This window comes from Bubalus bubalis, chromosome 10 (assembly GCF_019923935.1).
Source record: "Bubalus bubalis isolate 160015118507 breed Murrah chromosome 10, NDDB_SH_1, whole genome shotgun sequence".
Taxonomy (NCBI): domain Eukaryota; kingdom Metazoa; phylum Chordata; class Mammalia; order Artiodactyla; family Bovidae; genus Bubalus; species Bubalus bubalis.
This window is the reverse complement of record NC_059166.1, coordinates 43,902,670-44,479,385: the sequence shown is the minus strand read 5'-3', so window position 1 is coordinate 44,479,385 and position 576,716 is coordinate 43,902,670. Positions and strand designations below refer to the sequence as shown.

The 576,716-nt window shown below is 42.2% G+C and overlaps 1 protein-coding gene and 3 long non-coding RNA genes across 10 annotated transcripts; 3 read left to right on the top strand and 1 right to left on the bottom strand.

Annotated features, from left to right (window-relative positions):
* Positions 1-127,593: 127,593 nt before the first annotated feature.
* On the bottom strand, positions 127,594-130,662 carry LOC112587638. Its single transcript, XR_006542364.2, has 2 exons — positions 129,870-130,662; positions 127,594-127,909 (listed from the first exon to the last, which is right to left on the bottom strand). It is a non-coding gene; the product is annotated as an uncharacterized LOC112587638 (long non-coding RNA).
* LOC123327696 lies at positions 129,359-131,264 on the top strand. Its single transcript, XR_006542363.1, has 2 exons — positions 129,359-129,649; positions 130,992-131,264. It is a non-coding gene; the product is annotated as an uncharacterized LOC123327696 (long non-coding RNA).
* A 39,638-nt stretch (positions 131,265-170,902) lies between these two features.
* Positions 170,903-173,966, top strand: LOC123327860. The gene is made up of 3 exons (XR_006542538.1): positions 170,903-170,960; positions 171,052-171,095; positions 173,054-173,966. It is a non-coding gene; the product is annotated as an uncharacterized LOC123327860 (long non-coding RNA).
* Positions 173,967-183,737: 9,771 nt separating this feature from the next.
* On the top strand, positions 183,738-575,230 carry BACH2 (BTB domain and CNC homolog 2). Of its 7 annotated transcripts, XM_044924299.2 has the most exons (7): positions 183,744-185,181; positions 278,691-278,803; positions 411,611-411,759; positions 487,634-487,888; positions 551,538-553,136; positions 564,993-565,199; positions 572,767-575,230. In XM_044924299.2, the coding sequence occupies exons 4-7, from the start codon at positions 487,646-487,648 to the stop codon at positions 573,250-573,252; spliced, it is 2,535 nt and encodes an 844-aa protein (XP_044780234.2). In that variant the 5' UTR covers positions 183,744-185,181; positions 278,691-278,803; positions 411,611-411,759; positions 487,634-487,645; the 3' UTR covers positions 573,253-575,230. The 7 variants fall into 7 exon arrangements, with proteins under 7 accessions (XP_044780233.2, XP_006055415.3, XP_044780234.2 ...); XM_044924298.2 differs by lacking the exon at positions 411,611-411,759 and having other exon boundaries at positions 183,738-185,181; positions 278,696-278,803; XM_006055353.4 differs by lacking the exon at positions 411,611-411,759 and having other exon boundaries at positions 183,738-185,181.
* Positions 575,231-576,716: the final 1,486 nt, after the last annotated feature.

Sequence of the window (576,716 nt, the reverse complement as noted above, 5' to 3'; positions counted from 1 at the left end):
GCGTGTGTGTGTGTGTGTACACCAATATATACACACACAGAGGCTCATATATATATATATGTATCATATATATATATATCATATATATATATGATTCTTCCCGTGTACCAAACTCAAAGGACTACTCGCTAAAGCAGGTGAGACATTTCCACAATTCGTTTAAAAGATTATTATTTAAAAATGGAAATAGCTTGGAGCAGATGACTGGAAATCATTCCTCACTGCAACTCACATGGAGGAAGCTGTCTAATTCTTGGAAATTTAGACATTCTTCTCGTAATTTAGCACAAAAATGGGTCTGACTCAATCTGCTCTTCACATTTTGGTAATTTAAAAGGACATACGGAATTTTATTTTAATGGTAATTGCAAACTCATGCAGAAAATGTAAATGAACATTTCATGATTAGCTTACAGCATAAACTATGGCTTCTATTAATGTATTCCAATTTGTAATTCTTTTCACAGTATGAGATTTGAAAGCTGTGATTAAAATTAATTAGGTTAAGTAAAGTTTATCCCCCCTGAGCACTGCTGTTGGGAAAGAGCAAGAGGAAAACGCGCACTGCATCTGGCTCTGCAGGAAGCCGTGCCTTCGCGAGAAGTCGGCCGACTCCTCTTCTCCTCACGGAGGTCGCCTGCTGCTTATTTGGCATATCTCAAGCACCATGTGTCTCCTCAAGGAGCTAATTGAACCGTTCAACTCTTCTTTGCTGGATCACAAAACCACATAGCTGTGACTGCATCATCTTCCAATAAGGACATTAGTTAGATCCATCGATTGTTTACCCAGGAAAAGATTGAAGAAAGGAGGAGAAGGGGACGACAGAGGACAAGATGGTTGGATGGCATCATCAACTCAATAGACATGAGTTTGAGCAAACTCCAGGAGACGGTGAAGAGCACAGAAGTCTGGCATGCCGCAGTCCATGGGGTCGCAAAGAGTCGGATACAACTGAGCGACCGAACAATGGATTGTTTAAACACAGTACATCTTGGAGGGAAATCCATACATCCTGTAAAACTAAGGTAATGTGGCCACCCAGAATTCAGTACCGTAACTGCTGTGAAAGAGGTGCCAAAAGAGGGAACAATAAGAAGGATAATAAATAATCCCCACCTGTACAATTCTGTTTTTGCCCAGAATTGTCTTGAATATTGATTACCTCCTTTGATCACCTCAACAATCCTGACAAGAGATCTTTGCTGTTGTCCCATTTTACAGATGAGAGTACTGAGGTTAAGTGATCATTCCAGGATTAAGGAATGATGGAGATTAACCCAGGGCTTCTGAGTTATACTCCTTCTATGGCTCAGCTCTGTAGCTACTAAAAACAAAACTGAAGTAAACTTTTAACCTATAGCTTGCCTGTGTTTACTCAGTGCGTTGAAATTCATTACTTAGGTTCCTAGGATATGAACTAAGGCAAAGTTTAACAATGTCAGAATGTTGTTGTACATCTCAGTAAGCAGAGCATCAGTCTGGAGGGCCAGGACGACACGGAATGCAAAGCTGGCACAGGTACACCCTCTTCTTATTGGAGATCTTGATTCAAGTTATTCGGTCTTCCCTAATTGTCCTTCTGCTTCATACCCAGCTGCTCAGGCTACCACTGGCTCCTCTTATTTCCTTGGCGCAATGCAGTCTCTGGTCCTGGCATGGAGATACAGACATGGATGACACATGTCCCGCCTCTGGGCTTGCCTGACCCATGCCCTGAGTCATGATAGAGCCTCATCTCCTGTGACTCATCCTTCCTGGCTCTGCACACGGCCTGACCTGGCTTCTTCCAAGGAGGACTAGTAGCTTTCAAGTATGGAAAACTGGGTTTCATTCAGCCCTTGAGTGAAGAGTGTAATTTCTTCTTTGTTTTTAAAATCAGTGCTTTTGTCTATTAGCACTACCTGATAGAAATTCTGTGATAATGGAAACTTCTACTTCTGAGCTTTAAATATGGTAGCCATTAGCCACAAGTGACCATTGTGGCTAATGGCTACCATATTTGGGTAGTCAGGAAGACCAAGATCTTCCTGACCCAAGGATCAAACCCACATCTCCTGTGCCTTCTGCATTGGCAGGCAATTTCTTTACCTCTAGCACCACTTGGGAAGGCTTCTCTGATGCCTCCGCTGGTAAAGAATCCTCTATGTAATGCAGAAGACACAGGAGATCTGGGTTTGATCCTGTCATGAAGATCCCCTGGAGGAGGAAATGGCAACCCACTCCAGTATTCTTGCCTGAAAAATCCCATGGACAGAGAAGCCTGGCAGGCTAAAGCCCAAGGGGCTTGCAAGAATCAGACATGACTGAGTGACTAAGCTTGAAAAGTGGCCATTAAGCCCTTGAAATATGACTAGTGCCTGTGAGAAATGATCTTTTTAAATTTATTATTTAATTTTAATTAGTTTCAATTTAGATAGCTACATGTGGCTAGTGGCTGCTGTGTTGGGCAAAGAAAGTCAATGATCTCTTCATTTTCTTCCATCATTAAATCTCTATATAAAATAAAATCTAAAGCTGGCAACCTCTAGCTTGTATGGTAGTAGACTGGTGAGAAAGATGGGGGAGTAGATGGGATCTAGTAATGACCCTTATATCCAGCCACATGGAAAACCACAAGCTCCCAGAGATTAAATACAGAATGTATCTTTGCTTTTAAGGTGGAGGACTGTGTAATAAGAGACTTTCTCTATTGCCAGTGGAGTTTGGGCCAAGGAAGCCAGTTAAACGTTCATATGTAGATCGTTCCTACTACATAGAGCTGGTGTGGCGTGAGCATCTGCTAAAATACTAACAAGTAAGCAGGGACGAGTCTACAGAACCCTTTGCCTGCAGAGGCTCATGGTACACTTGCTTCTTCCTCCTGCTGCCTATCAGTAAAGATCTTCTGTCCAACTATGAGAAACGCATTACCTGGAAACATGTCTTAGTGCTACTGGGGAATAACCTTCTATTCATATTAAAGCTGTTTGAACAGACTAAACCTCTTTATTAAATCCATTCAGCAGACAGGGATGGAACCTGGGCTGCAGAAACACAAAACATGAGACATGTGTGAAATCGAGCCTGTGACCTTCAGGCAAGGACTATCCAGGGAATGAGTGAGAATTCACTGCCCTGGACTACTGGTTAAAGACAACAAGCTGTTATGGAAAGTTTACAAACAAGCTTAGATTTTTAAAATACATTTGCATATTTCCAAGTATTCCCTTGGAGAAGGCAATGGTACCCCACTCCAGTACTCTTGCCTGGAGAGTCCCATGGACAGAGGAGCCTGGTGGGCTGCAGTTCTTGGGGTCGCTAAGAGTCAGACACGACTGAGCGACTTCCCTTTCACTTTTCATTTTCATGCATTGGAGAAGGAAATGGCAACCCACTCCAGTGTTCTTGCCTGGAGAATCCCAGGGACGGGGGAGCCTGGTGGGCTGCCGTCTATGGGGTCGCACAGAGTCGGACATGACTGAAGCGACTTAGCAGTAGCAGCAGCAAGTATTCCCTATGAGCACTAAACACTTGAAGATGGTTGGATGGTATCATTGATTCAACTGACGTGAGTTTGAGCTAACTCCAGGAGATGGTGAAGGACAGGGAAGTCTGGCGTTCTGCAGTCCATGGAGTCGCAAAGAGTCAGATATGACTGAACGAATGAACAACAAGCGTGGGCTTTAAGGGCTAGAAGCAGAACCCCAGGGAAGAGGGAACAAGATGTTATTAATAGGGAAGAAAACCATACAGTTTATAAAGGAGCTTCACACTCAAACCTCAGTCACCTAAACCCTGCATATTGTTAGCTTCCATTTTTCTAAGAGAAAATGGGAGATTTTGGGCATTTCCCCAAAGTGGAACAGTGAGCTAGTGACTCAAGCGAGCCTTTAGACTCCTAGGCTGGGGTTTTTGTCCTTACCGTGAATCTCACAGCATTTCATTGCTTTGGGGGAGTGATCAAATCAAATTAAACTGAATTATGTAATTAGGTTGTAAATCTTTGAATAAAATGTTCATATTATAAAATTTCTGCGAGGAGGATGTTGGGTCTCGGGAATCATGGCTCAGGTGGGTCTGTCTGACTGTGAGGTCCCGAATCCTTCCCAGACTGTCTTGCTTTTGATAACCACGAGGTGGCAGTGCAAGCACAGGCTTCCAGGGCCTCCTCACCATGGACGACCCAGGGTGGTGACACGCGGAGTTTCCTACGCCAGTCTAGGGTGAGTCATTCCACAACTCCAGGGTCGTGGTATCAGTTTCAGTGTCTGATTATCTGGAGTTTTCTCTGTGCTCTCCAGTCTCACCAGAGGCTGCTCTATTTGCGTAGAGATACCTGCTGTGGGACCTTCTACTGAATTATGTAGAATTAGTGAACGAGGGAGACGCTTAACGGGGCTGTCCGCCCTTTGAATGCCAAGTAATTGTCATCCTTCTGAGAAAGCAGGGCTGCCTAGGATCCTAGAAGGAAAATTCCAGGTCTCCTGCTCTATGTCCCGAAACCAATTCTCAGGCTGTGTAGCATCTTGATCGCTTTCGATTGCGACTACAGAGTCAGTGCCGTTAATAATAGGAAATTGGAGACTCAGAGGTGCTGAGCTTATTTCTCCCAAAATACAGTTAACATTCTCATTGCAAAGAAAGGCATCTTTGGGGGGTGACCCAGCCTGCCTGCTTCTAGAAAGGAGCATCCCGCACAAAAATTAATTATGCTACTAATGTTAGTTAATAGGGACTTCCCTGGTGCTCCAGTGGTTAAGACTTTGCCTTCCAAGGAAAGGACTTCGGGTTCAATTCCTGGTTGGGGAGCTAAGATCCCACATGCCTGGTGTCCAAGAAACCAAAACATAAAACAAAAGCAGCATTGTAACAAATTCAGTAAAGACTTTAAAAATGGTCCACATCAAAAAAAAAAAATTAGTTACTGCATATCGGAGAAGGCAATGGTACCCCACTCCAGTACTCTTGCCTGGAAAATCCCATGGATGGAGGAGACTGGAAGGCTGAAGTCCATGGGGTCTCTGAGGGTCGGATGCGACTGAATGACTTCACTTTCACTTTTCACTTTCATGCATTGGAAAAGGAAATGGCAACCCACTCCAGTGTTCTTGCCTGGAGAATCCCAGGGACGGGGGAGCCTGGTGGACTGCCTGCCGTCTGTGGGGTCGCACAGAGTCGGACACGACTGAAGTTACTTAGCAGCAGCATTGAACTCACAGAAAGTACCGTGTACACACTTACTATAGGTTACCTCCTTTACTCTGACAATGGCTAACAGAAGCAAATGTTAACATGATCCTGATCTTCCAATAAAGAGACTGAGAAATTAGTTACCCAAGCCATGGAATTTGAGTGAAGGTCTCTGATTGAAAAAACCTAACATTTGTGTCCATCTATAAGTAGTTAGCAGGTTTTCCTGGTAGCTCAGAGGTAAAGAATCTGCCTGCAATGCAGGAGATATGGGTTTGATCACTGGATCAGGAAGATCCCCTGGAAAAGGAAATGACAACCTACTCTAGTATTCTTACCTGGAGATCCCATGGACAGAGGAGCCTGACGGGCTACAGTCCATGGAGTTGCAAAAGAGTTGGACACAACTTAGAGACTAAACAACCAACAATAAAGAGATGTGAGTGCTTATCATGTTCTTGAACTATGTATAGGGTCTCACTCCACATCTGTCACACAAGGGGACTCACAGATGAGCCCCCATGTTCTAGTGCAGATTCTTTGGAGGTAGAGCAAGATGCCAAGATGCCCACCAGCTGGGATGGGCAGGAAGTCCCCACAGGCCTGGCTTAGCTGATGTTCAGTTGGACAGGCCCACCCCTAAGGTGAGATTGGCCTGGTACAGGCAAAGACGGAGGTGGTCTAGACTATCAGGCAAATGGCTCAACAGCGATGCCTCCACACCGGTGCAGGTACACGAGCTTCCTAGTGTGTCTGGAGATAAGACAGTGCAAAGATCTTGATTTCACTCAGAAATGGCACGTTTTCCTCTAGGTTTATTTCCAGAAGTCTTGATCATGATGACTCTTCCACCGGTTTGTATGAAAATGAGCATTCAAGAGCAATATGGTGAGTTTTTTTTTTTAAATTAACATTTATTACAGAGAAGATAATCCCTAATTTTGAGATTCTGCTCTTCCTGTTCATGGTGAAAATGTTTCTCTTAGGAAGACATGGAGGTTGATTTATATCTTAATAATGTTCCCTGGAAAAATAAAAACTTGACATACCTACAGAGTGCTCCTCTTTTCTTCTTCTTTATAAAAAAAGTTACAGATTAAAATCTAGGAACTCCATCTCTGGGTGGTCCTCAAACTTTTCCTCCCCTGAGCAAGTTAGGAGTATTTCATATACTGCCATCTAGTGGTCACCCTCTGTCACACTCACTGACTCTCTGAGAAAATAGTGTGTGGGAACCCAAGGGGTGTGTGTGTGTGTGTGTGTGTGTGTGTAAACTCAGGTGCCAACAAGCAGAGATGTGTTAGCATGGAAAAATGCAGGTTTTGAAAACTGTGTAGAAAGAATCGAGTGAACAGACCTCCTACTCCAAACCCATGTGGGCAGAATTGAAAGCAGGTGTGTGGGATTAGCACACTGTATTTTTTCCAGCATCCACCACCCAAAGGGCAGCCGCACAGAATCGTTCATGCTCAGGAGCGCAATCAGCTAATGGGACATGAGATGGTGTAGAGGAGAAGCTTTCAAGACGGAACTTGAACCGAATGTGTTCACGGTGTAACTCATACCCTTTGAATAACAGAGGTATCCCTTCCAACTCTGGGAGGACCCTTCAACCTTTCCAATATGGGTGAGTGTAGATTTCTGCAAGTGCCTGGTGCAGCTGGGAGCACGGCAGAGAATATGGATTTGCAAATAGCAGGCAGCCTGACCTTTGAAGATGGCTCCCACTAGCAGCTGGTACATCCCACCTCTGTCCACTGTTGCTGCAGCCTCTGGGCTTCTCCATCTGCCGCCTCCTGGCAATCCCCTCCTCCAAGCTGGCTGCTCATCTTCATTTCAGACTGCCAGAGAGTAAAAGGGGGACAGGGAGAAATGCAAAGAAAGCATGTCTAGGGTAGAGAGGAGACAGAGGTGCTTCCTTAAAAGGCCCGAAAACCGCTTCTCAACCCCAGGTGACTTTGTGTAGAAAAGTCTTAAACTACATGCTGTTCTGTAACTCTCCCGAGTGGTCCTGAACTGAGTCAGGAGATTCAGGCTCTGGACACTAGTGATGAAGCCAATAGTCTATAACTTGCTAGCAGACTGTATTCTGAAAGGTTACATGTATATTGGGCTTCCCTGGTGGCTCACTGGTAAAGATTCCAACTTGCCAAGGCAGAGAATGTGGGTTCGATCCCTGGGCTGGGAAGATCCCCTGGAGGAGGAAATGGCAACCCACTCCTATATTCTTGCTCGGAAAATCCCAAGGACAGGGGAGCCTGGATGGGGTCAGAAAGACTCAGACATGACTTTGTGACTGAGCACACAGGCACATACACGTGTATTAGTCCCATTTGAAATTTGAAATACATTTACACATAAAACCAATGAGCTGCAGTGCTTAGGTTCCCAGGATGGCTTGGGAAATCCACTTAACCTCTTCTCTGCATCTGAGCTGTGCTGTGACCTTTTTAGGTCACCTGTGCTTTCTCTGAGTGGGGCGCTCTGTGGGGAGGGGAAGAGGGAGGTTCTGCAGAGCCTTAATCATTGATTCTTTTAATAATTCTCAGGAGAAACTCCTTAACACATCAGAAGAATACCCATGGGGGTAAAACTAGAAATAAAGAAATAAATCTGAATGTAATTAATCACACTTGCCAAGAGGATGTGTTCAAAGAATTCTTAGATAAGAATATCTAAGCAGCAGCCAATAATTACAGGAAGAAAGTGCAAGGGTACAAATGGGTGCCCTGCCTCCCTGGACTCTGGACGCCCAGGGCTCACTTGTGCTCCTTTGAGTCTTCTCCTCGGCTGTCTTTGTGCTCCAGGACAGCTCTGCACCCCTTAGTTCTGGCTCATAGTAGGTGCTCAATAAGTGTCAGATGAGTGGAGCTGCCAAAAGCAGGTACAATTTCTTGCATTCACTTTATACATAGTAATCAGTTATCTGCTATGATGTGCGTGTGTTCTGAGTACTGGATCAACAGTCGGCTGGGAAGTTGGGTCCCTGCTTTTATATCTTGTGGCAGGTTGCATAATGGCTCACCAAAGTGCCAGCATGCTAATCCCTGGAACCTTGAGTATGTTGTTATGGACATAACATGGAAAAAGGGATTTTCAGACATGACGAAGTCAAGGATCCTGAGATGGAGAGAGCATCTTGGATTATCCAGGTGGGCCCAATGGACTCACCAAAGTTCTTATGAGAGGTCTCAGTGATGCAGGCCCACAAGCCAAGGAATATAAGCGGCCTTGAGAAGCTGGAAAAGGCGGGAAACAGATTCTCCCCCCTGGATCCTCAAGAAAGACCACAGCCCTGCTGACACTGTTGCAGAGAAGACGCCAATTCTGACTCCATATTGGAACTGTTTCTTTGACTTGCTTTTCGTTGATTTTGTTATTATAAGTGCACAGAATGGCCTGCCTCAGAGAATCCTGCCCCTCTGACTGTTAAACGTGCCTTTTTTCGGGACCCTGTCCACCTGTAGACAGCAGGAAGGGAGAAATTGACACATCCCCCGCCTGAGGCTTGCCATTTTAGGAGATGTTTTCTAGATTAATGGTCTTTTTACTTTGTTTCCTCACCTTCCCCCACCTCTGATCTATAAAAGAACCTAGCAACCAGAACCCGATAGGACGGTTATTTTGAGGTGCTAACCTACCATCTTCTTGGTCAGCAGCCTCCCCAATTAAAGTCTCTTTGCCTCACCCCTCACCTCTCGAATTCATTGACCCATTGTACAGGGAGCAGACTGAGCTTGAACTTTGTAACAACACCTTGATTTTAGCTCTGGAAAACTGCTTTAAGTCTTCTGATCTTCCGATCTGGAAGGTAAGAAGTTTGTATTTGTGTTGAAAGCCACTCAGTTTATGGTAATGTGTCACAGCAGAAAAGGACACGAATAGAAGCTGAATGTGCTGCTGAGTCGCGTCAGTCGTGTCCAACTCTGCGCCACCCCACAGACGGCAGCCCACCAGGCTGCCCCGTCCCTGGGATTCTCCAGGCAAGAAACTGGAGTGGGTTGCCATTTCCTTCTCCAATGCATGAAAGTGAAAAGTGAAAGTGAAGTCACTCAGTCGTGTCCGACTCTAGCGACCCCATGGACTGCAGCCTACCAGGCTCCTCCGTCCATGGGATTTTCCAGGCAAAAGTCCTGGAGTGGATTGCCATTGCCTTCTCCGAAGCTGAATATAGTTATAATTTATTAGCTATTTTGTATAAAGTATAACAAGCTTCCCTGGTGGTTCAGTGGTAAAGAATCTGCCTGCCAATGCAGGAGATGTGAGTTCTATCCCTGGGCCAGGAAGATCCCCTGGAGAAGAAAATGGCTATCCCATGGACAGAGGAGCATGGTGGGCTACAGTCCATGGGGTCGCAAAAGAGTCAGACCCAACTGAATGACTAAACAACAACAACATGAAGTATAACAGACATTAAAAAAGTATCCCCAATACACCATCATAATAGAGACAGTATAGAATGATGTTCTCTTCACAGGTGGGCTTAATAATTCGTTCTTCTATTTACAGTCAGAGTATCTTTTTGAGGCTGTACCTTTCTGGGATAGCAGAAATTCACTTTACAGCTTCCAACATCAGATTCTGAATCTCCAAATGCTTATATATATATATATATATACATATATATATATATAAATAATGCTTATATATATATATATATATAAAAGAAAGAAACATTTTGATGATTTTGATGATAAATCCTTCCCTAGATAACAACTTTTACTTCAGGACAAATATTGTTCCTTAACTGCCAATCAGGTTCAACTTGGATTTTTCATCACAGCACCCTAAGAAACAGGGAGGACGTCTTTGCCTCTCATTTCTCCAAGGTGGAAACAAGCACAGATCTGACCAAGTTGCTTCACCACCCACGAGCAAGAATATGAACTCAGCTTTTCTGACACCTCAACCAAGGGCGTTCCCCCAGTCTCAGCTCTAAAAGAGGCTTTAAACACGCGGGGGGCTGGGGTTGACAGCTTGTTACAGGGAGAGGAGAGGAACTCTGGAGAAATACCAGTCAGGACCTCTGGAATAAGAGCACCTCCAGTTTTTACATTAAAATGAGGGGGAAAATTTGACAATTGGATGAGTTTCACTTTGAAACTCATTTAACCCGAAAAGTCAAAACGAAACTCCAGGGGTGCAAACCCACAACAATCAAAATAAAAACAAGTTTTCACAAGCCCCTTGCGAAGCTAAATATAGATTTTTTTTTTCAGATGGACCCCACTCACCTTCAAATTCATGACTTTTGAGAACTATTTCAAACATTATTTTAAAAAAGAATGTCAATCAAAAGAAAAATAGTTTCGCGGGGGAGGGAGGGTGAGGCCGGGCTTGTACGTGTGATGGGGGAGCATTTCTCTGACTTAGCTCCCTCTGCAAAACCATCAAGCTGTTTTTAAATACCATTTGTGGTCACCTGCCCTGGTAATATTTTCTAATTGTGGTCAAAAGAAGCTGACTAAATGTTTGTGTGTTTGCTCCAGGGGGGAACTGTCAGAAGCCAGGCCCTTAGTGGATGGCCTTGCGCGGTGTTATTTCTCACCTGGTTCTTGGGTGCCTCTGTGTGAGCCCCCTCTGCGTTCTGCCATTGTAAAGAGCGTAATTCAAACTGGAAACCAAAGCATTCTGGCTGCAGCAGGGGCCATGCACACGGCTTTTTCCTTTTCCTGTTCCTCTGGCCTCACCTCTGTGCCCAGGGGGAGGCAGACGGCGGGGGCTGGGATCACCTGGGGCCTGAGGGTTGCCCCGGAAAGATGGCCCCTTGGCTCCTCAACGTGCGGCTCAGGGCTTTGAGCCAGGACGTTTGAACTGCTGAGCAATTTCTTATTAAGACGTGAGCACCCAAGTGTCAGCTGGAGCCCTAGGCTTTTATTTGTGGTGGGCTGTTTTCCTGTCACGGTTGTTGTGGTTCACCGTCTACCTGAGTGTTCAAAACTGCTTTGCAGAATCCAGTGGCTGAGCTCCAGATGGGTACTGCTCCTTCCCCACCCACCGGTGGCCCCCCCGGGACAACAACCCCATGGTGCATCTCCTCCTAGGCCCCACTGCATTCCCATCCGGAGAAGAATCGTGAGAAAACAGGCATGAGAAAACACACTGTCAGATCTTCAGTGTGTATTTCCAGGAATGGTACTTTGGGGAAAACTGAGACAGGTCTCCAGACTGCTGTGCCAAAGAATTCAGACTGTGATTTCCCGAAACAGACGATGGAAATCAATTGTAACCCCATGAAGTCCAAGAATGGAACTGGGACTTCAAAAGCCTTAGAATTTGGGGAACCATGCCTCATTTATGCTAAGGAAATAATCATGAATGTGTAAAACATTTTCAAAACTAAAGATACAGGGATATTTATTAGGAGTTCACCTATGATAACAAAAAATGGAAAAAAATCTAAATGGCTAATAAGTTATTGATCGATCACATTATGGTATAATCATATTTTTTTGTCATCATCAGTAACTAGCATTTGTTGAATGGTTACTGTGTCCTGGATGTTATGTATTAGCTTTATGGGTGTTATCACACTTAGTTCTTAAAAAAAAAACCCAAGAACTTATACTCAGAGTGGTAAAATTCCTTGTCCATGAGCACAATACTAATATAGTGAGACAAATAGCAACCCCCTACCACCCCACCAAATTCACGGCCACCTGGAACCTGAGAACGTGACCTTATTTAGAAACAGGGTCTTTGCAGAGGTAATTGCTAGAAACAAAATCTACCCAGGCCCATCCATGACTGGCAGCCTTAACATGAGAAGAGAGAGTGATTTGAGCCCCACAGAGACACAGACAGAAGTCTACGTGAGGATGGAGGCAGAGACTGAAGTGATGTGTCTACAAGTCAAGGAACGCCAAGGGTTGCTGGCAGGCGCCTGGAGCTTGGAGAGAGAGACACATGGAGCAGATTCTCTCTGAGAGCTCCAGGAACAACCGGCCCTGCTGACACTTTGATTTCAGACTTCTCGCCTCCTGAACTATGAGAAAATACATGTCTGTTGTCTTAAGCCGCCCAGTTTGTGGTAAATTGTTATGGCAGCCACAGGAAATGAATACAGATGAAGTGAGTATTACACACAGGATTTGAACCTAGGCTGACTCCAGAACCAGAGCTCGCCCTCTGTGCTATGTAGCCTCCGACAGCAGGGCTTAACATGGTATATTTAACATCACATTTGGGTAAAAAATTTGAATATATGCATAGAAAAGAACTGGAAGAATATATGGTGAAATGTTTATTTCTGGATAGCAAGAATCCAGATGGATTTTAATTTCCTTCTTTTTGCTTATCTGCTTTTTCCTTTTTCAGCATCAAATGCGATACTGTTCATAGTAAGATGCACATGGAATGATGTAGGAGTGAAGGGGCATCATGCTACAACTTGCACTCAAATGGTTCAGACAAAAAAAACCTAATAAATATGTATCTACACAGAGAAAGTGATTAAGCAAATGTGGGAAAATGTTAATCATTGAGAATTTGGGTAAAGGGTAGATAGGAATTCTTGTATTGTTCTTACAGCTTTTCAGAAATTCTGAAATTATTTCAAAATTTAAAAGTTGCCCCTACCCCCAAAAAAGAGTCCTAACATGGAAGACATTCAAACTTGAAACAGAAACAACTTTATAAACATAAATGCCAAGACACGGCCAACTAGCGTACTCTAAGAATCAGAAGTTTATATGTAGCTTAAAAGCAAGTATGTGCATTACAGCAAAGATCACTCTCCAAAGGAAAAAAAAAAGGCAGAGATAGAGACAGAGTATCAGGTGATAGAAGAAAGTTGTAAAAAGAACTTCCTGTTGAACTGTTGCTGTGGGGCTAGCACAGCCGTGCAGCCCACCCAGCTCACCAAGGTCGTTTTTGGCACATTGCTGAGAAATAGTGATTTCAGGCCAGGCCTGGACAAGGAGTCAGAAGATGAGACTTTGCCCAACCTGCTGGGGAGGTATGTGCCTCAGTCTCTTCACTGTCCCTTCTGATGGCAGCTTTGAGTCATTGCTTACTAGTTCTCCAGAGGTGTAGTGTGTGTTGCGTGGCCTCAGTCGTGTCCAATTCTTTGTGACTCCACGGACTGTAGCCCACTAGGCTCCTCTGTCCGTGGGATTCTCCAGGCAGGAATACTGGAATGGGTTGCCATTTCCTTCTCCCAGGGGATCTTCCCAACCCTTGGATCAAACCCTCATCTCTTATGTCTCCTGCATCAGCAGGCGGGGTCTTTACCACTAGCGCCACCTGGGAAGCCCCCGTTCCCCAGTGGGTGGTCATCAATATTAACTATCCAGGTTACATGTTCTAAAGTATTTACTTTTATTTATACATTTGGCTGTGCCAGGTCTCAGTTGCGGCATGTGGGATCTAGTCCCTTGACCAGGGATCAAACGCTGCCCCCTGCATTGGGAGCATGGAGTTTTAGCCACCAAACCACCAGGGAAATCTTCACATTATATTTTTAAAATAATATGGATAGACAAACTAGAAAAGGATTTCTAGTTTATTGAAATTAAACTATTATTGACAGGCCACTTGATATTTTTATTTTAGTAGAACAGAAATCCTAATGTGCCAGTTTTAAAGCTCACTTCCAACCAACACATTTAATTTACCATCTGGGCGAATACAGGGAAGGGTATGTCCATAATTTGGACTTATCTGGAAGGGAAAAGAGTCACATTACTAAATGGCATTATTTCAGATGGTCCCTTTCTCTAGCACTAATTCCTATAAAAATCTGTGCCCATTATGAAAAGTAACAGTGTTATTGGCATCATTTTTGTTCAATATATTGTGTAACTGGGCTAGTTCCCATCCGTTTAACAGGAGCCATTATTTCCTGCCATTCCAAGGTGGGTGAGTGGCAGGGCTGATGTGAATGAGTCTCGCTTAGAAGTAGCCCCACCTTCAGCCTCAAACAGCACAGATAAGTATATGGTTTGGCAAATGCGTATTGAATATATTACGTGCCCTTAATTCAGTCAAAGAATAATAGGTCCGTTTTTATTCCATTCTCAAGTTGTTTCACGTTCAACATTCCTTCCTCACAAAGGTGAGCTAATTGTTCCAATTTGCAGTGCCAAGTAATTTGTGCCTAGTAATTCCATAAATGTTTGTATTTCTGGTTTCTTACAAAGCAATTCCACTTCACCATGCTTCCTAGGCTCGTTTGCAGGGAAAGGATCCCACAAAGACCCATCCTGTTCTCACACTTGCATATTCTGAATGTCCCCCAAACCACGGAGAGTACTGACTGCCCAGGGTGCCTCCCACCATACAGAGAGAATCACCAGCCAGTGGGAGGGTGTCTGAGTGGGAGCTTTGGTGTATATAGATATTTTTCCCTAATATATTTAAAACTAGTTTGAAGTTCAAGTGGGAAGAGTCCCTTTCTAGCCTTTCCTTTATGGAAAGAAAAAGCAGCTTCTTGGTAAGATTCCAGACCAGCAGCCCCACCTCCATGTTGACCTCTTTTCAACTGGTTTTATTAACATTTTCTGCTTTATGACATCCTCATGGTGTACAAAGAATGTGTCCCTTTGAGTCTTACACTTTCCTTCTCAAGGGAAATATCTTCCCAAAGCCTGGCCATGGCCTTTTGGATTTTTGTTCTTATTTTTGAGGTAAAAGCAATGGTTTTTATAAATTATGCATTAGAGCATGACCTAGTGATGATTAGATGATTAGAGCATGCCCTGAGTTCACGGGCAGTATTTAAGCCCTTTTGGTAAGTCAGCCTTAATAGGTGAGTATCATCAATCAAGACACTTGCATCCATCCTTGACCACTAGACTCACAATCCTGAGAGGAAGGATGCAAGCCAACCACTGAGAAGTCTTCAGTTGACCTGATGACTAAGTTAAAGCCTTCTTTTGGGAACTGACATTAAAACAGAGTTATCCTTGTCAAAAACAACTAAGGTTTTCATGAATTTGGTGGCAACTGCTGTCATATTTGAACTCTATGCACTTAACCCACATGTGTTCTTGTGGTCTTTCAATCTGGCTTGTAAAAGAGGAGGGAACCAGGTTCTTGCAATTCCTTGCTTAGTAATAGCACACAAGGATTATGTTGTGTGTAATGAATTCTAATTTTTCCATTTCCAGCAGAAGAAATCTAGGGTCAGAAAGTTGATTTTCCTGCAGGTTTACACAGACTTCATGACGCTTGTGGAGAAGGCAATGGCACCCCACTCCAGTACTCTTGCCTGGAAAATCCCATGGACGGAGGAGCCTGGTAGGCTGCAGTCCATGGGGTCATGAAGAGTCGGACACAACTGAGCAACTCCACTTTCACTTTTCACTTTCATGCACTGGAGAAGGAAATGGCAACCCGCTCCAGTATTCTTGCCTGGAGAATCCCAGGGACAGGAGCCTGGTGGGCTGCCATCTATGGGGTCGCACAGAGTCGGACACGGCTGACGTGACTTAGCAGCAGCAGCATGACGCTTGGGGCCAAGGTCTCTTCCAGGGCTCCTTGTTCCTCGGGGACCTCAGGCAGTACTGACTCCTGGACCTGCAGTCCATGATAGTCACCAGGTGAGCAAAGGTGCCTTAGGTTCAGGGTAAGGGCTCTCAAACTCCAGTGTGCATAAGAATCACCCAGTGTTGGGAATGGGGAATTTTTAAAATGTGGGCTCTGGAACCCCTACCCAAGTATCAATTCTGCAGGCTAGGGGGCATGTGCATTTTTAACAAATATTCTGCATGCTTCTGATGCAAGTAGTTTGCAGTAAGAAGCACTGTCCTATAAACTGGGATGAAGCATATTCCAACACATGCCTTAATTCATCTTTTTTTTTTTTTGTTTTCATATTTTCCACTCAAAATTCTATCATTTCAATGTTTTTTCCTAATGGGCAAACACTTAAGACAAGAAAAGACATTCAGGGTCATTAGTCATTGGTGGTGGTGGTTTAGTTGCTAAGTCATGTCCGACTCTGTGTGATCTCATGGACTGTAGCCTGCCAAGCTCCTCTGTCCATGGGATTTCCCAGGCAAGAATGCTGGAGTGGGTTGCCATTCCTTCTCCACTGGACCTTTCCAACCCAGGGATCGAACTCAGGTCTCCTGTGTTGCAGGGCAAATGCCTTACCTCTGAGTCACCAGGGAAGCCCCATTAGTCATTGGGGAAATGCAATGGAAAATCCCAATGAGATACTGCAGCACACCCATTAGAACGGCTGTAATCAAAAAGACAGTACCAAATGGAGACAGAGGATGTGGAGAAACTGGAAACTCGACATACTGCTGATCAGAGCATAAAACGATAACGTCACTTGGGAAAGAATTTGGCAGTTTCTTAGGAGGTTAAACATGTTTTACCATATGATCTAATAATTCTTCTCCTAGGTATGTGCCCAAGAGAAATGAAAACATATGTTCACACAAAGACTTGTGCATGAATGTTCATGGTAGGTTTATTCATAATTGCCCTAAATTAGAAACAACCCAAATGTCCACCTACTGATGAACAGATAAACAAAATGTAATATATTTATACAGTGGAACATTGTTCAGTATTTTAAAAAAAGAATGAGCTGCTTATACATGGCACAACACGGATGAATCTCAAAAACATCACATGAAATAAGCCAGACACAAAAGACCACAGATCACATAATTCCATTTAGATAAAATTTCTAGAAAAGACAAATCTATAGAGATATAAAACAGATCAGTAGTTGCCTGGGGCTGGGACAGGATTGACTTTGAAGAGACAAAAGGGAACTTTATGTCAAGATGGAAATATTCTAAAACTGGATGGGAGGAATGACTACAGAACTCTGTAAAGTTACTAAAAAATCATTCAGCTACAAGGTCACAATGGTGGAGTTTTAAGATATAATTTATACCTCAAAAAAAGGTGTTTAAACAAACAACAGACTCTCAGAAATGGCAATTGAAGGGTACAGGAGTGAATGAATCAATCAAAAAACATTTCAAAGTATTTAGGAGCTGGTGTTCAAAGAAACCTATCTACATATGATTAAGCTCCTTCCGTTGCACACTGTCATCAGCGACAGCCTAACGTGAGTCTCATTAGTTGGTGGCTTTTTTCTTTTCAGCTCGCTCTGAGTCACAGTTTCAGCTCTGCCTTCACCGACTTATCCCCAACTTTGCAGCTGCTCTCAGCTTTTCTCAGCCTGAACCGCCACTAGACTCTCTCCCTTTAAGCTAATAGGCAATTTCAGCCTTTTAGCTTTCTTAACAAGCAGAAAGGACCGTCCACCATTCCCTCTGACTCATGTGCTTTCTTTTCTGTGTGGCAGGAGAAGAAAAAAAGAGTTTTCAGTCCCACCATGTGTCTCTGTGTCAGCAATTCAATTGTTCCCTTAGCAACCATCGCTTTTACTGCCGGCTTTCCGATACACACAGCTTTCTCGAAGAGCTTAAAGTCACAGAATATCTGGTTCATGCCAGAAGCAGTTTTCTAAAAAGACCAGTATCTCTTCTAGAGCCAACTATTTAAAAAATAATATTCAAACAAAACACACCGGTTTCAGACAAAGCCAATGATGCAGACAGCGCTGGGGAGATGATGTCTCCCAGGAACATTCTGCTGAGATAAGGGAGGCTAAGCAACGCTGGTCTGCCTGCTCTCCTCCCAGTCGGTGGATGTCGTGGGTCACAGGGGAAATCAGAAGTGGAGCAGGGAGGATCATGCTGGGCAGAAGCAATCCAGTGACTCTCCTTTACTGATGCAACAATCGAGGCGTTATTTTTGCATTAGAAGCTTTCCAGATTTTCCATTTTTCAATCTGACTCCTTATGGGAGCATACTGTCTTCAATGTGTTTCTACATCCAGGTAAAAACTAAGACCCAAGGTTAGCTCAAAAGTATGGTTTCCTTTATTATTCCATCCATTATTTATGTTCCAAGAGGATCTGTAAATTGTTTTTCCCTTTAAAACAAAACCAAAAAAAAGATATGTTTCCTATGTCATGTGAGAAGCAAGGGTGTCTCAGATGAAGGGAGTCATGTGCATACCCTCTCCAACACCATGAGAAGGATCTGGAGTTTGTGATATTCTATTTCATAGGCCCATCTATAGAGATAAAAATCACTCAGTAGCAGTGGTAGTTTCAACTTTAATTAACAAGAGTGAAGGGGGATTTTATCACTATTTGAGAAGACTGGCTTTCCAGCATTTCAGAACACCTGTACTTCAAACAGCTGATACCAGTATCATAGTGAAGCCCTGCTGAATATTAGGTGCACAGGGAGTTGAGTATATGACTTGCAAGATTTAGGCATCTGCCTTTTTAAAAAATGTATGGACATATATATGGTATTCTTTTTTGTTTGGTTGGTTGTACTTCGCTTTATTACACTTTGCAGATACCACGCTTACAAAGTTTTTTTATTTTTTATTGAGGTAATAACATTGGTTTATAACATGACATTAAATTTCTTGTGTACAACACTGTATTTCTACTTCTGCATACGCTACAGTGTGAACAAGCCAAACCAAAAGGGTAGCTACAGAGAACAGAGTAGTGGGGTTTTGTTTTGTTTTTTAAATTCTTCCTATTTCAACTTTTCCTTTCGATTAGTTCTGTTCCTAATTTAGGCCAATTTTCCTTGGTATTAGCCCAAATTAAGATGATTTCCATATACACACATGGGTTCCATATTTATATATATTTCAACACAGAAGCTATTGACCCAGTGGGCTTGTAAAATAGGAAGAAATCCTCTGGTGCATTTTATAACCTTTAAGGATAGATACTCAAAGTTGTGTACGTAATCCTGTAGGTCCCAGCTCTGTGGCCTGGACGTCCCCAGACTGGTCCTCCAAGCCGTTTTGAGAGGTTGTACTTAAGGCCAATCCACTCCCTCAGTGTTTCCCAAAATAATGCAAAGTCACCAAAAATGAAACACTCAAGTTAAGGTTCTACGTCTGTCCCCAAGGCCTTAAGGATAAAATTCACAGGCGATTTATCGCAAATAGCCTATGGGCAAACAGTGCCAACCATTCCCACACAAAGCAAAAGCAGCAGCTTCCCTGGTGGCTCAGTGGTAAAGGATCCACCTGTCAATGCAGGAGATGAAAGAGACGCAGGTTTGATCCCTGGTGCAGGAAGATCTCCTGGAGGAGGAAATGGCAACCTACTCTAATATCTTGCCTGGAAAATCCCATGGATAGAGGAACCTGGCGGGCTATAGTCCATGGGGTTGCAAAGAGTCAGACATGACGGAACACACACACCTTTTCAGTTCAGAAAGGGTAAAGAGAGTCCTCCCAATTGGAGTTTGCCTTGGAGGAATCAATAACTATCTGTTTTATTATGACAAAACAAGACTAAAATGCTGTGCTGTGCTTAGTTGCTCAGTCGTGTCCAACTGAGCCTCTATATGCCTTGAAATCTGTCACTTGGAGACTTAGGCAGGTGAATGAACTTGGGTCTGATCTGCTGTCCCTGAACTGCTAGAAGAACAAGATTTTTCCTCTTTAATGTTTCTGGGCATTGGTTTCCTCACCTGCTGAGAGAGTGGGGTGGAATGAATAGCCTCCAGGCTCCATCGTGGCTATAATCTGTGTTTCTACTTCCTCTGGTCTGGACTGTGGAATTCCATGATTTTCTGTGTGTCTGCTCCAGCTGCCCCGACCCTCTCTGGAACCCTTTCTTTCTCCAGGAACCAGGCATCTCTCACATGCATTGTTCATACATTCTGATTCACACAGCCTTTCTTCACACCACCATCCAAGTCAGAGAGGTGTGAAAACGAAGAAGGAAAAAATATACACAGACACATACATGTAAATATATGCATCTATAAAACCATGTGTTTCAGGGAAGCCCACGGTCACCCAGAGCTCAATGCTCTGAGCCTCACCAGGTGACTCTTCTCGGCAGGAAGTGACCCGTCAACATCCTGCTCTGTCTCGGGGGCCCATCACACATCCTGTTCCTGGCTGGGCGGGCTCCTCTGCCACAGCCTTGCTTTCTAGGCTGAATGGCCAAGTAGGGTGCTTTTAATGGCAATTTCTGAATCAAGTTAGAGGACAATTTAGCTCAGGACCTTCCATGCCGCTGGTCCAGTCCCATGCATGCAACCTCCCCACTCACTTCTGTTACAAGAACCACATGCTGTCAACTTGTCTCCCCAGTGGAAAGCTGCCCTGAGTTCAAATATAGTGGGAGAGTCAGAGCAATTCTGCTGTCAAAGCTGACCCTACAAACAGTCCTATTAGTCCTAAGGACATTCATTCAGGAAACAAGTCTCCTGGTTTCTTTTCTCTCAACCCTTTTTTTTTGTTACCTACCCCTTTCTCTGGCTCATCAGAAACAGGTGAGAGTTTCAAGATGATGCCCATGGTGGGTGGGAGCGTCAAGGCTGTGCCTTGGAGTCTTGTTTTTTTCCCAAAGGAATGGATGGATGATTGACTGAGGTAATACTGGTGTTCACTGGAGAAATAAATGGCTTTCTGGGCTGTGGGGACATGTGCCAAGACAGTGACCACAGGGACAGGAAAGGTGGGGAGGAGGGGACCAATCAAAATAGGGAAAGAGGTATGAAGACCACACTTCTGAAAGCATATACATTTATGTACATATGTATATATTAAATTATATCAAAAGATCTTGAAAGAATCAGAAAACATAGATTTCTGAAAGAATCAGAAAACATTTTCCAGGGAAAAATAATCTATAACTTTGCCACCTAGAGAGGATCGTTGCTGATGCTATAGTGTGCTTCATTCATCTTTGTTTCCTATGGAAATGAAATTTAAGAATTCAGTTTTGTGACCTGTTTTCTTTCCAGTTGATAATACATCCCAGATCACTTTCACCACTCATCGCTGTGGGCCTGAGCCAGGGCTAAGCCCCTTACATTACTCCAGGAACCCCCCAAGGGGTGTATTTTTTTTGACTTAAGATGAAGCCTTTGGTTTTGACCTGGGTTCAATGACAGAATCACTGCATCCTCAGACCTGCAAAATGATAACCTGTGATCGTGCAAATCAAACGTGTTTCACAAATGAGAAAACTGAGGCCTGAGCCACAGCCACACCCAGGACTGGGTGCACATTGACCATGCCAGATCTGTTTACCCCACACCACAGCCACAAGTGTGCAAAAGCTTTCCTTTCAGCAAACAGCCCTTGAGAAGCCTCAAGGTGGGAAAGGGGTGCAGCCTCTCCAGGATTAGTGGAGGCTGCTCAGCCTCACCCAGTAGAGGCCATGTCTGGAGAGCGTGAATCAGGGGACTGGGCAGGGTACAGGGAATCAAGAGCCTATCGACTCTCATGGAGCCTAGGGGAGACTCCTACCATTCCAGGGTCTTCACCTGTCGGAGGTGCATCTCTGCCTTCTAGACGCAGCACTGGGCCACTTCTCACCACCTCCTCCTCTGCTGCCCCTTCAGCCTCACCTTCCTCCCCTGGATTATAGCAGGAGCTCCCCTCTGGGGTTTCAGCTTCCTCTTGACCACCACAACCCCCACAATGATTGCCTACAACAGCTAGTGCATGCTGAGTCGCTTGTGTCACGTCCAACTCTTCTAGACCCTGTGAACCGTAGCCTGCCAGGCTCCTCTGTCTGTGGAATTCTCCAGGTAGGAATACTGGAATGGGTTGTCATTCCCTTCTCCAGGGGAATCTTCCAGAGCTAGGGATTGAACCTGGGTCTCTTGGGTCTCCTGCACTGGCAGGTGGATTCTTTACCACTAGCGCCACCTGGGAAGCCCCACAACAGCTGGTGGGCTCCTTTTAAAATGTTAAAGTGCTCCAAAGCTGCATTCTACCTTACTGTGGTTAAAGTCCAAAGTTCTTACAATGTCCACGGGGCCCTTCCTTCCCTGCCCATCTGCCCCTCTCTGTCCTCCTGCCTTCCTTCCCACCTTTCTGGGCTCTTCCACACCTGCCTCCTTGGGCTTTCTCACACTTGCCTCAAAGCCATTGTGCTTGCTCGTCCCTCTGCCTGGAGTGCTCTTCCCCACACACCATCATGGATTGCATTCTCACATGCTTTGGGTTTCTGCTCAAACATCCCATTTTCAGTGGGGCTTTCCCTGAGCGTCTGAAGTTGGGGTCCCTAGTCAGGATTTTAGATGATTTCCTTCTAGAAATCTCTGCTCCCACCTTCCTGAATTGATTCTCCTAGGTCCTGATCACTTCTGGACACACCACACATTCCACTCACTTTTCCTTGTCTGTCTCCCTCCACTAGAATGCAAGATCTAGGCAGCCTGGGGTTTTGTCTGCTCACATAATTAGTGAACATCTTTTCTCACAAGTCATGGGGACCAACTGCAGCTTAAGTGGGAAGGGAGGCCATTTATCCCAAGGACTCATGAAACCCATGGGCAAAAGGGAAGGCTGGACTCAAGGAGGGACTGGGACTGAGAGACAGCTCTTGCTCCCCTCTTTGGAGGTCTGCTTCTTTCTCCTCTATGCACATCCTGACTCTTCTGCTTCTCTAGACCATAGAACAAAATATGGCCCCCCAGTTTTCATGCATCAGGTCAACTGGGTATAGGATACACCAGGCACTGGCCTAAGTGCTCAGGGTGCCTCAGTGAACAAAGTGGAGTCCTGCCTTCATGGAGTTTACATTCTAGTGCAATAGAAGGATGCAAACAAAATCAATGAGCAGAGACTCTAGCACATTAGATGAGAAGATGGAGAAAGAAAAACAGAGCAGAGCCAGGAGGTGGGGGTCCTGGAGTGTGGGGTAAGGCACCCTGGGTACAGTTTTAAACATGGGTCAGAGAAGACCCCAGGAGGAAAGTAAGATTTGAAGAAAGATTTCCAATCACCATACAAAGTGGCTCAGAAACTCACTGCTAAATCCACAAAAGAGAAATCTCATGGATCCAGCTTAGACCAGGTGTCCACCTGTCCAATCACTAGGCCAGTAAGGTAGGGTCACAAAAAGCAGGCCTGGTTTCCGGAAGCCCCTCTTGTGAATGAGACGGGAGGGGGAAAGGCATTCCCAGAGGAGGGGAATTATCTTGAACCGGAAAGACATCGCCAAATGGATCTGCCCCCGGAGAGAGTTGGGAACATTCTGTTTATGCCACTGGAGTACCAGTGTTGACTTTAGAGGTTAAAAAAAAAGGTCCCAATCCAGGTGAGTTGTTCTTGTGACCCCACCTGCTAGAGGTTTGTGGTAAACCAGTCTCCCGATCCTGCCACATTTATGGGAAGGCATTGCACTGTCCACGTTGCCCAAGACAAGCGGACAGAGATGTTGAAATCACCAAGAACCTTGCTGAATGTAAACTGACTCAGAAAATAATGTACCACTTCTCCAACTGTTGGGCTTGTTTCTGCCTCCTCGGGAAGGGTTGCCCATTTTTAGCACAAGCAGCCCTGTTTCTCATCTCTACCCTCAGGATTATTTTCTCAAAAGAGCAAAAAGTCACAAAGAATTAAGGGAGCAGGAAGGAATAGGCATGGACGTACTGGATGATAGAATGGCAGAAACCATGACACTCAGGTTATTTCCTGAGGGAGCCAAAAATAGCAATGGAAAATTTGATAAACCCCAAGTCATCTGCTGCTTTGCAAGAAATGCCTGAGAGAATTTTGAGCCTGGAGGATTAGCTCAGAGGACCCTCCTCAGATGTTTACAGACTCATGTGAATTGTCAGCCTTTGAAAAGGAGACAAGTAGTATTTATAAATTTACGAATTTAGAGGCCTCAGGCCCCATTACAAAAACCAAGGAATGTAAGATGCTAATCAAGTTTAAACCCAAAATGTAGGTCATTTCAGGCTGTGAGGTCACAGCAGAGCTCCTGGCTGACCATTGAACATAGATTGTCCCCCATCACACCCTCTCTGCACCAGCGTTTGCAGGCAGTAGAGACTGAGATCCCCATATGTGGATGAAGATGCCAAAGGTAAGGTAGAGAGATGGCAGAATCAAAAAATTGTCCTGGTTTGCCATGACCAAGAGAAGGATAGGTGTTTATGTGGGCTGTCAGCCCCGGGGGCTTTATATGGGGCTAACTGCCGAAGCCATCCATGCTCGGCACGGAAAAAGCAGGTCCAGAGTCTGTCTTGCATCAATCCAACAGTCAGAGGCTCCTAGGAGCTCCTTGGGAGACAGAAGAGGCTCTGAGACTAGGTCAGCTTTGGTCACCTGCCTCCTCAGAGTAAGCGGTGAACACACCACCACAAGCAAAACTAAGTATCTGCAAGAGTCAAAATCAAGAAGATGTTTTCTGATTCGCTTCTGAGTCTCAAGAGAAATTTTAAGCACTGATGAGCCAGCAAATACAAGTTGTTATTATACTTACCTGGGCTTCCATGGTTTGAAATAGATCCCTCAGGGACTGTCTCTCTAACCCCACCTCTGACTGTTCAAGAGACCACACAACGGGGACCTCAAAAACATCTTTTGGAGAATTTTACTGTGATCAGAAGCTGGTTTCTAAAACCTGAGAATCTTAGCTTTATTAACCCGGCAAGGAAGTGTTTCTGGGGGTTATCTAGAGCCGAAGGAAAGCTTCACAAATCCAAAGATTCCTCTTTATACACAAAGTTCAATCTAAGGAGCTGTCTGGAGGTCAGTTTCTTTGCTGCATCTTGTCACATTTCCTGTAAATCAGACTTAAATAAGAAAGGGCCTTCTACCTAAGGTGGGTCCACTCCCTGGGCCAGCCTCCTGGAAGCTGGGACCCAAGGGTTGCAGAATGGTCTTGTGGCGCACCCTGCTCATCATCATCAAGCACCATCGCTGGGTAGAGTCTGCCCCAGGAATAACGACTTGACCTTGGCAGTGTAAAATCTGTTTCTATGCCAGAAAGTAACACAGCCATAGCGCTTCCTCTTCAAATTGCTTGTCCCAGCATTTCCCAGAGACCTTGCTGAATTCCTGGAAAGACTGGCAACACAAAGCTTCCAAGAGGGGCTTCCTGCAGCAAGAATGCAAGAGCAGGGGGAAAGTGCATGTGGGGCCACGGGGAGGGGGAGTAGGATGAGTCCCAGGCAGAGTTGGCTGCCCTGACCAGTGACCACAGCACTTGGGAGATGTCTTCAACATCAGGATGACTTTGTTCCCTTGAATGACTTCAAGGAGTTGTAAGGGGTAGCATGTGAGTACTAGATGGAGCCTGCTGTAAAAAAATGTGTAGTGATTATGACAAATCTATATTTCTTTGTGTGTGTGTTTTTGTGTGTGTGTGAATCACTAAAGACTAATTTTGCGCCAAGTATAGAAGCCCTGCTTGCCCGGGGAAAGAGCATACGCTTTGGAGCCATAGAGACTGAAGTTTAAATCCCAGCTCCTTCAGTTCCTAGAATGTATCCCTGGGCAAACAATTTACCTTCTCTGAGTCTCAGAGAGGCTGTTTACTTATCTGTGAAATAGTGGTTTTCACCTTGCAGGGCAGATTATTGTACTAATAACTGGATTAGCGGTGAGACAGAAGAATCTGCTAACACAATGCCTGGCACATGTAAGTCGTCAATAAATGATAGTTGCAGCTGCTATTGCCATTTTCAATAAAATTGATGACATTAAAAAAAGCTGCAGGATTTGGAGAGGTATATTAAGACACTTTCTCTGATGTCAGGGAAGCTAATGGACCAGGCATGCTGCTGCTGCTGCTGCTAAGTCGCTTCAGTCGTGTCCGACTCTGTGCAACTAGGCATATGGATATACAAAATATGACAGTCAGTGCTGACTGGCATTCTTAACCCTCTTTCCTCCTAGTCTTTTCACTCTGGAGGCAAGAAAAGCTAAATTGTCACTTTTCCAACCTCCCTGGCAGCGAAAGATTGCCGTAAGACACAGTTCTGGTCAAAGAGATGTGAGCAAGATCTTCTTCCCTGATAGAGGCATAGCTAGTGCTACTCTTTCTTTCTTTCCTCCTGCCTTGAATGTGGACCTGATGCCTGGAGCAGTGGCAGCCATATTGTAGTCATAGTGCAATAAGCCACTTGGTAGGGATGTCAGGAGAGAACAAGAAACAGGTCCTAACTTCTTGTTGACATCACTGATTGCTGCATCAGCCCTGGGCTACCTACTTCTTAGTCTTGTGAGAAAAATACCCTTTATTTGTTTAAGTGACTCAGATGGGTTTTCTGTTGCTTACTGCTGAAAACACTCTTATCTGATAAACAATTTTGTGATAAGCTTCTGAAATACCTTGCTGACCTAAGTAGAAAAATCCACAGTCACTTTGACTCTCAAACTCTCAGAGCATAAGCTCTGTAGACATTAAATGATCTTAAATATTTGAATCCAAATGAGTATATGTCTAGGAATGTAGAATACACACAAATATTTCTATAGAAGCTTATAAAACCTTGGAGGTTTTCATTTCTCAACCTTTGGAGTGTGTGATCACAGTGGAACATGCTCATTCCTGGGCTCTAGCCCTGGAGATTCTAGCTTCACATTTCTGGGATGAGTTCAGGATATCACAAAATTTTGCACAGGTGGTTTAAGGAGGCACAGGACTTAAGGAGACCTATGCTATAGCCTTCCTTAGCAGGGATGTAAGCTCAGCAAATCCATGGTACTAAAGACTCCAAGAGTCAGACTGAAAAGGTAAAATAGCTTTACAGGAAGCATGTCACAGCTTTGCTGTTTTAACTCAACAGACTTACTCCTCAAATTACAAAAAGTTATCAGGTTTCATAAAAACATAGGATTTATATGCAATCCTCTACTGCCAGTTATACAGGCTTCCTCTTTAATTGTGCATAGCACTTGGTCTGGATAAACCAGCATTCAACCTGTGCAGGGATCAGAAATAGCAATGCTGCTGCCTTATGACCTTATTTTAGTAGCTGGGATGACCGTGATAGAAACGCCATAAGACAGTGTGGGCTCATCATCTAAGCCAGACATATTCACATATAGACAGACTAGGGCCCTTCTAGGGGGTGCTTCCCAGATGGTGATAGTGGTAAAGAACCTACCTGCCAATGCAGGAGAGATGCGGGTTCAATCCCTGGGTGGGGAAGAACCCCTGGAGGAGGGCATGGCAACTCACTCCAGTATTGTTGCCTGAGAATCCCATGGACACGGGAGCCTGGCGGGCTGCAGTCCATGGGGTCACAAAGAGTTGGACATGACTGAAGCTACTTAGCATGCACGCATAGGGCCTTTCTAATGAGAAGGCAGCCAGATAACTCCATGTCTTTGGATATGTTGCCATAATGTGATGTAAAGTACCTACATGGTAAGATCAGAATCACTGACATTGTGACCTAACATGTTTACTCAGAATTTGTAGTTTTTAATATTATCTATAGTCTCTCTGTCAGAACTACATATGTGCTTATATTTCCTGAATAGATTTTTAAGTGAGATCTTTATACGTATAAATAAATATACATAAGCTCTTAGGTGGCACTAGTGGTAAAGAACATGCCTGCCAATGCAGGAGATGTAAGAGACATGGGTTCAATTCCCATGTAGGGAAGATCCCCTGGAGGAGGGCAGCAAAACCCACTCCAGTATTCTCGCCTGCAGAATCCCATGGACAAAGGAGCCTGATGGGCTACAGTCCATACGGTCACAAAGAGTGGGACTCGACTAAAGCGACTTAGCAGGCATGCAAGGTCTTGAAGGTTGTTTTCTCCTTTGAGTGTTTTTTTTTTTTTTTTAACCCAGCAGAAAACTGTTTTAAGAGCCAAATATATTGTCTTGTAGATTAAGCTTCTTTCTAGTATCCCGGGTGGCAAATATTGCTAAATAGTCTTAGGTTCATATATAGAGTACTGTGTAAATTCCTTTATCAACTCACTTTTGAGAAATAATTGCTGAGCTTCACATTTTAGTATCTGTTGATACCATTTACAGCAGCCCATCCTCATATTGCATTTTTAATTTTTCCTACTGATAATAATAGTATAGCTTTAACAAGCCCTAGCTGTATACCAGACACTGTACCATACTCTTTACATGAAGTATTTTATTTGATCTCACTACAACCCAATGAGGGAGGGTACTGTTGTCATGGCCATTTTACAGGTGAGTAAACTGACTTTGGGGAAGTTAAATTACTTATTCTCTGACAAAGCCTGAAACTCATCAAGCCAAGTTTTGAATCTAGGGAATTCTTTTCCCAAAGTCCACCTGCTTAACCACCATGCTGTGTTAGTGCCATTTATCATCCACACGTATCAACTGTATTTTTCTTGCGGTCATGCTGTAAGAATCTTTGAACAGTTATTTTATGGTGAGTGATTGTCATCAAATCTGGCAGCCATATTCTGCTATAGCATCATCTATAAAATATTTTCAAAACAGGTATGGTCATGGGTCTTTTACTTGTAAAACTGCTGTGTTTCTGTGTTTTTAAACCTGTTTTGAGTCACTTCCATAGATGCTGGTGAGATAGAAGAACACGAGTTTTGGAGTCAGATGCTTTGCTTATGTGGCCCAAGCTGGACATTAATCTCTAAGCTACAGTTTGCACATCTTTAAAGGGGAAGTGTTCATGCTACCTTCTCACTCCCCAGGATTATGTTCTGGCCAAACAAGCTAGTGGATGTGAGAAATGCTTTGAGAATGATGGAGTGATATAGACATTATTATTATTTAATGAAGTGCAGTTGATTTACAATATTGGGTTAGTTTTAGGTACACAGCCCAGTGAGTCAGTTTTTTTTTCCCCAAATGATGTCCCATTTTGAGTTATTAAAAGGTATTTACATCATTATTTTATAACTTTCATTTCTATACAAAGTTTCTGACTAGTTTCATTATAATTCACAATCACAAAGTCTCCAAGTGGCCTTCAGCCCTGCCTGGTGAGCCCACCACACGCTCCACGTCGCGGAGCTTTCCCATTCGCCGAAATGACCGTTTTACATGGTCGCTCTTCACAGGATACGCACCCCAGTTTTAGCTGGGGACCTTGCCTCCTTCACTTCCTCAAGAAAGCTGCAGCAACCCAAAGGGCCTTCCTCATCACATCGCCACCGTAAGACCACACTGTGTTCTCAGGGCTTCCTTCCGGTCACCAGGGATCAAGTCTTCCTCTCTCTAGGGACTATCCACCCTCTGGGGCCCATCTCTCCTCGTGCTTCTCAGGGACTTTGTTTCTCCAGTTTTTCCTTCTCTTCGGGCTCCATTCATTTCACTTCCTCTACCAGAGTGTGATCCTGTGCCTCCCATATTAAAAAATAGAAAAAACAACTCCCTCAGGACACGTTTTCACATAGCCCCTTCCCTGCTTCTCTGCTCTCCCTAGAAAACTGTTAACACAACTCTCCTGGTTCTGCTGCCTGTTTTCTGGCTGCCTCTTGTCCAAACTTGCTGCTCTTTCATCAGATTTGCTTCATTTTTCTGAACCTCCGAGGACTAGGGTTTGTGCAGTGACCACTAGTCTTCCATATCCTCATACATTCTCTAAGGAGTCTCATACAGTGTCATGACTTGGGAAAAACTCTGATGCTCTTGTGTGGTACCATTCTTTCTCATTTAACCTTGCTCACCCAGGTCAGGTCTTTGTGTTTTTGAAATATACCAAGCTCATTCTCAGAACCTGGAAGTTTTTTTCTCTCCCTGGAATGTTCTTTCCCTCAACTTTGTGTTTATTTCACTTGGTTTTTCCTCAATGGTCAGATATTGACTTCAAGGTCACCTGCTCAAAGACACCTTCCCTGAACACTCCCAGCCTCTCTCTCTCTCCATCCAGTATTTAACTCTGCAAATCACCTACCACTCCATGTGTTTCTTATTTGTGTGTTATCTTTGTTGTTGTTTAGTTGCTAAGTTGTATTCGACTATTTAGTGACCCCATGGACTGTAGCCCTGCCAGGCTCCTCTGTCCATGTGATTTCCCAGGCAAGAATACTATAGTGGATTGCCATTTCTTCGGGGGATTTTCCCTACCCAGGGATCAAACCCACATATCCTGCACTGGCAGGCAGATTCTTTACTGCTGAGCCACCTGGGAAGCCCATGTTATTTTATGCCCCCATTAAACTGTCAACTTACCAGAGCAGGTATTTCTTTACATTCACAGCTACATCCTTTGTGCCCAGAATCGTGCTGGCTCAATAAATAGATTCTGAGTGAAGCTGAGTGTTTGTTGTGTATTTGGATAATGCTAGATGTTACTCCCATATTGAAATAAATCTCCTAGTAATAGAATCTGCCTCTTATCAGTCATGAGTACCCTTTCCTATATAACTCTAGGGTTTTCTGTCTTGGGGATCATTCTGGTTACATTCAGAACAATGGATATTTTGTTCCATTTCCTATTTTCTGGGAAGCCAAAGCTCATTAAGCCCCTTCCCCATTAAGACCCTTGGGACCAAAGCAATTACTAGAAGGACAATGGGTATTATGTGCTCCTACACTTCTCAGAAATGATGCCTGCATCTCATAAATGGCAGGACCAGGATCTGCAGTGATTATTTTTATTCTCATTGTTTTGACACTACAGATGAAATAACTTCATATGCCAGTTCCTAAGAGCCATACAAGAGCCATAGTTGTCCTAAGTTGGCACCAGGAGAGAAGTTCGATCCTGCTGTCTTCTGCCAACTCCGAGTGGGGCCTCAGATTTGCCATTTGAATTCTCCCTGGCAGCCGCTTCGCTTTGAATTTAGAGAGTGGTGCTTTCAACTTTGTGAATGAAACGTGGGGCCAGCAGAGTCAGAAGCCCGGGCCTCCTTCCCGCTGGCACCCAGTCTTCATGGTTTCCTGTGTTAGTTGCCTTCATGAGCAGCAGAAACTCGAAGGACAATGCCATGTAAAAGAGACACTTGATCTGTTCCATGAAACTCGGACCTATCCTCATCTTTCATGCACGCCAGGAGGCCCTGTCAATAGGACTGCCCTTCAAAACTGCCCCCAGATGCTCAGGAATATTGCATCTCCCTGTTAACCTACATAAAGGGAGGATGGGATAAATGTGTGCTGACGTTAAAAAAAAAAAATACAAGTGTCTCTCAGTGTTTGCAATCTCAGAGAGGTCGGTGTTGCTGCAGATTTGCCAGAACAGATGTGCACGGTGAGAGGGTGCCGCCTGGAGACTCCGCTGGGCAGATGGATTCATTACACCACCTAATGAAAAGCAGTGACTCAACTGTGGCCTGAGGAAAGGAAGGTTAGAGTCATATAGAAGATCCAGGCACTTGGACACATGTGCACACAGAGATATGCAGATGGAGGAATGACAGGATGGGCCAGGTGAGAGATGCTTGTGATCCTCTGAAGTTGGCCAGAGAGCTCTGCCTGCATCCAGTTTATGTCCAGACCTGCTGCTGCATGGGAGCCAGCATAGCAGGGTACCATGACCAGCAATAGTCACTACACATTATACAAACCCATGATGAAACGATAGATGGGAATAGGCTGAAATAGATGTAGACAGATACAGCCTGGTGGCATCCTGCTTCCTAATAATTACCAGCTGGCCACCTTGGGCATTTTAATTAACTGCCTAAGCTTCAGCTTGCATGCTCCTGCTTAGTTGCTAAGTTGTGCCTGATTCTTTGCAAACCTATGGACTGTAGCCCACCAGGCTCCTCTGTCCATGGGACTTTTCCAGGTAAGAATACTGGAGCGGGTTGCCATTTCCTCCTCCAGAGGATCTTCCTGACCCAGGATTCAAACCCACATCTCCTGCATATCCTACTTGACAGGCGAGTTCTTTACCACTGAGCCACCTGGGAAGCCCAAGGTGGAGCTTGGGAGGTAATGAAGGTAGTAACAGTATCCATCTCATAGGGTTAATGTGAGGGTTAAAGGTCAGGATATACAAAAACCTTAAGGCTTGAGAAACACTGAGCTTGCCCATTTCTGGACAAAGCTTCTACCAATTCCAAAGGTAATAAATGAATCCCACTGTATCTGTCACCCTGACTTCCCAGCCCGTGCACTATTTGAACATCTGCCTGCAAAAACACATACCAGCATTTTTAGCAGTTCCTCCACAAGTTGCTGTTTGCTCCATAAGCCCAATCTTTCAACCCGAAGGCAGTTCACTGGATTTTATGAACAAGGGCAAAACAGAGATGAGAGACCATCCTTTCTAACACTGAGGAGTGTTATTCACGTGTCAACTGACCCGAGTCTCAATCACAGCACTGTCATTGCTGAATAATGTTGTAGACAGATAGGAATTTAGTACACTGCCCTGGGGTAGGGAGCATGGTGATCTCCAGACAATGAAAGCAAGGAGTTAGATCATACACTTCTCCTGCCTCGTTCTGAAGTTTTGTTGCTAATGGTGCTTAAATTGTCCGGCCTGTAAGTTGAATGGCCAGTAAAATATTTTAAAATAAAGTTTTAAATGACTTGTATTTGTTGCATAAAGACATTTCCAGAAAGGTTAAATGTATTGTTCGGGGCTGCAATAAGTTCACAAGTTTCTTAAATCCTGAACCTACACATGGTTTAGAAGTAGTATTAGTAATAATAATCATTGTAATTGTAATAGCAATTATCAGGATTTAAGTCACCATTTCTTTGCAAATATTACTGCCAGATATTAAGAGTCAGATAGTATTTCCATTTTTACCTTCCAGAGAACTAAGATCTGGCTCCTGATATGGTGACCATGATTAAACCTCAGTAACAGCTCAACCTGTCAAACCACCCAACATACACACACATGCACTGATATTAAATTTGGGTTCACTGCTAAATGGGCTAAAAATAAGAATAACTTCAGTCAAATGCAACCACATCAGAGAGTTCACACTAAAAAAGTCACTTTCAGAAAAGGAATGCACTGAAAGGTCAGATGGAAATTTCCCCTTCCCACCCCCAAGTGCTCAAAGAGTGAATAAATATATACCTCTCTATTAGGCCAAGGATCTTCAAGGAGGTGGCTGTGGGCAAAAATCATGACTCCTTTGATCTGTATAAACTGTTTTAAAAAGAAACATGAAAATAAGTGCAAGGATTCAGTGAGGTGGGAGCGAGGTGATTTTCCACCATCTGAGGTCAAGGGTAGAGGATGTCATTTATTTCCTATATAAACCTCAAAGTCAACTTTCCAAAATAGAAAAAAAGAATTAAAAGTGGAGTTGCGTGCATTGACTCTCAGGCCCTATATGATTTTTCTGTTCTCTTTGTTGGCATTATCCATGCAAGTTAACTTACCACTCATAAAAAGTGATGAGAAAAACTAGACAATGTCTTCAGTAAGCCCACATTGTTCTAACGGTCATTCACTTTTCCTCGATAATTTTGACTTTGTTAATAAAGCTTAGGCGATAGTATTGTGCTGGAGAAGGAAATGGCAACCCACTCCAGTGTTCTTGCCTGGGAAATCCCATGGACAGAAGAGCCTGGAGGGCTACAGTCCATGGGATCACAAGAGTTGGACACCGCTTGGCAACTAAACCACCACCAGCAATAAGCATTGTACTTTGAGGTAAATGTTAAACTAGACCAACCCACCTGTGGGCAGCCATTCTTTTCTAGGAAGTGAAGCGAATAATTAGAAAAACGGAGAAACATTTCCACAGCCCTTGCTTCCTGCTTTCCCTTCCTTCTTTCTGTGTAGTTTCCTCACACAAAGTACTTTCTTTGATGTGTGTACTTAATGAGGAGCCTTATCTCTTGCCCTGAAATAATCAACCAGGTGAAGGGAGTTCTCTGTTTTAATTTTGTCTCTCAGAGCACTGCTTTTGTCTTTTTCCCTTTTTCTATTCTCTCTTTCAAAAGAGTTGGTGGAACATTTCAAATGTGTTATGTTAATACAGAGCAGTAAAAATGCGTGTTCCAATTGTTTCATTCTGCCATCTTGAGTGAAAATCCAATCTGATAAATGTTTTCAAATGGCCGTTTATCTATAACGCAACACTAAAAGCATTAAATATAAGATGAACCCAAATGAGTTCTATGGGGGGAAAAAGCACCAACTTATTCAGAGTTTTATCTATTTCTTATTTCAGCTAAACATTCATTGCCTTGCCCCCTTCCTCCTCACATTTTCCATCTCCACAGGATGGACATTAACTCTTAATGTTTGAGCAAACCAACTTAGGTACAGCACAATTTCATCTTATCCAAAGTTTTTTTCAATTTTTGACTGTCCCACGTGGCATGTGGGATCCTAGTGAGCTTTCCCCTGCACTGGAACCTCAGAGTCTTAACCACTAGACCACCATGGAAGACCCTGTCTGCAGTTTTGCTTTCTGAGGTTTCAGTTATTCACAGTCAACCATGGTCCAAAATATTAAGTGGAAAATTCCAGAAATAAAGAACAAGTCTTTTTTTCTTCAGATTTCTTTTTTTTTTAACTTTTTATTTTATGTTGGAGTATTGTTGATTTACAACATTATGTTAGTTTCGTGTGTAAATTGCATTCTGTTCAGACAGGCATGAAGGAATCTTGTACCCAGTCACAGTGAATCATCTCTTTGTTCGGTGCATCCCCACGCTGTATTCTCTACCCACCCATTAGTCACTAAGTGGCCATCTGGGTTGTCAGATCAACTGTCGTGGTATTGCAATGCTTGTGTTCAAGTGACCCTTACAGCTTTTGTTACAACTAGTATAGTGTCATGATTGTTCTATTTTACTATTAGTTATTGTTAATCTCTACTGTCCCTAATTTAACATTTTTTTAATTTATTTTTGACTGTGCTGGGTGTTCACTGCTGCTCAGGATTTTCTCTAGCTGCGGTGAGCAGGGGCTGCTCTCTAGCTGCAGTGCCCAGGTTTCTTACTGCATTGGCTTCCCCTGTTGTGGAACATGAGCTCGAGGGCGAGTGGTTCCCAGGCTCGAGAGCACAGGCTCAGTAGTTGTGGCACAGCGGCTCAGTCATCCCCAGGCTGTGGAATCGTCCCAGATCAAGGACTGAACCCATGTCTTCCGGCATTGGCAGGTGAATTCTTTACCACAGAGCCACCAGGTAAGCCCCCCCCCCCGACCCCACCCCACCTAATTTAACTTTATCATAGGTATGTAAGTATAGGAAAAAACATGACATATATAGATAGGGTTTATCTACATATGTCAGGTGTATTCAAGGTTTAAGGCATCCACTGGGGGTCTTGGAATGTATTTCTTGAGGATAAAGAGGGGCTTCTGTATTTTATTTTTGTAACTTTACAGTAACTCAGTAATGCAATTTATAGCATCTACAAGAAACCCTCCATGTTCTAATCAATTGCAGCTCTTCCGCTCCAAGTACCAGCACCAGACGTTATGTTTCCCACGAGCCTTTGATTAACACAGCACCAGTGCCCCAGACAGAAACTGAAAAAGCAGCAAAGACATAAAACTTTTTTTTTTTTCCAGCACCAATTTAATGTTGGTCTATCAGAAAGAAATTGCACGGAGAAGTTGACTATCATCAGGCTCTTTGAGACTGATGTGAGTTTTCCACTTGAAGGATTCTAAGCACTCAGAATGTCATGTGTAACCTCAAAACATCCTATGCAGTGGCCTGGTTCTCAGAGACTGGGTTCAAGGAGTTCTATCTTTCAAAATCAAGCAGGAGCTGGAGGCCTGGGAAGGGCTGTGACTGTGCTCTGAAAGAACTTTGTCCAAGGTATGTCAGGAAAGAAACTTCACATGGCCTAGGGAACATCAGGAACCTCTCGTGCTATTTCAGAGTAAGAAAACCCCACTGCCATATGACTCGCACACTAGAACCTTCTGGCCATAGACACAAACACTTGTACAAAGTAATCTGACCATTCAAGACAAGCTTTTGGTGAATTCAGACTTGAGCACTGCATTTAGAATAATTTAACCTGAAATTGTTTTTCATTTGATTCCACTTTTCAAAGAAAAGGAGTCTGGGATTAAAAAACATAACCTTCAAGCTCCACACTGAAATAAAGTCATGTATTTTACTAAATAAATATAATCAAGACCATGCAAAAATCAAAATTGTTTCCAGGTTGTAACTACTATTGCTTGTCTACCTGTTTTGGCTGAGTGACAAAGCATTGATGCTTTCAAACTGTGGTGCTGGAGAAGTCTCTTGAGAGTCCCCTGGACTGCAAGGAGATCCAACCAGTCCATCCTAAAGGAGATCAGTCCTGGGTGTTCATTGGAAGGAATGATACTGAAGCTCCAATACTTTGTCACCTGATATGAAGAGCTGACCCACTGGAAAAGACCCTGATGTTGGGAAAGACTGAGGGCAAAAGGAGAAGGGGGCAACAGAGGATGAGATGGTTAGATAGCATCACCAACTCAATGAACATGAATTTGAGCAAACTCCAGGAGACAGTGAAGGACAGAGGAGACTGGCGTGCTTCAGTTCATTCATGCAGTCACAAAGAATCAGACAAAACTTATCAACTGAGCAACAACAAAACCTGTTTCTGGCTCAAACCCTTAATGCCTGTTACCAAAGCACAGGTAGAGAATCGGTATGCTCGTCTAAGGATAGGGAGGAACCTTAAGGTGTGAAGAGAAGACAAACTGGGAAAGACAAATGCCCAATTTTAAAGCATATGGTCAGACTCTGTGTACAGCCCTGACTTTTAGCACAAGACTGTAAAATAATAATTATATATGTATTTGTTGTAGTGGTTATTTAGTCACCAAGTCGTGTCTGACTCTTTTGCAGCCCCATGGACTGTAAATCAATAACAACAATCCCTCCATCTATACTTTGTTGTTGTTCAGTCGCTAAGTCATGTCCAACTCTTTGTGGATCCATCAATACTAAGTCAGATCAATTATCTTCATGAACTCATCACCACTGACTGCTATTGCCTCTCTTTTACACGCTCACTCTCCCATCTCCCTCCAAGTCTTTCCACTTCTTCCTTTGCTCCACCCTTTTTTCCATATTCCAAGGCCAACGCTGTTATTACACTAAACTTGATCAAGTCAGCATTGCCCTATGTTGTCTGACTGCCTCTAGTCTTTTTCCAATCGATCCTATTGTTGTTGTGTTAGTAACTCAGTCGTGTCCAACTCTCTGCAACACCATGGACTATAGTGCACCAGGCTCCTCAGTCCATGGAATTTTCCAGACAAGAATACTGGAGTGGGTAGCATTCCCTTTTCCAGGGGATCTTGCAGACCCAGGGATCAAACATGAGTCTCCTGCATTGCAAGCAGATTTTTTTTTTTTTAACCATCTGAGCCACCAAGGAAGCCAACCCAATCTATCATACATCCCCTCGTTGAGCTATTTTCTTAAAATGCCATGTTTTCATCATGTTAGCTCCGTGCATAAGAACCAACAAGGACTTGTCATAGCTCACAATCTTCAGTGTGGTGTTCAAGAGCTCTTCTCCATCTGGCTCTGCTCTCATCCTTACAGCATCACTCCCCATCACTCCCTTTGAGGGAACGGCCTCCCTCCCATAGTCTGTTAGGATGTTTTCCATTGAAAGTCTGTCAACCTGAGATTCTAAGTGTTCACTTCTGCTGGGAAAGGGGGGAAGAGATTGAAAGAGGCTGAGCTGCGAAAGAGCAGACATTCTTTGGATTTTAAATCCATCAGATGTCTTTGCAAATGAACTGGGGGTGGAGATGCCTCCCTCTCAGATTGGAAAGGGGAATTCAGTGGGGGTGTTGTGTTGGGGTGGGTCTTAGAAACAGAGCCTTCTGCTGGCTTAAGGCTGGGACTGGGCTTGAGGCACATGGCTCCACTGCCTGTCTGCAGGGAAGGAAGTCTGATGTCAGCTCAGTTGCCTACTCAGAATCATGGATGGAGACAGAGTCAAGCATTACAACCTTAACAAAATGCGAGTGAATACACTTCAGGTAGAATTCTCAGTGCCAGGTCCAATGGGAAGCCTTCTCTGACCATATGTCCTGTCTGTACAACTTCACCTGAGCCCTTGTAGCATCCCTTGTGACCTGAACCAGAGCTCTGAACTCACGGAAGGTGAGTCTCTGTTTTCTCACCTGTCTCCTCCACTCCTAAGTATACTCGTCACATAATGTCTGGTGTGTGGGGCAGCTCCATAAGTGAAGCCAAGCTGTTCTGAAAGTAAAAGCCAGGGCAAGAGTAAAGTAGATTGGAAGCTTTCCTTGTGAGTGGGACTTTGTCATTCACATCTTCCCTCCACAGAGCATAGATCTGGACCACACACAAAGAAGGTACTCACTGAGTGAGTCAGTGACCGATAAGCCAATGCCAATTTAAAAAAAGTTAATTAATTAATTTTAATTGGAGGATAATTACTTTACAATATTGTGGTGGTTTTTGCCATACATCGACATGAATCAGCCACAGGTATACATGTGTCCCCCCATCCTGAATCCCCCTCCCACCTCCCTCCCTACCCCACCCCTCTGGGTTGTCCCAGAGCACTGGCTTTTGGGTTCCCTGCTTCATGCATCGAACTTGCACTAGTCATCTACTTTACATATGGTAATATACATGGTTCAAAGCCATTTGTAAAAATAGTTATTGGACCCTTGTATTTCTTTCTCAGATTAAATGTGAAAGTCCAACACTGTGACTATTGTAATTCTAAGAGCTTTGTTTTCAAAACTAATCATTAAAATGATGCCAATCAAATTTTCAGACATGCAGCTTTAGTGCAACTTTCTCAGAGCACAGACAGATACGTTTAGCCTTCTATATCAGCCACACGTGACTCGGGAGCATTTGCAAAGTTGCTGTGACTTCTAGACGGGGCTACAGCAGCACCACAGAGCCCCCCTAACTGGACGTGTTGCTGGTGAGGGGAGGGGTCTGCCATCTCCCTTCTGTGTACACACTGCTCTCTGAGGCACACGTGCTCTTGTTTAAAACACAGCTTAGACTGCTGGGCGGGAAAATTCTAGCCTGCAGGGTCCAACTTCAAAAACTGAAAAAAAAGAGAACTCCCAACCCTGGTTTCCACTTCGGCCTTAACTAGCTCCTATTGTGCTCCATATGGCAGGACATGTGTTTCTCACCACACAAATTTAAAACATCTGAAAATAATATTTTCCTGATTGAGCAGCCATTAGGGATGAGGCAGCATTTTCTGAGCGAGAGCTTGAGTCAGTGGCAAATCTAAGAGGCAGCAACCCAAGCACAAGGGTCACAGTTCACTGTGGCTCAGCTGCAGTCCAAGGACAGCCTACAAGTCCCGGGATAGGAAGCCGAGCATCGTCACACTGCCCCCAGGCCACACCGCAGGCCCACAAACACACTTCTCTGCCTGGAGTATGAGCTTCATAATAAAAAATAGAACAAACAGTGCACGTTATGTAGAAAACAGTATTGAAATATACGTATTTGAATAGATTCATTTTTGTGATCTTATCTCTGTTCTCCATAAACTAGTCTTTAGATCTTGGAGAATTGTGGGAGAAGAAGCAGAAAACTTTTCTCATAAATTACCCTGGATTGGGCTGGGGCAGGGAAACTGATAGATGAAGAAGTGATACAGTTTTGCTGCTGGTATGGTCCTATAATGCCCTGAGATTCTGGAAGGAACTGCTTGGCAAGGAGAGGGAAGTCCTCAGGTAGGAGATGTTAGGAGTCTTCTGGTTAGGAAAGGGTAAACACAGAAAGAATGATGCTAAAGCCCAAGGCAGCCCCATTAATTATGGATGCTGAGCTGGACAGCTGAACACAGCAGTAGCAGCAGCATCCCATAAGAGGCCTGGGGTGAGGGCAACCTTCTCACTGAATCCCTGAGTCAGGGAACTCTGCTGAGTCAGCATGCGGCCACCCTGGCAAAGGAGTTTCCAGTGAGCCAAGAGAGCTGCTGTGGGTCCAAATGGAGAGGAAGAAAGGAGGGAGGGACAGAAGGAGAAGGAAAAGAAAGAAGGAAGGAAGAAAAGAAGAAAGGAATGGAGGGAAGGAAAGAGGAAGGAGGGAGGGAGGGAAGTGATTTGGAGAAAGCCTGGAAGATAGGACCACATTCACACCCGCTGCAGAGCAAGGGCACGTTTCTCTCTCATCGTTAAGCGTCACCTGACCATTCAGATGCCCACTCCATCCCTTAGTTTTCCTAACATACTGCGTATTTTTCTTATCTTGTTTCCTTCCTCCCTGACTAGAACTCCATGAAGATAAAAAAACACCATTCATTTGGTTCGCAGTGCTGTGCCCCGTAAAATGAAGTGTCTGAAACATTGACCTCATTCCAGTTGTCCTCTCATGGCCTTGAGTTGATGAGGGAGGTACAATCAATCACACACAGGACAGCAGGCAAAGAGGTCAGTCGGAAACTCCTGGAGCCCTAGATGGGCGAGGAGGGAAACCTCTCCCCAAAGGAGGCAGCCCCCACGTGGCTCCCACACTGCCGGCACTCTTAGTCCAGCTTGGACGACACACCTCATCCACACCAAGTCCTCCTGTTCTCTCAGCAGCCCTCTGAGGCATGCACTATTTCTAACTTTGTATCTTACATAAGATAACTGAAGAGCAGAGAGGTAAAGAATTTGATCGAGGCATTTACAATACTGTTGTCATTTTTGTACCTTAAAATGATCAAATATGGACCCTATCATAGAGTTTGACCTAACTGCATGCCTGAGATCATTCAATTTTGTAAATGGCAGAAGACAGATGCAAATGTATGTCTGTCCACCTGACTCCCAAGTTCAAGGGCAAAGCCATTCCTATGGAAGGACGCCATGGGGAACCCATGTCCTTAGATCTCGTTAGAACAGTCACACAATGAGGCCTTGGAGAGAGAAGAGAGGATTGGGAATAATTGCCTGTGTGAACTACAGCCATATGGTCTTCCTAAAATACCTCAATTTTAAAATGAAGACTCCTTATTCAGCCTTAAAAAAGAATGAAATTCTGACACATGCTACAGCATTCATGAACCTTGAAGACATTATGCTAAGTGAAACAAGCCAGCCATAAAAGGACAGAGTATGATTCCACTTATAGGACGTACCTACAGGAGAGAAATTCATACAGACGGCAACAGTGGTTGCCCGGGACTGGGGGGTGGGAAGATGGGGCGGGAGGTTATTGTATAATAGATCCCGAGTTTCAGCTGGGAAAACTAAAAGTGTTCTGGAGATGGATGGTGGTCATACAACGATGGGAATGTACTTAATGCACACTTTAAAATGGTTAAAATGGTAAATTTTATGTTGTGTATATTTCACCCCAATGGGGAAAAAAATGAAGACACTTCTCACTTCATTTGGAATCTGTCCAGTAATGAGCATCATTAGATAATTTGATGCTTAAAAAAAAGAAACTATTTCAAGTTTATGCCTTTATGACATAAAGCATACACACGTATACAAATACATCTGTACTCTCTGCAAATACCGCTAATAAAGATAGTTAACACTTATCCAGCATTCGCCTCTTGCCATACCCGATTAAACGGTACACATGTAGAAGGCATTCCAAACTCACAAGAGCCCTGCAAAACAGGTATCTGGATGGTCTGTTTTGTTTCACACGCCTTGCATTATAATTAATATACATGCAAGAGTCCAGTCACCTTTTTTTCCTTCTATGCGAAGAGCCCTTGGAGAGCTCCAAGAACAAAAGCCTATACAGAAAACAGATTCGAAGCAGAGGCTTGTCCTCAATAAATTTTTATTAAGTGAATAACCACACAACCCAAGAAGAGTTCCTTGGGTTTTCTGATTATATTCCTTAATGTTTGTGTCATCAGAGCTTTAAATAAGAGGTAAGTGAAAGAAAAAAAAAATCATGGTGAAAATTTCTGCCAAAATGCATTCTGATATTTTTACAAAGTAGAAACATGACTAAATATAGCCTACAAAAGCTGCCTATATTTAGAAACGGCCTTTTTGTTTGTTTCACCCAAAGTGTAGTATTGTAAAAAGGTCTCAGCCTTTTCCAGTGAAGGAAATCTCATGCAATGGTTTTGGGGAGTCTCGCTGTTGTTTCTGTGGGTGATATTCCCACCCCTCGCTACTCTCAGCCCAGCTCCTTAGAAGCAGTGCGCTCATAGCTTCACAGGACATTTTTAGTTTCTTCTGGCACAACGAACTGGGTTAGGATAGTCAGCTAACAATTCTCTATAAATGTCACACTTACTGCTCAGAAACCAGGGAGGAGGGGGGTGGGGGGGAATGATTGAAGCTCCAGTCACAAAGCTCCTGGTAAAGGTGTGATGTCTGTCAGCTCTTTAAGAGTTAAGCAGCATATCTTGCACATTCAAAGCCTGTTGTTTTGCAAGAAGTCTTAGGTGCAAACAATGAGACAAAAGCATGCTTGGTGAAAGACAATGACATCCATTCAAATGCCTCTCATTATAAGCTCCTATTTTGCAGAGCCTTGTATCCAAAATTATCCTGTTCTATTAACTAGTCTGGTATAGTCTTAAAAAAAGATTTTTTTCCCCTTAAATGTGGAGTTAGGGGGTGGAGAAAAAATTAAAACAGAAAGACATCTCTTTCAATTCATTCAGTCCCAGCGTTCGCGGTTGGAGAGATGGTTTCTAGTCACAGTCCCCTTCAGCTCTTTATGGGAAGAGCTCGAGCCTTCCCAGAAGTGTAGATTCTCAAGTACCCACTTGAGGTTTACAATAACCACTTCTGTACCAGTGGAGTAGCCCCCACACTAAGAGAGACAACAGTTCTTCTGTTTCTTTTCTTCCTTTTTCTTCCTTCCTTCCTACCTTTCTTCCTTTCATTCAACTTGTTGAACATGATTCATTACAAAAATCCTGGAAATTGGAGAGGAAAACATCTCATTAGTTCTCTGGAGCACTCCGTTTCTGCCTCCTTCAACGCATTCCTCAGAGATTAATTCCATCAGATCTTAAATCGGGTGAATGAAGTCATGCCCACCACTTCCCAGGGAGCTGAGCCCACAATTTATGAGATTTTGTGGTCAGGATGTTTAGACTTTTGGTCTGTGGTTCCAGCTTATTGCAGTTCGAGTTCACAGGGCCTCAGAGTGTGAGGGAAATGAATGGCAGGAAGCTGATCTTTAGGCAAAGCCTACAGCGAGGAGGTGACAGGAGGGACTGGCTGATCACTGGGCTGGGGGCCTGGATTAGGGAGAGGAGTTGTAAGGACTCCTGGATGAGAGCACGGGCGCCCTGGGTGCAGCGTGTGTGATTCACCTGCCAGTGGACAGCCCATCAAAGTGGGAACTCTGAACTCAAGGCCCTTTACAGACTTCACCAGCAGGAGCAAACGGAACCAACCAACCACGAAACAAGATGAGTTTCCACCGTGTTCCATGTGAAAAGGTCCAGGTTGATGGTGTCGATGTATAAAACACTCACAACCTAAAAGTTGAGAGTTGTTTTATTCGGTGGGAAGTTTTAGGACTTCAAGACCAGGAGATAGCATCTCAAGTGACCTGGAGAGAACTGCTCTGAGGAGGTGAGGGCATAAGTCAGGTTATAGAGAAGTCTTACAACAAAGGCCAAGTAGTTTAAACATCAAAAGATTCTTATTAATTTAAAGCAGATATCCCAAGTTAAGGAATTTAACACTTTTCTGTGTTTGGGCAGATGCAGGAGTCTGAGCTCACTGAAATCATTCTTTCGCAGGCATCTCAGCTTTCTGGGGCCAGTATCCTGCATTTTTTCACCTCCTGAGTTTCTCAGAGTTCACTATAGGGAGTGGCTGTAGTCTGATGGCTACTGGATTGCAGATATTTTTCTCCTTCTTGTGTGTCATCGTGTGTGCGTTAGTAGCTCAGTCGTGTCTGACTCTTTGTGACCCCATGGACTGTAGCTCACCAGGCTTTTCTATCCATGGAATTCTCCAGACAAGTATACTGGAGTGGGTTGCCATTCCCTTCTCTAGTGGATCTTCCGAGGGGATTGAACCAAGGTATCCCACATTGCAGGCAGACTCTTTACCATGTGAGCCACCAGGGAAGCCCTTGAGTGTTCTTAGGGCTCAGGAATTCACATTTGGAGAGCTGGAATTGCTGATGACGATGACATCTTTGTTTACTGATGTGGCAGGAAATATTCCATTTCTCAGTGGGCACACCATGGCCCTGCCCATTGTGGGTGATAATTTCCTCTGGCAGGTGATAATTTCCTCCTTTTCACCTACATTATTAAAGGGTTATATTTAATATATCTATGTAATTGCTATGCCCTGGTTCCATCAACCTGCAAGAATCAAGAGAGGTCATGCTGCTGCTAAGTCACTTCAGTCGTGTCCGACTCTGTGTGACCCCATAGACGGCAGCCCACCAGGCTCTCCCGTCCCTGAGATTCTCCAGGCAAGAACACTGTAGTGGGTTGCCATTTCCTTCTCCAATGCATGAAAGTGAAAAGTGAAAGCGAAGTTGCTCAGTCGTGTCCGACCCTCAGAGACCCCATGGACCGCAGCCCACCAGGCTCCTCTGTCCATGGGATTTTCCAGGCAGGAGTACTGGAGTAGGGTGCCATTGCCTTCTCCAAAGAGAGGTCATACTGAGGGCTAAATGACAAGGGCTTCAAGCCTCCATTGCTTCCAGCAAGACTTCCAGTTTTTTCCAGAGTAGCTTTCCAAATAGTTCAATACTTCTCCAGAGCTGTCTATATGTATGCAAGAACAAGAGTTCATTATCATCTCTAGACAGTAGCTACAGAAACTCTATGTCTGATTCCCGGATCTCTGGTCTACTCTAGCAGCCTGCTCGGCAGCACTCCGAGGACCGTAAGGCCACGACCACGCTACTTGTCCACCGATCCTCATGCCTTGCGGTCACCACTATCACCATCTGCTCCAACACAGAACCGCCCACCTTCACCAACCCTGGGGTAGACTTTTGACAATGTTCCTGGCTAGTGTAGTTCCTGGTGGTGAATGGAGATGCTCCTCGGTTATTCTCTGCAGGTAAGACTCAACAGCACCATTTCTTGGGCCCCAAATATCATAGCATTTTGACCGAGTATCACAGATCTTCCAGTTGCCATGTTTGCAGCTATTTCCCCAAAGCTCTCGTTTAGCAACAGGTGGCTGCCTCTGCAGAGTTGCTTGTATCTTTCCCTGGATCAGCCCTGGCCAGTACTGAGTCTAGCTTACTTCTTAATACCCTCCTCTAGCCAGAGGCCTCACTATTGTCTCCCTCAAACTTATCTGGGGGCTTCCCTGGTGGCCCAGTGATTCAGTCCACCTGCCAGTGCAGGGACACGAGTTCCATCTCTGGTCCGGAAAGATCCCTGGGGCAGCTAAGCCTGTGCCTCACAGCTACTGAGCCTGTGCACCCTTGAACCCGTGCTCACCAAGAAGAGGAGCCACCACAATGAGAACCCCAAGCACCACAACTAGAGAACAGCCCCACTTGCCACAACTAGAGAAAGCCCACTTGCAGCAATAGAGACCAAGCTCAGCCAAAAAAAAAAAAAAAAAAATGCAAAGTTCATTTGGGATGCTGCAGGCCAGAAGTCAGAGTTTTATGCCTCTATTTCTCCTTTGTAAGGCTTCCCTGGTGGCTCAGACAGTAAAGCATCTGCCTACAATGCGGCAGGCCCAGGTTCGATCCCTGGGTTGGGAATATCCTCTGGAGAAGGAAATGGCAACCCACTCCAGTACTCTTGCCTGGAAAATGCCATGGACAGAGAAGCGTGGTAGGCTACAGTCCTTGGGGTCGCAAAGAGTCGGACGTGACTTCACTTTCACTTTCACTTTGGGTAGGCTCCTCCACCCCAGTGTAAATTCGTGGCAGGACAGGGTTACATAAGGGGCTTTCCAGGTGGCACTAGCGGTAAAGAAGCCCCTGTCGATGCAGGAGATGAAAGTGACGTGGGTTCTCTCCCGGGTTGGGAAGATCCCCTGGAGTAGGAAGTGGCAACTCACTCCAGTATTCTCACCTGGAAAATTCCATGGACAGAGGAGCCTGGCAGGCTCCAGTCCATGGGGCCGAAAAGAGTCAGACATGACTGAGCACACATACACATAGGGTTACACAAAGCCTCAAATACAAATGGCTGTATTGGGGGGAAGATAATGCTTTTAGTATCTGAGCCCCAGACATTCAGTTAGTCAATATTATCCTGGTTTGAAAGCAAACTGAATCAGATTCTCTTTGTGCCCAGTCAGACTGTAGAGATCAAATATCTATACCATTCACTCCTCCATTTATTGATCCAGCATTTATTGAACACCTCTTAGGTGCCTGGCACTCTCTTAGGCTTTGGAAACACAACGATGAATAAAACAAGATCCATTAACTCAAAGGAGCCTATGGGAAAAGACAGCTACATCTGTTTCTTACAATATAGTGTTATAATGTTGTCCACAATAGGGCTATACCATGCTATGGAGAGCAGGAAAATGGAAGATTCCTTCTGTCTGGCAGGATCAGGGATCTCAGAATCAGCTTCTCAGAACAGAAGACATTTAGGCTGGGTACTGAAAGATGAATGGGAGTGCCTTAGGAAACAGGTGTAAAGAATTCCAGAGAGGGAGCTGATAACAAGCATTGGCCCAGAGGCATGTAATGTCAGCACCTGCTTAGGGAAGCATTGGGACTGTGTGTGGCTACGGCACAAAGACAAAGAACAGACTGGAACAGCAGGACACAAGGCTGGTCAGATTTACTGGAGTCACTCACAAAGCATTCAATATGTCCTTCTAAGAACCTGGGATTTTGCTCCATTCAGAAAACATTTCTTAAGCATCTACTAGACATCTGACATTCTGTTGGATAATACCAAGAGTAGGAAGATGACTAAAGTGTGGTCCCTGTATTTTAGAAGGGTAAGTCACTTGGGGAGTCAAACTTACAGAGCTAATTTCAATATGAGGCTAGGACATGGATACACACAGTATGCTCTGGGGCAAACAGACTGGAGGGAGAAAGGTGAGGGCATGTCAGGAGTACATGTCCTGAAAGCATTCCAGCTGAAGCTTAATTTTGAAGGATGAGTGGATATAACCCAGCAATGAAAAAGGAGGAAAGGCTGTCCAGGCAGATGGAAGAAAACCACTGTGAGCAAAGACACAGTGACTCCCAAAAGCATCATTTATTGTTTTTCTTTACTTTGGAGGAGGAGATAAGTATCTCAATGTTGCTGAAATAAGAAGTGAGAAGTTGGAAGTCACAGGAGGTAAGGACAGGGAGAGAGGAAGAGCCAGGGCACTATGGGCCTGATATGCCAGGCTAAGACCTTTAGACTGTCTTGTAGGAAACAAGGAGCTATATAGAAAAGTTGCGAGTAGAGGAGGGATGTGATCAATTTTGCATTTTAGATGGATCACTCCAGTGGCAGTGGTACAAGGCTATTGCAATGTCCAGGCAAGAGATACGAAAGGCCAAAAGGAGGGGATGCAGCCAGAGATGACTTGATTGTTTGTGTTGATATTTCCTATTGAGGTAATTTCTTAATGATACTACTGGGCTAAATTTGACACTTTAGGTCCATATCTGTTGTTAGTTCCTATCCCCTTATCAGTTCAGTTGCTCAGTCTTTGAGACCCCTCAGACTGCAGTATGCCAGGCTTCCCTGTCCATCACCAACTCCCGGAGCTTGCTCAAAATCATCTGCATCGAGTCGATGATGCCACCCAACCACCTCTGTTGTCCCCTTCTCCTCTTGCCTTCAATCTTTCCCAGCATCAGGGTCTTTTCCAGTGAGTCAGCTCTTCTCATCAGGTGGAGCTTCAGCATCAGTCCTTGCAATGAATATTCAGGACTGATTTCCTTTAGGATTGACTGGTTTGATCTTGCAGTCCAAGGGACTCTCAAGAGTCTTCAACACCACAGTTCAAAAGCATCAATTCTTTGTAGCCCCTAGACAGAAAGAAAATGACAGCTATAAGAGTGAGTCTAGAACCCGTGTTCAAAGCAGCACTAGTCACCTCAGACAAAGGTGGAAGCAATCCAGATGCATGGATAGAGACCTCTTATGTGATCCAGTGGCTAAGATTCCATGCTTCCAAGGCAGGGGCCACAGGTTCAATCCCTGGTTGGGGAATTAAATCCTACAGGCTTCAACTAAAGATCATGCATGTCTCAACAAATATCGAAGATCCCCAATACTGTAATTAAGACCAGGCATAGCCAAATAAGTAAATATTAAGAAAAAAACAGATGAATGGATAAACAAAGTGTGGTGTATACACACAAGGAAATATTATTCAGCCTTAAAAAGGTAGGAAGCTCTGACACATGCTTCAACTTAGATGAATCTTGAAGACATCATGCTAAGTGAATAAGCTGGACAGGTAAGGACAAGTGTGTGGTCTCACTTATGTGAGGCAGCTGGGAAAGTCAAATTCATACAGATGGAAGCAGAGTGGTGGTTGCCAGGGGCTGAGGGAAGAGGGGAAAATGGGAACTTAAATTTTTAATTGTGATGGCATTTCAGATGAAAAAGATGACAAATTTCTGGAGATGGATGGAGGTGGTGATGACTATACAACAGCGTGAATGTACTTAATGGCACCAAAGTGTGCAATTAAAAGTGGTTCAAATGTCAAATTTCTGTGTATTTGACCACAATTGAAGAAAAGAGTACTGAAGGAAGTTAAAGTTATGCAGTATTTATGATAGGTATTGATGTTTTTAGAGGCTTCCCTGGTGGCTCAGATGGTAAAGAATCTGCCTGCAATGCAGGAGACCTGAATTCAATCCCCGAGTGGGGAAGATCCCCTGGAGAAGGAAATAGCTACCCTCTCCACAGGATTTACATGTAATCTGCTACTGGCAGTTACACAGGCTTCCTCTTTAATTTTTCATAGCATTTGGTCTGGATAAACCAGTATTCAACTTGTGCAGGGATCAGAAATACTGGAACTGCTGCTTTATGACCTTATTTTAGTAACTGGGATGACCATGATAGAAACTCCGTAAGACAGTGTGGGGTTCATCAGCTAAGCCTGACATATTCACTTATAGACAGACTAGGGCCCTTCTGGGGAGGGGGTGGCTTTCCAGATGGTGCTAGAACCCGCCTGCCAACACAGCAGAGGTTTGGGTTCAATCCCTGGGTAGGGAAGATCCCCTGAAGGAGGAAACGGCAACCCACTCCAGTATTATTGCCTGGAGAATCCCTTGGACAGATGAGCCTGGTGGGCTACAGTCCACGGGTCGCAAAGAATTGGACATGACTGAAGCTGCTTAGCACACACACACAGGGCCCTTCTAATGAGAAGGCAACCAGGTAACTCCTTGTCTTTGGATACGTTGCCATAATGTGATGTTAAGTGCCCACGTGGCAAGATAAGAATCACTAACATTGTGACCCACCATGTTTACTCTGAATTTGTAGTTTTTCATATTATCCATAGTCTTTCTGTCAGAGTTACATATGTGCTTATATTTCTTGAATAGATTTTTAAATGATATCTTTATACATATAAATAAATATGTATAAGATCTTGAAGGTTGTTTTCTGTTTTGAGTGTGTTTTTTTTTTTTTTTTAACCCAGCAAACTAGACCAATGCTTGTTACCAGCTCTCTCTCTGGAATTCCTTACACTCCCCCCTTCCTAAGGTACTCCCATTCATCTTTCAGTACCCAGCCTAAATGTCTTCTGTTCTGAGAAGCTGCCTCTGAGATCCCTGATCCTGCTGGACAGAAGATGGTTTTCAAATAATTAATAGAAATGAAGAATTGCAAGAGGTAGGATGACATTGTCTCAGTAATCTAATTCATGGGAAACCTCAGAACCAAGAATGATGCCTGTAATCTACCTTGAACTGTGAGATTTACTAACGCTAAAATCTAATCTTGCACCAATTCTTAAAAAAAAGAGTCTAGACTAGCCAACCACCTGTTTTTATAAATAAAGTTTTATTAGGACCCTACCACATCACACCCGCCATGCTATGTATTGTCTGTGGCTGCTTCTGCTCAACCACAGCAGAGCTGAGCAGCTGTCACAGAGGCTGTCGGACCTACAAAGTCAAACAGGTTTACCATCTGGCCCTTTCCAGAAAAAGTTTGCTGAGCCCTGTTCAAATGACTTGAATGTAGACTGTATATTGAATAATAACTTTGTGCCAATATTAAAGTTGTGGTTATTGGTAAGAATGCCCTTGTTCTTAGGAAAGAAATGCTGAAGATGTAGAAAGAAACAGTCAAGTGGTAGATGACAGATAGACAAGCAGGCAGACAAGCAGACAGATAGATAAAGTATGGCAAAATATTAACACTTAGTGAATTTTGTTGAAGGGTAGAAAGGTGTTAATTGTATTATTCTTACAACTTTTTTTAAAGTTTGAAGATCATCACAATAGAAAAGAAAAAAGAATGAATCAATCTCTATAGCTGAATTCCTTCTGTCCTTCTCTGCAGCTTCTTGGACACTGGCGATTTTTTTACTTTACGTGATTGCAGATTAGAATAAAATTAGAAACCAAGTATAAGATCATGCCCCCTCTGCCTTGTGAGAGGTATATGCCAGCCAGGCACAACCCATTCCTTCCTAGATTCTTTCTGGTGTTAATTTCTTCTTCTTTTGGATAATTGTGTTTGGACTCTCTACATGCCATACAAGTCATGCCAGCAAATCCTCCTGTGGATGGGTTGTAAAAATAGTAAGTAAGTGGCATAATTTCCCTACTTGTATTCCTATAGTCACACAGAAGTGGAATGATTCTTCTTGTGTTCCACTTGGCATTTTGAGTTGCTACTTGTCCCAATGTTGGACCTGATTTCTCTGTCATTTTTTGTTTTAAGATCTAAAAGCTGACCCCATGGCTCACAAACTAACCTGGGACAGACAACAAGTATGCAGAAAGAGATTCTGGGGAATAATAAGCAATGAACATGCAGTTTAATACTCTGTCTCAATAATTCCTCTCCTTGAAGGAGTGCTCAGTCATGTGTGACTCTTTGCAACCCCATGGACTGTAGCCCGCCAGGCTCCTCTATCCATGGGATTTTATAGGCAAGAATACTGGACCAGGCTGCCATTCCCTTCTCCAGGGGATCTTCCCGACCCAGGGATTGAACACACATCTCTGAAGTCTCCTGCACTGGCAGGCAGAATTTTTACCACTAGTGCCACCTGAGAAGCCTAACACAAGCTACAAAGTGACTGGCACAGGGGCTTTCTTTGCAGTTGCTGGTGGGGAACTGAAGGGAATCTGGGGCTCAGTGGGGACTGAACTGGCACAATGTGGTAAATGCCCTACTTGGAGCATCTTTAAGAAGCACAGAGTAGATATGTGCATAGCAATATATGCATAGCAAAAAATGGTGCTTGGTTAAATCAGTGTGAGACAGAGTGACAGACAGTAACTCAACAGTATTTGTGGAGACAGAAGTACATGCATACAGACTAGTACACATTTTACAAGATACTTCAAGCTAAGTCCAGTTCAGTTCAGTTCAGCTCAGTCACTCAGTCATGTCTGACTCTTTGCGACCCCATGGACTGCAGCACACCAGGCTTCCCTGTCCATCCCAACTCCTGGAACCTACTCAAACTCATGTCCATTGAGTCAGTAATCCCATCCAACTATCTCATCCTCTGTCTTCCCCTTCTCCTCCCACCTTCAATCTTTCTCAGAATCAGGGTCTTTTCCAATGAGTCAGTTCTTCACATCAGCTGGCCAAAGTATTGGAGTTTCAGCTTCAGCATCAGTCCTTCCAATGAACATTCAGGACTGATTTCCTTTAGGATGGACTTGTTGGATCTCCTTGCAGTCCAAGGGACTCTCAAGAGTCTTCTCCAACACCACAGTTCAAAAGCATCAATTCTTCAGTGCTCAGCTTTCTTTATAGTCCAACTCTCATATCCACACATGACTACTGGAAAAACCATAGCTTTGACTACATGGACTTTTGTTGGAAAAGTAACATCTCTGCTTTTTAATATGCTGTCTAATTTGGTCATAGCTTTTCTTTCCAGGAGCAAGTGTTTTTTAATTTCATGGCTGCAGTCACCATCTGCAGTGATTTTGGAGCCAAAAAAATTAAGTCTCTCACTGTTTCCATTGTTTCCCCATCTATTTGCCATGAAGTGATGGGACCGGATGCCATGATCTTAGTTTTCTGAATGTTGAGTTTTAAGCCAACTTTTTTACTCTCCCCTTTCACTTTCATCAAAAGGCTCTTTAGTTCTTCTTTGCTTTCTGTCATGAGGGTGATGTCATCTGCGTATCTGAGGTTGTTAATATTTCTCCTGGCAATCTTGATTCCAGCTTGTGCTTCATCCAGTCCAGCATTTCTCGTGTTGTACTCTGCATATAAGTTAAATACGCAGGGTGACAATATACAGCCTTGACATACTGTATATTTGGAACCAATCTGTTGTTCCATGTTCAATTCTAACTAACTGTTGCTTCTTGACCTGCATACAGGTTTCTCAGGAGGCAGGTCATGTAGTCAGGTATTCCCATCTCTGTAAGAATTTTCCAGAGTCCATTGTGATCCACACAGCCAAAGGCTTTGGCATAATCAATAAAGCAAAAGTAGATGTTTTTCTGGAATACTCTTGCTTTTTCAGTGATCCAGCAGATGTTGACAATCTGATCTCTGGTTCCTCTGCCTTTTCTAAATCCAGCTTGAACATCTGAAAGTTCACAGTTTATGCACTGTTGAAGCCTGGCTTGGAGAATTTTGAGCATTACTTAGCTAGCGTGTGAGATGAGTGCAACTGTGTGGAGGTTTGAACATTCTTTGGCATTGCCTTTCTTTGGGATTGGAATGAAAACTGACCTTTTCCAGTCCTGTGGCCACTGCTGAGTTTTCCAGATTTGCTAAGTAATACACATTAAATATTTTAGAACAGTTGCCAATGAAAAAAGGAACTAGGATAGAAAAGAATATATGATTAAACTAGACATTTCTTAATTCTTAAAAAGAGAGAAGGGTCTTAGAGCACCAATGATGAGGATTAAGGAAAAGAAAAGATAACTCCTAAGAAGAGCCAAGAACCAACATTCCATATAAATGTGATGAATGAGTGAAGCAAAAAGGTAACCAGAGCAGGTGGATATTGGGGAAATCGTCTTGGAAAAGGTGACTTTTCGGCAGAGTGCTTCTTCCCTCACCCAATATCACCCTCCCAATACATCTATCCATTCCACAAAATAAGTACTGCATCATATAAACTAATATTACTTAACAATAACAGTAACTATACTTGGAACACTCAAAAATGCAGTGCCAAAAAAAATTCTAAATAATTTACACACATTATTTAATTCAACATCCACAAAACTCTTATAAGGATTATTATCATCCTTTCTCACAAATGGGGAAATGAAGCTATGTCCAAGAAGCCATAGCTAAAAAGTGGCAAAACAACATTGACACTCAGTCCTGTTTGACTCCAAAGGCTGTGCTCTTAATATCTTTTCTGATGATGATACATAGTGAGTGAATGAGTGCTCAGTCTTGTCTGACTCTGTGACCCATGGATATAGACTGCAGGCTCCTCTGTCCATGGAATTTTCCAAGCAAGCATCATGGAGTGGGTTACCATTTCCTACTCCAAGGGATCTTCCTGACCCAGGGATTGAACCCACATCTCTTGCATCTTCTGCATTGACAGGCAGATTCTTCTCCACTAAGCCACCTGGGAAGCCTGATGATACATAGCAGACACTCAAAAAACTGCCATATCACATGGCAAACACACTCAAAACAAAAAGTGTTGCTTAATGCCAAACCAAGGAAGGCAATATTGCTTTTAAGCTCCTTTCAAATTTAAAGCCACATAGATGGCAGCCAAAACAAATTTCTGTTAATTAACATGCTTGTTAGGACATGACAGGTAGTCCCAGCCTTGGAACTGTCCTGGTTCACTCATTCACTGAACCTTTGATTCACTGAATTCTTTGATTTGATCAAGAATCTGCAGTGTGCCAGGCACTTTCTGAGGTTACAGAAGTGAACAATTCAGGCTACTTTCTTGCTTTCATGGGGTTACACTGTAGTAGAGTGGGACTGAAAAATGACACCAAAATGAACAAGAAAAGTTTCTGAAAACTGCTTAGAAATGAAAAATGAGTGGTAAAGTCCTACAAAGAGATTTTAAAACAGGGGTGGGACATGTCTTGGGGATTGCTTAAATTAGCTGGTAAGGAAAGAACCATCCGAGGAGGTGATGTCCATGCTGAGATTTGAATGACAATAATGAATCAACCATGAAATAATGAGGGGGGGAAGAGTATATCAGGTGCTCTTTTAGATGACGCCAGGTCTTAAGGCAGGAACCTTATTCAAGGAACAGAGAGAAGGGCTGAGAGTGGAGAGAAGAGGAGTCATTAAGATTCTCATGATTGCAGAGAAAGGCCAAGCTTAGGTAGAGATGGACTTTGTAGGCTACAGTGAGTGTTATAATGTGACTTAAATTTTTATAAGGCCACCCATTTCTGGGTGAAGAATAGATTGTAGGCCATGACTGGGAATAGAAGGCCCATTCAGAGGCTTGTAGAGAAGGCCAAACAGGATTCTAGTCCTGGCTACAAAAGAGAGCTGATACTGTATTCATCCTCCTACAATAAACAGCTATAAACCCCCCCCAAAATACAACTCTTTTCAGACACTGAACAGCAACCAATGCAGAGAAACACAAAAAGTGCACCTGACATTCACCTTAAAATCATTTTCCAAACAGGCACATAGAAATCAAGCCCAAGCAACAAATGATGGTGGTTTCTCAAGAAGAGGAAACACAGATGGGAATCCGAGGCTGCTGGCATGGCCAGAATTTGGGAGGTAGGGTACTGAAAAGGACTCTCACACAGAAAAAGAGACTTCAAAATTTGGGTGATGATTCCTCATATTCTCGGTTGCCTCTGTGATGATTAATTTTATGTGTCAAGTTGTCTAGGTCAGAGTACCCAGATATTTGCTCAAACACCAGTGTAGATATTACTGAGAAGATTTTTTTAGGTGAGACTAAGTGAAGAGTTGATTCATTGGAAAAGACTCTGATGCTGGGAGGGATTGGGGCAGGAGGAGAAGAGGATGACAGAGGATGAGATGGCTGGATGGCATCACTGACTCGATGGACGTGAGTCTGAGTGAACTCCGGGAGTTGGTGATGGACAGGGAGGCCTGGCGGGCCGCGATTCATGGGGTCGCAAATAGTCAGACACAACTGAGCGACTGAACTGAACTGAACATTAAAAGCAATAGACTTCAAGAAAAGCAGATAACCCTGCATAATGTGGGTGGGCCTCATCCAATCAGTTGAAGGCCTTAAGAGAAAATAGACTAAGGTCCCTGAGGAAGAGGGAATTCTGTCTCCAGAATGCCTTCAGACTTGACAGCAGCATCAGTTCTTCCCTGGGTCTCCAGCCTGCTGGTCTACTCTTAGATTTTGGACTTGCCAGCCCCACAATTGTGTGGATCTCTCAGTCTCTCTATCTCTCACACACACACCCTACTGGTTTTATTCCTCTAGAGAACCCTGCCTAATATACCTCTTAAGCTGTCTGTGCATAGGATAGCAAATATATAATAAGTCTCAAGAACAACCAACCTAGTTGGAGCAGAAAAGAAGGAGCTATTAAAGATCTTCTTGATAAATAATGGAAATAAAAGATTATTCAGATGGTTGAACCATATAGAAACTATAGGAAATTGTAGGGAAATTAATCCATCAAGTTCAAAGCAAATAAAGCCAGTGAAAAACTGAGGCAATTACTATCTCTAAATAAAAGAATGTAGCTTTCTAACTCAGCAGTGAACAACAATTATATACTCACAAAATGAAAACACTAAATATGAATTTTATTAACAAGTATAACACAAATATATAGGCAGATGGGAGGGTTAAAGGGGTTATATGAAAACTGAAAATGTCATCTACCACAGTAAGTCAAAAGATAATTAAAAGTATTAAGATGTAGTTATATACTAAACAATATATACATATATTATTTAAAAGAAACATACAGGTAAATGTCAGAGGAAACAGCTAAGAGTATTTAATGTAGTTGCCTCTTTAGAGTGAGATTGGTCTGTGTGATGTATATGGCAGTATTTTTTTATGACCTTTTAGTATCAATATTGTGACCTTTTAAACTGTGCACATGCGTTACTGTGTTACAACAAAAGACACAACAAAGCTACCATTCACCAAACCAGGAAGGACCTTGAAAGATACAGGCAGATATGAAAAATGAGTCGTGCTTTTTTTTTTTTTTTCAATTTATTCACAGCCCTGAAGGCATCAGAGAAATACCCTCTTCCTCCAAGTGTTATATCACAAAATTTCAGAGGATTTATTATCTATTCAATACATAAGAGGACTTGAGACCTATAATTTTAATTTCAAGAAAAGTTGGGGAAAATTTGTAAGGTCATACAACACATTTGCTTGCTATTTGGATATTTACCCCCCAAAAAAGTGTGTTCACAAGAAGCCACATTTAAATAACTAGTTCAAATCACTAACTACCAGCAGAGTTAAATTCAACAATCACAGGTAAAGGATTTGCAAGCTGCAAGACTAGCTAGAAGGCTAACTAATACTGACAGATGACAGAACTAGCTGCATATTAAGAATGACTGGTGAAGATCTCAAATTACTTTAGAAATGATAAAAGAAACTAGTCAAAATTCAACTTCACCTTTTTAAAAGAGGCATGTACAAAGAATGTAACACAATGGAGGAAATTGCCCAGGATTTATGTGACAATTACATGAAGCCAAGTAGATGCGTGTCAGATTCTGACATGGGTGCATCACCTGCCCTGAACTGTCATCTCAGCTAATGCCAGGGGAATAACTAAAATTTTCCAGCACTTACCACTTATATTTTCCTGATTCTTTTGTCTCCAGCTTCACTGTCATATTTTCTGCAGTAATATTCAATTAAAGTAAATGATTGGAGGAGATTCTGGATAATTTGAAGAAAGAGCCCAAGATACTGACAGTTTGGTAAATAATTCCAAAGAGAAAAACTAAAAGAGCTAGAGCAATGATGTCAGGACAAAGATAAGAGAACATAGTGGTTTTTTTCTTCAGTTGCTTTGTCCTTCTATTAATTTCCCAGACTACATTCCCAATGGCCTCCTAATAAATTGTCATTGTTGTTTAATCACTGAGTCATGTCCAACTCTTTTGTGACCCCATGAACTGTAGCCCACCAGGCTCCTCTGTCAATGGGATTTCCCATGTAAGAATACTGGAGAGGGTTACCATTTCCCTCTCCAGGGAATCTTCCCAACCTAAGGATTGAACTACTTATCCCGCATCTCCTGCATTGGCAGGCAGATTTTTTACCACCAGCAAAGACCTACTAATAAATTAGTCCTAATGAAATAAAATAAATTCTAAAATGATCCAGTCTTCTCTCTCCTAGGATTATATCTAGGCCATTGAAGATAGTTGTTGACAGAGCAAAATCATAAGGTTACTTTCAAGATTTAATCTGTACCAAGTAGCTCAAATATTATTAGTTTTCAAGCAATACATTTCCCTGAACAAATAGTAAACACTTTCTGGCCATCTTTAAATTTAGCGATGTAGGCATGATTTTGAACTAGACAGGAGATTTCCACATTTTTGCCGTCTTTGCTTTGGTAAAATTCCTCAGTTTTACCCAGCAGTGCTTAAGAAATCCAGACTCCTGACTCTAAGAAAGGAAAGAGTAGAGTATTATAGTTTCATAGAAATTTAAATTAAAATTTCATGTATTGTAGGCACCATTCATAAAACAACACATGAATTTATCAAAGAAACTGGAAGAAGGAGGTGTAGGAAAAGAAACAAATAAGGCTAAAGATATGGTAATCTGAATCAGGATTGGAAGTCGATAAATAATAATGGGTAGGGTAGGAGATGTTGGCAAGAGAGGAGTTAAGTAGTAGCTCAAGTGACTAGGGAGATGGGGTGTCATTTAAAGAGACATATAGACCAGGGTCAGGTGTGAGGCTGGGACCACTTTTATTTTGTGGGCATTTAAATTTTAAGGTGCCCAGTAGACAATGGAAATGGAAGGTGGAATGTTAGATACATGACTACTTTGAAGTTTCTGGGAGAGGTCAGGGTCATAGGTTCATATTCGGGGATCACAGTTACATAGACAGTATTTAAAGCCATGGACCCTGGGGAAATTATCTGGGGAGAGTGTGTAAATATGAGAGAATTGTGACTGTGGAGCTAAGCCTCAGACATGTCACAGTTTAGAGGTTTTACAAAAAAGAGGCTGCAAACGAAACCAAAAAGGCGTGAAGAGAGAGGAGGAACACCAAGAGTATGAATGATGTCATAGAAACCGAGAAAAGAAACTGTCACTTCCCGCTGAAAGATGAGGTACAATGAGAAAAGAAAATGACCTCTCACTTTGGCTATGCGAAAGTCAGTGGGTCAGTGGTGACCTTGTCTAGAATCCTGACATGAGTCCATGGAATGGCAGGGACAAAGGTCTGAAGGGAAGATGAGGAAGTGCAAATTGTGTCCAGAGTCAGATTTGTCAAGAAGTTTAGCTGGGAAAGGAAACTCAGAAGTGGTATGGTGTTGACAGGGAACTGTTAGGCCAAAGATTGGCTTAAAAAAAAAGAACACCAAAAACTATTTATTTTTGGCTGTGCTGGGTCTTCGTTGCTGTTCTAGAGAAAGCCCGTTGCTCCGGGCTTTTCTCTAGTTGCAGCGAGCGGGAGTACTCTCTAGTAGCAGTGCGATGGCTTCTCTTTGCAATGCCTTCTCTTGCGGAGCATGGGCTATAAGGCACAGGCTTAGTTACCCCGTGGCATGTGGAATTGTCCCAGACCAGGGATCAGACCTATGTCCCCTGCATTGGCAGGTAACTTCTTAACCACTGAACCACCAGGGAAGTCCAAGATTTGCTTTGTTGATGCTACTGTTTTTACTGTTCACTTTGGGGCATTCATACTTAACATATGCAAAACCCAGATGTTTTGCATATGTAATATTATTTATGTACTTTTCATGAACACATCACTCAACTTCAATAATTATCCATTTGTTGCTTGTTTCATCTAATGCCCATTTTAATTTTTTTTTAAAGTGTAGTATAATTTACATATACTAAAATTCACTCTTTTGGGTGCACATTTTTATGAGTTTGCATAAATACATATAGCTAAATAAACACTACCAAAATCAAGACGTAGAACAGTCCTACCATCCCTAAATTGTTCCTTATGCCCCTGGATAGTCTATCTTTACACCCACAGGCTCGGGCGACCACTGATGGACCCATCTCCGGTCACTACAGTGCTTCCTTTCCAGAATGTCCCTGTCTGCCTTCTTTCACTAAGCATAATGCAAATAAAACTCATCCATGTTGCTGCCTGTATGGGTAGACTGTTCCTTATTATTGCTGAGCTGTGTTTCACTGTGTGAATGTACCAGAATTTGTTTATCCATTCAACAGTTGAAGAACACTTGATTTGTTATCAGTTTGGGGCCATTGTGAATAAAACCTCTACAAATATTCACGTATAGGTTTTGGTGTGAACATGTTTTTATTTCTCTTGGTTAATAGGTAGGAGTAGGATTTACGAGTCTTATAATAAGTATCTATTGAAATATGTAAGAACCTGCCAAACTATTATTACAGTGGCTTATTATTTGTAATCCCTTCAGTAATAAATGACAGGTCTGGTGCCCAGCAGCCTTGTCAGCTGTTGGTAATGCCAAATTTTTTAAAATTGAAGCATACCTGATTTATTATATCATATTCGCTTCAGATATACAACATAGTTTCAAAAAGTTTACAGATTATAATCCCAGGCAAGAATACTAGAGTGGGTTGTCATTTCCTTCTCCAGGGGATTTTCCCGATCCAGGGATTGAACTTAAATCTCCTGCATTGCAGGCAGATTCTCTACCGCTAACCCACCGGGGATTCCCATATTCCATTTAAAGTTATTATAAAAGATTGGCTTTATTCCCTGTGCTGTGCCATATATCCTTGTAGCTTATCTATTTTATACATGGTGGTTTGTACTTCCTAACCCTTTACATCTGTCTTAACTCCCCATCTCTTCTCTCCGTTGATAACCACTAGTTTGTTCTCTATCTGTGAGTCTGCTTCTGTTTCATTACATTCATTTGTTATATTTTTTAGATTCCACATGTAAGTGATAACATCCAGAATTTGTCTGACTTATTTCATTAAGCATAATACCCTCCAGGTCCTGCTACTTGTTGCAAATGGCAATTTTTATTCTTTTTTATGGCTGAGAGTAATATTGTTTTTAAAAAGTTTTACCCATTTTAATACATGTCCTTGCCATGGTATCACATTGTGGTTTAATTTGCATTTCTCTAATAAATAATGATGCTGAGAATCTCTTCAAGTGCCTTTTTTTTTTTTCTTTTTTCTGCCTATGTATCTTCTTTGGTGAATTATCTGTTCAGATCTTTTACCCATTATTTATTTGGCTGATTGTTTTCTTATTAAAAAGTTCTGAGAGTTTTTAAAATTTTTTCTGGAAACTAGTCCTTTGACAGATATTCTTTGCAAATAATTGCTCTTGACCTGTGGCTTGTTTTCCTTTCTCTTAACAATGCCTTTTGTAGAGAAGCTTTAATTTTGATAAAATCCGGTTTGTCAACATTTTCTATTATGACATGCTTTTTGTGTCATATTAAAAAATAGTTGCCAAAGCCAAAGTCACAAAGATTCGTCTCTATGTTTTCTAAGCCTAGAGTTTTAGATTCTTACATTTAGATCTATGATGTATCTTCAGTTAATTTTTGCGTAAGGTGTCCAGTATGGGTTAAGGTTAGTTATTATTTTTTCGTGGATATAATGTCCAACTGTTCCAGCACCAGCCATTTGTTGATAAGATTATCCTTTCTCCATTAAATTGCCTTTTAACTTTTATCTAAAAAATAACAATATACTGTTACACTGATCTATTATTCTCTCATTCTACCAATTTGATATTATTTTAATCACAATTTTGATATTATTGTAGTCACAGCTTTATACTAAACTTTGAAGTAAGAAAGTATGGATCCTCTTTGGTCTTTTTTAAAAAAATTTTTAGCCATTCTAGTTCCTCAGTTTTTCCATGTGAATTTCAGAATCAACTTAGTCAATTTTTTTTAAAAGCCTGCAGATTTTGATGGGGATTGAATTGAATCTTTACCAGTCCTATGACCTGCATTTGAGAACTTATCCTAAGGGAAAAGATGGTGATCCGGTGAGCTGGAGCTTTTCTGTGACCCTTTGGAGACAGGACCATGTCCTGTGTGCAGCCAGGTCACTAGAAAATATAAAAGACTTGAGTTATTTAGTAGCCAAGTTCACATAGAAAGGTAATGCCCGCGATGGAAAATGGTACTTTCATCTTTCTGTTCACTGTGGCCCTGGATCACCATTTGGAAAAGAGAATTATTTAAATCAGTTTTGTATAGGAACACAAAGCTTACTGGAGGAAACAAGTAGATACCTTGCCCAGAAAAAAGAAAAAAGAATGAAAACATGGAAAAACCAGGAATCCAAGCATGTAGTAAATAGAAATATAGAAAAGAACTTAAATAGGAAAAAAAAAATGAATGAGAAAAAATAGATCAAACCACTGAAACCAAATCAGTTTGACAAGGGGAAAAAATGCAGTAAAGGAAGCAGGGAAATAAAAAAATACAGATGATGTACTACTCGGTTTTTATTGCTCTGCTTTATGTGAAGATTTTCTGCCAAAATATTAAACACGTGCAATCATGGTTTACATGCTATATATAAAATGAAATAAAATAATCACGGCCTTCAAATAAATGGCCCTTGTCTTTTACTTGTAATCAATAATACCTCGTGATTAGAAGCATCTGGAATATCATATTTAGACACTTTTTGAAAGCAAGAAACAACAAAATGTTCTTTGACATATGTAGAACAGATATCAGTGTATTAATCATATATGCATCTGACTAACGTTCCACTTTTTTAAATTTCTGGGATATTTTCAAGTATTGTCCTTAATATACCTCTTACATGCTGCTAGGGAAATACAAGCTGTTTGAGAATTAATTATAAGAAATTAGGGAGAGTAAGTTATATGGAGTGGTGCCTATTTTTAGCTTCCCAACCCTAAAACTACACATCTGATATTTTAAAATGAAAATCAAATACAATTCTCTTGGATGCCTGCCTCAGCTCCCACCTAACACGTAATCATTTTGGTCACAGCTCTGCTCTCAGCGTGTCTTTACATGACAGGTTTTTTACTTTCTGTTTTCAAGCATCACCTACTTTCCCAGTCTCTCTGGACCCCTCTAGGCATGTTGTGGTCCAGCCTCACCTCATGGCCCTATAATTATGTTGTGTGCTGGAAGCAGGGTAGAAAGCATGGCAACTGTAGACATGTCTGCCAGCAGATGAGTAAAAATGTGTCTTCACTTGCCTTTATGCACTGGGAATATCTCTGATGGAAAACAAATACATATATACCCACATGTATATGTATACATAGATGACCTCTGTGATGTTGTCAGGGCAGCCAAACCCACTGTGATCTGCTATGTGGATGTCAATCCCTCCATTTTCAAGTGCTTGGAGACAGACTGAAGTTCAGGACTCAAATGCAACCAAAAGTCAGCTCTCTGAAATCTAAGTAAAATCCACCTGTTTTCCTCCTTTCTCCATTTATCAAGGTTATCTGGAAATTTTCAACTGTTTCTATTTATAGATCCTCATTCTGTATTTTATCATTTTGAAGTTTCCCCTAATCACCAGGCAACGGCTCAACATAATATTGCTGTAGCTTGAACAGTAACTTCTAGCAAGATGATTGATCACCTTTAGGAATAAGAACTATATAAGCACTCACTGTTTCCTTTAGAAGAGTGTTCCTTTTAGAAACAATGTTCCCTTCCATCATAAAAAGATATATATGATATATATATAAGATAAAGCTAGATATAGATACAGATATTATGTTCATATATTGACTGTAAAGTACTCAAACCCATTCTAAACTTGGAGAGAAACTGCCCTGCATTTGTGGTTATACTGTCTGAACTTATCCACTGAATTTATCCATAAATTCTCTGTGACCACAGTGAACTAACCATCACACTTTCTGAAAATACATTGGCATAATTTCCAGTAAATATGGTAGATTTAGCTGACACATTCAGGCCAACTTTCTACTTAAAATACCTAGATGAAATAAAGCCGGATTAAAAAAAGCAAAAATTATTTAGTTAATGCACAGTTGAGTTCAAGCTAAAGAAATGTTCCAGAACTGAAAAAGAAGCAGTCATCACAACCTACAGTGGCAAGAACTGAAGTATAGTGGACCACACAGCCGACAGGCCCTGGCATAGACCTGTGGGGCTGAGGACTAAAATGTTAATGCCTTTACAGGAACAGAAGAGTCAAGGCCTTAGATTATTGAAAGTCAAGGTGGAGGAATAGAGCATCATTTTTCTCCAAGTCATCTGTGACGTAAGATCCTGGCCAGCTCCGCCCACAAAGATGAATAATCACCTCCTACGTGTTAGGTAAAGAGAATCACCTGAGAACACTGCCTGTGGGATCTGAATGTGCAATACCAGCATGGCATAGCAATTGACAAAAACCAGTCCAAGATAGACAAGCCCCCGAGGGTCTCTGCAGAGGAAGACATAAAGACAGCCCAACTCCAGTGAGGCTGCCACAGAAAAGAGCTTGCAGCAGTGTAGTTTACAGTGAAATACTACATTCACAGAAGGAAACAGCTCCCATGAGAAAGAGACAGGATGTGCAGAACTAGGAACCTAAGGTCATAGAACAATCAGAAAAGGCTTATAAAATAAGCATGATGTCCCAGGCCCCTAGGACACCTTCCTCTCTTACCTACCTGCCTCTCCCTCAGCTCGTGCCTATGCTATCATTTGGGAGATGGGTCCCCCATGACCAACTTATTGAGCAGGAACAGTTGGAACTTAGTTCATGGTGAATTGGGTTGGCATGATGGTACAAGATGACCATGGGATGCTTCTGCACTATAACACATCTCAGGGTGTCTCAGGAGGACAGCCATGGGGGGAAATCCCTCAGATGAATAGATTCAGATGATGTACTTCATCATCTTCTTTGTGTAGAAAGCATAGTGACCCGGCATAAAGATTTACATGGACTCGTGGGCAGTAGCAGATGGTTGAGCTGATTAGTCAGAATCCTGGAAGGATTAAGATTGAAGTATTGGCCCAAAGAAGGGTAGGGATGGAGCCTTCATGAGCCTTCACGAATAGGCATGAAGTGTGAGATCTTCCACTTCTACACCAGAAAGTACGCCAAAAACGAGAGAGCCAACAAGCTGGAGGAGGTATTTGCAAACCAGGATGCCAAAAACCCTTGGAAAATCCTACCATGCATGCCAAGGCTGTCAGACGTTTACTTGCCATCTTACAATTCTTCTGTCCCGTAGGAGGAGATAAAACACTGGCACTAGCATTATAAGAAGCACTGTACACAAAGCCTTCGGGGTTTCCCAGGTATCTCAGTAGTAAAGCATCTGCCTGCCAATGCAGGAGATGAGACGCATGTTCAGTCCCTGGGTGGGGTAGATCCACTGGAGGAGGAAATGGCAGTCCACTCCAGTATTCTTGCCTGGAGAATCCCATGGACAGAGGAGCCTGGCAGGCTACAGTCTATGAGGTCACAAAGAGTTGGACACGACTAAGCCACTAAGCACGATGATGTAATATTATCTTGGTTATAAAACAAAAGATATTTGTTTGAAAAACCTTTAAGTTGATGTTTGTCCCCTGTGTTAATTTGTATCTCATGGTTTCATAAAAGAACCAACTAATTAATTTGTGTCTGACATACAGCAGGGCATCCTTGCTGCTCTTGCCAAGTAATCCTGAAATATCCATAAAGCTAACAAGTGGTCACTGTTCAGAGTCCTTGAAGATCTCTTACAGATAAAGAAGATTGAGAAAACCCAAGAGAGAAAACGGAAAAGCAGTTCACAGATGAAGAAAACCTGAATGGTCAACAAAACACATAAAGAGATGTTCAGTCATCAGAGAAATAAATGGAAATTAAGACAGTGGCAAAATGTTATCTATACTTTACTGAATATTGACAAAGTTCTGGGGGATGAGAATTCTCATACAGTTCTTGTGGGTATGGAACCACCTTGGAGAGCAATTTACTAACAGCCAGAAAGTAGAAGCTTTGCCTACCACATGTACACTAGAAATACTATCATACAAGTGCATGAGAAAATATACACAATATTTTTTAGTCATGTTGCTGTCATAGAATAAAAAATTGGAACCAATCCAAATGTCCATCAGTTGGGGAATAAAAACATAATTATCATGCATTCCCAAATGGAAAACTATGTAGTAATTTAAAATATGAGCAAATGAGTTCTATAAGCATCAAAATAGGTAAATCTTGGAAACACCATGTTGAGGGAAAACAGCAAAATATGATTTATGTAAACATTTTAAATATACCCAAACAGCACTCTATACAGCACTGTGTGTAAATCCATACATATGCCATAAAAATGAAAGCAGGGACAAGAACTAAAAACCTATTGTAAGAGAGTGATTCACTCTGGGGAAGGAGAAAAACATTTCTACTGTCTATGTAATTTGTTTATATTCTAAAAAGAAATCACCTGGGGACTTCCTTGGCAGTCCAGTGGTTAAGACTCTGAGCTACCACTGCAGGAGATACAGGTTTGATCCCTGGTCAAGAAATTAAGATCCCATCTGCTGTGCGGCCAAAAAAAAGAGAGAGGGAGATGATCTGAAGCAAATAGAGCAAAATACCAACATCTGTTAAGTCTGGGTGGTGGAGACTTTTATGATTGTTCGAAATGTTTTGTCATTTAAGAAAAAGGTTTCAATTGATTAATTAAATTAAAATCAGAGACAAAGCAGAGCAGACTCCAGGCCTGCGCCAGGCCTCCTCTCCAGGCCAGAGGAGAAGGGTGGAGCTCAGGAGAGCCCAGCCACCATGCAGTGTGAGTCCAGGAGCCCTGGATGGGGCCACGAGACAGCCACAGGGAGCAGGGGCTGGTGGGGCGTGTGACGCTTGGTCTGGGTTGAGTGGGACTAGGCTGGAGGAGGAAGAAGTTGGGCCTCAAATCTGGGGCTGTTTGGGTCCAGCTGAGTCAGGACTGGTGAAGGGGATGACATTTGGGGTGAGCATCAAAAACCTGCCAGGGGAAAGTTTCGGGCCGACTAATGGCTGCTCTGATCCTTCCTTCCCTGCTTCCTGTTCCTGAGACCCTCTTCTGCCTCCTCCTCTTCTCCTCCTCTTCCTCACTCAGGAATCCTCTTCTTAGGACTTCCCTGATCCTTCAGTGGTTAAGAATTTGTCTTCCCAGGAGTGTGGGTTCCATCCCCACTCAGGAAGCTAAGAGCCATGTGCCTTGTGGCCAAAAAAAACACACACCATAAAACAGAAGTAATATTGTAACAAATTCAATAAAGAGTTTAAAAATGGTCCACCTCAAGAAAAAAATCAAAAAAAAAAAAAAAAAAGAATCTTCCCCTTTCTCTAGCCCTCCATCATGGGCACTTTTGTTTTGTCTATGCTATAGTACTGATGTCTGTATTAATGCATTTGCTCTATTTAGTAAGAGGCTGAGGTTCCTCATGGTGACTTAAAATAAATTGGTTTAATTATTTTTGTATCACTAGAAATTAAAATAATTTTTAAGACTCTGTCTTCCAAAAGATATTCCCTTACTCTGGTCCTGCTCAGCAGCCTTTGAGAGAAAAGTGCTTGTGGGGGGCAGGGGATGGGGGCTCCTCTTCCAATATATACTTTGCTTCAAGTTTTTTCTAAAAATAGTAGTCCATTAAATATCTACTGTGTGCTAACCCTTGTGTGGGCTCAGTACTTACATGAATTATTTCATTTAATTCTTGTAAAAAAAAAATCCACAAGCAATCCTATGAGGTAGCAAAAAATCCCCATGTTACAGGTTATTCCCATCTCATGAATGTGAAAACTAATGCTTGAAGGGCTTAAGTAACTTAAGTTAATTCTAGAAAATGGCCCAACAGAGAGTTAAAGCCCTCAGCTTTCAGAACTCAGCCCACAAGGGAAGAATTGTCTCTGATGGGAGGTCTGGACAGGACCCTTGAGCATATTATATCTCTCAGTATTATAAGGTTTCAGAAATTCATGTTTTCTGGTAAATTTAGGACTTTGTGCCCTCTCAGTATAAGTATTCAGATGATTCCATTTTCAACAACAAAACAGAATTTTATTTTTAGGGTGTTACACCACCTTCAAATGTGGAAAGCTATATTATAAAATAAATATCAAACATCTAATTCAAATACCCACTTCTCTCTCCCACACACACTCACTCACTTTCAGGCACCCACACTTCCGGATCTACTAACCTAAATCAACAGGCTTAAGGGTTTCTCAGAGACTCCTCTCAGCATTAAGGATGCTAATTGCTACTCTCGCAGTTACTGGAAGATCAAAGAACCGCCCACAGAGCAGGGCTGCGCTGTTTCATCTTTCAGAGACCAAACACTAATACTGCCCATCCCCCGCCATCCATCTCTCCCTCTCAAGCTGCCACGTTGGACCAATTCCTCTTCCTCTTCCCCACAGGCTCTCCCCGCCCCTAAAATAGCTCTATGCAAAAAATAAACACCCAAAAAAATGCCTGTAGAATGAATGGAGAAAGGTAACTTCACTATCATTATGCTCCCCTTCTGATTACCATGGTTTGTCTAAGGACGTGCTTGTTTGTTTGTGATAGAGATTCAGAAACCCGTCACAGGGAACCCTGCCCGGTCTCTATCCCAGGAGTGGGGACAGGCGTGCGGTGCCCTGTCACCACTCTGGCACTGAAGGCTCTGGACAAACCATGCATCACCACCCTGCCCCCTGTCCTCGAGCACGGCATGAAGCCAGAGAGCTCTCACTCAGGCCAGTTCTGCATCTGCTAGAGAGCAGGGTTATGAGAAGGGATCCCACTTTCTGGAGCAAGACAGCCCCCTTCGCCGGCGGGCACAATAGAAGGGGCCTTCCATTCAGTCTCGCGTTGCAAAGTGGAGTTGGCGCAGCCAGAGAGATTTGATCCCTCTTAAGGCATAAAATGTGACCTCAAGTGGATGAATGAGGCTCTCTCCACACTCTCAGGGGCTCCAGAAAAACTGTTCCAAGTTTCCTCGAGAGGAAAAATGAGATTCAATTACACGCAGGCCAGGGAGCCCGTCAGAGTGAAGACAGGGGGAGTCTCAGAGTCTCCTTAGGGAGCTAGGTCAAGGCGACTCTGAGGGAGGTGACCCTTGCTCATCAGATCATCAGGGCTCTGACTGAGATGGCGCCTGTGCACTGCAATGGTCAGCTTGAGTCTTCAGGAAGACATCGAGTTGCACAGAAACCGGTCCCACTCAGGCAGTGATGTGCTTCCTCCCCACTCTGTGGACAAGGGGTCTCTTCCCTCCCATCCCATGCAGGCAGGCTCAGCTCCTCTGATGGATCCAGCCCACGTTCACACCTGGGTCCCTGTCTAGGGCTCCCAGAGTCAGCTGAGCCCTGTTCCCAGCCTGCCTCTCCTCCAAAACAGGGTCCTCATGTCCTGGGGCCACGCGTGCACATGCCCTCCTCCATGGTGCGTTTCCTCAGTCTGTTCTGGCCTACAGAGATTTTAATGTTGTTTTTTCCCTTCCTTCCTTCTTGTCTTTTCTTTCCTTCTTTCTCCCCTTCCTTCCTTTTTCCCTTCCATTCTTCCCTCCCTTCCTTTCTCCCATTCTTTTCTTTCTTTCCACGGTTTTCCCCCAAAGAAGACCATCTAAAATCCATCCCCACCTTTCCACAATCTGCCTCAGTGTCTCTGGTTTAAGGGTTTGTCTTCCATGGAACCATCAGTCTCCTAACAGTTCACCATCTGCCAGTTCTGCTCTCTCAAGTCCATTGGAAACCACAGCCACATGCAATCTTTTCTAAACATGGTCTGTGCATTGCACTCTCCTGCTCAAATGCCCTCAATGACCCCCATCAAGACTTTATTATTTATGCTCTGTCAAGGATGCCAGTGTGGAGGTATGTAAGGGAACCATCAACCTTGAATTCTAATTGGCACGGTCTTTGTATCTGGGCAGGTGGACTTGCCCTACATAAGTCCAAGCTGCAGAAATGTCCTAAGAGCTTGGGAACAAGATACAGTCTAAATGACTAGGTGTTGGCGTTTGGCTACCAAGATGGAAACCCCTGAGCTGTCGCTGGCTAGGAAAGGGACATGACCCCAGGGGCTAGAGATTCAGGACATACATGATTATTCTAGGAACAAATGTATATAGTGTGGGATCACCTAACGGTGGTCAACCGTCCACAATTCCTCTTCTCTACCCTCCATGCTAGTTAGTGCCAGCTTCCTGGGATAAAAAGTGAAAGGAAGATGGAATGAGAAATGAGTCAAGTGCAAGATGAGAAACAGCCGGCTGCCTGTCTTGCATGGGCCATTGTAGTCAGCGAGAAGGTAAAGTAGCCAAGTATTCACCATGGAGGTGGCAGCTTGAGTGCAGAAGCACCCATGAGTGTCAACACCAGTGCTACAAGCCCAGGCCACTCAGAGAGTCACAGAAAACACAAAGTTTTAATGTTGAGTTCCCATGTGACACACCCAGGAATCCCTTGAATGGAAAGGCAAGAGTATATGAAGGTCCCTCTCCAGGTGGGATCTGAGTCAGGTCCATTAGAGTGACAATCATTTCTCATCTACATACTCAAGCTGGTAAACTGAGGGGATATGGGTTGTAGCTGAATAACTCATAAATTGAACAAAGCTAGCATGGATGGAGGAGCCTGGTAGGCTGCAGTCCATGGGGTCGCTAAGAATCGGACACGACTGAAGCAACTTAGCAACAGCAGCAGCAGCAGCATCCACTTTTGGCCGCTAATCCTTGGACCAAAGATCAACTTCTCAGCCCTCGGTGAACATACCCCAAGCATCACTGCTACCATGGTTTTGTTCATGTTGTATTTGACTGGAGTGCCTTTCCTTCCTCCACTTCTCTGAATTTACTTCTGAAAATATTATCCATTTTTAAGGGCTCAACTTATATGCTACCTCTTATAGGAAGTCTTCCATGATTACCTCATTTCTAAGTGATTTTTCTCTGCTGAGTTCACATGACTGTTTGAACTTGCATGATGACTCCTACCACATCCCACTTTATGATGGAGCTATTCATGTGGGTCTCAGGTCACAGTGACTCCAGGTGACCAAATCCTATGGGATAGCATTTTTAGCTACCATTTTAGTTGATCTGTCAGTGGTATTTAATACTGTTGAATATATTCTCCTTCTTGGAACACTCATCCCCGTGGCATTTGTATTGGGTTTGCCTACCTTGTTTTGCTACCTTCTTTGGGTAACAGTACCCTGCTTTTCTTTTGAGGAACTTTCTGGCCAAGAGGTGTGGGCATGACTGATGCCAATCTCCAGCTTAGTGATGAACACATAAACTGAGTCATGCCATCAAGAGTGATACCTGGTGTCTTGCTGGAACCAATAAAAGAGAGAGAGTTTTTCTTTATCTTGTGTGTGTGTATGTGTGCGTGCGTGCATGAGTGCACATGCTTAGCTGTGTTCAGCTCTTTGAGACTCTGTAGACTATAGCCAGCCAAGCTCCTCTGTCCATGTGTTTCTCCAAGCAAGAATACTGGAGTGGGTTGCCACTTCCTTCTCCAAAGGATCTCCCCGACCCAAGGATTGAACCCGCATCTCCTGTGTCTCCTGCATTGGTAGGTGTGTTCTTTACCAGCTAATTCACTGGGGAATCCCTTTCTTTACCTTAAGTAGGATATAAGCCTGAAGTTTCTGGCAGTGACCTGATCAGGCCACCACATGGAATAACCAATTCAGCAATTGGTTAGATGGTTAGCAATTAGAGAGATGGAGAGAGAGGCAAGTTCCCAAGGACCTGTCTGTATACTTGAATCCAGGCATGTCTGACTAGTTCTGAGTTCAGGTTATAAGAGTCAGTGAATTATTCGTCTCCTTTTTTTTTTTTTTCTATCAAATCAACTGAAGGTGGATTTCAGTAGCACGTATTTGAAGTATCTGAACAAGTCTAGTTCAGAAGCACAAAACATGCTCCTGGCTTTCCTCCTGCCTGGTTATTCCGGCTCCATCTCCTTTGCTGACCAGTCTTCCTCTACAGTCACAGTGTTTGTAAGTCACTCAGTTGTATCCTGCTCTTTGCAACCCCATGGACTGCAGCCTGCCAGGCTCCTCTGTCCATGGGGATTCTTCAGGCAAGAATACTGTAGTGGGATGCCATGCCCTCCTCAAGGGGATCTTCCCAACCCAGGGACCAAACCTGGGTCTCCCACATTGCAGGCAGGTTCTTTATCTTCTGAGCCACCAGGGAAGCCCCAATCCTCCTCTATCCAGTCTTTAAATGTCATAATCCATCCAAACTGGTCCTACCTCTCCTGCTCTTCTGTTCTTCATGTCTCCCTCGGCAATCTCAGTCACACCTCTGGCTTCAATCACTGTCTCAAATTTATAGCTTTAACCCAGGTCTCTCTTAAGACAGCAGATATATCAATTCATCTGTGTGCTCAGTGTGTCTACTTGAATGCCTCAAAGGCATCTTGGAGCAGTCACATCAATCATGAATTAGGATTTTTTTCCTCCCCAAAGAGCTTCCCTCCTCTGTTCCTATCACAGAAAATAGCACGAGACAAAAAATAAGGTCTTCTAAGCGATCCTCCACACGTTAGCCAAAGTATCTTCTTAATGTAAATTAGACCATGTCTCTTTTGCCTAAATGCTTCTAGACCCTTGCTATGGCTCCCAGGATACGTGTGGAACAAGGAACACAGAGCCAGAGCCCTGGCCACTGTGGTTCCCGCCCAATTCATCTTTCAGTGCTCTCTGCCTCCCTCCCTGAGCTCCCTCACTCTGCTTCTGATCTCTTCCTCAAAAGTGGCACGCTCAGGCTTCTACCTCAGGGCCTTTGCACTAACTCTTCCTTTTGCCTAGAACCCTGCCCTCATCGCCACCTAGTTCACTGCAGCCATCCTCAGGGCTCTGCTAGAAAATCCGAGAAGACTTGCCTGACTCTCAGATTGCATCAAGCACCCCCAAGCCATTTTCCTAGCACCTGGTAATTTTCATTCATCATACTCATGGTATCTGTTGATTCATTAATGTCTTTCTTCCCCAGAAGACTAAGCTCCAAGGGGGAGAGACCATGTCCATATTTCTCATTCCTGTTTCCTTAGCACTCAAGCCTGCTATATGATGGCCAGCAGGTACCAACGAACATCTGTAGAAAAAAGTGCTGGATCCTTGATATCTCCTGCTACATGAATAAGTTCTTGGAGACACATGGGAGCAGGTGGGTATTAGGAGGGCAGCATCAAAGCAGTGGGATTGCCAGTGTTGAGGAAAAAGAGTGGAAAAGGGAATTTCCAAGGGAAATAGCACCCCAGTGGGTGGATAGAAGCCTTCTGAGCATCAGGGCAAGACTATCCTAATTAAAGTGACACCACGAAGGGGAAGTAGGTGAAACACGATCACGGGACAGTGAGTTTGTAGATAGCTCTTTGCTTGGCTGGGCTGTTTAGTTGAGAATGGAGTGGAAAGTCCCAGGTGATATTTTCTAATACAGATATATTTTGAAGATAAGCATTTGTAACCTAATCAAAGAGCTTCTTAACATGTGCATGATATGTATCATGGATAAGATTAAAAAGGTGGTCTGGGCTTGTCATGGATCATTCTGTTATGTGATTTAAGATGTGTGATGTACATGCTAACACTGTGTATTAAAACCTTAGAAGGAAATGCGACCTAATGGTGTTAGAAAACTAATAAGGCAGGGGCACAGAAGCATCACCCTCTGTAAACGATCTGTGCCAAGAGGTTTTTCATGTGCTACTCAGTCAGTAAAGAATCCCTGCAATACAGGAGACCCGGGTTTGATCCCTGGGTTGGGAACATCCCCTGGAGAAGGAAATAGCAACCCTCTCCAGTTTTCTTGTCTGAAGAACCCCATGAACAGAGGAGCCTGGTGGGCTACAGTCCATGGGGTTGCAAGAGTCAGACATGACTTAGCAACTAAACCACCACCATGACCAACCAATGCATGCCCCTCGGACAGGGAAGTCAAGAACAAAAAAATGAAAGGATCATTTAAAAAAATTGAACAAGTATGCATTGGACGGCTAATTTATGCCGTCTCTGCAACTTCCTAAGTCTCTGATTTCATTTAATTTCTTTGTGTCTCCGTAAAATTGGCATAATAGAGATTGTTAGGAATATTAAGTAGATAATAGTACATTGAGGTCTTAAAAACAGCGCCCGGACTAATATAAACAATTTAAAAGTTAACTGTTATTTTTTTTTTAGGTTTTTTTTTTTTTATCATTATACGGAGATGACACTTTAGAGTCCCTTGGACTGCAAAGACATCAAACCAGTCAATCCTAAAGGAAATCAGTCCTGAATATTCACTGGAAGGACTGATGCTGAAGCTGAAGCTCCAATACTCTGGCCACCTGATATGAAGAGCTGACTCACTGGGTAAGACCCTGATGCTGGGAAAGATTGAAGGCAGGAGGAGAAGGGGACGACAGAGGATGACATGGTTGGATGTCATCACTGACTCGACGGACATGAGTTTGAATAAGCTCCAGGAGTTGGTGATGGGCAGGGAAGCCTGGTATGCTGCAGTCCATGGGGTCGAAAAGAGTCAGACATGACTGAGTGACTGAACTGACTGATATCCAGTGTCCTTTCTAAGAACGGAGGTTACAATTGTGAAGAAGACAGATGAGATGGAACTCTCATGGAACTCATTTCTATTCCAGTTAAGGGGGAGACCAGTTAGTAAGTAAACTAGTAAACAAGTTCATTTCAGAGAGGGATAAATGCAAAAAAGGTGATGGGGTGGGGCATTCCTGTGGGCAGAGGCCCCTTTCAAAAGGGCCAACAGGAAAGCTTCTCTGAAGAGGCAACATTGGAGCTGAGATCTGAACAATGGAAGACATGCGAAGAAGCCTAGCAAAGGCAGTTGAGGCCAGAGGCACAGCAAATGCAAGGGCCCTGAGGCAGAACTGAGTTGAAATGTGAGAGGCAGGAAAATGCAGTGTGCCTGGGTATGGTGAGAGAGGAAATCAGTGGTAAGAGATGAGTTCAGATGCAATGAAATGGAGAAAACCATCAGCACCAGGCTGGACTGACCAAGGAACAAATAAATAGCAAGAATCATGATGGCACATTCCTGATAGATGGAGGCTACGGTTCAGCAGAGTGTGAGCCTAAGGTACCCAGGAGCCAGGGTCCTGAGCCTAGAGAAAAGAATGGCTGGTACTGAGGCAGAGTCTTGCCATGGGTCTTGGCCTCAGAGGAACTATCAGGGGAGTGTGTAATTTCCTCGGTCCTGTCTCATCACAACAAAAATTTGAAGTGACAGACCAGCATTAGAGCCCTCGGACGGGCCAGTGTTACAGCTCTTGGACAGACGAGTGTCACAGGTCTGTGTTATAGCTCAGAGGAAAATACATCCTCGAGGTGTGAGGGCATGCCAACCCAAAAGATGCGAAGAGAAGAGAGAGAGACAGAGAGACCCCTGGCCCTTCGGCTCCTCTTTTTATATGTTTTTTTTTCTCCTCCCCCTGGGCCTGCCCTATGTAAATTGGCTAGCCAGGAGTGCTGTTTGTTCTACCTGAGGTCCTCACTCCAGTCCTCGGACCTTCCTTTGTTCTATTTTAGTAGGCTTTTCCCTTCCTTGTCTTTTAGCCACCGCCATTCTGGACTCCTTTTTCCTGTCCTAACTGCCTAACAGAACCATGGCTTCAAGAAGGCAAGACCTTTCTGTTGGCCGTTGATCTTTCCACACACCTGTTATGGCAGATACAACAGAGAGTTGCCTAATCAGTATCCATGCTCTCTCTTTTCCTCATTAGCAGAAGCTTGATTTTGTTCACAGCAGCTTTAGTCCATCCGCGAGTGAAACAGAATTAGTCTAACCTAATCAAAACAAGTCTGCAACTTGAGGCCTGTGGTAACAGGGTGCTTAGGAACCCTGCCCCAAGGAAGTTTCTTTCTTAGGTATGAGAACCAAAACCATCTCCCCCACACCCAGCCTGGACACAGAACTGAAACTCGTCCATGCTATGTGCACTCACATGACTTGGCTATTCCATTGTCTTCCTTAGAATGACTGGACTATTCCAGGACTATCTCACCTGAATGTCACAAGACTCATGAACTCCTCAGTGGAAAGCATCAACGGTGTTCACCCTAAGCTTCTTTCAAGCCTCCTCTGTGAATCCTTACCTTGCTGTTTCCACTGATGTTACCTTTAATCAACTTCCAATTCTCAATAAACTGTGATGTCACCTACTCTACCCCAAGACCCTGCCCAAGGTATCTTGGCCAGGGTGTGTTTCTGTGGAAGTGTATTTCTGTTATCAAAAGGTGCTGTTGGCAATGCTTTGGAAGCCAGCCTTTGACAAATCTCTCTGTCAACATAGGCTTTGTCTAGTGTTGTGTGTGTATGTCTGTGTGAGTGCTTAGTCGCTCAGTGGTGTCCAACTCTTTGTGATCCCATAGACTGTAGCCCACCAGGCTCCTCTGTTCATGGGATTTCCCAGGCAAGAATACTGGAGTGGGTTACCATTTCCTCCTCCAGGGGATCTTCCTGACCCAGAGATCGAACATGCTTCTCCCACGTTTCCTGCATTAGCAGGCAGATTCTTTACCACTGCACCACCTGGGAAGCTTTGCCCAATGTTAGCTACAAGTAAACACATACAAGTTATATGTATATTTCAAAAGCTAAAGATTTCCAAGGGGAGAAAGAGGCCTGATTTAAAGGAGTGCAGATAAATATGCATCAACTTTTGGATATCCCTCTGAAATTTGTTTAAATTCCTCTTACCAGAAAATCAGGTTATAAATCTAGTACAATTTCCAGAAGTTCTCAATTAGATACCAGAGGCCACAAATCTTTTTTTCTTAAAAAAAAAATTCTTAAAGTTTGAAATCACCTACTGTGTAGACTTAAGTTTCTTAAATCAGGACAGATAACAACTACTAACAAATAAAAAATACTACAAAGTTAACTGATCTTTATTTTTTTTCCTATGGTATTAAGATCAGAAAGCATGATAACATCCTAATTTTAAAAAATCATTTCTATATTTGTCACTCTGGAAAATGGTTCATTATTATTATTTATGTATAATTATTCTTTGGTTGATAATTAATTCTTTAAATTGTTTGACTTTATTTTTCTGTTTGTTTGATTCTACTGATAGACCAAGTTCCATGCTCAATGGACTTAACAGGTTTTACTTTTTTTATTTTTTGCAAAATGAAGTTAAGTGTCACCTTGTGTCTTGTGAAAAAATATTCAAGAGAGAAGTCTTGACAACTGGTTTTACAATATACAACAAACTCACATCTTTGAGTGTTTTACTCTGTGAGGCAGATTCTTGGGTGAGAGCCCTTGGGAGAGGATAAAACATAGGAGACTGTGAACCGAAGTGTGATCCTGGGGTTACCGCTGACCAGAGGCCAGAACCCAGGCAGGAGACAAGCACATTATCTTATCATCAACACTCTGTGAATGAGGTACATACTGCTTAATGTACATTTTACTGAAGAAAAAATTAAGGCACAGAGAAGTTAAATAATACACAGAAGATCACACAGCCGAGTAAGCACCAGAACCAGAATTCAAGGTGAGGCCATCTGTCATAGGCTCTATGAAACAACACCTGTTTGTGGTGGTACCCTAGCAGGGCCAGAGGAGAATAAGAGAGAGAATCGAGTGAGCCAAGGCTGGGAGCCTGGGGGAAACTGTGGGTAGATTGGGAGGCTCATATTACACATTGCTTCAAGCTCGAGGCCAAATTCAAGGAGCAGAGATAAGATTCTCCCTGTTTCCAGCTGTGAGATTTGGGCCAGGCCCAGAAGCTGCCGCCCGCTCCTGTAGCCGTCCACATGGAACATTCAGTGTCAGGGGGGTCTTGTTAATAATGCAGACCCATAATGCAAGCAGGATGGCAGTTTGGAAGAGACGCCTGCCACTGCCCAGCTCCCCTCCCTGAACACAGGCAGAAGGAGGATGACAGCAAGACATGCGAGATGCTAGGTGAGCTGAAGGCAGTCAGCCGCCAAGAGGGTGGGCTGCAGACCCCATTAGGATGTAGTGAGGAATAAGATCCAAGGAGACTGAAAGCTGAGGACATAAGCATGTGGCAGGAGCCAAGAGATTGCAGAGAAATGTCAGTCAGAAATGGGCTGCCTACTGAAACGAGTTAAAAGAAAAAGGCAGAATAAAGAGCGGTAGGTAAATACTAGGGAAAGAGCATGAAGAAAAGAGTGTGAAAACAGACAAGCAGGGATCACAAGAGGTGATGCTGTAATGGAGCAAGATCCTAGGGGCCTTCCCAGGACAGACTTCCCCAGGTCCTCTGCTTCTTGTCTGTAGAAAACCTTTGGCCGAAGAATAAATTTAATCCGAGAAGTGAGAAAATGCAGAAGCAAAGGAAAACAGTCAAACAAGACAAAGTAATAATAGTTCAGCCATCACACAAAGTCAAATACTTTTAGTTTCTCCTCAAGGGCTATAGATCGGAGAAGGCAATGGCACCCCACTCCAGTACTCTTGCCTGCAAAATCCTATGGACAGAGGAGCCTGGTAGGCCGCAATCCATGGGGTTGCTGGTGGGCTGCTGTCTATGGGGTCACACAGAGTCGGACACGACTGAAGCAACTTAGCAGCAAGGGCTATAGATAATATTCTGAGCCATATCCTTTAAGCTGTTTTGCAGATACTAAAACCCCCATCAGGTGAAAGCATTAACTACATGATGATCAGACTGTACCCATGACATAAGCTGCCACAATTCTGAGAACTGGCTTCAAGGAAATGGGAACAAAACCAACCCTGGAATTGAAGATTAGCTGTACTTAAAACCATCAAGATGACGCTGATTAGACCACGGCATGACCAATTTCAAGATGACAGTCAGAACTGACTGTGCTGTTCTGCACGGAGCCCCATCCCTCTGCCTATATACCCTTAAAACTCTCCTTTAAAAGCTCTTGACCCTGATCAACAGGGGGAGTTGGCTTTTAGACATGAGTCCACCTTTTCCCTAGATTGCTGGCCTCCTGAATAAAGCAAACTTAAGTTTTTCTTCCAACATTTGTATCTCAAGTATTGGCTTTCAAGCAGCAAGCAGACAGACCTGAGTTTTGTACAACAACTCCTTTGATGGGGAAAAATTTCCTGGAGACTAAAGTCATTAGGACAGAAAAGAACCCTCAGTTGCGGTCTGCTTGTGTGTGACATGGTTCTGATATGCCATATGCACATGATTATTGCGGACACTCCTTAGTTGTAAATAAGATAGGATGCTTCTGCTGCCAGCATCACTAGCCTCATATCTGTGAGGATGTAAGCTCCACGATAGTCAAGGCTATGATGATGTTACTCAGCACCGTAGCTCCAAAATTCAGCATAATGCCCGGGGCGTGGTATCTGTTCAATAGTATTTCTTGGGTAAAATAGGAAAGAAGGAAGTAAGGAAAGAAGTAGGGGAAGCGGGGAGGAAAGGGAAGAAAGAGGGGAAGAAGGAAGGGAGAGAAAGAAGAAAGCAGTAAGGAAGGAAAGAAGGCAGGAAAGGGAAGGGAAGCTGTGACTCAGGGCAGCTACACTTGGCTAGCCAAACTGACCATCTTTTTGAAAGTGAAATTGTTAGTTGCTCAGTCATGCCTGACTCTCTGTAACCCCATGGACTGTAGCCCGTCAAGCTCCTCTGTCGCTGCGATTCTCCAGGCAAGAATACTGGAGTGAGTTGCCACTCCAGATCCTCCTCCAGGGGATCTTCCCGACCCAGGAATCAAACCTGGGTCTTCTGCATTGCAGGTGGATTTCTTTACTGCTCTGAGCCACCAGGGAAGCCCCATCTTCAGGAAGGCTATATGCAAATGGCTGTAAGAAGGTCTCCCTACCTCCTCTCCCAACACACACACAGAAATTCCAGGACAACTGCTCAAACTACAAAAGGGGGATAAACAATCCAGGGTGTGCATAGCAAAGCACTAAACAGGCTTTGGGAAGCCTACATCCCCATGCCCGGGCCCCCTGGGTCATCCCAGTGCACTAGGTTAGTCTCTACTGTCTCTGTGTGGAGTTGACCTCTGGGCCTCGGGAGTCTTTAAAAGCCAAGCCAACCCAACCACACTCTGGTTTAACACACACTCACAGGTTCTGCACTGCCAGCGCCGCACCAGGAGCCTGACAGAGTCTCCCCTCTTCAGACAAACACTGCCCCTGCTTGCACATCAGAACACCCTTGGTATTACGGCCAAGGGAAAGAGGGTTTATCCCTCTGTTTTAGTCAGCATAGGTTAATTTATGCTGCAGTAACAACTCCAATAGCTCAGTAACTGAAAAACAAGATGTATTTCTCACTCATGCTACCTGTTCATCACCAGTTGGCTGAGGTTCGATTCTCCATTCCTTTCCCTAGAATCCAGGCTAAAAGAGCAACCATCCTGTGTGTATGGTAGAGGGAGAGAGAACTTCGAAGACTGTCACAGTGGCATTTAAATACTTCAATCTGGGACGTCTCTGGAAGTCCAGTGGTTAAGAACTCCATGCTTCCAATGCAGGGGGTACAGGTTTGATCCCTGATCAGGGAACTAAAATCCCACATGCCTCATGGCCAAAAAACAAAAACATCAAACAGAAACATTATTACAATACATTCAATAAAGACTTGAAAAATGGTCTATTCCCCCAAAAACCTTTAAAAATAAATAATAAATAATAAATAATTACTTCAGTCTGGAAGTCACAAACACATCAATCACTTCCACGCAGTCATTGACTGGAAGAGTCACTCAGACCCCCCCACCCCCACAGCCCCAAGGGGTCTGGTGATACAGTCCTGCCATAGATCAGGAAGGCAGAGAGCTGGAAAGAGTGACCCTAGTCTGGAACTGAGCCTTAGACATGTGACTCAATCAATCCTAAGCCCCTTCCCCTTGGCAAAGTGCTGAGGGCTGGATGCCTTCCACTGAGGAAGTGTGGGGAAGCCCAGCCTAGAAGGATGGAGGTGCTTTCTAGGAAAGCTTGATGCATGGGGGTCCCTGTCCACACTTTCATATCCAGTAAGTGGGGGACAGGGGTTGTCTCCACGCTCGACCTTCAGTAGTGGTCCAGAGAGCAGCACTGAAGTAAGCAAGTACAACAAAGGGGCTGGCTTGAAGATATGTTCTCTTTTAAAAAAAAAAATGATACGGGGACTTCCCTGGTGTTCCAGTAGTGAAAACTGTGCCCTTCCAATGTAGGGGGCATCAGTTCAATCCCTGGTGGGGGAACTGAGATCCCACATGCCTCACAGTGAGGAAAAAAGAAAAAATATTGATAACAGAGAAATAGAAATTAATATGGATGTTCCCACCTCCCTTGTTTCAGGAATCGAGCTACATTGTTCCTTACTAAACAGTCCATGTGTTAAAACTGAGATTTGCCTTACTTGCTGGGATGGGTTTAACTGGAGGTAGAAAGGAAAGGGAGGTGTTGGGGAGAGAAACACAATCAGGCCGAGTCAAGCTGAGGAGGAAGGAGGTGGCAGACAGGCAGCCCTGCGAGCAGCAGAGGGCAAGGGATGCGGAAAGAGACAACGTGCAGGGAGAAGGTCAGAGAGCAAGTGCTGTTACCATGTCCCTTCTCAAAGTCCTCCCAGCAACTGCAAAGGTGAGTTTGCCCTTTACTAATGGTTCCTCTTTCTTGGAAATGGCAACCCACTCCAGTATTCTTGCCTGGAGAATCCCAGGGCCAAAGGAGCCTGGCAGGGTACAATCCACGGGCTCACAAAGTTGGACGGGACTGAGCGTACACACACGCACACACACACACACACTCCTGCAAAACAAATCACACGGTATCACCATTTTTAATGGAAGCATTTAAATTATCTTCCCTTTAAGTCAAAATCAAGTCAGAAGTACAGTTATCACTGCTGTTGCTGAAGACATTGCTCGGTATCTTTAAAAATGCTTGAGGACCAGGAAAAGATAGAAATGAGGCTTGATTTAGATATAAAGGGATGTCAAAATGTCATTGGTTAAGATGATGCAGTCGTTACTGGAAAATTCTGTGAAATGCAACTGTGTCTCGCACAAGCTTCAGCCAAGGCCATTGGCTGCTTTGTTCCCTGGTTTCCTCCCACTTACATCTTAACATTTTCTGCCCAAAATGCAGGAAATCACTTCAGCTTACTGAATACTCCCCCCCACCCAAACCTGAGAGCTCACCCCCAGCATCTATCACCATGAACCTCACAGTTTATGGAAGTAGAATAGAGCCTGGAAAGAAAGGCCGCAGAGATGTTTTAGTGACCCCACGCATGCATGCACCTCTTCAAAAGTGGATCAGAGGGTCTGTGACTGAAGGACACATATAGCCCTGGGCTGAGCACCCCACGGGCCCTGGAAAAAGCCCCATACAGAAGAGCCACAGAAAACTTAGTTTCAGAAGAAGGGCAGCAGAGGAAGACGTTTGGACACCAGAGGTCCAGGGGGAGCTGGCCACATGCACTGACTCCTCCTGCACCAGGGAGAGCTCAGGATGGCTGAGGAAAACTGAGAACCAGAGGTCTTAAAAATATCAGTTTAAGCCCCACCTAACGTTTGGCCCCATGGACAGAGGAGTCTGGCGGCTGTATAGTCCATGAGGTCGCAAAAGTGTTGGACACCACTTAGTGACAAACTTAGTGTCAACAACAAACTTTTGGTCTAGACCTCAGAAGAGCTGAACCAGGTGACTTCTGCCAGAGCTTTTGATTTGGGAGTTTTGCATGGTTTTTCTGTGCTTGTCTTATGAAAAGCTGGGTGGTTGCAGCTTGCTTGGGTTCTGGAACATTTTAGAACCTGCATAACCAATATGGGCCTTAGAAGGAAGTGGAGAAGGCAGAAATCTCAAAATAGAAAGAAAGAAAGGGGAAAAAAAAGGAAGCAAGGAGGAAAAGAGGAGAAAAGACAAGAGAAAAGAAAGAAAAAAAGAAAGACCCCACTCCCTTCACTTCTCCTCTCTGCCCATACAAAAGCCAGTGATGCTCCACCACTGTTCCCACACAGCCAGGCTGCACTCTCACTAGCAAGGCCATATTTTTATTAAAAGCTGTGCTCTGGGCCCACTGACAGCAATCAGAAATAATCAGGCTCCATCAAAACCCATGCTACCCTGGAGAATGGGTACGACTTCCGCTTGGGCCTCCCTAGTAATTTTCCCTCTCTGAGCAGGGGCAACATGGAGCGGCTGCTCAAACACCAAGAAAAGGTGCAGCAAAGAGGCTCAACTCTCCAAGAGAGAGGACAGCCCCAGGCTGGTTAGCCAGGAAGGGGACCGACAGCGCAGGGCAGCCCACAGGGGCGAGGCCGCCACAGGCTGGCTGGGGAATGTCCCTGCCGGTGGGGTGAGAAAGCTTCCGTGGCCATGGAAATCTTGATAAGAGATGACTCGCCCCACAGCAGCATCCTGGAGGCGGCCTGTCCGCCCACACGCCCATGATGGGCAGGCGAGACATGGCTGTCATCGTCCAAGGCGGCAGGCACCAGGCATCCTTTATTACCAGGGGAGCAGGCTCAGATCACCCTTTCTATGCCAGCTCTTAATTTCTTTTGTGTGGTCACCTCCCCCACCTGCCTTTTCCATAACTCAGTTGAATGGATCTGAAAGATGTCCAGAACTGGGTTGTCACTGGCAAAAGGGATACAGAGATGAGTTTCATGTATGCATCCTTTGATTGACTGAATACATATTGGTTGCGTGCTTGCTGTATACCTGGCGCTGTGCTTGGTGATACAGAGATTCTCATATTTGTGTCCACTTGGACAGAACTTGCTAGCGTTTTCTACATTGAGGGGAGGTGGGAGCTGTGATATTTGAACATCACCGCAGGGCAAACCGGAGATAATGCCTGCCCAGAGGAGGCTGCCTGGCTCCTGGGTGTTGACAGGGTTGGGTGCCAGTTCACAACTTTCGCCTTGTTTCTATTAATGAGGTGTAGGTGGTACCTCTAATCTGGGTCTGGCAATCTCCTCAAATGCCCTTGAGGGAAATTTTCCCTACTGTGGCCTTTTCTTTCTCTTTTTAGTTTTGAAGCCTTGTCATAAAGGAATTTAGGGGCTTCCCCAATGGCTCAGCAGTAAAGAATCTGCCTGCAATGCAGAAGACCTGGGTTTAATCCCTGGGTTAGAAAGATTCCCTGGAGAAAGAAATGGCAATCCACTCTGGTATATTTGCCCGGGAAATCCCATGGACAGAGGAGCCTAGCAGGTTACAGTCCATGCGGTCGCAAAGACTAGGACACAGCTGAGTGACTAAGCGCACATGTACCCCCTCCACCCACCCCCGCCCCACACACACACAGAAAGGAATTTGTACAGAGAAATGCTGGCCTTAGGGTTAACCACATCATGAAGGTAAATGATTTAGCCTAATTTTCTCTGCAGTTGGGAATCTTAAATTAAGTCCATAGGAATCCTTTAAACTCTTTAGACTCTCATAATCATTAATATGGGATTATTTAGAAAATGGACTGGTATGAATATTCCCATTCTCTTGGTCCTCTTGATCAGAAAAGCCTCCCTTTTCTCTGACCAGTGAGTCTAGGAAAGCAGAATGTCACAGAGCTGGTAGATCATATATTCCCACAGCTAGACAGTTTTCTAGAAGGTTTTCCCAGTTGGACTCCAGATATTCCTGAGATGTGCCTCAGGGGTTTCTGGGAGTGGGCACCTCTGACCCCTCCTGCTTCTCTCAACCAAAGAAAACCCATGGTAATATCAGTTTTCCTTTCCTAGGAAATATCATTTGAAGAAATGTTCCCTGTATTAAGAGAAAGAAAGAGAGAGAGCGAAGGAAGGAAAGAAGGAAGGAGGTAAGAAAAAGGAAGGAAGAGAAAGAAAAAAGGGAGAGAGAGTCCAAACCACACATTCACCAGAAGAGGAGACAAAAGCCCAGGAAGTTCACAAGACTTACCAGGCTCACACAGCTTCACAAAGCTAGCACTGGAGTATAGCTGGACTTCCCACTGCACATCTAACATACCGTCTCTGTTTAGCCAAAGACACCAAGGCCTTTGATTTCACTCCCCTATTTTAAGGGAGCATGTAATATACTGGTTTTTGTTTACCTTTTATTTAGCAATTTTCATATAAAATTCTATCAGACTTCTGCTGATTTGCTTCATTAGAGAGATTCTTGAGGAAGAAGGCCCGAGCTGAATATTTTTATCTGGCTAAAGACAATCTTTGTTATGTCAAAGCAAGGTGCTATGATGAACCCCGTCAGTCAGACTCCTGTTGTCTCCTTGGTGGCAGGACGAGGGGAGCAGGCAGCCTGGGAGGGTCAGCTGTAGCTTGTACTGTTATAACCTGCACCTTCCTCCACAATATTTTAGAAGATAACCTTTGTGGGTGGGAGAGGACGCAGATGCTTGGGTTAAACCAACATTTATCATGACAATGTCTCATCAAAACAAATTATTTCCTTTTCACCATTACCTGACTAGTCAACTTTTCCATTATTGCCCAGCTTTATCTTTCTGTCAGCATAAAAAAATACCAGCATGAGGTACCATGTGCATGGATTCTACAAAAAGCATATCGTCTGGAGGTTTCACTCCTGCAAACAGGCCCTCATATTCTCCCATTTCCTCCTGCTCGGTGCTTACATTCTGGTGCTTGGCAACCCGATGCCTGCTGTGGTAACTTACACAGGGGGCAGGCGAGAGGTGATAGCCCAGGGGAATCCCCGGGAAAGGGCAGATCTGCCAAGGGCCGCTATCAGATAAGGTGGAGGTTGTGCAGTGACTCAGACACTCTGAAAATGCATTATTCATTTATAACCATACTTCCCTTTATCAGAAAGCATGCCCTTGAAATGCTGTGTCTAAACAAAGTTCTGCAAATCCAGTCCTGTGTTAAAGGCACTGGAAAAACTTGCTATTCACATAATTCTTATAAAGCAAACTTTATCCATCAAAGCTGGAGGAGGAAATGGCAACCCACTCCAGTATTCTTGCCTGGAGAATCCCAAGGACAGAGGAGCCTGGCGGGCTGCAGGCTACTGGGTCGCTAAGAATCAGACAACGAATGAGCGACTGAGCACGCACACACACATGTCTACCAAAGACATCATTTATTTGTTGATTTGTTTATTCATTCCACGAACATAGGTTTATTCAGGACTTGGATCATGGTACTGGGTCAGTCACTGATAATAAGGGAGTGAGGGAGATATGACTTTTCTGTGCTTATGAGCCTCAAATCATTACATGAGCACTACAAGAGAAATACTGCTGACTGATTTTTTGCAAAAATGCATCTTCAGAGATATCTGCTTATCAGCAGACTGTGACTAAATAAATCATATTCTTGGGGCACCTGCCCCTCCTCCCTGACCCACACAACTGCCATCCCCAGCAGTTTGTTCTTCCAAGGCAGCATTTCCAATCATTTTCCCCAACATGTTTTAGTTTTGTTTTGATCCAAACCTTTTCTTGCAGCCGATTTGAAGTCCAGTGTGATCCATGAGCTTAGATCACAAGCACAACGGGGAAAATGACTGAAGAGAGAGAGCAGCTTTGGAGATAAGAGAACCTCGTTTGTGAAGAAAAAGATCATTGGAGACATCTCATTAACACATAGGTCCCTGTTTGTTTATGGGCATGTACTAAGTGAGTGACAAGAGAGCAATTAGCAGAAGGTTGAAAGATCAAGTGCCGAGGTTGATCCGGCTGCTGCACTGCTGAATGGTTGATCTGTCAGCAGCAGAAACCATCATGAGGACCTGACATGATGTGGTCCCTGGAAGAAAAACACCAGCCACTTAGTGGAAAGTTGATTTCACCCCAGGGTGGGGTAGGGTAGTGCAGTAATTTGTCCCTGCTGAGATTGATACGGGTGTGTCTTCCTGCCCACAGCGCCTTGGCTTAGCCCCACCATCTGAGAGCTCCCAGAGGGTCTGATTCGCTGATCTGAGCTCGTACATCCCATTTCCTCTCACCTGGGGACCCACCTTACAGGCAGAGAGGTGCCAGGATGGCCTGCGACCTCAGGATCCAACACTGCGCAGTCAGGAGGCTGCCAGAATGGCCTCTACAGGGCCCAGATCAGGTGCCAGGTCTGGGATAAAGCCCTCATTCAAGCTGCACAATATACTCTGGATATTCTGAATATGGGACAAAAGTGGCCCCTCTTCTCAGGTGATCTAAGTCACTTATGTAAGTCACTTAAGTGATCTAAGTCATTTATGTAAGTGACCTATTAAGGGCTTTGTGCTTCTCATTCCTTAAATGTACAATAACCAGAGCAAGTCAGAGCCAGACAAAAACCTGGTAACCAGAGAGACTGAGATTTCTGGAAAGGTTGGGGAGGGGTCTCAACTAGATCAGCAAAACTGCCCTCTGAGAAAACGGGCATTAATCAGGCCTAGGGGTAGCATCAGGGACTTTGGTTGGTCCAACCAACCTTCCTGATGTTTGTTTGTTTGTTTAAAGGAATTGAGAGGAAAACCAGCTGAGTGTTAAGTCAGCCAGCATCTTAAAGAATTAGTGATGGGCCAGAGTGAATTTAATATAAAGTGTGAGTGGATTTGAGCCACGTGAGAGGAGGAGGGTGCCAAGGCCGTCGGTGCCTGACCGGTAGACACACCCAAAGCCTCTTACTGCAAGTGTCTGCTGCTGGAAGCTTTTTCTGGACTTTAGGGGTGCTCAACCTTGCACAGGGCAGCCCAGGGGTGCTGAGGAATTGATACACCTGGGAACAGGCTGCAATAAAGCACAGCAGGTGGTGTGACTGGGAAAGGGGCTTGGAGAACATAGAACAGAGAAACAGAGTGCTCAGGAGTGGCCTCTCTGAGACGCAAAGCATGAGAAGACAGAAGAGTACTCATAGGCACAGAAGCAGATAGAAAGTGCCTCCAAGGAAATGGTAGACGCACAGAGTGGACAGAAACAGGCAGGACTTATACCGTGGAGGATCTTATCATCCTTGTTTGGAAACCTCAGTTATTTCCTATGAGCAACAGAAATCCACTGCAAGGGTTTTTTTTTTTCTTTTTCACAGAAGGTTACAAGATCCAACTTCTGTACCATTTTTCTAAAGTCTACATATATGCCTTAATATACGATTTGGTTTTCTCTTTCTGATTTACTCTACTCTGTATGACAAACTCTAAGTCCATCTGCATCTCTACAAAGGAGCCAATGTCATTCCTTTTTATGGCTGAGTAATATTTCACTGTATATATGTATCACATCTTCTTTATCCCTTCCTGTTGTTGACCATTACGGTACAGATGAAACTATTTGCAGGGCAGGAATAAAGACATAGATGTAGAGACTAGACATGTGGACACAGGGGAAAAGGGCAAGGGTAGGGCAAATTGGGAGAGTAGCATTGACATAGCCACACTCCAGTTCAATTCAGTTCAGTTCAGTCGCTCAGTCGTGTCTGACTCTTTGTGACCCCATGAATCGCAGCACGCCAGGCCTCCCTGTCCATCACCAAATCCCGGAGTTCACTCAAACTCACGCCCATCGAGCTGGTGATGCCATCCAGCCATCTCATCCTCTGTCACCCCCTTCTCCTCCTGCCCCCAATCCTTCCCAGCATCAGAGTCTTTTCTAATGAGTCAACTCTTCGCATGAGGTGGCCAAAGTACTGGAGTTTCAGCTTCAGCATCATTCCTTCCAAAGAACACCCAGGGCTGATCTCCTCTAGAATGGACTGGTTGGATCTCCTTGCAGTCCAAGGGACTCTCAAGAGTCTTCTCCAACACCACAGTTCAAAAGCATCAATTCTTCGGCACTCAGCCTTCCTCACAGTCCAACTCTCGCATCCATACATGACCACTGGAAAAACCATAGCCTTGACTAGACAGACCTTTGTTGGCAAAGAAATGTCTCTGCTTTTCAATATGCTATCCAGTTTGGTCATAACTTTCCTTCCAAGGAGTAAGCGTCTTTTAATTTCATGGCTGCAGTCACGATCTGCAGTGATTTTGGGGCCCCAAAAAATAAAGTCTGATACTACCATGTGTAAAATAGCTAGCTAGTGGGGACCCGCCGTATAGCACAGGGAGCTCAGCTCAGAGGTGGCTGACCTAGAGGCGGGAGGGAGGCCCAGGAGGGTGGGGATATATGTATAGACATAGCTTATTCACTTCATTGTACAGCAGAAACTAACAGAACATTGTAAAGCAATTATACTCTAATAATAATCATAATAAATGATCTAACTCGGGAGATTACTCTGGCATGGTATGGAGAAAGTTTTTGTAGGAACAAGGCTGGAGACAGAAAGACCAGGATTGCATCTGGCATTTAGATATATGAGTCTGCTGTGCAGGGACATGGCATGACCAATGATACAGTCATGAAAGCACTCTGTCGAGGGGATGAGATGTTCCAAAGGGAATGTAAACAAAAAAAATGAGTGGACAGCCCAGACCTAAGTCCGACGGACACAAACATTGAAGGAAAAGTTAGAGGCAGAGAAGACCTCAGAGAAGACCAAGGAAGAATAGCCAGAAAGGTAGATGAAAAACCAGAGTAAGATGGCAGCTAGGAAACCCTAGGGAAGAGAATATTTGGTCAGTAGCATCAAGTACTATTAAGAGGATAAGCAAGATTAGTCTCATCCACTGCTTCTGACAAAATATTATAAAACACAGTCTTTTAGGAAAATAATTCTTGAGAATCATAACCTAACTCCAGGGGATTTATTCAGAAGAAATAATTCAAGCAGAGAGGAAAAAACCTACTTGAGTGACTATGATGATATTATTCATAATGGCAAAACAAATAGACAGTAAAAAAATCTTTAATGCCTCTGATAGAGAATTGACTCAGAAAAATTATGACCCATAAATTTATTGAAATATTTTGCAACCATTAAATATTATAATTGTGACTGCCATGAAGCAACATTAAAATGAATATAAAATAGCATCAAGTGAAAAAGCAAAATGCAAGATTCCATGTAAAAATGTAAATGTGTATACAGATAAAGATTGAAAGTTCACGGAAAATATAAATACTTCAGATGTTAGAGAAGTAGAGTTGTGAATTTAAAAAATTATTCCGAGTATTACTGTTACATACTATATAGACAATAAATTACAATCAGGAAGGGAAAAAAATACTATGGAGCAACTTTATAACAGGTAGGAAAACCTAACACAATGTCAAAAAAACTTGCTGTCTGTGTAAGGATGGGTGCACGCTAAGTTGCTTCAGTCATGTCCAATTCTTTGCAATCATATGGACTGTAGCCCACCGGGCTCTTCTGTCCATGGAATTCTCCAGCGAAGACTACTGGAGTGGGTTGCCATGCCCTCCTCCAGGGGATCTTCCCAATCCAGGGACTGAACCCGAGTCTCCTGTGGCGGATTCTTTACCACTGAGCCACTGGGGAAGCCCCGTGTAAGGATAAGAAAACAAACATAAATGTTGCCGCCTATAACAAGGTTTTGTGGAAGTGTTTGTTGCTTTCTGGGCCAAAGAGGATCAGATAACTTAAAATATACCTGATGTTCATCTAAAGAGAATAAATGTCCAAATAGCCCAGAGTGTGAAAACTGTTTACTTTTGGAAGCTATGAAAATAAAAGGAAATGAAGTTAAATGCAGCCTGATATTCCCCATATTCATAATATTCACAATAGATTCTACATACTCTCCCACTTACAGGGAGGAGCAAGGGAATTCATATCATTTGAGGGCCAACATGGGCCAGGAATACTACTGGTCCCTTACACACAATAGTGGGTACCCCGCTGAGGGAGCGTGAGGACCCATGCGTCTATGGGGCTCTCCATCTACAGATTCTGCTCCTTCTTTCTTTGCCCCTTGTCACTTCCTCAGTGGGGAATTCAGTGAATTTCAGTGACTATCTTGCACACCTGGACAAGGCTGCTGAACCTGGACAAAGCTGCTAAACCCAGTGGAGACATGGCTTTGTTTCCCTAACTTAGTAAATTTAAGTGTCATGGTTGTCTTGTCACCTCTTCCCTTTCCATCTCCTCCTTTCTCTTCTCTTAACTCTGCCTTCATAGTTTTGAAATTCATCCATGCGTGACCCTATGGCTGAATCTCTGTTGTGTAATGCTCCTTTATTCTAGTAGCTAATCTCTTCATCTCACCCATATGCAGCATTTGAGCTCCATGCCAACTACAACCTTGTGGAATGTCAGGGCACTCCCTTCTGGGTGACTTCTAAGGAGGATTTAATTTCATCCCTGATAATCACATCCTGGTTTTATTCACTTTTCTAATAACTCTATTAGAATGTTTGGAAGATGACGTGCTTTTAATTGTTTCCCTCACCCCCAATGATTGGGAGAGTTAGTTTCTCTAATGGGCTTTGTAACTCCCATCCTTTATTTTTTATTGCTAATGGACTCTCTAGTAATATAAAATGACTGATGAGTGCAGTCAGAGAAAAGCAGAAAAATCAATACCTGCCCAGACTCCGTATTAGTTAAAAGCAGGTGAGGAGCTGAGGCTGTCAGACAATAGAATTTGCTCTGGCTCTAAAGTATCTGAAAGAAGGAAAAATTAGCTTATATGGGCTGTAAAGCTCTCAACAAAGGAGACTTTTCTTTATAAACACAGGGTGTTGGAGCAGGAGAATCCCAGAATAGGTTGGGTGTTCTTTGGACAGCTGTGCGCACTCTCTCCAGTAGAGGGCAGTGGTACACGCACACACTGACCACCAAACTGGTGCTGCCTTTCCCGAGCGCCTCTCCTCCCCTTCCAGTAGACCGTGCTGCGGTGATTTGGACCAGATCCAAAGCACACCCTGGGGCAGACACAGTCATAGTTAGCAAAGCCTCAGAGACAGCAGGCTCGCATTTGGTAAACCAGGTTCTGTGCAGCAAACCTACTAAACTTTGTACACCCATCACCTCATTTAGTCGTCACGACAGCCCTATGATTCAGGTACTATTACCATCATCATCTCCACCAAGAGATGAGAAAAACTAGGTTGGTCAGCTTGCCCAAGGACCCCCAACCAGTGGTTAGAACTGATACTGGAGCTGGTTCTACTCTACAAGCGACCCTGTTATGAATGGCTGACCCTACAACCTGTTCCGTTCATGTGTACCATTTATCATCTTGCTCTAGGGACTTACTTGACAGCAGAACCATAGGTAACTCATCCTTTCATCCATTCACAGCTAGCGGAGGGTTTTGCACATCGTAGGTGGTCGATAAATAAGTCTGATTCATCATTCATGCTTTAGTGTATCTTTTGATGGTCCTGTGATGGGCTGGGTAGTTTCAACACGCTCTGCATTTTGTCTTCGTTCACATTCTAAGATAGGTGATGGCCATGACACAGATGAACCTGGTGAAGGCATAAAGTGAGAAGTGAGAAATAAACTTGAACTAATACCCAACTGGATGAGGAATTTAGATTATAAATATAAACCAAAGGCAAACGGCTAAGGTGATTCTCTATGCCTGTTTCTTTCACCTGCAGTTCAGTTCAGTTCAGTCACTCAGTCGTGTCCGACTCTTTGCCACCTCATGAACTGCAGCACGCCAGGCCTCCCTGTCCATCACCAACTCCCGGAGTTCACCCAAACTCACGTCCGTCAAGTCGGTGATGCCATCCAGCCGTCTCATCCTCCGTCGCCCCTTCTCCTCCCATTCCCTCTACTATTCCCAGGTTTCTAAAACCTTCCATTAAAGTCCAGATTAAAAAAGACTCTGGGTCACTGTTTCCATAATTTTCTGTCAGCTGCCACCCCCAGGACTAGCTGGCTTTGAGCTTCTGTCCCCAGCTTTCCCTTTCAAGATTTCAGCCAACTATGTCTCTCTTGGTATCTCTCAGAGTTTAGTACCATTCATCCCAGAACACTCACTCGCCCTCATCACAATTCCTATCAAAGGCAATGAGACTAAATCCATGCTTATCTATAATTTAAGTTATAGTTAAGACTATATAGATAAGCACATTTGAATGTGTCTACATATCACCATTTTATCACCTCTGTTACAGGTAGAACTTTTATACCAATTCACTAATACTGTGCTATTGTCTCTAAAAAAAAATACTAAATGGTTAACTAAGGTAATCGTGGATAGAATCAGGACATATTTTTGTACTTTAAAGAATTAAAGAACATTAGACTGTAATGATGTCTATAAATAGTAAAGAGCTCAACAGTAGAGAATTCAATGATTATTTCTCAAATTGGAGCTTACAGATGATTTCTCAGAGGTCCTAGGGCTCTCTAGGAGAAATTTTAATGTTGTGTTTTTATTATATTTCATGAAAAATTAATATAAGTGTATTTTGGTTATCATTCCCTTTGAGAAGCTGTACAGCATGGTGATTAAGAGCCTGATCTTGAAGTAAACTGCCTGTGTTTACATCCTGACTTTGCTGTTACTGGCTGAGTGACCCTGGAAATTCTCAGCTCCTCAGTTCACTTATTTGTACAGAAAGGGCTATTTCATAGGGTAGTAGTAAGGGTTACGTGGATTGAAACACAGAAAGCACTTGAAGCAGTGTCTGATACACAGTAAGGACTTTATAAATGTTAATCATTATTTTAATTATTACCAAAAATGCCATATGATTTCAAGGTTTGTGTTTGTGTATTTATAATCACATAGTAACCAATACTACTTGAACTTCAGCACTAAGTGAGGGGTGGAGAAAGAGCTTGGATACATAAACGATGTGTTCACACCAAGTGAAGTCCAAATGCTATCACAATATGCCATACGGTGATGGATTTTTAAGAGTTTGAATGGAGAAAAGGAGTGGGAGAATTGAGTCACTCTCAAAAGCTCGCAGTGGTAGAGAAACACTGAACTCAAAAAAGAAAGTGTATCATCACTGCTATATTTTAAATGGATAACCAACAAGGATATACAGTGTAGCACAGGGAACCCTGCTCAATGTCAGGTGTCTCAGGGGTGAAGAATCCACCTGCAAGGCAAGAGATGTGGGTTTGATCCCTGGGTCGGGAAGATCCCCTGGAAAAAGAAAGGGCAACCCACTCCAGTATTCTTGCCTGAGAAATCCCATGGACAGAGGAGCCTGGCAGGCTACAGTCCATGGGGTCACAAAAGAGTCAGACAAGACTTAGTGCCTAAACAACAACAAAATGTGGAAGCCTGGAGGGGCGTTTTGGAGGGGAGTTTAGGGGAGAATGGATCCATACATGGCTTCCCAGGTGGCTCAGGGGTAAAGAATCCACCTGCCAAGTAAGAGATGCTGCTTGGACCCTTCAGTCAGGAAGTTCCCCTGGAGGAGGAAATGGCAACCCATTCCACTGTTCTTGCCTGCAGAATCCTGTGGACAGAGGAGCCTGGCGGGCTGTAAATCCATAGGATCGCAAAGAGTCAGCCATGGCTGGGCAAGTGTAAACAAACGTGGATCATGCATACGTATGGCCAAGTCCCTTTGCTGTTCACCTGAAACTATCACAGCATTATTAATTGGCTATACTCCAATATAAAGTGAAAAATTTTTTTAAAGAATGTGTATCATAGTGGACAATACCATATTCCTGTGGCAAGAGGCATTTTAGTCTCAGTAAAATCTCATCTGTCAGTATTAATGTTGTGATTTTAAGTTTTCTTTACCTTTCCTTTTATTTTTACTTAATTTATGAATTTCTTTTTAGAATTGTACAAGCTCTTTCAGCAGGAGTCTGTGTCTCCTTTTTGTTTTACGTATTTAAGTATTTTACATATTCTAGATCAATACTGGGACTCCGGTGGATTTTTTTTCTTCAAAAAAAAATTGTCTTTGAAAGAATTTCCAAACTTCTCAAGCTTAAAAATGCTGTTCTTATTGCTACAGTCTTGCCCTTTGGTTTGGCAGGTGGACCAGCAGTGAACTAAGTTCATTTAGGTCCAAGTTTTGCTTGGACATGTGAAATTTGAGGCATATATATCCCCATAACACCCCCTTCTTGTTATTATTTACTTACTTAACTTCAAAGGCTCAACTTTCAATGTTTAAAAAAACATTTCCAGCACTTAGAATAGCTTGTCTTACATGCTATATATTTATTTGAATATGCAAACCTAAACAAAATAGCAAGAAGCCGCACTGTAGAGCATGGTCCTGAAGAAACAATCATCCGTGCGTCCAACAGTCTCTATATTTCCATGAGAAGAATTCAGCTGGGAAAGTCCCTGAAAACACGGGACCTCCAGCTCCAAGTGGTGTGAGAGTTTGGCCAGAGTTGGGCTGAGGTAACTAGTCCAAGGTCGTAGTCACTCTGATTCCTTCCTCATGCTTCCCAGTTTGGTTCCACTTGGAAGACTCCTGACAATTTAAAGGAATAGACTACCTCCTTTTTTTTTTTTTTTTTTTTCCTATTGTGCCCTGCTCAGTCCTCCCGCGGACTATACGTCCATGGGATTTTCCTAGCAAGAATACTGGAGTGGGTTGCCATTTCCTCCTCCAGGGAATCTTCCTGACCCAGGGATGGAGCCCACTTTTCCTGCATTGCAGGAGGATTCTTTACTGCTGAGCCACTGGGGAAGCCTTTCTCCTATACCTTCATGCTTTTACTAATGCTCCTACCATGCATACATACCAAGTGTTCCCAGGCCGCAGAGAAAGCATTGTATTTAGAGGCCATGAGGTTTTAATTAACTGGTCTAAATTGTTGAATTAATGTCGGCAGCCCTAGGGATCAAATCCCAGTTGAATAAGAGGAAAAGAAGCTAAGCACATCCACTGAGATGAATTCCTAGAAGTAATGTCTAATCAGTGGCTCTTCATCTACCCAAGAAGCAAAGGACTCTTGATGTCACCCTTAAAGGTAAGCGTTTTCATGATATCCTGAAGAAGGTAGATGTATGATCTGTCATTTTCAAGCTGAAGAATGCGAGGCAGGGGTAATATTCAAATTAGTTCACAACTGGGAGGGAAAGGAGGTCCAACAGCCAAGCCAGTTGCCCTGAAGGCCCAGCTGCACCAGGTGTGAGCTGCTGGGTGGCTCCATCCTGAGGTGGTCCCCGTGGTTCCAGAGGAGGGCGAGGGAGGGATACCCAAGGGGCTCAGACCACAGCGATTTACCAGCCAATGGAAAAAGTAAATGTTATTTAATAATAGCTTTGACTATAGCAATGTTCGCTGGCTAATTCTCAGCTTGAATTTACCATGCCTTAGGGCCCAAGCTGGGGGAACAAAGAGGATGCTCAGGTTAGGAGTTTAGAAATTTGCTTATTTTCCATAAAGGCATGAGGACAGGAGCGTTTTTCAACACCAAGCAGTTGTGACTAATGGATTAAAGGTGAAGAGGGTAACTTCAACATGGGGAGGGGGTAGGGTGTCAGAATTTACCTCATTGTGAGGGCAAGGTCTTGGATTTCTGCTGAAATGTCATCGCTCCCGGACAGATGGTAGGTTTTAAACCACGTTTGAGATGTACAGTTAGTCGTTAAGAGACAGTTTCCTCTTAGATGGGACTCAAATTCCAAAGCATCTGCTTGGTGGGTTCTTGTTTTTTGAATTTTTTTTTCTTTTAGTTGCGCTGAGATTTTGTTGCTGCAGGCAGGTTTTCTCTAGTTGCGGTGACTGGGGCCTCCTCTCTAGCTGCGGAGCGCGGACTTCCCATTGTGGTGACTTCTCTTGTTGTGGAGCGCTGGCTTCAGTAGCCGTGGCACACAGGTTCAGTAGGTGGGGTATGCAGGTTCAGTATTTGTGGGGCAAGGGCTTAGCTGCTCCAAGGCATGTGGAATCTTCCCAGTCCGGGCATCAAACTCGTACCCCCTGCATTGGCAGGCAGACTCTTATCCACTGTGCCACCAGGGAAGTCCTGGTGGATTTTTCTGAATGCATATTCTCTAGCTAACATCAAGCCAGTCACAGAAACCGATGCTCATTGATCAATGGAGGAGGCAAAGTATTTTTCTGGGATTGTTTTAAATTTGCTGCAGGCCTAGAGCATGCTGTTTTCTCAGCTCTTCTGCCAGTGCAGCCATTTTAGGCTAAAAGGGAGAAGTCGTCAGTATACTCTTGAAAGGGTGAAGCCAAGGTAAGCTTCTGTATGAAGGCAAAGCCTGTGCTTTTATGAATGGGAGGGTGGGTGTTCCAAAGATAATTACTTTTTGATCTGAGTGATTGAAGGAAATGACTTTTCTGAACCAACCTTGCACAGAATTCAGTCAGTCGGGGCACAATTTCTTTCACATGCCATGGTTCACCCGTCAATCCCACCCCCAGCTCCCCTGCTTCCCCCGTGGACCCTGCCTGGTGTTAAGGCAGCCCACGCCCGCATTCCAACCAACATGAGAGCGGCAAAGGACAGCAAATATGCTCTCACCGACCTGAAGCTGTCAACCAAAACCATGACCCCCAATCACTTGTCGCCGACAGAGCGTTCGGTCCAGGCAAAGTTTTTATGCTTTTTTAAATGAAGTGCTTTGAGGCAGGTTATTTGAAGCAGTCATCCAAGCTTGTCATTTAATGGAAACTGTGTGCAGGAAATTGCCGAGATGGAGATCTTTGAGTCAAGCAGTTCCCTAACTGGGGGGAGACAAGTGAAGCCAATTCTCATCTTCGTTTCTGAGTTCTAGTGGGGAGGGTTGTTAAGAACACTGCCCCCCCACCCCCTCCCAGGGGATGGGAGGATGGCAACACTGGCTTTAGTATGGAAAGTCTGTCTCTCACACACACACACATCCCCCTCCACACACACACACACACACATCCACACACCCGCCCCCACACACCCCAAACTGCACTTTGTCAGAGCTACACATGACTGCCTCCCTCTACTCCCACTCCCTGGGAAAGAAGGAGGAAAGAACAGCTCAAAAGCCATCTCTACTCCTTCTTTTTCCCTTTCCGTGCCCATACATTTGTTCTAGGTGATAGGATGATCTTGGAGACTGGGATTGACTATACACACTATTGATACTATGTATAAAATAGATCACTAATGAGACTCTACTGTATAGCCCAGGGAACTCTACTCAATGCTCTGTGGTAACCCAAATGGGAAGGAAATCCAAAAAAAACAGAGGGAATATATGTATAAGCATAGCTGATTCACTTTGCTGTACAGCAGGAATTAACACAACATTGTCAAGCAAATACACTCTAATAAAAACTAAAAAAAAAAAGGAAAAAGGCAGTGCCTAAACCCAGGTCTAAGAATACGTTGGACAGATCATTCTGGTGTCTGTAGTTGTCAACATTTATGGTCCCAGAAACAGGTTTAACTGTCTTCTGAAAATTAGGTAGTCTTGCGTTGAAAAACAGGAGGAAATGACGGCTATCTCATGCTCTGATCTGGCATGGAAACATCCTGCGCATGCTAATTAGCAGGTCCTCACACCCGATTTGTGAAGGTGAGTGAGGGGCCCACTCAGTGGACCCAGGAGGTGGCAACGAAAAGCTGGCACTTCGCAGCTGCCACCCCGCCTTCCATGACAGCCAAGGTGCCCAGTTGCAGGGCTTCCCCTGAGCACTGAGTCCCAGCAGAGGAATTGTGTGTTCTGACATTCTTTGCTAATGATCCTAGACGCCATGCCATTTGAAAGCCCTCTGATGGCAGTTTTCCTCTGATGGCAGTTTTGAAAGGAGAGAAAGGGGAATGGATGTTAAGCGAATGCCTCTTCTATACCAGGCAGTGGCTTATTTAATTTTCCCCAGAGCTACTATATTATTTTCCAGATGAGGAAACCGAGGCTCACAGAGAGATAAAATGGATTAGGAAAAAGGGATTTAGTTATGGAGGAAAAACAGAAACCTTCCCACCCCTGCCACCAAAACACAAAATCAAAACCAAAAACCAACTCTGAGGTCCAGGCAACTTACATAACCCACCAAAAGTACTGTTTTCCTATCAGCACCAACCAAATCTAGGATCCAAATCTCCCAGGATCTCCACCCTGTCCTGTATCCAGTAGCGTCTAATCCTAAAGGGACTGGTGACTGTCATGGTCCACGTGGTGTGGCCGTTACCAGTCCTGCTCCATCCTTACACCTCTCCAGATGATTTCTGTCCCATTTCCTTACTTCATCACAGGATTCCTCACCTCATGAAATCCAATCCCCAGCTGATGACTTGCCTGGCAGACAACTTTTAAGTACTCTCCACTGTAGTCTGTAAAACCCGGACAGTAACTCTAATCCTCACACCTAGAGATTTTGCACACTAACTTGTTAATGGTTTGGCAAATATTAACCCCACCGTAAAGGCACAGATAAAACTCAGTCTTCCCTCACAGTTCTTTTTTTTTCTTTTTTTTAACTCAAGCACAAATCTTCCTGCCTACTAGAAAGCTGATATTTTCTTTTTGATAACTATAAAAATTAGCAACTTGGATGCACTGGAGAAAAAAACTAAACTGCATATGTTCTTGCTTCTCTTTTTATCTAAGCGAACAGTGCAATGTTCCCGGGACACAGACGCCTGCTCTGTGTAAGGGATTGTCATATTGAGCTTGGCATTCCTCATCGATCACACTGCCCTCTATGTATTTACAGGGCTTTGAATAATCAAATCTGGGGGGTGTATACCTTCTTGTTGTCCAAGTTCATTTCACAGCACATTGGTTAAGATAGATTTTTAATATGTCATCCAGGTCAATGTCAGTGAGCAACTCAGAAGGCCTAATGAAGGTGCTTCAGGAGATGAAAGACTAGCAAAGTGGTCCGTGTTTCCCGGAGGCTCTCTCCCTGAGCAATTCCACCCCAGCCTTATAAACACACACTTTTCCATGCAAGTCTCCCTTGAGTCCAGGCTGTCAATCATTCCCAGGCCAGCAGCGGTTTTATAAAGTACACAAAGGGTAATTACAGAAAGACCTCCACTAATTTTCACATGTAATCGTACCCTGGGACTTGAACCCAGGCTCCCTCCCACTTGATGGGTTTCCTACATAACTTCAATCTGGCAAACACAATAGAATGTAACTGCTTGGAGGGAGAGAAGGAAGCAGGGGGTGGAGGTGGAAGTTCAGACTAGCACAGCCCTAATCTTGAAGATTATTATAAATCCTTGAACACTGTGGAAACAATTAGATCTCTTGATTGGCCTTAACATTCCAAATCCCATTAATTAGCCTGGTGGGCACCTCATACTGTTAAGCAATGTGGTATAATGCGCCCACACCAATATCTGGCTAGAGGAGACCAGACAGATTTTAATTTTAGCACTAAGAAATTATACCTATTTCAGGCCTTGTGACAACCTCTGTGTAAAAATGTGGCTTTTTGTCACTAATATTTTATTTTTAAAAATTACTTTTGCTTTAGATATCCCATGAATACAAATTTTAAACTGTGCTCAGTTTCAAAAGTTGTTTTCTTCCTCAAAATTTGGAAGAAGATATTTTGAAATGACAAATTTCATTCAAAATAGACTTTTTTTTCTATCACTGTCATTTACAAGTTGCAAATTCTAATACTTCTAAGATGCAAATATTCACACAGCATGAAGTACCATGCTATCTGCCATGATCACACTAAAGCAAATGGAACATATGGTCCCTGGTGCTTTTTAAGTCTCTTGAAATACAAAAGCAAATAAACAAATAAGCACATATATCCATCATAGAACCCATAAAACTAAAAAGATATATGTCAAGTTCATTATTAATTCTCACCTGTGTCTCGAGAAAGATAGATGAGACAGATGAGATAAGCATACAGAGGAGAGAAAGGGATCAGGAGGCAGAGAAGGCAAAAAGAAAGAAAGAAGCACAGAATCAACCACTGGCATACCAGGGCAGGACTGAGGCAGGGGGACGGCAACTTTTTCCATTACACCCCAGGCTGGCAGAGGCAGCAACAGGTTTGGCAAGACGGGACCAAAGATGGCTGCTTATGTCACAGTAATCCACCCTTAGATAATGCTGCGTGCCAGGCACCTTAACAGTATCACCACCTAAATCTTCCCAACAACATATGAAATTTAAACCCATTTTCAGATGAGTTTAAATACAAGGAGTCTATGTAACTTGCCCAAGGTTGGCTTCCTAGGTGGCGCTGGTAGTAAAGAACCCGCCTGCCAATGCAGAAGACGTAAGAGACGCATGTGCAATTCCTAGGTAGGGAAGATCCCCTGGAGGAGGACATGGCAACCCATTTCAGTATTCCTGCCTGAAGAATCCCCTGGATGGAGGAGCCTGGAAGGCTACAGTCCACAGAGTTGCAAAGCCCTGGACATGGTTGGAGCCACTGAGCACACACACACACATGCACCCAGAAAATGGCTGAGTCAAGATTAGAACCCAGAAGAACTTCCCTGGTGGTACAGTGTATAAGAATCCGCTTGCCAGTGCAGGGGACACAGGTTCAGTCCCTGGTCTGGGAAGTTTCCACATGCAGCGGAGCGACTAAGCCCATGGGCCACAACTACTGAGTCCGTGCTCTAGAGCCCACCAGCCGCAACTACGGAAGCCCCCATGCCTAAAGCCTATGCTCCACAACAAGAGAAGCCACGCAATGAGTTTCACTCACAGCAACTAGAGAGAGCCCACTCGTAGCAATGAAGACCCAGCGCAACCTAAAATAAATCAATAATTTTTAAAAAATTAGAATCCAGAAGACAGGCTCCAGGAATCCCTGCACTTAGCACCCTCTGAGCTCCATTGCAAACACGCTAGAAATTACCCTACCAGGTGAATTACTCCATCAGGCCAGTCATCTGTTCTGCCTTTATTCTAAAGACATTGCCTAAACATACACTCAGCTTTTGGGTCAGCCCTGTCTGTGTGATACAGTCCTCTAACTCTGAAATTAGTTTATTGAAATTGGAGTTTTTAGAACTACTGATAATCAGAGCCATGCATGGCAAATAGAATGAGCTCTGGAAAATAAATTTTTAGATGAACAACAGTGGATGATGGTGAACAATGTAATTAGTTTCCTCGAGTGGCCTAGGAACTTTGATAGAACCAAAACAGGGGGTCTGTGTGTGTTACAGGTAATTGTATGTTATTAAAACTCACATGCAGGAGTCATTTGGATCTTTCTGAGAAGATTGCTTGTTGTGATCACTTTCTAGTCGACTCCAGACTCTACCACTTCTCATGATGTCTGAGGAGTGTTTCCACTTAAGTATAATATTGATTTTTAGTATGGTCTTTTGTACCTTTAGCATTCCCACAAAGGCATCTAGAGCACTCTTGTCTTTCCTGAGAAACAAACAAACAAAAAAAAATAGATATAACAACCTTTGTTGTTTAGTCGCTAAGTCATGTTTGACTCTTTTGTGACCCCATGGACTGTAGCCTGCCAGGCTCCTCCATCCATGGGATTTCCCAGGCAAGAAAACTGGAGTGGGTTGCCATTTCCTCCTCTAGGGGATCTTCCCTACCCAGTGATTGAACTGGCTCCTCCTGCATTAGCAGATGGGTTCTTTACTACTGAACCACCAGGAAAGCAATAATGACCTTGGGAGGCCTGATATAAGAACCCGGTTCTTTTAAAGTCTGATATCTAAGGAGAGGCATACTAGAAAGATGTAAAATGATTTCAGTGCCCAGACTTCACAGGCTGTAGTGCTCTGGGACTTCCCCAAATCTAGGAGGTCAATATTTCTGGCTCTAGGACTTGAATTTATTAGTTTGTGCAGAATTAAATAGGATGAGGGGAGCTGACTCCCACTAAATCTACACATTAGAAACTGATGTATAAACCAGACAACGTTTATTTATTTGCCATTAAGGAAGTGTCCTTCCCATAATTATACACCCTATTGTGACCAAACACAGCATATTTCTCCCATGTGTTAAAATTGATTTCTTTCTGGATGTCAAGAAGGCTCTTGATCATTTGTCACCATTCCATTGCTTCAGATTGTGGTCATTACAATAGATTAGACTATTAATACTACATTAGGTTATTTGTTTCAGCCATTTATTTTCTTCTATGCTTGGTCATCTTAAATGGACTAGTTATTTCCCAGACCATCTACAATTCACCTCTTGATATGGGTAACCACACAGAATTTCTCAGTTAGTGATCTACGTTTCTAACTTGGTATGTTAGAACCCACCTTTATAGTTTCTAAGTTTAAATTAAATAAAAACAAAAATTTAACTCTTTCCTTCTCACTGAAGGCAGTTACAGTAAAAGCTGACTTTGTTGAGTTCCTACTATTACACAGACTTTGCTATAAGCATTTTGAAGGTATTAACTTATTTAACCCTCACAACTACCTAGAATTTAGCTTCCATGATTTTCCACATCTCGTAGAAGAGGAAACCGATCTGATAAATAACTTTCTCAGGGTCAAAGGGTTAATAAGTGGCAGAGCTAAGACATAAACACAGTTTGATGCCCACACTCTTAACCGCAACACTAAATTACCCTCTTAGCCTCTCTGCTACTTGGGTGTTATGACTATTACAAATGAAAACAAAAAAAAAAAAAAAAGGAAGCAGCTGTTTTTCTCACTTGCTCTGACTCTAGCTAACTGTTCTTGACTTTTTTGCATTTTATCCATGCGGAACAAAGCTATATTTGTATTAACTCCAGATAAGTAAGTACCTGTTTTTAGCAGGGTCAAACATTTGAGAAGGTTTAGCAGAAGCTGGTAAAATATTTAAATTCAGTGATGGAATGGAAAGATTGCTTCCTGTGTTATCAAAACCTAAGGATATCCATCAATCCCTCCATTCTTCACTTTCATTATAGATACTGAACCCCCTTCTCCAAGCTTCTGGGGCTTCCAGCTAGGGAAAGTTATACCTGAGTGTGAGAACAGGGAGCATGATGTTTACAAGCAGAACAGCCAGCCAAAGGAGAACAAAACATAACGGAAATGTTGGGTAGCTGCAATTATTGTTAACTTTTTAAATTAATTTATTTAATTGGAGGATAATTACTTTACAATATTGTGATGGTTTTTGCCATGCATCAACATGAGTCGGCCACAGGTACACATGTGTCCCCACCATCCTGAACCCCCCTCCCATTACCCTCCCCATCCTATCCCTCTGATTGTCCCAGAGCACCAGCTTTGGGTGCTCTGCTTCATGCATCAAATTTGCACTGGCCATCTATTTTACATATGGTAGCGTACATGTTTCAGTGCTATTCTCTCTGACTGAGAAATCTTAGGCAGCTCATTTAATTATTCTGCCTCCGTTTTTCTCCCTTTGAAATGGCATTAGCGGTACTTGCTTCTGCCCATTTCATTAACACTAAAGAGAAAATGCTTAGAAAAGGACTTTGCCCTCTTCAGAATGTCCAAATGGAATCCAAATTTGTTGTGTATTTTCCTGCTGTTGAATACCTGCATGAGACTATTTTTAAGCTATTTTCTTTTTTAGCCTTCTTAGAGCAGCAGGTAGATTTAGACAGTTTGACCTTGGCACAGCCTTTAAAAAAATGATTCAACACAACAAATGGCCTGAGTTGGTGATGGCTAAGGTGTGGGGAAAGGACTCGGAGTGAAGTCAGGATGCTTGGGTTTGAGTCCTGAGTTCAGACCCTGCCATCTGAGTTGGGTGAAATGGAGGCAGTCTGGCATCCTCATGGGGACTCAGTTTCTTCATCTGTAAAATGGGGGCTCTGTTTCAGAACTGTGATGAAGACACAGGGGAATGAATATGAAGGAGTGTCGCGACTGCACAAATCTAACTCCCAGTTTACTTCTTGACTTAGCATTGGACGAGACCTCACGCATCGCCTGGTCCCATCCTTCTATTTTACAGGTCAGAAAACTAAGGCTCAAGGAGGTCAGATGACTTCTCCAGGGCCTTGCCTGCTGACTGCTGATTCCTGTTCTCCCTCCCTCTCCACTTTCCCTGGTTTGTGAGTGGCTTCTTAAAACAGAGAGGGCAGGACACCTCTGTGGACAAGCAACCCCTGAAAAGACAGAGGACACCGTCCCAGGATACTAGCCGGCTTGCACCTCAAGTACATTCTCTGTGCAAAAGAGAAAAGTCTACACTTAGACATCAGCCAGAGCTTGGAAGAAACAGATTCAGCCATTAAAGTAATCCTCACACACCTCAGTGAGTAAATACAGTCATCCATATAGGAACCAGGTAGGAGTAAAACAACAGGTGCTTTGAGAGAATTACAACATGTATTTGTACCAGGGCCATATAAAAACCTTTTCCAAGCCAACAGGAAGGGCATTTATTATTTTCACTTAACATTTATTCAATAAAGAGTGTTGCAGAACAGGCTCTCATAATCTGAGCCCCCTTTGACTGTGTGTATAGCTTTTCAGATACCTGAAATTTTCTTCCTCTTACTTACAAAGATGCTCATTGAACTGCAAGAGGTGAGTAAACACCTGGAGAGATCTCAGAGGAAACCTGCTGAATGGTTCAAGGCTCTCCCTAATAGAAAGGATCAGATAGACACCTGACCTTCAGTGTATCCCAAAATATTCCAGCAGAAGGAATTAAGTCTTTAAATGTAGGCAGAAAGATGCAGAAAAGGTCAGGGTTGAAAGAAACACTATGATGGGGTCTAGATGCCCTGGGATCCTGTTAAAATGTAGATTCCGGATCAATCAGTCTGCAGGTGGATTCTGAAGTTCTGCTTTTCTGACAGGCTCCCAGGTGATGTTGACATCTGTTTGGGACATTTTCAGTAGCAACTCCATTCTCTATGCACCCATCCTTAGCTATTATTAGATAAAGCAAATAAAGTCTTGCAAAGGCTTTTGGGGGCTTGCATGAAGTAAAAATACAAGTTGATCAAGATATTGCTTAAAAATGGTACAAATGAACCTATTTATGAAACAGAAATAGAGTCACAGGTGTAGAAAACAAACTCATGGTTACCAAGGGGGAAAGTGGAGGGGGGAATAAATTGGGAGATTGCGTTTGACATATACACACTACTATATATAAAATAGATAACTAATAAGAACCTACGGTACAGTACAGGGAACCCTACTGAACATTCTGTAATGACCTATTTGGGAAAAGAATCTAAAAAAGAGTAGATATATGTGTATGTATAACTGATTCACTTTGCTATAAACAGAAACTAACACACTGTAAATCAACTATAGCCCAATAAAAATTAATTTTAAAAAACTGTCTCTAGGTAGAGGCAAAACAAGGGCTATCTCTATCAGCAAAAAGAGATATCTGAAAATCCTAACTAATATTAGGGAATTTGCAATGTAATATATCATTTTCTCCAAAGGGATCTACCTTTGAATCAGGGCTGGAGGGAAAGGAAACTGCTGAGCACAGTTCCTCTAATAGTGCCGTGTCAGGCCTGAGGGGCAGTTGGTGAGAGATGTATGTGGGGGGATATGTCTTTTCTAGCATCCCCCAGCCACTTTCAAATACTCTGACTTCAAATATATGTCTTTTGACTCCTGTACCTGAAATAGCCAAAAATAAATATTCATGTGTTATGTTATAGGCATTTCAGTCAATTCCCAAGTGTACAATTTTAACTTAAAAGACTACAATCACCATAGCTTAAGTAACTGCATTTCCCACATTATTTAGCACCAATGTGTGTGCTAAGTCACTCCAGGCTCCTCTGTCCATGAGATTCTCCAGGCAAGAATACTGGAGTGGGTTGCCATGCCCTCCTCCAGGGGATCTTCCTGACTTAGGGACAGAACCCGGGTCTCTGACCTCTCCTGCATTGGCAGGCCAGTTCTTTACCACTAGAGCCACCTGGAAAGCCCATTTAGCACCATGCCTTGCTCAAAGTAAAGCTCTAACGAATATATTTTGACTGAAAGAAAGGGTGAGTAGAAATTTATTCATAGCCCTGGGAGGCATGGTGATTGGAAAAACTACTAGTTTTTCATTGGTCCTCATAGGCAAAATTACAAATGTAAACTTAATAATTCAATTAGTTTGCTCTGAAAGGATCAACTGATCTCTTATAATTAGCTTCAGCCTTGAATTTTACCCAGTAGGTCCTGGATTCAGCCTCTGTTCTACACGGAGAATTTCTTAGGGCTTCCCAGGTGGCACAGTGGTAAAGAAGCCACCTGCAGTGCATGAGATGCAGGCTCAGTCCTCGAGTAAGGGAGATGCCCTGGAGCAGCAAATGGAAACGCCCTCCAGGATCCTTGTCTGCAAAATTCCGTGGACAGAAGAGCCTGGCAGACTATAGTCCATGGCATGACAAAGAGTCAGATATGACTGAACATGCACACACACACACACACACACACACACACACAGGGGCTCATATGGCAAAAGTATGTCACAAAGACCATAAAAATTTCAATACTCTTAAAAAGGTCCAATGTAGACAGCAGATCAATAAATGAAATGATGTCCTGATCCTTGAAGAACTCTACAATCACTGAATAAATGACATGAAGTTATTTTCATTATGAACAAATTTATTTCAATTTTCATTTTTTCAGCAAATATTGGTTAATATACTGAATTCAAAACACCACCTTTTCTTCTATTGAAGAAAGAACTTCAATCCTAAGAGGACAGATTTAAAAAAAATTTTTAAATCACAAACCTTTTTATTAAACATGGAGGGAAATAAGTTGCGTTAAGTTAACCCTAGAGTTTTCAAAATGCAATTATTTCATATACAGCTCAGTCACAAAGTTCAATGAACTTTTCCCCCCAATCAGTTTTACTGAGGTGTGAGTGAGAGTGTGCAGCTTGATGAGTTTTGACAAACATGCCTCCACTACCATGAAGATATAGAATATACATCTTGTCCCCCAAAGTGCCTTCATTCTCCTTGTGATCAATGCCCACCAACCCTGACAACCACAGCTCTGCTCTATGTCACTAAGGTTTTGCATTTTCTAGTTGTTTATATAAGTGGAATCACACAGTAGTTAGTCTTTTTTGTCCAGCGTCTTCCACTTAGCCTGTTGCTTTCGAGATTCATCCTCTGTTGTTGCGTCTTTCAGCAGTTAACTCCTTTTTATTGCTAAGCACTATTCCATTGTGTGGATATATCATAATTGGTTTATCCATCCAGCAGCTGACGGACATTTGGGTTGTTCCTAGTTTAGGCCTATTGTGGACAAAACTTCTATGAACATCCAGGTACAGGTCTTGGTGCTGGACATAGCTTTCCTTTCTCCTGGGTAAATACCTCTAGGTCAGAGTGGTGAATATGAAAAGGGAAAGCATTAGTTGCTCTGTCGTGTCTGACTCTTTGTGACCCCATAGACTGTAGCCTACCATGCTCCTCTGTCCATGGGATTCTTCAGGCAGAAAACTAAAGTAGGTTGCCATTTCCTTCTCCAGGGGGTCTTCCCGATCCAGGGATTGGAGCCAGGTCTCCTGCATTTCAAGCAGATTCAGAGCCACCAGGGAGAAGGCAATGGCACCCCACTCCACTACTCTTGCCTGCAAAATCCCATGGACAGAGGAGCCTGGTAGGCTGCAGTCCATGGGGTCACTAACAGTCTGAAACGACTGAGTGACTTCACTTTCATTTTCCACTTTCATGCATTGGAGAAGGAAACGGCAACCCACTCCAGTGTTCTTGCCTGGAGAATCCCAGAGACAGGGACAGGAGAATCCCAGAGAATCCCTGCCATCTATGGGATCAAACAGAGTCGGACATGACTGAAGTGATTTAGCAGCAGCAGCAGCAGCAGAGCCACCAGGAAAGCCAGGACTTGCATGGTGAATATATCAGTTCAGTTCAGTTACTCAGTCATGTCCAACTCTTTGTAACCCCATGGACTGCAGCACTCCAGGCTTCCCTGTCCATCACCAACTCCCGGAGCCTACTCAAACTCATGTCCATCACATTAGTGATGCCATCCAACCATCTCATCCAATGTCGTCCCCTTCTCTTATGCATTCAATCTTTCCCAGCATCGTGGTCTTTTCCAATGAGTTAGTTCTTCACATCAGGTGGCCAAAGTATTGGAGTTTCAGCTTCAGCATCAGTCCTTCCAATGAATATTTAGGACTGATTTCTTTTAGGATGGATTGGTTTGATCTCCAAGGGACTCTCAAGAGTCTTCTCCAACACCACCATTCAAAAGCATCAATTCTTTGGTGCTCAGCTTTCTTTATAGTCCAACTCTCACATCCATACATGACAACTGGAAAAACCACAGGTTTGACTAGACAGACCTTTGTTGGTAATGTCTCTGCTTTTTAATATGCTGTCTAGGTTGGTCATAACTTTCTTTCTAAGGAGTAAGCGTCTTTTAATTTCATGGCTGAAGTCACCATCTTCAGTAATTTTGGAGCCCAAGAAAATAAACTCTGTTACTGTTTCCATTGTTTCCCCATATATTTGCCATGAAGTGCTGGGACTGGAAGCCATGATCTTATTTTTCTGAATGTTGAGTTTTAAGCCAACTTTTTTACTCTCCTCTTTCACTTTCATCAAGAGGCTCTTTAGTTCTTCTTAGCTTTCTGCCTTGAGGGTGGTGTCATCTGCATATCTGAGATTATTGATATTTCTCCTGGCAATCTTGATTCCAGCTTGTGCTTCATCCAGCCCAGCATTTTGCATGATGCACTCTGCATATAAGTAAAATAAGCAGGATGACAATATACAGCCTTGACATACTCCTTTCCCATTTGGAGCCAGTCTGTTGTTCTATGCCCATAATAAGTGTATATTTAACTTTATAAGAAACCATCAGACAGTTTCTCTGAAAGTGTCTATGTCATTTTGCATTTCCACCAGTAGATTACGAAAGTTCTAGTTGCTTCATAGTTTCACCAAAACTTGATACTGTTAGTTCTTCTCATGTTCGCCACTCCCCTGTGGGTGTAGCAGTATTTTGCCACTTTAATTTGCATACGTAACCGTGAACTTCCAGATGTTCAAGCTGGTTTTAGAAAAGGCAGAGGAACCAGAGATCAAATTGCTAACATCCGCTGGATCATCAAAAAAGCAAGAGAGTTCCAGAAAAACATCTATTTCTGCTTTATTGACTATGCCAAAGCCTTTGACTGTGTGGATTACAATAAACTGGAAAATTCTGAAAGAGATGGGAATACCAGACCACCTAACCTGCCTCTCGAGAAACCTATATGCAGCTCAGGAAGCAACAGTTAGAACTGGATACGGAACAACAGACTGGTTCCAAATAGGAAAAGGAGTACGTCAAGGCTGTATATTGTCACCCTGCTTATTTAACTTGTATGTAGAGTACATCATGAGAAACGCTGGGCTGGAAGAACCACAAGCTGGAATCAAGATTGCCGGGAGAAATATCAATAACCTCAGATATGCAGATGACACCACCCTTATGGCAGAAACTGAAGAGGAACTAAAAAGCCCCTTGATGAAAGTGAAAAAGGAGAGTGAAAAAGTTGGCATAAAGCTCAACATTCAGAAAACTAAGATCATGGCATCTGGTCCCATCACTTCATGGGAAACAGATAGGGAAACAGTGGAAACAGTGTCAGACTTTATTTTTCTGGGCTCCAAATCACTACAGATGGTGACTGCAGCCATGAAATTAAAAGACGCTTACTCCTTGGAAGGAAAGTTATGACCAACCTAGATAGCATATTCAAAAGCAGAGACATTCCTTTGCCAACAAAGGTCCGTCTAGTCAAGGCTATGGTTTTTCCAGTGGTCATGTATGGATGTGAGAGTTGGACTGTGAAGAAAGCTGGGCACTGAAGAACTGATGCTTTTGAATGTGGTGTTGGAGAAGACTCGTGAGAGTCCTTTGGACTGCAAGGAGATCCAACCAGTCCATTCTGAAAGAGATCAGCCCTGGGATTTCTTTGGAAGGAATGATGCTAAAGCTGAAACTCCAGTACTTTGGCCACCTCATGCGAAGAGTTGACTCATTGGAAAAGACTCTGATGCTGGGAGGGATTGGGGGCAGGAGGAGAAGGGGATGACAGAGGATGAGATGGCTGGATGGCATCACTGACTCGATGGACGTGAGTCTCCGTGAACTCCGGGAGTTGATGATGGACAGGGAGGCCTGGCGTGCTGCAATTCATGGGGTCGCAAAGAGTCGGACACGACTGAGCAACTGAACTGAACTGACTGAATGTCTAATGATTCAAACATCTTTATTTTCCGATTGGTCATTCATGTATCTCCTTTAATTAGCAACTCTTTACAATGGTTTTACAATAAAACCTCACTTTAAACATCAGTGAACTCAGGTCAAGAAAAGAAAATACATGCACTCACATTTATGCCACAGAGCTCCTGAGACAATGTCCTCAAGAAAGAAATGAGAGGTTTTATTAAACAGTTAAGAAAACTGGTATGTGTGAATTTCCACAAATACATTTGCTAGTCTACTTAATAGAGAGATAGAGATTTGGCAGCTTCCCTGGTGGCTCAGTGCTAAAGAATCCGCCTGCCGATGCAGGTTTGATCCCTGGTCCTGGAGGATCCCACATGCCATGGAGCAACTAAAACTCTGCACTGCAACCACTGACCCCACCCCCGCTCTAGAGCCCAGGAACCACAACAATGGAGCCCTCATGCCTTACAGCCCGTGCTCAGCAACCAGAGAAGGCACTGCAATGAGAAGCCTGAGCAACACAACTATGGAGTAGCCCCCGCTCATCACACCTAGAAAAAAGCACGCACAACAACTAAGACCCAGCCCAGACAAAAAAGTTAAAAAGAGATTTTTTTTTAAACACAATAGTGTAATTTTCAAATGAGAAAAAAAATCAAAACCTAAATTAAAGAAGGGAAAGAAAATACTTTAGAATGTTGACTGACAGTTTTAAACAATATCAGCTTTGGGTCAGATTGTGATATAAAGAGAATATAGTATGGTGGGTTACAGCGCTGGTGATAAAGCCAGCCTGGATTCAGTCCTGGCTCTGGCACACGTGTGCTGATAAGCCAGGTCGCTGAGCTCTCGAGTCCAATGTCTTTAGGTATAAAATGAAAATGATAATAACTACTGCAAAGGTTTGTTGAAATAACACATGTAAAGTGTTTAGAATGGTATCTGGCATGTATTAAGTGTAATGTAATAAATATTAGACATTGTTACTCTGTTGATGATATTATTATATACACTCTTGAAAGCATGAGATTGAAATGTGTAGCCACCAAGCTAAACAAACAAACACGAGATTTGCTCTATAAATAGACCCTTTACAAGATTGACACTTGAGATCAATCCAGGTCACCACTGCTGGAGTGAGGTCTATTTTCCACCTCAGAGCACGTTTAAGGAGGACTCATTTCTGCAAAATCATCTCCTGTAATCTGCTAGATGAACTGTCCTCCTTTCTGAGAGGAAGACGTCACCTCTTCCAGTACTAAGAAAGAAGACTATGGTTTCCTGAAAACAAAACCATAATTTGATCTTCTTCAACCCCAGTAATTAGCTAGTGGCTCAAAAGGAGTTTCTTTGTAAGACATTCTGTATATGAGGCCAATCACTTGCTAGAACAGCAGCTTCTAACCATAGGTAAAAATAAAAAATTATTATAAGTTATTATGAATAAATCATAATTAATTATGCTTTTACTTTCAATTTTTATTGAAATATAGAAGATTTACAATGTGTTAATTTCAGATGTATAGCAATGTGATTTAGTTATACATATATGTGTAAATGTATATATTCTTTTTTTACATTCTCTTCCATTATTACTAGATATTGAGTACAGTTCCCTGTGCTATACAGTAGGTCCTTCTTAATTATCTATTTTATGTATAGTAATATGTATACTTTAATCCCAGGCTCCTAGTTTATCCCACCCCCTCTTTCCCTTTTGGTAACCATAAGTTTGTTTCATATGTCTCTGTGAATCTATTTCTATTCTGTAAATAAGTTAATTTGTATCCTTTCTTTTAAGTTACCACATATAAGCAATATCATATGACATTTATCTTTCTCTGTCTGACTTACTTCACTTAGTATGATAATCTCTAGGTCCATCCATGTTACTGCAAATTGCATTATTACATTCTTTTGTATGACTAATAGTCCATTGCATATATGTACCACATCTTCTTTGTCCATTCATCTGTTGATGGACACTTGGCACCAATAATTTGATATTGTATTTAAATTAATATTTCAGTAATAATTTCATTTTCTACCTACTTGTGGAAAATAGTACATAGCCATGAAATTAAAAGACACTTACTCCTTGGAAGGAAAGTTATGACCAACCTAGATAGCATATTCAAAAGCAGAGACATTACTTTGCCAACATAAGTTCGTCTAGTCAAGGCTATGGTTTTTCCTGTGGTCATGTATGGATGTGAGAGTTGGACTGTGAAGAAGGCTGAGCGCCGAAGAATTGATGCTTTTGAATCAATTGTGGTGTTGGAGAAGACTGTTGAGAGTCCCTTGGACTGCAAGGAGATCCAACCAGTCCATTCTGAAAGAGATCAGCCCTGGGATTTCTTTGGAAGGAATGATGCTAAAGCTGAAACTCCAGTACTTTGGCCACCTCATGCGAAGAGTTGACTCATTGGAAAAGACTCTGATGCTGGGAGGGATTGGGGGCAGGAGGAGAAGGGGACGACAGAGGATGAGATGGCTGGATGGCATCACTGACTCGATGGATGTGAGTCTGAGTAAACTCCGGGAGTTGATGATGGACAGGGAGGCCTGGCATGCTGCGATTCATGGGGTGGCAAAGAGTCGGACACGACTGAGCGACTGATCTGATCTGATGTAGGACATTAAATCAAATAAAAATGTTTGCTGAGGACACTTGCAATCACTCCAAGTGCCCCTCAAGGTCTGAGGCTCCCAGATGGGGGGACCTCTATAACAGAACATACATGCAGATTTTCTCAACCTTGCCTCCCCCCATCTTGTGTCCAGAGACATCTTCCTGCCCTAAGATTATAACAATTTCCCCAAATGTTTTGTGTTTATCATGCAGAATGTATGTATAGCACATAAACAATTTTAAAGACCTCCAAGCCCAGGAGAGACCATCCAATTTCTTCAAATACTGAACTGTTCTCTTGACTGTGTTTTCTAGTATCTTCCTTCTGATTCTAGCAGGATCCTTTCTGTAACTGGTCTTTACTGCATTCTGTGGGGATGCAGAATGGAGAGACAGTTTCAACTTACTCAGCAAAAGTCCTCCAAGTCCTGAACTCTTTTCTTCTGCATGACCAAGATGAGACTTCTTTTCTGTAGAGATAACAGGTGCATCCGTACAGGTGTGAGTCCCTTGCAGGCCCCTAGGAGAAGCTCTGTGTTGTGGGTTCAGGTGTCATCCATTCACCTACTCTTCACACAATGGTAGAAAACCAACATCATTAACACAGGCAGGGAGGTGAGTCTGCAACAAACTGTTCTTAAGCATCAAAGACCAACTGATCGTTTGCCTTTTTAGTGAATTCCAAAAATCTGGAGTCATTTGAGTCCAAAGGGGGAGCTTATGAGAGTAGCGGTGGGGCAGGGGGAGCAAGGGAAAAATAGAATCAACTAAAAATATGCCTTCAGTGCTTGTGCTGCTCATTAGACCAGCACTGAAGCAGTACTGGTATGGACTGAATAACTGAGACTTTTTATAAGTAACTGAAGAGCTATAAAAAGCGTAGCATTTAAGAAAACAACAAACAGCTGTGTCGAATGAGCAAGAAAACTCTAAAGAAAGAGCCTGTCTGGGTGGCAAGAGGTCACACTGCTTCATGAGGAAGTACTAAAACATCATCAACATTTGCTACCTCAGTGTGTTTTCCTGGCTGGTCATACTACTCTTCCTTCCTCAGCCCCACTTCCCTATTGAAATAGAAAAACAAATGCATGTCACCAGAATGCTCAGCAATATTTCCTGGAAACAGCATTTCTCTTCTGTGCATCTAACCGTGGGTTAGGCAGTGGTACCCATGAGGGGTTCCAGATCAGCAGGGTGAATGAACACCTTGTGCATTCAGGCTGAGCCTCACTGCCCTGGGACCCTGGGGCTTAGCTCACATGTGTCTGAGGTCCTGCACACAGCTGCCCTTTACTTTAACGGAAAATGCCATCTGCAGGTACCACAGCTAGCAAAAGGCAGCCCTAACCCTCCCTGCTTCCTCTGGTAATTAGCCACAAACTCAATAATGAGGCAATTACCAGTGGGCGGCAGCATGGTAAGGTGATCAAATACATGGGCTTGGGGCTCTGATTTCCAAGTCCAGCACTTACCCCTGGGTTGCCTTGAGAAGTTAGCTAACCTCACTGCACTCTGCTTGCCTTTACAGTAATTAGTAAGTCAAGCAAAGTTCTCTTCCCATGTCCTTCAGCTGAGCCTCAGGTGGACTTTTTAGACAATGGTCTACGATGACTCTAAGAGGGCAGACTGACTTCTTCCCTAATTTCCAAGTTTTAGACACTTTTTCTTAATGGTACATAGTAAGTGTTGCTGCTACTGCTAAGTCACATCAGTCATGTCTGACTCTGTGCGACCCCATAGATGGCAGCCCACCAGGCTCCCCCGTCCCTGGGATTCTCCAGGCAAGAACACTGGAGTGGGTTGCCATTTCCTTCTCCAGTGCAGGAAAGTGAAAAGTGAAAGTGAAGTCGCTCAGTCGTGTCTGACTCTTAGCGACCCCATGGACTGCAGCCTACCAGGCTCCTCCATCCATGGGATTTTCCAGGCAAGCGTACTGGAGTGGGGTGCCGTTGCCTTCTCTGATAGTAAGTGTTAGTTGGGACAAATAGAAACTGAATAGTGGGTACAGATGGACCTATTTCCAGGGCAGGAATAGAGATGCAGATGTAGAGAATGGACATGCGGGCACGAGGGTAGGGGGCAGTGGGGGGAAGGGTAGAACAAACTGCTAGAGTATACTGACATATACACACTAGATGGTGGGAAGCTGCTGGGCTTCCCACAGGGAGCTCAGCTTGGTGCTCCATGATGACCTAGATGGGTGGGATGGGAGGTCCAAGAAAGTGAGAATATATGTATACATACAGCTGATTCACTTCACTGTAAGCAAAAAACTAACACAACGTTGAAGAATTATATTCCAATTAAAAATAAATAAAATGCATTACATTTTGTAATTTCTAAAGAAAGTGAATAGGAAAATGATAGACCTAGATCCAATCATATCAATAATTACATTCAATTTTAAGTGGACTTTATTTAGAAAACAGGTGGTCAGAGCACAGAAAAAGTAAAACCCAACTAGGTATTGCCTATATAAGATATACCTTAATCATAAAGGATTCAGATCAGTTGAAAGGAATTGGATGGAAAAAGTATGCCAACAGTAAGCAAAAGAAGACTAGAGCAGCTATAATGATATTAGATAAAGTAGACTTCATTACAAATAACTGGTCATAGGAAAAGAAGAACTCATAATTCAACGGAAAGATATAATAATTATAAATACCTATGTACCCAATAACAGAGCTTAAAATCAGTTCAGTTCAGTTCAGTCGAGAGCTTAAAATACATGAAATAAAATAGGCAATTAAAGGGAGAAATAGAAAATTCTACAATCATAGCTGGAGGTTTTAACACACACATCCACAGCCATTGGTAGAATAGCTACACCAAAAAAAAAAAAAAATCCATAAAAATGTAGAGGATCTGACCTAACTATTAACAAATATCAGTTATAGTTTTCTCTTCCTTCCATTCACATTTTCAGTCCGTTGCAAAGCTGCCAGTTCTGGCTCCCCGCCCCCTAGCAAGCAAGCCACTCAGGCCTTTGTCCCTTCAGAAGGCAGAGAAATGTGGATGGCATTATGCTTGGAGAAGCTTTTCAAAACTTAGTCTGCAGAGAACCTTCTGAATGCTGTAAGGTGGCTACATTTTTTTTTTTTCCCCTCCTCAGACTGTTTTATATGAACCAAGTCTAGAATCACCAGTCTGTTCCCACAGCCATCCTGCCATCTGCTAAGCTTGACAGCCATTGCTGGAGCTCTCAGAATCCTTCCCTAAGATATCTGCAGTGTAGCCACAACAGATGTTTAACCATCACATTCCATACATGCTGCCTAGGGCAGGACCTCCCTCCATATGAGGACAGTGCTGGAGGTCATGTGGAACATTAAAATCTTTTGAAAGTGTCCACAGCAAAAGAATTTACACTTTGGCTCTGCCCCTTAGGTGAACTCTAAACAAATACAGCCCTCATTTATCTTTATATCTATTAGCAATTACTCAGATAAAATTGAAGATTGTATTTGAAAGAAAAAAAAAAATAAATGACAAAAACATTGTCCTTTCGAAAACTGTGAAAGATAAGGTTGCACCTTAGAAATATTTGCTCCGGTTTCTTTTCTGCCCAAGGCTGCTGTTACCTGGCAGCATTCCATTCCATGGAGTGTCTCCAGAGTAAGATATGTGTAATCCAAGGGCCTTATTATTCCAGCTGAACTGAGCAAAAACTTCCCCAAATAAGCAACTGATTTTTTATTCACCTGAGGACACGGACCTCAGGTAGACCAAGTTTCAGTTAAAAAGTCTGCATGCAGAGAATAAGGCATTTCCAAAGTTTGTGGATTTCACATGTGTTGGCATCTCTAACCACCATAAATCTATCCAGCATTCCATTCATCCCAACAGCCCTTGCTATGCCAAGGCCACGATTAAGGGTAGACAAAGTCTAGGGAATATGGATGTGAAACAAGAAGGGAACTTTGCAAAGGTTTTCTTGAAGACCATAATTTAAATAGCCCATTCAGTCATAGATAATGGCATTAATGGAGGTGGAGAAACCATTTCTGAATAATAAAGTCTTCTCTTTTCAGGATGTGCTTCCAACACAGCATAGCTCCCTGAGAGAAGAGTCTACTACTTTTCAAGCCCTTTTACCTCCAATCCCATTGGCAACTTTGGTGCAAGCATGCTAAGTCATTTAAGTTGTGTCCAACTCTTTATGACCCTGTGGACTGTAGCCCACCAGGCTCCTCTGTCATGCAATTCTCCAGGCAAGAATACTGGAGTGGGTTACCATGCCCTCCTCCAGAGTATCTTCCCAACCTAATGATCGAACCCACGTCTCTTAGGAACAGCCTGATTGGCAGGTGGGTTCTTTACCACCAGCACCACTGGGAAGCCCAGTAACTTCCATGTTCTCTCCTTAAAGAACACTCCTAGCACTTCAAATGGCAGCACCAAAACTCAGCTGCAGAAGTCTTGGCCACTTGATCACAAGATCTTTTCCCCCTTTAGGATCCTGTTCACCTGGACTCTTCCTCATGATAAAGCCTGTTAAAAAGGGACAAAATTATAAGAGTATCCCCTTCTTCAACAGAGTAGTCTTTGCTAACCAAACAGAGAGTCTGGTTCATTCCATGATTAATCTTTTCAATGCTCTGCAAGGACAAATAGGTAACAAGCACGAGGGTAAAGCATTTCCACAAACACATTTTTTACTGGAACTTGTCCTTTTGCAAAGCTCTTCTGCCAGATTCCATTAGGAAATTGCAAGCAGATTCATACATCCAAGTGCTTCTCTCTCTTTCCTTCTCATAAATATATAGACATCACGTGGCAGGGAGGGGGAGGACACTGAGTCTCTTGCATGGCATACCCTGCACAGCAGACGTGCAGGCAAATGCGAATACTCAACACGGCGGTGCGTGCATATATGCATATGAATATATATCATGTTATTACTCCTTGGCAATGAGATTCCAAGTAGCTACAGAAAGGGGAGGGAAAAGTTATAATCAATACAGCTGCACTTCAGAATGTCAACTGAAAGCAGACAATGATAAGAAGATGGGCAGCCTGTCCCTAGCAACATGAAAATAAGAGCCAGGACCACCTAAGGATTGATTAGGGACTGGGCCAAATTCCAGCCCTAAACTCATCACAAATTATGCTAAGAGCTCCCCAGGGAAGGCTCCAATTGGTATTTTTGAGCTACACATCCCATTCTTTTGATATAGACATCAGGACTGCCTGGGAGACTATCAGAGAATGAAAAGGCAAAGCAAAAAAAAAAAAAATTGGGGAAGAGTTGTGCTCCCATCCAAATGCTTTCAAGCTTCCAGAGAAATCCTTCAGCTTCTTTCAGGCAAGCTGAAATTATTATTCCACTTTGTCATTCAGGTCCCTAATGAAGGGCACAGCCACCCCATAGAAAGGTAAAGAGAACTGTACATGAACATGTCAGTGGGCAAGTAGGAAGGGTGCAGCCTGGCAGAGGCTTCTAGCTGAAATGGGAGAAGTCCCTCCAAATCTATTTTTCAGGCAGTGTACTTTAAGATTTTTTTTTTTCCTTCTTCTTCCAGGAACACTTAGGTCCTGTCTTTTTGTAGACAGAGACATACACTTAATCGTAAGCATATTGTATGAAAGAAAAATGTATAGACCTTCTAGACCCCCAAATATATAGCAACGGTTCCAATTTTCATTACCAGAAATAACCAGAGGAAATGAGAAGCAGGTGTGGGAAGGCTTTTCTGAGTGATGCCAGGGCTTCATTTTAATTCAGTCCTGTATGGTCTGCCGCTGCCTCCCTGCCCTGATGCTCACATGCTCAGAGGTCAGGCTATTTAAATCAGCCCAATACACTCAAACGTGTTTCTTTCAGATCCCAGCTCTACATGGTTTACCAACAGAATACTGCACCAACTTCTGGCAGAAGCATCACTGTACCTCTTAGGAAATAGAGGCTCTTCTTAGGTGACATGAAATCTTTGGGGGCATAGCTTTGAGGAGCTCAGAACTTATCCAAGGAGAAGCGCTCATACATAAAGCATGGAACTACTTTTGGGTGGGTGGTAGAAATATAAAACAAGTTCCATAGTTCTTCTATTGGTAAACTAAATTTTAATGGAGTATGGAATATGGGGCTTGTTGTTATTGGGAACTGTTCAGATCACATCAATTTCTGATAATGAACTTGTTTGAGGGCAACCACCTGGAAAAGAGGAAAGTTGACGTAGATCTGAGGGTCTATTTTTTTTTTCCTTTTCATAAATAACCCACATTTGCTTCTTTTATGTCCTTTAGGCAGCCCTTTTAATTCTTTGAAAATTTAGCATTGCCCACAAATTAAAAAGACATTAGCATCTGCTTTGAATGTATCTATCAGAAACCAAGGCCCACAGAGAAAGAATAACAGCTCATTTACTGGACAGGATTCCCCTGCAAGTGCCTGTTGTAGGACAACTCTATGTTAGTTTACAGCCCAGCTCTGAGATGACCACATGTGGCAATTTCAGAAAAGAAAGGGAGGGTCAGGAATAGGCTCAAGCCCTGATTCTGCCACTTCCTGGTGGCTGACCTTTGATGAGTGACTTAACCTCTATAGAACTTAATTTCCTAATCTATAAAATGAGGGGTTGAAATAGAAGATTTCCAAGGTCACTTTCTGTTATAAAATTTTATGCTTCTAAGTATCCAGCCCTCTTGAAAAAAAGCATATCTGGCTGTGCTTGTATGAATTCACTACACTTCTCACTCTAATGAGCTAAGAAAGATCTTAAAGTGACAAACTATTATATCTGATGGTAAATGTGTAGCCATGACCTTAATGAATGAATTTGCTCATAATTCAGCTCCATGGACGGGTCAGAGGCACAACAGTGGTCGTCAGCTATGGTAGACTGTTTGGGGGCCAAGCCTCAGCACAAGACGGTGCCACAGAGAAGTCAGAGCCTCCACTTTAGTGCTTGAACTCACCTCCCCTGAAATTTCACCCACTGGATGTCCCAAGAATGCCCACGCTCCCTTCCTAAGCCTTGAATCCAACCAGGAGATAGGCTGTGACTTCACATGTGGATGTGCAGAGCTCCTGGATGGATAGAAATAAGCCCTTGATGAAAGGATAGGTAATTATATTGGCTGGCCAATGTACTTTCAAACCAAAATGCTCATGTTTAGTGTTAGTTTTAGTGGATAGAGGGCCTCACTCCTTCTAAGATCTAAACTCACCCAGAACTGCATATATTCTTAGATCCATATTTCTGCTCATTTTCCCCTTTCACTATGGTAATCCCAGTGTTTCTCTCCCTTGACTACACACATTCACCCTGATTTACATGATGGACTTCTAAGTGTTGGAAACAGCCCTGACACAAATATGCGCCCTGCACTCACAGAGGGTAGGTGTACATGGATGCACTCACACACATGTGCACTTTCTTTTCAAAGATTATCATCAAAAAAAAAATAAATAAGCTCCTTGAACAACCTCAAAATCATAAAGTTTTGAAGTGTGGCATCTGCATTGATAAATACCCGTGTTTTTACAGGGTACTGTACCCTGGTGTTTCAAAAAAACTGTTTAGTCGGATCATTCTTTTTCAGATTAGAGAGTCTCCCTCAATTAAACATGTGTGCCCAGTCATTTCAGTCGTGTCCAACTCTGCAACCCCATGGACTGTAGCCCCCCAGGCTCCTCTGTCCATGGAATTCTCCAGGCAAGAATACTGGAGTGGGTTGCCATGCCCTCCTTCAGGGGATCTTCCCAACCCAGGGATAGAACCTGAGTCTCCTGTGTCTTCTGCATTGCAGGCAGATTCTTTACCACTGAGCCACCAGGGAAGTCCCATTTAAAATAATTAATCTTCATATATGAAAAACATATTCAAACTTTTTAGAACTCTGAACTTTTCTTCTGAACTTAATAAAGACAATAACATTGACAACAGTGGAATTTTATATGAACCTACTGGGTATGCATGTGTGCTAAGTCACTTGAGTCATGTCCAACTCTGTGTCACCCTATGGACTGTAGCCCACCAGGCTTCTCTGTCCATGGGATTCTCCAGGCAAGAATACTGGAATGGGATGCTAAGCCCTCCTCCAGGAGATCTTCCCGATCCAGGGATGGAACCGGGCCTCCTGCATTGCAGGCAGATTCTTTACTGTTGAGGCTCCAGCAAAGCCCCCATGAACCTACTACTTTTGGAATAAATTATCCCTGGCTGATAGATAAGCAACCGTTATGGGTTGAATTTTGTACTCCTCCCCCAAATACACATGCTAAAGTTCCAAGCTCCAGCCCCTGGGAATGTGATCTTATTTGGAGATAGGGTCACTGCAGATGTAATTAGTTGAAATGAGGTCATAGTGGAGCCCGGTGGGCCCCAATCCAATATGACTGATGTCCTTATCGAAGGGGAAACTTGGAGACAGACACATACAGGGAGAACACCATGTGAAAATGAAGGCAGAGATCCTGGTGTTGCTTCTTCAAGTCAGGGAACAGCACCATTTGCCAGCAAAACACCAGAAGCTAGAAGAGAAGCATAAGCCAGATTTTCCCTCACAGCTCTCGGAAGGAACCAACCCTGCTGACACCTCGATCTTGGACTTCTAGCCTCGAGGACTGTGAGTCAATAAAGTGCCTGCTGTTTAAGCCTCCGTGTACAGCACTTCATTATGTCAGCCACAGGAAACTGAAACAATAACCAAATTTGGGGATTTTCTCCTCTAGGCTTATTTCTAAATTATCAAGTCCAAATGACTCAAACAATTTGTATAAGGCTGCTTTGTTCATTCTACTAACTGCACACACACAGTCACGTCCATACACGGAGAAGAGGGACTGGACCTGGCCCTATCGAGAGCCGTCGCTGGGAATGCCCCACAGACCGTGCCGTAGCTGTAGACGTCAACAGGGGTGGTGTTTTCTTACTCTCAGTCTTGAATCAGTAAAAGAAGAAGAAGAAAAAAAAAAAAGCACACTTGCGTATTCACTGGTTTGGGCCCAGTCATGATTCCTTTAAAGACGCTGCCAATAGATTTTAGTCATTCTCTGGCAAAGGTTTCTCTTCAACCGCAAACACTGCATAGTTGCGGAATGACTCACCACTTTGAGTAATCTAATTCCTTGACCAGTACATGCCTGCTGCTCTCAGCACACACTGTCTTTAGTGGTGTGTTTTGTTTTGCTCTTTTCTCCCAGAGCTTCTTTCATACTTTCGTAAGGACACGGTAAGGGATTTACTCTGAGTCCTCAGAGAGGATAAATCTTGCTTCCTCAGCAGCCTGTGACCTGGCTACTCATCAAGAACCAAAATGTGAAGTCTTATTAAGCTTTCTCATACCGTGAGCTAAGCTAGAGGTGGCGTGATTACTGCAAAAAAGCAGTAAGTGTGGGCTGAAAAAAAATTTTTTCCCCAAACTGGAAGCCGTTTGCTAAAGAATCCAGGGGAAAAACAAAAAGGAAGATGCTGAATGGTGTTCCAGGAAAGATGGTGGAGTGAAGTTCACCCCACGTCACCACCAGGGTCCCACAGAGACTCACAAAATAACACCAAATAACACCCAGAAGCTATTTCTATCAATAAAGTTTAAAGAAATACCTCTGAGCTTATTTTCATATGATTTTTTTTAATGTGTGTTACAGGTATTTTCCCATCCAATATATTATAAGCACAAGCTATTTTGTTCTTTAACCAAGAAGTAATTTTTTCTCTAAGGCTGATAGATTGAAACATTTTGAATATTTGTAACATTTTCTATCAAGAAGAATTTGTATGAGTTTCTGGCCAGCACTTTTTTGAGTTGTTTTTTTTTTCTCTTTCTTCTTCCATGAGTGGGTTCCAAAATTGTGGAGATAGAAATTGGAGAAATGAAACCATCTACAAAATGAAAAGGCAACCTACTGAATGGGAGAAAAATATATGCAAATTGTATATCTGATAAGGGATTAATATTCAAAATAAAGAATTCATACAACTCAAGAGCAAAAACCCAAATAATCCAATTTAAGAATGGACACTCAGTCAGTTCAGTTGCTCAGTCATGTCTGACTCTTTGCGACCCCATGAATCACAGCACGCCAGGCCTCCCTGTCCATCACCAACTCCCGGAGTTCACCCAAACTTGTGTGCATCAAGTCAGTGATGCCATCCAGCCATCTCATCCTCTGTTGTCCCCTTCTCCTCCTGCCCCCAATCCCTCCCAGCATCAGGGTCTTTTCCAATGAGTCAGCTCTTCGAATGAGGTGGCCAAAATATTGGAGTTTCGGCCTCAGCATCTGTCCTTCCAATGAACACCCAGGACTGATCTCCTTTAGGATGGACTGGTTGGATCTCCTTGCAGTCCAAGGGACTTTCAAGAGTCTTCTCCAACACCACAGTTCAAAAGCATCAATTCTTCGGTGCTCAGCTTTCTTCAACAATGGACAGAGCAACTTAATAAACATTTTTTTTTCCCCAAAGAAGATATACAGATGGCCAATAAGCACACAAAATGAAGTTCAATATCACTAAGCACCAGGGAAATCCAAATCAAAACCAAAATGAGATACCAATGTATATCTGCCAGTATGACTAAAAGGACAATAAATAACAAGTGTTTGCAAGGATATGGAGAAAAAGGAACCCTGATGCATGGTTGGTGGGAATGCAAACTGGTGCAACCATGATGGAAAACAGTAAGAGGTACCCAAAAAATTAAAGCTAGAACTACCATATGATTCAGCAATTCCACTCTTGGGTATTTACCTGAAGAAAATGAAAACACTAACTTGAAAAGCTATCTGCACGTCCATGGTCACTGCAGCATTATTTACAATGGCCATGACATGGAAACAACTATGTCCATTGATGGATTAATGGATAAAGACGATGGAATACACACACACACACACACACACACACACACACACGTACACACACTGGAATATTATTCAGCCATAAAAAATAAAATTGTGTAAAAAAATAGGTAAAACCTTGTCATGCAGCAGCATGAATGGACCTTAAAGGCACTGTGCTAAGTGAAATAAGTTGGAGAAAGACAAATACTCCATGATCTGATTTAAATGTGGAATCTAAACAAACAAAACCAAGCTCATAGGTACAGAGAACAGACTAATGGTTGCCAGAGGTGGGAGGTCAGCAAAAACAGGTGAAGGTGGTCAAAGAGATACGAACTTCTAGTCACAAAATAAAAAATTCATAGGGGTGTAATGTACAGCATGGCAACTCTAGTTAATAATACTGTATTGCATATTTGCAAGTTGCTAAGAGGGTAGATCTTAATTCTCATCACAAGGAAAAGAAGTTTATAAGTATGTATAGGGACAGAAGTTAACTAGATTCATTGTGGTGATTATTTCACAATATATACAAATATCAAATCACTATGTTGCACACCTGAAACAGATATGTATGTCAACTATACCTTAAGTTTTTTAAAAAAAGAAATTGCAGAAATGAAAGAAAAGTTCTTTAAATTCATTTATGCTATGCTGCTTTGTTCCACAGCCAAATATAGGAGAGAGAAAGACAGATCTTAAGTTTATGTTGCAAATGGAGATGCTTTCAGAACAAGCTGAAGAGTGGCTGTTTAATAGTATTATTTATAACTTATATTGGCATGTTAACACACAACTCTCACAAAACCCACTTCACCCTCAACACAGCCCTGAGAACTAGATATATAACCACTGAGGAAATAGAAGTTCCCAAGTTCTTTTTTTTTTTTTGTAAATTAATTTATTTATTTTAATTGAAGGCTAATTACTTTACAAAATTGTAGCAGTTTTTGCCATACATTCACATGAATCAGCCATGGGTGTACATGTGTCCCCCATCCTGAACCCCCCTCCCACTTCCCTCCCCATCCAAGTTCTATGGAAGGTGTTGGAGCTAGGACTGTCAGCTTAGTGCTCTTCATCCAGCATCCTCTAGGACAACTCACCCTAGACAGGAAGCATAGCTATTTGCCCCAGAGAATTCTCTAGTTAACATAGGATCAGACTCCTTTCCACCTAAGGATGGCAAAGTGAGCCACAAAACTTCTTTAAACTTCTGTTTTCTCATCTGCAAAATAAGGACAATGCCACCAATCCCCATAGGATAAGATGAGAGTAAAATCCAGTGGTACCAGTGAAAGAAGGTTAATAAACCATAAAGCATTAGGCACGTGTTATACAAATCGCTTTTCCCAGAGCTGTATCACGGTGAGTAAGGACACTTATTTGAACGTTTGACCTTAGGCAAGTTTCTTAATATGTCTAAGGCTCATCCTTATCGGTAAAACAAGAACACAATTAGGAACTTGCCAGTAAGATGATGGTTGAAACACAGAGGAACTGATCCATGCCAAGTACCCAGCTCTGGTCACTGCACGGACCCAGCAAGTTCTCAATAAATGCTAACGTTCATTGTAAAGCTGTTTGTATTTGATCCCAGCCCTTTACCAGTTGAAGTATAAGCAAACAGCCCAAGTTGTGTCTATCCAGACTCTTCACTCTGATGGCTGTTTCAACCCTATCTTCTCAAAAGACCTATTTGGATGAGTTCCACTTACTTTTTGTTTTGCAAAATTAATATCTCTGGTCTGTGGCAAACTTTCAGCCACTGAGCATGGTTTGCTCTCCTTTTATTCCTCCATGGCACAGGATCTGGTTGGATAATATTTACCCCTATCCTGATAGCCAGGGAGCAGAACCAACCCACTCCTCAGCTCGGGGTTCCTCCCCAAAGAAGGGCAGCATGACAATATTACTTCAAAAGTTAGCTGGCAGTTACAGAGCCAAGTTTTTGAACACACAGGAGAATATATCATTTTATGTACTAACTAGGAAAAGTCAACTGTAGCTGTCAGTGAGGAAAGGAATGTAAAAAAGCAGCAAGGCGCCTGACATAATTGGCACTTAAGACAAGCTGGGCTAGAAGAGAAAAAGCAACAAATTGTCTTCCGGATTGGATTGGTGTCTGATCATACCTTTAAAGAATGTTTTCACAGGAAAAGAAGAATAAACACCAAGCACAAACTAATCTTAAAATCTCATTCGTCTCTGGCTATGAACACTATTTCTTAATCAGGTAACTGCATTTTTCTGGAAACTAGATCATCCAAATGTATGTATAGGTGTATATATCTTAATGTATTTCCTGAGGGTCATGTAGATTACACACATCAACACTCACATGAATGGAAGCTGTTTACCTGTGTTCCAGTACGTTGGCGGTGCATGGGCTGGTTCCTCAGACTTGCTTTCAGGGAATAATGAAACTCTGAAATGGCCTAGTGATTTTCAGAGGAGAGAAAGTGAAACTTGGAAACTAGATGCAGATGGAAGCGTCCTGAAATCCTTGCCATTGCCTTGTTCCTGAGCGTTTCAGAAGTCAGTGTGTTCATCCTCAAACATTTCAGGGTTCTCCTAATTCCTCCCTCTGGGAGGTCTGTGTTTCAGATCTTAGACTTCCTACCCTATCCATTTTGTTTTTTCCAGAACTTCAGCGTTTGAACTTGTGACTTGCTATCACTGTATGGCTCTTGATTCAGTCAGTGATGTTTATGAAGTGCCTGCTACCTATCAATAAAAGGCATTGTACACACAGGGCACTTTGTGTACATTACAGAATACGTGATTGATACTGTAACCCCCCAGGTGTCTCCAAACAATGTTGAGAGCCAGCCATGAAGCAAGCCCTGAAGATACAAATTTGAATAAAGCCCAGAACCTTGCAGTCTAATATATAGACAAGTGAGGGATGCAGGCAGATAAATAATTACAACACAACATGAAAAGTACAAAACAACCAGCCAGGCTGTGGGTTTGCCCCATTTGCTGACTTTCTGGCTGAAATTCATGAATGGACTTGGTGGTGACGTCTAAGGACCTCCTGGAGAAGTGGGACACTGAGCTCCAGCCGCAGAGTAGAACCTGTTCCTGGCAGTGGATGGAAACCTAACCCGGTCGTCTGCCCACATTCCCACAGAGCATATTTCTCTTCTTTCTCATAAGAGCCATAGCATTTCCCTTTGGATCTGGAGAAAGCCTTTCACTGGGGCCTCTCACCTGTCCCATAATTCCCTCTCTAGTCTCATTTTTTCTCCCCCCATCCCCCATGTCTGTCTCTTGGTGTCTGTGACTTCCTTCCTGTTCCATTATTCCAATGCTGTCACCCCCTCATCACACTGGGCCTCCCCTAAATGATATCTTGTAAACAGCTGTCTCTCTGGAATATGGGGAGGTACGTCTTTTGCACTATGGGTAGTTAGAATACGTAGCACTGAAAATGTCTGCTGCTGCTGCTACTAAGTCGCTTCAGTCGTGTCTGACTCTCTGCGACCCCATAGACGGCAGCCCACCAGGCTCCTCTGTCCCTGGGATTCACCAGGCAAGAATACTGGAGTGGGTTGCCGTTTCCTTCTCCGAAAATGTCTGACACTATCCTATTTAGATTTTGTATTTTTATTTTTTAAATTATTATTATTTTTTTTTAAGGTTTCTCATTTGTTACCTAGTTTATACATAATAGTGTATGTATGTGGATCCCAATCTCTCACTTTATCCCACCCCCCCACCCACGCTTTTCCTCCTTGGTGTCCATATGTTTGTTCTCTATGTCTGTGTCTCTATTTCTGTTTTGCAAGTAAGATCGTCTATACCATTTTTCTAGATTTCACATACATGCGTTAATATACAATATTTGTATTTTTAAACTGAAAGCAAACATCTATAGATGAAATATTTCTCTTTCTAAGACAAAGAGTAAGTCAAGGACAACCCCAAAAAGAGCCTTCACGTGATGCTGACTCAAATGAAAGCAGGACGAAAAGAGAATTACATAACTCTGAGCACTTCCACTCTGTTTCAAGAGGGATACATTATGGCGGGGAGGGGGCAGGAGGAAATCAAGAAACAGACATGCAAGAGACAGGCTGAGCCAGGGGTGTGAGTGTCTCTATACAGTGGACGCCTCAGGGGCTGCGGCCGGGGGTGTGAGTGTCTCTCTATGGTGGACGCCTCAGGGGCTGAGCCAGGGGTGTGAGTGTCTCTATGGTGGACGCCTCAGGGGCTGAGCCAGGGGTGTGAGTGTCTCTCTATGGTGGACGCCTCAGGGGCTGTGGCCAGGGGTGTGAGTGTCTCTCTATGGTGGACGCCTCAGGGGCTGCGGCCAGGGGTGTGAGTGTCTCTCTGTGGTGGACGACTTAGGGGCTGCGGCTTTTGATGGTCGTCTCTGAGTGAGACAAGAATGCCATTGTTGCTGCTCTCACCACAGTTCTGGGAATGAAGAATAGACTCCTTTATTTTTACATCCCAGTATAATCTCTTTATTTAAGGCCTACATTTCAGAAGGTCTCAATCTGAAATGTGGATCTTGGAAAACCCTGCCCAGTAATCAGGAAGGCAGTCAGGGGAGCCTTGGAGTTTGAGCTGCACTCTCAGCTGTGTGGATGTTCAGACCTGTGACCTGAGGCCAGGTGGTCCTGGTCCCCCTCTGCTCTAGTCCGGCTAGGAGGTACTGCTGTACTTCTGGGGTGCTGGGGCTGCGCCCAGACTCTAGAACCTGATAGACAGTAGGCAAAGCTCAGCTCCATCACTTACAATGTGACTTTGGGTCGGTTACGAAACTTCTCTGTGCTTCAGCTTCGTCCCTGTGAAATGGAGAAAACAACAGAACCTTATGGCGTCCTCATAGGGGTAAAGTGAGTTAGCATTTATGGGGCTCCCAGAGCTGTGTTGGACATGTTTACTATTACAATGCTCACAAATCCAAGAGAAATCTAGTTAAGGGCAAAATGGTGTCCTTTATTTGGACATAAACTATGAAATACCAGCATTTAATAAATTTAAATCTCAAGTCACAGAATGACAGATCCTAAAGACAGGTTTCAGAGAAGGCAATGGCACCCCACTCCAGTACGCTTGCCTGGAAAATCCCATGGACAGAGGAGTCTGGTAGGCTGTAGTCCATGGGGTCGCTGAGGGTCGGACACGACTGAGCAACTTCCCTTTCATTTTTCACTTTCATGCACTGGAGAAGGAAATGGCAACCCACTCCAGTGCTCTTGCCTGGAGAATCCCAGGGACAGGGGAGCCTGGTGGGCTTCTGTCTATGGGGTCACACAGAGTTGGACACGACTGAAGCGACTTAGCAGCAGCAAAGACAGGTTTTTAAAAAGGCATAATTCCTGGTGATACTGTAACCAACAAATAAAATAAAGGTGCTGCTCTGTGCTTAGTCATTCAATCATATCCAACTCTTTGCAACCCCATGGACTGTAGCCCACCAGGATCCTCTGTCCCTGGGGATTCTCCAGGCAAGAATGCTAGAGTGGATTGCCATGCTCTCTTCCAGGGGATCTTCTCAACCCAGGAACCGAACCCAGGTCTGCAGCACTGCAGGTGGATTCTTTACCATCTGAGCCACCAGGGAAGGGCTTCTCAGGTGGCACTAGTGGTAAAGAACCCACCTGCCAATGCAGGAGCTGCAAGAGACACTGGTTCCATTTCCAGCTCAGGAAGATCCCCTGGAGAAGGGAATGGCAACCCACTCCAGTATTCTTGCCTGGAGAATCTCATGGAAAGAGGAACCTGGTGGGCTACAGTCCATAGAGTCACAAAGAGTCAGACACAACTGAAGCGACTGGGCATGTACACACACACAGCAACACAATATACAGGATTCTGCTGAGCCATTTCAAGGCAAAAGAGGCATCAACACAACAAGAATAGGTTTGTGTCCTTGCCTTTGGGTGTACATGCCTCTCAGGACTCAGGTGTGTATGTGGCTCCAAAAAAATGGCCCTATTGAGATGGACAGACTTTCTCCCTAGACTCCTGGGTTCAGAGAAACTCACAGTTCACCAAGGCAGTTTGCTCAACTCTAATTAGGAATCTGATTGCTGGTTGGCCTTGCACAAAGGACTTTTAATTAGGGCTGAGAACGCTTAGAAAAATCCACTTGGCAAGTCAACTCCCTCCCTCTATCTCTTTTTTAACATCTTGCCAAGATCATAAGGAAAGGGAGAGCTTAATTACAGTTGGTGTATATATCTTTAAGAAAAAAATACATTAAGTGCTTTAAAATAGGCTCTCTTGGCTCTGTGATCACAAGGATTTTACTCACTTCTTATCCCTGATTGGTCTCATTCTCAGTTACAGATGAATCAGACACATTTTGAGCAGCTTTAAGATTTGCTTTTCATCCAAAGCCAAGTAGGCAAATGGCAGTGAATTCACAAGCTTTTCCAAATGATCTCATAGGTTCCTCCGGCTCCATGGTGGGGGCCGTTTGCACTCTGCAATGCTGTTATCTTAAACACCCCCAGCCTGCTTGTGTCTAAGGGGAGGCTGCCTTGTAGGGCTGGGTGATGCGCTCCACTTTCTAGAAGGTGAGTTTGAGTACCTTCATAGGTGCGTGTGGTAGCAGTGACCTGAGAAAGGAAATAAGCACAGGGAAGACCCTCAGCCAGGAATTAGGGCCTGGAGGAGCTGGGGTGGACACGGAGCCTTGGAGATGGACGCTGTCCGGAAATCAGCATCTCTTCACGCATCAGGAGAATCATCCTCTCCTTAAGTCTCCCAGCCTGAAAACAGGTGACCCACACTTACCCTTCAGTCCACTGGAACTGGGCCCCGGCAGCCAGTGACTTCCTCATTATTTATGTGAAATAGCTGACAGCACATGGAGTGGCTGAACCTGTGCAATACATGCACAGGGCGACCCTGGGAAGTTCAAATCAGCCCCTCAGAAGCATGAGAGATTTTCCGACTGAAGTTTGTGTTTTATCATTCCTTTAGTCTCTGCCTTTTCTTTTTCTTTTTTTAAAACAAGTCTTTGTGCCTTGGTGCTAAGGATCCCTTTCATCTAATCTCAGACACCTGAAGCTCTGCTATTGAATTACATCTCTTCACTTACTATTTATGTTTGATGCAAAAATAAGAAAGCGAGTGGGAGCAGAAGACACTGTCACTTGCGTCTGAAAGGGATCTGTCCATCATCCCTGAGCTCCATCCAGCTCTTTCACACTTTTTCAACATGATGCTTCTGTGCAGACTCTTGACTTTGGCTCCGTAGAATGATCTTAACATTTAGGCACAGCCTTCTCTGTTGAGCTGATACTGATCATGGTCAATAGGAATTTTTAAACCTTCTGCCTTTTGACATAGACAACTGGTGAGGGAGGGAGGGGCCAAGTTGCTCTGAAATCGTTTCCAAGCCCTGGGAATATGTGCCGGCTACCCGAGTGCCTTTCAACACAAATATCTTTCTACGGTCTCGCTGGTTCTGTAGTGGCAGCTGTGACAAATATATTTCATGATTTTATGATGAAATGTCACTGGACTAAGAACTCCTTAATATCAAAGAAAATATTGGAGGGAGAACAGCTTTCTAATTCAAGCCAGGTGAGTTTCCAAGATATGGGGCTGATTGATTGCACCATATGTAGCCTCTCCTGGACATTACTGTTACCCCATCTCAAGAGATATCAGACATGAATTTACCACCATTGCGTTCTTCCTGCTTTTGAAAATAATCAGGTTTCTGTGTTACCTTCTTTCCCAACTGCCAAGAACACACTCCAGAACTTCGCATTAGCTCTTCTGATGAGTTGGAGAGGGAAATGTCATTATCCTTGTTTTACAGATGGAGAAATCTGAGGCTCAGGGAGGCTGTTTTGCCTAAGGTGAAAGTGTTGTTTTAATCCTCGACTTTTATTTTTATCTCTTCAGATTTCTTCCTGAGGGTGGTAATGAGCTCGGAGGATTCATCAGGACTAAACCTTGTCTGAAGACTTGTTTATAAAATTATTTCAATAAAATCTGCAATCAGATTGGCTGGGGCGGGTCTTCAAACCAAGCGGCTTCCCTAATGAGCACACTCGTCAGGGTGGCAAAATCTCGTTACCAGCCGGCTTCTCCCACACTTTGTCAAGGCGGGTGGTGGGGGATGGTGGAAATTTATTAGTAATAAAGACCAAAGCTCTAGGAGCTTTTATACGAGAACCTTGTTTCTTTTTTATTTCTTTAATTATTTAAAAAGTTAGGTTGGAAAATGGTTGCGGAGCAGCTAATAACGTGACTTCAGAGCAGGGTAGCTGAGCCCATCCCACTCATTAGCTCCGAACCAGCTTCGTGCTGGCTTTCCTTGGTGAGTTACTGGCTTCTAATTCCTCTTTCTTGGGGTTGTGCTATTTGCCCCTCTGATTCCTATCTGCCTCCCTGATTCAACTCACACATTTAAGTTATGGACTGAATTTTCAATGTAAAAAGAAACCCAGAAGGAGGGTTTTTGTGTTTCAGAGCCCAGGGCTTCAGAATCCTCATGGGTCTGGAAGCCACCATGGACTGCTGTTGGTTAAGAGTTTGTCTTCCATGTTTTCCGTATTTGTGATGCTTTGAAAGATAGGGTCTTTGGTTACTCACAACAGGACAGCACCCCTGAAGACAGGAGGCCAAACTATAGACCACTGTGGGGCTGGGTTGTCAAAAGGCCCCTCACTCAAAGACAGGAAAGTACTTTGCAGTCCTAAGGATCCACCATTGCTTGAAATAACCCTTTTTGAGGTCTATTCATGTTTCAGCATGTTATGATAGCACATATTTCTTTCTTTTTTGATTTAATGTTTAATTCATTTTTATGGATGAATTCTTTAGTGTGGATGTATCTAATTTTCTCTCTTCAACAGCTGATGGGCATCTGAATTGTTTCCAGTTTGAGGTTATTATAAATAATCCTACTATGAATATCTGCATACACGTCTTTGTGTAGATGTTTCCTTTCTCTTGGTGGACTCTAGGAGTAAAATTACCAGTCCTCTTTCTAAATGTCCATTTAACAAAATTTAGTAGATTTCAAACTTTACTATTACTGGGTAGTTGAATATAACATAGAAATCACATGTTTTATAAAACTTTGCAAGAATTCTTAATAAGCCAGCAGTACTTTTTTGAAAGGAGGGTTTTTTTTTTTTTTACATTATTTTTTGATAACTTTGTCAGTTCCTTCTCAAGGTTATTGGTTTTCTCATATGTATACTTTATTTAATGAATTTTAGCAATTTCCCACAGAAAATCATCCATTTACCAATATTTTCACATGTATTAACATTATCTTTCACATATAATATTATCTTATTTCATTTAAATCTCCTCTGCAATATGTCAATATCCATTTTCTGTATATTATTAGTTTGTATTTCCTTTTTTCCTAGATTCAAATGGTGAAAAGTATTTCCATTCTGTTAGCCTTTAAAAATATGAAAACACTTGAATCAATTGATTATACTTTACTTTCTAATTTGTAAATTTCTTTGTTGTCTATTTCTGTTTATTTGGATTTATTTTATTCTTCTATTTCTAATTTTTTAGTCATATGATTAGCTTTTAAATTTTCATTTTTCTGGTTTAATTTTGATAGTATTTGAGGCTCTAAGCATACTTCTTGGTACTGATCTGGCCACATTCCATGAATGCTTATATATAATTTTCATAACTTTCTAAATAGCTTGCAATTATAGTTTTGATTTTTTAATGAAATGCTTATAAAGATTTTTTAAAATTTCCAAGTGGTTGAGAGCTTAGATATTTTTATTCTTATTTAAATTTGTGAAAGATTTCTTTGTGGTCTTATATATTATTTGTTTTGCTCAGGGTTTCAAATAATAGCTTTTAAAAAGACTCATTTTTTGTTGTTATGGACCAAAATTCAATATTGGTCTATAAATCAACTTTCATAATTATAGTATTTCAAACTTTGGTATCCTCTTTTTGTTGTCAAAATCTGGTATTTAGGTCTCCTAATGACTTATTATTTTTCTATCAATTTTTGTTTCTTAATGTTTAATGCTGTGCTTTCATCACATGACTTTTATCATTGTAATATTTTCATTCTGTGTTATTCCTTTTATCAACATTATATACCAAATGGATCCTTTATTCCAAGGATTGCTTTATGACTCTTAGTTTTTCTAATTATTTCTGCCATTCATCTTTTTATTTCTATCTGCTTGTTTAAGATTTGGCTATTGTTTTATTCTTTTAGCTATTTAGAGTTAATTTTAACACTTACTGATGTTTTTCCTAATTTCCAAGTGAATTCATGTTCACTGCAGAAATGCTGGCAACTACAGAAAAACACAGACACACAAAATCATTCGTTACCCAGAGTTTTCTCTTTTCTCATCCCCTTCTTTAAAAATTTTCTTTGCTATGTTCAAAGAAAGCCAGAAGAGCCTACGTCAGGGCCTAAGGTCACAGGCCAATTATACCAGAAACCGGATCCTTCCACAGTCCAGAGCGTGGAGAGACAGAATTATCAAGAAATGCGCTCCCATTTCTGCTTCATTTTTTAAAATTCAAAAACAGCAAATCACATTCCTCTCTTGTCTACTGTGGGAGTGGAGAAATAAAGTGATTAGATTGCCAAGGATTCAAAGAAAGAATGATGTGAATCTGCTGCTCAGGAGGAGGAAGCCAGGCACCTCCCTCATGTCAGGAGTTGAGGGAAGGTGATTCCAGGGGCCACTGCTGAGAAGCAAAAGCATGGCTTCAGAACGGGCCTGGGTGTATGTGTGTGTTACTGTATATTTGTGTGTGTTTGTATGTATGTTGTGTTTTGTTGTATTTTGTGTGTTGGTTTTTTGTTGTGTGTATGTTGTTGTGTGTGCATGGTTGTTTGTTTATTGTTGATGTGGGTGTGTGTTGGTTTTGTGTGTATGTTGCCGGTGTGGGTGGGTGTTTTCATGTCTGTTTATTCTTGTTTGTATGTGCTGTTGTGTGTTTGCATGTGTGTATTATTTTGTGTGTGTGTGGTTGTTCTTGTGGGGAGGGGGGTTAATAGTAGCAGAAAGGGTTTGGCAGCAGCCCAGAGGTCCTGCTGAGGGTAAGCAGATAGTCAGCACAGCTAAGTTGTTTTCTTCAGTCAAGAAATTGGGTCTGAGAGCTGTCTCAAGTCATGTTCTGGCTGACAAGTAAGGTCCAGAGCTTAAGCAAAAATGTGTCCTACGTCAAAGGATCTGAAAATAGGCTCTTCAAGGAAAGGTTAAAGGGTTCAATCCCTTTAACCTAAAGGAAGAAAAGATGAAGTGGCTACTTAATTACTACCATCAAATCCACAAAGATTCTCCTAGACAGTGTGCAGTGGTTTTCAACTTTCTATAGAAGACAAGGTGAAATGCAATCCACTTAAAACAATGGCAAGATGAAGGAGTTTCTCAAACCTCAGATTTGTACAGCATGGAACAGTCTTCAGGGAATGATTACAGAATTCCCAGCCCCAGCGATCTTTGAAGAGAGAGAAATAGCCCTCTAGAATGCAGGTGCCATGACCTGTAGGAAACCAGCACAACCTCTGGGTCAGGCAGACCTGGGCTAGAATTTTAGCTCTACACAAACCCCAAATATTACCAACCTTTGTACTCTTAGCTTCCTCATCTGTAAATTGGGCATAATGACAAAATCTGTAGCACAGACTTTTGTTGGATTAAATCAAATGACAAAGTATGTAAATTCCTCAGCCCCAGTCCCTGGTACATAGCAGGTGCTCAGCAAATGTTAGTTTCCTCCCCCATTCAACTAGTAATTGATGTGCAGTTAACATTGCACATCCTCTGACCACTAAAGAGAAACCTAACTCAAATCCATTTACTAAAGATTTAGTAAGCATCTCCTTATGTAAGGTACTAGGGCAGAAATTTCACTCCCCAGCATCCACTCTCCCTATCTTTGGCATGCCTCCAACTTTTGTGTGTGGGTGCACACATCCACCCCCCCCCCCAGAGAAGGCAATGGCAGCCCACTCCAGTACTCTTGCCTGGAAAATCCCATGGACGGAAGAGCCTGGTAGGCTGCAGTCCATGGGGTCACTAACAGTCGGACATGACTGAGCGACTTCACTTTCACCTTTCACTTTCATGCATTGGAGAAGGAAATGACAACCCACTCCAGTGTTCTTGCATGGAGAATTCCAGGGACGGGGGAGCCTGGTGAGCTGCCGTCTATGGGGTTGCACAGAGTCGGACACGACTGAAGTGACTTAGCAGCAGCAGCAGCAGCATGCATCCACCCCCAGTCACTTTGGTTTTGCTGGAGCTTACTGGGTTACACCTGACCCAGACATTGCCAGTCAAAGCATCTGATCTTTCTGTCAAAAGTGATTGGTTCAGGAATGGAACATGACCCCATCAGAGGCAGTGAGCCCCAAGAGGCATTACTTAAGTTTGCTGGACAGCGGAGTTTAGCTTCTCCCAAACTCTGGGAGACTGAAGCTAGCACACCCATCCAACCTCCTCAAGAGCCTGAGAATTACAACATATAGAAGAGAGCAAAGCTGAGTCTAGAAACCAGAGAGAATCCAGCTCAATCCCTGGGCTTCTCAGCTATATGACCCAGTAAATCCCACTTTTTGTTTAAACTAGCTGAGTTGGGGTTTTATGTTGCCAAATGTGTCCAAACTGATAGAGACTATGTAAAAAATACAAAAATAAATTAGGCTGAAAAGCTGATAAGTTATACATAAGATGTTTACAAAAACAATAATAGTACAGGCCAAGTATTTATTATATACTATTTATCTAGGACTTATTACATGTCAGACACCACACTAAATTCTTTGCACACATTGGTTTATTTAATCTTCAGGACAGCTACTTTTATGGAATGAACAGTGTTTGACTTTGAACTTGAAGAATGGGTAGAAATTGAGTGGGTATCGACTGAGCGACTTCACTTTCACTTTTCACTTTCATACATTGGAAAAAGAAATGGCAACCCACTCCAGTATTCTTGCCTGGAGAATCCCAGGGACGGGGGAGCCTGATGGGCTGCGTCTATGGGGTTGCACAGAGTCAGACACGACTGAAGCGACTTAGCAGCAGCAGCAGCAGAGAAGAGAAAAGAGGGTAAGAAGAAGAGGGAACAGATGGAGACAGGAAAACACAGGAACAGTTTAGGGACCAGCCAGCAGTGCTATTCCTTGGGGCCTGGAGAGCAGGAAGGACAGTAATGCAGAATAAGACTGCAAAGGCAGACTGACGTGAACCCATTGGGAACTCAGGAACGTCAAGGCAAGGAATCTTGTTAATACGAGGTTTTTCAAGCAAAGAAGGAAGAGACTTCCAATCTGCTCTCACATGGCTTAGATTTACCTGGGGAAAATATTCTTATGCAGGAGATAAAGATTGCTTCCAGGTGAGTAGAGAAGGAGAAATAATGAATGTGGAGGTATTCACAACTTTTACCCCCATCCCTAACTCTGATAAAGACTGACACTTCCTTTTGAGTCAGCACTCAAATGCTCTCAACTGTTCAGAGTCTAGGTGATGAGAAAAACACAGCAAAGACAATCTGAGATGGTTAGTTGGTCTGTAAAGGGTTTAGGTGATGGGCAAGGGAGATGGACAACAGTCCTGAGTTGGAACTTATGGTGCTGGAATTTAAGGAAGAAAAAAAGAGAAATTCTTAAGGAGCTCTTGTCATCCATACGAAGGAAACTGGGAGGGAGGGTTTTTTGAACGTGAGGCTGTGAGGTTTCTTTAGAGAAAAAGCCAGGGTTTGAGGCACGTCCTCATAATTACTTTTTCACTTCCAGATCACAGATACTGAGATATGTTATCATTAGGAGGAAGAGTTTGTTTTAATATTTACTGAAGAGTATGGCTGGCTGACTGAAGATGTGGAAGGGGAAAAAGCATTTTGAGTTCAGCTTGAGGGAAGACCAGGGATGTGTGTACCCAGGGAACACTCAGAGAAGCAGTCTACTCTGAGAAGAAGCACCCCCAAAAAGTGAGAACAGAAGGTGTGGGTATGTCAAAACCATATGAGATGTTCCTCCGAAAGTTAAACCAAGAATTGCCATATGATCTAGCAATTCCACTTCCAGGTATAGACCCAAGAGAACTGAAAGCAGAGGCTCTAAGGCACACTTGTATACCAATGTTCACAGAGCACTGTTCACCGAAGGCAGTGTGGAAACAATCCAAGAGTCTGGCAACAGGTAAACGGATCAACAAAATGGGGTATGTACAATGGAATAGTACTCAGTCTTCAGCAAGGAAGCAAGTTGTGATACATGCTACAATGTGAATAAATCTCAAAAACATTATGCTAAGTGAAGTAAACCGGACACAAAAGGACAAATAGTGTATGATTTCGCTTATATGAAGTATCTAATACACGCAAGGGCTTCTCAGGAGGCTCAGTGGTAAAGAATCTGCCTGCCAATGCAGGAGCCGCAGGAGACTCAGGTTCAATCCCTGAGTCAGGGAGATCCCCTAAGATAACATGGCAACACTCCAGTTTTCTTGCCTGGAGAACCCCCTGGACAGAAGAGCCTGGCGGGCTTCAGTTTATAGGGTTGCAAAAAGTCAGACACAACTGAAGCGACTTAGCATGCATGCTCGCAATATATGCAAATTCCTAGAAAATAAAGGGACTTCCCCGGTGGTACAGTGGATAAGAATCCAGCTGCCAATGCAGGGATCGAACACTAGTTCCCACACGCTGTGGGGCAACCAAAGCCGTGTGCCGCAACTGCTGAGCCTGCACTCTGGAGCTCACAAGTCACAACAACTGAGGCCTTAGGCTGCAGCTACTGAAGTCCGCCTGTCCTTAAGCTTGTGCTCTGTAACAAGAGGAGTCACGACAATGAGAAGCCCACACACCTCAACTAGAGAGGAGCCCTGGCTCTCTGCAATTCGAGAGATCCTACAAAGATCCAGGGCAGCCAAAAACAAATATCCCATTTAAAAATTTTTTAAATTCCATTAAAAAAAAACAAAGTAGAGTAAAGGTGACCAGGTCCTAGAGGAGGGGAAGAGGAGATGAGGAGCACTGAGTTTCTGTTTGGGATGATGAAAAAGTTCTGGAAATGGAATAGGGTGATGGTTGCACAATACTGTGATTATTAAGGCCACTGAATTGTACACTTAAAATTGTTAAAATGGTAACTTGTGTGTTGTGTATATTTTACCACAATTTTTTAAAAACCACACAGGATATAAAGCTATTGATGCTGGACTAAGAAGTGGGGGTTGTCTACTATCCCCAGACAGAAGTCTGGATCATAAAGGAGAGCTATCAAGGGTTGTTCTAAGGAGATTAATCAATAGCCATGAAAGAGAGAAGTTTGGACCAATGCCAACCACTGGCCGAGGTTGTGAACTTTTAAACTAGTGTGTGTATGTGTGCTTAATTGCTCAGTTGTACCCGATTCTTTGGGACCTCTTAGACTGTAGCCCACCAGGATCCTCTATCCATGGGATTCTCCAGACAAGAATTCTGGAGTGGGTTGCCATTCCCTTCTCCAAGGGATCTTCCCCACCCAGAGATCGACCTAGGTCTCCTACATTGCAGGTGGATTCATTACCATCTGAGCCACCAAGGAAGTCTTCAAACCAGTAAGAATGGGATAACTCTAAGAGCCAGACAAGGGGAGAATTGAAGGAATTTTTGATAACTGGATGGGGACAGAGACACTGGGGAAGCCAGGCATTTCTCATGACTCAAGCATTTTTTTCCTTACAAAACATTTGCTGCAGTGGTTAATTTCCATTTTTTACCAAACTAAGTATTTCCTTCCTAATATTACCTAACTTTACCTTTTTCCACTGCTGCCATAAATAGAACTCATCAACCACAAAGTCACTAGAAAACTGTCAACCTCAGCCAATATAGAGCACTCAACCATATGGAAAAAAGTGGGCAGTCATGACTCAGGCAAAGTGACTCTGCTTTTCTGAATGGAAAAAACATTCCACATTTTGATCTTGACCAAGAATGTCACTGAATGCAACTCTGAGGTCTGTAAATAAACCTTTTTTTCCCCCTTTGATACTGCAATGTTTCCTATTGCATAACCATATGCTTTGACAAAGAGACAAATGTCAAACTCTCATCTAATCAATATAAAAGCCATCTTACAACCTGTTTTTCAGGATCTCCTTTTTCATTCCTTATGTTTTGTAACCCTACTATTCCAGTAATATTTTAATTTCAATTTCTTTCATATCTACACAAAATCCAAAACAAAGTACATGTTTATGTAAAAACCTGAATTCTTCTTACAGGTTCAAAAACAATTTTGCTGCTCCCTCAGACACAGCTTAGATGTGTTTTATTATCGAAGGGACCCTGGTGTCTCTTAACCACAAATGAAGTTAAAGCAGTTAACCTGTTTACCCCACTTATCACCCAGCGTCACATAGTGGCAGAGCAGAGTCTTCAAAGCTTGGGAAAGAGGGAGGTATGTTTTGGTAATGAGGAGAAAGGTCTGACACCAGACCAGATTAGTGCCACAGCGAGAGGCTCTGAGCAGGTCACAGAAACAAAAAGACAGAAGAGAGGATGAGGGTGCTGGCAATTGATGTGATACCTCTGCCTTCATCACCCCATATGTTATTAATACATGCAAAAGGAAAAGATTAGCTGGACTGTACCAAACTAGATCCCTCCAACAGCTGGAGGTATAGGCGTTGTTCTTCTCCATGGCATCTATTCACATACACTATCTTTGTGGAACTCTGGGGGCGTTATAGGAAAAATACTTTAGCCTTGCCACTTCAGGAACATGCATGTATATTCACTGAACAAATACTTACTGAGTACTTCCTATTCTGCCAGACACTGTGCAAAGTCCTGGGGATAAAACTGTGAAGAACCCTGTCCTTCAGGAGCCTACAATCTTAGTGGAGGAGACCACGATAAATAGAATGATAAATAAGTCATGTTCATGAGAATGACAATGAACAGAAAGAACAAGAGTGAGGAAGTAAATAGAAACTGCAGCAGGCCACCTCAGATGGGGTGTTCAAGGATGTCCTTAGAAGGGGGTAACATCTGAGCTTGATCATCAAGGATGAGAGAGAGTCAGCCGTCTCCCCTTGGGGGAGCTTCCCAGAGCAACACAAGTGCCAGACTCGGGAGCACTTGCTCAAGAGAGACAACAGAAACTGCAGTGCTGGCTAAAGCCAGATCTTGAGGATCTTGTAAACCACACAGGGGTGGTCAGAAGCCACAGAAGAGTTTTAAGCAGAAGGCCAGGGCTTCCCTGGTGGCTCAGTGGTAAAGAATCTGCCTGCAATTCCGGAGATCCAAGTTCAAGCTCTGAGTTCAGGAAGATCCCCTGGAGAAGGGAATGGCAACCCACTCCAGTATTTTTGCCTGGAGAATCCCATGGACAGAGGAGCCTGGTGGGTTATGGTCCATGGAGTTGCAAAGAGTTGAACACGACTTAGCAACTGAACGATAACATGCTTTTATTTACATTTTTAGATGATCACTCTGACTGCTGTGAGGAAATGGAGGTGAAACTGGAAGCAGATTTCTCAGGAAGCCACCATGAGAACCCAGAGAAGTGATGATGGCAGTTCAGACTAGGGAATGGTTCTCAAAGTAGGGTCCCCAGCACCTGGCAACTTGTTAGCAATGCAAATTTCAGGCCCTACTCAGCCCCAGTGAATCAGCATCTCTGGGGTGGGGTCAAGCCATATGCATAGTAACAACTCTTCCAGATGATTCTTTTATTTATTTATTTATTTATTTAATTTTTGGCTGCACCAGGTCTTCCTTGCTGCTCTCAGGCTTTCTCTAGTTGCAACAAGTAGCTACTCTCTAGTTGTAGTGTGTGGGCTTTTCACTGCAGCAGTTTCTTTCATTGCAGAGCACAAGCTCTAGGGTGCATGGGTTTCAATAGTTGCGGCTACTCATCTCACTGGTGACTTCGTAAGGGTCTCTCAATTATTCCTGGCCTCTGGCCTCCTCCACTGCAGGGGGTCACCCCAGAGCACTGCTTTACCCACCATGCCCTGCAACATCATTAATAAATTCTTAATTTATAAATTCTTAATTAATTAGTAAATTCTTCAGAATAAAATTCAGATGATTAGATTGATATTCAAGGTCCTACACATTTTGTCTCTCCCTATTTTTCCTAACTTGGGCTTCCCAGGGGTAAAAAATCTGCCTACCAGTACAGGAGATGCAAGAGTTGAGAGTTTGATCCTTGGGTCAGGAAGATTCCTCTGGAGAAGGAAATGGCAACCCACTCCAGTAATTTTGCCTGGGGAATCCCATGGACAGAGGAGCCTGGTGGTCTAAATTCCATGGGATCGCAAAGGATCCGACACGACTAAGCAACTGAGTAACTGAGCATGCACATTTTTCCTAACGTACCTACTTATACTTTCCAATATGTACCTTATACTCAAAAAAGGCTGGCCTATTTGTAGTCCCCTGGGCATGCATCATGTACACCCACCCACACCGCCTCTGCCCTAACCTAGAATGCCTCTCCTTTCCACTTTCTCTCCAAATCATTCCCATCCCTTCAGATCCACTTCTGTCCCCACCTCTCTTGGGAAGTCCTCTTTGACTTTCCTTACCCATAATGGTCTCTCCCTTCTCTAAATCTTTAAAACCACTCCTATCTGTGCCAGTCATCTGATGCTCCTCAGGCACTGCCTAGCATGACTCGTTTCCTGTTCGTGGGCTTGGGCCTTATCGCATCAACCGGATTATAACCCCACTTAGAGCAGATGCCACATTCTACACAGTGATTCACCACGATGATTATGTGACCTCTTATGTCTCCCAGACTATATTGTGGAGCATGATGGACAGCACAATGGAAACACAGATAAGCAAGGATATAGCAAACGGGTCTCACTGTCTGCCCCATTCGTGGCCCCTTCTGGGAATCTTTCACATCCCTTCAACCCAAAGCAGCCAGTCCAGTGTGAGAAAAGCAGGATGTGGCCTGATGAGGCACTTCCGTATGAGGTTCTGCCTGAAGAGACACAGAGGTTGCTGTCAGTTGGTGGTGGCTCCTGGAGCTTGGAGATCATGATGGAGGGCTGGACTGGCAGCTGTGCTGATGAAGAAAGCAAGAGGACTGTGCAGAGGAGACTGGCTTAGGTGGGAGGTCAACAGAGAAGATGTGCAGAGACAGCAATTGTGCCGCTTCTAGAAACAGAAAGAAAGACTCAGCTCCTGGTGGCCAGCTGATTCTCAGGTCCTGTCTGTCACTCAACAGGGTTGAGTTGTATCTCCTGTCCATGAGGTCCCTCTTTACCATTTCAGGACATTGGAGCTCACTGGGATGGCTTTCTGGTTTTTGCCTTCCAAGGAACTTTGGCTGGAAAAGAGGCGGCACAGGCTGATAATAACTCTACCTTCCATTCCTGCTACTCCTCCCAGGATGGGCTCCTCAGGTCCTGCCCCTTCCCTTCTTCTAGGACTGTCACAACAAAGCATGATTCCTTGATTCCTAACGTTGAAAACCAAGAAGCAATTGCTCAAATGCTGTCAAAAGTGACATCCACGTTTGAGTGACAATGATGGCTTCGGTCCTGTCCCCATCCACTTCTCTATTTTTAGTTCTGCTCCTGCTCTCTGCAATTACAGTGCCTAGCGCCGAAGCAGTTGCCAGGAGTTATTTAACAAGTACCTTGCCCTTCTTTGAAGATGGTGCTTTGATCATGAGCTTACATCCTCCTCTCAGTAACAAAGATTTCAGAATGTGCCATTTCACAAAACACTGAGCCTCTTCTGGTGTTTTCTTTGAATGACGGGCTTGAGCCCATGGACTGATCATGGACACTGGAGTTTATCAAAAAGAAATTACCCTAAACGCAGTGTCTTCAGCTATTTTCTCTCCATCTCTAAAATGGGACTAACATGCCCAAGTTTTCTCAAAAGGCCAGAAAATGAATTAATATAATGGGTGGAAGTGAAAGTATGAAAGTGTTAGTCACTAAGTCGTGTCCGACTCTTTGTGACCCCATGGACTGTAGCCCCCCAGACTCCTCTGTCCATGGAATTCTCCAGGCAAGAATACAGGAGTGGGTTGCCACTTCTTTCTCCAGGGGATCTTTCCTACCCAGGGATGGAACCTGAGTCTCCTGCATTGCAGGCAGACTCTTTACTGACTGAGTCACCAGGGAAGCCCCATAATGATAGGAAAGAACTTTGTAAATACATTCCACATAGTATTATTTTTCTAATTACCAATGTCCATTTATCTTCAGGTAGATCATTCAAGGTGTAAGTGTTATGTTCAAAGAACTATGAAACACTTAAAGCTGTGTTATGACACAGGGGCTACCTGAGTCCCCTACTAAATGATGCTGATGGACATGCTGTAGTGCCCACTCCCGCATGCACATGTATTTATCTAATATTTGAATTTTTTACATCAAATGCAAATTATTTATCCCATCAGAAAATCCTATGTATAAATTAGGGATCAATCAAAGGTAGAAAAATTGGGGAACCACACCTGCAGGAGAGTGAAGAAAGCCAGATAAAGGAAGAGAATTTGGACTTTATTTCATCACAATAAACGCCTCAGTGGATCCTGAGGACACTGGGCTGACCCTGAAGACTTGTCCCAAGCGAAGCCAAGAGGCAGAACTCTGTACCCCTACCTGTCAGTCATTGGGTGCAAGCTGCCCCCAGGAAGGGGTATTGCCTTCATCTGAGAGCAATTCCTGGGAGGGGTTACTCAGGCCAGCCGTAGGCTGGGGAATGAGCCTAAAGCAGATGAGGAAGCAGGGGTTGCAAGGATCTGAGCACAGTGCAACGTCTATTACAAGAAGCCAGAGTCACCTTTGTGTCTTTTCATGTGTCAATGAAATAAGCAACTAATAAGGAATTCCTTGAAGAAAAGGTGGTCTTCACAACGGTTTTCTTGCTCCAAGGACACACTGTAGGGGATGGAACATACCTCGGACTACCTGGTATCTGACACACAGGGCTAACAGGAGAATCTGTGGCAGGACACAGGAAAACTCCAGACATGACCCTGCGCCTACACCCCAGCCAACAGCACATACTGCCGGCTCCTTAACCCACAGACTCACATCTCTCATCACAGGTATTTCATTCCAGGAATGAGGTCCTGGCCTTAGCTCAGCTGAAAGGGATGTTTTGCTTTTCATGTTCGCCATCTCCTCTAGTACGTACACCTAAGAGCCGACAGTGTTATTGCTTCAAAAAGGCTTATGGCTATTAGCCTGAAATTAAAAGGTATTCTCAGAAACAACTGGGAGAATTAAAAGATCAAAAATAACATTTGAAACCTTTGCAATTCCCCCATTAAATGACAGGATGTGCTAAAACTCACCTATACTCCATTTTGCAGGAGGAAATCCTCCCAGGCTATCTTAAACTTTTACACATATTTATTCCTTGCAACATTTTTATTAAACTTACTGAAATATGTTGTAGAGAAATACACCCTTGATCTTTATCAAAACTGTATATTTCTTTTAAGTCCTGAGGAAGGGCATTCTCTCTCACCTAATGAAATTGTCAAGTGGCAGCTCTAATGGCCTCTTTGGCCCATCTTGCTGTCCCGTCTAGCTCAGAAATTAATCAATTCAAGAAGACATATTAACTTCCTGGTTAATTCAAAGATCAGATTCTATGATTTTTGTTCACCTATAATGGACAATGTGTCCGGGTGATTATCTCCTAAGAGGATCACCATTTAAGCTTTTCCTGGATGCTCAATTCTTCTTTGTCCATTTTCTAGCATTTTTATCTTCAACCAGGAAAAAAATGTACATTGTCCTACATTCGTGGTTTGGCAGATTATAAGCCATCATTGTTCCTTTCTCTTTTTGATGTTCTTCAGATTTTTAGAAGTGAGTTTAACAAGTACTTTGAGTTTCCTCGGTCCTTTCCAACTTGTCACCATCATAATTGCAGATGCACTTCATTGACAGACAAATAAACATTTACCTTTTTTGCCTGAGTATGAAACCAGTCCCTGCCTGCACTTGTTGGTATGGGCAAATTCTCACCAACGTGTGAGGCTATAAAAGTTACAGGTTAATAGCATGGATTCTTTTTTTTTAATTGAAGTTGATTTACAGTGTTGTGTTAGCTTCAGGACATGTGTAGTAATCATACCTGAAGTGTTAGCATCCAGCCCAATGCTCTCTTCAAAGAGGGTACTCAGATGTTTACGTAAATGAATGGATATTTTAATTCGCTAGGATATCATCTTTGGGGTGCCTGAGAGTGTGATATAGAACATGATCCCATCTGAAATAGAAGAGAATGATTACGTCAAGTGATCCAGATACATAGATATAGTCTTTTTCAGATTCTTTTCCCATATAGGTTATTATAAGGTATTGAATATAGTTCCCTGTGTTTCACAGTAGGTCCTTGTTGTTTCTCCATTTTATTTTATTTTAAAAGAGGGAAGGAGACACAAGTTTTGGGGTGTTTTTTCTGGTATGTTGTTGTTTAGTAGCTGAGTCAGTCATGTCCCACTCATTGCGACCCCATGGACTACAGCCCACCAGGCTCCTCTGTCCAAGGGATTTCCCAGGTAAGAATACTGAACTGGGTTGCCATTTCCTTCTCCAGGGGATCTTCCTGACCCAGGGATCGAACCTGTGTCTCCTGAGTTGTAGGTGGGTTCTTTAACACTGAGCCACCTGGGAAGCTGCTGTTTATCCATTTTATACATAGTATTGTATATCAGTTAATCCCTAACCCCTAATTTATCCCTCCCCTACTTTCCCTTCAGGTAATCATACGTTTGTTTTCTATGTCTGTGAGTCTATTTCACTTTTGTAAATAAGTTCATTTGTATTATTTTTTTAAGTTCCACATGTGAAGCGATATGGTATATTTGTCTTTTTCCATCTGACTTACTTCACTTAGTATGATTAATCTCTAGGTCCATCCAATATAGCATGGATTCTTGAGCTGGATTGTCTGGTTTCAAATTCCACCTCTGCCACTTAGCTCTGGAAAGAATCACAACTTCTTTGTGCCTTAGCTTCCCTGGGTATACAGAATATCTATTCACAGGGTTACTTAAAATTTTTAAGTTTTAAAAATTTTAATTAAAAATAAAACTGTTAGAATTAACTCAGCTAAAAGCAGTGTCTAACATGTGATCTACATATTTTTATATGTGTGCATGCATATGTATACTAGTTATTATTACTAGTATTACAATACAAATTTAAAATTATTATCAATTATACAGCTAAATTATGGTATTTGTCAATAACAGCACAAAATTTATTATGATATAATCATTCTCTTCTATTTCAGATGGGATCATGTTCTATATTACACTCACAGGCACCCCAAAGATGATATTCAAGCTAATTAAAATATCCATTCATTTACCATAAACATCTGAGTGCCCTCTTTGAAGAGGGCATTGGGCTGGATGCTGATACTTCAGGTATGATTACTACACATGTCCTGCCCTCAGAGCACCTTTCCTCCCAGAGGTCCACAAACACTAGCCCTTCCTGTCAAATAGTGGACCTTTGAGCACATTTTCTAATCTCATATTTATTCTTAAGCAGTCATTATTAGCGAATGTCTTTATATTCTGTCATGAAGCTTCCTCTCAGGTCATTGAAAGCTTAGAGGAGATAGATATTCCACATTAGAGAGGGAGAGAAGATTCCAAAGAAAGGCTTTAGCAGGTACAGTGGTATTTTTCTACAAAATCATTGTGATATCTCCACTGATATCTTTTTCTAGGCAGGTGCTATATTAGTAGACCACTTTTTATACATCTGCAACCGAACAGGGCTGACAGAGCTAGTCTTTCCCACTCCAGGCTTCTCAGGTGGTGCTAGAGGTAAAGAATCTGCCTGTCAGTGAAGGAGATGTACGAGTCATGGGTTCAATCCCCAGGTCAGGAAGATCCCCTGGAGGAGGGCTTGGCAAACCACTCCAGTATTCTTGCCAGGAGAATCCCCTGGACAATGCAGCCAAGAGGGCTATAGTGTAACTCCATATCATTCCTTGGATAATGGTTTGCTTTCACAAAATTGCTTGTTCCCTCTGATGACTCCTTAGTATTTATTGGGAATATAACTAATTAAGTCAGCTGCACAAATTCCATACTTATTGTGTGATAAAAATTATACTATATAAAGTGCAGGAGCTAAAAATATCAAAAGCGGTATTAACCAAAATTTATAATTAAAGAAGAATACAAAAGTCATTACAGCACATTGGAACTAATCAGGAACAGCTTTTAAAAGGTGAATTTTAAGCCAGAAAGGTTACATGCATGGACTGGTGATATTAAAAGCAGACAAGGGGGTTCTGGTATCCAACAAGGTACAGAGGAAGGCATTTGAAAATCTGTGCATGCATGCACACACACACACACTCACACACACTCCTCTGTCCTTCCCAAACTCGTGTGCATATGTCGGCAAAGACAGTCTGGTCAATGAGCTTGACGGATGGCTGTGAAGTGTGTGCCATGTGGCTGAACTGGAACCCATGATAGTGTGGACCCAGACGAGAATGAACTTTTCAAGCTTCCCAGGTGCCTGGAGCTGGACATCCCTGTGCACACGGATCCCTGTGCACCCCAGTGGAGCTTTCACCCATCAGGTGCCCGAAGCATCGTCCTCGACCACCGAGTAGTTGAGGTAACTCTCAACTCTGGTAACTCTCTTAGGTTCTGTTGCCTGGGGAGTGCTCCCTAACACAATACAGAAAGAATTTCAGGGCTGCCCATCCAGAAATCTGATGCAGGGAGCTCCTAAGGGGTGTTAAAACTGCCCTCCTGTGACCACAGTATGGGAAAGAATCCAGACCTGGAGAAACCACACACTAAGAGGGCTCAGGTTAAAAGCTCAGAGAGCCAAACATCTTGCTCGAGTGCTCGCCGTAGGCCAACAAAGCCTGAGAACTCTCTGGAAGCTATGATGAAGGCCAAGAAGCAAATGTCTACGGCAGCAGGCAGACAAGCTGGCGACAAGATCAACGCGGCACATCTGAGCATAGGACCAGAAAGGCTTCCAGCAATTTCTGTGTGAGCAGACACTGTGGCCAGACATCAAAATCCATGCCTTTGTGCAATCTCAGGACAGAGAGCAAGTTCAAGCTCTTTTAACCAATTCTTTGGTCTTCATAGAACTTCTACTTAAAACATCCCTTCATTATCTATATATATATACCTGGACCCAGTGGTCACTTACCTTGAGAGTTAAGTTCCCAGGGCCTGGATCAAAGCAAACAAAATGGGCATCTCCCACCCCCTCTACCCACTAAGGAATTGTCCTAAAAGAATGATCTGTGTGTCACTGTGCCACACGGAAGAGTGGCTTATACCTGAAGATAAATCCTGTCCCTCCATCAGGCTGGTCTGATGGGCCAGCCTTTCAGGACAAATTTGTGCACCTGGACCTCCTCTAACCTTGAACTTCCACTCCAAGGCTGCCTCAGTCAACCTGGTATAGGAAGAAGGAGAGACCCAGTTACTTGGGCATTTTCCCAGCTTTCCTAAATTAAACTTGATTCTGTATTATCTATCCACTCATTCATTCACTCATCCATTCGTTCACTTTTTAAAACTGGAATATAAGCTTTACAACATTGTGTTAGTTTCTGCTGTACAACATGAATCAGCTCTATGTGTACATGTATCCCCTTCCTCTGAAGCCTCCCTCCCACCACTTCAGGCCATCACAGAGCACTGAGCTGGGCTCCCTGTGTTATACAGCAGCTTCCCACTAGCTAGCTATTTACTCATGGCAGTGTATAGATGTCAACGCCACTCTCTGGATTCAGCCCATCCTCTCCTTCCCCCCACCCTCTGTCCACAAGCCCATTCTCCATGTCTCCACTGCTACCCTGTAAATAGGTTCATCAGTACCATTTTTCTAGATTCCATATATGTGCGTTAATACACGATATTTGATTTTCTCTTTCTGACTTCACTCTGTATGACAGACTCTAGGTTCATCCATATCACTACACATGAGCCAATTTTGTTTCTTTTTATGCATTCATTTTTTAAAAGGCTCATATACAGCACTCACTAAGGGCAGGACATTCCTCTAAATACTTTAGGAATTAACCCATTTACTCCTTACAGTTCCCTATCACACACACACACATGCACACACATACACACATGCACACACATACACACATGCACACACGAACACACACACGTCCTTTGCCCCTCAAGTGTTTCTACTTCTTTGTCTGTGCCTTGTATGTGATCATGTATCATGCCCTTATTTATGTGTTTGCATTATCTCAAACTGGATTAACAGCTCCTAACAGGCAAGAATGCTCTGCGGACACTTACCCAAATGCAATGACTAGCAGGGACATCAACAGTTAAGTTCCCTTCCTGGAAATTGCTGAAGAGGGTGCCACTGGCTGATGCTGTAGCTTCCTGAGGATAAAATAGCTGGTTCCCCTTTCTCTTTTGGGGGTGTCTGTCTAAACCATCATCATTGTTGCAGGTACTGCTGTTTCCACACACTCCCGCCCACACACAGGTAACAGCAATGCTGGGATCCCTGGAAAGATATCATTTTTCCTGTCAACTTACAGGACACTGTGGATGAGGGGCCATAGAATTTGCTCCTGCATCCAGGCCTGGCTCCATCACACACAGCTTTACCATGGCAGGGAAATTCTTTTTATGGAGTTCTGAGTGCAACAGTCTGGCAACTGGGGGCTTAACAAATGTTTTTTCATGATACTGAAGCTGATGTTCAGAGGAACAAAATATTTCCTGGAACAAAGGGGTACATTGTGAGTGAATTCACCTTTTATTAAGGGCTGTCTGGCCACCAGATCCCTCTGTGCCCAGCATGCAAGGAAAACAGACCACAAACATGAATGCAGGACTGGACATGCAGAGACTGTGACCACAGAACCAAACTCTTCAGCATCAAAATGTGTCTACCGTGCAAAACAAACCCTACATTCAATAACCAAGTTGGGGAACAATGAACAGACATGAAGGATTAGGAACTCACAGACTGGCCTGAGCAAAAACTCCCAACTGATTCCAATCTCAATAGCAAGTGTTTATTCAAAAACACTAATTAGCAGGCAAAATGTGGGTTCATGAAACAGTACTCTCCAGAAAGTGAGGAAGGATGGAGAACGTGGAATGGGGGCAGTGGGGGGAAGTAAGACCATTTTCCTCGTGAGAATGATGAGAGAATTGCTTGCTCAAGGGCAAATTTTATGGAAAATCATGATCCAGTGCTAACAGAGGAGAAACCTTTCCAAAGAGTTAATGGAGCAGTTAGAGAAATTCAGGTTCAGTAAATCATGAGGACTGGGAGTATTGATCTGAACATCCTGGTGGATGAAAATATGGAGCTGAGCTGCTGACCAAACTATATAATAGAACAGCTCTTCCACAGAGGATGGGGATTTTTAGTTGCTGAGCTGATGCTGCAGTCTTGCCCACCCGGCTCTCCCTCTCAAGCTGGTTCTCTTTAAAAAAATGCTTTCCACTCTGTCCTGGAAGTTGGTCAACTAACCTCCCACTCACATAACTGCCCTTCTCATCTCTGATGAGTTCTAAATCTACAACCTCCAGGCCAAGCTCTCATCTGACCTCCAGGGGGACAGTTCCAGGTATCTCAGGGAATTGGGTAACTCACTGTCACAACTAAATCAATGCTCATCCTGCCCAGAGCCCTGACCACCATCATCAGTGAAAAAGCAAAGCAATCAAATAAACCATAAATCTTTTCAATCGTGTTTCCTATCTGTCAACTTTGAAAATATGGGTTTACCTGTAATCCCTCCCTTTTTCAGCTCCTTTACCCAAACTGTCAATAATATCAGCATTTCACCAGTTATTCCAGTGATTTCTATAACTCTGTTATGTCATCTAGAGAATGAGAGTAAGAGACTGACATGAAGACTGACCAAAAACCATGTGTCTGTGGAACACTCAGAATGATACCAGGCATTTCGTTATTATACACAAGCCATCATTTTGACCAGCACTGGCATTGCAGGAAAATATTTCTCCAATTCTTTCCTCTAGACACTCCACCAGCATCACATCAACACCTTCATTGCCTCAGCCATTGGAGTTTGGGATGTTAAGTTTCCAAGCCTTTAAAGCCAGGAGCCTCCTAAGAGAAATAAAGACCAGTCCTTGCTGCTTGCCACAATCTACTGGGAGTTAAAAAAAATAGATACCAAGTCCCAACCCCAGACTTGCAGAATCTAAAACTTGGGGGAAGGTGTGCCTAGAAGCAGTTTGCGTTTTTCAGCAGCCTCTCTGGGTCTTCTGCTGCAAAGTCAGGTATGGGAACCACTATATAAGACAAGGCTATTGCATATTCTCATTCTATAGATGAGGATACTGAGGCAGAGAGAAATGAAGAGACTGAATTAAGGACACAGAGCTGGGAGGTAGCGGGGCCAGGAGGAACCCAAATCCCAGGGTTCTCAATCCAAGGACCCTCCTGTCACCATCCTGGCTACTCTTAGCCTTCTGGATGCCATAGATCCCTCCCCTGTTCTTCTCTGCTACCATTGTCACACACTCTAAATACTTGGTCTACATTGACCTCTGTTCAAGACTCTAAAGTAGTTCTCCAGGGCAGGGCTACTCTCCATATGGAGAAGGGTATAGCTAAATGATTTTGTTAGAAAATTAACCCATGAGAGGTATAGTGATTTACTGGTGAAGATTTAGAACAGTGGGTACTTATTTGTAGCACAACATTAAAATTCTCATCTTCATCATGTGTGAATGACAGCTACTCCAAATCAATGTCAGCACCGTTCTACAGGTCAAATGTTATGTAATCTTACAAAAGAAATAACTTGCTGGACAGTGTTACGTGATCATGCTCATCTCCTGCATCAGGCACAACCTTGGCACTAGGGTACCAGAAATGAGAGTTCCAGAGCTCCTTTGGATATCTGGTCAACCTTATAGACTCGATGGACTAGAATAGTATCCTGAAGGGAAGAAATGAGATCAGGCTTGGACTTCATCCAAATAGTATTGCAGGCTGGGGATTTCCTTCATGGAAAGCCATACAAATCATGGGGATAAGTGTGGGGACCCAAGGCAGGGGTCCTCCCCATGGATAAGAGGAGTACCATCTCATCAGTTGGTTAATAGATGGGGATCTATGGAAGAGTACTTCAGAGCCACTTTTCAAAGCTTTATATAGATATCTGGCCAACTGCATTATATGTTAAATAAGTAGGAACTTGGAGGCATTAAAAATTAATAGAAAGCTGTATGAATAATGAATCTGTGGCAGTGTATAAAATGATCATACATTACCTCCAGGTTAGGCAATGCATCTTGGAAATGGCACGAGCTATGTGAACTTACAGAGTTTTCACTGGTGGCCTGAGAAGAGGAACAAAGGAGAAGGTAAATGAAATCTGGGTTGAATGAAGGCACAAGTTACTGATGCTTTGAAGCAACGTGTCTAAGGATTTCCATATACTCTGTCCCAATTGGAGACATGTACCACAGCCCTGAGCCTCTGAGCCCAAATTGCAGAGGCTGATTCTGATCTCCTGTGACAGAGAGACCCCTTAGGATAGAAGTAAAGCAGGCTATAAGTAAAGGTTACAAGTACCCCTTGGGTTACAAGTAAAGCTAAAGGCAAAGGAGAAAAGGAAAGATATACCCATCTGAATGCAGAGTTCCAAAGAATAGCAAGGAGACATAAGAAAGCCTTCCTCAGTGATCAATGCAAATAAATAGAGGAAAACAACAGAATGGGAAAGACTAGAGATCTCTTCAAGAAAATTAGAGATACCAAGGGAACATTTCTTGCAAAGATGGGCTCAATAAAGGACAGAAATGGTATGGACCTAACAGAAGCAGAAGATATTAAGAAGAGGTGACAAGAACACACAGAAAAGCTATACAAAAAAGATCTTCATGACCCAGATAACCACCATGGTGTGATCACTCACCTAAAGCCAGATATCCTGGAATGCGAAGTCAAGTGGGCTGTAGGAAGCATCACTACGCACAAAGCTAGTAGAGGTAATGGAATTCCAGTCGAGCTCTTTCAAATCCTAAAAGATGATGCTGTGAAAGTGTTGCACTCAATATGCCAGCAAATTTGGAAAACTCAGCAGTGGCCACAGGACTGGAAAAGGTTAGCTTTCATTTCAATCCCAAAAAAGGCAATGCCAAAGAATGTTCAAGCTACCACGTGACTGCACCATCTCACATGCTAGCAAAGCAATGCTCAAAATTCTCCAAGCCAGGCTTCAACAGTACGTGAACTGTGAACTTCCAGATGTTCAACTTGGATTTAGAAAAGGCAGAGGAACCAGAGATCAAATTGCCAACATCTGTTGGATCATCGAAAAAGCAAGAGAATTCCAGAAAAACATCTACTTTTGCTTTATTGACTACGCCAAAGCCTTTGACTGTGTATACCACAACAAACTCTGGAAAATTCTTAGAGATGGGACTACCAGACCACCTTACCTGTCTCCTGAGGAATGTGTATGCCAGTCAAGAAATTAGAGGGATTCTAACTGTATATAGTTAGAAATGGACATAGAACAACAGGGTGGTTCCAAATTAGAAAAGAAGTACGTCAAGACTGTATATTGTCACCCTGCTTATTTAACTTATATGCAGAGTACATCATGAGAAATGCCAGACTGGATGAAGCACAAGCTGGAATCAAGATTGCCAGGAGAAATATCAACAACCTGAGATACACAGATGACACCACCCTTAAGGCAGAAAGCAAAGAAGAACTAAAGAGCTTCCTGATGAAAATGAAAAAGGAGATTGAAAAAGTTGGCTTAAAACTCAACATTCAAAAAACTAAGATCATGGCATCTGGTCCCATCACTTCATGGAAAATAGATCAGGAAACAGTGGAAACCGTGAGAGGCTTTATTTTTTGGGGCTCCAAAATCACTGCGGATGGTGACTGCAGCCATGAAACTAAAAGACACATGCTCCTTGGAAGAAAACCTATGACAAACCTAGACAGCATATTAAAAAGCAGAAACATTCCTTTGCCAACAAAAGTCCGTCTCGTCAAAGCTATGGCTTTTCCAGTAGTCATGTATGGATGTGAGAACTGGACCATAAAGAAAGCTGCTGCTGCGGCTGCTAAGTCGCTTCAGTCATGTCTGACTCTGTGCGACCCCATAGATGGCAGCCCACCAGGCTCCCCCATCCCTGGGATTCTCCAGGCAAGAACACTGGAGTGGGTTGCCATTTCCTTCTCCAATGCATGAAAGTGAAAAGCGAAAGTGAGCACCAAAGAATTGATGCTTTTGAGCTGTGATGTTGGAGAAGACTCTTGAGAGTCCCTTGGACTGCAAGGAGATCCAACCAGTCCATCCTAAAGGAAATCAGTCCTGGGTGTTCTTTGGAAGGACTGATGTTGAAGCTGAAACTCCAATACTTTGGCCACCTGATGTGAAGAACTGACTCATTGGAAAAGATCCTGATGCTAGGAAAGACTGAAGGCAGGAGGAGAAGGGGAAGACAGAGGATGAGATGGTTGGATGGCATTACTGACTTGATGGACATGAGTTTGAGCAAGCTCTGGGAGGTGATGATGGGCAGGGAAGCCTGATGTGCTGCAGTCCATGGGGTCTCAAAGAGTCAGACAGGACTGAGCAACTGAACTGAACTGAACTGAGGGCTTCCCAGGCAGCACAGTGGTAGAGAATTCGCCTGCCAATGCAGGTGACACAAGAGAGGTGGATTCAATCCATGAGTTAGGAAGATCCCCTGGAGGAGGAAATGGCAACCCACTCCAGTATTCTTGCCTGGGGAATCCCATGGACAGACGAGCCTGGAGGGCTACTGTCCGTGGGGTTGCAAAGAGTCAGACATTACTGAGCAACGCACACGCCTGCTGGTAGTTTTCCATGCTTCCTTTTCATCCTTCCAGTATCCAGTTACTTGGTCATCTCCTCTCTCTTTCTCTCTCTGTCTCTCTCTCTGCCTCTCTCTCTCTCTCTCACACACACATACACACACAAACACACACACACACACACATGCAATGCTGGCATATGCTGGCTTTCAGAGTTTTAGATACTATGTTGGCTCAACATGAAACAAGCAGACCAAAAAAAAGAGCATTTCCTGCAAATTAAAGACAGGCAGAGCCTGGTAACACAGGTGATGGGGTGAACATTTACAAAGTCTGCCTCTCAACACTGCTTCTTTGATGCACTTTATTTTGCCCTAAAGGAATTTCATGGTAATGAAATCTGTACTCAAAAATCAAGCCTTCCTAACTAGAGATACCTTGGGATTTTTTGTTCTCTGCTGTGTAGCTGTGTGTGGCATGACCCTGTTACTGAGTGTGTGTTGGGGATGGGGGGGAGTGTTGCTATCAATGTATGATATAAGTCTGCTTTGAAAGCTGATCCCATGGGGTAAAGTAAGATACAGATCTAATTTGATGAGATGGTAAATTTTGACCTGTCTTACCTAACAGAATTCTGGTGCTTGTTTTTTCATTATAAAGATTTGGGGTAATAACTTTATTTAGTGCTTGCTTTTCTACCCCCTCCCCCCCTCCCCCGGATTTCTAGCAGAAAGTCAAAGATCCTGATTTACAAACAGAGGTTTCTTAACTACTATTTTTAGAACAATGCTGTACCAGATTTATAAGGGGGGTTAGAGGGAGAAACTCCAGTCACTTTCAAGCAAAGTAGCATTTCACTGCATAATAATGAAGTACTAATTGCTCTTTGTCATCACTTTTTATGCAAATTGCCCTGGAGCATTTGCCCAATATGCATTTTACATTTTAACAAAGAAAGTGGAGTCTTGACAAACAAGAATAGTATACCCAAGCAAAAATAAAAATATCAGCTATAAAATAAAACTGCTTAAGGTGCATTCTCTATGGTTATAACTTTTTCTATTATATCATTCCCATTATTAGATCTATTTGACCAATAAGATTTCTTTGAATCTAAAATACCAGTTTATGTGTCAGGAAAAAATAAGTTGGTGGGCAAAACCTGAATATTTTGCTCATCATACAATTTGCAATGGAAGTTTGATGTGAAAATTATGTTCCCAGCAGAATTTAAATAGACCAGGTCAAAATCTAGACTGTCAAAGGAATCCAGTTGTGTCAAAGCATTTATAACAGGCACAAATCTCACTATTTTAGAGGTTTCAGTTATTCTAATGGTTCCCATTTTCATAGAGACAGTCATCAGTGTTATATTTAAAAAAAAAAGAAAGAAAGAAACATGATTTGCATATCACAAATGGGTAGAGAGGTTAAAACATATCTCAGGATGTGTGTGTTCAGATTCCAGTCTGGAGACAGTTACTAGTCACTATCTTGGTGACCATCAGGCAGTAGAGGGAAAAAAAGAGAGAAATGTGATTTATGAGATTTCTGAGACCTTCGGAGTAATCTAAAATTCAAACCTGGTCTTCTAGGTCATTATGAAGATATATTTGTCAAGGTAAGAGGATAGAACATATTTTATTTAACAGTCTGTTAGTTTGATCTATACCATTTAAATATTTAAACATATGGTATGTGGGCCTCCATTTGTACTGTTGCCCTAGGCTCCACAAATGTTAGAGGCAGGCCTACTTCCTAGAACCACTCCTCCACTTCCAATTCACAAGCTTCCATCAAATCTGGACCTGCTTATTCTAAAAACAGAATACAATTGGCTCAAGGCAACTGATGTCCAGAACTATCACTATGCTATTCCTAAAGCCATACTTTGCAAATCAAAAAATACATTATGTGACAAGGTTCCCTGTTTACAAAGAAATAGAGGATTTCTTTCCAGATGTACAGAAATGAGCTGTTGCCTTATTAAATGACCATTGTAGAGTAGGATAATTCCTGGAATAATAATGAATAATGGGAAGCCTGTTTAATTCCAGACTTCTAAGCCATTTACAGTCCTAAAGTCATTAGTCCACAGTCCCTTCTTCTGAGCTGGATCCACAAGGTGTGAGCCACTCACTTTTACAAGCACCTAGGCCCAGAAAAGTATTGCCTAAAGTCACAGCATGAGTCAGGGGGCAAGTGGAGTGCAGAATCACTCATGGTCCCAGACACCCTCCATTAGACAACCCGATTATGAGATGAAATACTGGTAAACACAAGCTTCTGTACCCAGGAAATGCACTGTGAAGGGCATAATGAATTACTTATGTTGCGTAGTGTATGTATAAATCATATTAAAGCATGCTGAATGGTACATTATCATGCTTCTATTTTGCATTACAAAAGTAACTAATGTAAGCTGCAAAGTGTACTTTTAATCCATTATTCATTTCTAAAAGTAGTCAGACCACTATTCAAGTACCATAAAAGGCTACCAGGATAAGCAAACCTGCTTTTCAATGGATGAAGATGAAACAGCAAGATTTTTAAATCAATTTTAAATTAGTCAGGCTGTATTTATCAAAACTCATATCAAATCTATGTATTCCCAGTTCAGATGGAGGAATTATGACAAACCATAACTTTTTCTCCACTCCCCCCCACACAAAATTCTATTTCTCCAGTCTAGCATTAATATAATTACTTTCATTATGTGTGATTCTCTGATACTGTTTATTTTACTTCATTTTTAATGTTCACACTGGTTCAAAATATATTTTTAGTTTTCCTTCTCATTTCAGTTCAGCTCTGTACACTCTAGTTTTTCCACAGGGGCTGCCTCAAGGAGTTAGCACTTTTTCTACAAATGTTTCCCTAACACAAAAGCAAGAACTTGGGGTGTCTCCATCAAGCCCCTAGCACTCCATATAAAGCACCCCACAAAAGCTTTTTTAGTCAGGGTTCAAAATCCAGGAGCCAAAGAAGAAAAGGCTGATAGAAATTGATACAAAAGCAACATAAGTAGGAAATCCAAATGACAAACTAAGAGAATGTTTGCACCCTAAATCACAAGGAGTCCAACCGCTTAACGTTTCATGAGTCTCAGAAATTGAGAAGGACTTCGCTGGTGGCACACTGCATAAGAATCTGCCTGAGAAGCCAAGCACCACAAAAATGAATAGCTGTCACTCATTGCAACTGGAGAAAGAACTTGCAGAGCAATGAAGACCCATTGTGGCCAAAAAGAAATAAGTAATTGCTTTAAAAACCATTAAAAAGAAAAGAAGACATTGAGAAAAGTCCAACAGCCTATCTGAACAAAGGTCATGAAGAAAAAATTTACAGAGGGGGAAATACAAATGAAATACATATGAGAATACTTGCAGCTTCACTCGTGAAGTTCAATTCAAATTAAAGCTTCACAATGAAACCATTTCAAATTGGCAAACATTTCCCCAAGTTTGATAATATAACTGTTGACGGGGCTGTAGGGGAAATAAACACATGCTGGTGGGACTGCCAATTAGACTAAATAGTGGATGGCAATAGGTCAACCCCTTATAAGGTAACTCCTTATCAGAGTTACTTGCTTTGACCTAGTAATCCCAATTCTGGGAATTTATCCTACATAGAGATTCATCTGCACCCTTATGAAATGATATGTATGCAAGGTTATTCACTACAACATGATTTGTAGCAGCAACACTTGGTCCATTAATAGATGTGATGGCTAATTTTATATGTCAGTTTGACTGGGCCACAGGCTGCAAATTATTTGATCAAATGTTATTCTGAGTATTCCCATGAGGCTGTTTTTGGATGAGATCTGAAGCAGTAGATTGAACAAAGCAGACTGCCCTCCCTAATGTGGGTGGGCTAGTTGAAAGTCTGAACAGTACATATCAGAAACAGTACTCACTACAGAAAAACAAACAGGGATGACCTTGGTGAGACCTGCTGCTGCTGCTGCTAAGTCACGTCAGTCGTGTCCGACTCTGTGCAACCCCATAGATGGCAGCCCACCAGGCTCCCCTGCCTCTGGGATTCTCCAGGCAAGAACACTGGAGTGGGTTGCCATTTCCTTCTTCAAAGCATGAAAGTGAAAAGTGAAAGTGAAGTCGCTCAGTTGTGCCCGACTCTTAGCGACCCCATGGACTGCAGCCTACCAGGCTCCTCCGTCCATGGGATTTTCCAGGCAAGAGTACTGGACCTAGGACACATTAACTAAGTAACTGTTATGTGTAGAACAAAATGTATTAAATGCTTACCTTTACATGAAAAGGGAGATAAAGGTACATATTGGTAATTGCTTATATTCACATTAAGAAATATTAAAAGAAACACAAAAGCAGTAAATAAAATCATTTCACTAGGGTGAGAGTGAACCAGGATATATATGCATAAAGAGATACGTTTTCAGTCCTTTTGCTTTTTGAATCATGTGAATATATCACTTATTCAAAAAAAGCTAAAATAAATTTTAGAATAACTAATAGTGTTTCTTGATCACATCACCCTAATTGATTTCTTATATGGCACTATCACCATTGGAGATATTCTTGTTTAGTTTCCCTGTTTTCTGTGCTTTAGGACAGGGGTCAGCAAAGTATAGCCCATGAGCCAAATTCAACCCATCTCTTATTTTGTAAATAACGTTTCAGCAATAAACAGCCATGTCCATTCATTTTCATATTTCTCAGACTGCTTTTATGCTACAGGGGCAGAGGTGAATGGCTGTGACTGACACCAAATGGCCCAAAAGCCTAAAATATTTACCATCTGGCCTTTTCCAGAAAAAGTTTGCTGACACTTGCTCTAGAACTCAAATCCCTTCTTAACAGAATGTGAGGGTAGGGGCTTCCCAGGTGGCTGGTGGCAAAGACCCTGCCTGCCAGTGCAGGAGATGTGGGTTTGAATCCTGGGTCAGGAAGACCCCCCTGGAGGAGGGCATGGCAATCCATTCCAGTAGTCTTGCCTGGGAAATCCTATGGACAAAGGAGCCTGGCGGGCTACAGTCCACAGAGTCACAAAGAGTCAGATATGACAGAGCATGCACACACACACAAGGGTAGGAAGCTTATTTGGTCTCCAACATATTCCTTCAGTTCAGTTCAGTTCAGTCACTCAGCCATGTCCAACTCTTTGAGACCCCATGAACTGCAGCACGCCAGGCTTCCCTGTCCATCACCACCTCCCAGAGCTTGCTCAAACTCATGTCCATCAAGTCAGTAATGCCATCCAACCATCTCATCCTCTGTCTTCCCCTTCTCCTCCTGCCTTCAATCTTTCCCAGCATCAGGGTCTTTTCCAATGAGTCAGTTTTTCACATCAGGTGGCCAAAGTATTGGAGTTTCAGCTTCAGCATCAGTCCTTTCAATGAACATTCAGGACTGATTTCCTTTAAGATGGACTGGTTGAATCTCCTTGCAGTCCAAGGGACTGTCAAGAGTCTTCTCCAACATCACAGTTCAAAAGCATCAATTCTTTGGTGCTTAGCTTTCTTTATGGTCCAACTCTCACATCCATACATGACTACTGGAAAAGCTATAGCTTTGACTAGACGGAACTTTGTTGGCAAAGGAATGTTTCTGCTTTTTAATATGCTGTCTAGGTTTGTCATAGCTTTTCTTCCAAGGAGCAAGTGTCTTTTAATTTCATGGCTGCAGTCACCATCTGCAGTGATTTTGGAGCCCCCCCCCAAAATAAAGTCTTTCACTGTTTCCATTGTTTCCCCATCTATTTGCTGTGAACTGTATTCCTTACACTCTTGAATAGGGTCTAGGTTGATTTTCCTGAAAAACAAACTCTGAGCTGGAGATCAGTGAACAGCAGGCTTCTTAGGGCTGCTCCTAGGATCACCTGAGGGAAGGAAAGGAGCAGGGAAGCAGGGAGGAGTCAAGCACCCCCACCAGCCTGCCCCCTCCCCCCAGTCGCAAAGGACTGTCTCACCTGACCACAGTGGTGCTTCCTGTAGGTGGAATGACCCTTCAGAGCTCCAGATGAGTTGAGAGGACTGGGGCGTTCTGGCCCCACTTGGATCCGTCATTGCACGGGGGCATCCAGGAAAGGAGATATGACTTTCTTTCTTCAGTCGAAACAAATCCTGAAGCAGTGTCACTAGTGACAGCTGTCTGCCAACAGGACTCCCCAAAGCTGGGATATAAAAGTGAAAGTGTTAATCACCCAGTTGTGTCCAACTCTTTGCAACCTCACGGACTGTGTAGCTCGTCAGGCTCCTCTGTCGGTGGAATTCTCCAGGCAAGAATACTGGAGTGGGTTGCCATTCCCTTCTCCACAGGATCTTCCCAACAAAGGGATCAAACTTGGGTCTCCTACAGTGTAGCAGATTCTTTACCGTCTGAACCACCAAAGCTGGGATAATAAGGATTTAATTTGGGGTGGAGGAGCATATGACATAACATCCATCACAACACAGCATTCATCCCTGACAATATGTAAGCAACTGTGTGAATGTGTGAGCATGTATCTTCCAGTGATGACTCCGTCTCTTTGAAAAGTCCCCTTGACTAGATTTTATTCTCATCACCTTTCTTTGGGTTTTTCAGTACGTGTCTTAGTTTGTGTATGCTCAGATGCAGACTCTGAGACAATGGCTGGAGTTCAACTACTATATATATATATTTTTTTAAATTTATACATATATATTTTTTTTTTCCTGAAATGCAGGGAACACTAGTAGAGGAAAGAAGTCAGACAGAGAAGGTAAGGCAGTTAACCCACTGCCTGTGGCAACAGAGTCATCCCCTAGTATCTGAGGGCCATTGGTTTCAGGACCTACACTAGCTACCAAGTTGCACGGAGGCTCACATGCCTTGTATAAAATAGCATAGTACTTGCATACATCCTACACACATCCTCCATATACTTTACATCATCTCTAGATTACTTGTAGTATCCAATACAATATAAATGGTATGTGAACAGTTTTCAGTAAATGTCAGATTCAAGTTTTGCGTTTTGGAACTTCCTGGAATTTGGGGGGGATTTTTTTGAATATTTTTTATCCTTAAACCCATAGAGGCAGAAGTTGCGCCACTTGTATGGATTACTGTTGCTCAAAGTGAGGTTCAGGGAATAGCGCCCATCCAGGAACAGTTTGTCACTAAGTTTACAAACTACAGTTGTTGTCAGTTCCACCTCATCCTGATCCTGTTTCTGAGCAAAATTTTCCCGCATTCACTCAAAATCATTAATCACCTTTAACTTAAAGTTAAGAGCCAATGTCCAGTGGAAAATACTACACCAGTTACAGATTGGTAATTTTCACAGTTTTCTAGCAGGTGAAATAGCTCCCATCCCAAACTTTTTATCCTTTGAATCTAGAGAGTCTATATTTCTCATTGTAAAACAATGGTTCCCATGGGAACAAAGTATCAGATTCTCTTAGCAACCACTGCAGCTCCTATAACATTGATAAACTTGGTATCAGTATCAAACGAATTTTACTAAGTGCTTATTGTTACTGTAAAACCAAGCTTACCATAATTTAACTTTAAAAAATCTAAGCAGGATATAAAACTTCATATAAACTGTGGTATGTACAAAATAAAGTATGTATAAAATACAAAAAGACCTCAGAGAAATAAACTAAAATATTAATTCTTTCTTTCTTGATGAATGTGTGTTCTAAATTTTTGCTTTGTGCACTAAATAACTATAACACCAAAAAGAGAGAGAACTCTAAACACAATATAATATAAACACATCTTTTAACTCAGAGATGAAGAGTGGACGTATCATTAAGCTCTAAGCTGTTGGTCACAGCATTTTCTTCTCTTGACTTCATGACTATATCACTGGATGAGAGGGTACCAATCACTTAACCACTGGCCTTTAGATTCTTTCCATGAAGAGTGATGTCTAAGTTTCTTTTGAACTCTAAAAGTCAAAAACTTTATAATTTTACTTTTCCACAATAATTATATGTGGAGGCTTGCCCCAATAGTATTGAAGCAGTTTGCAGGTTTTGGAGAGCATAATGCTAACCAGGGAATAAGAAATAACAAGTGTTGATGATATGGAGAGAAGAGAACCCTTGTACACTGTTAGTGGAAATGTAAATTGGTGCAGTCATGATGGAAAACAGCATAGAGGTTCCTCAAAAATTAAAAATACACCTACCATGCAATTCAGCAATTTCACTTCTGGGTATATACATGAGGAAAATGAAATTGCTATCTGGAAGAGATACCTGCACTCCACTGTTCACTGCAATATAAATTACAATAGCCAAGACACAGGAACAGCCTAGCCAACCAAAGTTCACATGGATGGACCTTCAAGGCATTATGTTAAGTGAACTGAAGCCAGACAGAGAAAGACAAATACTATATATTCTCACTTATATATGGAATCTAGGAAAACTGAACTCATAAGTATTGAAAATAGATTGGTGGTTGAATGAGGTAGGGAGTAAAGGGTGGGCAAAATGGGTAAAGGTGATTCAAAGGTATACTTTCAGTTACAAAATAAATAAGTTCTGGAGATCAATATACAACAATACTATGTTGTATATTTGAAAGTTGCTAAGAGAGTAAATCTTGAAAGTTCTCATCACAAGAAAAATAATTATAGCTATGTGAGGTGATAGATTTTAACTAAACTTATTGAGGCAAACATTTTTCTATATAAACCTGTCTAGATCATTATGAAGGTTGTACACCTTCAACTAACACAACATGTCAATTATATCTCAACAAAACTGGAAAAACATAAAATAAATAAAAAGGAGAATCTCCCGGAGAGTTTCTTATAAGCCGATGACCGGGCTGCACCCTCAGATTCTCCATCAGTAGTTTAGACTAGGGCATTCTTATCATGGCTTCCCAGAGGTTCTAACATAGGTCACATTTGGGCACTAATCCACAATCTATGTGCAAATCTTGAGACTTAAAAATCATCAAGAAAAGAAACCATTTGGCATAAGAGAATGAGTCTTCCTTGAGATCATCCAAAACTAAGTGGTACAATTGGAACTTAGGGCAGTTTGGGTCCTAAGGTATTTAACTGAGACTCATCTATTAGTTCGGAGAAGGCAATGGCACCCCACTCCAGTACTCTTGCCTGGAAAATCCCTTGGACGGAGGAGCCTGGTGGGCTACAGTCCATGGGGTCGCTAAGAGTCAGACATGACTGAGCGACTTCACTTTCACTTTTCACTTTCATGCATTGGAGAAGGAAATGGCAACCCACTCCAGTGTTCTTGCCTGGAGAATCCCAGGGACGGGGGAGCTGGTGGGCTGCCGTCTATGGGGTCACACAGAGTCGGACACGACTGAAGCGACGCAGCAGCAGCAGCATCTATTAGTTCCAGTCCCTTTGTTACATTCATCCTAGACCTCAGCTCCATCAGTATTTTTTTCACTCTTTGAAGCCTCACTCTGCACCACCTGTAACATCCTCTGTGACTCATCACAGAACACATGTGGGGCCTGGCACCTGGAAATAGACACGTTTTTCCCTCAGAGCGGAGACCTGCCTCACGCTCTCTAATAGAAACAACGCCTGCTTTGTCCAATGCAACAGCAGCCGCCGACCTGCCACTGGCGATATGAAAACTAACAATAAAGGATGGAGACAAATGTAAAACAGTGTGTGTAATATATTTAATCCTCCACACTCAGAGTGAGTGAAGTCGCTCAGTCGTGTCTGACTCTTTGCGACCCCATGGACTGTAGCCTACCAGGCTCCTCCATCCATGGGATTCTCCAGGCAAGAGTACTGGAATGGGTTGCCATTTCCTTCTCCAGGGGATCTTCCCAACCCAGGGATTGAACCCAAGTTTCCTGCATTGAAGGCAGACGCTCTACCATCTGAGCCACCAGGGAAGTACACCATATTCAGAAGCAGTTGACAAACTAAACTTTAAAACCAGCAGGCTTTTACTGGAAACTTTCTTCTACCGTGAGTATGAAACAAAGATCCACCTGTGAGTAAAGAGCAAAAATCTTCCCTAAAGGGGTCATTTCTTGAAGATAAGCAAATTTTAAAAATCCACAAGAAATGTCTTTCCTAGGTGTTTACTGCAAAAAGATGGTTTTTAATTTAATAACCAGGAGAAAGCACTCTACGAACTGTATGATGCTGAGTTTTGACGTGAGGTTGGAATGGGAAAGGTGTTCATGTCTGTTGCTTATTATTGTTCAACATAAGTTCTGTTTACTTAAAAAGAAATTTGTTTTGCCTATTCTCAAGTGTTTTTACCGAATTACATAACCATCAGGGATAGATGAACGACCCCATGGCTGCACATCACTGCCCATGCCTGATGATATCAAAGTTTTAAAGTATCTGCCAAACACTGGATGGGGGAAAGTGTTTTATTGTTGCTTCTATTTGTCTTTATATCATTACTATAAAGTTGATCAGCTTTTTTTTAAGTCCACAAGCCATCTCTTGCCTCTTTTGTGAAATCACATGTTTGCTTTGCTTATATTTCTATTGGATGTGTTCTATTTTTATTTGCATGAAGACGTGCTTTGTAGATTCTGATGTTGGTGCTTGGCCATAGCTTCTCTTTAAATGCATCATGGGTTTAAGAAAACGCAAGATCTGAAAACCAGTGCATAAAACACAGTGGAGCATAATGAAACACGTTTCAAGTGCATCCTTACCTTTACAAAAAGATTATTTACATACACTTTGAAATAAGAATAATCCTTCTAGCATTTAAAATATCATTAGTTTGGTTATACTTTATTTCTTGATCTGGGTGCTGGTTATATGTATGGGTGGTTGACTTTGTGAAATTTCATGGAGCTGTAAATGCATAGGTTGGTACCCTTTACCATAAGTAAGTTATATTTTAGTTAAAAATTTACCTAAAAATTCATTAGATTTATATCCCAATGTGCATACAACTTTTCATGGATGTGAGTCTGCTATAACTTTTGTTGAAGATGGTACATTAGAAAACTCAGCGACGGAGGGAAAAGATAACAGAACAGAATGAGTTTCTGTGCGTTCAAACAAGGCCACAGGAGGTAAGAAAGAAGACCCAAGTCAAGGCAAAGGGTGACCCAGTGTCAACAGGATGGCATGCTGTCTAATACAGCCATTTTTAGGATTAAGTCAAAAGTCAGAGCTGATCATTTTTATTAGTCTCTCTCATTTAAAGAAGACTAATAAATCAAGATACAGATTGGGGCCATGAAGGTAAAGATGTCTCGCCTCTGGAATACCATTCCTAACAGAAGTAGAGTGAAATTACAAAAGACAGGATTTGAAAACTGCACTGGCCACTCCCTACTCACCTGAGCCCTTGTTTATTCAATTGTAAAAGGGAGATAATAAAAACAACCATGTGGGGTTGTTATGAAGACTAAGAAAAGCACACACATGAAGTACTCGTCCAGTGTCTGCCTCAAATTATAGTAATTATGATTGTTTCTGTTCCAAGATGTGAAAATTTTGAGGGAAAAAAAAATGTTTCTATTTGGAATTACTTAAATTTGTTGAAAGGCAAAATTGAATTTTCTTTTTTCCATGGAGAACTAAAAACACTTTCAGGACCAATATATGATTTCTATGTGATGAAAGAGTGTGACTTGGTGTTTTTCCCTGTTAGTTTTTGAGTATGATGGGGAGCATGCAGGCTTCTAAGTAGGTACTGATGATTGGTGCCTAAGCTCTTAGCAGTTAATATAAACCTTGGATTTACATGGCTTTCAATTTCCTTTACAACAGTTGCCTGAGTCAGGTTTATCATCCTTGTCCCAGTGCACTCAAGAGGACAGAGAAGGTGAAAAAAAAAGTCAAGCTGGTGAGGCTGTCTTAACGTAAAAATGTTTTGAGCAAGCAGTAGCTATAATTTTTCTGCCCAAATCAAAATCTCATGAAGTTGTGTTTAGACAGCGCTTAGTTCTAGACCTCAAATTTACTTGTGTACACTTATCTAAATACCTAAGGATTCAAGTGGGGTTTTTTTTCCCCTATAAATTACCTTATGGCAATCATATGCTGTTTGGTTAACATCAAATAGATCTATATCTACAAAAATCTTCCTCAATATAAGCAGCAATCTGAACATAAAAACCCTTTAAAATAATACTGGAGCCCAGATTAAACTCACAAATGCTAGGAGGGTTAACAGGAGTTGAGGGACACCCTCTCCTCCTTCCCTCTGCTGTTGTGATTGTTGAGACTTGGTGAACTGGAACGAAATTGACAAGGGGCAAGCTTGTCGTTTCAAGTCTCCCAGATTAAATTGACACCTTGTTTTTAATTTCATTTCCTTTTTTATTTAAAAAAAGAACTTGTTATTCACATCTTGAAATTACGCTAAATAAGTTAACTGTCCCAGCAGTCTCTCTGCCTGGTTGCTCACTGGACAAAACACAAATGTGTTATCAAAAATAGCCTCTCAGCCATAAAAAAACGAATGAAATAATGCCATTTGCAGCAACATGGGTGGACCTAGAGATAGTCATGCTAAGTGAAGTAAGTCAGACAGACAAAGACAAGTATCTTGTGATATCACTTCTATGTGGAACCTAAAAAAAAAAAAAAAGATACAAATGAACTTAATATAAAACAGAAGCAGACTTACAGGCACAGAAAACAAACTTACAGTAACCAAAGGGAAAAGGAGAGGCCAAAGAATAAATCAGGAGTTTGGGATTAACAGATGCTACAGATAAAATACACAACAAGATCCTACTGTATAGCACTGTGAACTCTACTCGATATCTTGTAATAACCTACAATGAAAAAGAATCAGAATATAAATAACTGAATCACTTTGCTGTACACTTGAAACTAACACAACATTTAAAATTCACTATAATTTTTTAAAAGTTAAAAAAAATAGTCTCAACACAGGCAGCTCAACACAAACGTTAATGTGGGCTTGAGGAGGGGTCTAAGGAATGAAGTAACCTGCGTCTGGAAATCCCCTACCTGGTGTGCTTTACAAAACATCACCAAGATCTTTATACTCGAGTTCACTGCAGGTACTGGAAAAGAGAGGCAGGAATGGTCTATATTCTAAAAGGAAATTATTGGGAAACGGAATTAATCATTGATTTGAGCAAAGATTTGAAGCTAACAGATCTCTGGTTGCTAAACCTTGACTCTTTTATTCTTTGCATTCTCAGCAAGATTTCATGACTCCATTTTACTATCTATGACATGAGAAAAACACAAGCATGCTTTATCTTCTAAAACTGTTGTGCCCTTGAAAACATGTGTGAACTGAATTGTGGAAAATGAAATTATAAGCTCTGAATTTATCAAGAGAAAAAAATAAAATACCAGGAGCATCATGTGACATGGACACACATAACAAACATCACTCACAAAAGTTTGAATGAGTAAGGTTTGAATTATCTGAGATTTTTATAATGGAATAAATAAACAGTATGTGTCTATTTCAGCTAAAGAACAGCAAGTGCTTTGAGTCACTCATGGTTTTAAATAAACTAATAATAGATTGGAGCAATTTTTATTGCATTTGATTATATATTTGGGTCAGATTTTTCTCTGTACCCTCCTCTTTAGGTGAACAAAGGATGCTGTTACATCACGACTGACTTTTTCATAAACCACGACTGTTACTGTTGTGGAATACTAACTGTGACCCTGGTGGCCGGTGGCGTTAGTGAATCTTCCAAAAGTGCCCACTGTTCTCCTTGGAAATAATTTCATCAGTGACAGGCTGCAACTGAGGAATTTCTGATAAGCAATGAACACACATCAAATCCAGGCATATTATGCAAGGGTTTACACTGTTAGCAGAGACATAGCAGGGGTTGCCTGTTGAAAAGCATCTGTGAAAAACTTCTGCTATTATTGTGGGAGCAGTAGGCAATATTCAAATAGAGGTGACTCAGTCATTTAAATAAATGTGTTTTTAATCATAAAATGTTACTGCTCTACAGACCCGTTTTTCCTATTAACGTGTTAGAGATACTGTTGATGAGATTTAGTGTTTTAAGGGCAAAGTCTTATGAAAGGCAAGCATAAAAGGACACAGCAGTATTCTTCTGAAGCTGTGAATCATTATTTATCTGTGTGAAATCTGATGGCACTTAAATCTGTATTCAAATCATCTAAGCAACAAAAACACAGACTTAGATGACCACAGAAGGCGTGCCCACCGAAAGGCTTCTCCTCTTTGTTACTTTTCACACCCCCGCCATTGCTGCTGCTGCTGTCTAGTTGCTAAGTTGCATTTGACTCTTTTGTGACCCTACCAAGCTCCTCCGTCCATGGGATTTCCCAAGCAAGAATCCTGGAGTGGGTTGCCATTTTCCCTTCCAGGGGACCTTCCTGACCCAGAGATGGAACAGTCTCCTTCTTGGCAACCAGATTCTTTGCCACTGAGCCACCTGGGAAGCCCCTTCATACCCCCGAGAAGAAAACAAAAATAAACAAGAAACAAGGTTGGAAGTTAGTATTTCAGAAAATAGCTCATTTTTGACATATGAATATGTTCACGATATTGATTACAGCTTATACCCCAACAGTCCCCCTCAAGAGAGAATGACCTACACACATGGCTGCTGAAGGGGAAGACTTGGATGACCTTGTTCCTTGTGATGCTCTTTCCCTCTCCCCAGCCCCTTCTCCCACTTGGTAATTGTTGATTGGATCAGAGGTGGGCTTGTAACCCACCCAAGGCAGTCATTCTGGCCATCTGATGTCTGGCCATCAACTACACCGATCAGATTTCTTCTCTCACAATGTTGAAATAAGAAAGACTTAAAAAAAAAAAAAATCTGGAAGGGGACTGCCCTGGTGGTTCAGTGGTTAAGACTCCCTGCTTCCACTACAGGGAGTGAGGGTTCCATCATTGGTCAGGGAACTAAGAACCCACAGGTTACATGGCTCAGGCAAATTCATTAATTAATTGGTCAGCTTTCAGATATATTAAAAAAGAAGAGTCAGAGCCTTAAAAAGGCAACATTTGCTCCTGAAACTTTCAAAGAACAAAAATGATGGGTATAAGGGAGTGTCTTGGAGGGGCCACATGCTGAGTCTCAGCTAGGCGTGGATGTGATGGCAGGTCTCACCTCCCGAACAGCGTCTCTGCATTCAGTTGCATTGCCCAATTTTCCTGAGGTCGCACATACTCATTTGATGAGCCAGAGGAGGAGAGAGGAGAGTAACAGAGGCTGCATCACAGGGAGCAACCTCAGAACCCCAGAGAGGAAAGGAGAACAAAACCCCCTAAACAATGAAGAAACCCACTGGGCAGGAAGGGTAGGCTGGATGCTGCTATGAGAGCTTGGGTATCAGGAGAGAATTGTGGTTTGGGGTACAGTCTGAGAACTCTACCTGAAAGCTTGAAGCTGTCTTTCCCAGTCTCCCTTCCTTCTTCCAACCCTTCCCAGGCAGGGGGAGGATGTATAATACAACCGAAGATCACTATCATTTGCCATGGCAACCACCCATCCCCAGATCTCCTGGACCAGACGAGACTGGAAGGAGAAGACACTTCCCCAGGACAGAGAAGCATAAGAGTGTGTAAACAGAAGCCCTGGGGCATATCGGAGGGCAGGGCTGGTCTGCGCCCTGCGTGGGCTATGCTGGTGGGCTATGCTGGTGGGAAACCTCACTGAGGGTTAAACTGGCAGCCAGCACAGCAGAGGGCAGAGCCTCAGAAGCTGTGATGGCTAATTTTGTGTGTCAACTTTACTGGGCTCGGGGATGCCCAGGTAGCTGGTAAAACATGATTTCTGGGTGTGTCTGTAAGAGGTGAACAATTGAATCAGTAAACTGAGTAAAGAAGCTCATCCTCCCCAATGTGGGTGGGCACCATCTAATCCACTTAGGGTCTGAACAGAACAAAAGGCAGAGGAGGGGCAAAATTTCTCTTTCTCCAGGAGCTGGGACATTCATCTTCTCTTGCCACTGGACATCAGATCTCTTGATTCTTGGGTCTTTTGAGCGTGTGCATATGAAGTCATTTCAGTCATGTCCAACTCTTTGTGACCCCATCGACCACAGTCCACCAGGATCCTCTGTCCATAGGATTTCCCAGGCAAGAATACTGGAGTGGGTTGCCATGCCCTTCTCCAGGGGATCTTTCTGACCCAGAGCTAGACCTGCGTCTCTTGCATCTCCTGCATTGGTAAGCAAGTTCTTTACCATTAGCACCACCAGGGAAACTTGGGTCTTCAGACTCTAAGTCACTAATTCCACCAGCTTTCCTGGTTTTCCAGCTTGAAGATGGCAGATTGTGGGACTTCTCTGTTTCCACAACCATGTGAGTCAATTCCTATAATAAATCTATCATCTATCTATCCTGTTAGTTCTGTTTCTCTGGAGAATCTTGACTAATACATAAGGTAAATGAGTCACCTCCCTACACTCACCTTAAGGAGGAGTAGAGCTGAGGTTTTGCCATCTGGCAAAAGAAGACTAGGAATAAGGTGACAACTAAGTGGGTGATGTTCCACAAAGATGATGGAGGAAGTGGAGGAGATGAAAGCTGGTCACAGGGAACCAAAATCTCACCTTGCTCCCTCCCCCTGCCTTAAAGTGACTTCCCCCTTCCCACCCCCCCCCACCCCCAACCAGGTGACAATAACAGATCTGGTCCCCATGCTCACTCTCACCAAAATAAAAGGCACAACCAAAAGCAGAATAAACCCAATCTGAGAGTCAGGGAGTCTAGAAAGCAATCTTGGGCGTTTTGTCAGCAATAAAATGCGAGTTTCCATTTTTAATTTTGGGAAATTTCATATTGCACAATTTACTATGTCTCCTTGAGCTGCCAGTACTATTTGCCATCTATTTGGTATCTGGACCAAAACCAAGCATTTACTGGCAGAGGCTGCTTTTACTGGTTTGGGCTGTGCTGCGGATTAGTTAGAAGAATAGGCTCTGGAGCCAGACTTCATGAGTTCAAATCCTGCCTCAGTTACTTGATAGGGGTGCCTCTTAAGGAAAGCACTCCACTCCTCTGTGCCAAGATTCCTACTACCCAAGGTGGTTGTGAAGATAAAACTGAGTGACCAACCTTACTGGTTTGTTCAGGACTGAAGGGCTTTCCTAGGATGCTGGACTTCCAGTGCAAACACTGAGAAGGTCCTGGGAAAACTAGGATGTGCCGATCACCTAAGGGAGAAATAAGCTATTGTAGGTAAAGCACTAAAAACAATGGGTGCTCAATAAGTATTAGCCATTGATACGAGTGAACTTGCTATGACTCTGCTATTGCAATGGTCGTTGCTTCCCCTGAACGTGGAAGTCTGGGACTAGTGTCCTGGTCTTTTCTGAAGGATAAGATCACTTCCATTTCTCCAGAGCTCTGGAATCACTGCAAACAGAGGCAAAGATGAGGGTGGTGTGCTTATGCTGACAGCAGAGTCTGCACACACAGGGAGGATGAGCCAGACTTCAGCCTCTTCTTCTGGCCTGGGATAATGCCAGAGGTGCCCCTGACCCTCCCCTTGTGCCCTCCCCACTCTTCAATGGGTCCACCTGAGCCACGCTGGCTGTCTGGCTGGTCTGCACTGGAGATCTACAGACAGAGCATGATCTGCCGAGTGAAGACTTCTAGTCTTTGGAATCAGATTTCTCCTCGGGACACCCTGAGTCTCCCCAGAAATTCCAAGTGAATTTTGAAAAATGAAAGGACCATATGCTTGCACACTCTGGTCTGGCATCCTGGGAGTTTCTATTTCTCACAAGCTCTTCAAACATTTTATCAGTGAGGCGTTTGTGAGTTTCCTCACTGCCTGGTCTTGAATATAAGGGAGAATGATGTACATGGGAGGCACTTTGGTGCAGAGCTTAAGTGTTTAGGGATTCTAGATTGCTTCAGGGTGATCACGGGCAGCTTTCCCCTTTCAAATCTTGGCTCCCACAATTGCCAAGTTGAGATAATAATTGCTAAGATTTACAAAGCATTTACTATGTGCTGAACAACTAATATATCTTAATTAATCCTTTAAGACAAATTAAAGGTTATACATTTTAAGAATCCCTTTTATAGAAATCTGAGGCACAGAGAGAAGTAACTTGTCCAAGGTCACACAGCTTGCAAGGAGATGAATCAGATTCAAATTTGAGAAGTCTGGCTCCAGAATTCAAACTTTCAACACAGTGTATTCTGACTCTATGCCCACCTCACTGGCTTGTTGCAAGAAATAAAGTAACACAAAGATGCTTAGCATATAGTAAGCATTAAGTAAATCTTTGTTTTATTTTTTTTTTCAGGGTAGGGGGCTGAAAAGATAGTCAAGATAAATGGTTCAGCATAATCTTCATCCACATATAAGAACAGACAACGAGTCTACTAAGCTAGCCTGACATTATTAGAAAAGTTTAACTAGTATTTATTGAGCATGTACCCTGTGACTATTTCTATACAAAGAACTTGGGGTGGAGTTGTGAGTGAAACCAGACACTGTTTCTACACTCCTGAAGATTATTGCCCAGAGAAAGAGATTAAAATTGAGCCAAGTGTTCCACTCCGAAAAGAGGAAAATGAACAATCCAAAAAGGAAATTAAGAAAACTGGCAATCATTTCTTGGCTATGACACCAGAAGCACAGGCAACACAAATAAAAGTAGATAAACTGGACTACATGGATAATTAAAAACTTCTGTGCATCAAGAGACACAATCAAAAGAGTGAAAAAGCAACCTATAGAACAGGAGGGAATATTTGCAATTTATATATCTGATAAGGAGTAAACACCCAGACTATATAAAGAACTCCTACAACTCAACAAGAAACTAAATAACGTGATCAAAAAACTGGCAAAGAACTTGAACAGACATTTACCCGAAGAAGACATACAAATGACCAACAAGCACATGAAGAAGTGCTCAAGGTCGCTAATCTAAGGGAAATGCAAATCAAACCACAGTGAGATACCACCTCATACTCCTCAGGATGGCGACTGTCAAAATCACAAAAACAAAAATAACAAGCATTGGCAAGGATGTAGAAAAACTGGTACCTAATGTAGTCAAATTCATAGAGAAAACAAGAAGAGTGACTGCCAAGGGCTGAGGAAGGGAAGAAATGGGAGTTGATGGGCAAAGAGTTTTCGTTTTTTAAAAGATTGTTTTGATGTGGACTGGTTTTAAAGACTTCACTGAATTTATTACAGTATTGCTTCTGTTTCATGGTTTGGTTTCTTGCCGTGAGGCATGTGGGATCTCAGCTCCCCAACCAGGGATGGAACCTGTACCCCCTGCACTGGAAGCTGAACCCTTAACCACTGTATCACCAAGGAAGTCTCCAGAGTTTTCTTCCCTTTAGCAAGATGAAAGGAATTCTGGAGAAGGATGGTGGTGATGGCTGCACAGAAATGGGCATGTACTTAACTGAACAGTACACTTCAAAATAATTAAGGTGGTAAGTTTTATGTTACATGCATTTTACCACAATTTTAAAAGGTACGTTTAAAAAGAGGAGTGGAACGTATGTGTAATGAATGCCGCAAAGGATTTGGGCTCAAGGTACACATAAGGCAGCCCTGACCTGGGGGGGAGGGTGGGTGAGAGAAGTTTCACTACGTGCAGAGCTGGGTGAGTAGGAGTTTGCTGGGGCAGGAAAGAAGCAATGAGAAAAGCATTGAGAAGTCCTTGTGAGGTGAGGGTGCTTCACTCATTTGGGATGGTTTATTAATTATCATTTAAGTACAAACATTTGTTTCCACCTGGTTATTTCTACCTTTTTCTTTTTAAACTGAGACATAGCATACAAACAAAGATTGCAAAATCTTAAATGAACTCCTCGGTATATGTAGTACCAATACTTTGTATCAAATAACAGTTAAAAGGAGTATTGCCATGCTTCTGTCCCCCTTCCTGGCCCTTTCCCTGGAGACAGTAGGGGGCAGGGGCGAGGAGACATCAACAGAGAGCTGGTCCAGAGGGAAGGAGACCAAAGACATATGACAGCTAAACAAAACTGTGATCCTGAACTGGATCTTGGACCAGAAAGGAAAAAGATGTTGTTGGGACAGTCGGTGAAATCTGAATAGAGTCTCTGGATTGGCTGTCAGGGTTACAGCAATGCTGATTTCCTGATTTGGATGCTGCGTTGTGCTTACGTAGGACAGAGTCATTGTCTTTTGAAAATATTCTCTCACCCATTTAGGAGTTGACGGGCATGATGCTGAAATGAAGTGAAAGTCACTCAGTCGTGTCCGACTCTTTGTGACCCTGTGGACTGTACAGTCCATGGAATTCTCCAGGCCAGAATACTGGAATGGGTAGCCATTCGCTCCTGCAGGGGATCTTCCCAACCCAGGGATCAAACACAGGTCTCCCACATTGCAGGCAGATTCTTTACCAGCTGAGCCACAAGGGAAGCCCATGATGCTGAAACTTGCTTTCAAATATTCAGAAAAAGAATAACAATAATAAGCGTGTATGCAGATACCTATAGATAGAAAGGGGGAGAAAGAGAGAAAACACACAAATGTGTCAAAATATTAACAATCGGGATATCTGAGCTGGAGGTGATAGGGGAGTTCTATGTATTAATCTTGCACCTTTTCCAAAAGTTTGTAATTATTTCTAAGTAAAATATTTTTCAAAGATATTCTTTATGATTGAAAGGAACCCACAGGTGAGGCTGTAGGTAACACAGGTGAGATCAGAAAGGAATAGCGACGTTGTCTATCGCTGAATTTGAAAAAGGAAAGTTTGGGAGAAAAGAAATTCGTAGTGTTTCCTGTTGTTCTTTTCAGAGTGAAGTAGGCTATCCTGAAACAAACTCACCGGAGGTTACAGACATTAATACATAAGCACTCTGATTCACCATCTGCTTAGGTTCACATGAACTGTTCATCAGACCTGGGAATCTGGGTCCCTTTTCTGGATCACCGCCCAGCACGATTCCGAGACATATCCTAGACCAACCTTCACACCGCCCTTTTCAGCCTCAGAAAAATGAAGGATGGAGGGAACCTAACAACAGGATCTGGCTGATGATGACGACAAATCTGGGCAAAGTTGTAAATCCAGAAGGTGCTGAAGTGAAACTGGAACAAACACAGGGACTCGGTGTTTTCATTCATCTGCAAGATCACCCAACGCCCCGTTCAAGTCTGGGCACGAGTCACCAGGTTTCCACACACACCTACCCCCTGAAGTGCAGTGAGGTGAGCACCTGGGCGTGTGGTGCCGAGGGAGACTTCTGTAGGAAACACCTCGTGAAACGGAGAGAGACGAGGCCCGGATCTCAGTCATCCACGCAGGCACCGTGCCTGACGCACGCACGTGGGTGCAGGACAGCTGCGCTGACCAGCGCATGGCTGTTACCAGCGTTCAGGTTGGATGCCCTTGTGTAACTATATCACATAAACAAGTTTGTTTTTTAAAAACAGATTGAAAAGCTCTAAGTATAGCCTATTAGATTCTTTGGGGGAAACTGCTATAGGATTAGTGAACTCAGCTCTGTGCCCCTCAGAAACTCAGAAGCTGGATTGAGGGGGGAAAATGTAGAATTAGTATTAACACATTGGTATTAGAATAAAAGCATCCAGGCTTTCTTTTCATAGTCATTAGAAAATTGTCAGATTACTTCTGTCTACAACCAAACTTCTTCAAGTTTCTTAAGCAAATATGTGATGATTGGTGAAAATAATCCATTTATTGACCAAAAAACATCTTTATGAGGTGGGCAAAGGAAGAGACAAACATTGAAATTTTACTTACTCATTTAAAAAAAGCTAGGCATTGCAACAAGCTCTGAGGGGGACAAGAGAATATTGCTAGAGTTACTTATTTTAAAAAGGGGAAAGGAAAGCAATATTATTATTATCATTGTCATTATTATTACCAATACTATTATTTTGCTTATTTGAGCTTTGAACTCATCACCCTCCTCCTGTGGGGGGAAAAAAATCCAGCTCTCAACCCATTTTCTTACTTATCCCTAATTCTCAAAATTTTATCATTGTCCTTTCTTTGATGATAATCCAGTTCATTTTCAGGTTCCACTTTTCCGAGTAGATATCTGATGACCGCCCATCTGTCCCCCAGATTATGTTTAATGCTCAAAATGAGCACAAGTGTCTGAGTTTCTCCTGTCCATCCATGGCTACTCCTGCCCACCCAGAGTTCTGGATTCATGCTGTATTTCCTCCTTCATATCCTGTGCATCTGTCTTTACTCCATCCTTTCATCTCCAGTCTCTTCTTCCTACCAGTCTCTCTTCCTACCTCCGTGTCTTTCTCAGTCCCTCCAGGGACCCACATCTCCCATTCATTCTACCCCTCCCCATGAAGTGGGTCTAGAACCTCCCTATTGTCCCTCCAGACTTTTCCTTTTCGTGGGATGCTGTTCCTAGACCCCTCCTTGAAAAGTCCTCCTTGCTTTTGTTGATGTGCCCATCTCTGGACCATCTCCCCTCCAGGTAGCTCCATTCCTGCCCACACCCATCCTCAACACTGCTTTTAGAGTTCTAGCCCCAGCCCTCGTTCCTCTTCACTTCACTTTACCAGAGTGCTTTTTCTCTCCTCCCACATCCCAGGATCAGCTCTTCCCTTTGGTTGTTCCTTCCTCTCCCCATTCCCTCAAGCAGGTGATCCTTACATTTTGAATATCTCTGAATGTCTTTCAGTAGACCCCTTCCTTTTGGTCTATGTCCCATTCTATGCATTGGTTTGGGCTCCTATCATCTTGTTCCTGGATCTCTGCTACTGTCTCCAGCTCCTCTGGCCCCTTCACGCTGCTGATGCTGTGTTCTTTTCTAAAACCAAAACTGATTATGCCCTTTTGACAGCTGGCAACTGGTCGTTGAAAGCCACCCAGCCAGGCTTTCCTGTATCTCCAAGCATCTTTGAAGACACAGATAAAGAGCATTTTCCTACAGTGCATTGATTTTAATAAAAGATTTTGAGTGTGGGAGGAGAAATTTTAGTCCTAATGGACACTAAATTATTTAAATAAGAGTTTATAGTAAAATCAACTCCTGTTCATCATAGAGGCAACAGAAGTTTAGTTGAATTCTTTAACATATAACAGGAGATTTCACAGACACACTATGCTTGTAGAAGAGCATTTGGGGCCATTTTCCAGGTTTCCTAGCTGTTAGCATCCTATCTCTGCCATTTTACAAGCATGTCCCTGGAAAGTTGAAGAAGCATTGTGACCTATGGATAAAATTAAATCTTCATGCTTTTGATCCACGTCCACCTCTCTAGTCTTATATTGTGCTACTGGCTGTTACTTTTAACATTCTACAATTCTTGAACTTTCAGTATCCCAATTTCCCTGCCGAGAATGACCTTCCAACCTCTATGTTTGACAAAATCTCCTTGTCCTTCAGAATCAAGGAATCAGGGAATGTATGAAAGAAGTGAAGGCAGGCGCATAAGTGGTTGCTTTCTAACAGATACAAGGTTTTGGCCAATGAGGGGCTAGGAAGGAGAAACGTATTTCTCAAAAACCTTGTCACCATGACAATGGCCCTTCCTCGATGCAGTAGGGCTCCTTGTTGGTTGTCATAGCAGGCAGTGTCTCCCATAACTTTCTGATATACTTTTCTTGATGTCATAATGTCTTAACTCCTTCTTAAGACTCCAACACATGGATGGTTTGGTCAGACCAAAGTCCAGCCTCTGGGGATACTTTGGTGTTGAGTGTCCAGCCACTTTTCCTCCTCTCTGAATCCTTCCCAGCCTTGATGTTCAACTCAAATTCCATCTTCTCAGTGAAAACCTTCCTGGCTGTTTCAACCCTCATAAAAAATTTTTTTTTCCCTCTTAACACCTACAACACTTAAGTTCTTATTAGAATTTAATTACACACATCTTGAATTTTATAACTTTTATTGGCTTTCTTTATTGCAGAAGTAATACATTTATATTAGAGAAAAAAAAAAAAACAGTTAAGCAAAAAGAAAAACCACTCATAAGCTCTACTTTAACACTGGCTGTATATCCTTCCACACTTTTTTTCTATGGCCACTTAGACAGTTTTTCCACTTTGGGGATCATACTGTTTTGCAGTTTTTAAAGAAAATGTACTAATAAAGCACTAAAACACCAATATACATACTTTTTCAATGTCATTTTTTATGAATCTGTGATATTCACTTTTATATATAAGCCACCACTAATTCAGCCAGTCCTCTGCTGTAGGTGTTTAGATTTTTCCATTTCTTTTTTGCCATCATACAAAAAATCTTTTTGTATATTCTTAATTTTTTCAATAGTATAAATGCTAATAAATATCATTTCTATGTAAATAATTTTAAACCTTAATATAAGTAATGCATGAAATAATTAATAAAATTAATTAAATATAAAATCACTACATTTGTCCACTGTTTCATTTATGTTAGCTTTGACTTTCTACCTAAATTTAAGTGTCCTAAGGATAGGATCTAGCGTTTTCTAATTTTTCATCTCTCATCAGCACAACAGATATTCAACTGTGCCGGAAGAAGAATTTTATTTCACTTAAATTTTTAGATAATAGTGGTATCAATTCTTCATTGTAATAGAAGATCTTGGGCTATGTTACCATGGAAAATGATGTAAGAACGTTTTTTCCTCCTAAGGACTATTTCCAGTCCTTCTTAGGAACTGAGGTGAACTTTGGGGGAGATAAAGATGTGATAAATAAGACGAATGAGTAGTTAAAAAGCAAAAAGGCTGCCAGTTAAATTTAACAATAGCTAGCAGTAAAATTTCTGTGTGGTCCTAGTTACTCTGAAAAATTACAACACTCTCTAGTTTGGAATACACTGATTATTTTTCAAAACTTGTATGAGAGTTTATATGATGAGAAATAAGTCTTCTTGGCAATGTCATCTCCATAAAGACTCTGGTAGTGACCCTCAAACTCCATCTGAGCTGCCCAGTAGTCCTGCTACATTGCGCTGCACTAGTCCACTTTTCCTCCCTCCTCCAACTCCTACACCCTCCCCTTCTCCACCACCAGCTGATGACCTCACTTCTCAATCTCCTAAGAAAACAGAATCACCCAGACGAGGACTCCTGGCATCTCCCACCACCCCAGACCAGCCTCCCTGAGCATCCCTTCCTGAGCTGCCTTCCTTGCTCTTGTGGGGGATGAACTGACCCTACCTGACTCAAGAACTTCACTCTAGAAGTTGTCCACTCTCTCTTGACTTCAACAGTTTCCCCTCTTGACTGGATTATTCTTACCAACAAGGTCTAATTTCTCCCATCACCCTCTACGCATGTCTCCATTTTGTCTTTCACAGTAAAGTTCCTCTAGAGAGTGGTTCACATCCACTGCCTCTACTTTCTCTCCTCCCAGTATCTCCCAGACTCACTTCAGCCAGGGTGAGTCCATATCACTCCCTGCTGTCAAAGACACCAGCGCTCTTCAGATCATTAAAAATCAGTGGAGGGACTTCCTGGGTGGGGTCCAGTGGTTAAAACACTGAGCTTCTAATGAAGAAAGCGACAGTTCCATTCCTGGTTGGGGAACTAAGATCACATATACCCTGTGGCACAGCAGAAATAAACAAAAAATAAATAAAATATTCAATTTAGAAAAAAGTCAATGGTATGTTCTCTTTCAATAAGACCCCTCAAAGCGCTGGCACAACTGATTAGCCCGTTTCTCAAAACATCCACTTTCACTTGGTTTCTAGGATGGCACGCTGCCCTCTCCCCTACTCTCACTGTTGCTGTTTCTCAGTCACCTTGGCCAGATCTTCATTTTATTCCTCTTCTGACCTCTAAATGCTGCCCTGCTCCAGGGCTTATCCTCAGAGCTCTTTTCTTCTCCACCCACGTTCCCAGATTTTCTGTGTTGATGACACACAGATTTCCAACTCGAGTCTAGATCTCTCTTCTGAGGTCTCAGTCTCCCATGTTTAATTGTTTACTCAATGTTTTCACTTAGACGTCAACAGGTGTCTGAAGTTTGGTGGTTGGTTGGTTGGTTGATGGTTTAGTCGCTAAGTCATGTCAGACTCTTGCAACCCCATGGACTGTAGCCTGCCAGGCTCTTCTGTCCATGGGATTTCCCAGGCAAGAATTCTGGAGTGGGTTGCCATTTCTTTTCCAGCAGATCTTCCAGATCCAGGGATCAAACTTGGGTCTCCTGCATTGCAGGAGGATTCTTTACCAACTGAGCCACCAGAGAAGCCTGAAGTGTACTTACTTTCTCCAAATGCAAACATTTGAACTTCTCCCTCCCCTATTACCTGTTCCTTCTGTAGCCTTTCCCATCTCACAAAATGGCATTTCTGTTCATCAGCTATTTAGGCCAAAGTCTAGAATTTCCTTTGACTCCTTATTTCTCTCACATCCCACAGCTGAATCATCAGTCAGTTGCATCTGGTTTACTTTGAACATATATCTAGATTCCATTTACAGCTATTACTGCAGTCCAAATTACCATCACCTCCCTCTTAGCCTATATCAATAGCCTCCTAAGTGCTCTCCATGTTTGCACTCGTCTCCTCCATTTACCAAACAGAATGTTTTTTTAGGAGTCAAGGCAAGACAGGGTCCTTTCTCTGCAGAACCCCCTGTAAATTTCACCTAAACTCAAAGCCTGGCTAGCTCTCTGTCATCGTCTCCTGCCACTCTGCTTCCTGCTCTTCTGCATCAGGCACTGTGGCCACTTTGCTGTCCCTGACCACTCTACCTCAGACCTTTGCACCTGCTCTTCTCCATGTGTGGAAAGCTCTCCCCCAAGATAGCTCTGTTCTCTGCTCATTTATGTCTCAGACTGATTTTATATATATATATATATAGTCAAGTAGTATATTTTTTATATATAAATATATATTTGGTTCATTGTCTGTCTCTCTCCCTCACCCCAATCTCATCACTAGAATGAATTCTGCATGCCAGCTCATAGAACAGTGCCTGCCACAAAGAGGTGGCATAACAATTATTGAACAAAACATCACTCAAAACTATTCAAATCTCACCAGTTCTTCCAGGTGTTACTTGTGCAGTACTGAGCTGAGATTTTATGGTTTATATATACTTCAAAACATCTGGTTTTGAAATAATAAATCTCAGTCATAATTCTAAGGAATTCGCTCAGTGAGTAGAACTCAGAACTTTCTTAACAGAAATTTAACAGAAATTTCCTCCAGTGTTTTGCCTCCTTTTGTCTTTGATATTCTCCCTCTAAACATCTTACTCCATTCTCTCTCATCTGATTTTAACTTTGCCCTGCCATGTCTTGTTCAAGGTACAACATTTCAAATTTTGCCTAAGCAAAATGATTATATCTTCTCAACATCCTCAGATCCTTTAAGAGGGTGCTGGAGAATGAGAAAATCAAAGACTTGAGAACCGCTCACCTCTTTCTTCTATCTTCCTTTGCTCTTTTTGTCTCCTGCATATTTTAATCTTTCCTATTTTATTTTATAAAATCAAGGAGATTTATGGGGACAAAATTTACTGACTTCAGTACTATCGTACAAATTACTGTCTCTGGAAATCATATCCTGCCTTTAAGAAACCTTCCACAGATGAAGCCCCTATTCTGGATCAGCACACACATCTAATTAGGTAAGAAGAAAAGTATATCAGGAAAGGTTGAAAGTTGTAGGCATGGGAAATAAATTGACTTCTACTCAAGTTACCGCCATGAATATACAGAGGAAAGGACCTGCATCTGTTTCACATTGTAAAAGCCTTAGTGCCCAGAGCAGCATTTCAAGCCCAGAGGATGGCCGACAAATGTCCATGACAAGGATGCTAAGGCTGTCCGCAGCCTGACCTCTGCAGCAATTCTGATAAAGAGTGTCCGGTTCTTGATTTACCATCTTAATTTTATGTGATTCTGAATATGCTTTACAGGCTTTAATTCAAATTACCCACTTCTGACTTTGAAAATGAAATAACTGCCTACCAGACTTCAGCTCCTCCAGGGCAGAGATTTTGTCTTACTGACAGAAGCCCATGGTTGCAGTCCCAGACAATGACTTAGAGGTCAATTCCTTCTAATTCCACCTCCCTGAATGACTAAATGAAACAACCTATAATAGTTGCACCTCTAATTGCTGTCCCATCTCATACTTGAAAATTTCAAACTAAGAAAGCTCCCCTTTTGAGTCTTTGGCAAATAGGCTAATTGGAATGACCTAATAGCCTTTCTTGTATCCACATCCAACCGGACCAGAAACAAAGTGGCAAGATGAGCTTCCACCAGCCAACGCCCCCCAACCCCACCCTCTCACCACAACCTATGCTAACCCCCACCCTCTCACCACAATCTACTCTGATGCACCCAACTCCATTCACAGCTGGGTGGGCACAATTTGTTTTCAAAACAAATTAATCTACTCCACCCTCCTAGCGATCTTCTCAAGCCTGGCACTTGGGAGAAAACATTGCTTGGTTCTACTAAAAAGCAAAGTTATCACATTGACACTCACATGCTTACAAGAAGGAGGAATGCAGAAACATCACTGTTCAGAAGACTGTAAGAAATGGCCCAGCCAAGGCAGATCATCAAAATTCTGTCCTGACTGTGAGGTCAGGCAGGGACCTCTTAGAAGCCAGGATGTTTTGTCAAAAGGAGAACCAGATTCATCGAATCAGGGGACTGAGGACTGCTCCTACCCCTGGGACTGCTGTTCATCAGAAAACTAGAGATGCTAGCAGAGGAAAATACCCAGTGTGGGTCTCCACCTATTCCAGGAGGCTCTGCAATGCTGCTAGAAAAATTACGTTGGCCCCTTCCGCTTCCTTGCAGCCATTGCTTAGCTTTCCACGCAGACGTTCAAAATGGGGCCTTTGAAAACTCTGCCCTCAAACGAAGGTGGTTCAGAGCAACACTTTGGCTGATATCACAAGACTCCCAGAGCAGCGCTTCGCTGCTTCCTCAGCATATGCCAGTGCCCATTTTACAGGGGCGATTTATGGTCCTTCTCTCAGTAGAGCGAGCCAAAGTTTTATAATCTTCATTAAAAATCAGCACCACATGTAATAATACAGAATACTGCCTGTACACAAGGGGGCCAAGTTATAGGTGTTCAGGGAAACGTGGCAGAATTTCTTGGCCCTGGCAGGCGTAAAGTTGCAGGCACCAGCACTATACTAACACAACCTCCTTTTATTGCAAATGTTCCTTCAGTCGAAGTCCTAATTACTTTCTGTAAAACCCTAACCACCATCAAGCTTTCTTCCGACAGGGCAGCCGCGCAATGGCCTTCAAGTGCAGCAGCAACACCCTGGCGGCCTCTCGAGTGGGCGGCGGGGGAGGGGGCTGGAACCCAGCAGGACTGGGGCGGCAGCTGCGAGGTAGGCTCTTGGGTGAGCTTCGCAATCGCACGCGCCCCTTTTCAAACCCTGGCGTGTGGACTCAGAGGCCACCTCGGTGAGACAGGCGGAGGCCCTCCTGGAAAGGATTCAAAAGTCAGTATCAACGTCAGGTCAGAAGCTACTCTTTCTCACCCCGTCTGCTCCCAACAGGGGGACCGGTCAGCTTTGAGGGGCCCGCGGAGCATCTTTTCCTGCCCCTTCTTGGGAAACCGCTAGGCAAGCCCGGAAACCCAGGTCTCGAGGTCCCACTCCCCTTCCAGGGTCTAGTGCCCCGGCTCTGCCCTCTCCGCACGTGACACACCAGCCATCACCTCTCCAACCATCCCTTTCGCCCCCAGTCCTGGCCTTTCAAGGCCCCTGGGCGAGTCGCCGGCCAGGCCGGACCGAACCAGGCGGCCAGGAGGGCCAGGAGCAGGGGGCTCTCCAGGCCGCGCGGCCGCACAAAGCGGGGAGAGCAGCGGCGGCGGCGGCGTGAGGCGCGCCCCCTCCCGCGAGTAGGCCGAGCGCGCGCCCGCCCCCTGTCCCTCCGCCCCAGCCCCTGGAGCGCCATTCGCGGAGCGGCTTACGCTAGTCGCCGGGCGTACGGCGCCCCAGCGGCCGGGGAGGTGCGCTGCCCGGCTCCCGTAAAGTTATTGTGAATGGGGAACGGGTGACGTCAGCGCCGAATGTCAACAATGTAGCGATTGAGAGTGTGGGCGTTCCGGGGAGAGCGCGAGCCGCGCGGCGCGGAGCAAACAGCGCCGAGCAGCCGCCGCCTCGCCAGCAGCAGCAGCAGCAGCGGCAGCAGCGGCAGCGGCGACCGTGCACGCCCGGGCTGCGGTCGCAGCAGCGCTAAAGCCAGCGCCCGCCGCCGCCCTCGCCACCCCGCCTGCCCACTCCCGCGGCCGCCGGGCTCTCGCTTTCTCCCCGGCCTCCCCTCGACCCTTCCCCTCCCCCTTCCCGCCACTCTCGGGGGGCTGGGGACGAGCTGCCATGTGATGTGCCTCCTCTCCGTGAGCTTTCGGTGACCCCCACCCCTCCCCGATCCGCCGACTGCCGGGAGGGGGCTGCGGGCTGGGAGGACGCGGGCAAGAGGAGACGGAAAAGAACGCAAAGTTCTCTGGCGAGGTGAGTCCGTGGCCCGCGGGTCCCGGGCCCCCGCGGCGGGGCAAGTTGGCCGGGGAGGGGGCGCGAGGGGAGCGGGCTCGCGGGACTGGCGGGGAGGCGTGAGGAAGCGGCGCGGGAAGGGAGCCGCGGTTGCCGGGCGCGCACGCAGCCGCCAGCCAAGCGCCCTGCCCGCTTTGATGGCATTTTCTAGGAACGGGAAGGGGGTGGGAGCTGATCAGGCGGACGCACGGCTGCGGCCGTGCGCTCTCTCGCCCGGCTGTTTACGGCGGGCGAGGAGGCATTGTATTTTGCTCGCGTCGACGGGTGTTTTGGAACAGCAGGGGGAGGAGGAGCAGAGGGTAATAAGTCAGGCGTGGGGAGGGCGGGCTGGAGGGAGGCGCGCGTCCGCGCGACCGGAGCAGCTGTCAGACCCACGGCCCTGCGCTCGGGCCCCCGGCCCGCGATCGCGGTGCCAGGCCGGGCGGCCTCCTCCCAGCTCGTGGCGTCCGCGCCTGGGGCTGCTCCGCGAAGCTTTGCGCTCGGCTGTCAGCCGCCGCTTTGCGCTCGGCTGTCAGTCGCCGCCGGGTAGCTGAGACTACAGCGACTGGCGGGGTATCAAAGCCCAAGTTTAGGGTCCCGGGAAGAGGCAGCCCGGGGACTCTTGGCGCAGACCTCGGGCTGCGCGCTGGGTACTATCGCTACTAGCCAAGGACTGGGTCATTGGCATGCATCCCGGGGAGGTCGAGCCGAGAGGCTCGTGCCTTCGGACAGAAAAATCTTGCACCTTCCTTTTCCACGATTCTGCATGAAATCTAAGTGCAACACACACCCCCTCTTCTCCCTGCCTGCACTTCAGTCTGCAAACCCCTTTTGGGCTCCACCTAGGAGAGGAGTTTATCCAGGGGACACCGCTCCACCGCCCCCTCGCCGAGGCGCCCTGTAGGGTCTCGCAGTTTTTCTCCTCTCACCCGGTGAGTGCTCAGGAGCCGAGCACCCATGGAGAGGGAGGCGGGCGGCGCTCCTTGAGAAGGGACTCGAGTGAGCACCTCGGTGACCTCGGTTTGGCCGGGCATTTGCAAGAACTTGGACCGTGAGAGGAAGCGGGCAGGGCCGGGTGTGTGCGTGTGAAAGGGACCGCGCACCGCAGGCTTCCAGGGTCGTGGGAGCGCGAGGTATCTGCAGCACCGTCTCGCATGTAGGAGAGTTTGATAACTTGGGGGGAAGTTCCCGCACCGCCGTCAGATGGTTTTTGTCTGTGGCCGGAGAAGGAGCGCTTCGCAATTTGCCTGTCTGGTCACCGTCGTCTCGATGACCCGTGACCCCTGGGAAACAGGAGGGACGAGGGCGCCCAACTCCGGGCAGAGCTGCGCACTCTCAGGGGGGCGGCGGGACGTAGCGTCCCTCGGCTTTCACCTTCGCGGTCTAGTGCTGCAGTCTCTCACTCCCCGTGTAAATTTCATCTGTTGCGTGTATTTAACTAAAATGGGTAATTACTTCAGATAAAAATCCTTTCCTGCCTAGTGGGAACCTTGGCGGAGATGATGCCTAATGAGATATTTTGCTTTTGTCTGTTTAGAGTAAAATTAGAGATGTTAACTCTGATAACGGTTTTCTCAGATCATTAAAATGTAACATGTAGGAAAGGCATGTTGAGCTGCGAAGGCTCTGGCTGACATGAAAGAAGCTGTGCGGGTAAAGGCTGCCACTCGGTTGGTGGAGGGGCTATTTTGGTAAGGCAGCGGCGTCTCGCTTACAATGTGAGATTGCCCCACCCTGGTGCTCCGGCAGCTCGCAGCTTGTGAGTAAACGGCGGTTTTCATTCTTACAGGTAATAATAAATGTGAGTCAAAATGACATCTTGTTAGAATTAGCCTTCAGTCTGTAAGAGAGATGGCTAAATAACAGTGTTGCATTCAAACTGCTCTCGTGAAAGGTCTGTCAGCATTTCCGTTATAAATGCAGTTTTTCAGGAGTTTATAATTTCACCACAAAACTTTTGAGTGGCTGAAATGTTTTTCCCTTCTAGTGTTCTGCTTTAAAAAAAAAAAAATGCGATGATTGCCCACTTCCATCCTATTTGCTGTTCCTGAAACTTGAATATCATTCAGATGAGCGTCCCAGAAATGGAAAACACAACCATGGAATAAAGAAGTTTTGTTAGAATATACTTTATTTGTGCCGAGTAATATTTTCATTTTGGATTTTGGAAGGCTTTATGTTTGCCATTTGGTAATCATAAATGTGTTAATTCTGGTATCTGTCAGTTCTGCAGGTGGATTGAAATGTCAGTTCGTGTTGTATATGCCAGGATTACATGGAAGAGCATTCTCCTCATATATGTGTCTGTGAGCTCATAGCTAAATTATATGCACATCTGTTAGTTACTTATCAGTTCTTTGTATGTTGCAGGCGAAGATCTGCTATAAAGGAGAAGAGGTAAGGCAGAAAGAAAGGGAGGGAGTCAGGGACCCCCCTCTCCCCCACCCCCATAACTTTTCAGCGTTTCTAGTGCCTGAGAGAAAGCCATTCATTTTCTTTCTTTTGAATTATGCCTTTGACTCAGTGTCTTCAGGCCAGTCCCTTTCAGTCACTCACCTCTGGCTGCAGTGTGAGGGGCTTAATTATTTGTAAACTGCTCTGACATCCGTGGATGAAAGGCACTGCAGAAGTGCAAAGTATTGTTATCCCGATATGGAATTTAATAATCCATTACAGTTCATCAGGAAAATGCACTTTGCAGCGATGGTGGGAAATGTTCCCACCTGATAGAGGGTAATAATAACTGCCTAAAAGTAGGGTCAGATTACAGATGAGACAATTAACTCTAGCCATGAGCTCGTCAATTTGTTGCAATTCATTTAGTGATCAAAGTGAGTCGCAGAGAGCCAGATGGTCAGGTTCACATCTCTCCTAGGCCAGCCCTTCACTTCTGAGCCCACTGTCTGCACAAGCAACAGGACTTACTCATTAGTGCTTGTGAACTGTTCCTCGGAATTTGTGATCGAGGCTCCTGGGACGCCGACAAAAGGGCCCAGGCCAATCTGTATTGTTGCGAGCAGTTTAATTTTACTTGGATTAACTCATGCTTAGTGTCTCTGGGAGGGATCCAGCCTTAACAAGGGAAGAGAGAGATCCTAGTGGCTCTCTAGCTCAGCGGGGCTGGGCTCCACTGCCCTACTTTTTTGTCTACCTCAGATTTCAGGGGGTGCAGTGTCTGGCTTCTTGAAAATGTTGGCTTATACTCAGATACATAAATACCCTCCTGTCTGGCTGAGGGGTGGGGAGCAGGACCAGTTTGGTGGGCGCGTGACGTGTACTGTTGCCCAGGCCCCCTCCCCTCTCAGAAGGACCTCACACATGGTTTAATCTGCTCTTGTTCTTCTTGAGATCCTTAATAATTCTGGAACATGGGGCCCTTCATCTTCGTTTCACACCGTCTTGAAGAGGAGGGGGCATGGTGTGGAGTGGCAGGCAACCACTGCACCATCTCAGCTACTTGTCATCAGGCAGGAAGGGGTGGGAATAGCGGCTTTGTGTCTCCACACTGTCTGATTTTTCTGAGGGAAGCTGTATATCAGGGTTTTGATGTGGAATCCCCTACTTTCTAAATATTTGCTCACACTTTTTTAAATAACACCGGGCAGAAACATTGTAAGCACCGGAGCTGGCCTGTAGGCTGTCTGGCTGCCCACTACTGAGTGAGCTAGAACATCTTACTGTTTCATATTTCTGTCTTTGGCTATTTTCTAAAGGCCTGACATATCGTAGATGATTTTTGAGTCTACACCAAGTGAATGGTTAACTGTGGTCAGGAAAATTGAAAAAGGCAAAAAACCCCAAAAGGAATCAAATGAAATCAACACTGAGTCCCACTCAGGGATTGATAGCTTTCTTTTTAACAGAGAATACAACGTGAAAGGCCATATAATTAATACCAAAGGCACCGTATAATCCTCCACAGGTAAATAATCTATTTCTTTGGGTCACCTGCCCTCTGTTTAATTGTTATTGACCAGATCGGGTAACATGGCTGTTTAATGCCTGAGGACTCCTCCAGGAGAATTTGACATTTGCCAGCACCCACTAAAACAATAGCTGTGATTTGTTGAATGTTCACCATGTGCCAGAAACAGTGCTGACTCCTTTCCCTGAACATTGACTCCTCATTTCCTTCCTTGACTCCTCAAGGCAACCCTGAGAAGCAGGCATTGTGCCCATTCTACAGAAGAGGAAGGTTCTCATTGGAAAGGATTTCATCAGAAGGCAGTGTGTGTTGCCCTGACTGTCTCAAGGTTATTTCCCTGTCCTGTATACACAGTCTAGCCCAGAGTCAATGACTGGGCATGGCGTTGGGAGTCATGGCATGCAGAGAACCCAGTCTCTACCCTAGAGTACAAGGAATAGGGAACAAAGTAAGATGCAACATAATCTGTCAACATCTGTGATTTATACAGCAAGCACTGCATCTGCCTCCCTGTCTCCTTTCCGTGTCAGGAAGGTTCCAGTGACATAGGACCCTATCAGAGGCACAAGCAGTTCAGAAGTCAGGGCTGGTTGCAAAAACTGGCATTACTCTGGAGAAGAAAAGAAGCTTTCGGCCGAGCTGAAGCCGTGTTAAGGGAAAGCAGCACCAAGGCTTTTGGAATGATAGAAAATCGCTCCTGGATTGCCAGTGACAGCATATGACCTATTCTTGTCCCATTTTTAAATTTCATGTAAATATTTACACGTTGTTCAAGTAAAAACTGAAACCTGCTGTGAATTAAACATTTTGTAAACTCAGATTGCCCAGAATTATTACTCATCTGTTTTTTTTTTTTTTTTTTTGGTCTGTGATGATATCTAATAGAAAAGTAATTCTTTCTTTGTCAATTTAAGGTTTTTACTTCCCCCAACTTTTTTTTATTTTTTTTTCTTGTTAATTTCAAATGTCAGTTTCTCTAAGACTGAAACTTACTCTCAGCATCTGCATGCTACTCAGCTTCCCTAAAGCTGGAAGTCTCAGAAGCACCAGTATGTCCTTTTCAAGGACCATTTATTTTCTAAAGAATATGGAAATTGAACTCAGTCCTACAAGTGGCACTACTTCAAAAATCAGGCAGGAATGTTGCTTTTGTTTTTCCTTGAGCTACTTTTTTCCAAAATAATAAATCTTCCTGATCTGAAAGCATTTCACGTACTTTTTCATCCTCGTCATTGGAATTACAGCCAAAATGTCTCTCAGTCTTCCCCAGTGACCTCATAATCACGACTTCTCCAGCATATTACCCTGGTTAACTTCTCTTTTGTTCCTCAGCCTGATTATAAATTGGCCTTTGGTTCTGAGATGTGTCATTTGCCTCCCTGACCTCTTTGTTCCACTCCTGGTGGCGGGAGGACGTGGCACTGACGCCCCTGCCCGTGGCTGCCTGGTTACTGGTTCCCTCTCCTGCTTGTGTCAGCTTTCATCTTCCCTTTTTCCAAGCATTGCCATCCTCCTATTTCCAGTTTCCCCATACTTCTCGTGATTATCTTCATTTATTCCCGAGCCTACTACAGCTGGCATGTGGACAGACTCCAGCTTAGTGCAGAGGGAAGCATTCTGCATTTCCAAGCCCATTGTCAAAACTCCAGTCTTACTCCATCCTTTTGTCTCTCCCTCGCCACTTTCTGTGGATGCTTCAGGGGTTTCCTCAGGCTGCATGTGTCTACCCCGTAGAAGGCTTAGACTTTGGAGTTTAAAGCTGGGAGAGCCCAGTGTGGTTATTCCTGTTCTTATACGTAGAAAAACAAAGCCAAGGTGCTGCTCAGTGACTTTGCTTAGTCTCCCAGGATCTACAGATTATAGGCAGGTTTTATATTATTCCCCTCCTGTATTCTCCTAATTATCGGGAGCTCATGGATGGGATAAAATGGGCCAGGTGTCCAGAAATGGCATTCTTTAGAGGCAAGTGGCTCATTCATTCACTAAACAGATATTGAGTATCCCTAACATGGCAGATGTAGTGCTAAGTGAACATGATGCTTTTGGGGAGCAAGCCCAATCCCGGCCCTGACCTCATGAAGCACCCCATCTAGCAGGAAGGATGACATTTATCAGATAGCCACAGATGACTTACTGCAGACTCTGAGAAGGAAAGGTATTATATGCACTGGAGGATGTACTGGAGGGACGTGACCTTGTTGGGAGGTTGGGGCAGCCCTGCCCAAGGAATTATGGAGTCAGCTGCCATCTGAACCTGTCTGAAACTAGCTAGTTTTCCCCCTAGTCTCCCTAGACTGTAAAGAAGGCTGAGCGCTGAAGAATTGATGCTTTTGAACTGTGGGGTTGGAGAAGACTTTTGAGAGTCCCTTGGACTGCAAGGAGATCCAACCAGTCCATCTTGAAATCAGTCCTGAATATTCATTAGAAGTACTGATGCTGAAGCTGAAACTCCAATACTTTGGCCACCTGATGAGAACAAAGAGCTGACTCATTGGAAAAGATCCTGATGCTGTGAAAGATTGAGGGCAGGAGGAGAAGGGGATGACAGAGGATGAGAGGGTTGGATGGCATCACCGACTCAGTGGACATGAGTTTGAGTAAGCTCTGGGAGACAATAAAGGACAGGGAAGCCTGGTATGCTGCAGTCCATGGGGTCGAAAAGGGTTGGACATGACTGAGCGACTGAGCAACAACAAGTCTCCCAAGCCTATTAATTCACTCCTATCTGTGGCCCTTTGGAATATTGCATAAACCATGGTATAACGTGTTGAGTCATTTTGGCCAGTAATGGTTCCTGTATACAGAGTCCAGAATTGATTTATTTATCTGTGTCTTTAGAACCTGATAAAAACAGAATTAATTGCCAAGAATATTGTTTGTTTCCCTACTGGAAAAAAAAAATGGAAGTTAGCATTCTTATTTTGGGCATGTTGAGGGTCATTTTGACAATATTTGAGTGATGAGAAGCTTCAGGCATGCCCTCCCAGTTGTCTAATATGTGTGGGCTTGGGGGCAAGGGGCTTGGGTGAAAATGAGAGTCCAGCTGATCAGAAGCCCCTATCTGTCCCAGACTGGACAGGTCTCCAGTCTCTGCAGACCCAGGATGATTATACACACTGTTCTTAGCACAATTTAGGAGTGCAGACAGCATCTGTTTAAAACAAATGGACTTATTATGTGCTAAAACTCATCTATTTTCTTTTTTTCTTTCCTATGATAGCTAACCTGTGTTGGGAGCCTTATATGTGTTTTTCATATTAACTATTTAATTCATATAACCACCCAGAGGCAGGTGTGATCATTAAAGACTGAGGCATGGATGTCACTTGGCTAATGAGTGGCTGAGCTGGGTTTGGACACGAGGAGTCTGATGCTAGAACCTGTTCTCTTAACCACGTGCTGTTCTGCACCCTCTCTTCCTTTTTGCTCTCCATCACATCTCAGAAGTGGAAATATAGGCCATCTCTCTCTACTGGATATTTTATTGACATCTATCTGAAAGATAAAATTGAAAAATAATTTCTCAGTGAGCCTGAGTGAATGCATCCTTTGTCTTTCTTCTTTCACCTAACTCACTCTCTGATAATTGCATTCCTCAGTTCTCAGTGTCCGTCTGAGGTTTCAGAGGATGGAAGTGATAACATGTCAAGACACAGGAAGAATTAGACACAGAACATGAATCCTATAACTCTGTTCCCAGGGTTTTTCTGTAACTCACGCTCCTACCCTCTTGTTATGTGAAGAATTTGTTTATAGCTTTCTTTTTTTTTTCTACTGAGGAGGAAGAATTTCATTCAGAACCAATTCCATCAGAGTTCCTAATGAGATATCTTAGCTGCTAGTAACAGATAAAAACAGGTAACCTTTGCTCCATTCTAGTCAATTTCAGGAAGAGATTATCTTGCCAGATTAGCATGTTGCAACTCTCAACAGGAGATTTGAATGATTTTAAAGGACTCCGCTAGGCAGTTGGTTCGGTAGTGACCCCGATTACCCTGGGTTTGCAGGGTGACTGTTTAGAATGCTGACTCAGCTGCGTCCTGGGCTGGATGTCCAAGTTGTCATCTTTAGACAAGTGGCATTATCCTTGGAGCTGCTGGAACATTAAGCATACGCTTGAAGCTCAATTTGGGAAATGATCAAGCATATGACTGTACTGTGCTTATTTTTCAGTATTTAGTTCAAATTTTGGAGATGGCTAAATGGGGAGATGCTTAGTGTGTCACTGTTGGAGGTTTTAAGTGATTAAAAAAATCAAGCAGATGAGTGCATAAAGATTTCTATGCAAACAATGATGAGCTTAAATTAAAGCTGCTGATTTAGTATGAGAATTACTTGCACTGATTTGTAGAACATCTATAGAGGTTCAGGCTTCCATATTATGCAAATGAATGAGTCCTGAAGAGTCAAACTGTGAAAAAAAATGAAATTAACTATAAAAGATATTATTACCCATTCAGCAAGTGGAAAATGTAGACTTACTTAGAGTTAACCCTTTTCATGTATTTCCTTGAGAAGATTGGCATCGGGGTGATGATCTTGACGGCATTGTAAAGAAGCCATGCAAGGCTTGCTCTTAGTTCTCCCAGTGTCCACTTTCTGTCCTGACTTCACTCTCTCCTCTGCTCCCTTTAGGCCACCCAGTGCACTTAACCAGTCCCCTTCTTCCCTTTCAAAACCAATCTCATAAAAGGATTTTATGAAAACTTGTCTTTTGTTGTTGTTTAGGTGTGGAGTCGTTGACTCTTTGCGACCCCATGGACTGAAGCCTACCAGGCTCCTCTCTCCATGGGATTCTTCAGGCAAGGATACTGGAGTGGGTTGCCGTGCCCTCCTCCAGGGGATCTTCCCAACCCAGGGATTGAGCAGCAACAACCTAGTGTATTACTTCTTTCTGAAGGATCAGCTTATTAATAGGAGATAAACTGAAAGAAGTAAAAACCCTAGCGATGGGGCTAGTAGAATCTCATACACTGGTAACCTGGTGACGGTAGGAAAATTTCTGAGTAAAACGAGGGCTCTATATAAATCCAACTGTGGAGAAGAGAATATGGACAAGCAGATTAGAATGTATAAACCACAGTATTACAAATATGAAGAGCAGATGATTTTTAATGTGATAATACGTTTGTCAGAAAGCATCATCTTTCTCTTGCCAGACACTCCATCTGATTGCATAAACCTGGGTAGCAAGATGGTGTGTTATTTGATATTTAAACGGAGGTTCAGGGGAAAACCACTTGGTCTATAACTAGGAATTTTTGTCAGTCAGTAGCAGTGAACCTGAAATACTCTATTATCCTTAAATGTTGAATTTTAAAAGAAAAAAAAAGAATGGATTTCACCCATCTGCCTCCCCACCCTACACTTGTATTGATTAAAAATTGAGTTGATAAGTCTATTTCAAAAGTGACATGCCCCATGCTATGAGCATGGCTGGTAGTGACAACCGGACATTTGGAGAGGCTGACAGTTTAATGAAATCATGCTTTTTAAATTTTTTAAATTTTTATTGTTTTTGGCATGTGAGATCTTAGTTCCCTGACCAGGGATTGAACCTGTGCCCTCTGCGTTGGGAGCACCAAGTTTGAACCACCTGACTACCAGGGAAGTCCCTACCCTGCTGTTTTTAGATAGACTTGTTGCCTTCTGAACACCCAGTCGTGATGAGTCTGAACTGGCTTCCATTCTACCCCTCCCCCATGCAGACTCCCCCAGCAACCATGCTATGTTGAGTTGATGGCGCCATCTAGTGTCAGTCTGTGGAAATGCCCTGTACTCATCTTTCATTCTCTGGGGGTCTGATCTCTTGGGTAGCTGGGTAAGGAGAGTCCCTCCCTGCTCTGTGGAGTACATTGTCTATTAGGGGGACCTCTCCCTAATTCGTACTCTTCTTCTGTCTTCTGTTTAGTACTGCCTCTGTGCCTTCCTCTGTCTCTGATGCCATTTCTTTCTGGTCTCCTCTCTCTAGTACCCCCTCTCTGTAGCTCTTCTTCCTTTCTTTTTTTTTTTTCTGTTCCAACTGTTGGTGAATTTTTTGGAACAACAGCAACAAAAAAACTGAAACTCACAGCTGATAAACTATTTTCCTGATGAAATGTTATGGCAAAATAGGAGAGTGTTACGCATTTTTAAAGTGAATTAACCACGAAAGGTCATATTGGAGAACCAGAGTGAAACTGGACGAAGTCCAAAAGTCTCACCTAGAAGACTGCCTCTAATTAGGTGCTTTAGTCACTCAATAATGTTTTCTTTAGTTTTTAATTGGCTTTGGAACTATTGTTATAGTATTATTTTCTCTTTTAAAACTACAAATGTAACCTCTGACTTGAATTTTAAATTTGAGACGACCTTCATGGAATATCCTGAACATCATGGTGTTTCTGTGTGGGACGATGTGTTCTGAGTTCCGAATAATCCGTTTCCTCTGGAATTTTGGGTCCGGTATTAAGTGAGAGAAAGGAGGTGAAAAGTCATGTAGGAGCCAGCCTGAGATGCGAGTACACCAGGACATTCGTGGGATCCGAATTTGTGTACAGGTTTAAGCTCCCACATCAAACAATAAATTTTAAATTTCCACTTGTGTTAAACATCTCTACGTTGTGGGTTTGAAAGTAAGTCCCCTCTGAAAAACAGGAACTGTGCTTGTCTGTTACCAGTTTTTGTGGTCGATCCGGCAACTATTTTGATTTTTGTCAGAAGGGAGGAAAAGCAGTTAAATCCAGTTAAAACCTGGTTAAAATGAACTGGCTCGTGAGATTTGAGTGCAGCTGTTCCCCACATCACAACACGGAGAGTGAATTGTTTATTATCTCTCTTCAGTATTATTAGTTGTCTCCACTGCTTTTTGAGCAGCGGCATCTCTCCTCTGTGTCTGTTTGGGGTTGAACCTTGGCAAGTAGGAGCTGTGAGGGGAGAGAGGTTCCTGTTTGCCGATTTGCATGTACCTTGTTTTTGTTTTTGCCGGGTAGGTGTGTGCGCCTTCTGTCTGCGAGAGCCATTTAGCATGTCAGCAGTTTCCTTCCAGCCGCGCGTGCTGACTCATGCAGCTGTTAGAGCCCTCAGCTGGCCCCACTGCGATCGGCCCACAGCACCAGCGCCGCCGTGGAGAGCACCTCGACCATTTCGCTGCGGGGAGACTATTTTCAGATCTGTGGTCGCTGCTGAGCTGGGTTCCCTTCTCCCTCCAGCAACCAGACACGGCTTTTGTTTCCCCGGGGTAGAAAATTGGGCATATTTCTACCTTGGTGACTGCGTGAGCATCACAGTATTTCTGGGAAGCCCCCAAAGAAAACCGATTTTTACTTCCTTTTAATTTTTTGGTGCTCCTTATAGGGAGAGGGGAGTGGGGATGAGAGTAAGAGAAAGGGGCTCTGCTGTTATTTCCTCCTTAGCACCAGAGGGAACTCTTCTGAACGGTTAACTGAGGTTTTCCTGGTGTAACCCAGACCTGACCCACTTCTCCCTGTGTCAGTGAGGTGTGTGTGCCCGGACTGGGGCAGTGGGCAGGAGGTGTTCAGCAGCTAGCCCCACTTTGTTTTATGTGGTTCAAGTCCTTAAGTAATGACAGATTTTGTTTGTATCTGTTGCATGTTAATAAGGTTAAAAAAAAAAAACAAAACTCAAACCTGACCTCAGGTCATTTTAAAGCTGGCATGTGTTTTCAGAAATGGTTTCGCTGTTTGTTTTTGGAGTTCAGTTCTGCTTATTTTCATCGGAAAGTGAAAATATTACTTTTTTTGAGGTTTATAAATAAACTTCCTTTTGCAGATACAAGTTGATCAGAGCATCCTAAACTTATCTTGAGAAAGACGATTAAAGTAAAATCAGTTAGAGAAAGGAAAGCTTTACACACCATTGTGGAGTTTGCCTCCATTTTTTTTTTTTAGCTTCAATAAGCATTCTGAAGCAGCTTTGACCAGTAATAAAGAAAAAGCCAAGCCACAGTGACTGTGTGTAACATGATGTTGATGGAAGTTCTTGGTTTCCGCCGATACAAATGACTCATCAGTATCAATAGAATTGTGACTTCTAATAATAACACAGTGCAAGACCTTCAAAACATGTGGTTTTAGCCCTAGCTGTTAGTGAAAGGTTGGAAAATATTAGTTTGAGCTTTTTTTTTTTTCTGATCTCTTGATTTCACCCAAATTTAAAGTTGTTTTTTGTAGGTGTGATGATCACACTATTGTTTTTTCATCTTACTGTTTTTAGTTTCATTATGACCAAGTCGCCAAACTCAGATCATTTCATCGTTTAGAAATCTGTGCAGTAAGCATCTCCCGGGGCTGTGTTTTGAGGGAAATGTGGCTGAAAAGCAAATCCTCTCTGAACAGAGAAAGGAAAAAACGGGTCCGGACTCTGGTCCACCAAGCTGCCAGCCTTCTCCACAGCGTCTGTTGTGGAGGGTTGTGGGACCGCTGACTGGCTGATTGCCCTGTGAGTCATTGTCAGAGGAATCCAAGAGGAAGGGTAACAGAAAATGCGAGTCAGAGGAAACGGCCGAGTGAGAAGGAGCAGTTACGACAGGAAGGACGGTGCTGCCCCGTTTCCAGGGCTGAAGGGCTGAGACCCGCAGACCCTGAGCATCACAGGGAGGTTAGGTGTGTATTTGTAAGTTGCAGCCTCTCTGCTTGCGTCTATTTGTGGGCACTTTCTTATTTTGCTGTTCAGTTTTGGTTTGTTTTGCCTGCAGTTTGGCCAGACCATCAGAGATCGCTATCTTAGCTCGGTAAGACCACAGAGGTCTTACCCCAGGGCCTTTCCTTTTTGCATTCTGTAGTGAAAGCAACTGAATTTCTAGACTATGAAATCAGCACCTACATTTACCTTTATACAGCTTTTTTTTCTTTCTGAACACTTCATCTTTAGAAATGTTGCATCACTGGTTTCCTAGCTACTAGAGCCAGTGGCCTTTGTGCCTTACCTGCTCTGTTAGCCTTGATCTGGGAAATACTAAACGCTTTAAAGAGAAGCACAAAATGAGAATGTTACTAGTTGAAATTTTGTGTCAGTCTTGCCTCTCTCACAGTTCATCCTGGATGGCTCTTGTTTTTCCATGCCATCTTCTCAGCATTTTTTAGTTTTAATACTTATGCGTCCCTTTACTGTCTTTACCCTGGTGTCTTGCTCCCCGCTAACATTTCCTTTCTTTGCCTCTTGGTCTTCCTCCCTCTTGCCAAGTCTTTACATTTCTTTCTCTATGTGAACACGCACCTCTTCTCGTTTATTCTTGTAGATTCTTTCTGCTCCTGCCTGCATGCACACACCCTTTCTCACATCATTCCTAGACAGACCCAGGCATGTGCGCACATATGCACACACTCTGTGTATATATGTGGACACATGTGCACCAACACAGCCCCCTCCCTGACCCTGGTCTCTTGCTTGTGGAGACCCCACAGTGGCTCTGGGTGCTTCTGTTGCTATCTCTTCCCAGAGCTGGTTTCTGGGAGGGGTCATTCAGACAAGAAGGGAATTGGAAGGGGAGCATACACTGGCTTCCCGCCTGTGTCTAAGAATACATCCTGGGAAGGAGGCTGGATTCTGAGGCTCCAGGAAAAAACCCAAGGGAGGCTCTGCCTTCAGAATCCAGGGAGTAGGTTGTTGTTTAGTCCCTAAGAGGTGTCCGACACTTTGTGACCCCTGTGGACTATAGCATGCCAGGCTTCCTTCACCTGCTTCTCCTGCCCTCAGTCTTTCCCAGCATCAGGGTCTTTTTCAGGGAGTCAGATCTTCACATCAGATGGCCAAAGTATCAGAGCTTCAGCTTCTGCATCAGTCCTTCCAGTGAATATTCAGGGTTGATTTCCTTTAGGATTGACTGGTGTGATCTCCCTGCAGTCCAAGGGACTCTTCAAGAGTCTTCTCCAACACCACAGTTTGAGAGCATCAGTTCTTCAGCCCTCAGCCTTCTTTATGGTCCAACTGTCACATCCGTACATAACTACTGGAAAAACCATAGCTTTGGACGGACCTTTGCTGGCAAAGTGTTTAGGAGGAGGTAGGCCTGAGCTTGGGGACATCAGCCAAAGAGAACAAGGTGTTGGGATGATTTTTCCACCAGCCTTGAGGTGGAGAATCCTGATGGGCTGAGAAAGGCCTCTGGAGGGGGTGGGTGGTTGGGGAGTACTCAGGGGAGGAGGAGGCTCAGAACTCAGAGTGTGAAAGAGGATGGGGATCATTGGCTTGCCTCTGGCTGTTAAAATGCCCACAGAGCCTGGTCCGGGGGAACTGGCAGGAGATCCCGGGGATACCCAGGCTCCCTCTGCGACCTTAAGCTGTCTCTTGCCCCACCAGAGAGACCTTCCCTGACCCTGTGGAGTGGAGGGACCACCCTCTTTTCCAGGCACCCACTCTTCTCCTTCCTTTTCTCTGAGGCTCTTATCACCCTCTGACCTCTTGTATATGAGGTTGCTTGTCCATCTGTCTCCCTCATTATGAAATCAGCTCCAGACTTCGGGGTCTTTGCCTCCTTTGGTCACTGTGTAAGTCCAGGGGCCTGGAAAAGTGACACTACAGGGCTGCTCATTAAGCATGTATTTGTTGAGTAAATGAACTTACTGTCTCTTAAGAATCACCTGTGGCTTCTCGCTGTCCATAGAAAACACTCAGAGTCCTCAGAAGAGCCTTTAAAGCTCCTTACAATCTGTTCCCAGGCTACGATTTCAGATATATATTTCATCAGTGTTTTCTTCTCGCTCAACTTTTGTTAGATATCTCTCTAACTAACTTATGTTTTTATTTTGTACAGTTTCCTAACGTATGTGTTATATCTGTTGGCTCTGAAGTTCTCTTAATTCGTCCTAAATTCACTTACTGTGCAAATAGAGAATTACTTGTCAAGGGGCTTGCTCTTTGAAGGGAACTCCGTTAAGCCCAGGTTATGGTGTTGGAATACGGACCCAGTAGAAAGCATGGTCCCAGACGGTAGGGAAGTTAGTATTTCTGGAGATCACATATATAAGCATGAAGCATTTGAAATACAGTGCACACAGCAGGATGTGATCAAGGGCCAGGATGAATAGTCGAGGTAAGTGTGGTTGGAGTTGGAAGAAAGGAGAGCTGGCAAAGATTGGACGTCAGGATGGCCTTAACAGAAGGAGTTGAATCTGCTTACATCCTTAAAATGATTGTGGGATTTGCTGAAATGGTCCTAATTACCTAGCTGATATCCTTCGAGATCTTATAGATGTCAGGTTCATCAGTTTTATTGTTCCATATCAGTCATTGTCAGTATACTTTGACCATTCCCAAGTAAGACCTTCTTAAGACGTAATTAATGAAGGGATATGAAGGACTCTTTAAGTGCAGACCTAGAAAATTCTTCTGTAATAGTACAAAAAGTTTAAAATGTATGAGGAGGCCTTCACTTTAATTGTTTGAAAAAATGTAAATAGAACTTCAGTTCATTAAAACATGAGGAGTAAGAAAACAAGCCCAAGGTGGCCGGTGATATTTGTGGGACATCTGTGGTACTGTTCCAGCATATGTAAAGAACACATGAATTGGTAAGAAGAAGCCAGATAGCCCAGTAGAAAAATGATACTGTACATTTATAAACTTGAACAAGCACTTCACCAAAGAAACCCAAATGGCTAGTTGAATAATGGATGTTAAATAAAATTACAGTAACACACCATATACTCTCTCTGGATTGGCAAACATTTACATATCTGATATAACCATGTGTTGGTGAGGATGTGCATGCTTGGAAGGTCTTGTACGTAGTTAGTAGGAGTATAACTTGATACAATTACGTTAAAGAACAGTTTATTACTGAACCAAGTTCAACCAAGTACAATCCATCAATCTTACTCCTAGATACACATTTTGGAAAAAGTCTTACTCATGTGCTTCAAAACGGATAAGGAAGTTGTGGTACATATGTACAATGGGATATTTGTTGTTGCTGTAAAGTCAGTAAGTCACATCTGACTCTTTGTGACCCCATGGACTCTAGCCCGCCAGGCTCCTCTGTCCAGGGATTTCCCAGGCAAGAATACTGGAGTGAGTTGCCATTTCCTTCTCCAGGGATCTTCATGACCCAGATCAAACCTTCGTCTCCTGCTCAGCAGGTGGGTTTTTTTTTTACCACTGAGCCACCTGAGAAGCCTGCGGCGGAATATTACTCAGCCACAGACAGGAACAAATTTGAGTTAGTTGCACTGAGGTGGATGAACCTAGAGTTTGTTATACAGAGTGAAGTAAGTCAGAAAGAGAAAACAAATATCGTATATTAATGCATATACAGGGAATCTAGAAAAATGATACTGATGATCCTGATTGCAGGGCAGGAATAGAGACTCGGGTGTAGAGAACGGACTTCTGGACACGGTGGGGAGAAGGAGAGGGTGGACAAATTGAGACAGTAGCATTGAAATATATATATTACTATATGTAAAACAGATAGCTAATGGGAAGTTGAAGTGTAACTCAGGAGCTCAGCCTGATTCTCTGTGACAGCCTAGAGGGATGGGATGGGGGTGGTGGTGGTGGAAGGGCAGCTTAAGAGGGAGGGGATATATGTCTTCTTATAGCAGATTCATGTTGTTGTATGGCAGAAACCAATACAACATTGTAAAACAGTTATCCTCCAATTAAAAATAAATTAAAAAAAAAGGAAACACTGACAAGAATGTTCAAAGAAACATTGACTAATAAGAGCAAAAACTGGAAACAACCCAGATGCTCATCAACATTGTATTCAATTAACTCATTTTGCTGTACTTACCCATTGAGATACTGTTTGGCTGTGGGGATAAAAAAAAAAAGAGTCAATAACACCGCATACAGGAGGGTGTGCGAGATGTGTTTAAGAGCAAGGATTCTGCCTGGGTTCAAAATCTGGGTCTCCCACTTACTTTGTGACCTTGGACAAGTTTCTTAACCTCACTGCTCATCAGTTTCCTTACCTGTACATTGGGGTAAATGACAGTGTCTGCCTGATAGGGTTGTTAGGAAGATTAAATGAGTTAATATTTGTGACATGATTAGGAGAGTGACTGGCATGTAATAAATTCTAGGTAAGTGTTTGTTAAACAAAAATGCATACATCAATATGGGTTAACCTTAGAAATGTCCAGTGAGAAAAGCAAGACACTGAAGAACGCATATAGAATGATTCCATTTATATAAAGTTCAAAAGCATACAAAACTAAGTGGATTGCTTAGGGACATATAGATGTTAAAATTATAAAGAAAATTAAGGCAATGATTGCCAGCAAAAAAAAAAAAAAATCTGTATAATGGTTACCTCTAGAGGTAATGGAGTAGGACATAGTAGGGAAGGAATTCTTTGGGGGCTTCCAGGGTCCTCAAAATGTTTTATTTTCTAGCCTGAATGATGGTCCCAAGAATGTTCTTTTAAAATAATTATTTTAACTGTGTGTGGATTTTTTTGCTAATGTGTATACTTATTACATATTAGATAATACATTTTTTAACAGATTTTGTGAGTTGTTATTTTCTGAAAATATTTCTGATTTGATGTTATTTTAAAATTACCTAAGAAAATGCCAACCCCAAAGTAGCAAGGTGACATTTAGTAGGCATAAATGTAAATTCCTACATTTGAGTTAGAAAAAAAAAATAACCTGTTCAAATACAGAATTTGCACACCTGCTTGGTACCTGTTTCCCTATAAGACTTTGAGCTGCCAGTGTAGTGTGGTCCTTGCTTCTTACTGAAGGTGACATTTGCGTAGAGCCACGTTTAGTGAGCAGTCCCATTTAGATAGGACTATGCAGTGATTTTGCTCAGCTATTCCCAGGCCTGGTTGTCCCATGTACAGAATACCATGCCCCATTACTGGGGACTATTTTAAGGAAGATACTGACCATGGATGGAGCATCCTCTGTGATCAAGATGTTTAAGGATCTGGAAACTGGCCACTTCTAAGAATAGCCAAGGAAGTGGGGATGTTTAGTTTGGCGAAGAGAAGATGTAGAGAGAGAAAGGGTGTCTTCCGTCATTAGAAGAGGAAATCAGCTTTCTTTGTTGTTCCACAAGTCAGATGCCTGCCGTGTCTGCTGGTGGAGGCAGGTTTCAGCTCCTGGTGGCTGGAGACTTCCAAACAAAAGCTGTGGGCTCTCCTTTAGGCTTGACTAATCTTGGTACCTGACGTGTGGTTCCAGGCCCAGCAGCATCAGCGTCATCCAGAGCATGTTAGAATGCAGAATCTCAGGCCCACTTCACAACTATGGAATCATGATCTGTATTTTTAATAGGATTTCCCTGGGGATTCATTTACACATTAGATTTTGAGAGGCACTGGCCTAAACGTTTCTAAGATCCTTTCTCTGTAATTCTTGGGATTCAGTGATTTTATTTAAAGTATATGTTCAACTGAAAATTACCAGTTCATATGTGACATTATTGATTTTAGAACCTTGACTATAGTTAATAATAAGGTATTTTATGTTTCAAAGTTACTGAGACAGTAGATTTTATAAGAAAAAATAAATTTGTAAGTATGTGTGGTGATGGATATTAACCAGACTTCCTTGGGTGATTATTTCACAGTATGTGCTGTGCTTAGTCATGTCGCACTCTGTGTGACCCCATGGACTGGAGCCCACCAGGCTTCTCTGTCCATGGAGATTCTCTAGGCAAGAACACTGGAGTGGGTTGCCATGCCCTCCTCCAGGGGATCTTCCCAACCCAGGGATCAAACCCAGTTCTCCTGCACTGCAGGTGATTCTTTACCGACTGAGCCTCCAGGGAAGCCCATTTCACTGTATATGTGTGTGTGTGTGTGTGTGTGTGTGTATGTGTATATATATATATATATGTATACGCACACACAAATATCAAGTCACTCTGTTGTCCACCTGAAACAAATACAATGTTGTATGTCAGTTATATCTCAATTTTTAAAAAGTAAAAAATAAATGCCTGTGTAGGTTACATGTAGATAAAGCCAAACAAGTTTTTGTTGCTGAATTAGTTTGAAATTTTTTTGCCCATTTTCCCCCTAAAGTAAATGTAATGTTACTTATGTCTTGGGGCAGCTTATAACAATTACAATATAATATAATAGTGATTTTTTCCCTTTTTAATATATAGGATGAGATTCTTATTTTAAAATTGTTAGTTCATTCAAATTTTTCTTCTGTAGTCTTTAAAATTTGCAGAGTGGATTAAGGTTCTGAATACCCCTTAAGAATGCGCATAAGAGATATTTAAATGATAAAAACATATCACATTGATTTTGTATTTTTTTGCTTGTGCATATTCCATGTTTTGACCTTATAGGAACCTTCAAAGTCTGAGTATTTATAGTGATTCTCCACAGTGCCCTTTATCTTTTAGATACTAAACCTGAGATCAAGTAAAATAGTTGTACCTTTTTCCCCCCTCAAAAGATCATGACTAATTTAAGCTCATTTCTTATTTTCCTTAAAGATTTGCTACTCATCCTTTTAACTGATGAAGTTCAAGTGGAACCCATGATTCATTTCATCCTTTTCCCTTTATGTAATTAGTCATTTATTCTTTTGATGTCCACAGTAAAACTAATACTTAGCATGATAGTCTTAAGATTCCAAAATAAAGAAGTTCTTAAATGACTTACAATCAGATATAAAATATGCTTTACTGTATGGCAAAAATGAATAGGGAAAACTTCTCATGAATAAAAGATGTGTTTTTTTAAGGCCATATAACCATGAGTTACTTGGCTTAAGCACATATTTCCAGATCTGTTTTCTTTTAACATGTAGGAGAAAGAAGAAACTGTACTTTGATATTTAGCTTAGATATTATTTGGTGATATATGGCATCTAGATAAGATAAATATGACAAATGGCTTTATAAAATGTAAGGTACTATAGGCACTTTATTAACTTCAGTGCATGATAATCCAGTTTTCATTTTAATTTAGCAGGGTTTCCCCTCCTTTTCTAGAACTGACTTAAACAAAATCTAAATTCCATCTTAGTGTGAGTCTTTAAGTTTCGATTTCTTTATCCATAAATGATTTTGAATAGATGTCACCACAGGTTATCATATTAGTAATTGGGAGGTGGAAGGCTAGACTTTTTTCTGTAAGCTTGCTTGCTTGTTTTCTTTATTTGTTCATTCATTCATCATGAATATATACTGAGAACTTTCTGTGTTCAAAGCTCTGGGCTGAGTGCTCTGGTAAGACATAAAATGAATAAGCCAGTCCAAGGTACAAAATTATTTGTAATTTATAAATTTATTTTTAATAATTATCATACTTTTCTGAACTTTAGAATGTTTGATCACCATTTTAAATATTGAGTAGACATGAGATCGATGGTGAACTTGATAGCTGTTAAAGATACAAATGTCCGAAGTATATACTTCAGTTTTTAAGAGCAAGGTTGAAGAAGAGTACTGCATATCCATATAGAGTTTACCTGATCTTAGATTTTTTTCAGAATGCTTTGCAATCACATACTCCAGTCTAGTCTGTGCTGTTTAATACGGTCGCCACTTAGCTGCATGTGGCTTTTGACCACTTGAAATGTGGCTGGTCCAAGTCAAGATGTGCCATGAGTATAAAATATACCCTGGATTTTAAAGATTTAGTACCAAAAAAGACAAAATACCTTTTTAATAAGAATGCTGTTTACCTGTTGAAATGATACTATATATAAAAGTGTTTTAAATTTTATGTATTTCCTTTTACTTTTAAAAATGTGACTACTAGAACATTTTAAGTTACGTATGTGGCTCATGTTTTATTTCTGTTGAAAAGTGCTGGTCTAGATTCTAAAGTATAGAGTGATTGAGAGCTCTCAGAGAAAAATATCAGAGCTTAACACACAGAGTTTTAGAGATGAGACACCACTGACAGACTCCACTTACTCAAAAGAAGAAATCTCAGTCTGTACCTTTGCCCTACTTTGAGACGTGCCTGCTTTCCTGAGCACACAAAAAGAGCATTGATAGAGCGAGCATTTTAATATCTGCAATGTACAGAGTATTGAAGGGGATTAAAATAAATATCACACAGGTCCCTTCTTTTAGGAAAAGATCCAGCCTACTGAGGAGACAAGATATGAGCATATGACTTGTTATGTCATAGAAAGAGAGAAATAGCTATTCAACACTCTTTTCCAAGAACTTGGAAGCACTCAATGGAAAAGGAGAGAAATGTCACCATGGCAGGGAGGGGTGCATTGATTGGGTGCTCAAGAGTGGGTGAGATTCCAGTGGGCAGAGGGAAAGGGGCATGGCGGGGTAGGAAGGGGATTGAGTGGAAACAAGCGAGAAAAGATGGAAAAGCACAAGAAAATAGAGCGGTCAGCTGAGTCCGAGGATGGAGTGTAAGGTATAAGTAGAATAAATGTTGCATATCTTTTTAGAGTTTCCCAGGTGGCTCCAGTTGTAAAGAATCTGCCTGCAATGCTGGAGATGTGGGTTCAATCCCTACATCAGGCGGATTCCCCAGAGAAGGGGATAGCAACACACTCCAGGATTCTTCCCTGGAAAACCTCATGGACAGAGGAGTGTGGCAGGCTGTAGTCCATGGGGGTTGCAAAAGCGCCAGACACTGCTTAGCGACTAAATAACAGCAAATCTTTGTTAGAAAGTCCTTTAAATAGCAAAATTAGTAATACTGTATTTCCAGTTAAACATTTATACTTATATTTGTATGCAATCTTGTAACTTAAAGAATTCTCAATAATACAGTATCATTTAATATTTTAGGCAACAGTGATAAGCATTTTTTTTTTTGCTAAAAGTGCACTGTTATGTCATTTGATTTTTGCTGTTGACTCCATTTTATGGAAGTAGAAAGCAGAGAAGCCTGGCTTGCATAATTAATGATCAAGTCTTGAATCTGAGTTAAACTCTCTAGCTCAGTTTTACTATGCTGAGCCACTCTGAATTGCACACCTGTAATTCTGTTTGCTTTGCCTGTTTTTAAACTTTATATACATGGAATCATGTAGCATGCACTGTTTCATGTCTGTGAAATTCATTCATGTCATTGCGTATAATGGTCGATTTTTTAATTCTCAATGCTGTATAGTATTCCACTGTATGAATATACCACTGTTTGTCTATTTGTATGGTTTTCCGTTTTCTGGCCATCCTGAATGGCACTGCTATTAAACATTCCAGTACATATCTTTGGGTGAACACACAGTACGTTTCTGTTGGGCATATATGTAGGAGTAGAAGTATAAAAGCAGCTAAATTATTAAATTGTCTTGGAAATGAGTCTAAAATTTGGCTTTATGATACTCTTTAGAAGAAAAGTAAAAGCTGCAAACTTTTAAAAAACTGAAATAGAGTTGACTTACAATGTTGTGTTAATTTCTGGTATACAGCAGAGTGATTCATTTATATATATTCTTTTTCATATTCTTTTCCATTATGGTTCATTTCAGGATATTTAATGTAGTTCCCTGTGCTGTACAGTAGGACCTTGTTATTTATCTATATTATATGTAGTAAAAAACTACAGACTTCTAATCCTCAAATACTATATCAAAATAGGTATCAAGGCAGCCTTTACAAAAGGATCTAAGGTGTAATCATTTTTCTGCTTTTAACACATTTTTGGATGGAAGCATGAAAATAGTAAACTTTTTCATCTATATAGAATTGGAAAGGGGTAACCAGGTGGCGCAGTGGTAAAGAATCCGCCTGCTACTGCAGGAGGTGCAAGAGATTCGGGTTCGATCCCTGGTTTGAGAAGATCCCTTGAAGTGGGAAATGGCAACCTACTCCAGTATTCTTCCCTGGAAAATTCCGTGGACAGAAGAGCCTGGTGGGCTACAGTCCATGGGGTTGCAGAGTCGGATGCGGCTGAGTGACTGAGCACACACAGCATATGAAAAGACTGAATTTGTATCACTAAGGTTTCTCTTACAGTTATACTTTTTTCCTTCAAGAGAAGTTCTGGCAGATAAATAGTGGATAATGAAGATGAGATTGTTACCAGGATGACATTATACTAGGGTATAATGAGCAATAAGTATCTGGATTATGTTTATTGGGAGATGAGGAATTTGAGGTGCGGGTAAATGGTAGACAATTACATCCCAAAATCTATAATGAAAGCTACAGTTCTCAAAACTTTATTGAACTTTCCTCCAACCCTCCCTCTTTTGTTTAGGGGAATCTTCAGGCAATCAAATTTGCATTCTTGCAAAGAAGGCAATTACCAAATTCCCCAACCTGTTTTTAGGGGAAAAAAAAAAAAATGAAGGCAGACATTTATCCAGAGGCATCCTGTGTGAAGGAAGGGTAGTTCTAGGATTTGCCAACAGAAGACTTCAGTCTTTGTAGCTTCTTAACGCTAATGATGATTGTTTAAAGATGGGTGTTTTATGTTTAGACTGACCAGAGTTGTTGAACTTAAATTGACTGGGCAGAGGAAGAAATCTGTCTTTTTTCTGTGCTCTGACTCAGGGTGGCCCTAGGCAGGTTACAAGGCAAATGGAAATGTAGCTTCAGTGGACAAAGAACATTGTTGTGGTTATTGGTGGTAAATGAAAATTATTTTAGAGTGGAGCGAAGGACATTAACTTAGGGCGTATCACTTATGAACTGAAAGTTTCGTTCCTCTGTTGCTATGATGGACATCTCTTGCGTTTTGTAGAAAATCCCTCCTGGTTATTGTTATGTCCGTGAAGTGCGATTACTCCAGCCTCCAACTACTGTGTGTACTTTGAGGGATTATGGGTATATGTGTAAAAGTCACGTTTTTTTTAATGTCCACAGATGATTTCCTTAGGGTTACATGGTGTGGGTCAGCATTTGAGCTTATTCAGTTTTTCCTCTCACTTTCCAAAATCAATATCAAATGAGAGCATGATGGGGGAATCAAGTTATTTTCAAGTCATATTTGAAGAACAGGTGTGTTCTTTCCTGATTTGCAGTGCAGGTGCTTTTGAATGTAACAGCCTAAAATGGTGATTAAAAAATTATCCAAGTGGAACAAAGCAAAGTTTTAAAAATGACTTGTAAACAGTTGCTCTTATTTTTTTTTTCCTCTTTTCTCTCCACTTAAAATAATGTGGATTTCTGAACACTCCAAGAACCTCTTAACAATACTGCTCCAAACATGTGAATTACACTCATTCAATAAAATCCAGCCTTTTCATTGGTAGGACAATGTCGGGTGGTCACAGGGCCCTGGATCTTTTCTTTGTCCAGTCCAATTCTAAGGCGGAGAACAGTCCTCCCTGCTTTTGAATCCAGTGACATCTTTCCATTCATCATTGAACACCAGGGGGAGCAGAACCACAGACCCCCCCGCCCCCAGAATACCCCTCACCGCTGTGGGCTCCCACTCTCTGCCAAGGGGTTTGTAGCTTTAGTTTTTCAAGAGCCTCGAATATCTGATGGTGAAATCCTGCACGCAGGTAGCCAGTTATCAGGCTTGTGTGGGTGTGTTTAGAGGGGTCTCCCCTTAAGCTTAGCTTTAGGTCTTGGTGACCGAATCTAAATAACACAGGTTACTCATCACGAGTTGAAGATTTTCCCCTTTTCACATTGATGCTTCTGATATAATTTTGTACGTTGGCTGATGATGTGTGCGTACTTTGTGGCTGCTGAGATGCAGCTGGAAAGTGTGTGGGGGTTGTCTGCTTCCTCTGAGGCTGCTCCAGGTGGTCAGGTGGGGGCGGCCGTGATAAAGGTACAGCACCACTTCCGGCAGTTCGTCCTGAGAGTTCTGTTCACCGGCTGCCTGAACCCGAGTCCCGGTTCTCTCCTGCACGCTTTATTTTTCGCCGCTTCAGATTCGCCTGACGCTGGTTGATGACTAAGGTGGTGGTTCAAAATTCCCTTTTTATCAATAGCTGTGAAAAATCTTTCCAATTACTTTGTGTCGCCATTGCTCTTTCTTCTTTTGCTGTGCATTTTCTGTATTTTGTAAAAAAAAAAAAAAAAAAAACGAGGCCTGAAAAAAGAATTTAGTATCATAGAACAGATAAAGGTTAGGTGGATCGTTTAAACCCCTCATTAGAGCAAACGTAAAAATCATTTTATGTTCTTGGCAGACCGAGTATGCGAAAATGCATTTTATTTTGGAAGCTGTCTGTTATTTAACACAGATATGGAAAAGTCCATTTCAGAATATTGACAGAGGATCACTAGACTTGTAAGGGGTTCATTTATTCCATCTGCCCTTCACATACATGTCTTTTGAATTTCTGCGTTGCATCACTGACTCGATGGACACGAGTCTGAGCAAACTCCAGGAAATAATGAAGGACAGTTCCAGTACGCTGCAGTCCATGGGGCGCAAAGAGTTGGACGTGACTTAGCGACGGAACAACAGACCATCCTTGGAGCTGGGAGAAATGTGAGCTGCCCTTGGGGGGTTTACAGTCTCCCTGGAAGGAAACCAGCATTTATTAATATACCTGACAAAGGGATGATCTTCTTCATCCTTTGAGAAAACCTTGTCAATGAGATAATAGAATAACATTTTCAAGAAAGAAGCTGAGGCGCAGAGGCGCAGGACCCGTGTAGCAGAGCCCTGAGGAAAGAGACAGGCCTCTGGCTCCAGATCCAGTGCTCTGCGCAGTGTGTGCGCTGCCTCTCGCACTTGGTCATTCAGAGAATAACTTGATTTAGGGACATCCAGAAAGTATTATGGAAATTCAGAGTCAAGGGCGACGAGTGCAGCTGGAGTAATGGAAGAAGACCCACTGGCTGGGTGGAAATTAGCCCTGAGCCCTAACCATGGGTAGCATTTGTATCCAACAGCCATGGAGGAGAAAGGGTCTCCCATCCAGTATAAGCTGAGTGAGGGCAGGGATGATCCCAGAGGGAGGAGGACATGTCTGTGTGGGCCATTCAGACGGGAGCCGTGAGAAGCTAGCACTGAAGGGGTGCTCACTGTGCGAGGCACTATTCCAGCCTCTCTACATCAATGAAGTAATCCTGCCCTCACAGCAGCCCTCTACGGCAGATGCTGTCAACTCTTTGAAGGATAATGGAGGTGGCACTGGGACTCAAAACCCAGCTGTCGGGCTCCAGAGCCTGAGCTCTGAACACTCTGCTCTACGTACCCCTCGTTACTAGGAGATGTGGATGGTGGGGAGGATTTTTTTTTTTTTTAACTTTTAATTTTGTACTGGGTTATAGTCAGTTAACAATGTTGTGATAGTTTCATATACATGTATGCATTCTCCCCCAGGGAGAATGTATCCAGCACCGCCACCGCCCCCCCTACATCCAGGCTGCCACATGATATCGAGCAGAGTTCCCTGTGCTATACTGTAGGTCTTTGCTGGTTGTCCATTTTAAATACAGCAGTGTGTACATGCCCATCCCAGGCTCCCTAACTATCCCTTCCCCTCTATCTTCCTGGTGGGGCGGTCTCTTGAATTGCTGGGGACAGTGATGGAAAGATCAAGATGGCAGGGGTGGTGATTGGGAGATCACAGTGACCGTATTGTGATGGTTGATTTGGGAAGAAAAGAAGAAGCATTTCCTCTGAGTCAAACAGGATCTGGTTGGCGCAAGTGTGTAGCAAGAGACAGAGGGGAGCTTTAACGAATCAGCAGGCCTGGAATGATTTGAACTGAAGACGTAAAGAAGGCTGTACAACTTGGAGACTGGGTGGCATTTCTGCTGTTGAAGAAACGAGTGAGATCAAGAGAGAGTCTCTTTTGAATGAGGCAATCGCACAAGGGGAAGAAATGAAGCCTTTTGAAAGGGTTAAACATGCAGTAGAGGCACTACATGCTAGACAAGTGGTTCACTGGAGGGCAGTTAAAAATCAGGGAGAGGAGTCCAAGGGAGGGGAGAGTGATGAAGCGGGGCTTCTGCACAAGGAGAGAATTGATATCCCTGGAAACAGATGATTTCTCAGCATGAGAAACCCAGGGCTTTGGGAAGTACCCTCAGTTTGGCAGAGGAAGGAGAGGAGCAGCAGTCAAGGAGGACACAGGGGAAGCAGCTAAGCTAGGGGAGAGAGGATAATAACAAGAGAAAATTTTAAAAGTTGCTGAGCAATGTTAGCTGTTGCAGAGAGGTCAAGGGGACAAAGAGTGAAAAGGGGCCAAATAGTTTGACAAAGGGGAAGGCCATCTACACTCTGTGCAGTAGGCTTGGTGGAAACCCAGGGGAGGGGAAATCCAGCTGGGCTAAGGACTTTGGAGGTCTTCAGCAGACCTCCTCTAAGAGCTAAATTTACAGGTTAGTTTAGCATCACTGCAGAGTGGGAGCTTTGTAAATAGCTCGGGGCTGCTTGAGACTGCTTTTTGTCACCTTGGTCAGTCTGGCCTAATCCGTCTTTCCGAACACCTAATAAATTTGGTGTTCCAATTCATTCGTTCACATAGCATAAGAGTTCTGATGGTGGAGGTGTTTAATTGATCACTGCCCACTGAAGTCATCATTTGGGTGCCAATTTGATACACTCTTAAAGCAGAGCAATTGAGGCAGAAGACTCTTCCTTGGGAACCATGCTTTAGAAGATCATCCAGCTGCCCACCGCCTGCCCCACTTCCCAGGGCCATTGACTCATCTATTTTTCAGTCTCTTTTGATGATACTGTTTGCTACAAGGAATCCAGATAGTGTCATAACACTACCATACTCAGGGTTTCTTTTCATTTTAGGGCTCCCTTATCATATAAAATTCAACTGATATGAAAATAACCCAATTGTTTTTCCTAACTTCTCAGATATCCTCAAGATCCCAAACTGTGTCATACATCTTCCAGAGGCTGTGTCCCCTTTGGTGACAGTCCAGGATTTCCCAGTTTCAGCACTACAGCTGTGAATTTTAAAGCATTTCATCCACCACCGTGGCATTCACAGTTATTTTTATTTACACTGCCAAGTTTGGAAATGCACCTCACTCTAGCATTAGTATAAATTTTTTTTAGGGAGGAGAGAATAAATTTGTATTTACAAGTGATCGTGGTTTTGTTATTTTAGCTTTTGGCTGGAAGCCTATTTGGTTCTTTCTTTTTCCAGCCAGTTTTTCTTGGTAACTACAACTTGGTGCATTCTGCTGTTAGAAAATATGTCTCCGTGTGGAAAACTCAGACTTAGGAGCATGTAAACGCTTTCTCTCCCACCCCTCCCCCACCCCTAGCGTAGATTACTGGTAAGTGAAACTTCAAAGAGTCAGCTCTGGAAAGTCAGACCCCACCGCCCACCCCTGCCGGCCCCTCGCTTCTCCTTCTTACTGCCTGTCTCTGTCATCATTAGCATCTTGACTCAGAAGCATGAGAGGGGAGAAAAATGAAAGTCAGGTCAACTTTGTTTCTTATCCACAGTTTTGGCAAAAGTTTATAATTGTCTTTGATTGAACTCTTGGTAGTTGGTTTTTGGAGTTGTCTGGGGTTTCATTTATTCTCCAGTTCTCCTAGTTTTCAGTAAGAAAAACTGAAATTTTAGTATAAATATAATCTAGAGTTCATTGTTTTTAATGAGAGAAACTGCTTAATCATTTACTTAGGTTAGAAATCTGATCACCCGAAAGTTTTCAGCAAATCAATTTGGTATCTTTTCATAAGTGTTTGATTATATTAGCATAGTCCTAATATGTTTAATACAATTTAATCTTTCATTATTAAAGCTCCTAAATATATTACTGTGCTTTATCATTATGAACATTGAAGAACTGTGCTTCATTAACCATTTTGTTTGAGTCATGGATGGATGATTTTATAAAATATAATAAAAATGAATTACTAGAAAAATGAAATTAAAAACATCTAAAATCATAAGATTTTAAAAAATTATTACATTCAACAGACATAAAATTAACTCTGGAAAACTGCTAAAAAGTCTCTGAACTCTCCTCCTTGTTTCTGGCTTTGGGGCTGGTCTACATAGATCCCACTTTAAGTCCCACTGGAATGGGATGGAATACAGACAGCTTAGGAGCTATATAAACTGAATCCCTCAACTTCAAGTCATACCCTCAAAGTAGGTTTTGATGGGACTGTCATATCCATATTTCTCACATTTGTATTTTTCATTCATTAAAGTCAAGTGCAGAGAAAAGAATCCTGTTTAAAGTTTTTCTATGTAAAAATATAGTTGCAGGACAATCACATTGAAAAGTTTATTGGCTTTCTTCCCAGTTCTCAGATTGTTTATTTTCCTTGCTCTGAATGTATGCATACATATATACAAACATATATATATATATGCATACATATATAAGATAATTTTTTCTCTGTAAAGATAAAATCATGAAGAATACTCTACAACTTATTTTTTGCTTACTATTGTGTTACAACATTTTTCCTTACCAATAATCATAGATCTGATGGCTCTTTTTAATATATCGGTGCACCATCAATTCGGTTCAGTCGCTCAGTCGTGTCCGACTCTTTGCGAGCCCAGAGGTGCACTAGTTGCACCATAGTTTCTTTAAATATTCCTCAGTTGATGGCATTCGGGGGCATCCTAGGTTGTTACCATTCCACAAAACACCGCAGTTAAAATTCTTGTGCGCATATTCTCACTTACCCACTTTGAAGGATAGATTTCTAAGAGCTGAGTCAGAGATGATGCCAGATGACATTCCAAAAAAGTTGCATCAAATGGAGAGTCTCACCAGGAAAATATGAAATACCTGGTTACCTCACTGCAGCTAGAGAGCTGGAATCTTCCAGGTTTCCCACTCTGGTGGATGAAGAGTGATTCTCTAGTTGTTTTCTTTGAATACCCTTGGTTGTCAGCGAGATTGTGCCTCTTTTTGTATGTTTAAGGGCCTGTTGGATTTTTCTTTTAAGTTTGGGACAGTGGGGGGACAGATTTCATTTTACTGGTCTTTGTAAGTACCAGTTTTTCTGTGTGTGGTGTACTCGGTGATTGGGGTTTATGTTTGGTTTCGTGGGATAGAGGAGATACAAAGATGAAAAAAATACAGTGTTGAATCTTGTTTTGTTTTGTTGAGTTGGCTTAGTTCTCATTTTCTTTCGCTAACATTTTTTTCTTCAAGATCAGCTTACTTACAGGAAATCCGTCTCTGTCTATTTGTGTGTAATGTAAAAAGAGCCCAGGGTGGGGCATCTTTATGGCTTGGCGTACTGTACATTGTTATTCAAGACTGCCCAAGGAGTGTGCATTCGCATATGTGTGTTTTTTTTAGTTGAAGTGAATTTACATAACATGAAATTAACCCTCTTAAAGTATACAATTTAGTGTGCAGCCATCACCTCAATCTAATTCCAAAACATTTTCATCACCCCAAAGGAATCCGCCTACCCATTAAAAAGTCACTCCCAAGACCCTCATTTTTCATCCCCTGGAAGCCACTAATCTGCTTCCTGCTTCTATGGATTTACCTTTTCTGGATGCTTCATATAAATGGGATCATACATATGATATGTGACTTTGAGGGGGTCTGGCGTTTTTAATTTAGCATAATGTTTTTGAGGTTCATCCACACTGTAGCATGTATCAGTATTTCAGTCCTTATGACTGGATAATATTCCATTGTATGCCACAAATATACCACAATTTGTTTATCCATTCATCAGCTGATAGACATTTGGGTAGTTTCCACCTTTGGCTGTTGTGAATAATTATACATGTAAATTTAGACCCCGAGTTAGTCATACAGAGGGAAGTATGAGGGACAAGCAGGAAGGCAGCTGAGAAGAGCCTTCCAGTGGGTCTTCTAGAGCTTTCCCTTCTCTCAGTGATCGGTCATTTATAGAATCTCTGGAAGGCTTAGTCAGCCTTGGAGTCAGATTGGCAGGTTGTTTTCACTAGGCTTTAAGCTCTGGGTTAAACCAGAATATAAAGCCACCCAGTGGATCACATCCTCTGGATTTAAAAAGAAACTTACTTTCAACCCTGGGGCATGGCTGTATATTTCCCCTCCTCCAGGCAATGGGTCTCTGTAGCCTCAGTGGGTACAGTGACCAGGAGGTAATATTTGTGGCAGTCCCTTCCATGGCCATGACCTCTGCCTCCAGTTTCTGGCTTGAAGCTTGAGGAATCTGGTGACCAGAGAGAGGGATTGTGCTCATGATGCGAAAGGGGGTTTGGTTCCCAGCTTAGCAATCTTGGCTATGTTCCTCCCAGTTTTCTCCTCTGTAAAATGGGGTTACTGATACGTGCTAGGGTTGTAGAGAGAGTTAGGTGAGATCATGTAGAATGAGCACTGTTACGGTGCCACGTGGTCATGCCTGATGCCTGTTCATTTCCCCTTCTCAGAGCCTCCCTGTTCTCTGCTGTCCCATGCCTCTAACATTACGTACCTCACAGTGTTGTACTAAGAACAACATGAGCACATATGCATGTTCCTAGCACCATGGCTGCCATGTAAGTAAACACTCAGTGTAAACAGATCGAAAGATACCTTACCTTGCAATCTGTATTTCTCATTGAGAAAACACCATCTAGTTGATTATAAGCTATCTAAACGCTTTAGGTGGTAAAGATTTCACCTGGGCTTATTGAGTTCTTATGAAGCTTTGTATTTATTATTACAGACATATTTGGCTAATTAAAAGACAACCATGTTCAGGAGAGATGGACAGTAGCCAAGATCTCGGTGTGTGAGTTAGAAGTTTAACATCATATTAGCACAAACATGAGAGAAAGTTTTGTTTGTAACATGTTGTTGCAACCTATCCCTCAAAAAAAGATCATGTGCAGAGTGTGAAATCAGCTCTCTAGAAGCTGACACTTCTGTCTGACCTTTGGAAACAGGCATTTAGTGCCCTGTTTTGAGTACAGTTTGGGTGTCATTATTTAGAAACCCTGACTTAGGACAAATGGAAAGTGATTTTGGGAAAAAAAAAAAATAGCTGCAGAGAGAAGAAACTGTCTTCTACCATGTTTCCTCTTGAAAGCATACTCTGTGAGGATGAAGGCAGTCATCCCAACATGCCTGTTGCGAGGACATGTTTCTTGGGACTTCCCTGGTGGTCCAGAGGTTAGGACTCCCCGCTTTCACTTCCCAGGGCTTGGGTTGGATCCTTGGTCAGGGAACTAAGATCCTATAAGCTGCTCAGTGAGGCCAAAAAAAAAAAAAAAAAGCCTTTTTTCCATCTATGCCAGTATAATTGAACAAGAAAGACTGTTCATGTTTTGTCAGATATGAAGTATGTTTTTAGTTCCAATCTTTTGTTTCTCTGACCAGATCTGTACTGATTAGAACAGTAAATTGCTCACGTAAGATTTGCACATAAATATCTAAAGAAGCATTTTAGACTCAGCTGAAGTTTTGAAAGCGTTTAAGAATATTTATAACACTTATCTTTTAAAATTAGGAGCTCTAACACACAGTTGTGTATTTGGCAAATTTGTCCCATGTGTGTGGGCTTTGGATTGAGCCCCAAACCCTCAGTGAACTCCCAGCCATATCCCAGGAGCCATAGGTAGATCCTGGAGGCAGGATGAGTAACCAGGAGCTCCCCGGGGGGTAGAAACCAGGAGACCCTGAGGCCCCAGCTTTCTGGGGACTTCCGGAGGGAAGTGCCTGGATTAGGGGTGCATTCATCCAGCCCTCCACCTCCGTCCTAGATGTCACAATCAGTCCCCTCCAACACGTGCAAACTGAACCGAAGTTGTGCTCATAGAAGACAGTTAAAGGTGTCTTCTGTTGTTTCTGACATCTCTTTAGCACAAGGTCCCCCAAATTTTAGGTTTGTGGTGCTAGAAAATGGATTTACAATATGAAAAACTGGTATTCATTAAGAAAAGTAATTTTTAAAAACTTTTTTCCTCTTTCTTTTGAAAAATTCACACCTAGAGGACAGATGAAAGAATAATATAAGGAACACTTCCTCTCCTCTTAAGTTTATGCTCACTGATCATTAACATTTGCTATTGTGTCTTTGTGTACATGAACTGGGGAAAGGGACTTCTTTCATAACTCAGTTGGTAAAGAATCTACCTGCAATGCAGGAGACCCAGGTTCAATTCCTGAGTTAGGAAGATCCCTTGGAGAAGGAAATGGCAACGCACTCCAGTATTCTTGCCTGGAGAATCCTATGGACAGAGGAGCCTGGCAGGCTACAGTCTATGGGGTTGCAAGTGTTGGACATGACTTAGCAACTAAACTACCACCACTACTGGGGAAAGGGGGTCATATTTTTTAAAGTTTCATTTGAAAGTAAGTCGTAGACCTTGTGACATTTTAACCCTAAACACTTCAGCATCATCTCTGAAGAATAATAACATTTCCCTCCATAACTACAACAGTATTGTCAAGTAACTCAGTTGAAAACTTCAGACAAAGGGCAAAGAGTAAAAAGGGCAGAGATTGAACAATGCTGAGATTGAATTTGAAAAGTGTAAGGAGGAGAAATAGAGGGAGATCATTCAAATTCCTGTTTGGTTTGCTCAAGGATAAATTTTGTATGTACCACTGAGTCACCCATAGATGCAGATTTTCCCTGAGTATTTATTTGAAGAGTTTCTCCTGGTACTCTGGAGCATTTTAGCCTGAATTAAAAGCTTTTCAAGGGCTTCCCTGGTGGCTTAGTGGTAAAGAATCCTTCTGCCAATGCAGGAAATCTGGGTTTGATCCCTGGGTTGGGAAGATCCCCTGGAGGAGGGCATAGCAACCTACTCCAGTATTCTTGCCTGGGAAATCCCATGGACAGATGAGCCTGGCAGGCCACAGTCCATGGGGTTGCAACAGTCAAACATGACTTAGCAACTGAACCACCACCACCATAAGCGTTTCAGCCTACAAATGCATTTCTTTAGTATCATCAATCTAAAACTTGAGAGGTCACATCTACTTGGACTTGGGTGGTTATGAGCAAATTTCCAAGGGGATTTGTTGGTGCCAATAATCTGTTGGATTGACAACATGGGATCGTCAGTTATTATAGTCCATGATGGTTATTAATGGACAAGAGGAGGAAACATGGTAGTCCTTTCCTGACATTTCATTTAGGTTTGTCTAAAAGCTAATATACTAGCATGCTGTTTTGAGAAATCATTTTACTAGCTTGGCAAATGGAGAAGGCAATGGCACCCCACTCCATTACTCTTGCCTGGAAAGTCCCATGGATGGAGGAGCCTGATAGGCTGCAGTCCATGGGGTCGCTAAGAGTTGGACACAACTGAGCGACTTCACTTTCACTTTTCACTTTCATGCATTGGAGAAGAAAATGGCAACCCACTCCAGTATTCTTGCCTGGAAAATCCCAGGGAAGGGGGAACCTGGTGAGCTGCCGTCTATGGGGTCGCACAGAGTTGGACACGACTGAAGCAACTTAGCAGCAGCAGCAGCAGCTTGGCAAAATATTAAGTTTGATGTCATCCCAGACTTTTTGCAGAATTTCAGTCTCAGGTTTCAGTTCCAGGTAAAACACTACTCTTTTAAAGCTGAATAGCAGTAACTAAGTCAAGTGGTTGCTATATATTGTATAAGCATCAGTGATTTGTGTATTTTAGAACAAAGGTACACATTTTCTTGATACCATTAGCTCAGAGACCATTAAATAAATTAAAAGCTTTCTTTGGACTCTGTCCCTGAAAACATCCATCTTTGGCAGGATTTAATATGTTACAAGAACTATGTTTGGGGATTTATTTTTCAAAGTTTAAAAAAGGTATTCACTAAGCTTTGGGATGGGAACCGTGTTGAGTTGTCTCTGTGGGTAAGTACACCATGCATCATCGTGTCAGGTAGGAGAAAAAAATGTGTTTCCTTTAACAGCAGATACGTCACAGAGTTGTTTGACCCATGATTTTTCATAAAAAGGTCCATTTTCCGTAAACCCTTGTGTTTACCCAGTACGCTGAATGTGCTAACGCCTCCCAGTGATCAGGCAGGAGGGAGCTATATCCCAGAGAGTTTGAAACTGTGTGTTTTATCTTTCATTCCCTTTTTCTTTTTACTCTTTTAGTATTCAGTGGCCATGGAGATTTCTAATTTTAAGTGCCTATTTACATATCAAATTTACAAGCTATAACTTTTAGGATAATTTTTGTACTACGTTCTGTGAGCAAATTACAACAGCGTTTAATGCAAAATGCACGTGTGGTTCCTTGTGTTTCAAAGCCACGCTTTTCTTTGCCTCATTTAACTGTCTTCTGTTTCCAATTTGTGTGAGAAAGTCCCGTGTGAAATGTGAACCCTGGTTTATACAATTACTGAGAATGAATGCATGTCCCTTGGGATAAAAGCCCTTGAGCTATCTTTACAGTGATCTTATGTAGAATATTTGAGTCTTTCTCCTCTAATGCCAAGTGCTCACTTTTCACATGTAAATTAAAGATGGCACTACTTGAACTTGGCCACCAGTGCGTGCCTATAATGTTGATCAGTGTTGTCATGATTTTGGGCCACTCTGAGAATTTTGTTTTAAATTTTATCAGGCCCAGCTTAAGAAGGAGGATTGCATTTGCTCAGCATTCATTCTTTCTATCAGTAAGCATTCATTAAGTGCCTACTCTGTGTCAATGCTGTTCAAAAAGGAACAGGATAATATTGCCATCCTGGAATCGCACGATAGGTGCCATGACCAGTACTAACTGTAGAAGAGCCACTTGAATGGGCCACTTGAATGGGGGTGTGAGGATGAGAAGGGGTTGGGTTAATCAGTAAAGACATCTGTGAACAAATGAATCCCACACTGAATATTGAAAGAACATGTAGTACATTACCTCAGTTAGACAAGGGCAGTGGAAGGAGCATTCAAGGCAAACGGTTTGTATAAACTTTTAGCTGCATAGAACACATACCACCTTCTGTGAATTTCAGATAGTTCAGTATGACTAGAGCTTGGCAACATGGAGGAAGATCAGGCTCAAACGTAAATGGGAGCCTAACTGTGAAGGATCTTATGTACTATTCTAAGGAGATGGACCTTTGTCCTGTAGACAGTGAGGAACCACTTCTGAAATTTCAATGAAGAATTTTCTTGATTACATTTGTGCTTTAGAAATATTGCCTTACAACTATGTGGAGATGTGACTATGGGAATGGATTCAGAGGTTCTAGGATCAGTTCCTATGTTCCTATAGTAGTCCATGCGAAGAGTGAGGGAACAGTGGGGGTGGGGATGGGGATTAGGAGCTGATGGTGCCAAGAGTCAGCTTCCCTGGTAGCTCAGCTGGTAAAGAATCTGCCTGCAATGCAGGAGACCCCGGTTCAATTTCTGGGTCAGGAAGATCCCCTGGAGAAGGGACAGGCTACCTACTCCAGTATTCTTGGGCCTCCCTGGTGGCTCAGACAGTAAAGAATCCCCCTGCAATGCAGGCAACCTGGGTTTGATCCCTGGGTTGGGAAGATCCCCTGGAGGAGGGCATGGCAACCCACTCCAGTATTCTTGCCTGGAGAATCCTATAGACAGAGGAACCTGGCGGGCTATAGTCCATGGGGGTGGCAAAGAATTGGATATGACTGAGCAACCAAGCACAGCACAGCCTGGAGAGAGAGGAAGTAACTGAGGACAACTCCCAGGTTTCAGTGACTGCATGGGAGATGTCATCAGTGTAGGGGTGTTTGGTTAAGTCATGAGACCGGGGTAGGGTTGAGATTAATGTGAGAGGCAGAACAGAGAGAACCAATGATAGAAGCCCTGGGAGGTGGATATTTCAGGAGGAGGCCAATAAAAAGAAGCCTTAGAAAGAATGGTCTGCCAGAGGAGGAAAACTTAAAGATAGCATGTCCTAGAACCCAAGGCTAGAAGGAAGAGTTATCCTTCTGTGTCTAGAAGGAAGGAGTTATCAATAGTGTTAAGCATTTCAGAGAGGTTGGCAAGGGTTCCAGGATATTTCAACTTGTAGGTTTGTGTGATCCTAGTGCGAGAAGTTGTGGTGTAGTACAACATAAGAAATAAATAGTCCACTCGTACCACTCTTGCAAGAAGATGAGATGGGAAGGGAAGGAAAGAAAGAGGGTCAATGAGCATTTTTAGATCTTAGTTTTTAATAACCAAGACATGGAAGCAGCCTAAGTGTCCACTGACAGATGAGTGGATAAAGAAGATATGATGTATGTATGTATACAGTAGAATATTATTTAGGCATAAAAAGAATGAAATAATGCTATTTGCAACAACATGGATGGATTTAAGAGATTATCATAGTAAGTGGGGTAAATCAGAGAGAGAGAAATATCATATGATACCACTTATATGTGGAACCTAAAAAATATGATACAAATGGGGACTTCCCTGTGGTCCAGTGGTTGAGAATCTGCCTGCTGATGCAGGGGACATGGGTTCGATCCCTGATCTGAAAAGATCCCATGTGCTACACAGCAACTAAGCCATTGCCACAACTATTGAAGCCCATGTACCCTAGAGCCTGTGCTCTGCAGCAGCAGAAGCCACCACAATGAGAAGCCCTTCTACTGCAGCAAAGACTCAGCAACAAAAAGTAAATAAATAGTTAATTTAAAAAATGATGCAAGTGAACTTATTTACAAAACAAAAGTAGTCTCACAGATATAGAAAACAAATGCACAGTTACCAAAAGGGAAGGTGGGGGAGGGATAAATTTGGGATTAACAGATAATCTGAAAAAGGTGGTCCGTCTGGTCAAGGCTATGGTTTTTCCAGTGGTCATGTATGGATGTGAGAGTTGGACTGTGAAGAGGGCTGAGCACTGAAGAATTGATGGTTTTCAACTGTGGTGTTGGAGAAGACGCTTGACAGTCCCTTGGACTGCAAGGAGATCCAACCAGTCCATTCTCAGGAGATCAGCCCTGGGATTTCTTTGGAAGGAATGATGCTAAAGCTGAAACTCCAGTACTTTGGCCACCTCATGTGAAGAGTTGACTCATTGGAAAAGACTCTGATGCTTGGAAGGATTGGGGGCAGGAGGAGAAGGGAACGACAGAGGATGAGATGGCTGGATGGCATCACTGACTCGATGGATGTGAGTCTGAGTGAACTCCGGGAGTTGGTGATGGACAGGGAGGCCTGGCATGCTGCAATTCATGGGGTCGCAAAGAGTCAGACACGACTGAGCGACTGAACTGAACTGAATAGTAAAGAATCCGCCTGCCAGTGCAGGAGATGCAAGAGACCCTGGTTCAATCTCTGGGTGAGGAAGATCCCCTGGAGAAGGAAATGACACCCCACTCTGGTATTCTTGCCTGGAAAATCCCACGGACAGGGGAGCCTGGCGGGCTATAGTCCATGGGATCACAAAGTGGTCGGACATGACTGAACTACTGAGCACACTGGAAAAGAATAGGTGTATATATATATATATGTATGACTGAAGCACTTTGCTGTATACCTGGAACATTATAAACCAGCTATACTTCAATAAAATTTTTTTTTAACTTAGTTTTTAAGTTTGAAAATCTTAAGCATGTTCACATGCTAGAGTAGATAGAATCCAGAAGAGAGAAAGAGGAAGGAGACAATTAATGGAATGATGTCTCTTAAGAAGATCTGAGGACATATTAGCTGGAATGTATGGAGAGATTAGCTTTGGATTGCAGAAGGAACAACTCTACTTAAAAGACAGGAGCAGAAGAGGAAAGGTACGTGTGCGTTTGGGTAAGTGGAAGGAGGCAAGGGAAGGTAGGACTTGAAATTTGAAAGTTTGAGGAATGTGGTGTCCATAACCATGAGATGTTTATATCTGCATCTGGAGCATAAAGTGGCTGACTGCCCACTTGGTGCCTCTCTGGGGCCACTTCTGCATTGACTCTAGGACCACCCTGAGCCCCTGGGCTCCTCCCCATCAAAGACATGAAGGTTCCCATTGTAGCCTCATTCCTTTGGGATGCAAGATTTTTTCAGTGGGTCATGTTGGCTTAAGAACTCACATTCGCTTAACCAGACCTTTCTTGGAACTGTGCTGCAGCCTGAGACTTCCTGTTCATCCCTCCTTCCTTCCCTCTCACTGTCCACATTGAGGTCCGAAGGACCTCTCACCTTCTCTTGCTCCCTCCCCCCAGCAGATCTTCTGTGTTTCTAATGCTGTCTTGGTTCCTACTTCTCAGTAGACCCTAACTAAGGCAAAAGCATGCTCACAATTTGGGTATTGTTAAGATAAAGTTCGCTGCTTGTAAAGATAACCCCCCAAATCTCAAAGTCCATAATGGGTGTTAATAAGTGGCATAATGGGTGTTAATAAGTGGCATTCCTCCTAGTTGTCCTTCAGAAATCCAGATTACTTTTATTTTTTAGTTTCTCCATTTCCAATGCATGGCTTCCACAATTATTGGGAGTTTTACATCACATCAAGAAAGGAGGAAAGAACATAAGAGGATCACACATGGGAGATTTTTATGGACCAGGCCTGTAAATTAGCATCATCACTTTTGCTCACATTTCATTGGTAGATCTCAGTCACATGTCACCACCTAACTGCATGGGAGGCTGAGAATGTGACATTACCTGGCTGTGTGCCAGGAAATATAATATTTCATAAAATAGCCCCTCTAGGAAACAAGATTAGAAGGTGATGGCACCCCACTCCAGTACTCTTGCCTGGAAATCCCATGGACGGAGGAGCCTGGTGGGCTGCAGTCCATGGGGTCACTAACAGTCGGGCCCGACTGAGCGACTTCACTTTCACTTTTCACTTTCATGCTTTGGAGAAGGAACTGGCAACCCACTCCAGTGTTCTTGTCTGGAGTATCCCAGGGACAGGGGAGCCTGGTGGGCTGCCGTCTATGGGGTCGCACAGAGTCAGACACGACTGAAGTGACTTAGCAGCAGCAGCAGCAGCAGGAAACAGGAGGACCAGCTGAGTAAGGGGACCTGATGCTGTGAAGCTCAGATGTATACCAAATCCCACAATTACATGATTTTTTTTTCCTAGCAACTTCAACATTCAGTGACCTGTGGAAAAACAGAGAAAGCAGGTAGATGACCTAATTCAGTGTTTAGAGGTTCTCTTATTTCAAAACTGAGCAGCTTTTAAAAGAATCATGAAGCAAGTTTCCATTGGTAAATGTGTTTGCAAAGTCTCAGTACTTTTTGGATTGATTGGGAGAAAGTCCTGGTCACAACATTCGTCCCTCTGTGGGTTCTTGGTTGTGGTCTGAGACCTGGACAGCTGGCCAGGATCTTCCTCGTCCTTCTTGCTTCATGCTTGTCCCTTCTGAGGCTGAGCCCTCAGTCAGAGAGTATAACTTACAGGGAGAGGAAGATCATTTTTCAAAGTCTTATTGATCCTTCAGGTGAAACATGTATCCTGAGTCCTTCTCCATTGTGACTGCATGAACCTTGCTTTTGGCCGGCATTCTCCCTTACCTGCTTTTCTGGTGTATGTAGTACTCCTTTGCTTGTTTTGCTTTTGAAAATTTTGTTTATTGTGTTTTCCCTTTGGAAGTTTTCTCTCTTCTCCATGTCTTTTCGATTCCCTTTAATCTTTGCTAGTCGGAATCCTAGACATCCTGCCTTCTCAGGGCCAAGTCACGTGACACCTTTTCCACTGCTGCTGCTGCTGCTGCTGCTGCTAAGTCGCTTCAGTCATGTCCGACTCTGTGCGACCCCATAGATGGCAGCCCACTAGGCTCCCCTGTCCCTGGGATTCTCCAGACAAGAACACTGGAGTGGGTTGCCAGTTCCTTCTCCAAAGCATGAAAGTGAAAAGTGAAAGTGAAGTCGCTTAGTCATGTCCGACTCTTAGTGACCCCATGAACTGCAGCCCACCAGGCTCCTCTGTCCATGGGATTTTCCAGGCAAGAGTACTGGAGTGGGTTGCCATTGCCTTCTCCACCTCTTCCACTGTTTCTCCCCATTTACCACAACTGAGCCCTACTTTTCTCCTTGGCCCCTCTTGGGTCTTAGTTTCATCATTTAACTACCAGTTGGATGCTTTGGCAAGTAGACACTTGTATATGAGCCTTTGATCCACTAGACTGAAAACTCATGGATGTTGGGTGTGCATTTGTAGTACTCCCTACCCCTAGCACTGTGTCTTGCACAAAGTAAAATTTTAATAAATAATTGTTGAATGGAAATGAATAAATCTGGCTGACACTGGAGAGGCAACAGCAGACAGATAATGAGGTTGAGTTGGGAACATCAGTCTTGTGTGGCCACATATCACTTGAAGAATATAAAGTATTAAAAAAAAAAAAACAACAAACCCAAACATTTCAAATAGTGTGTTAGAAGAGAGGGAATGGTATATAGTAATTTTGTGCCTCTCTAACAATGCTAGGGATTCTGTTTCTATTATATACAGGGGCTATACAAGGGGTCATATTATGGTTCTGAATTTTGTGGAGGCAGTTCCCACCCATCTGTTGTTGAGAAAGTCAGTCAATTGATTGGGAACCAACTATTTTTTAACAATCTTGACTTACTTTGGAAAGTTCATGGAGGCAAATAAAGATTTTGGTTGGCTGTAGGGAATCTAAGGTATATGAATGCTCAGTTGGATAGGTTTTTTCTTTTTTTACTTAAGATCTGTGCAATTTATTCTACATAATTTGCATCTTACTTTAAATTTTTTTGCAAAACTTCAGTAAGTTATGGTGATTCTAAAAAACTCTTAATTAGTAAGGTCATGCAATAACACCCAGATTTTAAAATTTTCTTTGAAGGGAAGATTACCTTAGAAAGAGGTCCATGTTAAAATGTTTGGAGAAAAAATGTAAATGGAAGATTATTAATGTTTTTATTAAAAAAACTGTATGTACACCTATGTGTGGGTTTAGAGGCAAATGCAAAATAAATTTCTGGAAGGAGAACAAGTTGTTTACAATGGTTACCTTTGAATAAATGGGGGACTTTTCACTTTCTTTTATTTTAAAATATATTTATGTACTGGCTGCATCGGGTCTAGGAAGATAGTTTAGAGTTTGAAACATTAAAGCTCCTCAGGCCTTTTAAAATGTAGTCAAATACTTGTAAGCAGAAGATAATGAGTTGACAGAAGACCTCTTTATACAGCTAGAATATATCAAGCTGCTAGTCCTTTGCTGTAAATCCCCTAGCATGTTGGGGTTTTTTTTTGGTACTGGATTTTATTGCTTTTGTAGTTGCAGTTGGTTTGTTGTAGGATTAAAGTCCAAGAAAAAAAAAAGTTTTAAATATAAGGTACATACTTTAAATATAAGATACAGACAGTATAAGTGATGTACCCTTTTTTGGCTATAAGTCTTTTTTTTTTTTTTTTCCCTTATAGCCAAACGTATTGCAAATTCAAAGATGGAGAGCAGGCAATTAAAATCTGGCCTGAAATCCCCCCTTGTTGACTAAGTTTGCAGGGTGTCACACCATTGGGTGACCCAGGCCTTACACACAGCAGGTTATTTTATCACCACTTATTTTATTAGCATAATTTAATATATTGATTTCTTAATGTTTGGCAAATAGTGTCAAGTAGTTTTGAAAAGATCCAGGAAGACACACAGTTATTTTTTCTCGAATCAGTTATACTCTATTTAATTGAGCCTTTCTGTAGAGAGCATTTACCAACTATCTGCCAAGCTCTGTGCTCAATATTGAGATTATAGTCTATTGATTTGCTTCTCTCTCTGTATTTCTCTAATAATTCTTATCTTTGGGGTTTTGTTCCTGGCTCTAGGGTCTCTTACGTTAAGCATTTTTATCTGATTGTGATTTGTTGCTAAAGTGCCTGCATTTAAATTTTTATAAATGGATATAGATATTTTGAAAGCAATTTTTTTCAGGATGCCAAAAAGTAAGAAAGAATTAAATATACATCCTATTACTATGTACAAATGGTCTTTTGGAATAAGAATTATTTGTATGTTGAAAGCAACTTGTGCAGTGATAGCTTTTAAAAAATTGTTCAGCAATGATGTTTTCATTTAATTCTGTGTATATATTGTGTTGGACCACAAAAGTCCTTTAGGGTGACTGAGGCTTCTGTGTGGCCAATTTAGGTCAAATATGAAATATATGGTGTAGCTACTGCTGTGTTTCCTCTTTCCAGTACACTTGGACTTGTCCATGAGATGTATTAAAAATTGTTATTTTGGCTTGGGTTGCCCTTTCTTTCATTAGATTGGCTAGAAAAGAAGAACTCTGCAATCCATGATGAAGAAAATCTGTTAATGCAGCCCCAGGCTAGCTCTTGGTGTTTGATTCATGAAGAGTGTAGCATTCTCCCCCATGTAATTACCAGTTGTGCAAGTGGGCAGGAAGTTCAGTGTCTTCAGGTTCAGCACCATCAGATGCAGATGCTTCCTTTAAGGGATCCTCATTTTTTTTTTTCCCTCTTTTTTAAAATAAATTTTTATCTCATATTGGAATGTATTTGATTTACAGTGTTGTGTTAGTTTCAGGTGTACAGCAGAGTGACTAGTTTTACACGTATATATATCCTTTTCCATTATGATTTATCCCAGGAGACTGGACATAGATCCCAGTGCTATACATAGGACCTTGTTGTTGACCATTCTAAATGTTATAGTTTTGCATTTACCAACCTCAAATTACAAATAAGGGATCCTAATAGCTATAATATGCTACAAAAGGGATCCTATGTTGCAAATAAAGCTAACAGTTCTCATGGCAGATCTTCAGTTATTTGAATAAAGACAACACCATGACCTCTGTAAGTCTTCTTTTTCCAAGCTATTCATGCTAAATTCTCTGTCAGTCAGTTCAGTTCAGTCACTCAGTCATGTCCAACTCTTTGCGATCCCATGGACTACAGCACGCCAGGCTTCCCTGTCCATCACCAACTCCTGGAGCTTGTTCAAACTCATGTCCATCGAGTCAGTGATGCTATCCAACCATCTCATCCTCTGTCGTTCCCTTCTCCTCCTGCCCTCTATCTTTCCTAGCATCAGGGTCTTTTCCACTGAGTCAGTTCTTCACATTGGGGCCAAAGTATTGGAGTTTCAGCTTCAGCATCAGTCCATTCTCTTTAGTATTCCTCAGATGGAGTTCATTCACCATTCTGATCTTTCCTCCTCTTCGGTCTTCGGTTTATGAGAAGGTGCCTTAAAATGTAGTGGGAAAAATTTAAAGCCATTCTCCATGAGTAGTTTGACTAGAGCCAAGTATGATGAGACTTGGACTTCTCTGGTCTAAGAACAGTGTCTTATTCATGCAGCCAAAGAGACATTTTGGCAGCCTGGTCACACTGCCTCTGTTGAATCAGGAAGCTGCCACCTCTACGGATCAACTAGGCAGAACTTCACATTGGAGCCTCCGTCAACTTGACTGTATTCATTTGGGCTCATTTCTGATCTTATAGGAACTTTAAGAATCTTGTTTCTGGCATCCCTAGTGTTCTATTTTCAAACCAATAGGTCTTCTGGATCTTTGTGATTCATCAGCGATTGGTGAAATGAGCCAAATTGGCAAAAAACAAGTCATCCTCTGTCCAGGGTGATATATCCATTGACTTTTGCTTTAGATAGAGTTTTATTGTCTGTGCCTGGGGAATTTGAATGATAAAGCAGGAAGAAGGCATGCTTTCTAGTCGTTCCAAATTTTACTCTTAAGGAAAGAGAGATGTGTTTTAAAAAGCTAAGTAGAAAATTTAGATTTTATTAGCATGGTCTCATACATTTTAGGAGACCTAAAAGTGTCAGAGGAAACAAAATGGTTTACACCGAAGCCTGGTTATGACTTTCCCCTTGGGCTCATAGGTGTGGGATGTGGGATACTTGTGGTTTGCCCAGGACTGTCCCAGTTCACACCTGTGTTCTGGATTAATTGACAACATCCCCTTTCACTCTTGAAAATGTCCCCTTTAGACAATACAATTGTGTATTCACTCTAAAGCTCTGCCTCCACTTTAAAAAAAAAAAAATATATATATATATATATATATATATATATATGATGTTTTTTAACTGCCTCTCTTTGGTTTGGGCCAGAGACCTCATGTTCCAAGGAATTTTGATTATGGAAGGTGATGTTATAAAATCTTCATCCGGTTTGGCTGCAGGGAAAAGGCTGTCTGGCACCAAGCTGTATTAATCTTTATGTTATTAAATAAGCATAACTGGAAATCTGAAAATCAGTGCTTCACATTATGTGGGCTTTAAAATCCTGTGGTGGTGATGTTTGTTTAGGTCAGCTACTCCTGCTCTGTTACAACATAATGCTTCTTACACCAACTTCTTACAAGTTGGAAATTTGATGCTTAGCACGAAGCATTTGAACAGAGTAGAGTCTAAATAAATTATTGCCTTTCTTCCCTCCTTCCCCCTTTCTTCCTTGTTTCTGTCCTGAAATCTATGGATCGTACTGGAAAAACAGGTCAGAGGGCATATCTCCTGTCACATAACGTTACCTTTCTGTAGCAGCTGATTTATTCTCTGTGTCCTCAGGTTAACCTGAACAACACCTATAAACTGTAGAACAAAATAACTCTCCATTAAAATCCTAACAATTGTTACGAAGGCTCCTGCCTGGGGAGCTTTTTCTCACTGCTGTGAGGTATGTTGCGAGAAGGGGAAAGTCGCATCTTCATTAGTTACCCATGACTTGATCCAGGTGTCACCTTCTAAGTTAGGAAGAGAGGGGGCAACCTCACACCAAGTGCCCTGGTGACACATTTGGTTTTTAAGGGAGCAAAATTCTGAAACTGAAAGGATTTTCTTTTTTTATTCGACTAGCAAAATCATGTTGATTAAGTCAAGCAGGTGCTGGGTATGTGCTAAACTAGTTGATGGTTTTCAGAGTACTGAAGGGCTATTTTTAAGTGTTTCTATATTATTCTCAGCCAAGCTGCTGGATGAAAAGTACAAAGGGCTAAAAATATTTATGGTTTCAGTATTGTCTGTTTTAAAAGAAACCATCCTGTGTGATTTTTTTTCCATTAGTAGGAAAAGCATATTATGGCTTAGAGACAAATGGTCACAAGCAGTTGGTCCAGCACATAGGTTTTCAGGTAAAATAAAATATGATGTCTAAGTCTGTGATAGCTTTCCATCCAAGGAACAAGCGTCTTTTAATTTCATGGCTGCAGTCAGTGTCCACAGTGATTTTGGAGTCCAAGAAAATAAAACCTCTCACTGCTTCCACTTTTTCCCCATCTATTTGACATGAAGTGATGGGACCAGATACCATGATCTTAGTTTTTTAACACTGACTACATGTATTGTTGACCTTTTGAGAATTTGTTGTAGTTTTTCCATTGTGGTAAAAAGCACACAATATCAAATGTACCCTCTTAATCGTTCTGTAAGTGTGTAATTCAGTAGTGTTAACTATGTTTACACTGTTGTGTAAAGGAACTCTAGAACTTTTTCATCTTGAAAAACTGAAGCGTTTAGTATTTTTTTGAAAGTTCATTTTCCTTCACAATCAGTTCTATAGCTCTGTGGATGTAGCATGAGAATTCAGGCTCCATCAGGGTAGGCGTTTAGGTTATTCTGTTCACTATTGTCTTCCAAGTGCTGAATCCCCATGCCTGGCCCAGAGCAGGGGCTCAATTAACATTTGCCTAATTAGAATGAATGGATGGATAGAAGGAGAGAGGGAAGGAGGGACAGGGAACATTGAGGCTTCATTCAATATACTAGATGTGTTTTTGAAAAATTATCTCTTAAACAATAAACCCATTTTTATAAGTGATCTTTAATACATATGGAAAACTGACTCCTTTCACAAGGAAATAATTTTTAACAACAAATAACTACTTCTTAACTATTTATAAATTCTGACTTGGGTAGGTCAGCTTTTCTTAAACTGGAAAAGAAAAGTGTACTGAATGGAGACATGGCAAAATAAAAGAGGATTTAATTAAATGATTTGTCTAAAATTTGACCAAGATTCACTTTTAAGTGCAAACTTTTTTTCTTTTTTTACTTTCATTCAGAACTGGCTGTCAGACCTACTTTTTCCTTAGGCATTTGTGAATCATCTTGTTCTTTCTTTTAGAAATAAAAGTTTAGGTCTCGACCAGTTATTTACCAAAACTGGTGGAACACTCCCTTTCCACTGAGAGTGTGCATCACCTCTTTATGCATCTTTTGAAAGCATGTCAGCTGAACATTGTCTAGAAATGGCCCAAACTCTGTGGGTGGGAAGAAAGGAAGGAAGAACATGTCTGTCACCTAGAACCTGCCACCTATGGAATAAATTATAGTCTTCATCTTTTTTGTTGATAGTTTATTTCCTTCTGGGTGAAAACAGTGTTACTTTTTATTGCGCAACCTTATATTTTGTTTTTATAACATATTAAAAACTTCCAAGGGCTGCCAGGTGGCTCAGTGGTAAAAGAATCTACCTGCCAATGCAGGAGACAAAGGTTTGATCCCTGGGTTGGGAAGATCCGTGGAGAAGGGAATGGCAACCCACTCCAGGATTCTTGCTTGGGGAATCCCACGGACAGAGGAGCCTGGCGGGCTACAGTCTTTTGTAGGGTCCCAAAAGTTGGGCAGGACTTAGCAACTAAACAACAACAACAAAATGTTCCAATGAGCATTTTATTTTGTATTGAAGGATGGATCTAGAAAGTGGGCACAAAATGTGCCTTACACAGTGGTTCACTGCATTCTCCCAGGGAGAGGGGACCCGCACTGCCACAGACTTTGCAGTCCTGGGAGGAAGATGATGAAAAGCCGTATCACCTGCCCAGAATTTTTGGGGGTCCCATCCCAACACAGTGCCTGTATGTAACCAGGAGCAAGTGTACATCTTTCCTTTCAGCTGACAGTTGACAAACCTTCACTGTTTCTGTGAGCTTCCCAAGTGGGTCAGCTGTAAGAATCCACCTGCCAGTAAAGGAGACCAGGGTTCAATTCCTGGGTTGGGAAGATGCCCTGGAGGAGGAAATGGCTACACACTCCAGTATTCTTCTCTGGAAAATCCCGTGGACAGAGGAGCCTGGTGGGCTACAGTCCATGGGGTTGCAAAGAGTTGGACATGACTGAGCAACTGAGCACATTCGCACTCTGTTCCCATGGCAGAGACAGTCATCCATCTTCCAAAAGGTGGCATCTTGAGTCATTTCCATTGTGATTCTGACCTGTTTTCTGAAAAGTGACACAGGAAAATGATCTTACCTCATCATTCTTTCCCAGGCCGCAAAACAGAGCTTACCTCTGAAACAGAGATCATAAAATTCTGAGAGGTCTCCGTTGTTTCTCTAAATGGTTCCTATTTTTGTATCTGAATTCTCTGATAGCAGGAGAGTCTCTAAAATCTTGCCTGTTGTTTTAATTCCCTCTTGATTCCGCACCTAAAGACAGACAGAAACTGAATCAAAGGCAGTTCCCTGGTCTGGACTCTGAGGACAGGATACTACTCGTGAAGCAGTCAGCGCATCCTACCCCTAGCCTGCCCTCCCACAGCTCCCCGCCACCCAGAGAGTCCAGCCTCCACATCTGTGCAGTTCTGCTGACCTGGCCCCCACAGGACACTCCAGTCGCATCAGGGTGTTTTCCCTTCATTGACCTCTTATTTACCTCTCTGACCAGAGGCCACTGGTCTTCCTCATGGCTGCTCCTTCTCCTGAAGTGCCACCCCAGCCCCCACCAGCTTTTCATTTTTCTAACTCTGGCTCATCCTTCAGTCTCATCTTAATACTTCCTCCAATAAGCCTTCCCTGATTCCCACCCTTAAGGAGCACCCCCATCAGTTGTCTATACTTTCCCTCCTCCTATCTTTCTTAGCCTTTATTAGAATTTTAATTACTCATTTACATCTGGATTTGTTTATTTGATGGTTTTCCCTCCCATTCGACAAAAAGCCCCATCACAGACCACAGCTGTCTGATCTTTGTAACATCCAGTTAGCCCACTTTGAAGCAGAAGGTGGTGGTGGTGATTTAGTCGCTAAGTTGTATCCGACTCTTGCAACTCCATGGACTGTTGCCCACCAGGCCCCTCTGTCCATGGGATTCTCCAGGCAAGAATACTGGAGTGTGTTTCCATTTCCTTCTCTAGGGGATCTTCCTGACCCAGGATTGAGCCCAGGTCTCCTGCATTGCAGGCAGATTCTTTATCCACTGAGCTACGAGGGAAGCCCTAAGCAGAAGGTAGGCGATGGTGACTAGAAAGATCTCAGAATGAAAAAGTAGATAGAAGCTATACTTTAAAGAAGTGAAAAATTCCTCTAAGATCAGAAAAGGATAATTTTGATTACCTTAATGCATAGATGATATTAACATTGCTGTTTGATGGCCCTTAATAAATTAATTCTTGCCCAAATTCATGCCTCATGTGCTGTACTACTGCTACTACTACTACTAAGTTGCTTCAGTCGTGTCCGATTCTATGCGACCCCAGAGACGGCAGCCCACCAGGCTCCCCCGTCCCTGGGATTCTCCAGGCAAGAACACTGGAGTGGGTTGCCATTTCCTTCTCCAATGCATGAAAGTGAAAAGTGAAAGTGAAGTCGCTCAGTCATGTCCGACTCTTAGCGACCCCAGGAACTGCAGCCTACCAGGCTCCTCCGTCCATGGGATTTTCCAGGCAAGAGTACAGGAGTGGGGTGCCATTGCCTTCTCTGCATGTGCTGTAACCATCCCCAATAAATGAGACTTTTTAAAAAGTCTCTTTTAAACTGTATCCATGTTCTTGTTATAGTAGTAGTATGCAAGTTGACCATTTATATTTGGTCTTCAATCTTTATTGCAAAGTAAAAAAAGTAAAAGCATTTTTATAGTATCTGACATTTGATTTGTAATTGATATTTGATTTGAATCTGACATTTCTCATTTGTAATATCAAAAACTTTACTCTTAAATGGGTATCCTAAATTGACAAATACTCTTTTCATGTGTATTAAAAGGAAACTTTCATACAACTTTAACATTAGGTTTCTTTTGAAAACTTCAACATGCAGTATCTAACAATTTCAGTGCAAATCCTCATTTTCCTGATCAAATTCAGCATAATGGCCACATTGGTGTTTGAGCAGAGATACCCTGGAATATCTGTGTTCTTAGAAAAGTTGGTTATGAAATATGATTTTATGAATCAGATTGTACTGTAATAGACTTGGTCCTCTTCAAATGATTCCTTCAGTAAATCCATTTATATCATCTAGTTTATCTTTTCTAAATCTGAATTTTAATAAGTACCTATTTTTCTTGAATTGGGGGTAACTCTGCAAAGAATAAGTAAATGAATTAAGAGAATGTGTTATTTTGCTTTGGGCAAATGTATATTAGTTAGTTCACTGCCCTGCATCCAATAGCCAAGAGGAAGGGGTTGAAGGAGGCCCACATAACTGATTTTCTTTTTTGCCTGGAAACTTGTTGGAACCTGTCTTAAGGAATTCTGAGCAGTTGTTGAAGGATGAAACTATGGTTTTCAGTTTAGCTGGAGAAACTTGGTTTTAGTGCATAACAATAATAAAAGTGGGATAATTCTATTTGAAGCAGATATTTTATTATAACTTTTGGAAATTGATAATCTCCACTGTACACACTGCACTTACAAAAGAACAGTAATTTGCTTTGTACCTGTTTTGTGCCAGTTATTTATTTTAAAAAGTCTTTTTAATGTGGACCATTTTTAAAGTCTTTATTGAGTTTGTTCCAGTATTGCTTCTATTTTATGTTTTGATTTTTTGGCCATGAGGCATGTGGGATCTTAGCTTCCCGACCAGGCAGGGATGGAACCCCCACTCTCTACACTGGAGAGCGAAGTCTCAACCCTAGACCACCAGGGGAAGTCCCTCTTTAAAGGGCAAGAAGGTATAGTCAAGGTGCCCTAGCTTTATGTACATTTTAGAATAACTGTAAGCTCGTGATTCTTAGCTCTCACTGTTCTAGTTCAAGTTAGGACCCTCTGTTCATTCTGTTCCAGCAGTCATCACTCAGACTCAACCTACCAATTTATCACTCGAGTTTAACTTCTGTCACTTCCTTCCCACTCCTCTTCTCTTGATAGCTTCTTGAGCTGTCACCCATTCTGCTTCTTCGTGCCTTGTTATTCTGTCACTGCCAGCCTCCTGTCATGGAATGAAGATCTAGGCCTGAAGATCTTAGAAACAGATTCCTGGAGAGTAGACCTTCAGAGGTTTTTATCAACTCTGTTTCTACCTCCTTCAAATTTTTATTTTCAAATCTAAAATACTAAAAATTTTTAAAATTCAGACTTATTTCAGATTCAAATTATTTCTAGCCCCCTCATAGTTCAGTCTGATGTTCATCTATGTAAGAATGGAGCTAAACTAGTGAATGTTAATGAACTTGAAAAGATACACTTACCTACTTAAGAGAACAAATTACTTTCAGCTACATAGAAATGTCCACTTATTTTTATTAATAAAAATGAATTGCATTGAAAGGAAGAGTTTGCTATCCTTCAACAATTGTTTTTAGTAGTTGATTAAAATCAGTAGTCTGTTTTCAAAGCAAAAGTTATATTAGTGTTGTTTATCCTTCATGGTTGTTGCTTGGTTAATTTCAGCAGATTAAGGTGATTAGCTGGAGCTGAAAGAACCTGGGAGAGTAGGTAGGGGCTCAGGAGAGATAGTCTTGGGCTTCCCTTGTGGCTCAGCTGGTAAAGAATCCGTCTGCAGTGTGGGAGACCTGGGTTTGATCCTTGGGTTGGGAAGATCCCCTGGAGAAGGGAAAGGCTACCCACTCCAGTATTCTGGCCAGGAGAATTCCATGGACTAAGTCCATGGGGTCGCAAAGAGTTGGACATGACTGAGCGATTTTCACTTTCACTTTCAGGGGAGATAGAACAGCTGCTATGGAGGGGTCAAGTCCAGCAGGTGAACATGGGATGTGTCAGATATCGTACCAGACTATGCTTCCTAGGGCATGACAGCATCTGTGAGTGTCAGCCCAGAGCACACATCTGTATGTGCCTGAGTGTAGGGGGACAGGAGGGTTCTTATGGGTGGGCAGTAGACACACATGGGAGACCCCAGAAACCACTGATAGTCTTCTGTCCATGTAGCAAGCAGTGTCCACAAGAATTTTGGACTCAGTCGTTAGCCAGGGGCTCTTGGGCGGGACTGCAGTTCCTAAGAGGGAGGTTGGAGAAGTCATAGCAGCACCCTGCTTGACTTCCCTGAGCTTCAATTTTTGATTCCGTAAATGGAAATGATAATAAAATTATCTCATGGGGTTATTTTAAAGGCTAATTGAAAGAATATATGTGAAGACCCTAGAGTAGCACCTAGTGCCCAGTAAGTATTTAAATGTTTGCTCTTATTATATTTACATGAAAGTAATAAAACAGTATTTCTTTTTAAATGTCCTACAACTGAGATTTATTATTCCTCAATTCTGTTATTTTAATCAATGAAATTTTATCTGTTACAGGTAGGTGATTTCCAGAGGTGTTTTTTGGGAGGGGGAAGGAACTATTTCAGTAGTAAATCTGTTCATAAAAAATGAAAGTATTTAAATGCTGAGAAAAGAATTTTTCATTTTGGGGGCAAATCCTTATTTTTGCTAAGTTCACAGAGTTCTTCTCCAGTGGTACCAAACTGTAAAGTTCATGGGAAAGAGGATGCAACAATTACTCGCTTAGAAATAAGGGATAAACATTGTATTAAGTCCATAATACTATTCAGAAAATGTCCTCAATGAAAATATAATGTTTTCTTTTGTTATCAGGATAAAAATTTCATGACCTAAAACCAAAATAGCATCAAAAACAGCAGCTCAACAATCCAAGTGATTTTCAATGTCTTGATCTTTTAACATTTTCTCCAAAGTCTAAACTGCAGTTTGATAAGGTTTTATTGAAATGATACCAAAACAAATTAAAAGTCAAATGGAATTATTGATATCACAGAAATCATAATTTCCCTCTTAAGAGTTGTATAAGGTTTAATAACTATAAGGGATTTAAAAGATGGTCTTCATGAGTAGTTACATTTTTTGAGGCTGTAAAAGTCAGGTATATTTGCTCAAAGACATCAGCTAGGGTCCTTATAAGTCTTACAAGTTTGGTCTAGCTCTGAAAGTTAACTATCCCTCACTTAGATCATAGATAATATACTAGTAGTGTTTCCTAGTCACATTGTGTTGATAAAATAAGATGCACTTCGGTAGATGGATTTTTAAACATTATAGATGATATACTGGTACAGCCACTTTGGAAGACAGTGTGGCAGTTTCTTACAGAGCTCATCATAGACTTATGCAGTTCAGCAGTTGTGATTATAGACATTTACACAAATGAGTGGGAAACTTTAGTCTATACAAATCCTGTACACGAATGTTTATAGAACCTTTATTCATAATTGCCCCAAACCGGAGGTCACCAAGGTGTGTTTCAGAAGATGAATGGGTAAACTGTGGTACATCCATGCAATGGAATATTATTTGGCATTAAAAAGAAATGGGCTAGCAAGACATTCATTTGTGGGGCTGATGCTGGAGCTGAAGCTCCTATACTTTGGCCACCTGATGCAAAAGCTGACTCATTGGAAAAGACCCTGATGCTGGAGAAGATAGAAGGCAAGAGGAGAAGGGGACGACAGAGGATGAGATGGTTGGATGGCATCACCGACTCGATGGACATGGGTTTGGGTAGACTCCAGGAGTTGGTGATGGACAGGGATGCCTGGCGTTCTGCAGTCCATGGAGTCGCAAAGAGTCAGTCATGACTGAGTGACAGAACAACAAAGCAAGACATGGAGGAACCTTCAATGCATATTTTTCATGGAAAAAGTCAATCTGAAAAGGGCGTTTACTGAATGATTCCAACTACAAGAAAGGCCAAACTAGAGACATTAAAGAGCAGTGGTTGCCAGAGCCTTGGGGGAAGCAGAGGCAGGCTGAATAGGTGATGCACAGTGGATTTTCCAGGCAGTGACATTATTTTGTGGGATATCATAATGGCGGCTAGATGACACTGAGCATTTTTCAAACCCAGAGAATGATGTAACGTGAAGAGTGAAACCTAATGTAAACTGTGGATTGGGGATAGTAATACCAAATTAATATGGATTCATTAACTGTAACAGTGGCTCCATACTAAAGTAGGATGTTAATAACAGGAGACACTGGGAGGGAGAGGACCTCTCTGCTGTATAATTTTTCTATAAACCTAAATCTGCCCTAAAAAAAGTCCACTAATAAAAATATCATAAAAAGTAACTTTTAAAAATTGGGATTGATGTATATACCCAACTATATATAAAATAGATAATAATGAGAACCTACTGTATAGCTCAGGGAACTCAATGTTATGTGGTGACCTAAATGGGAAGGCAGTTCAAAAAAAAAGAGGGGATGTATGTATACATGTGGCTGGTTCACTTTGCTGTACGGTAAAAACTAACACAACATTGTAAGGCAACTATGCTCCAAAAAAAGAAAAAGACTGTAGTCAACTATAACAGAATAGTATCCCAACAGGGAAAAGCATAATGACCCTGGATGTAACTTTTGTTATGGAATCTGCCCCTACCTCATATCTCTGGTTATTTTAAAAAACTTCTTTTCATTTAGCTCACATTTTATCTCATTAGCTAGTAATGAACAGGCAGTTAACAAAGTAAAAGGTAGTTTTATTGTTTTTGTATAGTTCCCTGTGGCAAACATGTCAGCTTGTGGGGGGCAGGTCAGGAGCAGAAGGGCTATCCTCCATGTGGCTGACAGGTTCCCTTCTTCCTGCCCACACCCCAGCCCTCTTTTCTATCTTTAGCTGGATTCCACCTGTTGGTAGGGGTTTCCCTGGTGGCTCAGACAGTAAAGAATCCACTTGCAATGCGAGAGACCTGGGTTCAATCCCTGGGTTGAGAAAATTCCCCTGGAGGAGGGCATGGTGACCCACCCCAGTATTCTTGCCTGGAGAATCCCATGGATAGAGGAGCCTGGCAGACCACATACAGTCCATGGGGTTGCAAACACTTGGACAGGACTGAGCTACTAGGCACAGCACATTGACAGCAGACAGAACTTGTGGGGTGGTAGCTTATTGTGCTTTTAGCATTATGCCACTGTATTTATTTTTACACTGTCTCTTTTAAAACTCACATTTTGTAGCTGAGGAAAGGAGACCCCTGGAGGAGGGAGGGTCTGTACACATGCGATCTGACTATAATGACCTCTGGAGGAACATGAAGGTATATGACTGTCCCACCCTGTCCCCCACCTGCTGTGGGAGTGGAGGAGAAGCGGGGCCATTGGAAGAAGCTGGTCTCAGCCCAGGTGCCATGGGAGTGATCAGACAGCAGGACCCAGTTGGTTCTAGCTGGGGTAGATACTACCACCCCACAAACCAGCAGCTGCTGTTAAGTGTTATCTAAGCCCTTATAATACATTATTAAGTGACATATGATTATCACTTATGCGTATGTATTATTGTATTTTGTATTATATGAGAATCATACGTGCATTTAGTCAACTTTTAATTTCTGGCCTCAGAGAGAAGAGTGATAGAATTAAAATGCAGTATCTGTTTGACTGTGGGAATAGCATTAAATTATTTTAGTAGGAATTAGCAGCTTTAACTTTTTAAGTTTGCTTGGCTGGAGCAATATTAACATTTGGGTGTTTTCTGTAGCCTGCAAATGTTTGTGATGTGGGAGAAAGAGACTTGGTCCCTGGAAAAAGTGAAAGTCATTCAGTCGTGTCCCACTCTTTGTGACCCTGTGGACTATAGCCTGCTGGCTCCCCTATCCCTGGAATTCTCCAGGCAGGAGTACTGGAGTTGGTTGCCATTCCCTTCTCCAGGGAATCTTCCTGGCCCAGGGATTGAACCCAGGTCTCCTGCATTGCAAGTGGATTCTTTACCATTTGAGTCTCTAGGGAAGCCCTGGTCCCTGTAAGGGTAGAGCTTTTGTGGTAGTCAGTGTTTATTCCAGCTACTCCACAGAGCTAGTTGTCTACATGCTGGGGACTAATAGTTGATTTTGTGGCGACCATGGTTTTAAAAGTCAATTTGCTTTCTAATTTTGTGATAAAATATTTAAGAATTTTGAACTGTGTCTCCTCTTATTTAAGAATTTTGAACTATATCTCCTCTTATTTAATTTGTGATTCTGATAAGTTTCTGTTATAGTGGGGGATGAGAAATAACACTTTTCTTTGTGTTCTTTTTTCTTAACATAGGAATTTTGTAAAGCAGACAGTAGCAGAGAGTTTTACAAGTCTTGACTCAGTATTACGGATTTCATCCTCGACCAAAGCACAGGATTTCTGAAATGTTTGAGAAATTCATCATCACAGAAATTATGTTTCAAAATCATATAATTTAAATTTTTGAATACAGTTCTCCTCCTTGAAACATAAAACTTCCCTCATTGATCTTAGAATTACATTACAACCTACTTTACCTTTATTATGAGGCAAAATACACTTTCAAAGGGATTAGCCTATGTTAAACTTTTTAATGTTTAATAAAATTATTTATAAAAAACACAGTATTTTTCTTTTACAATCCAAAATGTTTTGAATTAAATTTCTTTTGACCTAGTACATAACTAGTACAAATAGAACTCCTTAAGGTTACAACTTACCTGTGACCTGTAAGATTAATTTTCAGTTCTTTATTGTCCTTAGCATGTCTGCAATAGTAGTAGAGGTTTGTTCTGGGATTGATTCATATATTTGTTATTCTAATCGTCCCACTATTTAACTAATGTTTATATGGTGATGTTTTAGAAATAGTCAGAATATATATGTATGTATGTGCTTATTTATTTATATATTTATGATAGAAAAGCATGACCTTTGATCCCGCTGGAGATGACCATCATCTCTCATTCATATGGAAGATAAGTTCCGTCTCTTAGTCATATAGTAAGATTTACATCTTAGTAGTTGACATAAATGTGTGCTTATTGCCAGAGATTACTGAAATATGTACATCCATATGTACATAGTTTTGGAAGCAAAAAGAGAATCGTAATGTTTTATAGAGTAGCTGTATCTCTTTACTGTCTCGCCGGGACCTTCCTGGAATTCCAGAGCTGACACCTGCCTGCTTCAGGCTCACCCATGACATTTTCAGTTGATCTTTCACTTGTTTTCTTTTCTAGTTGACCTTCAAACAGAAAGTTCATAGCCTCTTGTCAGCTGTTAATGTGATTTACTTCTGTCTGGAAGTCAGGATTGTTGCTGAATTCATGTTTGAAGGGGACTGAGGTTCTTGGCTTCATGCCAGAATGTTCCCTCCTAACAGAACTAAATCCACCAACCCCAATTTCAAAGATTCCTGGGTCTGTGGCTCATGAACATGTTAGATTCCAGGTCAAGAGATTGTTCGTCTGTTCCTGGCATATCTCATACATACTGGGTTGTCTGTTGGTTATAAGCCAGGTATCATTATAGCATTAATCAGCAAACACCCCGGTCACTGGCTTTGAGTTGGAAAAATTTAGTGCAGCCACTAACGTGCTGTTCCTTATTAAAGACAGCTGAGTTAGTGATTGTTTAGCTTTGCAATTTTTATCTTTGTATTAAAATGTATAATTTTTCTTTATTTTCAAAATGAGGAGTACCAATGTGTGCTTTCAGGGTCCTGCGGCTCACGGGAAGTACATTATTAAGTACAAGTGAAAAAGAGACATCTGATGAGCCCCGCGTATGGCAAAATTACAACTCTTAGTCCATCAGGGAGGCATTAGGTCATTGTTTCTCACACAGTGCAAAAGAGTCATCTTGCCATGGAAAAAGGATATATAAGTATGTTTAATTAAAAGCAATTTAGCAAACTCACAGATGTAGAGAAAAACCTAGTGGTTACCAGGTGGGGAGTGGTAAGTGGGAGTGGGCAAAATAAGGTAGGGGATTATGAGGTACAGACTCCTATATTTAAAATAAATAAACTACAAGGATATTTTTAAAGTTATTTTTTAATGAGAGGAAAAGTACTTTACAATGTTGTGTTGGTTTCTGCCATACACCAACATGACTCAATCATAAAGCTCCTCTGTCCATGGAATCTTCAGGCAAGAATACTGGAGTGGGTGGACATTTCCTTCTCCAGGGGATATTCCCTACCCAGGGATCGAACCCCAGTCTTATTTTATATAAGGCTCCCTCTCAGCCTTCCACGTCTCCATCCATCACACCCCTCTAGGTCATCACAGCACCAGGCTGGGCTCCCTGTGTTATATAGCAACTTCCTACTAGCTATTTATTTTATACATGGTAGTGGAGAAGGCAGTGGTACCCTACTCCAGTACTCTTGCCTGGCAAATCCCATGGACGGAGCAGCCTGGTAGGCTGCAGTCCATGGGGTCGCTAAGAGTCAGATACGACTGAGCGACCTCACTTTCACTTTCATGCATTGGAGAAGGAAATGGCAACCCACTCCAGTGTTCTTGCCTGGAGAATCCCAGGGACGGGGGAGCCTGGTGGGCTGCCATCGATGGGGTCGCACAGAGTCAGACATGACTGAAGCAACTTAGCAGTGTATTTTAAGGAGAAGGCAATGGCACCCCACTCCAGTACTCTTGCCTGAAAAATCCCATGGATGGAGGAGCCTGGAAGGCTGCAGTCCATGGGGTCGCTGAGGGTCGGACACGACTGAGGGACTTCACTTTCACGCATTGGAGAAGGAAATGGCAGCCCACTCCAGTGTTCTTGCCTGGAGAATCTCAGGGACGGGGGAGCCTGGTGGGCTGCCGTCTATGGGGTCACACAGAGTCGGACACGACTGAAGCGACTTAGCAGCAGCAGTAGCAGTGTATTTTAAAAAGCATTTTAGCAGAGTTATTGTCTAGTTAGCTGGCGTGGAGGACATTAGCAGCCTTCAAGAGCCTCTCCCAAGCAAGACCACACTGGTTCCCTTAGAGTCCTCTCTTTATGCCTTTACCACTCTCACTTCAGTATGAAACAAGATGAAACAGTGCAAAGGCAGAAAAAGATGTGTTAGAATCAGCTTATTAAGAATGAATTTTTCTTCATGGGTACTAGTAACCCAAAAGGAGAACTAGTATAAATAATTTTTTAAATGTATAATTTCAGGTGGACACCAGCTGTTGTGCTGTTGTATGGCTATGCAAATACTCTCAGAAATTTAATATTTTATCAAAAGGCACAACTCCAAAACTGATACCTACCGACTCGTTTCTATGGTAACTACTATTGAAATATATCTAGCCAGTATGTGTCTTTCCATAATTTTTCTCTGAGAGTTTTGGGGAGTTCATTAATTTTACTTTCCTAACACTGACTAGATAGAGAGAATGAGAGAGAGATATAAATATGCATGTATTTTTCAATGAGGATATGAGACTATTGCAAAATTCCCTTAGATTCATATAGAATATGACTACATCCTTATGCATAAATATTTTTGACTAAAGCAGAAGTCCATTGTTTTATAAGTTTAGTTAAACTAATAGAACCAGGTAAATACTGATTTCTAAGAGAGAAATGTTTCTGGCTTCCTCAGTATTTTCTAGTACTTACAGGTGGAACTTTCAGATTCAGCACTTGTTAATTTCTGGAATGACCAATGTCCCTTTAAAATTAAGCTTCATTTGACTGTTCCTACAAGACCCACCAGGCCATGAGGCTTCATTTAATGGAGTTCTGACCTGGATTTAATTAACCCTCTTTGTGTCTCTTCTTCCTGGTCAAAGGTGGTTTGTGGAAGTCATAGTTTATTTCTTTGAAAATCTCAGTATTTCCCAACAGGGTCACTCAGCAAAGCTGACTACAAGGCACCCAAGGAATTCCATCACATTTTATATTTAAGATGAAATGTGCTGTTGATTTGTTTTGAGAACTTCCCCACCTTTTCCTCAAGGCCTGGGCATCACAAAACAAACAGATGTGGTCAGGTGGTCATCTTGTGATGTAAAATGTGTGCTCACTGAGAATATTATGCTTATGGCTGGGCTCGTGACATTTATCTAGTTGAATTCAAAGGGAAACCATTTTGGAAGTAAAGTGGCAAGAAATAGTTACTAAGGAAACGAAACTACCCTGGGCCTGACAGTAGGGGAATCTCACTCAGTTCACAGGGATGATGGGGAAGCCAGGATGTCCCCGAGCTTGTTAGACATGGTTGCTCATGATAATGTTTGATTCCTTGCTGAGGAGGAATGAGTATTTACGTTAAGGCCCTTTGTTTTTACTTTCAAGTTCTAGGCTTCTCAGATAAGGGTGTTGCCACTCCTGGGTCATAGGGAATGGTTTTGCAGTTTCACACATCCCATTGCTGTACTGTAAACACATGTAGTCTTCAGTTTATTTTTAATTGAAGTATAATTGATCTACAGTGTTCTGTTAGTTTCTTGTATATAGGAAAATGATTCAGTTTATATATACTTTTTCAGATTCTTTCCCCATTATAAGTTATTACAAGATATTGAATGTAGTTCTCTGTGCTATACAGTAAGCCCTTTTTATCTGTTTTATATATAGTAATGTGTATCTGGACTTCACTGGTGGCTCAGGTGGTGAAGTATCTGCCTGCATTGCAGGAAATGCAGGTTCAATCCCTGGGTCAGGAAGATCCCCTGGAGAAGGGCATGGCAACTCACTCTAGTATTCTTGCCTGGATAGAGGAGGCATTGTTCCATGGATAGAGGAGCTTGATGGGCTATCTGTTAATCCCAAACTCCTGATTTATCCCTCCCTTTCCCTTTTGATAACCCTAAGCTTGTTTTCCATATCTGTGAGTCTGTTTCTGTTTTGCAAATAAGTTCATTTGTGTAATTTTTTAGATCCCACATATAAATGATATCATATGATATTTTGTCTTCTCTGTTAGACTTACTTCACTTAGTATGATCATCTCTAGTTGCATCCATGTTGCTCCAAATGGCACTATTTCATTCTTTTATGGCTGAGTAATACTCCATTGTATGTATGCACCACACCTTCTTCATCCATTCCTCTGTTGATGGACATTTAGGTTCTTTCCATGTCCTGGCTGTTAAAATGGTGCTGCAATGAACATTGGGGTACATGTATAGACTTTTCTCTGGATATATGCCAAAGAGTGGGATTGCTGGATCATATGATAGCTGTAGTTTCAGTTTTTTGAGGAACTTCTATACTGTTCTCCATAGTGGCTGCACCAATTCACATTCCCACCAACAGTGTTGGAGTGTTCGCTTTTCTCCATACCCTCTCCAGCATTTATTATTTTAAGCTTTTAATGATGACCATCCTGACTGGTGTGAGGTGATGCCTCATTGTAGTTTTGATTTGCATTTCTCTAATAATTAGAAATGGTGAGCATCTTCTCTGGAGAAGGCAGTGGCACCCTACTCCAGTACTCTTGCCTGGAAAATCCCATGGACGGAGGAACCTGGTAGGCTGCAGTCCATGGGGTCGCTAAGAGTCGGACACAACTGAGCAACTTCACTTTCACTTTTCACTTTCATGCATTGGAGAAGGAAATGGCAACCCACTCCAGTGTTCTTGCCTGGAGAATCCCAGGGATGGGGGAGCCTGGTGGGCTGCCATCTATGGGGTCACACAGAGTTGGACACGACTGAAGTGGCTTAGCAGCAGCAGCAGCAGCAGAGTATCTTCTCATGTGCCTTCTTGAAATAACCAAACAGTGACAGGCCCATAGTGTCTAGTGAGCTGAAGAAGCAAGCATAACTTCACAGAATCCAGGTTCTCCTGTTTTCTGGAATCCCAGAATCTTTCTCTTTTGCTTCATCTTTTATTCTCCCTGTTTTTAAGCTTTCCCACTTCTTTTCTAGGTAAACAGAGTAACCTCTCTACGCCTCCCAGTTTCCACAGTATGGTCCCTTCATTCATCTTCCATACTTGCCCAGCAGAGTGATCTTTCTAAAAGCAGAACTGAGTCTTGTCATGACTTTCTTAAAATCTTTCAAAGACTTCTGTTACTTAGAAGAGCACATTTTCTTCCCAGGGGACCTGATATTCCAGGGTGTCTTAAGACCTACATACCTTTCCAGTCAGCATCTTTTTCCTCCTTCACCCCTGCTGTGCCCTGGACAAACCTTTGCCATCCCAAACACCTTGTTCTGAGTGCATGGGTTTGCATGGATCTCTTCTGAGTCCCGCTCTGTGGGCCTGAGCTCTCCTCATTCCTCTGGTACACCTCTATCCTAGCACTGTTTTCTAGTGTTCGGTTGATTTACTTACTTTCCTCTCTGGTCTCTTAAGTTTCTTGCTGTGTTTTATCCAGAACCTAGCCCAGCACAAGTTAGGGCTCAATATAAGTTTATTGTTATGAATGAATAAATAAATGAATTAGTGATTATATCACACACAAAGCAGAAATGGAGAAGTTCCTTTTAATTAGTACGTAAAATAGGCTTGAGTTGCAGTTAAAACATTTCAACTAGAGTGAGGCTTGCTGGTTAATCAGGGTGATTACCCTAAGGACATAGTCCTGTGGGATAAAGGACCAAAATCAGTTTTTATTGGTTTTAGAGAGGTGTGATATGCAAGAATTGACTCATAATTAAATTGATGACAGATGAATTCGTAACTGAGATGTCTTGACAGTGAGAAAGAGGGCCATCAGGCAGTACAACTGATGGGGGTCATTTGCTCAGGCCATATCCTCTTGGTCAGTAAGTTCACTCAGGGGACCAAATGTTAGAGCTGGCTAAGTTCTAATATGAGGAACTGAGCTCTCTCTAATTGTCCTTAAGGGATTTTCCATCAAGCTGGATTATCTGGAAGAATGATTCTTTTCTTATTAAAGATAAGTAAGTCTAGATCAGTGACTTTTATACAGTTTTTAATAGCTGTCAGAGTCACTCTTTTTAATCCTGATAGCTAATATTTATGGAGGGCTTCCCTGGTGGCTCAGTGGTGAAAGAAACCACCTGCCAATGTAAGAGACTTGGGTTCAATCCCTGGGTTGGGAAGCCCTGGAAAAGGAAATGGCAACCCACTCTAGTATTCTTGCCTGGGAAATACCATGGAAAGAGGACCCTGGCGGGCTACAGTCCATGGGGTTACAGAATTCTGAGTTGGATACCACTTAGCCACAAAACAATATTTATGGAATATTTACTGCTGCGTGTCAGGCACTGTTCTAAAGGCTTTATCTAAGTTGACTCAATCCTTAAAACCTTATGATGCAGTTACTATTGTTAGCTCCATTTTTACAGACTGGGACACTGAGACAAAGATGTCAAGTGATTTATCTAAACAGACCTTGTGAAGCGAGCTGGGATTTGAACCCATATGGTTAAGACTCCAGCCCCTATGCTGACCAACCTTTGTAAGGATGCAGCCAGTCTTTCTTGTGTCTGCTTTACATACTTCATTTAATTCTCATAGCAACTCTTGCAAATGAGCTGTATAACCAAGGTGTTTCTGGTTGTGAGCTGCAGACTAACTTGAGTGAAAAAGCTTTAACTGTGTCTTGGAACTAAGCTGTCTTTGTGTCGTGTGACTGGCTGTGATGTTAGGTCTTCCAGTGGGTGTGGAAGGGCAGTTCTTCACAAAGGAAGAGGAGCCAGTGATGGACAAACAGAAAAATCACACGAGGAATTGGAAGCTGAGAGAGGTGAAGTAGCTTGGCCAGGGTCACTAAGCTGGGGAACGGCAAAGGTGAAATTCGGAAAGTAGGCCCCCTGCCTCCAGGACCAACCATTCTGTGTTGCTCTAAATTGTATGAATCTGTGCATTTGCCCATTGTTCTTCCACCCTCCATCTTCAGCAAGTTCTCGTAGCCTTGGTCAAGATAGCTTTAAAACAAACAAACAAACAAACATTTTATTCTGTATTGGGGTATAGCTGATTAACAATGTTGTGAGAATTTCAGGTGAATAGTGAAGGGACTCAGCCATACATAATCATGTATATTCTCCCCCAAACTCCCCTTCCATCCTGGCTGCCACATAACATTGAGCAGAATTCCCTGTGCTGTACAGTAGGTCCTTGTTGATTATCCATTTTAAATAAAGCAGTGTGTACCTGTCCATCCCAACCTCCCTAACTATCCCATCCGCCCTGGCAACCATAAGTTTGTTCTCTAAGTCTGTGAGTCTCTTTCTGTTTTGTGATTAAGTTCATCTATACCATTTCGTTTTAGATTCCACATGTAAGGAGCATTTCTCCTTCTCCGGCTGACTTATTTCACTCAGTGTGATAGTCTCTAGGTCCCTCTATGTTGCTGCAAATCTTGGCCAAGATACCTTTTTCTCCGGTTCATTTTAGCTTTAAGGACGCATAGTGGTCACCTCCTGTGAGCCTGGCTATTTCCCAAATGCAGTGTGCATTGCTTTATTGAATCCTGAACTGGCTTTTAGGATAGTTATGTGAACAGTTAAGTTCATCTAATCATTTTACTACTTTCCACTTCAGAGAGTGAATTTTTTTCTGACCAGGCCTCAACTTCTAGAGAAATCTTTACTGAAGCCCTGTGACCAGACCAGAGCTTTTTCAGGCGAAGGTTTATGCAAAACATTGGCCTTCATGGAAATTTGGTTCTTGCTCACTTGGGTCTCGGTTCATGAGAATGTTCATCAACTCAAGCAGCAGGTCATAGATATAAAAGTACAGGCGTGGAAGGGTAGCTTGTGACCTTCCTGTCGCCTTGCAGCCCTACTGTAGAGATTCTTACCAGGGACATCTTTGGAAGATGTACTGTACTTTGCACTTCTCAGTGTGTTTATGAGGAAATGACAGTATTTTTCAGTGTTTGCACCACCTCTGACTGACGCTCTGATCCTTGATGTGTTTAGTGTTTTACGTGTGCTCAGCTCTACATCAAAAACAGAGGAAGCCACAGGAAACTGCTGCCTGTATTTCCAGGAAATGTAACTACCTCGCCTGCTCCCTGATCCGCACAGCCCAGAAGACCCTGCCGTGGGCAGCGGCGTCTCTGATGAAGGCGGTGATAAGGAGCTGGGGGAATGTTCTCACTCTGCTGCTCTGCCAGCAAACCCCCAAGAAGACTGGCTCTTCAGACTCACAAGTTCATGCTCAATCTGGTTCTCTAAACACTCACCCTCTGAACATGTAAATGCAACCCGTGAAGTGAGATATAATTCCAAACCAGACCTCACTCTTTTGACTTGGGTGTGGTGCCTCCTGACTGTTCCACAGGACTGGGGGCTGGTTCTCCCTCTCATCACACAGAAATGAAATAATCCTGGGAGAGAGCCTGTTCAGGGACTTGGGAAATTTCAAGAACATGAGGTGATGGGCTCGGAGGGCGTTATGCTAAGTGAAATGAGTCAGAGAAAGACAAATACTGTATGATATCTCTTATATGTGGAATCTACAGAAAAACAACAAACTACTGAATATAATAAAAAAAAAGGCAGACTCACTGATAAAGAGAACAAACTAGTGGTTACAAGTGGGGAGAGGGAAGAGGCGAGGGGCAAGATGGGGGTAAGAGATTAAGAGGTACAAACTACTATGCATAAAATAAATAAGCTACGAAAATGTAATATACAGCACAGGGACTAGGGCAAATATTTTATAATAACTACCAATGGAGTATAACCTTTAAAAATTGTAGATCACTGTATCGTACACCTGTAACTTATAATATTATACATAGACTGTCAGTTCAGTTCAGTCACTCAGTCATGTCTGACGCTTTCTGGTGGACTGCAGCATGCCAGGCTTCCCTGTCCATCACCAATTCCCAGAGCTTGCTCAAACTCATGTCCATTGAGTTGGTGATGCCATCCAACCATCTCATCCTCTGTCATCCCCTTCTCCTCCTACCTTCAGTCTTTCTCAACATCAAGGTCTTTCCCAATGAGTAAGTTCTTCACATCATATGGCCAAAGTATTGGAATTTCAGCTTCAGCATCAGTCCTTCCAATGAATATTCATTACTGATTTCCTTTAGGATGGACTGGTTGGATCTCCTTGCAGTCCAAGGGACTCTCAAGACTTCTCTAACACCACACTTCAAAAGCATCAATTCTTCAGTGCTCAGCTTTCTTTATAGTCCAACTCTCACATCCATACATGACTACTGGAAAAACCATAGCTTTGACTAGATGGACCTTTGTTGGCAAAATAATGTCTCTGCTTTTTAATATGCTGTCTAAGTTGGTCATAACTTTACTTCCAAGGAGCAAGTGTCTTATAATTTTATGGCTAGAGTCACCATCTGCAGGGATTTTGGAGCCAAAATAATAAATAAATAAAGTCTCTCACTGTTTCCAGTTTTTCCCCATCTATTTGCCATGAAGTGATGGGACTGGATGCCATGACCTTAGCTTTCTGAATGTTGAAGCCAACTTTAAGCTAACTTTTTCACTCTTCTCTTTCACTTTCATCAAGAGGCTCTTTAGTTCTTCTTCGCTTTCTGCCATAAGGGTGGTGTCATCTGTGTATCTGAGGTTACTGATATTTCTCCCGGCAATCTTGATTCCAGCTTGTGCTTCATCCAGCCGGGCATTTCACATGATGTACTCTGCATATAAGTTAAATAAGCAGGGTGACTATATATAGCCTTGACGTACTCCTTTTCCTATTTGGCACCAGTCTGTTGTGTCATGTCCAGTTCTAACTGTTGCTTCTTGACCTGCATACAGGTTTCTCAGGAGGCAGGTCAGGTGGTCTGGTATTCCCATCTCTTTAAGAATTTTCCAGAGTTTTTTGTGATCCACACAGTCAAAGGCTTTGGCATAGTAAAGCAGAAGCAGATGTTTTTCTAGAACTCTCTTACTTTTACAATGATCTAATGGATGTTGGCAAATTGAAGTCTGGTTCCTCTGCCTTTTCTAAATCCAACTTAAACATCTGGAAGTTACGGTTCCTGTACTGTTGAAGCCTGGCTTGGAGAATTTTGAGCATTACTTTGCTAGTGTGTGAGATGAGTGCCAGTCAAAAGTTATGGTTTAGTCAAAGCTACAGTTATGTCTCATTGAAGCTATGGTTTTTCCAGTAGTCGTGTATGGATGTGAGAGTTGGACTATAAAGAAAGCTGAGTGCCAAAGAATTGAGGCTTTTGAACTGTGGTGTTGGAGAAGACTCTTGAGAGTCCCTTGGACTTCAAGGAGATCCAACCAGTCTATTCTGAAGGAGATCAGCCCTGGGATTTCTTTGGAGGGAATGATGCTGAAGCTGAAACTCCAGTACTTTGGCCACCTGATGTGAAGAACTCATTGGAAAAGACCCTGATGCTAGGAAAGATGGAAGGCGGGAGAAGAGTGGGAAGACAGAGAATGAGATGGTTGGATGGCATCACTGACTCAATGGACATGAGTTTGAGCAAGCTCCGGGAGTTGGTGATGGACCAGGAAGCCTGGCATGCTGCAGTCCATAGGGTCTCAAAGAGTTGGAGACGACTGAGTGACTGAACTAAACTGAGATGAGTGCAGTTGTGTTGTAGTTTGAGCATTCTTTGGCATTGCCTTTCTTTGGGATTGGAATGAAAACTTAGCTTTTCCAATCCTGTGGCCACTGCTGAGTTTTCCAAATTTGCTGGCATATTGAGTGCATCACTTTAATAGCATCATCTCTTAGGATTTGAAATAGCTCAACTGGAATTCCATCACCTCCATTAGCTTTGTTCATAGTGATGCTTCCTAAGGCTCACTTGACTTTGCATTCCAGGATGTCTGGCTCTAGGTAAGTGATCACACCACTGCAGTTATCTGGGATCATGATCTTTTTTGTATAGTTTTTATGTGTATTCTTGCCACCTCTTCTTAATAATCTTCTGCTTCTGTTAGGTCCATACCATTTCTGTCCTTTATTGTGCCTATCTTTGCATGAAATGTTCCCTAGAAATTAGAGATGCCAAGGGAACATTTCATGCAAAGATGGGCACAATACATAGACTATACATCAAGAAAGTAAAGATTGTGTGTTGTACTATTCTTAGTTACTCAGTCATGTCCAACTCCTTGTGACCCCATGGACTATAACCCACCAGGCTCCTCTGTCCATGCAGATTCTCCAAGCAAGAATATTGGAGTGTTTTGCCATTCCCTTCTCCAGGGGATCTTCCCAACCCAGGGATCGAACACAGGTCTCCTGCATTGCAGGTGCATTCTTTACCATCTGAGCCATCAGGGAAGCCCATAAAGATCATGAGGTTACACTGAATAACAATCATTCTTTAAAAAATGATGATAATAGATAAACAGTACTATATGTAAAATAGATAACTAATAAGAACCTATGGTATGGTGCAGAGAACTTTATTTAAAGAAAAGTTATGACCAACCCAGATAGCGTATTCAAAAGCAGAGACATTACTTTGCCAACTAAGGTGCGTCTAGTCAAGGCTATGGTTTTTCCAGTGGTCATGTATGGATGTGAGAGTTGGACTGTGAAGAAGGCTGAGTGCCGAAGAATTGTTGCTTTTGAACTGTGGTGTTGGAGAAGATTCTTGAGAGTCTCTTGGACTGCAAGGAGATCCAACCAGTCCATTCTAAAGGAGATCAGTCCTGGGATTTCTTTGGAAGAATAATGCTAAAGCTGAAACTCCAATACTTTGGCCACCTCATGCAAAGAGTTGACTCATTGGAAAAGACTCTGATGCTGGGAGGGATTGGGGGCAGGAGGAGAAGGGGACGACAGAGGATGAGATGGCTGGATGGCATCACTGACTCGATGGACATGAGTCTGAGTGAACTCCGGGAGTTTGTGATGGACAGAGAGGCCTGGCGTGCTGCGATTCATGGGGTCGCAAAGAGTCAGACACGACTGAGCGACTGAACTGAACTGAATGACCTATATGGACTTCCCTATGGCTGAGCAGTAAAGAATCACTTGCCAATGAAGGAAACTCGGGTTCAATCCCCAGGTCGGAAAGATCCCCTGGAGAAGGAAATGGCAACCCACACCAGTATTCTTGCCTGGGGAATTCCATGGACAGAGGAACCTGGTGGTCTACAGTCCATGGGGTCACAAAGAGTCAGACACAGCTTAGCGACTAAGCAATAGCAGCAGCAGCAATGATTCTATATGGGTAGAGAATCTAAAAAAGAGTGGATGTATGTCTATGTATAGCTGATTCACTTTGCTGTACAGTAGTAATAGAACATTGTAAATCAATTATACTTTAATAAAAATTAATTTAAAAAGGATGATAATAGTTAATGTTTTCAAGTGTGCCAGACATGTTACTTAGGAGCTATGTGTGTAATTTGATTTAATCCTCACATAAACCCCAGTAGGGACTTTCTATACTATCCCAATTTTCAGATGAGGCACCTGAGACTCAGAGTGTTTAATATTTTGTCTGAGATCACACAGGCAGTAAATACAAACCCAGACCTATGTAATGCCAAGGCAGCACTGTAAATAGCTGAGTAGGTATTACTGGAAGTGGAGCTGGCCTGGAGGCCTGTGTGCAGTGGCAGACGCAAGCAGACAAGGTCCGTGCAAGCAGGCTGAAGACTGTTCCCAAGGACCAGCTTCACTGTGCATCTGCCATGGTGACACCCACATGGAAGAAAGGAGAGGTCCAGTAGTCCAGTAAATCCTTTACCTCAAGGAATTTATGTGTCTTCTGGGTGCCGGCCAACATCCTGAGTGCAAGCAACTGAATACAAAATGCTGGCTTCTCACTTCATCATGGTCCTAGCTTCCTAGCATAGCTCTCTTCTCTGTTTTACCTTACAAATTCATATTGTGATTAAAATAAGTATGAGAAATTGATGTTGTTTAGCTTCTCTGTGAACGGAAGCAGATTTTTGTTTGAGCATGAAATCTCCCATCTCACAGATCCATAAGAGGCTCTGGAAGAGAAGCACCTGTAAATATTTGAGGCTTAATGAAGGTTGTCTCGTTAATAATACCCCATATTATTATAAAAAGGTATCATCTGGGGCTTCCGAGATATCGCTAGTGGTGAAGAACCTGCCTGCCAATGCAGGAGACATAAGAGATGAGTTTGATCTCTGGGTCAGGAAGATCCCCTGGAGGAGGGCATGGTACCTCACTCCAGTATTCTTGCCCAGAAAATTTCTATGGACAGAGGAGCCTGATGGGCTACAGTCCGTAGGGTCGCAAAGAGTCGGTCATGACTGAAGCGACTTAGATTTGTCTCCAAAATACACCCCATTAGAGCCAATGACAAAAAGCTGGAAAATGAGCCTAGGAGTTAATAATAATAAAAAAATCAGAAGATCATTTATGGATTTGCTAGAGACATGCTGAAAGTGTGGTTTTGAACTTTCTGGCAGCTGTTATGAAAATAGAAAGAGACATGAAGTAGAAATGGACTTTCAAAACCCAAAAGGAGAAAAGGTCTTACAGAATTTTAACAGAAAAAGAATTTGCACCTCCACACAGGTAGTGGTTAGTGTTGGTTCAAAGTTGTTGGCAGGCAGACACCTATATACCTCTCTGCATTCTATTTATTTTTAGGATTAAACGCCCATGCAGTGTGATGTATCTTATGTCTACTTCTGGATTACTTCAAGACTGATAATCTGTTTGTGTATCATCTATGCTTTTCTGTCACTTTCCCTCTGGGCCTGTTGTTCCTCTCCTGGACATTTCTTTTCTCATCAGCAGAATGCTCAGTGATAAGCAAAGAAAATAAAAACAAGCAAACAGCTCTAAGCAGTCAGCTTGGCTACTTACAGAGGAGGTTTTAATGCTTTTTTAGCTAATGGGAATTTCAAGAGAGATCTTTCCTGACTGTCTTAGAACTCAGTCTGCCAGTGTGTGAACTCAGCGAACCCCATCTGGGCCCCAGGTGAAGACAGACCTTCAGGGGAAAGTTTGACCCCATTGTGCCTGAGATAAAGCTACTCTTGGAGAACTGACATAGAGCAGAAAAGGTGGAAACTTGTGTTCATCTGCTGGGGCTGCCATAACAAAGCACCACAGGCTGTGCAGCTAAAACACCAGAAATTTCTCTTTCTATGTCTAGGCTGGAAGTCCTAGATCAAAATGTCAGCAGAGTGGATTTCTTCTCAGGGCCTCTCTCCTTGGCTTGTAGATGGCCGAAGATCACATGGTCTTCCCTCTACCTGTGTCTGTGTCCTAATCTCCTTTTCTTATAAGAACACCAGTCAGATTGAATTAGGACCCACCCCGGTGACCTCATTTAACCTTAAATACCTCTTTAAAGGCTCTGTCTTCAAATACAGTCACATTCTGACTTACTGGGGCTTAGGATTTCAACAGTTCAACCCATAACAAAACTGCCGATTAAAACAAGATGTTACATTATCTAGATTTCAATAATACGAATCTCTCTCCTCCTTAGTTGTAAAGAATTGAAGGTCTTGCAAGGCACCCTTGTTGTAGCTTTCTGCCCTTGAAAGGCTTGGATCACTGTCAGGGTTTGTGTGTGTGTGTGTGTGTGGGTTTTCTCTTTTGGATCAAATATACTGTGTCTATTGAAAGTTTGAAGATCAGTGCATTTCCTTCTGTTCAGAAAATAATAATGCCAAGCTTTCACCAGAGTTCTTTTCATCTCCAAGGCACTCTTAAATATTGACTAATTAAGTAAAAATGGAGGAATTCTGGCTAAATAGCCTCTCTTTGAGGACCAGTCCAATGGACTTAGAATACATAGTGATTTGCAGTATCTTTGAAAACAGAAGAAACTAGAAATCTTTTATTATTGGCTATAATAGTAAGTGGCATCTCTTATTATGTTTAGCAGCTGACATATCAAATTGCATTGTAGTTGGTTGTTATACATGAAGTAGTAGGATATGAGTAGACTAAAAATGAGAATTTACAGCCCTGGGACATGGGGTATCTGACATCTAGGGGTTGCCATGACAACTCATCAGGATGTTGCTTTGTAATCTTTTAGATTAGGTTCCAGCCCAGGGTCACTGGATTGGAATTGGAGGAGGGACTGGTTACTGGACGTGAATGTTGTACTTTTAATAAGTGGTATTTGAATTTGCGATTTGGTCACATTGCTAAGATCAAGCAGAAATGACTTTGAGGGAATATTTAAATTCTGCAGAACTGAGACAAGGTCACATTTGTCAGCAAGAATATTCAGATGGAGTGGTCTGAGACTCAGCAGCTGGAAGACAGGATTTCCTGTCCTTGCTCAGTGGATAAAAACTATGCAAGTATTCCTTAATATATGTGTACCACTGAACAGTTCTGTGCCATTGAAACATTGGGAAATTAAAACTTTTTTTTAATTGTCTTAGGTTATAAAATTGGAACCGAACATCCCCGAGAAAACAATTTGGCCGCGGAGCAAAGCACAGCTGCTTTCTAGTGTTCCATATCCTCCATCTCAGCCGGAAATGGCCTGTAGGGTGTGGAATTTGAATCAGGGAAGGGAATTGGTCAGAGTGAGGAAGGAAGTGGTGGGGAAACAGGGCACCACATTCCTCACCCCTCACGTTGGCCTTGGCCTCAGGTACCACGTCTCCCCTCTGACAGGCGGCCTCCCAGACATGCTTGTCACCAAGGATGCTCCATGGCAGCCACCTGGAAACTGAAGGGCTCTGTGCTGAAGTCAGATCCTGGTTCTGCCATAAAGTTGTGACCTTGGACACAACTTGTTTCCACTCTGGGCTCCCCCTAGGAAATGAGGCGCTGGCGTTTCCTCCGGCTGTTGAGTTCTGCTGCTCATCATCACTTGGGGAGGAGTCATTCGCCACATTTTTCTTCTTTGCCATTAAACCCACATTCCTATCATGTCTTTGCAACAGAAGTACCTTCCCTGGTTAGTGAGCCTCCAGATAATGAAGAGAGAGCAGAAAGGTTCCTCCCCACCCTCAGATACTTTAGGTTTTATTTCTGAAGCAAAGGTTGCCATGCCACGAGGAGAAGATGAAATCCCAAACAGAAGATAGTCAGTTCCAGTAAGTTTTTCCAACCATCGCTATTGTCAGCATCAGCCTAGCTAAAATTTACTGAGCACTTCTAAGTGGAGACAATGCTAAGCACCTTATATTCATATGCCATTTAATCCTGTGACAAATAAACATACGTGTATGTATGTGATAATGTAAAATTGAGCATTTGCTGTTTACCAGGTATCACGACAGATCCTTAACAATAATCCAGTAAGGTCAATCAGTTAAGCTTCTTGACAGAAGTGGTGTCATCCATTAGCTTCGTTTTTACAGTTAATGAAATGGAACCCAAACCAGTAACAGGTGGAGCAGGGATTTGAACCCATGTGGTACGGCCTCAGAGTCCTTTCTCATAATCACTCTGCTGTGGTTCTCCACATCCATATGACACAACAGTCACCTGGAAAGCTCTTAAAATTTGTGGATCCCCGGGACTTCCCTGGTGGTCTAGTGGTTAAGACTTCGCCTTCCAATGCAGGAGATGCAGGTTCAACCCCTGGTCGGGGAGTTGAGATCCACATGCCTCATGGCCAAAAAGCCAAAATATAGAACAGAAACAATATTGTAACAAATTCAATAAAGATTTTAAAATGGGTCACATAAAAAAAAAATCTTAAAAAAAAAAATTCTATGGATCCCTGGACCCCATTCCAGACCTCTCAGGATCTGGGGTTGCAGCCTACATGTGGGTAAGCTGATAAGCACCTCAGGCTAAGAACCCCTGCCCCAGGTGGACCACTTGGGTCCTTTGACTGGGTAATTGTGGGCAGCCCCACATCTAACTGGTGATTGGGCCGAGGCCTTGCATCCAGGCTGCTAACTCTGAAGCCAGGTCCCTTGATCATGCAATGAGCAACATTCCAATTATTACTGTTGCTCTCAGGGCCTGGTATCTACCATCATGCCTAGTTTCCGTTTCCTAGTCTAAATCTCAAAGCCTCAGGTTCACTGAGGGACTCTTAATGTGACTGGGACTCTTCCTGGTTGCCCAGTGGTTAGCACCCTACCCTTTCACTACGGGCAGTATGGGTTGTTCGATACCTGATCCGGGAGCTAAGATCCCTCAAACTGTGCAGCGTGGCCAAAAAACAAACAAACAAACCAAAAAAAACCTATGTCATGGACCACAATATGAAAATCAAAGAAGATGAAACAAGGGACTGATTTCCCACTTAACAGAGGCAGCTACCCTTGGCTGTTTGTAATTTTTGCTCATGCTCAGTCATGTCCATCTCTTTGTAACCCCATGGACTGGAGCCAACCAGGCTCCTCTGTCCATGGATTTTCCAGGCAAGAATACTGGAGTGGGTTGCCATTTCCTCCTCCAGGGGATCTTCCCTATCCAGAGATCAAACTCACATTTCCTGAGTCTCCTGCATTGGCAGATGGATTCTTTACCACTAGCGCCACCTGGGAAGCCCCAACTTTGGACGGTAGCCATTGCCTTCTTTAATGTCAGTTGTGCTCTGCCAGGAGAGACTGGGACTGTGGATCCAAAACCTTGACGCACATTGGAATGACCTGGGATCTTCAAACACCATGGATGCCCAGCTCTTAGCCCAGACATTCTGATTTTATTAGCATGGAATGTGACCTGAGCAGTGAGGTTTTAAAAAGCTCTCCAAAGTGATTCTAATGTGCAGCAGTTGGAACCAGTGGTTTAAGAACTTGGTCTGTAAGTTCACAAGGGTGTAGACTATAGAATCACCTCTGTGGCCTCCCTTGGTGAGCTTACTTTTTACCTCTGACAATGTCTCCTTTACTTTTTAGCCTACATTAATTTACATTTAATTCTGCTCAGTTCACTAGCTGACTCCAAATTCTGCCTCACTGTCAAATGATGGTTTCTCTCCAGAGGTGGTTCTTATACGCTTAGGCTCTTGGAGTAATACTGGTGACATGTCTGTGAGGTATCTTTGTAAGGTTCTCAGCCTCACTGGACTCTCTTATTTTCTTTTTTTCTTTCTTTAAAAAAATATTTATTTACTTAGTTGGCTGTGCTGGGTCTTAGTTGTGGCACTCCAGATCTAGTTTCCTGACCAGGGCTGGAAGCTGGGCTCCATTGGGAGCATGGAGTTTTAGCCATTGGACCACCAGGGAAATCCCTGGACTCCTTTATTTATGAGATATAATTCCTTTTGAAATTTACATTTTAAAACATTTTTATGATTTTCATATACATTGCTTTTTTCTTCCAAGAGTAAAATAAACACCTTTTCTACACAGTACTTTATAATAATAAACCACTTCTGAGTCTTTCCTCAAAACAGTTTGACCATCATGGGAGACAATTGACATGCCTACAGTGCTTAACAGTTGATAAAATCCTACAGACAGAAATATGGTGCAAATTTTCTCCTTAGGGAGTTTAGAAAAGTTTGATTTAACTTATCCATTGGAAAATACAGTTGGATTAAATAAAGAAGTATTAAATCAGAAAGGTGCATTTGTTCACAGGTTTGCAAATGTACTTGATTAATCTGGAAATCCATTTTGCAGTAGGTGCTGGGTCTCAAACTGAGATTTTTTTTAAGGCAATAGAGGTGTTGTTTGGTGGGTAAGAGGAAACAGGAAGGGCTTCCCTAGTAGCTCAGACGGTAAAGAATCTGCCTGCAATGCAGGAGACCTGGGTTCGATCCCAGGGTCAGGAATCCCCTAGAGAAGGGAATGGCTCCCCACTCCAGCATTCTTGCCTGGAGAACCCCATGGACAGAGGAGCCTACCAGGCTACAGTCCATGGGGTCGCAAAACAGTGGAACATGACTGAGCAACTAACACACACATAGGAGACAGGTAATTTGCAAGTGGAACAGATTTTGGCAAAGGCTGGGAAGGCAGTTGGGAAAGGTGTAAACTGGGTGTGGTAGGTGATGAGAAAGGCTTGCCAAGTTGGGGCTAGTCATATGAGATTTCATTGGAAGAATACTTTGGAAGAGCTAAAAAATATATGGTATAGTGGAAGGAGTTTCTGTTTTCCTTTGTGTGGTGGTTGAAGTCCAGTTGGACTGTAATCACATTGGTGCTATGGATCACTGAACAAGACTGGTCATTTGGATTGGTTTTCTTGAGGGTAAAGCTTTTGAAATTAACTCTGCTTCTTGAGGTTGAAAAATTCCTCATTCTGATGTCTTGTCTACGTCTTGTTGCCGTAATCCCCGAGAAGAGAAAGGGGACTTAGGGATGCCTCTCTTTTGAAAAGGAAGGGTCAGCACAGGCGGGGGCTGTCACGGTTGTTTCTCTTTGTTCAGGACTTAGAACTTGTGAGCCGTGGTTCCACCCCTCACTTTGTGAGCTGTTTTCCTCCTATATTTCCTAATTTTTCCCATGACGTTTCAGCCTGTTTCTTCACAAGATTGTAAGGCCTGAAAGACCCCATTGTTTTACAGAGTGTGAGCTGGTGCACATTTGCTGAGCTGGTCGGCTGGGGTCTGTGTGTGGGTGGGACGTGGCTAGGGGATCATGCAGACTAGAGGGTATGTAGAGTGTATTCCTGACAATGGCAGACACTTTCTGCTTAGCAGGCGTCTAGGGAGGGCCTTTTGCTTCATAGAAGGTGCTGTAGTTTTAAAATATTTTCCACAAACTATGTTTTTTCACCGTGCTGATTGAGAGAAATGGGAGGCTAAGGGAAGTTCTAGATGGCAAATCAAGTGAATGAAGGCCTTATCCAAACTTCATTTCGTGTTCAGATAAAAGCAAACTTTTGTTCTTGTAATGCACACTCATACACTCTCACCCCCAACACACACACAAACACACTGCTGATGTCCTGCCTGTGATTTATGTGAGCTCTTGATCCATTTTCATCTTCTCATCACCCTGAGCATCTATTTAGAATTGCAGCCTTCCTCTTCCATCCCATTTCCAATTCCTCTGACCCCAGTCAATTTTTTATTGCTCCTACCACCTTATATTCTTGCCTGGAGAATCCTGTGGATGGAGGAGCCTGGCAGACTACAGTCCACGGGATCACAGAGTCCAACATGACTGAAGCGATTTAGTATACATGCACCACCTTATAACAAAAGTCGTTTATTACATTTCTTGTTTGTGTTTACCAGTAGACTCTAAATTCCATGAAGGTAGGGGATTTTGTCTGTTTTTTTAATGGATGTATCCCAAGTCTCAGGACAGTGCCTGACATATGGTGGGTGCTCAGTAAATACTGCTGGGTGAATTAGTGAATGAACAATGTTGATAAGTGATGTGTCTCAGATTTGAGTCATAGCCTTTTAAATTCTAATTTACTGGAGAATCTTAATGCATTTTCTGCAGTTTGGTTTTTCAGCTTCCCTACTTTTTTTTAGAATAATGAGGAATGGTATCCCCTCCCAGCTGCAGTATGGGAATGATCTGATGATCCTTACGGAGTAGGGGCAGAGTATTGCTCTTAGATTTACTTTTTGATCTTGAAGGCCCCGAACTAACAGTCTTCAAACTCTGGTCTGAAGAAGTTCCCTGGAGATACTTAAGGGGGTGTGCAAGCATTTATTTCGTTTGCATTTTATTTTTAATATATTTTGAGCATTTTTTACAACCATAATTTAAAAACATGCACACTTAAATGTATTACTTGCATGCCAAATTTTAACACGTTGAGACCGTCGACGTGTTGTATCAGACTGTCAAATTAACCTTGAAATTGAGTGTTTTCTGCTATCTTGGCTTATATTTGAATCTGTTATAAAGGAGTTGTCGATAAGTCTATACCATGTCTGTACCCATGTTTTTCAGATTCCAGCGAGGTCATAAATTGAACAAGTGAATTCTTCCTGTTAGATAAATACAGTGTGGTCAGTTACATGCCAGGCAGGGCTAGGGAAATCTAGTGTAGATTTCTGGGGGGTAAGTGGCCAGTTATATAATTTTTCTTAATTCTGTCTAGAAAGTGTTTTGACTCGGACCCTTCCATGCCATCCCACTGCCATGCCAGGTCGACTGTCCTAGTTCCCAGTGTCATCCTTCTCCTCTCCCTGGCCTGGACTCTGGAAGTAGCCTCCCAGCCTCTCCAAGACCCAGTCTTCCCTCTGCTTCTCCACATTGTCGCTGCACTTATCTCCTTGTAAGACATATCCCAGCAAGTCCATTGGCCTTCATACCCCAGCAGATCCATTGGCCTTCACTGCCTGCATGGTCAGATGGAAGCCCGAGCTGTTCAGGGCAGTGTCCACTGGCTGCACATGGCACTTAAGCTCTTAAAATGTGGCCAGTCTAAGTTGGGATGTGTCACAGGTATAAAACCATGCCCTATTCTAAAAAGACTTAGTATGTGACTAGAAACTAGAGACAATCGTACTAAGTGAAGTAAGTCAGAAAGATAGATACCATATGATATCACATATATGTGGAATCTGAAGTCTAACACAAATGAATTTATCTATAAAACAGAAGCATTCACAGACATAGAGAACAGACTTGTGGTTTCCATGGAAGAGGGGGAATGGGGGAGAGATGGATTGGGAGTGTGGGGTTAGTAGATAAGCAAAAAGGTCCTACTGTATAGCACTGGGAGCTATAATCGATATCCTGTGATAAACCATAATGGAAAATAATATTAAAAAAAAGAATATATATGTAAAACTGAATCACTTCACTGTGCAGCAAAATTAACACAACATTGTAGATCAACTCTAATAGAAAATTTAAAAACTAAAAATAAGAGTATAAAAATGTAATATATCTCAATAATTTTTATATTGAATACATGTCAAAATGGTAATATTTTAGATCTATTGGGTTAAATAACATATCATTAAAATTAATTCCTTCTGTTTCTTTTTACTTTTTAAACATGACTACTAGAAAATTTGAAGTTACATGAGTGGTTCACCTTAGGTTTCTGTTGCTCAGTGCTGGTCTCAACTGTATCATGACATTTGAAGTTTCTAATAACTTAGCCTCAGTTCCCTTTTCAGTCTCAAATCCCAGTCCTTCTTCCCCTCCTCAGAATTTCTCACAACCCCCAGAACTCACCAAACCTATTTATAATTATGGGTGGTGGTTGTTGGTTTTTTGGTATTTTTTTTTTCCACATTCCGTTCCTTCATTCTGAGCTGTCCTTCTCTTTCTTTGTTAGCTGTGAAATTCCTACTCAGATTCTTAGGACTTAATTGTCCCATGCTGCTGAGGTTATGCCCTGTCTCCCTAGACGGAATTAGCCACGTTTCCCCATAGCAAGCTTTGGTACCTCCATTACTGTGATGGTCTTGCTGTGGTGCCATTAGGTGTCTCCTTAACTAGGCTTCTTCAGGGAGAAGACTGCAATTTATTCCTCCAGTGACCTCCTGAGGGCAGTACCTGGTGTGTGCTAGACATTTAATTGACATTTATTAAATTAATTTATGAATTAATTTCACCCTACTGCACACACTGCTGTTTTCACATGCATCCAGCCTTGATCATCTGAACCATTAGCCATGCAAACACTTGGTTGCAGAGGTGGAGAGCTCTGGACATCTCAGTTGATCAGTTTCAGACTTTGGTGTTCAATGAAATGGCCTCTTTGTTCTCACTGGTTGATGTATATCGATTTAAAAAATTATACATTTGAATTTATGAAATCCATGGATATTGTATAGACATACAAATGACCACTTACTATTTCATTTAGAGAGATTTCATATAAGATTTGGCTTGACTGAAGATTTCACTTCTAAGCAAGTTTGAAAGCTACTGTTCTAATCCCAAATTTCATTTATATTGCCATTCCAAAGGTTTCATTTTAATTTTAATGAGGTGCAAGTTCACACAGAGCAAGACTTTTCAGCTCTGGCTGCCCAATACCTACAACTGGGAAGCTTTCAGAAATTCTGATGCCTAGGTCCCCCTCCTCCCCCAGCCCCAACAGGGATCCTGGTAGAATTGGGCTGGGAGCATCAGTTACGAAAATCCTAAGTATTTACTTGGCCAAAAAGTTCATTTGGGTTTTCCTATAACTTCCCAAACAAATTATTTGGCCAGTCCAATACTTTGTAATAAATTGATTCTGTGGTGCAGAGGTGAACTATGAAAATGTTGAAGTTGTGAACTGATCATTTTTCTTCCTTTTTATTAGTGATTTTGTGATGATGGTAATTCATCTTAAGTGTGTACTATGGTTTGGGGGTTGAAAACAGCATTTAATTGAACCCATCTTCTATGGACAATTTCTTAAGGCTTCTGAAATTGAAAGTTCCTTTTTTATCATTTTCTAAAACCTATGGGGCAGCAGAACTTTAATGTCCCTTATTGGTAGAAATAGCAAACAAAAGGCCTATTTCAAATCATGAAACAAGGATTGACAAGGCCAGTGGGTATAAGATGTCCGCTCAGGTAGTGGCCTCCTGACACCCTTGTTAGCCTGAATAAACAGTGTTCCCCTGCCTGAACCTCCATAGTGCTGCCACGTTGATAAAATCTGACATTCTGCTTAATCACTTTTTAATGATACTCTTCCTTTTCTTCTTGGTATGTGAGAAACCAGCCTTTTAATTTTTTTAAGGTGTGGGAAAGAACTAACTTTCAGTTCCTAATTCAGTAAAATGGGCTGGTATTACACATATAATTCTAGTGGGGACGGGGGTGAAATTATCTAATTTCTGCTTACCACTGTCTCTTCTTAAATTAAAAAAAAAAAAAAGTTATAAACTTCCTGAAATCATGTAAAGGAGAAAATCTGAGATAAATAACTTGGGAGACATTGCAAGAAAAGTGCCTGAATTCCGATAGTCTGTGCCCTGTTATGATTGTGTTCGATGGAAATGCCAATGTCAATAAGCATGAGTTTTGCAAATAATCAGTTTGTTGAAAAAGGCTGTGGGCTCTTATTCTTCTGAGGTGGGATCTCTTTCAGTTTAGGCTCCGTAGGGAAAGAAGAAAGAAAGAAAAATACACACTTGGGATTGAATCCTTGAGGGCAGAGAAAGAAACAGAGTCCTTTCCTTGACTTGGTTATTTGTAGCTGGTGTGTCATCTGGGTGAGACTGATGTCATGCGAATTGAATGCAGAGGCAAACTTAGGGGGTGTGTGTGTGTGTGGTGTATAAAAGCTCAGAATATGGAGTGAGTGTGAAGGGCACCACAACCACCCCTGGATCTGTCAAGAATGTACCTATTTTTAACATCCTGGATCAAGTGTCAGCACTCAATAGAAGTGAGGAAGGGTAGGGACCGCGTGGGGCGGACGAGGACGGGAACCGGTCCTCTGGCGTGTTTTCAATACAGCTGTGCATTCTTAATGGCTCGGCCGCTGCCGCCAGGTAAAGTTTTCTTTGCACGTGATGAATGGCAGAGAATTCTTTAGCCGAGGGAACCGAAGGAGCTGGGAGGCGGAAAGGGGAAGGGCAGAACGGAAAAGAGAGAAAAAGAAACACAGCTCCGGAGGGAGATGGTCTGTGCTTTGCAGTTGCTTGTGTGGATAGAAACCAGATGGTGAGCTGGAAGCGTGCTCTGCTCCGCTAGCTGGGGAGCCAAACATATGGTTAATGGTCGGGAGAAACAGCTCCTCGAGCCAGGGCTTTGCTGACTGCTTCATATTACAGATTGTTACAGTGTGTCATTACATTGCCAACCTAAGTGCTTAATACCCACTGCGGGCGGGCGCTGGGCATCCACTCACAAGAAAGACTTTGAGCTCTGTGCTGGCTCAGGATATAGAAGTGACATCATAGGGAGGCTTAAAATGTCTGGTGTTGGGAGGTGGGAAGAAGGGTAATTTTGTAGTGGAAACAATATTTTTTTTCTTTTTCTTTCCTTTTTTTTTTTTAATCAGCCAAGCCTTCACACCACCAAACTCTACTGTTTTTCTGAGGACCTTTTTGTATGAGTATATCTCTCTCTCTGTCTCTTTCTCACACACACACACAAGTCCTCGGGCAAAAATCTAACCCCATTCCTGTCCCCCCACTTTGACCTGGACACCCCATCCCTGGCCTTCGCAAGCCCCACATTTGAAGTTTCTGTTTGGGGCGCTTTGGGCCACAGCAGGCCCGTGTTATCTAAGGAACTGCTGAGCCCATTCATCTGCTTTTCACGGCCCGCTTCCTTTTATTTTTAGCCAAATCCGTCAGGCCTGACAGGCGGGTAATTCGAGCCAGAGAAAGGGCAGCGCTCCAGGTCCTTTCCACAAAGCAATTCTTCTCCTCCCTCCTGGGAGGGCTCCAGACTTGGCCCGCTTCAGGCAGATGGATTTGTTGAGTCATGTGAGATCATTTACACAAAAACACAGTGAGGCAATGGAAATTGAAAAAAAAAAAAGGGGGGGGGGAGGGTGGGGGTAGAGGAAAGAGGAGGGGAAGGCCGGGGTGTGAGCAGGGAGCAGAGGAATGTGCGGGGAGGCAGCTAGATGAGGAATGCATAGATTCATTTGTGTATAAGGTAATGTCTCGTTTACACTGCGGGTGGAGCCAGGCTGCAGAGGCGCCTCCAACCACTGGCCTGTATTTACACGAGGAAAGAGGTGTAGGGGAAACTTCATTTTTTTTTTCTGGCTTAATTTTTCAAGCAACACCCACCAAACAAAGACCACACTGTTGACAGCCTTGGGTTCCAGTAGCGGTAAACTACCAAGGAGATGGTTTACAGAAAAAGGAGTTTGCTCTGTGATGTAATACAAGTTGGCTTTGTCCTGATTCCAGCATGACTGAGGCAGCAGGGGAGGGAGGAAAGGAAAATTGGAATGGGAGTCTTGGTTAATGGTTTCCAGAGATGATTTAGCAGGGCTGGAGTGGAGCGAGGAAAGTGGGTTATGGTGGAGAACTACTCCGAGGTGCCCCATAGTTGCGGTAGGTAAAATAAAGTCATTACAGTGGCTTCCCTTGCTCAAGAGGCATTGAGCAATGGTTTTGAAATGCCAAGGAAGATATCACTTTTTCCCTACCAAGGTATTCATTTCCCTCTTGCCTCTGGAACATGAAAAAAAAAGAAAGCCCAACTCTTACATCATGGTCAACAGTATTAACATTTAGTGAATCAGTTTTGTTTACTGTTTATACCACAGGCCCTTAAAACATTCCATTAAGAAACTGTCTCCTGCTCATTCATGAATTTTTTTTGCTCCTTCTGATTTGCTTACATGCATGTGCTGTGTTTAAAAAGGGATTTTTCCTTCTTCTGTGGGAATGAAAGGGTTCGTGAGAGAATGATGACTGGGTTACGGAAACGTACATTCTTACGTCAGATGCAATGAAAGTATGCGATGTAGAGGAAAGGGGGTGTTTTGAAACAGGTACAGAAAATTAGAAATGGGAGAATTTCAAAATAAGCACCACGATTATTTTCATACCATGCAGGTATTTTTTTAACCTTCCTAGAATGTAGGTCAACATCACCACGGTTCCTCATATTTTTGCTGGTATTGTGAAAGTTGAAGTATTTTGCCATCTTTTCCCCCAGCCCTACATCTACTCAGGTTACATGTATGGTTTCAGTAATCATGGAGGCGAGCTCAGCAATCCCTTACCCTAACCCTTCTGTTGGGGCTCACCACTGAATCATGATGGTAAGCACAGAGATCACACCTTCACCTGAAATAAACACAGCACTCATGTTGACGCTGATCATGTCGTCTCAAATTGAAGCTGCTCCACTCTTTTCCAGTCAGCTCTTAATGATCTGACTCTGCATAGTTACAAGGTAGTTTTCATTTATTTTACTTGAAGAAAGAGCTGGTGAATTTTTGTGGTGGTTCAGTTCAGTTCAGTCGCTCAGTCATGTCCGACTCTTTGTGACCCCATGAATCGCAGCATGCCAGGCCTCCCTGTCCATCACCAACTCCCGGAGTTCACCCAAACCCATGTCCATTGAGTCGGTGATGCCATCCAGCCATCTCATCCTCTGTCGTCCCCTTCTCCTCCTGCCCCCAATCCCTCCCAGCATCAGAGTCTTTTCCAATGAGTCAGCTCTTCGCATGAGGTGGCCAAAGTACTGGAGTTTCAGCTTTAGCATCATTCCTTTCAAAGAAATCCCAGGGCTGGTCTCCTTTAGAATGGACTGGTTGGATCTCCTTGCAGGCCAAGGGACTCTCAAGAATCTTCTCCAACACCACAGTTCAAAAGCATCAATTCTTCGGTGCTCAGCTTTCTTCACAGTTACTTGTGCACATTTTAACTGTGTGCTCTCAACATTATTGGAATGTGATTAAGAATTGTCACTCTTTTAAACCTACCCACATCCTCGAGTGTTCTCTCTACATCAGAATTGCTCAATTCCATCCCTGTTGACATGTTTTTTTCCCTTTTGAACTTTTAATTTTGTATTGGGGTATCAACAGTGTTGTGATAGTTTCATGTGAACAGTGAAGGGACTCAACCATCCATATACATATATCCATTTCCCCCCGAAACCCCCTTCCCATCCAGGCTGCCAGATAACATTGAGTAGAATTCCCTGTGCTATACAGTAGATCCTTGTTGGTTATCCCACTCTTGACATTTTAGAGCCGACAAGTCTTATTATGGGGGGTGTTTTGTGCCTGGTAGGATATTTAGCAGCCTCCTTAGTCTCTACCTGCTAGATGACGGTAGCACCCTCCCCTAATCGTGACAACCAAAAATGTCTCCATGCACTTGCAGTTCAGAACCACCGCTCTGTCCTTAATTTGTTTACCCTCTTCCTCCTGAATCAAGCATTCAGTTACGTCTGAGATGAAATTAAAGGGTGTAAAATAATTTTTTTTTCCTCTTTCCATTTACTCTAAAAGTGGAAACCCCAGATTAGATAAAGTTTTCCAAAGCTCGGGCAAGGGTATTTTAGGGAAAAAAATTTCCCACCAAACGATGTCGAGTTTTGTTCCACGAAACAGCCTCTCTCTTGGGCTTCTGGCCTTAGCAGGTGGAACCCTTCAAGGCTGCGCTTTCCCAGGGCCGTTCAAGAGCCAGTGGCTCCAATGACTGCGCCTGGCAGGGTGGGGTTGACAGAAGAAGAAAGGGAACTTCATCAGTTCAGGGGCTCTCTCCAGGCTCACCTCCTTCCTGTCCAGCCCCAGAATGAGGGGAAGAGGCAGGACCTCAGTTCTTTCTTTGGAGCAAAGCAGACATCCTCCCCAGCCCCGTGGCTGTGGTCTCTGAAGCTGGAACTCTCGTTAAGCGAGGAATGCGGAGCTCTCCCCAGGCGAAGGCAGGCATAAATTTCCTCTGTTTGTTTTGTGAGGACTAGTGTCGACTGCTGTAATGAGATCAGAGGATCCCCCGGGACGAGGCCTCCAGGTCGGCGGCTGGAGCCGTTTTCTGTGGCTGTTCTCTTGGCTGCTGTGGGAGAACTCGGCCCCTCTCCAGACCACAGTTGTGATGTGGGGAGCTGGTTGCGTCCTGGTCTCCTTCCTAGTCCTGTTTGCCTCTCATGCTACCAAAACGTCAGCGTGCGGTCACCCAGTTCTGGATCGTTGGAAAGTTAACACCAGGCACATTCCTTTCCTCAGACCCAGGACAGACTTAGCCGGGTGTAAAGAGCACTGGGAGGTGACTGCTCTCTTGGGGTAGTTTCCTGTGCTGCTGATGCTGACTGGGAGCACAGTTCTCAATGTTTGACCTAATCCTTAAGCTCTTCCTCGCCCAGCGTGGCTCTGCTATGAGGAAAAGTCAGGCTGTGAGTCATAACAATACAGCATCAGCTACAAAGAACGTATTTCTGGCTCTGTCCTGAAGTACAGCCAAATAGCCACTGGATATGACAGAATTGAGGTTAGGGAAACCCAAATAGGCATTTCTGGCAGAGTAGAATCCTGAGGTCATGCAGCCTGGCCCCCTTCTAACACCCAGCCCCACTCTACCTACCCCTAAATCCTTAGGTATGTTGGAAATTGGAAATAATAAGTGCCTCGTGAGCTCAAATCCACCTGCAGTGCAGAAGATCCAGGTTTGATCCCTGAGTCAGAAAGATCCCTGGAGAGGGAAATGGCAACCCACTGGAGTATTCCTGCCTGAAGAATTCAATGGACAGAGGAGCCTGGCGGGCTACAGTCCACAGGGTTGCCAAGAACTGGACACGACTGAGTGATTAAGCATGATCACAAGTTCGAAGGCAGGAAAGGGAAGTTCCCAGATGGGAAAACATTAATACCACCGACTGGGCCATAGGTTCTAGGAGCTGCAGTGGGTGTTTACACTCACACAGGAATTGCTGACCCAAAGCAGCAAGATGCATTCCCCCCCGAGTCTGTGTGGAGCTCTCCAGGTGAGAGTTGGGAGCACAGGGGTGGGGAGATGGGCACCCAGTGTTCTGATGTTTGAATGACTCTGGGGGTCCCCAGGTGCGCTATCTGTGAGGTATGAGAACGTCATTCATTCTGATGACACTGAACTCATTCAAGAGCATTGAATGCCCCAGCACCCTGGGAGAAGCAAACATTAGGGCACAGGGTGCCCTCATGAAGAACAAGCCACACTGTGGAGAAGCTGGTGTTCAGAGGACAGAATTTGAGCCTCAGGAAAGCAGAAATCAACAGTGAATCCTTGAGATTGCTTTCAACAGGTGCTGGTCATGCCAAATTGAGCTTTCTTCTGAAGATTAATGAAAGGTTCTTCCAAGACGAACAAGGCATCACACTCAGTTTGGCTGGCTAAACAGATGAGTTTCACTTGTAAACACTCGCCCCCAATAAGACGGTCGTTTCTCACTATGCCTTATCCTCAAGGTATTGTTGAGAGTATTTCAATTCCTCAGTTGAAAACCTTTTGTTGGAAAGATATCTGCTCCCCTTGAGCTTCTGGAAAGAGATACTTTCAGAGTGATTTCCTTGTCTTTGCTTCCTTTTCAGTGGGTCATTCTGAAGTCATCCACCGACTAGGCTTTCTGTTGAGTTATTTTCCCTTCTCACCAAATCACAGGAAATGTGTTTGTATGAATTGTTCAGTAAACGCCCCAAAGGAGAGGGAAGCTGAGATTGTTGGAAGGTCGCTAGGATTCTTTCAGAACAAAATCAAAGAAACCTGAATCAGTCATTCATGGTTAGTAAACTTTTGTCCTAGATGAATACAGGTCAGCCTTCTCAATCCGAACTGGACAAGTGGACTGGGGATTGCCTCAAACTCTGGCCAGCCACCAAGTCCACAGCAGGCAGTGACACACACTGTTGGCGAACATGAGTTGAGGATGCTAAAATTAAGGCATGACTCTAGTTATTAGTAGGGTGATGAAATCGCTTACATTTCATTTTTTTCTTCTGAGGCGTACAAAGAGTACCCAGATAGTACCCTATTGACCTAAAAGTACTTCTCAAGAGAAAACTCTTCAGGATTTCATTCTTAAATTTGAAGGTGTTTTTTCATTTAGCCTCACTATATTCTGGCCAAGTCAGGAGTAGATATAGATTTTGACATTAAAGGATCAAAAGAACATAAATTGAGAGGAAGAAGGCTCTGTTGGAGCTAGATTTAAGGAAAATCTTCCTAAATGCTTGCCAACAACAGTTTAGCCTGCTATAACAGAATACCATAGCCTGAGAGGCTAAGCAGCAGTTTATGTCTCACAGTTTTGGAGGCTGCTGAGTCCCAAGATCAAGGTGCCAGCCCATTTGATTCCTAGCGAGGGCTCTCTGACAGACAGTTGACTTCCTGCTGTGTCCTTAGGTGGTGAGGAGAGGGGGAGAAAGAAGGCATGCACCCATTTGAGCTCTCTGGCATCTCTTCTTATAATGGCACTAATCCCACAATGGGGACTCCACCCATATATCATCACATCAGGGATTAGGCAACCTATGCATTTGGGGGGGAGGGTGGACACACAAACATTCAGTCTATAACATCATTATAATTAAAATTTGCATATATTGAGTGCCTACTGTATATAGGGTGGTGGGATAGATGCTGGTTATTTGGGCATAAAACAGAATCTCTTCCCTTGAAATACTTGTAATCCAGTAGGGTAATTGAGAGGTAAACACCTCCGTACAATTGCAAGCATAATGAGATGATGCTGAATGGTGGTGGGAAACAGGAATAGGTGAAGAGCCTCATCTTATTTAACATCATGCATCCCGTGCTTTCTTCATGTTACTCCATTTAATTGTCAGAACAGTTTTAGGAGGTATAAAGAATTTCCTCAAATTTTACGGGAGAAGGAATAGAGACACAGAGAAGGTTAGTGCCAAGAGGCAGAGTTGATATGCAGACTGACATGGTTCCTGAGCCCTTCCTTGCCCACTCTTCCCACTGGGCTCCCTGTGCCCAGGGAAGCCACAGCGGTGCAACCCTCGGGGATCAGGAGACAGGATGGGGCCATCAGCCTTGGAGATTTAAAGGAACAAAGAATCCCCCAACCGACATGAAAGGTCTACGATAATAGACACAACCTGACCCACCAAATCCAACAACCTGTTTGGTATTTCCAAAGTATTAATATAAACTGCCAGCATTGAAAAGGCATGTGATTTCATGTAATCTCTCACTGTTTTTGTCTTTCTTGAATATCAGAAGTTCTGGTGCCATGTGCCTAATGTCCCTTTTTCCTGCCTTCCTGGAGCGACACTTGGCAGATTGTCCAGGCCACCTGTTCCTCATTGTCTTCTCCTCTGGCCTGACTGTTCCCTCATCTCATTCTTTCTTGACCTCTTTGTTGTTGTTCAGTCGTTCCGTCGTGTCTGACTCTTTGTGACCCCATGGACTGCAGCACGCCAGGCTTCCCTGTCCTTCACCATCTCCCAGAGTTGGCTCAGACTCATGGCCATTGAATCAATGATGCCATCCAACTGTCTCATCCTCTGTAACCCCCTTCTCCTCCTGCCCTCCTCTTTCTGAGCATCAGGGTCTTTTCCACTGAGTGGGTTCTTCTCATCAAGTGGCCAAAGTATTGGAGTTTCAGCATCAGTCCTTCCGATGAATATTTATGATTGATTTCCATTAGTATTGACTGGTTTGATCTCCTTGCTGTCCAAGGGAGTCTCAAGAGCCTATCCCTTAGGCATCTGAATTTGTGTCCTCTGGATTAAGTAGCCCCACCCAAGCTAGAAATAGGCTGATCCAGACACCCTCTTGGGAGCTTTTCTGTATTGTGCCTTTAATTAAGATATTCCTAAATTACTTAAATTGATCTTTTATAGAGTGTTAGCCTTGAACTTGGATATCCTGACTTAGGATTAGACTACAGGGAACCCCCAGCATACGTGCCAGAAGTATTCATCTGAAAGCAGCAGACACTCTACCCCTTGGCACTGTTCACTGGCATGCTGCTTGCTACTCCTCATCTGGCTCTCAGGGAAGTTTTTTTGTGTTACCAGGAGTGTCTCTTTCCTTTATATTCCTTTCATTTCTTCTTCCTTATCAATTTCCTGTTGAACTATATAACTCATATGCTAGTTAGTATTTCAGAATATTAATTTTCAAATTTCCTAGCCTACCCTTGGATAAGAAGGCTCCTGATGATGCTTGGTGGCCAGATGACTTGGGTGGTGTGTTTCCTGTGGCATGCCATGAGGGCAGGGCACAGGGGATCAAGGCAGGGTGGCCAACATAGTCCTCTCTCTGGGGGCAGAATCAGATTATGGCGCGTTTGCTGCCTAAAGCTAGGGATGGCAAAAACACAGAAGTCTTGCAGAGTCAGAGCCACGTGTCTGATGTAACCATGAGGCTGGAGAAAGACCTTCAAGATATTTCTCAGGAAACGTCGCTCTGTCTTTTCAGGAAGAACGGTCGGAGACAGCCACTTGGAGAGTGTACGTGCATTTAGGGCAGAGGACGGCTCTGTTTACTGTTTCACCTTTGGATCTTTTAATCCCAGCACCAAAACCCCTTACTGTGGAAGGGAGTGATTGGAGTGTCTGTAATAAAATAGTTTTACATTTTCCAGTCTTGCACAAGGATTCCACTTGAAGGTTGTCCAGACTTTGCTTCAGAAGTGTGTTAATTACCCCAATGCACGAAATTTACTCCCCTATGGTGGAGGATATTAGGAATATTTCTGTCATCTGTTAACATCATTTCTGACGCTCCTAAGTCCTAGATTTAGAGAATTTCTTCTAGACTCTCACCACCTTGCTTGCTCTCCCTTTCTCTCCAAGCGCCATTCATCTTTTTATTCTCTTATTCCTTTTCCACAAGCTCTTGGGTCCTTATGCTTTGGCCCTTTGCTCAGGCTACTGGATTCAGCAGTGGAAGGGGAGGGACTGGGGGCCTTGATTCACAGGCTGACCTCAGGCTGTGTTGTATGTTAAAAGCCAGTGGGAACTTGGACAACGTGAGGCATGAACCACTGGCTCCTCTTGGCATGTTTCCTGTAGGGAGTGCCAAAACTCCCCAGCTTTGAGTTATATCAGAAAAGGCTTCTAAAATGAGCATCTTGGTAGAAATTGACGAGTTGGAGTGGGAAGAAAAACCCAGCTCATCATATTCCATTGATTTTTTATTGGTATTTAATGCCACTGAAGGTGTTAAGTCACTCAGTTGTGTCCAACTCTGCGACCCCACAGACTGTAGCCTACCAGGCTCCTCTGTCTATGGAATATCCAGGCAAGAATACTGGAATGGGTAACCTTTCCCTTCTCCAAGGGATCTTCCTGACCCAGGGACCAAGCCTGGATCTCCCACCTTGCAGGCAAATTCTTTACTGTCTGAGCCACCAGAATCATTGATTATTGGTAATAAGTATTTGTTGCATTTTCAAGGACTAAGAAATGGTGCAACACACACACACAGAGCCATTTGACATGTTTAAGCTTCTCTTTAGAGTGAGGAGAAGAGAATAAAGTTGGCTTCTACTCTCACTATGCCTCTCTACACCATTATCAGTGATCCAGTTTAACATACTCTTCTGTGTGGTAGGTGGAGATTGATGGTAAATAAATAGTGGTGAAACAGGTAGGCCCGGTCTTCACTTTACTCCAACTCCCACTTGCTGACACCCGAGCCCTGAGAGTGTATCATCCCGGAGAAGCCCTAGGATGTGGCGCTGTCCCCAGGAGCCTCAGGACTGGCTGGTGAGGGGGTCGGCCATATCACTGAGCCTGTCCCCAAGGCTCTTTTGCTTACTTGCCCTTTGCTTTTCTCCTTTTTCGTAGCCTTCACCTTTGCTTTTCATTCTCTTTGCTCTTGTCTTCTCACATGTGCCCTGTCTCTACCTTCCTGCTCACCCACACTTCTTAACCCACTTGGAAAGATGAATTACAGTTCAACTAAGCTTTTAAGCGCCTAAGGTTGACAATGGGCTTTGTTTTGCTGGTTGAACCAATCCTGTTAGGAGTGACTGAGTGGAAGTCACACGTTGGGATGGCATTTCTTCTGCTGCCCTTGAAAGGCCTCAGCTTCTTGAACAATTAAAAAGAAACACTGAAAAATCGAATTAAAAAAGAAACACTCCCTTAATTCTACTAGGGTAACTCTGATATCTTTTCCCTGAATGCTTTATACTTGAGTCAGGCTTATTTTTTTAAGCTGTGGATTTTTCTAAGCTTCTTCATAAATTGAGTTGGCTATAAAACAACCAGGTTCTCTGTATTTCAAAGGAGATTGAAATAACTTGATAGAATAAGGCTAGTCTTTTCCGATGCTGTCCAGAAGCAGACTGATCCAATTTCTAATTCTGTCATTTGTTGGCTGAGGTTATTTGTGTTAATTGTGATCTTTCAGTGTGTGTGTATGTTTTATTTCGGGAGGTTCTTTTATTTGTGGTCTTTGAACTTATTTGAATTCTATAGTGTCTTGAAGTCACTTCCAGCACAGGGTCTACTGCCTACTACAGCATGACTAAGAAGAATTCTTTTTCCTCTCTGCGTCCAATTTCCTAATTAGGAAAACTACCACTCAAATTGATCCCAGTACTAAAGAATATAAAAATGCATTGTACAGTTTTGAGCACTGTGTAAGGTATTCTTAACAGTATCACATTCTTTAGATCACACATCTAAAAACAGATTTGTGATCCTGGACCTGGAAAGATTTTCTTCTTCTAAAAAAAATCCTGAAGGCCATTTGCAACGATTATCAACATTGTTTTTAAGGCCTTCCATTAAGAGTCATGACATCACTCTCAGCCCTATGAGTGAGAGCAAAGAAAAAAAAAAATCTGTTCATGATATTTATTAAGAATTTTCTAGGTGATTACTATTTCCCTTGGAGAGTTTTTATTCTGACTTTGTTGTAGAACCGACATACATGAAAACGATACAAGAACGCTTGGCAGGCGTGGCGGACAGGAGAGGATCCAGAATTAGTTTACTGCAAGCTATGTAAGCGAGTTCTCAGGGCATGGGGATAGGGGGATGATTGGAACTGGGTGGGGTTTCCTTGGGGAAATTATGCTCAAGAATCCTAGTCTGCTTGTCATTATCTTCTTGTGCCCACCTTTCCTGTGTTGATATCAGTGTGTCCCTTTGAATGGAATTGTGACATCAGGCAGCTCGGCCAGGTTTTTGAACAAACTTCCCAGTTAATTGTTGGGCCATAGTTTTTAAACGGATCAAGTACATATGTCAAAAAGGAAATAACATGTCTAGATTTCTCCTTTTAAAACCTTGAAATTCATTAACATCTGCTTCTAGAAATTCAGAGAGTATAAATTACATGCAGAATTTTCTTTCAGTCACTTTTAAGCTCGGTTAGAATTAGATATTGAATTTTCTTGGCTTTGAAGCAGTGATTACCCAGGTCTCATGTACAGATGAGGGTGTTTTGGGATGTATTTAGGCTACAGAGGCAGAATTCCAGGGTCTCTCCATGTTGTACATCATTGTTAAAATATGTTATTGCTATGACTGAATGTAATATTTTCTTTGGAATTTATGTGTCTCAAATAGCCGAGGAGTGATCGGCAGTCTCCCCTCCCTGTCTTCTGATTTATAATAACACTGTGTTTGCAGAATGATAATCTGCGTGGAGTAAGGGTTTATCTTTTGAAAACGTGTATTGCAAAATCACTTCCTTCTTAGTGAAAGATGTTAAAATGGAGAATACAGCCTTGGACTCAAGTGCCTTCGACTCAGTCAGCAGACATGCCTGATGTTGTTCTCCAATAGATGAAGGCTGTCTGCTAAAAACTAAAGGTGATGCTGGGCCAGTGGGATTCTGCGTACGTCTCCCTTTTCCTCTTAAATATTTTGTACACTGTTGTTATAATTAAAAATAATATATTTTTAAGACACTGCAGTTCTGCTTGAACCTTGAATTCCAGGCTTTATGGAAAGATTCAGATACATAAATCCTTCCTAGCTGCAACCTGAAAACATACAGAAATAAGGTGATTATAAGGCACCTTACGATGTTTTGTTCTCCTTTCAAATCCTCCCAGAAACATCTTTCAAAGGAAAAGGCTACCGATCCAATTAAGTGGTTGAATATATTTTCTTTCTTTATTTTTCCTTAATATTTGACAAATTAAGAATCCTGGAACTGAACAAGGACCATTGGGTTCTAAAATGTAATTCAATTGAATCGAAAAACCTACCTAAAGAACCAAAAATTTGGATAAAAACATGGACCCTGTTTCCCATTTGAGGGGATGTTGAGTCATCTGCTTCATTTGGCCCATGGAAAATAGAACTCCTTCTGGTACACTGCCTCTCAAAAAGCTCCATGGAAGGCTCTAGCTATTAAGTCCTGACAGTGGTACAGTCAGGCTCCAGCAAATGCTGGTCTGTTTCTTGGTTGGTTAGTCTGTTTGTTTTTTTCTTTTTAACCACATCGTGCAGCCTGTGAGACCTTAGTTCCCTGACCAGGGATCGAACCCATGCCCCCTTCAGTGAAAGTGCAGAATGTTAACCACTGGGCCACCAGGGAAGTCTCAACTAGTCTGTTCTTTTATTCCTTGTGGGCTGCATGGTATTGAGATTTGGCACATTTGCTGCTCATATATTAGAGCCTTTCCCTTCCCAAGGAGACTAGAGGCTGCACTAGAAGCCCTTACATAACTGACCTCTCTGGTTTACTAGTCACTGTATCCTCAGTACTCAGTGCATAGTACGTACTCAAAAAATAGTTATTGAATGAATGAGTGTTCTTCTCTCTGTGCATCCACAGTCACTCAGAGCATGTGATATCCAACTTTTCCTTGGACATTGGTGTGCCCAGTGTCTGCAGCCTCAAGACTCTTGAGTAGACTCTCTAGACCTGCACCGTCCATTATGGTAATCACTGACCACACATGGCTATTTACATTAAGCTTTAATTAAAATTACACAGAATTTAAAATTCAGCCCTCAGTTGCACTGGCCACAATTCAAGTACTCGGGAGCAACGTATTGAATAGAAGAGGCATGGAACCTTGCCATCATGGCAAAAAGTTCCCCTGGACACAGGACTGCTCTGAAAGATCTTTTCTTTGTAATTGCAGTGCAGCTGTCTGCTTCAGGAAGTGAGGTCAACAGGAGCAAGGAGAATCTTTAAGAGCTGCCTCGCATTGTGATATGTCTGATTCCTTGCTGCAGTCCCTACAGCATGAACAAGGTAAGAGGCACTTTGGGGACTGATGCTTTGTGTCTTCTTTACGGTACCATGAATTTCCCTGGGTACGTCATCTCGTTCTGTGATGTGAGGAGGTTGTGTCTCCTGCCAGAAGCATTATGGAGGTTGGCAAGCAGCGTTGACAGGCAGGGTCACAGGCTGCTGCTGGTGTACTGTTCTAGAGGTGTCAGCTGTGTGTGTCGGAGGCCTCTGAGCAGCTGGACTGTCGGTTGTTAGTATAATTATCTTGGCATGGATATTGGAAGACTGAGGCTCTAGGGCCAAGCTATCTGGGTTTAAATATCAGCTAGCTTTGAGGACCTTGGGAAAGTGGCTTAATGGCTCTGTGCCTCAGTTTCCACATCTGTAAAATGCTGGTGATAATGGTATGTAACTCGCAGGGTTGTTTTAAGGATGAAATGAGTTGATATGTGTCCCAGTGTTTAATACAGCCCCTGTCTACACTATAAGCATTTGATTAGTTTTTTGCTGTTGTTGTTTTTGGTGTTGGGGACACTGTTGTCCCTCAAATATTGTTGCCAACAAGCCTTAGGTGCAGGTGGCGCCAGTGGTAAAGAACCCACCTGCCAGTGCAAGAGACTTAAGAGACGTGAGTTCGATCCCTGGGTTAGGAAGACCCCCAGGAGGAGGGCATGGTATCCCACTCCAGTATTCTTGCCTGGAGAATCCTATGGACAGAGGAGCCTGGCAGGCTACAGTCCATGGGGTCGCACAGAGTCAGACATGACTGAAGTGACTTAGCACAGCCTGGCAACATTAGCATTTATTCCTTGATTGATTACTCAGCATGCAGTGATTGATTTCCAGATGGGCACTCGGGGGAAAAATGATGAATGGGGCTGAGGTCCTGCCTTTAGCAGGTGACAGACAATTTAGGGGCCCTGTGACCGGTGTGAGGTGGGTACCAGAAGCTGGAGAAGCACAGAAGAAACATCTCTCTTTGAGGAATCTGGAAAGGAGCGTATAGATGGTGACGTCTCGAGTTGGATTCTGTATGCTACACGGTCATTTCTTGGGCACAGAAGTATGGCAGGGCATTCCAGGTAAAGGAAACTGCCTGTGTAGAGGTGCAGAAGCTTATGAGAAAGTCTGCCATGCTTAGAGAACAATAGAGTTTGTATGGCTGGAGTAGGATTTCTCAACCGTGACACTATTGATGTTTGGATCAGGAAGTCCTTTGTCGGGTGAGGCTGTCTTCTGTGTTGGAGGTGTTTAGTACCATTCATCTTCCTCCACTTCAGTGTGACAATGAAAAATGTCCCGACACGTTGGCCAGTGTCCCTTTAGGGAACAAAAAAGGCCTGCTTGAGAACACCTGCCCTGGCGGAAGATGGCAGATAGGAGCCCAGAGAAGGAGGGACGGATTGCATTCTGAGAGCCCCTGAAGGATTTAAAACAGGGGAGAGACAGTTCCAGAGACTGCAACAAGAGGTAACCATAGGTTGTGATGGAGTTGGACAAAGCTTTTAGGTGATTTGGTCTTAAAAACCTACTATGGGACTCCTAAACTTTAGAAAGCCCATGTAACTTGTTGAGGTTTTTTTGCTAAGATCCCTTTTCCAGGGGCAGTTTTCTCATGGCCATTGTTTGGCCTTTTTATGGGCATGGTTGCTTTACCCCATCAGAAGAGACCAGAAAAAAGTAAGCCATTGTTTTGGGGTTTTTTTGGCCACATTGTGAAGCATGTGGAATTTTAGTTCCCTGACCCCTTCCCTAGAAGTGCAGTCTTAACCACTGGACCATCAGGGAAGTCCCAATGCCTTTTTTTTTTTTTTTTTTTTTTTGAGAGATTTTCATTTGACTGAGCCAAGCCAAAGAGAGAAAACTGCTGACCTTTCCCCCCTTTGGGTTCAATGCTTTAACCTTTTTTTTAATCCATATATTTTTTTAATTGAAGTATAGTTGCTGGGATAGTTGGATGGCATCACTGACTCAATGGACATTGAGTGAGAAAACTCAGATAGTGAAGGACAGGAAAGCCTGGAGCGCTACAGTTCGTGGGGTCACAGAGTTGGACACGACTGAGCAACAGCAACAGTAGTTGCTGGATAATATTATATGAGTGACAGGTGTACAATATAGTGATTCACAACTTTTAAAGGTTATGCTCCATTTATAGTTATTGTAAAATACTGGCTATATTCCCCACGTTGTGTAATCTATCCTTGTAGCTTATTTTATACCTAATAGTTCATATCTCCTACTCCCCTACCCCTGTATGGCCCCTCTCCCTTCCTTCTCCCCACGGGTAGCCACTAATTTATTAGTTCTCTATATTTATGAGTCCGTTTCTTTTTTGTTATATTTGTTTTTGTTGTATTTTTTTAGATTCCATATACAAGTGAAATCATACAGTATTTGTCTTTCTCTGACTTATTTCACATAATGCCCCCTGACAGTCTTTGAGGAGTGAGCTTTGGAATCCTGGAAGATGGGCAGGTATTCTTCCCCAAGGTCAAGATTGGAAGGGGGGGAGGGAAGGAGATTCATCATGGTGGGCATTGCAGACCTTGGCTTCTATCATTGACAGTTTGATGTAGTGAAAAGCTAAGACAACTCTTGGGAAATCTCAGATTGGCAAGCACAGTCTGCTGTGACAGCCCTGCCCTAAGTTTCTCCGGGGCGACGCAAGACCTGATGTCATGGTTTGGCTCTTGACACACAGCTGGGAACCAGACTCAGAAATTTCAGGAGTCTCGGTAGGTGTGTCGGCTGCTTGGGAGGTTATGTTCTTGCCTGAATGACCCAGTGAATGTTTTATTTTATGTTCTTGCAAGTCAAAGTGGTGATTAAGCATGATGTGTAACCTTCATCGGTCAGCGTTTTTCTTATAGTTTTCTTGGCATAAGACAAAAAAAATAGGTCACCCCCTGGGGAGGAAACAGACCTTGGCACAAATAAAACTAGACAGTCACCTCATCAGTTAGGATATATAAGTTAGAACATTGGAAATATTTTTGAGGGTATGACTGATTTTCTAAGTAGAACTGTTCCTAGAAATTTGGAGACATCTGAGTTGTACATTTTCCACTTCCTTGGACATACACAGTAATCACTCTCCTTCCTTCCCAAACCGCAGCTCGCTTTGCGACACTTTACCGAGGGACATGTCTGGACACAGTGGGGAGGGGAGCTAGGACATCCTAGGGTCCAGGGCTGCTCCTCTGAAACACCACAGCAATTCTGATCACAGTTAGGCACTGACAGCTCCCTTTTGGGTCAGTTGGAGACAGAACCCCCTAAAAAACAGGAATGGCCGCACGGCATCAAGAATTGGCAGTTTGTCTAACTAATCTAACAGGGATAATCTGATAGTGAGCCACTGGCAGCCAGGTAGGGCCTTCATTCCTCACACTCTGGAACTTCTCTGTGTGCCTGGGTCTGGAATGCACCTACCTGGAAGGGGTGCACTTCTGGCCCTCAGATAGCCAGCGCACCGGTAAGTAGCTTAGTGCTGGCAGAAAACAGAGGGTATTCCCAGCCACCACAATGTTCATTGTGAACTTAGGGCCATTTCCGAAGGCTGGTGTACATGGGATGTGTCAGGTTGATACAGGGTGGATACCCTCATGGCTCTTCACCTTTTCAGTCTTATAAACAGACTTTAATGCTTGTACATTTCTGGACTTTGCACTCTAGCCTCACACTTAAGGAAACTGTGTATGTAAACATTTCCCCAGGGTTCTCATGCTCCCTGGGCTTAGGCAGACTTGCAGACTATGTTTCCAACTTTCATATTCTCCTTGGAGCTTTTTGCAAGAGCTGACTTTCCAATCTTTTGTGTTGATCAAAAACTTTATAATTAGGATTTCACTTTAAATTTGTCCAGCGTCTTTACCCTTTCTACTTTCTTGGTTATCCTCTTGTTAATATGTATAAATATATATATTATATTTTACTATTATAAATTTTGCTAACCAGAAGGATTATTGTTTTGTGTTTATATTTTTTATTTATAATTTATATTTCTATGTGTTGTTTGTATGTGTTGTCATGCTGTCAAGAGAGGATTTTAGCATGTAACTTAGAAAATCGTAGCCAAATGAGAGGTTGGACAGAATGGGATTTTGTGGATGTAAACTAGGCAGAGTGGTGTGCGTTTAGGACATGCCACTATGTAACACAGAACCACACTTACAGGAACAAAGTTCTGCTTTTCAAAGAGCTCTCTTCCTAGAAGCCACCTTGGAATTATGATCCTAAACTCTTTCTCTCATGGTCATCATTCTCATGAAGGCACGTCACATGATGTTCTGTGCCTTGAATTTATGAGGACACTCCATATGATTGAAAAATAATTGATTTTTCTGTTATTGCCCAAAATGCTCCTCACTCTACCCCCACAGTGAAAATGAATCTTCTTAGAACTGTTTCTTCCTTGTTCGGATAAGGCTAACTCTGATGGTTACTGCCTTAGACATACGCCATGGCATCAAATGGAGGAAGGTGGTATCTCTTATCTCTCTTGTTGGGTGGATGCCACTATTTTGCTTACTCGGCCCAACATAATTTTTTCTCTGAATATTTTCCAGTCTTCAGCACCATATCCTACTGTGCTAAATTTGAGGCAGTTTCACCTTTACACACAAATCAGTATCTCTACAGTTGATAGAAAAGTAACCCTGAAAATTTCATTTCTGCCTTCATTTAGAGTTTTTCTTACTTTGCCACTCCTTAATAGGAAGCAGTGAAGTGCAGGACTCACACCCTTGATCTTCCCGTGAAACACCTAGGAGACACATTACAACATCAGGTCCTTCATCCTTAAGCACATCTATCATGTACACACTGTGTACTATGACCATGCTTGCTATTCACCAGGGAACAAAACAAAGGTCTTGACTGTCCAAAACCTCCATTCTGGCCAACATGAGGAGTTGTCTCACTCTAGAGTTTAATAAACATGCACCTGATGTTCAAACTTTCTCCATTTGAAACTTCTTCCACCTGAAAAGCAAGTTAATAGAGCTACTGGATGCAGGATAAGGGATTGGTGAATAGTAAACGTGTAAGATCTCCCTCCTCCCCTTTCTAGGACACGCTGGGTGGTTTTACCCAGTGACCAGTCTTTATTTTATGAGTCTCCACTGTTGTTTTTCTGAAGGCAAATGGCCAAATTCCCCTCCTGGCAGACTTTGGAGAAACATCACACCCTTCAAAAACCAATGACACAGAAAAAAATACAAATACAGCTTAAATCATCTTGGAATAAGGAGGGCCTTATTAATATCTAGTGACAGAAATGATAGAGGAAGAAAATGTATTTGTATAAAACCTAAAGATGTTTTTCCATCAGAAGACATTCTGAACTATCCTAACACACAGGAGACTAGCCGGGCAACATATACAACACATGTGTCAGACAGTTAGCTAACTTACGAAAAACTCTTGAGCATTAGGAAGATAAGTGATTCCTCTAATAGAAAATGGGCAAAGAACAGAAAGATAAAGTCAGTAAAGGAAGAAATGTGATCAACAAATAATTTACAAGAAAATACCCAATCCCAGAAGTTATCAAAGTAAGACAAATTAAAATGATGAGATGGTATTTTCTATGTATACAATTCATGAGACTTTGTTTCTACCTATACAATCGAGGAGGATTTATAACAGTTACTCATCAAAGGTATAGCTAGGACTGACAGCCCTTTCTCATCCACAGTTAATGAAAGAGCATGTTTCTCAAGGGGACTTCATGTGTATCAAAGCCTCCAAAATACACGTGCCTTTTAACTCAGAAATTCCATTTCTAGAACTCAATGAAAATTGTCATAGATATGTGTAAAAATTTAGCTAAGATTTTCATTATATATTATCATAGTAACTTTTAAAAAATAATAACCATGGTATATCCAGACAGTAAAAATGATGAGGGATGGTAGAATATTTAATGATATAAAAAGATGTTCCCAATAAATTGTGAAGAAGGCAAGTTATTAATACATAACAATATATACAGTTTGATCATTACTTTTTTTTAAAGATTCACTTCTGCCCACAGCAAGAAGATTGCAGATACACAGCAAAGTACTAAGAGCATTGTCTTCTTTTTGCTTATATGTTCTAAATTTTCTTAAGCAATATGAATTCTTTCCTACTAAAAATAGTATTTTGAAATAAGGCATACAATTATCTTTAAGGTAGAGACTTCACTAAATATTAAAAATATAAATGATGAAGAAGACTTTGTGGTGGACTTCCCTGGTGGTCCAATGGTTAAGGCTTCACCTTCCAGGGCAAGGGGTGTGAGTTCAAGCTAAGATCCCACATGCCTCAATGCCAAAACACCAAAACATAAAACAGAAGCAATATTCAGTAAAGACTTAAAAAAAAAAAATGGTCCACATTAGAAAAAAAAAACCAAAACACACTATGAAGATTTTGCCCAGAATTCTGGCAGTGTTTTTCCCGAGGAGAGGTATAACGTATGCATGTTTCTTATTTAAGAAAATATTTTTCTGTGAGAAGAGACACCTGAGAGCTCTCTCCACTAACTCCTGCCCCGAACGCGGTGAAGAAAGGCCAGATGAGGATGACATAGTGAGAAGTGACCATCTACAAGCCAGGAGGAAAGTTCTCACTGGGAACCAATCCTACTGGATTTTGATCAAAGACTTCCAGTCTCCATAACTGTGCAAAAATCAATGTCTGTTGTTTAAAAAAATTTTTTTTATTTTCAACTTTCTTGCAATTAATATTTATATGTATGATTTACAATCAGAAAAAGCAGACATTTTACAATAAATACATTTTTAGCTGTTTTGCATTTGAGGTACAAGTGGGTGGAAATAGTTAATGGCAGATAAAAAGAGAAAGAAGCATTGGTCAAACACATCTGAATGTGGAAGTCATTCTATTTGACATATTACCAGGAAGGAGTATTTTAATGTACCAACGTTTTAGAGGCAGTAGTATATTGAGAAATGCTCTAGGAAAGATACTGTCTTTTGAATTCAGTGCCTATTACATCCTCTTATTCATTACATCCTCTTATTCAAGATACTGCTAAAGTGCCAAGTTTAGACCAATGGTTTTCAAGCTGTGGTTTGGGGACCCCTAGGGTGCCCACTTACGGGCCACCTGCAAGGTCAAAACTATTTTCATAATAATACTGAGACATTTTTTGCCCTTTCCACTGTCTCTCAAGTATACAGTACGATTTGAGAGGCTCCATGACATGCTATGATGTCATCCCCCTGATGGCTGTTGGTATGTTTGCTTGTGTTTTCCTGTTCCAAGAATGTCTCCATTTTAATTTTTAATATGGTAAAGTGTGTGAGTCGCTCAGTCGTGTCCAACTCTTTGTGACACCATGGACTGTAGTCCGCCAGGTTCCTCTGTCCATGGAACCCTCCAGGCAAGAATACTGGAGTGGGTTGCCATTTCCTACTCTAGGGAATCTTCCCAGCCTAGGGATCGAACCTCTTGCTTTGCAGTCAGATTCTTTACCATCTGAGCTACCAGGAAGCCCCACATTGACAGAAATAACTGACCTGAACAAAGGCTCTTTAGGGTCTGCAATCATTTTTAAGCATATCCTCATTTAGGAGTCTAGTCTGTGCCTGTGTCCTGTATTTGGCAGTAGTTACTCTAAGAAGAAGATGGTCCCTGGCCCCTGGTCCAGGAGGGCCCTGGACATTGTAGCACATCTGTTCTCACCTTCTGCATCTTTAAAGAAACATCGTCCTTGTTCTTTATTTTTAAAACTTTACTTTGTAGAATTTGTGAAGCTGCTTGAAACTTTGTTAGCACAAGGGTGACATGTAAATTGAGTTCTGCTGAATGTGAGGTATATGGAAATGGTGAAATTAGACCTCCAGTCTCTTGCCTTTGTACTGCACTGGGCAAATCTGAATTTTTAGGATGAAAACAGGAATATAATTTCCTTCTGAGAGGTATAGGAGTGCATATTTAAAATAAACATAACCTGTACAGATGAGCCTATTTGCAAAGCAGAAATAGAGACACAGACATAGAGAACAAATGTATGGACATCAAGAAATGGGGGGTGAGATGAATGGGAGATTGAGATTAACATATATTGGGACTGACATATATGTACTATCCATACTATGTATAAAATAGATAACTAATAAGAACCTACTGTATAGCACAGGGAACTCTATAATCAGTGTTCTGGGGTGACCTAAATGGGAAGAAAATCCAAAAAAGAGCGGTTATATGTATACATATGGTGGATTCACTTTGTTGTACAGTAGAAACTAAAAACATTGTAAAGCAGCTATGTGCGAAAGGGTTAGTCGCTCAGTTGTGTTCAACTCTTTGCGGCCCCATGGACTGTAGCCCACCAGGCTCCTCTGTCCACAGATTTCTCCAGGCAAGAATACTGAGTAGGTTGCCATTCCCTTCTCCAGAAGATCTTCCCAACCCAGGGATCAAACCCAGGTATCCCACATTGCAGACAGATTCTTTACCATCTGAGCCACCAGGAAAGCCTATAATACTCCAATAAAAATTAATAAAATAAAAAACATAACCTAGTGGATGGTCAGCTTGGCATGAAGTAGGGAGGAGACAAACTTGGAATTAACTGAGTATGTTTATGCTTATCTGTCTTTAAAATGTGTGCATGTCTAGAACTTGTGTTTGTCAGATCAGATCAGATCAGTCACTCAGTCGTGTCTGACTCTTTGAGACCCCATGAATGGCAGGCAGCACACCAGGCCTCCCTGTCCATCACCAAATCCCGGAGTTCACTCAGACTCACGTCCATTTGAGTCAGCGATGCCATCCAGCCATCTCATCCTCTGTCGTCCCCTTCTCCTCCTGCCCCTAATCCCTCCCAGCATCAGAGTCTTTTCCAATGAGTCAACTCTTCGCATGAGGTGGCCAAAGTACTGGAGTTTCAGCTTTAGCGTCATTCCTTTCAAAGAAATCCCAGGGCTGATCTCCTTCAGAATGGACTGGTTGGATCTCCTTGCAGGCCAAGAGACTCTCAAGAGTCTTCTCCAACACCACAGTTCAAAAACATCAATTCTTCTATGCTCAGCCTTCTTCACAGTCCAACTCTCACATCCATACATGACCACAGGAAAAACCATAGCCTTGACTAGACGAACCTTTGTTGGCAAAGTAATGTCTCTGCTTTTGAATATGCTATCTAGGTTGGTCATAACTTTCCTTCCAAGGAGTAAGCGTCTTTTAAAACATATGTAAAACAGACCCGCTGTTTGAGAGTTGCTTCCTGAATGATGTGGAATTCTCCCCTAGACAGTCCTCACTACTGGGGAAGCAACATCAGTGCTTCCTTTTTAGTACCAAGGCTCCTGCTCCTCTCTGCTTCACCAGGAACACATTTCAGCCTCAGGCGTGGGGCTCACCTCTGCCTCTCAGAGCAGCACATGTTGGGGCAGTGGTCTGTGCCTACTCCTCTGAGCGTGTATCTTTATGGTCTGGGGTGTAAGTTAAAATTTTGAACCTTTCTGTACAGAGAATGTGGCTTCAAAGGAAGGATGCTATATGGGAGCTCTGAGACCAAGGTCCCCACTGCAGTGTTACTGGTGGTTTGGCAGTGTCTTGACTTGAGGGGCAGGCTTCAGTAGCCTCACTTACCAGCTCCTCGTCATATCAGAAAAGATGAGGGGGAATCCAGACAGGGAGGAGGGAAATTAAGGCTTCATACTGGACTCTTGGTCTAAGACCATCCCAGACCCAGAGCAGGAAAAGGAATATGTTTTGACATGGCTGCAATCTAATTTCAAGTCTAAGAGACTGAGCTGTGAATCATGATACAGGCTCTTTGAAATGTGGCCACAGCTGCTGTTGTTTAGTCACTAAGTCATGTCTGACTCTCTTGCGACCCCATGAACTCTGGTCCTCTGTCCATGAAATTTCGCGGGGAATAATACTGGAGTGGGTTGCCATTTCCTTCTCCAGGGAATCTTCCCGACCCAGGGATCTAATCCACGTCTCCTGTGTTGCAAGCGGATTCCTTACTGTCTGAGCCACCAGGAAAGCCCTTGGCTGCAGCTACTGACCATAGAACTGTTCTCACTTGGAGGAAAGAGGATACTTGGTCTCCTCTTGGTTGTTTTTAGTGGCAGTTCACACACATTGTGAGCATCAGTTTGGGAATCTTACCATCCTTATTTCTTGAGGGTTTAGAGAGATGTGCCTAGGATTTTCTTGATTACAACAGGTTTTGCTTAGTTTTTTTTTTTTTTTTTTTTTAACTGCCCTACCAGCCTTCATGTTGAGCTGTAATTGAATGTTGACTGAACCACGGGAGTCTTGTTCAGCAGCACCATGTGGAACTAAGCCCACACCAGCCTGTCGCATCATTAGTCAGGTCCTTTGGACATGTGATGTGTGCAGTGAGCTCTTTCTTTGATCCTGGTGGTGACTGGGTCCCTGGTAACAAAGAGGTCAGTGGATCCTGGCCCTGGGCATCGTGCGGAGGAATGCCCTGACATCCTCCTAAGCCCTCGGCTCTGCCCCTTTTCTCCCGGCTTTAATGGAGACAATTAAGTTACATCCTATTTAGTTAATTGGTGATTGGAAACAGAACTACTCAGTTGATCTGTGTCTTGCCTGTTAGAATATTAATAATCCACTCGCTTTGCCTGATTTTGTGAACACATCTCCACCAGTGCAGTCGCATGTAGGAGGGGAAATACATAACAGAGAGTTCGTTTTCAACCCCAGCTTATTAATTTGAGTACCTAATACTTTGAATTGCTTTTTATCCCTCCCTTTTTGTGCTATGGAGGCCTTATAATGTGGAGTTGTTTGATGTTTTCCCCGCTTCTTGTTATCTTTTATCTCCATAAAAATAAGCCTAGCATTATTGTCTTCTGTAAGATGTTTTCAGAGAGCACTGTGCCTTTGAATGTATGTCCTCAGCTTTATGTTTTAAAAACTCCTACTTGTGATAAAATCGATACATGTACTAGCTAGAGGAGAGGTACCTATTCTGAGTAGGTAAAACTACATAATTTAGAAACTCCTCAGTTAATGCTCAGAAGACATGTATTTCTCATTGCTCATAAATGACAATATTTAGGTTTAAATGCAAACATTTAGATTTGATTAATTACAGTTTATATATTCTTCTGGTTGATTGCTTTTTTTTAAATGAAATAGTTTTATAATTTTTTATACCCTTAGACATTAATAAAGTGGCATTATCTTGAGAGGCTAGTCTCAATTATATATAAACGTGAGCAATTAATTAAGTTAGCCAGCACAAGCCACAGAGGTAAGGTGTCATCACATGTCAGTGATCGAGGAGCACCTGTTAATTAGAACAGTAGGAAAACTGCAATGAGTTATGGGAAAAAAACAATAAAAAAATGATGGGTGAAATTAGCAATATCTACATTTCTTGTTATTTCTTAAATTCTACCCATAAACAGTGTGTTGTGGCAGCTCCAGGATGGGATTATGGCATTTCGGGTGAGGTCTGATTATGGCTAAAAATAGACATGTGTATTGAAGATCAGAAGAGGAATATTAAACAATTGAAATTTTGTGAAAGACTGATGCTGTTTCATTGTAATAATTTCCCCAAAGACACATTAGTAATGCTGCTAAATACAGACTTTAATAGACTTTAATAATGTGTACTTTAGAGGCCTGATACACAAAGGAATAATGTATAAAACATTCATTATGGAAAATTGCTGCCTTTTTTATTTAATAGGAAATCTGTTGAAACAAAACCATTGCACTGCCTATGGCATTGTGTTCCTGGGTGCGAGCGGGCTGAAGAACAATTGCCACCTTCTCTTACATTTTTCCCATCTATTCTAATCAAGTTGCAATCATATTTACTTCTTTGTTCCACGAATGAGATTAGATGGGGATTAGAAAAAGAGGATGTGTATTGGATGCACCCTTGTTCACATGTGGTCAAGCCTCTCACTACCTGTGTAATCGTGGGCAAGGACCTTAACATCAGACTCCACTTCTTCATTTACACACTGGGGGTTGTTCTACTTACCTCATAAGGTCAAAGTAGGAGATATGAAATGTTGGCAGGGCGGAGGCTCCATGGAACAGGCACTCAATAAAATGCTTCCTATTATGATTACTTTCTGCATCTGTTTCTCTTTGTATTTCTTGTTTCTATGGGTGACCAGTGGATGGAGAGAGCAGCTTGGGGGTCGAGAGTAGAAAAAAGCAATTAAAAAGAAGCCTCCGTAAGCAGCTCTGTCGCCAAGCCCTGCATTGGATTTCAATTTGATTTTAATGTGCTGCTGAGAGAGCCATGCTGTTGAAAAAGAGAGGAGAGTAGGAAGCAGATGCTTTTGGAAGAACAGTAGGGCATTTATCTCTTTTAATGAGATAACATCATTAGAGTGACAAAGTGCAGCGAATCGATACTCGAAATGGACTAGTGCTATCCTTCCAGACTGTGGTGATGGTTACCCTTCACAGCCGAGAATCTGCTGAATCACGAATTCTGTCTTATCTGTTATTAGAGCCCTGACTTTGATCTCACAGAATAGATCCACACCTTTGGAATCTGCCCAGGAGTAGAAAAACAGACTAATTGGATAAATGAGAAGAATCTGGGGTGATTTATAAGCTGCTCTGTAATCAGGGAGCCTCAGAGGAAGGAGGTTGGGCTTTTTTCCCTTTGACTTCTATACATGGCTGCGCATCCTCGCCCGCTCTCCCTGCTCCCCGTCTGCTTCTTGGTGTCGTGTCAGAAACACTAATCATGTCAGGCTGTGGCACTGACAGCCCTGACATTCACAACAAAGAGACAAGAAGGGGAGAGCGGAAGAGAGGCCTTGGAGCGGGAAGGTGAGGAGAAGCAGCAGGGGAAGCATTTTTTATTTTTCTTGCACATAAAATCCATCGCCGCAGCATCACCAACATTTGTGGGTAGATTACACTCAAGGAAAATGAAGGAAGAAGCAAGGTGAATTCTGATGGAGATAAAATTGGGCAAGGAATATTTTTTTGCTCCTGTTTTTTCCCTCTTCTCTTAGATTTCAGTGTGTAGTGTATATGACAGTGACTGAGGCTACGATTTCTTCTCGTCAGGAATAAAAAGATCATTGAAAAAATTTCCCTCTTAGGAATCAGGAGTTTGTGATGAACATATACACCCTACTCGAGTATATAAAATAGGTAAACAACAGGACCTACTGTACAGCACAGGGAACTATACTTAAGATCTTTTAATGACTATAATGAAAAAGAATCTGAAAAAGAACATATATGTGTGTGTGTGTATATAACTGAATCACTTTGCTGTGTACTTGAAACTAATACATCATTGTAAATTAACTGTACTTCAATAAAATAAAAAAGCTAAAAAAATTCACCTCTTCCATTATCCCAGTTTTTCTCTTCAAAACAAAGTAAAATTGAATCTTAGTAGGAACTGTGTGCTCTCTATGATTTTTCCTTTTACTGCCAGATTCCCATAGTTAAATCTGAACAATGACTACTTCAGGAAAGGAGTCATTGGTGAGGGGTGTTTTCTGACCGTGACAAAGGTGACGAGGGGACTGGACTGTTTAATGTCATCCTCTGGCCATCTTACCCTTGGCCTCCCCAGCACCTGCCCACTGCAGGAAATGCTGATGCTTGGGACTTCCTTGGTTGTCCAGTGGGTTATAATGTCATACGCCACTGCAGAGGGTACAGGTTCAATCCCTGTTCAGGGAACTAAGATTCCCACATGCTGCACAGCCAATAAATAAATAAATAAATACAAATTATTTTTTTTAAAAAAGAAATACCAATGTGCTTGGCAATTTGGAGCAGGCTGCCTGTGGCCAGATCTTTCAAACATCTTTGAGTCTCCTCTCTCCCTCGGGCAACTTTCTCCATTTGGCATCCTTCTGGTGAGTGGTCTCCAGTCTCCATCTTGGATCAGTTCAGGACCTGGAAACCTGTGGCCACATCTCACGTGTGTTTGAAATCCAGATGCTATGATCTAAATTGAGCTCTGAGCTCAGGCTGAATCGTCCTAGCTTTTCTATAAACAGGAGAACCCAGCTGCCAGCTCAGCTTTTGAGGTATTTTGAATTACAACTCTATGTCTTAGCAAGGATATCTGGCCTTTCACTTTTTCATGCAAGGGGAAAAAAAATAATAATAATAAAAGGAAAACAGTGTATTGATTCCATGTTAGTTACCCTACCACAAAGGAAGTACATTTTTTGGTCTACAGTTGAGGGAAGAAGGTGTTACATGGTGACATCTCTTCAGATTAACTAAAAATAATATTAATAAAGAACTTTGGAAAAAAACTGAGACTTCATTTTGCAGTATTCCTGTTCTTAGTACCCAAGTAGGATTTAACACACTTGGGCTACTTGGGAGAAATGTTTCTCTGAATTTGCAAAATAATTGTTTTAAGTGAATTATGGCATAATTTAAAGGCTTACATTGTGGCTTACTTAAAATTCTTGAGGAACTTCTGTTTCTACTGGCAGAAGAGAGTACATTTGTACCCTGGGGAGGGTTTGGGGGAATTACCCCCAAGTATCTTCCTGTAAACTCATATTTTCTTTGAAGTTCCCTTTTATCCTAAAAGTTTACATGGATGTTACATTGTTCTCTGTGTTCTTTGGTTTTTTTATGTAAAAGAACTTTAAAAAATGACTTTCCAGTTAAATTATTATTACCTAATTAAATCTTAATATTATTAATAGATAATTTAGCTATTATTACAAGTAAACCCCCAATATTCAGTGGTTTGGCACAATTAAAGTTTCCTTTCTTGCTAAATTTTGACCCACTGTAGGTATTTCTGATAGGTAAAGTGCTTTTTACTCAGCAGTTATTCAGGAATCCTGAACTCAGCCTCCTGCCTTGTTCTGGGCTTGCCTTCTCTACTGGGTTTCTAGGTTGCTATTAGATGGTACCACAGCCTGAAGGCCTTAAATAAAAGTAATGTACTGCCTCACAGTTCTGGAGGCTAGGAATCGAAGATCAAAGTGTCGGCAGGGTTGGTTTCTTCTGAGGCTGTGAGAGAAGGCTCTGTGCCAGGCGTCTCTCCTTGGCTTGTAGATGGCTGTCTTCTCCCTGTGACCCTTCATGTCATCTTCCTTCTGTTCCTGTCCGTCCAAATTTCCCCTTTTTATAAAGACACCAGTCATTCTAGGTCCGGGCCCACCCTCTTTCAATGTGACTTTATCTTAACTAATCACATCTGTAATTATCCTATTTCTAAATAAGCTTATTTTCTGAGAGACTAGGGGTTAGGACTTCATGAATTTGGTGGGGAAGAGAGGATTCAACCCATAATCCCATCTTTGAGGCTTATGATTGTCTGCGTGTAGCTGGTGGAAGGGAGAGAGAGCATGAAGAAGGAACACTCCTTAATCCCCATAGCCCTGAAGGGAGTCCACATTTTCCCTTCATATTCCACTGGTAAGAACTAGTCACATGTTTCCTCCTGAGAGCAAAGGACCTGGGGAATGTAGTCCCTGGCTGAATAGTGACTGTGCTAAGTGGTTCCAGGCAAAGGCATGCGCACAAGAGCCACCCATCTTTCTAGGAAAAAGTGTCATGTATGTCCTGGATCTTCCACTGTTCCTGAGAGCCAGCCCATCCGTGGGCACAGAAGGAGATCATATCCACGTTTGAGAAGCCCATTCTAGCACAGCTCAGAACACTTTTCAGTGAACACTCCAAGTATTTAGGTGTAAATGGGTGCCTCAGCTTGCTTACTATTTTGTTTTCTTAAGAATCTAATATATTCTCAAGGGGATTTTATTTACACTATTAATGGATACCTTTTCCTCTTATGAGACTAGTAAACTCCAAAATAATGAGGTTTTACTCTTCGCCAGAAGTATAACTTGTGGTTAGAATGATTTCTTATGGTACAGTGACTTTTTTTTGTTACATGTGCTATTATTACTGAAAAATGTTCTGCATCCAAGAGGGAGAAAAGGATATTGTGAGTGCAGAGGACAATTATATAACCTGCTGTGCTTATCTCAAATGGCTAGACTTTAGTATTTAATTATAAAAGTCTTGTCTTTTCTATCAGATTAGTCATTATTTCGAAAGTTGAATGTGGGTTTTGTCAGTGACTAAGTAATTGCTTTGTATGTTCCTTTGCAATTACAGTAAGAAGTCATGAATCCTCTACATTTAGAACTGCTAAAAATTATTTAGATTTGCCTGTTGAGTAGGTTTATCTAAAGAAGGACTTGGGAAGAAATTTCCACTGTGAATTTTTGGCTTCTCAAAGTAATTTGTAAGAAATTTCACCTGAAAAAGATAGAAATAGTAATTTGAAAAGGATAAGTAGGTACAGTTTGAAAACTTGGTAGGCAGTGTGAAAACACATGAATATTGAACCATAATATTTAAGATTTTCATCATGAAATCCCATGTCAAGAAAACTTTCTCTTGTTGTTTTATTGTTTTGTTACTTTAAAACACTGATGTTCTCTAATGATTTAAAATCCATCAGTGGTACTATAGATTTCCTTTTGGTCAAAAAACCTGACAGTGATACTTTAGAAAGATAGTCATTTGAACAATAGCCTTTTAATTTTCAGTGGTTATAGTTTATAATATGGCAAAATAAATTAACACAAATATGTGAGTCATTTTCAGCATGAACTGATGTATCATTTGCTGATCTGTATGTCTGTACATCAGCACAATATTGTCTCTGCCTTTAAGCTTCCTCTACCCAATATATCCAGTTTTGTACACTGAGGGCAACTCTTTAATGCCCAGTTCAAAAGCCACCAATATCACAAAGTCCAGTAGAAAGAGAATCCAGAAGAAAGAATGAACTAAGTCCTCATTCACTTAGATGTCATGAATTCAGATTTTGGATTAGAATCTAGGATGACGTTTATCCTTTGTAGATATTTGATTAATAATTTAACTGTTAAATCGGTACCACTTGTCTAGACATAGCAGATCTGGTATTTGAATTTGGGTTTTATTGATTCCAAAACCCAGGCACATTTTCATTCTGTCACATTGCCTCATAGAGTATTTGAACTGTATTATGTGGATTTGCTAAACTAAGAGTAAATGCAGCATTCCAGGATGAATGTTTTAGTTCTTGAAAGAACAAGCCTTTTGCAAATGAACAAATTAATATAGTGGCTGGAAATTAGTTTCATCTCATCATTAAAGCAACTGTAGAACTTTTTCTTGCTAACACTTCAGTAGACTACCACTTTCTAAATAAAGGAACAGCCTCAGATTCAGAAAACCTCTTCAACATCCAGTGTGTAACTAACTTGGGCTTCCCTGGTGGCTCAGTGGTAAAGAAACCCCCTGCTAATGCAGGAGACATGAATTTGATCCCTGAGTGAAGAAGATCCCCTGGAGAAGGAAATAGCAACCCAGTCCAGTATTCTTGTCTGGGAATCCCATGGACAGAGCAGCCTGACGGGCTACAGTCCATGGGGTCACAAAAGAGTTGGACACGATTTACTGACAACAACAACATGAGACTAACTTAGAGTTCTTTAGAAATCATGTTAATTTCCTTAAAACTGGTTTCTAATTTATACTCTCACACTTGCTTACCTTTATAAATGCGCCCAGGTTATAGAAAAAGCAAGAGAGTTCCAGAAAAACACCTATTTCTGCTTTATTGACTATGCCAAAGCCTTTGACTGTGTGGATCACAAGAAACTGTGGAAAATTCTGAAAGAGATGGCCATACCAGACCACCTGACCTGCCTCTTGAGAAACCTATATGCAGGTCAGGAAGCAACAGTTAGAACTAGACATGGAACAACTGACTGGTTCCAAATAGGAAAAGGAGTACGTCAAGGCTGTATATTGTCACCCTGCTTATTTAACTTATATGGAGAGTACATCATGAGAAACGCTGGGCTGGAGGAAGCACAAGCTGGAATCAAGATTGCCGGGAGGAATGGAATATCAATAACCTCAGATATGTGGATGAAACCACCCTTATGGCAGAAAGTGAAGAGGAACTCAAAAGCCTCTTGATGAAAGTGAAAGAGGAGAGTGAAAAAGTTGGCTTAAAGCTCAACATTCAGAAAACTAAGATCATGGCATCTGGTCCCATCACTTCATGGGAAATAGATGGGGAAACAGTGTCAGACTTTATTCTTTTGGACTCCAAAATCACTGCAGATGGTGATTGCAGACACAAAATTAAAAGACGCTTACTCCTTGGAAGGAAAGTTATGACCAACCTAGATAGCATATTGAAAAGCAGAGATATTACTTTGTCAACAAAGATCGTCTAGTCAAGGCTATAGTTTTTCCATTGGTCATGTATGGATGTGAGAGTTGCACTGTGAAGAAAGCTGAGCGCCAAAGAATTGATGCTTTTGAACTGTGGTGTTGGAAAAGACTCTTGAGAGTCCCTTGGACTGCAAGGAGATCCAACCAGTCCATCCTAAAGGAGATCAGTCCTGGGTGTTCATTGGAAGGGCTGATGCTGAAGCTGAAACTCCAATACTTTGGCCACCTGATGCGAAGAGATGACTCATTGGAAAAGACCCTGATGCTGGGAGGGATTGGGGGCAGGAGGAGAAGGGGACAACAGAGGATGAGATGGCTGGATGGCATCACTGACTCGATGGAGGTGAGTTTGAATGAACTCCAGAAGTTGGTGATGGACAGGGAGGCCTGGCATGCTGCAGTTCATGGGGTTGCAAAGAGTCGGACAGAACTGAGCGACTGAACTGAACTGAACTACGAAGGTCTTATTGATTGGCTGAGACAAACATAGAAAAGGCAACCTTGAACCATAGGTAGGCCGGCCCTGAGGGCAAGATAAAGAAAACCTCACTATTTCCAGTGAGAAGGTCAGCTAGAACCCTGAGATAAAAGAAAGGTATATTCCTCTGAAAACATTTCACCTTTTTCTAGCAACATGATAAGCCCGACTTTTGATGAACAGGATGATTTAGAGTTTGGAAGGGTACCTGCATCATTTTCCATTTTATTCCATTTGCTCCCTTCACAATCTCTGCTATGTGACTCTGGCCAAGTCACATCCTTTTTTGAAACTTGGGATCTGCATGTATGGGATAGAGCCATGGGAATACATTAGGAGTTGTTCACCTGATGTTTTAGCCTAGCTTGACTTCAGGGGTTGTCTGTAAAATATAGGAATTGAGTCCAATATTTGATGTGTATGTGCATTCTTCTGAAGAGAGTGGTTCATAGGTTATTATATCAGATTCTCCTGGGCTTTAGCACACGAAGAAATCAAGAAGCCAGATGATCTTGGAACTCTGTAGGACCTCTAGCATTCTAGTTTTCTACAAATTATCTGAAGCACAGGCTGTCCTGGGCAGAATAGAGGAGAAAATGAATTCATTCTGTCTCCTTTCTGAAGTGTGACCTGGAAAGGAAAACCTGCAGTGCTTTTATTATAGGCAAGTGCTTCTCTCTTCTCTAGGATGAGTGTTCTGTGAACAGTAAACATTCAGTAAATGTTTGTGGAGGGTGACAAAATTCTGTTATTAGCAGAAGAGCAGAAATAGCCTATTAGTTTGAAGTGAGTCACTTTTTGATGATCAATGAGCATTTTTTTTTTCAAACCTGAGCAGTTCTTGTAGTTATCTGCAGTGGGTGTTTAAAGAATCATTTGTATTAGCACGTAACTTACTTGGAATCTCAGACACTTGAAGAGTTAGTAAGGATGTTCAGAGTTAAGAGATTGGTTCCCAGCAGTGAGGAGGCAGAGGCCCAGAGGTGTGGGGGTGTCCAGCCATGGTCCTGCCTCATTTCTCTGACTGTGGTTCCTACAGTGTGGTATGCATGCCAGCTTGCCAGAGAGCCTTCTCATATGGTTCATGGCTCAGCAGATCAGCCAGCCTGAAGCAGGAGCCTTATTGCTCAGCAGATAAACAGATGAGAGAATCCGAAGAGCACTCTGGCACCTCCCACTTTGGGTAGGGAAGAAAAAAAATTAAGCAGCATTCCCTGGCCAGCTGTGCAGTTTGAAGCTAATGGAAGTCCGCTCTTTAATATGACTCATGCAATTCACTGTATTGAAACAACACACTATTCTCCAGAGAGTCCCGATATGATTAAAACAGACAAAAACATTATTTCTTGACTACTTAGATCTGCTTTTCCAAAAAATCATGGATGTTAATCTACGTTATTACTTCTCGACAAAAATTGTATTCCTTTTTTTTTTTCTTCCTGTTGGTGGATTTAAAAAAATTGGCTTATGAGTCCTTAATATAAACGTCTATGTGTGTGTTTTACAACCATTGACTGTCAACTTTGGTTTAAAGTTTAAGCATCTTGGCTATTTTCTTTGGAAACTTTATACAAAGAGAATAATACATATAGGCCACAATAATATTATTTGTCTTCAAAGTTGCTATGAACAATCATTCCTAAGATTTATTGTCTAGGCCAAGTCCACAATTCAAAGTCCAGAGCAAGCCAAATGTTCAGAGCTAGGCTTTGGAAACTGATTTAATTTATTTTCTAATGCTGAAAACATACTCAGAGGGCCTCCTTCTGCATTATTTTTTCATTGTTAGGACAACGAGTCCTTATTATAGGTATTTAACATGAAACTTTCATGATGATAATCACTTCAGAGTTGTTTGAGCTGGATTGGTAGTATGAAGCAATCATATAAAAATTTTCAGCAGGAACAGAAAACAGTATAGAATATTATCACCTGTATTCTTTGACATAGTTTCTTAGGATAGGTTTTTTTACAAATTATCTGTGTCTCTTTTAGTCATGAGTGAGCACACAGTATGGCACATGGTTTTATACCATGGATATTTATGTACTTTTGATAGATATAAATAAATTAGTGCCCAGGTACCAAATAATGAATACCCTCAAAATTTGAATTTCAAGGAACAGTGGCAGAAAATATCATCACTTGAAACTGAAACTTTCAGACATCAACAGAAAAATGACTGAGATTAGCTATGTGTGAAATTCCCAGAAGGTAATCCACACTCAGATCAACCCATGGTTTGTCTACCCACTTTTTGATATCCTTTCAATAAAAATAAATGTAGATACTTAGACAAGTGAACAAACAGCACTACATGGGGTGAATAACCTGACACCAAATGTTTCTTGAGATGATAAGAGTATGAAGTTATCACCTGGGAGATATTCTCACCAAACATGTAATCAAGCCTCTAGACTTCATTCCACTTTAAAGGAAATACAGGGGGTTGAGAAGGAAGTTAAATAACCACTGCAGGAAAACAAGGAAATCAGTTTTGTGGGAAAGTATAAAGATAAATGTTTTTGACTGCTTCAAAAGCCCATGTCAGTAAAAAAAATAATAAGGTAGAACTGGGACTTCCCTGGTGGTCCAGTGGTTAAGACTTTGCTCTTCCACTGCAGGGGGAACAGGTCTGATCCCTGGTCAGGGAACTGAGATCCTGCATTCTGTGTGGCATGGCCAAAAAATTAATTATTTTTTTTTAAAGGGGGAACTATTCTAGAAGAAACTAAAAAGCCACAAAGCCAAAAAAAAAAATGTAGATAATGTTAATTAAACAACGTTTTAGGAATTATAGCATGTTCACATCAGAAGCAAACAGCTAGCTGCTGTTCTTTGTGTCAGCCACCAACAAGAGTTGGGGAGCCTGAAAACTGGTTATTACAGACCAACTGGCAGCTGTATGTGGCCAATATGTTTTAAGTCTAGAGGTTTAAAAATCGTCAACACAGGATGACCTGACTCTTACTGCCACCCTGTTCTGAACTTCACACTTTCCCAACAGTGAGACCCCTGGCTCCAGTATTGGAGACTGACTCTGCTGCTGCTCTTTGTGACATCAGCTGAGGCCCTGGGCCTCTCCAGGCCACAACCTCCTTGGCTCCAACATGTACACAAAAGATATTTCAAAGGTTTGTTGTGAGAGTGAAATGAGACCACTCATGTGAAAGGGCCTTGGACAGATCTTGGCCCATGGTAGGCTTTCAGTAAATGTTTTAATTTAAAAAATAATAATCCTCTGGCCCCAGTATTATGCTCTTCTGGGAAATTCTATTTCTCTTTGTAAATTGATAAGTAAGCATTCCAAGTTATCGGTCAGCTTGGCTCTTATGACTTTGGGAGGAACGAGTCATCTCAGTGCGAACAGATGCAAACGATTTCTCCTTCGTGCAAAGCTGAGTCCTCAGTGGCCCTGGCCTCCTGGTGACCCATGAGTTGATGGGAGTTAACCCCCCCACCAGAAGAGGCCTCCTCTGCTTCACTCCTGCAAAATGGGTATTAGTCAGAACTTTGGAGATTGGGTTGAAAATTTAAGTGTTTTGTTTCTTTTTGACAGGACCAAAAAACTAAGAATATGCATGGACTATAGCAAATGAGAGAAATATGAATCCCACTCACAGTATATTTTTCAGATGCTGTTAACTGGGTTTATTTTTACTTTGACAGATACTTCCGTTTAGGGGGGTGCTTTCCACAGACAGAGTCTATTGTGCAATAGAAAATTCGGTAAATTTTGCCTCTAGATTTCCTCCAGATCTCTCAGGTGACCACACCCAAGCCTCAGCATGGCTGTGTTTTCAATAAGAGACTTGAGTTATTACTTTAGAAAGTGACCTTAGTTTTTTCCCTCTGGAGGTGTTTTGTTTTTTTTGTTTTTTTTTTTTTATTTTTTTAATTTTATTTTATTTTTAAACTTTACATAATTGTATTAGTTTTGCCAAATATCAAAATGAATCCGCCACAGGTATACATGTGTTCCCCATCCTGAACCCTCCTCCCTCCTCCCTCCCCATTCCATCCCTCTGGGTCGTCCCAGTGCACCAGCCCCAAGCATCCAGTATCGTGCATCGAACCTGGACTGGCAACTTGTTTCATACATGATATTTTACATAGAGTTTGTCATCTTTTTTTTTTTTTGGACATCATGCTTACTATAGGGAAAGACCAACCATGTATGTGCAACAGACTGAAAAGTGGCGTAATTGTATCTACCTGTTACTTGATTTCACATTTGATTGGCTCCCTAAAGTCAACATGTCCTTCATGGTTAAGAGTTTTCAGCCTGGGTGTCGTCAGACCGGCGTTCAGATCCCAGCTCTGCCACAGAGGAGCCTGGAGACCTTGGGCAATCTCCCTGACCTCTTCTAAACCTATCATTTCTAAAATACTGATGAAAACACCTAACTCCCTGGCCGCCTTGGAGGATTATGTTAGATCGTGCCCATAAACACTTAATGCTCAGCATCTGCTGAGCACTCAGTCAATGTTAGCCCTTGTGATGGGTGTGAGGTTAGGGGAATGGCAGTGTTCTCAAAAGCTACGTCTCTGTTTCAATTCAATAAGTGCCTGGAATTTCACATTTGTGTCTCTTTCATGATAACCTTGAAAAGAACTGACTTATTTGCGCCAAATTTGATATATTGTGTTTTAAATTTCTAGTAAGAATATCAGCTCCACAGACTGACAATCATCTGTCTTCTTGCGGGCTATTGCACTAAAAAAATAAATAAAATAAAAAAAGCTACTGTTTGTAGACAGCGAGATACATCCTGAGAGTGACTTCAAATGTTACAGTAACCATGCTCATACTGGGGTGGAGTGGGGTGGGGTTGGGTGGGGTGGGGTGGGGGAGAATCACTGGCCAGCAAGCACTCTGAGGGGGCATAGCAAACCCTGTGAATGGAAGCTGCCCTATTGATTTTGGCTCCAAAGTTACATGAGTGGTTTGACTTAAGGCTGTTTGGGTTTGGTTTTGTTTTTTAAGTGGAAAAACTCTTTTCTGTCTCTCTTTTCTATTAATTCCAGAGGCTGAGTCAGTGGTGAGTCCAGTAGTTGAATTAATATGGAAATCATACTCTAAGCTAATGCTTAGGATTACTCCATTATGTAACACTGAAGTGGGCTGGAACAGAGAAAATTTCAGTACCATTTCTTTTTTCACTTTAAAGATGGTAGAGCACCAGTCTTCTCTGTGAAAGTACATGCTGCATATAAAGTGGTTTTTAACAAGGATTTTAAGACAGGGGAAAGGACGTGTTCTTATTCTGTGTCCCTGTCTGGGCATCTGTATAACAGTGAGGAATTTTCCAGGCTGCTCGCAGAGTGAACAAAAACCAGGTGCATTTGCATAATCATCATAAAAATTATGTTCTGCTACATTTTTCACTGAGCAAAACTTTGCACAGAATTAGGCACAGCTTTTGCTCTCTGGGAGTTTAAATGTAAAACCGTAGATACTAATGTGTGTAGAAATTTAGACAAATTTGTGTTGACATTTTATAAACTTTTCTATTTCGTGCTTTGATAGCCTCCCTCAACTCAGGTAACTCATGCATGGGTATCAGTTCATCCATAGGATAATGGGTTGTTTTTTTTTTTTTTACATTAGAGAAGTTGTATTTTTCTTAATTACAAAGCTAAAACAGGTTCCTTTTAGAAAAATTGGAAAATAAAATAAAGAAAAAACACAATAACATGTAATTCCATCACCCAGAGAAAACTATCCAGTGGTATCTCATGGGGACATTTTTAATATCTCTTTAAAAATATATCTATATATTTTATAAAATTGAGATCTATATATGCAGTTTTGCTTTGGGCTATTTTCACTTGATATATCTTTGCATGTTTTCATATTATATATTTTTAAAAATTCACTTTGAGTGGTGTTACACTATTAGATTAATTTTTAAAAAGCTGAGAATGCAGCTTCTGGACATCTGAAACAGTCATTTAGTGGATTAAAAAGTCAAAGGATCATTCTGACTGTTCAACCAGCCCATCCAGACCTGTTTCCGAAACAGCCATTGTTCACCTTAAGTGGAATCTCAGCCGACTCTGCATGTTTCCTCGGGCTGGGTTGCTGTTCCGTGTCTGTCTTTCCTTGTTGACTTATCAGCCTCCATGCACACATGCACATTTGTTTATACCAGCCTTCCTGATATGTAGTCACAGCGTGGGGTTTGGAAAACTGCCCGGCTGCATACCATTCATACCGGCTGATGTTCAGCTTCTGGTAGCGAACTGGGTACTCTGAACTCTTCTAAAGAGCTCACCCTAAAGTGCCGCTGACCACAGAGCAAATGCGCTCACAAACTCTGAGTGCTTATATTCATGCACACCAAAGGAAAGAGGGATCTTGGCCCAGGCATTGTAACAGGCTTGGAGTTTTCTTGTAAAAATCATCAACTCTCTGCTTACCACCTCCTCAGCCATACCATAAACCAGTAGTCCCCAACCTTTTTGGCACCAGGGACTGGTTTTATGGAAGACAGTTTTTCCATGGACTGGGGCGGGGTGGTAGGGGTGGCGTGTGGTGGTTTGGGGATGATTCAAGTACATTACATGTATTGTGCATTTTGTTTCTATTATTATTACATCAGCTCCACCTCAGATCATCAGGCATTAGATCCTGAAGGCTGGGGACCCCTGCCATAAACAACTGCTTGAATTCATATACCTTCAAGCTTAAGATGATGTTTCTTGAAGTACCTTGGGAGCAAGAGGAGTCTAAGGGGATTTAAGAAGAGTGAAGGAGATGGTCCCTGCCTTGTGGAGAACAGATGCGCCCCCTGTGCTGGGCTCACCTCTTATGTTAGGAAGTATTGCGTCGTGTCCTGAAGCCACCCCTTTCTGAACACTCCCTGTGGTCCTCCCGCCTCCCCCCAAGAATCCTGCTCTTCTCCATGCCTTGTCGGTTTCTCTTGGAGAATAAGCATCAGAAAAGAAAACTTTGTGGGGCTCAGTGATAGAAAGGGAATGCGAAGGGCAGATGAAAGGACATTATGCAAAGTAGAAAGATTGCCTTGTATTAGATGAAGTTCAGAATCTTTCCATGAACTCCACACTTTTTTTCTCCAAAGAAAGCCTTGGTACTCCTTTCCATCAAATAACCTTCTGTATATGCAGGGATCTGAAGAGGAAATATTCACAATAACGACATACCAGGAAACGGGGGAGCCTAGATAGAGAAAAGAAGTTAAAGTGACATTCATTCTGTTTACAAATACTCCACTGAGCATGTTTCAGCAGTTAATCAGAGCTTTCTTGCTTGGCACTTTCTAAAATGATATCATTATCTAGCTTGCTATTTCAGCAGTTCCAGGAATACCTTGCCTGTGGGTCAGGGTACTTGGTTTCATATAAACAACTCATAAGAGCCTTTTATAATTTCAGAGAGACAGGCAAAAAGGAGAAAAAATAGCTCCACGAGTTATGCAGACAAAAAATAAATTGGTGAGATTTCTGTCCTAATACAGACACTGGGAGAAGGCATCCTCTGCTCCCTCTCAGGGGTTACATGTGACTTATTTGTTTCCCCCTCAAACTGTGCTGAGTTTAGTCTTTCAGTAGACTGAGGCACCTTTGGAACTCCTAGGGGGAGGCCAGGAGGTACGTCCTTAATTGCTTCATGGATGATGTGAAGTCTTGGAATGGAATCTAGCCGTCACTCATTAACTAGCTTGGCTTATTAAACCTTGACAGCTAACAGAACTGAGCCAAACATCCTTGATTAGAGGCGGCTCAAGAGCAGCAGGAGTTGGTCCAGTTGAATTGCACTGTAGAAGGAGTTACTGTAGTACCTCTACTTCATCTATTTGAACTTATTCTTGTGAAGTCTAAGGAGGACAGATGATGGTTTGCCAAATGCTTTTCCTGCTTTCATTGAGGGCAGTAGGAATAAATAGGTGACCATTTTCTTAATTGGGATACTGATCACTATTATTAAAGGAATCACTGTTATACAAGAATGGCAAGTTTTTATTCAAACTTTTTGGCTTGCTTGAATCTATTTATGGTAGACAATAAGGGATATACATGTTATCAAGTACATTCTGATTTCGCAGACCTTGCTTCTCACCGCAGGGACCTATAATCAGTCAGCATTTTCAGGCGTGGACATGTAATCAAGGCATAAACTCAACAAAGGATGTTCTGCTGCACAGTCAGCATCAGTATAAACACACATCACGTCGACTGATTTGCTCTTTGCGCCATACCACAGAACAGATAATGTCTCTGAAAGTAAATACATTCCAAGTGTTAATACAAACATCAGCCATTATTATTTCTCTACATGATCTCACCCCTCGGAAGTAAAGGAAGGTCTGAATTAGTGACGAGCATTCCATATGTGAATACATACATGTGCATACACACACCATGCTCCGAATGTGATTTCACACCTAAAACCAACATTTGAAAGGGTGGTAGCTTGCCCTGCGGTTGCTGAGATAGGAAGAGGCAGGAAGGAAGCAACACCTGTCTGAGTTTTAGCATGTTTCCTGGTAGAGATGTAGTTAGAGATTATCTAAAGGCAAGGAATTCTTAGCTATGTTCACAGAAGACAACAGGTTGATTTGCCTTCGTGATGGACCCTCTTACTAATTCATCTTGTGAATTCATAAGATCTCAGCTTCACAGTTCCATGAAACTGATATTTTATTGAAGGCCTATGATACACCAAGCACCATGCTTGCCACTGGGGCAAGGTGAGGGTGAGAAATGGCACGGAGATAAAGAAGACATCACACTCTTGGTCATCTCCTGGAAAAATCAGCACCTAAACCCATCATCAAAGGCTAGGTGAGAACTGCTGGGGTACACCTGTCCTCAGTGGTGTGGGCATGTGGAGGGTGAAGCACTTCCACTTGGAAGAGATAGGAAAACCTTGATGGAGAAGATAACATTTGAGCTACATCTTAAAGAATGTGGAGGAGTTTCCCAGGCAGGGAGAAAGAGGAAGGGGATTCCAGATAACGGAGCACAGGCCTGGAAGAAGGAAGCCTTGTTGCTTATTTAGAGATTGTGAAGATGTTTCCACTTTTAGTTTATTTGGGTAGGAGGGAAGGTGTCTTTGATTCAGAGATGAACCAATCAATAAGAATTTTGTAGCAGTGGTGATTAAAATGATGTCTATGGGATAGAGGGTAGCCCTCGTAATCAACCACAAAAGGCTGAGCTCTGGCTACACCGTCAACTGGGTTTAGTGTTCCAGCCTGGAAAGGAGAGCTTCAGAGGGCAGTTGGTGGTTCTGAAAAGAGCTCTGGAGTGAGAACAGATCGCAGCAATGGGCGGGCTCCCTCTCTTGAAGCAGCCCATCACAGGGCTGGTGCACTCGCCAGTGTGATCCCCAGCCCTGGTGGACCAGAGTGTAGTCATCTTGCTAGTTGTGTGGGCCACAGAGTGGTTCAGAGCCCACGCCTCATAGCCTGTGAGGCTTAGGTACAATTCTTGGCTCTTCTGCTGTTTACTTAGTGTGGCATTTGGGGCAAGTTTCTTTCCTTTCTTAAAAAAAAAAAAAAAAAACGTCTTCTGTGTCTATATACTGCAAGTGATTTTCTATTAGTGCTGCTGCTGCTGCTGCTAAGTCACTTCAGTCGTGTCTGACTCTTAGTGACCCCATGGACTGCAGCCTACCAGGCTCCTCCGTCCATGGAATTTTCCAGGCAAAAGTACTGCAGTGGGGTGCCATTGCCTTCTCCATCTATTAGTGCATGAGTGTGATAATGGCACGTACACTTTTTAGTTTCCCATTTTTGAAGTTTTCCTTTTTGAACTAGGTCACTCACTTCCTTATTCCCCCTACACCCACTTTAACTGTCCAGGTAGCCATCTATATTTTCTCATATTAACATAATCATTTATATAAATACACAATCATACACACACACACCACTACACTTGTGGAAGCAGGGGTGAGAGTTGTCACAGAAGCGAAAACATATCATATGGAGTATTCTCAAAGCATTAGTGCAGTTTTAAGTTAATAACTTTAGGATTATTTATAATTGCTATGGGTTTCCCTGGTGGCTCAAATGGTAAAGAATTTGCCTGCATTGTGGGAGACTTGCATTTGATCCGTGGGTCAGAAAGAGCCCCAGGAGAAGGGAATGACTGTCCACTCCAGTATTCTTGCCTGAAGAATCCCATGAACAGAGGAGCCTGGCCGGCTACAGTTCTGTGGGGTTACAAGAGTCAGACATGACTGACCAACTAACACTTAATTGCTACACACTTACAAAAGAAACATTGGAACATTTAATTATTTGCATTTATTTTACTTTGTCAATTTTGAATTTAAAAATTTGCTCTTCATTTTTTGTGTGCAGCAGCTTTTGTTAAATTGAATTTTAATAAGAATTTTAAAATGTATTTTAAAATGTTCAGTGTTCAACCGTTCATGTTATTTTTGTAAGTAGGTAGCATTTATACTATTGAAATTATTAAAGTTTAAAAGCACTACACTAAGACTTTGGGGACTCCACGTTACATTTTCTTACATCCTGCTTTTTCTGAAAAAGCCGTGTCGAAATCTCTTCATTCAACTGATAAAATTCTAGTCACTCTTTTAGTAGTTGCATAATACTCTATAGTGTAGTTATTATAATTTATTCCACCGTCACTCTCCTGATGGATATTTACCTTGGTCCTGCCCCGCCCTTTGCTGTTGTCAACACTGAAATCATAAACATCTCTGTACATAACCTTGCAAAGAAGTTTTGTTATTACCATGGCATTGTTGCCCAGGAATGGGACTGCAGCATTGAAGAATGGGTGTACAGTCAGCCCTTGAATGGCATGGGGTTTGAACCATGTGGGTCCACTTATGCTCAGATTTTTTTTCAATTGTAAATACTACAGTATTATACAATCCATGTTTGGTTGAATCCACAGATACAGATATGAGGGAACCCTGAATACAGAGGACCAACTATAAGTTAAATTTGGATTTTCCAGCTGCCTGAAGTATTGTCACCCCTAACACCCAATGTATTCAAGGGTCCACTGTAAATTCTTTTTAGGATTGTTTTGATGTGGATCCTTTTTAACGTCTCTTATTGAATTTGTTACAGTATTGCTTCTATTTGATGCTTTGGCTTTTATGGCCGCAAAGCACTGAGATCTTAGCTCCCTGACCAGGAGTTAGACCCACACCCCCTGCATTGGAAGGAGAGGTTTTAGCAACTGGACCGCCAGGGACGTCCCAGTCCATTGAAATTTTCATTTTAATGGTATTTCTGTGAATGGCTTTAGTCGATTAATAAAAATGTCCTTGATGTTAGATTGTTTGAAAAGAACATTCAAATGTATTATCATTGATGTTCACCGTGACCTTTGAGGTAGGCAGAGGAGATATTATCATCCCCATTTTACTGATGGAAAAATAGAGGCACTGAGAAGCTAAATGGTTTCTCATAATTAACTCAGGTGGTGAGTACTTGATTTCTGTCTCGAGCCAAGTCTCATCCTGAGGAAGCCCTGTACAGTCTTTTCTTTACCTGCGTGTTTGGTTTTGATAGATCAATTAGATGAAAAGTTTCTAAATTGATTGAATTAAGAAAAGGTCATACACCTTTGTTTATGCCACCAGGAGAGGGCAGTAGTTGAAATGCAGTTATTTTCCTAAATATTTGCACCCCCAGCCTCTTTTAAGAGCCATATTTTTTTTTTACATTTGTAATGTCTTAATTACAGTTAATTTAATAAAGTTTGAGTTTGTTGTTGATCATTGGAATCTTAATTAAGGTTCAGTGGTTTACATTTCATCAGTGATCCGTTTCCTCTGATTTTTTTTTAAAGTTGAAACACATAGAGTACATGCCAAGGGTTGTGAAAAAATGAATATTGTTTCCTTGGTTCCAAAAAAACTTCTGTGTTACATATTCTGGGTCTTATTGACTGTTCAAATTCCAGTTTGGCAAATTTCCTGACTGTGTGGTCTGGGGCAGTTCATGTAGCATTTAGTTTCCTCACCTGTAAAATGAGGGAGAGTACACCTTCCACTGAAGGCTCTTTTTCTCCTGGCATGAAGCTCACAGCAAGGGCTCAACACACACGTGTGCATGGGTAGTCCTCATGGAACTAGACTGACCCTACTAATCAGGAATTTGTTAGACACTGGCTACGTCTCCCGAACATACAAGGGGTGGGATATATTTTTTTAAACAATTTTCATCTACACCATTGCCAAAATGCCATTCGGCTGCTCAGCATTTTGTGCCCAGAGCAAGCACTGATACAGCTCCCTAAGTAGAAGTGAAATTATAGGAAGGCTCATGGCGTTTCTAGGTACCACTTTTTTGAGTGACAAGTGTGTAAACCACAGTGATAACTTTTGTTCCTTCAAGGGTTTGATTGAGAGGAACAGCAAAAAGAATTTTAGTTTCTCTTCCTCCAAGCGAACATTGTTTTTTTAGCTGTCGTTTTTTGGGAGACGGGAAGGAGTGGTTACTTAAAACCAGTAGTGTGTGTAAAGAGGAGTGGCAAGTATAGTTAGCATTTACTCGCTATAACTAGTGGACAGACCCCCATAGATGTGGCTGGGGAGACATCTGCGAACAGACAGACTTTTTTCCCTTTGAAAATGTTAAAAATCTTTGTTTCCAGCAGAAACAGCTGTAGAATTCAGCTGTTTGTAATGTGATGTCTGAGCGAGGGCTGATGTTTAGATGTAGCGTGTTAATATCCAAAATGTCATTGTAGATAATAGTAAGGTGGTGAGGTAAGTGGGATGAAGCCAGAAAATTCAGTCACAGCTGACATTTCATCCTCTCTGAGGTCTGTGAAAAGGCCGCAGCTAGCTTTGCATTTCCCCAGGAAGGAGGGTGGAGGTTTGGTTGCTGTCACACCCTGTACATTACCTAAACGCAAAGTTGTTCGTTTTTTCCTCTGTGGAGAGTGGTTACAGAAAGTGTGTCTGTGACTGACTCTTTGACATGCTGCTGTGCTGCTCTTCTGTGGTCTGCAGTTCTTGGGGGAAAGTGAGGGTCCAGGTGCCTTCTCTGAGCTGAGAACCTAAGTGGACACTTCTCTGCTGCTAAGTCACTTCAGTCGTGTCCGACTCTGTGTGACCCTGTAGATGGCAGCCCACCAGGCTCCCCCATCCCTGGGATTCTCCTGGCAAGAACACTGGAGTGGGTTGCCATTTCCTTCTCCAATGCATGACTAACCCTGCCCCAAAGTGGCTTCTGACATCCTTTCTTCATCAACGGTTTTTCAGTAAAGGAAGCGATGTTTCAAGGCCAATAACTCAAAGTACCCAGATTTTTGATCCATAAGCCTTTCTTACCCGCTTTAGACGGTCAAAAGAGTGAAGCTGTGATGTGGAATCTGTTATGTGTGGAATCCTCCCTAAGGAGGAGAGGGCGGCCCAGAGACAGCCGGGGACAGCCCTGAGTCACAGTTGACAAGTGGCAGAACCAGAAGTCCTGACACCTCCTCCAGTGTGCTGCACCAGTTTCGCAGGGTGAGGGTGGGTGAGAGTTCACAGGACCTGCGTCGCTTGTGTGTGCACGACATCTCACCACAGGTGCGAGATGCTGACCTAAGCAGTGGAGTCCCAGAGCCCCAGGTTCTCATCAGAAGGCCACCACCTACTAACTGGAGGGTCTCCAGGGGATGTTAACCCCTAAATCTCAGTTTCCTTGTTTGTAAAAAGGGGGCTAATAACAGAATTCATTGAGTCATCATGGGAGTTCAATGTGATAATGTGTAAAAAGCTGAGTAAAGACCTGTTATACAAATAAATGATAACTTTTGTGGGGGTAGTGCTGTGCTACACACTGGAGATGTAAAAAAAAAAAGATATCATTCATGCATTCAAGTAGTTTGCAGTGTAGTTGGGAAGATAGATTTAAAAAGCAGCAAGTGCTCAATGGAATGATAGCAGCAAGGTTCATGAGGAGTGCAGACTGGAGTGGTTTGGGAAACCTTCAGAATGGAGCTGTTTCACAGATTTTCTGAAGATGGATAATAATTTTTTTAATTTTATTGAAGTATAGTTGATATAAAATGTTGTGTTTAGTTTCTGCCATACAGCAGAGTGACTCAGTTATACATATATATATTCTTTTTCATATTCTTTTCATATGGTTTATCACAAGAAACTGAAGATATACAGTGTGGTATACAGTTGGTCCCTGTTGTTTAATCAATCCTATATATAATAGTTTGAAGATGAATAATAATTTTGAGGCAGGCAAATATTTTTCAAGAAGGAGAGAAGAGCATACAGTAGGCTAATGTATGGACCCATAAAATAATATTTTAATATCAGCATGTTAAATTAACACTACACTTACCATATTGGAATGCTGTGATCTAAAGTATATGCACAGACCAGCCAGAAAGGACAATATAAAGGGGACCGTATTCTGAATGGCTTGGAGGCTGTTCTGTGTAGGGATGGGTCAGCACTGAAAGACTTTAAAGCTAGGAAATACATGGTGATGTTTATGTTCTGTAAAGATTGTTCAGAGGGCAGATGGAGGATGAATTGCAGGAGGGGAAATTACACAGGCTGTTGGAAAATACTGAGGCTTTGGTTCTGGCTTGGGTGACTGGACCCTGTCACCTAAGACTGATTTGGAAGGGTTGGTAATGAGTACCATTTGAAATATTTTGTGTGGGTTATCCAGATGGCTGGATCATCAATATCATTTTAATTATATTGGCAATTTAAAAACATTGTATGAAAAGGGAAAATATTTTCAACTCTTTTTGACATGGATCTCCTATTATTTTGGTCTGAACAAAACTCTTTCAAAGAATTCTTTAAAAGAAATAATCAGATCTTTTCCAGTGAAAGTTGTTTTAATATAAGAATTCAAGTCTTTTTGGCATTTCTTAATAGTGAATGTTCTTTCCTTAGCATGTGGTCATTTATTGTTTTTCTTCTGTCTTATGCAGGCAGTTATGAAAACACAGAGATTTTGCTATGTACCTTTAAAATCTATCAAGACAGTGGTGATCATGTTGCAATATCTATATAAATATAAAATAATTACATTGTATGCCTGAAACTGATATAATGTTACATGTCAATTGTACCTCAAAAATAAATAAATTTTTATTTATTTATAAATCAAATAGCCAAGAAAATAAATAGCCAGTCTAGAAAAAAAAATAACCAATCAAAAGAGTTTCTTATGACTTTGGTGCATTTAGAAAATCATCATGTGAGTGAGGACTATCAACTTCCCCATAAATGAATTTAAAAATAATAAATATTAATTATAAAACTTAGATATAGAAAAATAGCTTCCTTAATGACTGTGTTTTCCCACTTGAAATAATATTACAGTACATTTTTTGGGGGGCTCCAACCCACTCTGTGTATGGGATCTTAGTTCCCCAACCAGGGATTGAACTTACACCTCCCACTCTGGAAGCACAGAGTCTTACCTCTGGACTACCAGAGAAGTCCTTACAGTACTTTAAAATGCACTTTCTGAGCAAGTTCACTTGGGTTCATTTATTTCTTTGAATTAGGAAGTATACAACACATAGAGAAGAGAAAGCATAGCATATTTGCACATTTTAAAGAATAAAATGGAGACATCCACATTTATACTACTTATCTAAGAATATTATTACTACTATCGAAATCCATATGTACCTTTCTCCTGTTGTATTCTGCCCTCCCCAGTTACTTTCCTGGATTTGGAATTAATCACCCTCCTGCTTTTCTTTAGTTTTACAACATAAGTATGTGTCTCTAAACAATGTACTATATTATTTTAATCTTTATGTAAATAAAACCCTGCTGGTTATTTTGTGACTTACTCCTGCCAAAACGGTATGTTCTGAGATTCATCTATATGGATGTGTGTAACTTTAGTTCATTCACTTTCATTGTTTATCATATTTTATTGTACTTACTATAATACAATCTACTTAGCCATTTCAGTGTTGAAGGGCTCTGCGTTTTATCATGTGTATGGTAACATTATTGGCCTCCTCATTAATAAAAATAATTTGTAGATTCTTTAGGCTTTTCTATTTAGATTATTGTATCATCTATAAGAAATAATAGCTTTGATTTTTTTTTCTTTCTGATTTGTATAGTGTTAATTCCCTTTTCTTGTTTTATTGAGCTGGCTAGAATCGCCAGAGTTGAACAGAGTGATAATAAATAGCAAACTATCTTTTCGTTGACTTTACAGGCAATGATTTAAAGTTTTACCCTTGAATTGAACTGAACTTAACTGAAATGATACAGGATTATTTTGTGATACCCTTTACTCAGCTGAGGAAGTTTCCTTGTATTCCTTGTTTACTCAGAGTTTTAATCATGAATGGGGTTTTTGTATTTTATTGAATGTTTTTTCTGCATCTTTTGAGATGAGCATATACTTTTTCTTCTTTAATCTGCTAATGTGATGAATAACACTGATTGATATTGAAGTAACCCTGTATTATGGGGCTAACTCAGACTTAGGTATGTTATTTTTCTTTATAAATTAATGTATTTGAATTGTTAATTTTTTTGCATTTATGTTTATGAATAAGATTGTCCCATGGTCACTTTCCCCTTGAGGTTATGTGAATTTTGTTGTTATACATTTTGAAGATATTGTTAGGCATGTGTTTCTCTGGTGGATTAAATGTTTTTACTACTATGTCATGAACCTTTTCATCTCTTTGCCTGATATTAATTTTGTATGGGTTCAGTTTAGTTAAACCAGATTTGGGGGCAGTTGTGTGCAAATATCTTTCTCCAACTTTCTTTTTTCAAGGATACAAAATGTTTTAGATTCGTCTTTTGTAAATCACGTAACTAGATTTTGTCTTTCTTAATTAACTATGTCTGTTAGTCTCTCAATTGTGTCCGACTCTTTGTGACCCCAAGGGCTGCAGCCTACCAGGCTCCCCGTCCATGGAATTTCCCAGGCAAGAATACTGGAGTAAGGTATAATTTATATACAGTAAGACTCAAACATTTAAAGTGTACAATTTGGTGAATTTTGATCAGCGTGTAAGGCATGTAACCAACACCACAATAAAGATACAGATCATTTCCATCACACCAGAAAGTTCCTCATGCCCTTTTTGCAGTCAGTTTCTTTCCCTCTGGTCTAGCCCCAAGAAACCACTGATCTGCTTTTTTTATCACTCTATTATGGTCTTCTCTAGAATGTCACATAAATAGGATCATGCAGTATGTAGGTTTAATGGTGTTTGACTTCTTCCCTTTAGCATAAAGCTTTTGAGATTCATCCATGTTGCAATGTATATCAGTATTTCATTCATTTTCATCTTTGAGTATCATTCTGTTGTATGGATATACCACCATTTGTTTAACTATTTACCAGTTGATGGACATTTGGGTTGGTTTCAGCTTGGAGCAATTATGACTAAAGCTGCTATGAACATTTACCAGGTGTTTGGGTGGACATGGTTTCTGTTTTTTAATTCAATCAGACAGTCTGTCTTTAACAAAAAAAAATATGATCAATTTTTTTGTTTATGACATTGCATTGATTACATTTGTATTTTCAGTCAAACAAAGCGTAATAATGAAGTGAATTTAAATTCATTTCATTCCGGTTCCCACGTGGAGTGTCCTCCGCATACACGCCTGTGTGTCCCGTTCGTGTGCAGGGCCCTGTGGACCACAAGGGGAATTGGCACCAGTGAGCCATATTTATTGTTTTTAAAGAAATCACTAATTGCTTTCTGTAATTGCACTGTGGATAAATGTCCTAAGAGTCCCTGATACTGTACAGAATCTTAAATTATTCAAGGAAAATAAGGCAGGTCAAGCTGGTGCTACCCACTAGTTTGATTTTTTTTTTCTGCTTTATAGTTTGTTTGCTCTGCATGGTACTCGTAAAGTTTAAGTATTTTGAGTGTTATGTTGTGTTTAGAAATTGTTGGAATTGTACATATGGTAGTCTTTCGTAAATGATAAACGATTCCGAATGTTAGTATTTTATGTTCTTATAGGAAATATTTTTGATGAGTCGAAAAAGACTGCTCTGTTTCGTTGATTGAATGAAAAACAAACAAAAAACAACAACAACAAAAAAAATAAATTCATTTCAATCATCTCATTTTTGCTTTCTATTTGTCTTGCTTTTTCTGTGCTTTATTTTTTTATTATTACCTTTGTCTGAATTGAATGAGTTTTGCTTTGTTTTTGTACTTCCAAGTTTTTTCTCCTACTGGTTTGTACATGCTATTCTCTTTCAGTGTCTACCCTAGAGAAGTCAGTATTCTATTTAACTTAATGAAGTCTTAGTCTATAGTGTCTTCCCTCTTCTCCCAAGCAGTTTAGGAATCTTAAAACTCTTTAATTCTGATCATTCTTTTCCAACCTAACATGCCATTGTTGCTCAGTTTTCAGTTTCATCTTATTTTTTATATTAGGCATTATTACAATTTGTATTTAGTCAGCATTTGTTTTATATTGCCTATGTTTCTATAAATTTAGACATACATCTACTGTTTTCTTTGCTTACCATTCCCTTTCATCTCAGATCACTTTGTTTTTTCTGAACTATGTTTGTTAGAAGTTCCTATAATTTTTTTTAATAAACTTTCTTATTTTTGACTGAAAATGCCTTTATTTGCTTTTATTTGTAAAAGGTAGTTTTGCTGAGTATACAGTTCCATGTTTAATATTATTTTCTCTCAATGTTTTAAATATATTTTCTCTAGATTCCTCTTCTTCTGAGAAATCAAATATCAATCTAGTTATCACTTACTTGTAGATAATCCGCTTTGTCCTTGGGCTGTCCTGAAGATCTGTTTTGATAATGGTGTTCTGCAGTTTTTCAAGGCTTTATCTGGGTTAAGATTTCTTTCTATTTAGCATCCTTGGAATTCATTTGGCTTCCTGAATTTGATGATGGATAGTTCCGGAAAATCTCAAGTATAATCACTTCTAAGTCTGTCTTTCCCCTCATTTTTCCTCCATACTACCCCCACCATAACATCTTTGCATCTTCTTTTCATCTTGCTACAAGATTATGTGTAATTTCTTTATATCTATCTACCAAATCACCATTTCCCTCTTCAGCTATATCTAATTTGGTATTGAACTCACCCACTGAATCTCTATGTGTAATTATTTTCATTTCTAGAAGTTGCTTTTGGCTGTTGCTCAACTCTGCTTAGTAATTTTTGATATCTTACTTTTTCATATTTTAAGATACTGTTTTCTTTCTCTAAACACATTAAACATATCTTTTTTATATTCTGTATCTGATATGTACAGACCTCCATCCTCTGAGAGTTTGACTGCACAGTTTGTTTTTTCTTCTTGTCCATGGTGTGCATGAGCTAGTCGCTTAGTCGTGTCCGACTCTTGTGACCCCGTAGACTGTAGCCCGGCAGGCTCCTCTGTCCATTGGATTCTCCAGGCAAGAATACTGGAGTGGGTTGCCATTTCCTTATCCAGGAAAGCTTCCCAACCCCCAAAACGAACCTGAGTCTCCTGCATTGCAGGCAGACTACTTACTTCTTTTTATGTTTTGAGATTTTTGATTCTGAATTCAGTTACTTGGAACTCTCTGTATGAAGACTCTTTGAAATGTGGATTTAGTTCATTATTCTACAGGCCTTGAATTTGCTTCTGGTGTATGTTTGGGGGCACTGCCATTTTACGGCTTTTTTATCCTAAATGTTTGTATTTGGGAGAGGATATGTAATTTCTGATCCCAAACAGTGCAAGAGTGGGCTTGGAATTTTCTGAAGAAACTTTCTCTTTTTGTCCCTGACTCTGCCATCATGAATGCTTATCTTTTCTTTCTTCTGCTCCTGGGGAGATGTTTTTTAAACTTACCCACAAAGGATCTCACATTTTAGGGGTATGGGCTTCAACCCCTATACCCTTGGTGTGCCTTTGGCTTGTCTCCTATCCCATAGACACCCTGGGATTAATTTATGACTCCAGGGTACATGCCACCTCATGGATTACTTACCTTCCTGGCTTCTAGTCTCCTTGTTATTGCCAACCTTTAACACTTTCTTGCAGTTTAGCCACAAATTTTTAAACTGTTTTTAATGCTTTTACCAGTATTTTTAGGTGTTTTACATAAATTTGCCAAAGTTGACAATCAGAAGTCCTCTTAATTTGAAAGTTGAAATGTTTCCCAGAAGGGGAGAAATATTAAATTAATTAGATCCTGTAATCTATGAATTTTACTGAAATCAGACTGACTTTGATTTCTACTTTCAAAAAAGTAGTAGTTGGTTTGCATAAACATTAATGTTCATTTTTTAAAATTCCTGCTGAAATAGAATTATAAAAGATTTAAGAATCAGTCATTTGTTCACTTCCCTTTCAGCAAATACTTGTTGAGCTTCTGTGTTTTGGTGGGCGGTTTGGGAGTACATCAGTGATTAAAATAGACAAAAAGCTGGCCTCTGTCGAGCTTACATTCCAGTTGGAGGAGACAGACAATTAACAAGATAAATAGGTAAAGTATATGTAGTTGAACCCTGAACAACTTAGGTGTTAGGGGCATCAAGCCTGCCTCCCCCACAGTTGAAAATCTGTGTACTGCCATCTCTGCCTCAAAAGCAAAGGAACTGATAAATGACTAACTCAAAGGCAGGAAACAAACAGTTTTGATAGAATCAGAACTCAAACCCTAGTTCTTTTGATTCCTCATACTGTGATTGCTTATTGCACACAAACTTTTCCCCACACTTAGTTAATTCAACGATTTGTAAAGTGGAAACGCGTACTATATTTATTGGGAAAAATCTGTATGTAAGTGGTCCCACACAATTCAAAACTTTGTTGTTCAAAGCTCAACTGTAGTATGGTAAAAGGTGATAAATGCTGTAGGGAATGATTAAGCCGGTAAAGGAGGACTGGGAGATGTTACTATTCTTCTTCATTTTTAAAAGAATATATTTAAGATCAGCAGGGGCCATTGCAATTAAAGAAAAACAAATATTATATATTAATGCATGTATGCGGAATCTAGAAAAATGATATAGGTGATCTTATTTACAAAGCAGAAATAGAAATACAGACATAGAGACCAAATGTACAGACACTAAGAGGCAGAGGGGGGATGGGGTGAATTGGGAGGTTGGGATTGACACATATACACTACTGATACTGAATATAAAATAGATAACTAGTGACAACATACTGTATAGAGCAACTCTACTCAGTGCTCTGTGATGACCTTAATGGGAAGGAAATCCAGAAGAGAGGGGATATGTGTAAACATATAGCTGATTCATTTTGCTGTACAGCAGAAACACACACACCATTGTAAAGCAACTATGCTCCAATTTAAAAAACAATTATGCAAGAAGCTAAACACTCTACTACTGCAGCATTATTAATTCTAACTTAACTTTGTAAATGTTAACTTGAAAATGATGTATACATTTGTAGATGTTCCTAGATTGGAAAATAAGTTGTTTAATAGTTCCTTGGCCACTTCTGAAGTAAGAAAGGAAATGATTAGAAAATATTAACCACAAGAAAACTTCAACACCAAAACTTTTAAAATTCTCAGGTTTTAAAAATAGCTTTAAACTGGAAAATGATCCTTTCTACGCATCAACCCCCACAAAGGATAAAACAAAAGACTCACCAACAGCTAAATACCAAAGGAGGCTAAATATCTATTGCACTTAACTCACTCTGGTTGGTTTTGAAAGCCCCAATTGGTGAAGTTATAAAAGGCCATTCATTTCTTTAGTGTGAAAACTGACAAACAGGGCAGAAGTAACCAAAAGGGAACAAAGAGAGCAGTGGAGACCTTTGAAGACAGCGGCGGTGGACACCAGGGTGAAAAACAGCAGGCACAGTTTTAAAAGGAGCACCGTTAATCCGGAGACTAAAGCACCGCAGACCAAGAGCAGAGGACCATTTGCAGTTCAGTTCCCACGAGAGCATGACCATGCTCTGTTACATGCACATCAGCTGAGGGACAGAGAGTCTATTGTCACACAATTGTAGTGGCCACCTGCAGGAAGTAGGGCGAATGTCTGGGTTACTGTCCTGACACCGGTGACTTCATCCACCCTATCTGTGCAAGTTATCAAGTAAGGGTTCAGAATAGTAAGAGTTACTGCAGAAGGTTATTCAGGAGTGAGCTTTCTATCATTAAGGCAGCATCTGAGACTTGCAATTTTTTACTTATTGAAGTAGTTGATTTGCAATATTGCATTACTTTCTAGTGTACAGCAAAGTGATTCAGCTATGTGTGTGTGTGTATATATATACACACACACTAAGTCTTTCATGTCCTTTTCCATTATGATGTATTACAGGATATTGAATATAGTTCTCTGTGATACAGTAGGACTTGGTTGTTTATTTTATGTATAGTAGTGTGTATCTGCTAATTGTAAACTCCTAAGTTATCCCTCTCCCACCTTTCCCCTTAACCACAATTTTTTTTTTTAATGTGCCTGTGAGTCTGTTTCTGGTTCATATATAAGTTCATTTATGTCATATTTTAGATTCCATGTATAAGTGATATTATATGGTATTTGTCTTTTTCTGACTCACTTCACTTAGTATGATAATCTCTGAGCCTGTCCATGTTTGCTGCAAATGGCGTTATTTCATCCTTTTTTATGGTCGAGTAATATTCCATTGTGTATATATACCAATATACTGTTCACCCGTCAATGGACACTTAATAAGACTTTCTATTTTTAATGTTGTTTATGCTGAGACTTTTCTAAGAGTAAAAAATTCAGGGGAGCAGAATATCTATCTTTTAAGAACCAAAAAATACCTTTCATGGAAGAAAAGAGAAATCTATGAACCAGAAAGAAGTCCTCACCAGACGCTTAATTGGCTGGGGCCTTGATCTTGTACTTCTCAGCCTTTAGAACAGTAAGAAATCAATGTTTGTTGTAAAAGCTAAAGGGGAAAAGAAACTTCTGAAAAATATGTAAATCAGTTTAATGGTTTTTCTCATTGTAAAAAGTCACAAGTGCTTATTGGGAAGGAGTCAGAAAATCTTTTTTTTTTTTTTTAAATCATCCATACCCAAGAGAGGGCTTCCTGGTGGCTCAGCTGGTAAAGAATCTGCCTGCAATGCGGGTGACCTGGGTTCGATTGCTGGGTTGGGAAGATCCCCTGGAGAAGGGAAAGGCTACCTACTCCGATATTCTGGCCTGGAGAATTCCATGGACAGTATAGTCCATGGAGTTGCAAAGAGTTGGACATGACCGAGTGACTCTCACTTTCATACCCAAGAGAAACCAGCTGCCAATTAATACTGTTAGGGATGTGCAGTTACCAAGCTGTGTGCCATGGTGTGCTGGGACAGCACAGTAAAGTCAGGAGGGTACCCCAGGTTATTTTCCATTCTCAAGGGACACCCATCTGTTCAACACTGTTTTGAGGTTGTTCGTGGTTTCAACATAAGATTGTACCATGTTTCTTCTGATGACATCATATCTTTGCAAAAGAGCGTTTTAAGAGATTGCTGAGTTTTTTAATGACAAAGTGAGCACCATGTGAAAACCAGCATGAAACAGGAAATGCAGACAGTGGCATCCACATTGAATCTCAAGTTTTGCTTGTCCACAAAGAATCTGCAGTTTTGCTTGTCCAACAGGTGTTCCCATTCTGTTGATAAATCATTAGGAGGCTATTTAAGAAAGAACAGTACTTTTAATTTATGTGGGTTATTTTTTCCAAATAACTATTAAGTTATTAGGACATAAATACTTACTAAGTTGTTTAGACTAGCTACTGAACAAACAGCATTGTTGAATATCTGTTGGAGCCTGGAGGCACTGTTAAAAAATTATCAAGACTCTGAGAGCTTCCATAATCATTTGGGAGCCTCTAATATATTTCTTTCCAGATGTTTCCCTAGGTACACTGTACATATTCTTTAAACTTTTTTTCATTTAACAGTATCTAGTGAAAATCTTTGTATTTCAATAAATATGGGTCTGTGTCATTATTTTCAAAATTTAATGGCATAATGGCTTTCTGTCATTTGACTCCATTATTTTATCAAACTTGTAATTTAGAAGTTAAGCAGAACTTTACTTTTATGATATGGTGTGGTCATCCCCTTTGTACATTTTCTTTGTTTAAATATCCATTGATTTCCTTAGGCCAGATTCCTAGGAAGCAATTTACTAGATCAAACAATATGTACTTTCTCATGCTTTTGATATCCAGAAAGAGAGAGGGAAAACCAAATTGCCCTTTCAGAGAGATTGTGCCTATTTCTTTCTACCAACGGTTTATAAGAATACCTCAAGTAAGAGGGTAGCATTGATATATTTATGCTATCATGTGTAAAATAGATAGTGGGAAGCTGCTGGGTAGCACAGGGAGTTCAGCTTGATGCTCTGTGATGACCTAGAGAGGTAGAATGGGAGGGTGGGCGAGAGGCTTAAGAGGGAGGGGGTGTATGAATGCATAAGGCTGATGTATTACATGATGTTGTACAGTAGAAACTAACAACATTGTAAAACAATTTTATTCCAATTAAAAAAATAGCAAAAAAAAAAAAAAGAAAACCTCAGTTAAAGAGGTCCTATGGCTGATTCTTGTTGATGTTTGACAGAAAACAACAAAATTCTGTAAAGCAATTATCCTTCAATTATAAAAATAAATGAAGTGGGAAAAGAAAAAAAAAGAAGTGACGCATTGGAGAGCTCCTAACCGTAAGATTGTGATTAGGTCAAGGGTGTTCCTCCTCCCCAACAGTTAAATAAACTTAGTGCCAGTGAAAAGCTGAGTAAGTGCATTCTGGACGAGAGCTTTTGGGATCCTCAGCAGACTGAAGTTCCAGCTAAAGTCAGAGGTAGCTGAGAGCAACATCCAGGCAGATACCCACTTAGAGATCAAGAAACTTCTTTAGCTTTAGATTCACTATGTAGTTTTTCAAAACTAGACAAGTCATACCACACTGCACAGCTTTCAGCCTAGCTCTGTGGGGCAGAGGCACATGACCAAAACAGACATTGACATCAGGAATTTATTTTTTTGAGGGGATAGATTTCAAAGTATTTTGATGGTCAAATGAAGTCCTTCGTGTTCCGTGGACCAAAGCACATACAGTCTCATCTACAGCCACGTGTGTATCACGTTTTGAACTACATTTAGTTTAGACAAATGAGCTAGTATTTTCGATTGTAAGTTACCAAGGAAAAATGTATATTATGTATGCAGGCTCTATCATGGAGACACACACACAAAAATGTGATACATTTTGGAAATATTTCTGTTTTAAGTAAACTGGAGCCCTTCAGCTTTCTGGGAAACTAAGCTGTGAGGGCAATGGCACCCCACTCCAGTACTCTTGCCTGGAAAATCCTATGGACGGAAGAGCCTGGTAGGCTGCAGTCCATGGGGTCGCGAAGAGTCAAACACCACTGAGTGACTTCACTTTCACTTTTCACTTTCATGCATTGGAGAAGGAAATGGCAACCCACTCCAGTGTTCTTGCCTGGAGAATCCCAGGGACGGGGGAGCCTGGTGGGCTGCCGTCTATGGGGTCGCTCAGAGTCGGACACGACTGAAGCGACTTAGCAGCAGCAGCAGTAATCTGTATAGGAAGACTCATTCCTGAACCTCATGAACGGCTAAGATCTTTGTAATTTTCATGATGGTCATGTGTATTACCTTTTTAAAAATTAAAACATTATCTACCTTTGATCTTGATTTAGAAAATGTTTAAACAATTCAATTTGATAATTTTATAAATACTCCTATTAAAACAACATTCTATATTAAGGCTGTTTTAAAAATTCGTGCTTAGATAGCTGACTCTAAAAAGATGAGTGGATTCTTTTAGGCATTCACACTTTACTCTTATCAAATTGAAGTAAAAATTAGTGTGATAAGATGGTAGTTAAGTAGGATGATCTTACTTAAAGCCGAAATTTTGGTACAGAAAAATTAAATTCTGTATTATAAATCCTTATCACTTCATTGCCTTTACCTGATGCCTTCTATACATACCTATTTTCACTTGTATCAGAAGAAGTAAGAAGCCTGCTATGGTATGTTCATCAAACAATTGCAACATGGAGGCCCTTTCCCTCTGCATAGATGGAGAATATCTGAGCTGTTGGAAGCCTCCATGGGGCTCCAGAGCCACACAGTATTTTGTTTTAAATCCGCACTGGCTATCTCTCCCAAAGTCTGGTGTGTGTGTATGTGTCAGCTTTAGTAGGAAGCTGATTGTGTTGAAAGGTGACTTTCTGCCTTTGTGACTGGTACGGTTAGGAGAAATAAGATTTTCAGGAGTTCAGGAGAATTTGAAGGCTATATCAGTTATTTTTATGTGACCAACATGGTTCTCTTTTTTTAATTAAAAATACCAAAAAATGAATTGCCAGTCTGCTTCCAGAGCACTGGACGTGTGTACAGACTTAAGAGACACATGTCCAAGAGTATACTAGTGTACTGTAATTGTGTAACTCTCATCTGTCACGCCCAGATCAGAGTTTCTTTCAGGTAGTTTCTTAACCCTCCAGGTTTTAAGTATAGAATATCATGATCATTCTTTGCTTTATTGTCCAGAGGAAATGAAAATCTGTGTTAAAGGACTGATCTCTTATATCTGAGTTTTTGAATGTAACCAGGAACATTATTTCATTAAACTCCACATCATTTTTATCAGATATTTACCAAATTCATAAATTATCTGATAGATAAGAGCATTAATAACTGCTGTAAATCCAGCCCTTCACACTCGTTCATTCATCAGCCAAGATTTCTGGAGCTCCACCAATTCTGGGCCCCAGACATGAGCCACACAAATATGGTTCCTGCTCCTAAGAAGTTTGTGATTGAATTGGGAAGCTTTCAAGAAAGTTGGTGGCTGAATATAAATGAAGAAGTGCTATAGAAATTTGGGAAATCTTTTAGAGCAGAGTGCCTGACCTCCGATAAGCTTCCTGAAAGGAGCTTCTGGTTTGTCTGAGTATTAAAAGTCAGAGTACTCCTACCGTGAAATCCAGGTAGAGTACATTCTTCTGGCCAGATGCTCCACGTTTTCAGAGCTATAACTGACAGCCAGATGCTAGCTGGTACCGTTGCCTTGTGGTCCACTAACCATGATGGGATATTTGTCTATTACACTTAGTAATGGAAAGGTGAGATTTTAAACATTCTGCTTTTTCTTTTCTTTTTCTCTGAATAATGTCAGCTGATGATACTAGGACCATATTACCTACATGTAACTTGATTGGTTTTTCAGTCAGCCCTTGAATGACTTTTTAATCAGTTGTGTAACTATGCCTAATCATGATACTTTGTTTATTCACACATGTAAATAACCACATGTGTACTTTAATGTTTATATTTATTTAGATGAATTCAGAAGTTAGTCATCTGTGGGCAAATGTCATTGGGGCAAATATGAGTGGTGGTATCAATTCTCCCATTTGTCAGATTTGGTTAACAGTAGCTGTATTTACCTAACAGATTAAATATTTAATGTTTATGGAACGTTTGTGTTTCATTAGAGGTACCATTATTATGGTTGTTCGTATGATTTGAGAATCATTAGTACCAACCATAGATGAACACAGCTGCAGAAAAGATCACATTTTCAGACAAATCATGGCTCACTCAGATGGCTTTAACTTTTTTGAATCCCAGACTTTCATTACAGAAGTTTTGGGGTCACAGACTCTCAAAATATCTCTCTTGCTTCCTCCCAGTTAGGATCATCCACTTGTCAAAAAGCTGTGTGATAATTTGGCCTCTTCTGGGGAAAGCCTGAGATGAGAAATCCTTTCCTAAGGCCCAGTAACTGGTTTGATTCAGGACTCCATCTTATTTGTTTCCTCCTTGGGGTTCCTTTGTCTCAAGAAAAACCAAGTCTGAAGAACTGTACTCTGGCTAAAAAATAGGTGACTTTTTTGGAATGCTGCACAGAAGTTTCTAGTGAAGAGGTGGTGTTTGTCTTAGTATCCTGACACTATGCTTTTGAAAAGCTTGCAGTACCAAATTCCCATGTGATTTATTTTTAGCTTGAGTCTACTCTGCTAGTAAAAATAAAGCTATTTTTGTAAGTGCTACTTCTAGTACTTACAGCTACATTTGAAAAGAAGTCACAGAAAACAGTCCAGAACTATGTGCAGTGCCCAGATTGTTGCAGAATTGTGTTTTGAATAAATCTTTTTATGATGGCTGCATTTCAGCTACACGAGAGGGTTCAGCTCACATGATTCCACCCACGGTACACACACACACACACACACACAAAGGGGCTCATGGCCCCTTCCTTAAAGTACTTATTTCATTTGTGTGTTTGTCCAGTGTGTGTATGCTGGCTGTCCTTTATGTATTGTCTGCAGCCTCACTCGCACACACAGACACTGAATAAATCTCTATGATGACGGGTCCCCTTAAGAGACAACGGATTGCTCTTTTGGAGAGTTGTGTGTTTCTATGGCAACTCCTTTCTAAAACTTTGAATTTTATCCATATATATTTTGCAGATACCAGAAACAAGCTTATGTTTAATTTAGAGACGCTTTGAGTTTTGAAGAAGAGGAAATTGTAGCTCCTCAGCAGATGTCAAGAGCATGCACCCTTTGTTTGAAAGCTTGTTGAAATAAAATGATGATTCTTTTTGTGCTTGACACTTAACCAGAGGCCAGTGTTCCATTCAGACAAGGTTTTATTGTCAATTTTTCATGCTTCTTAGAGTAAGAGTCACACAGAGATATGCAACTTGACAAAACTAAAAAGGAGCCAAGTAGGCACAATATTTTGGGGGTCTATCCCCACTTCTCTCCCTTCCCAGTTTTGTACATTATGATGTACATTAAATTAAATTTACTTTCATCATCCACTTCCTTTTCTGTGTGTTGCCGCAGTATCTCTGGGTTCTCAGTTACCAGCTACATCTGAAGATTATGTTCCTTTTCTGAGAAGGGGACCATCTCCATGGCTCAATGCTTTGTGTTTGTTAACAGCTGGGGATTCTGGACGAGATGTGGCTGTTTTCCTGAGTAATAAAATACCTGTATAACAACCATTTCCTAATTTTATAGGACAATTCAGACAAAGTAATTTGTTAAGTCTTTGAGGTCTGTATGTATGAATTTTAGTTTGCTTTTAGTTGTCTTACTTTGCTTTTAGGGTGTTTTGTTTCCTTTTTTAACCCTTCTGTGTATTTTCACTTTTTCTCCTTTCTTGCTGAAACACAGATTTTGTTTTCTTCAAATCAGATCAGCTGTGTGGCTGGTGCTGTTTTGCCTTTTCCACATGTGCTAATTGTTCCCTGGCTTGTTTTGTTTACTGTTTTTGCTGACCTGATTTGCCATAGTTCTTGCCTTTCATTCTACCAAACCACATCATTGATTTCCCAGTGGAGAAAAGACTGCCTTTTCACTGGGTAATTAGTTATCTCATTTCAAAAGGACCAAGTTTCTCTGAGATGCCTTTGTCACACTTTAAATGTCTGCTTGGGAGGATGATAGCCCATTTAGCTACATGCTCATCAATGTGGTGGAAGAAATGCATGGTTAGTCACCATGGAAATTCTGAAATATCTGAAGGGCAGAAGATGGTTAATTAGACCATTTATACTCAGCTATTGAGAGATTATGAGTTAGTTTATAGTGATAAGAAACCAAAGTAAGAGATAATATTTTTCAGCCCCATGAGGAAGTGGTAGTGTTGTTTATTCCTTAGGTGTATTTTCGTTTGCTGAAGGAGGACTCTCTACCACTTTATCTTGAATAATTTTTGCATGATCTCTTGCTAAGTAAGTCAGCATGCCCCCAAAAGGCACAGAGGTAAGCTGAGTTATGCATCTCACTGCTGTTACCTCTCTAGGATATGGAAAGAGAGTCAAAGCTAGACTCTTCACTGAAAGTGCAGGATGGAGGTAAGATTGCCCCTTAGCAGGCTCCCTCCATTCACAGTGCTCTGGGTTTTCCCACATCCTCAGATCACCACCCATCTCATTACTGCACACCATGAACCCCTACCCAGGCCCCTGGTGCCATGCAGCCTGGTCTCAAGGCCACAGTCTTCCTCTATGTCCTTTTCCTGTCTTGGCCTCTTTATTTCCTTCTGTTCTCAATCAGTTACAACCATGACTTCCCAGTGGTAAAGAATCTACCTGCAATGCAGGAGAAATGGGTTCTATTCCTGAGTCAGGAAGATCCCCCAGAGCAGGAAATGGCAACTCACACCAGTATTCCTGCCTGGGAAATCCCATGGACAGAGGAGGCTGGCAGGCTACAGTCCACAGGGTTACAAAAGTTGGACATGATTTAGGGTCTAAACTACATCACCAGTGGTAGAATCTGCACTTCCACTGCAGAAGGCATGGGTTTGATCCCTGGCCAGAGAACTAAAATCCTGCATACCTTGCGATGTAGCCAAAAATAAATCAACAAAATGGAAAAAAAAATTAGTTACAACTGTGTGGCTTCACCTTTCAACCCAGGCTTCAGGTCAGCCCTTGTCTGTCCCCTCACCCCCTCCATCTGGCTTTCTCCTTTGGGGCTACACTAAGCAACTAGAAATATTCACTGTGAAAAGACAAGGAATGGCCATTTAATATTCTCAAAGCAGCCATGCACCAAGACATTTTAGAGCCCTGTTTTGTTTCAAACTTGATGTGAACAAAAAAGGTCTAAGATTTTTACAGTTTAAAAAAATATGTGGTCATATTTTCTTATGTTGTATACGACTCAGATGGTCTGGCTCCTCCCTTACCTCCTCAGCTTCATCTTGCTCTGGGTTCGCCCTCTCAGTCTGTTCTCCATCTGGGGGATGGTTTCTGAATGTGAATCCTTCCACTTGGCCACTCCATATGGCCCCTCTGTCTGAAAGGTTTCTCCATCCCTTATCCCCAAACTTCAGTGTCCCTTCTTCAGGGAGGCCTCCACTCTCCCTCATCTAATCTAGGTGCCCTGTTAGAACAGCATGGACCTTTTCAGCAGAGCATTTATTATAGTTGTAGCTTTATCTTTATCTGCATGGTTATTTCATTAATTTCTGTCTCTGCCATTATCTCTAAGCTCCTACAGAGAGGCCATTCCTTGTCACCGTGATTCCAGGACCAGCACAGGAGTGGACACACAGTAGGCACTTAGCGACTGCTGTTGAGTGACCATCTGCTTACATCTCTGGGGACCCACCCAATGGCCATTGACCTCTTTCTTGCTAGCACAGATCTGGGTGAAGTCTTTACTCTCCTCCAGCTGCTCTTAGGAAGCAGGCCCCAGACCCAGTCCGTCCCCAGGGGAATTTGGGGTTAATCTAAGCAAATCAAAATATACTGAGTCTCCTTTGTATGAACCTTCAAGTTATGAACTTTCAAAGATATGAACATGTGTTCACGTGTCCAGTCACTTAAGTTAGATCACGTGTCTAGTGTACGTTGTCGCATGCATGCATTCTCTACAGGTGGTTGTGCTTTTGTGTACTTTACTGTACATTACTATATAGAGTACGGTAGTCCAGTGTCTTTATTTCAAGTCCAGGATGTCTGGAAGCAAGCATAAAAGCAGCAGTGATGTAGCTGGTACTACTGTACTTTTCAAGGTACTGTATTATAAGATTAAAAATATTTTCTTTAATTTTTTGTGTTTGTTTTGTATGTATTATTTGTGTGAAAAGTATTATAAACCTATCACAGTACAGTATTATGTAGCCAGTTTTGTTAGTGGTTACGTAGGCTAACTTGGTTGGACTTATGAACAAACTGGGCTTTGGACACACTCTTGGAATGATGCTTGTTTGTATGTAGGGGACTTACTGTAGACAGAAAGATGGAAAGAACCTAGGTCCTTGATGATGTTGGTGAGCTGCTAAATAAACCATCTCCGCTGTATCCAGGCAACTCTGTTGTATGAAATAGAAGGTCCTCTTATTTACTTAGGTCAATTCAGATATTTTTCTGTATCTGAAAATATCCTGATACAGAATGTCATGAGTGAATGAACCCACCAATAATGATCAGCTTAATCTCACATCTTCCCGAGTCTCTTTGTAATTCAGTTTTCTCTTCATTTCCCAACACATAAAGTGTGGGGCTGCCATAGTGAAGATGTCAACCAATATTGACAACCAGTGATGTTGTTGTTGTGCTCAGTCGCTCAGTCATGTCTGACTCTCTGCAATCCCATGGACTGTAGCCCACCAGGTTCTTCTGTCTATGGGATTTTCTGTCCAGGCAAGAATACTGGAGTGGGTTGCCATTCCCTTCTTCAGGGGATCTTCCCCAACCAGGGATCAAACCTGCATCTCTTGCATCTCCTGCACTGGCAGGTGGATTCTTTACCACTAGTGCCACCTGGGAAGGCTTGAACCCCAAGTAACTCCTGTGTTTAGAAAAGGGTTTCCTTCCACTCAATGCCCCATATCTTGAACTTGAACTCAGTCTTCTTCACCTCTCTCCCTTTGACTCCACACTTTGTTCATTGCTCTTTGGGGCAAGTTCTTCTCTAGGGAGGTGGAGACTAAGGTTAAGTCATACCTAGCAGTTTCCTGTTTGTGACCCTTGAAGCTCTTGAAGGGTGGTTTGATAGAACCTGTAGGTGTTTTCAGACACTGAGCTGGTTCATTCCCTTTGGCCATTGCTCTCCTCAGTTCCTGTGCCAGCTCTTCATGCTGGATACTGCACAGTATCTCTTTGTGTGGGGATGAAACTTTTAAGTCCTACCCATTCTGTATATACTGTGTCTTTTCTGGAGTTTGGCAAGTTGTATTTTAACTCCCCTCCCCCAACACACACACACAGACACACAGACACACACACTTCTCCATTGTTACAGAAAGTTTCTACACAAGAGAGGAGTTCTGTCTGTTTCTTGGCATTTTTGTTGGTGGTGGTAAGGCAGAGCTTTAAATGATCCTTGAAAATTCCATGCCTGGTGGGCAGAGGAGCCCGGCAGACTACAATTCATGGGGCCACGAAGAGTCAGACACAACTGAGCACCCACACACACACACACACACACACTGCTTTCTTTTTTAAAGTATTGCATGAATTTATTACTGATTCTTTTTAATGTTTTTATTGTAGTAAAAGTCACATGATATAAAACACACTATTTTAACTATATTTAACTGTGCAGTTCAGTGGCACTAAGTACATTCAGTTGTACAACTCTCACCATCATTCATCTCCCGTATTTTTCACCTTCCTAAACTGAAACTCTGTCCCCATTAAACACACACTCCCCATTCCCCCTCCCCACCCCCTCCATCCCCCAGCCCCTGGCATCTACCAATTGTACTTGCTTTCTTAAACCAAAATAGGGAATGATCTGCTTTGGCCCACCACCATGGGCAAGTAACATTCTCCAAGATTCAGAAAATAATCCTAACCATTTCAAAAGGCAGTTAGGAGAAGAGCGAGGTATACGGTGAAAGTGTTTTTTGTGCCTGGGGAGGTGCTGTACATAGTATTCATATTATAGGGATATAAAGACAAGCCCTTGTGAAGTATCTTTTCACACTGCCTGGTACCTACCTGTTTCCCTCTTGACCCCCAGAGGTGTGCAGAGCTGGTCATCAGCATGGCTTCACTTACAACAGGGCTTAGTTAGTTAGTTAAAGCTGGAACCTTTAGCATGAGTCAGCTGCTTCTTCTGATAGCAGAATGCACCTGCTGACCTCTGAATTTGATTTCATTTTTAACCTTGGTGATTTATATTGAAAAATATATATATTCCTCATAGGTAGTGATGAGGCAACTTCCTCATCTTGTTATCTGAAAAAAGGGCTTTTTGCAGTATTGATCGTTGATCTGTGTCTTGTTCTGATTCAGGCAGCTGGCATTTTTGCACACGTACTGTGTGCCACACATGCTTCCACATCCAGATGTGAATAAAACAGACGAATATTCTTGCTGCCTCTTGGAGCGTATATTCTACTGGATGAAAACAGAAAATAAGCAGTAAACAAATAAGCAAATTCTAATATGTTTGGAGATTGTATGTGTCTGTGCATGCTCAGTGGCTCAGTCGTGTCCAACTCTTTGTGACCTCATAGACTGTAGCTCCCCAGGCTCCCTTGTTCATGGGATTTCCCAGGCAAGAATACTGGAATGGGTTGCCATTTCCTCCTCCAAGGGATATTCCCGACCCAGGGATTGAACCCGTGTCTCTTGCACAGCCTGTATTGGCAGGCAGATTCTTTACCGCTGAGCCACGGGGGAAGCCTGTGTGGAGAAAATAATTGCTATTAAAGAAAAGGAAAAAGTAGAGCAGGGTAAGAAGAGTGTCAGTTCGGGGATACGACAAGGTTGAAGTTTTAAGTTAGGTCGTCAAAGCAGGCCTCCTGTGTTTTTAGTCTTTGTTGTCATTTTTACAGAATGTTGTAATAGTTTAATATTGCAAGTGAATTGTCTGCATAAATTAAATGTCTGAAATGAAAGTCATTCAACTGAAGACTAAAAATCTGGTCGCTAAATGCTTAAGAAAGTATGGGATTCTGAACTGGCCCTTGTCTGGCATTCTCAGGTTCTCTTAGTTTAGTGTCCTTTTCCAAAAACAGTTTTGTTTTTTTTTTTGTATAGTCTTCTAGTAGAGGGTATCACTGACACCTACTTCCATGTGTTTACAGTTAAACCTAGCAAGCCATCTTTCCTCCAAGACCAAGAGGCTTGTCCATAGCGTTTCCCTCCAGTGTTCTAAGAAGGCTTCCCTGGTTGGCTTTCCAGCCCGTAACAATGATGGGATTTACAACCCGCTCCTGGTTCAGCGACGCAGGAAAAAAACGCTCAAGTTGTGGATAGTTCTCCCCTTTAAACACATGTTTTGTGTTTTGGTGGTGGTGGTTTGGGGTTGTTGTGTCTTAGGCATGGAGCTTATTATATGCATACAAGTTACAGATCACAGACAACCCTGCCTGGAAGATGTATGTATGATACTGTATGTATACTGTATGTATGGTCTCCTTGGGCAGGGATCCTTCTGCCCATTTGCTGTGTGGCCTGAAGCAAAGATGAGCCTTCTTCAAGGTCTGGAGTGTGTGTGCACCCTCTCCCTTGTTTGGGATCCTTCTGCCCATTTGCTGTGTGGCCTGAAGCAAAGATGAGCCTTCTTCAAGGTCTGAAGTGTGTGTGCACCCTCTCCCTTGTTTGGGATCCTTCTGCCCATTTGCTGTGTGGCCTGAAGCAAAGATGAGCCTTCTTCAAGGTCTGGAGTGTGTGTGCACCCTCTCCCTTGTTTGGGATCCTTCTGCCCATTTGCTGTGTGGCCTGAAGCAAAGATGAGCCTTCTTCAAGGTCTGAAGTGTGTGTGCACCCTCTCCCTTGTTTGGGATCCTTCTGCCCATTTGCTGTGTGGCCTGAAGCAAAGATGAGCCTTCTTCAAGGTCTGGAGTGTGTGTGCACCCTCTCCCTTGTTTGGGATCCTTCTGCCCATTTGCTGTGTGGCCTGAAGCAAAGATGAGCCTTCTTCAAGGTCTGGAGTGTGTGTGTGCACCCTCTCCCTTGTTTGGGATCCTTCTGCCCATTTGCTGTGTGGCCTGAAGCAAAGATGAGCCTTCTTCGAGGTCTGGAGTGTGTGTGCACCCTCTCCCTTGTTTGGGATCCTTCTGCCCATTTGCTGTGTGGCCTGAAGCAAAGATGAGCCTTCTTCAAGGTCTGGAGTGTGTGTGCACCCTCTCCCTTGTTTGGGATCCTTCTGCCCATTTGCTGTGTGACCTGAAGCAAAGATGAGCCTTCTTCGAGGTCTGGAGTGTGTGTGCACCCTCTCCCTTGTTTGGGATCCTTCTGCCCATTTGCTGTGTGGCCTGAAGCAAAGATGAGCCTTCTTCAAGGTCTGGAGTGTGTGTGCACCCTCTCCCTTGTTTGGGATCCTTCTGCCCATTTGCTGTGTGACCTGAAGCAAAGATGAGCCTTCTTCAAGGTATGGAGTGTGTGTGCACCCTCTCCCTTGTTTGGGATCCTTCTGCCCATTTGCTGTGTGACCTGAAGCAAAGATGAGCCTTCTTCAAGGTCTGGAGTGTGTGTGCACCCTCTCCCTTGTTTGGGATCCTTCTGCCCATTTGCTGTGTGACCTGAAGCAAAGATGAGCCTTCTTCAAGGTCTGGAGTGTGTGTGCACCCTCTCCCTTGTGTGGCCTCTCCTTGCTGCACCACAGCCTTTGTTTTCTCCCAGAAGCAGCTGAGCCTTGGGAGGGGCTGGCACATGGCTCCTCCCATCATTCCTCATGGCTCCTCCCATCACTGCTCTGGGGCAGGACCATGTCCAGGTTGCGCTTGGTTTTGCCTCTGGTCCAGTACTGAGTAGGACAGTGCTCTTCACAAGGTCAGCTGGAGCTCAGGCCATCAGAGTGAGTGTGCTCTGAGGGTTGGCAGATGTCTTTCCATCCCTTGCCTGGAAGGGAAGTTGCTCCCTGTCACTCACCAGAGTTGGAGGGTGTGATGATCCGTGGAAGCGAGGCTAGAGCCTTTAGAGAGTGGCTCCTCCAGAGGGGCTGGGTGGCCACCCTGGCTCATGGCCAGGTCTGAATCTGCCACTCATATTCTGAGTTGTGCAGTGCCCTTCTGTCACCTCCTAAAAAACAGTGACCCCAAGAACGTCACATACTTTCTCTAAGCCTCAGTTTCCTCATGCAAGGACTTCCCTGGGGGCTCAGTGGTAAAGAATCCTCCTGCCAATGCAGGAGACATGGATTCTATCCCTGGTCTGGGAAGATCCCACATACCACAGAGCAACTAAGCCCATGCGCCACAAACTATTGAGCTCTGGAGCCCGGGAACCGCAGCTCCTTAAACCTGAGCAGTCTAGACTCTGTGCTCAACAAGAGAAGCCTCCGCAGTGAGAAGCCTGCGCACTGCAACTAGAGCGTATCCCCTACTCTGTAAAACTAGAGAAAAGTCTGAGCAGCAACAAAGACCCAGCACAGCCATAAACAAATAAAAGTACTTAAAAATAAAAGGAAATGGTTAGTTTCCAAATTATTTCAAGATTATTTCCACTTCTTATGTTTTCAAGGACACTATTAACTGTCCTTCTCCTAAAAATTGGCCTTTTTTATATCATGAGGCTCTTCCGCTTCTTCACTCTTTATCCTTCTCAACTCTCATTGAATGGGTCTTAGTCAGGATTCACCTGAAATACTGAGTTTGCACTGGTATCTCTGAGTAAGGAGTTGGGCTGTTGACAAAAACATGTTGTGGCCCAAAGTCGGTATTGCAGAAGAGACAGGGGAGTGGAATTGCGTGTTCTTGTTCTTTTAGTATTCCTATTTAATTAGAAAAGAATCTTTAGCTTAGAGGTAAAATGGCCCAAAGCCATAGAACATATGAGACTCTAGAACTGGAAGTCATTTCTTTGGAATATGATTCATATCCTTGGTTATGAATTGATACCAATATCTTATGTGAAATGCCTATACTCTGGAAAATTATACTATTCTAGATATACACCTAGTAAATATACCTGTCTCTCAAAAAAAAGATTGGAACCAGTTCTTTTGTCTCTAAATAGGGACATAGATGTATATTGATGGGATTCCATCTTATTTTTAAGATTTTCAAGAAAGAAGATTTCATAACTTCTCTCATTAATCTACTCCACTGTTTAATTGGGTCAGATGCCAGAACACTCTTTCTTATCTAACTTAAATCTCTCATGCTGTAGCTTTAGTATACTTGCTCTCACTCTGCCTAGGATATTAAAAGCAACTAATGACCATTATTCATAATAATGTTCATAAAATCCTCTGTGTATTTGAAATGTTAATACTGTAACTGACAACAAGCGTAACTCCCAAATATCAGTTAATTTTAAAATAGAGAAGAGAGACCAGCTCATAATAAATGTAGATGACATAGTAGTGTTTAATTTTGATGAATGAGTAATATGTTAACTAATGTGACTTAGACTAAATGAAACACATTTATCTATTAATACATTCACTTAAATATTTATTAGGCACCTACTTTGTGATATTGTGTTATATTCAGATGTACCAGACAAGGAAAATCGTGGAATTGAGATGATTTCAAGGCAAGGGATTTTTTTTTTTAAGTAGAACTTTGGCATATTCCTCAGAATGTGAGGATAGAATAACCCAACCTTAAGAGGATAACTCTTGTTCTATCTAATGAACCTGTGATCAGTTCAGTTCAGTCGCTCAGTCGTGTCCGACTTTTTGCAACCCCATGAACCTGTGATATTTACAACCATATCTTGAGGCATGCCTGAAAAAAGTCTGCTGATTAGAACAGGCTTCACTGGTGGCTCAGTAGTAAAGAATCCACCTGTCAATGCAGGAGACATGAGCTTGATCCCTGAGTTGGAAAGATCCCCTGGAGAAGAAAATGGCAACCCACTGCAGTATTCTTGCCTGGGAAATCCCCTATGGACAGAGGAACCTGGTGGGCTACAGTTCATGGGGTTCACAAAAAGTCGGACACAACTTAGCAGCTAAACAAGAACAATCTTACAGCATTTCTATTATATTTACAGCTGTCGCATTACTAAAATCTATAGTAGGAATCAAAATTCTACTCTACATTGTCCTTGAGCTCTCCGGTTGGTAACCCCTTCATTTCAGTGTTAATGTTGAAGAGATCCCTGTGTCTTTCCATGTATATTTGGGCATGTGTAAGCATCAGTCAGTGTAGGACTATAAGAGGTTTATCACTAGAAATAAATTACAGAGTCATGGAGCATGAAAATGATGTGCCCGGGAATGCAGAACACCGGCTTACCTTCTGCCTCCTTCCTTTATCATAGACAGCAGAGGCACAAAGGAGCAAGAGATTTATTCTGAAGCCATTTGACGCTGACCAAGCAATTTATAACAGATGAAATGCTGATTTATTGCTGTGAAGAAAATAATGGGTGTTCTTGCCCAAATGCCATTAATAGCTTTATTGTTTCAAGTGCAAATTATATTCAGCAATTTGTTAGTCTCCTTTGGAGGCGAAGTTGAAGTAATTCAGTGTAGGCTTTCAGCAGAAAAAGGACAAAGTAATTAGCAAATGGTAAAAGAATTCATTCACCAAGCTTGGCTGATAGTTGAATTCTCTGTCTGAGCTGTAAAGACGTAGAAAACATTGCATTTAAAAAATACAAGATGATACAAGCATTTGTTTAAGACAGAAAAGCCATAGGAGGGCTCTGTAGAGTGAAGAATACAGTCTTCTGTAGGTGCTGCTGCTGGTGTCTACGCTATGGTGACGTTGTGCTAGTCAGACAGAAGGCAAAACTGAAAAAACAAACATTGCCCCTGCCCTTAGGGACCTTGCTGTCTGATGGCAAGAGTAAGATAATTCAAAATTCATTCAAATATATAACAGGAGAGTATCAGTATTTCAAGAAAGGTACACGTGAAGTGTTTCCAAGGACGAAAAGATGGCATTCAGAAAGTGATATTGGAAGTCAGTTTTAACAGATGGCCTAAGATTTCTGCAAAAGTGTTAGTCACTCAGTGATGTCCAACTCGTTGTGACCCCATGGACTGTAGCCCGCCAGGCTCCTCTGTCCATGGAATTTTCCAGGCAAGAATATTGGAGTGGGTTGCCATTCTTTTCTTCAGGGGGGTCTTTCTGACCCAGGGATTAAACTCAGGTCTCCTGCATTGCAGGCAGATTCTTTTATGTCTGAGCCACCACAGAAGCCTGGTATAGTCACAGTTTGGGCTGTAAAGCAATTCTAGACTGAGGGAATGCCCAGAAGTGGAAAGTCTGGGCTGATTGGTAGATTCTCTGATACCTAAGTTGTGATAGGATGACCATAAATTCCAGTTTGCCTTGGATGGTCGTTGGTCCACACGTTGTCCCAGTGTAATTATTAATAGCACTCTCTTTCACTCTTAAGAGAGGGGTAGAATGAAAGGGTGAGAGAAAGGCTTAAGAGGGAGGGGATATGTATACACTTACAGCTGATTTGTATTGTTGTGTGGCAGAAACTAACACATTGTGAAGCAATGATCTTTCTGTTAAAAAAAAAAGTTATTTTATCATTTACCAGTAATATGGTAAATTATACAGTAAATTTGGTGGCCATGAAAATGTCCACTCTGCCCTCCTGCTTGCTTTAGGGAGCACCGCCAACTGACATCCCCAGCTGTGGCCCCTCTGGACACGCCATGCTTTGGCCCCTTGGCCATGCTTCCTTGGACTACTAGGCAGGACACAGGCTTCCTCCATGGAGCTGCTTTGGCTCGAGCACTCTCCACTGGCATGGCTAAACCTTTCTTGGAACCATGCTGCTCTCTTCAGATGCTTTCCACCTAATCCCCCTCCCTCCTGCTCTCCTTTACACGTACCACACATCTCGATCTGCAGGTTTTCTGTGCTTTCCCTGCTTCCCTGCCTGAGAAACTTCTAGCACACATAATCCCATGTTAGTGTCTGCATCTCAGGAGAACTGAACTCATGCAGTGGCCCTAGTTACTGGTAAGTATTAAATACTGCATGAGGATAAGACTAGAAAGAAAAACTGGGACCGTGTTGTAGGCAACTTTGAAAAGTGCTTTGAAGCATTTGACCTTATTTCATTAGACTCTGGGCCTTCCCAAGTGGCACTGGGCAGTGGCAAAGAACCCACCTGCCAATGCAGGAGATGAAGATTCAATCCCTGGGTCAGGAAGATCCCCTGGAAGAGGATATGGCAGTCCACTCCAGTATTCTTGCCTGGAGAATCCCCATGGACAAAGGAGCCTGGGCAGGCTCCAGTCCATAGAGTCGCAGAGTCAGACACAACTGCAGTGACTTAGCACGCATGCATGCATTAGACTGTGAGGCTCCATGGAGAGTTTATCTGTTACAAAATAATGATTAATTACTTCATCCTCCTGATGAAGAGAAAGATCACTGAAACAAGGAGATCAATTTGGAAGGTTCAGCAATTGTCCAATAAGAGCCTTAATAAGAATAGTGTTTGTGATGACAAACCCTGGCGTGGCCATGAGAGACACTGTGGAGGCAAGAGCGGTGGGTTTGGAGATAGTGAGAGAGAGAGGAATCAGATTATTTAATCACTCTGTGCCTCAGTTTCCTCATCTGTGAAACAGGAACAACTCCAAGCCCTACATCACTCATAAAGTCATACTGAGAATGAAATGAGTATTTATTTCAAGAATTTCAAATATATTTTAAAAATTTAGAACAGTACTGACACTTAGGAGTTTAGCAAGTGTTTCTGCATTTGTTTGCCCATTGCCATATGGCAGCATCATCCCATAGAACTTTCTGCTGTTGTGAAAATGTTTTCTATTTGTGCTGTCCAGTACAAGAACCACTAACCATGTATGGCTGTTTTAAGCACATGAACTGTGATTAGAGTGACTGAGGAATTGAATTTTTGTTGTTATTCAGTCGCTAAGTCGTGTCTGACTCTTTGTGACCCCATGGACTATAGCACACCAGGCCTCCCTGTCCCTCACTATCTTCTGGAGTTTGCCCAAGTTCATGTCCATTGAATCAGTGATGCTATCCAACCATTTTCATCCTCTGCTGCTCTCTTCTCCTTTTGCCTTTAATCTTTCCCAGCATCAGGGTCTTTTCCAATGAGTAAGCTCTTCGCATCAGGTGGCCACAGTATTGGAGCTTCAGCTTCAGCATCTGTGCTTCCAGTGAATATTCAGGATTGATTTCTTTTAGGATTGACTGGTTTGATCTCCTTGCAGTCCAAGGGACTCTCAAGCTTCTTTTATCCAACCCCACAGTTCAAAAGCATCAATTCTTTAGCTCTGAGCATTCTATGGTCCAACTCTCACATCCATACATAACAGTTGGAAAGATCATACCTTTGACTATATGGACTTCTGTCAGCAAGGTGATATCTCTGCTTTTTAATACGCTGTCTAGGTTTGTCATAGCTTTCCTTCCAAGAAGTAAGTGTCACTTTAAACTGAATTTTTAACTTCATTCAGTTGAAACTTGAATAAGTCATATGTGGTGAATGGCTGCGTTTAGAAGTATCACCTAAATCTGAAAGTACTAAACAAACTAATAGTAATCTCAAAGTGAGAGTTGATTCTTGTATTCACAAATGCACAAATGCCTGTTAAACTGCTGTGACTTACTTGTAAGTAAGCCGGTAGGCTCGGTTGCTGATCACTGTAGTCAGAGATAACCACAGAGAGGGCTGTGATCCTAATCAGACTCTGGTGAGGTGATCAGAGCAGTTAAGAAAGGAAGGGAGGAGGAGAATATTTCCAGTAACCCTGCAATGAGAAAACTACTTGAGACTTGATGGAGAGCAATTGTATCGTGGTTTCTGCAAGTAGCTAATAGGTGGTTAAGACCTCCAGTTAAATGGGATCTGGACTGTCGACTGTCCCTTTCCCAGGCCAAAAGAGAGGAGGTGTCGCACTGCCTGCTATTATGTTTGCCTACCAGTAATAGCCAGGAGAGCACTCTTATTATGTAAGGTCACAGCTGAGGACTCCCGGTAGTTCAAGGACAGTACTAATTGGAACTCCGAGGGATGTATTAGAAGGAAAGGCACACAGAGTTCTTGGTATTTGTAAGGGTAGGATAAAAAGACATTTGTGTGCCTATAGATACAAAAATAAGACTTTTTAAATAGCACTCCTTTCCTTCTCTTCATCCCCTTGCCCTGCTTGGGCAGTGCTGGCCTTTCCAGTTCCAGGAATATCTCTCTGGATGGGGAGTTTGTGCAGGGCTTGCGGCCAGCTCCCCCCACATCACTGACTCACCATTGAGATTTATGATGCCTTTGAAACTCCAGGTGCCTCTGCTGTTAAGTAACCTGTATGAATCAGGGTCTTTCTTTCAGGAGATAAAGGAAGCAGATGTGTAGCACAGTAGCAATAGGAAGGATTTTTAGTCTATCCAGAGAGAAGATCATAGCTGTTGATTGCTAGATCCATGCCCAGTGCTAGTTCTTTTAACTTCAGTGTTCTTATCTGTAAAATGGGCGTGCTGGTATTTTCAGAGCTACTTAGAAGATTACATGAGTTGACAGGAGCCTTTTATGTGGAAGTGCTGGAAGAAATGTTCATTCCATGTGCCTTACTGTACCTCTAGTCTCCTAATTTTCTTAAGTTCTCATCCATTATTGTTCCAAAACCCAGTGTTATGTGGGACTCTCAATTCTGTTAAACCCCGACTCCCAAATCACACACGCACATCCCTCCCACGTACTCGGCCTTGCAGAGCAACTTTGAACAGCCTTCCCTTCCTCTCTTGTGGTGACTTCTGATGTTCCCAAGGTCAGAACCTACCTGTCCTGTACACCTTGGTTCCCCATCTACCAAATGAAGAGAGTGACGAGGGGAACTGAAAGCCCTATGGCTCTAGCATTTGATAGGTTTCTGTACACAAGACCGTCATCTGATTTTGTTCCTTTTTAAAAAACATTTGTTGATTTTTCTCTTTATCAAAAGCCACAACATTTTTTTAAAAATATATTTTTAGGAAGAAGCAAGGAAGGAAGGAATTAAAGCATTCTTGATTTTACCATCTCTGGGAACTCCTGTATGCATGCTGGTTGTATCTTATAATCTTGTGTGTGTGTAAGATAAAAATCTAATCATTTCCACTTTTTGGTAACATCCTTCCTAAATGTCATCATTTCTTGAATATTTTTTCTGCATCACTAAACATTCCTCTACCCCATCACTTCACATGCCTGTCTAGAGTGCCATGTTTGAATGTATTCTGATTTATTACCGGACATTGAGATTGTTTCTCCTTTTTTCCACTGGTGTGAACAAGGCAGAACATTATAGAAAAAGCAGCAAATAGCATCCTCACACATACAACTTTTCACGTATCCTTGAAATGGAATTACCAGATCAAAAAGCATGCACATTTTTAAGGGTTATAGTACCACATTGTCAAGTTAGCCTGCTGAATGGATCTGTTTTCTCCTCCTATCAGGGCTCATAAGGCTTGGACCACTTGATTCCTGATGGAACCAGTAGTCCTACTTGGGGGAAAAATGAGAGGAAGAGAGAAAGAAAAATAATGCTTTTTCCTACTCAGGTCTCCTATGTTTTTAAGCTCTCCTTGAATAGGACGTCTCCTTGGCTTGAGTGGGATTCTTATTTATCACCCACTAGCTTCCTCTGCCTCCTCTAAATTGCCACCTTTAAATCAACACACTGTTCCTTTGAAGTGTCGACCCTCTGGGAAAAGCCTTTCTGCACCTCTGTCTCATCAAACTGGAGAATCTCATCGGAGTCTTTTTCTTTCATCTCATCTCATTCTGCAACAATATTTTTTCTTTTCTCTCATATTGCCTTTTTGATTTACTGCTTTAATTTGGCATGTGGGTTCTTTGTATCACCATTCTGGATAATTCATGCCAGTCTAGGTTGAATATTCTATAAAAATTGTGTGAAATATTCTGTGAAAGATGTCTTACAGATTCAAAGCATGGCCAAAGAGAAAAAGCTGAGCACTTGTGGTAACTACACGACTTGCGATTCCAAGGGCTCAGGAGAAGACTGCCTTTTCTCTAGCTGGATAAGGATAAGTAGTTTTGTTTTGTTTGTTTCCTGATCGATTTCTCTGGGACATAGCTTGTGGCTTCAGCAGGTTGATCAGACCACATTCCATCCTTTTCAAGGATGTGAATACACAGGTTCCTTAGAGGAAGAGTCTGGGGGTCAGGCTTGTACTTAGAGAAAGACCCCATCCACCTCCTGCCTGGGATCCAGGACAGCAGGGAGCAGCTGGGGAGAGACGTAGCAGTATTCTTAGTATCCTGTTTCAGCGGCTTGTGGTGGGAAGGCTTATGCTGGAGTGATGTGACAAGCTGTGAACAGCAGATCAGAGAAAAAACGTGAGATAATTTAATTGAGGAGCTTGGGGAGAGGACAGCTGAAGAGCAGAGAGCAGGGACGTGGAGAAAAAGGGCTTCTGAGGAAGGGATAAATTATGAAAGAGCCTTCTGAGCACGGTATGAAAAAAGTGCTTCCTCATTTCTCTGGCAGTTTCCTACCCTCACATACTTTGCAAAAAAGGAAATAATTTATTTTTATTACTGCCCCATTCTCATTATGGCAATTTTTAATATCACATATAGCAAGCCACCCATTTCTGCTAACTTCCTCTTTTTTCTGGGTTTGGTATTTACTATTTCTGCTATATTCTACCATTTCGGGAAAAAATCTTTTTTTGTCATTTTCTTTTCCTTTTTTTAAGTAGCAGTAGAAATGTGAGACTGACAAGCTACGGTGTGTTCTCTTTGAAATATCTTTTGGTAGCTACTGGAGGTCTTTTTATTTCTTCGACTGTCATTGGCTCTGAATTCTGAAATTTTATATCTTCATTCCCAAACAACTTTTTTGAGCTTGTTTCATACTTCATTCCTTATTGTTCACTCTGATTCAGATTATTTAAACACTACCTAGTCTTTTAGTAAATCTCAACTAATATCCTTCCTGGGTGCTTGAAAAAACAACAATTCAAAAATGGCTTACCTGGAGATTTTTAAGGTAGTTGTTTATTCAGGTTGAAATAATTCATTTACTAAAATTTTCAGCTGTGCATTTCTTTCTGTGTTGAGACCAGTTGTTTATTTAAGAATGGCTGGCCATCTCGTTTAGAACAAGGTTTTGAAAGTGTTGCCCTTCAGCTTTGGATCATGGCATGATTACAGCCATTTTAGACACTTCCAGCTTTACATTTTATCTAGAAGACTTTACACACTGTAAACGACAGAATCAGTGCCTCAGCGTAAAATCATCAGCTTCAGTCCTTGAGGGAAGATTCCACTGGAATACAAGGATTACCACCATCACCCCCCAACACGTGTGTGCACGCACACACACACACACACATACACACACACACAGAGTGATGACTGTGTCAGTACACCATGACTTAGAGCTGAACACAATGTTTGTTGGAGCATCACTTCTGTGTTTCTGTGAAATCGTCTTTGGCCACACATAGTAGTAGGAGAATATTGCTTCTAGCATATAACCCCAAATTCAGTACCCCTAAATGTATCTTTTTAAAAAATCCTTCATGTTTTCAACTTTTGGGGATTCTCCTTCTGTGCCCATAAATCTATATGTATAATTTTTCAGGTTTTTAAAAAAATTCTTATTAGAATATAGATGATTTAAAAATTGTGTGTTAATTTCTGCTTTACAGAAAAGTGAATCATATATATATGTATATATAAAGTCTCAACTGTCTTTTAGATTTTTTTCCCATATAGGTCATTACAGAGTAAGAAGTGTTCCCTGTGCTATACAGTAGATCCTTATTAGTTATCTATTTTGTATTTAATAGTGTGTATATGTCAATCCCAATCTCCCAATTTAAGTCCTTCCAACTACCCTGTAACTGTGTTTGTTTACTACATCTGTGATTTTATTTCTGTTTTGTAAATAAGTTCGTTTGTACCATTTAAAAATTTTTTGTACTTCTTTAAATTTTTAATATTTATTTCTTTTTAATTTTTAGCATTTTAATTAATTTATTTTTAATTGAAGGATAATTGCTTTACAATATTGTGTTGGTTTCGGCCATCCATCAACATGAATCAGCCATAAGTATACATATGTCCTCTCCCTCTTGAACCTCTGTCCCACCTCCCAGCCCATCTCACCTCTCTAGGTTGTCACAAAGCCCTGGTTTGAGCTCCTTGAGTCATACAGCAAATTCCCACTGGCTATCTGTTTTACATATAGTGGTGTATATGGTACTCTCTCCATTTGTCCCACGCTCTCTTTCCTGCCCCTCATGCCGATAAGTCTGTTCTTTAATCTGCGTCTCCATTGCTGCCCTCCAGATAGGTTCATCAGTACCATCTTTCGAGATTCCATGTATGTGTGTTAATATACAAGATTTGTTTTTCTCTTTCTGATGTACTTCACTGTATATGCTGCTAAGTCGCTTCAGTCCGACGCTGTGCAACCCCATAGACGGCAGCCCACCAGCCTCCCCCGTCCCTGGGATTCTCCAGGCAAGAACACTGGACTGGGTTGCCGTTTCCTTCTCCAATGCATGAAAGTGAAAAGTGAAGGTCAAGTCACTCAGTCGTGTCCGACTCTTAGCGACCCCATGAACTGCGGCCCACCAGGCTCCTCCGTCCATGGTATTTTCCAGGCAAGAGTGCTGGAGTGGGGTGCAATTCTCTGTCACTCTATATTATAAGCTCCAGATTCATCCACCTCATTAGAACTGACTCAAATGTATTCCTTTTTATGGCTGAGCAATATTCCATATATATATGTACCACAGCTCCCTTATCCATTCATCTGTCAGTGGACATCTGGGTTGCTTCCATGTCCTAGCTGTTGTAAATAGTGCTGCAATGAACAATGGGGTACATGTGTCTTTTTCAGTTATGATTTTCTTGGTGTATATTGCCCTGTAGTGGGATTGCTGGGTCATATGGTAGTTTTATTCCTAGTATTTTTAAAGAATCAGATTCCACGTGTAAGCAATATGATATACATAGAATCTGATGTAAAATTTTTAAAGCGAAGTTTGAATGTCAGACTCTTACTTAAGTTTCATTTGTTCCTAATTCCATGATTGAAATTCCATAGTTGAAAATTTGTTGGAAGTCAAAGAGAGAAGGTCACGAAATGGCTCAGCTAGTTACTCAAGGATTTTGTCAGTTTCCCAGTTTCTCTCGAGCTGCCTTCTACACACACCCCATCTTCTTGCTTAAACCTAGGTGTTTTCCCTCTATATGCAAATCCATTCATGTCCTTTTAGAAGATGATACTCTTTTTTCTTGGGGTTATCATTCCTTGCTATTGAGTGGGTCAAATGGTTCAAATTAGTCAGAGGGAGACTTAAATGATGAACTCATATATTTCAATATGAATTTGATTTTAAGTCCTGGCACATCAGTCATATTTAGGAGAATGTCACTCTCTGCACTTTTGAAAGGATATACTTGCAGTAAGAGACCCTCTAGGGACCTTCAGGAAACCTTATCAAGCATTTTTCCATCATCCTGAGGGAGCTTGTATTTTAAGTGTTTTGCACTTAAAAAGTTTTCCGTGTGAACCAATTTTGTAAAAACCTGACTGCATACTGGTTTTGTAAACCCCTTTCCTCCTTACCCTGCATATCTTCCCAAGTTTATCTCCAAGTGCTTCCTATCACCCAAGCACTTAAACAAGATTGCAGACATTTTCATCTAAGCTGGTAGCAGTTAATTGCCTGTCTTTGTCTGCATTTCAGCACTTAATACTATTTTGACAGGGGTTGCATACTCTCTGTCTTTCTGGAATTTCTTTAAAGTGCTCTTATGAGTAATTTGAGAAATTCCAAGTATGGATGAGTTGAGCTGTTCTTTCCTTTGTTGGTTTTTTTTTTTTAAGAGACATTTAAAGAGGACCCACTGTGTGTCAGGTAGCATGGTCTCCTCACTCCCACAAACATTGTCTAACTTCATTTCTTCTTCCCTTGGCTCTGCACCTTGAATATCCACTGTAATCTCACAGTGGGAGTGGGTGAGGTCAGGGGGTCGCAGGAGGAGACAAGAAAGGTCCTGCTGTCTGGGCGGTACATCCATTTTGATCGGCGATTCGGTCTGCGGTCTCAGCTGCGTTGCTTCTTCCATCCTCATGTGTCTGGTCGGTAAAAATCCTGGTTCCTTACCAGCAGAAGTGATTTGTCATCAAGGATGGTAGTGGCACTCTGGGAAGTTTCAACATGAGTTTGTTTCTATTTCCTTTACAAAATCTGTGTTTGCTCACCTGCATGGTAGGTGAATGGGAAACTCAATTCACCCAATGGAGTGTGTCAGGAGGGATTACCGATTTCTTTATGGGTGCTTCTCAAGTATTTGTAAGAAATTGGTTTTATTGCTGTTCTCAATCGGGCTTACTCACCCAGTCAGTGTTTCAATACCTCAGGCGTGTCATCCCAGAACAGCGGTGTTCCTGGAGGTGCTTTCCCTAACCTGAGGCATAAACCTCCCTCAGGTGCAGCAGGCCTGGCTACAGTGTCCCTTTCCTGGCCAGGCCCCGCTGTCCTCTTTTGGGCCCTGTCTGCTGACAGCTGCCTGGGCCTCCTTTACCCCCAGGGATAAGCGTCGTACCTGCGCTTTGCTCTTGACACCAGACTTTTATTTTTCTCCCCTTTCTTGCTTGTTCCTCCCTCCCTCCTGGCCTTCTTTTCTCCCTCCCCTCCTTCTTCCTTCCATTCCTCCAGAAAACATTTATTGAGCACCTACTGAATACCTCACACTGTGCAAAGTCCCAAGAATCCAGAGTTAAATAAATAAGCCTTTTCTTTGTGTTGTTCACAAGTGACTAATGAGGTTTGCCCCAAAGGCAAACCATAGGTATCCATTTTCTTAAATGAAGGGGAAAATAGTATCTTTAGCTGAATCAGCTCCAAGTTTCTAGATGGGATTGCCCACAAATTTGTTATCAGGGAGTAGGGTCTAGCATGGAGATTTTTCAGGACATTATTCATCCATGAACTATTTATTAAGTGCTAAATGCGTGAGTTCTGTACCAGACACAAGAAATATAAAGCTAGGTGAGACATGGTCCCTTTCTCCAGGCTCATATTGTAACCAAGGAAAGAGCCCTATAAAGTGTATGTTAATGGCATAGTAAGAGCCCAAAAGGCTTCCCAGGTGGCGCTAGTGATGAAGAACCCACCTTCCAATGTGGGAGACCTAAGAGAAAAGGGTTTGATCCCTGGGTGGGGAAGATCCCTTGGAGAAGGGCATGGCAATCCACTCCAGTATTCTTGCCTGGAGAATCACATGGACAGAGGGGCCCACAGGGTGACACAGAGTTGGATGTGGCTTGTCAACAAAGCTCCATCTAGTTAAGGCTATGGTTTTTCCTGTGGTCATATATGGATGTGAGAGTTGGACTGTAAAGAAGGCTTAGCGCCGAAGAATTGATGCTTTTGAACTGTGGTGTTGGAGAAGACTTCTTGAGAGTCTCTTGGACTGCAAGGAGATCCAACCAGTCCATTCTGAAGGAGATCAGCCCTGGGATTTCTTTGGAAGGAATGATGCTAAAGCTGAAACTCCAGTACTTTGGCCACCTCATGCGAAGAGTTGACTCATTGGAAAAGACTCTGACGCTGGGAGGGATTGGGGGCAGGAGGAGAAGGGGACGACAGAGGATGAGATGGCTGGATGGCATCAGTGACTCGATGGACGTGAGTCTGAGCGAACTCCGGGAGTCGGTGACGGACAGGCAGGCCTGGCGTGCTGCGATTCATGGGGTCGCAAAGAGTCGGACACGACTGAGCGACTGAACTGAACTGAAGTGACTGAGCATGCACATAGGGTGCTGGCAGAGACATGGACATGATTAGGGATGAGATCAGGAGCACTGAGCTGGGTGGAGATACAGGTTTCATTCATGACCTATTCGGAGTGCCTAACAACCTAACACCTAATAGGCTCTTCATAAGTGCTTATTGACCAGCCAGTGGAGTGAGCCCTCAGTCAGGGCCTTTAGGGGGTGACATTTGAGCTATTCAGAAAAAGCTGTGGAAAACATTGTCCAGCAGGAGAAGCACATTCTGGACAGAATGTGAACAAAAATGAAAGAAGGAGCCTGGGGCAGAAAGTGTGGGGTGGGGGGACCTCATAGGAGCAGCAGGGTGTCCCAAATGGCAGAGTTGGAGAGATGATTCTAGAAATGGGAATCAGTTTGAAGGGTTTGGCCATCGTCCTGTTGGTCAGCAGGGCAGGGAGACTTGGGTGGTTTTTGAGCAGTGAAGTTATATCAGTTTGAGGTTTAGAACCCCTGCCCTGGCCCCCTTGCCCTGCACAGGATATTCTCTTAAGTAGGAAGAAACCAGGAGAGGAAGACTGAGGGAAGGTTGAGGAGGGGTCCAACCAGGCAGCCTGTGTGAAAAGAGGGAAACAAATTTGGGAGGAACTGCAGGCCCATTCAGAGAAGGCAATGGCACCCCACTGCAGTACTCTTGCCTGGAAAATCCCATGGACGGAGGAGCCTGGTAGGCTGCAGTCCATGGAGTCGCTAAGAGTCTGACACGACTGAGCGACTTCACTTTCACTTTTCACTTTCATGCATTGGAGAAGGAAATGGCAACCCACTTCAGTGTTCTTGCCTGGAGAACCCCAGGGATGGGGGAGCTTGGTGGGCTGCTGTCTATAGGGTCGCACAGAGTCAGACACGACTGAAGCGACTTAGCAGCAGCAGCAGCAGAGGGCCCATTCTGTATCATAGAGGAGTTGAGGGGGATTACAGCTTTTAAGGGACTCCCATCCGCCCATTGACTAGCTGAACAAACTCCTGCAAGTCACTTTATCCCCCAGAGCCTTAGTGATTGCATCTGTACAGTGGGTGCAGTTGTATGTACCTGGCACCTGCTGTGAGAATTAACTGAGAGGCTGGTGGTCTCAGCACTGAATGTGGCTCAGCATAAAAAATAACCAACATTTATTGAACTCAGACCAAGGCTTTTCCTGTGCTTACTTAGTCCTCACAGTAACTTTGTGAAGTAGCAAGGGTTACCATTCTTATCCCACAGATGAAGAAACCAAGGCACAGAGAGGGTAAGTAACTTTCCCAAGGTAGCTCACCTCGTAATGGGCAGAGGTGGGGTTTGAACCTGCAGGCAGACTGCAGTTCTGGATACCTCACTGCAGGCTACACTGTCTTTAGGTATGATCCATATTGTTAGTCTTCATCAAACCATCTCAGTCCTCAGTCCTGGCTTCCTGGCTGTGGAGATTTTGAGGGGCTTGCTCCTTGGAAGAAAAGCTATGACCAACCTAGACAGCATATTAAAAAGCAGAGACAGTCAATTACTTTGCCAACAAAGGTCCATCTAGTCAAAGTTATGGTTTTTCCAGTAGTCATGTATGGATGTGAGAGTTGGACCATGAAGAAAGCTGAACACCAAAGAATTAATGCTTTTGAACTGTGTTGTTGGAGAAGACTCTTGAGAGTCCCTTGGACTGCAAGGAGATCAAACCAGTCCATCCTAAAGGAAATCAGTCCTGAATATTCATTGGAAGGTCTGATGCTGAAGCTGAAACTCTAATGCTTTGGCCACCTGATGCCAAGAAATGACTCATTGGAAAATAACCCTAATTCTGGGAAAGATTGAAGGCAGGAGGAAAAGGGGAATACAGAGGATGAGATAGTTTGATGGCATCATCAACTTGATGGACATGAGTGTGAGCAAGCTCAGGGAGTTGGTGGTGGATAGGGAGGCCTGGCATGCTGCAGTCCATGGGGTCGCAAAGAGTCGGACACGACTGAGTTGACTGAACTAAATTGAACTGAGGAGAGCTGGGATGTCCAGCACCTGATCTTTTAATTGTCTCTCTCCACACTCCAGTGACCTGTCCCTGACTTGGTTCTCTTAGGACTCTGTCCAGGCACAGAAACGAACCTGATCAATGAAAGTCTGCTGTGAAGGGAGGCAGAGAGGGGGCAGTACATGAATGAGTTACTTTTCTAGAAAATATATCTACATTTTAACTAACTTGCGACTAGATGAGTGACCAATTTCAAGCCAACAGGGAATTATTTTTGAACTGAAATCACACCCTTTGGTTGATTCAGCCTGCCTTTGTTCATGCCCCAAGTGTTACTTACAAAATGTCTCTACTTCGCTCCCTTTTCTTTCTTTTTTTATTAATTAGTTTGTTTTTAATTGGAGGGTAATTGCCTTACAATATTGTGTTGGTTTCTGCCATACTTCAACATGAATTAGCCATAAGTATACATATGTCCCCTCCCTCTTGAACCTCCCTCCCACCTCCCACCCCATCTGGATTGTCACAGAGCACAAGTTTGAGCCCGCTGTGTCATATAAGAGCTTTCCACTGGCTATCTGTTTTACATATGGTAATGTGTATGTTTCAGGGCTACTCTCTTCACTTGTTCCTTTTTATTCTTTTTTTTCTTTTCTTTTTAAAAAAACTAATTTTAATTGGAGGATAATTACTTATAATATTGTGATAGTTTTTGCCATACATCAACATGAATCAGCCATGGGTGGACATGTGTCCCCCATCCTGAACCCCACCTCCCACCCCACCCCATCCCACTGGGTTGTCCCAGAGCAACGACTTTGAATGCCCTGCTTCGTGCATTGAATTTGCACGGGTCATCTGTTTTACATATGGTGATATACATATTTCAGTGCTATTCTCTCAAATCATCCCACCCTCACCTTCTTCCACAGAGTCCAAACGTCTGTTCTTTATATCTGTCTCTTTTGCTACCTTGCATATAGATTCGTTGTTACCATCTTTCTAAATTCCATATATATGTGTTAGTATACAGTATTTGTGTTTCTCCTTCTGACTTACTTCACTCCGTATAATAGGCTCCAGTTTCACCCACCTCATTAGAACTGAGTCAAATGGCATTCCTTTTTATAGCTGAGTAATATTCCATTGTGTAAATGTACCACAACTTCCTTATCCATTTGTCTGCCAGTGGACATCTAAGTTGCTTCCATGTCCTGGCTGTTATAAACAGTGCTGCAGTGAACATTGCGGTACATGTGTCTCTTTCAATTCTGGTTTCCTTGGTGTGTATGCCCAGCAGTGGAACTACTAGGTCGTATGATGCTTTTGAACTGTGGTGTTGGAGAAGACTCTGAGAGTCCCTTGGACTATAAGGAGATCAAACAGGTCAATATTAAAGGAAATCAATCCTGAATATTCATTGGAAGGACAGATGCTGAAGCTGAAACTCCAATACTTTGGCTACCTCATGCGGAGAGTTGACTCATTGGAAAAGACCCTGATGCTGGGAGGGATCAGGGGCAGGAGGAGAAGGGGACAACAGAGGATGAGATGGCTGAATGGCATCACCGACTCAATGGACATGAGTTTGGGTAAACTCTGGGAGTTGGTGATGGACAGGGAGGCCTGGCGTGCTGCGATTCATGGGGTCGCAAAGAGTCAGACACGACTGAGTGACTGAACTGAACTGAACTGATGGCAGTTCTATTCCCAGTTTTTTAAGGAATCGCCACACTGTTCTCCATAGTGGCTATAACAGTTTGCATTCCCACCAACAGTGTAAGAGGGCTCCCTTTTTCCACATCCTCTCCAGCATTTATTGTTTGTAGGCTTTTTGATGATGGCCATTCTGACCAGTGTGAGATGATACCTCATTGTGGTTTTGATTTGTATTTCTCTAATGATGAGTGACTGGAATGCAAAAGTAGGAAGTCAAGAAACACCTGGAGTAACAGGCAAATTTGGCCTTGGAATACAGAATGAAGCAGGGCAAAGACTAATAGAGTTTTGCCAAGAAAATGCACTGGTCATAGCAAACACCCTCTTCCAACAACACAAGAGAAGACTCTACACATTGACATCACCAGATGGTCAACACCGAAATCAGATTGATTATGTTCTTTGCAGCCAAAGATGGAGAAGCTGTATACAGTCAACAAAAACAAGACCAGGAGCTGACTGTGGCTCAGATCATGAACTCCTTATTGCCAAATTCAGACTTAAATTGAAGAAAGTAGGGAAAACCACTAGACCATTCGGGTATGACCTAAATCAAATCCCTTATGATTATACAGTGGAAGTGAGAAATAGATTTAAGGGCCTAGATCTGATAGATAGAGTGCCTTATGAACTATGGAATGAGGTTCGTGACATTGTACAGGAGACAGGGATCAAGACCATCTCCATGGAAAAGAAATGCAAAAAAAGCAAAATGGCTGTCTGGGGAGGCCTTACAAATAGCTGTGAAAAGAAGAGAAGTGAAAAGCAAAGGAGAAAAGGAAAGATATAAACATCTGAATGCAGAGTTCCAAAGAATAGCAAGTAGAGATAAGAAAGCCTTCCTCAGCCATCAATGCAAAGAAATATAGGAAAACAACAGAATGGAAAAGACTAGAGAGCTCTTCAAGAAAATTAGAGATACCAAGGGAACATTTCATGCAAAGATGGGCTCAATAAAGGACAGAAATGGTATGGACCTAACAGAAGCAGAAGATATTAAGAAGAGGTGGCAAGAATACACAGAAGAACTGTACAAAAAAGATCTTCACGACCCAGATAATCATGATGGTGTGATCACTGACCTAGAGCCAGACATCCTGGAATGTGAAGTCAAGTGGGCCTTAGAAAGCATCGCCACGAACAAAGCTAGTGGAGGTGATGGCATTCCAGTTGAGCTATTTCAAATCCTGAAAGATGATGCTGTGAAAGTGCTCTACTCAATATGCCAGCAAATTTGGAAAACTCAGCAGTGGCCACAGGACTGGAAAAGGTCAGTTTTCATTCCAGTCCCAAAGAAAGGCAATGCCAAAGAATGTTCAAACTACCGCACAATTGCGCTCATCTCACATGCTAGTAAAGTAATGCTCAAAATTCTCCAAGCCAGGCTTCAGCAATATGTGAACCGTGAACTTCCTGATGTTCAAGCTGGTTTTAGAAAAGGCAGAGGAACCAGAGATCAAATTGCCAACATCCGCTGGATCATGGAAAAAGCAAGAGAGTTCCAGAAAAACATCTATTTCTGCTCTATTGACTATGCCAAAGCCTTTGACTGTGTGGATCACAATAAACTGTGGAAAATTCTTCAAGAGATGGGAATACCAGACCACCTGATCTGCCTCTTGAGAAATCTGTATGCAGGTCAGGAAGCAGCAGTTAGAACTGGACATGGAACAACAGACTGGTTCCAAGTAGGAAAAGGAGTACGTCAAGGTTGTATATTGTCACGCTGCTTATTTAACTTCTATGCAGAGTACATCATGAGAAATGCTGGGTTGGAAGAAACACAAGCTGGAATCAAGATTGCCAGGAGAAATATCAGTAACCTCAGATAAGCAGATGACACCACCCTTATGGCAGAAAGTGAAGATGAACTCAAAAGCCTCTTGATGAAAGTGAAAGTGGAGAGTGAAAAAGTTGGCTTAAAGCTCAACATTCAGAAAACAAAGATCATGGCATCCGGTCCCATCACTTCATGGGAAATAGATGGGGAAACAGTGGAAACAGTGTCAGACTTTATTTTTCTGGGCTCCAAAATCACTGCAGATGGTGACTGCAGCCATGAAATTAAAAGACTCCTTGGAAATTAATTACTCCTTGGAAGGAAAGTTATGACCAACCTAGATAGCATATCGAAAAGCAGAGACATTACTTTGCCAACAAAGGTCCATCTAGTCAAGGCTATGGTCTTTCCTGTGGTCATGTATGGATGTGAGAGTTGGACTGTGAAGAAGGCTGAGTGCCAAAGAATTGATGCTTTTGAACTGTGGTGTTGGAGAAGACTCTTGAGAGTCCCTTGAACTGCAAGGAGATCCAACCAGTCCATTCTGAAGGAGATCAGCCCTGGGATTTCTTTAGAGGGAATGATGCTAAAGCTGAAACTCCAGTACTTTGGCCACCTCATGCGAAGAGTTGACTCATTGGAAAAGACTCTGACGCTGGGAGGGATTGGGGGCAGGAGGAGAAGGGGACGACAGAGGATGAGATGGCTGGATGGTATCACTGACTCAATGGACGTGAGTCTGAGTGAACTCCGGGAGTTGGTGATGGACAGGGAGGCCTGGCGTGCTGCGATTCATGGGGTCGCAAAGAGTCGGACACGACTGAGCGACTGAACTGAACTGAATGATGAGTGATTTGAGCGTCTTTTCATGTGTTTATTAGTCATCTGTATATCTTCTTAGGAGAAATGTCCTTTGCCCACTTTTTGATTAGGTTGTTCATTTTTCTGATATTGAGCTGTATGAGCTGCTTATATATTTTGGAGATTAATTCTTTGTCAGTTGTTCCCTTTTGTTCTTAACACTATTTCTCTGATGATGATATTCATTCTAGTTCATTGAAGAAACTTTAGAATAAAGAGAAGCAAACAAAAGGAAGTGTAACTCTCTCAGAATAATCTTCCTACACAGCAGTAGCCACTAAAGACTTTATAGAAATTGTCATTCTTTTTTTTTTCTCTATGTGTACATGAGCTACATCTGAATATAAGGCAAAAAGGGGGTTTTGTTTAGCCAGATATTATCCATCTTAAAAGTGGGTATTGTCTTATCTTCAGGTTCCTACAAAGTCTCTCATATAATGAGCATTCTCTTTATAATTGTATTTTGAGCAACAGGGAACTGTTTGGACAAAGACTTGTTATCCTGAAATCACCCCTATCAGTGCAAGGTTTAGGTCTTTGTAGAAGTCAGGTGGTTGAATTGCTCTAAAAGTAAGTGATGAAAGCATGAACCTCCTACCTGAAAATGTGACTTCACAGGCTGGGTTGGATGCCATCAAGAACAAGTCTTTAAATGAGCACTTTTAAGAGCAATGAAGATCACATGCAGATCAAATAATAATACCAGTTTTCTTAATCGGATGCAAATGTGTATTTCTCACTCAGGATCAAATTTGCAGAGACAGCATCACCTACTAAGTCAAAGAGTCTATCACTGACAGTGAGAAGTATCAGATGATTAGAAAGGAATTCTACCAATAATGAAGACATTGAAGATGAGTGTATAACACTTGAACAACACTTTACATAAAGTATGATTGCAAAAAATTTTACAAACCAATCAATTATTATATATGGATGCAACTTATAATATAAATATGAAGTAAATATCATATTTTCATCACATTCCTAAAAGTTTATAAACTTGAGTTAGCAAAACTTTTCTTTACTGTTTTTGTATTCTCATTGATAAAATGGAAGATCTTTTATTTAAGGCTACCTTATATTTAGGTGTATGTGGTAATATATGTTCTTTGATTTTTAAACAAAAAATAGGATCACAATACACGTTTTGTTTTGTAATTCCTTTTTATGCTTTATATGGTAGGGCTTTCCTGGTGGGTCAAGACAGTAAAAAATCTGCCTGCAATGCAGTAGACCCAGGTTCAATCCCTAGGTCGAGAAGATTCCTTCAATTATGACTGTTTTCCATGACTTAATCTTATTAACCACCTCCTTTCTAATGGTTACATTAGAATGGCTGGATCAGCATTTCTAAACCAATCCCCTCTTGTTAGATGTGGAAGGGTTTTTTTCCCACTTATTTACTGGAATAAATAATCTTGATGAATATCTACATATATAGGTCTCTTAAATATATCCATGGCTATTTTTCTGAAGCTAAATTTCTAGAAATGAAATTGCTGGGTTGGAGCCTTACAAAATTTTAAGATATTTAATATCAATTGCTAAGTTGTACCAACCAGTAGTACTTTAATTATATTTTAGGAAACCATTTAATTATTGTCCACTTGTGACAATGTCTTAATTAATTCTTAGTAGCTCTTTTATTAAATCATTTTTTTGCTGTCCAAAATGTTTGTTCTGTCTCCCTCCTTCCTTCTTCATACCTCAGGCCACTGGATTAGTATTAAATACAGGTTAGAGGATTTCATGTCTATTTTGTTGTCCAAAGCTATTGATTGAAAATATTTGCTACCACTGGGCTCAGTGAGATGTCTCTGCAACACCATGTGATATATTACCCCTTTCCTGTGAATGACATTAAATCATTAGAAAACATCACTGAGTCCCATGAGATCGAGGACCTATATGACTTTTCTTAAACTCAGAAGAATACTATTATTGCACCTTACCATAATAGGGCTTTTTTTGTTTCCATTTGCATATGCTGCTGATCTTTATATTATACAGCCTCAAAAAATAAGGAAGCTTGCAAAGCCTTCATTATATCGGAGAGAGATTGCTAGTTGGCCACCAAAGAGCTTCCTTTTCCTTCTTCACCAGTTACCTGAAAGCCACATTGCTACAGACCAAAAGCCGTGTTCCCCAGCTTCCTTGACCATGTGGCTTGGTTATGTCCAATGATATGTAAGAAGTTCTAGGAAGTCTTAAAAAAAATAGGTCACACCCTTCTCCACCCCTTTCTCCATCTTCTTCCTTGGAGCATAAGTGTGATGGCTGGAATACCAGCACCATTTTGGACTTAGAGGAGGAGGAGGACCACATCGAAGGACTGATGGAAAGGAAAGAGCATGGTTCCTGATGAAAGAAAAACCTCCATGTGATCCTTCCTGACCCTGATTTCTTTTCTATGAAAGCAAAATAAACTTCTCTGCTATTTAAACCCCTTTTGGATTTTTTTGGAGGGTCTCTTTTACCGAGTCTGGCATAATTCTATCTAAAACAAGGATCTTATCAATTTTATGACCATCTGTCTTCCTATTCTCTTTCCTATATTAATTTTCTTTTTCTTATCTTATTAACTAAAAGGGATTCCTTAACAGATATAGGGACCCCCAACCATGTAGAAGTACAATGGGTATTGTTCATATGGCAAATAAGGACAGCTTCAGAACACTGGTTTACATAATCATATTTCCTGTGTTCATTTACATGTGCTGTTTGAGTCTGGTTGGTTTGTTGAACGCCCCCTACCTTCCTCCTCTTTTCCCCAAGAAGAGAAGCGAGAGTGGTCTATATGCAGAACTCACCAGAGCACAGCTCTATCAGAAAATAGGAGGGATGTCAGCCTCCTGGAGTATGAGGAAGCAGTTTGCTGAAACTGAGAGCCCCAAGTCGTGAGCCTGCAACTTCATGGGACCTGCCACCCTGACTGGGAACCAACTGTAGGCTGCACTTGTCTACCTCCACCCTCACTTTTCTTATTAACATTATCTGTGAGTATTTTCTAGGTTTACCCAGCTCTTTCACACAACAGTTCAGGACACACAACATTTTACACAAAACATTACTGTTACAAAGTTGAATCAGGACTTCCCGGGTGGTCCAATACTTAGGACTTTGCCTTCCAATGCAGGGGATTAGGGTTCCATCCCTGGTCAGGGAGCTGAGATCCCACATGACCTATGGCCAAAAAACAAACAAAACATAAAACAGAAGCAATATTGTAATAAGTTCAGTAAAGATTTTAAAAATGGTCCACATTAAAAAAAATCATTTTTTTTTTAAAAAAAGCTGAATCATGAGAATCATGGCAAGGAATAAATAAAAGAAGATAGAGGATTCATTTTGATATTTGGCAAAACTAATACAATTATGTAAAGTTTAAAAAATAAAATTAAAAAAAAAGAAGATAGAAAAATATGAAAGCATGGAGAAAGGAACAAAGATGAGAAAATTCGATTTCAGTCACAGTTGTACAGTAGCACTGTAAACAAGACTTTTAAAAATCTGGTGACGTAGCAAGAACATCCTTTGATGCCTCTTTTTCAGTGAAGTCACCTTAAAAGCAAACAAGGAAGCCGAGTAGGCATATCCTGTTTATGCATCTTGTTAAGTGTGTGTGCAGGGGAAGCTGACGAAACCTACTGAGTGTTCTTTCAAAAACGCAAACCTGCTCCTATCCTGGCACCTCCTACTCAAAGTCAGCAGGATGAACTTCACCCCACCAGTCTTCCCACCCTTGCTTTCTTATTTCTAGATCATGTGGTACATGAATTAATACTGTCATTGAAGTGGGTTACAGGCACTGCATCTACTATGTCCTACTTCAGCGTGTGTTTCACTTCCTGATAGCTTTCCTGATAGCTCTGTTGAGGGTGATTACTTAGTGGCAAGGGGTTGGTGGAGCTGAAGGGATGAGCTGAGAAATCATGCTTTCTTTGATTAATTAATATATTCTAGCTCCTAGGAAGTGTCTTCTGGTGCACTTAAAGAATTCACCTGAATTATTTGTATTGGCATGTAGTCTCCAAGTGATGGTGTGATTTTTCAAGGGTTTTTCAATGAAAGGCTTAAGCAGATCCTTTTTTTCTACCCATTATTATCCTTGTCTGTATTTCCCTGATTATTTAAACTGACTTTGTTCAGTTCATGTCTGTGTTTCTCCCTCTTGTCTCTGATTAAATCTAGAGCAAGCCTTTGGTTCTGAGAATGTGTGTCCTGGGCTTCATGGCATCTGTATATGGAAAGTTAGAGCAGAAGTTGTAACGTCCTAGACTATCAGACTCAGAGAATCTCAGAAGACGTCATCACCTCTTACACTTTTTTTAAAGATTTTTTTTTTTATATGGACCATTTTTAAAAATCTTTATTGACTTTGTTACAATATTGCTTCTGTTCTGTGTTTTGGTTTTTTGGCCATAAGGCATGTAGGATCTTAGCGCCCCAACCAGGGATCAAACCCACATCCTCTGCTTTGGAAGGCAAAGTCTCAACCACTGGACTACCAGGGAAGTCCCCACCTCTTACGTTTTATAATCGCCTCCCAGCAAGGTGGGATCCTTTGTCCCCATGACTTAAGAGTTAAGCCTCGGCCACCTGGTCCTTCCCACTGTCCCACCCCACCTGGTTCTGTGAGACAACAGCCAAAGCTCATTAGAAGTCTGGGCATCAGGTCCTTCCTGGTTGAGAATTGTCTTGGAATATATCATCCTGATGGGAAAGAGCACTGGAGAATTATAGAATCCCAGAGGCTTCTCCAAGATAATTCACTTTCAGCTGTTCTCACTAAAAGCCACATAAAAATGTCCAACAAATCATAGAAAAAATGACCTCATGGAGTAGTGTTTAGCCATAAACTGGACTAAAAAATCTGTTCGTCCAGAGAGAGAACTATGTAGAAGATCTTTTCAAAAGTTCGACAAGTAAGAAAAATGGGGAGGATAAAGTGACAAGGTGTCCAGTTTGGTTCCCATTGTCTTTCTGGGAAGGAGTCAAGAAATGGTGTGGATTCTGTTCTCCTGGCCCCAGCCTCATTTTCAATTTTCTCGGAATATGTTCCTTTGAATTTTAAGCTGATAGATTGATGGCATCTTTAGACGGTGGAAAGCCATCCTGTTTCACTGAAACACAGGTGCTTTTCTTCACTCCAGCAGGAACATCTGAACTCTCTCCTTGGTATTTGCAGAGAGAGAGAGCTAGTCTACCTTGTGAGGCGTGCACAACCCCTGTGTGGTTCACTTCACTCGCCTGGCAGCCGAGGAGGAGTTTAATAAAATGTTAGTGTGCAAATTCCTTAGAGGATATTGTGTCTTGGGTTTGAATCGGCACATGGAGGTCAGACCAGCCTGGTCCTCTGTCTGTCTGTGGCATGTTGCTCTCCTTGTGGATTCACTCAAGCAGGCATTGTGTGTGTGTCATGGTGCTGGGGTCACAGGATGACTTGGTACACAAGAACTGCCTCACTTTCAAACAGGGTCCAGTTAGTCTGCAAGTTCCTGTTTAAAATGGGAATCTGGTCTAGGTTTTTGCATATGTGTCAGCTCTGTGCATAAGGCCAAGTCTTTCTCACACACTTGTTTCCTTATATCCTGTTTCTTTGTGGGACGCTTAAATAACATGACTTAGTACTCATTTTGTTGCTCATGTTGCAACATGATTTTTTTGCTCACTTTGTCCTGGCAACCACTTTCTTCTGCTTTTTGCTGCTTCTGTAGAAGTAATTTAGTTATTTTTTTAAAAACCTTCTTAATCTTTAGATTTTTATAAGAGAACAGTCCTGGTAGTATGAAGTGCCATTTGCAGTTATTCTGTTCATTGCTATCAGCTTTACTTTGCCAGCCATGTCCCCTCTCCTTCCCATTTACCATAGCCATCATCTGTATCACCTGTATAGGGGGGTGCAAAGGGGTACGTCAGTGAAGGAACATTGACTTTCAGGGTGCCTTCTATGTGTAAGGCTTTTAATATATTGAACCCTGATCAAAACAAACATTTGAGGTAAGAACTGCCAAACCCACTTTGCAGATATGGCAGTGGAGGCCAAGGAGAGTTAAATGACTCACCAAAGGCTTTTCATCTCCTACTGCAGTTGATTGGGCTTCTTTCGCGGCTCAGCAGTAAAGAATCTGCCTGCAATGCAGGAGACACAGGAGACGTGAATTCAATTCCTGAGTCAGGAAGATCCCCTGGAAGAGGGCATGGCAACCCATTCCAATATTCTTGCCTGGAGAATTCCATAGACAGAGGAGCTTGGTGGGCTGCAGTCCATGGGGTCACAAAGAGTCGGACACAGCTGAAGTGACTGATCATGCATGCACTGCAGTTTATCAGGATTTGAAACTGGATCTCTCCAACTCCAAAGCGAGGTGCTTCCCCCAGGGCCACGTTCATGTAACAGTGCCTCTTTTACCAGTCCTGTTTGTCTGTAGTAGAACTGATCCTGAAAGTGTTGTTAAAAAAAGCATAATAAAGTAAGGATAGGTACCTCTGGAGGTGAAGAAATACAGCCTAAGCAATAGCAACAGCAGAATGATGTGAGGGTTACAGCTTGGGACTGTGTTTGCAAGACTGGCTGATCACAGACAGGAAAGGAGGGCCCTCTTTCTGGGTGATATCTTTGGATGAGTAACTAGTCTTAGAGAAATTCAGGAAGCTTAGGGGAAGTGATGAGAGAGAAAAGAGAAGGGACAGAGCACTGAAAAGCAATCAGCAGCGAGGATGAAAAGTAGGGATGATCAGCTGGCTGTAGCCAAGACAAGAAACCCCAGTGGAGGGGGCCACAGGCCCAAGGCATTTGGCGGGAGCCTGTCATGGAGACTCTGTATCATCAGTGCCCCACTGGCCATGAGACCCAAGTCAGTACATAAATGTTTGGTAAGTGAGGGAATCAACAGGAGGAGGATTGCAAGAGAAGGAAGCAAGAGAAGATAAGGCTTCTCAGTAATCTTGATCGTAACATTTCAAGGTTGTTTGTGACCTGAATTCTGATCAACATTAAACATTCAGTAAAACTTGGAGAAAAATGGTAGCCTGGGGTCGTGGGTGCAGAAGCAGCGTCATTTTCTGAACTCGTAGTGCAGATTTTCAAGATCTGATGTGAGAGAGAGATGGGTGAGTGGGTAGAGGGAATGAGAAGAGAACAGAGCTGCACTGTGTTGATGATGAGCAAGGCAGAAGTACTGTTTTGGTTGGCTTTGTTGGATTGGAGGACAATGACAGCAACAATACAGAAAATGTTTGTGCAATAAGAAAACTATATTGAAGAAAAGCAGGGCTGCCTCCATAGCCTTCATTCCTTAATTTCAGTCTCATTTTTTGCAAAAATCTGGTCACAGCATTCTGCCTGAGAGATGATGGTATTCCAAGGGCATCACCCCATTGGGGGAGGAGACAAATGATTCAGAAGTAAGGGTGCTGTTGAAGTGATTGTACATGTGTCAGTCTCAGGATCTATTTATTCCACATTTCATACCATCTACTCCTTGTCTGTATCTGTCGTATATCCCAGTAATTCATTTCTAGAAACCCAAGGCCCCAGATCTCCAGCTAGCCCTCCTAATTAAGCTGATAGGGAGGAACTGACCCAGCTCTTTCTCACTCCCTCAGAGGCCTTGACCGAAGCAAATACCAGTTCTTTGCACAAAACTTCTATTCAGCCAGAGCACACAGCTTTCAGTTTAGACATAAACTCATCTAACAAGCTCCTCCACCCCCACCCCCAACCCTTCCCTTCAATTAAGAAGATCTGGGTTCTGTAACATAGAAAGTTTCACTTTGGAGGCCAGCATTCTGGAGATGGTTTTCACTCAGATTATTCTCCATACACTGCCTATCCTGCTTCATAATTATTGCTCTCCCAACAAAATGTTACCTCAGAGCCCTGACCTGAACTGTGAGCCCAGCTCCACCATTCATTCTGGGTTAACACCTGCCTCGTTGAAACCCATCCACCAGGAAGGACTCCTCCCTGTCCATCGTTTTGTAACAAAAGAATTACCCTCATTTCTCTCCATGCCCAGGTTGATACTATCCCCAAACAGGTCAATGAAGGGCATCATCAGAAAAAATATTGTACAATATGAAATGTGCTCTGCTGTGCTTAGTCGCTCAGTCGTGTCTGACTCTCTGTGACCCCGTGGACTGTAGCCCGCCAGGTTCCTCTGTCCATAGGGATTCTCCAGACAAGAATACTGGAGTGGGTTGCATGTCCTCCTCCAGAGGATCTTCCCAATCCAGGGAATTAACCCAGGTCTCCCACATTGCAGGCAGATTCTTGACCATCTGAGCCACTAAGAAAGCCCAAGAATATGGGAATGGGTAGCCTAAGCCTTCTCCAGGGGATCTTCCTGACTCAGGAATCGAACCAGGGTCTCCTATATTGCAGGTGGATTCTTTACCAACTGAGCTACCAGGGAAGCCCCAATATGCAATATATATCTAAATAAAAGCTGATTAAAGGTGAAGGCATGTGTTTAAAATGTTTAGGGAAAAATGCATTTCTGTAGGGGAATTCTTTTATTTCCTCCTCTCCCTCCCTTACATACTGAATTATAACTCAACTCCATAGTTATTACTAGACTTAACATTGGTAAGGGTGTTTGGCAGTGTTGAAGATTTGCTGACAGCAGAAGTACTGAATTCTGAGTTCACTGAATTCCATTGTGTCATCTACCCTGAGGGAGCCAGTGATGTCTCTGCTGAGTTTACTTTTGCATTTCATTTAGATTCCCTTCCTGAGTTCTCCTAAGGACATAAATAAAAAGAAGTCTTTATGTATTGAAGTGGCTCCATGGATTATGAAGGAGGAGGAGGAGGACAAGGGAAAGGGTAGGCAGAGATGATACAAAGAAAGAGAAAATATAGTCTTCTGGGAGCCATGAGAAATTCAGCTGAGGAGAGAAGAAATTAATGGATTTGCATTGGAATAGCATTAAAGCAGTAAACATTATAAAAGAGGTCACCAGGAGGAATACCTCTTATCACCAAGTGACTGATCAGGGTTGCACGTCCTCCTGGAGAGGCCAGAGCTGCCTTCCTGGAGGAAACATGCCTTACCTGAACCTTGGTGGGCAGCCAGATTAAAATGGGCTTGACTGTGAGCAGGGGATAAGGTTGCTGCTGCTAAGTCGCTTCAGTCGTGTCCGACTCTGTGCAACCCCATAGACGGCAGCCCACCAGGCTCCCCCATCCCTGGGATTCTCCAGGCATGAATACTGGAGTGGGTTGCCATTTCCTTCTCCAATGCATGAAAGTGAAAAGTCAAATAAGGTTGGTGCAGAGCAAAAGTGATAAACAGTATTGGAGGGACAGCTTGGTTACCACATTGTTGAGGGCCACGAATACAAGCTGAGTTTTGAGTTGCCCCTGGAAAAGGCCATTGTGATAACGTGGAGGTGGTGGCCCAGACAACTGGTGGAGACAGAAGCCAGAGGCTCAAGACCCATCAGGAAGTTTTTGTGAAGGTGTGGCCATGCCTGGACAGACCAGAGGAGTGGGAAGGACCCTGCACAAAAATGGTAACGGTAGGAGCAGAAGTAGAAGTGAAAGGTGCATATTAAGGGAGTAGTCAGTGGGAATTTGGTGAATATTGATGGAGTCAGGATGGAACAAGAGAGAGAAATCAGAGAAGACCCAGGGTTCTGAGTCTGGATTCCTGAAAGCATGGGAGGTAGAAGCATGGATGAAAGCATAGGAAAGTGAGATGTGTGGCTGTTATTTATAAGGCAGTCTTGTTCTGATGCTTCCATTAGATTTGCTAAAAACCCTGTAGGGGCTGTGACCCCACTAGAAGAATAATATTCTGCCTTAGGAAAAAATAGATGAAGACTAAGTCAGGTTGACCCACGTTACAATATACATACCTGTTCACCCATTGTTTGTAGCTGGAACTCATAGCCACTTGGAGAGGAGTATAGTTTATCTTCTTCAACCAGGTGAGATGTCTAGAATTGAGATAACTTCCTCTCTTAACCACTTACCACTCTATCATAACCATTCTTTCTGCTTAGTCATAGTAGCATGTTTTCCTTTACTTTTTAGTAGCCAGCAATGTGCCTAGTGACTATTAAGCCTGGATGTGGCCGTGTCCATCATCAACAAGGGTAACATTCCTCCTGATATCCTGGCATGAAAGTAATGCCAAGGAGAAGCAGTCTCTGAAGCTCTGTTTCCATTTAGTTTAGGAAAGGCGTCCCTTTCACTGGCTGGCTTTACGGTAATGAGCATCATTTCTCAGTTGTGAGTGAAGGCACCTCGCTCTGTGTATGTGGACTTGGCACTGTCTTGTGTGTGGCAGCTAGCCCACTGACCTCATCATTTGGATCCCTGTTCTTGTAGTGGAACCAGCACCACAAAAGTGAAATGCTGTATTTTCCACAGAGTCACCCTATATGTGATTGTTTGTTTACAATGACATAATGCTTTAAACGTTAGTTCATCCCTCCCCAAATGGCCACAAATGTGGTGGTTTGAAGGGTGAGCTCATGGGGAGGAAAAGGATGCAGACTGTCCGTAATAAAGGGTTCGATGAATCACTGCGGACTGTGCTTCTGGAGCTCACCTATCCGTTCAGAAGTGTTGGCTGAAATTTAGGCCATTAGAAGCAGAAAGTTTAGAATCCTGTTGGCTGCCCCTGGGTCTCAGCAGGTCGGTGTCTTTTTCAACTACTTTGGGAGAAGCTACTGCATTTTGGAATTGTTACAAAATGAGGAGTTGACTGCCCAAAGGTGACCCTCTTTTTTGGATCCAGTCTGCAGTGTCATCACCAATAAGAAAATGATGCCTCATAAACTCATCTAGTTCAGCAGCTGACACGCAGGTCTCCAGGCAGCCTGTGAGTGTGGAAAGGATCACCTACTCTGAATTCACTGAACATTCATGTCCGTCATCCACGTATCACAGAATCCATCTTCACGTGTTGGCTTTTGGGGTCAAACTTCCTTATTACTGGTAAAGAAAGAAAGTGAAGTCGCTCAGTCATGTCCAACTCTTTGTGAACCAATGGACTGTGGCCTTCTACGTTCCTCCGTCCATGTGATTTTCGAGGCAAGAGTACTGGAGTGGGTTGCCATTTCCTTCTCTAGAGGATCTTCCTGACCCAGGGATTGAACCTGGGTCTCCTGCACCGTAGGCAGGTGCTTTACTGTCTGAGCCACCAGGGAAGTCACTACTGGTAAATGCCAGTATAATCAGCTAGTTGCTTCTCTCTTCTCCCCAGTGGTCATTCTGAGAATCTTCTCTTGGATTTTCCCAGGGTGGGCTAGTTGGTACCTATGTGAAGGTTAGTTTTCTGCATGCACGCGTGCTCAGTTGCTTCAGTCATGTTTAACTCTTTGTGACTCTATGGGCTATAGCCCACCAGACTCCTCTGTCCATGGGATTCTGCAGGCAAGAATACTGGAGTGGGTTGTCATGCTCTCCTCCAGGGGATCTTCCTGCCTCAGGGATAAATCTAGAATCTTCTGCATCTCCTGTGTTGCAGGCGGATTCTTTACCACTGAGTCCTGGGGAAGTCCGGAAGGAGTGGTAAAAGTGAAAGTGAAGTTGCTCAGTCGTGTCCGACTCTTTGCGACCCCCTGGACTGTAGCCTACCAGGCGTCTCCATCCATGGGATTCTCCAGGCAAGAATACTGGAGTGGGTTACCACCAGTCTTTCCCACCAAAAGACTGCAGTAATAATAACATCTAAGCAACCTGTGTGTCTGAAAACATTTTTCATGTTCCTTATTGAATACTCACAAATAACTCTGTGAATCAGGAAGTATCAGATGAACTCTACAGATGAGAAAATGGAAGTTCAGAGATTAACTTCAGGTCAAAGAACTAGCCAGGTGGGGGTCAGGATCCTAACCAGACCTGTCTGCATTCAAATTCTATGTCCTTACTCCTCCCCATTCACATGAGAAGAGCTTTTGTATCCAGGATATGGCTTCTGAGTGTTCGATCATGGTAAATCAGGGTGCTGACTGGAGCTGGTTGTTCACAATTTACACTGGTTTACACTGGGGTGACGGAGAAGGCAATGGCGCCCCTCTCCAGCACTCTTGCCTGGAAAATCCATGGATGGAGGAGCCTGGTAGGCTGCAGTTCATGGGGTCACAAAGAGTCAGACACGACTGAGCGACTTCACTTTCACTTTTCACTTTCATGCATTGGAGAAGGAAATGGCAACCCACTCCAGTGTTCTTGCCCGGAGAATCCTAGGGACAGGGAGGCTGGTGGGCTGCCATCTATGGGGTCACACAGAGTCGGACACGACTGAAGCAACTTAGCAGCAGCGGCAGCATACTGGAGTGAAACCACTGAAGATGATGGAAGGATACTGGTTCCAGACTCAGTTGTTCTCAATCCTGTCACTTTTTATTAGCTGTTGTAGCTTTAAGCAAGTTACCTAATCTCTTGGAGCTTCAGTATCCACCTTGGGAAATGAGAATAACAGAACCACAGGCTCTCAAGGTTTTGGAGGTGGACCTCAGAGATATTATGGCTTTGGTTCCAGACCACTGCAACAAAGGGAATAGTGCAATAAAGGAAGTCACACAGTTTTTTGGTTTTTTTTTTTTCATTTCCCAGTACATATAAGTTATGTTCACACTATACTGTAGCCGGTTAAATATGCAATAGCATTGTGTCTAATAAACTTTGAACATGCCTTAATTTAAAACTACTTTGCTTCTGAAAAATGCCAGCCATCATCTGACAACACAGGGTTGCCACCAACATCCTATTTGTAAAAAAAGACAATATCTGCCAAGTATAATAAAGCAAAGTATAATAAAACTAGATGTGCCCGCATTGGATGAGTCTACATACATAAAAGCACACAGCACAATGCCCAGCAGAGATGAAATGCTTTGGCGGTGTTAGTGCTGGGTCAGCATCACCATCATTGGTGGGACCAGTTCTTCTAATGCGTGACTTTCACCATCAAGCCAGCCTCTTGATGGCTACAGATTTAAACACTTGAACGGAGAGGGCAGTGGCACCCCACTCCAGTACTCTTGCCTGGAGGGTCCCATGGACGGAGGAGCCTGGTAGGCTGCAGTCCATGGGGTCGCTAAGAGCAGACACAACTGAGAGACTTCACTTTCATTTTTCACTTTCATGCATTGGAGAAGGAAATGGCAACCCACTCCAGTGTTCTTGCCTGGAGAATCCCAGGGACGGGGGAGCCTGGTAGGCTACCATCTATGGGGTCACACAGAGTCGGACATGACTGAAGTGACTTAGCATAGCATACTGGGCTGGACTATTCAGGTTAAACAGACCACTTTATCCTAGATTTCCAGGCACTCTGAGAACCCTTCTCTCCTCTGTGTTTTAAGACTTCTCTGTGCATCTCATCTTCCAACAGGAATACCACCAACTCAAGGTATAGTCTAAGAAACCCCCAAGACTTAGGGGGATGACTACTTTATCCCACCAGTCATTTCTTTACTAAAATGACTCTTTCCTCTGCCTTCTTCCTGATACCAAACCAGAGGGGAGTTTCATGATGATGAAGAATGAGAGGGAGGGAAAAGGATGGGCCAAGGAGGGGGTGAGTAACAAAATTGGAGGAGCTCTCTGGGGACCTCTGGACTGTGGCTGGGGCAGTAAAGATGGGGGTGGGGGGCGTGTGTGAAAAACATCCCTGGGGAATCAGAGAATACTCCCCATTCACAGTTTTCCTTTGGGTCAGCTCCATACAAACTTTATTTTCAACAGATATTAATACATAAATGTAGCCTACCTAAAGACAGCTCTCGCCTTGCTTAGTTTTGACACAAAAAGCAATTTGTGATCCCAGGAAGCACAGTTACCATTGTCCCCCAGTATCCATGGGGGCTTGGTTCCAGGATTCCCTCAGTTACCAAAATTCACAGATGCTCGAGTCCCTTATAGAAAATGGCATATTTTCTGCATCTAACCTCTGCACATTCTCCTGTATATTTTAAATAATCTCTAGACTACTTATAGTATCCAATACAGTGTCAATGCTATGCAAATAGTTGCCAGCACATAGCAAATTTAAGTTTTGTGCTTTGTGGAGCTTTCTGGAATTTTTTTTCCCAAATATGTTCAACCTGTGTTTGGTTGATTCTGGGTGGCGAACCTGAAGATCCAGAGGACCAATTGTAGTAGTCTTCATTTTCCAAGGCACGTGACTCCTCACACAGAAGACACCCTGCCCAACCAAAAAAAAACCCTTCAAACACAACATCTTGACCACACAGCACAGTGCTGAGCCAGGCAGAGTCTGTAAAACATCAGGAGAGAAGGCCAAATATTTGCTGTCCCACCCGGCTTCTTTTTTCACTCTAATTCTCTCAAGTGGCTGAAGATCATCGAATCGCATTGCATTCTTTCTGACTTTAATGTAAGTCATCTGTGAGCTGGCGAATGGTATCTCCCCAGCCTCCCTGAAGTCCTAATAAGTAACAGAGTGTTGTTTTAATCTTATGATTACCAAAGGGGAAGGAAACCTGGGTCTCCTGCATTGCAGGCAGGTTCTTTACCACTGTGCCACCGGAATTCCCTAAAGGGGAAGGAGGAGTATGGAGAAATTAGGACTTTGTGAGTAACATATACACACTACTATATAGAAATTGGAGAACCAACAAGGATCTACTGTATAGCCCAGGGAACTGCATTCAGTATTTTGCCATAACCTATAATGGAAAGAATCTGAATAAGAAAAGATATATATGCGTGTGTGTGTGTGTAACTGAATCACTTTGTGGTACACCTGAATGTAACACAGCATGGTGAATCAATTATTTGTGCCTTGTGAAACCTGAGGAGGTACCCTGGCACCAAGGCTAGCGCTACGGGGAGGGGCTCTGGAAGGGAGAACCACCACTGTGACCAGTTGTCACTGAGGCTGCGTGAGAGGCTCAGCACCCCCGCATCCCCTCAAAACCAGGGCCCACCTTCCTCTCGCACCCCAAGCCATCACCCCCAGAACGGGCCGTCCTCACCTGCAGGGTGGCATTCAGCCTCTCAGACACAGCTCCTGTTTTCTCTTGGAAGCAACTTTGGATGTTGTATGGGCTGGAAAAGAGGGAAAGTGTGTTGCTTTTTTTATCTAACAACTTATAACTGTGTCAACACATAAGACAGTCTGTCAAAGCTTTCTTCTCAGTGTTGCCGCTGTGAATTAATTTTGAGCGGCACTTGTGAGCAGTAAACACTTTTGCGGTGTGAACAACTCTTTGTGCGGGAGTTGTTGTCAGCAACTCGCTGTCCCCGTCCCCACCCCCACCCCATAAGCGGGGAGGAGAACAGAGGACGCCTCTTCCCCGGACAGTCAGGTTGACTGGGGTTGGAGGAGCAAAAATTGGCTCATGTTGTGATTCTGTCTTTTTTGACCACTGGGTTGTCAGATCCTCAGACTGGAGGACAGCCTTGGTTGTATTGAGTTGAGAATCCGCAGGACGAGGCCTGATCGGCATGTTCTGATCAGGTCCAGCCAGTGCATGACATCTGACCCCCATTTTTTTAGTTGTTTCTGAGCCAGGAACCTGTTCTACACCCAGTGAAGTGCATACAACTCTTCTCTTTCCTCGAGAGTGAACATTGGGAGAGAGGTGTTCCTTTTCAAAGGCGAACCCACTGTTTCTCCTAAACCAGGCATCTGGCCGCCTCTTACTATTTTAGAATTGGTTCTAGACTGAAATGGTCCACATCACTTTTGCCCTTAAATTATTCAAGAAGGTATCACCGTTTAAAAGCAGGACAAAGAGACTCAACAATACATGTGCCAAACACTGATTGACAGAGATCTTTCACAGTTTTTACACTGTATTACTGTGAAGTTAAATATTCTTTTTGAACCTTATTCATGGAGGTAGAATAGCCACTCACTTCACTTAGATCATTGTATACACACGCACACACACGTGCATGCTCAGTTGCTCAGTCGGGTCAGACTCTGTGACCCTTTAGACTGTAGCCCACTAGGCTTCTCTATCCATGGGATTCTCCAGGCAAGAATGCTGGAGCAGGTTGCCATTTCCTCCTCCAGGGGATCTTCCCGATCCAAGGATCCAACAAACATCTACATTTCCTGAACTGCAGGCAGATTCTTTATCTCTGAGCCATAGGGAAGCCTAGACACACACATGCACACACATGTATATGTGTATATATACTTATATGTATGAAATGTTCACTATACTCTTCTTCTCTTTGTTTAAAGGCCTTCGATTTTTTCTGCTCTTTGCATCCCTTGTCCAAATATTCCAGTCTGCATCGGGCAGCCCCTGGGCCCCCTCCCTGCTGCACTCTGACAGGAGTGTGGGGAGTATCTTCCAGTTACAACAGTGAGCTTCCTTGCTCTGACCCACATTTTGGAGCTGTGTTCCAGAGTTCCCTGTCCCTTTAAAACCTGGAAGAATCTATTGTGCACAACACTCCCATTCTAGCGGCTATTGAAATCTATTTTAGGCTGCATAGTTCTGAAGGCTTGTATGCTTCATATGTTTACACAGGACCTGCTGTAGAAGGTCAGGCTTAGCTTTTTATCTGAAAATTCCTTTATTCAGGCTCTATAGTGGGACCCGCTCGCTTTCACTTCCTGAAATGTGGTGACTAAGACCTCCGTCAGGCTGTTCACATCCCGCAGAGTGGGGTCTGAACACTTTCTCTCCTCGCCACCCCCTCCCCAGTGCCTGGCACACTGCTGTTACTGTTCATGAAAAATGCTCAGTAAATGAAGGTGGCTGGTTTGTCACCGTTCAGTCTATAAGCGGAGCTGTGGCCAGCAGAGGATGGCAATGGAGGGGGAGTTGGGTTTTCATCATCGTGACCACTGGGCTGTCAGACCTTCAGATTGGAGTGCGGCCTTGGTGTACTGAGTTGAGAATCTGCAGGACAAGGCCTGGTCTGCATGTTCAGCTCGCTTCCAGCCAGTGCATGACGTCTGACCCCCATTTGGCATCATCTGCAGATTGAAGGAGATTTCCGGGGGCCCTGTGAGAAGACCCCTGCCATTTGTTAGGGCTAGAGGGTCTGTGTACAAGGTGTGAGGCTGTGGAGGATGCCTCTGTGACAGACCAGACAGGGAACACTAGGGCAGCACATGTCCTTTGGAATGAAGCCCGATCTGTATGCCCTGCTTGTGTCTAGCCCATCCACCACCTCTGATCCCCATTTTCTTCAGCTGGTGCCAAGCTGGGAATAGTTTTACACCCAGTGATGTGGGTACAGCTGTTCTCTTTCCTAAAAAGTGACCATTTGGAGAGGAGTGTTCTTTTTCAGAGGCAAACGCTGTTTCTCCTGCCTGCCCAGGGGGAGGTTTGCTCATTGTTCCTGACTCTTAAGAGAGATACTAGTAGGGAAAACATATCATGCCAGATTCCAAAGGGTTAACTAATGATGCCTTTTAAATGGGAATCATCATGAAATGTATGTAACATAAAATGCAAATGCAAAATACTTAAGTGACAGGTGGCATCGTTTGAAAAGGATGTGGGGGCTGATCCCAGAACTGCGATCGTACACAGCTGCATTAATTTGCCTAATCACTGGATTGCTGTAACCAGTGTCTATAAATAAACACACAAACTAATCTTTTGATTATCCTTTTTATGGCATGTTCTCTGCTCCCTTCTTTTTCTTCTTCTTGTCTTTTCATTGTGATTAGAGAGTATTTCAAAACTCTATAATTCTGCAGATTCTTCTCTAACTGCTATTTTAAACAACCAAAACTACTCTGGACAGTTCACAAAGAGAGTGATACAGATGGCCAAGAAATGTATGAAAAGATATTCCATTTTTTATCGTTTTTAGAAAAATGCAGGAAGATATCAGTGAACTGTCATGTTTAAGTATCAGATAGACAGAGATTAAAATTATTGTGATAACCCCTGTGTGGCTGGTGTATACAGTCTGTGCACTGGGGCAGTATTTGGTGAAGGCATCCGGCATTATATATCCAAACAGCAAGTGTGCCCATCATTTGATTTATCAAACATACTTCTCGAGATTTGCCCAAAAATAATATTGGCAAGACAGAAAGCTGTATTCTCGAGGATTCCTGTATCAAGAGTGTTTGCAGTTGTATGAAAAAAAATGTGAAAATAGAAATCATAAAAAGGGGACAGATTAAATAAATTCTGCTACATAAAGGAATATCACATATCCATTAACAAAGATCATATAGCTGTGTTATATGATTATTGAGGACAGATGTTTATAACATCTTGATGTGTGAAGAAAGCAAGTTAAAGAACAAGTGTATTCTTTGACATAGTATGTTGTCAGTTATGTGAAATCAGCGCTTCTCAAATACTCATACACAAATGTAGGTTCCAATTGAGAAAGATTGGGTTGGGAACTGAGATTCTGAGCCACTGTCAAAACGGACAATTCCCCCACTCTTTGCTGCTGGCCTGTGGACCACACTTGGAGTCGTGACGTTGAACTGTACACATACATCTGTGTGCCAGTAAATTCTGGGGATAAATATGTGGAAGATGGTGAATCTGGGTGATTTTTACTTTCATCTTTGTGCTTTCCTGTATTGTTTAATACTTTATAATGCATCTCTATCAGCTTTCCATACACAATAGAATAGATTCTTAAAAACTAGCCTATTAAAAACATTAAAAGACGCTTGCTCCTTGGACGAAAAGCTATGGCAAGCCTAGACAGTGTATTAAAAAACAGAAATATCACTTTGTCAGCAAAGATCTGTATAGTCAAAGCTATGGTTGGAAGGCATCACCAACTCGATGGACATGAGTTTGAGCAAACTCGGGGAATTGATGATGGACAGGGAAGCCCGGGATGCTGCAGTTCATGGTGTCGCAAAGACTCGGACATGACTGAGCAACTGAACTGATGGTCTTTCCAGTAGTCATGTATGGATGGATGTGAGAGTTGGACCATAAAGAAGGCTGAGTACCGAAGAGTTGATGCTTTCAAACTATGGTGCTGGAGAAGACTCTTGAGAGTCTCTTGGATGGCAAGGAGATCAAACCAGTCAATCCTAAAGGAAATTAACCCTGAATATTTATTGAAAGGACTAATGCTGAAGCTGAGGCTCCAATACTTTGGCTACCTGATGCAAAGAGCCAACTCATTGGAAAAGACCTGATACTGGGAAAGATTGAGGGCAGGAGGAGAAGGGGGCGACAAAGGATGAGATGGTTGGATGGCATCACTGACTTAGTGGACATGAGTTTGAGCAAACTCTGGGAGATGGTGAAGGACAGGGAAGCCTGGTGTGCTGCAGTTCATGGGGTCACAAAGAGTCAGACATGACTTAGCGACAGAACAACAGCAACATTAAAAACATGTCTATTTTTAAAAAGTTGGCTTCAGATTTACCTCTCAAACATTTAAGGCAGGGGCAGAGCATCTAGGCCAGTTATTCTTACAAAGGCTAGGTTATCAGAATCACATGGAAGACTTTTCAAAAACACGGTGTCTCAAATCTGACCCCAGAAATTCAGATTCAACCATCTTCAAGTGGAGAAATCAGCATTTTTAAAAGTTTGCCAGGTGATTCTGACACAGACCAGATTTGGCCACTGATCCAGGCATCAGATTCTTAAACATCAGATTTGGGGCTCAGGCATGCATTTAGAAAAGGTTTCCACCCTCTGTCCTGCTCACTTCAGTCTTCAGAATCATGCTTTTGATATTGACACGTAGACTTCTCTATTTTCCAGGAGCTGTTGCTTGACATTTTCCCACCAGTCTCCTGATAGGCTTTCCTACCAGCCTTTTGTTAATATATTACTTTCCTCCATCAGCAGGAGGATTCTTTACCACTGGCGCCACCTGGGAAGCCCAACATACTACTTTCCTATAACAAACTATCACAAACTGGGTTGCTTCACTCAACAGAACTGTGTTCTCTCACAGTTGTGAAGGTTGGAAGTCTGAAGTCAAGGCCTCAGAGGAGATTCCTTCCTTTCCTTGTCCAGCTGCTGGGGAGGCTCTGGAGGTTGCAAGGCAAGTGGCTGCATGCCTCCAACCTTGGCCTCCATCTTCACGTGGCCTTCTCCTCTGTGTCTTCTCTTGTCTCTTGTAAGGACACTTGTCTTGGATTTAGGGCTTACCTGATTAATCTGGGAGGATTTTGGCTTTAGATCCTCAACTTAATTGTATCCGCAAAGTCCCTTTTTCCAAAGAAGGTCACATTCATGTGAACAGTTCCGGGAGTTAGGACATAAGCCTCTCTTCTTGCAGGGGCCACAGTTCCACCCAAGGCATCTTTTAAGTGGTTCAACAACAGTTTTGAAATTAGGCAGAAGATTCAGGATTTGCCATTTTGTTTTCCTCTGAGGTTGAGTCTTTGGTTTTATTTCCCTTTTACAGATAGAGCTGTAGGAAGTTCTTCCATGAAAAAAACTGAACGGTTACCATTGGCAGTGTCTACACTAGCGATTCAGCTGCCTAGAGAGCTCAGGGCCATGTCCTGGTGGGTCCTTTTCTTGTCCAGGAATCTCCCAGCCGTCAATAGGGCCTGGGAAAGCCAGGTGCACCCAACAGTCTCTGAGCATATCCACACTGCTTGCCTGCACTGTGGTGGAAATGCCATCCAGTATTAATCCGGGGATGTGGAAGTCAAAGATATGTTTACTGAGGAATAACCATAAGTCTGTTGGCTGTTGACCTGGACTTTGAACTGGGTCAGAGCCAGTTTTCCCCACCCCCACTCACAGAGAGAAAGGTAAAAGCAAAGGCTAAAATGAGACTAACCATACACCCATCTTACTGCTTTCAAGTGGTCCTTTCCTGTAAACCTCTTTTTGGTTGTTGTTATTATTCTGGTAAAGAAGGGTGACCTGTGTTTGATACTGAGACTGACACAGACTTGCCTTTCTGATGTTTCACTGACTTAATTTCTTTGTTCAGTACAAGCTACAGGTTTCTCACAGTGGATTTCTCAGTTGAGGAGGAGGTTTCTCAAAACTGCTTTGCCAGTGTCCGGTCATGCACAGCCCCTGGGCATCCCCAGTGAAGTGCTTTGAGTCACACAGTCCCTTTAAGACCCAGACAGAGATGTGGACTTGTGTCATTTCCCAAAATATACAGGAGGAGAAGCAGATTAGTAAAAGGGAACCTTGTGCACACATGGGGGGACTCTGCTGCCCCAGAATCAGCCTTTACATATGAAAGACCCAGCTCTGTTACTTGGAGGCTCATGTTCATTGAACCCCAGTGAAACCAATTCTACAAATAAGTAGGTGTCCTCATGCCAGAAACAGAGATGCAAAAGCCAGAACTAAAATTGCTAGCTAAATAAATCACACATGAGTGAATTTATTTGACCTTCTTTTCTCTTTGCTGCAGGATACCTGAAATTCACATATATACATGTTTTACATGAAAAAGAGTGTTTTTAATTAAATAAGCAAAGAATTACCATTGACAAAATGTTAGACAATAAAAAAGAAATCAGAAAGAGCCAAAAGAAGAAACTCCGTATTCCTAGAGATTCCTGGGGCTGTTTGTACTGTTATCATCCTAACCTGACTGCGATCACGTGTTTTCTTATTCGTTGAAAATCTGGGTGAATCACTAAAAAAAAGAAAGAAAAAGACACTGCATGACTTAAATAATGTGTTTAACTTAAAGATGCACATGAACAGTTATTTGCCAATCTGATGTAAGTCCAAGGCCTTTTCTTGGAGTTTGTGTACACTGATTGGAATTCTGTGTCACCTTCCACATATGTAAGCACAAGATTTTCATGTTTAGTCTCTTTAAAGTGGAAGAACTTTTTAAAAAATTATTTTTGGTTTCACTGGGTCTTCCTTGCCGTGTGCAGACTTCTCGTTGTCGTGATTTCTCTTGTTGCATAGCACAGGCCCTGGGCACATGGGCCTCAGTAGCTGCAGCTTGCGGGCTTTAGAACTCAGGCTCAGTAGTTGTGCTGTGTGGGCTGACTTGCTCCATGGCATGTGGAATCTTCCCAGACCAGGAATCAAACCTGTGTCCTCTGCATTGGCAGGCAGATTCTTATCCACTGTGCCACCAGGGAAGTACTAAAGTGGAAGAATTTTTAGACACTTGCCACACAGTCTGAGTGCAAAATCATTGTAAATTTTTATTTCTCCAGCCTTCCAGTTATATTATACATATATAATTCAATAGCAAATTATTTTCAGCAACTTGCTTCTTTCATTTGATTTCACTAAACTTTCAGAAAACTAGCTTTGAATTTTTCACACTCATCTTTCATTAGCCAACATGATTTTTAAACGTATATATTGTTGCTGTTTCAGTCACTAAGTTGCGTCCAACTGTTTTGCGACCCCTGTGGACTATATATAGCCCACCAGGCTCTTCTGTCCATGAGATTTCCCAGGCAAGAATACTGGAGTGGGTTGCCATTTCCTCCTTCAGGAGATCTTCTAGACCCAGGGATCGAACGCTAGTCTCCTGCATTGGCTGGCAGATTTTCTATTGCTGAGCCACCAGAGAAGCCCTCAAATTACATATATGTAATATTCCTATACATATATATTGCATAATTATTATACAGTACAAGAACAGTGGCTTTAGCAGTTTAAACATAAAGTTCCCAGAAAGGAACCGAATGCTCCAGAATGCCAGAGGGCAACCTCCAGCCTTCGTTTGACCACCATGTCAGTCAGTGTATTTTACAGAGAAGATGGAGAAGGCCAATTTTTTCATCCAGTCAATTAAGGACCATCTGTCAAGAGACTTTCTACTGCATCTATTCTGACTTACTCCAAGAAACTCATAGGTTAAAACCTATTCAAAAAGCAAGCAGTCTTAAAATGGTTTGAAGAGTTCTCTGCCAAACACAGGGACCCACTTAGGAATATTAAGATCCATACCAAGACTCAAGATATTTGAAGAAGGTTTATAGTTACGCAAATATTTGGCTTCTTCTGAAGGGCCAGTAAATATATCAGTGAGATATTGTGAAATAAGCAATCTTTGTTCTGAGAACCTTGAACTTAAAGAGAATTGGTTTGCCAAATGGTTTATTCTCATAAGGTAGTGTTTTTCTTTTAATTTCAAATGTGTACAACATAATAAGTGCTCAGAGAGCTTGATGCTTCCTGAGGTAGAGAAAGCAGTATTTCTGTTCCTGTTTTGTGGACCAAAAAACAAACAAACAAAAAAAAACAGACCTAAAGGCTGTCTGTTCCATGAAGATGGTAATCATCATGAATTTTCCATTGTGATGCCTGATTTAAATTCTTTGCCATCATCGTGGTCTTCCCCATTTTTAGGGTGTTTAGTAAGCCTTATTGAGTGAGCTCTCTCCAAGGGGCATATCTGTTTTGCCCATTGATATCAGCAGTATCTGGAGTAGGTGGGTGAATGAATGAATGAATGACACAGGTCACGCAGTTAGCAAAAGATCGACTTGTGCTTAGAGCAAGGTCTTCTGACTCTTCACCCTGTGTCTTTTTATTATACTGGGATCTAGTGCTGTGCTGGCTTTTCTGGGTTCTTAATGTTCCTGAGACCTGAGCAGGACCCATTTATCAAGTCATAGACAGATTGTGACAAATAATAAAGCAAGATAAGCCACTCCCAATTTTAACTGGCATATTGTCTCAATAACAGGCAAGTCATATATGTTTTCACACATGTCTGGGAGTTTTTAACTGAGGCTTCATGATTATCTAGAAATGTCTAAGTTAGTATTTTCTTTTCAAGGTGAATGAACATCATACTTTAAAAGATTGTTTTTGACAATAGCTAAAAACTACTGAAAGTGTCGGTCACTCAGTCGTGTCGGACTCTTTGCAACTCTGTGGACTGTAGCCCACCAGGCTCCCCTGTCCATGGGATTCTCCAGGCAAGAATACTGGAATGGCTTGCCATTCTCTTCTAAATATTTGTTATTTAAAACATTTTAATCCATTAGTAAATGCTAATTATATATTTCTAGCAACTTTTGCAGTTACTGAGTAATGTCCAATTGTGAATATTTTCCATAAATAATTGGCTTTCCAGCTGGTAGATAATATTATATATTTTCAGAAAGTTGTTTCTACAGCTGCTCATCTCTTCTGTATGTTGAAATTTCAGGCTTTTAGTTTAAATTGATAGCTCACTGAACCTACGTCTCAAATCCAGTGATTTGTTGAGCATTTGTCTATGATGTGTGCCATATTTTAAATAATAAATTTTGGACATTGTATTGTATGTAAGTTTATTTTTGGTATGTAGGAATCGATCTTTGTAGGCTCTTCATCAGTTCTTCATATTTTAGTTATTGAATGAAACTAAAGTAATGAAGTAAAGCAAGTAAGCATTGGGCCCACAGGAGACCCTGGAATGACCATGATTTAATCACCATCACTAGACTTAGCTACCTGTGCATAGCAGTTCCAAACAGTTTCTACAGTATGTAGATAACAGTTCCAAAATGTCATGTCCACATAGAGACTCACAGGTATCACATAAAGCCTTACATGTAACTAACATTTTACATTTTAAAGAATGTCATGTCACATGTTTGTACAAAGAGTAATTGGTGGTGTTGTAGTCTTTAAATCATGTCCAATGCTTGTGACTGCATAGACTGAAACCAGCCAGACTCCTCTGTCCATGGGCTTTTCCAGGCAAGAATACTGGGTTGGGTTGCCATTTAAAGATAAAAGAAAATAGTTTATTTAGATAAAATGTTCTGAACATTTGCTATGTACCTGGGACTAGGCTCAAATTTTAAATTCTATGTATTATCTCCTTTAATCTTCATAAAAATCCTATTTGTTAAGTACCACTGTTGGCATTTTATAGTATTAGATTCAAAGGAATTAAGTAACTTTCTCTGGACACCTGATAGGCAGTAAATTGTAAAGCTTGGAACCAAACCCAGGTCTGGTTAGACCCTGGAGCCCATACTCTCAATGACTCCTATGCTGCTACCTGTTTGGCTACCTGCAAAGAAGAACAAGTGATCCTTTGTTTGGTCCACTTTTCCTTTAGATACTTGCTGTGACCTTCTTGGCTTAATGTCAGCTTTTCTTAAGAGTGAATGTTGGACTTTCCATGACAGATTAATCAAATCCATATCTTTTGAATTAATGAGAATATATTAACATTAGCAGTTCAGTGACAGCTCTTGTGTACTGATCACTGATATTAATAAAAGGCAAATCAGATTCAATGAAATTATCAAAACTCATCAGCTGTGTGGCTGGACCTTCCAGAGGAATAAGAATTTGGATACAATAACACAGGCTCCTAGAAGGCTGTTTTAATCATTGGAAAATAATTTTTCCTAACTTATAATTCAGGTACTTACATGAGTTATTTACTCATGGAATGTCATGACCCTTTCATCTTGTCTGTATTCTCCACAGAACAGAAAAGAATGGTCAGTAGCAAAGAAAAGTCAGCTGTGTGAAAATACTACCCCTCTTCTCTTTAAATAATAGATGCTGCTTCTTCAGACTTCTTGGTTAGCATTACACTCCTGGAAAATGTCCACAGAATGTCTTCAAAAATACTTGAAGGCTTATTAGCTTGAATTTTAAATGCTCTAAGGAACTTTACATTGTCGGTTAAACTTAACTATCCTTAATTATAGCTGTATAATAAATGAAACTATAATGAATCATAAAAGAAAACTATTATAGTCAGTAACAAACACGACAGAGTACTTTAATGTACAACTGTAGATGCTGGTAAACACAAAATTGAACTAGGAGCAAGTGGAGGTGAAAAAGACTGAAAGGGCCTAAACTTAGAGAAAGAGCCATTGTGTACTGCTGCTTGGTATGAAAAACACAAAATAACAGAGAGGTGTACGTTTGTTTGTTTTATAATTTTATTTTTTTATTTACGGCTGTGCTGGATCTTCATTACTGGGTGGGCTTTTCTCTAGTTGTGGAGAACGGGGGCTGTTCTCTGGTTGTGGGGCAAGGGCTTCTCATTTCGGTGGTTTCTCTTGTGGAACACAGGCCACAGTGTGCCTAGGCCTCAGTAGTTGCAGCACGTGGGCTCAGTAGTTGAGGCGCACAGGCTTAGCACCTGTGGGATCTTCCCAGATGAGAGCTCATTACCCATGTCTCCTTTACTGAGCCACCAGTGAAGCCCCTAGAGAGATGTATGTTGGTTAAAAATACATGTAAAGACTAGAAAGCTAAAAGCAAGAATGTTGAAAATGGGGCTTCAGCCTGGCGGCCAGCAGGCCAAGTAGGATTGCCAGGGGAAATTGCTATGGAGGCTGAGGAGGCGGTGGCGGCGCCCCGGAAACTATATATCATCTTCCTAAACTGGTTAATAGTGGCACGGAAGATCCATTTGAGATCAAGCCCTGAGCCTTTGGAGTGGGAGCACTAACTCCAAGACCCTAGACTACCAGAGAACTAAGCCTAGGGAGTATCAAATAGTGAGAACTCACATAAAGGAAACCACTTGAATACAAGACCCGGCATCACCCAACCACCATCATCTAAACAACAAACAAAACAAGAATACAAACCCAATCATCAGCAGACAGGATTACCACCCCACTCAGCCTTGCCCATCAGAGGAAAACAAACAAACAAACAAAAACTCAAAACAAACAAAAATACAGTAGGGCATTGTACCCTATACGAAGCTTACACAAACCGCTGGACCAACCTTAGGAGGGCAGAAACCAAAATGAAGAAAGAATTCAACTTTGAAACCTAGGAAAAGGAGACCTCAAACACAATAAGAAAAAAAAAAAATAATGAAAAGGCAGAGAAATACTACACAAATGAAGGAACAAATTAGAAACACAGAAGTCCAAATAAATGAAGAGGAAATAGGCAAACTACCTGAAAAAGAATTCAGGATGTTGAGAGTAAAGATGATCAAAAACCTTGAAAACAAAAGGGAGAAAATGCAAGAATCAAATAATAAAGACCTAGAAAGAATTAAAGAATAACCATACAGAGACAAACAACACAATTACTGAAATTAAAAATACTCTAGAAGGAATCAATAGCAGAATATCTGAAGCAGACGAACGAATCAGTGAGCTGGAAGATAAAATGGTGAAAGTAATTTACGAAGAGCAGAATAAAGTAAAAAAGAATGAAAAGAACTGAGGATAGTCTCAGAGACCTCTGGAACAATATCAGATATACCAACATTCAAATTATAGGGGTCCCAGAAGAAAAAGAGAAAAAATAAAGGGTATGAGAAAATTTTTTAATACATTATAGTTGAAAATTTCCCCAACATGGAAAAGGAAATAGTCAATCAAGTCCAAAAGGCACTGCTGCTGCTGCTGCTAAGTCGCTTCAGTCGTGTCCGACTCTGTGCAACCCCATAGATGGAAGCCCACCAGGCTCCCCCGTCCCTGGGATTCTCCAGGCAAGAACCACTGGAGTGGGTTGCCATTTCCTTCTCCAGTGCGTGAAAGTGAAAAGTGAAAGTGAAGTTGCTCAGTTGTGTCCAACTTTTAGCGACCCCATGGACTGCAGCCTACCAGGCTCCTCCGTCCATGGGATTTTCCAGGACGAGAACTAGAGTGGGGTGCCAAGAGCCCCATACAGGATAAACCCAAAGAGAAACACACCAAGACACATACTAATCAAACTAACAAAGATTGACATTGACATTGAAGTCACTCAGTCCTGTCTGACTCTTTGCGACCCCATGGACTGTAGCCTACCAGGCTCCTCCGTCCATGGAATTTTCCAGGCAAGAGTACTGGAGTGGGTTGCCATTTCCTTCTCCAGGAGATCTTCCTGACCCAGGGATCAAACCCGAGTCTCCCACATTATAGGCAGACGCTTTACCGTCTGAGCCATGAGAGAAGCCCACAACAAAAATTAAACACAAAGAAAGAATATTAAAAGCGCCAAGGGAGAGGCAACAAGTAACATACAAGGGAAACCCCATACAATTAACAGCTGATTTTTCATCAGAAACTCTGCAGGCAAGAAGGGAATGGCAGGATATATTTAAAGCACTGAAAGGGAAAAAATATACAACTAAGATTACTGTACCTGGCAAGGATCTCATTCAAAATTGATGGAGAAATAAAAAACTTCAGATAAGCAAAAGTTAAGAGAATACAGTACCACCAAACCAGCTTTACAATAAATGTTAAAGGGACTTATATAGTCAAGAAATACAAGAGAAGTAAAAAGATCTACAAAATCAACCCCAAACAATTAAGAAAATGGCAACAGGAATATATATATCAATAATTACTTTAAATGTGAATGGATTAAATGCTCCAACCAAAAGACATAGACTGGCAGAATGGATACAAAAACGAGACCCATATATATGCTGTCTACAAGAAACCCACTTCAGACCTCAAGACACGTATAGACTGAAAGTGAGAGGATGGGAAAATATATTCCATGCAAATGGGAAGCAAAAGAAAGCTGGAGTAGCAATCCTCGTATCAGACAAAATAGACCTTAAAATAAAGAAGATTACAAGAGATAAGGAAGGACACTATGTAATGATCAAGGGATCGATCTGAGAGGAAGACATAACAATTGTAAATATCTATGCACCTGGCATAGGAACACCTCAATACATAAGACAAACACTAACAGACATAAAAGGAGAAATTGGCAGTCACACAATAATAGTAGGAGACTTTTAACACCCCACTCACACCAATGGACAGATCATCAAAACAGAAAATTAATAAGGAAACACAAGTTTAAATGATACATTAGATGAGATGGATCTCACTGATATCTTCAGGACATTCCTTCCAAATGCAGAAGAATACACCTTCTCAAGTGCACGTGGAACATTCTCCAGGATAGACCACATCTTGAGTCACAAATCAAACCTCAGTAAATTTAAGAAAATTGAAACCATATCAAGCATCTCTTCCAACCACAATGCTATGAGACTAGATATCAAATACAGGAAATAAACTGTAAGAAACACAAACACATGGAGATTAAGCAACACGTTTCTAAATAACCAACAGGTTACTGAAGAAATCAAAAGGGAAATCAAAAACTTCCTGGAAACAAATGACAATGAAAACATGACAACTCAAAACCTATGGGATGCAGCAAAAGCAATTCTAAGAGTGACATTTACAGCAATACAGTCCTACCTCAAGAAACAAGAAAAACATCAAGCAAATAGACAACCTAACTTTACACCTAAAACAACTGGAAAAAAAGAAGAACAAAAAAAACCTCAAAAAGAAATTATAAAGATCCAAGCAGAAATAAATGAAAAAGAAATGAAAGAAACAGTAGTAAAAATTAATAAAACTAAAAGCTGGTTCTTTGAGAAGATAAACAAAATTGACAAGCCTTTAGCCAGACTCATCAAGACAAAAGAGAGAAAAATCAAATCAACAAAATTAGAAATGAAAAAGGAGAGGTTACAACAGACAATGGAGAAATACAAAGGATTATAAGAGACTATTATGAACAACTATATGGCAATAAAATGGATAACCTGGAAGAAATGGACAGATTCTAGAAAAGTTCAACCTTCCAAGATTGAACCAGGAAGAAATAGAAATTATGAACAACCCAAATACAAGCACTGAAATTGAAGCTGTGATAAAAAAAAATCTCCCAAAAAACAAAAGCCCAGGACCAGATGGCTTCACAGGAGAATTCTATCAAACATTTAGAGAAGAGCCTGTCCTTCTAAAACTCTTTCAAAAAACTGCAGAGGAAGGAACATTTCCAAACTCATTGTACGAGGCCACCATCTCCCTGATAGCAAAACCAGACAAAGACAACACAAGAAAAGAAAACTACAGGCCAATATCACTGATGAACATAGATGCAAAAATCCTCAACAGAATTTTAACAAACAGAATTCAGCAGCACATCAAAAAGCTCACAGACCATGATCAAGTTAGGTTTATTCCAGGAATGCAAGGATTCCTCAATATATACAAATCAATCAATGTAATACACCATATTAACAAATTGAAAGATAAAAATTATATGATAACCTCAATAGATGCAGAAAAAGCCTTTGACAAAATTCAGCACCCACTTATGATTAAAACTCTTCAAAAAATGGGCATAGAAGCAACCTACCTCAACATAAAGTGGAGTCGCTCAGTCATGTCCGACTCTCTGCAACCCTGTGGACTGTAGCCTACCAGGGTCCTCTGTCCATGGGATTTTCCAGGCAATAGTACTGGAATGGGCTGCCATTTCCTTCTCCAGGGGATCTTCCCTACCCAGGGATCAACCCTGGGTCTTCCGCACTGTAGACAGACACTTTATCGTTCGAGCCACCAGGGAAGTCAATTACTCTAAGACATGGTCTATATTAGATAGGTCAACAAACAAACTCAGTAAAGTTGAGTAGACTTTAACTCAGTAAACTCAAAAACAAACTTACAACAAACATAGTAAAGGCCATATATGATAAGCCTGCAGCAAGCATTATTCTCAGTGGTGAAAAACTGAAAGCATTCCCCCTAAGATCAGGAATAAGACAAGAGTGTCCACTTTCACCACTGTTATTCAACACAGTTTTGAAAGTCCTAGCTACAGCAATCAGAGACGGGAAAGAAATAAAGGAAATCCAGATCGGAAAAGAAGAAGTAAAGCTCTCACTGTTTGCAGATGACATGATACTGTACATAGAAAACCCTAAAGATAGTATCAGAAAATTACTAGAGCTAATCAGTGAATTTAGCAAAGTTGCAGGATACAAAATCAATATACAGAAATCACTTGCATTTCTGTATACTGACAATGAAAAATCAGAAAGAGAAATTAAGGAATCAATCTCATTCATCATTGCAACAAAAAGAATTAAATATCTAGGAATAAACTTACCTAACGAGACAAAAGAACTATACACAGAAAGTTATGACACTAATGAAAGAAATCAAAGATGACATAAACAGATGGAGAGAGATTCCATGTTCAAGGGTAGGAAGAATCAATATTGTGAAAATGACTATACTACCAAATGCAATCTACAGATTCAATGCAATCCCTATCAAATTACCAATGGCATTTTTTCACAGAAAAATTTCACAGTTCATATGGAAACACAAAAGACCCCGAAAAGCCAAAGCAGTCTTGAGAAAGAAGAATGGAGATGGAGGAATCAACCTTCCTGACTTCAGATTACACTACAAAGCTACAGTCATCAAGACAGTATGATACTGGCACAAAAACAGAAATATAGACCAATGGAACAAGATAGAAAGCCCAGAAATAAACCCATGCACCTATGGGTACCTTATTTTTTACAAAGGAGGCAAGAATATACAATGGGGCAAAGACAGCCTCTTCAATAAAGGGTGCTGGGAAAACTGGAAAGCTGCATGTAAAAGAAAGAAATTAGAGCACTTTCTAACCCCATACACAAAGATAAACTCAAAATGGATTAAAGACCTAAGTGTAAGACCAGAAACTGTAAAACTCTTAGAGGAAAACATAAGCAGAACACTCGATGACATAAATCAAAGCAAGATCCTCTATGACCCACCTCCTAGAGTAACGGAAATAAAAACAAAAGTAAACAAATGGGACCTGATTAAACTTAAAAGTTTTTCTCAGCAAAGGAAACTATAAGCAAGGTGAAAAGACAACCCTCAGAATGGGAGAAAATAATAACAAATGAAACAACTGACAAAGGATTAATTTCCAAAATATGCGAGCAGCTCATACAGCTCAATCCCAGAGAAACAAACAACCCATTCAAAAAGTGGGAAGAAGACCTAAACAGACATTTTCCCAAGAAGACATACAGATGGCTAACAAATACATGAAAAGATGCCCAGCATCGCTCATTATTAGAGAACTGCAAATCAAAACTAAATGAGATATCACCTGACACCAATCAAAATGGCCATCATCCAAAAGTCTACAAACAATAAATGCTGGAGAGGGTGTGGAGAAAAGGGAATACTCTCGCACTGTTGGTGGGAATGTAAATTGATACAGCCACTATCGAAGACGGTATGGAGTGTCCTTAAAAAACTAGGAATAAAACCACCATATGACCCAGCAATCCCACTCCTAGGTATATTCCAGGAGGACACCAAAATTGAAAAAGAAACATGTATCCCATTGTTCATTGCAGCACTGTTTACAATAGCTAGAACATGGAAGCAACCTAGATGTTCATCGACCACTGAATGGATAAAGAAGTTGTGGTACATATACACAATGGAATATTACTCAGCCATAAAAAGGAACACATTTGAGTCCGTTCTGATGAGGTGGGTGAACCTAGAACCTATTATGCAGAGTGAAGTGAGTCAGAAAGATAAATATCGTATTCTAATGCATATATACAGAATCTAGAAGAATGCTACTGGAGAACTTACTTACAGGGCAGTAATGGAGAAACAGACATAGAGAATAGACTTATAGACATGGGGAGAGGGGAGGAGAGGGTGAGATGTATGGAAAGAGTAACATAGAAACTGACATTACCATGTGTAAAATAGATAGCCAACGGGAATTTGCCGTATGGCTCAGGAAACTCAAACAGGGGTTCTGTATCAACCTAGAGGGGTGGGCTGGGGAGGGAGACGGGAGGGAGGTTCAAAAGGGAGGGGATATATGTATACCTATGGATATAGGGGCTTCCCTTATAGCTGAATTGGTAAAGAATCCACCTGCAATGCAGGAGACCCTGGTTTGATTCCTGGGTCAGGAAGATCCCCTGGAGAAGGGATGGGCTACCCACTCCAGTATACTTGGTCTTCCCTTGTGGCTCAGCTGGTAAAGAATCCGCTTGCTATGCAGGAGACCTGGGTTCGATCCCTTGGTTTGGAAGATCCCCTGGAGAAGGGAAAGGCTACTCACTCCAGTATTCTGGCCTGGAGAATTCCATGGACTGTATAGTCCATGGGGTCGCAAAGAGTTGGACATGACTTTCACTTTCACTTTCACTTTCATGGCTGATTCATGTTGAGGTTTGACAGAAAACAACAAAATTCTGTAAAGCAATTATCCTTGAATAAAAAAATAAAAAGAAAAAAGAATGTTGAAAATGAAGTGCAAGAATTGGGAACAATCAAAGAGATTACAGAAAAGAGAAAAACCAAAGCTAACCACATACATACCCTCTGGAATTATCTCTTTTGTCTTTGGTAGGATTCACACATTAGTCCATTTGTTCATTAATACCATAATCATTCTTGAGTACCTCTAGCTCAGGCTCAGAGATGAACAGGAGAGCATAGTCCTTGCCATCAAGGAGCTTAAAAAGGAATGGAGACATTTAGGTGAGTGATCATCTGGGGAATAACAAAGGCCATGACTGCAGAAGTGTGGGACGCTGTCAGTTACAAAAGAAGCAAACCTAACCCAGATCAGGGAGGGGGTCTGAAAAAGTTCCCAGAGGAACTCTCCAATCTGACACCTGAAGGATGAGTTAGCCAGGTCAGGGAGAGGGGAATGAATGACTGTGAATCCTGAGGTGACAGTGGCTGGTGCAGTCAAAGAACTGAATTTCAGGGCAGCTGAGGAGTAGAGCAGGGGAGGAGCAGTAGCAAAAGAAGAGACTTTGGAGGGAGCAGCATCCTGAGCTACCTTAGAAGCTGTAATTGAGCTTCATCCTAAAATCAGTGGGAAGCAGGGAAGTGACATGGCGAGGTTTCCATGTTGAAAGGTGACTCCCTACATTGTAGAAATGACCTGGAGAAGAAGGAGATTGGCAGCAAGGAGACCAGGTTGGGGAATGGTGAGAGACAAGGAAAGCTTGGACTCTTGTTTCATCTGCTGAAATGGAGTCAAGATGACAGACGTTCATAGAGCAGTGATGTCTTGAGAAGACAGAGTCTGGACAAGTTGTAGCACATTACTTCTCTCTGGAGAAGGGAATGGCTACTCACTTCAGTATTCTTGCCTGGGAAATAACATGGACAGAGGAGCCCAGCAGGCTACAGTCCATGCAGTCATAAGAGTTGGACACAACTGAGCAACTAAACCACCACCACTCTGTCACCTTACTTGCACATGCTTATTTTGCAGCATGCAGAGGTCTTTCCTGCAGGGTATCATACCACCCACTGTTACATACATGCTTGCATCCAGTCAGCAAATATTAATCACCTGCTGTATTCCAGATACTGTCCAAGATGGTAGGAATACAGCATAGCACAGGAAACAAGATTGCTGCTCTAGTGGAGATTCCCATTCTGTTTCAGGAATACAGACTATAAACCTTCCCCAAGGTAATTTCAGAGAGTTATGAGAGCTATACAGGTAATAAAATGTAGCAATATGTTCAGGAGGAGGACAGTTATAGGGAAGTGTGTAGAGAAAGGTCAGGTAATGCCTGATGTAGGGAAGAAGGACCTCACCAGGCTAAGGGAAGGGCCTTCCAGGCCAAGGCAAAAGAGGGTACAAGCACTGAAACAGACAAAGTGGATAGTGGACTGGCCTGCAGACTGAAGTGACTGGGAAAGGGGGAAGAAAAGGAGGATGAGTAAGAATGAAGAGAGAGGACTAGGCAGGGCTTTGTAAGCCTGAGTAAGAACCTTGGGTTCTATTCTGAAAGCAATGTGAAGTCCAAAGGAAAGGTGTCAAGCAGGAGAGTGATGGTAGGGAAAGTGGTAACAAGAATTCTGTTTCAACCATGTAATGTTAGACATGCAAGTTGGATAAAAAGGTTCAGGTGCTGAGTGGATAATTGGAAATGGAAATCAGAGAGGAAGTCAGGGCAAGAAAAAGAGATTTGGAAGCCTTCAGCATATGGGTAATAGAAGCCATAGACCTGGGTGTGAGTGTAGTTGGAGAAGAGAAGTCCATGGTTGAAGCCTTGGACCTCACTAACATTTTGAAGGGGAGTCAGCCAAGGCTCTGGGGTAGGGGAGTGGTCACAGGTGAGGTGAGAAAGCCAGGTGAGTAATCAGGACAATGTGACGCTACTGAAGCCACAGGAAGAAGTCGTTTCATGGTGGAGCTGGGCCACTGAGTCAGGTGGTACTGAGACATCACAGAACAGGAAAAGAGAAGATGAAGCGTGAAACTGAGAAGATCAAATTCTTGGGGATTTTGATAAAAGCAGTTTATTTGAAGTAACACAAAACCTACTTAACACAGGCTAAGGATGGAATGAGAAGTGAGACAACAACACTAGCAAGTCTAAACAACTCTTTTGAGGATTTTCTTTCCTTTGAAATGGGGGCAGAGAAAGGGAATGGTACCTGGTGAAGTTATAGAACCAACAAAGGATTTGAAGATGGGACATGGTAAATGTGCTGGGATGCCAGGGGTCCTGGAGAGACCTTGATGTCACAGGAAGAGTAAGGGTAAATTCAGGGACAGATTCCTTAAGTGAGAGCATGGGTGTAGGATCCAGAGCTCAAGAATACACATTGATTCCTGGTAGGAGGAGGAGGAGCCGACAAGATGCCCAAGGATGGGGCTCATCACCTCTGTGTCTGCAACAAAGAGGTTGAGAGTAGAGAACAGCCAAGACTGAAGATATTTCTTGGGAGACCCTATGAAAAGAAGGGTCTAGATTCTACATTTGTTTGGGATTTTTCCCACTTGTCTGGAAAGATGGCAGACATTCTCCATCACTGGTCCCAGTCTTTGGGTCTTTTCCTATAGGCTGTGGGAAGGGAAGAGCCCAGCTGATAACCAGGTTGTATGTTACACTGGCTTCCTCTTTCCTGATGTTCAGTAATCAGACTGCCTCCCAAAAGCCAGCGGCAAGGGGAATTGGACAAAGAGTGTTGGTGATTTCTTGGTAGTTCATGGTCAGTAAATAAGCCATGAAGGTGTAAGCCTGAGTCCACTTCTTGACCTTTCCTTCTTAGGCCAGTTATAAGAGAAAGCAGCTCTGGAGTTGAAATGTCTCCTTTTGGTATTGTAGGGATCAGCAGCTGAAGCAGGTCAGCTTAGTCAGGGCTATATTCTATCCCAGGCAAATGCTGTCCATCTTCCCAGAAGGATATTTTAAATATTATTATTGTCAATGGTTGGGGAAGGGAATGATAACTCATTCTAGTATTCTTGCCTGGAAATTTCCAGGGACAGAAGAGCCTTGTGGGCTACCATCCATGAGGTCGCAAAGAGTCAGACACGACTGAGCACACACGCACACACACACACACTCACCCTGTCAATGGTAATGAGCGCCAATCATTCCCTTCATTATCTCAGGTTAGTGACACATGACTAACTCTGTGTCATCTCAAAACATCCCCCAGGTGAGGGGGTGGTTTCAAAAAAAAAGGAAGTGAACTGTGTCTGGTTTCATTATGAAACTGGGACCTGTATCTGTCCTCCTGCCGCATGGGCAGGACACAGCGCAAAGCAGAAATCTTGAAATCTCTTCCATCACTAAACATCCTCTTGTCTTAGATAGTTCTCAGTAGGAGAAATAAATAAACATGGTAAATATTTATTCTGAGTTTCCTCTCTGAATTGACCAAGCAGATTTCAGTGCAGCATACACAGGGAGCCAGTTCCTAAAGGGTCGTTTTGTATTGAGTTAGTTTTCATCTTGACTGCCCTCTGCTTTGTAAGCCTAGTACAATTTAAGAATTACCAAAAAATCTCTTGAGCACAGTTCTCTTTCATGTGTTCTTTTGTTACTGAGGGGATAAACAGAAGGAAAGAATTAAAAAACAACAACATCAAGGAATTCAAGCTGAGAGACTTGACATTTAATAATAGAAATCAGTGTCAAGACCTATGGTTGTATCCAAATAAAGAAATCAGCTTCACAAATAGAAAATGCAGGAAGTAGAAGGCAATAGCAATATATGAAAAATCCTCATAAGACTTACTTTCCACAAGCTCAATCCATCAGTGATGGGAAGGAGCTGCCCAAAATGTTAACGAAATCGTGGTTTGCACTGTAGGACTAAGAAGAGGGTAGATAGTTCTGTCTGCTCATCACAGTTTAAATGATGCTGAATTTGAGATCACATTTTGATGGATATATTGGCAAATGTATTGTTGACTATTGTGTGGTATTAGCTTTAAATGATTGTTTTTTAATGGAGAGCTTTTTTTTATTTTGAAAGACAATGGCTTGAGACAACGATAGAAAATTTGAAACCATGTCCCAAGTGACATTAGAAGAAACTGAAAACAATTACTTGGAGAAAAGACTTGGGATAATATAGAAAGATGGAGCCATGACTGTTCCCTAACATGTGTATGGGTGTTATCCTTGCTCCAGTGACCCTGGAGGGCAGACCAGTATTTTTAGGTTATAGGGAGGCAGATTTGCCTGAGAGAGAACTCTAATGATAGATGCAGTGATGTTGTGCATATAATTCCCCAAAATGGAATTGACTGTTTCGGAAATAGTACCTTTCTTCTCACTGGAGGAATTTAATCAGAATCAACCACTTGGTGGTCAAACCTTTAATGGTGGATTGTACCATCTAGCCCTTAAAATGCCTCTCACCTTGTGATGGTGTTGATGGGTGTTTATTTCATGGAACGTGTAGGTTTGCTTTTCATTAACCATCTAATGCTCAGAATTCTCCAAGCCAGGCTTCAGCAATACATGAACTGTAAACTTCTAGATGTTCAAGCTGGTTTTAGGAAAGGCAGAGGAACCAGAGATCAAATTGCCAACATTCGCTGGATCATCGAAAAAGCAAGAGAGTTCCAGAGTTCTGCTTTATTGACTATGCCAAAGCCTTGACTGTGTGGATCACAATAAACTGTGGAAAATTCTGAAAGAGATGGGAATACCAGACCGTCTGACCTGCCTCTTGAGAAACCTATATGCAGGTCAGGAAGCAACAGTTAGAACTAGACATGGAACAACAGACTGCTTCCAAATAGGAAAATGAGTATGTCAAGGCTGTGTATTGTCACTCTTCTTATTTAACTTATATGCAGAGTGCATCATGAGAAACGCTGGGCTGGAAGAAGCACAAGCTGGAATCAAGATTGCCGGGAGAAATATCAATAACCTCAGCTATGCAGATGACACCACCCTTATGGCAGAAAGTGAAGAGAAACTAAAAAGCCTCTTGATGAAAGTGAAAGAGGAGAGTGAAAAAGTTGGCTTAAAGCTCAACATTCAGAAAACTAAGATCATGACATCTGATCCCATCACTTCATGGCAAATAGATGGGAAACAGTGGAAAGAGTGTCAGACTTTATTTTTTTCGGCTCCAAAATCACTGCAGACGGTGATTGCAGCCATGACATTAAAAGACACTTACTCCTTGGAAGGAGGATTATGACCAACCTAGATAGCATATTAAAAAACAGAGATATTACTTTGCCAACAAAGGTTCATCTAGTCAAGGCTATGGTTTTTCCTGTGGTCATGTATGGATGTGAGAGTTGGACTGTGAAGAAAGCTGAGCGCCAAGGAATTGATGGTTTTGAACTGTGGTGTTGGAGACGACTCTTGCGAGTCCCTTGGACTGCAAGTAGAACCAACCAGTCCATCCTAAAGGAGATCAGTCCTGGGTGTTCATTGGAAGGACTGATGCTGAGGCTGAAACTCCAGTACTTTGGCCACCTCATGCGAAGAGTTGACTCATTGGAAAAGACCCTGATGCTGGGAGGGATTGGGGGCAGAAGGAGAAGGGGACGACAGAGGATGAGGTGGCTGGATGGCATCACCGACTCGATGGACATGAGTTTGGGTGAACTCTGGGAGTTGGTGATGGACAGGGAGGCCTGGAGTGCTGCGGTTCATGGGGTCCCAAAGAGTCGGACATGACTGAGTGACTGAACTGAACTGAACTGAACCATCTACTGGATTAAAACAATGAGCTATGCAGGCCAAGTAAGAAGAGGTGGCCACTTCTCCCATGCTGCTGTCAGTGCATGAGGATAATTTGATGAAATAAATATCTATGAAATATTTTAGTGTTTTTGAAACTTTGGCTGCAAAATATGAAAAGGTCTTTTTCTGGTCGGTCCTTATCTCAGGGAAGCAAAGAGAAATCATTAACTACAGATTGAGCACAATGAGCTGCCACCCTGTTTACTTCTCCCTCTTCCGAAGACGGGGTGCTTTAGCAGGGAGCTCTGGAGAGAGCAGAAAGCCCAAAGTTGGTGGAGTTCATTAACTCTACGCAAAAATATTGGTGCGATCCATTGTTACTGTTATAGAGGATAAACCTTCAGGATTTTGAAGCTTTGAGCCCCAAATTTGGGAATTTAAAATCTAAAAATGAGAACTTTTAAAAACAGATGTTGGTGATTAAAACTGGAAACTTGCCCCATCCTTCACTTTTCTTCTCGTTCAGTTGGTATCAGTAGAATTACCACCCCCATCAATAGATAAAAGGACTGAAAAACAGGAAACAACATCAAATAGTTTTAAATTACTTTGGGAAACTCCTGAAAGTGGGTGTAACATGTATGGGCCTTTAAAAATGAATCATATTTATGCATTTGATGTGCAGCTACTTAATTGCTTCTCACCGTTCACCCTAACGTTCATTGGTATTTGTCTCTTCCCGACTACGCTTGGTCCTTCCTTGATGTGTCTTAACTGCTGTTGGGTTGGTTCCCGCTGGTACCATCAAGTTGTTAAACTAGCTGCTGGTGAATATGTCACAAAGTATGTAGGAAGAAAGAAACCACAAGAGATGAAAGAACTGGGTGATTTTTTTTTTTAGTGAAGATTTTTCTCAGTTAGCCCATAGCAAGATCCTGATGTATTTGGCTGCAGAGAAGCTAGATGGGAAAACATTTAGCTACCCACTCTCTGCATGATCTCTCCAAAACAACAGTGAAAGAAACCTTTGTTGAATAAGCACCTTGATATTCTGAAAGCCCCTTGCAGCCACCTCAACTTCGGTCAGTGTCTGCAACATCAGAGTGTGTGATCCCCTGGTGCCCATCTGACCTGGCCCTAACCTGTGTGCAGCTTGGGGCAGGGGCACAATTGAAACTCACGTGCCATACATTTAAATATTAGAATGTTCTAAATCAAGCTAATAAATAGACTGGGTGTATGAAATGTGTACTATCCTTTACCATGACACAATGGCCTTTCAGAGGCCAGCTTTGAGTTTAGAATTTACAGTCTCCTTGGAGTTCCCACCTGGAACCTGGTGGTTCAGGGAGAGCTGGTGCACAGCCTGCTTCTTCACTATTGCCCCTTGTCCTCCCATCCCCTGACTGCATCCTACTTACAGGGGCCTGGATGCATGCATAGGGACCCCCCAACCCACTCAGCCAAGGTATATCTGCATTTCCTTAAACAGTTGCCACTTGGCTGTTTTAGTCGCCATACAGGTGGAGTAGCCCACTCTAAAGAGGATGGAGAGACTTCCCTGACAGTCCAGTGGTTAAGACTTCAGCTTCCAATACAAGAGGTGCAGGTTCAATCCCTGGTCCAGGAGCAAAGATCCCATATGCCTCATGGCCACAAAAACATAAAGCAGAAATAATATTTTGACAAATTTAATAAAGACTTAAAAAATGGTCCACATCAAAAAAATATATATCTTTTTAAAAATAAAATAAAAAAGAGCATGGACTAGGGGAAACTCCTGCATTGGTGCTAGAAGCTCACCTGGGTGGGAAACTCTGAGGCACTGAATAGCAGGGAGGGTCATGAGTTTGAGGTAGGGTCAAGGGCAAGGGTTTCTTGGCCTGGCTTTTGGGGTTGTGCTGCCCATGGGAAAGCTCTGTGGACCCTGCTGTGTCTCTGTTCCCTCATGGTGGCGATTACTTCCCTCCACACAGAGGTGGCTGCTGCTTAGACTCCCAGGGCCAGAGTGAGTGGGTGCACCTCCAGGAGGTGCCCTGTGCTTCTGGGCATGGCACGCGCAGTGACAGGCTCGGTTCTGAGGTTTCAGGAAAGCATTTTACCTCAAGTTTGTGGGTCCAGCTTCTCCTTCAAGCTTTGTTCTTGTTCTCCTCTGCATCCTCTCCTTGATGCTCACACCTGCATCTCTAATTCGGGACCCAGATTTGAAAACCGCTCTTGTTAGCAGACTCACAGACATAGAGAACGGACTTGTGGTTGCAGAGGGGGAATGGGGTGGGGGAGGGATGAGGCGGAAGTTTGGGATTAACAGATGCAAACTACTGTATATAAAGAATGGATAAGCAACAAGGTCCTACTCTACAGCACAGGGAACTATATTCAATATCTTATGATAAATCATAATGGAAAAGAATATACGTATGTATATATATGTGTGTGTATGTGTGTGTGTGTGTGTGTATATATATATATATATATATATATATATATATGTATATATATATAGGCTTCCCTGATAGCTCAGTTGGTAAAGAATCCTCCTGCAATGCAGGAGACCCTGGTTCAATTCCTGGGTCAGGAAGATCCACTGGAGAAGGGATAGGCTACCCACTCCAGTGTTCTTGGGCTTCCCTTGTGGCTCAGCTGGTAAAGAATCCGCCTGCAATGTGGGAGACCTGGGTTTAATCCCTGGGTTGGGAAGATCCTCTGAAGAAGGGAAAGGCTACCCACTCCAGTTTTCTGGCCTGGAGAATTCCATGTAGGCTTCCCTGGTGGCCCAGATGGTAAGGAATCTGCCTGCAAAGCAGGAGATTTGGGTACCATCCCTGGGTCGGGGAAATCCCCTGGAGAAGGGCAAGGCAACCCACTTTAGTATTCTTGCTGGGAAATCCCAGGGACAGAGGAGCCTGGCGGGCTGTAGTCCATGGGGTCACTAAGAGTCAGACACAACTGAATGACTAACACTTGACTTCACTTCATGGATAACTGAAGCACTTTGCTGTACAGCAGAAATTAACACAACACTGTAAATTAACTATACTTCAATTTAAAAAAGACTTTTTAAAAAACTGCCCTTGTTTACAGTTCATCACCCAGCCCCTCCTCTTGCCCTCTATAGAATAAGAGACCTTCTTAATAAAATTGCAAGAAATTCGAACACTTTGTGGAAATAAAATTGCAAGACCCCTGATACCTGAAGATTGTAAATTAAAAGTCCTGTGGGTTGTGTGCTTCTCAGTTTGGCCACATTCTCAGTCACTGACCAAGCCACTCACCCTCTCCATTCCTCTGTCTGCATCTACAAAACTGTAATAACAATTCATGCCTGTTTCTGGTACTTCAAATGGATGTTTTCAGGACAAATTTCTAAGTACATATACAAAGAGTACGAAGAGCAATCAAAATAACTCATCACACCCCCTTCCCGTAGAACTTCATCTAACTTTCCAAGAGCTTTTTTGTATTACCAAGAAATAGGATTCAAATTTCCCTAAGTTGACAGAAAAGTGTGAAATCTGTTTCTAACAGATGTTCCCCGTGATCCCCCAAATGTAAACATGTTTGCGAGATGATCGTAAGACAACCTGTTTACACAGGGAAGTACTTAAAAAAGCAAACACAAAAGCATCACCCAGAGCAGTCATTGTGATCAAAGTGCCTCAATTATTAGGGTGTAAAGGGAACTGATGACTCAACTTAGCACCACCGCGGTCTCCAGATTTCAGTTTCATAACAAGAGTTTCTTTTCAGGAATATTCTTCATTGACACACAAATCCGATTTTCTTTCTAAAATGTTTCTCGATTTTTGTCAAACCGAAATGACAGGATCCCTTCAAAAGATGACTTCGATACCTGTATGATGCTCACATGAGAGTCATGTGGATATACTTTGCCATGGAGAGCTGGGGTTTTCACTCCCCGGGATCTTGGTTCCCAGAACAGGGACCAGGTCTTCTGCCCAGTGACTCCTGGCTCGCAGCTCCTACACCTCCCCAGTTAGTCAGACGCAGCACAGAAAGTCCAGACTGCATAGTGGTAGGAAGTAACTTTCTGAATCAATCAAAGGGTGATATTTTGATCCTTTCACATGCATGGGTATTCTGGGCAAGTGCATGCTTCAATCAGTGACTCATGGATCAATATGCAAAGTAGGTCTCTGACTGCTGGCTGGCTGAAAATAAGTTTTTAAACCTGAAACAAAATACAGTCTAATAAAGAATAAAATTAGAACTTGTGTCAGGTTTAGCAGTTTTTTGGGGAAATAATCACCACTGTCCCTCAAAGTAATGTACATTGGGAGGCTATCCTGAAGTGGAAAGCTGTAGGTAGACGTGTCTCTGTGAAAACCTGTAAGAAGTCTAGCCTAACAGGAAGGTTCTCTTGTAAAGGTTCATTCAAAACTCCTTTAGGATGTGGTTTCCTACACAAGCGAAACTTTAAATTCTTTCACTCTGGGGATGGTGATGTCAGACTCTGTGGCATCTGTTTTTACCTAATGATGCCCACTTGAACAGACAGACCTAAGGGGACAGGCTGAGGACTTGTCTTTCTAGCGTCACTTCTGTGGACATAGGTTCATGTTTCACCATGATCCTGCAGTCCCTGCAGTACAGATCATCGCATGATTGTCAGCAAGAGTAGGAATGCCACTAAGACTATGGCCCCCAGACAGGAGTATCACCCAGGGAGGAGGGACTGCTGGTGTGGGCTCTTGGTATTTGCACTGCAATTTCAGTGCTGGGTTTGTGTGCTAACATCTACCTCTGCTGTTTTAGAATACTTAAGACTCCAATTCACATACACACCAAAACACACACACACACACAACCAAGCTTAGGATTGTGGGATAAAAGGTTATAGGATAAAAAGGTCAATGTACAAAAATCAGTGTTATTTCTATAAACTAGCAATGGAACGCTCTGAAAATAAAATAACTCTCTTTACAACAACATCAAAAAGAATGAAACGCTCAGGAATAAATGTAACAAAATAAATGCAAGATTTATACACTGAAAGCTATAGAACACTATAGAAAGCAATTAGAAGACCTAAATAAGTGGAAGACCTCCACTATTCATGGAGCAGAAGATTTGCCGTTGTTAAGATGGGAATACCACCAAACTGATAAACATATATATTCAACACAGTCCCTATCAAAAGTTCAGCTAGCTTTTTGCAGAAATTGACGGGCTAATTTTTAAAAATTGAAGTATTGCTGAGTTGCAATGTTGTATTAGTTTCTGGTGTACAGCAAAATGATTATATATATATATATATATATGAATATGAAAAAGAAGCCAGTGCTCTGCAATAACCTAGAGGGGTGGGATGGGGAGGGAGGTGGGAAAGAGGTTTAAGAGGGAGGGGACATATGTATACTTATGGCTGATTCATGTTGTTATACAGCAGAAACCAACACAACATTGTAAAGCAATTATCCTCCAATTAAATATAAACTAAAAATTTTTAATGGTCCACATGAAAAGAAAACAAAATTGAAGAACTCAGTTTCTGATTTCAAAACATACTACATAGCTACAGTAATCAAAACAGCATAGTCATAGGATGGACAGTGGTATAGAATCAATAGTCTAGAAATAAATTCTCAGGTTTGTGGTCAGAGTTTTTCAACAAAGATGCCAGCACTATTAGATAAGAAGGAATAGTATTTTCAACAAATGGTTCTAGAATAACTGATATTCACATGCAAAAGAATAAAGTTGAACTCCTATGTTATACTACATACAAGAACTCAAATTGGATCATAAATGTAAGAGTTAAAACTATAAAACTCTTAGAAGAAAACATAGGAATAAATCTTTGTGACCTTGGATTAGGCAACAATTTCTTAGACATGACCAAGTACAAGATAACAACAACAACAAAAAATGGATAAATGTAATTTCATAAAATTCTTCTATGCTTGAAAGGAAACCATTAAGACAATGAAAAGAAACCCCCAGAATGGGAGAAGATATTTGCAAAACATACATCTGATCAAGAATTTGTATGCAGAATATATAAAGAATTCTTACTAGTTTACAGTCAAAAGACAAATAATCCAATTAAGTAAGGAGCAAGAAATTAAAATAGACATTTCTCCAAAAAAGACGTACAAATGGCCAGTAAGTGCATGAAAAGATGCTCGGCATCACGTGTCACTGAGGCATGCCCAGTTGCTCAGTCATGTCCGATTCTTTGAGACCCCGTGGACTGTAGCCCATCAAGTTCCTCTGTCCATGAAATTTTTCAGGCAAGAATGCCCGAGTGGGTTGCCATTTCCTCCCCCAGGGGATCTTCCCTACCCAGGGATCAAACCGTGTCTCCTGCGTCTCCTGCATTGGCAGGTGTATTCTTTACCACTAGTGCCACCTGGGAAGCCCTGTTAGTCATTAGGGAAATACAACTCAAAACCACAATGAAATAATCACTTTAGCCCACTAGGATGGCTGAAGATAAAAAGAAAATCGTAATAATAAGTGTTGGTAAGAATGTGGAACACTTCTTATATTGCTGATGGGATTGTACAGCTGTTTTGGAAGACAGTTTGACAGTTCCTCAAAATGGACATGAGTTTGAGTAAATTTCTGGAGATAGTGAAGGACAGAGAAGCGTGCTGGAGTTCATGAGGTTGCAAACAGTTGGACACGACTTAGTGACTGAACAACAGCAAAGTGTTAAATACAGTTACCAAATGAAATGCTTAAGATGTGTTGTATATGCAGAAAGAGTGAGATTTATTTTAAGGCATTGTCTACCATAGTCATGAAAACTGTTAAGTCCAAAATCTGCAGGCTGGGCCACCTAAGTTAAAGACTCAGGCTGGAGCTGATTTGCACTTCGTGTCTGAAGCTGTCAGAATTTCCTCTTCCTTGGGAGAGGTCAGTCTTTTTCTTAAGGCCTTCAACTGATTTCACCCATTTTATCTAGTGTAATCTACCTTTACTCAAATCTACTGATATAAATGTTAGTCTCATCTAAAAATTACTTTCACAGCAATATTTTGACATTCTTGGCCAAATGTATGGTACCAGGGCATAGCCAAGTTAAAAATAAATTAGTCATCACACCCAGTATTTACACTTCCAGGTATATTTCCTAAAGAATTGAAAATCATATGTCTACATATATCCAGCTCTACTTAAGTGCTCATAGCAGCATCATTCATGATGGCCAAAAAGTGGAAACAAACCAAAGGTCCATCATCTAATCAATGAATCAACAGAATGTGATACATACACACAATGGATTATTATTTAGCCATAAAAAGGAATGGACTAATAATACATATTACAACATGGATGAAGCTTGAAAACAGTATACTAAGTAAATCCAGATAGAAAAGGCCACATAGTGTATGGTTCCATTTATATTAAATGTTTCATTTATATGAATAGGCAAATCCATAGAGACAGGAGTTAGATTAGTGCCAAGGGCTGGGAGTGGGAAGGGGATGTAGGAAGGAAGAAATGTGGAGTGATTATTAATGGGTATGGGATCTCTTTTTAGGGTGATGAAAATGTTCTGAAATTAGATGGTAGTGGCAGTGGCATGTACATCTCCATGAATAAACTAAAAGCCATTGAACTGTACACTTCAAAAGTATGAATTTTATGGTATGTGAATTAGATCTCAATTAAGTTTAAAAAGATACTTAAGACTGCAAATATAAGTGGTCCTGACTGCACAATAAACAGCATCAAGCATTGCTTCTAAAGTGTAGAATGTATGCTGAGTCCCATTAATGAAGGGTTAGAGGGGGAACATGGGAACCACTATATACTAGGCACCTTCTGTGTCTCCCAGGTGGCACAGTGGCAAAGAATCCACCTGCCAATACAGGAGACACAAGAGGCATGGATTCGATCACTGGGTCAGGAAAATCCCCTAGAGAAGGAAATGGCAACCCACTCCAGTATTCTTGCCTGGAAAATTCCACAGACAGTGGAGCCTGGTGTGCTACAGTCCATGGGTTCGAGAAGAGCTGGACATGACTAAGCACAGCACAGCATTCTGTGTCTCAGGAACTATGCTTATCAGCTCATTCAATCACCCTTAAAAAAAAAAAAAAGGAAAAAACCTATAGGTTGGTGTTATCATCCCTATTTTTTCATATTAGGAAATTGAGCTTTCCTTCAAAATAGTTGGCCGGGGACTTCCCTAATGGTGCAGTGACAAAGATTTCACCTTCCAGGTGGATGATTTGGGAGAGTAGCATGGAAACATATACAGTACCGTAGGTAAAGTAGACAGCTAGTGGGAATTTGCTGTATGACACAGGGAACCCGAAGCCGGTGCTCTGTGATAACCTAGAGGGGTGGTATAGGGAGGGAGGTGGGAAAGAGGTTTAAGAGGGAGAGGATGTATGTATACTTATGGCTGATTCATGTTGTTATACAGCAGAAACCAACACAACATTGTAAAGCAATTATCCTCCAATTAAATATAAACTAAAAATTTTTAATGGTCCACATGGAAAAATACGTTAAAAATAATAAAAAATAAAATAGTTGGCCTAAGTCTGTCAACTTAGTAAACTGGGATTAGACCCCCATCTGTCTGTCTTCAGGCTTACCATCTTCCCATTGTACCTACTGCTTCCATAGGAGAAACCCTGTCCCAACTGGGCAGAGACTGCAGACCCTGTTGCTTTGATCCATGGACAGGTTAATCCCACGGGGCAAAGATAAACGGGAGAAGGGTGCTTTTAGAGGAAAAACTAATAAGTTAAATACAAAAATCAAGATTGTTACTTTTATGGTAAAGAAAGAAGATGAATTTTTTTTTAATTATAAGAGTTCACAAAGGACCAAAAAGGAAAGAGACAGGATAGAGAGGGGAGAGCAGGATCTATGATAGCAAATCCAAGAGCAGACCCCAAGACCATCCAGGGTAAGGCAAGTCCAGGAGAGACGGGAGAAGTCGAGTGTTCCCAGAGCAGCTGGCTGGCTTGGGAGAGGCACGGCTGTGTTCGCGGTAACTGACCAGAAGCCTGGTAGGGGTGTTCCTGAAGCCAAAACAAAAAAGGTCATTTTTCATCGAGACTAGAGTGACACCAGAGGAAGTCACCTGGGATGCTCCAGCGACTAGGATCCAATACAGAGACCCACGCACAAAGGGAACTGTTGTTGAAGCTCATTTACAGCAGGGGTTTTTAACCTGGGGTCTGTGGATTCTTAGGCTTCCGAGGGCCTTTGAACCCCTCCTGTTACATGGAAAGGTTTGGCGTTTATTTGTGCATCTTTTTATGAGGAGAGAGTTATTAGGTTTTTAAAGGGCCTATGATGCACGAAAGGTTTTAAAAAATCAGCCTAAGTGTTTCTCTTAAAGTGCCAGGCTCATTTTCTGGCTGTGTGGTAGAGTGTGTGAAATGGTCTGGCACTCCTAATTTTTGGAATAAAAATGAATTCTTAGCGAATGATCTCACTGCCTGCAGTGCTGTCTGCTTCTGTCCTGGCATTTGATAGAACTTGTTAGGGGATTAGGTAAGACAGGATGTTGGTACATTTGAGGTCATTAAACCAAGGAAGGCGGAAAAAAGAGATATCTTGCTAAGTATATTGTGGAGTTGAACTAAATGCTGAGTAGCTAAGAGATGTTGTGCCGACATTTTTGAACCCTTAAGAGTAGACTGAGGTGGAGGAGAAAGCTCCACTGCATTAACAAATGCAGTGCATTAGTTAATGCCTGTCTTTGCAAGAAATACTGTTTTACTTGTCCTTTTACAGAGGAGGTGTGGAAGGTTGTGGTGTTCTAGGTTGTGTAACATTTTTGTAAGTGGATACAACTAGTATGAACTTCCCAGGTGGCTCAGTCCTAAAGAAGCTATCTGCCAAGAAGGAAGCAGTAGCTAGATCCCTGGGTAGGGAAGATACCCTGGAGAAGGAAATAGTAACCCACTCCAGTATTCTTGCCTGGAGAATTCCATGGGCAGAGAAGCCTGGCAGGCTATAGTCCGTGGGGGTCGCAAAAGAGTCAGACATGACTTAGCAACTAAACAATAGTGTAGATCTGAGAGAAACAACAGAAGTTGCCTTTCACCTAGTAACCAGCATTCTCACAGTTCTGGTTTCAAGACTAGGAGAATAATGAAAAATATATTACAGGAGACCTCATGTGTATGAAAGGTTTTGTTGAATGAAGTGCTGCCCCTCCCCCTCCTTGCTACCCAAAAGGTTATTTTCCACCTGTCTTTTCCTTCAACTTTTTTCTGGTGTGCCCTTTACTAACTTGACTGGCAGCCTCAGTCAACATACATGCCCATCTCTACTCCTGCAGAGAGCTTAGTCACTGACTGCCTGATTTCCTGGATGTCTTTGACCTAAGGATGGAAAATATGGTACATGAGCCCTAAATGCCACTTCAGAATCTGCTTTGGGTGTTTTTCTATGTGGGCATTATCAAGGTCATGGTATTCTTCAAAGATCAGGACCCAGAGGAAGATACCTGCGCGTATATATCTTCACTGCCATGTCTTATGATAGAGGATAGGTGTCCATTTAGAAAGATGGTAAGGATAACCCTGTATGCGAGACAGCAAAAGAGACCCAGATGTATAGAACAGTCTTTGGGACTCTGTGGGAGAGGGAGAGGGTGGGATGATTTGGGAGAATGGCATTGAAACATGTATAATATCATATAAGAAATGAATCACCAGTCCACGTTCGATGCATGATACAGGATGCTTGGGGCTGGTGCAATGGGATGACCCAGAGGGGTGGTACAGGGAGGGAGGTGGAAAGGGGGTTCAGGATGGGGAACACGTGTATACCTGTGGCGGATTCATGTTGATCTATGGCAAAATCAATACAATATTGTAAAGTAATTAGCCTCCAATTAAATAAATTTAAATTAAAAAAAATTCACCTGGAGAGAATAATCTGGGTCATTTTAAAATAAGAAGCCTGATAGTATTTTAAGAAACTGCAATATGAAAAGAATTTTTAATTCTAGTATACTTCATGAAATATAACCATTTTAGTGCTAAAAAGCTAATCAGCTTTTTGCAAAAATATCTAAATGGCTGAAGGACCTGTAATTTTGTCACTTTACTTTGACATTTTACTGGTAGCATGTGGAAAAGTGGACCTGTTTGCTTTGGGGAGAGGAATATAGTTTCCCCAGAGTGTAGTGGATAGCAGTATTGCAGAGGAAAGGGGTAAGCTTTGGAGTCAAACTGGCATGGATACAGATTACATGTCATCCCCTCTTATCTCCTCCAGTGTGACCCTGGGCAAGGCACGTTGCCTCTCTGAGCCATGGTTCTCTCATTCACTCAGTAGGCTAATAATACTCATAATATTCCTAACACAGTTCCTAGAATGTGGAAGTTTTGAGTCATTAAAAAGTATGATTATTACTATGCATAAGTAGAGGCCAGTATTTATATTCTAAAGCTACAGAAACCCCCGGTATATTTTGGATTGGGTATTTTCTTTTATACTGAAGTATAGTTGATTTTTTTTTTCAGGTATACAACAAAGTGATTCAGATCTATTCTTCTCAGATTCTTTTATAGGCTATTACAAGATACTGAATACAGTTCCTTGTGCTATACAGTAAATCCTTGTTGGTTATCTATTTTATATACAGTGGCGTGTACATGTTAAGACTCTTAATTTATCCCTTTGCCCCCTCCCCTTTGTTCAGATTGTATGTTTTTAACACTTGTTTCTTTTTAGCTGCTTCTTTTCAGAATTGTCAGTGGCAAGTTGTTCTGACTGCACTCTCCTTTTAGGGGTGCAAATCTGAACAAGCTCTCCACTATATTTTGGGAAGGTAAAACCTTGAGTATCAAAGAAGTGAATTTTCTAGCTGGGGTTCTCCAACTAGAGTAACTTGGCATCTGAAATGTGTAAGTGGAAACTTTCAGAAATGTTTTATCTTAATTAATTTTCTCCATCCTGTCTGAAGTGGCTGCTCCCCAGTTCTTTCTCTGTTGCAGGAAAAAAAAAAGCACATTTCTTCATATCACCTTCCCATGCCAATAGAACAAAACACGAAAGCCACAAGACCTATGATTCAAAGGTCTTCTGCCTCATACAAGTGACTGTTGAAATTCTGTTTGAAATGTATTTTCAAAAAAAAACTCACCTCTGTAGTTTCTTAAAAAAATAACGTCGATGGACCCCTTTCTTTTCAAAGCCTTTCTGGTCATAAAATAGTATGTGACTACTCTCTTTAGTATTTCTGAATATGAATAAGGACTCCAGGGCCACTCACAAGTTAGCATGTTTATTGCTAAAGCTGTCACCAAATTTCTGGTAATATTTTTATACAGCATGGGACCAGCAGAACATTTGAGATTTAACCTTTTCCAGCAGATGGTAGTCTCAAAATGGAATTTGTAATTTTAGAATTAAGTTTTGAACTCTCATCTTGTTTTCTGACCACTGTAATTTCTCTTTCTATTCAATTCAGAGGGAAAGAGTGATAGAGTGTGTGTGTGTCTGTGTAGATGGACATTTTTTATTAACCTTAAAAACCAATACTGCGACTTTGCACAGAAGAACCAGAGTGGCATTTTGAAGCTCCTTAAAGTCAGATTGGCTCAATGGTATTATCCAGGTACAATCCCATTGTGATGCTAAGCAAAATCAGGTTATTTAGCTTGGTGACTCTCCTCAAGAGAAATAATATAAATACAATGGAGATAATTAGCTTAAAAACACTGTATCCCAGAGCATAATATCTCTGTCCTCTTAAATTTTGGCAGACCTGGATTCTTGTTCAAATAAGAGCAGAAAACAGTTGTTGAATATTTTGTCATGTTTTCTTATTATCAATCTGAATCCCAGTAAGGTAGGAAGAGGTGATCAGAATAGGAGAAAATTGACAACTGGACACAGGAAGCAATATTGGAAATTGGAAAATCATTAAACCAAACCACTTTTATGTTTCTTAGAAATAATGTAGCTGGTATTAGATTTGGGATGTAGATAAAAATATTTCCACCTGGAGTTGCCTGAGGGAAAGCAAAGAGAGCTTTGCTCATCAAATCTCATTCAAGCCACTGTGAAAATTTTAGCTAAGAGTGAAGCTGTAGAGTAAAAGAATGCAATCAGCCTTACTTATACAAGAAGTACCTTCTAGAAAACCTGATCATTTTACAGCTAATTGGAATAAATGTTCCCTTGCCCACTGCTTGCAGCTGGAGACCTGCTTGTACTTTTTTATGACTATTGCTGTAATTAAATAACCATTTACTTTTTCTTAGCTGAAGAATGCAGGTCCCACTGACTTTTTATTCTAAGTAAATTTAAGTTTGTGCAAGAGGGAATTTCTTACAGATCATTTCCCTTCTCTGGGATATGTGACTTTACTTGTAAGTGAGTGAACAGTAACCATTCAGATATCCCTTTTTTAAACTTTCCCCCAGCTTCTCTAACAGTAAATATGAAGAAACGAAAAAGCAGTGCTTTCACGCTTAGTGTAGCATTACCATATCTCCTCACCCACCTTTTCCTAAGAGCAGTCTGGTGAGCCACGTCAAGATTTTGTGAGGTCTTTGGGCATCAATCTAGCCGAGAAACACCACGAGAGCAGGAAGTGTCCCTGGTGATCTCATTCACCATTGTTTCAAGACACCTAAATGGTACCCAGGAGGAGGTCAGTAAATGCTTGCTGAAGAGATGATTATGTATTGTCCTGTGAGCTTCTGGGGTCCAAAATACTGCCTAGAAAGCTAGTACATGAGGCAGCCTAGAGCCACACTATTTAATAAGGTACCCACTGACCAGGTATGCCTATTTAAATGTAAATCAATTTAAATTGATTAAAATTTAAAATTCAGTTCTTCTGTCTCACTATGAACTTTTAAGCTCTTTGGAGTTCTTAAAGAACTTTAAAAAACTTTTAAGTTCTCCATAGCCACGTATGGCTGATGGCCACCATTTTGGACACCACAGATACTGAATATTTTCCTCTTCATAGAAAGCTGTGTTAGATAGCCCTGGTAGAGTATCATTCAGTTCAGTTCAGTTCAGTTCAATTCAGTCGCTCAGTCGTGTCCGACTCTTTGCGACCCCATGAATTGCAGCACGCCAGGCCTCCCTGTCCATCACCAGCTCCTGGAGTTCACTCAAACTCACGTGCATCGAATCGGTGATGCCATCCAGTCATCTCATCCTCTGTCGTCCCCTTCTCCTCCTGCCCCCAATCCCTCCCAGCATCAGAGTCTTTTCCAATGAGTCAACTCTTCACATGAAGTGGCCAAAGTACTGGAGTTTCAGCTTTAGCATCATTCCTTCCAAAGAACACCCAGGACTGATCTCCTTTAGAATGGACTGGTTGGTAGTAGAAGCCAAAGTTAGTGGCTCCAGCCCTTCTGAAGTGAGATTCCCATGTAACCATGATGTTCACTCACACTACAAAAAGTAACCCTTTTAGATCTCCCTGCAATACTGTAGGAACTCAGTCAGGAAAGGTGGGTGGCCCACAAAGGTGCCATCTCTTTGAAACTAGTAGTCCAGCAACAGTAGGGCTGTTCACCAGACTGACATTCCCAGGGGTCTACACATATTTGGCTATACTAGTTGTTAGAATAGTGCAATATTTTACCAGTTACTAAAGAGCTACTGTTTTAAGCCCTTCCAGGACCTCCTTGCTATGCCCCGGAGGCCCTGGCTGTTCACCTAGGATGTCCCCAGCCTCCCCTTAATCCAGCAAAATGAATTAATGCCCGTCGCATCCCCAGGGGTGAGAGGCTGCTCACCACCCCATCCCAGTACTGCAGACTGTTACCTGTTGACCTTGACCTCCAGGGGAGACTGCTTCCTGAGAGTCATTGTTAAGAGTGCCCCATCCCTACCATGGCCAAGTCCCTGATCACAGAACCATTAGTCTCAAGAAGAGTTTTAAAAGCATCTTATTCAACTCCCTCATTTTACTGAGGAAATCACGTCCAGAGAGTTACTCAGTGGATTTTTGGCCATTTCAAAGATAAAACTCTAACTCAGTTTTGGTTTTTTGGGGTTTTTTTTTTTTTGTTGTTGTTCATTTGTTTTGTTTTTGCTGTTGTCAGTTTCCTTAACTGTGAAATGGGGATTAGTATCTTTATGCCTTGCAAAGTTGTTAGTAAAAAGGACAGTGATACCCAGCATTTTATGTATGTGTTAGGAGTTTGCGAAAACTCTCCTGTCTGCCATCTCATTCGATCTTCACAGGAGCCTGTGAAAGGCATTGGGCTCAGAGGCGATGAATGACCTGCCCTTGATAGCAAAGCTGCTCTGAGTTGCAACCCTCTAAGTCTCTTAGGGCTTAGGAGACTATAAACTCTCTCGTAAATGTAACATAACAGAACCACATGGCATTACTAGTTTTAAGCTTGTGGTATTTTGCAGTTCAAGATTTACTGACATTGAAAGTGTAATTTTATTCAAGCAATGGGTTTTGTTTTGTTTTTGTTTTTTTACAGACTTTGGTTCAGCATTAAAATAGAAGTGGGCTGCTTCAAAGTACGTTCTTTAAATGAGAGAATCCAAATTTGTAATTAGCTTTAAAAATGCAGTTGTGCAATTTGAGTAGCTAAAGAGCTTGTGGCTCAGATGCTTTAGCATCTGCCTACAATGTGGGAGACCCGGGTTCGACCCCTGGGTCAGGAAGATCTCCTGGAGAAGGAAATGGCAACCCACTCCAGTACTCTTGCCTGGAAAATTCCATGGACGGAGGAGCCTGGTAGGCTACAGTCCATGGGGTCGCAAAGAGTCTGACACGACTGAGTGACTTCAATGTCAATGTCAATGTCTGTTACTAGGGGTGGCTTATTTTTTTTAATTCTCTCCTCCTCCCAAGTTATTAGGCCCTTTGGAAAAAACAAAGTATGTTCTTTGAGGGTGAGTGGTCATCTCCTCTCAGTTCAGTTCAATCATGTCCAACTCTGCGACCCCATGGACTGCAGCACGCCAGGCTTCCCTGTCCATCACCAGCTCCTGGAGCTTGCTGAAACTCATGTCCATCGAGTTGGTGATGCCATCCAACCATCTTATCCTCTGTCATCCCCTTCTTCTCTTGCCTTCAATCTTTTATTATCACCTTATTTTTCTCATCCTATAGGACTGGTATACTTAGAAAATTAATCGTATACCCTATTGTGGCAAAGAAAAATCACTTAGAAGTCCTTCTACCCACTTGACACCTAATTATCAGGAGAATGCTATTTTAAGTATAAAGAAAAGCCGCAGTGGAGGAAATGGTCCACTTCTTGATACATCTTGGGTCTTTTGATAGATTTAATGGAAGCACCCCTTAGTTTTTGAGAAGATTGTTGAGGAGATAATTTAATTCACTCCTAAAATAAAATTAAATTTATACCCCCCTGTTTTTCTATGAACTGCAGCCATTATATTGTGTATACTAAACTGTGCAGAAACTGAGTTTCTAGATGAGGGCAAGAGTGGGGTTATTTCATTCCATGTAACAAAATATCTCTTCCATTTTCTTTATCAGTGTATGAAAACTATGTCCTTCTCTACATCAATTGTAGTAGTAAATGGCAATTCACTCCAGTATTCTTGCCTAGAAAATTCCATGGACAGAGGAGCCTGGCAGACTGTATAGTCCATGGGGTCGCAAAGAGTCAGACATAGCTGAGCAACTGAGCACACACACACACACACACACACACACACTACATCAATTATCCCTCAAGGTTAAATACATAAAGGGCAGAGAGAAAGAAGGTTTATTAGAAAAGGCTGTAAATGGAGAGGAACTTGGAGTTGTGAACCCTGATTTAGCATTACTAAACTTGTAGTCTCATTTGGGAAGAATATATTTGTAGGTTTGGTAGTTTTTTAAAGTATATGTGTGTCTTTGTTTTTCTCTGTGTGAACAGACTCTCGGCTCTCAACTGTACTGAGATACAGCCTCCCTCGTGTCCCTATAAGACCTTCGACGTGTTTACAATTATTTGGACTCTTCTTGGACTTTATGCTATTTTCACTGCTTCCTACAGATGGTACTGGCGGTGCCAACAGGAAAACGTCTAAGGGTAACATTTGGATTTATGGCTTGACTAGGAGTCACTGAGTCTTTGGACTATCTTGGAGTCATTCAAGACATTAGGCTCGAAGAGATCTTTGAAATTGCAAACATTTAATTCCTCCAGACTAACTAGGGGAGAAGGGGGATTGATGAGCAAGCACATGCTTTCGAACTTCACCACCCCCAGTTTCTGTACCAGTGCATTACATGAGATAAAGCATGTAAGGCCCTCGGCACTGGAGTTGACACATCGTGAGCACTTGGGAGGGTTAGCTGTGATTATTGGCTTGTCTGATTTAATTTTATCTTCACGTCTCTTTCTGCTACCTGATGGCCATTCTGAAGAGCAGTCGAATGTCCAAGAAATAGGAAAATACCCAATGCAAGGGAAATGCAAGGCTCTGGTCTTCCAGAAACAGAATTAATCAGTGCACAAGGGAAAATGATTGTGTTTTTTTTTTTTTCACGATGATGTCAATGACTTCCATACTCCCTCCACGGAAGAGGGGCAATTCCTCCCTTATCCAGATCCAACTCTGTCCCATCTAATGAGGGCCACCTGATGGTAAACTTACCTTATTCCCATTTCCCTCTTTATTATGTGAAAAACAATGAGCTGCTCATTATCATCTGTGTAAGAAAAAAATGCAATCTAAATGTGGTTGTCCCTGATTAGAACTTTGTTAAGGTATGTGACGGGCAAGTGCGTTTCTCCTGTGCCTTCAATAAAGTGGGTAACTAAATAAATTAACCAAAACTCATGCTGTGGCAGGAGTGTAAATTGGTACAGTTTTTCTGAACAGTCACCAGGACCCTCAAAGCTCACTCTACTTGACCCCACAATTCTTTTTCTAGGACTCTACCTAGGAAAATACACAGACATTCAGGTGATTTGATATTCAGATACATCTGTCAAAGTGTCATCTGCAATAACAGAAGAAAAGAAAACAATATGTCATTCCCCAAATGAGAGAAATAATGAAATAAAACACTTTTCTACACAGACATTGAAAAGCATGTTTCTGAAGAATTTTTAATAACTTGAGGAAATGTTTATGTTCATATAATATTGAATCAAAAAGGAGAAACTAAGCTCTATTTTTGTGTATCTGAAAAGAATACCAGTCCACAATCCCTTGTCTCCAGTACTGAATGCATTTGGTTCAAACATCACAAAGCTCTCTTGGTGACTTGTTTGGTAGAAAAATCTGACCTGAATTAATGTGAAGCTCTATTTTTTCTGACCAAATAAGAATATGCATCTATTTTGCTGCAGAGATATCTAATGTGTGTGATTACGGGGTGCTGCTTCAGATTCTGATGGGGCATCATACAATAAATGGTAGTTTAGCATCATAATACTCTTTAACACCAAGCAGTTCTGAACTCTGAAGTGTATCTGGCCCAGGAGTTTCATTTAAGGGGTCATGAGCCTATACAACAAAATATCATGAATGATTTACCAGTGTCAAGGTTGCAATTGATGTTTATTTTTTCTTGATTCTTTTCCATAAATTTTTCAGATGTTCTATAATAAGCATGTATTAATTTATCCTCAGGAAAAAATAAGGACTATTATTTTCTAAGAAAACATATTTGAAGTATCAGAGGATCATCTCATTTCAGTTGGAATCCTCAAATTTATCACTTGCTTCAAATTTATCACAACTCTTTTTGTTGTTGTTTAGTCGCTAAGTCATGTCCGACTCTTTGTGACCCCACGGACTGTAGCCCGCCAGGCTCTTCTGTTCACAGGATTTCCCAGGCAAGAATACTGGAGTGGCCTGCCATTTCCTTCTCCATTGTTTCCTGTATCTTCTTGTTAATATAGCCAGGTGTGTCTTTTGAACCAAAGTGTTCTGATTTGTTGAAAGAAAATATTCAGGAGATGAAATAGAGAGATAGCTGTCTGGATATGTCCAAGCTGCTTTGGGGTTCAGAAGAGCACCCAGTGAGGGATGTGTTTTACCTGTGGTGAGCCCTAGCATTGATACCTGGATTATTTTATCCTGTTCTATTTAGCTGGACTGGTCCTGAGGCACAGGAAATTAGAGGTCATGAAATCGGAGGATGGGGAGTAGCAGGTTTGCAGGAGAGAGGGGACAACATTAACATGCAAGGTTTCCTGTGCTAATGGACAGTCTTCCTCCCCAATCAGGTGGATGCTCGCTGACCTGTCACAAGGTGGCCCCGCAAGGTTTTGGGGTCCATGTCTGAATGGATTGCTGTAGCCTTCTCTTCTCTCCCTTCGCCCAGTTCCCTGCATCCTAAGACTCGAAGCCAGCACAGGACCTGGAAAAATTACATGTAAGTTTTGACTAAGGTTTCTTTCCTCCAAGCAAACAAGGCTAAGAATTTTCTGAGATGATAATAACAAAGTGTCTTGAGAATTATCATTGAGGAAGGGCACAGGGTTTAGACTCTGCCTATGGGTGGTTCCCTAACTCGGTGGATCTTACCCATTATCATGCTTCAGAATCGCCTGGAAGGCTTGTGAAAGTCCAGCTTGCTGAAGCTCATGCCCAAATTACTGGATTCAGGAGATCTAGAGGCCTCTGAGAATTTACTTTACTAACAAATTTCCAGGTGATCCTGATGAGGCTGGTCCAGGGACCCCACTTTGAGAATCACTGCTTTAACTCAAGTGTGACTGAAAGGAGGAATGATAAAGGTAGAAATGTGTATGAAACTAAAATGAAGATATTAATGCTGTACTTAATACATGAACTCACCTCTCAGAAAAGAGACTTTAAGGGTCTTCTCGACACTGTCACCTTTGAAAGTCCATCCAAGTAGATGCCATTATTCTGTGCCAGCTCAACTCCAGGGCACAAGTACCAGGCTGTCTCTGCCCTTGCCTTTCAACAAGGGTGACTGACAGTGCTGTTAACAGGCTAGAGTGACAGCTACCATCTTTTCCCATGTGTCCTCATCATGCTTTGAGACACACTCCAAAGGGAAAATCCTTTTTCTCCTGGGCTAGAAAATATATTGTTTCCTTTCAGAGTGAATCATCCCAGTATGATCCTTCCCCTCATACTCTTAAATGACTTGATTTGCAAAAGGCATATGTGAAGGAAGGTGAACTTCTAATCAAAAGTCTAAGCCAGCAAAACCAGTGTTTTGTGGGCTTTTATGTTCTCAGGACTGACATATTTTTAAGATAAGCATCTTACTGTGTTAGCTTTGGGACAAGCCAGTCACCTCTCTGCTGAAGACAAGAACAATTTAGTCCATGTTCATAGAATAAAGTAGAAGAGTTTGACTCAACAACTGTGCACTTGGGTATATGGGAGCATACGTGCTAATGTACACATGTACCTATGAACCTGTATGAATTTTGTATGTTTCTAAGCTTTCAGTGTAGAAGTTCTAACAACATGTTGTTTTTTGTTTCATTGAGTCAATGAGAGTGTGAAAATAGTCTGAGTGATGCTGTCTAGGAAATGTTTGAGAAATTTTATGGGCATTTTGAATCTGTGGATAAGCATGGTGAGGTGATTTATAACATTTTACTTGATATGGTTAATGTTATCATTCAAAGCAGCAATTAGGGCTTACAGTTCTTTTATTGAAACTCTCTGAAATGGAGAACAGTCACTTTAAAAAAAAAACAAAACTTTTTAAAACTGAGAGTAGTCACTTTTTTTAAATAAAGTGATTGAACAGGACCGGAATGGTTGGCATGATTTGGCATTGCTTTCATTTTACAGACAAAAAAACTGATTATAAGAAAGGGTTAAAATAATGGAAGGAAAGAAAGAAGGAAGAAAGGAAGGGCTGCCAAGAATCACATAGAAAGAAGTAGCCAAGGCCACCTGTACAATTTGAGGATCCCTGTGCAAGATGAACATGTGCAGTTGCTTGGGAATAGTCACTTTTAATAAAGCAATTCCCAAGCAGATACGTAATGAAGGAGCATTACCTGCTACCTAGATGTTAACAGAACCCCAAATCCTGGAGATAGATTTAAGTGCATGCTTTTAAAATAAAAATCACAAAATCAGAAAAATAAGACCCAAAGAGCAAGAGGTGATGAAAGAGTTCTAGAAGGAATTAATTCAGAATTGTCTTCTGGGAGCTGCCCAGAGGGTAACAGGGCTGGTAATCGGGCTGACAGAGTTGTGAGCGAGGTAATTACCTATTATCACTCTACCCTTACAAATGATAACATCTCTGTCAAGCACTAATTGGTTATTCTGCAAAGCATTCTGGGAAGTTTCAGTTTATGAAGTGTCTTCACCATGAAGTGAAAGAAATGGGTTGGATCAAGTGTTCCTTCATCTCCCTCCTGCTTTCCTGTGCTGGCATCTGTGAGTGTCCACGTTTACACTTCAGGTTTCCCTGGTGGATGACCTTTGATGTCAGTCAGTTGAATAACTACAAGACAAGCCAGGGCAGGTAGAACGCTGCTGTGACACCTTGGGTGACTTGGAACAGAAAACTCCTGCTGGCCCTGGTGCCGCCTTCCTGGCTCCCTCCCTGCAGCCTTGGGTGAAGCATTCAACACACCAAGTGCCTAGAGCATCTCTGTAAAAGCCATGGGGATTCCCCTGGTGGTCCAGTGATTAAGACTCTGCACTTTCAAGGCAAGGGACATGGGTTCAATCCCTGGTCAGGGAAATAAAATCCCACATGCCATGTGGTGTGGCCAATAAGTAAATTTTAAAAATAATAATAAGGTCTTGGCAGTTCCCTGGTGGTCCAATGTTTAGGACTCAGCACTTTCACTGCCATGGACCTGGGTTAAAAAATAAAATTTGAAAAATAAATATTGTGCATTTGGGAACAAGGAGTATATGGGACCCCATGGTGCTTTCCTTTCAGTTTTGCTGTCAACCTAAAACTGCACTAAAACATTTATTAATATAAAAAAGTTAACACTGAACAGTCTGATGATTCCTCAGAAAATTAAATGTAGAATGACCATGTGTGTGTGCTGTCGCTTCAGTCGTACCCAACTCTTTGCAACCCTGTGGACTGTAGCCCACCAGGCTCCTCTGCCCATGGAGTTCTCCAGGCAAGAATACTGGAGTGGGTTGCCATTTCCTCCTCCAGGGGATCTTCCCAACCCAGGGACTGAACCCATGTCTTCTGCATCTCCTACATTGGCAGGTGGATTCTTACCACTCTGCCACCTGGGAAGCCTAGAATGACCGTATGATTCTGCAATTCCACTTCTGGGTATATACTTAAAAGTAGTGAAAACAGAGCCTTGAACAGATACTTGTGCATCCATGTTCATACATCAGTATTCCCAATAGTCCAAAGGTGGAAGCAACTCATTCAACCATGAATGAAGAAAATGTGGAATATATATACAAGAGAATATTATTTAGTCTTAAAAATATGAAATTCTGACACATGCTCCAACATGGATGAAACATGAAGGTACCAAGTGGAATAAGCAAGACACAAAATGACAGATACTGTATGATCCCACTTATGTGATGTACCTAGACTGGTCAAAGCCATTGAAAGTGTAGAAGGCTAATTTCCAGGGCCTGGGAATAAAGGGGAGAGGGAAGTTAGTGTTAATGGGTACAGAGTTTCACTTTGGGAAGATGAAAAGTTTCTGGAGATGGATGGTGGTCATGGCTGCACAGTAATGTGAATAGCTTCCCAGGTGGCTCAGTGGTGAAGAACCTGCTTGCCAGTGCAGGAGACACAGAAGCTGTGAGTTTGATCCCTGGGTTGGGAAGATCCCTTGCAGAAGGAAATGGCAACCTGCTCCAGTATTCCTGCCTGGACAGTCCCATGGACAGGGGAGTCTGGCAGGCTACAGTCCATGGGGTTGCAAACAGTCAGATGTGACTTAGCAACTAGAACAACAACTTAATGCCACTGACCTATACTCTTAAAAAATGATTTAAGTCATAAATGTTATGTTGTGTATATTTTACCACACACACTCAAAAATACCCTGAATACCAGAATTTACTTTCCTTCTGAGAATACCAGGAAGAACACTAAGTAATGCTTGACAGGAATGCTGTAGTTTGAGTAGGAGGAGGAAGCATAAGTGTCCATGTCCCTCACAACTCCCTCAGCCCCAGCACTTCCCAGACACCCTTTGGGCAAAGGTAAGGGCCCTGCAGAATATTAGACTTCAGTCTCAGGAATGGGTTTTCTATTGGGACAAGGACAAATTGGTCCGAAACCACTAGGGAAATTTGTCATCGATAACCGTCATCTCTACTAAAATCTCCTGTACGCATGCAGGAAAGCTGCTTTCCTGGGATGGAGAGGACGTGCACACCCCTGTGCTCCAGTCGTGGGACTGCTGCAGTTCATGTGAATTATGACTTCATTAATCAGTCCGGGTACCATACCCCAGAATGCGTGACTAGTGGAGGCAATTGACAGATCTTAGCACTGGAGGCAGACCTGAAGACAGGACCAGGACTTTCCCCAGAGTGAAGCCTAGTAGAAAGTGGAAACTTGGAAAGAAAATTAGTAGCAAATAGATCTCTGGCAACAGGGCTTCTCACTCTAATGCCTGTTTGACATTCTCCCAGTGAAGTGTAGCTTATCCCCCATCAGCAAATCTCTGTAATATTGGATATTACTGCACCCATACCTCACAGAACAGCTGTAGAAGTAACATGGAGGCCGGTGAGGAATAAGAAGGATTGAACCCACTGAGTTAGTCCATTTGGGCCCTAATTTGGGGAAAGGAGGTGGATTTTGCTTTTTATTCTGTGTTTCTAGAAAACCAGCCTTGGAGAACCATCAGTGAGTTCCCTTGGGGCCTAGGTAGCCGTGTTTTCCTCAGGCCTCCTTTCCTTTACTATTTTACTTTACTCTCTTCAGGTCCTGCCCTTGAGGTTTGACTAGGGGTTGTAATTCCTAAAGAGCAGTACATAAGGATCCATAGTTTCAAAGAGCTCAAAAACTTCTGAGTTATCCCACATCCTCCTTAAGATATCAGAATCATTTATACCTATGAGCATGCATGTGTGTGGGCCTCTGTGGTGGCTCTCACATGGTTAAGAATCCGCCTGCAATGCGGGAGACCTGGGTTTGATCCCTGGGTTGGGAATATCCCCTGGAGAAAGGAATGGCTACCCATTCCAGTATTCTGGCCTGGAGAATTCCATGGACAGAGGAACCTGGTGGGCTACAGTCCATGGGGTCACAAAGAGATACGACTGAACAACTTTCAAAAAGATAATAATAATAAATGCATGTGTGTGAATTATAAACATATATACATACATAAATGTGTATGTATGTGTTTGGCTCAAGGAAAAAGTATAACCAAAAAAGAATTGAAATAAAATTATCAAAGTTGAAGTACGGTGGATATAAATCAGTCCCTCATTTCCAACCCAGACATTCCAAACCTGCTTAGAAATACTCTCCATGCTTTTTGAGAACAGGGCATAGCGACAAAAGTTTTGGAGTCAGTTGCTTAGGGAGCTGCTAAGATATCAAACAGTTGGAATGAAATGTTTTTATGGAAAAGAAAATTCAGGGGAGCAAGTCTTAAGAGAGGAGAAGTAAGTGGTTCTTCATCTTTGACATCACATGTAGACACCGGCGTCCTAAGCTTGAGTTGAAACAACATGGATATAGATTCTAATCAAAACAAGTTCACCCCAGGAGTTCAGACACCATGATTTTTAGACGGACACCCTGACACAGATTGCCTGCAACAATCCCCAGAGGAAAAGACATGAGCTAGAGAAAAACCAACAAAGACCAGCTTTTGGGGGCTCTACTGATCGACTCTTACAGCTCCGAGAATCAGATGTACCTGGATACAGGCACTGAATTCATATTTAGTGATGGCTCAGCTACCTGGAACCCAACTAACCAGAACCCTGAATTAACTAGCCTTGGTACTTCCCACCGCACTCCACCCCCACCCCTTCTCACACCCCACACCCACCCTACTTACTGCACAAGTCCCACTTCCCTTTTTCAGTGATAGAGATTCAGAAAACAAGGTAGTTTTGGTTTAATAAAGTTAGAAATACACCCTGGAGGATATTTGTAGCTGGTAACACTGACCTGCTGATTCACTGAGAATGGTTAGATCCTTTATAAGTAGAAAAAGAAACTGCTTTGAAACGATTTTGAACAGAAAGCATTTTCTAGCTGTCAATTCCCCAGAAAATTGAAACAAATCAAAAAAGATCTTCTTGTCTTCAAATAGTGTAGTTAACTTAGATCTTATGGTACCTATTTTCATGTCTTAATTGGACTTAGGATAGAAAAATATACCATTCATTTTTTTCTTGAGAAACCATGCAAGTTTTGGCTTTTACCACCTTTCCAGTACCAGAGTTTAAATCTCAGATAATTATTTTTATGCTTATTCTGTTTATTCTGGTTGGAGGCTCTCTAAAGTTGTGATGTTAATGATAAGAATGTTATATAAAATAACTTCATGAACATATATATTTAGCTCTTATTGTCATTGGGGAAACATTGGCATAGTTTTGAAACCAGTTCTGTTTTTTTTTAAGAATGTATGTGATTCTTTGTAACATACTGTCTCACAGTCATGTTCTGTTCAAGGCACCACCGAGATTAATTTTCATTCTCTGCACATACGCTGATGGTACAGGTAGTGGTGATGTAACCAGCATGGTAATAGACGTGTCCAAATTCCAAAAGGTGTTCACTGTGAGTTCCCGACTCAGCCATGCAGGTGACAGAGCTGCTCACCAACTGATGTCATCTGTAGTACAAATAGTTTGTCAATTTCTTCTCATCATTTCCAATCTGTTGCTTTTTAGAAATAGTTTGTGTGCTCTCTTTTGGATGTGCCTGTACTAACAAAGTGACATTGCTCTCGGAGCCATGATTTAACCCAAGGGATAGCTACCCTCTTCCAAAGACACACACATTAAACTGACCACTGTGAGGTCCCTGGCCCATGGAGCTCTGGGGCAGTTGGAGCATGCCCAGACCATGGTCACAGTGAGGAAGGACACTGTTTGCAAAGCTCTGTAGAGTAGCAGTATTCTTAGAGTCCTTGTCATGCTTAACTAGAAGATATAATCTATTGTTTCTAGCAGATTTTCCCTGTATTTTATGTCTGCTTTGTCACCAGCCCAGGTTACGATAAAGATCCCATGTATTAAGTGTTCTCAGTGACTAGAAAAAACAGAATCAGAAACTAATGAATTGTTTCCTTTTACCAAAATAGAATTAGCTTTACTTTCCCAATTATGACAGTAATGCATGCTTATGATACAAAATTTATAAAATAGCAGAATAGAATAAAGAAAATAAGTCACTTTTAATCCAGCTACCCAAATGCAACCTACCTGTTAACTCCTACTTTTCTGTGTTTTTCCAGACTTTTTTCCTTTCGTCAACTAATTCCAAATTGACAAGCAGTACTCTGGACTGCTGACATCCCACAAATTGGTGGAATTCAGAAATGATAACTTTGTTATCTTTTTATAGGACAGTGATCTCCTAGTTGCTTATTTTTCTCCCTTCAAATTACATTCATCAACTCTTACAAGAACAGATACCTCTGTAGACTCACCAGTGCCTTTATCAAGTGGAAACTGTTATTAACTTCTTTTTTCCATTTCTGGATTCCGTCAGTAAATAAGATTTTTGAGTGACCCTACAATATCATAGTGGGCCTTGGGAATGATAAAAGAAAGATTTAATGTGGTCCCAGATGGTTTTAGTGTTAGGTCAATTGGTTGTGTTATAGATAGATAAAAATTTGTAATTGATACACTATAAGACAATTTGGCAGAAGGGGGAAAGGTTGATGCGCCAGATTCCCCACCCCTATTCCCCAACCATATTCCAAACAATATGGACTCCAATAAAATTCTAATCTTATATTCAAATATAGCCCTTTCTGTGCTATGAACCAGAGAGTTTTCCTTTGCATCATTTGTCATTGTTGTTGTTCAGTCACTAAGTCGTGTCCAATTCTTTGCGACCCCATGGAGTGCAGCACACCAGCCTTCCCTGTCCTTCACTATCTCCTGGAGTTTGCTTAGACTCATGTCCATTGAGTCACTGATCCCATCCAACCATCTCATCCTCTGTCACCCCTTTGTCCTCCTGCCCTCAATCTTTCCCAGCATCAGAGTCTTTTCCAGTGAATCAGCTCTTTGCATCAGGTAACCAAAGGATTGGAGCTTCAGCTTCAGCATCAGTCCTTCCAATGAGTACTCAGGGTGGATTTCCTTTAGGATTGAGTGGTTTGATCTCCTTGCTGTCCAGAGGACACTCAAGAGTCTTCTCCAGCACCACAGTTCGAAAGCATCAATCCTTCAGCGCTCAGTCTTCTTTATGGTATCCCTCTTCAGAGAAGCGTCTCTTCAGATTCCTCTGGTGTGGTGTTCAGTCTGTGGTGTGGGTTGTGCTGAGTATCTGTGTGCTTCCCTTTGAAGAGACGTCAACTTTGGATCAGGATGAATCCTGACTCTTAACCAAATTTAGGAAGGGCTTTGAACACTGAGACAAAATCCAGATTAAAACGAAGGGGACTGTTAAAGGAATCACCTGAGGAAAGCTGTAGGAATGTCATCCACAGACATTAATGTCAGTGGAATATTAAATGTATAGTAAACAGCTGCTGGAAGAAATTTTATGTTTCAAAAGTCATCTGGGGACTTCCCTGGCAGCCAATCCAATGGTTTAAGACTGTGTTTCCAATGTGGTGGAGTAGAGGTGGGGGGAGGTCAGATTTAATCCCTGGTCGAGGAATTAAGATCCTACATGCCACGCAGCACAGCTAAAAAATAAAAAATAAAATTTTTAAATGATCCATATTAGACATTGTGTGTAATGAGGTCTCATTATCGTCTGTATAAGCCTTAGGTTCTTAAAAGCAGTTTTTTCTAGGTTCTTCCCTCTGCTTCCCTTCACATCCTTTGTGTCCTAGTATATAATACGGATACAGTGTGCTGACTTGAATTAAAATTTCTGTGCTATGGCTCTTGCATGACAGATGAACAAATGTGCCGAGCTCAGTGTATATTCTGCTTCCTTCCGACAGTAGTCGAAAGATGCCTTCTGACGACAGTCGAAAGATGCTTTGGTAAATTGTGTGGAATGCCCGAGTCGGGTACCAGTGTGGGAAGTGGTCTGCAGTGCCTTGATCCTCCCTTGGAGAAGGAGATGCTTGTGTGGATACTGAGCACTCAGTTCCCTACCTTCGGTTTCGATTTGACCTCCTCACTTCCCTGAGTCACGGCGTTCGCTCATCAGCGACAGGCATGTCTCAGAAACCTGAGACTGTCCCTCGGACTGTTTGTGACACTGTCTCTGAAATTTCCCGTGACACGAACAGCCAGCATTTGTCGTCAAACTTCAAAAACTTTTAGTTGGTTTGCAGTTGACATTGAGATTAACTTTCTCTAACCTAAACTAGTGAAAACTAAAACACTGCTCACCACATGAAAGTTTTGCTTTCGCTGCGTTCAGACCCCTCCCACCCTGTCACAGCACAGTCATTTGGAGTCTAGTGTGGGGAGGTGTGGTTGTACCTCAGTCGTGGATGACCCACTTTTTCGTAACACTTAATTACCCGTGTTTTTACAACAGCAGTCAGAGGTCTGATGATAGTGGACTCTAACCCCTCAAAGATTTTCTGATCCATCTCATCAGCACTGCTCTGGGAAGAAGGTGTGAGCTCTGCAGGGCGCGAGTAGCTACCGGGGATGACAGCATTTCCTCTAGTTTCTGGATAATGAGCAAGCGCACAGGTAAAGATGCCTTTCTCAGTGTTGACTCTTTTCGTGTCTTCATTATTTGGTGGAACTGACTTTTAAATATTAATCCCTGTCTGCGTGTGTTTGCTGCTGTGCTTTGCGGAGGGTTCAGGGGAACAAGCATTCAGATTGGTACCCTGGGACTTTAATAACTTAACTTTTCATGAAAAGTCTAAAGAGATGGTGATCAAAAATAGACTCTCATCTCTATCCTCTCTATGCCCCCAGAAACATCCTCTTCCTCAATTTTTTTTTTTTTCTTATTGCTCTCAAGGTGGGTTTTTTCAACATCAGCAGCTCTGCTCGGCAGCGAGAGTTCATGCTTGGTGAGCTGAGGGCTTGGGGGGTGAGTGAATGGAGCAGACAGAGACAAAAATGCACATAAGGGAAGGGAGATGGCAAGGAGATGCTGTGTCCCAGTGAGTGCTGGCCCTCAGCACCCCAAGAGCAGATTTAGGATAGGCACTATTGCTATAACTTTGGCAAGATCATTCTGGACAGCCTGCTCCGTTCTAGAAACGTTTACGTTTCTGATGTCCCTTTGTTCATTTGAGGAACTTTTAAAACACTGTCCTTATTGCAAAACAAGATGTTGTAGGTATCATCTGCCTCAATTTACAGAACCCTTTTGGGGGTATGTTTCTTTGCTGGAAGCTGGTCGCCAGGCGGCAGGTGACAGGGTGGTGGCGGTGCCTGGCGGATCACGCTTGCCAAAGCACCGTCCGCCCTGCCACCGTGGAGTCTTTGAAAATGCCCAGAGATAAGTCAACGTTGTTTTCCCTGAAAGTCCTGATACAGAAAAAGAATGAAAGTACAAACACTAACTGGAAAAAATGTCACATATTTTAGCCACTTTGCATCCCTTGTTAGGACGAACCCTGGGTTGGGTTTTTTTTTTTCTTTTTTCTTTTTTCACATTTGTGGACTTGTGCGGTAGGTGGAGCAGTGTGGGTGGCCCAGAAAAAGTAGCGGTTAGAATAAGATTTTCCATTTATTGCCCTTTTGTGCATGGCTAAAAATAAGATTCATACAAATCAGAATATGTAATGCAAGCACAATCACTCTGTTAATTCTGATGACTGGCTTGCCCGCATCTTTGCATCTGTCTGGTAAGTGGTGCGTTGGGGGGAATAAATGCGTCTCTCTGTTTAAGCAGCAAAAAGTCGGCCACATTTGGGCACTGTGTGTCTACCTATGATAGTTGATCAGCATTTTCCCCTCCTGAAGAAAGAAAGACACAACTCACACATAAGCAAATTATGTCGGCAGAAGGTTGCAAGAAATAGTGACAGGATCCTTGAATCATTTTTTGAGAAGTAATTGCCTTGTTTGAAATGCCGTTTAACAACATCCATCTCTTTGGCTCAATGTTAGAAAGTTGTGTCTTGTAGACCCAGAGAACAGCAACGGGAGGATTCCTTAGTGGTGGTGCAGAGAGATTGGAGGACTTTTTTGATTGTGTAGGGACAGGGTGTTGGGGAGAGGGGACCAGGGATGGGCACGGACCTGCTCTATGCACAGATGTCGGAGGGGCAGTTAACCAAGTGAAAACTCCCCTTCATCTGCCAGCCAAGTCTCCTGCAACCACAGTAAGGGGTAACGTGTCTGTCTGTGGCTACAGGAAATACCAGACAGAAGTGGTGTCAGCCTTCACAGGGAAATTTGCAACTCCGTGATCCCAGCCATGGTGCTGTCCCCGTGCTACTGGCTGAGTGGCTGTGGCATTTCCAAAGAATGAGGGTGTCTGCAAGTGAAGAGAGTGTCTGCTGAAGCCTTTCAGTTTGATGTCACTTGGGAAATAGGATGAGTCAAGAGGGCAGTCATTCCAGAAGCCTCTGGAAACTGAAGGCTACAAATCATATTCCCCACTGGTTGTCTCCAGGCTCAGCAGATGGTGAGGAGGGATGGTTAATGTGAGACCAGAGCTTTGGGAAAAAAGAGGACTTACCAGCATCAGATCTTCACTTAGCTACCTGTTGACCTTGATCTCTTTATTGAACCTCTCCTAGGCCTGGATGTCTTTAGTTAAAAACTGAAACAGGGGGAGTGCCTACCTCAGAGGGTGGTGGTGGGGAGTGAATGAGATAACGTACTTGAAGCACAGAGCCAGCACTCAGTAAAAGGATGGTGGTGATGCTTATTCATGCTGTTGCATCATACAAATGTGGTGGAGAATTTCAGGGCATTTGGCGGTTCCCTATTCTGCTTGGAGTACACATTTTGGAATTAAATGGACACAAGATCATCCTCTTGTTCACTGTTTCTCAATCAGAAGGCTACAGGTCATTTACAAATAATTTGGTTCTTCATAGGCTACTACTGTTGCTTTGGGGTCTCGGTTTTTTATTTTGCCATTAAATTAGCCCCATGAAAGCCTCTCTTTCATCTTAAGGTGAGCACTGTGTTGAGCATAATCAGTTATTTTTGCCTTCCCACTCAATTTATTTCAGCGTGAATATTTCAGTTCTGACATCTGTGCACATTCACGGTAATACCTGCTGATGTACATCATGAAAGAGAGAGTGCTAATGTAATCAAGGAAGGTTTTAAGTATTTCAGTTGGGAATGGGCAAAACTTGAGGAGCAATTAGCTTCCATGGTGGTAGAATTCCCTATAGAAAATATCACATCTGTTGTCATTCTGGTTACTGATCAATCCTGTAGATAACCAGATGCTGACAAGCAGAAAAGAACTACTGTTGCTTCTTTTTAGTGTTTTTTTGCAAATTATTTTCTCTTGAATGTAATGTATATCTAGTCTTCTAGGAGTCTTTTTCTGCCCACCAAAGTTTTTCATTAAGTAAATATATTGTGTATTTCATAATCAGGTCATCATTGTAGGTATCACTTAGCCTTTTTGGTTAACCTTTAGTATTACATGTAAAGAGTTACATACATCAGATTCTTCAGCTTCCTCCATGACCTTCCTGGGATTCAGTTTCTTCATTTATCAAATTAAAAAAAGACATTATGACTGCACCCTGACTTGGCCTCACCAGGGACCTGACAAGAAGTGATAAATGAGACTAAGGAGCTAAGGAATTACAACACGGTACAGGTATAAAGCAGTGATGGCTTGGTTTTATCAATTGATGTATTTTGCTAGTTTTAAAAATTCTTCTCTCCAAATTTTCCTTTTCATGATCTGTCCTACCACTTCAGTCACGGGTACAACCTTTGATTTGTAGTATATATGTTAGCATCATCACTGGATTTTCTGGATTTTTCATGTTAGGGACCCTATCAGTCCAGTGAGCTGGAGACATTTCTCAGGTTGACTAAACAGGCAAAACCTCTCTTTCATTAGAATGGTACCCACGGAACAGACTTATGAATCTGGTGGGGCAGGAGCGGGGGGGCAGGGTAGGGGGGAGGTTGCCAGTGGAAGGATAGGGTGGAATGTATGGAGAGAGTAACAGGGAAACATGCATTACCATACATAAAATAGATAACCAATGAGAATTTGCCTTATGACTCGGAACTCAACCGGGGGCTCTGTAACAGCCTAGAGGGATGGGATCGGGGAGGGAGGTGGAAAAGAGGTTCAAGAGGGAGAGGACATATGAATACAAACCAACACAATACTGTAAAGCAATTATCCTTCACTTAAAAATAAATAACCTGTGGCAGATTCATTTTGATATTTGGCAAAACTAATACAATTTTGTAAAGTTTAAAAATAAAATAAAATTAAAAAAAAATAAATAAAAATAAATAAACTTTTTTTAAAAAAGAAGGATGGTACCCAGATTCTTTCAGTGCATTCAGACAGTGCTGCTTTTTCCACTTTTTTTTTTTTTTTTTCTGTTGAGTGAAATGGAAGAATGCTTTTCAGGCAGAGCAAATCATTCTAGAAGACTAACAAGTTCCTAGCATCACAGATACAGCTTCCCTCCCCTCCATGAACACACACACTCCCCATTATCTTTGCCTGTCTTATTGTACTTTGCCACAGACTGAAGTTTCTGTAAAAATGGTAGGCAAAAGGAGGTGATAAATTAGGCTCTGGGTCTGATTTCCTCCCACACCTTCATAAGGGATGAGAGAGATTCTGAAATTCATCTCGTTGATATACCGCCTGCTTCTTCCTTCATAACAGCCAGTTTTAACCTATCCTTCATGTGCAATTTGAGGGTACTGGCCAGGCTGGGCTCATTATTCCTTTGGTTGAATAATGTAAAGCATTTGCAATGGAGATTTGCTCTAATGATGTATTTTAAGTGCATGTCCATGTTGTTGGTTTAATGCACTCAGTCATGGAATGCTTTAGAGTTTATTGCTAATGGATGAATCCTCAGGAAAATCGGCATTTTCAATCAGATTGACATTTGGAGTGAGAAATAGAAATCTAATGAGAGCATTTCAACCAAGGTTTGTAATTAGGGCTGAATGGAGTAAATTTGTCCATGCGCACCCCAGAAGGGCACCGTGGAAGGTGAAATTGCTCACTCTGCTGCGAATGAGGCACGAGGGCCGATGGATCAGTGTCAGGCCACGACACTGTGGAGTATAAATGGTACTGTCACCAAGTGCTGCACAGGGTATCAAGGGAATTCCACTCCAGTAAATTACATTACTCAGACAGACCTGAAGGCATTGTGCTGGAATGAGAGGAGGGAAGAGAAGGCTGTCAGCACCCTGCAGAAGATATTACAGAGCTGGCTGCAGGGGTGGACGTCACCGGTTTCCATTATACCTGGAGATTCTGTGTCCTCCTTTGGTAATTAGTTTTCAGAGGTTACAAATGGGTACATGTGAAAGCAGTTGTGTCTCCTGGGGTATAGGTTTCAATTGACCACAAGGGAGTAAATGCAAGTTAATTTGTATAAACTGGTTAGTGCTTGATTCTCTTTCTTGTCATTTGTAGTTGGTGATACTACATGTTCATCTATAATCTAGCCCTTGTCTTATCTTATTTTGGGGCTGATCCAAAAATATTGGGTTGGCCAAAATGTTCGTCCACATTTTTTGATAACAGCTTATGGGGACCGAATGGAGTTTTTGGCCAACCCAATACATTAGGAGGATGTAACCATTCTTCTGTCTGTAATATTGTTTTATTTTCCCCCACCCCTGGCTTCATAGAAACATGCATTTCTTTCATCCTCTTCTAACACATCTTTCCCCTCATCACCTTCTATCCCTAAGGGCAACAAATTGTACCTGCGCCTAACATTTCATTTCATGAAAGAATTCCAAGTGAAGAACAGTTGATTCCTTGAGTGCAGTTTGTGGCAAAAAAAAAAAAACAAACCTTTTTTCACTTCTTCTATTTTCTTTCATTCCCCTGAAGTGAAGTGAGGCTTCACTTTTGGGGAAAAATATTAGGAGAAGAACATAAGAGCATCAATTATATGGCTGCCTTCTTGGTCATGTTGGAGGTGTTCTGGGGACTTTGTCCACTTTGACCTCCAGTGCCAGTTCTTAAAAAAGCCAGACCAAGCGCTCTGGATTTGCACGATTGCCTCTTAATCAGAAAGCAGATGTCCTCTCTGAGTGGATGGAGATGTAAAACTACATCCATTCTGACTTGCTTAAATCCATGTTACACTGTGTCTTTGGTGAAGTAAACCTGATGAGCATCTCTGATAGTCTGTTAACAAGGAGAATGCATGGTATACTACAGAAATGTCTCTAAAAGGCTTCCAAACAGCAAATTTTAAGCAACCTTTGTGAAACAGAAAATGCAGATAGCAGTGAAAATAATTCCTTGAGTTTGACTTTTATTCTTTCCAAAATAATACTCCATCAATATCAGGGTATCGCAATTTAGTCTTTATTTTGTAGCCATCGTTGCAATCTTATTTTGTTCATCCAAGCATAAAACTAGTAAAACCAAGATACTTGGAAAACTAGTTTTGAGGGTAGATAGGAGAAGGCAATGGCAACCCACTCCAGTACTCTTGCCTGGAAAATCCCATGGACGGAGGAGCCTGGTAGTCTGCAGTCCATGGAGTCGTGAAGAGTCGAACACGACTGAGTGATTGCACTTTCCACTTTTCACTTTCATGCATTGGAGAAGGAAATGGCGACCCACTCCAGTGTTCTTGCCTGGGGAATCCCAGGGACAGGGGAGCCTGGTGGGCTGCCGTCTATGGGGTCACACAGAGTCGGACACGACTGAAGCGGCTTAGCAGCAGCAACAGCAGCAGCAGCAGGAGAAACCTTGGTTCATGAAAAGATGGTTGATATTTCTGTTTTATGTAAGGTACCACCACTTTAATGACTTTTTTTAAATTTTGTTAGTTGATGATTCTAAAGTAATCATTGAGTATAAAAGGCATGATATAGAATGTCTTAGCATCATGTGTCATCCTCAGCACACAAGGACTATGCTTATAGACGTTGCTTTGTTTACTTAAGTGACACAAAAAGGCTGGGACTCTGTGAGAAATGAGAGTCTCTCCCTAAATAAATTCCCTAGAATTTTTCTGCCTTTGTCTCATGTCCATTTTGACGGTAGCATGTACCTTATGTCTTCTGTTTTCTTTTCATTCATGCCATCGTTTGGGAGATGCCATGTGTTTCGTTGTTGGCCCCAATAATACACATATGATGTGTTTCTTTGTCCCAGCCCTTGATGCAGCATGCTATCAAAGTACACTTTTTGAGTTTTTCTGAATTGAATTCTGATGGAAGGTGTTTAACAGTACCTAAAACATGGCTGGTTTAGATGCTCCTCCAATCTGTAGAGGTTCCTTTGTTCCTGCCTACTTATCCATGTCTGGTTATAGTCTCTCTCTCTCTCTCTTTTTTTTACATTAAAATTGGAAAGGGGCAGGGGGAGCTCCTTAGGAGAAATAGGTCTGTGGAGAATTGTGAATCCTCATTCAGAAGCTATTCTTAGTTCTGAGAAATATAATGAACTTGAGCTTTGGGTCCTGCTGCATCTCCCATGAATGATCTTGCCATCGTCATCACCTCTCCCCTTGATTATGTTTTCCCCAAAAACTACTGGTATCTTTCCACTAATATTCTGAATGGAGCATCTCCCAAGGAAAACACATCTTGGAAGGAATTGGGTCTGTTATCCAAAAGGCCCACCTCTAAGTTTACTTATGATTTTTTTTAATTAATTAATTTATTTTTGCTGTGCTAGGGTTTCATTGCTGCAAAGGCTTTACTCTAGTTGCAGCCAGGGAGCTATTCTCCAGTTGCTGTATACAGGCTTCTCATTGCAATGGCTTCTCTTCTTGCAAAGCACAGGCTCTAGGGCATGTGGGCTTCCGTACTTGCAACTCCTGGACTCTAGAGCACAGATTTGATAGCTGTGGCGCATAGGCTCAGTTGCTCCGAGGTATGTGGGGTCTTCCTGGATCAGGGATTGAACCCATCTCCTGCATTGGCGGGTGGATTCTTTACCACTGGGCCACCACGGAAGCTTGGATGATTCTTTATTATTATTTATTTATCTCTGGCTGTACTGGGTCTTCATTGTGGCACACAGGCTTCTCTCTAGGTGTGGCACTTGGGCTCCAGAGTGCACGGGCTCCATAGTTAGGATGCCCAGGCTTGGTTGACCCACAGCATGCAGGATCCTAGTTCCCCAACCAGGAACTGAACCCACATCCCCTACACTGGAAAGTGGATTCTTAACCACTGGACCACCAGGGAAGTCCCCTACTGGATGAGTCTTAATTGTTCTATGAAGTGCATCTATCTTGCATTACCTTGAAGTCCGCTGTGTCAAAGAAACTTTTCCAGAGATCTTGATTTCCTTGTCAGAAGTCAGCCCATTAATGTTAGCACTTCACTTAACAGGATCGTTATGGTGTTTCCAACTGACAACAGCTGCCACACACTCCACGTCCCCTAGTTCCCAGTGCTGCAGAAAAAGAGACTTTTGTTCTGACTTGATGAGGAAAAAAATGCAAACAACACCACCAGCCCTACCACCAGAGATCCTATGAAGACATGTTCAAATGAACAATAAGGCCGTTTGTTCACAGATGACATAAGGATAGAAGAATTTAAACAATAAGACCTCTTGTGAAATGTGGCAGAATATGCCCCACAAACGTTGTGAAGTTCTCTGTCTCGGGGAAGCCAGTTTTTACACAGGCTTCAAAAAACCCATTAACGTATAAAGCACCTTTTAAAAGAGAAAAGAAAATCACTTGTCTCACTATAACATTAAAGCAATTTCTGTTCCGAGGAAAGCTAAAATGCATTCATTTATAGAAAGTACATGCACTGTAATTTATAAAAAGTATAGTACTCTACTAGGGAGTATAGTGCCTCTTCCCTCCTTGGCCTGAAATGGGAAATCCATCATGCGGTCAAGACCTTTCTTCCTTTGAAGAATATTTATTTCTTCAAAAAAAAAAAATCCTTAAATCGCTTAGATTCAAGATGAAGTTTGCTTGACAATAATTCTCTTAAATTCTCTAACACTTTTTGTTTTTCTCTTCTTCTTCTGGGACCCCTCTATGGGCGAGAATAGAGACACAGACGTAAAGAATGGACTTATGGACACGGCGGGTGAAGGCAGGTTTGGGACGAATTGAGAGAGGGGCATTGAAATATATACACTACCATGTGTGAAATAGCTAGCTAGTGGGAAGCTGCTGTATAACACAAGGACCCCAGCCTGGTGCTCTGTGACAATCTAGAGGGGTGGGTGGGAGGGAGGTTCAAGAAAGAGCCACATATATATATTTATGGCTGGTTTGCATCATACAGCAGAGACCAACACACGTTGTAAGGCAATTGTCCTCCAATTAAAAATGTTTTAAAAAATGAATTTTGAATAAAAGCCTTCTGACATTGGTGGAACATGGGGAGGGAATAATTCTGCTTTAAAGAAAAATTTTTAATTACTTTTATCTGAACCTTATCCCTTTTTTTTTTTTTTTTTTTTTTTTTGCCTTGCACTTTTAAGGAAGGTTTGGTGTATTTGTAAACCCTAACAGGATGCTGACAGAGAAATGCAGAGATTTCCTTGTCAGCTTAGATCAGGATCTCTAATGATGCCCCTGAATTATTCCTATCTTGATGATTCTGATGCTTAAAATGTGACCTTCCTACTTCAATAAAGAAAAAAAAAGTTACCTTCCAGGAAAACTCAGAGAGGAGAAAAAAAAAAACACAATTTAACTGGCCAGAGGTGCTCATTGAGCTGACTTAGTATTAAACTCTAAAGATTTTCAAGTATTTGCAGATGGATATATATACAGCATCCTTGCAGAATCCTCTTAATTGAAGAAATGTTTCATCTCTATCTCTGTTGACAGAAAAGATTGCCTACTGATAATTGCTCTGCTTAAGTGTCTGATAATATGCCAGGAATGAGAGCATTCTGTGTTAGGTCATCTTTAATTATGCATGTACCACCTGTCAGCTCTAAATCTACCAGATTACATCCTCGTGAAGTCAGTTTGGGGATGGTTGGAGGGAAGCCGGAGTGATCTCTTTTAGAAACAACAAAAATAGAGAGGAGTAAACATGGCTTATAACCCACAGCTTTTTTTAAAGAGCCTCACTCATCTTCATTGTTCCTGGGCAGGAGTAAGCTCTTGGTGCAACTGAAAGACTCGCCCAACCTACCTCGAGTGGTGATAAATTGCTGGGTGAGAGGGCGGTAGTCCCATCTGTTGCATTTCCTTTTTGCTCCCTCTCGTCACTGTAAATGAGCCAGGGAAAAGCTCAGTAACATTTTTTATAAGCTATGTGAGGACAGGAAATATGTTAACGATGTTAGATTTCCTACATTTCAGGTTTTTTTTTTTTTTTTTCTGTAGTTGGTTGGCTTTTTTTAGAAGGACAAATGTGGGTTGGAAATAATGCTGTTCCCCTCTGTCAGCTTGTGGTAGTTTTATTCTCACTTTTCAGGGTTGTTTGGGACTTTCTGGTAGGATGTTTAGGGTTCTTTTACTGAAGGTTCTGTTCCCTCTTCTATGCTTTCATAGCATCATGGATTTATGAAGAGTGTCCCTCTTTGTTCACCTGTCAGAGGTGACAGGGAAGCCTTGAGATACTGTGCACTCCCTACAGAGGAGGAGGTTGGACTCAGCGAGGGGCTGGAGGCAGAGAAGGGATAAGTGGACAGAAACAGCACGTGTGCGTGAGGACGCACCGAGCCTGACTGCCCTCCAGCCTGAGGAAACTGCCTCGGCAAGAGTTTGTAAATTATAACCTTAGAAACGAGAATTTGGCATCCTGAAATGCATTATTCCAAACTCTGCTGCCTCGAGGCACTGAAGAGAAACCAGATCGGCTCATAAACAGGCAAAGACCAGCACCCCTGTGCTGTTCTGTCAGACACCATGGTCCAGCTCATGGCCCTGAAGGACCCCTTGGCTGCCTTCTTACACTTGAGGCACCACTTTTCTGACAGTACATTTGATGAAGGACAGAGACTCCATGAACAGGGATCAGGATTGGAAAAGCCATCAGAGAGTGTGTCTTAAAACCAGTGGTTGAAGGAACTAAACAGAGTTAGCTTGGAGCAAAGAAAAAGAAGGAGACACACAATAGCCGTATTTAGATGCACAAAAGACTTGATTATTCCAGAAAAAGCAGAACCAAAAGGTGTAAGCTATAGAGAAAGTGATTTAAACTCAGAACAAACATTTTCTTGGAACTAGCACTACCCCACAGTGAAATCAGTGGCTCCATTTGGAACAATGAACCCCTTTTCCACCTCCTGTTACTAGAATAAAAATCGTTATAACCCACTCCAGTACTCTTGCCTGGCAAATCCCATGGACGGAGGAGCCTGGTAGCCTGCAGTCCATGGGGTCACTAGGAGTCGGACACGACTGAGCGACTTCACTTCCACTTTTCACTTTCATGCATTGGAGAAGGAAATGGCAGCCCACTCCAGTGTTCTTGCCTGGAGAATCCCAGGGATGGGGGAGCCTGGTGGGCTGCCGTCTATGGGGTCGCACAGAGTCGGACACGACTGAAGTGACTTGGCAGTAGCAGTATGGGGTCACAAAGAGTCAGACACAACTGAGTGACTTCACTTGACTTTTTGGACCTATGACAGACAAGAGGCAATGAACATGAGCTTGGGCAAACTCCAGGACTTGGTGAGGGACAGAGAGGCCTGGTGTGGAGTCGAAAAGAGTCAGACACACCTGGGCGACTGAACAACAAGAACAACAATAGACAAGATTAGGGCCTCTATTGTGGCTCAGTGGTAAAGAGTCTGCCTGCAGTGCAGGAGATGTGGGAGACACATGGGTTTGGTCCCTGCATGGGAAGATCCCCTGGAGGAGGAAATGGCAACCCACTCCAATATTCTTGCCTGGGAAATCCAATGGACAGAGGAGCCTGGTGGGCTACAGTCCATGAGGTTGCAAAGAATTGGACAGGACTGAGCAACTAAACAACACAACAGGCAAGATTGCAGCACTGCATGGCAGCACAAACCACGTAACTGTAATTTTATTTTGCAAGCTCAGAATTCCCTTTCCATGCACAGTCACACTCAGGGACATCAGCCCCAACCTCCACGCGGTACCTGGCTGGTCTGGTCTCAGCCTTCATCTGCCCACAAGTTACAGGCTGAAGGTAGGGATGGTGTCGGGGGAAGGGAGCTGGCTCCTCCCTCTGGGAGTCTGTCCAGTGAAACAGAAGGAACTTTGGATCGCATCTCAGTTCCCACGCATCCTGGCCTCTTGCTAGCGGCGACTGTGTCAGTGACTCCATCAAAGCTTGGAAGCTGCCTTTTCTTGCCAAGCAAAATGGAAATAATAAGTATTTGCTTCACAAAGTTACCTGAGGCTTCAACAAGGTAAAGGAGTCTCCGGTGGACAGCAGTGTGCTGTCCATCAGTGAGTGCTTGCTCCGCCGCTGATGACGTCTGAGCTCAGGGTTGTCACAGGTACAAGGGACCGAATGGCCTTCCTTGCAGGGTTGCTGAGAGCTGGACAACCAAATAAAATGTCACATATAAAAATAAAATGGCCCATATAAAAGTCCCCAGCACAGTGCAGGTGTTCGGTATTGTCAGCCTCACTCTACTCTCTGGACCTGGAGAGACTGGGAGAGGGCGTCCTTTCTCACACACGTCTGCTGCTCACATCCCCAACAGGTGCTCTTTGACCTTCTGCAGAGACCTGGCCTGAGGTTTGCCCACCTCCTGTTGCCTTGTCATCTCACCACCGAGTCACCTTCTCACCTCCTCCTTTCTTCTTCCTTCTCTATTTCCTTCTCTTCCTAATCCTCTTCTTTTCTCTGGCTAACTTCCCTCTGTGCATTCTGGGTAGGATCGTTTTGATGAACACAAATTTGAAAATACTATTTTCAATCATATTTTTGTTCAAAACGAGGTTTTAGGTAGCTTGGGTGGGGGAGACCTTTTTCGTTTTCTTCTGAATTTGCTTGAACTTTTTTTTCTTTAGTGTTAACATTTTCCCCTTATCCCATCCCTTAGGCTTGTAGTCACTCACTTGCCAGACACAGGGTAGCTGAGTATCTCTGGACTTGGGAAAGTGTCCCTCACAGTGAACCTAACCCGTATATTAACCCACACAGAGCAAATTGCTAAATAAATAGCCCCAGAATGTCACTTACATCCTCTTGGTCCCACCCTGTCCTGTGGAAAGGGGGTTGATGGAACAGAAAAGTCAAAAAGCGGCCAAGGTAAAGTTTCAACCATTTTACTGAGTCAGAAATTGGGTCCCTGCCAGAATCAGGCATCTTATCCATCTATCCATCCATCTATCCATCTATCCATCCATCTGTCCATTTAACCATTCATCCACTAAGTATCCAGGAAACAGGTCCTTGTCTAAGACCCAGCATAAGATCCTGGGCAGACATGAGGCGGGTGATTGGATTCCTGCCTTCCGCCTTCCCCTGCTGTTTCAGCAGGTGGGATAGTGGGTCTTTTCATCTGTATTTCAGTATTCCTGCAGTCCTCTTGATAGATCTAATTCAGTAAACACAGGAGTGACTGTGAAAGTTGTATAATGGAGGGAAAGAAAGAAGGAAAATCCTCAAAGGAAGAAAGGAAATTGTATTATATGTAGTGCCAGGCATGTAAATCGGTACACATGCTAAATGCAGTTTAATGATTGCAATGAGAACCCAGGGAAACATCGCTGCATATGGAAATTTGAATAAAGTTTCCAGGGAAGTGATGCTAATTATCCTCATTTTTGTAGAAGTCAAAATGGAAACTGTGCATTCTCCGAGTACATCCCCCAGAATATGCATTCCTCCTGATTTTTCTCCCACTAAGTGATGTTGCTTTTTACTTAACAGAAGACTGCAGCTTAAAAAAAAAAAAAAGGAAGACTGCAGCTTTAGGCCTCCAGTCATTTCTGGTTTTTAAATCAGAAAACTGAATTCTTTCCCTTTTAAGGAAAGCAAAGAACAGTTTGCTTCTCCCCCACCACACCCAAGCACCTTTTACCTGCAAAGTTTCTCTGGGCCCATTGACCTGGTGGGAGGAGAGTTGCTCTTACCTCTTGGCTCAGCCTGTGACTCAGCAGCTGCCAAATGAGGCGCCCGTTCCCCACCCCCCTGCACCTCAGCATCTCCACGGGAGGGGTGGGAGGAGGCCCGCTGCCTGTGCGCACCCCTGGGTTGTCCCGACAGTCATGCGAGAAGAGATTTATACAAAAGCACTTTGAAAACGCAGGTGCTAAATATGTAAAGAATTTTATTGCGAAATGCAAAATGTCGGCTTGATTTTTCACACTACATTTCTGTCTTTCTAAAATCGTAGCGTAACACCTGAGGTCATTTGCTGTCTGCGAGTTTGTCAACTGCCAAATTCCATTTCAGAGATGAAGCTTGCGGGGCCCTAAAATAGAAGTCATTTTTCTCTTTTTTTCCCCAGAAAGTTCTCAGGACCTTTGTGTGATTCACAAGTATGCAGGTGATGTTTTTTTCATAAACCAATGCAAAGATGTTTGAGCTCTAACTTGCCGCTGCCCTGGGTTTCCACACCACTTTGTTTCTGTTTTCAGCGCCCGCCCTCAGAGTTCACGGTCAGGCAGAGGATGTACAACACACACAAACGACCGTGGCATCGGTGGTAGGTGGTTGTTGTTGCTATGCAGCCCCTCGGTTGTATCTGACTCTGCAGCCTCATGGACGGAAGCACACTAGGCTTCCCTGTCCTTTCCTGTCCTTCACCAACTTCGAGTTTGCTCAAACTCATGTCCATTGAGTCAGTGATGCCATCCAACCATCTCATCCTCTGTCATCAGGTGCCAATCTGTTTGATAGGTCAAGCTGGGAGTAAGGGTATATGTGGGAGAGGTAAACTAGCCTTTTAAGAAGAATAAGGAGAAAAAGAAGGACACATTCAAGCATCCTTAGTGCTGTCCTACCATATAATATCGTGTTTGTCTTATCCCTCTTATATCACAGGATCCTGAGGACAGGGACTTTCTGATTCATCACCACTATAGTTAGTGATGTGAGCTTACAATTCGTAGGTCCTAGGGAATGGTTGCCTGAGCAAATATATTCTGTATGATCTCATACAAAATTTCAATCTCAAAATCAGTGCCCCCATTTGAAACAAAACTCAGTAACTTCATTCTATATGTGTATATGGCATTTTGGGCCTTTCCAGTATTTTTTTTTTTTTAACTCTGGGGAAAAGAAAACAAACAAATGCTGACTTCAGGAGGAGTTCTAGAACAGAGTCAAAATAAGGAAAGTGATTTTGTTTACGCTTGAAGTATGAACCAAAAGCAGAGAGATTTCCAGAAACTCTTTGCAACAGGAAAAGTGGCTGCTAGGGGGCCTGTTTCCATGTATAATCAGGTTTCCCTTTTGTCAGGTTTAATTAGATAACAGAAACTCCTTTTACCCAGCAATCTATACTGTACAGTGATTCAAACATTATACTTATTTTATTACTAGATTTTCCCATCCTTTACTAAAATTCATAAGTTCTGTTAGTGCAGAAATATTTGTCAAATTCTTTGATGTATCTCCAGGGACTATAAGTTTCCTTGTCATGTAGTAGGTGCTTAATAAATGCAGGAGACCTGTGTTTGATTCTTCAGTCAGGAAGATCCCCTGCTGAAGGGAATGGCAACCCAATCCAATATTCTTACCTGGAGAATTCCGTAGACAGAGGAGCCTGGTGGGCTACAGTCCATACGGTTGCAAACAGTTGGACATGACTGAGCAACTAACACTTTCAATAAATATGGCCCAAGTGAATGAATAGTCAACTATGTCAAGTCCTATGGTAGATTCTGGGGGCTCAAATGATGAATAAGTTATAGTCTTTGCCCCCAAAAACCCCATCATCTAACTAGGAAGACAAACATTATTGTAGAGTATGGAAAAGTAATGACAAACTATGCAAAAACTTATTTATTTGTTATTATTGTTGTTATTACCTTGAAACAAGAAGTCTCAAAGAATTACTGGTGTTTATTTCTTGTTCTGCCCATTTGTTTTACTAACCTTTGTCCTAAATTACCAGGTTTCCTCGGTGGTAGAGGCTCATGATAATCTCCAAATGCAATCTGTGCTAAAATTTGCACATAGAGTGAGAGTTCAAGTCAGACTTCCAGGGTCAAAGTAAATGGCCATGTAAGCACAGACATTGCTGGTTTGTAATTGTTTTTTCTAGCATCCTTCCCAGTCCAGTTTCCCTTGCCATCCCTCTCCCTCTCTCTTCCCTCTTAAAGGTCGGTGTTCCATAGCTACCTGAATTTCACCAAGGACTTGACTGTATTCTGTCTGCAGGCCCACTTCTCTCCAGTGCTTCATAGAGAACAGCCTGCTGGATGTCATGTGTGCTCTGTCCAGACGGAAATGCATTATTTCACCCTCCCATTCCCTTTTGCAAGAGTAATCCCTTCATTTCCACCTAGTTGACAAGCCCATGAGTCATGCTTCCCTTCCATGCTCTCTATCCAAGGAGTCAACTCTGCTTTCAGTAGCTCAGATCCAGGCCTGTCTGCAGTCCAGCCCCTCAGTCCTCACCCAGTGACCATCTTCTCTGCAGCCACCTCCCCTCTCCTGACCTCTGTTGTCCACAAAGAAGTGGTCTTTCTAAATATGAATGTGAACCCATACATTCAAAACTCTTCAACACCACCCGTAACCTCTCATAACCTCTTGCATGTCTGGCCACTGGAAATTGCTCTTGTTTTATCTCCGGGCACTCCATCTTCATGTCTGAGTTCCTAGGCTTTTTCCACGTTGCCTGGGTTCAGTGCGTGTTTACTGAATGAACCAATAAACCCAGAGCTAAGAGGAGGAAGACCACTTGCGTGGGAAACCTGACAAGTGAAGGTGGATGGAGGAATCTGTGTGACGTGTCCAAGAGAGGCGGCCAGGGGCTCAGAGCTGTGGAGGTGGACATACAGCTGGGGCACGCACACGTACACATTCACACCCCACCCTTGCCCTTTGGGCACACCAGACCATTTAATGTGTCCCTGTTAGCCTGTGGTTTCACAGCTCCACACCCTTGCCACTCTTCTGGACCCTCTCTTGGTCATCCACTTGGCACACCCGGCAGAGCACCTCCTCTGTTGAGGTGGCCCCTAAACTAACCTCCTTGCAGATAGTCTTTCAAGCCCCAAAGTGCCGTGGTTTAACTACCACCCTTATACTTATTCTAGCTTTGGTAGATCCCTTCATTCCTTAGGCTCAACTCATCTCGCTGCCTCCTGGACTAGTCTGCTTTCTCACTCCTGGGTTTCCTAAGTCGTCCTAACTAAACATGCCTGAAATCCACCCTACCCTCTGCCACCAAACTCATCTTCATAAATATCGACTTAGCCCTTTGCTCCAGTAACATTTGGTTGAAACTCCCAGATCTGACTTTCTGGGTCCTTCATGTTGCCGTCTCACCTGCCCTCCCCACCCCCGCAGTCCAGAATCATGTGTCCAGCTGTGTTATTACTTCCCCTGCCTAAATGACCTGGGGTAGAGGAGGCACACTTCAGCCCACAGGCCAGCCACCTGTTTTTTTTAAGTAAGTTTTTATTGGAACACACCCCCACTCAACACAGTCCTTAAACTCCTCCTGTCAAGATTCCTTGCCATTCTCAGAATGCACACTGTGCATCTGGGTACCCATTCCCAAATGTGTCTTTTGAGATGCTTCTCATCTGTCACCTCCTCCATGCTGTCTCCCTGATTGCTCCTATTGGAAGTTCCTCTTCTGCACTCACAGGGTGCCAAGTTTGGAGTATAACTCAGATGGCATATGTCACATACTGTTTGGCATTTGATCCTGCCTCATCCACCTCATGCTTTGCATCCTCCTGGAGATCAGGCATTGAGTCTTATAGATTTGCATTTCTTTCTGAATGCCTTTCACAAGGGAGATTTTCATTGAAAGCTTATTTTATGAATAAATGAATAACTCACATTTTACCATTTCCAGCACTTTATTTGCCACATTTCTAAGAGGCCATTGGTTTAAATACAGTATTTTGTGTACCACTAAGAAAGAAAAAAATACTAGGGAAGTGCAAGTCAAAACTACAATGAGATACCACTTTACACCTGTCAGAATGGCTATCATCAAAAAGACAAATAACAAGTGTTGGCAAAAATGTGGAGAAAAGGGAACACCGCACACTGCTGGTGGGAGTGTAAATTGGTACGATCACTATGGAACACAGGATGGAGATTCCTCAAGAAAATAAAAATAAAACTACCATCAGATCAGATCAGTCGCTCAGTCGTGTCCGACTCTTTGCGACCCCATAAATCACAGCACGCCAGGCCTCCCTGTCCATCACCAACTCCCGGAGTTTACTCAGACTCACGTCCATCGAGTCAGTGATGCCATCCAGCCATCTCATCCTCTGTCGTCCCCTTCTCCTCCGGCCCCCAATCCCTCCCCGCATCAGAGTCTTCTCCAATGAGTCAACTCTTCGCATGAGGTGGCCAAAGTACTGGAGTTTCAGCTTTAGCATCATTCCTTCCAAAGAAATCCAAGGGCTGATCTCCTTCAGAATGGACTGGTTGGATCTCCTTGCAGTCCAAAGGACTCTCAAGAGTCTTCTCCAACACCACAGTTCAAAAGCATCAATTCTTCGGTGCTCAGCCTTCTTCACAGTCCAACTTTCACATCCATACATGACCACAGGAAAAACCATAGCCTTGACTAGATGAACCTTTGTTGGCAAAGTAATGTCTCTGCTTTTCAATATGCCATCCAGGTTGGTCATAACTTTCCTTCCAAGGACTAAGCGTCTTTTAATATCATGGCTGCAGTCACCATCTGTAGTGATTTGGGAGCCCAAAAAAATAAAGTCTGACACTGTTTCCACTGTTTCCCCATCTATTTCCCATGAAGTGGTGGGACCGGATGCCATGATCTTCGTTTTCTGAATGTTGAGCTTTAAGCCAACTTTTTCACTCTCTACTTTCACTTTCATCAAGAGGCTTTTGAGTTCGTCTTCACTTTCTGCCATCAGGGTGGTGTCATCTGCATATCTGAGGTTATTGATATTTCTTCTGGCAATCTTGATTCCAGTTTGTGTTTCTTCCAGTCCAGCATTTCTCATGATGTACTCTGCATATAAATTAAATAAGCAGGGTGACAATATACAGCCTTGATGAACTCCTTTTCCTATTTGGAACCAGTCTGTTGTTCCATGTCCAGTTCTAACTGTTGCTTCCTGACCTGCATACAGATTTCTCAAGAGGCAGATCAGGTGGTCTGGTATTCCCATCTCTTTCAGAATTTTCCACAGTTTCTTGTGATCCACTCAGTCAAAGGCTTTGGCATAATCAATAAAACAGAAATAGATGTTTTTCTAGAATTCTCTTGCCTTTTCTATGATCCAGCGGATGTTGGCAATTTGATCTCTGGTTCCTCTGCCTTTTCTAAAACCAGCTTGAACATCAGGAAGTTCATGGTTCACATATTGCTGAAGCCTGGCTTGGAGAATTTTGAGCATTACTTTACTAGCATGTGAGATGAGTGCAATTGTGTGGTAGTTTGAGCATTCTTTGGCATTGCCTTTCTTTGGGATTGGAATGAAAACTGACCTTTTCCAGTCCTGTGGCCACTGCTGAGTTTTCCAAATTTGCTGGCATATTGAGTGCAGCACTTTCAGAGCATCATCTTTCAGGATTTGGAATAGCTCAGCAGGAATTCCATCACCTCCACTAGTTTTGTTCCTAGTGATGCTTTCTAAGGCCCACTTGACTTCACATTCCAGGATGTCTGGCTCTAGGTCAGTAATCACACCATTGTGATTATCTGGGTCATGAAGATCTTTTTTGTACAGTTCTTCTGTGTATTCTTGCCACCTCTTCTTAATATCTTCTGCTTCTGTTAGGTCCATACCATTTCTGTCCTTTACCATACAATCCAGCAATTGTACTTTTCAGTATTTACTTGAAGAAGGCAAAATACTAGTTCAAAATGATATATGCACCCCAACCTTCATTGCATTGATGCTTTTGAACTTTGGTGTGGGAGAAGACTCTTGAGAGTCCCTTGGACTGCAAGGAGATCCAACCAGTCAATCCTAAACGAAATCAGTCTTGAATATTCATTGGAAGGACTGATGCTAAAGCTGAAACTCCAATACTTAGGCCACCTGATGTGAAGAACTGACTCATTGGAAAAGACCCTGATGCTGGGAAAGATTGAAGGCAGGAGGAGAAGAAGATGACAGAGGATGAGATGGTTGGATGGCATTAATGACTCGATGGACATGAGTTTGAGTAAGCTCTTGGAGTTGGTGATGGACAGAGAAGCCTGGCATACTGCAGTCCATGGGGTTGCAAACAGTCGGGTATGACTGAACGACTGAACTGAACTGAACCTTCATTGCAGCATTATTCACAGTAGTCAAGGTGTGGAAGCAGTCTGAATGTCCATCAATAGGTGAATGGAAAAGATACACACACACACACACACACACTTGAGATTACTCAACCATAAAAAAAAGAATGAAATAGTGCCATTTGTGACAACATGGATGAACCTGGGGAGTATGATGCTGAATGAAATAAGTCAGAGGAAGATCAGTGCCATAAGATTTCAATTATGTGAATGTAAAACACTAGAGATGCAAAACAAAGCAGAGACAGACTTGATACAGAGAGCAAACAGGTGGTTGGGGAGGCTGGGCAAAAATTGGTGGATGGAATTAAGAGATATGAGCTTCTAGTTATAAAATAAGTAAGTCACAAGGATATTTTATATCACATAAGGAATATAGTCAATGATACTGTAGTAATGTTGTATGGTGACAGATTACTGTGGTAATCATTTCATAATGTATTTGTTGGATCACTGTGTTGTACACGTGAAACTGACGTAATATTGTATGTCAACTACACTTCAATTTAAAAATAGAAAGACTATAACAAGCTATCAATTTTAAGATATATCCTAATTTTTAAAATATTATTATATAGGAAAATCTTAGAATCAGTAAAATACAGAATAGTAAATCCAATTCAGATAGATACAAGTATCAAATTAGATATTTATAAAACACCTAAATGTGCTGGGCATGAGAATCTCACAAAAGCTATATAAGAGAGGTAAGGTGGGTAGACGTATTCTTATTTGACAGAAGAAAAAGTTGAAGTTCAAAGAGGCTGCAGTGCATACACAAAGTAAAACAAACCCCGTAAATGAGGAAGCGAAGTCTTATGGCTGAGTCATAGCTCCCTTCCTAAAATCACCTGTGGATATCAAAACCCTTAAGTCAGCTCTAGGTCTGATTATCAACATGTACTATTTTCTTTCTTTTCAAATTACATGCACATCGGTTGGCCTTTCAGTTTGTTTTTCCCAGCTGTATTGTTTTGTCATGTTACCCCAGGAACATCCTGTTACTTGACATAACATAATGTAATGGGATGTGATATTTCATGCTGCTTAGCAAAAATTAGAATGATTGTTGGATGCTTAGGTTTTCTTGGATAGTAATTAGCAGACAGAATCTCTCTCACACACACCCCCATAGGAGTTTCTCAACCATCCATTAACCTCAAACTAGTAGAAGTCTTTCCAAACCCAACACTTCTCTTAATTAATTACTTCATCTGACTACCTCCTTTTGGATTTTCACAGGCACTTGCCGGAATATACATTAAGAGACAAAGCAGTTTTTGTTAGTAAGTTTAGGTATTGGTGACACTTTGGAAGAAATTGGTATGTGCAGATTTTGACTTACAGAGATATCAAACTGATTTTCCAGAATAGGGACATTAAATCTCTTTCCTATATATGTCTGGTTATATTTTCATTTTATTTGGACAACTAGGTGAAATAAGAAAAACGCAAATTGAAGTGTCTCCCCAGATTAGCAGCAACTGGAGAGTGTTCACATCTTGGCAGTCAATTCAGCCTTTCATCCGTCCAAGGGAGATGTGTTGAAATCCCCCCAGTGTTCTCAGGATTACTCAGACTTTGAATAGCTTGTTGATTTCTTGTCACTGCACTTAAAAAAAAAAAAAAAGCAGTTGGAGAGAGGGAAAGAAGTCAGGAAGACTTAGCCAAGTGGTACAAAATAAGCTCTGAGTAAGAAAATTAAGAGAAAGGGATTGTTTGGCTTGGAGAAGAAATAGTGAATTTAATTTCTATCTTCAAATACTTAAGAAGTTTGTTTTTTGGTGTTTTGTGTGTGTGTGTGTGTGGTTTTTTTGGTGAAGAATGTAACAGTTCAACTATATACCCTTATGACCAAAAGAGGAAATGGACGTCAGTTTGTGTTGGACACATTACATGGTGACAAAGCTCTACATGTGGTTTCCAAGGGATACCATAGTGAAGGAGGTATGCATCCTAAGAACTTTAGGATTTACTTGCCTAACGTGGATAGGGGATCAAATTAAATTTGATTTGAGCTAATAATTGAGTGATGCTAAAGCTGAAACTCCAGTACTTTGGCCACCTCATGCAAAGAGTTGATTCATTGGCAAAGACTCTGATGCTGGGAGGGATTGGGGGCAGGAGGAGAAGGGGACGACAGAGGATGAGATGGCTGGATGGCATCACTGACTCGATGGACGTGAGTCTGAGTAAACTCCGGGAGTTGGTGATGGACAGGGAGGCCTGGCGTGCTGCGATTCATGGGGTCGCAAAGAGTCGGACACGACTGAGCAACTGAACTGAACTGAATAATTGAGTTACTCTCCTATTTTCATAACTACCCCAAATAGCTTTGGGGTAATGATTATCAGATATTGCCCTATCGCTTCTACTACTGAAACATGGGTAAACTTTAAGCTAGGATGTAGCATCCTCTCATGGTTAAGATTACAGTCCCCAAGTCCTTGTACAATATATATAAGGACTAATGACGTAATGACTAATGACATAATGACTAATAATGACATATTCCATGTCACATATTGAAAGACTTTTGGGCATTTGGGCTTTTCAAGAATGTTGCTCCTGAAAAATATCCCCTTTCTTTTCTGGATGATTAGTTGTCCCTTGTACTCAGTCTTTCCTATGGACATGTTAAATCTTTAATGTCACCCAATGGGGGGAGAAAAACTCTTCTTCTGCCAAACCCTCCTCTAGCTTCTACTTTATTTAACTAGTCCCTTTCACATAAAATGTCTTGAGCTTCTTGCCTATAGGTATTATTTCTACTACCTCATCTAATCCTACTACTCCACCACAACTGTTCATATCAAAGCCACCAATGATCTCTTTGTTGCCTCATTTTTCTCAGCCTGTCAACAGTATCCAATACAGTCAAACACTCCCTTCTTCCTAAAACTCACTATTCTTTGGGCCTTCATGAGAGTACCTTCTCCTGGATTTTTTCCTTCTCAATTGCTACTGCTGTCTTCTCCTCTATTCAGTGTCTGCATTGGTATCCTAGGGCATAGCTCTGAGCCTCATCTTTTCTCTCTGCAGTCTCATTTGATATTTTATCTGCTTCCAGAACTTCATGGTACTAACTCCCCAGCTTATATCTCCAGGTCTGATTCCTCCCTTGATTATCAGATTCATATATTCAGTGGTATACCTGATATATCCACTTGGATGTTTGATAATCATTGCAAACTTAACATATCCAAAACAGAATTTAGACTTCCAGTTTTTTCACACATTAAGATCTTGTGTGTGTTCAGATGTTTAGACGTGTCTGACTCTTTGTGACCCCATGGACTATAGCCAGCCAGTCTCCTTTGTCCATGGGATTCTCTCAGCAAGTATTCTGGAGTGGGGCAACATTTCCTCCTCCAGGGCAACCCAGGGATGGAACCCCCATGTCTTACATCTCCTGCATTGACAGGCAGATTCTTTACCACTAGCGCCACATAGGAAGCCCATTAAGATCTTATAAATTCTCAAACAAAGATTGTCAAACAAGGAAACAAACCACCAGAGTGAAAATTAGCACAAAAAACAGATAATATTTTGATTATCCCTTCCCCACCAAGAACTTTGGATGTTTAAATTATCAGATTAAAAAAACAAAAAGATTACCTCTATATATTTTAATTTTTTAAGTAAAGATAGAATACAAAAGTTAGCAAACAACAATGGACTATCAAAATTGCCAGACGCTTTTGAAAAAGAAACAAAGAGAACTTTCAGAAATGAAAAAAAAAAATTCACTAACAAAAAAATAAGTGGATATACTTATTTTTGTAGTGGATAAATTCATGAACTGCAAACTAGAACTCAAGTAGTTTCATTTCATACAATAGAGCACAAATAGATGAAGAGATGGAAATATAAGGAAGGGAAGTTAAACAGTATGGAGAGAAGAATCAAAGGGACTAACAAAAAAAAAAAAAAACAAAGGGACTAACAAAGCCAATTCAGAGTCACAAAGAAAAAGAATATGCAGCATGGGGATGAAACAGTGATGAATTCATGGCTAAGAATTCTCCAAAAAAGATGAGAAATACGGATCCACAGATACAGAAAGCAGTGTATACTAAGAAGACAAATAAAAAGGCATACGTAACCTTTTACAATTTAGTAAGACAGGATCAATGAAGACAGAATTTTACTCTGAAAAGGAGCCATAGAGAAAACACAGTTCATACCCACCAAAGAACAATACTTAGACAGCAGACTTCTCAACAGCAATAATTGAAATTGAAGACAGTGAGATAATATTTTCAAAGTCTGAGAGGAAAATAACTTTCAATCTAAAATTGTGTACTCAGCAAAAATAACTTTCAGAAACAAAAGTGAAGATATTGTTTTCATAAGAGGAAAACATATAAGAGTTTACTGGTAGCAGACTTACAGTGAAGGAATTTCAAGGATATACTTCAGAAAGAAGGACATGGATAGCAAAAGAAAAGTCCAAGATGCAAGAAGAAATGCTAAGCAAAGAAATTGGTAAACATGTAGGTTCAGTTCAGTCACTCAGTCGAGTCCAACTCTTTGCGACCCCATGAATTGCAGCACGCCAGGCCTCCCTGTCCATCACCACCTCCCAGAGTTCACTCAGACTCAGGCCCATCGAGTCGGTGATGCCGTCCAGCCATCTCATCCTCTATCATCCCCTTCTCCTCCTGCCCCCAATCCCTCCCAGCATCAGAGTCTTTTCCAATGAGTCAACTCTTCACATGAGGTGGCCAAAGTATTGGAGTTTCAGCTTTAGCATCAGTCCTTCCAAAGAACATCCAGGACTTATCTCCTTTGGAATGGACCGGTTGGATCTCCTTGCAGGCCGAGAGACTCTCAAGAGTCTTCTCCAACACCACAGTTCAAAAACATCAATTCTTCTATGCTCAGCCTTCTTCACAGTCCAACTCTCACATCCATACATGACCACTGGAAAAACCATAGCCTTAACTAGATGGACCTGTAACTCTAAACAAATATTGTTGGTTTTAAATAATAATAATACTGTCTAATATAGGAGAAAAGATAAACTAAAATGCTGGGTAAAACTTCACATTTACAAGAAGGAGCTATCACAGCATTATAAGGTCCTTGTATTGTTCTGAAGGAGATTGCAATATTAATTTTCAATTTCAAGGGTAACTATTAAAAGACTAAAAATAAGATCCCGCATGCCACAAATCATAGCCTGAATGTGTTGGTCGTTCAGTCATGTCCGACTCTGCAACCACATGGACTGTAGCCCACCAGGTTCCTCTGTCCATGGGATTCTCCAAGCAAGAATACTGGAGTGGGTTGCCATTCCCTTCTCCAGGGAATCTTCCCAACCCAGGAGTCAAACCTGGCTCTCCCGCATTGCAGGCAGATTCTTTACCATCTGAAGCATCCACCAGGGAAACTCAAGGCATAGCCTAAACAATTAAATAAAAATAAAAGAATAGAAGTGGTATATAGTTTCAAAGGCAATTTTTAAGTCAAGCAAGGATAAAAACTGAATGAAACACAGGAAAAAGTAGGGCAAATAGAAATCAAAAGTATATCAGCTGTCACAATATATGTAAATTTTCTGGTTAAAAGACAGAGTTAAATTAAGATTTTATAAAATAATAGTTCAGCTCTACAGTGTTGCAAAACATACCCCTGACATGGAAGGACAAACTAAAAAGATGGAAAAATATATTTCAGCAAATGGTACTCAAAAGAAAGCTAGAGTAGCTTTATTGATACCAGTCAAAATAGACTTTAAGACAACAATATTTGCATAGGGAACTTTATTCAATATCTTGTAGTAATCTTTAATAAAAAAGACTATGTATATATATATATGTATAACTGAATTGCTTTGCTGTATACCAGAAATCAGCACAGCATTGTAAATCAGCTATACATCAATTTTTAAAAAGTGCAGCTATACATCAATTTTTAAAAAGTGAAAGAAAAAAAGGACAACATTATTAAAGAGAGTACTACATATTGATAAAAGTTTTAATCTATTGCAAAATGTATAACATTTCTAAAATAGCCTCCAAGTATAAAAAACAAAAGTTAATAAAATTGTAAAGAAATTTCTTATGTTTCTCTAAGTTACTGCTCAGTGAAGCAGATGATAAATAATGAGTAAAGATGGAAAATTTAGACAGCACAATTAAACAGTTTGACTCATGGACATAAGGACTTTGCACCAAACATTTACAATACATTTATTCTTCACAAAGAAGAGTTATAAAAATTGACCTCATACTAAGCCACAAAACAAGTCTCATCAAATTTCCAAGAATCACTATAATAGTGATCACATTCTCTGATCATAATACAATTAAGTTAGAAGTTAGTAACTAAAAGATAACCCCCCACAAAATCCCCCCTATATTTGGAAATTTTAAAGCATTTCTAAATAACTCATTGATCAAAGATATCATAATGGAAATTTTAAAATACTTAGAATTGAATGATAATGAAAATATTACATATCAAAACTTGTGGGATGCAGTGATACTTGAACTTAGAGGAAAATTTATAGCCTCAAGTGCTTTAACCAGAAAAGAAAAAAAAGTGAAAAGTAAAAAGTGAATTTTGAGAAGGTAGAAAAAAGATGAAGAAAACAAGGGAGGATGAATAAAGATGGGAACAGAAATTAAATTGAAAATAAAAATACCATTTAAGGAATCAAGAGAGCCAGAATTGCTTCTTTGAATGGAGTTCACAGCATAGAGTTTTATAAAAGGGCAGATAGTAAATATTTTTGACTCTTGGCAGTACAATCTCTGTCACTCAACTCTGCATTGTAGTGTGAAAAAAATTACAAATATGTAAATGAGGATGTGTGGTTCTATTTCAATTAAATTTTATTTACAGAAACTGGTGGCACAGTTTTGGCCTCTGGCTCATAATTTACTAACCACTGGACTAAGGTAATGGGAAGACTGATATGCAAAAAATAATGGCAAAGTTTGGCAAAGTGGCTGGATATAAGATCAATATACAAAAATTGGTTGCATTTTAATATACTAAGAATACAGAAAAATAACTTTTAAAAGTTGTGGTTTACAATAACAACAAAATATCTAAGTACCCAAGAATAAATCTAACCAAATTTGTGCAAGACCTGAATAAATTTGCTTAAAAATAAATAAACTTATTTTCTCATTCCAAGACCAGTGGTTTTCAATTTTTTGGTCTTAAGACCCCTTTATACTCTTTTCAAAAAAAATTTTTTTATTGAAATATAGCTTATTTATAGTATTGTGTTATTTTATGCTGTACAGCAAAGTAAATTAGTTGTTTGTATACATATACAACTCTTCTTTAGATTCTTTTCCCATATAGGTCATTATAGATATTGAGTGAAGTTCCCTGTGCTATACAGTCACCTTTATACTCTTAAAGATTACTGAGAATCCCAAAGAGCTTTTGTTTATTTGAGTTTTTCCATCTATATTTACCTTATTAAGATTGCTTAAAGTATTTATTAGATAAGTTTAAAATAACAATAATAAGCCCACTACGTGTTAACGTAAATAGCATGTGTTTATGAAAAAAACTAAATCTTTTAAGACAAAAAGAATAGTGAGAAGAATGGCATTGTTTTATACTTTTTCAAATCTCTTAAATGTCTGGTATATTAGAAGACACTCATATAAGATAGTTGGATTCTAATATCTGTTTCAGTGCTCAATCTGTTGTTATATGATGGTTTGGTTAAATTAGATGAAGAAAATTCCACCTCACACAGATGTATAGTTGGAAAAGGATAAAGTATATTTTAAGAGTCTTTTCAAACCATTGTGGATACTCTTTTTTGATACGACATCAAAAGTTGACAAATGGTAACTTCCTAAAGGTTGGTTGCCATGCTGAATCCAAAACCATATCAATGAACTTTTCATATTCTGTTATGTTAAAATGCGTTGGTCTGCTTTGCATACTGAATGGATCTATTACCAAAGCATGATTTCTTAAGTCCGTGATTGGCTATTTGGAAAATAGTGGTTTACTGAGTCATACAGATCTTCAGAATGGTGACACATTTCATTTTACAATGTCCCCAAAATTCACATGTTAAAATTACCACCATATCAAAAGAAAAGTATTAAAGTTTGAGAAGCTAGCAAGCTCACAGTAGCAGATACACATTTTCAAAAATTCTGATTTATAGAAGCTTGAATTTTCTCCTTGGCAGCAAATTCTGCCAGTTGTTTTCCTTGAAGTAACAGCTTACCTTTTTCATTCTCAAGAAAATACCTGCTAGATACCTAAATCTGAATAACCGTAGTTCGTAAGGCATTCTCTCAAGTAAAAATGTTGTTCCATCAAAGTTGTCGTTCAACTTGCAACTCATACAGTCCCACAAATATTTTTCCTTGACATAGCAGTCACACCTCAGTGCACAACAGAAGTTCTTTTTATACAGAATGTTAAAATGCTATTGCTCGGATGTTGAAATTTGATGTAAATTTAATACAAATAATAATTCTTACTACTTGATCAAGTGCATTCTTCAGTGAAACTAGCATTGTTTTCCCGTGCATGTCTGGTGGTGAAGAACTAACACAATGGAGTCCAGTCCTGTGTCATGCTATGGCACCAGCAGTTTTACCCACTGTTAAATTTGCACCATCAATGCAGATGTCAACCCGTGAAAAAAAACAAATGGCATCTTAGTATTATAATGAGAATAGTAGTGACTTCATTGATTTTCTGAAAGGGTCTCAGGATCCCCAGGGGGTCCACAGACCATGTGGGATCAGCTGCCATAGACCTTCATGTGGCTGTCTCCTTCATATCATTCAGACCTCAGCTTAAATGTCATGACCTCAGAGAACCCTCGTCTATTTAGCCTCTGCTGCTGCTGAGTCACTTCAGTCGTGTCCGACTCTGTGCGACCCCATAGACGGCAGCCCACCAGGATGCCCCGTCCCTGGGATCCTCCCGGCAAGAACACTGGAGTGGGTTGCCATTTCCTTCTCCAATGCATGCAAGTGAAAAGTGAATGTGAAGTCGCTCAGTCATGTCCGACCCTCAGCGACCCTATGGACTGCAGCCTACCAGGCTCCTCCATCCATGGGATTTTCCAGGCAAGAGTACTGGAGTGGGGTGCCATTGCCTTAGGGACTCCCTAACATAGCACTGTATTTTGCTTTTATCAGAGCACTTATCACTACTTGATAGTGATAAGTTTATTTATCACTATTGAACTATTGAACTGTTTATTTGTTTCTGTGTTTAGTATCTGTCTCCCCCGACTGGAATATAAGGCCTGAGAATGTAGCGACCTTGTCTGTCATGTTCAATATAATAACTGTGTCTCCAAAACCTAAAATGGTATTTGACACCTGTGCACTCAGTAGATGTTTGAGGAATGACTGAGTCCCATTGAGATGGGGCACAGGGAGTTGGGGGCATTCTCACCATTTCTCACTCAGATGGCCTCATAGCTGTAAATAGCTATTTTGCTTTTACTCTTTGTTCTGTGGATAATAGCAGAAGGAATCTCTGAGTTCTGCATTTTACATGTATTAATTCAGTACTCACAAGAACCCTGAAAGCTGTTTTATTTACCACTTTTTATAGAAGCATTGGAAGATCAACAAGAACTATTTTAAATCAAAAGATGTGATAAGAATTGGAGTCAAAAATTGCAGTTGTATCCGTCAACTTCCTCCCAGGTGAAAAACAGCAGCTCAATGGATGCATGTTAAGACATACTCATAAGAATCACTCAGAGGGCCAGGGTTTCAAGAACTGCCTGCCAGTGATGAAGCAGTAGTCATTCAGAAAGTGTTTGTTAGAGGGAATTTTTTTAATAATTAAAATTGAAACTCTGAAGTTATAACAAATGAGCAGCAAATTTTCAAAATTAACTTCCTTGTACATTTTAGAAATGTTTACCTCAAATTTTAATTCCCAAGAAACCGTTGTGTTTCTTCTGTTCTTGGCCCCCAAGTTCATCAGCTTTCATAGAAACTGTAGCAGATGAGCGTGGAGTTCCCATGTTACATGCATACCAAAGATCTCTCCTTTGCTCTGCTTTCTGTCTGGAACAAGGGTACAGTAACATGTGATGACATACATGTCAGCAGGAAGACTTAAGCCTAACCTGATCTCAGCTATTTTATCTTTACTTCATAGATTATGCCACAGAGAAACTATGACTGAATTTCTAGGGGTCACGGAAAAGTCAGCCGTGAACATGGAATATGCGCCAAAGTCTTCTATTGTCTAGACAGATGCTATGTTCGCTACATGTTTTATGTGTAATCTTTAATACCAAGGAGAGACTCACCAAGAGTCTTTCAAGGGAGCTCCTAGACCAGCTCTTTAGGCACCAATATGGAACCTTTGACAGTCAATTCCCTAAGATTGTGTTTGCTAGCACTGAGAGTTATAACTTAAAAAAAATAAAGTAGAGCACCAATGTTCTACCTGAGTTCTTTTTATTTTAAAGGCTGCTTGTGAGAATTCAGGGCCACTTCGCCTGCAGGGGCTAGTGGTGTGGCTATAGTAGGGACTGGCAGGGCCTTTTTCTTCCACTCATCTGAAAATCCATGATTATCTATTAAATTAATTCACCCTCAGAATATGACTAAACTCCTAGGACCGTCAGAAGAGATTGTAAGTCAGTCCCAATTTTCTGAAAACCAGTTTAAGTTCTGAGCACACAAAAGTGCTCAGCTTTACCAAGGAAACTGGAGGATGAGAAGAATAGAAGGGAATGAAGAAGTGATTTGTGAAAATGGAATGCCAAGTAAGTGGTTCTGACCACAGAAGAATACAGGAGACAGAGGGAGGGAAGAGTGGACCTGTCCAGAAGAGCCTTTGCTAGCCTCGGTCTTTCCTTGGGTGGACCATGAATGTGCCAATACAGTTCAGGCTGACTCTGGATTCTCACCAGCCATGGGAGAGGCACCTGTCTGACTACACCGCAGGCCCTTCCCATTACCCCAGCCCCGGTAACTTCCTCAAAGCACCCAAAGGATAATGCTTCGTACAAACAACAAGACCAGTTTGTCAAGGCCTAGGCTTGGCCTCTGCTAATGACTTGATTGATCTTGAGGTCACCCTTCCCTTCATTCTTATAATTATGGTATAAAAACCAGTCTCAGCTAATCATCCCTGAAACACAACAGGTGAAATATTTGCAAAGTGTTCAAAGGGATCTTCTGATACGTTGTTTTCTTGAGTTTTTTTAACCCAAATTCCCTTGAAGGATGACTCACTCTTCTTGTGTACATCCCCACCAGCTACTCAGTGTCTGTAGTTTGTGACAGAAGATTAACATAGCTCAGGAAGCCTCTTTCAGACATGTGTCTCCCACTCCCAGGGCATGCCTGCCATGGAGAGTCACTACCCTAATGTGTTTCATATAAATTTCTGCTGCTCTTCATAGTATCTACTTATCTTGGGACTTTATTTGATTCATTATAGAGTTTGTATTAACTTTTTTTTTTTTTTTTGGTCTTCAGTATCTGTTAAGATTGTGCCAGAGTTTGAAGAGTCTCTAGCTTCTGAAGTAGAGGCACCAAGCCATAAAAATGTAGGGCTGCTGGAAGGACCTAGAGAATATTATACTAAATGAAGTAAGTCAAACAGAGAAAGACAAATAGTGCATGGTATCACTTATATGTGGAATCTAAAAAAAAACAATACAGTTGAAACTACTTACAAAACAAGACTCACAGACATAGAAAACAAACCTATGGTTTCCACAGGGGAAAGAGAGGGGAGGAGGGATAGACTAGGAGTATGGGATTAACAGATACACACTACATATAAAACAGATGAACAACAAGGACCTACTATATAGCACAGGAAGATATATATATATATATATATATATATACAAGCTCAATCGTGTCCAACTCTGTGAACCCATGGACTGTAGCCCACCAGGCTCCTCTGTTCCTGGAGATTCTCCAGGCAACAATACTGGAGTGGGTTGCCATGCCCTTCTCCAGGGGATCTTCCTAACCCAGGGATTGAACCTGGGTCTCCCATGTTTCCTTCATTGCAGACGACTTCTTTACCTGCTGAGCCGCCGGGGAAACCATACACACACACACACACACACACACACACACACACACATAACTTAATCTCTGTGTGTGTGCTTAGTCACTCAGACATGTCTGACTCTTTGTGACCCCATGGACTGTAGCCTGTCAGGCTCCTCTGTCCATGGGATTTTTCAGGCAAGAACACTGGAGTGGGGTGCTAGGGATCACTATGCTGTGCACCTGAAACTAACACAATGTAAATCAACTATACTTCAATTTCTAAAATGTAAAAAAAAGAAAAATTAGTGTCTTTGATGTAGGGCTGCCCCCAGGCAGTCAGTATATAGGTGATAGCACAGACCATCTTTGCTTGGAGATGCTAATTATCAGGGTCATATTTTCATGTTAATATTAAAAGGCATAGTCACCTGATACCTGAATTCCCTTGACTGCCATTATTAATCATGCCTAAACTCACCTGTAGTCCTAATTGGTAAGATTCTAATATTTCTAATCAGTCCGTTTCTGAATATGTACAAAGTTGATCTTTTTCACAGGGGTATCTCTCTAGGTCAGTGGAGAAAGTATTCAAAAACACCTGTTGATTCTACTCTCCAGCAGCCTCCTCCACTGTACCTTCTTTGTTAATATCACTCAAAGGGCCAGCCAGAAAAGTCTGGTGCTTTTTCTACTTTGCTCTTTAGAAATGTTCACTGTGACTATCTCTTGTAATGCCATCTGTTTTCATATTTTTAAATGTGATTATATTCCTACGAGCTGAGAAGCTATTGGTTTAGGGTAATATATTTGAAGTAACCAAAAGAATTTGGTGGACCCACTGACCTGCTTTTGATTTCTGAGAAATACAGCTTTACTATCTCAAATTCTACAAAATTTGTCCTGGGTTTATGGCAAAGATTATTTTATCTTCATTGCGAAAGATTGTTTCTGCCTATTTTTTCACTAGAGACATGTTGCACATGAAAGATGTCTATGAAGTGAAGTGAAGTCTCTCAGTCGTGTCTGACTCCTTGCGACCCCATGGACTGTAGCCTACCAGACTGCTCTGTCCATGGGATTCTCCAGGCAAGAATCCTGGAGTGGGTTGCCATTTCCTTCTCCAGGAAAGATGTCTATAGATGTTGGATTTGTTATCTTTTCTCCCCTTTCTAATTGGAAATACAGTGTGTATACCTGTTAATATCTTTTCTTTCTGGAACTACTCACTCCTATTGATTCCAGCCTGTACTTCATGCTGTGACAGGGTGCTGAGTTCCCAAGCAGCTTGAAGAGGGTTGACACATATTATCCACCTACTGAGCAATGGAAACTTATTCCAGAGAGCTCTGTGATCCACTTTGTTCCCAAATAACTTGGGCTACAGGCTGTATTTCCTTGACAGCGCACTGAAAAAATCTGAATTGGTCACCTAGACAGGGAGAAAATCTCACCTGTGTACTCTCATCTCTCTGTGTATTATTTCTTTGTCCAGTTTCTGTAGGGTCAGGTTATATGACCCTGTTAACATGTTTCTGCATACAAACTTGCTTATTCATTCATTCACCCCACACGAGTTTACTCCCTGGATGATCTCATCCAGTACTATAGCTTTTAAATACTATCTCCACCCTAATACCTCTCAAATTTATATCTCTAGAATCAGCTTTGCCCTGAATCTCAAGCTATGTGTTCAGCTGCTTATATAATATCTCCATAGGGCTGTCAAACAGTGCTGTCCCCATGCTTAGCATTTCCAAAACCAACTGTTGTTCTCCCCTCAACTCCTGCCCCAACACCTGATCCTCCCTTGAGGTTTCCCATTTCAGTGCATGACACCTCCATTCATTTGGTCACATAAGCGGAAATCCTTGAAAGCATCCTTAACTCCTCTCACATCCCACATCAATCCACTAGCAAGTCCCATCTACCTTCCAAATATATGCCAGGTCCGAACACTTGTCACTGCTTCTCCCGCTCCCTCCCTAGTCTAATCCATCATTCTTGCTCACCTTGGCTGCTGCAAGAGTCCCCCGACATGCTTCCAGTCTGACCCCACAACAACCCACTTTTCACAGAGAAGCCAAGCGCATCTTTTAAAAATAGAAATCAAGACTTCCCTGGCGGTGCAGGAGTTGGGACTCTGAGCTTCCACTGTTGGGGGCATGGGTTCGACCCCTGGTTGGGAACTAAGGTCCTGCATGCCTAATGGTGTGGTCAAAAATAAAAAAAGGAAAAAAATAGAAATCAGATTCTGTCACTTGCCTGCTTTGGCTTCTCATAGCACTTAGAATAAAATCCAGACTCCTACCCCAAAAGCATGCCTTTCACTGCTGTGACTACCTCGGCAACTTTCTGGGCACACCTTCCAGGCTCTGGGTAGCTGTTAACTCTGCCAGGCAGGCTCTTCTCTCAGATACCTGGATCGTTTACCCTGTCACTTCATTTGAAATCTGCTTCAGTGAGACCCTCTGTGACCACACTGTCTAAAGCAGGACCTCCGTTCTCAGCCTTCAGTTCTCTCGCCCTGCCTTATTTTTTTTCTCTGTAGTGCATTTGATCAGGAATTTATTCATGTGTTTGTATTGATATATTGCCATCTACCCTAGTAGATTGTAAGTTCCTTGATAGCACAGCTTTGCTGGGTTCACAACTGTGTCCTCAGGCACATAGGACAACACATGACGTCATGTGCTGTACACGGAGGGTGTACATTCAGTATTGACTGAGCGAGTGAAAACACGTATTGAGTAGCCAACTCTGCTTCAGACATTATGCTGCAGGAAAAGAAAAAGAAACAAAGCATGGTTTCTGCCCTTGAGGGACTTACCCTGGGTGGCAGACAGACACAGAAGTAATTCTGTGATAGTGATATGACTAGGGAGCTGGGGAAGCTGGTGCAAGAATCCCTCAGCTGTGCCCGCAGGAGTCGGGAAGTAACCAGCGGAACTGACATCTGAGATTATTCTTGAAGGATGAGCAGGTGTTTGGCAGAGAAGAGTGGGAAGGGCAGGTGATGTATGGAAACTTAACATACAACAGCATGGTGCTGTGATAGGACCAAGATCTTGAATATGACCAACTGATTCAACTGATGGGAGAGTTGTATGAGAGGAGTTTGTACCCTGAGCTTTCAGCAGGCAATAATTTATTTCAGTCCCAGTCTCCAGTTAATCATATGAATAGATCTTTATGAAAGCTCATTGGATCATCTTCATAGATGCTGCAAAGATATTGATGTAATTCAAAATCCATTTTTCATTTAAAAGGCACTTTATAAAATAAGAAATGATGGTATCTCCTTAACATGATCAAGTATAGGTATTACACCTAAAATTGAGCATCATGCTTGAGAGGGAAGTACTAGAATCCATGTTATGTCAGAAAGAATGAACACAAAGCTGCTTAACATTATACATTATTTTAAATGTACCATAGCCCATGCAATACTCAGTTCAGTCCAGTCGCTTAGTCGTGTCCGACTCTGTGACCCCATGGACTGCAGCACGCCAGGCTTTCCAGTCCATCACCAACTCCCGGAGCTTGCTCAAACTCATGCAGTACTAGAGAAAGAAATTAAAAGCATAAAAAGTCAGAAGGGAGAAGTCAAACTGTGTTTGTAATTTGCAGGTGATACGATTGTGTACTTGGATTGGGTGCTTGTTTCTATGAATCAGCTGAAAAATTGTAAACAATAACAGAACTCAGTAAAGGTGGCTGAGTATCTATTTATTATGTGAAAAATGAACATTCTTCATGTACAAGATCAACAGCTAGCTAGATGACATAATGGTAAAAAAGATCTTACAACAGCAAAAAAAGAAAAATCCAAAAATAAATGTAAATATACACAGAAATACATTATGCATATAAACACAGGTATTGAGTTTCACAAAGAATCTGTAAGATATAAATCTTTATTCTTATAAATAAATGAAATTTTTTCATTCCCCTGAGATGCAGAGGAAAAAAAGATGTAAATAAGTGAAAAGAAAATTCATGTTCTTATAAGGAAAATCTCAACATCAGAGATTTAACACAATCCTAATAAAAATAACAACAGAATTGTTTGTAACCACACAGGCTGATGCTGAAGTTCATGTGGGAAAAAATGTTTTTAATTAGGAATAGTATAGAATTTTTTAAAAATGAGAAAAAAATGCTTTTTAGCTATCAAAATATATTACAAATATATTTATACATTTGAGTTAGGACGTTAATTGGATAGGTCCATGGTGGAGTATGGAGTCCAGGAATAATCTCAAATACATTTGAAAATTTAGGTTACATTAAAAAAAGGTGTCTTAGATCAGTGCAGTTAAACTGGAGCATTCAATAAATGGTGCTGCAATGACAATAATCGCTGTCTGGAAAAAATGAAGTTTGTTGAAAACAGAAACAGACTCTCAGATTTCGAGAACAAGCTTATGGCTGCCAGGGGTGGAGTGGCGGAGGATGGGGGGAAGGGATAGTTGGGGAGTGTGGGATGGACAGGTGCACACTGCTATGTTTAAAATGGATAACCAGCAAAGACCTACTGGATAGCACATGGAACTCTGCTCAGTTACCTGGCAGCCTGAATAGGAGGGGAGTTTGGAGGAGAATGGATACATGTACACCTGTGGCTGAGTCTCTTCACCATTCACCTGAAGCTATTGTAACATTGTTTGTTAGTCGGCTAGTGCTTTGCTCCCTTGTGCTCTCTCAGTGGTATCCTACTCTTTGCAGCCCCATGGACTATAGCCTGCCAGGCTCCTCTGTCCATGGAATTTTCCAGGTAAGAATACTGGTGTGAGTTGCCATTTCCTCATCCAGGGGATCTTCCAGAGCCAGGGATCAAACCCAAGTCTCTTAAATCTCCTGCATTGCAGGCGGATTCTTTACCACTGTGCCACCTGGCAAGCCCTAATGGACTATACCCCAATACAAAATAATAAGTTTAAAAAAATGAAGTTTGTTGATAGCTAGTATTTTATGAACGTGAAAGTCGCTCAGTCATGTCCAATTCTTTGCAACCTTATAGGTATAGTCCAGGAATTCTTTAGGCCAGAGTACTAGAGTGGGTAGCCTTTCCTTTCTCCAAGGGATCTTCCCAACCCAGGGATTGAACCCAGGTCTCCCACATTGCAGGAGGATTCTTTGCCAGCTGAGCCACAAGGGAAGCCCAAGAAAAATACTGGAGTGCGTAGCCTATCCCTTCTTCAGAGGGTCTTCTCAACCCAGGAATCGAACCAGGGTCTCCTGCATTGCAGGCAGATTCTTTACCAACTGAGCTATCAGGGAAGCCCCCATATTTTATACAAAGGTTAATTCTAATTGAATTGAAGACGTACATTTAAAAAAAAAAAAACCTGGGCTTTGCTGGTGGCTCCGTGGTAAAGAACCCCCCAGCCAATGCAGGAGACACAGGTTCGATCCCTGGTCCGGGAAGATCCCACTTGCTACAGAGCAGCTAAGCCTGTGAGCCACAACTGTTGAGCCTGTGCTCTCGAGCCTGGGAATCACAACTACTGAAGCCCAGGTGCCCTAGAGCCCATGCTCCAAAACAAGAGAAGCCACCGCAGTGAGAAGCCTGCACACTGCAACTAGAGAGTAGCCCCCCTCACCACAACTAGAAAAAGCCCTGCACAGCAGTGAACACCCAGCACAGCCAAAATAAAATTAGATTTAATTAAAAACCCTAAAAATACTATGAGAATTTAGGGGGTAATTGTTTATATCAACAATTGGGAAAAGCTTTTTTATTTATCATATATATGCTAAAGCCTTAAAAAGAAAGCCATAATATTAATCCAATTATATTACAATGAAAAATTTTTGAAGAGCAAGCACCACTGCGTACAAAAGCAAGTGACAAACTAGGAAAAATATTTTGCAAGTCATTGTAAGAGAAAAGGCAGATTTCTCTACTATATAAAGAGCCTCTTCAAGACACTAAGAAAAAAGACCATCAATGCAATTGAAAAAAATAAGTTTAACAGAGAATTTACTTCTGAGGACATATGATTAGCTGCTTATAAACGTATTAAGTATACTAAAATGAATATAGTTTTAAACTTTAAAATATTTTTAAGCTTTAAGGTGAATGTATTTTTAAATTTTAAAGCTACAATGAGATGTTATTTACCTACCAAAGAGACAGATTTTTTTCCTTACAGTTTGATAACACTATCTATTAGCAAGACTGGATAAAGAGGTACTCTTGCACATTGCTGGTAGGAATTTAAATGGGTACAGTCTAAACGGAGAACAATTTGTCAATATCACAACTGCAAAAGGTTATATCATGTTAATGCTTATCTTCCCATCAGGCTTAGGGAAAAATATATGGATGTGCAAAATTACAAGGTTACACATTGCAAGCTTATTTATAATAACAAATCAAATGGCTATGAATAGAGAATTGGTTATATACATTATACTGTATTCTCATAGTTGAATTTTGGTTGTAACCAAAAAGCAAGGATGAGGAAATTTTCATATGTTGGTATGGGGTGAAGCTCAAAATATATTTTTGAGTAAAAGAGCAAGGTTCCCTTTGAAACTTGTAGAGGAATATCTGTCTTTGCCTCCTCCTAGCTTCTTGTTGGTGCCCAGCAATCCTTGACATTCCTTGGCTGGTATATTCATCACTGTAATTTCTGCGTCCATCCCACATGCTGTTCTTGTCTGCCTTTCCACAGAGTTCCTTTTATAAAAACACCACCATACCCCAGTGTGGTGGTGGTGGTGGGGTTTAGTCGTTCAGTCATGTCTGACTCTTGTGACCCCATGGACTGTAGCCCACCAGGCTCCTCTGTCCATGGGATTTTCCAGGCAAGATTACTGGAGTGGGTTGCCATTTCCTCCTCCAGGGAACCTTCCTGATCCAGGGATCAAAATCGTGTCTCTGCATATCCTACATTACAGGTGGACTATTACCACTGAACCACTGGGGAAACCCCACCCCAGTGTGACTTCGCCTTAAACATTTATATCTGCAGTGATCCTATTTCCAAATAAAGTCCCATTCTGAGGTATTGGAGGTTAGGGTATCAACTTTTTGTTGTTGAATCCAATCAATTTAAAACAAGGGTTAATGGAGAATTGTTAAAGAATGTTGGAGTTTCTTTACAAGTCCGTTATAATACCATTTCAGTGACTGATTTGTGAAGTGTACCATTGTTGAGCTCTTTGGTAAACAAGTAACCCAGTTCTTTGTCTGCTAAGGGTGTCTCTCCTTGGGAATCATTCAGCTGCTGGAGAAAAAAAAAAAAAAAAGGCCTAGTCCGCCCACTACCCACTGACAGGTGAAAAGAAAATAAACAAGGAGCTTTGGGGGGTCCTTTGGTAACCTCCTCCTTGGTTGTACGTTCTGTAGAACTAAGGGCTGAACCCTAATAGATTACAGCTTGCCACACAGTGACCATCCATCTTCATCCCTGAGCAATAATGCCGATCTGGAGTGGGGCATTTTTAAAGGCCTCCTCATTTTTCATATTTACTCCAAGGATCCTATAGAGCCCTCATTTTTCTATGGGTACGCGTTTTATTTTTCTATCGAAGAGTCAACCAGTTTCCAAATGAGTAACAAACCCAGAGTGTGGTGTGTGGCTTCCCTTTTGGTTGTACATCCAGATCACCCTTGAGATATAATTAATCCTGCAATTCTCACCACCATTGAAGTTATTTTCCTAGTTTAATGAAATGATTATTTGGTTGTCACTGGTTTCTAGTGTGTGTTCAAAAAGTGTTGGTTAGCCAAAGGGAGGAAAACAGAACAACATTAAGCTGCTTAACTGTTGAAGGAGGCTTTTAATCATTCAAAATTCAACCATTCGAGGACAGATAAAATTTGTCTATGCTAGAAAAACGTTAGAATAGTGGTTGCCTTAGGCAGGTGTGGGGGGATTAACGGGGATGGGGAATCTTTCTGGGGTGATGATTATATTCTGTAGCTTGATAAGGTTCAGATTACACAGTTATTTACATTTATCAAAACTCAGTGAGTATGAAATGATTTGTACATTTCATTGAATGTAAATTATACCTCAGAAGAGAAAAACTATAAACAAATTTTGAACTCTAGCAGGTGATATGTCTGTTAAAGTATTTAGGGGAAAGTGCGCCAATGTTGGCAATTTATACTTTGATATGCACTCATATGGATTGACAGATAGCTAGAAGAATGGATATAGATGCTTATTATAATGTAATAAGCATAATAAAATGCTTATTGCAGCATCTAGATATGGGTATATAGGTGTTCAATGTAAAATTCTTTACACTTTTAGACTCTTCTTCTACCCATCCCTAATTTTATACTTATCACCCCTGTGGAAATTAAATATCAAGAAAAGGGCCTAATTTTGGAACAAAACATTCTCTCCATATTCTTCCCCATGACCCCTTTCTCCTTAATTTTTTCCAATACAATATATTAACAGTAAAAACCTAGGAGTCAGAAATACTTAGGTTCTCCTGTGTCTGTTGCTGCATAGTTCTATGATCTTGGGTAGATTACTTTGAGCCTAGATTTCCACTATTGTAAAAGGAGAGAATTCAAACAAGTGATCTACAAATCCCTTCTCGTACTGGAATGAAACTTTGCTTAATTTTTTTTTAACTGTGTCTTCCTGTATTATCTTTTGGGCAATCAGCTGTAATGAAATCTTGAATCCAGACCCTGGCATACTCTAGAAGGAATAACTCCCTTTCCCAACAAGACACACACTCTGCTAAGAGCTCATTTTAAATAATGCTGAAGATTTTAGTCCCAGTGAATGTTCCATCTGTTCCTCCATATTAGCCAGACTTGAAGTTAGCCGAATATTTAAGACATTCAGGAGAGGAAAGCCATGATGTCTTACATCTCTTCCAAAAATATCAGTGAAAGCAGAGAAGAAAGTGATTTTTCTATGTGTAGATCTGTATGTTTTGTTTCACTTGGGCTTCTCCCTAGGTGAAAATTTCATTTAAATACTGATTATGGAAAGAGACTATCAATTACTAGCCAGGTATTTTCCCCAAGCACTGAAAGCAAAACAGAGTAAATATGCCTATTGGGATGTGTCTATTTCCATTCTCAGGGTATAATAGAACTCCAAGGAAAGAACGATTTGGTGTGTCACAATACAGAAACAACCCAGAGAGGATAATTTGATAAACTTTGAATCTCTTCATGTGCTACTTACTCAACTATATTACCAAAGACAGAGACTCAGCTTTCATCATGTGGATTCTTTGGCAGGTCTAACTACCTGAGGAGTAATTATACAGACATAGTCATGCCAGATGTAAATTATATACCGATTGTAGTTGTCTCCGTGTTGTATCTTTTCCATAGCTTCTGTTTCTGTGTTCGCGTATTCTGGCCCATATATCTACGTTTTTTCTCCCTTCACTTCACTGTAAACCAAATGAGTAGTGGGGCTACTTAATAATGAAAGAGGCTAATTATCAAGGACTTGACTTTACTAATATACTCAGGTTGGAGATGTTTTTGATGACGAGACCATGGGCAAGCCATCTGATTTGGTCCATTATTATATTTTCAATTATCTTTGGTGCTCAGAGACATTAATCTAGCTGAGGATGACATAGCAAATTACCACAGCTCTCTAACCTTTTCAATTGCCACTGTTGTAATCTGTAATTATACAAATCAGTGTGAGGATTGTGGCGCTGCATAAGTATCTTTCTTGATACTTTATTGCTGAATGAATTATTAATCAGAATCAGTCTTGTATAGTATTTGCAGCAACTCTGAAGAATAATGTATAATTAAATTTCATTATTCCTATTTTTGTGCTAATGTTTTATGGTGTTGTAATTGATAATTAATTGGCCAAAAATTCACACAGTACTTGGGAGTTTCAGGTGGCTGGAAAATGTTCAGCATGCTGAGTTCATTAACTAAGTAATGATCATTCTGTAAAGATCATATAGTCCAGTCCAATCTGATGAGAAAACTTTTGAAATTGTTATATTAAATCATTAAGCTTTTCAGTGTTTCTTTAAAATAAAGTAATAACTGTGAGCACATATTAATAATTAAGAAATCTTAATAGATTTCAAATCTGGTCAATTTTAAGTAATCAGATGTTGATTGTGACTATCAGGCTTAATACTCTAGATTCAGTTGGTATGCTTTTCTGTGCATCAGTTTCCATTCTAATTAAGCAACCAGCAGTCTCTATATAACCACAGTTTTAAAAGCAGAATAACACTGCTACAGTCTGAAAAGCCATTTCCCTCTGCCTTTAAAGAGTATAACCCACATCTTTATAGACAAAGTCTGGTGTAATCTTCTTTTCCAATTGTCCAAACTGCTAAATGGTTTTCCTCTGCACAGATACAGAGAATTTAAAATCTGAAAGGATTATGAACTTTGTGTTGACTGGCATTCTAACGAAGAAATCCTGGTGTGAGTCTCTTTTGGTATCCTTTGCAACCTAGGTAACCAGCCAAGGTTCAGAATCCAAGAATGTCTTTCACTCAGCCTGAGTTCTGTTGAAAAGAAACATTGTCAGGCATTTTATGTGAACTTCTGCTGTGCCATTTTATTTGACTTTTTTTTTTAAAGAAGTAATACTTTTTTCTGGTTTTCAAGGGTCTTCTTTAGAAACCTACAAGTTTAAAAAAGAATAGGTGAACATCTGTTTCCTTTCCAAAGAATTTTGAAGGCACTGTGATAGGAAACTTTACAATGCATGTGCTATTTTTCAATCAGTTCTTTTCTAAGCTGGTCAGAAAACTATCCACCGGGGACTGTTCTTGGGAATTGATGGGCAAATACACCTCTACTTTCCCAGAAGATTATGAGTGGTTTATTTTTACATTGGTTGCCTTGACTCCAGTGTCTTACAACTCCAAATGATAAATTATTAAAGAGGAGTTTGTCATCAGACCACCGTGAGTGGCACTAAGGCGCATTCCTGTAGCATCTGGGAGCAAGTTGCTCAGTGGCCTTTGTCTGATGCTGGAGTGAGCATCAGAAACCTTCCTCTTAGCGTCTTCTCTCAATTCCAGGCCCTCCAGAGCTATGCATGATCCCAGAGCAGCCAGTACCAGGAGGTGAGCCTGCTGAGCTCAGTCATACTCTTAAAACATAGTCCTGGGGATGCAGTTGAGAGTCCTGTGTGCCCATCTTCTCTTGAGGGTTTGGCAGACTGCATGCTGCTGAAAGGGAGGGCATCATTGGTCATCTTTTTGGCAGTTTGAGATTAGAGGCTGTGAACTTAGGGAGAGAAATCAAGAGCCATCATGCTTTTACCAGGCTGCTGCTGCTGCTAAGTCGCTTCAGTCATGTCCTAGAAGAGCTAAATTATGCTCTGTGGGGATCCACCTTGTACAGATCAAGTGGACAAAGACTGTTTCAGGGATGAACCCGCCTGCCAAAGAAGGAGACATTAGAGATGTGGGTTTGATCCCTGGGTCGGGAAGATCCCCTGCAGCAGGGCATGGCAACCCACTCCAGTATTCTTGCCTGGGGAATCACGTGGACAGAGGAGCCTGGCAGACTACATATAGCCCATTGGGGTCGCATAGAGCCAGACATGGTTGAAGAGACCCAGCAACACAACACACACACACACAGGAAGCTCAGTGCCGTACTCTGTAACACCTAGAGGGGTGGGGTAGAGTGAAGAGTGGGAAGAGAGGTTCAGGAGGGAGGGGATATATGTATGCTTGTGATGGATTCATGTTGTTGTATGACAGAGGTCAACACAAATTGTAAAGCAATAGTCCTCCGATTAAAGACAAATTAAAAAGAAAAAAGAATGTGTTGCACTGTTAGTGAATAGTTGGGTCCAGAAAGCTTGGAAATAAAACACACAAGTCCCTTCCACTGAGAAAGTCTGCAAATGTTAGCTTTTCCTTTACTGTGTCAACCTAGGCTTTTCCTATAGCTTTTTTAAAAGATGTATTTTTAATTGAAGGATAATTGATTTACAGTATTGTGTTGGTTTATCCCATACATCAACATGAATCAGCCATTGGTTTGCATATGTCCCCTCCCTCGCACCCCTCTAGGTTGTCACAGAACTCCAGTTTAAGTTCCCTGAGGCATACAGCAAATTCCCACTGGTGATCTGTTTTACATATGGTGGTGTGTGTATATGTTTCCATGATACTCTCTCCGTTTGTCCCCTATAGTTTTTTTACCTTCCCGTTCTCTCGGTGTGTACCTTGGTGGTTATGGCATTAGTTTCCGCTAATATTCACATTATTCAGAAGAGACAGGGTTTTCTGTGGATAAATAGACAGGCAAGGCAGCCTGGTGGCCCAGAGAAGACAGACAGCTCCAGAGAGCATAGGAAGATGTGAGAAGAAGCAGCTTTGAAGGAAACCTCTCTAAAAACAAAAGCAGCACCAAGTGGGGCCGGAGGACGGAGAGGCAGGCAGCAGGCTGGGGGTGGGCTTTGAGGAGGTGGTCAGGGAGGCCTTCTTGAGAACATGACATCTGGGCAGAGACTTGAAGGACATCAGGGAGTGAGCCAACACATTCACATCTCCAAACAGCCTCATGAGAGGCCGGTTTATCCTCCTTTCATATATAAGGAGATGAGAACTTGCATGAGCTGTCCGCGTCCTCCAATTCTAGGAACTGGCAGGGGACCCTTCCTGGTTTGTAGGGCTGCCTTGGATGAGCTGCCCTGGGGGTTAAAATGCAGGTTCCCACTCCACTCCAGTTACCCTAAATCCACACAGTGAACGAACTCTTGTAATTCCAAGAGATAGGATGGCAGCTAGGCGAGTCTAAGTTATGTAGGCAGGACTGGAAGTAGGAGATGCTGATGTGCAAAAAGGACCAGGGAGATACACCCTACTGTATATAAGAGAAACAACAAGGACCTACTGTATAGCACAGGGAACTGTGTTCAGTATCTTTCTGTTTTTGTGGCTGTTCTGGGTCTTCGCTGCTGCGTGGGCTTTTCTCTAGTAGCAGTGAATGGGGGCTGTTCTCTGGTTGTAGTGCTGCAGCTTCTCATCGTGGTGGCTTCTCTTGTTGCGGGGCACTGTCTCTAAGTCACATGAGCTTCAATAGTTGCAGCATGCGGGCTCAGTAGTTGTGGCTCCTGGGCTGTAGAACACAAGCTCAATAATTGTGGCTCACAGGCTTACCTGCTCAGTGGCATGTGGAATCCTCCTAACAGAGAGATCAAACCTGTGTCTCCTGCATTGGCAGGTGGATTCTTTACCACTGAGCCACCAGGGAAGTACTGTATTCACTTCAGTTCAGTTCAGTCCCTCAGTAGTGTCCAACTCTTTGCGACCCCATGGACTGCAGCACGGTAGGCTTCCCTATCCATCACCAACTCCCAGAGCTTACTCAAACTCATGTCCATTGACTCAGTGATACCACCTAACCATTTCATCCTCTGTCTTCTCCTTCTCCTCCTGCCCTCAATCTTTCCCAGAATCAGGGTCTTTTCAAATGAGTCAGTTCTTTGCATCAGGTGGCCAACGTGTTGGAGTTTCAGCTTCAGCATCAGTCCTTCCAATGAATATTCAGGACTGATTTCCTTTAGGATGCACTGATTGGATCTCCTTGCAGTCCAAGGGACTCTCAAGAGTCTTCTCTAACTTTTCTACAGTTCAAAAGCATCAATTCTTCAGTGCTCAGCTTTCTTTATGGTCCAACTCTTACAGCCATACATGACTACAAACCACAACTTTGACTGGACAGACCTTTGTCAGCAAAGTATTGCCCCTGTTTTTTTTTTTAATGTTTTTATTATTATTATTATTATTATTATTATTTTAATTTTATTTTATTTTTAAATTTTACATAATTGTATTAGTTTTGCCAAATATCAAAATGCTCCTGCTTTTTAATGTGCTGTCTAGGTTGGTCATAACTTTTCTTCCAAGGAGCAAGCGTCTTTTAATTTCATGGCTGCAGTCACCATCTGCTGTGATTTTGGAGCCCAAAAAATAAAGTCTCTCAGTTTCAATTGTTTCCCCATCTATTTGCCATGAAGTGATGGGACCAGATGCCAAGATCTTAGTTTTCTGAAGTTGAGTTTTAAGCCATTTTTTCACTGTCCTTGTTCACTTCCATCAAGAGGCTCTTTAGTTCTTCCTCGCTTTCTGCCATCAGGGTGGTGTCATCTGCATATCTGAGGTTATTGGTATTTCTCACGGAAATCTTTATTCCAGCTTGTGCTTCATCCAGTCCAGCATTTCACATGATGTACTCTGCATAAAAGTTAAATAAGCAGGGTGACAATATACAGCCTTGATGTACTCCTTTCCCAATTTGGAACCAGTCTGTTGTTCCATGTCCAGTTCTCACTGTTGCTTCTTGACCTGCCTACAGATTTCTCAGGAAGCAGGTCAGGTAATCTGGTATTCCCATCTCTTGAAGAATTTTCCACAGTTTGTTGTGATCCACATAGTCAAAGGCTTTGGCATAGTCAATAAAGCAGAAGTAGATTTTTTTCCAGAACTCTCTCGCTTTTTTGATGATCCAACAGATGTTGGCAATTTGATCTCTGGTTCCTCTGCCTTTTCTAAATCCAGCTTAAACATCTGGAAGTTCACAGTTCACGTACTGCTGAAGCCTGGCTTGGAGAATTTTAAGCATTACTTTACTAGCGTGTGAGATGAGTGCAATTGTGCTGTAGTTTGAGCATTCTTTGGCATTGCCTTTCTTTGGGATTGGAATGAAAACTGACCTTTTCCAGTCCTGTGGCCACTGCTGAGTTTTCCAAATTTGCTGTCATGTTGAATGCAGCACTTTCACAGCATCATCTTTCAGGATTTGAAATAGCTCAACTGGAATTCCATCACGTCCACTAGCTTTGTTCGTAGTGATGCTTCCTAAGGCCCATTTGACTTCGCTTTCCAAGATGACTGACTCTCGGTGAGTGATCACACCATCGTGGTTATCTGGGTCATGAAGATCTTTTTTGGATAGTTTTTCTGTGTATTCTTGTCACCTCTTCTTAATATCTTCTGCTTTTGTTAAGTCCATACCATTTCTGTCCTTTATTGGGCCCATCTTTGCATGAATTGTTCCCTTGGTATCTCTAATTTTCTTGAAGAGATCCCTAGTCTTTCCCATTCTATTGTTTTCCTCTATTTCTTTGCATTGATCACTGAGGAAGGCTTTCTTATCTCTCCTTGGTATTCTTTCTTTGGAACTCTGCATCAGGTATATCTTTCCTCTTCTCCTTTGCCTTCCACTTTTGCCTTCACTTTGCCTTCTCATTTTACTTTTCTTCTTTTCACAGCTATTTGTAAGGCCTCCTCAGACAACCGCTTGGCCTTTTTGCATTTCTTTTTCTTGGGGATGGTCTTGATCACTGCCTCCTATACAATGTCACGAATGAATCATCTATAGTGGAAAAGAATCAGAAAAAGAATAGGTTTACATATATGAGGTGATGGAATTCCAGTTGAGCTATTTCAAATCCTGAAAGATGATGCTGTGGAAGTGCTGCACTCAATATGCCAGCAAATTTGGAAAACTCAGCAGTGGCCACAGGACTGGAAAAGGTCAGTTTTCATTCCAATCCCAAAGAAAGTCAATGCCAAAGAATGCTCAAACTACAGCACAATTGCACTCATCTCACACGCTAGTAAAGTAATGCTTAAAATTCTCCAAGCCAGGCTTCAGCAATATGTGAACCATGAACTTCCAGATGTTCAAGCTGGTTTTAGAAAAGGCAGAGGAACCAGAGATCAAATTGTCAACATCCGCTGAATCATCAAAAAAGCAAGAGAGTTCCAGAAAAAAACATCTATTTCTGCTCTATGGACTATGCCAAAGCCTTTGACTGTGGGGATCACAATAAACTGTGGAAAATTCTTCAAGAGATGGGAATACCAGACCACCTGACCTGACTCTTGAGAAACCTATATGCAGGTCAGGAAGCAACAGTTAGAACTGGACATGAAACAACAGACTGGTTCCAAATAGGAAAAGGAGTACATCAAGGCTGTATATTGTCACCCTGCTTATTTAACTTATATACAGAGTACATCATGAGAAACACTGGGCTGGAAGAAGCACAAGCTGGAATCAAGATTGCCAGAAGAAATATCAATAACCTCAGATATGCAGATGACACCACCCTGATGGCAGAAAGTGAAGAGGAACTAAAAAGCCTCCTGATGAAAGTGAAAGAGGAGAGTGAAAAAGATGGCTTAAAACCAACTTCAGAAAACTAAGATCATGGCATCTGGTCCCATCACTTCATGGCAAATAGATGGGGAAACAATGGAAACTGAGAGACTTTATTTTTTGGGCTCCAAAATCATTGCAGAGGGTGACTGCAGCCATGAAATTAAAAGACGCTTGCTCCTTGGAAGAAAAGTTATGACCAACCTAGACAGCACATTAAAAAGCAGGGGCAATACTTTGCCGACAAAGGTCTGTCTAACCAAAGCTGTGGTTTTCCCAGTAGTCATGTGTGGATGTAAGAGTTGGACCATAAAAAAAGCTGAGTGCTGAAGAATTGATGCTTTTGAACTATGGAGAAGTTGGAGAAGACTCTTGAGAGTCCTTTGGACTGCAAGGAGATCAAACCAGTCCCTCCTAAAGGAAATCAGTCCTGACTATTCATTAGAAGGACTGATGCTGAAGCTGAAACTCCAACACTTTGGCCACCTGATGCAAAGAACTAACTCATTGGAAAAGACCCTGATGCTAGGAAGGATTGAAGGCAGGAGGAAAAGGGGACGGCAGAGGATGAGATGGCTGGATGGCATCAACAACTTGATGGACATGAGTTTGAGTAAGCTTGGGAGTTGGTGATGGACAGGGAAGCTTGGCATGCTGCAGTCCATGGGGTTGCAAAAAGTCAGACATGATTGAGTGACTGAACAGAGTGATACATATATGTATGTCTGAATCACTTTGCTGTACATCTGAACATTGTAAATTAATTATTTTTCGATTTTAAAAACTGTTCATTTTTCTCCATTTCCTTTTTTGTTACATTTTTAAAATTTTAATTAGAAGATAATTACTTAACAATATTGTGGTGGTTTTTGCCATACATCAACATGAGTCGGCCATAGGTATACATATGTCCTTTCCCTCTTGAACTCCTTTCTCACCTCCCTCCCCATCCCAGCTCTCTAGGTTGTCACAGAGCACTGGCTTTGGGTTCCCTGAGTCTTACATCAAACCTCCACTGGTTGTCTGTTTTACAAATGGTAACATATATGTTTCAATGCTGTCCTCTCCAATCATCGCACCCTCCCATTCCCCCACTGTGTCCAAAAGTCCGTTCTTTATGTCCGTGTGTCCTGTGCTGCCCTGCAGATAGGATTGTCAGTGCTATCTTTCTAGATTCCTTATATGTGTGTTAATATACAATGTTTTTCTTTCTCTTTCTGATTTACTTCACTCTGTGTAATAGGCTCTGGGTTCATCCACCTGATTAGAACTGACTCAGATGCATTTCTCTGTATAGTTGAGCAATTTTCCATTGTATATATGTAACATAACTTCCTTCCCTATCCACTCATCTGTCAATGGACGTCTAGGTTGCTTCCATGTACTAGCTATTGGAAATAGTGCTGCAGTGAACATTAGGGTACAGTGTGTCTTTTTCAATTAATGTTTCCTCCGGGTATATGCCCAGTAGTGGGATTTCTGGGTCATATGGCAGTTTATTCCTAGTTTTTTGTTTTTTTTTAAGGAATCTCCATACTGTTTTTCATAGTGGGTGAATCAATTTGTATCCACACCAACAGTGTAAGAAGGTTCTCTTTTCTCCATACCCTCTCCAGCACTTATTGTTTGTAGACTTTTTGATGATGGCCATTCTAACCAGTGTGAGATGACACCTTATTGTAGTTTTGATTTGCATTATAGCTCAGTTGGTAAAGAATCTGCCTGCAATGCAGGAGACCTGGGTTTGATTCCTGGGTCAGGAAGATCCCTTGCAGAAGGAAATGGCAACCCAGTCCAGTATTCTTGCTTGGAGAATCCCATGGACAGAGGATCCTGACAGGCTACAGTCCATGGGGTTGCAAGAATTGAACATGACTTAGTGACTCAACCACCACTAATGTGTGATGTTGAGCATCTTTTCATATGTTTGTTAGCCATCTGTATGTCTTCTTTGGAGAAATGTCTATTTAGGTCTTCTGCCCACTTTTTGACTGGGTTGTTTATTTTTCTGGTATTGAGCTGCATGAGCGTCTTGTATATTTTTCCTAACACCATACATGAAAACAAACTCAAAATGGATTAAAGACCTAAATGTAAGACCAGAAACTTAAAACTCTTAGATGAAAATATAGGCAGAACACTCTCTCACATAAATCAGAGCAAGATCCTCTATGACCCATGTCCTAGAGTAATGGAAATAAAAACAAAAATAACCAAACGGGACCTAATTAAACTTAAAAGCTTTCGCACAATGAAGGAAACCATAAGAAAGGTGAAAAGACAACCCTCAGCATGGGAGAAAATAATAGCAAACAAACCAACTGACAAAGAATTAATCTGCAAAATATATAAGCAGCCCATGTAGCTTAATACCAGAGAAAAAAATTTAAAAAAAAAAAAAGGATAAGCTGTCGTCAGTCTGGGGATGAAAAGTGGATGCAAACAGTTGGCATGTTGAGAGAGAAGAGCTAATTTTATTGGCCACATACTGCATTCTGAATGAGTGAATTAATGAACAGACACACACGTGGAATGTTTTCATCCTCATGAGCCTACAGGGTAGGTGTTCTTTATCATACCCTTTTTGTATAAATCAGAAGAATGAGGCACAAAAAAGTTAGGTGCTGATGGAGGTTGGGCCAGAAATGAGTGGCAGAATCAGGATTCCAAGCAGGCAGGCTGGCTGTCCTCAGCCATTGCACTGTCCTGCTTCTGTTAACCCTGCTGATACAGCACTTAGTGCGTGCTTACTATATACTCCAGGAGTTGCTCCAAGCACTTTGTGTTTGTGCTTTAGCTTGCTTGCTCCTCGTGACAACTGGATTACAGATGAGGGATCCTCACAGAAAGCTTCTGGTCGGTATGCAGATGCCAGCAGACTGGCTCCAGAGCCTGGCTGGCCACTGCTACACCCACTGTCTCTGAAGATTCAGGAGGGTTCTGAGTTGTATGAAACATGCAAAAGGTTTCAAAGAGAGAAAACTGGGAAAGCCTGTCGTAGAAGATGGACTGTTCAAAGCTCATCCTTCAAACAAGCATTGATGGGATGGAATCTTTTGGAAACTTTGTTAAATGAGAATCAGTACAAGCCTCCCCCCCACCTGCCAGATGCCTTCTCTTGGCATGAGGGAGAAATATATCAGGGTTAAGTGCCCAGCAGAGCAGACACTCTTGATATTAATAATATAATCATGTGTACCACCATAATCATGTGTAGAATTAGTCAAATGGTGGTGAGGATTGTTCCTGATGCTAACAGAGTACTTTCTGCTTCTCAGAAAGCTCTCAAGTCTGCTGCCCAATTCACGGTCATTATGGATGTTAGAGAGAGAAGGCTGCAGTGACATCATGGTCAAAGTTGCCAGAAAACACCAGATCCCACACACTATTGCATCATTTTCTCACAGGCCATGGATGGAAATCAGGCAAATTGGGCTTTCCTCAGGTTTAATTAAGCAGGAGAATCTAGCAAACAAAGACATACCTCACTCTTCATACAGTTTGTGTTTGCCTCAATATAAGAAACTCTCATTCTGTGCAGAACTACAAATTTTTTATAATGTACAAAGAAATTCATTTTCCTTTCATAACTATAGTTTCCATTTGTGGAGTGTTTACTGTAAAACAAAGACCATTTTAAATATCTTATTGAACTAGTTGAATAGCTCCTTATAGTCAGTTGCTGAGTCGTGTCCAACTCTTTGTGACTCTGTGGACTATAGCCTGCCAGGCTTCTCTGTCCATGGAATTGTCCAGGCAAGAATACTGGAGTGGGTTGCCATTTCCTTCTGGAGGGGATCTTCCCAAACCAGGAATCAAACCTGGGTCTCCTGCATTGCAGGTGGATTCTTTACTGTCTGAGCCACCACGGAAGCTCAAATATCTTATTGCTTCATCTCATTTAATCTTCACATAGTCATTTTGCAGATGGAAAAGCCAAGGATTACAGAGTCTAATTGGGTACATTAATTAATGTACCCAATGTCCCAAAGCCAAGAGGTGGGAGAGCAGAAACTCAAATGGAGGGCCCTCTGTCTAGAGTTGGAAGGAGAAATAGGAATCAGGTACACTGTAGAATCAAGAAAGCACTGAGACAGAAAGAAAAATACTGTCTGCTAAAATACAACAGCCTGGTGGGCTGCAGTCCATGGGGTCGCTAAGAATCGGACACGACTGAGCAACTTCACTTTCACTTTTCACTTTCATGCATTGGAGAAGGAAATGGCAGCCCACTCCAGTTTTCTTGCCTGGAGAATCCCAGGGACAGGGGATCCTGGTGGGCTGCCATCTGTGGGGTCGCACAGAGTCGAACACGACTGAAGCAACTTAGCAGCAGCAGCAGTGACTATAACAAAAAAGAAGCAGACTCACAGATACAGAGAACAGGCTCTAGTGGTTACCAGTGGGGAAGGAAGGGGCAATAGGAATAGCGAAGTAAGTGATCCAAGCTACTAGGTATAAAATAAGCTACCAAGATATATTGTACAACACAGGGAATATTGCCAATATTTTATAATAACTATGAATGAAGTATAACCTCTAAAAATCATGAATCACTGTATTGTACATCCATAATTTATATAATATCATACATCAACTATACTTCTATTTTAAAGAGAGAGAGAGAGAGAGAACTTACCCAGAACCCAAAACAAAAAGGAAAGGAAAGAAAGTACTGAATAGTCTCTTCCTGCCTGGTACTTCTGAACACTTCTGGATGCTTCTCTGGTACCGTCTGGTCATACCTCTTCCTTTCCATTTGGAGAGAGGGTATTTTCTCCGCCGTGGCAGTGCAAATCTGACTTTTTACAATGAGTGAGTCAGAACAAAATCTCTTCCTAACAGACTCTGCTGTATCTGAGGCATATCTTTCTCATCATGCTGAGAAGCTGCCAAGGACAGGACAGGGACTTAGAAGGCTCCGAGCGCATCCTTTTCCCTTGTCTCTCTTCACTGACCTCCTGCCATTCCTGTATCCTCCCAGGGGAGCACTTCACCTGTGTGTTCATATTCCAGCTCCGTTTGATCTCCTCCTTGGTGACAGATGGTCCAAGTGCTTTTATTACCTGATGTGGGATTTAACAGACTGCCAAGCAATGGGCTTAGCTTCATGGTTTTAATCATTTTGAAATGGAAAAACAGGAGTGAGGGTGCCCAGGCTTTAGTGGAAAATCCACGGACCATTTCCAAAGCGTCTCCCAAAAGGACCCTCAAACCAGATGACTCCTCTGCCTTGATGCCTTGATTGGGTGCTGCTGCCATGGGTGCCGAGTTTTGTTTTTAGTTACCAGCTGAATCATCTTGCAACCTGAAATTCATCCATGCCAGCCTGCATCTCTGCAAAGTCGACAATATTTCAGAACAGAATCACATTGTCCAAAAGACCCCAGTGCATGAAAGAAGCAAGTTTCCTCTTATTCAGAACCTTTTCTGTGAAAGCTCTCTTTCTGCCAAGCCACAGAAACTCAGTTCTGTTTTCTTTCCCACCTGTAAACAGCATACCCTCTCAGGAAGCGGAACAGCCATTGCTAGAGATCACAGGAATGAACAGCCAGATAACTGTAGATGTTCTTTATGTACAGGCAGACCTTTCTGTCAAAAGTGCATCTGGAGGTGAGCCTGCCCGCGCCCCCCCCCCGCCCCCCAAGAAAGAGTTAGGTTTGATGATTCCTTCTCTAGCTAACACTATCCTTCCTGATCAGATGATTTACCTTTGGCAACTTACACGTTTTAGCACCTACAAGCAGTAACTAGCCCAGAAAACTAGCCCAGGAAACAATGGCTTTATTAACATGGTTTCTTCACATCGATAACCAAGCCCAGCGTTGTCACGACCTGGTGAGTAAATTTCTGAAATGAATGACACAGTTATCTATTGAAATGAATTCAAGGAGCAAAATTTTTAAATGATGACACTTAAATATTCTTTTTTCCTTTTCTGCCCCCTCTCTCTCTCCTTCCTCCTCCCTTCTTTCCTTCCCTCCCTCTCTCTCCCTTTTCTTTCTGCCACCCCCTTAATCAGATTTGAAGTCCAGTAATTACTGAGTTCAGTTTTTTGACAGTCTGAGATCTGACAGTAATGCTAAAGTTGGAATTAGACAGACTCGCAGGCTCCCTTTGTTTCTGCATTTGACTATCAGTTGTCTTTTCTTAGTCTTTGATTCTCTGTTGTGAGTTTTGACTTGGTGCTTCTCTAAGACAGAATAATTTCTGTCAAGTTCTGGGAACTCCCCTCCTACCCGATGGAGAAGTTTTAGAGTGGGGGGGGGGATGCGCGCCCCGTGTCGAACTGTGCACTGGGTACAAATCTGCAGCACCTTCTATTAAAACGTAAAATGATCCGTTGAGTCATCCTCTCTCTGGTTTGACTCAGATGCTTTATGGTGCACTTTGCATGTCATTTCTCTGTAATGATTTCCCCATGGAGAAGGGCGTCTGATAGAATCCAGGCAGACTGAAGATTGCTCTGAGTCAAATGGATCTTTTATTCTTTGAGTATTAACCCTTATCTCTCAGTTTCCCATTCTTGCTTTTTCCCTGAAGGAACCTTAATGAAGTAAATAGGTTCTACCACCCTCATTTAGCCTCCTAATCACTGTTCATAATTTCTTCTCACATTAGCAGCGTGAGGCTCTAGGGTCATATTTCTCTGGCTGGAAGGGAACACCAGGAAAGAACAATTCACACAGATGCCCTGATAGAGAAAAATGGAGAAGGGAAATGACTTCTTTCTGTCCTCTAACTCCTAATGTGCAAGAAGCAAATGCTAATAGGAAGCAGAGATTGATGTATGAGAAATGAATATAAATGGAGAACACAGATACAAAGAAGTAGGATCGGAGACAAACTGGAAGTGACAAGATGGCCAAGGGTAGGAATGGATCTACCCCAGCGGAATAAATGGGGGCTTCGGCTATACCCTTAGCTGGGAGCTGGCCACAAAAGAACCAAAAGCAGGCATCAAAATATAGAAAAGACGAGCAAAGGAGATGATGGCAGAGTCGCATATTTCCAATCTCTCCATTCCTAATTCCACACTTCCTCCCTGCCCACACTTCTCCCTTACCCCCACCCCACCATCACCCAAACCCCACTGATGATAATTGTTTATCATGTTTTAATTTGGAATATAATTGCTTTACAGTATTGTATTAGTTTCTATTGTACAACAGTGTGAATCAGCCATATATATACATATATCCATTCCCTCTTTAAGCCTCTCTGCAAGCCCCCACATCCCACCCCTCTAGGTTATCACAGAGCACCAAACTCAGCTCCCAATGCTATACAACGGCTTCCACTAGATATCTATTTTACACATGATAGTGTATATAGTGGGTTTCCCTGGTGGCTCAGAAGGTAAATAATCTGCCTGCAATGCAGGAGACGTGGTTTGATCCCTGGGTCGGGAAGATCCCCTGGAGAAGGGAATGGCAACCCACTCCAGTATTCTTGCCTGGAGAATATGTCAGGGCTACTTTCTCAATTTGTCCCACTCTCTACTTGCCTTACCCCTTTGGGTCCATGTGTCCATTCTCTATGTCTGTGTCTCCATTCCTGCTCTGAAAATAGGCTCATCAGTACCACTTTTCTAGATTCCATATATATATATATATATATATATATATATATATATATGTGTTATTGTACGATATTTGTTTTTCTCCTTCTGACTTACTTGACTCTGTATGACAGAACTGTGTATCTTGAACAGTCTGGCATGGAATCCCTTTCCCCCATTGATTTCAAACCATGTAATTCCTTCATCTGCTTTTTGAAATGACAGTATATGTCCTATGTGATTGCTAAATCCAAATCATAACCTCTTCCTGGCTCCCGAACAGCCTGACATCACTGTTGTGTCACCTGACATCACTAGGTGGGGATTCCGATAGGAGGAGCTGATGAAGACCCCACTTGATTTGAAAACTACAGTTTCTGAGAACCCATCCTGCACACCACAACCCTCTTTGAGGGGAGCGGGATGAGAAGAGAGCAAGGTGTTGAATCATTGTTCAGTCCCAGTGGGCACTGCATCCCATTGATATGAACAAATTGGCCCTTGATTCATCCTGCCTTTGGGTTGGTTGACTTGTTTTTAAGGAGAAAAAGTTTGGATTGTTTTGGGGAAAGTCTTCCTTTCTTGTTCATCTTTCCCAAAAGTTTTGTGGTGGTATTTCTCCATTCCAATCAGCTATGTTATTTTGAGCATCTCTAACTTCCAAAAAAAAAAAAAGATTTTTCAAGACTGTACTTAGAAAAACTCACATTTCAAGTTTTTCTTAAACTTTCTATACTTTCACAGAACCATTGAAATTAAAACTAGAAATACCTTGGAGGTCACCTAGTCCATTTCCTCATTTTATAGATAAGGGAGTGGAAGTGCATTGAAGTGATTGGGTTTTCATAGAGAGAAGATGAAACATGAGATCTCTGAAAAGAGGCTTGTTTGGAAATAAGCCTGTTCTCAGATGTCTCACCACCTCCTGAAGGGCCTTGTCCCTGTATTCTGCCCATTTTTGAAGATTCTTATTTAAAATGTCCAGCTAGATTTGATTGCCTTTAAGGTCCCTTCAGACCTTAAATTGTAGGTTGTAAGATGTGGGAGGGATTTGAGGGCAGGAGGAGAAGGGGACGACAGAGGATGAGATGGCTGGATGGCATCACTGACTCAATGGACATGAGTTTGAGTGAACTCCGGGAGTTGGTGATGGACAGGGAGGCCTGGCGTACCTGTGATTTGTGGGATCGCAAGGAGTCGGACATGACTGAGTGACTGAACTGAACTGAAGATGTGGGTATGTATTTTTCTTTAAAACCCAAGTCCACCCCAGGACCTTTGTAGTTAAGTCACTGAACCTGAGGCAGGGAACTTGAGCTGTAAACTCGTTCCTAAAATCTTCCATTTAGAGCAAGAGGGCTCAGTGGTGAAGAGTCTGCCTGCAATGCAAGAGATGCTGGTTAGATCCCTGGGTCAGGAAGATCCCCTGGAGTAGAAAATGGCAACCCATTCCAAAATTCCATGGACAGAGGAGCCTGATAGGCTCCATTCCATGGAGTTTCAAAGAGTTGGATACAACTGAGTGTCTGAGGACATAATCATAGGATTTTTTACTGATAAAATACAATGTAGAAAAAGAAAAGTGCATAAGCAAATGTGTAATTCAATAACAAGCAAACAAATATCTGCCTATCACTGATGTCAAGAAATAAAACTTTGTGACAGCACCCCTGAGACCTTCCCAGTACCACTTTCCAATAAGTCTTTCCCTTCTGTGTCTTTTTCTTTTTTCTGTTTTTATTTTTTGGCCCTGTTACATTGCATGTGGGATCTTAGTTCCCAGACCAGGGATTGAACCAGTGCTCCCTCAATTGAGAGCGTGGAGTCTTAACCACTGGCCCACCAGGCAAGTCCTGAGTCCTGTTTTTAATTTCACCCTCTATGTGTGTATCTGTAGATACTGAAGTTTTATCTGTTTTTGAACTTGATGTCCATGGAATCCAACCATGTTGTTATTTTGTGCCTTGCTTTTCTAGCTCAGTACTCAATGTTAGGTTTGTGAGATTTGTCCATTTTGCATATGACTCTAATTTACTCTATATTCTTCCATTAAAACAATATATGCATATACCTCAGTGTGTTTTTTTCATTCTGCTACCAGCTGACATTGCGTTGTTTCCAGTTAGAAGCTGAACAGCACTGCCCTGACCACTCTTGTCCAGAGTTCTGCTACAGACATGCAGAAGCATCACTCTGTGTAGTCTCAGAACGGAATTACTGAATGACAGTCTTCATTAGATAATGCCAAAGTGTTTCCCAAAGAATCTGAACCAGTGGTCAGTGTGTGAGTCCCTGGGGCTTTATATCTTCACAAACACTTGATTTATCTAATTTTCTAATTCTTTCCAGTATTGTGGATATATAGTAAATCTTTAGTTCTTTATTGCCTTTAAATTATTACATACTACCTGCTGCCAACATTCTAGTATTTCTTCTAGCTCAGCCTCTGTATCATACTGTGCCTCTACAAATAGTTTACTTTTTTTTTTTTTAATGAAGCCATAGCATGAATGTACTTTTGTTTTTGTTTGTGTTTGGCCACACCACTCAGCATGCGAGATCTTAGTTCCCGGGCCAGCGATGGTACCCGCACTCCCTGCGGTGAAAGTGCAGTCTTAACCACTGGACTGCCAAGGAAGGCCTCCAGTTTACTTTTGAAAATGGAAATGCTAGTCATTGTCACTAATATTATGTTACCCGATAGTTTGAAAGTTTCGATTCTTTTTTATTTGGCTCTGTTAGCATAAGAAGTAAACCAACAACATCAACAGCTAAAATTACCCTTGAAATTGGGGCCTGTTATGATGGTTCCTAATTTTTTTCAACTGCACAGTAAAAACCATTGTCACAAACTGTTTCAGTAAATTGAACTTCCTCCTGAAAGGTCAAGGAAAATGGAAGTTTATGTTGAAGTAGGAGAACCATTCAGAGCTATTAAGGATTTGATGATATAATTCTAAGTGCTTCCTCCTAATAACGGCCTTAAATTTCAGTTCCCTAGCCACTAACTAGTACACACGCAGATGGAGTGTTTGAGTAAATAAAGAACATGGAACGTTTTAGTGTTCCATGTCAGGCCCTCAATTTAGCTATCTAAAGGCATTAGAGACATTAAGTGACAGGCACTGCAGTTTTCCATTAGAAAATGCCAAAATTGGATTGCTTTCCACTTTAAGTAAGAAGTTTGAGTCCTGATGCGATTGAAAAGTGTTTCCAATCCCAAAGTAATAACTTCGTAATTTTAATGGCACAGTGCACTCTAAAACTTCTATAGACTTGATAACTTTCTTTTATATAAACTAACCCTTACAGTTCTGTAGTAAGTGACTTTTAAAGAATGCTTCATAAGAGCAGAAATTTACTCAGCAAATACTAAATAATTTAGTGTTTGATTCACAGAAGTGTTTACTTAATGCACTGTTTCTAGGAGAAGTGTGGTTGGAATTTCAAGTGAAATGGTTTGTAATTTGGTCTTTTTCATTACCTGCAAGGCGTATTCATGTCTTCTCTTATGAAACATTGTAAACATGACACATTATCTGAAAAACTTAATGGTCCACTTTGTGAATTGCAACTTTTCAGGTTTCCCATTGTAGTTCTTTTTCTTTTCTTGGCTTTTCGATGTAGACTTTTACCTTCAGAACTAAGTGTTAGACGTTTTAATTTCTGAATATGACCCAATAGTGAGTGAAGAGTGAACGAGGGAGTTAACAAGTGAGTCTGTATTCATTAACACTTCATCTTTGAATGATAAGAGTTGTGGTCTGTGTAGCTTTTTGAGAGGATGAGCATACTCTGATAAAATTATACTAATTATCTCTTACTGCCAAACCATATGATAGGATGATTGGGGTATATGTGTGTGTACTTGTGCAGCTGGGGGGTTTTTTGGCCTACAAAAAGAAGAATGAGATCCAGCCAAAACCCAAATCAGAACCTTTGGAAAGCTTCCTTACAATCTGATTTCAGCTAATGTCTGCACACTTTAACACATTGTCTAATGCTTAGCGTAAAGACTGGCTGTCAGATTCCTATATGCTATTCTGGGCTGTTACTCACTACAAAGTACTTCATTCTTAGATCCCATGGGTCCTGCTACAGATTTCAGGATTTGCTGCATTAGGGGGAAAAATGTGTTTTTACATTAGAACGGCAGGTAAAAAAAGAAAATAGAACATAATGCATTGATAGGAGAACCAGATTTCTGGTTGGCATTGGTCAGTCCAAAACAGACAAGTTAGACAGAATTCCTAGAAGAGCACCAATGATAACTGGAGCATGGGAAAGGCTGACTGATTTCTAAAAGAAGAAGAGAAACAGCGTGTTCCATTATGCTTGAAGAGGGGCCAACAGGGAGGGGTATGATAAGCTCTGGTAGGGATGTAAAAACCAAGAGGCACAGGGTGGGCTTGGCATGGCATTGGAAGGATTATCCAGGAATAATGTAATAAAGTCAAGAAAATCCTCAGACATATTAGAGTCTAGCAACAGCTTCATGGGAATGATAGATATTTTTTCCTTTTTGTTATAGTCACTAGTATGTTGTATTTTTTTTTTTTTAGATTCCACATACAAGTGATATCAATACAGTATTTGTCTTTCTCTGTCTGACTTATTTCACTTAGCACAATATCCTCCAAGCCCATCTATGTTACTGCAAATGGAAAATTTTCATTCTTGTTATGTCTGAATAGTATTCCATTGTGTGTCTGCATGTGTATATACCTACATATATATATATATATGTTTGTGTGTGTGTGTGTATTCTGGCCTGGAGACTTCCATGGACTGTATGGTCCATGGGGTCACAAAGAGTCAGAAATGACTGAGTGACTTTCACTTCACTTCACTTCACACACATACATATCCTTTCTTTATCTTCTCTATTCATCTGTTGATTGACTCTTAGGTTGCTTCCATGTCTTGGCTATTGTAAGTAGTGCCGCTATGAACATTGGAGTGCATGTATCTTTTCAAATGAGCGTTTTCTCCAGGTATATGCCCAGGAGTAGGATTGCTGGATCATATGGTAGTTCTCTTTTTAGTTTTTCAGGGAACTTCCATACTGTTTTCCATAGTAGCTGCACCAATTTACATTCTCACCAATAGTGTAAAAGGGTTGCCTTTTCTCCACACCCTGTCCAGCATTTATTATTTGTAGACTCTTGCGTGTGTGTGCATGTGTTTATTTTTAAATTTATTTTTAATTGGAGAATAATTGCTTTCCAATGTTGTGTTGGTTTCTGATACATCAACACGAATCAACCATAGGTACACATATTATTTGTAGATTTTTTGTTGATGGACTTTCTGACTGTTGTGAGGTGATACTTCATTGTTGTTTTGATTTGCATTTCTCTAATAATTAGTGATGTTGAACATCTTTTCCTGTGATTTTTGGTCATTAGTATGTCTTCTTTGGAGAAATGTGTATTTAGAGCTGCTGATTTTTTGATTGGGTTGTTTGCTTGTTGTTTGATATTGAGTTGTGTGAGATTTTTATATATTTTGGATATTAACCCCTTGTCAGTCACATCATTTGCATATATTTTCTCCTATTCTGTAGGTTGTCTTTTTGGTTTTTTTTTATGGTTTCCTTTGCTGTGCAAAAACATTTAAGTCTAATTAGATCCCATTTGTTTATTTTTGTTTTTATTTCCTTTGCTTTATGAGACAGATCCAAAAACTATTGCCAGAATTTATATCAAAGAGTGTTCTGCTTGTGTATTCTTCTAGGATTTTTATGTTCTTAAATTTGTGTCCTTAATCCATTTTGAGTTTATTTTTATATATGATGTGACATTAATTTTATAAAGAGTGACATTTTAATATCATTCTTTCTAGTTTCCCCAGCACCAGTTACTGAATGAAGAGACTGTCTTTTCTCCATTGTATATTCTTGCCTCCTTTATCATAGATTAATTGGCCATAAATGTGTGAGTTTATTTCTGAGCTCTTTATACTGTTCCATTGATCTATGTGTCTGTTTTTTGTGCCAAGATCATACTGTTTTGATTACTTTAGCTTTTACTATAGTCTGAAGCTAGGGAGCATGATGCCTCCAGTTGTGTCCTTTCTCAAGATTGTTGTGGTAATTCATAGTCTTTAGTGTTTCCATAAAATTTTTTAAATTATACTTTAGATCTGTGAAAAATCCCCTTGGTATTTTATAGGAATTGCATTGAATCTGTAGATTGCCTTGGGTAGTATGGTCATTTTAACAGTACTAATTATTCCAGTCCTAGAACACAGTATAGCTTTCCAGCTATTTCTGTCATCTTCTGTTTCTTCTGTCAGTATCTTTTAAAAAATACTTAGTTTATTTATCTATTTGGCTGTACTGAATCGTTAGTTGAGGCACGCGAACTCTTAGCTGCAACATGTGAGATGTAGCTCCCTGATCAGGGATCTAAGCCAGGCCCCCTGCATTGGGAGCATGGAGTTAGCCCCTGGACCACCAGAGAAATCCTCCATCAGTATCTTACAGTTTTCCCATTACACGTCTTTTACCTCCTTGGGTAGGTTTATTCCTATTTTTTTATTTTTGATGCAATAGTAAATGAGATTGTTTCCTTAATTTCTTGTTCTGATTTTTCATTGTTAGTGTACAGAAATGCAACAGGTTTCTGTATATTAATTTTGTATCCTGTAACTTTACTGTATTAATTGATGAGTTCTGGTAGTTTTCTGGTGGCATCTTTAGGGTTTTCTATGTATAGTATGTCATCTGCAGAAAGAGACCATCTTACACATGAACTAGAATCTGAGAATCCACGTGCTGCCTTGACTTCATCACTATTGATGACTGTTCCTGCCTGGTAGGTGAACCCTTGTCCAATCCTGCCATATAGCAGTCAGCCCCACTCAGACCTCAGTGGAACTCCACATTGGGTTCCCAGGTGACATATTTGTTTAGTGTATATCCCCTTGCTCAGCCATGGTTCCTAGAACAAACCTCTGGGCTAAGATACATAGGACTAGAGGAACTGGTGGCATCAGCTCCACATATTATGCTAAAATGTCCCTCTAGGTTTGAATTCTCCATTTCCTAACAATAACTTCTCTTCAGGGGTCTTGTTCCCTCCATTTCATCCAGGATACCATGGTCTAGCCTATCAGATCTTCCTCACTTGAAACCTGTGTGAGCAGAGGCTGGGTTTCTGGTTCCTTCTCTCCCAGCAGGCTTTTTTGTCTGTTTGTGTTTTATGTGTTATTTGTGTGAAAAGTACTATAAATCTATTGCAGTGCAGTACCCTATAACCGACTGTGTTAGTTGTGTACCTTGGCTAACTTTGTTGAACTTAAGAACAAATTGGACTTATGAACATGCTCTTGAAACGGAACTCATTTGTATGTAGGGAACTCACTGTTGATGTATTTCCAAATAATATATGCATCAAGGAAGAAATCAAAATGAAAATTAGAAAGTATTTTGAACTGAAGGAAAATAAAAGCTCAACATTTCAAAATTTGTGAGGTGCTGCTAAAGTATCTAGAGTGAAATGTATAGCTTTCATTAGAAAAGATGAAAGATCTCAGATCAATGAATTCAACTTCCACCTTAGGAGACTGGTAAAGAAGAGCAAATTAAACCCAAAGTAAGCACAAGAAAGGATATAATAATGAGAGCAGAATTCAGTATAATAGAAAACAGAAAGTAATCAACTTAAGCAAAAGCTTGTTCTTTGAGAATATCAATAAAATTGATAAACCTTGAGCCAAAGTGATCAGGAAAAAAAAATGACACAAATTTCTAGTATCTAGAGGGTGAGAGGTGCCATTGGTACAGATTTTACTGATATTAAAGGAAAATAAGGAAATATTATGTGTAACTTTCGGAGAAGGCAATGGCACCCCACTCCAGTACTCTTGCCTGGAAAAGCCCATGGACGGAGGAGCCCAGTAGGCTGCAGTCCATAGGGTCGCTAAGAGTTGGACATGACTAAGCGACTTCACATTCACTTTTCACTTTCATGCATTGGAGAAGGAAATGGCAACCCACTCCAGTGTTCTGGCCTGGAGAATCCCAGGGACGGGGGAGCCTGGTGGGCTGCTATCTATGGGGTCACACAGAGTCAAACATGACTGAAGCGACTTAGCAGCAGCAGCAGCAGCATGTGTAACTTTATGCCAATAAATTTGACAATAGTTTTTAAATTGAATTTATAATTAAAACTCTAGGCCCTGAAATGTCTATGGGAACTGATAAGCAAGTTATACAAAGCTGCAGGATACAACATGAATATGCAAAAATAATTTATGTATCTATATACTCACAATGAAAAATCAGAAATGTAAGTTAAAAACAAAACCATTGCTAATTGTATTAAAAATATTAATATCTAGTTGTAAATCTGACAAAAGATGTGACCTTGGTTTGTGCAAAGGGGTTTTTAGATATGACACCAAAAGCATGCTCCATTAAAGAAAAAATTGCCCACTGGACTTCATCAAATGAAGACTTTCTGCTTTTTGAAAGACATTGATAAGAGAATAAAACGACAAGCTACAGACTTGGAGAAAACATTTGCAAATCACATACTTGATAGACTTTTATTAAGAACTTTTATAAAGAATGTTCAAAACTCAGTAATAAGGAAACAACCCAGTATAAAATGGGCAAAGCATCTCTCCAGAGAAAAGGTATGAAAGTGGAAGTGTTAGTCGCTTGGTCGTACCCGACTCTGCGACCTCATGGACTATAAGCCTACCAGGCTCCTCTGTCCATGGGATTCTCCAGGCACGAGAACTGGACTGGCTGCCATTTCCTTCTCAAGAGGATCTTACTGACTCAGGGATCAAACTCGGGTCTCCTGCACTGCAAACAGTACCATCTGAGCCACCAGGGAAGCCCCAACACATCACTCAACGTGGGACATGAACCCGCGACTCTGAGATTAAATGCTCTACTGAGAAAATGGATAGATGACAAATAAGCACATGAAAGATTCTCAATGTCTTCAGTCACTGGAGAAAAGCAAACTGAAATCACTGAGAGATGCCACAATGCACCTATTATAACTACCAAACTTAGAAAGGCTGACCATACCACATGGTGGCAAGGATGGGAAAGAAGTGAACGCTCATCCATTGCCATTGAAAATGTAAAATGGCATAGCGGCTTTATAAAACAGGGGCTGTTTCTTGATAAGTTAGACTTACACATACCAAATGATCCATCAATTCTATCTCTAGGTGTTTACATGAGAGAAATGAAAGCTTACATTCATACAGAGATTTATACACTAATCCAAAGGAGCTTTATTTATAACAACCCAAAGCTGGAAATACCCAAATATCCATCAGTAGGTGAATGGAGGAGTGCAAGGGAGAGATTATTAAGGGATGTAAAGAGACTTGGTGGTGAAGAATATGTTCAGTGTATTGATTGTGATTATGGTTTCAAAATCCATGGATTTTGGTATTTGTGGGCAGTCCTGGAGTCAATTCCAGTGGATACCAAGGGACTACTGTTTTTGGAGAATACATTTTTGGACTTCCCAGGTGGCACTAGTGGTAAGGAACCCACCTGCCAGTGCAGGAGACATAAGAGACACAGGTTCCACCCCTGGGTGGGGAAGATCCCCTGGAGAAGGAAATGGCAACCCACTCCAGTATTCTTGCCTGGAGAATCCCATGGACACAGAAGCCTGGCGGTCTACAGTCCATAGGGTCGCAGAGAGTTGGACACAACTGAAGTGACTTAGTATTGTTTCACAGTTGTGAGTATCTGCCAGAATATGTCAAGATTGCATGCTCTAGGCTATGCAATTTTATGGTGTGTTAAAACTCCTTAAAAAATCAATAAGAAGGCCTTCTGCCTTCTCTGGCAGTCTTATAGTTAAGGCTCCATGCTTCCACTGCAGGGAACATGGGTTCAATCCCTGGTCAAGGAACTAAGATCCCGAATGCCAGGCAATACCGCCAAAAAATTGTTTAAATTTTTTTTTTAATGAAATAAATAAGAATAAAGCCAAAAAGAAAGTAAGACTCCCTATTGAAATTCATACTGGTGTAAACATGACTGGAAAACTGTTGCATGCTAAGTCACTTCAGTCATGTCTGACTCTTGTGACCCCATGGACTGTAGCCTGCCAGGCTCCGCTGTCCATGGGATTTTCCAGGCAGGAATACTGGAGTGAGTTGCCATTTCCTGCTTTAGGGGATCTTCCTGACCCCAGGGATCAAACCTACATCTCTTATGTCTCCTGCATTGGCTGGTGGGTTCTTTACCACTAGCACAACTGTTAGGTAAATTAATGAGATTTTTTTAATTTGTCAGTGGACACTTTTTAAAGCAAAGAACCCCTTTGTACAAGTAGTCTTCACTGTTGAATGTATCTTTTTTTTTCTGCTAATGTGATATACTGTATTTCCTTGGAGAGAGTGTACATGCAGTCTGCTGGAGTAATGACAGCACACTTCCACTTCTTCTCAAGAGCCTTTCGTGACAGTAGCAGCATTATGGTAGCTGTGCGTTGTCTAAAGTGGTGGAGGGCAATTGTGATAGATAAGTGGCTACATCCACTCCATCATACACAGTCCGTTTAGTTCCCATGTTAAATTATGCATTGTGATTAGATGTTTAACCTCTTGGCGTCTTGGCCAAATTTCAGCCCAGAAACTTAAACACTTGCTTCATCAAGGCAGCATTGCCAATACTTCTGAATGATTCATTTCCTCTTAACACAAAGCTCAGTTAATACTTGCACTGGGACTGAGCATGTGTGAAAGTTCCCTTTCAGTCCACGAACAAAATCAAAACTACCAAGTTTTAAAGTGGGTATGTGTTTTGAGTGTTTGGGGTGTTCCATTAAAAGACCTGGCTTTGTTTCCATTGAGGTTTAAAAAGACGCAGTAAGGGGAAAGGAGAAAAGTCAGCCATAGAACACAACTTTCCAGATGTTTTATGAGTTCACGGTGCTGAGCCTAAGATGCTAACAGGCAGTTCTGCGCCTTTTAGCCTGGCTCCATCAGGGTAGTGGTTCACAGGAGGTCAGCATCCTTTCTCACCGTCTCTCTGACTCAGGGAGCCGTGATGACCCAGGCTGGCTTGCTCTCTTTCAGGGTGTGAACGGCATGTCTGTGGATGAGAAGCCTGACTCCCCCATGTATGTGTATGAGTCCACAGTCCACTGCACCAACATCCTCCTGGGCCTCAATGACCAGCGCAAAAAGGATATTCTCTGTGACGTGACCCTGATCGTGGAAAGAAAGGAGTTCCGGGCCCACCGAGCTGTGCTGGCCGCATGCAGTGAATACTTCTGGCAGGCGCTGGTCGGACAGACGAAAAATGATTTGGTGGTCAGCTTGCCCGAGGAGGTACAGTACTTTGGTTTGTTCGTGTGGTTCCTAATAGAGGCCTGTTGACTGGGAGGTGGACCTGGAAGGTGGGCGCAGTGCCACATCCCCGCTCGCGGGTTGATGATCAAGTTACCCACATGTTAGGTTTGTGGCTGAGCCGGTTTCTATTTGATGCATTTCAGGTCTCGGAAGCGTGAATCTGAACCTCACCTGTGGCTCGCAGCCTCTCATAGTTTCTAGTTCACTTACTCTTCGGGTTTTGAGTCGTTTGACCGAAGTTTAGTACAATCCTAGATGTGGGATCTGAATCACTGGGACTGTTGCTATGATTTTTCTCTTTCAAATGGTTGAAGGAACACTCGACTTCCCTTGAGAGTAAAAGAATGAAAGCATTCACAGCACCTTCCTTGCCCAGGGGGCAAAGTAAAAGCAAGCAGTCGTTTTCACAGTTAATATAGTAAGATTCTAAGAAGTGTAAACTGCTTTTCTTACCATTGTTGAAAATACCCTACTCAGGTTTCTTAATTACTTTGGGGAATCCAGTCACTTCTGTACCTTGGGGACACTAGTAGATGTACTTGCTCTGTCCAGAGATGATACTCAATTGACTAGTTTGGGCTGCCAGCACTCAAAAGATGGGCTTCATGCTGACAGACCATTAAATTGGTCACCCCTTTGAACTGCATATGCTGTTTCTCTTCTTCCATCATCCTGACTCCTCTTCATTTTTGTGGGACTAAGAGTAACACTGAGCAGCCCTAGGCGTTGTGTTCAGGCCAGAATCGTTTCCTATGCACCACCAACACTGGGGCCACTGACAGTTGCACAGGCTGTGCCCTGCACAGCTCACATCCGTGCACAAAGAGAGTCCCAGAGTTGTGCCATGATCCACAGAGCAGCTCTTCACAGCGCTCCTAGGAGACACCAAGGACCCAGTCACCCTGAGGGAATGATGGGTGGTACTAGCTTTAAGTCCCAGAGGTCATAAATCCAGTGCCTCCGGAGGCCTAGAAATCATATAAATGAATAAAGCAGGTTGTATATAAAAAGTGGGCTTCCCTTGTGGCTCAGACAGTAAAGAATCTGCCTGCAATGTGGGAGACCTGGGTTTGATCCCTGGGTTGGGAAGATCCCCTGTTGAAGGGAACAGCTACCCACTCCAGTATTCTGGCCTGGAGAATTCCATGGACTAGGGTTACAAAGAGTTGGACACGACTGAATGACTTTCACTTTCATTATATAAGAAGTAGGCAATGGTGAGGCAAGCAGCTGCTCTGCAGAAAGGCATTCAAGTTCAAACTAAGAAACAAACATACACACTACTATATACAAAATATAAAATAGATAAACAGCAAGGAAGCTAGGGGAGCTTTATTGATACTAGTCAAAATAGACTTTAAGACAACATTATTTGCACAGGGAGCTAGATTCAATATTTTATAATAAACTATAATGGAAAAGAATCTGATAAAGAATATAGATACATATATATTCCTATATATAAACCTGAAACACTTTGTTATACACCTGAAACAATTTAAATCAACTGTTCTTCAACTTTTAAAAGTCGCTCTATACCCCACCCCCCAAAAAAACCCAAAATAGACAGGGAGTCAGAGGGATCACCAGATCCAGTCCCCTGTTAAGCAATGTCTGGGGAGTGGACCTAAAGCAGGAGAGTGGCCAGCCGGCAAAGTGAGGGTGACATAGCAGTTTCACATGAATATTCTTTGTTATGTACCCATGTGAAAGGCCCCATTACTCACACTGCTGGCAAGAGGATAACTAAAAACGTGCCAATACAAGATGCCAAAGAGGCAATCAGCTGAAGGTCCTGTAATCGGGGCTGGGGTCGGGAGGGACGTTTATGTGCCAAGTGAAGGCCAAGGAGAGGCGGCTGCCTGGTGACTAGTGATCCTGAGCTGGACTGTCCTCGTCTGTGTTAATGGGCAGCTACTTAATCCATCATGAGGTGATAGGATAAATATAAAAGTCTCCATTTAAACTGGTAGGACTTCATCAAATGTAAGACTCTTTCTTCGTCTCTAGAGGGGCAGGTGTCAAGAATGCCTTTTGAATTTACTTTCGCTCTAGAATTCTCTGAAAATATCTAACAAGAATCCCACTTATCCAGAATGGTTTTGGGGAGAGGGTGGAGTTTACAGTTAATTTACTATCTGTATCTGTTTGAGAACCACCTCATTTATGTTTTCAACTGCTTTTAAAAAGTTAGATTTTAAAATATATTTACAAATGAAAACCATAATTTACATAATTTAGTCCCTCTTCCATGACTGCTGACCACATCTTAAAACTCCCTGGACCCTGTCCCTTATAAGCCCTGGCCTCCCCCTATCCCAGTAAGCTCTGTAATCCTCATCTAGTCCCTTAACCTCTCTGAGCCCCAGTTCTTACCTGTAAAAACCCCTAAAATTCTGAAGTCCTTAAATTATGTATCATAATACAATGCCAAGGCAGTAAAACCTAACCTAAAAGTTTCTTTTAGATCAAATCCCTGATGATCACTTATTTCCTTGGCACTGGGCACTGTGGTCAGGCACACTGAAGAGATGTCACACAGAAATCTGCTGTTGGAACTTTTTGGTTGTTTGTGTTCCAGTTAAGTGAGAATCTGCTAAACGCTGATTTTCTTCTTTCTAGTCGTGTGAAATGATTTCTGCCCCTGTGTCATCTGCATTTCCAAATCATTAAAACGTTCTGGTTATTTATGCGCCTGAAACCTTCAGATATAACTAAACGTTTTTTTTTTTTCCTTCCTATGATATGTGAATTCATGTTGTCAGTAACCCAGCTCTAAGCATCTCGCTGATGGGCATGCGAGCAAACCCTCATGGCATTTTCCTTTATGGGTCTGCAATTTTTTTCTGAGACCCCCTTCCAAAGCCTGTTCCTCTGCTCAGAGCCCCTCCTGTGGCCCCAAGCACCGGGCATTGTTTTCTCTCCTTGCTGTGTGGACACTGCAAGGTCCTTGCAGGCTCAAAGATCATTGTCCTACTTAGCTCAGTGGATGACTTCATAGAATTTGAATTAAGTGGTGAATAAACATCACAAACACTACCTTGAAAAGTAGCTGCCTGGAACTCACTGGCATTTGGTTCCTATGATGTAAGAAAAAGCATTTCATTAGCTCCTTGGAAATCTTCATCATAATCCATCATGGTCAGGTCACCTTCTGGCCCTTGTCCCAGCCTTGTTCTCACTCGGCTCACTTCTGTGCTCTCGGCCGGCCAGCCACTGAGCTCCTCATGGACCAGCATGGCCAAATCCAAAAGCTCCATCTTTGGCTAGGAAATCTCCAGTTACAAACTGCTACCCCTCCCACTGCCCTGCTTAGTCGGCTTAGGCCAGACCCGGCTCCGGCCTGCAGCTGCTGTCCACTTGCGCAATTCTAGCCCCAAACCCTGACCCCTGACGGGCAGCACCATTACCTGCAGAATTGAGCCCACCACAGGACCAGTGTAGTCTCTCAACTGAAAGGGGCCTCCTGGAAGTCAAAGAGTCAAGAAACGGTCTTCCTTTTTTTCCCCTCCCCTAAAATGGAATGACAGATAGCCCCTAGGATTTGTGTGACTTGAGTGTTGGCTCCTCATTGCAAAGCACATCCAGGAATGTGTGTTAGCAAAGACTAGGGGATAAGGCGTTGTCCTTAGTGCTTTCATTCAACAACGAAACAGATCATCTGATGTATAATAGTAAGCATGTTTCGAGTTAAGAGATGAAGAGAAAGTGGTTGATGGGCCAAGCATGGCTAGGCCGTTCTTGCTATGTTGGCAAGGATGTGGAGAAAGGGAAACCTTTGTGCACTGTCGTGGGAATGTAAATTAGTAGAGCCATTGTGGAAAATAGTATGGAGGTGCCTCAAAAAGTTAAAAATAGTAGAACTACCATGCAATCCAGCAGTCCCACTTCTGAGTCTATATCCAAAGGAAATGAAATCACGATCTCCAAGAGCTATGTGCACTCCCATGTTCACTGTAGCATGATTCACAACAGCCAAAATCTGGAAGCAACCTGAGTGTCTGTCAACAGATGATGGATAAAGAAGATGAGGCCTGTATGTAAATACACACATACATACACACAAGAGAATATTATCTAGCCTTAAAAAAAAAAAAAAGGAAATCCTGATGTTTGTGGCAACATGGATAAACATGAAGGACATTATATTAAGTGAAATAAGCCAGACCGAGAAAGACAAATATTGCATATTCTCATTTATTTGTGGCATCTAAGGAAAAAAGTCAAACTCATAGTAACAGAATAAAACGGTGGTTACCAGAAGCTGAGGGGTAGGGCCAAAGGAGAGATACTGATCAAAGGGTACAAACTTTCAGTTATAAGATGAATAAGTTCTAGAGACCTAATGTACAGCATGGTGGCTGTAGCTAATAATAGTATATAGTATACTTAAAATTCACCAAGAGAGTAGATCTCAAGAGTTCTCACCACACACCCAAAAATAAAAGATAGCTATGGGAGGTGACAGATTCGTTCATTTGCTTTTAGTGGTAATCATTTCACAGTGTACACATATATCAAAACATCACATTGTATACCTTAAATATATCCAGTTCTCATTTGCCATCAATAAACAAACAAACAGGATGGAGAGAGGTTATTGCCAAGGCTCTGGTCCCTTTCTCTGGGCTTGTTTCCCGGGTTCTCTCTCTCCAGAGAAGGGGAAGGTTCACCCAGGGAATGGCTGTAGGGTAGATGGACGTACGTATGGCCCCTTCAGGCGGACCTTAGGTTTTCATAAGTGTCAATATATTTCAGACTTCTGCTCACTCACTGTCTCTATCTTTTGCTTTTCCTGTATCTTTCACTTTCTCTCTCCCTCCCAATGTTTTGTGACAGATCTTGTTTTGGTAGTGCTAAATAATAGGGAAAACTGACCCAAAAGGGTTCTGAAAAAAATGGCATTTGTTATGAAGTCTCCACCACAGGGTGCAGGAAAGAATGTCCCTGTGTAGTGCTGCTGGGCCCAGAGGCCAGCAGGGAAATGATGGAATCGTCTTGTCTGAAAGTTTTTAGCAGTGATGAAAGCCCTTAATGTTCCTGGAATGGCTTAGGCCCAGTTTTTTAAAGAAGCAATAAGACAGGCATGATTATCTTTGGACAGTGCTTTCAGGATGTCATACTACAGAAAGTGCTCTGTGCTGGATGAGCAGAGGATGCCCACAGCGTTCTGAGCCCGAGAGTGATTCTTGCGGGGGTCGGGGAGGTCTCTGGAACGTGGCCTGACCAAGAAACGCAACGCACTCCCCCACCCCGAAGCACAGAGCCAGCCCTTTGGCGTCCCCTCATCTATCGCCTAGACGAAACTCTCAAGTAGAGTAGGCCAATTTTAGGAACTGAGGAGCATCAACTGTGAGGGGCTGGGAAAACCACAAGCAGGACGTTGGCACTAACTGCACATGGGGTCTTGAGCAGGCCAGTCAACCTCCTTGAGCTTCTGTTTCCTCACTCATTCATTCATTTATTCATTCATCCTATAAATGTAAATCAAAGGCTGTACCAGGAGCCAGCGTTCTAGGTGCTGGATGAACCTAGTGAACACAACAGAGCTGATATTCCAGGGGGGGAGAAGGAGAGAGAGAAAATAAATAAATACAACATGGACTTTGTTAGATGCCACCGAGGAAAATAAAACAGGGAAAGGGGGTTAAGGATCATCAGGGTTCAGATATTGCCATTCTAAATAGGGTGGCCTGATTGGAGGATGACTTTTTTTAAATGTATTTATTTATTTTATATTTGGCTGCATTGGGTCTTAGTTGCAGTTCGTGGGAGCACGTGGGATCTTAGCTGCGATGCTAACACTTCTCTCTCAGTTGTGGCGCCCTGGGCTTAGTCACTGCGAGGCATGTGGGACCTTCTCTGACCAGAAATCAAACCTGTGTCTACTGCCTTGGAAGGTGGATTCTTAACCACTGGACCACCAGGGAAGTCCCTGGGGGGTGATTTTTGTATAAACGCCTGAAAAAGGTGAGGGAGACAGCCGTGCTGACGTGGAGGAAGAGTGATCCAGGCGGAAGGAATGGCAAGGAAGAGGCCCTGGGGCTAGAACGGCCTGGCCTGTTTGACACACAGCAGCAACACAATGGCACCCCACTCCAGTACTCTTGCCTGGAAAACCCCATGGATGGAGGAGCCTGGTAGGCTGCAGTCCATGGGGTCGCTAAGAGTCAGACATGACTGAGCGACTTCACTTTCACTTTTCACTTTCATGTGTTAGAGAGGGAAATGACAACCCACTCCAGTGTTCTTGCCTGGAGAATCCCAGGGACGGGGGAGCCTGGTGGGCTGCCGTCTATGGGGTCGCGCAGAGTCGAACACGACTGAAGCGACTTAGCAGCAGCAGCAGCAACGTGAACAAAGGGTACGTGGAAGGTGGCACAGCAGAGAAGAATCAGAGACAAGCAGGACGCATTACCTTTCCTTGGGATGCGCTGGGAGGCCAGTGGAGGGTTTCACAGGAAAAGATAACTCTGACTGCTGGGTGAGGATAAATTGAAAGAGGACAAGGGCATAGCAAGGAAAGCATTGAAGATGCTGAGGCAGCAAACCAGGCCTGACATGAAAGCCCAGGCCCAGGCGATAGCAGTGGAGTGGTGATCAGTGTTAGATTCTGGTAATATTTTTTTTTTAAGTTTGCAAACATCTGTTTGTTTGGCTGTGCAGCTTGAGGGATCTTCTGTCTCTGACCAGGGATCAAACCTCGGTCCCATGCAGTAGAAGCATGGGGTCCTAACCACTGGACCACCAGGGAAGTCCCTCTGGTAATATTTTGAAGGTAGAGCTTATGGGATTATTCTGTAGATTAAATACAAGCTGAAAGAGAAAGAGTTAAGGATAACTCCACGGTTTGGGTAGACCGTTGGGAGGATGAAGTTGCCGTTACCTGGGATTGGTGAAAGCCTGAAGGAAATAGGTTTCAGATGGTGCGGGTGGGGCAGGATTAGGAGTTCTGTTTTGTACATATTAGGTCTGAGAAGCCTATTAACATCTAGGTAAAGTTGTCTGCTACACAGTAAGGACATACACATGTCCTATTCTTTGAGACCTCATGGATTGTAGCCCGCCAGGCTCCTCTGTCCATGGGATTCTCCAGGCAAGAATACTGGAGTGGGTTGCCATTTCCTTATTCACAGGATCTTCCCTACCCAAGGATCTAACCCGGATCTCTTGCATTGCAAGCAGATTCTTTACCATCTGAGCCACCAGGGAAGCCCTTTCAGAGTTGTCTGCTACCCAGTAAGGATATACATGACTGAGATTCATGGGAGAAATCTAGCCTGGAGATAGAATTTTAATACCAGAGTATTGGGGATATTGAAAGTACCAAGACCACATACAAATGCCAAATGAGTAAGTATAGATAGGAAAAAAAAAAAGAGAGAGAGAGAGTGGTCTAAGGATCAATTCTTGAGACTTTCCAGAACTAAGAGGTCAGAGAGAAAAAGAGGAGGCGATAGGGTAAACCAATAAAAAGCAGCTATTGAAATAGAAAAGCAAAAAAAAAAAAAAAAAAGTGTAGTGTGTCAAAGTATTTCAAGGTGGAGAGAGTGATCAACTATGTCAGATGAAGTTAATAGTGAGCTAAGGTGAAGGTTGAAAATTGACCATCCAGTAATTTGGAAGCCATTCATGATTTCGTTGAGCACTTGGGAAAGCAATAGGAGCAAAAACCAGTTGGGTTCTGTTCTAGAAAGAAGAAGAAAAGTATTTGAAGAAGCTCACATAGGCTACATTTTTTTAAGCCTTTGATTTAAAGCGAGTAGAGAGGTAAGCCAGAAACGAGGGAAATAGAGTCACAAGAGGTTTTCTTTGGGCTTTTGTTTTCAGTAAGGAGAAATTCCAGCACACTTGCCCCTGAAGATAAAGATGATCAATATTCACTCATATCCAATTTTCCTCTTTCCTGCGCACACAAGAAGACCACATTCACAGTCAGGCGTGCTGGGTAACTAGATCCAGCCAGTAAAAGGTGAGAGGAAGTCACATGCCACTTCTAGCCTGAGGCAGTTAAGAGTAAGCCTGAGCTCTTCAATTGTATCCATTGAACTGGTGTCAGAGAACTCCTAGGTGGTGGAACCACAACCTAGATTCTTGAGTCACTGTTGGAGGAGAGCCATCTGACTCAAATTGGACTGTGACATGAATGAGGAATTAACTTGTATGTTAAGGCATTAAGACTTAGTGTGTGTGTGTTTGCACAGCAGAGCTCATCCTGACTCATACTTGGGTGGATGGGAAAGTTCCAAAAGAGAGAGAAAACTTGCTGATATGGGAGACACAAGACTAGTCCCTAAAAGAATTGCTCTTGAGGACTTGAAAGGGGGTAGGATCTCCTGAGCAAGTGGGAATACTCAACTTAGCAAGGTTCATCCTTCAAAAATTGATGGAGTTGAACTGGATGATCCCTGGCTACCTAGCCTAAGCGACAAGTTGATGGTCTTTGAATTTTTCTAGGCTCCTACGGGAGGGAGAGGAAAAAAAATCCTGTAAGTCAGAAAGAGAGGCAAGATGTTTGGGTTGAGAGGTAGGGAAAAACCAGGGAGACGGGAGGCAGATTGGTCTGGAAAGGAGAGAATCATTCGGCTTCAGAAGAGACGTGAGCTCACTTCTCTTCTCTTTGTAAATCCTCCCTGACCTTTTGGAGATGGTCTTACGAGAGTTCACAGATGACAGCTCAAGAGCTGTAGAACCCCTGGGCTATTTGATAACCTAGAACACAGACAGCTTGTAGAAAATGTAGATCACTACTCTATAACCATTTCAGAAGTATCTTGAAAAAAATTATTTTCATTTAATGACCTCAATGTCCATGTTACTCCCTGCATATGCAGGGAATAACAATACTGGGCAATAGTTTGCCTTTCAAGTCTGCTCTTCAGATTAATGAAATGTGATAAGTTAAACTTCTTGGAAGGATGGTGCTATATAGACAGTAGGTGTTATTATTCCCCTAGAAGGAAAGCACAACCTTCTCTGATGAAATGACTCTTACCTCAGGGTCCTCATTAAAAGCTGTAGTGCAATTTTCCAAGTTGCATTAGTGAGACTTGGCAGCAGATGAAAAAAAAAGCGAATAAATAATAAGTCAAAATATCCCAGGTAACTACTTGCTGGCAAGTAAGAAGTTTTCAAGTCCTAGAATCATGCTGATAATTTTGAACTGCCTGAAGGCAGAACATATTTATAGTTACACAGAGGTGACTTCCAGCCCTGAAATCTGGGCCTCTGTCTCCGATGGGGGTACAATAAAAGCAAAGCCACAAAATGGGGTGCTAATACTATTGTGATTCCATCTCTGAAGGCTGCTTAGTGGCACTGCCACAGAGGGAAGGAAATCTGGGGTGAAAATAGCCACAGCAATAGCTAATTTTAAAACTGAAATAGATAAGCTATTTCCAAACCTCTTACATTTTCTAAATCCTGAGGCCAGTAAGTCCTATTTAAAGAACTTTAAGCAGAGATGTATTCCTCTTTTGGCATAGTAGAAGGAGTTAAGTAGACAAAAAACTAAGACCTGTCTAAGAATTATTTTTAAGTGACCTGATTTCAAAGCCAGTTTTAAGACTTTCTTTGACTATACCTATTTCCTCCTGTATAATGTAGGATGAAAACGGTCATCAACATTTTAAAATAGGTCCATTTATAAAACCTTTGACAGTAAGGTTGTTTGAATTAAATTTTGTAGAAGTAGTTTCCAGTGTATCTATTCATTTTAAAACTCTTCTCTTTATATGAATTAAACATCCGGTACATTTCTTTCTTTGCCCTGTTATGGAATCTCTTAGCTATTTCAATTAAAATTAGTAATAGCTTTAAAGGTAAGAGTTCAGAGCTATAAAGTTCTTCACTTGATCAGGAATCAGAAGTATTATTTTTCTCATATTTAATCATAGAACCCAGGCCTTTAACAGGATACTTAATTAAACTTTTAATTCATGATAAGAAGTTAAATAGCACTTGGGATGGTTTTTTCAAAATTATTTCCACTTCCCATCCAGCTTACCCTCCAAAAAAACAGGTGTGATAGACATAATAGCCGTCAGCCAGGGGTATTATACGTCATGCCAACATGAGCTGGCAGCAAGCCATTGTCCAATTAGCATGGCTTTATCGATGTAGAGTGATCACTCTTGAGTACCGGGTTGAGTCACTCATGGTGTAGTGGTACTTCACTTGAGCCACTGCTTCTTAGAATAGGTTTCTTGTTCACTGTTATTACCTGCCCTCCTTTGCCAATAAAAGCGCAGGACCATTTAGACTGAAAGCCGAACAGGAGAGAAACATTGATTATAGATCTCATTTCTCGTTGCTTCCTGAAAACTGAGATTGCAATTAAACAGTGAAAGCATGGTGTGTTTTTTAAATGAGTTACAAGAAAATACAGTTTCCACACCAAAATACTCAGAGTTGGAATCCAAGAATTGGTTTTGATTTTGTCTTTTCTTTGGCCGCTCTACCACTTGGCGCAAATGGGAGGATATCAGTAAAATTACCTAATCATTTTAATGGATTCACATTCCATTCAGAAACTTGGAATGTCCCCAGACGCCTTCAGGTTTTGGCTCTATTGTCAGAGTGTCCGTGACATTTCTGGAGGGGTTCTATACAAGCAGACAACTATGGAAAGGGACCCTTCTTATGGTGAGAACACCTGGAATCTTGGTTGGACAAGTTGTAAACCAGGAAATTGATTCAGAAAATTCCTGAATAAAAGGGAGCATATCCAGGTGTAGTAGTGGTGTGTGGTTTTCAGTAGATAAGGCTGTTCTTAGAAACACAAAGACAGTAAAATAGTTGTTGGCATTCATCAGTAAATACCTTTCTGTTTCTTTTCTTGTTTGTTTGTGTTCTTAACCAAATCCCAGACCAGACAAAGGAGTAGATTGGTTTTGCTTTCAGGGAGCAAGTAAACAATGGCACTTTTGGTTTCCTGATGCTTCAGAAGTGTTCTTTTTTTCATTTACTTGCTACGCATAGTAAAATCTTTCATTGTGCCATCGACTCCTGAAGTATGTTGACAGTCTCTCTCGCTGACATTGGCACCTCTTCCGAGCTCACTGGTGATGCAGTGAGCTTTCCTGTCTGAGCTGGACTTCTGTGTGCAGCCTGGCAAAGGCTGTGTGTGAAAAAGTGAGAGCGTTCAGCACGCTGGGTGGGATGGAGCCAGGCCCTCAATGTGAGCACGTTTCTTGACTGATTGGCAGCACAGAGAACTGGCAGCTGTTCCCAAGCAAGCCAAAAAGTTGGCCCGGGGATGGGGAAAAAAAAAAAAAAAGCTGGGATTTAGCCAGCAAAAGATTCCTGAGTTTAGAAGGAAATCAAAGGAAGGATACGAGGTCACAATTATAGGCTTGCAGCTTGTTGAAGTAATGATTTCGTTTCGTCTTATGCTGTATAGAGAAGAGTATTAAATAAATGTCATCGCTACTCATTTTTTCCCGATTCTTTATTTCTGAGTCTCCATTTTTGTTCTTTTGGTTTGTTTATTTTTTTATTTCTCCAGATGCAAAACCGAATGACAAGTTATTCTTCCTAAAAGTAGTATAGGGATGATGCTATTTGCAGAGGTGACATCAGCGACCAGAAATAGGGAAAATAGAGCAGGTCTCAGAGAGTGCAGCCGCATGCACGTGTGCCAAGCTGTGCAGAACGGCACAGATTGGGATGGAGTTACGCACCCTCTGACTTCTCACAGCTTATCTACTGCTCTTAGTGTATTACTTACTAAAAGAGAAGGGTGGGAAAAACGGGAAAGTTCCTAAAAGACCAGGAAAATGTCTGCTGAGAGAGAGGATCCTCAAGGGTCTCGCTCTGTAATGATAAACAGTCTTGTGCCACGTGAGACACTGTCACATTTGCTGTCATTCTTCCTCCCAAGGAATACCCTAGACTATGTGAGACTATTCTTTCTGCCAAGCAGAGCTGCTGTGTCCCAGGAATAACCTTACAACTAGGAAGGTGGGAAGATTAAAAATGTGGACCACCAAGATTCAGGGGTAAGAAATATGCAGGGTTCTAAGAGAAGATGTTTGAAGCACACCTTTTGTAACTCTGGGGATTTGGGTGGCAGGTGACTTAAATCCTTCAGATTTGTAGGGTATTCGTGGGGCGAAATGAGATGACCTTTCCTTTTCTGTTCAACAGTCTCTCCTTGCCTCCTGTTTGAGGCTATTTCGGTAGACGTTAACCAGATGTTCTTACTCGCCAGCAGAAGAAATAGTATCCTGGCTACATGTGGGGGATCTCAGCTCTTTTCAAGGAAATTTTTATAATAGTGCAAGATGCTGGACACTGGGGTAGGGTAGAAGCAAACACAGAATCACCTCCAGAGATGTGTGTGTGTGTGTGTGTTTAAAGGACAAATGGGTCCTTTAAGCCTTTAAGATGGCTTAAGGACAGTACTTCATAGAAAAAGAGGAATGGACTTGGGGGCCTTAACTTAGAAATATCAAATAAGACCATCTCCTCCAAAGAGCTTACAGTATATTAATAGTTGAATAATCAAGGCAAACCATAGAAATCAAAAGGTGTGAACAATTCAAAAGCATTCGTTGTAGATGCTAGGCCACGTGTTAGCCGTTGTTTTTGCTGCTGAGGTTCCGATGGGGTGGTGGGATAGCGTTTTCCTTCCATCTTCTAAAACCAGCTCTCACAGGATTGATCAGACTTTCTCAGGGAATGAGAAGAGAGAAATCCTTCAGGAAAGGATGCTGATGCTACAAAGGTCCCAAAAGAGGCAGTAACAGGGCCTTGAGGAGTCATCTCTGATTAGCACAAAGGGTAGGTTTGGAGAAGTAATTCAAAATAGGGTCAGATTCCATGGGGCCTTCTATGAAAGAATAAAGTTTAGACAAAGAATTTAATCTTGATTGAGTAGCCAATAGTTGTGAGCCAAAAAGTGAGCCCAAATGGAACATGATAAAAAGAAATTTAAGGAATAGCTGTCTAGCAGTGGAATGTTGGATGGATGGGTTCATAAACTACTCCAGACAGAGGGCACAGTCAGGAGGCTCACCTGGTCCCAACATGAACTGACAATGGTTTGTGCCTGGTGATGAGCTGAGAGGTCCCGAAAACCAAGCATGGGACTCATCAGTGGAGAGAGAGGCTGTCCAGCCTTCGTGTCTATCTATGGCACTTTATATGTTCACAAGACACCAAGAGTGCACAGCTGATGATACGGATATGAGGAACACAGGCCCATAGGGCATGGCTGAGACAACTGGGAATTGCTGACCCCTCTGAGAAAAGAGATGGCTTCCCTGGTGGCTTAGCAGTAAAGAATCTGCCTGCCAAGCAGGAGACTCAAGTTCAATCCCTGGTTCAGGAAGATCCCCTGAAGAAGGAAATGGCAACCCACTCCAGTATTCAACCTGCTCCAGTATTCTTACCTGGAGAATCCCATGGACAGAGGAGACTGGAGGGCTATAGTTCATGGGGTCGAAAAGAGTCGGACACAACTGAGCAACTAAACAGCAGCAGCAGCTGAGAAAAGAGTAGAGAAAAAAGGGCCAGGGCTAAGACTGAACTCCTGCACTGAAACTCTCATTGCTGGTTCCTCCACTAAGAACAGTCTTCTCTGGATGACTGGTTTTAAGTTTATCTTCATTTATTTGCCAAATAGTTAAGCCTCAACAGTTTATTGGACTGAAGGTACCTATGGAGGAGCTCCCTAAATGACCTTTTAGGGAGTATGCCTCCCAGGGGATATTGTGATCATCACACCTTACATAGCACAGATGGATGCAGGGACCTACAAGAAGATACATACGAATGAGTTCTGTTTGAGAGCGTGTTCATAAGTCCAACTTGTTTGTAAGTCCAACAAAGTTAGCCTGGGTACCCAAATAACACAATCAGCTATATAGTACTGTACTGTAATAGGTTTATAATGCTTTTCACACACATAGTATGTACATAAAAAACAAACACAAAAAATAAAGAAAATGTTTCTAATTTTACAGTACAGGACCTTGAGAAATACAGGAATACAGTACATCAGCTAGCATACAGGGACTGGTGTCGAGTGAACAGGCAAGAAGAGTTACTGATGGGAGGAGAGAGAGAAGGTGGGAGATGGTAGAGCTGAAGGATCGTCAGCAATAGGAGATGGAAGGCAAGCTGCAGTGTCACTCACGTCTGATGTTGATGGCACAGATTCTGGTTCCTTGCTAGAATCAGACGTATATTCACATCTTTGAAAGTTCACACTTGAAGTTTTGTATGTAGGGGACTTACTGTACTGAATTTCTGGAGGACAGAGCCTCTAGAAATACCTCAAGGGTGTTTGTAATCCAGTGCCACGTATTTTAAAGTGTTAGGAACAAATTCAAAAAAGGTGTTCACTTATGGTTAAAGCCATTATGATGAATGTTTGGCGGACATTAGTACAGTAGCTAAGCAACACAACAAGATACAAAGTAACAACACATACACTCTCTACACACAAACCCAGGCAGGAATCAGTCTGAGCATCACTCCTAGTGAGTCACCTTGGTGTTAGATGTCTTCTGATGATATCCATGAAATACACACCCTTCCCAATGATGTGTTCTGTGTGCAACTTGACCTCATAAAACCTTGAGATATAATTTCCAGTTAGAGGAAAACCAATGATTAGAAAAACAAGCATAACAACAGCCTGAGGGAGCAATGGGGCAAATCTAGAAGGTGGGACGTTCGCAGGACAAATGACCTGATTTCTTCAATGAGTCAGTGTCATAAAAATGGGACTATGCTAAATTAAAAAAGAGTTAAGGGCTTTAAAAACCAGATGCAGAATATGGTCCTGGAGTGGTTACTCATTTGGATAAACCAGTTATAGAGAACCTTTGGGGGGAAATTGTAGAAATTCAAATGTGGTCTGGATATTAGAGGAAATTTCCCTGAAATGGAAAGTTGGTAATAATTGGAAAAGGCAGACTGAGAAACAATAGGCCCAGTATGATCTTAGTTTGGTTAAAAAATATAAACTGTAAGTGTGTGTGTGTGTGTGTGTGTGTAAAGGAGACAAAGTACATGTGCTAAAGCATTAAGAGTGGTGACCTGTGAATGGTGGGAACATGATGGGTTTTGTTTTGCTTCTCTGAATTTCCAATTTCCTACAGCATACATTATTACATTTCTGCGATAATAAAAAGGTTATTTGAACAGTTCAGTGGATAGAAAGGAAGGAGGGAATGAAGATCAAGTGGAGTGTGGAGCATAATGCTGGAAAATGTACAACTCTGCAGTATAGTATTAATGTGTGATTTCACAAGTTCTGTGACCCCATCAGGTTTCTTTCTAGAAGCACCAGTGCTCCTGGTCCCTTCCTTCCAGCTCAGGGCCCTCCATGCTCCTGACTAAGAGACTAGAGTCCTTAACTTGGACCAAACCACACTTGCATTCACAGTCTCATTGGTGAAATGAAAATTAACCCCCAAAGCGGTAAAGGGAATAGATTTCTTCTAGTTCCTTCTTATTAAAAGTTGAAGGCCTTTTTTCATATTTCAATTTACCGTGATCATTGAAACTTACAGATGCTCTTCCTTCCTGTATATTCTCTAGAGTTACTCCTCTGGAAATTACTAGTGTTATTTTCAGTGAAAATAGCGCAGATGTTTTCCAAGACTCTGACCTTCTGCATCTCCAGATAGAGAAGGAAATTCTCACTGTCTAGTCAAATCTTGTGCAACTTTGAAGGATAAGAATCTGCCTGCCAAGGCTGGGACATGGGTTCGATCCCTGGTCTGTGAAGATTCCACATGCTGAGGAGTAACTAAGCCCGTGTGCCGTAACTACTGAGCCTGTGCTCTAGAGCCTGCAAGCCGTAACTACTGAGCCCATATGCTGCAACTGCTGAAGCCCACACCTAAAGTCTGTGCTCCACACCAAGAGAAGCCACCACAATGAGAAGCCCGTGTACTACTAGAAAAAGTCCACGTGCAACAACAGAGACCTAGAGCAAGCACATAAATAAACAAACCAAAAGTAAAAGAAGCTACTTCCATCCTCAGCCCAGCTTTGTTCAAAGAAGACACCATAAGGCCATCCCCGGATCCTTGAAAGCCTGGACCCCCGAGGGCCCTGCGATAATGAGATGGTTTCCCTCCTTCATGCCCGAAGTCTGCAAGAAGACAACTGACATGTGTGTGACTGAGATTTCAGGAGCGAGCCAAAATAGAAAGTGATGCTCCAGTGGGCCTGCACCTGTAAGGCTCACACTGGTGTTTAAAACAACTTCATGCAAACTGCTTCCTACTCTGTGGTCAGTGGGAATGCTGATTCTTCCTTACTTCCTCCCCAGGAGCCTCCAGAAATGTCTTTTTTTAAAAAAGTGATTTTTATCTGAAATCAATCTTTAGCTTGTTTTCCTGGGAAATCTATAGCTCTTTAACTCTTCTAGCATATGAGTATTAGTCAGCTCAGACTGCCATAACAAAAATACCACAGAATGGGTGGCGTAAGCAACAAATTTATTTTCTTACAGTTCTGGAGGCTAGAAGTCCAAGACTGAGGTGTCTGCAGGTTTGGTTTACCCTAAAGCCTCCTTGGTTTGCAGATGGCTACCTTCTCACTGTGTTCTCACATGGACTTTCCTCTGTGCACAAAGAGAACACTGGTGTCCCTTCCTCTTCATGTAAGGATGCCAGTTCTGTAAGCTCAAGGCCTCGCCCTTGCAGCCCATTTAACCTTTAATTACCTCCTGAAAGGACCTGTCTCTAAATATGATTATCTGGTGATGAGGATTTAAGCATATAAATTTGAGGAGACACAATTCAGTCCATAAAGACCCACTAAAAAAGAATGGGTGTATCTGATGATGTTTGGTAGAAATCAACACAATACTGTAAAGCAATTATCCTTCAGCTTTTTAAAAATAGGTTTTTATGAGTAACAAAACAACATGTATGCAGGATTATCCATGTATGTACAACCGTGCAACCGCATACTATGCAGCTATATAGAAGAAAAAAAGGTCTTCGTGTGCTGATATGAAATAATTTCCACGATATATTTTAGAAGGCAAAAGCAAGATGCAGAAGCATACATACACTAGATATGGTATGCTTCTTTTTGATTAAGAAACAAGGGGAAATATGGATATGTCTTTATAATGCATACATATATAAAATATAAAAGAAATGGAAAAGATAAACAAAAACTATGAAAAGGTGACCTCTGGAAAGTGGGCTAAAACAGAGTGAAAGAATTCAAGATGCAAGTAGCTTTTCTAATTGTATCTTTTTATTTGGTATTGACTTTTGAGCCATTTAAATGTTTTATGTAATCAAGAAATTGAAATTTAATCAGAAAGATGAAAAGTGGGGAATTCCTCAGTGGTTCAGTGGTTAAGACTTCACACTTCCACCGCCGAGAGCCTGGGTTCAATCCCTGGCCAGGGAACTAAGATCCCATAAGCCTCACAGTGTGGCCAAAAAACAAGATGAAAAACAGCAAACTCTAAAATTTAAAATAAATAGAAAAAATGAACTCTGTACATTAAATTGATTAACTAACCACACAATAAAAGAAAAAATTAGATTAACTTTTGAACATAGTTTTATGGCTGGACATCCTCTGTGAGACATTCTTCAAGACAGCTGGCCTGAACTTTTCAAAAGTGTCACTACCATTAAAGACAAAATGATGGGGTCAAAGAAAATTAAGTGGGACCAAATTCAGTAAGTGATCTTAATAGGCTCCCAAACTGGAAAAAAAAATCTATGAAGGACATCCTTGGAGCAATTTAGAGACTCTGAATGTAGACAGTATAGTGTGATTTATAACACTGTGCCAACATGACTTTTCTTGGGTAGGAAATTGGTATTTTGGTTTTGTAGAATATTCTTGTTCTCAGGAGATACATGCTAAAGTTTCTAAGAATGAAATGTCATGATATACTTTTGAATGGTTTGGGAAAGATTTGAATGGTTATGTGGTGGGGTGTGGGTGTATGTATTTGTATAGATAGATAATAAAGATATAGAGAAGAGATCACACTTTTGCTTAAAACACCAGAGGTATTAAACAGCTTCAGGCACAGTTCAATCAAGGAGAGCACGCAAATTTAGCAAAATTTAAAACTGTTGGTGAGCTGAAATGAAAGGTATATGGACGTGCATTATTTTGTGGAAGAAAAAAAATGGGGGGAAAAATAATGGATTTGGATTGATTTTGTCATAAAGGTGCTCCATTCAGTAGAAGCATTTACTGAGCATCTACTCTGTGCCGAGCTCTGTTCTAAGTGCTGGAAATGTAGCCGTGAACAGGACAAAATAAGTTGGACTCTCATGGGACTACATTTTAATGCAAAAGACAAATAAGAAAACAGGTAACTTTAGATTGTAATGAGTGCTAAAAACAAAATAAAACGAGATGATGTGCTAGACAGAAGAAGAAGTGACATTAGATAGGGTGGACATGGAAGGATTCTCCAAGGAGGAGACTTTGGCACTAAGACCTGAGTGACCAGAGGGAGCCATTCGTTCATTGACCAGATTTGCATTGAGCGCCAGCCATGTCTGCTCTTCTATGCACCCAGTGTAGCAAGGAACAGAGCACCCTCTGCCTTCCCAGAGCTTACATTCCCATTAGGGGCAACAGATAAGAAACAAGAATACATAAGTTGGCGATCAACATTACAGGGGAAAATAAAGCAAGGAGCCTAGTAGTTAGTGAGGACAGGAGTTGAAATTTTGTTTTCTTTCATTTTAGCATTGCAGCTTTTAAAAAAGTTTTTGAAGTATAGTTGATTGATAGTGCTTCAGGTATACACCGAAATGATTAATTCATACGTATATATATATAAGCCCCATGTATACATATTATTTATGTATATATATATATGTACATGTACATGCTCTCAGATTCTTTTTTCATTATAGGTTTTTGTAAGATACTGAATAGAGTTCACTGTGATGTACATTAAGACCTTATCTATTTTATATATAGCAGTATGTATTTCTTAAGTCTCAGACCCCTATTTATCTCTCCCCACGCCTTTCCCATTTTGTAACCATAGGTTTGTTTCTATGTTTGTGAATTTATTTCTGTTTTCTAAATAAATTCATTTGTATCGGGTTTTTTAGATTCCACATATAAGCAATATCATGTAATATTCATCTTTATCTGACTTACCTCACTTAGTATGATAATTGCAATAATGCTACTAATGGCATTATTTCATTCTTTTTAATGGCTGAGTAACATTCCATTATGTATCTGTACCACATCTTCTTTATCTGTTCATCTGTCCATGGACATTTAGGTGGCTAGCTGAAATTCTAGATATGACAGTTCAGAAAGGGCTCACCAAACAGGTGACTTAACAGAGACGAAGTCTGAGCTGGCCTGTTGAGAGGAGACAGCACGTGGAGGGCATGATGATCCATATTAGTGACTTTGGCTTTTACTCAGTGAAATGGGATCCTTTGGAAGGTTCTAGATAGGACAGTGGAGAAGGCAATGGCAACCCACTCCAGTATTCTTGCCTGGAGAATCCCAGGGACAGAGGAGCCTGGTGGGCTGCCGTCTATGGGGTTGCACAGAGTCAGACAGGACTGAAGCCACTTAGCAGCAGCAGCAGCAGATAGGAAAGTAACATCATCCAGCCTGTCTTTCTAAAGGATGGCTCTGGATGCTGGGTTGAGGATAGGCTACATAGGGGCAAAAGAAGAAGTAGGGATACCAAAAAAGCATTGGTAGGGATACCAACTAAAGAACTAATTATTGCTTCAATAAGTCAAGTGAGGGACTTCCCTGGTGTTCCAGTGGTTAAGACTCCATGCTCCCAGTGCAGGGGGCATGGGTTCGATCCCTGGTTGGGGAACTAAGATTCCACGTGCCACACAGTGTGACCAAATAAAAAAATAAATAAAATGAATAATGCAAGTGAGAGGTAGTTTGTAGGTGGGTGGTAACAGGGGAGGAATGCAAAGGCTTGGAATCTGACTCTGTTTTGAAGGTGAAACTGCCAGGACTTCCCACTAGCTGATTGGAAGTGGGATATGAGAGAAAGAAAAGTATTCAAGATGACTGAGGTTTTGGCCCTAAGAACCGGAAGGATAGGAGTTGCCCTGAACTGAGGTGGGAAAGAAAAACTGTCTGAGGAGCAGGTTTGAAAGAGGACATGAGGGGTGGGGTGGATGAAAGGCAGGACCTGGGGGCCATCAGCAGTGAGGCAGAGGGAAAGGCAAAAGATTGAAGATCTACTGAGAATTTCACCACAGGCTTGTGCAAGGATAATTAAGGTTGCCTTGGATAAATCTCATAGAATTGTTTTTTCATTTACAAGTTAACCTATTGGTCATTTACGTTCCATCCACTCAAATGAAAGGTGAACTCCCAGTCTTCACTGTTACTTGCCTCTTGGAGTCTAGCTCCCGTGTGGAGATGTTCCTGTGTTCTGGACGCTCGGGGGAGGTTTTGTTGGGAAAGGGGGATTTTGTGCTGAAGATGTGGCTGTGTTCACAGTGACATGTGAGGCGGCGTTGGTGGGAGTGGCCCTGCAAGGTTCAGCCAGAGTGTCACAGTGGTTCCCAGACATTTTTTGCCAGTGACCCCTTTGACATGTGACTGGATTTCACAGACTGCCTTTCAGTTTTGAACCCAAACTTTCCTTCCTTCTATGCCCTCCGCCTGCATCCACAAGGGACACACATTCTGAGCATATTTCGTTCCTCAAGAGCAGGCTCTGGCAGCTCAGAGTCTATTCATTCACATTCCGTGGCCTCTTCTGCGCTCCTTCCAAGATTCCGACAGAGGCTACACTTAAAATAATGAGGCTTTATTGATTCAGATTCTTCCTCCCCCAGAAAGATGCTGAGAACTTTTCATGGGAATTCTTGAAGAATCGTTGAGATCTTGTGGACTTCAGAGAGTGTTCTTGAAAGCAGGACTCTGACAGGACCTTCAGAAGAGGTTTATTGATGGATATGATGGGCCTTGAACCCACTCTGCTGGGAGGACCCTCTCTAAGTAGCTGTAACATGTCCAGCCCAAGACAACACTCCAGGGACCTCCCTTTCTAGCCAATGCCAGAAATAGAATCCAGGGTGAGTTCACCCTCTTCCTCTCTTTCATTGCTTCCCTTCCCACCTCCCTCATTTATTTAAAAGCCATTATCAATCAAAAAAAGCAGCCACAAAAAGACAAATACTGCATAATTCCACTTAAATGAGGTATCTAAAGTACTCAGATTCATAGAAATGGAAATAGCCTGGTGAGTACCAGAGGCTGGGTCCTAAGAGGTCAAAGGGAGTGGTTTAATGGTTACAGAATTTCAGATTTTTAAGGTGAAAACGTTCTGGAGCTTTGTTTTACAGCAATGTGAATATAGGCTGAACTATGCCCCTGAAATTGATTCAGATGGTAGATTTTATGTTAGGCTTTTTTTTTTTTAACCACAAGTTTTTAAAAGCCACATTAACAGCATTACTTCCCCAAAAGGAAAAACATTCAAGTTCTAAAAAGTGGAATGCCTTCAGACAGAGCAAACAAGCAGAGTCCAAGGCGTAAGGCTTTTATGTTATAACTGCAGGTGTTTCATCATCTTTCTGGATGCATGTATATTGTGTGTTTGTGTGTTTAAGTGTAAGCACTACAGCATTTTGTACACATGTGTGGGTCTTCCAGACGTTATTATCATTACATCATAAGAAAAAAGACATCAAAATCACCCCTGAGTTACCCAGCACATCCACTGGTCAGTCCTCTGCTAGGTTTAATATTAGTTAGTAGTCTAGTTCCACTCCACTTGGCAAATTTCTATCTAGTTCATACTGTTCTTACTTACTTAAAATGCAGTTGTCTTTTGGTTCAGAAGTTCCTGAAATTCACCTTCCTTCGTGCTTCCTACACACTTGGGCCCTTTTTCCAATCAGTTGTTGAATTGGATAATTCCCTGAGTCCTAAGCAGTCTGACCTCCATTGGCTGCTCAGTCTGTAGTAGATTATTTTTGGATTTTAGAATTCACTTAAATTCTTTTTGGAAACAAAATATTAATATATGATATTGTTTGTAATTGTAACTTGCTTTGAGTTAAAAAAGGAGATTTCTGAAAGGGCATGATCATCTTCCCATCCAAGGCTTTCTTCCTTGTTAACTTCTTATAAAACTGGAATGGCAGCTTCTGAACCAACAACGCCATCTGTCATCAGAGGCCAGTGTCAAGGGAAGGTCCCTCCAGTGCCAACTTCACAACCTGAGGCCCAGTTCAATTGTTCATCTCAACTTTGTGTCCAGAATTTGCGTTAGAATCATCAATTAGATTTAAAAAAGATCACAGACCTGAGAGACTCATGCAAGAATTTGCATTAGTGAGGTTCTAATCATCAGAACAGGAAATGAATGTCTAAACAGGAGCTGGAACAGTGACCTCCAGGACCTCCAGATGCTCCCTTCGTTGCAGAAGTATCTCTTTTCCCTTGGCCTTAGGTTGCTGGCACAGAAGTATGTTCTCTCCCAAGTTGTGACGATTCTTGATAGATTACAGATGTTTGTTGAATATCAACCATGAGTAAATCACAGTACATGTTGCCATGTTTTAGAGTATATCCCTCACCTCTTCTCACTTATTTCATTGCCTTATGTCTCCCATCTCTTCTATCAATACCTGTAGTCATTTATTCTGGTTTCTTTTCTGCCGGGGTCCAGCCCCGGCTGATCCAGGGTATTCGAAGCGGGGACGGCGTCAGCGAGGATCAGGATACAATAGCTTCAATTAGATATTAATTAAAGATATAAAGAGTAATAGAATAAGGATAGCTCAGTAGGAAAATTCAGTGGAGAAAAGAGGCTGAGTAGCTTGGTTTACACGGGAGACCAATAAAACTTCAAGACAAGAAGTTTGCACCACTTACGGAGGCCGCAGGCGTCCTTCCGTTCTCCCAAAGGAGAGGAGACACTGAGGCCTCCCCGGTCGGATCTTAGAAGCCCAGGCATAATTAGTAAGCATGGCGGGTTCCGCACTCCAGATGGAGACTCAGCCAGAGTGAGAGAGCGAGCGACATGGGGAGACCAGTATTTCGAGAAACTGATCCCAATTCTTTATTTTCCATGGTCTACTTTTATACACTGAGATGTTATGCAAAAGTCACGCGGGGTCAGCAGTCCTGACTTATCAAAGTCAGGTGCTTCATACAAATGTATACAGAGGTCTTAGGGGTGTTACATCATCTTCTGGCCAGGGGGCCTGCTGACAATTTATGACCCTCTCCTTGTGACAGCAGTCAGTCAACCAGGACACTTATTTCTCCAGGGGTGATTATTCTTAAACAGACGCCACCCAAATAAAGTTACATTCCTATAGGGTGAGGGTGTAGTGGGTTTTAGTTAAGGAAAGAATTTACTTAGCCTAAGGTCTAACGTGATTAATATCAAAGGTTAATACTTATTTCTTCTATATATTCATTAATGTGTGTAAGGGCAGGGGATATGGAGACTTAGCAACAAGCATTGGCTCAACAAATGAAAAACCCTTCACCAATACAATTTCTAATCAGCCCATTATACTTATACTAATAGTTTTCTAACTTTTCTAAGGAACCTGTTTTTAGAAGGTTTAAAGCATCTCGTGCCTCTCACGGTTGGGAGGCTGTGAGCAATCACATGTGGCCGGACAAGCCTGTCAGGCAGGCTAGAGAACCTTCAGAGGAGTTTGTAGGTTAAAACACTCTTGTCACGCCCAGGAGTTTTTATTAACTGGAGCTCTAGGTTAACTCCTTCTCTGAAAGAGGTGGTGGGGGACAGCCCCCCGTAAAGTCAGAGGTGAAGGTGAGAGCACAAAGTAGTAAAGTAGGCAGGCTCTGGTTACAGGGGTAGATGCTCGAGGATTTCCAGGGGGACTCCTGAGGCTCGATCCTGCCTTTGCGTATGTCGAGCCTCCTTCTTCATGACCTTTGCCATGGGCGGAGTGCCTCACTCTGGCCCCCAACACTTTTCCACTCATCAGAAAAGATGTTGAGATTGTCTGGTTCAGTCCTAAAACCTATCCAAGAGATTACTGAAGAGGAAAAGCTTTGGGCTATTTTCTCTTGACATTTTAACATGTACAGAATGGCATAGTGTGTACAGCTTTTATGATATTTTCTAATGGCTGTTATTATGTCAAGCCCTGAAAAAATACAAGATGGGGCGTGCCCCTATCCATTCAAACAAAACTGTAGTTCCGTGTGACAGACTCCATTTGCTTCCCTGACAGGCCTAAATAGAAAGGGCTTGCTTGTTCAACAAGGGAAGTCTTGCCTGGAAATAATGCCTGTGTAAATGTCTTGAAACTCAGACCGCTGAGTCTGCATTTATTTAATTTCCAGGTTCTGCAACTGTACAGTTGAATTTTTGTTGAGTAGATATGAAGGTCTTTGAAAATTTACACACTTAGGAAATCACTGACTCCTTTATTTTTTTTAATACTTCCTTTCATTACATTCTATCAAAGCTCCCTATGTTCTCTGCAAATTGTTCACGATCTCAGCAGACTGGTTGGACTAGATCAGAATTCCAAACTAAAGTAGCTTGAAGGATGTGTCATTCACAGGCTTATAGAAGACTTGGGGAAGTTTAAGAAAGCTCTGTTTGTTTTGCTAACTCACAAGTCCATATGTTTTGCCAGTGGTATCCAGAGTAAATGAAAATACTACCCAGCTCGTCGTTGTTGCTTGTCAGTTTTTGCAAGAACTTCGTTGCTTGTCAGTGTTTCAGGAGCACTAAGAACCTTAACTCCTTTCCATTATTGTGGTAGAAAGTGAGGAGTATCAAGGATTGAAAGTTAAAAGATGAGGCATGTCAGAAGGCACTTAGTCCAATCTCTTACCCGATTTGGAATCCTTTTATGACAGTGACATAGGTACCTCTCTAGCCTCTGCTGGAACACGTTTAGCAATAGGGATCACACCACTGCTCGAGAGCCCCTCCCATTTTGTACAACCGTGATTACTAGAAAATTTTTTTTCATTTTTAGCAGAAATCTACTTCCCTTTAATTTTTATCTGTGGCCCTATTTATGCCCTTGGGAATGGAAGAGAACAAATCTCACTTCATCTTTCCACGATCGCTCATTAGCTCTCTGAAGACAACTCTTGTTGTCTCCCTTTCTCTAGGTTGAACATCCCTGGTTCCATGGCCACCAGGGACATGGATTCAGTGTTCATCATGATGCTTGTTGGTCTGGCCTGTTCTTTTAAAGAAAAAAACGTTTTTAAAATTATGAAAGTATGACATTTATAGGAGACTTGGGAAATCCACTATATATTACAGTTTTTTAAGTAGATAAATTAAGATTTTTAGTTCTAGTTTCGATATCAAACTTTCATAAGTTAATAGAATGAATATACAGAGAAGTAGAAGAATATAGTGGTCTGGTCTTTCTTAACATACAGCACAAGGACTTAAATATGAAAGTCTCAATGTGATCTGAACAGTAGAGAATTGAGGGCAACTATAACCCCATCTCTGCAATACATCTCTTGATGTAGCTCTGGTTGTATTAAGTTTCCTGGCAACTGGGTCACAGTCCTGACACACCTCATTAAGCCAGAACTCTCCCATCCTTTCTTTACGGAGTTAACATTTTTTAAAAAATAGTTGGTTTATATTATTGTGCAAAGTTGACTTTTTAAAGTCCAGTATAGGAATTGATATCTATTTTTGATAAATTGCATCCTTATACATTTACTCCATAATACCAGCCCATGGTCATCTTTTAGGGTCTTGATCTGATTCCTAGAATATCTTACCAGCTTATCACCAAATCTTTCCAAGTCAGAGATAGAAGTTAAGCATGACAGAGTGGGCAGAAGGCTAGGTCTTATCACCAGATGGTTTCCCTTAGGTTGAAGTTGACACTCTTCTGTCACCTAGCCAATGATTGCTTAATTGTACTATCTTCCAGACCCCATTTTTTTATATTCTTGAGAGAGTGACCTAAGATATATGTCAGCCACCATACTGAAATCCTGAGGTGCTATTTCTGCTGCATTCTCTGAGCATGATCCCAGCAAAACCAGAGATGAAGTTATGTTGGCATGACTTGGCCCTAATGAAGCTTGACTGATCTGCCACTTTCCTGTCTACATTTTGAGTGGGTGATGGTCAAGGATACTATTCAGATAGAATTCCAAGACTTAGTTTTACTCACTATGAGCGCCAGAATTTTCAGCAAGCGAGTGGGAAGATTTAAAAGTGCCTTGTGAACATCTGGATTGAGTGATAGGGAAAAATGTCAGGGAAAAAAATCCTCCCTTGTGTATATACATTATAAAAATGAAAAGAAAACAAAAACAGAAGTCACTGTAATCCTTGGGGAAATGGCTGATAAAAATTAGGATATGATTTTAAAACAGAAATGGAGGCTGGTTATTAGGAAAAACAAGAAAACAAAAACTTTGAGTTCCTGAAGCCCATGGTGTTATACATCTCTGTTAGAGAGAAAACAGGTTGAACAGAAAGACGGTAGAAGGCAATCCAATCAGGCAAGTCTAGGAGTTAGTGGGAAGGGCTCCTTAGGATAAGATGCCTAAACCAGTTCCTCGACCATGGAATGGGCTTGTAAATCCCACAGAATGAAATGCAAATTAAAAACACACACCAAAGTGGAGAAAAGGGAACTCTCCTCCATTGTTGGTGGGAATATAAATTGGTATAGCCACCATGGAAAACAATACAGAAGTTCCTTAAAAAAACTAAAAATAGAGTTTCCGTGTGATCCACCAATCCCACTCCTGGGCATATATCCTGACAAAACTATAATTCAGAAAGATACATGCACTCATCTGTTCATAGCAGCACTATCTGCAATAGCCAAAACATGGAAGCAACCTAAATGTCCATTGACAGATGAATGGATAAAGAAGATGAGGCACATGTGTACAATGGAATACCACTCAGCCGTAAAAAGATGAAATAATGCCATTTGCAGCAACATCGATGGACCTGGAGATTATTATACTAAGTGAAGTAAGTCAGGGAAAAGACAAATACCATATGATATCACTTACACGTAGATTCTAGAATATGACACAAATGAACTTGTCATTTTAAAACAGAGTCATGGACATGGAGAAGAGACTTGTGGTTGCCAAGAGGGATGGATTGGGAGTTAATTCATGTATTCATTGATGTAATTAATGGATAAACAACAATGTCCTACTGTATAGCACAGGGAACTCTATCCAGTATCTTGTCATGAACCATAATGGAAAAGAATATGAACAAAATATGTATAGATAGATAACCGAACCACTTTGCTGTACTGCAGAAATTAACACAACATTGTAAATCAGCTATACTTCAATAAAATAATTTTTTTTTAAAACAAAATTTAAAAAAAAAACAACACACATACCAAAAAGAGCCATCGTGACAAAGCTCCCCTAGTGCAGAGCCCAAGCACATGGAGCCCACCCGCTACATGCAGGGAGCCGAGTTCAGTTCACCTCCAACATCAGTCTCCCTGTCTTTCCACTTTGCTGTATGAGTCTTTCTCAGATAGCAGGTTTTTCAGAAAGGTTTTGGAAGTCCTGTGGTAACAGGACTGGGCCATGCAACCAGCAGCCCAGGGCCCTCGTCCTTCCAGCGCCTTCACTGTTTTCCTAGAGTTGTTGCTTCACTTCCTCGTGCCCCTCCTTTCCAGCATCAGAAATGACTGAATCCTGAAAAACACTGCTGTGGAGTTATTTTTGGCTCTCTTCCCGCCAGCCCTGGTGTCTGCCGCTCATCGACAACCATTAACAGCTGTTAGAAGGGGCTTTCAAATCCCTGGCTTCTCGCTGAAGTGCTTTAACACCAGTTTTCTATGAGCTCAGCCCCACTGGAGAGGTGAGAGAAACATGGCAGAAGAGTTACATGAAATGCCCGTCCTTTGGGGAGGCAGGTTTCTCTTTCTTTTATGCAGGAAAACTGAGCCTCTGATAGAAGCTGTGGAGGCATCGCCCAGCTGGGTGTCGGTGCGAACCATTGAGTCCAGATGGTCTCAGGTGGTGGCCCCAGAGGCTGCCCTGGGTCACTCTCAGGGACACGATCAGCTCTGAGCATCCTTGGTAGGAGGTCAGCGTCCCGCCCTTACTGAGCTGCAGCCTCTCCACCACAGCATCAGGAGTTCTGGACTCGACACAGAGGAGATGGCCTATCACCACAGAGGCTGGAAGCTGCCACCAGGGTCCCCCGAGGCCACCCACAAACCCAAACCCAGGAGTCCCTGGAGGGCAGTGAGGCTCCCACATGACTCTTGCACTACAAAGGATTGAGAAAACTACACTCGACATTTGGAAAGTTCTGTGCTCCCTGTCAGTGTTAACTCATTTGTTCTCACCAGTCCCAGAAAGGACACCGATATTTCTGATCAGTGATTTATTTTTATGTATTGATTTATTTATTTTTGGCTTCACTGGGTCTTCTTTGCTCCAGGAGGGCTTTCTCTAGTTGCAGCCAGCAGGGACTACTCTTTATTGCCGTGTGTGGGCTCCTCCTCACAGTGGCATCTCTTGTTGCAGAGTGCAGGCTCAGTAGTTGTGGGTCACAGGCATGTGGAATCTTCCCAGACCAGGGATTGAACCCATTCCCCACATTGGCACATGGATTTCTAACCACTAGATCACCAGGGAGGTCCACTGATCTGAGTAATGCTTCATGTCTTTGCCACTTTTTACCACTTCACTCTTTAGAGCGGTCAGAACCACCCCCAACCATAGGGCAGTGGCACACCCTTGCCTGGTGTCCCAGACTGGAAAGAGGCTGTGTCCAGTATCTCCCACCTTAGCACTTAGAATAATTATTCACCTCCTGATCCCAGGATTTCCCATCCTATGAATATTTGTAGCACAGCTTGAAAGTGAAATGATTTCAAGTGATATGTGAAGAATTTGTTTTCAAAATTACTGTTTATTTTAATGACATATTCGATTAGTGCAACTCACATGTTAGACCTGCGATTTCACAGATAGTATTGCTTAGAATGAGTTTCGTTCTAAACTACATTTAATTTTTAAGCAAAATGAATTGTGTTAGAGAAGATATTAAAAATTGTGACAGTGGGTCATACGTAGTTTGGGAGGCACTCCATAATTCAGTACATTTTGTCTACTAGCCCTGTTTGTTTTGTGCAGTCCTGCCCCCAAAGAAAGCCACAGTGGCAACTTATTGGGAACACAGGTCATGCATATTTTTATAAGTTTTATATAAAATATAAGGAAATATGTGCTTCCCTGATGGCTCAAGAGGTAAAAAATCCACTCGCAGTGCCGAAGATGCGGGTTTAATCCCTGGATCGGGAAGATCCTGTGGAAAGGGAAATGGCAACCCACTCCAGTATTCTTGCCTGAAAAAATCTCATGGACAGAGGAAACTGCCGGGTTACAATCCAAAGGGTTACAAAGAGTTGGACACGCCTGAGCATGCGCGCACGCGCACACACACACACACACACACACACACACATACACGTAAGAAAATGTAAGGTTTTTGCATAACGAACATTTAGATGAAAATACTTTTTGTGTGTGTGTTTTAGTCATGTGATTTGTATATTTCTTGCAAAACATCCTAGCCCTCCTGCGTGGATCGCTAAGTGTCTATACTACTTCCTCTCCTGTTTCTTTACCTTCCTCTTGGTGAGGGTAGAAAACGACCCTCTCCCTGACGACTGCTCTGAGCTGAGAATTTCTTCAGAACTCACATAGGTAACTTACACTTATCCTATCTGAGTTCTGAGGAACTACACCTCTGCCTCCCTCTCTCCTTTTCTTCTCATGTTTCAACTCAGTGAAGTTCTAAAGAACGTCTGTTTGGCTGTTGTGGACATCCTCATAACTTAAATACAGCTTCCCAAGAATGAATATGGAGATTGATGCATTTGATGTTAATAACCCCATTTTCTGTTGTTATCATGTAGAATAGGGAGAGGACATGGCAAGAAACGAGGCAAGACAGATCATTTAAGCCGAAATATAAAGCACCTTGAATACCATGCTTGAAGGGCTTGGATTTTATTCTGCAGGAAGCAGGTTGACAAACTGTCATTAAGAAGATGAATCAGGCAGTGGTACAAAGGAAGAATTGAGAGAGAAAGGTACAATGGCCAGGTTGTTGCAATGGCCTAAGCAGGAAGTCATGAGGCCGTGAAATTAGGTGTGTTTGTTGGAAAAGAAAGAGAGAAGATGACTTTTAAAGACCAAAAGAAAACAGAAAAAGACCTCAAATTGTGTCATAGTTTTCAGTGATACATTTGTCAACTTACTTGTTTATTTTGTTACTTGTTCGAGATCGGTGTTGTCCAATAGCATTTTCTGTGGTGGTGGAAATGTTCTTCTGCCCATTGTCTACATATGGTACATATGGTAGCTACTAGTCACATGGGGCTATCAAGCACTTGAAATGTGGCTAGAGGGACTGAGGAACTGAATTTTTAATTTTATTTAATTTTAATTAATTTTAATGTAAACAGTCACACATGACTTAGTTCATTTCAGTTGCTCAGTCGTGTCCAACTCTTTGTGACCCCATGAATTGCAGCACACCAAGCCTCCCTGTCCATCACCAACTCCCGGAGTTCACCCAAACTCACATCCATCAAGTCGGTGATGCCATGCAGCCATCTCATCCTCTGTCGTCCCCTTCTCCTCCTGCCCCCAATCCCTCCCAGCATCAGAGTCTTTTCCAATGAGTCAACTCTTCGCATGAGGTGGCCAAAGGACTGGAGTTTCAGCTTTAGTATCATTCCTTCCAAAGAACACCCAGGACTGACCTCCTTTAGAATGGACTGGTTGGATCTCCTTGCAGTCCAAGGGACTCTCAATTCTTCTCCAACACTACAGTTCAAAAGCATCAATTCTTCAATGCTCAGCTTTCTTCACAGTCCAACTCTCACATCCATACATGACCACTGGAAGAACCATAGCCTTGACTAGATGGACCTTTGTTGGCGAAGTAATGTCTCTGCTTTTGACTATGCTATCTAGGTTGGTCTTAACTTTCCTTCCAAGGAGTAAGCATCTTTTAATTTCATGGCTGCAATCACCATCTGCAGTGATTTTGGAGCCCAAAAAAATAAAGTCTGACACTGTTTCCACTGTTTCTCCATCTATTTCCCATGAAGTGATGGGACCAGATGCCATGATCTTAGTTTTCTGAATGTTGAGCTTTAAGCCAACTTTTTCACCTTTCACTTTCATCAAGAGACTCTTTAGTTCCTCTTCACTTTCTGCCATAAGGGTGGTGTCATCTGCATATCTGAGGTTATTGATATTTCTCCCGGCAATCTCGATTCCAGCTTGTGCTTCTTCCAGCCCAGCGTTTCTCATGATGTACTCTGCATATAAGTTAAATAAGCAGGGTGACAATATACAGCCTTGACGTACTCCTTTTCCTATTTGGAACATGACTAGTGGCCACCAAATTGCACAGTGCAGGACAAGTTTCAAGCATCATGCCTGCCTTATCTGCCGTTCTGTTCCTTGAGCCCAGCACAGTGTCTGGCACAAAGTAGAGGCTCAATAAATATTTGATGAATGAACCAATAAAAAGAAACCCTATAAGGAAGGATTATGTGCTATTCAAACGAATAGACTTCATGGAAAATTTGGCCCCCACTTAAAGCAGGAGGAGGAAGATGGCAAGTTCCCATAGACATTGAAGATATTTCCCAAAGGTTTAAACGGAAGCTCCCAGCATGTGCAGGTGGAGTCTTATCATGAATGAACATCAGCCATGTGGTGGGAACATCGAAAGCTAGGGTCTGTACTGTGGTCTCTGCCTTCTTGGTCTTTATTTCTGGCTCTTACAATGCACAACACCCACACCCTTTCTTGAAATATGTAAGGGGTGGTAATCAAAATGGAAAAATAGATTTTAGGAGGAATGAGAAAAAGAAAATGTGTTAGAGCTGGTTTTTTAGAATGGCTGTAGAGGTGGGGGAGGTCACATGTGATCTGAGCAAACCTGGGCAAGTTGGTCAAGCTCTCTGCCCCATTTTATACATCTAAAATGAGAATAGAAACCATCACATTTCACTTCCCAAGTTGTTGGGAGGAAAAAGTGGCATAAAAATATATACTGACAATATAATCCATAAATTTCCATTCAGATGTTTAATATTATTTATTTATTCATTTCTTTATTTACTTATTTGGGTGTGCCAGCTCTTAGTTGCCGCACTCAGGATCTTTGATCTTCGTTGCAGCATGCGGGATCTAATTCCCTGACCAGGGATCAAACATGGGACCCCTGCATTGGAGGCAGAGCCTTAGCCACTGGACTGCCAGGGATGTCCCTCAGATATTTATTATAATTCACATGCACTGGACCCATAGCTGAATATATGTCTGAAAGGTACAATTATATTAAAATACAATCCTGCAATGTGCCTTTCAGAAAAACAAAAATAAGAAGTCACCAAATTCAAGATATCTATATTCAAAAAAGGACCTAAACCATCCAAAAAGAAAAAAAGAGTTGTATATCTCTTATATTTAAAAAAAAAAAAAAAAAAAAAAAACCTCTGGAAAGTTGATACCACAGCCTCCTTCCAGTAGCTTATGATTCAGTAGTGCTTATTGCCAGAAAGTGCCTGATCCAGTGGCCACCTCACCTCCCCACTTGGCCAGGACCACCTCCCACTTCCCAGTGCAGCCCTTCATGCCCTTCCCTCATCTTCCCTACCATATACCTTCATCCTCTGTCTTTGGCCTCAGTCCTAGCAAAGAATTTAGACTCTTCTCTGCATGAACTGATTCTCCCAAACTTATAACTTCAGCAGTACCTGTAACCTTCTGTTAAGAAACATCTCAAAAACAAAATAAATGAAAAGGAAGGGACCTCCCTGGTGGTCCAGTGGCTCCCAATGTGGGGGGCCTGAGTAGATCCTGAGCGCTACAACTAAGATCCAGCAGAACCAAAAAGAAAGAAACATCTCCAGCCACCTGGGTCCCACAGAACCACCACTTTCCCTCCTAGCCCTGCCCTGTCTGCCTTTCTTTACTTTTCATGATTGTATCAAGAGTTATTATCATTCCATTTGTACTCGCCATCTGTGGACACAGGGCTCTGTCTAACCCTGTCAAATCATTTCCCATTGACCGAGGTGGATCAAATCACATGCTTTCTGTAAGTAACAACTACTTACAAGAAAGGCTCAAGATTTGGCCCATGTGTCAGGTTCTCAATGCTATGCCCCAGTTGCAATATTATGAAAAGAATTCCTATTGAAAATAATTATGATGTTGTCACTAGAATAATTTTCTTGTAGGACATCATCCCATTTCTTCAAAGACTTTCTTGAATATGACCTCCTTTCTCATCTTTTTGTCATTTTATTTCTCAGAGTTTAATGTACTTATGTGAAATAATAAGAGGCTGTAATAATAAACAATTTAAATAAAATGCTCATCAATTCAGGGAATCTAAACATCAGTTTTCAGATTCACCATCATATTCCCCAATATTCTTCCTCATTGAGAAAATGTTCTCTTTCTAATTGTATTTAAAGACAGGAATCACTGTAAATCTTATTGGCTTTCATCATGTATTTATAGTGATTCCTGTCTTTAAATACGATTAGAAAGAGAACATGTTCTCAATGAAGAAGAATATTTAAAACAGGAATCACTATAAATCTTACTGGCTTTCATCATATACGTGAACTTACCTGGTGGCTCAGATGGTAAAGAATCTGCCTGCAGTGCAGGATACATGGGTTCAATCCCTACATCAAGAAGATCCCCTAAAGAAAGGAATGCCTACCCACTCCAGTATTCTTGCTGGAGAATTCCATGGACAGAGGAGCCTGGAGGACTACAGCCTACAGGGTTGCAAAGAGTCAAACACGACTGAGCAGCTAACACTTCTGTTGTATATAAGCTTGAATAATTATTTTCTATTTTGCATTCAGGGTATATCTTTTTTTTCTTCCCCAAATAGTACCATCTACTGAGCCTAATCAGAATTTGTCATCTTTAAACTTTAGTTCTAATTCACACATCTCCTTATGCTTAACACCATAAAGAATAAGGCCGTTCTACCCCCTGTCATTGGTAAAAATACTGAAAATTGATAGTTCTGTATAGCCAGTCCACAGTATACCTGATTGTATTAACAAAAGGGTAAAATGATAAATATGCTAAAATTATACAAAATATAACACAGAATGAAAAATAATATATTTTAAAATCTTGTAATGCTAAGAAATAAAAGTTATACAGACTTCAGAAAAAAGAGAAAGCAGCAGAAGACTCAGCACCTTTGGGTGGAGGCCAGCAGGGTTCCTCAGTTGCACTGTTAGGTGATCTTCCTACCGAAGATCTGGGTCCTCCACAGGTATCCTCAGGGCTGAAAGGCATTCAGGAAAACCCACACCTGAGCTTTCTGCTCCCTCTGGAGGGTGTCCACTCAGGCATGGTCCCTGCTAATAAGGGTTAGCCTCAGTGGTGTAGCTTTGTTCCCAGATCTGTCACTGTGAACAGCCTTACCCAATGATTCTCATTATAATCATAGACCAGCCTCGGAAAAGGGTGCTTATTAAGTATTTTTCTGTACATTACTGCATATAGCCAAACTTACTGCCATCTTCATAAGTAAAACCAGGTTGTGTTTTTCACTTTTCATTTTACCAAGCCAGGAGTCCTCCCCTGAAACAGATCTTTTTTTCCTAGTATGCAAGTGACATGACTATAAGAAGAATCTTCACATTGACACTACTTGAAACATTTCCATCATTTCGTGCATTGGTCAACGCAAATGCAGGTTCCATTTTTTGGTGGCCCGGTAGCTAAGGAACACAGGCTTAGGATAGGCAGCTGAGATAAATTGTGTTCTAGGAGTTTATTGAGAAATGAGTTGTTTGTGGAACTTCCCTGATGGTCCTGTGGTTAAGACACTACCTTCCAATGTAGGGGGCACAGGTTTGATCCCTGTTCAACTAAGGTCTCACATGCTGTGAAGTGTGGCCAAAAAAAATTTTTTTTTATCTCTTGTTAAAGAAATTAGTTGTTTGAACCACTGAGAGTCTTTTAACCTGGAAACAGGATACCCTTCTATCTGTGTTGCCTTTCATTTTTTAAAATTTATTCAGTGGACAGATGTTTATCGTCATGCAAAGAGAGAAAGAATTTATTTCTATCATCTAGGAATAAGTGAAGGGCTGTAACACTGCAAAGAAAGAGTAGATAGTTCAAATGAGAGATGATCTCAGGGAGGAGAGGAGGTGTGAGTGACATTTCCATAGGTGGGAAAAGGCCCTTGGAGTCCAGTGTCCCTCTATTATATGTGCATCACACCTTTCTATATTTCTGTCACTGCGGTTTGTATGTTGCATTGTAATTGAATTATTGCTTGTCTGTCTCCTCATTTGGACAGTAAGATCTTTGTGCAAGATTTCTGAGTGGTGATGGTAGTGGCGATGCTATTTTTAATCTGCAAATCGACCATCTAGGACAATACTCACATGGTAGCCATTTGGTTAACATCATGACGGGTCTCCTTTAGGAAAGTTCCAGAGGCAGGGAAATATGTAGTGTATATTAGGTGAGAATGAGAGGAAGGATTGCAACAGAATTGTTGAGAACCAGAGTCCTGAATGCCAGCAAAGATGATCTCATTGGATTCTAGTTCTGATGCATGTTTTTAGCCACCCCTAACTTCTGTTGGTATTGTTAATTTTTTTATGGGAAAATTATTTGGAGTTGCAGCTAAAGGACCCAGTGCTAAGGATACAGGAGCTTCCTCTGGGAAGGGATAGAGATCGTATTAGCATGGCAGTCATTTACTATCTCTGTGGATCTGTATGAATGAGCCAGTAACCTACCGCACCAGCCACCCTAGGAGTTTACAGTTGGAAGACAAAGGGCAATGTCTCTGCTGAGCCTTCCTGAGGGGTTGCCTACCATTTGCTTTCAAGTCCAGCTTATTCATAAAGTAAGGGCTGTTTATAAGTCAGGGACAGTGTGTACTGTATGAAAAATGTTTTCAGTATCAGATTCCCTTTCTGCCTATCACTCGCACAAATATACGTGAAAATGTTGGCTTATCTTTTCTTTGCATTAGCAATTTATGACTTTCCCTCCTCCCTTTGTGTTTATTTTGTTGTTGTTGTTGTTGTTTTTTAAAAGACTAACCCAACCTGGCCAGGAAATTTACTTTGGAGCTACAGTCACTCCAGCTGATGGCAATCAGCCTCTTCTGGGTAGCGGCAGAGTTCACTCTTCAGGCTTCGGTTTCATCACTATAATTATGAGTGAGAAGCCTGGAGTTAATTACAATGCATGAATGGGAGATATTCCTGGACATATTTGCATTCATGACTTGCTGGTAGTTCCTCTGTGGAGGTCGCCATCCTTGTTTTTACTGAGCTTTTTGGCAGTGTTTCTGCAGTTGGTGTGTGCATTTTTATGATCTGTTGCATGTTATTCATACAATTTCCTGCCCTGTAATGGTATCAGTTTTCCAGACGCAGAGGAACACAGACTAAAACCCAGGAGCCTGCATTAGCATAAAATGTCCCAGTTCTGTCAGTTTGATTAATTTGTCTCTTTGTCTCCACTCTATATGATAAGTGCTATTAATGGTTGCAACACTTCATATGTCAAAGTCTTTCTTCCTAATGACTTGAAAATGTGGTTTATTTCCCCCCTTTTTGTATTATTTTTCTCATTTAGCATTCTACTCGAGTATAGATTTATGCCATGCTCTTTCATTATCTTACTGGTTGCAGCGCTGGAGTGATTACATATGGTGTAGAGTATGCGTAAAGATGTGATCCCAGGGGCAGCAGCTGCTGATGCAAGCTGAAAATAGATCCAGCGTGCGCTCAGCACTTTTCCCAGAGGCCTTTTATTTATTAGAAGCAGTCTCGGTACAGGACAGCTTGGATCCTCATTTAGCAAGATGACTTTTTGCCTTTCCCAACACTGCAATGACTTTGCTCTATTTACTGACACTGCTGTGTAATTTTTTTTTTAACTGCCTTGGATCTCAGCAATGACTGAACCTAACATAAATTGTCATATAATCTCAGTATATAATGAACTCAAGAAACGACAGGCTCCATTTGAAGTAATGAAGCTTGACAGATCTAAGGTTTAAATTAAATAATCCTATTTGTAAGACAGCATTTGTACATGGTACACTGCTTTAAAATGAATTTCTATTCTTCTCTAGCACTTCCTACACCGTTTTTAGTATTCTCCCCTTCAAAAGGACTTTTTTTTTTTCCCAGAAAGAAATGCATTGCCAAGCCAACAGCTCTTTCATAAGGAAAGAATAAGATGAAAAATTTTTTTTACCCATTTCAATCACTGAACTGGAACCAGCATCATTAATGATTCGAGATGGGTAGTTATTAATCCAAGCTGTCAAATCCAAATAGCTCCGACTTTTCTATCAGCGCAGAACATCTGTGATGGAAATATAATAGCAGAATTTAGGATTAAGATAATAGCTAACCTTCTGTACATGTTTTGGGTTCAAATGGGTATTTTTCAATAAAATCGAAGAGTCCTAATAATGAATATATGTAGCTATTTTCTGAATACAGCCAAGAAGAACTATTTTGTAATGTCATTCTTCTCATTGAAAATGTACTTTAGACAGGACAAAGGAAGTTCACCGTACATACTAGCAGGTAACATCAAGCGAGTCATTCCTCACTGCATGATACATTCTTCCACATTGCAAAAATAAAAAATAACATTTTAAAAAGTTTATAAGCAGATGACAATTTAAGAGTATTACTTACTGGCAGAACCTAGGCATCTGATGAGGAAGCCTTAGAAAAAAGAATTTATAGAGAGCAGAGCTCCTCCTAGTGAAGTAGTAAATGTAGGAGGCAAATTAGTAAATTTGCTTTTTGCTGTTTTATGTGTGATTTTACTACCCCAGAACCAAGCAGCTGTCAGAGAAAGGGGTGGGGTGGCAGTTCCCTCCTTAAATTTGTCATTGCTCTCAAATAGTCCCATGGTATTCTGTTAGGTAACAGAGATTTTATTAATTCCATGATCAAATGAAAGTTGCATGGGGTAAACACATGATTTCCTGCTGAGTTGGGTTAAAAATTAAAGCAGTGATTCATGATAAAGAAGTACAGCGTGATTGTTTCATTTTAGTGGGTTTGTGACCCATAATGTTGTTGAAAGAGCGGTAATTCAAACCATTCCTAAAATAAGCAAACAAAGGGGCACTTCAGCTGAGTAAGAGAAGCCCACTTTTTCCTGCCCACATGCACAGTTACAGGAGAAAGGATAAGAAGGGCGCATTCCATCAGTTCTGATCACTGTGATTCGTCTACTCTTTCAAATTCGTTTGGGAGTTTAGGCTGCTAATAGCATGTGTTGCTATAACGAGGATAGGTGCCTGTGCCCAGCCTTAAAGATGCCCTTGGTTGAAATAGATGGAAGGCAAGCAGGAGCTTGCCTGCAGCTACAGTGCCAGCTTTTTTATTTTTTACTCTTTTTATTTTGTCTTCCTTTCTTTCCCTCCTGTCCTGCTTCCCGCTCTCACATACAAAGAGCACCGAAGCTTGTTCTCCAGGCTCATCCCCAATTCCCTCCATTGTGGCACAGTGATGTTATAGCTGATTTCATTCTCTGTCTAGTGGCCTCCGAACAGTGGGTGATCTTGCTTGCTATGGGAAGAGTGATACTCAGGCATGACAAAATGAATTAAGGGTGGGGTTTAAGTATTAACTCTTAATATCCTAGATCTTGTGGCTCTAAATTAGATTCAGTGCTGTTATAACTGGGAGAGCGTGAGCATTTATATGTATGTGTGTCTGTCACCAAAACCATGTTTGATCAGTTGAATTGACCTTTTTATTTTTCTCATGAAACACATCAACTGTATTATGAAACAAGCCACCCAAATGAAAAAAAAAAAAAAAAACATTTCACATATCTTGACAGATATTTCATGGGGACCTCTGAAGGCTGATATTTCCCTTCTGCTGCCAGAGCTGAAATGAGAAAAAAAGCACTTTATTTTTGATAAGTGGGACGTTGTGTTTTTTCTGAACCTTTTTGCCTCCAAGATGTCTTAGGAGAGTTATCTCAATTTGGGTTAAACTTCCCAATAAATGATGGAGAGTCTGAAGGGGAGGCTCTTGGAGCCAGTGATACAGCAAGTGGTTTGTAAACCAAAGACTAAAGGAAGAGGAAATTCCCTGGTGGTCCAGTGGTTAAGATTCTGTGCTTCCACTGCAAGGGGCATGGGTTCAATCCGTGTTTGGGGAACTAAGATCCCCCATGCCATGTGGCCAAAAAAAAAAAGACTAAAGGAAGAAACATGTTAACAGATAGGGGCCAGGGAACTTTATTGAGTACCTATTGCATGCCCAGTGAATATGAAAATAATTTGAGCAATATAAAGATTTTAGTATCAGAGGAACAAAAGAAGAAGTTCAGTGGACTTACAGGACTGGCTTTCTTTTAATGGAACACTGTGTTTTGTATTAGGATGTAAAGATTATATATAGAAGTATTTGAATAGAAGAAAGAAAAGGGGAAAAGACAAAAAGAAAAAACTAAGTTCAAGTCTCTCTAAAGAGTTAATAACAAGATGGAAAAATTCCAGCCACTATGATAGAATTAAATCAGCCTATTTTAATACCAAAGTGTGCTTAGTCATGTCTGACTTTTTGCAACTGCATGAACTGATGCCCTCCAGACTCCTCTGTTCATGGGATTTTCCAGGCAAGAATACTGGAGTGAGTTGTCATTTCCTTCTCCAGAGGATCTTCCCAACCAGGGATCGAACTTGCATCTCTTGCATCTCCTGCATTGGCAGGTAGATTCTTTACCACAGTGCTACCTGAGAAGCACAATACCATGAAATGTATTGTTCATTTTCATTCCTGTATTCTATTAGCAACATTTCTGCCTCTCCAAATCCTTTTGAAAACAGAGAAGTCTGCATCTGAAGCTTTGCCTGGTCTAGGGTCTGCCTCACCCAGAAAACATCTTCAGGAAACCTAAAATCAATGGGATTTTTTTTTTCAGTGGATAACACAAGCCAGTTTTGAGTGTGATTTAAAACTCACTATATAAATTCCTCCTGGCTTGCTTCAGCTATAAGTGTCCTCTATTTTTCATTGCCAACTCTTTCTGTAAAACATACATCCACTCCACTTTCGACACTTCAGATTTCAAGTGGAAGAGAGCTATTTGAAGGCCTACTCTCAAAACTGACTCATTGGACCTTGTAGACTGCTTTAAAAGCTACCATGAGTATAGATGTATATGTACATTTTTTTAGCTTTGAGCTCTTTTTTTTTATTGACATATACTTGATATACAATATTGTGTTAGTTTCAGATATCCAGCACAGTGACTCAGATATATATATATAGAGAGAGAGATATTCTTTTTTAGATTCTTGTCCCTTATAGCTTATTATAAAATATTGAGTATAGTTTCCTATGCTATACTGCAGGTCCTTGTTAGTTATCTGCTTAATATGTAGTAGCGTGTATCTGTTAATCCCAACTTTCTGATTTATTCTTCCCCCGCCCCTTTCCCCTTTGGTACCATTAGTTTATTTTCTATGTTTGTGAGTCTCTTTCTGTTTTAGAAATAAGTTCATTTGTATTTCTTTTAGATTCCACTCTATGTTCTTGCTTTTTGAAAATGATCTTTGACTCAAAAAAATTATAGCATTTGCATTTATGGGCATACAGTTATGCAGTGAGCTTTTTAAAGGCACTTTAAGCTGGAGCCCGTATCCCTCTAGTTTTGGTTGTGTCCTGTTCTTCTGAAAAGATACATATGCTTCATTAAGCTAAGATTTATTAGCAAGGCCACCAGGTGATCATGGGACAGTAATTTTTTACATATCAATTTTGACTCGGTGCATTTAATTGGCAGCAAGGAGAAATATTAAAGGATCTTGCTAGCGCAGCACAATCCACGGGAAGTGAGAAAGTCAAAGGAGTGTTTTTCTTCTGTGATATATTGGAAATCATAAAAACTTGGTCTTAAAAATCATCTGACCCAGCGCTAAGGAAAAGGGCTATATTTTCTCTTTGGTACATCCCTTGTGTCTAATATACTGTTGATGATGATGATTAAAAATAACCCTTAGTGAGCATTCACTATGTGCCAGGCACTGCTTCATACACAATATGTGTTTAACTCATTGATGCCATGAGATTGCTACTGTTATTATCCCCAGAAGCCAAAACTGTTTCCCCAGAGGAAACTGAGGCAAGAGAGACTAATTAACTTGCCTAAAGATCGACTCCTAAATTAAGGAACCAGAATATAAGCCCCGGCAACCTGACTGCAGAACCCGAGTTCTTAACCCCTGGTCTCAGTGATGACAATAGTAATCTTCATTAAAGATGCACATGCTGGGCTTTTAACTGTTGGGAAAATAAGCCCTGGGGTCACAATCCAGTCAGCTGTAGACATGGAGACAGCAAGTCCCTCCAGCCCTTGTTCAAGGTTTCCCTGTGCCACATAGAAATTACCATGAATGCAGCACCGCAAGTTTGTCTTTACACAAAAAAATAATGAAAAGGATGCTGAAAAAAATTTAAACATACAGTGATAACAAAGAGAAAATGCCCGAACTCTGAAATTTTCATACTTTTTCTTCACTTTACCCATTGATGACTCAATTCACACCACTTGATCACAAAAAGATCTGAATATGTAGGTCACCTTGGCTTACATAAGGACCTGGCTTTGCAGCCTCAGTTTTGAAGCACTGAAGCCATAAAACACAGCTAAGACAACAGCTGCATAGATTTTTATAATAACCCAGCGTGGTCTGCAGAGTAATGCCCCCCACAAAGATGGCTACATCTTAATCCCCCAAAGCTGTGAATACACTACCTTACATGGCAAAAAGGACTTTGCAGATAGGATTAAGGATCTTGAGATGCAGAGATTTTCCTGGATTATCCAGTTGGGTTCAGGGTGATCACAAGAGTGCTTATAAGAGGGAGGCAGAAGGGTCAGAGTCAGAAAGTTCACTTTGCAGTCTGAAGTCCATTCAGGTGATGATGGAAGAAGTTATAGGGACCATCACCACAGAGCTGGTCAGCTGCTCCCCAGTTACCACCAGACTCAATGGCCAAGAGGAAGGTTGCCTTTTCCCCATCTGTGATCATTGCTATTTTCAACACACCAGCTCATGTTATACTAGTCTGTCTCTCTGCCATTCATCTTTATTTAAATTTTTAAATTTAAGTTCTGTAAGAACTTTCAGCTCCTTCTCATTGCCAGACCAGAATGATTGATTGGTCAAGTTGGCTGTTTTTAAAAAAATCCTACATCATGCAGTAGCTAAAATATCAATGGCTGTCTTCCCTTAAAGAAAGCTCTAGGCTACAGAATTCTGAGCCACATGCTCCCTAATAATTTATGACTCTGAATCCTAAACTACCTTGGTGACTCCTGCGAACCTTAATTCCTGCTGGAATCGTCACACGGGAAAAATGTGATATGTGTCTCAAGCAGCTTCCGAGTGGAACCTTACTGTCACTGATGTGGTCCAGATTATGGCTTTGGTGAGTGAGTTAGAAGCACTGTGACCCTCTTTTAATCATTCTCAGTCTTGATTTGGGTCCTCACTCATCGCCAGCTCTACCTCCTCATGGTCCCCCTCATTTGTCCACACCCCCACACCCCAGCATCCCACCATAGCTGTATTCCTGCCACCCCTCATGGTGCACTGGGTTCTCTCCTGTGTCTTTGCAGGATCCACCAGTTCCCTTCCAGTACCCAGCTGATCCTCACCCAGGCTTCAGCCTGGGTGTCACTTCCTCAGAACCAGACGCCCTTCTACCAGCCCCTGGGTATGCTGGTAGAGCATAAAGGCTCTCCTCTCCATTCCAGCTCTTATTTATTATCAGGCTGCTGACCTGTCTCTGCCCCATCCACCTAGAATCTCTCAGACCAGGACCCTTCCTTCCTTATTCACTGTTTTATCCCCCCAACACCTGAGACTCTGTGGAACCATGGGAGGTGGGCAGTATGCCTTAGGTAAAGGAACAGAGGGGTCTGTGCCCTACGTTGTCAAGGTGGTCACCAGCCAGAATCCCACAGCGTAAAGCCCCAGAGGGAGAACACCTGATCTTATTATCTTGTCCCAAGTATCACACTCCTCAGCTCAGACATCTCCTCAGACTAAGGACTGCGGTGGAACTGGGACCCACTGGTCTCCAGGTGAGGCGGAACCCTCGCCAGGCTGACGCAGGTGCTCCCATGTCACTAAGTGGAGAAGGTAAACTAACATGACCCGGGGAAGGTACCGGCTCTACGGTGTTATTGAAAAGTGAAAGGGAAGTGTTAATCATTCAGTTGTGTCCAACTCTTTTGCGACTCCATGGACTGTATAGCCCACTGTCCATGGCTTCTCTGTCCATGGATTTCTCCAGGCAAGAATACTGGAGTGGGTTGCCATTTCCTTCTCCAGGGGATCTTCCCAACCCAGGGATTAAACCCAGATCTCCCACATTGCAGGCAGACTGCTTACTGACTGAGCCACCAGGAAAGCCCAAAGTGTTATTAACACTATACAAGTAAAGTGCATTAAGTCTCTTATTTATTTCACTTTTCCTCTCAGAGCTAAAGGAAATTCAGCATGCAGGAGAGAAGCCTAATCAGAATGAATCCTCCCTGTGCACGTACAGACTTAGTGGTGGACCCCACAACAACAGATAATAGCAGTTGATAAAGTAATGTTATCATCCAGGATGAACAAAGAACAAATGAAGTGGCCTTTTAGGTTTTTTCGTTAGGATCAGCGGAAAATGTTTCCGGTGTGGTGAACAAATAACAGATCCCAAATTCCCGTTCTCTCCTCCCTGAGAAGTACACCATTCAGATTCCACATCTGTTTGTTGAGGCAACTGGCTTCTCCTCGCCTCGTTCTCTTTCTCTGACTTGCCCTGAGGCCCAGATCTATACACCTCTTGTGTCCTTGTGCTCCCTCTCCTGGTCTTTTTAATTTTTCAGCAAGACAGCGTTCCTGAAATGTGTCCCCCAACCAGGGTAGGGGTGCCTGGAGGGGAGAAAGGAGCCAGCCAGCACCGCAGGGCTTGTTGTAAGATCCGTGGGGGATCAGAAGCAGCATCTTCGTTGTTTGCGGTCCAGCTTGATGAAGTGAAAAGGGGCCATACTGGCATGGACAGGAAACGTGCCCAGCATCCTTTTTGAGAAATGAAATGCTTGTCCAGAAAAAAAAAAAAAAAAGTGTCATAAAAAGCACTTGATGGTACATTTTTGAAAAACGTGCCTCCCTAGAGATACACATATACACGTTCTGTGCCCTGCGCGTTAACGGTGCTAATTACCTAATTATCTGGTCAGGTGGAATAAAAACCCCCTTTGACATTCCGTTCCTTCCATATGCCAGAGGAAGTGTTTGGTGTCTGCTCTGTGACCGTGGTGAGGAGCGAACTGGATTCTCTTCCCACTAAGAGCAAGGATGTCGAACGGTCTGTGCAGCTGGCCGGGGCAGTGCTTGGCTCCAGGGGCACAGCTGGGAACAGGGCAGTTCAAGTCCCCACCCCAGAGCTGGCAGGACCACACACCCTCAAGGGGGACGGACTTCACAGGGCCTCCATGCACGCAGGGTCCCCTGGGGCTGCCTGTGAACTCTGACCCTGCCCAGCTTCTTTGGCTTATGGCAGTTGCTTCTTAGACATTTCATCATTTTATCTCTTATATTCTTTTTTTTTTCCTGTTTGACTTTCTGAAATATCTTCCCCACTATGTCGTTTTTCCTACTTTAGTAGGTAAAAGAGGATTTTGACTTTGCTTTTTCTCAAGTTGATATAGAAGCTCCCTCCCATCCCCCAGATGTAAAATCCTGATTCTCACTTAGCATCCTAAGAAAGAAGCAGTTTTGCTCGTCCATGTAACTCTCCCAGCCTCCTCGTTCAAACGAGCTTCCAGCTCCTGCAGTTCCTACAGCGATGGTATACAGGTGCCCCCCGAAGCCCCATCTGTTGTGCTCTGTGGCTTTCTATGCACCATCAGCCTTTCTTGACAGATCGTTTCTGTTTCTACCTTGGCATCCCTTTTATGAGGGCCAGTTGAAGTTTCATGCAGATGGGGTGGAGGGCCCTGGTTTCTCTCTGGCAGACAAAGGTGTTAAATACAAGATGCTTATGGAAGATTTTTTTTTCTAGATGGCCATGAGGCTATTTCTGACGTCTGCTGTGGTCACGATCACAGTATTTGGAGGGCGTGGGTTGTGTGCTCTTCTGTTCTCCAGCCTGCTCTCATTCAAGCTCAGTGCTATCACACAGCCCATCAGACCCATCCTTCTTCTCGTACTTTCTGTCACTCCAGGAGTCTCAACAATGTATAGTTTAACATATAATTATACTCCCCAACTATGGATAATACATCATGAGTTCCTCCAGGGTAAGACTGTCTGTTTTGCTTCTGTTTACCTCAGCACCCAACATAGCAGATGCTCAAGTAAATATTTTTGGATTGATTATTGTTGATACAAGATACCTAGGATGTCTACAAAAATCCTCATGACCCCAGTAGTACTCTGTGACCTACTAATTTCCTATCATTTAACCTTTTGTGAATACTGTATCATCTAACTGAGGTGAAAATGTGGCCTTTTGTGAATTCCTTTAAAATGTGTGATATTATTGGCTTCTGAAAAGAAACCACAAACTCTTCTTTACAATGCAGATGTTTTTGAGGTTTTATTAGAATACATGTAGATGACCCATAAAAACAGACCTTCAGGAATTTCTCATCGAGACAAGCATGACACTTTTGCAGCAATTTGGATGGAGCTAAAGATTATCATACTAAGTGAAGCAAGTCAGAAAAAGAAAGACAAATACCATATGATATCACCTATATGTGGAATCTAAAATATGACACAAATGAACTTATCTATGAAACAGAAGCAGACTCACAGACATAGAGAACAGACTTGTAGTTGCCAAGGGAGAGGGAGGTCAGAGAAAGAAGGACTGGGAGTTTGGGATTAGCAGATGCAGACTATTATATATAGAATGGATAAACAGCAAGGTCCTACTGTATAGCAAAGGGAACTATATTCAGTATCCTGTGATAAACCAGAATGGAAAATAATATGAAAAATAATATGTATATACACATGTATAATTGAATCACTTTTATGTAGAGCAAAAATTAGCACATTATTAATAAAATTAAAAAAATTTTAAAGGCATAACATTCAGATAGCAATGTAAAACAGCACTCATGTACTCATGTGATTGTATGCCTGAGCTGGGGGTCTGTGGGCAGCAGCTCTTGTCCAGAGTGTGTGTGAGGGGGTGGGCATCCAATTTAATTGCCACCTCCTTCACAGCGGTTTCCCCTGGCCTTGCATTCCATACTGAAGGACACCCTGCCCCCTGTCCTCCATAGATTTCACAGGTACAATTGGCATCAGTAAAGCAAAGTGAAGAAAGGACTCAGGCAGTGAGCACAGCTTGAGCAAATGCTAGAAGGCCAGAGAAAGGCTGGTGGTCAGGCTCAAGAGGATAACTGGAGATGAGATTGAAAGGGGAGTTGTTTGGGGGGAATCCGGAAGGTCAGATGGAAGAGCATACAGTTTGCTCTCTAAAGCAGGTCATCGCTACTGGAAACATGGTCCATGTCAGGAACATTTACCCAAAGACTCTTCGGCCTCCCTGGAATGGAGGATCCAGAAAGATCATCAAGGTGCAGGAGAGGGAGAGGTGGTATCAGCAGAGAGGACAGGAGAAGTGGTATTAGTTTTCCCTTTTGCTTTGAGTCTCAGAATTTTTACCACAAAGATGACCTTACCCAGAGGTTCTTAAGCCCTGGCCTTGCCGACACTTGTTAAATAAATGATGGGGCCATCCAGACACCTGCTAGCATGGCTGAGGTTTTCAAAACTCCGCTGAACTGGAAGGCTGCTTATCATCCACTGTGGATGAGCTCTAGGGTCCTCACTCCCAGGAGCCAAATATTTCCTGCTCTCATAGAGCAAGGAAACTGGAGGGCTTGTTTTCCATTGTAGTCTGATTTCCAGCTTTGATGACTAACATTCCATCAAAATACTGGAACACCCCCAACCAAGTATTGTAGGTGCCTGAACTCACATCCTTAAAGGTATATTCTGAAATACATTGATTCACCCCAAACAGCTGTTATTCTTGAGATTTGGTGTCTCTCAGAAACCAAAAGTTTGTTTTCAGGACTCGAGAGGTATCTTCCTTTAGAGTAGAAAAAGTTGTCTCCCTGGTTAGGAGCTCTAAATAAAGAGGTCTTTCATTACAGTTCCAAGCCACATTCAAAGTAGGTGGCCCAGAACAGCCTCCAAGGGGCATTCTGGATGCACCTGTGGCTTATTTCCTTTTCTCACCATCCCCTGAGTTAGCATGAAAAGTGTGTTTCAGCCCCACAGAAACTGGACACAGCCTGCCAGTCATTGGTGGAAATTTCTGCCTCACCTGCTTCAGCAGCAGTGCTACCAGAGATGACTCTACTGTCCAAAATAGGCCCCTAGGGGACTCCCCCTGGTGGTGCCGTGGTTAAGACTCTACATACCGAATGCAGGGGCACAGGTTCCATCCCTGGTTGGGGAATTAAGATCCCATGCCAAGTGCAATGGCCAAAAAAAAAAAAGTCAGAAGAGGCCCCTGCCTTCATGCTCCATGGTCTCTATCCTGGACATACTGCCCTTCTCATAGGAGGCTTACATCCAGTACCGTGGCTGTCATTTGCAAGCCTGGTGCCCTAGTTCCCACGGGAGGCTGTTGAAGGCTGCAGGGCAAGAGCCCAGTAGATCCAGGCAAAAATGGCAGCCTTGGCCACACTGATGGTTGGACTCCCTCTTCATTCCCTCCTTTGATGATGGGAATCACATAGAGATAAGGTGAGAACTAGCTGGGGGAGTAGCTGAGTGACATCAATTTGAGTTCATGCACCGATCTAGGAGTATGGATATTGTGTCAAACTGATTTCTGCAACCTTGATTACTGCAGAGCTGTGTGTTCCATCTGCTAGTCCTTTAACTCCAGGGCAGCCATGGTCCAGCTCACACACGGAAGGTTGATGGCCGCTGTTTAAGTCCTCGCAGAGCACAGATGGCGCTTGCATCGCATCAGCATTGACTCTTCCCCATTGGCAAAGCCCGTTGTGGAAACAGGAGGAGGGAAGAGAAATCAGGAATACACGGTCTCTTTGGCAAAACGTCTGGTTCCCATATATGCGTTTACCCTGGCTTACTGTACCGCCTTGGATAGCCCAGTCAGCATGTCTTGGCTTCTGTTTTAAGGTGGATAGTAAAGGACTTAGATGGAGGAAACTAAAGACAGTGGAGATACTGCTGTCATCTAAACCATGCTTGTAAGGCAAAACCTGTAGCTTTGTTCCTTCCGTAAGCCACAGTAACACCCACTTCCATTGTAAATGGAAAAGCTCTGTTTGAAAAGATGATACACATCTTTTTAGAATTTTTAGTGTTTGTCTCAAAAGCCTTTTAGATGTATTATCTGAATTTATTCAGCATGCCCCTATTTATTTATTCCTATTTTGCAAATGAAAGATTGGCAGCACTTGCCCAGGTTGTCAGGGTTAGATTATTTTCCCCACCAAAGACAGTGATTCTCCCTTGGTGGCACTGAGCCCTCATGGCGAATGGGGTGTTAGTGGAATGTAAACCCACTTGCTTCCAGAGGTCAAGAAGAAAATGACATTTTCCATAAAAGACGTGTGATCTGCCAGTTCTTCAGTTTTTATTTCAGATGGAGAATATGACTTCAGTTCTTGAAAGAAAAAAATAAAAATTCCCTAACCAGGCATGAGCTTCCCTGGTGGCTCAGACGGTAAAGCGTCTGCCTGCAATGCAGGAGACCCAGGTTCGATTCCTGGATCGGGAAGATCCCCTGCAGAAGGAAATGGCAATCCACTCCAGCACTCTTGCCTGGAAAATCCTCCCATGGATGGAGGAGCCTGATAGGCTACAGCCCATGGGGTCGCAAAGAGTTGGACACGACTGAGCAACTTCACTTTAACCAGGCGTGACAGATGTCTTCAACTGTGTGATGGATTGTCATGTGAAAGGAGGACTCAGGTTGTCTCCTTGCGGCCTTACTAGGGTTAGTTCAATTCAGTCCAGCGAATAGTTATTGAGGACCTCCAGTGCATAAGGTTCATGCTTTAAACTGAAAGTGGGGGGGTGGGGGGAGGGACAAATATCCTGCTAATCTCATGACACTGATTATTGCAAGTGGGTTTGACATTGATAGGAAAGTGCAGAGTATTTGGTGAATCACTTGATAAACCAAGGAGAAGTGGAAGACAGAAGCAATGCTTATTTGGGTGAAGCAGGAGTAATTAAGAAATTGAGCTGGAGATTATTGCCAGAGTGATAAATAGAATTTCTTAGATAGCTCAAGTAAACTGCGCGAGCAAAAGGGCATGACATGGAGATATGGCCATGAGAAGAAATTCTTTATTCAAATGAAAAGTGTGACCAGCTGGGCAGAAAAGCAGAGCAGCAGCATGCATCCAGAAACTGTAAGCAAGTTGAGAAACCCGAGGGCAGGAGCCTTCTAAGGCAAACTAGGAGGAAATAGGAGAGAAACGAAATTGACAGTGTAGGAGGACCTCCTTACGGATTATATAGTCGGAGCAATTACGGACTCCAGGTTTCAGTTCCCATTTACAAAATTAGGGCAAAGGAGACGCATGATACAGAACTTCAACTATATAAGTAGCTCTCAGAATTCTCTTCAACTAACAGAATACCTGAGCGGTTATTGATTTGCCCTATTGGTGGTTTCACCTTTAGAGGATAGACAGTTCAAGACTAGAATTGCTACTTTGGTCCTAACACTGACTAACTAAAAGGAACTGACAAGAGTATACACAAGAGAATCCTTAGAAGAAACCGTATCATGTTAGAGAACATGACAAAGAGGAGATTTTGCACAGTCCATAATTATTTCAAGACCTGTTTTTATTTTGATTTAAAAAAGCACAACATGAATTTACCATTTTAACCATTTTTAAGTATCCTATACTAATGTCCAGTAAACATCTTACTTTAAAAATAGTCCTTTTTTGATAGCAGCTATCCTAATGTGTCAGAGGTGATCTCTTATTGTGGTTTTGACTTGCATTTCTTTCATGATCAGTGACTCTGAGCATCTTTCATATGCTTGTTGGCAATTGGTCTGTCTCCTTTGGAAAAATACCTATTTGAGTCCTTTGCCTTTTGAAAAAAACCAAATTATTTGATTTTTGATGTTGAGTTATAGGAGTTCCTTATATTATTGATATTAACCCCTTACTAAATATACGATTCACAGATCTCTTCTCTCATTCCATAAGTTGCATTTGCACTCTGTTGTGTCTTTTTAAGATTATGTATTATTTGGCCACGTCAGGTCTTAGTTGCAGCCTGTAGGATTTTACTGAATCATGTGAACTTGTTGGTTGCATTGCACAGACTCTCTAGTTGTGGCATAGGGGCTGAGTTGCTCTGTAGCACGTGGGATCTTAGTTCCCCAACCAGGGATCAAACCCACGTCCCACACATTGCAAGCCATTTTCTTAACCACTGGACCACCAGAGATGTCCTTCTGTTGTGTCTTTTCCCGTGCAAAAGTTTTTAAATTTGATGTAGTCCCATTTGCTTCTGTTTGCTTCTGTTGCCTGTGGTGGTGTCATATCCAGGAAATTATCGCCAAATCTGGTGTCGTGAAATTTCTGCCTTGTTTTCCTTTAGAAGTTTTCTGGTTTGGGGTTCACGACCTTTTGAAATTCTTTTTTAAAATCAGAGAAATGTAGAAATTACGCCTATGCAGGGAAAGATGACTCAGGATGGCTATGAATGTCCAAAACAAAGTTCAGATGAGGACCTTCTTTATTTTTTTCTACAAAGGATGGTAATTGTGCCAGCAGTTCTCTGTTTTGCTCAGATTTTTTTGAACGGTAGGAAAATATGAGCAACTCTGAATAGGTATGCATGCCAAGTCACTTCAGTTGTGCCCGACTCTCTGTGACGCTGTGGACTGTAGCCTGCTGGGCTCCTCTGTCCATGGGGTTCTCCAGCCAGGAATACTGGAGTGGGTTGCTGTTTCCTCTTCCAGGGGATCTTTCCAATCCAGGGATCGAACACATATCTCTTAAATCTCCTGCATTGGCATATGGGTTCTTTACCACTAGCGCCACCTGGGAAGCCCATGAAAAGGTATACAAGACCTGCAAAAACAGTATCAAGAAAACCCAAGCTCAAAATGAGTGGAAACCTTTCAAAGAGGGAGAGATAAAAGAAATGTATTGTCCTGTGTGGAGCAAAAAGATAAGGAGACCAACAGCTACTTCTTGGGGCTGACCGTTAGTATTGAGGATGACAGAGAGCCCTGAATTACCTTTATATTGTGTGTCATAGAGAATGTTCAGTAGATGGAAAACTGAGGAAAAACTTGGAGAAAGAAATGGAAACCCCAGGTAGAAGAAAACACCTAAGCTCCCAGTCTGGATGAAGTCTCCCAAAGGACAGGCAAGAGACATAGTCATAATGATGGCACAACTTGTTAAGGTCAAAATCTTTGAGAAACTGTGGGGCCCAGGAAAACATTGGAAATCTGGAGGTGAAGCTATGGCATTACAGGTTTTTTAAAAAGGAAGAAAGTGAATCTTAAAAAGTTTTCCTGGAGAACAATTTATATAATAAGAACAGTTTCTTAAAATTGACACGGGTGTACACTTGGGTTAAGAAACCAGTTTTGTACGATTAAGATGGACATGTGGCTTATCGGTAGCAAATGCTAAGGGGAAAAAAAAAGCAGCAGCTCAGAGATGGTAATTGGTAGCAGCATAAGTAATAAGTGGCAGTGAAATAAACCTTCGCATTCATCAAAAATAGACTCTAGACGGAGGGAGGTGATAGTTCTGTCCTCTGTTCTAGTGACTGGAGCATCTACTCAGTCCAGGTATCTTGCTGGAGATGTAGTCAAGCTCAAGATGTTTCAGAGGAGGGCAGTGAGGTGGGGAGAGGGGCTGGTAACTGGTTAGGTTTCAGGGATGGGTTGCTGCTGCTAAGTCGCTTCAGTCATGTCTGACTCTATGCGAGCCCATAGACGGCAGCCCACCAGGCTCCGCCGTCCCTGGGATTCTCCAGGCAACACTGGAGTGGGTTGTCATTTCCTCCTCCAATGCATGAAAGTGAAAAGTGAAAGTGAAGTTGCTCAGGGATGGGAATTTTGGCTTAATAGGAAAAGCCCAGGTGGCGCTAGTGGTAAGGAATGTGCCTGCCAATGCAGGAGACTCAAGAGATGCGGATTCAGTCCCTAGATCTGGAAGATTCCCCTGTAGGAAATGGCAACCTGCCCCAGCATTCATGCCTGGAAAATTTCATGGACAGAGGAGCCTGGCAGGCTACAGTCATGGGGTCGCAGAGTTGGACAAGACTGAGCGCAGGAAGAACCATTAGAAGGCTCTGATGAGAAACTGAACTTCTCAAGACTAGAAGCTTTAAAAACTGTTTTGTGTTATCTGGTTGAACATCAAATGGTTGATGGTTGGTTTGAAATGACTAGAGGGGTCTAGGAGGTAAAACCAAACCTTGACTCAAGAAAATTCTAGTCTGTGAAAATCACTGGTTTCCTGAAAGAGGGGAGGGGGTCATTCAAATGGAAATTAGGTAATTTTTTAAATCTCCTAAAAAATAATTTTCTGTTGGAGGTGGTTTTTCAAATGAAACTGTAAACCTCAATGCAGGTTTTACTACTTGTTTACCAGTGAGTAGGATGCTTTTCACTTTCATTTTACACTGAAAAACGTAAAAAGTTACTACTACTTTATACCTATTTTAAGATCTACAGTTATACTGAAATTGAATTTTTAAGAATTACTCCGTGAGCTTCATTATATAATCTTTCAGAAGAGAGACTTTCTGTTTTCATTGTATGCTTTTAGAGTAAATATGAGTACAGTGCCTTCTATTTGAATCACCTGTGACTCTTGCCCATCATTTAGCTGGGAAACATAACTATCAGGTAACTGCAGGAGAAAATAATTAAGGCCACACGTGAAGGAGTGAGATGAGTAGGTAAAACCACCCAGGTGAAGTGAAGGTTCTGCAGGGCCAAAGCGTTGCCAGTTTCCAGGAAAGACGATGATGAATGTTTGCATTTCCTTCCCTGTTCTCTTCACCCAGATACCTCAGGGGCAGTTTCAACTGTTTAGGTAGCCCCAAGATAATTTGGAGTCAATGGACACAGGCAGGGGTCACGTGACATGCCCCCTAGACATGAGCCTTACCAGGCTGCCTTTCCCATCTGGAACAAAGCTTTGGGATAACATGGCCCCCCACCAGAAAGGCATTTCTGCTCTGATGCCTTCCAGATGCCAAGAACTGAAGCTGAGCTGAGCTTGCTGGTTTATCAAATTCCTATGTGATAGAAGAGCTCCCTTGATTTACCAGGTTTCATCAGGCAAGGAAGGGACTTAGCAGTTAGCGTCCTTCTTCAGGAGAAATCTAGGCACTGGATCCGAATAATATAAATGACGATAGAACCAGATGTGAGATTCACCCTTCTTCCTACTGGGGAAGTACCACATCCAGTTGGCCAGACTCCTTTGGATAGAGCTGTAGAAAAGTGACTGTTTTCAGTTCAGTTCAGTTCAGTTGCTCAGTCGTGTCCGACCCTTTGCAACCCCCTGAATCGCAGCACGCCAGGCCTCCCTGTCCATCACCAACTCCTGGAGTTCACTCAGACTCACGTCCATCGAGTCAGTGATGCCATCCAGCCATCTCATCCTCTGTCGTCCCCTTCTCCTCCTGCCCCCAATCCCTCCCAGCATCAGAGTCTTTTCCAATGAGTCAACTCTTCGCATGAGGTGGCCAAAGTACTGGAGTTTGAGCTTTAGCATCATTCCTTCCAAAGAAATCCCAGGGCTGATCTCCTTCAGGATGGACTGGTTGGGACTGTTTGAGAGAATGTAATAAAACCTGCAATCCTGTGTGTCCATGTGAAATGTCATTTCTTTTCTGGTTCACTTCAGAGAAACAACAGCCAGTATGAAAGGAGCAGGAAGATATTTAAAATGGATAACCAACAGGGACCAACTGTATAGCACATGGAACTCTACTCAGTATTATGTGCAGCCTGACTGGGAGGAGACTTTGGGGAGAATGGATACATATATATGTATAGCTGAGTCCCTTTGCTGTCCACCTGAAACTCTCTCAATATTGTTAACTATACTCCAGTATAATATTTAAAAAAAAATTTTTTTTTTAATGAAAGGAGCAGGAGAGTTGAACTCTGCATTCAGAAGGCTTTATTGAAGCCCTGGCTGACCAGCCATGTGACTTTGGGGAAAATCCCTTCACCTTTCTGGGCTTCACCTCATTTGGCTTCCTTGTCTGTAAAATGGATGAGGATTGAGTCAGGGAAACAGAAACCATGCCAGGTGTTTCAAACAGAGGGGGTGTAAGACAGGGAATTGGTTAAACAGGTGTTGGAAAACTGAAAGAACATGAAGTGGAAGGAGACTCAAGCCAGTGATTAATGACGGCAGGTCGCGGCTCCCACTCCCAGGGCTGGAGGGATAAAAGTGGCCTCTGAGCATGGAGGAGGGGCTGCATCAGGGAGGAGCCCACCACTTCCAGACACCCCACCAGGGAAGGAAAGAAAACAAGAATGAACAGGAACCGCAACTGCCTTCCTCCTACCTCTCATCTCCCACAGTGCCCCCTATGGGCAGAATAAGTCACCTGACGAAGGAGCCTGGTTTAAAAACAAACCTGAAAGAAAAAGTTTAAAAACTAATCTAGCTTCAGCATTAGAGAAGGAAACATAAAGAGAATGGGCATGATTGTGATACATAGGAGAGTTGCTAAGAGAGTAAATCCTAGAAATTCTCATCATAAGGAGAATTTTTTTTTCTTTTTCTTGGGTCTTATATGAGAAGATGATGTGTTAGTTGCTTTGTCATGTCCGACTCTTTGTGACCCACAGACAGCAGCCTACCAGACTCCTCTGTCCACGGAATTCTCCAGGCAAGAATACTGGAGTGGGTAGCCATCCCTTTCTCCAGGGGCTCTTCCTCACCCAGGGATCAAACCCAGGGCTCCTGCAATGGAGGCAGATTAGTTACCATCTTAGCCACCAGGGAAGCACAGGATGATGTTAGCTGAACCTACTGTGGTCATAATTTCACAGTATATGTCCATCCAACCATCACACTGTACACCTCAAACTTATACAGGGATGTATTTCAATTGCTTCTCAATACAAGTAAGGAAAAAGCAAAACAAGAGTGGATGTGAGTCTGAAAGACAATAGGAAATAATCAGCATATGAGTTTATAATATCAGACTAAAATTAAGTGATAGAAGTCAAAGTTAGTAGTTTGGTCAGAACTATGGAGATGGTCCTGTTACGTTTGTATTGAAGTAATACTACTGGGACTTCCCCGCAGTCCTGTGGTTAAGACTTTGCCTTCCAATGCAAGCAAGCAGTGCAGGTTTGATCCCTGATCAGGAAGCCAAGATCCCACATGCCTCATGGCCAAAAAAACCAAAAACGTAAAACAGAAGCAATATTATAATAAATTCAATAAAGACTTTAAAAATGGTCCATATCAAAAAAAACTCTTAAAGTAGTACAACTACTTCAGTTCATAGATAGGTAGGGATGGATATATAGATAGATTTGGTTCTGATATAGACAGTTTCTGAATAATTTTTTGTCAAAGTTTTTGAAATTAAAAAAGCTTGTATTCGTTCATTATTTAGGAAAACTACAAGATGTATTCGATACATTTCTGCAGACCCTTGCAGAAGAAATCATAGCAGCAGCATGGATGATTATAGGATTCTTCCTCGAGAGTTCCTGGGAATTCGTTTTAGAGAATCTGGATCTGTGAACTGACTCAAGTGTGGGATCATGACTCTATCATGGAGACTCAAGCAGGGCTCTGTCCACTTAACCTACATGATCTTCTTTTCTTTTTTCACCAATCAAAAAGTTTCTTCATGGGCTGACTGTATTTCAGTCCAAGATACCCATAACCCCGAGAGTCACTTGACCTACACTGCTGATCCCAGTAACTGTGCCCCTAAACCCTTGGAGTTCACTCAGATGGATTTCACTGGCTCTACCCTCAGATAACATCACCCCTCTGAGATCACCATTTCAACAACCGGGCATAGACAGCAAGTGTGTGTTTATAAGGCCAGACATGGGCTTCTGACCTATGTCATTGCCTAGGGCCCCATGCTCAGAAGGACCTTGTCATCACCTTTTCAGATTTTTTTAAATTTGGATCTTAGCTGTATGATGCAGGCTCTTCACTGCCATGTGTGGAATCTTCATTGCCACATGTGGGATCTTTAGTTGTGGCATGAAAGTTGTGACATGCTGAATCTAGGTCCCTGACCAAGGATCAAACCCAGGCCCCCTGCATTGGGAGTGTGGAATCTTAACCACTGAACCTCCAAGGAAGTCCCACCATGTCATCCATCATCTTGAAGTTCTCAACTTCCAAACAATAAGACCACGCTTCCACTTTGCACTCGGCCCTGCAAGTCTGATAGCCAGTCCTGGGCTGGAAGGACAGGTGTGATTAGAGGCCCAAGAAAGGCTGACTGAGAAAATGGCATTTGAAGAATGAGCCAGGCCTTTCTTATTGTGATGAACTTCAGCTTAGCGTTCAAAAGGTCATCTCTTCTAGGAAGGCTATGCAGACACCCTTAGCAATTACTCCCCCTAGCTTGGTCCTGCCTTAGCAAGCTGCAAATAACTGTTACATACTTATATTACATTCTAGACATTTGTACTGAACATCTGTCTCTGGTCAGTGAAATGTTAGCTTTTTGGAGAAGGAGACTATATATTATCATTTTTGTAATAACAGCAATAATAATTCCTGCTAGAAGCTGTTCCATAGGTTTTGCTACAAGGCAGGCACTGTTGGTCTTACAGTTGGAGAAACTGAAGCATATAACAATTAACTAAGCAGTTCAAGTTACCTGGTACATTGTAGAACTGGGGCTTGGATGAAAGACAGCTGGTACCCTCAGATGCCATACAGTGCATAGTCAGTGCCCACTCTGTGGGCAGCGAATGAACGAATGAATGAGTAGACAAAAAACAGTCAGTAGTTAAATGATCACATAGAGTCTCAGGGACAGATTTACAGACAGGAGAGGAACTTTATATTGTGCCTGGAAACCCCAATTCAAGCCTGCACAGGAGAGAAAAGACGCTTAATTTCATGCTTGTAAACTACATTCACTAATAGATTTTCAAAAAAACCCCACCATATGAAATTATATACTTGTAGATATAAATCAACGTGCTTTAGTTTTTGTATTGTTACTTTAGGCATGGAAACATTGATTTCTCTGGCTCTATCGTTAACTAAAATTAATATTAAAATAACCAGAAGTTCTGTTGAAATAGTGAGGTTAATTTAACAAACACATCCTGAATGTAGTATGCTTGTATAGCATGCTGCTTTAGGGAGACACATGTGATAATATGGATATTAATTTTAGAAAATTAAGATTAGAAGCGATGCTTCATCTCTAAATCAGTCTTCAGCCTGCAGAAGGGGATGCAGCGTGGTGCGGGGGTGGAAGGGAGGAGTGAGTTGTCATCAGTGTTGTTCTCTTTATTTGACAAGTGCCTTGCTGTGCAAATACAACCCAAGTCAGTGTTTTCAAAAACCGATTGGCAAAGCTTTGCTACCTTCTCTTCCCCGTTCCGGGAGTGGAGGAGAGATCTAGCTTCACTGGGATGTAATGTTGCTGAAGATAAAAGAGTCCATGTTTTGTGAGGCTGGGATTATGGAACCTTGGGTACGTGCCACCCCTCTCCTGGGGCGCAGTCCCCAGATCTCCTGACCATCTGATCAACCTTGGGCAGATGGGCTCAGTGCTGCAACCATGAATGTATACTGCCAGCAGCAGCTGAGGAGGGACATCCTTGGTGGTCCAGTGGTTGGGCCTCTGCCTTCCAATGCAGGGGGCTAGAGTTTGATCCCTCATTGGGGAACTAAGATCACACATGCTATAGAGTGCAGCCAGAATTTTTTTTTTAAACTTTAAAAATTAAAAAGAAAACTGAAAGAACCATCAGAGGAGACCTTTATCACATGGCTCGAGTATGGAATGCTGGTCATGTCTCATAAAAATTCCCAAACCCTATTTTCAATTTATGCCTGCAGCCTAACTGCCTGATCCCTATAATAGTCCAGAGCAATGAAATTGTTGAGAAGTTTCCTTTCACCAGCTCTGTCCAGCAGCACACGGGGCACATTCTCAGAGAATAAACCCCCCAGTCCTGCTAACAGCCCCTAAGCGTGCCCTCTGCTCCCTACGTTTTCATCACTTCTTTCTTTCTTCTCCAGCAGAGATCGTACATCAGAACCCTGGGGGAACAAAGGGTGGAGGCTCATAGCTTCAGTGGGTTACATTTTCAACCCATGAATGGCACATGGATGCACACCACAGGGCACAAGTCTAGTGGTCTGACCTTGTTTCTTTCAGACCCAGAACCCAAAGGTCAGTGCCACTTGCCTCGTGTGTGCTGTTGACTGAGGTCACAGCCTCCTTGGGAGCAACCAGAGAGCAAGGCGAGGTTATTTGCTGACCTCTCGTGGACCTTGGTCCCATTGTGCCCAGTGTGTGAGCCAGTCTCATCTGTAGCACAATGCATATTGCATACTATATGATGAAAAAAATACTCTTCAAAACGATCCAGCAGCCAAGGGGGACTTCCCTGGCAGTCCAGTGATAAACACTCTGCACTTCCACTGAAAGCGACATGGGTTCCAGCCCTGGATGGGGAACTGGGACCCCACATGCCTCGAGGCACGGCCAAAAAAAAAAAAAAATTTAAAAAAATGATCCAACCTAAATATTACTTGCATAATGCGAGACTGCTATCCCAGGCGCCCCTAATACTGTATTTTGCGCTTGTTCGTCATTCCTTTAGACCATTCCTGACAGTAATTTTGAGCCTAGATGTGTCTGCTTCCCTTAGAGCAGTGGAGCACAGCTCCATTAACACCAGTGAGCTGGACTGGCTTGCTATTTCTCATTACTTCATTCCATTGTAACTTGGTGATCATTACCTTTTTAAATAACATTTTTATGGGTCATTAGTTTTGTGTGTGATTCTCCACCTCCTACCCCCCATCTTATTTTCCCCATTATCAGAGCCTTATTTGTTACAAACAGAATGTAAATAAAAGTGCAGGCTTGTGGCCCAGTTTCATAAACATCCAGCTTCACATTGGTACCTGGATATTTGTCATCGGTACCTGGATATTTGTTTTCTGAGGACAATGTGAGGTGAAATGATTCCTGAAAGTGGAAAGACAGTGCAAGCTACTCAAGGTGGGGGATAAACCAATACTGAGAAAGCCTCTGCCTGTTTTAACACCAGAGATGGGTTCCTGGGAGGGATGGGTGTTGCAGTTCAGAAGGTACCCATTGTATCAAAGCAATGCTTGACCCAGATCAGACCTGTGTGTGCATGTATGCATGCGAAGTTGCTTCTGTCATGTCCAACTCTGTGTGACCCTATGGACTGTAGCCCACTAGGCTCCTCTGTCCATGGGATTCTCCAGGCAAGAATCCTGGAGTGGGTTGCTATACCCTGCTCCAGGGCATCTTCCTAACCCAGGTATGGAACCCAGGTCTCATGCCTCCCACATTGGCAGGAGGGTTCTTTACCTCTAGCACCACCTGGGAAGCCCAGATCCGACCCCAGTGGAGGCAATTCAGTGCACTCCAGGTGTCCTGCTTACATGTGTTCAAGGGACCATACGGACCTCAGCCATCTCCTCTTCTGAATTGGTCAGGATTTCTCAGCTGACAACTCATCATGTCATCTTGTGACAGTGCTTCCATTCTTTTTTTGTTTTTTTGTTTTTTTGTCTTTGTTTTTGGCTACAATGGGTCAGTTGCGGCATGCTGGATCTTTAGTTGCAGCATGCGAACTCTTAAGTTGTAGCATGTGGAAACTAGTTCCCTGACCAGGGATTGAATCTAGGCCCCCTGCATTGGGAAGCTGAGAATCTTAGCCGCTGGACGCTCAGCCCTCTCAGTGTTAACATGGTTACTTAAAATTAACTTATTGTTCATATATCTCTTCCTCAAAGCTAAATCATGAGTTTATTAAGGACAGTGCTGAGTCTTAGACTTAACCATGCCTCATAGCACTGGTTGGAATCCCAGCTCTCCACTTACGAGCTCTATGATGACCTTGGACGCATTCCTTCATCTCCTTGCTTCTCAGTTTCCTTGGCTACAAAAAGCATGGCAATCCTGCCTGCCTTGCAGTACTTTAGGAAAACCAGCTAGAATGGTGCTAGGCAGTAACAGGAGCTTGGTGAATAATAATTGATTCACTAGACAAAACCCTGCACACAGAAGCTGAACAAAATGTAGCAGAATTGAATGTAACAAAACATGATTTAACCTCATGGGAGGGAAGAGCTAATTATGGTTGCTTAAGATTTCATGGTGAGGACACCATTTCCTCTGACCTGGTCTTGAATGACAGTTTACAACCCTGTTTTTATTCTTGACTTGTTTGTGAGCATGTGACCATCATTCCAAGCTCGTCATGTCTCCTGAACCCAAAAGGATTGGTGAACTGATTTGGGATGTGGAGACTGTGCTTATTGGCATCCTTGGCCCCACTCCTACATTTAAGCAACAGCCTGGCCCTAAGTGGAGCTTCCTGCAGCTCCTTGCTGCCCTGAGGCAGGTGGTGGCTCCCAGGACTTATCTAGTGATACCCATGGATGTCTCTTAGCTTCTTCAGGAATTTTCTTTAACGCAGTCATAATGGGGGCAGTGGTGTGGCTTACTGAGACCACATCAAGATTAAAAAAAAAAAAATGGGGATGAGAGTGTAAGGAGCGCTGTATGAAAAAATAAATACATAGCATTGAGATGAGTTTCCCAGATTTCCCATATAATGAGTGCATCTGCCAAAACTCAAGATGTGTATTATCTACTCTGCAACTAGCAGATTGCCTTGGGGTGGAGCAGAGGATGCTTCCTGATGAAGGAATCAAATCTGTCTTGATTCTGCCACTTTCTCTTTGTGGTGGAGCCACGTTACAATGAAAAAATGGGTCCTGTGACATTCTCGGCAACCTTCTTTAGTTACTTATCAATATGCACTTCCTTATCTTACACCCCCTTTTAAAGGTTCCTGGGAGAAAAGTACATAAAACAGACATCTGCTGAATCTGTTGCCATGTCAACTTAGAACAAACGTGGTCAGATGTGCTCCCTTTCGATATGGGTACTAGGGGTGAGTGAGTAAGTGAAAGTCACTCAGTCGTGTCCGACTGTTTGTGATACCATGGACTATACAGTCCACGGAATTCTACAGGCCAGAATACTGGAGTAGGTAGCCTTTCCCTTCTCCAAGGGATCTTCCCAACCCAAGGATCGAACCCAGGTCTCCCACTTTGCAGGCAGATTCTTTACCAGCTGAGCCACAGGGAAGCCCACAGGTACTAGAGGACACAGCAAATAAGAACCCCTGCCCACTGTTGATTAGTTAATTGGTGTAGTTTGTGGGTTGACACAATGCCTTTCTCCAAAAGTAATCTAAGACCAAACTTACCAAACAAACTGTGTTGTCACTGTCTCGACACTGTAGTTTTATGTTAGGGGCTCAGTTGAACTTCTGACATACTCAGTAATATACCAGCTTTTATCAGATATTTAGAGACCCTAGTTAGATTCAGGGTCACAAACAGAAATGAAAAAGCCCCTGCTTTGAAGAAACTTTGTTGTCCACTGGTAGAAAGACACAATTAAGTACAATAAAAGGGAGATGGCAGTGATTGCCTTTGTAGAACTATAATGTGGGTCTTGCAATCATGTGTTTTTGTGGTAGGTTTTTATTGAAAGTATTTGAAAAATATTAACAATTAAAATTCCAGTCATCTCTGTATCTAAGAAATTTACCTTACTAGGCATTTCCTTAGAATGCAGTGATATAGGGACTTCCCTGGTGGTCCCTGGTGGTCCAGTGACTGAGACTCCGAGCTCCCGGTGCAGAGGGATGCATGGGATCCCATGGGATCATGCATGTGATCCCACATGCTGAAACTAAAGAGCCCATATGCCACAACTAAGACCTGGTGTGGCCAAATAAATTTTAAAAAGACAAGGTGCAATGCTATAAAATCAGTGCTGCCTTGGGGAAGACCAAGTATTTCCTCACTCCGGCCATGGAGACTCAGAGGATGCTGTCATTCGATCTCTAGGAGGTCTGCAGAGGGTTCCCAGAGGAGCGATGTCTGAGCTGAATTTTGAACAACAGTTTCAGGTCCTCACAAGAGTCTGGGCTCTGTGTGCTGTGCTGAATTCTGTTCCTGTGGCAGTCATCTACCAAGCCTGCTGGTTTATCTTGCTCCACATTTATTCCCCTAGCAGAGATTTTTTTAATCACTGCTACTATAGCTTCCAGCAAGGACCCCATGACCACTGCTTTCATTTGTTTTGTACATGTGATTCATGAATGTGCCTCCCTTCCCTTCCTTATGGGGTCAGCAGTGCTTGCAAGAACTTAAGAGGATGCATGGGTTTGTGTATAGGGTAAGGGCAAAGAGTCGGACACAACTGAGCGACTGAACACAGACACACACAAGGAAGCCTGCCCTGACCACCAGGAGGTTTCATCCATTTCCATCTGAAAAAACAACTGGCCTTAGGCAACGTATTTCTAACTAAGTCATTCTGCGTGTTTGTGTGCATGCACGCATGCCCATGTACACACGCTGTGCATAAATAGCACATTCCCAATCTGTGTAAAATGAAATGGATGAGCAGCACAGGACAGTAGGCTCAGCCCCTGAAGATTTACCAGGAAAGAAGACAGCTGTGTGGCAGGGCTGCTGCTTATAATTAGGGAAAGAATTGCCCATGTCCAGTGCCATTCAGCAGCTTCAACCATTTGAATGACAGCCAGTTTGTTTAGTTTTGTAACACCCTCCACGCCCGCCCCCCCCCCACCCCCGTTTTATGGGCCAAGAGTTAATTTCTTGTTGAGAACACTGCTAAGGACTGTCATCTCTGGTATCATTGTTAAGATGGGATATGACATGATGGCTGGCAAATCTCAACTAGAAATCATGATGAGTGAGCAAAAAAATAGGAGTTGCTTTTAATGTCTCTTTTTAACTTTGTAAGTGAGCAAAAAACTATTTTCAAAGCCCCGTGGACTTTCCGGTTTTTAACAGGGCCATATTGCCGGTTTTGCAGTTGACAAGAAAATTATAACGCTTTCTTTGGCTCGAGCGAGCTGTAAGAAGCATCACAGCACTCCTGGTGTACAATGGCTCTCAACAGGATGGATGGGGAGGGAAATTAATAGGCGTCCCATTGTTACCGTGCATTTTTGCCAGGATATTTCATTAGTGTAAACACTGAACCCGTTGTCATCTTGTTTAGCCACTTGACCCTGGTGATTTTCAGTTCTGTGTATCGTGATGAGTAGAGCAGTGGCGTGCACGAGACAGGCCCTAATTATTGGGAGCCGAATCATTGCTGACCCAGGACGAGATTAACTGCTCCTTTGCAGTCTTTATCCTGGGACATTAGCGCTGTCTGGTTATCTTGCTTCAGTTGAGAGATTCGGGACAATAGCAGTGCTGACGGTAACGGTTGGCGATTTCCCTGTTTGTTTTGCAGGTCACGGCCAGGGGGTTTGGGCCACTGTTGCAGTTCGCCTACACCGCCAAGCTGTTACTCAGCAGAGAAAACATCCGCGAGGTCATCCGCTGTGCCGAGTTCCTGCGCATGCACAACCTGGAGGACTCCTGCTTCAGCTTCCTGCAGACCCAGCTCCTGAACAGCGAGGATGGCCTCTTTGTGTGCCGGAAGGATGCTGCGTGCCAGCGCCCGCACGAGGACCCCGAGGACAGCGCGGGAGAGGAGGACGACGAAGAGGAGGAGACCATGGATTCGGATACGACCAAGATGGCTTGCCCTAGGGACCAGATGCTTCCAGACCCCATCAGCTTTGAGGCCACTACCATCCCAGTGGCAGAGAAGGAAGAAGTTTTGTTGCCCGAGTCCGACGTGCCCGCGGACACCAAGGAGAGCTCGGCCAAGGACGCGTTAACGCAGTACCCCAGATACAAGAAATACCAGCTTGCATGTACCAAGAATGTCTATAACGCATCATCACACAGTACCTCAGGTTTTGCAAGCACATTCAGTGAAGATCACTCTGGCACCAGCCTCAAACCGGGGCTTGCCGTGGGGCAGATTAAAAGCGAGCCGCCCAGCGAAGAGAACGAAGAAGAGAGCATCACGCTCTGCCTGTCCGGAGATGAGCCTGACGTCAAAGACCGAGCGGGCGACGTGGAAATGGACCGGAAACAGCCCAGCCCCGCCCCCGCTCCCGTCCCCGCGCCCCCTGCCGGGGCCGCCTGCCTGGAGAGGTCCAGGGGCGCGCCCTCCCCGTCCTGCTTAAGGTCTCTGTTCAGCATAACAAAAAGTGTGGAGTCGTCCGGCTTGCCCGGTACCTCTCAGCAGCACTTTGCCAGGAGTTCAGCGTGCCCTTTTGACAAGGGGATCACTCAGGGTGACCTTAAAACTGACTACGCCCCTTTCCCGGGGAATTACGGACAGCCCCACATGGGCCAGAAGGACACGTCCAGCTTCACCATGGGGTCGCCCCTCAAGGGGCCTGGCTTGGAGGCTCTCTGTAAACAGGAAGGAGAGCTGGACCGGAGAAGCGTCATCTTCTCCTCCAGCGCCTGTGACCAAGTGAGCACCGCGGTGCACTCGTATTCTGGGGTAAGCGCTCTGGACAAAGACCTCTCCGAGCCGGTGCCAAAGGGCCTGTGGGTGGGGGCCGGCCAGTCCCTCCCCAGCTCACAGGCCTACCCTCACGGTGGGCTGATGGCGGACCACTTGCCAGGAAGGATGCGGCCCAACACTAGCTGCCCGGTGCCAATCAAAGTGTGCCCTCGCTCGCCCCCGTTGGAGACCAGGACAAGGACTTCCAGCTCGTGCTCCTCCTACTCCTACGCAGAGGATGGGAGTGGGGGCTCGCCCTGCAGCCTCCCTCTCTGCGAGTTCTCCTCCTCGCCCTGTTCCCAGGGAGCCCGATTCCTTGCCACAGAACATCAGGAACCAGGCCTGATGGGAGACGGAATGTACAACCAAGTCCGACCCCAGATTAAATGTGAGCAGTCTTACGGAACCAACTCCAGCGACGAATCCGGATCGTTCTCGGAAGCAGACAGTGAGTCGTGTCCTGTGCAGGACAGGGGCCAGGAGGTAGGGAACCCGCATAAATTCAAGCATGTGATCCACCCTCAGTCCTTTATCTGGACTCTCCCTGACCCCCCCCCCCCCACCCCGCCAGATTGTTCTTGTTTGCCAAGATTAAAGCAGTTAAGGGACCGCCTCCCCCATCCTCCCCTGGCGGCTCAGTCTGTAAAGAATCTGCCTGCAATGCAGGAGACGGCCTGCAGTTCAAGAGACCTGGGTTCGAACCCTGTGTGGTGAAGATCTTCCCCTGGAGAAGGAAATGGCAACCCACTCCAGTATTCTTGCCATGGGAAAGCCCATGGGCAGAGGAGCTTGGCAGGCCAAGTCCTGTGGCAGGCCACAGTCCGTGGTGTCACAGTTAGACACAACTGAGGGACTAAACCACACACCCGCCCCATCCCCCTCATCCACAGAGGCAGAATCCTACGAGGTGATTCAGAATTAACCAGTTTGCCCCAGACAGCACTTGAAATTTGATGGAGCTTAGTGGGAAAAAAGTCTGATGCCTGAAAGCGTGTGCAGGTACTCCAGATCCCACCCCCCCACCCCCCCAGCCCTGTCTGCTTTGAAAGAATGCCATACCTGTCACCGTCATCCTTGCCCCTCGCTTCTTCAGTGAGAAGAAAAATATAAAATTGCTTTCAGAATTGACTGAAACTGGAGAGATTCACAGTAAGCCCATGTTTTCCCAGCACCTTTAAGTTTCCTTGTCAACAGGGACCCTGGAGTCATCCCTTGTCCATTGTGAATGCAGGTGATGGACAGCTCACCATCCATCCTGGCCCCAGTATCACTGAGGAAGCACCTTTGTCGGTCGCACCTAACCGTATCATGGGTCATTGCCCAAGGGCCCCACAAACAGTGAGAGTCATTTTAAGGAGCAGTGGGGTTGAGTAGCAGTTTTTGTCCACACTAAAAGTGAAGTGCTTTCTAGGTAAAAATTCCCAAAGGCTCCATCCGTATCTTCCCACTGCTGGGAGAGGAAGCAGGTGCAACGCCAGCCACATCGTGAGCAAGACTCATGTGGCCAAGGAAAGAAAAGAATGGACACCGCAGGTGATCCCCCTTCCCTTGTAACACGAGAAGCCCCCAGAAAGAGCTGAGGGTGTCTGTGTCACGATCTGGTAGTGACTGCCAGGGACCCCACGTGAGACCTGCCACCTGTGTCTCAGAGCAAGCCCAGTGCCAAAGCCCCTCCTGAGAACTGCATCTCCGAAAAACACAGGCAGAAATGAAGCATGATTCTCATTAGGCCAGTGCACTTCCTCCATGTCTGCGCTGCCTGGATATTAGCCTCTAGTAAAGCAGGGACGTTAACCCAACCAGACAGCAGAAATGCCACACGGGGTGAGCTGGCTTTTCACAGAGCCACGTGCAGTTTATTCAGCCCTCTGTGAGGTTGGCAAGAAGCACATGAAGGGTTTCGATTGGGCATGTTTTGCAAACAGCTTCCAAAGCTCCCTGTACCAACTACAGACATGCCCTGTGGTCACTTCCTCGCTTTCTACCTAGCCTGGTCCCCACCCCTCCGTTACTATCTAGCAGAAATGGAAAGAGAAATATACTGAAAGGATTTAGTTTAGCTAAGAGACAATAAAAAGGAAATTTGAATGGGAAACTGAGTACACTGTATCCCCTAGGGTTTGGAATGGAGGGTTGGGCTCAGTGTCCCAAGCCAGAGTCACATCTGGGTCCGCCACCTGAGAAGGTGGAGGTTTGGTGAGAACAGTTAAAGTTTGTGTTCTCTCTCTCTCTTCACTCATTTCTTTCTCTCTGATCACAACTTTTAGGAGGTTTTCTTTTTTTTCCCCTGAAATTATTCATAAGCGTTCCTGATTCAGAAGCCGGGTCACTGAGTCCATTGGCATAATGATTTCTCTAAGGATACATATCTCGTGAAAAAGACAAATGTCTCTCAGTCTTTCTTTCTTTCTTTTTGTCTCTCTCTTAAGAGGAGCCCCACCATTAACTAAAAAGGGTGTATGTGCATGACAGCTGCATATGTCCAAGGACCTGTCAGTTTCAGAAAAGTCTCCTTTTATCTCTCTTACATCCCAAAAGAGAACTTGAAGTCAATTCTTGAAACTGAATGCCACCAACAAGGGCACAGGCATCTTTCCTGTGTTGAGGCTTTATCACTTGTCTGCCTTAGAACTTTGCAGGGTTTGTGTTGTTTTGTCTTCACTGAGTCTTAGATGTGGCATGTGGGATCTTCATCATTGCAGTGGACGAACTTCTCTCTGGTTGGGGCGCACAGGCTCAGCTGCCCTGAGGCATGTGGGATTTGATTCGCCAACCAGGAATCGAACCCAATTTCCCTGCATCAGAAGGTGGATTCCTAACCACTGGACCATCAGAGAAGTCCCTAGAACTTTTCAGTTTTAAATGAATCAGTGAAATGGAGGAATTATTCAGCCTACACAGTAGTCATAAACAGGACTAGTCTCCCCTCAAAAAATATACACTATTTTCAAAAATATTTTTATTTTCACTTAAAAAAAATGAATCTATTCTTTACATTGCTAAACAGTCTCAAAAGGAATTTTCCAAATTTCTGTGCCATTTCAGGAGTCACATTTAGCCCCTCTCAGTAGTACATTTTGGGTAGAATTGTTATAGTAAAGTTAAAGTTTTCCCAATTTGACCTTTTCATTTTCCTAAAGTAGAAGAGATTAGGTTTTCTAAGAACTGTCTCAGGGACTGAGCATGACTGTTCCTCTTTGAGCTAATTATTTGCTTTGGGGAGTTTCTTGGACCCCAGTGGAAGCGTGGTCTCCAGCAATAACACTGAAGGCAAACTCTTCACAAAGTGAATCATAAATGATTCAGAAGCCAGTATCTCTTGGGCTGATTCTGCCCTGGTCTGCTCTCATGTAAGGTTCCAGGTGACTTCTTTTCCAAGTGAACAGAGTATTCTGATTTCAAGTTATACTCTCTTTACCCTCCCATCTCATCAACGTTGACTTCTCATCCTAGGTATTCCCCAGCTTTGAGAAAAGTTTAAATAAGCACCATATTGTCCTTTATCAACAACCATCTTTTTGAAGTTCCTTTTTAAAAATAATCAAGCAGAACATACCAAGCCCATAATGTACCAAATTTATCAGGCTTTCTCTGTGCCTACAATAATATATAAATATATTCACATGTCTATGGGTTTGGGTTTACTTTAATAGCCTTTAGAGGAACCTGGTGGGCTACAAACCATGAGGTTGCAAAGAGCTGGACACGACTGAGTAACTAAGCACAGCACAACACACATTTACTTACTAAGCAGCTTGCTTTTTGCACAGAGCTGTCTGCTGTGTACATGCCTCTAGGTCAATTGTGTAGGGTTAACACAAGCTTCTTGAATATCCTCGGTTCCTATACATCATAGCTGACTCAGTGACCACCTCAACAGACATTACCGTTTCCTGTATTTCCCTCTTACAAACATTGCTGCAATAAACATTCTTGTGAACATATTTATTTAGTGATGGTGCTTTTATTTTTGTGAGTTCAAGTTCCATAAGTGGGTTAAAGGTTATACTCATTTGTTAAATAGTAAATGTCAAAAGGTTGTAGCAATTCACACAGCCTCCAGCAAAACTTAGGAGCGTGCCCGTTGCCCCCTGTTCCTGCCAGTAGTAGTGGTCACCAGCCCTTTTACATTTGCCAATCTGATAGACAAAACATGATGACTTCTAATGCGGTTGATATTTTTCTTACATGTATTCATCATTTGTATTCTCTTTCTTGGACTTGCCATTTGTCCATTTGTGTGTGTGTGCGTGGTGTTTGACTTCAATGAGTTTACAGAATCCTTAATTTAAGAATATTAATCCTTTCTTGTACATGTTGCTTTGCTTATATCTTCTCCTAGTCTGTTTTTTTAAACTAAATTTTTGGTCTTTGTTTATCATGAAATAAAAATTGTTCATGTATATGGCGATTTGCAGGAGACTCAGGTTCAATCCCAGGGACAGAGAGGAGCCTGGTAGCCTACCATCTCTGGGGTTGCACAGAGTCAGACACAACTGAAGTGACTTAGCAGCAGCAGCAGGTTTGATTCCTGGGTAGGAAGATGCCCTGGAGAAGGAAATGGCAACCTAGCCAGTATTCTTGCCTTGAAAATCCCACGGACAGAGGAGCCTGCTGGGCTACAGTCCATAGGGTTGCAAAGAGTTGGACATGACTGAGCAATTGAGCACAAGCACAAATCTTGAAAAATAATTACAGATTATGTTTGATAATTGTCAAGTCATTTCAGAACCATGACCTTTATCATTAAGTTTCTTGAATTCTTTGTTATTTTTTTAAATTTTTATTTCTCCTAGTCTATTTCTATAGTATCTTTTTCCATTTAAAAAAGTTTAAATTTTATGTAATCAAGTGATCAGTATATTTCTTCATGACTTCATGCCTTCATACCTAAAAAGTCAACGTGGGAATTTTTTTTCTTACTTCCAATTATGAAAAAATGAATAGGTCATATTAAGTGAAAAAAGTAACAAACCGTATACATAACATGGTCCTAGTTTACTTTATAAATATATTATAAACAATAAGAGCAGTATAGATAATAAGATGAAATGGGAGGCAGGGAGAGAGGGAATATAGGGAAAGATTTATTTCTGTGTATTCCTATAATGTTTGATTTCTGTGTACATATATCACACAGGTTTTTGTTTTAATTGAAATACAATTGATATACCATAAAATTCACTCTGTTAATGTGAACAATTCAGTGGTTTTTAATGATTCATAAAGTTGTAGGACCATTACAGTGTCTAATCCCAGAATATTTTCATCACCTCAAAAAAAGAAATAACAATATCCAGTAGCAATCACTTCTCATTCCCCTCTTCCCTTACCCCAAGCTGGTGCTGCTGCTGCTAAGTCGCTTCAGTCGGGTCCGACTCTGTGCGACCCCATAGACGGCAGCCCACCAGGCTCCCCCGTCCCTGGGATTCTCCAGGCAAGAACACTGGAGTGGGTTGCCATTTCCTTCTCCAATGCGTGAAAGTGAAGTCGCTCAGTCGTGTCCAACTCTTCACGACCCCATGGACTGCAGCCTACCAGGCTCCTCCGTCCATGGGGTTTTCCAGGCAAGAGTCCTGGAGTGGGTTGCCATTGCCTTCTCTGCCTCACCCCGAGAAATTACTAATATACCTTTGTCTTCAGTAGATTTGCCCATTCCAGATGTTTCATTTCAGTAGAATCTAGCCACGTGGCCTTTTGTGTCTTGCTTCATCACTTAGCATGTTTTCAAGGTTCCTTCTTGCTATCACTGTATCCACCTGGCACATTATCATGTATTTGTTCTTCACTTCTTTTTATTGCTGAATAATATTCCACTATGTAAATACACTAATTTTGTTGATCCATTCATTGGTTGAGGGATGCTAGGTTATTCCCATTTGGGGGCTATTATTGATTATGCCATGAAGAGTATTTGTGTTCAGGTTTTTTGTAGACATATATTTTCAATTCTTCTCATATACCAAGGAGTGGAATAGCTAAATCATATGATAACTCTAAGTTTAGCCTTTTGAGGAACTACTGGGCTGTTTTCCAAGGTAACTGAGCCATTTTATATTCCCACCAGCCTTGTATGAGGAATCCAGTTTCTCTGCACCCTCATCAACATTTGTTATTGTCCTTTTTTTATATAGTCGTTCTAGTGGTATAGTACCTCATTGTGGTTTACAGGTTTGCTTTTAGAATTTGAAAATTATTGAAAAGTCACAAGCATGTGCCAAGTAGTAAGAGTCTTAGTGAATAGTTTTGTACCACAAGCATTAACTGTAGATTTTAATAAAGAAGCAGCAGGAAGACAGTTTATTTGCATAGTCAAAGGCATTGATTAGTTGGATTTGTTTTATTAACACGCTTCATATCAAGAGTGGTAAAAGCATATGAGGATGCTGCATGTACGTGTATTCTTGTGGATGTGTGAGGGCAGGGAGAAGTAAGGTCCAGAACAAACACTGAAGTGTTATCAAAGAGCCATGTCTGACTCTAACTCTTCCACCCAGATGTTGACTTCCAGACATATGTTGGATATAAAGATTTTACAGCGTTTTTGTGGCTTGTTGAATCAGAAATCTTTTTAAAAGTAACTGTAGTCGGTCTGCTTAATAAAACGAAAACCATTCTGGGCAGCATGGAAGTCAGCCATATTTCGAATGAACACAATGTTTTCGTGTTGGCTAGAAAGACTCTTAGCATCTGGAACTCCAAAGCATGCCGTATGACCAAAAGAAGAAACTTTGTGACAAAGAAAGGTGGTGGACAAACTGAAACACTAATGCTACTGCTACAACTACTGCTCCCGTTAGTAACACTTCGTAATTATAAGGCAGTTCCAACTTTTCAGAGCACTTTCTCCATCTGTTATCTAATTTTTTTCTTCATGGCAACCCTGTAAGCTAAGTAGGACCGCTGTTGAATCCCTCGGACTCCCAGATCCTCAAAGAACTTCAGGACAGAGCAGGAAAAGACTTGCCTGGGATCACACTGCTCAGTAATTGTAGCATCACAACCAAATTCTAGATGTCCTGTGTTTGTTCCAGAAACTGGACGGCGAGATCAGAGGTTAGAAGGACAGTTGTGTGAGAAGCTTGTCTTTGGCAGAGGAGGTTTTGTCTTTGGCATCTGCCCGGCTCAAAGAGGACTGGAATCGTCAGCCCACAGGGCATCAGATCCCCAGACAGCTCACAGGGATCTGAGGGGCTTTCAAGAGCATTTGTGTTAGGGACTTCCCTGGAGGTTCAGTGGTTAAGACTCTGGGCTTCCAATGCAGGGGGTGTGGGTTTGACCCCTGGTCAGAGAACTGTATCTCACATGCCGCTCAGCACAGCTAGAACATTTTTTTTTTAAACAGCATAAATGTTACAGGTTTTGGAGAAGTGACTGTGCTGTTAAGATCCTCAGGGTACTGCTAAGAGGATCCAATTCCTGCAGCTTCTGCTCAGCATCTAATCGTGAAACGAAGAAAGAGATAGGATTGAAGCTTGACCCCAGGGGCTGGTGCTTCTAGTTGGGATCTCTAGACCAAAGAGGTGCTTCTTTTCGCCTTTTTTCTGCAACATTTGCATCTCTGTCCTGCCTCTCCAGTAGCCCCCATCCAGCACACCAAAGACATCAGGCAAGTGAGATGTGTATTGAGAGGCATGGCAAGGTGAGGTAGCCAGAGTACCGGCTGATCACCAGCCTGTGACAAGCGTGCCAGGCGGCCAAGGTCACTGGGAAACCCAGGAGTGTTGATGTTTGGGAGTGGGAATTCTTTTCTCTTTGGTCTCGTAATTGAATTTGCTGCTAGAAGTTATATTTCTCATACAATTCTTAAATGATATTTTTGTTTCACTGGAAGAGAGGGGATGTTGTTTGGGCGGTAGAACCAGGGTAGGTGTTGGCAGGAGAGAGAAAGAGAACAGCTGATTTCTGCCTGGTGAGAAAGAAGCGCCAGCCCCTGGGGTCTAGCTGGCAGCATCCCGTGGTCAGGCCCCTGAGGAGGAATATTTAAGCTTCATTCACTGTCCAAATGTCACAGCCTCTTCCCATTTTTGTCAGCCCTTGGGGCCAGAGGTTACCTGCACCGCAGGGGCCACTCATTTCACCATCGGCTCCAGAGCTGGAGACCCCAGGAGTAAAATCCCCTCCTCTGGTTAATACTGACCCAGCCCAGAGTGAGTCCCAGGTGAAAACATCCTCCACCGTGGTCCTTAGAGGATGAGACAAGCCAAGATGCCCCTGACACCCAGAGTGAGTCTCCACTGGGATCCCAAGCTGGGGCACCACCTGTCTAAAGAGACCATGGGCTTCCTGAACCCCTTGGGCCCTCACCCTTCTAAACAGCCTGGTCAGCTTTCTGTGCCTCTATGCTGAGCCTCATGCATGACTGATCACTGAATGTAGCCGCAGGCTGGCCGCTTAACAGGTGATGCTGCTGGTTCGCTGGACTTTGCATCCCGTCACCTCACTATTTATGAGGGTCTGGGGAATGAAAACTGTCACCTCTGAGAAGTGAAATCCTGGAGGAATCAGTGGGTGGAGGGACAGTAAATAAGATGTGAAGCCCTATTGGGTCTATTTGAGTTGGAAAAGTTTGCCGGAAGAAAAGCAGGAGGGCCTCAGCCTTCTCAGTGTCCAAGGCCAAGTCACTTTAGCTGACTTTTGAGCCCATTTGAGGAATAGGTGGGTGCCTTCCAGCCTGGGAAAGGAACGTTTTCCCAGCTCCTCAGTGGGTCTGTGGCTGACATTTATCTCCAGGGAAGATGCCCGTCAGTTTAGAACTTCCTACCCTGAAATTGGCGAATAGCTGTGGTAAGGTTTCTGCCACACCTTTCCAAGAACGATGTCAGGGGCTTCCCTTTGGTAGTTGGGGTAATCCCTCCCTTGCTTGAGGGGATCGCAGCACACTTTAGAAAGAGACCAGAGTAGTTGGGGCTGGGGGGATTTTTTTCACATGGAAGAGTCTATAGCGGACAATTTTCCTTCAACCTCTGCAAAGCAGCTTGAGTTGCAACAGCTCTGCTGAAAAGTTATATGGCCTTTTGCTTCAAGGACTTTGAAACCAGCATTGTTGATTTTTCCTCTTTCCTGTCAACCTCGGTGCTGTTACCATAGTGGTTTATTTTTCATATGGGCTGTCTAGAGAATGTTAAATACAGTAGCCCTTGGTATAGAAGGCCTTGTGACTTTCCCTGTGGCCTGAGCCATAGGTATATATTCTGTCTGAAAATGTAGAGCATCAGCAGAATTGCTTTGTTGTCAGCAGAGGGGGAGACGCCGTGAGGCCCAAAGCATTGTCATGCCTGCTGTGAAAACACGCCTGCTGCCTGGTGTGGGGACATCCGTGTGCCCAATAGACAGACCTCTGTGTTGTGTAGGTACTGTCCAGGATCTGAGTCTGTTTGTTATCCAAGGCATATAAAAGGGAAATCAAACATTCTTTCGTATCATTATAAGCCCTGTGCAAACACGGCCTGTGGACAAAGCCCTTTGCCGGGCCCATAACAAGGAGCTGTTTGTGCTGACCGCCGTCATTAGCGGCTGGAGCAGGGCTGAGCCGACTGTGCTCTTATGCACACTGTGGTGATTTCTGCTCTCCTGAGCCAGCACTGGACAGCTGTCATGGGACAGAGGTTGCCCTATGGAAGTTCAATCAGAGCACCCATCGGGAGCCTTCAGCAAATGCCACGTCTCACAGGCTCAGAGCTATGAAGAAACCTGACTGAGCCGTCGCACCCAGCCGCAGGAAGGCAGATGATCATTTACTAAGATTGCCTTTGTGCCAGGGGATTAAGTAACCACAAATGCCAGGGTCCAGACTCACTCAGGGTCTGTCTGCCTCTGATGCAACCAAAGCAAAAGCCTGAGCTCAGGATTAAAGATCTTCCTCTCACTCCCCTGAACGACCCAGACATAACCCTGTAGGTTCTGAATACTAACTAAGGGCTATTTCTTCACCAAAAGGATTTTGATCAATTAAACCCAGAATGGCCTGTCTGTTCCTCTGGTTATCCAAGTTCACTCGAGTCGACTTGTTCTGTCTGCTAAAGTTATGCTGTCCAGTACGGGAGGCACACGCCGCATGTGGCTACTGAGCACTGGAAATGAGGCTAGTCTGAATGGTGAGGCACACCCAAGTATAAAATGCACCTCAGGTTTTGAAAATGTGGTATCCCCCCAAAAGTGAAATATCTCATTAATTTTATGCTGATTACTGTTGATAATATTTTAGCTACATTAGGTTCTATTTGGTATATTATTAAAATTAGTGTCACCTGTTTTCTTTTCACTTCCTTTAACGTGGCTACTAGAAGGCGTAACAATCCCACTGGCAGCTCACGTTGTTTGCATTGGACAGCGCTGGGCTAGAGCCTGAACGAAGTTTAGGTTTATAGCTCCATCTGCTGGTGTACCCAAAGCAGATGCTCGTGTTAAGCAGGCACTCAGCCCCTGAGCTGGGAAACACTGTGTCTTGGCCAAGCAACACTCAACCTTCCACATCCAGAAGCTTCTGGACGGGACCAGAGCTGACTCCTGAAGTCTCTGCCTCATAGGGAGTCCTGAAGGGGGCAGTGGCAGACTGCTGGAAGGTGCAGGTCTGTGTTCTCTATCTTGTGGGTGCTGAGGAAGCTCGAGAGAACGTTGGTTCTCTGCTAAATGCTAAAGAAGGATTCTTTGGAGGATGCTCACCTTTTCCTTGATTTATAAGAATTTGAAAGTGAGACTCTTGCTGAAAACAGTATCTGCATCAATGATTTGTTGCTGCGTAACAAATCATCCCAGGGCTTCCCAGGTGGCACTAGCGGTAAAGAACCTCCCTGCCAATGCAGGAGATGTAAGAGATGTCGGTTCTATCCCTGGGTGGGGAAGAACCCCTGGAGGAGAGCATGGCGACCCTCTCCAGTATTCTTGCCAGGAGAATCCCGTGGACAGAGAAGCCTGGTGGTCTATGGTCTATAGGGTCAAAGAGTCAGACACAGCTAAAGAGACTTAGCACGCACCCATGCAACAAATCACCCCAAAACTTTGTAGCTTCGAACAGTCATTTAACATTTCTCATTGTTTCTGTGGGTCTGGAATTCAGAAGTGGCCCATCTGAGCATGCCTGGCTCAGAATATCTCGTGGGGTTTAAGTCAGATGTTGGCAGGAGGCAACCTCTGGAGGTTTGCCTGGGCCTGGAGGATCCTCATCCAAGGTGGCTCATTCATGGGACTGATGAGGTGATGCTGACTGTTGGCTGGAGACCTCAGTTCCTCTCTACCTGGGCCTCTCCACAATGTGTCCTAAAGAGAGCACAGTCTTAGATAGTGGTCCCCAACCTTTTTGGCACCAGGGACCGATTTTGTGGAAGATAATTTTTCCACAGACTGATTGTGGGGAAGATGGTTTCTGGATGATTCAAGCGCATTACATTTATTGTGCCTTTTATTTCTGATCAAATGCTGCTGCTGGTCTGTCAGGAGGTTGCTGGTCCACAGCCTGAGGTCGGCCCTGATCTAAGAGGCCTAAGAAGATACCGTACAGGTCTTATGATGTCACCTCAGAAGTTACATGGGTTACTCCCATTTCATTGTTTTGGTCCAAAGGCAGGAACATGCATTCCACCTTTTGACAGAGGAAGGTCAGCATCACATTGTAAAAGAAAATGTGAGAGCATGGTCCATTTTATTTTCCAAAAATCCATAGTGCCTCATGGGTATATAATAGCACTGTGCAGCTAAAAAGCATGCCCCATTTTGCAGATGAGGAAACTGGGGCTCAGAAAAGTATGGTGACCAGCCTGAAGTCTCAAGTCTGGCAGGAAGGACTAAAAGCCAGTTCTAACTCCTAGATCGCAATGATGTAGCCTCGCCAGGTTCTCTCCCTATGTCTGTCTCCCTTACGCTGCTGCAACTGCACATCACACCGACTGTTTCTTCTTTCCAGCATCTCCAGGGTGTACAGGGCTCTCTTAATTCAAGTGTTTTAGATGATTCCTCTGATGATGTCTGTCTATAAATTGTTACTTCACTGAGTTGAGGCTCAATAGGAGTGGGTTTCAACTAATTGTAGAGCCCTGCTTACAAAAGTGCTGTGGCCATGACAGTGTATACATTTTCCATTGTTTCCATGCTGTTTGCTCCTAAGATCTCAGGAATGATAACCACATCATAATATGTGTGTGCTCACATTATGTTTGTCTGAATATTTCATCCTATTTATATTTGAAACAGGAAAGAATCATCACTGCTTGCTTCAGTCGTTTTCATAGTACTTGGTCATCATTAAAAAGGAGATTTTACCATTTTTTGATGTTCCACTCTCCAGAATGAAAACTATAAAATCCAGCTGCCATAATCATGTTCTGTTATTCTTGGTTGCAGGTCAAACTTCCATTTCCTGTCGATCAAATCACAGACCTTCCGAGGAATGACTTCCAGATGATGATCAAGATGCACAAGCTGACGTCGGAGCAGTTAGAGTTCATTCACGATGTCCGCCGGCGCAGCAAAAACCGCATCGCCGCCCAGCGCTGCCGCAAGAGGAAGCTGGACTGTATTCAGAACTTAGAATGTGAAATCCGCAAACTGGTGAGTTGGCTCGCCCTTTGCTGTCAGCAACCTGGAATGACCAAGACTGATGCAGACTTTCAGTAGCAAAGGCCAGACAGGCAGAGAGAAGGGCCACCATTCAGGGACATTCGCATTGATTTTTAAAGGAGTTCTTAAAAAATAATAGCTTTACATCTGTAATATATGTGTGTCTATGCGGCTGTGTGATTGTGTGTCAGTATTTTATATCTTAGCCATTTGTATAGCTCACAGGGGCAGTCGTCCCTGGGTGTGCTCAAACCACCAACTTCCCCGGTGGCTCAGCTGGTAAAGAATCTTCCTGCAATGCATTCGATCCCTGTGTTGGGAACATCACCTGCAGAAGAGAGAGGCTACCCACTCCAGTATTCTGGCCTGGAGAATGCCATGGACTGTATAGTGCATGGGGTCGCAAAGAGTTGGACAACACTGAGTAACTTTCACTTTCACATTCGTTTAGAGGTGATTCTTTTTTTTTTTTTTTTTTTTGAAGTCTAATTGATTTACAGTGTTGTGTTAGTTTCTTTTGTACAGCAAGGTGACTCAGTTATATGCATATACTTTTTCATATTCTTTTCCATTATGGTTTGTCATAGGATACTGAATGTAGTTCCCTGTGCCATATACTAGGACCTCGTTGTTCATCCATCCTGTGTATAATAGCTTGCCTCTGCTAATCTGAAACTACCATTCCTTCCCTCCTGTAGAGGTAATTCTTCTTATTTTCCATTCAACGTGAGTCTAGAGCTAACATTTATTGCTGCATATGTGGATCAGGTATTATTCTGGTCTCTTTCTGTAGATGTTGCATGTAATCTTCACATCAGTCCTATGATTTAAGTACTACTTTATCTCCATTCACAGAGAAGGAAACCAGAGTGCAGAGAGGTTTGGTAACTCCCCACCATGTGATGGAGCTTGAAAGCAAGTCTGGTTGTCTGATCCCAGATCTTGTTATTGCACTTTCTCCTGCCTCCCACGGAGGTGTAGGTTAGGGGCAGGACTCCAGCCTGCCACCAGGGGCCGCTCAGCCACCTGATCTCCTGAAGCCCTTCAGCAGCCCTGGGGTCCTGAATTCTGCACTTCTGCCTCTGAGTGGTTGTCACCTCTTCCTGTGCCTGGGAGTCTTTTGTCTCTGGGACTATTGTTTGATCTTTCAAGCCTCCCCCTCACTCAGTAGTCTGCATTCCCTTCTGGATCAGCAACCTTAAGCTACAGGAAGTAAATCCAAGTGGCTTCTGGTTCCTGACTGTACCCTTGAGCCTCATTCAGCTCATTCATTGCTGGCCCAATCCTAGAAATTCATCCCAGGTCCCATGTCTGTGGCAGCCTGAAGAAGAGGGAGGCCACGTACTGTGGTCATGACCTGAGTTTGGGTCCTCAGGCTATACATGACAGTCCTTTGCCTCATGGTAAGCCAATGTCCTAATGAGAACCTAAGAGCATAAGACATTTGAGAGTTCAGGTTCAGTTCAGTTTAGTCACTCAGTTGTGTCCGACTCTTCACGACCCCATGGACTGCAGTATGCCAGGCTTCCCTGGCCATCACCAACTCCTGGAGCTTACTCAAACTCATGTCCATCGAGTTGGTGATGCCATCCAGCCATCTCATCCTCTGTCATTCCCTTCTCCTCCCTCCTTCAATCTTTCCCAGCATCAGAGTCTTTTCAAATGAGTCCGTTCTTTGCATCAGGTGGTCAAAGTATTGGAGTTTCAGTTTTAGCATCAGTCCTTCCAATGAACACCCAGGACTGATCTCCTTTAGGATGGACTGGTTGGATCTCCTTGCAGTCCAAGAGACTCTCAAGAGTCTTCTCCAACACCACAGTTCAAAAGCATCAATTCTTCGGCACTCGGCTTTCTTTATGGTCTAGCTCTCACATCCATACATGACTGCTGGAAAAAAAAATAGCTTTGACTAGACAGACCTTTGTCGGCAAAGTAATGTCTCTGCTTTTTAATGTGCTGTCTAGGTTGGTCATAATTTTTCTTCCAAGGAGCAAGTGTCTTTTAATTTCACGGCTGCAGTCAACATCTGCTATGATTTTGGAGCCCAAAAAATAAAGTCTCTCAGTTTCCATTGTTTCCCCATCTATTTGCCATGAAGTGATGGGACCAGATGCCATGATCTTCGTTTTCTGAATGTTGAGTTTTAAGCCAACTTTTTCACTCCCCTCTTCCACTTTCATCAAGAGGCTCTTTAGTTCTTCGCTTTCTGCCATAAGTGTGGTGTCATCTGCATATCTGAAGTTATTGATATTTCTCCCAGCAATCTTGATTCCAGCTTGTGCTTCATCTAGTCCAGCATTTCTCGTGATGTACTCTGCATGTAAGTTAAATAAGCAGGGTGACAATATACAGCCTTGACATACTCCTTTCCCAGTTTGGAACCAGTCCGTTGTTCCATATCCAGTTCTCACTGTTGCTTCTTGACCTGCATACAGATTTCTCAGGAGGCAGGTCAGGTGATCTGGTATTCCCATCTCTTGAAGAATTTTCCACAGTTTGTTATGATCCACACAAAGACTTTGGCATAGTCAATAAAGCAGAAATAGATGTTTTTCTAGAACTCTCTTGTTTTTTTGGTGATCCAGCTGATGTTGGCAATTTGATCTCTGGTTCCTCTGCCTTTTCTAAATCCAGCTTGAACATCTGGAAGTTCACGGTTCATGTACTGTTGAAGCCTGGCTTGGAGAATTTTGAACATTACTTTGCTAGCGTGTGAGATGAGTGCAATCGTGTGGTAGTTTGAGCATTCTTTGGCATTGCCTTTCTTTGGGATTGGAATGAAAACTGATCTTTTCTGGTCCTGTGGCCACTGCTGAGTTTTCCAGATTAGCTGGCATATTGAGTGCAGCACTTTCACAGCATCATCTTCCAGGATTTGAAAGAGCTCAACTGGAATTCCATCACCTCCACTAGCTTTGTTCATAGTGATGCTTCCTAAGACCCACTTGAGAAACTTTGAATAAATGTTACTTGTTGTCTGGACTTGTGGAGACAGTGGGGGAAGGAGAGGGTGGGGTGAACCAAGAGAGTAGCACTTACATATCTCCACTACCATGTATGAAATAGACAGCTAGTGGGAGGCTGCTGTACAGCACAGGGGGCTCAGCTCAGTGCTCTGTGACAACCTACAGGGATAAGATGGGAGTGGGGGATGGGAATGAGGCTAAAGGGAGGGGATATATGTATAGGTATAGCTGATTCACGTTGCTATGCAGCAGAAACTAACACAGGATTGTAAAGCAATTAAAAAATTAAAGAAAAAAATTTTAATGTTACCGGTTCTCAAGATAGTCCTGGACATCATGTTTTGTTTTCTTTTTAATCTAATTAACACCCACCAACCAGGGAAGATTTACGCATGTTCAGCAGCTCCCATCACCTACACGATAAAGGCCAGGTTCCTCAACAAGATGCACTGTGCTGTCTGTGACTCAGTCTACCCCTCTAGTGTCACCTTCCACTCCCTTCCTGGAACTGGACCCCCAAGAAAGTCAAACTCGGTGCACTTCCCTCAGCCCCATCTCCTGCTGTCTGCATCTCTGTGTTCCTGCCTCGGCTGTGTCTCCTCTACCTGGGACAGTCCTCAACTGTTTTCTTATCTGTGTCTTTTGTTCCTTAAAAGTCAGGTTACTGTCTCCTCCTAGAAACCCCTTTCCTGAGTCTTTGGTGAGGCTGAGTCTCTGTCCTCGGAGCCCTTTCTGACATCTGACTTTGTACTTATCACATTAGTCTTGCATTATCTGTGTATCTGTCTGTCTCCTCAATCCCGGGCCTAGACTATAGATTGCTCATGACAAGAACAGTCTTGACGATCTCTGAGTCTCCAGTGCAAGCCCACTGAAGCCTCTCAGGAAATGTCTGTTGCCCTAAAATGTATTGGAAATTGTGACTGAGTCCTGGGATTGAAAATTCCTTCTTTTTTCAAATTTTTCTTTAATGTTGTTCTAACAACAACAACGATGAGGCTTCCCAGGTGGCGCTAGTGGTAAAGAACCCTCCCGCCAATGCAGGAAATGTCTGAAAGGCAGATTCAATTCCTGGGCCGGAAAGATCCCCTGGAGGAGGGCATGGCAACCCACTCCAGTATTCTTGCCTGGAGAATCCCATGGGCAGAGGAGCCTGGAGGGCTACAATCCATGGGGTCCCAAAGAATTGGACACAACTGAGCGACCAAGCACACACATGTAACAACAGCAACAAAAAATGTTTAATTTAAGCTGACATCAGGAAGCCAGATACTGCTGCTGGTGAGTGTGGGTCTTCTGGAAGCCTGCTTGGCTTAGCTAGGTACTCAGGCGAGGCTGGGCCTGCTGGGGATAAGCCATAAAGCCTTAAGCATATGCCTATGGTAATTCTGGCCCTGCGCTCTTTTCCAGGTACAGGAATAAATCTAATGACCCATATTTGAGAAATGCCTAATTTTTTGTAATTAGATCTCTTCTCTGTGTACTTATGTCATACTGAACAAATGGAAAAAGTCTAAGCCACACACCGGGCAGAAACTTAGAGCTCTGTGCTGATATTGCTCAGCTGAAACCAGAGGGCATCTCCTAGTTCTCCCCTTGCCTTTTGGAAACCCCTTGAATAATGTGCTACGTTCCCCATGGAATGCGAGTGTCATGTGCGCATCCACAGTACACCTGTGAGTTAAAGCATCCTGCTGTTAACCGAGGCCTGATTTACACGGCCTTTCCTGCAGAGAGCCAAAACACTGCCACAGGCAGCATTTCGTTTTCTTCCTTCTAGAAAGTGGCCCAGGACATGTTGCAGGTCGGTGGGCGTTGAGGGGTAGGTGACTTGGCCAAGAAGATGTGGCAGAATTGAGACCGGGGGTGGTGTTCCCTCTCAGTTTGCTGAGTTGCAGGTCCGGGGAAGGAGGTCCAAGTTGCACAGCTACTGGTGTAAGATGTCCTTTCCTTGGGAGCCCTCCGGGTGTGTTTATTCCGTACCTCCACTGCCACCAGCCCGCTGGGGGGCGGTGTCCACAGGCTGGTCCCGCCCACTCACTCCCACTGGTCTCCCGCATGGCACTCACTCTGCTTTTGCAAACTCACAAAATGTATTTCTCTCTCAAGTTGCACTTGTACATCTGTTTATTTTTCATCTTTAAAACATGTTTTCCTGATAAATTTATAAATATTTTAGCAGGTGCCCTTTTCCGTGTAAATCTCTATCTCCGACACACATGCCCATGCTGCCTGCCAGATTGCATTCGTGTTTCAGCACGTGCAGCTCCCATGTAGGAGACCCCGTGGTCATATGTTTGCCTCACTCTCCTCTCGCTCTCTCTCAATCTCTGGCTCTCTCTCTTCCCTCTTCCCTCTTCTCTCTCTCTTTCCTGTCCTCTCTCATCCACTCCTCAGCCCTCAGCGTACCCTTGCAAAGGGTCAGGACTCACTTCGCACCCCTTCAAATGTCCCGTCTCTCCATCCATTTCACAGCAGTGTGTCTCAGGGAGATTCCTTATGTTCTGTCCTGTCACAGATAGTTATGACCACATTCATCTCTCTGGTAGGGTGATGAATTTTAGTAACACTAGAGTCTATATGGCATCTTCTCTGAGGAGAACATCTCAGAACCCTGGGCTAGTACACTAAGCCTGTCTTAGCACCTCTGTGGGCACTTTCCATGTCCAGAGAGACTGGGTACTTGAGACTCACTACATAGTCCTCAGCCATCATAGGAGGACTCGTTGTGTTCAGTCCATCTGCTGCAAAGGCCAAGAGCGTGCTGATATAGGGTGAACCATAAGAAACTTCAGTAGTTGAATTTTTTTTGCAATTTTAATGTTTTTTTTTAATAGACTTGCATTTTTAGAGAAGTTTTAGGTTCACAGAAAAATTAAAGGGAAAATAAGAGTTCCCACCTGCTCCTTCCCTCTGCTCACTCACAGTCTTCTCAGAATGGTGTGTTTGTTACAGTTGGTGAGTCTGTATTGATACATTGTAATCACTCAAAGTCCATAATTTGCCTTAGGGGTCATTCTTGATGTTGTATGTTCTGGGAGTTTGGACAAATGTATAATGATATGTATTTGCTATGACAGTGATGTGTTGCATGCCCTAAAAATCCTTTGTGTTTCAGTTATTCTTACCTCCCTCCCCAACTCCAGCCCCTGGCAGATACTGATCTTTTTGTGTCTCTATAGTTTTGCCTTTTTACAGAATGTCTTATAGTTGGAATTGGTCAGTTACTTTTGACCTTCAGAAATCAAACGCTAATGTATCTGGGGGAGATTTTCAACTATAAGGTTGGAAACTGAGAGTTTTCCAGTTGATTCTCTTCAAACCCAAAATACCAGGAAACTGGAACCTTGATTGTCTACAGTTTTCTGGTGGGTGGAGACTTTGCTGGTTGCTTGGCCAGGGCTTCCCTGGTGGCTCAGCTGATGAAGAATCTACCTGCAATGGAGGAGACCTGGGTTCAATCCCTGGGCTGGGAAGATCCCCTAGAGAAGGGAACAGCTACCCACTCCAGTATTCTGGCCTGGAGAATTCCATGGACTATATATAGCCCATGGGGTCGCAAAGAGTCGGACAAGACTGAGCAACTTTCACTTTTTTGGCTAAGCCTCAGAAAAGGATGAAGAACTGCCACAGGGAAGGTGTCAGGGATGCTGGCACATCTCAGTGGGCTGCTCAGATGGGAGACATGGCGAAAATATGGATAGGGAGCTTTTAAGTTTCTAGATTCTGACCTAGTCATTCATGAATGCATGTGTGCCAAGTTCCTTCAGTCATGTCCAACTCTTTGCGACCCCATGGATTATAGCCCACGAGGCTCCTCTGTCCATGGGATTGTCCAGGCAAGAATAATAGAGTGAGTTGCAATGCCCTCCTCCAGGGGATCTTCCTGACATAGGGTTTGAACCTATGTCTCCTGTGGCTCGTGCATTGCAGGCAGATTCTTTATCGCTGAGGCACTGGGGAAGCCGCAGTCATTCTTGAGTTACACTCTAATGTAGGATGCAAAAAACTGAAGTAGGAACCCCCCACAGAACACAGGGTATCAGCTCCTCCCATTCAGGCTGGATCAGTTCAGTTCAGTTGAGTCGCTCAGTCGTGTCCGACTCTTTGTAACCCCATGAATTGCAGCACGCCAGGCCTCCCTGTCCCTCACCAACTCCTGGAGTTCACTCAGACTCACGTCCATCGAGTCAGTGATGCCATCCAGCCATCTCATCCTCTTTTGTCCCCTTCTCCTCCTGGCCCCAGTCCCTCCCAGCATCAAAATCGTTTCCAATGAGTCAACTCTTCGCATGAGGTGGCCAAAGTCCTGGAGTTTCAGCTTTAGCATCATTCCTTCCAAAGAAATCCCAGGGCTGATCTCCTTCAGAATGGACTAGTTGGATCTCCTTGCAGTCCAAGGGACTCTCAAGAGTCTTCTTCCAACACCACAGTTCAAAAGCATCAATTCTTCAGCGCTCAGCTTTCTTCACAGTCCAACTCTCACATCCATACATGACCACTGGAAAAACCATAGCCTTGACTAGACGGACCTTTGTTGGCAAAGTAATGTCTCTGCTTTTCAGTATGCCTCTTTTTCCTGTCTTATCCAGGTGTGTGAGAAAGAGAAGCTGTTGTCAGAGAGGAATCAGCTGAAAGCATGCATGGGAGAACTGCTGGACAACTTCTCTTGCCTCTCCCAGGAAGTCTGCCGAGACATCCAGAGCCCCGAGCAGATCCAGGCCCTGCATCGGTACTGCCCTGTCCTCAGACCCGTGGGTCTTCCCACAGCCCCCAGTATTAACCCCACACCCCTGAGCGTGGAGCAGAACCTTGCCGCCCCTCAGTGCGTGGTGGGGGAAAGTGCACCCTGCTGCTTAGAGCAGGGGGCAGCGGCCCCCGGCCCCCCCTGGGCCCCCAGCAATGCCTCAGAGAACTGTACTTCTGCTCGGAGGCTGGAAGGCACTGACCCAGGGACCTTCTCTGAGAGAGGGCCTCCCCTGGAACCCAGAAGCCAAACGGTGACCGTGGACTTCTGCCAGGAAATGACTGATAAGTGTACAACGGATGAACAACCCAGGAAAGATTACACCCAGTGACGGCCTGCCGCCAAGTTCTCAGCCCTCTCCCACACAGGTGTCCTTGGGTCAGGCTGCGGTGCTGTTCGTCTGTCGTCTGGAAGAACCGAGAAGGAATCTGGTGCACACTACAGCGGTCTTAGCAGCAATACTGTTTCTTAGTATTCTCTCCTCCCTTCAAGCAGGAGCAACATATAGTTACCTTCACAATGGTGCTACCCCTTGTTCAGGCAAGGAAAGACGACAGTGGCAACGCTGTCTGTCTGTGGGTTCATTTCAGTCTTTACAGGGATAGATTATAACACCTCTAGGACCCAACCACGGATTTCTTTTCTCAGTGGCCCATGTCACAAACCCTATCTCAGGAATTTCTTCTGAATGTTCAACTTTTTTCATGGAAGACAGCTTCTATACACATCAAAGTTTTATAGCTAGACTGTACATATTATATATATAATATATATGAAATATATTATCTCTCTCCATATGCAAAAGTCCTGCATGCCTCAATTTTCTCATCCTAAAACTGGAAACTTGGTTTCTCGTTTATAAACAGGTTCCAACATTCCTCTTCTTTTGTCTCCGATGCTAGAACCGGTTTGTAACTGTTAACCTGGTCGTTTTTCTTGCTTCACAGTTGAAGTTGTGCTTATTTATGGACAGAATTCAGTGTTGGAAGCTTTCTTTGACATTTTATTTCAGACCTTTTATTTTTTTGTTGGTTTGGTTTGATTTGGGCACTGTCAGACGGTGCCAGTTGAGTATCATGGGTTGTTTTTTTTTTTGTTTTTTTTTTTTTTTGGTTTTTTTTTTGCGGATACTGTACAGTCAAGGTCAACTTTGCCACTTGCACTGAGTTTTGGGTCAAACCTATTTTCTTATATGAAGTTGTCACTTCAGTATAACTCAAGTAAACTGTATATTCTTTGCTCTTCAAAAAGTAAAACAGCTAATTAAAAAAAAAAAAAAAGCACTCAGGTGATAATTATGTAAGAAAAACAATCTTGCCAAATAATGAATTCATCCTAGGATGTAGACAATAATCTGCTTGAATATTTTTATATCTCACCTCCTCCCCACCTTTTCCTAAGCAAAGTTAAAATGCAGAGAGTTCAGAGTTGATGTTCAGATTTCTAAGGGGGGAAAGAGTTTGGACATCTCACTGGAAAGTGCATTGAAACAGCGGGAATCGTCATGTTATACTGGAACTCAGCAGGCTTTGGCTCCTAGATACCAAGTTAGAACTGGTTTCTCAGACAGGGAGTAAGTCCCATTCATTTCAACACTGCCCCAGGCCTCTGCCTGCTCTGGATGTACAGGACAAGTAGGAACTTCTCCGTCAAAGGACTTGGCTGCTTGGCCACCCAGCCCCAGACCTGCCTCCCCTGGGACTCACCTGAGGGGGTTTGAGTCATCGCCCTGGGGGTCCCACTTTTATGCGGCATCCTGGGGTTAATGCCGCTGGCCCTGCCCAAGTAGGAGAGAGCAGGACAGTTGTAGCCTGATGTCTGTTCCTGGCGCAGACAAAAGCATTTCTTTCTCCCTTCTTTCTCCAAATGCTTTAAGTTGCATCCTGAGGTTTTCCCACCAATTCTCTTGGTCTGAAGGCAGATTTCATCTGAGGCTTTGGACACAATGCGTCCAGGAGCCCTCCCTGCCCCTCACCCCCACCACGCACCTCCCTACTCTCTCCTGATGATGATTTCCTTCTTTTGCTGCAAAAAACTTATTGGCTTGCAACCCACAGAGAGTGGCTTCCCTTGGCTCAGGGGGCGTGTGGGCCCCTGGCTGCGTTTACAGGAAGGGGTGCAGACCCCTTGAAGCCTGTGTTGGGGGAGAGGTCAGCACCCCCTTTCCTGTGGGTCCTCCAGCTTGGCTGCGGGGAGGAGTCCCGAACAGTTTAATGTGGGGGTGGGGTGGTGGGCCATGGGGACTAGATGGTTGATTTTGTTTCTTCATTTGTGCCATTGTTTGGACGATATTAAAGCTGCATGTGAAAGGGGAAATTAGTATATGACGTAGGCGAAAAGTGAAATCATAGTAACATGTTTTAGTATTATTAACTTTTTTCTGTACAAATATTAGTGCTAAATGTTTAAATATGTATGAATGCCAGAAATTTGTTGGTTCATGCGGTAGGGTTTAAAAAAACAAACAAAAAAGGCTTTTCTTTGAAAATAGTTCCACTTTTAGAACCTGCCTCTGGGTTTTTGTTTTTTCTCGTGTGTGTGTGTGTGTGTGTGTGTGTGTGTGTGTGTGTGCGCGCGCGCGCGCGCGCGTGCGCACGCGCATGCGCACTTGTCTAAGATACGTTTTGCTCCTGCTCTGAGTAGAAGCTGCGGTTTCTGTTGTGGCTGTTGGAATTTCTTGGCCTAGTTCTGTGCTTCTCTGTGAGGTTTGCCTTTGGGGAAAACTGGGGACAGCTCCAGTTTAAACTCAATGTGAAAGCCGTGATCCATCATAGGTGTGTGTTCTGGTGGAAGAGTTGGCTAAAAGGTTTGGTTTTGTTTTGTTTTGTTTTGTTTTTTTGGTTTTTTAACTCTCTTGTTGCCTTTTTTAAGTGACCTCCTCTTCTTTTAAAAAAGGAATGTTTTCTGCTCATATCATAACCAGGTCCAAACTGGCTCATTGCTGTGAATGACCCTGGTACCCACTCATGTGCATCTGGTCATCTTGACCCCGTTCTGAACGCCCCCCTTTCCTTTGTCCTGCACTGCTGGCTTCCAGCTAGGGAGGGGGTTCCTGTATTTCTCTCCCCCAAACTCAGCCCATGGCCTCCTCTGGCCAGCTCCTGCCTCAAATGTCTTCCTCTTCCCTAACCACACCCTCGCCACGCCTGCCATGGGAACCAGTTAAAAACACTGCTGGAGAAACTGTCTTTCGATTTCTTGGAGATTTGAACAAGTTGTTGGAATTTGGTTCACTGTCCACCAGGAACAGCGACTGGCTTTTTTCAGTTGTTGACGTGACATGTCTGTGTCTCTTACTGGTCTGAACCATGTGCTTGTCAAGATTATTTCCAGGTTGATTCAAAGGGAGGACTAGCTGGGGACCAGGGTCCAGGTTGCCTCAAGTGGAGTTTTAAAACCAGCCTGTCTCCTTTTCCTGGGATCCATTAGTGCAACCCGAGTCTTTTATGAACGAGAAAAGCAAGTTAACAGCAAGGAATAGTGTTTGTGTGGAATGGTGACATCTAGTTGTACCATTAAGGTTCTATCCTTACAGATATAAGGAACTCTGGCATTTATATTCCAGCCATGAAATGTTCAGGAGGGTCCTTGTGACAGGAAATTGTGTCTCCAAGTGGCCGGGGTAGGCATGGGCTGCTGCAGCAGGGACAATGGAGGTGAATCCTGTGGCTACTTAACATCTGCCTGAAACTAGTCCTCCCCTCGGATCTGCCTTTTTTCTACTTGTGTCTCCAGACAACCTCACTTCGTTCAGATTGGTCCAGCTTGGGCAGGTGCATGCTTTGCTGTATATGT

Excerpts from the sequence above, each read along its gene's own strand:
- BACH2 (XM_044924298.2), top strand. Across the intron at positions 487,889-551,537 it reads TGGTCAGCTTGCCCGAGGAG|GTCACGGCCAGGGGGTTTGG; the intron begins GTACAGTACTTT and ends TTTGTTTTGCAG. Across the intron at positions 565,200-572,766 it reads AATGTGAAATCCGCAAACTG|GTGTGTGAGAAAGAGAAGCT; the intron begins GTGAGTTGGCTC and ends TGTCTTATCCAG.